General features: G+C 47.3%; 2 protein-coding genes, 1 long non-coding RNA gene and 2 other non-coding genes across 7 annotated transcripts; 3 read left to right on the top strand and 2 right to left on the bottom strand.

The window, feature by feature from the left end:
- Positions 1-54,228: 54,228 nt before the first annotated feature.
- TRNAQ-CUG (transfer RNA glutamine (anticodon CUG)) lies at positions 54,229-54,300 on the bottom strand. Its single transcript has one exon. It is a non-coding gene; the product is annotated as a tRNA-Gln (tRNA).
- Positions 54,301-54,664: 364 nt separating this feature from the next.
- On the top strand, positions 54,665-71,806 carry RAB11A (RAB11A, member RAS oncogene family). Its single transcript, XM_060005741.2, has 5 exons — positions 54,665-54,822; positions 61,160-61,355; positions 61,627-61,820; positions 62,786-62,866; positions 71,411-71,806. The coding sequence occupies exons 1-5, from the start codon at positions 54,783-54,785 to the stop codon at positions 71,548-71,550; spliced, it is 651 nt and encodes a 216-aa protein (XP_059861724.1). The 5' UTR covers positions 54,665-54,782; the 3' UTR covers positions 71,551-71,806.
- An 8,152-nt stretch (positions 71,807-79,958) lies between these two features.
- On the bottom strand, positions 79,959-315,027 carry MEGF11 (multiple EGF like domains 11). Of its 3 annotated transcripts, XM_060005740.1 has the most exons (25): positions 314,927-315,027; positions 310,138-310,239; positions 305,997-306,097; positions 261,801-261,893; positions 157,838-158,084; positions 156,481-156,601; positions 151,526-151,662; positions 146,930-147,142; positions 138,717-138,891; positions 112,989-113,109; positions 111,864-112,027; positions 110,671-110,773; positions 105,222-105,368; positions 104,711-104,845; positions 99,701-99,829; positions 98,395-98,523; positions 97,774-97,902; positions 97,097-97,225; positions 95,551-95,787; positions 93,906-94,024; positions 91,533-91,599; positions 90,801-90,902; positions 88,243-88,299; positions 80,901-81,107; positions 79,959-80,274 (listed from the first exon to the last, which is right to left on the bottom strand). In XM_060005740.1, exons 1-25 carry the CDS (start codon positions 315,022-315,024, stop codon positions 80,114-80,116), a joined length of 3,423 nt encoding a protein of 1,140 aa, XP_059861723.1. In that variant the 5' UTR covers positions 315,025-315,027; the 3' UTR covers positions 79,959-80,113. The 3 variants fall into 3 exon arrangements, with proteins under 3 accessions (XP_059861723.1, XP_059861721.1, XP_059861722.1); XM_060005738.1 differs by lacking the exon at positions 98,395-98,523 and having other exon boundaries at positions 314,927-315,024; XM_060005739.1 differs by lacking the exons at positions 90,801-90,902; positions 91,533-91,599; positions 93,906-94,024 and having other exon boundaries at positions 314,927-315,024.
- Positions 80,912-96,318, top strand: LOC132420892 (uncharacterized). The gene is made up of 3 exons (XR_009518467.2): positions 80,912-81,013; positions 95,384-95,444; positions 95,590-96,318. It is a non-coding gene; the product is annotated as an uncharacterized lncRNA (long non-coding RNA).
- Positions 124,519-124,626, top strand: LOC132421245 (U6 spliceosomal RNA). Its single transcript, XR_009518536.1, has one exon. It is a non-coding gene; the product is annotated as a U6 spliceosomal RNA (small nuclear RNA).
- Positions 315,028-439,909: the final 124,882 nt, after the last annotated feature.

Here is a 439,909-nt window from a genome sequence, read left to right as displayed (position 1 = left end):
GATATGAAATTGAAATGATAAATAAGCAACATATGGGCCACTCTGATAGACTGAAAATTCTCCTTAGGCTGCACGTGGCTCATGATAACCGTATAATATGCTGTCATGCTGTCATTAGAACTGCTGATCTGACTCTCTCAAAACGTTTTGTAAACATGGGGTATCCATTCAAAGCCAGCCTAATGAGAGTAATTCTTCCACATTTTTCTCCACTTCTAACATATAAGATCATTTTTCATGTGGAAACTTGAAGAAAGTTAAAAAAAACTTTTTTTCATTAGCTGTGGGTAAATTGCCAGGGTTCTTATAAATGTCACAAGCCAGTGGCAAACAGTTCAGTAATATGGTTTTCCTAACCACACAAAAGTATGTTCAGCCAGTTAATGGTGTCATGATCTACCTAACGGCTTTGATTGTATGACTGGGAGCACTATTTTATGATAATTAGGTGATAGCAAAGTCTCAGAAAAAGCATGATTCCAGAGCAATATAAGATGCCAGTTTCCTTTGGTCCTTTTATTTATTTATTTTCCTGTAGAAGTTTCTTGGGTTAATAACTAGTTCGAATAACTTACTTTAGTTGACCTTGGGGTTGGTTGAATTGCTCTAGGAATTAGGATTTTTATTAAGTAGTTTAACAGAAACTCATACACTATATAAGCTGTTATCAGCACACTTAAATCCCTCCTTATGTAGCACTTGAACCTGTGAGATGTTGCATGATATTGTCTTCTCTTAATCTGTTTCGTAATTAATTAGTGAAAAGTCATTGTTCACCTGTGTAACAGAACGAAAACGATGGCTTAATTTTGACCTGAAAAATGAAGAATTTCTTAGATTTGTGGCGGTGTCTACATGGCACAACAAAAAGTGGAGATTTGGTATGCACTCAGTTCCAGTTATTTTGAGAAATGGGGAAAACTAGTTGGGACAGCGTGGTATAAATTATTTAGTTTGGGTTAGACTCTTTGGGTTTGACTCCTTACATTAAAAAAAATATATATATATATCATTGGTCAAAGAATGTGGCAACATGTTCCATGTTGCTGATGATTCCTGTCAGAAAAAGAAAGCAAGGGAAGCAGCTATTATAGTCTTCAGCAAGAGTAAGCAAGCATATTTCTCTTACATGCATTACAAAGCAAATGTAGTCATTTAATTTGCACAGAAGAATAAACCATCACACACTATGATTTCCATATTGCTTCTCATGGATTGAGGGAAAATTTTATTTGTAACTTTATCTTCATTTCAAAGTCCATTGATATAAAGGAGCTGGAATTCAACTCTTTTAGAAGTTAACTATGATTCTTTAGCTAAAAGTTTCTTGGCTTGGCCTTAGATTTATGGTTCAGATTATTCTTGGGCTGCTGGCTTGGTTCAGAAAACCAAGCACCCTGTACAACTCTGAATTAGAAATCTCAAAAAAAAATTCCTACCTTCTTAATTATACTGTATTTTATAAGAAGATTACTCGTTCTAAAATTAGCCCTCTGATACTGGCAAAACAGCTGGATGCAAAGTGAAAAATTCAAGGACTCATCTTGCAGTTTCAGACATACAATTTCAACCACCAGTTTGATCTTAACTTCCATATGTTTTGCAGTTGTATAAAATACACAAAACTGTGGTACATTATATTTATTTAAGTCTGATGTGTATTGGTGTTTATTTCCTGCTATATGTTAGCAATCTAAAAATAGAAATACTGTTCACTTTTTAATAAGGTTTTGTACATAATCTTACAAGGGTTTTTGGAATGAGAACTAAACTTGCTTTTTCATGAGCAAAGTTTGCCCTTGGCCAACAGAGACTGTTAGAGACCCTGTTAAAGTTTTACTCAATCTGACAATCTTTGTCTTAAAAAAAAAAGTTTTTTAACATACAGTAAAAATAAGTTTTGGCAAATGCATAGTGTTAGAACTACCACTACAATCAAGATATGGAATGTAACCCCCCAAAATTCCCTTGTGCTACCCTGATGTGATCAGGGCCTCACCCCACCCTTAACCCTAGGCAACCACTAATCTGTTCTCTGTTCCTATAGTTTTACCTTTTCAAGAATGTCATATAAATGGAATCATATAATATGTACTCTTTTGAGTCTGACTTCTTTCGCTAAGCAAAATGCTTTTGAGATTCATCCATGTTCTTGTGTGTGTCAAGAGTTTATTCCTTTTTTATTGCTGAAGAGTGTTCCATTTTATGGAAGTACTTCAGTTTATCCATTCCCCAGTTGATGGATATCTGGACTGTTTCTAATTTTTGGTTACTACATGTGAAGCTACTGTAAACATCTGTGTTTAGGTTTTTGAATGAACATAAGCTTTAATTTCACTCTGGTAAATACCAGGGAGTGATATTGCTGCCTTTGTGGTAATTCTATATTTAGCTTTATAAAAAACTGCCAAATTGTTTTCTAGAGTGGCTGTGCCATTGTGCATTGGCCCGCAACAATGTCTGAGAATGCATGAAAGAATTCAGTTGCTCCCTGTTCTCACCAGCTCTTGGTATTATCAGATTGTTTCATTTTAATTATTCTAACAGGTGTTTGGAAGTATTTCATTAGTGTTTTAATTTATATTTCCCTAGTGACAAATGATTTTGAACAGCTTTTCATTGCTTATTTGCCATCCATGCCTCTTCTTTGGTGAAGTAAATATTTTTATTGGGCTTGTTTATTTTGTCTTATTATTGAATGTTGAGAGTTCTTTATATATTCTAGACACACGCCATTTGTCAGATATGTGATTTGCAAATATTTTCTTCCTGTATATGACTCATCTTTTCATTCTCTCAATTGTGTCTTTTCATTCTCTTAACAAAAAATTTTCATTTTGATGAAGTCCAAATGATCAATTTTTCTTCTATGGATCATGTTTTTGACATTGTATCTAATTACTCTTTGCCTAACCCAAGGTCGCAAATATTTTTTCCTATTATTTTCTTCTTAAGGTTTTATTTAGGTCTATGATCCATTTTGAGTTCATTTTTTGTATCAATCTTTATCTTTTAATTGGAGCATTTAATCCTTTTATATTTAATGTAATTACTAATATATTTGAATTTCTATCTTGTTTTGTGCTTTCCACTTGTTCTTCTGGTTCTATTTTTATTTGGTTTTTCACCTTTTTGAATTATTTTTTCTCATTTCAAATTTTCCCCCTCTGCTAGTTTGGATTTTATGTTCAGTTTGTTTTGCTTGTTTGTTTGTTTTTCATGACTAGTCAACAGGGCTATTTAAAGTGTGACCATCAGTATCAAGCTGGGGGCTTGTTAGAAATGTAAATTCTTGGGCCCACCTCAACCTGAATCAGACTTGTGTTTTAACAAGCCCTTCAGATTATTCTGATGCATGCTAAAATTTCAGGTGCACTGAAATTAAAACATACATACTTACCAAGGTTTACCCTTCTCCCAGGCAGCAAGCACTTTTACATACTTTAATTCCATATACTCCTCTCCAAGTTTTATGTTACTGTTATATTTTAAATCATTTTAACCCCAGAAAACATTATTCTTGTTCTATACAATCAAGATTTGTTTAGCCTTACCCATTTTTACCACTTTCTTTGCTGTTCATTCATTCTTATTTTTTAAACCTTTCACCTGAGATCACTTTCTCTCTTAATTAAGTACATTCTTTAGAATTTCCTTTTATGAACATCATGGAAGCAAACTCACTTAGCTTGTCTAAAAATGTCTTTTTTTTTCACCTTCTTTTTTGAAAGATATTCTTTTGGGGGGAAGATTTCTAAGTTAGCAGTTATTTTTTTCTCCTGAAGGGATTTAGAAGTCTGCTTCTAAGATGGTCTCTTTGTCTTTGGTATTCTGCTGTTTTACTATGTTGTGTTAAAGTGAAAATTATTTTTTGTTTTGTTTTTAATTCTGCTTGGAATTTAGTTGGCTTCTTAAATCTGTGTTTGGAAACAGATTGGTCCTAGAAAATTCTTAGCTATTGTCACTTCAAATATTGCCTCTTGCACCATTTTCTCTTTCCTTTCTTTCCAGAACTCCACAATTAAATGGATGTATGTCAGAATGTCTTATTTATCCTCCATATCTATTAACTACTCTCTCAAGTTTCCTTTCTTCTGTTTCTCTTTCGTGTATGCTGGACAATTTCTATCATCATAGTCATATCCTTTGGTTTATTAACTTTCTCTTCACTTGTGTCTAATTTGCTGTTAAACCTGTCCATTGTGTTATTGATTTCTGTTACTGTGTTTTTCATTTCTAGAAATTCTATTTTTGAAAAATCTACTAGGCTATATTCTATAGTTTCTTATTTTGAATTGGTGTTTTCCACTTTTTTATTTCTTCAAAAAATAAAACAGTTATTTTACCTTCTCTGTTTCATAATTTAAATATCTGAATTCTTTGTAACAGTTTTCTTTTGTTGCTCTTGGATATTGTTTCTGCTGGTCCTCACTCAATAGTAACTTAAGGGCTTCCCTGGTGGCGCAGTGGTTGAGAGTCCGCCTGCCGATGCAGGGGACACGGGTTCGTGCCCCGATCCGGGAAGATCCCATGTGCCGCAGAACGGCTAAGCCCGTGAGCCATGGCCGCTGAGCCTGCGCATCCGGAGCCTGTGCTCCTCAATGAGAGAGGCCACAACAGTGAGAGGCCCGTGTACCCAAAAAAAAAAAGAAAAAAGAAAAATAGTAACTTAAGTCTTGGGGTGCTTAGTGTTTGTTACTGTAAGCTGCTCATTTTCCTTAGAAAATCATTTGTGTATTATTGAAGTACTTTCCTCCAGAGAAGATTTGCATTTGTTTTTTTCATACACCGGGGCCTACTCAAATTATAGTGATGGGTTTTCTTGGACCTATTTTGGCTATATCACGAGGTTACAATCTTTCAGGGACAGAATTTTTTGGTCTTTGGCTTTGCTTAGCACCACAGGAATTTTCCTTGCAGTCCTCTGAGGATGACTGGGTATGTAGGTTTTTTTTTCATCCCTACCTAAAGGGTCCAAGCTTTATTGGGAGAGAGGTATCCTATAGGATTCTCCAAGGCCTAGGCTTTACCTTCTGTCCCACCCCCCACTCCACACCCCACTAAAGCCAAAGCTGAAGTACACCAGCTTGAGCAAATGCCTTTAGGGCAAAAGTGATCTCAGGACAGGATTGAGCAACTCCAGGGGCATCATTTTGGTGAACAGGATGCAAATGGTGCCTTCTGGTGTTCTACACCTGGACAGTGTTGTCCATATACCTGTCTGGTTTCCTACTTCACTTCTCTTTGAGTTTATAATTCCTAGCTTTCTAGTCCATGTTTCAGTGCTTTTAAGAGGTTTAGGGGGCTTCCTTGGTGGCGCAGTGGTTGAGAGCCTGCCTGCTGATGCAGGGGACACGGGTTCGTGCCCCGGTCTGGGAAGATCCCACATGCCGTGGAGCGGCTAGGCCCGTGAGCCATGGCCGCTGAGCCTGCGCGTCCAGAGCCTGTGCTCCGCAAGGGGAGAGGCCACAACAGTTAGAGGCCCGTGTACCGCAAAAAAAAAAAAAAAAAAAAAAAAAAAAAAGCAGGTAAAGAGGTTTAGGATTTTTTTTTTTTTTAATTCAGCTTTTTAAGTTGTTTCCAGGGAATTCACTGGTGGTCCAATGGTTAGGACTTGACTCTTTCACTGCTGGGGCCCGGGTTCAATCCCTGATCTGGGAACTAAGATCCTGCAAGCTGTGTGGCATGGCCAAAAAAAATTGTTTCCACTATGAAGGGCAGCCTGAATGTCTAGTCTGCCATATGCCTGGAAATATGACTCTCAAAACTCAACTTTATATACTCTACAATTTATAGAAATATCTGATAGCCTAGTTTGTTCAAATAATAATTACTCCTCCCCCTTTTTTTTCTGGCACCAAAGCTTTAATTAGGAACAGTTCATTGGAATTGTAAAGAATCTGTAGTCCCTGGTACTTAACTATTCCCTCATGAATATTACTAATAAATATATTGAATTTACATTGAAATACAAAAGTAGTTCCAAGGTTTAAGAGTGACCACAATTTTTTTTTTAATGTTTCTCAGAAAATAAGCACATTACACTGGAATCATGTGTGTCAGTTGCATAGAAAGTGTGGTGTCTCCATAGTTACATTAAACACAACGAGTACAAAGGGGAAATGTCTTCTGGTGTTGATAAGCTAAAAGGAAGTGAGACTTGTCCTAGATTATATGGAATGTTTTTAAGCTTTTGCTCAAGAATAGAAGGTTTCAGGTCCTCCTGTGTTACCCCTTGCTCAAACCTAAGTAAAAGTAGTTATGGAAAAAAAACACGTGTGTAGTCAATGCTAAGACTCAGTGTATTGACGTCATGTAGAAAAACGTGATGCAGAGATCCTTTTTTGTGGTTTATTTAATTCTCTCAGTTATTTATAGTATTTGCTCTGAAGCATAACTCAATAAAATTCTAGCAATTAAAGGGAAAGGAAATCTATCTTAGCCAAATATTATATTAGCCTGACTCCCCATTTGGAAAAAATTATTTTATAACATACCAAGTCAGCCTCGGAGACCACAGAGTCCATTTGTGTCTGGCTTGTAGTGGCTATTCAATAAATGTTTGTTGAATCAATTAATTAATGGACAGTATATAATGGGCAGTTGTCAAGAAAGCATGCAGTGGCTAAAATGTTGATTTGATCAACATATGGGAAGAACACTAAGAAGGAAGATTCCTGGAATTCAGTCCTCATTCTAGGGCCCCATAGTGCTATAGCCTTGGGTAATTCTGTTTCTTCATCACTTGCCATACTCTTGGGTCAAACTGCATTGCAGCTCCCTGTACATATGCTGCATGATTTCCCAGTTCAGTGTCCTTGTCCTTACAGTCATCCATCTCAAATACCTTCCTCCATCACTGCATGACTAAACCTAGCTATGCCATTCTACTTCTTACTACAAATACTCCCCTACCAAGCTTCCCTGACACCACCCCAGGTGGAAGTTACCTTTCTCTCTGATCTCACACAACATTTTTTTCTCTTTTAACTCAATGGTGTCATTTAACACTTTATAGCTTATATTGTGATCTTTTATGTAGATATCTATACTATACTGCTTCTGGTAGGCTGGAAGTTCATGAGGGTAGGGCTCATTCCTGCTATTTTTTTGTAGTCCCCCCATAAAACCTAGAAAACTACGTTGAAGTTTATATGTACTCAGTTACTGTCTGCTAAATCTGAAACTAGAGAATGATAATGCTTTTCTTGCTAATGAGGGACGTCTGTGTCAGATGATAGCTTGAGGCCATTTGTAACTTTTAGACCAATGATTGTGGAGCACTGATGGGGAATGCTGGATATGAATAAGTAAAGAAAATTGTGGGGCTTCCCTGGTGGCGCGGTGGTTGAGAGTCCACCTGCTGGTGCAGGAGACACGGGTTCGTGCCCCGGTCTGGGAAGATCCCACATGCCGCGGAGCGGCTAGGCCTGTGAGCCATGGCCGCTGAGCCTGTGCGTCCAGAGCCTGTGCTCCGCAATGGGAGAGGCCACAACAGTGAGAGGCCCGCGTACCGCAAAAAAAAAAAAAAAAGAAAATTGTGTATGTTATTTATCCATTAATGGGAGAAGAAAAGAGAATACTTGGATAGATCAGAGCCCATTTAAAAGAAGAGGGAAATTGATGATGCAAGAGTAGAAAGTGACACGAGCAGTATAGGTTATTCTAGTCTAGTCATTTTAAAAGTTCTTTTCTCAACTGAATTTTTTATACGTACACCTGTGTACAGCTGGTATATTATGTACCTAATTTTGAGAGATTCACTGAGGAACTGAGCCAGAAAGTAGATTGCATTTTTAGAATGTAGTTAACAATCTCACAGACATAATGTTGAATGAGAGAAAGCAAACACAAGAACAGTCCATACTGTATGATTCCATGAAGTTCAAATCCAGAATTTTTCAAACTTTCTGATGATAGAAGTTAAAATAGTGGTTGCCCTTGGAGGGTGGTGACTAGTAGGGGGCACAGGGGGTGTTCAGAGGTGCTGATAATTCTCTATACAGTGTATGCACATGTAAGAATGTTTTTAGTTTATATGTAAGATTTGTGCACTTTATTATATGTTAGTTATAGGTCAATTTTTTAAAAAAACAGATTGCAGTTAACAAATCTGTTTGCCCCATTAGTCACCAATGATCAGGTTAAGGATAAATCCAAGCTATGCAGTGTGTTTCCTGGAAAAATGAAGCACACTTTTAAAATTCTAGAGTTTTCTTGGCAAACCTGTGACCAGATGGTCCTCATAAATAATGCATCAAAATATGGTTAGAAATAGAAGAATTTGTGATGTGTGATAAAATGAAAGAAATCAATGATTATATGGTTTACTCATTTTGACTTTCATTGTGGTTTTTCTGGAAGAGCCAGGATCACCAATAAATTGTCACACACTAAGAATGGAATAAGTACCACACGAGGAGACTTGCTAGCTGTGAAACCTTGAGTAAGTCACAGGTTTTCTGGACATTGGATGCTTCCTCTGTTAAACGGAAAAAAATATGTTTTCTGTTCAAAGATAGGGGACAGGATCAAGTGATCTCTTAAGACTCCTTCCAGCTCTTAAAATCTTTGGCTTATGGAAGTTGGAACTATAAAGAACAACTCGGGTTAAAGCTTTCACGCTATTGGAAGTAGGATGGGAAAATAAATCACTTTAAAAATCTGTAATAATAGGTAACAAAAAATGTAAGTGGAACTGGAATCATGCCAACTAGTAAGAGATACAGGCAGAAAACATCTTTTCAGACACAGCCAGCTACCTGAAACCGTTTGCGGCTGTTCCTTGGGGATTTCCCTAGCCTTGGCAAGGGGTTTACCAAATAATGATTTTTTTATAAAGAAAGAAAGAAAAAAGATAAGGGAATATTTTTAGAGTTCAATCAAAGAAAGCATTGTATGGTAAATTTTTCCATTGTGGGTTCATATTTTCAAATAAATCCATTGCAGAAAATGGTATTTCATAAAATGTATGAGCAAAGAAAGAACCCTAGTTTACATCTGGCTTAAATAAAATCTCACAACTAGAAGGAACTGCATGGCATCATCTCTTCTTTCAATACTACTAAGTGAGCATCATGTCTATTTTTTGAAAGGGGCAGCTGAGGCCCAGTGAGGCTAAATGACTTATTTAAGGTCACACAGCTGGGAGAAGCACAGAATAGAAACAAAAAGCCAGTTCGCAGGCTTTGAGCCTATTCTATCTTCTGCTGCGCCAGGCTGCCCCCTGTGGTTCCTTTTGGATGCCTTGAGCTCCACGGAAGAGGCAGAAGGGACTTCAACTGTACTTTGTTTTAGAAGCAGTTAAGAAAGTGAGAAGCTAATGGAACTGGGAGTCAGAAGACCTGAGCCCTTCCACTTATAACTATGACCTTGGAAAATCATTTAACTTCGCTGAGCCTCAGTTTCCTCATCTGAAATAGCACCTCACACTGTCGCTGAGGCAGAAATCAATTTAAGGAACCTATGAGAATGTGAAAATACTTTATAAATTTAAAACCAAATGTGGTTATTAAAGTGGAGTAATTCTTATCTACTTGGTAAATTAAGGAATTTGTATTTCAGGGAATTCCCTGGCCATCCAGTGCGGGGTTCAATCCCTGGTCGAGGAATTAAGGTACTGCAAGCTCCATGGTGCAACCAAAAAAAAAAAAAAGGAATTAGTAATTACAAAACGAGAATACCTGATAAAAATGCTCTGAGTGAATATATGTTAACAGCAGGGCTGCTGTTAGCGCATATAAAAACCAATGATCCTGTAACAGAAATGTCCTTTGTTTACTTATCACAACAGTTTAGCATAATCACTTTTAATAGTAAGTCTCCAGGGAACCTTCCCTGATATGTGGATGCTGGCTGTAAAAACAACTTTATGTGGGGATACATGACTCTTTCCTCCTCCACACTTGGCATTATCAATCCTTTTAAATTTGTGAACCCCAAATGGTAAAAATGGTATCTTATTTTATTTGAATTTGCATTTTCCTGGTTATTAGTGAGGCTTGGCATCTTTTCATCTTCTTATTGGAAGTGTAAATCGATAAACCTGTATGGAGGGCTGCTCGATAGTACCAAGTAAAAATTTAAGGGCACATACCTTTCAAACCAGAAATTCCATTTTTCATTAGCTCCCTTAGAGAAATAGTGCGCGCATATGAACACATAGAGACACGCACAAGGTTTTTCACTACAGCATTGTCTGAAATAGCAGATAACTAAAAACAATCCAAATAGCCATCAACCAGTAGTAGTCAGATAAATTGGAATAATAAAACCGTGGGAAACTGTGTAACCAGTGTAAAAAAATGAAGTGGAGCTTCAACAGGAGACAAAAGTGAGTTGCAGAATAATGTGTACAATAAAACATCATTTACTTAGAAAATGAAAATAAAACTATATATTCTATATGCATATATATGCATGTAAATAATAAGCAAGTGTCTTGAGAGTTACGTGACAAACTGAAAACAGGTTGCCTAGGGGAAGGAGACCAAGTGTGAGCAGGTGGCCAAAGCACACTTGTATTCTTTGTATTGTTTGGAACTTTAAAACAAGAATGTATTTTTGTGTTACTTAATAATTGATAAAAAATAAAATATAGTTAAAAATGATACGGAAGAGTAAATGATAAAATTTAAAAGAGAGGGACTTCCCTGGCAGTCCAGTGGTTAAGACTCCACGTTCTCAATGCAGGGGGCACAGGTTCGATCCCTGAGTGCCATGGCCAAAAAAAGAAAAAATTAAAAGACAGAACATTATTATTTCAATATGAGGAACAACTTTCAGGTTATAGAAATTTCTTGGATTTTCCAGAGTTGCAAGATAAGAATGAGTCCAACTAAAGCTGAATTAATATGATGCCTGTCATTCAAGTGAAGAGTTAAAAATGTAGTCAAAAATCAAAATCATCTAATATATCTGGATGTTTGATATCATGTAGAAATTGATTATTTTTCTTTCACTTTTGTCCAGATATCAAGTAGTCACAGATTGAGATTCACCCTTCATGTCACTGGTTTTAATTTACTTAAACTTGCTGTGTCCCTTATCAATATTTTAAACGGAGTAGAGTACATTTCAGTGAGATCGACTCTCTTTTTCTGGCATTGACTTTTTTTCTCTGATCACAAAAGTATCATATGCTTATTGTGAAAAGGAAAAAGGAAAAATATTGGAAGTTGTGAAGAAAGAATTAAAATTCCCATTATCAAAAAGAAAATTATTAACATTGTCAGGAGTTCTGGGCAGGGAGGAGAAGAGGGGAGTAATATATTTTTTTACACATCTTCAAGTATAATTTTAAATTTTATTGTAGCAGTTAATTTATTAAAATCATATTTAAAATTTAATTTTATATTTAAAAAATAGCATTTATTGGGACTTCCCTGGTGGTCCAGTGGCTAAGACTCCGAACTCCCAATGCAGGGGGCCTGGGTTTGAACCCTGGTCAGGGAACTAGATCCTGCATGCTGTAACTAAGATCCTGCATGCTGCAACTAAGAGGCCGCATGCCGCAACTAAAAAGAGCCCTCATACAGCAACGAAGATCCCAAGTGCCACAACTAAGACCCGGTGCAGCCAAATAAATAATTAAATAATTTTTTTAAAAAAATAGCATTTATTTTTTGTATTAAAATTTATATGTTTAAAATCCCCAAAAAACAAAAACATTGTTAAGCGTTTTTCCCTTTTCATATAGGTGTTCATGGGACTGAGTTAATACTGTGCATACAGTTCTGTCCCCTTTTTTTAAATAAACATTTTATTGTAAGCATTTCTGCATATCATCACAGATTCTTCAAAAATATTTATAATGGCACCATCTATTCTGAAGTGTGGATATACTGTCATATATCTATCTATTCTCCCATTATAGGAGATTTACCTTGTTTTCAATTTTTTCACTATTTTACTTAACTATGGAAGAACATACTATCATATGATTCCTTGCTTCCATCTTTGATTACGTCCCTAGGATGTATTCTTGGAAATGGAATTATAGGTTTGTGCTGGTTATTTTCCATTCCTACTCCCACCTCTGTTCTGCCTTTCTTCATTCTGCTCTGTGTCTTTATAGATCTCATGTCCAGGATCTCTTGCCCTTTGGCTTCCTTGAGATTCATTCGGTGGGTGGCTCCAGGAGGAGGTCAAGAAGCAAGAAGAGAAGGAAGTCGAGGTTTCTCACTCCTTCCTGCTGTGAGGCAGTGGCTGCATGCCTCTTCCCACCTCCAGCCCTGCCCCTCTTTCTTTGTGGTTCCTCCTCCACCGTTCCTGTTCTTACTGAGTTCCATAAGATTATTTCCTCTCTTTGTCCCTTTATCTCTAGGGATGTTGCTCTTCTTTGGGGACCCCAACATCCCTTGTTTACTCTCTTAACGTGGTCTACCCATCTGTAAGTAGTCCTTTTAATAAAGTCTCCATTTGAACCATCCTGGATGAAATCCCTTTCCTTCTAGGATCCTGACAGACACACACTTTTAAAATATATTCTTGACTAGATATTGCCAAATTGCATTGCAGAAAGGTTATATCCATTTATACTTCCATTAGTAGCATGCGAAAGCCTGATGAGATGAGCTTTTAAAGTTGCAGGAGATTTTTCAAGGCATTCAGTCTCCTGTTTGTTATCTGGTATCTTCCTCGCTGATGTCACTCATAGGCAAAGAGTTCTGCCAAAGGCTATCTAAAGAAAGTCATGCACGACAAAGGTAAAAATATTGGGATAAGTAGTTGTGTGTCATTTACAACCCTGAAATTCACAATGCAAGGGACCCTGGATTGTATTGTGAAAATGACTCTTTTGACTGACACCTGTAAATAGGGAAGAACGCATTCTGACTGGGCACATGGATACTATGGTGTAGTTTGGGATGTTGGCTCATATGCAGATGACAACTAAACATTAGCCCAGGAAACCAGTGGGGATGCAGTGCTGCTGCCTATAGGGTCTTGTTAAAAAATTTATTTTTGTTATCTTGTTCTTGCCTGTAGGGTCTTAGTATTCACTTGGTGGAAGGATTTCTTCTGGTCTTCCTAGTCCTGGCTTTCTTAGAAGAGCAGTTTGCAGGTACATGGATTATGAGAAGAAGAAAGAGTCCACAAAGAAATCTTCTTCCCTTCTTAAACAGAGGCAACTACACTTATTGGCATTTTACACAATGGTTGCTATAAAGTAGTTGAGATTTTAGTCAAGTGGTGTTTGTTTGTTTGGCTGCACCGGCTCTTAGTTGTGGCACTTGGGATCTTTGTTGTGGCATGGGGGATCTTTACTTGCAGCACATGGGATCTAGTTCCTTGACCAGGGATTGAACCCGGGCCCGCTGTATTGGGAGCATGGAGTCTTAGCCACTGGACAACCAGGGAAGTTCCCCCAAGTGATGTTTATTTTACAGCTGACTCAAGGCACAGGTGGAAACATTGTGCTTTTCAGGACTTCTAAGAGTTTGCGTGCTGCAGCTAAGGAGCCCACCTGCCACAACTAAGGAGCTGGTGAGCTGCAACTAAGGAGCACACGTGCCGCAACTAAGGAGCACACGTGCCACAACTAAGGAGCACACCTGCCACAACCAAGACCCAGTGCAACCAAATAAATAAATAAAATGAATATTAAAAAAAAAGAAACATTGTGCTTTTCTATTTTCTTGCAAAATATTGAGACACCCAGTGGGCACAACATGAAAATGTCTTTATGGAAAATGGTGAGTTCAGTCAATACCCAGGTAAATAATATTCAATAAGTGCCTCAAAACTTAATTCTACAAAAGTATTCTTGTTTTTTTTTGGCTGCACTGAGCAACGAGTGGGATCTTAGTTTGCCAACCAGGGATCAAACCCATGCCCCCTGCAGTGGAAGCGAGGATTCTTAACCACTGGACCACTGGGGAAGTTCCTACAAAAGTATTTTTATTAGAGAACTAACCAGAGCCAGGAATCAGACAAACTATTGACTCATATTGGATAATAAAGATATATTATTACCATATATTTTATAGCACTTTAGTAGTTTGAGTCCTTTAAACATAAAGTTTCTTTCCATAACACTCAGGACAGTAGTCTCCCCCACCAGGCTCTGGGCTCCCTGAAGGTAGGGGCCACTCTGGTTTCCTCCAAGCACTAGCTCAGTGTCTAATACATAAAAATCAGATGCTCAGTAAAAGTTTGACAAACTGAACTCATCTGAACAACCACCCCAAGAGGTGGGATAGCTTCTGATTATTTTGCTAGGTGAGGAAAACAAAAGATCAGAGAGTAACGACAGTTGCCCTCCAGTTAAATAAATAGAAGAGCCATCTGTGAACCACATCCTGTACTCCTCGACTTTTGCCCATGCCCAAACTGAGCATGTGGGAAAGCCCCCTTGCTTACATAAACTCCCATTGCCCTTCCCCTCTGACTTGAGTTAGCAACATCCATCTTTATTCCATTGCTGCGGACACTTTTGGAAGGTCATAGTGTTTAAATCGGGTTTAAACAATCCATGACCCAAGTGAGGCCTCAGTGGGATACCTTCTCAGAGGATTTTCCATGTTAGATTAACTGGTATTTATGCCAAAAACTCTTATGCTGAAAACTCAGCCTCTGTGCACCAGTGGCAAGTTGAATCTTGGAGACAAAGTTTTGGGTGAAGTAGAGAAGAATAGCTTTATTCCTTTGCCAGACAAAGGGGGACACAGTGGGCTCGTGCCTCAAAAACTGTGTGTCCCAACCTGTGGGGATTTGGTGAGGAGTTTTATAGCAATGGTTCAAGGGCGGGGTTGTTAAGGATCAGAGTGTGTGCAGGGCCTGCACTCCTTTAATGTGACCTCAGTTAGTCTCCTGATGAGCTTCTCTGGTTCCTTCTCCCCCCACCCTCCCTCACCACACAGCTTGCGAGATCTCAGTTCCCCAACCAGGGATTGAACCTGGACCATGCTAGTGAAAGCTCAGAATCCTAACCACTAGACCACCAGGGAACTCCCCTTTGGTTCACTTAATCTGGCCTCAGGTGGTCTCCTGATGAGCTTCTCTGGTTCTCGAGGTTATCAAACTGTGACCTTCTCTGGAATTAAGAGTGCTCCATCAGGACTTTCCTGGTGGTCCAGTGGTTAAGACTCCATGCTTCCACTGCAGGGGGCACAGGTTCAATCCCTGGTTGGGGAACTAAGAGCCCACATGCTGTGCAGCGCAGCCAAAAAAAAATGCTTCATCAAGTAGTTAACATCTTCCATTTGTTGAGGGTTTTAGTTCTGTAGAAGAGCTCAAAGATATTGTTATGTGTATCCCTTGCGGTGGAACCAGGACCCTGCTCCAAGTCTGTACTATTGTTTCTTGACTGCTCCTCCCTTGTCTCTGCATCCCCTTTCTTCCCTGATTAGCAGCTCTTTGAATCTGCCCTTTGCAACTTAGGGAAGATCAAGGAGGCTGGAATCTATTCCCTACAAACAAGAAATGGGGGACACAGAAAGGCTTCTGTGCCCAGGAGCCCTACAGGGTCCTGCTTGGTTTCAGTATCAAATTCCTTCTTCATCTTATGGGGTTTATGCATTTCCAGCTTCGTAGATCACATGTTTAATCAATTACCTGGAGTGTAGCTAGAGTAATTTGCTTATGTTACCAAGACTTAGCCAAGGGACTTGTAAATTCTCAAGTGTCCCTGACCAGACTTTGTCTTTGGAAAGCAACTTACTGAAAATTCTGATCACATAGCATGTAAAAGGGTAAAAAGTCCTGGAAGGTTATCTGAGCCAATGTTTCTCAAACCTGGGTTCATGGACCCTTGGGAGTTCCACTGATGAGTTCTTGGAGTCTAGAAGTTATCAATGAATATTTAAAATTTTAGATATCCTTCTATCACATTCCAAAGTTAACATAAATGCCTTCCAGATCACCTGGCTAGCCACCTCATAAGTGAGCCTGGAAACAAGGATTCACTGTTCCACACAAAGTACTTATCTTGGCACCCAGTTATCAACTAAAATAATATCACGTAACTTTAAAAAAATGTAGATGTAATTCGCATACCATAAAATCCATCCTTTTAAAGTGTACAATTCAGTGGTTTTTAGTATGTTCACAAGGTTAATGAGTCACAACTATTACTACTATGTAATTTAAGAACGTTTTCATTACCCCTAAAAAAATCCCTATGCCCATTGGCAGTCATTACCTATTCCTCTTTTAGGGGAGCAGAATTTGCCACCCTGAACTATGTCTCTTTGGCATATTGATTGTTTTAAGCTGGTTCTTTTCTGGTAAACAGCAGACAGGGAAGGGCTCTGAAAACCAAGTAGGAGTTGCCTTTTCATAAGAAAAGTTTACATTTGTAAGGGAAATCTCCCCCTTCTACCTGGAAGAAGATGACCAAATCTCTATAAACATCAGTGGGAAGGCAACTTAAATCTGCATCACCATCACCTTTGTTTACTGTGCTTTTCCAGGTAACCTCCCCAAACTGACTCTCCCCACTCTAAACACCTTTTGTCTTTAGCTGACGATGGTATTTAAGGTGAGGCCATTTTGGTGAGTTACTCAATTTTCCTGGGTCTCTCCCACATATGCATGTAATTAAACTTTGATTTTCTCCTGTTAATCTGTCTCCTGTCAATTTAATTCTTAGACCAGCCAGAAGAACCTGGAAGGGTAGAGGAAAATTTCTCCGTCCCTGCTCCCTCTCCTCCCCAACCCCTGATAACCACTAATCTACTTTCTCTCTCTTTGGATTTGCCTATTCTGGACATTTTATATAAATGAAATCATACAATATGTGGCTTTTGAGTCTGGCTTCTTTCATGTAGGATGTTTCCAAGGTTCATCCATGTTGTAGCATGTATCAGCACTTTATTTCTTTTTTAACGGCTGAATATTTTCCCATCGTATCCCATTTTGTTACGGAATGCAAGGTCATGTGCCTGACACACAGTGAGGCCAAACAAACCAAAACTTCGGAGTTTAGAGCAGGGAAAGATTTATTGCAGGGCCAATCGAGAGAATGCGTGGCTTGTGCTCAAAAAAACCTGAACTCCCACATGGGCAAAATTTGAGACGAGGGCTACAGGGTGTGTGGCTTTCTTCCAGTTGATTGGTGGTGAGTTAACAGGGTGGTGTTTCAGGAATCTTGTGCTCAACCTTAAGTTACCATCCTCTGCTTGGGTTCCTGCAGAAGAACTCAAAGATTTTGTTAGGCATATTCCTTCAGAAGGAACCAGGACCTGGTCCCTGCACTATTGTTTATTGACTGCTCCTCCCCTGTTTCTGCATTCCCTCCCTTTCCTGATTAACAACTGTTTGAATCTGCCCTTTGGAACTCATGCAAGGTCTAGGAGGCTGAAAGAAGCCTATTTCCTACAAACAAAAAACAGGGGATATGGAAAGGATTTGTACATGGGATGGCCCCACAGGGTCCTGCTCGCTTTCTGTTTGTTTCCACTTTCTGGCCACTGTGAGTAATGCTGCTGCTGAAACTATGTAACTCTGATTGGGACTTGAACCCATGCGCTGGGACTCGAACCCAGCCAAAACCCAGATTGGGACTTGAACCCACAGTCTTTTAACTGAGATCACACACCTGGTCTTAGGGCTTAATGAAGCTCAGGTTCTTGATGTCTCATCGCAGAAAGAATTCAGTGAGAGCCAGTGATAAGTAAGTAGTGGATTTATTTAGAGACAACACATTCACTAGACAGAGTTTGGGCCATATCAGAAGGCCAAACAGTACCAGGGTATGAAGTTGTCAGTTTTTATAGGGGTGGGTAATTTCATAGGCTAATGAGGAGGAGGATTATTCTAAGTATTTGGGGAAAGGGGTGGAGATTTCCAGGAATAGGGCCACGGCCCACTTTTTGATCTTTGATGGTTGGCCTCAGAACTGTCATGGCACTGGTGGGTGTGTCACTTAGCTTATGCTAATGTATTACAATGAGGATGTAATGAGGCTCAAGGTCCACTGGAAGTCAAATCTTCTGCCATCTTGGATCTAGTTTGTTCTAACCAGTTTTTGTCATGCCCTGTGTCTATGTCATTCTTTTAAAGTTTGTGCCCTGCCCCCTTCCCTCCTGTTCCACTATGAGAAACTTTTAATTCTAAGTTATAAAAATTTGGGTCTGTACGTCTTCAGATATGTTCTTGGGGTCTGTGATTTCTCAAATTTGAGAAATACTGCTGCAGGGTGACTCCATTGCTTAATAAATAAAGAAATTGATCAGGTCACACAGAGTTAATGGAAACTTCTATGATTCATAGCACAAGCTTGCTGTCTTTCTTATCTATGAGAAGTGGACATCTTGATTTAGGGCCTTCCCAAGTTACCTGTTTTGTTCTTGAATGGCAAGAGCCACCACTAGCGGTATGGTTAACCCTTAACCAATAACTCTGGTGTATGTTGATCCAGCCCAGATGCTTGGCAGCTTTTGATTCTCCAAACTCTTGGCCTGAATACTGGTAATATTTCCTCAGGCTAAAAGCCAGCAAAAAGAATCACCTGGCCAAACATCCCCATTCAGCCTGCTTTTCTTCTAGTGTCCTCCCAGGGGAGCTTTTTGGACAAACAAATCTTGTTGACCCAGTTTGAAGGCCTGGAAAATTATCATGTGAGTCACTGGGACAGCAGAGCTAAGTGCCAGGCCCTTGAGAAACTTTAAGCACAGGCCTCCAGTGTCATTTGTGTCCCAGTAGGGTGGGACCTGGAATCCCAGGGAAGCCTGCCTCTTTTCACCCAGCTGCTCCTCCAGGTGGTTTCCAAGCTCCTTGGCTCTGTGTATGCTGCTGCATAGGCCTATTCCTGTTTTCCTCCACAACGGGCTTTGACTCTAGCTGTTCAGAGTGACAGCTCGGTTGCAGGAAACGAAAACAAACCCAGATACTTAGAGGAAGACATGTAGTATTGTTTGGAGCAAGGCCACAGGCTCTCTCTGGGAAGGAAGTGCTGAAGCAGCTATAAAAGTTTCAAATTAAAGACCAAGAATCCAGAGGCAGTATTTTAAAATAATAGTCACACGAGTGAGGCAGGGTCTTGCAAAAGAGTACCTCCAGATTACTTAAGGGGTGTTTTATAATGTTCTGAAGATGCTACTTCCTAAATTACACAAAGAGCTGGAGAAACATAGCCAGAAAAGCAATGAGGGTAAAACTTGTTACATTTAGATGGGTGGACAATTTATAGCTTAGATGGTATGATGTCAGAAAGTGCCAAAAGCTTTACTGGTCCTCAAATAACTCTCCCATGGGTATATAGAACTGCCGGGGAAGGGTGAGTACCAAAGTGGGGGCTTCTGAAGATCTAGTATAGCCTGAGGACCAAAGAGTAGGGGTTGATAGGAACAGGTGTGGAGAAAGGTCACTCATGGCCTTTATCTGTTTCTTTTATTTTCTTTTTTTTTTTAAAGTAACACCTTATTTCAAGACTTATTCTAGAGTCTTAATCATCAGGAGGATATAGTTTTAACACATAAGTCAATCCAGGATTGTATAATTGTATAAATTCATGTTTGGTGGGTGTTTTAAGAGAGTGACTATTAAATTCCTCCCACTATAGGAATGGCACATGAAGTCTCTCTCCTTCACGGTTTTGGAGGATCAACTTCTGTGCCTGGAAGAACTAGAAGAAGACCATTTGATTACCAAGTTTTTGGTATCTTCAGCCCCACTATTGTCTTTCCCCTCACTTCACTTCTGACTTTCTCCCTTTATCCTTTCTGCTTCTGTCTACTTCTGACAGATCTGGCAAAAATACAGAAGATTTGCAGAAACAGGCTGTTCACTTCCCACCCTGGTGCTGTCACTGCAGATTGCTTCAGAGCTGCTGTCTCCTGTGCTTGGACAAAGTGTTGGGCATCCTTCTTTGTCATCACAATCCTGGCGTCTGCCCTGTGTGCTGAGTGCCTTGCAGAGCCAGCAGGCCAGCCCCAGGTATGCCCTCTGTGTGCTTAGGCAGAAGACTGAAGGGGGCCTAGAGAGACTATTCACAATTAGACAATAAAGATAAAAGAGGGGCGGAATCAGGTAACGGTAGGCATTTCATGTGTCTAACTGTATCTTTCTGATGCATGACCGTAATGTGCTAACAGCACTGTCCATTAGAACTTTCTGTGATAATGGAAACCTTCTACATCTGTGCTGTCCAATATGGCAACGACACATGGCTATTGAGCACTTGATGTATGGCTAGTGAGGAATTGAAGTTTTTATTGAGTTTAATTTTAATTAATTTAAATAGTCATATATAACTAATGACTATTGACCTAGAGATACTGGTGTTTTAAAAGATAGCAGAGAGGGCTTCCTTGGTGGCACAGTGGTTGAGAGTCTGCCTGCCGATGCAGGGGACACGGGTTCGTGCCCCGGTCTGGGAAGATCCCATATGCTGTGCAGCGGCTGGGCCAGTGAGCCATGGCCGCTGAGCCTGTGTGTCCGGAGCCTGTGCTCCGCGACGGGAGAGGCCACAACAGTGAGAGGCCTGCGTACCGAAAAAAAAAAAAAAAAAAAAAAAGATAGCAGAGAAAAAGTAGGAGGCCAGACATTGGTGTTTGAGTCCTGGGTTCAAAACCCAGCTCTCCTATGTCATTAGCTTTGTAACCCAAGGAAAGACACTTAACCTCTCTGTACCTCTTTTATTTTTTATTTTTTTCAGTTAAGATATAGTTGATTTACAATGTTGTGTTAATTTCTGCTGTGTATATATACATCTTTTTTGTATTCTTTTCCATTATGGTTTATCACAAGATATTGAATATAGTTCCCTGTGCTATACAGTACAACCTTGTTATTTATCCTCTCTGTACCTCTTTTTACACAGCTGTAAGGTGGGGCTAATAATGTCCACTTTATGGTGTTGTGATAGGTAAGATGGATGGGGCCTTGGGTGGGAAGAAAGAGTCATTTACCAGTGTATTCAATCAACAAAACTTGCCACAAGTTATCTGGGAGAGGCAGAGGAGGCCCAGGGGACGTGTACCCTTTTCACAAACCAGGGTGTGGATTAACACCTGTGTTGCCAAATTGTTGCAGTTGCATTAAGATCTCACATTCACAGCTCCTTTTACTTTTTCAGTGTTTTCACTGGAGTCTTATACTTTTATTCTGAGTTCTGTTCCCATCACCTCTCCAGTGAGCCAATAGTGTGATATTTGTGCTGGCATTGACCTATTCACAAAAACAGGTAACAAAATTCTGTTCTCTGGAAGGCAACAACTGTAATCTCTGCCACCTGAGAATCCCATACACGGCTTCCACATGACTGAGAAGAAATGTTTTGTCCTGCTATCTCATCCTTTCTCTGGCTGAGTCTGTAAATACCTGCTACTCAGGCACTCAAGAGCAACTCCAGGTTTTAATCTAACCTTTGCACAAACATTTGCCTATATCTTCATGCCTATAATTGTTTACTTGTTTTCTTTTAATGCCTATAAATAGGAGCTCTGTCATCTAAGAAAAGATCAGGAAAAACAGAACCATAGAACTAAAACTCAGAAAACCTCTTCCCATCTTGTTGTGCACAACCACGCCCCCTGTTGACCGAGGCATGCCACTTTAAAACTACAAAAAAATTTCTCTGCAGCTTGATTGAGGGAAAATTGATATCCATAAATTGCACTATTTAAACTGCACACTTCGATGAGTTTTAACATGTGTACATGCCTGTGAAACCACCACAGTCAAGATAATGAACAGTTACATCCTAGCTTTTCCATTTTAGGGTCAAACAGGATGAGTGCTCTCAGCTCAGAACTAACTGGTAAAAGCAAGACCTTCCTCTTCAAAATAGTGGTGCTGGCCCTGAAGGGCCATCTTCATTTCACTCTCTGTTATCGTTGGAGAGGCAGCTCTCCATTTGACCTCTCTGTGGCTTTTCCTCCTTCCCCACAGTTACAACATTCCTCATGCTGTTTAAGGCCCCTTTCTCTGCTGAATCATCCACTTCTTATCAATAGGCTCCTTTTCAATCTTAAAAACAAACAAACAAAAAAATTAAACACCTCTTCCTAACTCCTCCCCATTCCTTCCTTCAGTCACTCATTGCTCTCTCTCCTGCTTTCTTGTTCGTGGCCAGACTTCCAGAAATAGTTGTCCAAATTCACTCTCTCCACTTCCTCACTCCCTCCTCTCTCTCAAAGCTACCCCTCCCCACGACCACACAGACACTGTTCTTGGCCAGGTCACTCACTAACCTCCCTGTTGCTACATCCTGTGAACCCGTCTCAGTCCTTGTCATACTCTGACACCACTGACCACTCTGTCCTTTGTTTGGTTGCTTTTAAAAAGTAACTGATGCTCCTTTTTAAAAAACAGTCAAACAATGAATAAAAGCATTAGGAGGCTCCTCCTAGGCTTGCCCTGTCTCACTGCTGTGGCCAGAGCTGCAAGAATCCCTGTTCAGCTGCTCAGTGCACAGAGTAGCCTCAGGAAGTCCCAGAAATTAGCCACTGTAGACTTCTAGCTTGGGGAAAGTCCCTTACTTGCTCTATTATAGACACCAGAGAAGCTAAGAAATGTTTATAAACAAGCACACAAACAAATAAACAAAAAGAGAAGGGAGTGCATTTAGTGACTCTTGAACTTTGGTCTTAAGAGTTGCTTTCAATACTGCCTTAGAGGTGACATGGTGGCTGGGTCTGCATGACTAGCCCCCGTTGGTCTCTCCAGGTAAGAAGCCCTCCTGTGCCTGGCTTTCCTAATAGCCACCTGTTGTTTTCCTCTTTCTAAAGCTTATCATTAGGAAAATGTTAGGAATGAAGAATATAGGCATCTGGAATCTTGTGAAGCTGATTTAGCAGCTATTAAGGCCTATAGGTTTGGAGACACATACAAAAAAATGGGGTTTTCATGACCAGTGTTTTTACCCAAGACAAAGTACAAAGCAGCAAATAAAAATCACACCCCAAATCTCACCACCCAGAGCAATAGCCATAGCAATTTTGGTGAGTATCCTTTACACATCTCTATACTGTATATACACAAAGAAGTGTATATACAGTTTCACATACATGGGATCATAATTTACATGTTATTTTGTTGTTGCTATTTTCAGTCAGAATATGCAATGGGTAGATTTCCAAATCAATAACTATAGACTAACACCGTGATTGTTAACGCTCGCCAACCATTCAGGATATTTATAAACCATGATTTACTCACCCAGTGTCCTATTGTTGGGCCGTTAGGTTGTTTGCATTTTCGGATACCATATATTACACCGTGATAATCATCTTGTGTTCAGCTTTGGGTTTTTGTTCAATTTTCTCCTCAGGCTAATTTCTAGAAGTGGACTAGTTTAATACAGTGGTGTGTACATTTTACATTTTGATACAATTAAGCTAACTTTCTACCAGAAATGTTATACCAATTTATTTTCCCACAGACACTGAATTTAAAACATCTTTGCCCCACTGTCACCAACATTGGGTTTTATCCATTTCTGGTGTTAAATGTGGCTTTTGTAGACTGATTCCGTTTGTTTGATCGATTTGAGTATTTTTCTTTTGATAAGTTAATCTCATTCACGTTTATTATTGTAATTATTTTATATAGTTTTAGTTCTGTAATCTTATTTTGTTTTCTGTTTTTATGCTTCTTTGGCATATTTTTATTTTTCTACTTTTCAGTAGATTCTCTGTTGTCTTTCTGGTAAGTTTTTTCTTTTTAATTTATTTTATTTATTTATTTATTTTTGGCTACGTTGGGTCTTCGTTGCTGCACACTGGCTTTCTCTAGTTGTGGCGAGCGGGGGTTACTCTTTGTTGCGGTGCTTGGGCTTCTCATTGCGGTGGCTTCTCTTGTTGCAGACCACCGGCTCTAGGAGTGCGGGCTTCAGTAGTTGTGGCACGTGGGCTTAGTTGCTCCGCGGCATGTGGGATCTTCCCGGACCAGGGCTCGAACCCATGTCCCCTGCACTGGCAGGCGGATTGTTAACCACTAAGCCACCAGGAAGCCCTTTCTGGTAATTTTGAGGGTAATTTTGCTTGCTTTTAATTCTGTAAATGGACGTTTGTGCCTTTCATTATATACCTAGATACACATTTCTCAAACAGTACGGTATTTACTGCTCTCTAAAAATAGCTAACATTTATTGTGTGTTTACTGTGCCCACATAACAACCCTATGAGGTAGGTGATGGTGTGTGTTCTTTCCTTCCTCCAACTTGCCTATATCTCCAGGCCTGGGTCATCTAATCTGTGGGGTTTTATACTCTTAAAATTCCCTTGGAAAGAAAAATCACACGCTGGTTGGGCCTGAGCTCAAATAGCTCTTCCTGCCCAATTGGACAGCGATGATTATTTCTGTTTAGAACCATTAAATGTCCCTCCCTCCTCCCACCCTGACAGTCGACAGTATCCCAAAAGCATTAATTTTTAACCAATCCAAGTTGTGCTGGTATAGACTGTACTTTCACGTGGGTGATCTCATTGGGTCCTCACAGCAAGCCTGTAGAAAAGCCTCTAATCTCCCACATTAGCGACAAGAAAACAGGTTTAAAGAAAGCATGTGTGATTTGTCTTTGTGATTGGTACTCTGTGGATGCACTCAGCTAATGTGCCTTGATAGCCACATTAAAAAAATAAAAGAATAAAACAATCAAAACCAAGATAATTCAGAACACCAAATTAAAATTATTTTAGGTCCTTGCCAAAGAATATAATTTTAATTGGATGCTATTTAGCTCTGATCTCTCTGTTGAAAGAAGTTATATTTGTGAAAAATTGCTTGAAGTGTGTAAAAAGTCCATCCGTCTCTCTAAATAAGCATTTTCTAAAAGGGGTTGATTGGATGTTGTGCAGGATGTTACTTAGGTGTTACACAAAAAAATGAATATGGTCAACTAATGATGGAAAACACTGAGTTACAGTTGTTCATGGAAACTGCTTGGAGAGTTGCTTTTAATAGGCTAGTGTGAACAATGAATCTACAAGATGAAGATATCATATGCAAACTGATTTGACCTCTATTAATGTCTAATAGGATACTAGTGTTCTGTGGAACACAATTTGAGAAACGCTGCTGGGTGGGCAATGGTTTCCCATCAAATCACCCACTAATTATTAATGGAAGTAAGTAAGACCAGGTCTGCTAAGCATAAAGCAATTTTTGGAGAGAAATAGAACACATTTCATTTATTTGCTTTCAGAATTAAGAACAAAGATCATAAAACTCGATTTGAGTGAGAAGATGAACCAGTATTTCTTGGATATTTGCTCTGTGTTGGCTCTTTCACATACTTTATCTCCAGTAATTCTGACAACAACTCTGGGGTAGACATCATTTCCCCACTTCACAGTTAAGGAAAATAAAGTTTAGAGGGGATAATAATTTGCTTAAGATCCACAGTCCTTGGAATTGAGGAACTAGGATTTGAATCCCTGTCTATCTGATCTGAAGCCTGTGCTCTATCCTCTATATTACTTCTCAAATTATTTTAAAATGTTCTTCCATATTGGAAAGCTAAGGGAAAGAAATAGAGGGAAAATAAGATAAGGAAAGAAAATGAGAGAAGAAAGAGACAGAAATAGAGCAAGAAAGGGAAAGGCAGACAGAAGAACCAAGAGAGAAAGCCTGGGTTGGTTTGTTTTAAGATAGCGACACGGAGCTGTACAAAGAAAGAAAGGCATAGAGATAGATATGTATTTTTTAAAAAGTCAAACACAATTCCTAGAGTTTTGCACACAGAGACAGATACACCGAAGCTGACTGATGTTTGCACAAACATATCCCTCATTTTAAAATGCAGACCTTTTTTTTAAAAAAACATCTTTATTAGAGTATAATTGCTTTACAATCGTGTGTCAATTTCTGCTTTATAACAAAGTGAATCAGTTATACATATACATATGTCCCCATATCTCTTCCCTCTTGCATCTCCCTCCCTCCCACCCTCCCTATCCCACCCCTCTAGGTGGTGACAAAGCACCGAGCTGATCTCCCTGTGCTATGCGGCTGCTTCCCACTAGCTATCTATTTTACATTTGGTAGTGTATATATGTCCACGCCACTCTCTCACTTTGTCCCAGCTTACCCTTCCCCCTCCCCTTATCCTCAAGTCCATTCTCTAGTAGGTCTGCATCTTTATTCCCGTCTTGCCCCAAGGTTCTTCTGACCATTTTCTTTCTTTTTTTTTTTTAGTTTCCATATATATGTGTTAGCATTTGTTTTTCTCCTTCTGACTTACTTCACTCTGTATGACAGACTCTAGGTCCATCCACCTCACTACAAATAACTCAGTTTCGTTCCTTTTTATGGCTGAGTAATATTCCATTGTATATATGTGCCACATCTTCTCTATCCATTCATCTGTCGCTGGACACTTAGGTTGCTTCCATGTCCTGGCTATTGTAAATAGAACTGCAATGAACAAAAAATGCAGCCCTTTGAGTTAGTAATCCCAAAGGTAAACATAACTAAAATCATCAGTTAAAATATTTTTATTTCTATGTCAAGTTGGGAAGTACAGATGTTTTTGAAATCATATCTTCATGAATTTTGGTTAGGAAAATCTTTACTGTCCTTGGAAAATAGAGAATGCCACAAGTCATAGGAGAAAATGGTCCCAGAAAATCATTCCTATCTTGAGGGCCCTTAGAATATCGCTAATAAAAACTTTCAAAACCAGATGCTATTATTAACCTTTTTAGTCAGGATATCTGGTCTGATATTTGTGCTGTGTGTTAGACGGAATTAAGATAAGAGCCAAATCTGGCATGAGAGTGGAAAGGAATTCTTCTTCCCTTTCCTAAAATGTTGGGATTGTAGCTAGATAATGTGCTTTATGCAATACCTAGCATGATGTTTAAAATTTAGGCTTTTGAAATGAGACTGTTGATTTCTTTTGTTCCTTTATAACTAAAGATCTTTGGAGATAGGGATGGAGATAGGGAATACCTAGTGGTTTGGCTAAAGACATGCTAAAAACCAATTTGGTAGGAAATAATTTTGTTAAAATGAGGAATTAATGAAAATTATATCTTCTCATTTGTTTATGTCTTTGTAACTTTTTGCACCATGGGGTGATTTTTATAACTGTGTGCATCTGTCAGAATATTTGCTTCTTTTCATTTTAATTCATTCTATGTGATCAGCTAGTTATTTTTATTTTCTTTAAGCTCTTTGCAGGTTTACCAATATGTTTACCAGTTTCTTTGCTCACAATTGCTTCTGGCACCCATTCCTTCCCTCATAGTTCAGTTTCTTTCTTCCTGAGTATATCCTTTAATAGCTTTTTCGGCAAGAGCCTATGAAAAAGTAAACTCCCAGTATTCGTATGTCTGGAAATGTCTTGAGTGAGGATATAGAAGTCTGATATTGTCCCTCAGCACTTTGGAAATGATATTCCAATATTTGGACACCTATTTTTGCTCATGAGAAGTCTGCTGTAAGTCTAATAAATAGTCATGACTTTGAAGATAAGCTTTATCGTCTCTGTGGTAGTTTTAAGATTTTTCTCTTTGACTTCGATGTTCCATAGTTTCACTGCAATGTGTCTAGGTAAGGGTGTGTTATTTTTCCTGCTTGGCTAGTGGGCTTCTTCAATTAAAAAAAAATCCTTAGGGAGACTTTCAAGATGGTGGAAGAGTAAGACGTGGTGATCTCCTTCCTCCCCACAAATACATCAGAAATACATCTACATGTGGAACAACTCCTACAGAACACCTACTGAACACTGGAAGAAGACCTCAGACTTCCCAAAAGGCAAGAAATTCCCCATGTACCTGGGTAGGGCAAAAGAAAAAAGTAAAAACAGAGACAAAAGAATAGGGACAGGACCTGCACCTCTGGGAGGGAGCTGTGAAGGAGGAAAAGTTTCCACACACTAGGAAGCCCCTTCACTGGCAGAGACAGGGGGTGGCAGAGGGGGACCTTTGGCGCTAAGGAGGAGAGCGCAGCAACAGAGGTGCAGAGGGCAAAGCGGAGAGATTCCTGCACAGAGGATTGGTGCTGACCAGCATTCACCAGCCCGAGAAGCTTGTCTGCTCACCCACCAGGGCAGGTGGGGATGGGAGCTGAGGCTCGGGCTTCGGAGATCAGATCCCAGGGAGAGGACTGGGGTTGGCTGCGTGAACACAGCCTGAAGGGGCTAGTGCACCAGAGCTACCCTGGAGGGAGTCCGGGAAAAAGCCTGGAGCTGCGGAAGAGGCAAGAGACCATTGTTTCGGGGTGCACGAGGAGAGAGGATTTAGAACACTGCGTAAACGAGCTCCAGAGACGGGAGTGAGCCGCGGCTACCAGCGCGGACACCAGACACAGGCATGAAATGCTAATGCTGCTGCTGCAGCCACCAAGAAACCTGTGTGCAAGCACAGGTCACTATCCACACCTCCCCTCCCGGGAGGCTGTGCAGCCCGCCACTGCCAGGGTCCCGTGATCCAGGGACAACTTCCCCAGGAGAACACACAGCGTGCCTCAGGCTGTTGCAACGTCATGTCAGCCTCTGCCGCCGCAGTCTCGCCCCGCACTCCGTACCCCTCCCTCTCCCTGGCCTGAGTGAGCCAGAGCCCCCTAATCAGCTGCTCCTTTAACCCCGTCCTCTCTGGGCAGTGAACAGACGCCCTCAGGCGACCTACATGCAGAGGCGGGGCCAAATCCAAAGCTGAACCCCAGGAACTGTGCGAACAAAGAAGAGAAAGGGAAGTCTCGCCCAGCAGATTAAATCTCCAGGAGCAGCAGATTAAATCTCCAAATCAACTTGATGTACGCTGCATCTGTGGAATACCTGAATAGACAACGAATCATCCCAAATTGAGGCGGTGGACTTTAGGAGTAACGGTATATATATATATTTTTTCCTTTTTCTCTTTTTGTGAGTGTGTATGTGTATGCTTCTGTGTGTGATTTTGTCTGTATAGCTTTGCTTTTACCATTTTCCCTAGGGTTCTATCTGTCCATTGTTGTTTGTTTGTTTGTTTTTTTAGTATAGTTTTTAGTGCTTGTTATCACTGGTGGATTTCTTTTTTGGTTTGGTTGCTCTCTTCTTTCTATCTTTCTTTTTTAATAACGTAAATTTAAAAAAATCAATAATTATTTTAAAAACTTTATTTTATTTTTCTTTCTTTCTTTTTCTTCTCCCTTTTCCTCTGAGCCGTGTGGCTGACAGGGTCTTGGTGCTCCGGCCGGGTGTCAGGCCTGTGCCTCTGAGGTGGGAGAGCCAAGTTCAGGACATTGGTCCACCAGAGACCTTCTGGCTACACGTAATATCAAACAGTGAAAGCTCTCGCAGAGATCTCCATCTCAACACTAAGACCCAGCTCCACTCAATGACCAGCAAGCTACAGTGCTAGACACCCTATGCCAAACAACTAGCAAGACAGGAACACAACCCCATCCATTAGCAGAGAGGCTGCCTAAAATCATAATAAGGTCACAGACACCCAAAAACACACCACCGGATGTGGTCCTGCCCACCAGAAAGACAAGATCCAGCCTCATCCACCAGAACACAGGCAAGAGTCCCCTCCACCAGGAAGCCTACACAACCCACTGAACAAACCTTAGCCACTGGGGGCAGACACCAAAAACAATGGGAGCTACGAACCTGCAGCCTGCGAAAAGGAAAGCCCAAACACAGTAAGTTAAGCAAAATGAGAAGACAGAGAAACACACAGCAGATGAAAGAGCAAGGTAAAAACCCACCGGACCAAACAAATGAAGAGGAAATAGCCTATCTGAAAAAGAATTCAGAGTAATGATAGTAAAGATGATCCAAAATCTTGGAAATAGAATGAAGAAAACACAAGAAACGTTTAACAAGGACGCAGAAGAACTAAAGAGCAAACAAACAGTGATGAACAACACAATAAATGAAATTAAAAATTCTCTAGAAGAGATCAATAGCAGAATAACTGAGGCAGAAGAACGGATAAGTGATCTGGAAGATAGAATAGTGGAAATAACTACTGCAGAGGAGAATAAAGAAAAAAGAATGAAGAGATTGAGGAAAGTCTCAGAGACCTCTGCGACAGCATTAAACGCACCAACATTCGAATTATAGGGGTCCCAGAATAAGAAGAGACAAGGAAAGGGACTGAGAAAATATTTGAAGAGATTATAGTTGAAAACTTCCCTAATATGGGAAAGGAAATAATTAATCAAGTCCAGGAAGTGCAGAGAGTCCCATACAGGATAAATCGAAGGAGAAGCATGCCAAGACACATATTAATCAAACTATCAAAAATTAAATGCAAAGAACAAATATTAAAAGCAGCAAGGGAAAAACAACAAATAACATACAAGGGGATCCCCATAAGGTTAACAGCTGATCTTTCAGCAGAAACTCTGCAAGCCAGAAGGGAGTGGCAGGACATATTTAAAGTGATGAAAGGGGAAAACCTACAACCAAGATTACTCTACCCTGCAAGGATCTCATTCAGATTCGACAGAGAAATTAAAACCTTTACAGACAAGCAAAAGCTAAGAGAATTCAGCACCACCAAACCATCTTTACAACAAATGCTAAAGGAACTTTGCTAGGCAGGAAGCACAAGAGAAGGAAAAGATGTACAATAACAAACCCAGAACAATTAAGAAAGTGGTAATAGGAACATACATATCGATAATTACTTTAAATGTAAATGGATTAAATGCTCCAACCAAAAGACATAGACTGGCTGAATGGATACAAAAACAAGACCCGTATTTATGCTGTCTACAAGAGACTCACTTCAGACCTAGGGACACACACAGACTGAAAGTGAGGGGATGGAAAAAGATATTCCATGCAAATGGAAATCAAAAGAAAGCTGGAGTAGCAATTCTTATATCAGACAAAAGAGACTTTAAAACAAAGACTATTACAAGAGACAAAGAAGGACACTACATAATGATCAAGTGATCAATCCAAGAAGAAGATATAACAATTGTTAATATTTATGCACCCAACATAGGAGCACCTCAATACATAAGGTAAATGCTAACAGCCATAAAAGGGGAAATCGACAGTAACATAATCATAGTAGGGGACTTTAACACCCCACTTTCACCAATGAACAGATCATCCAAAATGAAAATAAATAAGGAAACACAAGCTTTAAATGATACATTAAACAAGATGTACTTAATTGATATTTATAGGACATTCCATCCAAAAACAACAGAATACACTTTCTTCTCAAGTGCTCATGGAACATTCTCCAGGATAGATCATATCTTGGGTCACAAATCAAGCCTTGGTAAATTTAAGAAAATTGAATCGTATCAAGCATCTTTTCTGACCACAACACTATGAGACTAGATATCGATTACAGGAAAAAATCTGTAAAAAATACAAACACATGGAGGCTAAACAATACACTACTTAATAACCAAGAGGTCACTGAAGAAATCAAAGAGGAAATTAAAAAATACCTAGAAACAAATGACAATGAAAACACAATGACCCAATACCTATGGGATGCAGCAAAAGCAGTTCTAAGAGGGAAGTTTATAGCAATACAATCCTACCTCAAGAAACAAGAAGCATCTCAAATAAACAACCTAACCTTACACCTAAAGCAATTAGAGAAAGAAGAACAAAAGAACCCCAAAGTTAGCAGAAGGAAAGAAATCATAAAGATCAGATCAGAAATAAATGAAAAAGAAATGAAGGAAACAGTAGCAAAGATCAATAACACTAAAAGCTGGTTCTTTGAGAAGATAAACAAAATTGATAAACCATTAGCCAGACTCATCAAGAAAAAAAGGGAGAAGACCCAGATCAACAGAATTAGCAATGAAAAAGGAGAAGTAACAACTGACACTGCAGAAATACAAAAGATCATGAGAGATTACTACAAGCGACTATATGCCAATAAAATGGACAACCATGATGAAATGGACAAGTTCTTAGAAATGCACAACCTTCTGAGACTGAACCAGGAAGAAATAGAAAATATAAACAACAAATCAAAAGCACTGAAATTGAGATTGTGATTAAAAATCTTCCAACAAACAAAAGCCCAGGACCAGATGGCTTCACAGGTGAATTCTATCAAACATTTAGGGAAGAGCTAACAGCTCTCCTTCTCAAACTCTTCCAAAATATAGCAGAGGGAGGAACACTCCCAAACTCTACTAGGCCACCATCACCCTGATACCAAAACCAGAGAAAGATGTCACAACGAAAGAAAACTACAGGCCAATATCACTGATGAACATAGATGCAAAAATCCTCAACAAAATGCTAGCAAACAGAATCCAACACCACATTAAAAGGATCATACACCATGATCAAGTGGGGTTTATCCCAGGAATGTAAGCATTCTTCAATATACGCAAATCAATCAATGTGATACAACATATTAACAAATTGAAGGAGAAAAACCATATGGTCATCTCAATAGATGCAGAAAAAGCTTTTGACAAAATTCAACACCCATTTATGATAAAAACCCTGCAGAAAGTAGGCATAGAGGGAACTTACCTCAACATAATAAAGGCCATATATGACAAACCCACACCCAACCTTGTTCTCAGTGGGGAAAAAGTGAAACCATTTTCACTAAGATCAGGAAAAAGACAAGGTTGCCCACTCTCACCACTGTTATTCAACATCGTTTTGGAAGTTTTAGCCACAGCAATCAGAGAAGAAAAGGAAATAAAATGAATCCAAATCAGAAAAGAAGAAGTAAAGCTGTCACTGTTTGCAGATGACATGATACTATACATAGAGAATCCTAAAGACTCTATCAGAAAACCACTAGTGTTAATCAATGAATTTGGTAAAGTAGCAGGATACAAAATTAATGCACAGAAATCTCTTGTATTCCTATACACTAATCATGAAAAATCTGAAAGAGAAATCAAGGAAACACTCCCATTTACTATTGCAACAAAAAGAATAAAATACCTAGGAATAAACCTACCTAAGGAGACAAAAGACCTGTATGTAGAAAACTATAAGACACTGATGAAAGAAATTAGAGATGATACAAACAGATGGAGAGATATACTATGTTCTTGGATTGGAAGAATCAACATTGTGAAAATGACTGTAGTACGCAAAGCAACCTACAGGTTCAATGCAATTCCTGTCAAACTACCAATGGTATTTTTCACAGAACTAGAACAAAAAATTTCACAATTTGTATGGAAACACAAAAGATCCCAAATAACCAAACAATCTTGAGAAAGAAAAACGAAGCTGGAAGAATCAGGCTCCGTGACTTCAGACTATACTACAAAGCTACAGTAATCAAGATGGTATGGTACTGGCACAAAAACAGAAATATAGATCAATGGAACAGGATAGAAGGACCAGAGATAAACCCACGCACTATGGTCATCTTATTTTTGATAAAGGAGGCAAGAATATACAATGGAGAAAAGACAGCAGCCTGTTCAATAAGTGGTGCTGGGAAAACTGGACAGCTACATGCAAAAGAATGAAATTAGAACACTCCCTAACACCATACACAAAAATAAACTCAAAATGGATTAAAGACCTAAAGACACTATAAAACTCTTAATGGAAAATATAGGCAGAACACTCTATGACATAAATCACAGCAAGATCCTTTTTGACCCACCTGCTAGAGAAATGGAAATAAAAACAAAAATAAACAAATGGGACCTAATGAAACTTAAATCTTTTGCACAGCAAAGGAAACCATAAACAAAATGAAAAGATAACCCTCAGAATGGGAGAAAATATTTGCAAATGCAGCAGCTGACAAAGGATTAATCCCAAAATTTACAAGCAGCGCATGCAGCTCAATATCAAAAAAACAAACAACCCAATCCAAAAATGGGCAGAAGACCTAAATAGACATTTCTCCAAAGAAGATATACAGATTGCCAGCAAACACGTGAAAAAATGCTCAACATCACTAATCATTAGAGGTATGCAAATCAAAACTACAATGAGGTATCACCTCACACCTGTCAGAAAGGCCATGGTCAAAAAATCTACAAACAATAAATGCTGGAGAGGGTGTGGAGAAAAGGGAACCCTCTTGCATTATTGGTGGGAATGTAAATTGATACAGCCACTATGGAGAACAGTATGGAGGTTCCTTAAAAAACTAAAAATAGAACTCCCATATGACCCAGTAATCCCACTACTGGACATATACCCTGAGAAAACCATAATTCAAAAAGAGCCATGTACCATAATGTTCATTGCAGCTCTATGTGCAATAGCCATGACATGGAAGCAACCTAAGTGTCCACTGACAGATGAATGGATAAAGAAGATGTGGCACATATATACAATGGAATATTACTCAGCCATAAAAAGAAACGAAATTGAGTTATTTGTAGTGAGGTGAATGGACCGAGAGACTGTCATACTGAGTGTAGTAAGTCAGAAAGAGAAAAACAAATACTGTATGCTCACACGTATATATGGAATCTAAAAAAAATCGTTCTGAAGAACCTAGGGGCAGGACAGGAATAAAGACGCAGACATAGAGAATGGACTTGAGGACATGGGGAGGGAGAAGGGTAAGCTGGCATGAAGTGAGAGAGTGGCATGGACTTATATATACTACCAATTGTAAAATAAATAGCTAGTGGGAAGCAGCCGCATAGCACAGGGAGATCAGCTCGGTGCTTTGTGACCACCTAGAGGGGTGGGATAGGGAGGGTGGGAGGGAGACGCAAGAGGGAAGAGATATGGGGATATATGTATATGTATACCTGATTCACTTTGTTATAAAACAGAAACTAACACCATTGTGAAGCAATTATACTCCAATAAAGATGTTAAAAAAAAAAATCCTGAAAATGTCACCCGTATTTCTCCAAATACTATACCCCCTCCAATTTTCTTTATTTGTTACTCCGATTGAATTTATGTGAGATCTTCTCATTTTATCCTCCATGTCTCTGATTTACTTTTAAGTGTTTTAAAAAAAAATATCTCTTTGTGCTACATTTTGCATGATTTCTTTATATCTAGCTTCCAATTTATTAATTTATTTTCAGCTATGTCTAATAGTCTGTGTAATCTGTCCATTAAGTGTTTTTCACAATGATTATTTTTTTTTTCAATTTTTTTTTTTGGCCGTACCACATGACCTGCAGGTTCTTAGTTCCCCGACCAGGGATCAAACCTGCGCCCCCTGCTGTGGAAGCGCAGAGTCTTAACTGCTGGACCACCAGGGGCGTCCCAATGATTATATATTTTGTCTCTGAAATTTGTAATTGGTTCTTTTATCATATTGTTATTTTTGTATAGTGTCCTGTTTTTACATGAGGTATCTATTCCTTAAAATGTTTAAAGATGGCACAACATTGTAAATCAACTATACTTCATTAAGAAAAAATAACTTCCGTAAACAAACTTTTTTAAAGAAACATTTAAAAATCTCTTTAGATTGCTCGATTTTCTTGAGTTTGGGAGTACACTTTTTCTTGTTTGCTGTTTCTGCCTCTCCCTCTTTTAATCTTCCTCTTAGTGATTTATGTGATTTGTAATTTTTTGACTTTGAGTTTATCTGCAGCAGGGTTTCCCGTGGGGTTCTGTGTGCCATGGATTTGAAGGTGTTTCTAACAGGTCAGCTTCACAGTTTGCTGCTGCCAAGACCCTGCAGGTTTCACTAATTATAGAAGAGTTTTTATGTTGAATTTTTAGTTCAAGATTTCTGCATCAGATGCCAAATTGTGTGTGTGTGTGTGTGTGTGTGTGTGTGCGTGTGTGTATGTGTGTTGCCTGCCTAAGGGTATATGAATAAATTAGTCCTTTTTTTAGTTTAGTATTCTGTAGGCACAGAATTAGCAGAATGGAGTAAAAGGTTATAAAATCCATCTCATTTTTCTTAAAGCTATTTTCAGTTCCATATTTCAATTTTGTTTCAAGGCAGTAAAAATTGAGCTTTTACTTTCATTCGTTTATGTTGTTGTAAAGAGTAAAGTTTGTTGTTTTAAATTAAATCATAGTTCAATACTTGGGTGGTTTTTTCATGCCTTCTCTATTAGCTATTGCTGTTTTCTCCTCTGGGATGGAAGGCAGTGAGGCTTGAAGAACAGACTTCTTGTCTATAATTTACAGAATTGATTGGAATGCACCGTGAATTATCCTTGTGAAACTTTAATGATTCACTGCTAGTTGGGGAATTGGAAACTATTGATTCATGTTCTGCCCCGGGAGATGTTTCTTCTTTCTCTTAAGTGTGTATTATAGAGTTGGGTTTGGGTTTTCACTCTGCCAACAGTCAGACTGTTGCCCACTTTTAAATCTACGATGCACGCAGGTAATGTTTTGATACAGAACCACATATATTTCCACATCTTTCCCTCAAATGTTACCCAGTTAGACCAAACAGAGAAATAAGAGATTTCTCTGTTATCAGAGAATATGTTTGAGACCTGCATTGTCCAATAAGGAAATTACTAGCCATATGTAACCCCTGAACACTTGAAATGCGGTCAGTTCAAGTTGAGATGCATTGTAAGTGCAAAATACACAGTATGAGAAAGTGAAATATGTCATTAATAATTGTTATATTGATTACATGTTGAAATGACAGTATTTTGGATGAGTATTGGGTTAAATGAATTATGTCATTCATTTTACCTGTTCTTTTACTTTTTAAAATATGTGGCTGGGAATTCCCTGGTGGTCCAGTGGTTAGGACTCCACGATTCCACTGCAGGGGGGCATGGGTTCGATCCCTGGTCAGGGAACTAAGCCGCACAGTGCGGCAAAAAAAAAAAAAAAGAAGAAAAAAATTTGGTTAAGTCAAAAATTTAATTACTTAGGTGACTTAGGTGGCTAGCATTGTATTTCTATTGGACAGTGCTGCTAGCTGCTGTAGAGTCTTACAAATAGGGAAACCCATAACCCATAAATAATCTAATAAGAACTTATTTCAGTTTATTTTCACCCTGTACTTCCATTCACCTTGAAAAAAATTTTTTTTGTTTTGCAATATCATGATTTTGGGTATGAGTTAATGCTCTACTACCACAATGCAGGTTAACGTAAAGGGGGTTGCATCTCACCTGGGTGAGGTTATAAGGTCAGTATATAAGGTAAAAATTGGATATAGTCAAACTTACCCTTGAAAATCCCTTAGGAAGGCATCAAGCTGTCCCTGACACACTATCTTTTATTAAGTCCCATCTAGATAATTTTTTTGTCTAGTATGAGGGCAGATCACTGTTTTTTTTACTGAAACCAGATGAAGTAGTTGGTTTGTGTTTGGTGCCATTTATAGTGAAATATGAATCTTAAATCCACACTCACCCTCAGCATGGAGAGATGCCTGCCTAGGAGAAGTCGGAGGGAACTGGGGTCCATGTGGGAGCAGCAGGTTTACAATTCTTGCTTGCATGCGATAAATACCTGCTTTATTTCTCTCTCTCATCTCCCATCAGTCTTTCTCAGCTTCTTTCTCTTTATGTTTGCCGAGTTTTGATAGATGAATTTGCATACTTTAGTACATAAAGATCTCTCCAGTTCTAATATTCTGTGGATCTATGACTCTAAACGTTCATAGAAAGCTATGATGAGGTTGCACAACACTGTAAATATATTTAATGCCACTGAACAGTACAATTAAGATGGTAAATTTTATGTTATATGTATTTTGCAACAATCTCAAAAAAGTCATAATGAAACATTTGGTGGGGTAAAAATGTGGGACTTTTGGAGTCAGATAGAACTGGTGAATAGAAATGTCACAGGTTGGGTTCTTCAACAGCAAACTCTGAGACTGACTTTAGCATACAGGATATTTATTTTTTAAAATTCTCTTGGCATCAATACCTATGGAAGGGAGAGGAAGGAAGCAGCAGTGGGTACAGGGAAAAGCAGGGCTGTTCTGCAGGCTCTACACCAGCCTCAATCAGCCCTTTGGGGAGCTCTGGAGCAAAAATGGCCCTACAGAGTTGTCCCAGCACTAAGGTGAAATGGCCAGGCCTTTCTACCCCAACTTCAGTAAAGTGAGCTGTCCCTGGAAGGGTGTAACCATGGATGAGGTGGCTCTCTATGGCAAAGGCAATTCCTGAAAGGTGGTCTACAAACAAGGGCAACAAGTCCTTCCTTGAAGGGAGATCTGTACAATACACTCAAGATGTCACCACAGAATTATTTATTTATTTATTTTTTGCTACCCAGCATCTATTTCACCCCTTCAAAAGTGCACCCTGAATTCCTTTAGAAGAATTACTTCTTCTACAGCATGGGCTTCTTCATGGGATGGTAAATTTTATGTCCTGCCCTCCTTCTGAAGTTAAAAATCAATTGAGGTCTCTTTTCATGAACTTTGAATCTTGTACAAAATGACAGAGGATGAAAAAAAGGTTGACGTTCACACTTTCCAGACTAGAGGATGGGGTCATCCCTGTTGCCCTGGTTCCAGCCTGTCTCCTTCAGCTTCCCATTCATTCTTTCAATTCCCATTCATTCATTCAGTATCCCTCTAATTAATGCCCCCCTTTTGGGTTGAACTTAGCCAATTTCTTTTGATTGCAACCAAATAATCCCAACTGATGTGCTAGGGTTCAGATCCTGACTTCACCACATACCAGTGTTTGATCTTGAGGATGTCTCTTGAGTCTTGGTTTTCTCATCTGCAGTTTGAGTACAATAAAATCTACCCTGCAGGGTAGAGCCAGGGTAAGGGATAGTGTCTTGACTCAAAATTGTAACTAGTAGTCTAAAAGGGTTATAAAACTAATAAAGACAGTCTCAATCCCCCTCCCCCCAAGTTTACACTGTGAATTACTCTGGGTTTATAGTGAAATCCTTAAAAGTTGCTAATATTGGAAAAGATAACTAATAACTGCTTTGGGATTTAGTTGTATTAAATAAACTCTGTTTTGATGGGTATTTTTCATGTGTAGAGATACTGTAATTTGGCCCATGTTGTAGGTGATTTGTTGTGTAGATGACAACATGTGGAATTTAAATTGGGTTGTATTGTACTTTACCACAAAGAGAAGGATGGGGAAAAAATGAAAAGATTCATTAATAAAGTTCTTCAGATGCAGTAGCTTTTAGACACTGCTCGCTTGTACCTCAACTCAATCGTTACTGCCAACATCAGAATACTTAAATTTCTTTTAGTTGAATTATTTATGCCTTTGTCTTCCTTAGACTACAAGTGAAAAAAGTTGAATGAAAAATTGAATGGTTACTACTGAAATATTTACCGATGTAAGGATATGATGTCTGGGATTTGTTCAAAAAAATGTGGATGAGGGCAAATAGGTGGCGAAGTAGATGGAACAGGGTTGGCCTCAGGTTAATGTTTTGGGGGGCTTGGTTATGGTGCTTGGGTTCACTATGTTATTCTGCCTACTTTGTATATGTTTAAAATTTGCTACACTAAAAAAATTTTTAAAAATTGAATGATTACAACTATTAGTTAAAGTATGTATGCATAAAGAAAAGACTGGGAGAGAACACAAAAAAATGAAGAGTTATGTTAGCTGTTATGTTAGGGTAGTTAATTATGGGAGAATTATTTTTTAAATTTTCATTTAATATTTTTCCAATTTTATCTTTCAATAAGTAAATACCCAACGGAAAGAATAAACACACATACAAAAAACCTCTTTGAAGGTAAAAATGGTGGTGTGCTGGAAATGGCTTGTGTGAGATTGAGAAGGCTGGGACTTCCCTCACGATCCAGTGGTTAAGATTTCACCTTTCAATGCAGGCAGTGCGGATTCAATCCCTGGTCGGGGAGCTAAGATCCCACATGCCTCACAGACAAAAAGATAAAACATGAAACAGAAGCAATATTGTAACAAGTTCAATAAAGACTTTAAAAATGGTCCACATCAAAAAAAAAAAAAAAGATTGAGAGGGCTGGTTGCTAAATTTTTAAGAATTTTGCATTCTGGTTAACATCAAAACCAACCATTGAAATCAACCATGGTGGGAAATCAACCATGGTGGGAATATTTATACCTTGGAAATCAGCAAACACTAGAAATCAGTACTCCCAAGAACCAGTTGTTAAAAATTTACTAGCACACAACCAGTAAGGACTATGGTGTATACTTTCCTGCCCAGACTTATCTAAAGATCCTGAAATTAATGGGTAGGTACTTATTAATTTATTCTACACATATTTAATGAGGTCCTATTATGGGCAAAAAGCTGTGCTAGGCACTTTGGAGACTACAAATTAATCTATAATTACAATGCAATTCCAAACAGGATCACAATAGATTTTTTGGAATTTCTCAAATTGTTTCTAAAGTTCATCTGGGAAACATAATTTTGAGATAAGCTGAGACAATTTTGAAAGAAAGAAAAGAAATATAAGAAGCAGCTGGCACATGGGCAGAAAAAAAATCAATAGAACAAAATAGAAAGCCCCAAAGCACATTAGTGAACTATGGAGTTTTAGTGTGGGGATTTAAAATATAAAGATGGCATTTCAAAGCAGTGGGGAAAGATGGATTATTCAATAAATGATGTTGCGACAACTGCATATTTATATAAGGAAAAATGCTAAAAAGTAAAACTTCTATTTGGAAAAGTTTCCATTAAAAAAAAGTTAAAATACAAGTAATAAACTGGAGGAAATATATGCAGCACATTTGATTGACAAGGATTTAATATCCTTAATTCTGTAAAGAGCTTTTATGAATCATTAGGCAAACGATAAATACCCTAGTAGAAAAATGTACAAAGGATTTGAACTAGCAATTCACAATAAAGGAAATTGAAATGGCCAGTAAACATTAAAAAAATTCTTAACTTCACTTGCAAAAGAGAACTCTTAATTGCACTAAAAGTTAGATATTATTTTTATGTATTATATTAGGAAAGATGAAAATGATGGGCAATAGTCCATATGTTACAGAATATAGATAGTCAGGAACTCTCATGAAATATTAGGAATAAAAATTGGTATGAGCATTGGGAAGGCATTTCTTCTAGAAATGTATTCAAAGGAAATAAATCTGCAGAAGGATGTTCACTACATGTTTATAGTATCAAAACACTAGGAAGATCCTAAATGTTTACCAGTTGGTTAAATAAACTATGGTTCATTCACACAATGGACCTAAAAAAGAATTTAAACTAGATCTATATTTATTAATGTTGAAAGAAGTCAGCGAAAATATCGGGTTGCTTAACCGTATTATAGGATTTCACGTATATAAAAATAAAATGCACATATTTATTTGTATATTAGAGGGTCTGAAAGAATCTATACCAAACTGTTAATTCTATTTGAGGAAAAAAAGGGAGGGTATCAGTTACTGTGTTTTCACTTGCAAATAATAGAAAATATAGACACAAATACGCTTAAATAATAAATGGAATATATTGACCAAGTAACCAAAATGCTCAGAGGTGAAGTGGGCTTTGGTGAAGGGTTGATGCAGAAGTTCAACAGTGTCATTCAGCTGTCAGCTCTTCTCTGTCTTGCGCTTTGCCTTCAAAGGTAAAAGCTTCTTGAGGACATTATGCTAAGTGAAATAAGCCAGACAGAAAAGGACAAATACTGTATGATTCCACTTATAAAAGGTACCTAGAACTGTCAAACTCTTTTGAAGACAGAAAGTAGAATGGTGGTTGGCAGGGACTGGGGGGAGGAGGGGAAAGGGGAGTTGTGGTTTAATGAGTATAGTTTTTGAGTTTTTTTGCGAGATGAAAAGAGTCCTGGAGATTTGTTGCACAATAATGTGAATGTAGACTTTAAAATGGTTAATATGTTACATTTTATGTATATTTTACCACAATTTTAAAAAATTACTTAAAAAAAAATAAAAGCCTCATCGCAAGCCTGGCTCCCCCTGGTGGTGGAAGGGTTGATGGCACATTCAGGCCTGTGGCTTCTTAGTTCAGGCCCTGCCGGTGCTACCCGGTAGCTCTCTACTTTGTCAGACAGCAGCCCTGGGCTTCCCTCTGATTGGACCATGATAGTGTGGTCATGTGTCTGTTACTGAATCATGCACTATGCTAGCATCACATTCTAAGGACCTCTTTGTAAGTAATTTTGGTTGTCACAGTGATCGAGCCTTTAGAGTATGGGCCAGAGATAGATTTCTCATAATGTACAGGATAGCCCGATACATTACAGCTTGTCCCCACATCTTGCATGACTTTTAATGTCCCATTTGACATTAATGTAGATTTTAAAAACCTGTTTATAATAACCTGAACCTAGACCCTAACTCCATTCTATACATAAACATGAACTGTTTTTGCATGGTCTTAATATAAACTGAACCTCAAGATGTGAGAATTGGACTTCCCTGGTGGCACAGTGGTTGAGAATCCGCCTGCCAATGCAGGAAACACAGGTTCAAGCCCTGGTCTGGGAAGATCCCACATGCCGCGGAGCAACTAAGCCCGTGCACCACAACTACTGAGCCTGCGCTCTGCAGCCTGCCAGCCACAACTACTGAAGGCAGCGTGCCTACAGCCCGTGCTCTGCCACAAGAGAAGCCACCACAATGAGAAGTAGGCGCACCGCAACGAAAAGAGTAGACCCCGCTCGCGGCAACTGGAGAAAGCCCAGGCACAGCAAGGAAAACCCAATGCAGCCAAAAATAAATTAATTAATTTTAAAAAATGCGAGAATTATGGGTAAATTGAGAGAAAATAGTACTTTGTTTCACTTGGAACTTTACCAAGAGTTGTTCACTACTTCAGAAAATCATGTTTTCAACAACCAACACTGCTTCTGAATATTGCAATTCACACTGCATAATGCAATTCACATTGCATATTTTATCTCTGAAACCAGGATGAATCCTACAGTCAATGACATCTTAGATGAAATATGGTACTGAATATTAGTCTGCATTTGTAGCTGTTGCATTCACTTCTCACCTGGATTCTTATGACAACCTCCCAAGCTGGCCTCCCAATCTATTCGCAACAGAGTAGCCAGATTTTTCCTTTTAAAATGTGGGTCAGATCATGTCACTCCTCGCCTCAAAACCTTCTAATGTTGCACCTTTTTACTCAGAGTACAAGCCTTACAATGTCCTTTGAGGCCCTGTGAGATCTGGCTCTGTTTCCTCTCTGACCCATCTCCTAGTTCTGCTTTTTCTCATACTCCTCACTCCAGACCATCTCACTGGCCACTTACAGCCCATATACTCACCATGCAGGCTTCCGCCTTAGGTCATTTACATGGCTATTCCCTCTGCCCAGATACTTCCCCCTAGATAAGCTGCATGATTCATTCCCTTAACTCCTTCAAATTGAATGTTACCGTCTGGTGAGGCCTGCATCTGATGAGGCCTGCCTTGACCGATAGTTTAAACTGCAACTCACTACCTACTTCCTTACTGCTCTGAATGCTGTTTTTTCCTTATCCTGTTCTACTTTTTACCCCAATAATACTTATCACTTTCCGATGTAATATATAATTTACTTATGTATTCTGTTGTATTATGCTGATTATTTGTTGTCTGTATCCCATTACCCTTTTAGAATGTAAGTTCCACGAAAAGCGATTTCTATCTGTATGCCCAGTAAACTTAGGACAGTGCCTGACACATAGTACTCAAAAAACTGTTGAATGAATGGTGTTTCTGCCATTAAGTGCAAGCGTCTAACTTCATTGTCTCTTCTATTATAGTTATACCCAAGCATTTCCATATTGAAATACATATCATTTCATAGTGAGTTATTTTCCTATTTCTGCTTTATATTATAGTCATGGCATTATGTCATAATACAAGATATATCATAATATATGATCTATTGATTTTACAAGTCAGGATGGTACGGCAGTGTTATGAAGTGTTTGCTACAATATCAGAGTTTGGATGTTAGGGTTGGGAACTGCTGGTTTAGACCATTCCAGAAGCTACTCCTGGAGCTGCGGGTAGAGATAATCCCACCCAAACTGCGTGGCTGCTTCCTGGATGGGAGGGGTGGAGTGGATATTGGAGAGGCAACCGCAGTGTTGATGATCAGGAGGAAACAAATTTCATTTTCCAATTTTACTATACTCTCATATTGTTCATGTTATTTGAATATTTTACAGTGAGTATTCATTCTTTTTGTAACAGGCAAAACCAATAAGGATATTTTTACTTAAAAAACTACTGTAAAATATAGAAAAAGAGCAGAAGAATAAAAATCACCTTCTTCCCAGGGATAAACACTGCTAACTTTTTATTTTATACTCTTTTGTTTTCAGGCATGGGTGTACGTCTATAGCTTTTCTATGATGGCTCTGAATAATAGGAGTCACGTGGCTGGAGGTGTCCTTTGTCAAGATTATTCTGGCAGCCACCTGCATTTTGGATGGAGGGTAAGGCTAGGTTGTAACCTAACAATGGGATGGAGGGCTCAGACTGGGCCAGTGGCTAAGAATAGAAATGGACACACCTCCGAGATATTGAAAGGGAAACATGCTGGTGACTAGTGATTAGTGTATTTGTGAGAGCGGCAATGATTGTGTGTGTGTGTGTGCATGTGTGTGTGCGTGTGTGTGTGTGTGGCATCTGTGTATTCCAACCTTGCATTCAAGAATATTGGAGATGAGGGAGAACCTTTTGTCTGCTTTTGTGTTTTCTCTCCTGCTATTTATTTTTACAATACAATAAACTGCACGTTTAAAGTGTGAAATCTGATGAATTTTGATATATGTGTACACCTGTGAAACCATCACCACAATCAAGATGACAAACATATTCGGCATCCCCTCAAATGTCCTCTTACCTTTTAATCTCTCTCTCCCTTCTCTACTCTTTGGTTGGTTTGCAATTTATAGAATTTTATATAAATGGAATCATATATTATGTACTCTCCTTTTCTCTGGCTCCTTTCGCTCAGCACGATCATTTTGAGATTCATCCACTTTGTTGTGTGTATCAGTAGTTTGTTCCTTTTCTATTGCTGAGTAATATTCCATTATGTGGATATATCAAAATTTGCTTATCCATTCAGCTGTTGATGGAAATTTGGGCTCTTTCCAGTTTTTGCTATTACAAATAAGTCTGCTATAAACATTCACGTACAGCTTTTTATATGTGTACATGTTTTCACATCTTTTAGATAAAAACCTAGGAGTGGATTGACTAGGTCATATAGTAATTATTCCTCTGTTCTAGGGTCACCTTTATCTTCTTTTTTGCTCACCCTGACCCAATTTAGTGTTGTAGTATTTTTATTTTTAAATTACTAAAAGGTCTAGTTTTTTTTTTCCCCAAATAAATGATTGAGAAACAAAAATGAGACTCTGGTGGTCAGCTAGGTTTTTCTTTTCTTTTGAGTGAGCATAGCTCTTATTCACATGGGAGATTGCCTGGGCTTGGTGGAGTCCCACAATGCCAAAGCCAGTTCACTCTTCTGGGAGGTAGTAGTAGACACAACAAGCACAGGGTAGGAGTGTGGGGATGGAAGGGGGCTGGTAATTGGTACTCATCCAAAGAACTTACTCTGTAATGGTGGAATTTCAGAGGCCATAGGGGCTGTCATTTCTGGGCTAGGTGTAGATGAGGATGAACAAGCTAACTTTGGTCTAGAAAGCCAGCTAGCTCATAGGAATTCTGGGAGGCTGTCAGGAAAAAGGCAAACAGCCCCAGAATGACAGGAATCCTGGGAACACTGAGGAACTCATAGTAGCCCACCCCAGTCTTCCGCAACTATCTGCGCTTTTATCCTGACCTTCTGTTTCCTGTTTCTGTCCATTTTTTAAAAACTGAGATCTGGCTTCTTTTAATTTTATGTGTGTGTTAAAATATACATAACATAGAACTGACTATTTTAACAATTTAAAGTGGTTCAGTGGCATTAAATACATTCATGATGTTGTGCAACCCTCACCACTATCCATTTCCAGGACTTTTTCATCATCCCAAATGGAAACTCTGTACCTAGTAAACAATAGCTTCCTATTCCCTTTCTACTCTACTCTCTGTAAGAATTTACACATTTTAGGTATCTCATATAAGTGGAATCATACAGTATTTGTCCTTTTGTTCCTGCCTTATTTCACTTAGCGTAATGTTTTCAAGATTCATTCCTGTTGTAGCATGTATCAGAATTTCATTCCTTATTAAGGCTGAATAATATTCAATTGTTAGTATATAACACATTCTGTTTATTCATTCATCTGTGATAGAACTTGTGTTGTTTCTACCTTCCGCCTTGTGTTGTGAATAGTGCTGCTATGAAGGTTGGTGTACATTTATCTAAGTCTCTGCTTTTCTTCTTTAGAGTAGAATTGCTGTATCATATAGTAATTGTAAGTGTAACTTTTAAAAGAACCACTAAACTGTTTAACACAACTATACCATTTTACATTCTCACCAGCAATGTACAGGTTTCAAACTGCTTCACATTCTCTCCAACACTTCTTATTTTCTGTTTTGTTTTGTTTTGTTATTTTAGTAAAAGCCATCCTAATGCATGTGAAGTGGTATCTCATGTGGTTTTGATTTGCATTTCCCTAATGACTAATGATGTTCAGCATCTTCTCATGTGCTATTGGCCATTTGTAAATGTTCTTTGGAAAAATGTCTATCCAAGTCCTTTGCCCATTTTTGAATTTGGTTGTTTCTTTGTTATTGTTGAGTTGTAAGAGTTCTTTATAAATTCTGGATATTAATCATTTATCATATATGTGATTTGTAAGTATTTTCTCCATTCTGTGGATTATCTTCTCACTCTTTTTTTTATTGGAGTAATAATTTTTATTGGAGTGTAGTTGATTTACAATGTTGTGTTAGTTTCTGCTGTACAGCAAAGTGAATCAGTTGTACATATACATATATCTACTCTTTTTTAGATTCTATTCTCGTATAGGTCATGACAGAGTATTGAGTAGAGTTCCCTGTGCTATACAGTAGGTTCTTATTAGTTATCTATTATATATACAGTAGTGGGTATATGTCAATCCCAATTTCCCAATTTATACTTCCCCCCTTTCCCCCTTGGTAACCACAAGTTTGTTTTCTATCTTTTCACTCTCTTGATGTCCTTCCTTTTAATTTTTGAAAGATGACTGTGCCATGTGACTTATGATCTATGAGTACCAAACCTAAAACGCAAGAACATGTGGAGAGTAAACTGTTAAAATAAAAGTTAGATGTTATTCTGATTCAGATTTCATGATATGGAAAAAAAATCTATGATTGAGCTACATAGCATTTGTTTAGAAATAATATGCTGTTTGTAATATACATGTATTTTTGTACATTTATATATGAATATATAACTTAAATATATTTATATATAATTTTTTTTTTTTTTTTTTTTTTTGCGGTACGCGGGCCTCTCACTGTTGCGGCCTCTCCCACTGCGCAGCACAGGCTCCGGACGCGCAGGCTAAGCGGCCATGGCTCACGGGCCCAGCCGCTCCGCGGCATGTGGGATCCTCCCGGACCGGGGCACGAACCCATGTTCCGTGCATTGGCAGGCGGACTCTCAACCACTGTGCCACCAGGGAAGCCCTATAAATATTTTTTAACCATTTCTTTCTTTAAGACTAGTTGGTGCTCTAGTGACTATAATCAGATAATCAAAATTGAGAATTTCCTGATCTTGTGCACAATTTATTACCTTATAGTATACGCATAGAAAAGATAAAAAGCACAGAAGACAAATATCACCACTTCATTAGGTCTGTTTACTTCTCTCTCTCAAAAAAATTCTTTTTATTGTGAAATAAACCTAATGTCACTACAGAAAAGTGCATGAAACTGATATGTAGAGTTTAACAAATAGTTATAAAGTGAATGACACTATAAAAATCCTTTTGGGTCAAGAAATAGAAAACTGAGGTCTGTTTACTTAACAAATAAGAACCACATATGGAAGTATTTTGTGTCAGGCTGTAGGGTCCCTGGGCTCTGTTTATGGGATACTGAAGAGAGGTATGTCTCTCCTGGACATCCTTCCTGAGGTCTGGGGAATAAGTTCAACCTTTGGAAAATGAGCTAGAATGGAGAGGTGATGTTCACTGCATCCTGCCCTTATCCCATCATAGGTCTTGGCCTGGCCTCCAGATAAGCCTTACAATTAACTCATGGCTCTCAACCTTGGCACTATTGATATTCTGGCTCAGATAATTCTTTGTTGTGTGGGAGCTGTCCTGTGTATTGTAGGATGTTTCTGCCCATGAGACGCCAGTGGTGCCTCCCAGTGGTACACTAAAAAGGTCTCCAGATATTATCTAATTTCCTGGGGTCAAAACTGACCCCTGTTGAAACCCAGTGCATTAATGAACATTTGCTATGTGCCAGGCATGGTGCGAGCTATACATATATTATTTCAGTCACATTTGTCCACATTTTGTTGCTAAGGAACCAAGCTTTAGCAGGATTAGGTAAATTATTAAAAGTGATACAGCACCCCGTGAATGGCTGAGCTGGAGTTTAAACATAGACCTATCAGTCCCCACTTTGTTTTCAACAACCATTTAGAGTTGCCTCCCAGGCTGTAGAAGATGAGATATATTCCAGATCTTGCTTCTTCCACATATTCTAGGCCTAAGACATTTCTAAATCTGTATTTCCAGGCTTCTTACTGGGTACTTCCTCTTGGTTTTCCTACCAACTGTTAAAATTAGACATGCCTGAAACTAATGTCAACATTTTTGCTCTTTTTCTGTGTTTTATCCTTCCCCTTTTCTATTGATCATTCCTCCAAATAGCTATTAAACCTCAGATCTCTCTCTTTTTGTATCTTCATAGGCAGAATCTCATATTTTTGTACCTCCTGTCCAAATTCTATCTTTCATTTCTGAAAAAGGTATTTTTTTATTTTTAAAATTAATTAATTTTATTTATTTATTTTTGGTCGTGTTGAGTCTTCGTTGCTGCGCACGGGCTTTCTCTAGTTGCGGAGAGCAGGGGCTACTCTGCTGCAGTGCGTGGGCTTCTCATTGCAGTGGCTTCTCTTGTTGCGGAGCTTGGGCTCTAGGCACGCAGGCTTCAGTAGTTGTGGCACGCAGTCTCAGTAGCTGTGGCATGTGGGCTTAGTTGCTGCGCAACATGTGGGATCTTCCCAGACCAGGGCTTGAACCTGTGTGCCCTGCATTGTCAGGCAGATTCTTAACCACTGTGCCACCGGGGAAGTCCCTGAAAAAGGTATTTTTAATGATGAGTAGTGAAATCCTAATCAAAACCCCAATATGAATCTTTCTGGAACTTAAGAAGTTTACTCTGAGTTTCATCTGAAAAAGAAAGTCTCTAAAAATAGTCAAAGTTTAGAAAGAAAAAACAGTGAGAGGAAGTTGCCATATTTATTTTTGTTTATCAAATACGTATGGTTCCTTCTATGCATCAGGCACTATTCTAAGCCCTATACAAATATTTACTCGTTTAATACCACATGGAGACATCAAAATAGACTACAAAGCCATACTAAAGCAGTATGATATTGGCATAGGAATAGAAAACTTGACCAGTGGGACTGTATCGGGGTCAGGTCCTCTGGAAGCTGATACCAGATGAATTAGAGGCGTAAGAGATTCACTAGGGGAAAATACATGTGAAGGACAAAAGGGAGAAGTAGGGCCTTCAGACCACAATTTAGGTCCAATACCTATGCAAGGAGAGATGGAAGGAAGGAGGATTGGATAGGAAGAGCCTCGGACTATAATGCAATTCTGAGAAAAATCTCAGCCAGGCCAATGGAGAGCTCCAGAGAAAGATTGCTCATTAGAAGAGCCCCATTTTGGACAGAACTGGTCCAGCTGTAGGATCCCCACTGTGCTCAATTCTTGTTTGAGAAAAGTCCAGAGGGAGTGTGGCTTCAGGGTGAATGTTGTAGTGGGTCTTGGAGGTGTGGCAACTGGAGACTGTCAGCCAACTACACTTCTCACAACAGACTCTTTCTTTCTTTCTTTTTTTTTTTGTTTGGTACGCGGGCCTCTCACTGTTGTGGCCTACTCCTGTTGCAGAGCACAGGCTCCGGACGTGCAGGCTCAGTGGCCATGGCTCACGGGCCCAGCCGCTCCGCGGCATGTGGGATCTTCCCAGACCGGGGCACAAACCCGTGTCCCCTGCATCGGCAGGCAGACTCTCAACCACTGCGCCACCAGGGAAGCCCCAGACTCTTTCTTGAAGGGACATCTGAGCAGTGTTCCTCTCTGGCTGTCAGAGGTATTGTGTGAAGATTGAAGAATAGACATTTATTTGTATGAAATATATTTATAAGAAGTTAAACATTTCAAACAGTGGGGAAAAAAGATAGACTTTTAAAATAAATGATTTTGAAACAATTGGCTATCCATTTGGAAAGAATTAATTTAGATCCCTACTAGTAATTAATTTAGATCTACTAATTTAGATCCTCAATATACATAAAATTCAGATGGAGAAAAAATTTATAAATAATATTTGAAGAAAAAAATTTTTTGAAAAACCTTGCTGTTTTTCAAAGGGAGAGGAAGCCTTCCTACGTAAAGTGCAATACTCAGAAACCGTAAGAGAAATGACTGAGAGAGATTTGATTAAATAAAAATTTAAAACTTCTGTATGGGAAAAAAGCATCATTAATAAAATTAAAAATCAGGTGATAGATTTGGAGAAAGTATTTGTGCCATATATATATAACAGGCAAAGGATTAAAAGGTAGACTATATAAAGAGATCCTTCACATCAATAAGAAAAGATAAACAACCCAAAAAGAAAATGGCCAAGGATATTGACAGGCAATTCACAGAAGAAATATAAATGGCTATTAAACATAGGAGAAAATGTTTACAACTCACTGGTTATCGGAGAAGTGGAAATTATTGGGCAAACCAGATGGGCAAAAATTTAAAATATTGCTAGTATATATATATATATATATATATATATATATATATATATATATATATATATATATATATATGTTTTGGCTGTGTTGGGTCTTTGTTGCTGCGTGGGCTCTTCAGTAGTTGCAGTATGCTGGCTCAGTAGTTGTGGCTTGTGGGCTCTAGAGCGCAGGCCCAGTAGTTGCAGGGCATGGACTTAGTTGCTCTGTGGCATGTGGGATCTTCCCGTGTGCCCTGCATTGGGTATCCTAACCACTCCTCCACCAGGGAAATCCAAGATATTGCTAGTATATTTTTATACTAGTATATAAAATATTGTAGGGTAGCTGGGAAAATGAATATTTGCTTTTCTATCCTCTAAGGAGGAGGTGGGCAAGGAAGAAACAGTTTAGGAATAGGTTTTAATTTAGTGAATCCTCAGTATCTGCCATATCCATGGGTATGGGAATGGTTGTACAAACTATGGTGTATCCTTGCTAAGGAAATCTATGCACCAAATGAGTTAAATCTATATGGACTAGTGTGGAAAGATTTTTTAAGATGAGGAATTTATCACACAACCTGATTTTATATATATTAAAAGAAAATGTAGCAGTTACCTCTGGGTTTGAAGGAGGAATTGAAGTGGAGGAGGACTTTAAGGATTTAATCTACATTTCTGTATAGGTTAAGTCATTTACTTTAGGTTCCTATATTTCTTGAGAGATTAAAAAAAGATACATCAAGCAATTACTAGCCCTCTTCCCCAAAACAAGCAAGTAAAGTCCTAATTCTCTTCTATGTCCATGGAATCCATTCACCAATTTTTCCACAACAGCCTTTGATTTTTCTTTCTTCTCTATTCCTATAGCTACACTTCATTTCTATTTCTACACCAGTTTGTGTCTGGTTAACCTCAATAGCCTTCTAACTGATACTCACACCTCCAGTCTTTCTTCACCCCAGTCCTGCAGTCCACAGACAGCTTACTTTTCCTAAGACTAAGTTTACTTCAATCACCCCTCTGCCCACAAATCTTTTATGGCTCTCCCAAAGTGTTCAGAGGGATGCTAACAGGTGTTCCATGGGAAAAGAGTTCTGTGGTTTGGTGTGTCAACTTAAAGAAAAATGCACAACGTGAGAGTTGTGAGGTTAAGTTTTATTCAAGGTCTTATTGAGGACTATAGCCAGGGAGACAGACTCTCACTAGCTTTGAGAAACTGCAGTTAAGAGATAGGAGAGGGTTTCCCTGGTGGCGCAGTAGTTGAGAGTCTGCCCGCTGATGCAAGAGATATGGGTTCAGGGGTTCATGCCCTGGTCCGCGAAGATCCCACATGCCGCGGAGAGGCTGGGCCCATGAGCCATGGCCGCTGAGCCTGCGTGTCCGGAGCCTGTGCTCTGCAATGGAAGAGGTCACAACAGTGAAAGGCCCACGTACCACACAAAAAAGAGGTAGGGGAGGAGCCAGTATACATATGAATTTTTTGGCTAGGAAATACATATAGCAAAGCACAGATCTTGGCTAAGGATTACTGCTAATCACAAAGAACAGATCTCAAGTTAGTGATTTTAGTGTTTTTCTATGCATGTGAAGATGCAAGAATCTGAGGTCATTAAAATTCTTCCTGAGATAAGCATCTTAATTATCTAGGGGCTGTTTAGCCAAAGCACAGAATGCCTCATCCAGTTTTTTTCATCCTGAATTCTCCTCAGGGTGCACTGTTGCACTGTGGGTGACTGCAATGGGTTGTGACTTAACCCTTGTATAACTGGACGATGAATGATACTCTGTTCTTTTTTAGTTCACAGGTGAATCTGGGAAATGCTGTGTTCAATACAGTTAAAACTTTTTTCTTCAGAGTGGAATATTTAGACATTAAAACACCAGTGCTAGGATAACTTCAAAGGCGGGGAGACAGTGTATAGTGCTTCTCAATTTATTTGAGCATGCAATCCTTCTTTTGAGGAATTCTATTTATTGACCTTCTCAGGATACACGTTGAGAAACAATGACTTAAGGGAAAAAGTTCATAATTATTCCTCTGGCATTAATGGCCTTGCTTAACATGCTCTTATCATCTAATTTCCTCCACTTCCCAAAATGAGTTTCCTTATTTGCTTCTTCCTTCAGGAGTCAATGCTGGCTCCTCCTCTTCTGGGGAGTTCTTCCTAGTCATCTCAGTCCCTCTGAACTCTGGCATTTGTTGCCAGAACTCTCATTAGTTACTCCTTCAGAACTGTTATTGATATTCCACCTTTCTTGGGTCTACCTTGTCTACCCGCCTGAATAGTGCTGGGACTGTGTCTTATAAATACTCTGTAGTAAACATAATATTTAGCTGCTTGACTAATATTGTGCATCTCCCCCAGTGTGGATAATGACCACTCCTGCACAAGGCAGTATCTAGGCCTTAGGTAAACCTTCTGTTGGTTTATACTGTCATGGAAAGCACTGAAAATGGCACTGTATTAGTTTTCTATTGCTGCTGTAGCAAATTACCACAAACTTGGGTGACTTAAAACAACAGAAATTTATTATTTTATAGCTCTATAGGTCAGAAGTCTGACATGGGTCTCACTGGGCTAAAATCGGGGTGTCAGCAGGGCTGTGTTCTTTCTGGGAGCCTTAGGGAAGACTCCATTTCCTTGCTTTTTCCATCTTCTTCTTTTTTTTTTTTTTTTTGTGCCTTTTCCACCTTCTACAAGCCTTTGCATTCCTAGGCTTCTGGCCCCCTTTCTCCATGTTCAAAGCCACAAGGGCTGGTTGAGGCCTTCTCACACAACATCACTCTGACCTCCTCTGTCTCCCTTTAACACTTTTAAGGACACTTGAGAGGACATTAGGCCCACCTGGAAAATCCAGGATAATCATCCTATTTTAAAGTCAGTTGATTTGAACCTTAATTCCACCTGCAACCTAATTCCCCTTTGCCATGTAACCTAGCATATTCACAGTGCCCAAGGATTGGGAAGTGGACATCTTTGGGGAGCCTTACTCTGCTTACTACGGGCACTCCTGCCCAAAAGTGTAAATTGCATATAGGTGGTAGTGGGGTTTGACAATAAATGGGAAAAGCTTTTTGGCATTACAAAAACTGTCTTCAAATACAGGGAGGCCCTGCTGCATGATCTTTGGCAAATCACTTGAGTCTCCCCATCCACATCTCTGCTAAAATGGAAATTGCCATCCTTTGCTCTGCATGTTAAATGAAATAATTATGTAACCAGGTTTAGCTTAGAGGATGATAAATAGGGTTCAAGAAGTTCTTGATGAATCTTGATGAGGAGGGTGGGCGAGGTTCTCTGAATGACGTCTGGAGAAGGTTTGAGAGATTTCGGGAGAAAAGGAGTGAGAAGTGCCTGCCCTTGAATGAAGTTGGAGGTTGAAAATTCTAGCAAAAGGAATCAACCTTCATGGAAGCTTTTGAAGAGGGCCCAGGTTAAAAAAAAAAAAAGGCGAAGAGCAGAGGCTACTTAGGAGATACCTAGGTGACAGAGTACAGAATCCAAAAGGGAAAGGTATGTGGTTTTCCCGGGCAAAGATAATATTTTGTGACATTCTCTCCCTACTTAGTTCAAAGACACATATACCGTAGGTGTACAGTCACCTAGTGAATAAGTAAATGAATTATAAAAGCGTGGCCAGGATAAAAAAAACATAAAAACCCAACGGTGTAGGTTCCACCGAGATTTGAACTCGGATCGCTGGATTCAGAGTCCAGAGTGCTAACCATTACACCATGGAACCGCCACGCTCGCGATGTCGCCTTCGGTTCTCTAATTCTTAAAGAACCCTGCCCCCATCCACAAACCAACCGCCAGAGGCAGTGCCGAAGCGCTCCCCAGCGCCCCGCTTCGCGGCATGGCGGCGCGTGGAATGAGGGAGAGACCATTAAGTGCGGAGAGCAGCCGCTAGGAAGGTCAGCCGGGAGTCCAGGGCTCAGTATCCGCTCAGAGCCTTCCGAGGTGCGGGAGAGTGGGGGACGAGAATTTGAAAACGTAAGCGAAACCCGAGAGCGTCGCCCTTCTTAGGCTCAGGGGCGGGGCACCGCCTCTCCGGAAGTACTTCCCCTTAGGGGCGGGGGCCTGCCGGAAGTGGCGTAGCGGCAGGGAGGGGTTCTTTACCGGGTCCGGCCGCTGAAGCTCGGCGTTCGGTTTATCCCTGCAGCGACGCCCCCTGGTCCCACCGGTACCACTGCTGCTCCCGCCCCTTCGCTTCTCGGCCGCGCAATGGGCACCCGCGACGACGAGTACGACTACCTCTTCAAAGGTGAGGCCACGGGCTCTCGAACTCTCCGCCGAGTCCCGGTTCGGGGGCCCAGGACACTCCCGGGGGACCCGCCCGCGGGCTGCCCCTGCCCTGAGATCGGCCTTCCTCAGCCCTTCCTCTGTGTGCGGTTCGTCCTGCGGTCTCCCAGCTCAGCTCCTTTCCCTCCCGTCACAGAGGGGATCCTCACCACACAGCGGTCTCTTAGCGACCTCCCCAGAGGCCTGAGGACGCCTCAGAGACCCTACCCTGCGCCCTTCTCGCGGCCGGCTGCTGTCTCCCAAATCGCCTTCCTTCCTCCCCGGGTTCCAGGGCCCCTCCAAAGGGGCGCCCCTCCCACCGTCCATCTTTTCGGGTTGAGCGCCCCCTCCCCCTCAGTATACACCCTCCCTGAGCCCCTCTGACAGGCCCTTCCCTCCGCTCTTCACCTTTCCCTCGACGCACGCTCCCAGTACCGGTCTTTTTCTTATCCGCCGCCCTTTCCTCTCGGGAGGGCCCCTTCCCCTCCCCTCGGACAGACGCCTCTCCTAGCATTCTTCTTCCATCACCGGGGCCAGGCCCTGGTTAAAAGCCGCACGGGCCGGCGGCCCCACCCCCACCCGCCCCACAGTTCTCTCGGTCAGTAACCTTCTCGCACTGCCCCCAGCATTGGTAGCTCTTTCTCTGCCTTCCCTCCCCAGATAGTTGAAGAGCTCTCCCACGTCTCGTGTGCGACCCCGACGCTGGGGGGGGGGTAGGGCAGGAGGGATCGTCCCAGCACCCACGCGCGCACTTGTCGCAGTGACCCGGCAGACCGATGTGACTTGCCACCCAGCCTTTTTTCTTCTACCCTCCCTTCCCAGCGGCAGACAGCCTGGGATAGCTCTTGACTCTGCTCGAGAGAAGGGGTTGCGGATGGGTGGTGGCTGTTATCCTTGCCAGACCTGAAGGCCCAGTTCCTGAGCAGGAAAGGTTGTGCGCTGCACAAATACTAGATTTCTTTATCGCTGTGGACTGGTTGCTTCCTGCTGCAACACTGGGAGGATCCAACCTTTTGGTGTTTTTAGAACAGGAAGGGAAGAGTCCTAGTTGGCCGCATACCTTTTCCCAGAGGTGGAGGGGGGAGCGGCATGGGGAAGTTGCGTGCTCTTTGGTCAAATTAAGTATTTTTCATAAGGTAGGGAAACATGTAGTGCACTTGGACAAAACATATTGGAGGGTGGGGAGTGAAAAAAAATTATTGGTTAGTCCAGAAAGAATCCAAATAGTTTTTTTTTTAATCAACAAAAATAACGGATACAGTTTTCATTGAGAGAAGAGTACACTAAATGCTTTTTTTGTTGGATGAATGCGCTCTCTCTGATGGTCTTTCTCTGCTCCTGAATTAGGAGGGCATCCATCAGTAGTATGCTGAACAAAGATCTTTACCAAGGAGGAAGAAGCCATTGCTATTAAAGCTTTACAGTGGAGGGTGGAGTTTAAAAAGAATGTTAAGCTTGGTGACTGTTTCTGACTTTGCCACTGGGTGCTAAGAATGGTTGACTAAACAAGCAGGAAACATTGCTTTACCAATACTTTGCAAATCTTGGCACACTAGCAGATGATATGCCCTTATCACCACTTATTCTTCTGGGTCAGAAATTTTTATATAGGGTGAGTACCTTCAGTATCCACTCCCACTACCCTGATAGTGGAAAGGCATTTATGGAGAAGAGGGTACTTAATGCATTTTACAAATAGAAAAAAGAAACATGGATTAGTTTGCACACTCTTGACTGAAGGCATCTGAGGTCTGGTGCAGTTACTTAAGTGAGACCCTGGAGACTGGGGTTTAGTCATTAAAGAGAGATTTGTTTTTTTAAACAAGGTGCAGGTGCAGGGGCAGTGGGCAGCTAGGTACTTCTGAAGTAAGTAATTTAGGATGAGATAGACTATCAGAGTATTTCTCCTGTTTGTTTTAGAACTTGAATGTTGGTTGTAGAAGCCAGTTATTTTCTCACAAAGAATACTCAGTATCCTGGATTGGCTTAAGAAATTTTAACTTAGCCTTGGGTTTAGACCATCCTACTAACAATGATTGAGAGAGCACAGGGCTTTGGAATCACACAGGCCTGGGTTCAAATAGTGACTCAGGTTTTATATTTGCTTTGTGACCTTTGGAAAGATGACTTTTTTGAGCCTCAGTTCCCTCATCTATTAAAAAAAAACACCTCTCAGGGCTGTTGTGAGAATTAAATGAGACTGATTGTAAAATTTTAGCTTCTGTGAGGACTCAATAAATGGTAATAATGTGAAAGAAGTTACTATGGTTCTCACTGGGTTTTTTTTTAAACCTGAATCTGTAACTGTAAGAGCATTTAAGTATTAGTAAAGAAACTTAAAACTAGGACCTCCTAAAGTGTTTTATATTTCCATAGGTTATGGTTTCATGTGTTGTACATTTTGCTGTTTGATAAGGTGTTTTAAAAATTCTGCTGAGAAAGATTTCCACTTTTTTTTAAAGCTCTTACAGGATATGAGTCACTTTTTAACTTCTGTGATGATTATATAGCCAATTTCTTATTTATACAATTATAATTTAAAGTGAAGCAACAATAATTTCATTTTAAATGGTTTCATTCTTACATAGATTTATTCCCTGAGATGAGCTGCAGCTGTCCAGCTGGAAGAATGCTTACCTAGCAAACTTAAGAGTTGAGGGAATTGTAAATTAGTTTGTTAACTCTAACCAGCTGAAAATGAAGGAATATTTTGGTTGGTGTAGGGTGGAGTGGTCCAAGTGGGAATGTAATGTGGGGAGAGCAGGAGCATTATTCTAAACTATGTATTTGTTCTTGAACATTAATCTTTAGTTAAGTTCAACAGTGAGACTTTTGGTGGAGATGGGGAATTAATTTTATTTTTTAAAACTTGACTTTTTATTTTAAAAACTTTAATTCCACAAATATTTACACACAATGTGGTTAAGGCCCTTTGGGACACATAAATGAACTATGAATCAATCATAGTTCCTGTTTACAAATATTGTGGTAGACACCAATTCAGTCAGAGTCACATTTTCTGAAAATACCTGGATACATAGTCTACACCATTTTCTTTTCAGTCTCATTGAAGGTCAGTAGTAATTAACCATCAGCTGATTGCCATAGGAACTTTGCTGTCTTGCATCTTGATAGGTTTTCTTTCACAACTTTTGGTTGAGCAATTTGGGTTCTGCTGAATCTAGAAAAACTTGTCTACTTCAGCCTTATTGAATTTTAAAGACTCTTGGTGAGGTTGGACTATGAATAGTTGAAAGAGTAGAAAGATCTCCAAGTTTATTTATAAAAGCCAGTATGAAAATTGTCAGTTACTCCTTCAGGTGATAACTTTTAGGTCTGAGATACTATGGTTAATTTGTTGAATTAAATTTTAGCCCAGTACGTTAGTTTGCAAGAGAGTGTGTAAAACTAAATGTGGTTGAAGAGTTGGAAATTTCTGTTAAATAATGGTCAGTTAATATGTATATTCTGTTTTTATGGCATTTAGCAGCCTAGTATTTGATATATAATGAACCAAATTTAGCATCAGATATTAGAGATGATACATAAAATTCAGCAGATGAGGTTAACCAAGTAGTAATGAATATTATCAGGTTATTTTAGAAATGTGATACATGTTTCATATACAGATGCTGTTATTTAATTTATGCTTACACACGTATATATATGTTATGTAGATGGCTATAGTTATAAAATGTTTAAAGTGGAAGTACTTTTAACCTAAGATACTAGTTAGGAAGTATAGGAAAAACTTCAAATTCCTTTCTTGAACTATAGGATGTGATCATATAGTTTGTCTCATTAAAAAAATCAATTAGGTATTGTCATCTTAATGAGAGAAACTGTTTTGATTAGAAATTAAGTGTGAGTCCATGAACTTTTGGGTTTTTGGTTTGTTTTTTTTTTAATTATAACCAGTAAATTCTCTTCTGTTGTTTAGGTAATTTAATCCATTCTAGTTTGTTTATTTTTTAGTGAGCCTAAATATAACCTTTCTTGGTGTGGTTTCTCTTTTGGCAACTGAATAGAAGCAGCTTTCCTTAGTGTGTCATTTCTCAGCATCATCTTGGCAGCGCTATTCTTAAAAAACCAATACTTTCTGTTGTCATTTAAAATACAGTCCTTTAAGAAGTTGCTAGTCATAATTCTGTCAGCCTTTTCCATGTCTAGTTGAGATAACTATTTTATACTATATAAAGTATTCATGAATCTTGAATTATTTTCAGATAAGAGTACTAATTTTATGTTAAAATTAATTGATTATATCAAGGGGAAAACATGCCCTCACTAAATATTTTTATGATGGCGTAAAGATTTGAGGATGGGGAGATAATGAACATAATCATTAAAGTGGAGGTTGAAAGGCAAGAGACCAAAATTTGAAAGTACTAGAGTTTTTGTGGGATGGGGAAAGTGTTCTTTGAGTTATTTATTTATTTATTTTCCAAAGGCATTATCATTCTAGATGTCTTGCTCTTTGGCTTTAAACTAAATGACTGGCTTCTAAATCGATATATCTGATGTATCTGAGTGCCTATGCAGTAGAAACGTTCAGCTTTTTGGTTTTTCCCTTCTTTGCTATTCCCACTTCAAGTGAGGCTTTTATACCTCAGTGCTAGCATGGGGCCAGAAAAGATTCAAAGGAGTTTTCCTCAGCAGAACATCCAGCCTCTTATGCTAAGAGGCAGCAGTGAGTACACCCTGCTAATAGGGTGGACTTGATTACTGAAGCTGGGATTTCATTTCACATCTAGAATGGGGGACCTTGAGAACTAACAAATCAACCAACTATCCTATAAAATTGGAAGTGCATTGTTTTTGTACGTTACTTTCATGACCTTAGCATCTTCTTCCCTGGTATCCAAATTAAAGCAGTTACTGTATTATCTGTGTTTGCTGCAGTACCTCTGACACCTCTAATTGACTATATAACTAGAAATAACTATGCATTTTGCTGCATGGGGTCACTGCTGCCGGGATGATTTCTTGCTGAATGAGCTGATAGAAGAGGCCAGAAAGATATGCATTTGCTAATAATTGTACTCTCTCCAAGACTGTCCAGAGGCCAGCTTATATCCACTCTTGTGGCAAGGAAGGAATGCATAATGGACTCTGCCCTCTGACCTGAGTGCAGTGAGCTCTCACAGTTTTCACTGCCCTTGCCACTGTCTACCAGATACCAGTCTCTTTAGTAAGGCATGGTCTTATTCCTGGTGTTATTCTTGCTTGTTTGATTATCTGGTCCTGGTATCTAAGTCAATTAGCTAATAAGAACTAAGAAGCAGCATTAGTAGTCAACAGTAGGAATAAGTGTAATATTTTCTGAAATCTTGATAAAATTTTTTACCAAGGAAAAAAATGTTATCAAGCTCAGATTCTGTAAACCTGTGAACTCATTTGTTCTTTAAATTCAGATAGAAATGCTTTAAAACAAGTTGACTGCCTATTTCCCCATTGTTTTTGAAGTGTAATATCACCTTAGATGAAAAAGAATCCACTGTATTTAGCTAGTAAATAAACTGCCTCCTTTAGTAATCATAGGAAATAAATTCATCTAATCAAACCTTTTTTTTTTTTAAGTCATTAAGTCGTAAGTAAAAGTGTAGGCCCTCCTTGCTTTGACTTTGACTCAGAGTAAGTCAGAGTTATTAGTCAGCTTTCTAGGGCCCCTGGTAAACTTAGTGGGGTGTTTCTTTTTGGAGGGGTCTCTAGTCTCCTGCCAGTCTGGTAAATGGAACTATGAAAGGGCCATTGTAGTTTCTGTGATCTGGGTGGCAACGTTTATAAACATGATGCCGTCTGTGTTACATGTGTTTCATTTTGCCTAGGTATGAGTTCTGAGGTCTTCCAGGCTTTGATGAGACTAAGTAGACATACTTAGGGCACTAACATCCTTTGTTGCTTTCATGTCTAATACATTTTCATATCATAAATTGTTCATTTGGTTTAGGATTTATCTTTCAAGTTATTACCTTCTAAGGTAGTAAGGTTGGTATAGCGTTGATTGTTAAATTAATGCATTAGCCTGTCATCAGTGCCTAGTAGACCTATGATTAAAATTTGCATGTGTGAGACAGGATACTTTATCTGTGCTAAGCAGATGATGTGTGGAAGATGATGTGTGGAAGTCACTATGCAGGTAGAAACACGTTAAAAAGTATAAATTGGTTTTATCGATTGATAACATGGGCACTCAGCTTCACCCCCACCCTCATCCCTTTTTAAAAATCAGATGCCCTGTCTTTTTTTGCTTTAAAACATGATGGCATTGTGAATGTGTGTGCCTCATTCATCTGACATTAAGTTCTTTGTCTTTTTAGTTGTCCTTATCGGAGATTCTGGTGTTGGAAAGAGTAATCTCCTGTCTCGATTTACTCGAAATGAGTTTAATCTTGAAAGCAAGAGCACCATTGGAGTAGAGTTTGCAACAAGAAGCATCCAGGTTGATGGGAAAACAATAAAAGCACAGATATGGGACACGGCAGGGCAAGAGCGATACCGAGCTATAACATCAGCGTAAGTCTCATAGTTTTTTAAGTTCTGTGAAATAGGCTACCTAAGTGAATTAACTGACTTTTGGTATTGGAAAAAGGTACTGTTTTGTTTTCTTTAAAGAATTCTGGTATTAGGATTCTAAAATTTATAAGTGTGTTTAAAACTATATATATGTGTATGTGTGTGTATATATATATATATATATATATACACCATATATTTAGTCTTTTCTGGTGTTCTCTTCCATCTTGTGGTTGTTTTCTAATAGTTAAATACATGTTTCTGTTTTCAGATACTATCGTGGAGCTGTAGGTGCCTTATTGGTTTATGACATTGCTAAACATCTCACATATGAAAATGTAGAGCGATGGCTGAAAGAACTGAGAGATCATGCTGATAGTAACATTGTTATCATGCTTGTGGGCAATAAGAGTGATTTGCGCCATCTCAGGGCGGTTCCTACAGATGAAGCAAGAGCTTTTGCAGGTTAGTTGTATGAATTCTGTGATATTACAGTGATTCTGTATTTCTTGCAGTTTTGATAACCCTCCCATGAGGGTAATCGGTTACAGTAGTTTTGGAAAGGTAAACATGAATGCTTAACAAGTATTGTTGTTTTGAAAGTGTGTGATGACTGTACAACTCTTTTGCTTAACTTTGAGTTATTAAAACTGTTGTATTTTGAGTTTTTGCTGCCAAAAGTTGACTATGAATACTGTCTTCTTTTCTCTCCCTGGAACGGGTAGATGAAATCTATGTTTATTCTGTGCTTCCTACGTTTTTCCATTATGTCTGTGTTTTACTAAGGCTTGTTCTATGTGTGTCCGAAAAGTAGTGGCCCAGGGAGTGGTCAAGGACCAACAGGGGTGTAGCTGCTTAGGAGCTGTAACTTTTTTGGCTTAATAGAGGCTCTGCCTATCTACTGACTCCGTATTGGTAGGGGCAGCCTACTAGAAGGCAACATTGTACATTCTTGACAAGTGAAAATTGTGACCTTCCACTATTGATGATGCTGTGAATAAAATTTTCTATCACAGTTTTTCAGTTTTCTGGGAGAGAAGCTTTATTTCAGATAATACAGTCACTGAATTCTGAGTGAAGCACATATACCCACCCACGTTCATACCATAGCTATGTGGTTGATGGGGAGAAGCCCAGTAAGGGATGAAATTAGCTGAGTATTTGATAAGTTTACTACATTATGCCTAGTGTTGTTCATTGCTAGTGGTAGTATTTAGATGCAACGAGTATTTATTTTAATTAAGAAGTCAGTGAAAATTTCTCGCTGTCATTTTTAATCTACTAAAGTGGAAGTAACATGTGCTCTTATTCCTCAAGAAGTTGGGGAGGTCTTGGGCTTTAAAAAAGTTCTGTTACTTTCCTTTTGAAAGCTTTAATACATCCCTTGTATTAAAATTTGATAAGACTGAAGTTTTTGTGTCTCCTCACAGAAAAGAATGGTTTGTCATTCATTGAGACATCTGCTCTAGACTCTACAAATGTAGAAGCTGCTTTTCAGACAATCTTGACAGGTAAGACTTGCATTTTTAGATTATACCAGTGGGAATTTGAAGTATTAGGAAGGAAATTTAAACAAATTAATCAGGAAACTAAACTATAAAATCACACTGAGAATGACTATCATTTGAGAGCTACTATCGCAAGACCTGTTTAGAGTACAAAATTAGTTAACAACCCTTGCTTGCTGAGCTTTAATCATCCTAATTCATCTGGTTTATAGTGGGAAAAATACTTTGAAAATAATTTGTTCACTTCTGTTATTACTTTGGTCCATGAATTCCATATTTCATGGTCATAAGCACAAAGCAATGCTTAATGGTACTTTTTAGAAAATAAATATTGAAGTCCCATTTATGGAAAGATATGAATGTCTTCTTGAAATTTAGTAAAGAAAAGGCATTCTTGGTTCTGATTTGCTATAGAAGCACCCAGGGAAAAATATATTCTTAAAAACTTAAATGAGAAAACAAAAAGTAAAATTCTGCCATGATCTATTATTGGATAAGAAGCAACGTGTCACCTGTGGAGAAAATCTGCCAGTGATTACATACTGAAAAGTTTAAATAAGTAGTGGGAAAGAAACAAAATTCATGCTGTTTTGGAATGTGGATGTGTAGACCAGGTCAACCTCAGGAATAAGAGGACATTTTATTTATGTTGACTCATATTTACCCTGACTTTAATAGAATGAACAATTCATCTGAAAGTTTAATCTTAATCCTCTAATAGGCACTTCAGTGAGTTGTTTTTAAGTACTTTAAAAATGTATATTACTTTAAAAAAATTATTTATTTATTTGGCTATGCTGGGTCTTAGTTGTGGCATGAGGGATCTAGTTCCCTGACCAAGGATCGAACCCAGACCCCCTGCATTGGGAGCGTGGAGTCTTAACCACTGGACCACCAGGGAGGTCGCTGTATATTACTTTTAAGAACTCATAATTTAGAGTATAGTCTTAATATATAGTGATCTTATGTGGTCTAAAAAATATATATGGAGAAATGGTTAAGTAAATGAGCTTCCAATTATAATGTAAGAAGATTTTTATTCTTCGTATGCAGCACTTGTATTGGAGACCAACAGATTTTAGCTTTTAAATGTTATCTTACTGTAAAAATGTAGGGAATAAAACTTAGGGTTTAGGAACATGGGTTTAGAAGCCTGACTTGGTTTCTAGTCCTGGCTGCTCCACTTATTAATTAGCTCCTATAATCTTCGGCAAGTTACTTAACCTTTCTAGCCCTTAATTTCTTCGTATGTAAAGTTGAAATATGTTTTGGGAGTTCTGTTATTTTCTTTCAAGTAAGGGCTTGTATTTATAAATACCTTGTGATATGATTTGACTTGACTGTTAATGTTGTGACTTAAAGGTTTTTGTCCCTATAACCTAACTCACAGAAAAGAATTGTCTGTCATTGAGACATCTACTCTAGACTCCAAAAATGAGTACATGAGTTTGTACATGTAAAATACTTAGCTGTCCCTGGTACATTGTAAATATTTGATATCGGTAGCTAAATAGCAGTGAAGGTATGAAAAAAAACTCATTAAAAATAAACTATATTGATGATTTACATACCTGGTTTATTAGAATTCTTTTCTGTTATCAGAAAAATAGTAAATAAAGGACCGGTGCTAGAGTTGGATAAACAGTCTTTGGAACACAGTAGCTTTGTTTTAGAATCTTTGTGTCAACTTTCATTGCAGATTGTTTCAAGCAAGCAAGATCTGATTGAATATGCACTATGTCTGCAAATCCTTTTTTTCCTTTTTAAGCACTTGTGTGGTTTCTCTTGGATCAATGTGTTGAATACTCAGTTGAGACCCAGGAGCTGTAGGTTTTACTTTTTATCACTTTGCTCTCATTCCCTTGTGTATCTAAAGCCAGTGAACCTCTCTAGTCCTAAGATTCAGTGTCTTAACATGAGTGAATTAAATCATCTTCAAAGTCTGTGAGTCTCTTAAGGCCTCTGAAAAACCTCATTTGAAAAAACTTTAGTTAGTCCTTGTTGGGTTATTTTTTATGTCCTATCAAATCTCTGCTATAATTCTAGCCCATTCTGATTTCAGTTTATAGCCCGTTTATTCTCATATTGAGTGAAAATGAGGCCAAGTGTTTTCTTCCATCTGCAGTTAACTATTTTGTGTATCATTTTGTGACGTTGAACGTATGATCTGTTCAAACATGAACTAATCAATAAGCAGTGATATATACTTAAAATTGATCTGTTTTGTCCTGAATGATGAACATCTGGCTGTTTCTCTTAAAATTCACTCTTGATTAAGCTTTTGTTACTGCTTAATTAATATTGCTTGAAAGCAAACAAGGCTTGAGCTTCACTTACTACTACCACTTTTTCTCTCTCTATAGCCACTATTTCCTCAGCTTCCTGTAATGTCTCAGTGTTGATCTGTGGGATCAGAGATCACTGGATATGGCAGCAGACATCTGTGTTTTGCAAGTGTTAGGATGTTTGTTCTAAACTTTTCTATATAATAGTGGGAGTATTAATGCATAGGAGAAACAGGAAATAGAACAGTATTCTCATTAGGCTTAATTCTGCCTTACGTGTTAACAGTATTAAGGGAGCATTTATGTTGTCTTTTGATGTTGCTGGAAGAAAAAAATAGCTTTTTACTTTTTAAGATGCAAAATTATGTATTAGAAAATGTATCTCCATTGTTACTTCAAAGTTAACTGTGTTGCTTTTTTTAGAATCGACCCATGCCAATCTTGACATCCATGACTTTGACTGTAACTTCATGACATAATTTTGCTGATGGTATTTTTAGGAGGTAGTTGGTTAGTGCATGAGTGAGCCTGATACGTTGCTTGGCCTCTAAATTTCAGTGCAGCTTTGTTTTCTTTCATCCTCAAGTTCATTGAGGGATGTTATTAATCCATATTTTCCATACTGTATTATTTTTTTCTTTTAACTTTGAATTTTGACAAATTCAGACTTAACGGTTGCAATAATAGTACAGAGTATTTGCAAATACCTTTAACCCATATTCCCCAGATGTTGATATTTTACCACACTTGCTTGCTTCTTTTTCTTCCTCTCTAAATATATAAATAATACTGTTTTTTTCCTGTACCATTTGAGAGTGACAGACATGTTGCCCATTATCCCTAAGTGCTTTTCAGCGTGTATTTCCTAAAATCAAGGATATAGTCTTTTCATAGCCATAGTACATTGATCAAAATTAGAGAGTTAGGTAATAGTACCACATCAATGTTAAGCTACAGATCTTATTCAGATTTTGCCAACTGTTCCAATTATGTCCTTATTAGCAAAAGACAGTCTGTAATCAGATCATACTTGCATTCAGTTGTCATAATTCTTTTTAGTTTTCTCTAATCTGGAATAGTTCCTCATTTTGTCTTTTGTTTATTGACATTTCTTGAAGGGTATGGGTCAGTTATTTTGTAGTGTCCCTCAATTTGGGTTTGTCTTATGTTTCCTTGTGATTCAGTTCTGGTTATGTATTTTCAGCAGGAATACCACAAAAGTGTTCTCAGTGCATCATATCAGAAGGCTCATGATATTGGTTTGTCTTATTAATTACTGGTGATGTTGGTTATGATGATGTCCTCCAGGTTTCTCCATGTAATTAATAAGTCCAAGCCATCTTTGTAGTATGGAGACTAAATTCTTAATTCTATGGTTGAAAGAATTTTTTTTTGGCCGTGCTGTGTGGCTTGTGGGATATTATTTCCCCGACCAGGGATTGAACCTGTGCCCCCTGCAGTGGAAGCATGGAGTCCTAACCACTGGACCGCCAGGGAATTCCTGGTTGAAAGAATTTTAGTTCACTTAGCATATTGTCTCTAAAAAGTGAGGCTAGGGTTTTTCAGGCATTAATTTTATTGGAGTAGTGAGTGTCTTTTAATCAGACATAGTAGCTTTGATTCTTTGCATATGGCAACCTTGTGTCAGTCAAATCAGAGCATTTCTTGACCTTCAAGAAACTTACATCCTGAGCAGTTGGTTTGAAGAAGGTCTAACAAATTCTGATGTAGGCTGTAGTAGGATAACTCAGGTCTCTGCTATTTTCACAATTTTTGGAGGGACTGAGGAATTTTAGTTTTTTTTGTTCCCCAATTTAGAGCTATTGCATTTAACTTCCTTAGAATTTACTTTGAAACTTGATCCATATTTCCATTAGAGTAGAAATAGGCATATGTCTTTTATTTAACTTTACTCGGTTATATTTAAAGCTATTTTATATTAATATTTTACTTTATATTTAGATCTCATACAGGAGATCCTGATATAAGAACGATAAAGCAGAATTCCTTTTCTTTCTAACCTTACCTGTCCTTTGGACTTCTTGAAAAGGGTCTGCACAGGAATTGGTATATCACATACATTTGGTTCTAAAGGAGAACATGCCCTTGAAAGAGGAAAATATTTGCATCTGGTTTAGCAAGTTATTAGTCCTGTTCCCCTCCCCCCACTTAAATAACCTTCTCTAATCAGATACCGGCTAGAAGGTACCTGCTTTATATTTTCTTATCAAAGTTTTTTTTAAGTGACACACCCAGCCACAGAGATGTTAAATTACTTGTGTAGCTTCTTAGTGCCCATTCTAACTGAAAGAAAAAATTTCTCCTGATTTTCTGATCAGCACTTTCCTTTTTCTTTGTTGCCTTGGGTGGCATTTTTATTAGCAGACATCTTTTTGGTGACTGTAGCAATGTAGTAATAATCTACTTCTACAAAACAGTATGCAGTACTTGCAGGCAGTTTTATAACACTGCTCAAATTTCTTTCCTTGTAATGAGATCTCTTTAATTATTTACCTTTCTGTGTTCTCTGAGAACTCTGCTTTTTACTTTCTTCCAGTATTTGCTTTTTATTTAAGAACCTGCAAAATAATTTTTGTTTTGGTTCCCCTAACGTAATATTTAAAACCACTTGTAAAGAAGTTAAATTTGTAGAGGGTCACATTTAATCATTTGCACTTGAGAAAGAAGAGCCTTCCAGTTGGGGATTAGGGAGAAAACATAAAGAATAAAGAATGAATGGTATAGTTTTTCAGTAAGTTAATGATTATCTTTACTTCTTAGTCACTAGCCTGATTGAATGACTGTCTTTCTCTTTACCCTAGACACTCTGGTCCCATCCCTTTTTAAAATTTCTTTTTAAATTAATTAATTTATTCTTGGCTACGTTGGGTCTTTGTTGCTGCACGCGGGCTTTCTTAGTCTACTTTTCGTGGCGGTGCACAGGCCTCTCATTGCGGTGGCTTCCCTTGTTGTGGAGTACGGGCTCTAGGCACGCAGGCTTCAGTAGTTGAAACACGCAGGCTCAGTAGTTGTGGCTCGCGGGCTCTAGAACGCAGGCTCAGTAGTTGTGGTGCACGGGCTTAGTTGCTCCGCGGCATGGGGATCTTCCCAGACCAGGGCTCGAACCCGTGTCCCCTGCATTGGCAGGCAGATTCTTTATTTTTTTTATTTTTAATTTTTTTAAATTTTTTAATTTTTTGCGGTACGCGGGCCTCTCACTGTTGTGGCCTCTCCCGTTGCGGAGCACAGGCTCTGGACGCGCAGGCACAGTGGCCATGGCTCACAGGCCCAGCCGCTCCATGGCATGTGGAATCTTCCCGGACCGGGGCGTGAACCCGTGTCGCCTGCATCGGCAGGCGGACTCTGAAGCACTGCGCCACCAGGGAAGCCCGGCAGGCAGATTCTTAACCACTGCGCCACCAGGGGAGCCCCGGTCCCATCCCTTTTTAATGAAAAGAATCCAAATGAAGACTCCACGTCCTGCATATCCTTTTTTCTTTTTTAAACTCTAGTCTGCCTTTCTTTATTGGAATCTAATCTTTTCCCTTGGTGCTTCTTCACCTTTGAACCACTGTCACCCTTCTGAAACATAAATTTTAGCCACCTGCTTCCCCCAAAAAAGCATAAGAGAAGGCACACGAGCTGTCAGTGTTTTTGTTAGTTTACATATTCAGTTGATTACAGTTTGCTGTTATTCAACTTTAGGGAAATTAGTTTTTAACTTGGAAAAAATGTATTAATTTAGTTAGTACATTTCCTTTTCTTTAATTTTTTGTTATGGAAAATTTTCAGCATACCAAAAGTAAGATATTATCATGAGCCAATGTAGCCATCAACAACTGTCAGTTCAGAGCCAGTCTTTCCTCCACCTACTCCCTCCCCCATTATTTTGAAACAAATCCCAGATATTACATCATTTCATTTGTAAACATTTCATGATGTATATTTAAAAGGTAGGACTTAAACCCGTAACAACAAAACCATTTAAAAACTGGCAGTAATTCTTTATTGTCCTCTATTATCCAAACAATATTAAAATTTCCTGTCTCAAATTTTAACAGTTCAACCTAGAATCCAAATGATGTTCGTACATTTGAAAATATGGTTCCACTTTCTTTTTTCCCCATAACTTTATATTTTAAAAATTTCCAAATATTACAGAAGTAATACAGTGAACACCCATATATCCTTCATCTAAAATCCTCAGTTATTAACATTTTGCCACATTTGGTTTATTTCTATATGTGTAAATATACTTTTCTTCCCCTTTGCTCAATCTTTGGAAAGCAAACTGTAGGCATTATGGCACTTTACTACTAAACACTTGAGCATTTTATCTCCTCAGAAAAAGGCATTCTCCTACATAATCACAATACCGTATATCATATCCAAGAACTTTGTTTACGTAGTATTATCTAATGTGCAAGTTCATATTCAGATTTCTCCAGGTGTACTAATAATGTCTTTTATAGATTTGGGTTTTACAGTTTAAACCTAGGATCCAGTCAAGGAAAACACATTGCATTGATGGAATTGTTATATATCTGGGTACTGAATAGAATAGCCACTTGCTACGGGTTGTTATTGAGCACTTGAAATATGGCTATTGGACTGAGGAATTGGATTTTGAATTGTATTTATTTAATTTAAATAGGTGGTTAACATATATTTAATATAAATAGGTGGGCTGTAGCCCACATCTAAAGCATTTATTCTCATCTTTTAAATGTATTTCGTGGCAGTAACTTTTTTTGAAGAGTCTTGGCCAGTTGTCTTATAGAATGTCCCTCAGTCTGGATTTATCTAATTGTTTCCTCATGATAAATTCATTTTCAACATTTTTGGTAGGAATACATAGGTGTCATTCATAGGAATATATTGTACTTCATAGTCCATCATAATAGGTATATCATGTCAGTTTGTCCCATTTTTAGAGTTCCCTTATCTTTTGAGGGTTTTTTTTTTTTTTTTTGGAGGGAGCACTTTGAGAACAAAGGTAAGATACATTCTTTGTTTGTAAGGAGTTTATATAGTCAGAGGGAGCTACGTTTAGGCAGTGCACTGTAAGACCAAATACAATATATTAAATAAGGATACTTGCTGTAGAGGAATTTAATAACATTTATTCGTGTACTTAGTTATCAAACCCCTACTATATGCTGGAGATACAGCAGTGAATAAAGTAGATACAGTTTTGGTCCTTACAGTTTGTTGACTGAAAAAAATGCACAACCTAAAAATTGAGAACTATGTCTTATTTGGCGGACTTGCTGAGGACTTAAGCCCAGGAGGCAGCCTCTCAGATAGCCTCTCAGATAGTTAAGGGAGGAGCCAGGATATATAGGAGTTTCTTGAACAAAAACTAGGTAGTCTGGAACATCAAAAGATTACTGTTAATTAAAGAAAACCAGACATCTCAAGTTAATGAATTTAGGGCTTTTCTTTGTATGGGAAGCTGCAAGAGTCTGGGCTCATTGAAATGACTCCTTTGATATGCACCTTAACTATCTAGGGCCAGTATTCTACTTTTCTCCATCCTGAATTCCCTCGGGGTGCACCGTGGGAGAGGGGGGTGGGTGCAGTGGCTGATGGCTTGATGGCCCATCATCCTTTGTTTACTGATATGGCAGGCAACGTTCCTCATCCACTAGTTTGTTTAGTGGAAGAGGTAGATGCTAAACAATTAGTTTTGATAAGTGTCATAGAAAATCTTAAGTTGCTTGATTTGAATAATTATTTCATTATAGTTTAACTTTAGTTCAGGTGGCACTGATAAACATTATCTTTCCGTTCTTCTTTTCCAAGAGTCCTTTGGGATTTTGACTTGTTTATGAAGTTGTATGCTTCCCTATGTAGCCAACAGAAATACCTACTGTGTCTGATAATGCAGATTTAAATATTTTTCTGTGGTACAGTGTCAATGTATGTAGGTTTTTTTGGTAAGGGTAGAAATTTAGATCTAAGCCCGTAAACTGTGTAATCTCTTTAGACCAAGATTTATTTAACTGATTGGTAAACCTTTCCCTCTGAAATGGAAAACCTTTATTTCTCTTCTTACCCTAAGGGAAATTGTTGTGAAATAATGGGTTGACTCAAATCAGTGGCTGTTTGAAAATAAAACTTTGAGTATATGCAGTCTCTGTTCAGTTTATTTGCATTTTTTTCTCTTATAAATATAACTTCTGCCTCTGTGTATCTTTTTTATCAACGATTTATGGGTCTGTTCACACCGGGTGTTGCTGTTTCTTTTTTTTTTACTCAGAGATATACCGCATTGTTTCCCAGAAGCAAATGTCAGACAGACGTGAAAATGACATGTCTCCAAGCAACAATGTGGTTCCTATTCATGTTCCACCAACCACTGAAAACAAGCCAAAGGTGCAGTGCTGTCAGAACATATAAGGCGTTTCTCTTCTCCCCTAGAAGGCTGTGTATAGTCCAATTCCCAGGTCTGAGATTTAAATATATTTGTAATTCTTGTGGTCATTTTTGTGTTTTATTACTTCCTCATACTTATGAATTTTTCCATGTCTTAAGTTTAAGTCTTTTGATTTTAGCTTTATAAAATCACCCACTTGTCCCGAATGACTGCAGCTTTTTTTTCATGCTATGGCTTCACTAGCCTTAGTTTAATAAACTGAATGTTTGGATTCCTCAATTATTGTTTACTTTTCATCATGGAAGCTGTCACTGTAGGACATAATATAACTTGATCCCTTGAAGCTCAGATCTGTTGGTCTTGATTAAATCAAATTAAGAAGACTATAGAAATAAGCTATCATTTTGCCACAGAGCAGCTTATAATTAATACACTCTTCTCTCAGTGCAGTGTATATTTCCATAAATCTAAGAATTGCCCTATAAACATAGCAGAATTTTGAGAGCTTGAAAATTTTCCATTATTCTGGAAGTCAATTTCTAACATGCCTTAATAGGGTTATGTAGTTTAGTAAATTTTGTTTTTTAATTTTTGTAAACATCAAAATTGATTAGAGAGGGGGGCACTTTTTTCTGGATAAGAATTATCTTAATAAACACAAAAGACAGTGATGATTTCAGTAGCAGTATGGTTATGGGGCCATATGTTAAACAGTGCTGCCTGGCAGGCTGGGAACTGGAGAGACTGGTGGAATTCCATATGAGGTGCCTCTGTTACAGTAATCAGGCAGCCCAAGTCATTTAACTTCTCCAATTTCCCAGCAGTAGATTGTGTGGCATTTTATTGCTCAGGCAATAACTGGTTTAATGCTCTTAGTATCCAATGGTGAAGTGTTAATTTTGTCTTAAAACCTTCCAGTAAATGAAATGCAACCTAGTTTTATCACCATATCCACCAGCAGGCATGGAAAATTATTTTAACAATGCTGATTTTTGAGTTTTGCAGTATATTATGGAATATAGTCCAGTTAAATATCTGGTTTCAGTATGTCTAAAGAATACAGTGAGAGGTTAATTTCTGCTCAAGTGGTACCACTTAAAGGCATGTATTCTTTTAGTACGCAAGATGAAATAGTACCTTGAGTTAAATAGAATGCATTTAGGCATTGTACAAACCTGAAAGTTTTCTTCCACTACATTATTGAAATCAATGGAGCAACTCATTTCTCATTCAGAAATGTGCACACTAATATTTAGTTTTGTTTTCTTGTGGATAGTATTGAGCACTTAACTGAAGTGTTCTACAAGTTGTGTCAACTAAAGTGATACAATTCAGGATGGTGGAATATCCCCAAAATATACATGTGTGTGGGCTTGCATAGATTACTATGTTTCATAGTTAATCTTCTGTCTTTTGCGGTGCTCATGACGTGTGGGGCGCACGGAAGGCATTGCTGTGATTAGTCAATTTAGTTTTTCTCTGTAGCCGTTTTATTATTTTGGTGTATTGGTTATGAAGATACTACTATCTATTTGTAAATTGCTACTTTGTATTTTATGCATGCTTTGTAACTTGATTTTTTTTTTTTTTTTTAGTTATTGATTTGGAATATATTCACATTCTAATAAACTGTTATAGGGGGACTATTCTTTATGTTGTCAGATTATATTTTTCCTTTGAGTGCTTTGGATGTAGCCATGGAATATTTGCTTCTGATGAGTAAGAGCATAGGTCCTTGGATTACAGAGTAAACAATTGAATTGGAGGCATCATTGTGTGAATTCAGCTTTGATTTTAGACATATAGTTCAATTATGCTGTTCTTGGAAAAAGTATTGAATATTACCAAAAACATTAGGAAAGTAATCTCTGTACTTTGGTACGTAACAGTGTCACCAGACCCAAGAAGAGGCTCCATCACTATTTTACTCAAAATTGGTAGTAAATTTTTTACAAAATTATTTAAGAGAAGGAGAAACTAGGTAGTGAATTGAAAATGAATAAAGTAACTTTGAATTTATACCAGATGTAGACTTAATGTTGCCTTGGGCATGGTTGGATCTTGGGAGAATTCCAAGAAACCTTAAGTAGTAGTAGAAAATGAATCTGATTGCATTTCAACAAGTGTCTTCATTCTGAATAGTATCTCAGGAGACAGACTGTCTCAAGTAAGAAACATTAAGTTTTTAAATATTATGACAATTTAGGGCTCAAGGTAGTTTAGAAGTATTTTGCTTTTTGACCTTGCTTTTCAGTTATTTTAACTTTGAATTTTTAAAAAACCTATTGCATTGTCCTGAAAAGTCACTTAGCCATCTTGATTTTAACTTGTATGTCATTGTTCTAAAATGCTGTTTATGATTTCTCTCTAATAGTAGTTGTTACTCTGTAAGGGTAAGTTTCTTTAGCCATTGCACTGAGTATGCTAAATTGTAATTCTAAGGAGGGGTGCTAGTTGGTGTCTTCTGCCAGAGGGTTCTGCAGGAAGGTTAGACTTCTTGAGTTTGGATTGCCCATCAGAGCTAGTCATATTTATTTCATCCTTGGGGAAATAAACATCTTAATTTTTGTCGTCAGTGACTTATATTTACAAAATGCAAACCCTCTCAGTGGTTTGAGCTATTGTGATAATCTCTTCCATCTACCTTAAAAAGACAAAAAAAGCTCTACTATTTAGACAATTTTGGCCAACACCAGAAGCAGAATAACTCAAAGGCTGGGTGGATAATTAAGAACTTACTCCAACCTGTTAGGTTTCAATTTCTGGAGATTTTTTTTTTTTAAACAGAGGAGAAAAATGGAGGCTGGTTATTTGATGTCTCACAAACATCATAAGCCTGAGAAAAAAATTCAAAACAAAATATGAATTTTGCATAAGGACTGTGCATAAGGATATCTATTCCCTGTGTGAAAAAAAATGAACAAAGACAATGAAAGGACCTTCTTTCCCCACAACATTTAGTGGGTTAGCATAACAGTCAAACAAGTGCTAAAGAGCTGCTTTTTGTTCTCCTGGTTGGAGCAGTCCTGGTGCTGCATCCCTTCCTGGGATTTGACAGGTCACCTTTTTCACTCATCTATACAATACGCCGAATAAACTGGAGTTGTCATTCTAATCTCTTAAAGAAACTGTGGGAGGCTGATGGTAACAATAAAGTAATACAGAATGCTAATATCATTACAATTTATGTAAGGGAGACCATTAGGATTAGACTGAGAGATAATGGTATCTATTTTCCTAAAAGCTGAATTGGAGGATAGAGAAAGAATATTTGAAAGGAAGTTGATACTAGGCATATATTAGAAAGTATGCTAAATTCTGAGTTTAAAGATTGAAAGTGGCAGCTATAATAGAGCACTGGACTGGGTGAGAAAGACTTGGAATCTAGTCACAGGTCTTCTAGTCATTTTATCTCTGAACCTCACTTCCAGTTAATGAGGGGACTGGATTAGACCATTTCTGGGGTTTATCCCAGCCTTAATTCAGTAATTCTATGAATGAATACTTTCTTCAGGTACTAGAGCCAAATTATTATGCATTCTAACTAAAATTTAAATTTAATAGATAAGTAAAAATCATGTGTATACTTTGCAAGATGTTTTTGGTCTTATAATAACTTGATTAAAATGCTGTCTTTATTTCCATGTTAACACCATTAAATAAGATGAAAGCTTTCAGAACATTTGCAAAATGACTGTCAATTTCAACAATATGCATCAAAGTACCATATGTACTAAGGGGGGAGGAGCACTTGAGGGGCTGCTATGTCAACTGTGAGCTGAGAACTGCTGTTTTTTGGCTTTTACTGTTAAAAGAAACTTCTGCTGGCTTTTAATATATACTTTGAAATATATTCATGTTTGGGAGAGAGAACCTTTAAAAACATTTTGTGTTTAATTTTTTTTTTTAAATCTCTTAAGTTTAATCTAGTAAGGTAGATCAGTCCATGGACTGATTCCACCAATAGAACCAATGATTAAATCCAAGTGTATAGGTTTATGTGTGCACACACATGATATAAATGGCATTGTCTATTAGGATAGTAATTATTAGTAAACATTTGAGTTGAATTATTTAACGTTATTAAGCATAGAATTGATAGGTCCTGGCACAGATGTCATGTATATTGGCTGTTAACTACTATGTTATCAGTACCAGTGATGGTGAAAATTAATAGGCAACAGGATTACTTTCCTGTGGTTGAGTCAGTAGAACTTAACCTTGGCCCCAAACCACAAAATCTCAGACCCTGTTATCCGCATCCTAATGAATAAGCGTATGGCTTTTAGCACTCACTCCTAAGGCTCTGGAGGGCCATCTGCTGGGCTAGACAATGGCCTGGGAGGCAGAAACTGGAATAAGGAGGTAATCTGACAACCGGCGCTGCAGACCAGAGCTTCCTCCTTCTCTGGGTTTCTGTTGGACCACTGCTCAGAGTCTTTCTAGCTCTGCAGGTCAGGGAAGAAAATGTATAATCACTATCAGACTAATCACCAGGGTCCTCTATTTATCCCTGCCCTTCTATAATTGCTACATTGTAAGATCTACAAGGGTAGGGAAAGTGCTTTGTTCATACTTATATTCCTAATATTTATCCTTCCTGCAACCCTGTGTCAGAACAATAAGGAAGGACCATCTAAAAGAGTGAAGGGGCTAATCCTAGGGTTCATTCTAGTTTAGCTTGGGGGGCTATAGTCTGAGAATTTTACCATTTAAACATTTAAAAAATTGTTACATAAAATTATTACGTAAATAATATATAATTATTATACACAGTATAAATAATGGTATAATGAATCCCTTATGTATCCGTCATCCATCCCTTCTGAGAAAGATTTTCCATCTTCTGTTGCCACATACAGATTAATTGGGCCTCTTCTGTCTTCCCTCTGGCTGGATGAATGGCTAATGGTATCATTCTTGAATCTCCTGTATTGAGTGCACAACTTGCAGTGATTGAGTGCACAACCTGCCGCCTTTGGTTGTCATTTATGCTATTGGGTGGTATTCTGAGCCTCGTAAGTCATAATCTTAAAGCACTATTATTCTCAGTAAATACCTTTATTAGCCTTATATCCCTTGATTATGTTTTGTCTTTCACTCAGATGTCAAAGCCCTAGCCTCCTGGCCTTTAAGGATTGTCTGTTAGATCTTTTCTGAATGAGTCTTAGTCTCTAAATAGCAAAAGTTCTTGGTTAGACATTTTATTAAGTGGAAATAACTTTTGAGTATCATGTAAACCTTGTGAACTGACAAGTTGAAAGGTTTTAGTTTGACTTAAGTATGAGGATTACATACAAAACTTTGAAAGTATAAGGGAGAAATTTTAAACTTATACCACTGAATGCATTCAGTAAGCTATTTTTTAGCATTTGTATTTTATTACAAAATTAATTCTGCTGCTGCTTTACCAGTTAGGTCACAAGGATATGTTTTAAAAGGTCCTAAAACAGATGCACCCAGAGTACTGTAGTGGGTGATAACTTCTGGTGGACGGCTCTTCATTGCACTTATGCTAATGAGGTGGCCCTTACACTTGCCTTTATTCCTTTCCATAGAAGTACCTTTGTGTCTCTGGAGCTGAGCACAAGTTGTAATAGTTGTCTTTGAGTCCAGATCTTTGTGAAAGCAGAGAAATTCTCTATTTGAGTATACTGATGTGTGTGAGATATTTCGATAATTTTTGTACATGAATAAGAATGTGTTGCTCCCATTCATTACTTTAAAGGAAGAGACTCTCTTGTTATAAATTTGATAGCACCTTTTCACTTTATTTTCAAACATCTATTGGGATGATTTTCACTTTTCTTGCTGCCTAGAGTGACCACGCAAAATGTAGGTTAGTTCTACATTTAAACCTAAGGTGTAGATTATAGACACATTTTCAGTTTGCAACACAACAGTGGGCATTCTTGTTAAATTAGTTTGAGAAATTCATTTTATTTTGTACAAGGTACGATCCCTCTGCACAGTGAACAAATATATTACAAATCTGGGGTGTTTAAAAAAGTATTGCCATTTCATAGTTGCACTTATGCTATTGTACAGTAATTGTGTTTTTCTTATTCATTTGAATTGTATGCACATCACTTTGAGTAAAAACTTAATATCTGTAAAATAATTGAACAGATTTTTCCATGTTGCCAATAAAATGCACAGTGCACATGTTTAGGTTGACCATGAACCTATTTGTGACAGTGCTAGACAGAAGTTCCTAGTAGGTGCTCTGTTAGATTGGAATGTCTTTTACCAGTAACTTTTAGATAAGTGAAGGCAGCTGTTGCCACAATAGATTAATTACACCCTGTGCCTTTCCCTTCTTCACTGTATTGCCTGATTTGAGTTGTATTACATTTCTTTAAAAATCATAGAATGCTAGAGCTGAAGGGTTGTCAGAGCTCCCTTACCTTTCTCTGCTTCTACCTTTTTTTCAATACATGGGGAAAAAAGGAACCCAGAGAGGACAAGTAACACTCAAATCTCGACCCAGTGCTTTAGCAATTCCACCATGCCACCTCTTGCTGAATTTTGCCAGAAGATACTTGGCAAAAAAGAGGTGAAACGAAACTTGAGTGCTTGTTTGCAGTTTGCCAGGCAGCAGTTATTGTACATGCAGGCTAAGGGAAGAAAATAAAACCTGGGATTGAGACGAAGTTTCTCCTTGCTGATCTGACTTCACCATGCTTCTTGATCCTTACTTGAGAAAGATATTTGAGCACTTGCTGCCCTGAAATACTGAGGTAAGTCTCTTATCTCTATTTCTTCCTACATATGTATGAGAAATATTTACTTGGGTCTACAAAGTAATTTTCTAGTATTTATATTTTAATAAGGCTTTTTTTTGAAAGTAAATTTGCTATTGCTGATCACTTGCTCCCATGCATACATGCAGCATTCATGTAAGTATTATATTTTCCCCTAACGATAAAATTTGCTTAAGCCTTGAGTGAAGTGGGGGAGGGAGGATTTACTCATTTATTTATTTTCTTGCTTTTGCTGGTTATTGCCCAAACTAATGGGTTCCATGGCAGACTTCCAATGTGCATCAAGGGCTTCAGAACTCCCACATTTCCTGTAGCAGCTGTTCCAGCTTTGCAGTCATTTACAGTCACTTAGTTCCTCCTCTGTATACCTTTTTGGAAGTATTTTTTTACTGCCTGGACTGTTAATCAGAGAATGGAGTTGGTATAGGGTGGTCATTAGTTTCCCTGCTTTGCCCTTTTGGTCTTTAATTCTTGTGAGGAGGTCCTCTTTAGGGCTTGGGAGAGGCTCCTTTTTGACCCATCCGAGCCCCAGTTTACTTACATTCATTAGAGTGGAAGTATAGATACACCTGAATGCTGGGATCTGGAGCATTAGCTCATTGTAATACATTTTTGGCCATGTCAGTAGGTGGTGCTTAGAAGGTAGAAGTACTTCATATACTTATATGTTAAGTTTTTACATCATGTTATAGCAATTGATTACAGTCCATTCTTTGATCATTTCATTTAGTTCCATCAAAAAGCATAATGTACTTAAAACAACTTAAACTTCCTATATCCACTTTTGTCTAATTTCCTCTACACTTTTAGGTTCCATACTACATCAAGCTCAAGATTTATGAAGATATGCTTGACAGCATGGACTCTTCTGAGTCAAGGAATGCCAACCAAATAAATTCGGGAGGCCGAATAACCATTTTTAGGGATGTTTAATTCTTACCAGTCTATGACTGCTTGCTTAAAGGCATCATCTCAGAGTTCCATTTCACATGGAATAACTGAGGTGTTGGATGGACTCAGGAGATATGACAAGGCCAGGACTGGCTTGCAATGTTCTTGAACTTTGAATTGGCAAGATTTTGTAAAGCTGGCCTAGAAATCATTGTTTGACTGAAAGAGGCTGTTGCACTTTGGAAACTTTTTTTTCCTCCTTACTACCAGCAGGGGCAGAAGAGGGAAAGTTAATTTGTATTCATTAAAGTCTTATTTTAAAAAATTGAAGTTGTCAGCATTAGACTGTATACTAAACTCTGTAATCTTGGCAGTTATAATTTGATTGACCTGACATATATGTACAGGTACTTTAGGATTGATATTAGCATAGTTTGTGTCCATGTACTAATTATCTTAGGTAATAAAACAGATAAGTGATGGTAACAGGAACCAAAAGCACATATACATTTCAGGTGCTTTAAAGTAATCCCCTCTCCTCCCCAGTCCCCTTTACTCCTAGGAAAGTTGGTAAAACCTATTCTACATGCTTTCTAAGCATCATGTTTCAGATAATTTAATATATAAATATTAATATGTATATATTTAGCTGATGTTGATGAGTAGCTTTATCTTAAATGTTTTAAAAGATTATATAATCCGTAGCATTTGGGGTTGGGGGTGGGTGGGCGGTAGAATTTGCTTTTGAGAACGGACCTTTTGAACAGTTACCCCAGTCCCACTTGGAAGGTCTTCTTTAGTTCCAGGTGAACGTTATAACAGACACGCAGCTGGAATCAGTCTGTACCATTATTTCAAGTCAAGGGATTGTCTTCTTTCAGAGAGTCAGAGAACATTCAGCAGAGCGCACTGCAAGAGAGAGGCTTAACCCTCAAGACTGCTTGTCCTGGGACGGCCCATTGGCAGGACTCTGTCTTACTGGGAGGAGGTTATAATGACCAGGAATATGGCTGTTCCTAGGTAGGTCGTATGGATTCTGGATATAGCTGGAGTTACAACCACGGCTTTCTTGGACCACACTGACTGTGGGCTCTAAGGAATATAGTGAAAAATGAGTTCAGAGAACAGATTAGCTTTGGTTGCCTTGTTGGGGGGAAGAGAATTCTATTTAACTTGGTCGGGGGAGAAGCCAGGGGTTTATGATAAATGTATGAAGGTTAGGACTGAGGCTTGTTCAAGAGATTGAAAAGCTAAGTGAGTGTGCTATCAGAATCCCAAGCTCTGGTCAAAACAGAGGGACTTAGAGTAGGGGTCAGGGGTTGTATCAGTGAGCCCAGGGACATGGGTTAAACTGGGAAAAAGTAGAATAAGGTGATTTTGAAACTTGCAAATGTCTGTTCTGATTGTTTTCTTTTTTAAACAGGAATTTGTGTCAACAATCAGTTGAAGTGTATGTGTTTGTGTGTATTGACTCCCCACCCCCAATATATCTGCTTCACACGTAGCCTTAGTGTTTTTTAAAAGCAGAGTTGGCACAAAAATTTGATTTCTTGTATGAGAGAGGAGGGCAGTCCTGGGAAAGACAGTTCACCTTGGATTCCTTAAAAAGCAACAAAAGAAGGGTGTATTTTCAAGACGGGGACTGGAGAGGGCTGTTTTCACTTCAGATGCTGTACTAATGCCCTGATTTCACTAAGTTACTTATTTGAGACACCTACCAACTTCATATATATTTTTATTAGATGTCGACAAGGATGGCACATCTGTGTATGGAGACCCCGTGTGCACAGGCGACTTCATTTCTACATAGCTGCTTTCTGGAAGCGTGCAGGTGAGGATGGGTAGGTCCTTAATTGTGGCATAAGGGTTTTCACTGCTATTCAAGGAACAAGTGCTAGAACTGCATACGGATTCTTTCATGTAATCTGCAAGGCAAGAGAGATTTCTTAGGACAAGCAAGGACATATGACTTAATTTAAATACCAAAAGCAGAGTACAGTTTATGTGCTTTCAGGATTGAGAAGTTGTAAACACCTTTGATAATCCAAGATTCACTTACTAAATATGTTGAGGAGTGCTTTTCTAGGTAAGCAGAGTTCTAAGGAATTATGTTTTTGGAGGGATAAGAACATTTTTGCTTTAGTAGTCAGGTATAGCACCAGAAAGGGATTAATTCAAGATATTCATAATATGCTTTCACATCTGTTGTTTAATTTTTACAAAATCTTGCAAGGATAGTTGACTGTATTTTATGAGATGATGGCCCAGGGAGATGAAGTGACTTGTCTAAGGTCATATGGCTCATGAATGGCAGTGCCAGTACTTGAATCCATGCCTTGGGACTCCTTGGCCTGTGTATTTTCTGTGATATCATTTTTCTGAATTCTTTTTGATGACTAAGCTTAGGTTCAGAAGAAGTAGGTGTGTGATTTGGCACAAGTGCCAGCAATTTGGCAACCATTAGGCAGTAAACAGGTAGTATCCCTGCTCTCGAGAAGCTCGTGATCAGAGGTGGGGCAGACTGAAGTGTAATAGAGGTTTAAAAAGCACCTGGGTCTCAAGCTAGGCTTTGGAAAGTTCCTGTTTTCTAGTAAGCCTGCAGTATATCTTCTGGGGTCAGTTACTCCAGTTCTCAGGAATGCTAACTGAAATCTATTTTAGCAGTATCTTTCTCTGATACTAGGAGAACTCATGCTGCTTCTCCTGTAGTCTCTCAGGTGCATCATCCCCAAGACTTCAGGGTGTATTAGGGTACAAAAGATGCAAACTGGTTTCCAAATATGAAGCAAGGTAACTGTAGCTCACTGGAGGAAGAAGGTTCTCTTTGTGACTGGGAGTCACAGTGAAACGGGAGCCCTTCTTTCAACCTCTATGCCATTTTCCCTTTTGGGGGAAGATTACTGCCTCCTGTGGATTGTTTCAAATGAGGCAGAACTTGCCTAGAAAAAGCAGGAGACTCTCTAATTTGGCAACTCTGGCCCTCATCCTTCTGTGAGGCTCTGCCAGCCAGGGGAATCTAGAAATAAGCACTGAGTTGCAGGGGCTTCGTAGTCAAGAGTGATCTAAGAAGTCTACATTTCTATAAGTGGTAGCAGATGGTGAAATTTCTCTATTTCTCAGCTCTAAATTTCTATAAGTGCTAGCAGATGGTAAAATTCTCAGATGATCTTTCACTAGAACCACCACAATTTACATTTGGGGCTGCTATTTTTCTATGCTTTCTGCCTCCAACTTGTGAAATTAATGAAAATGTAAAAAAGTGAAAGTGGTAGTGTAATTCAAGGGGTTACTGGATGTACCTTGGTCCGGTGAGAGCAGAGCGCTCCACGTGACTGAAGTAGTTGAGATGTGTGCCACCACAGGAGTCTTTTCTCCCACAGCAGGTAACTGGTTGGGAGGGGATTTACTTTTTTGTTAGTATAGGGTTATTTATGTTTGTTTTAGCAGGTAACATTTCCTCAATCTTGTACAAAACTACATTCACCCATTAGTTCCTAAAAGTGTAGGCAGAGCAGTAATTATTATTTCCCCTCCCCCTTTATTGCTTATGAGGAAACTGAGATTTGTATAGTGACTTCCCCAGGGTTACCCTGCTCATCAGTATTAGAGCAAGCTCCAGAACCAGGCTCAGAGCACTTTGTATCACAGCTTAGCCCCCAGGCAGAGAGAGATGTGGGTCTTGGGTCCTGTCTTGGATTGTGGCCTCTCTCTACCCTAGAACCCTAGAGAGGAGGAGAAAACATTCTTGCTAGACAGCGAGCAGTCCCAGCAGAGACTAAAGGGAGGCTGGATTGGCCCAGCTACTGGTGAGGCTCTCATAGGGGAAAGGTGGCTCTGGGTGCTAGGCCATGACCTGCCCAAGTCACATGGAATTGCCTCTAGTGAATACTTTGTTTCTTAGTACAAGGGAGTGGGGTTAAGTCTAGGAACCTCAGCTGGCCCCTTGGTCCCATTTTGGGTTCTCTGAATTTACCAGCCAAGTAGTAAGGCAGTATGACTCAGCTGCTCCTGTGGAAGCTGAGGACTACTAGTACTGCTTAAAGAAGGGCTATCCCCAACACCTCTCCCCTCCTCCCCACGCAGGCACATCAGTTTTACTTTGATTGGCAGCTGACTCAGTTGCATATTTTCTAAAATTTGAGGACTAGTGTTAGCTCGCTTTATAGCACATGTAGCTGGTCTTCACTGACTCCAGTTAGATCACTGACACTTGTTACATCTGTGCAGGGGGCCAGGCAGGAAGGACTAGTATTACTACTTTAGAAATGAGGAAACTAAAGCTCATAAAGTTTGCCTAATGTTAGTAAGTAGTTAAGTTAGGACAACCCCTCCCTGCTCTGATACCCAATCAAGGTGTTTTCCCCTCATATTTTGTTACCCTGTATGCCTGTCCTATATCCTAAATGCAAACTATCTGCAACAGCTTCACCTTACCCTGAACAAGGAAAGCCTTTTATCTGTGGGGCCAAGTTCAGCTGAGAAGGGCCAAGCTCTTTTTGTGGACGTCCCATGACTGATTATTAGGGCAGTGGGAGAGGCTTGAAGCTCTAGCTCAATGCCTAACAGAGCCTCAGCCAACCAGTAGTGGCCCTCTTATTTCCACCAGAAAAGTCGGCTGCTTTCAAGTTTGGGGAAATAAATTGTTTGCTCTGTAGCAGGGGATGCATCTAAATAGATAAAAGAGAAATTGGGGTTTGTGGGAATGGGGTGAGTCTCAGGGAGAAGATGTATCATCCATAAAGGGGCCAGAGGTAAAGCCAAAGGGGATGGAGAAGAGTGTGTGTGTGCGTGTGTGTGTTTGGAGGTGGTGGTAGGAGGGTGTTGAATTATGGAATAAACTGGATTCTGTTTCTGAGGAGGGAGGGGAAGGGCAGGGCCAGCTGGAAAACTATACTTCAGGAACCTACTCTTTTCTCCAGCTGAGTCATCCACCTGCCTGCTCTGAGGGAGGGCATGGTAAGGGGAAGAATAACCAGCTGCTCTAGGACACTTCCTCATCTTTTTATAGCCCCACCTCTATACCAGTCTTTGCACTTTGGGCATGTTGCAAAGAAAGGGGAGACATCAACCAAGGCTCTCCAAGCTCTGGGGAGTCGCTCCTTTAAGGCCTGTAATTAGCATCAAGGCTGAAGGTTTAGCCCTATAATGTCCTGGCATTTGTTCTCATATAGTCCCTACCTTCCGCAAATCACATACAGCCACATAACTATCAGAGGCAGAAGGGGCCTCTGAAATGAACTAATTGAAACATCTTCATTTTATAAAGGAAGTAACAAATCGAGAGAGGGGAAATGATTTTCCAAGGCCATCTTGTGAGTAGGATTTGAACTTATCCCAGCCTTCAGGTTCACACTATCATCTACTTAAGGCCAATATTTCACTGTTGGGGAAAACCTAGGCACTGAACGTCCATCTCTTGTCTTCTCAGCCTACTACTACTATTAGAAGGCCACAATGCCTTTTCTCCCACACTGGCTGAAAAAAGTTTTCAGGATGTTGGTGGGCTCCTGACTACCTGGGAAGCCAAGGTTATTGCAAGGAGAGACTTGGAGGTTGGATTAGCAAGGAGCATACAGGTGGGAAAAGGGGCAGCAACAGTGGGATCCAGGATTTCAGGATCATTAAGGTGATGGAGAGTAGTGGGGAGGATTCTTCTATAGCACTTTGAAATGCCTGACAGATAAGTGTTGACATGAGGCAGTTTGTTGCAGAATAATTTTGCTGAGAGGGGAGCAGGGGAAGGAGAGATGGAAAGGTGTTTAGAGGTAAAATGGGGTTAGCACAGCGGTATGAGTGATCTCGCGCAACCTCCAGATGACAGTGAGTGGAGGTGTTTAGTAAGTAACAGGGGAAAGGGAGCATTGACTGGATTAGATGCTTAGAGCTGGAAAGGGCTTTAGAGATAGTGCTTGCACAACCCTGTCTTTTTTTTTTTTTATAAATTTACTTATTTATGGCTGTGTGGGGTCTTTGCTGCGCGCGGGCTTTTCTCTAGTTGTGAGTGGAGGCTACTCTTTGTTGCGGTGCGCGGGCTTCTCATTGCGATGGCTTCTCTTGTTGCGGAGCACAGGCTCTAGACCGCAGGCTCAGTAGTTGTGGCACACAGGCTTAGTTGCTCTGAGGCATGTGGGATCTTCCCAGACCAGGGATCGAACCCATGCCCCTGGCGTTGGCAGGCGGATTCTTAATTACTGCGCCACCAGGGGATCCCCAACCCTGTCCTTCTAATAGGGGAAGAAACCAAGACTCAGAAAACAACACTGTGATCTAATCAGTGCCACACAGCAAGAACCAGGACTAGAACCCAATTTTTTTTTTTTTTTTTGGCGGTACACGGGCCTCTCACTGTTGTGGCCTCTCCCGTTGCGGAGCACAGGCTCCGGACGCGCAGGCTTAGTGGCCATGGCTCACGGGCCCAGCCGCTCCGCGGCATGTGGGATCCTCCCGGACCGGGGCACGAACCCGTGTCCCCTGCATCGGCAGGCGGACTCTCAGCCACTGCGCCACCAGGGAAGCCCGTTTGTTTTTTTGTTTTTTTTTAAAATTTTTGTTTGGCTGCACCGTGCAGCTTGCAGGATCTTAGTTCTCCAACCAGGGATTGAACCCGGGCCCCAGCAGTAAAAGCACCAAGTCCTAACCACTGGACCACCAGGGAATTCCCCTTAGAACCCATATCTTTTAACTCCCAGGCCAGGGCTCTTTCCCACTGAGTTCAGAGAACACTAAGACTCTTTTGTTTTGTTTTGTTTTTTGGTTTTTTTTTGCGGTACACGGGCCTCTAACTGCCCATTGCGGAGCACAGGCTCCGGACGCGCAGGCTCAGCGGCCATGGCTCACGGGCCCAGCCCCTCCGCGGCATGTGGGATCTTCCCAGACCGGGGCACGAACCCGTGTCCCCTGTATCGGCAGGCGGACTCTCAATCACTGCGCCACCAGGGAAGCCCTAAGACTCTTTATCTTAACTCTTAGTGGTTATAATTTGGTTTGGGCCAGTAGTTTTAGGAAATAATTCCATTCCTGGTACAAACTAATTTATTATATGTTTATCTGGGGAGTTCAGCCAGTTAGTGGGGTTTATTTCCATGTCTTTGATAAGTATTTCTGTAAAGCTCTTAACTGTGATGTTCCATTTTCCTCTTGTTCTGGTGTGTTGGTCCCTAACAAACACCTGTTGGTACATTTGCCTACATAGCCATCTTTTCTCTCCAGTTTAAAGGATAATTATAGCCAGAGTGGTGAAATGAAACCTGGCTGCTAGCTTCCAAGTCTCCCCTGCACTCAGACACTCAGATATACGATCCCACAAAACAGGAATGAATGACGCCATGGCTGAGTCCTTAACTTTGTTTTACATTTATGGCTGCGAGTAACTACTCTAATCACAATGCGTAGGACAATGAAGTGCATAGGGAAGTTGTGTGCTCATTTATTGAGGTGTCTGGGCCTGTCTGAATTCATTCATGCTTGAGTCATGCATATTCTCAGAGCTGTAAAGGTCCTTAGAGATGTTTCTGTCCAGTCCCCATTCCTCCTTGAGAAAGAAACTGAGGTCCCAGGTCACAGTGATAAAAGACAGTATAGTTTTGTTTGTTTTCTATTGTTTAGCTTCATCTACTGTAATGGCGCTTCCTTTCATTTGGGTGGTTTAAGTCAAAACTAACAAAAAATTGCCAGAATGATGATCCCAAGGGCATAGTGACCTATGGGTGGTGACCTTCTGTCCTCAGATCGTTCTCTTGGGCTGTGCACATCCTAACACGTGCTGGTGGAGACTTGTCCTTCCTGCTCTGTTGTTCAGAACACAATTCTCACCACCATCCACCCCTAGCTCACCCCACTTTTTTTTTCTCACCCCACTTCTAATAACCACCCCACCAAAGGTTGAAGACGACTAGCTCTCCTTGGTTAGGAACGTGGTGTCTCAGGTGTACCTAAGGCTAAGTTTGAAAGACCAGAAGGGTAATCTGGGAAATCTGAGTCAGTCTAGACTTAGGGGTTTGTAAGTGTTAGGTGATACGCTACATAAGGATGCCCTGAGGCATTTGTCACAAAAGGTCCCACTCTAGATCTATGGCATCAGAATCTTGGGGAGTTGGGGGGTGAACATATGTATTTTTAACAAGCTTTCCAGGTGATTCTGGTACACAGCTAGGTTTAGGATATCCACTGGGATCGTTGCTGTAAGTCATATCTCTTTCAGTTTGGCTGAGACTCTTAAATAGTCCTCAGAGACAAAAGGACAACTCTACTACATTAGTATAACCCGTTACAATATGCAGAAACACTTCTGATCTGTGTTTTTTATTAGATACTCAGGATAACCTTGTTAGATCATAGGACAGGCATACTTATCCCAACCTTGCAATTTGAGAAAACTGTGCCTTACGGTGGTTGGTCATAGTTAATAAGTGACAATTTCCAAGCCACCTGTTTCACACATTTCTGTTATTTAAACCTAGGCCCTAAGCCTGGGGCAGGACCTGACCTTTCATATTTGGCTTCACCTGTATACTTCCTAGAAGGATGATCCAACTTGCAGTTCCTATGTGTTAGGGATTAGTCCTGGCTTCTCTCTTCTCTGGGGCAGAGATCTCGTGAGGGTGGAGTGCCGTACAATATTAACACTAGGTATTATTTTCATTCCTTGTGCCCCAGAAAGCCAGAAGGTGCAGGGTGGCATTCCTTACCAGCGCAATGACAGGAGGCCTCTGGGGCAGGTAGATTGACTTTATTTCAGATTTTATAATCAATTTAACTTGTACTAATTGGTTGGATAATGACGTTCTACATTTCCGAAGACATTTAGTTGGCATCTATAAAAAACCCATAAGCGTTTCCTAAGCAGGTGCAACTGAAATCAAAAGATGAAATCATTATTATTATGATTGCTCCTCCTGGGCAGAGCTACCCAGCAGCCCCAGGTCCTGTGGTCTTTAACATTTTTTGGGGGGGTGGGGGAAGAGATGCGCAGTTTGTACCTGGTAGAACTGGCCATTTCAGATCTGCACTCTTTTTCTTGCTAAGCCCTTTCTAATGGGACATCAGGATTAGATACTGTACCTTTGAAGCCTTTGTCCATAATGTATGTGTTCTGACGTCTATCCATTCCACAAGCACCTGCATAAAAACAGTAAAAGGAAAGAAAATTATAGGGGTGAATGAGGTTTACCTAGACTGCATGAGTTCTTTTGTTTGTTTGTTGTCTTTTCTACCCAGAAAATAAATAGTTCTTTAGTGCTAGAAAATTATTCTGGGTTTAATCTACTCTAAATCATCTTGACCATACAGGAATTCTTTAAAAGCTCCTAAAGCATAAATGATGAGCTACAGCACCCCCTGGCATATTTAGCACTACTGCTCTTTAACCTTCACTCTGAGGGGAATGTCTTCCAGGAGGTGATCAAAGGCAGTTCTGATGCCACCTACAGTCACTGTAGGTGAAGTTTCAGTCTCCAAAAGTATAGGATAAGGAATGAATCAGAACCAGTTCTTAGCTTGGGGGAAGGGTGTATGACATTCCCAGTCCCAGTTCTGTTGGACTTCGGAGAGGGGGTGAAGACTGTTTCTCACCTTGTAGCTCTGGTCTTCCCTCTCCCCTTCTGGATCCAAAGCTCGACTGAGGGGAGCCAGAGGGAGGTGAACAGGTAGCTGAGGTTCTTCATTGGTCATCTCTACAGGATGTATAGTCATTCCCTTACATAGTCAGCTGGCTTAGTCCCCCTCCCCCTGCCCCACTTTTTTTGGGTGGACCATTTGCACATAATTGAGAGTTGTATTTGAACAATACTACCAGTGTTTGTCAGTCCCAAGGATTTCTTTTTTCCCTTTTGGCTGTCACAGTTTATCCTAGGCTCCCACAATGCATGGTTCTGAGCCCCAGCCAGAGGCAGGAAGGACACAAAGCTTCAGCGACCAAGCTCTGGTTCTTTGCTACTGGTGATCCCAGAAAAGAAATTATGTGATACTTTAAATTTGGGACAGTGATGACTTGGGCTCACGAAGCCATTATTTTCAGCTTTTAACTGAGAATGCCATATCAGGCAAGGCATGCAGCAAGTGCTTACTAAAATACAGTTTGACTGCACTTGACTCTCCCCAGTTGTTGACACTGAAGACCAACCCATGGCTCTTTAGATACATCCCCATACCTCTTCCATATAGAGGTCCCTAGTTGAAATTGCAGGAGCCTACTCCTATCTCCCTTCCTTCCACACATTGCTCAGTGATAGAGCAGAATCAGATCCAAGTTTTTCTCAAGTTTGCTATTCTCCAGAGGGCCTGTAGGTACCTGTGCCCTTCAGAAGCATGACTGTAACAGTCTGTATCACTGGTGTCAGTTCAGCACTTTATTCTAGACCAGGGCTTCTTTTGCCCTCCCTGAGGGAGGGAGGCTAGGCTGTTAACTTTTTCCCTTTTTAGAGAACAGGAAACAGGCTCAAAGAAGGGCAGTGACTTGTCTGAGATCACACTGACAAGTGAGAAGTTGAGTTCTGCCTAGAGCTCAGATGTTCTCAAGTATTCTCTCCCATTGGCCACCAGCCTGCCTCAGTGTAAGCGAAAAAATGACAGCGTGTGGTGGCTCTGGCTACAGTGGTTGAAGGGAGAAATCTGGGCTGAGCCCAGAGGATGCTCCCAAATGGAAAGAGGTGCAGGGTGGTGGTAGTGTGTGTGTCGGGGGGTTGTATTTGGTGGGGTTATTGAATGTCCTGAGCACTGCTTAGGGGGCTCACAGCCAGGAGCACAGCCTCCTGGGTATAAGCCCAGGGTATGTGAAGCCCATGCCTACTTAACAGGTAGATGGATTTAGAACCTTTGCTCTTCTTACTGCTACTGGCCTCAGAGACCTGCAGGGGTTGGTAGAGCTGCATTTCACTTGAGCTCTAGAAACCAGCTAGAGCCTGAATTCAGGCCCAGGTTGTCCAGTGTGCCATCTAGGGCAGGACTACTTTGTAGGGAGGCCAAATTCTCTGTTTATTCATTGCACCTACTTCTGTAACTCCTACCTCACATCCTCCCATAGCAGGACTGATTTTCCAAGTCTCTTTTTTGCATCTTTCCCAAGCTACCAGGTTTGAGCCTAATAGATGAGCACAGAGGATGTTGGTTGACACATCCTGCCTCAACCTCTCTAGATCCCTACTGGACCACCCTACCCTATGATCTGGGAGAGCCAGTCTGGGGTCTCTCTCTCAGGGACATTGGGCTTTTTGGCCAGAGAACCAACTCTCCGTCATTCACATCCACGGGCCCAAAGAATCCCAAAGATGTCACCATCTCCAAGTCACTTCTCAGTGGTTTTGGGTTGTATTCTGTGGTCTGCAGGGAGTGCGGTTATGTTGTGTTCCCTTCACCTAATACTACTTGCAGTTTGTCCATATCCACTGACCATGATAGGAGGAGAAGGGGTGACTGGGGGGATCCAGACAGGCTTCCTTCTTCAGATAGGGAATCGGGCTTGTAGATTAATTATGTCGGAGGGAAGGGGCTCAGCAGGGAGAGTTCTGGGACCATGGGGGTAAGTTAAAGGATAGGAGTGGGGGTTAGGGTAGGTGCTGGGTCTGGTCTGGTATGACAACCTCAGGGGTCCAGGGGATAGAGGGTAGGGCTGGGAGTCTAACCTGGTGAGTGTAGCTCAGCGGGGCGGCTGAGGTGTCTAAGTTCAATGTAGAAGTCCTCGGGCGGGTACCTGGCCTCCAGGGCACTGATCTGGAAATGGGAGTCTAGTGAGAGGATGACAGGGAGGAGCCATTATTCCCAGGGCCCTGGTATGGCAGGGGTTGGGGGATGAGGGTCAGGGTGGGGCAGGTTGGAAGGAATTAGGGCTTCCATGTGTAGCATCCAAAGGCGCTAGAGCCAGCAGGGCCAGAGGGATTTGCTAGAGCTGAGGCCACTGGCCTTGCTACCCCTCACTCCCCACCCCTCACCCGCACCCCCATAGGAATTGGTGTCTGCCAGGGCAGTGGGGCAGAGGGAATAAGCCCTTGAAAGGGGCACCTTGGTGGGGCCTGGCTCAGGCAGGGGTCCCTTTCCCAGATGGTGAGTGCATCTTTTGCTTCCAACCTGAATCCCCACATCTGGGCCCTAGCTTTCTCCCTTGTGGTCCCTGGGTCATAGCCACTCTCTCCCTATCCCCTAACATAGGAATGAAAGGGCTCTTGGACTTCATTTGCTTATAAGAGCTGAAATAGGGGCTTGGGTTTCCTCCCCACACCCCTTCACCCTGGGGGAAACCATGCTTAAGATTTATCTACTAACTCTCCCAGGGAGCTGGGATGGGCCCCTGTCAATATGGGAGAAGGAGAAGAGGGTGGGATGTGATGGCAGGGGACCAGACTCAAACCACTACTGACCTAACACGTTCACATAGCTGTAGGGGGTCCAGCCTGCCATGTCTCTGTCAAGGGACTTGTTACTGAGCTGTTTGGAAAGTAGGAGAGCGAGTTACTATCTAGTGCCCTTGAGATGCCCCTGCCCAGCCTTTGCTTTTGCCCACCCTCGTGCACCCACCCCTGTGATGACCCTGACCCACCTAGGTGCTAGGTCGTTGAGGGAAAGGGAGAGTTAGGTGTTCTATGATAGGCCACCGTGGTGTGGCTGAGGCCAGTGGGAACAGAACATATACCCCCATCTAAGCAGTCTGGCTGAAGCTGTAAGGCTCTTGGGCCCCTGGGACACAGGGGAGCAAAGGGCAGGGCCTCTTGAGAGCCAAGAACTGGCCTGAGCCAAGCTGGCCCTGACAGGGAAAGCAGGTCAGCTGGATGGGGCTGAGCTGCAGGAGAAAGGGGTGTTGGCAGCGTCTCGGCTGCAACACGAGGCCATCTCCAGCACAGAGCCGGGTGCCGAGGCTGCCTGCAACATCACTGTCACCTCTGCCACCTGACCTGGGCTGAGTGTGAGAATCTTCCTTTCATGTGACCAAGAAAGCTTCAGGGTAGGTTGGCCTTATGGCGCAACCCTTCCTCTTCCTGCGATCTCACAGCTGCCCTTCATATGAGGCAAGGATGGTTGCTCTCATTTCACAGCTGGGGACCTGAGTCCTGCTTGTGGGCCCCGCTCATGGTCACACACACAGGCAGTGACAGAGCTGGGTCTACAACTCAGGTCTCAGCTCCCAGACCCATGTCCTTTCCATGTCATCACAGCTGCCTGCCCTTGCTAAAAATTTGCCAGGCTGAGGGGTCCCTGACCACACAGAACTACTTTGGGCCCCTGGGGTGAAATGAGCCAGAGGGTCACCAAGTGGGCTACTCTGTAGTAACTTCACCCCCTTACTGAGTGACAGAGGGTGGCTGGTGCTTCCCTGTCAGCGTGAGACCGAGAATGACATGGCCACAAGGGACTTTGTCTCTCACCCCTGGCGTCCTTTGCCTCTAACCTGCTGTAGCCTTGATAATGTGGCTCTAGTTAATCAAGGACCTCCTGCTGGGAAGCTCCTGGATTCCCTTCCCTTGGCTCCTCAGATCAGCCTAAAGCTGTGAAGCTGGGTGTGGGGCTGACGGCCACAGGCTTTGCATACAGACCTCGAGGTACCCCTGCTTGCAGCACTGCCATTCTATTGGAAAACTGAGGCTGAGAGCCCCTGAAGAGGGCCTTTGGGTGCTGGCTTGACAGGGGTGGCTCCTGGGGCTATATGGGGTCTGTGTCATTGTTGCTAGGGGGCTCAGGGTGCATTGCTACCAGGGCTGTGGCAGCAGCCATGGTCCGTGGACTGGTGGACATTTTCTGTGGGGCAGATGGGGAGAAAGGATCCCTAGAGCTCTATAAGGCACAGACCTGGAGGATGAAAACTGCTCCTGGCCATGTTCCTGGCCCAGGATGGGGTTTTGCCACCCAGCCCCCCATGGTCCTGCCATAGCGTGTGTGTGTGCACGCAGGTATGCAGCATGAGCCCGTTGACCTTGTGGTCCTTGGGGCTGTCCCTCATTTCTGAACCTCTCATCTGCCCACTATGGATCCTGGCACACCAGGGGGTGCTCACTACACGTGTGCTGAGACATCCTTGCCCAAGGGCCTGTGATTGTACGAGGACGTCTTGCCATCAGCCAGTGTTAGGCTGGGAGCTGTGAGGAAAGGCCCTGTCCAGGGTGGTACACACCTGACCTTGAAGGCCTGCAGGACTCACATTAACAGTGAGTTACAGTGGGAACACTTGGCTGTGGCTGATGTTTGGGTTCCATGTCCCTTGTGACGGTTCTGATAGCAACAAATGGTTGTGGGTGTGTACTGATAACATGTAGTATGTAAGGTGGTACCTAAGTAATAGCAGTTACTCTATAATGTGCTGGCTGCACACATGGTGCTGGTAACATACTGTAGTGATTAATTCTGTAGTGTTTTGATTATATGTGTTAACATGAGGCAAAAGTGGTTACATGGTTATGTGTGACAAGGCTACACATGATTACTTGATGATCACATGACTTGGTACCCACCGGTTACACACAGGGTGTGGGGGTGTATGTTATATCGAGTGATGCTGTGAGTTGGTTACATGTGACGTGTCCTGGTTACATGGCACTTGTTGGCTCCATATAACCTGGTGGCTTCCTCTTACGTGCTTCACAGAGTGTTTACATGGGATCACAGGGCAATGTGTATTGTATTGGCAGTTGGTTCCACACAGACCCTGGGCGGGGTGGTGGTGGTGCAGTTTCTTCCCAGGCAGAGGTGAGGGCTCAGTGCGTAGACAGCGGATGGGGGCTGGGGAGTTAGGGGCCCGGTACCTTGGTGGGGCTGTTCCTGTCCAGAGTGCTGGCCTGGTTGGTGTTAGGCCCCCCGCACGCCAGTGCGTGGTAGCTGGAATTGGAAAAGCACTGGGCATGGCTGCTACTTTGAGACAAATCTGGGAAGAGAACAAGGTGCCACATGCCATCACATCCCTGGCCCTGGCATGAGACACCCCTAAACTAATGCTTGGGCTGGGCTGCCTCGAAAGTGCTCTGCAAAGAGAGACAGTCAAGTCTCCCAGCCCCCAAGCTTCCTGGCATCTACTACTCCCCTAGAAATGTGTAGAGCCTGATTTGCCCCTTTCCTTGCGGTGGCCCTCCTTGCAGGTTGCAGGTTAGGCTTGCCAGTGTGGAGGGTGGCACCAGCGTGAGAAGCGTTAATTTGACAGTCTCAGATATCCCTGAGTCACTATTTAGGGCTATGCTGACCCTCCCCTGCCTCCCCCAGGGTCAGATCCCAGTAGTGAGGCTGTAAAGAGAACCCCACTTCTCCTGACCTTAGCCTTGCCCTCCTGCAGATTCCAGTGGAATGGCATGGGAAAACCTAGCCAACCTTGCTTACTATAGTCATAGAAGAAAATCCCCAAATCCTCCCTATGAGCTTTGGGATTTCATCAGGGGATATCTACTTTGGCTGAAACCCAGGGCAGCATGTAGGCCAGGAACTTCCTCAAGGTAGGGTCTGCACCTGGGCCGCTCCTGGCTCTCCTGCAGCGCCTAGCACGGAGCTGGGCAAATAGTAGGCAATGGAATTAGCAGGAATGACATGTCAGCAGGCCGACATGATCTTGGTTTTCTAAGTAAGTCCAAGGTCCAGGAGGCTGCAGGTCAGCCATGAGCTATGGAGCCAGCTGGAGAGAGCTGTCATCCTTGTGCATACCCTGACAGGCCTACCCTCCTGTGGCTCAGGGCTGTGGGCAATTTTAGAGCATTTTGACCTCTTCTGTTTAATGAAATATGAAGCAAAAAGCTGTTCTTATTTCTAAGGCAGCAGTCCAGACTCCCAGATAAATGCCTGCTGGAGTTGGTACCCCATTTGTGAACAGACTGGGTTCCAGCAGGCCTGATTCGAGGGACATTGCCCAGACTTTCAGACTTCCCCACGTCAGGCCCCGTCCCCTTCCACTGTATAAATAGGGCCCTCCTAACTCTGGGAACTGGGAGGGAGGGGTGCTCTGAGGCCTTCACCAAGGAAACAAAAATGGGACAGGGCTTGGACATTGGGCCCCACAGCTGGTTTCCTGAGGTGACACAGGCTGGGGAGAGGTTCCCCTGGAGCATTTAGGAAATTTACTGCTTAGTGTGGGTGCTCTTGTGACTAAAGCCCGGTGAGGAGGAGGGGAAGCTCTGGGGAAATGGAAGAAGGCTTCTAACCGTAGCTGTTCAGAGTGGGCATCCTGGAAATGACACCCCCTGGGAGCCCCATCTACCTTTCCCAAGTGAGCTCCAGCTCCTCGCCTCCATTATCTCTGCAGGGGAGCCTGAGCATCCAGCCCCAGAAGACAACTCTGCAGGCACGACCACCCACCTTCAGCGGTAAACCCCGGTGTCCCCAAGAATACTGTGTGGCTCCTCTTGGGTCCTGTGTGTGTGTATGCGGGGGCGGGGCGCGGGAGGGAGCTGCTGGGGGCATAGCCCTTACCTGAGAGGGAGTAGTCAGTGCTGGTCATCCTCATGGCAGGTGTGTAGGAGACGCGGGGAGCCAGGTCTCGGCCCTTCTCTTTCTGCCGCCGCCGGTGCCAGGCGAACAGGCCCAGCAGCACCACAATGAGGAACAACAGGAGGACGATGCCTGTGACAGCACCCACCGAGTGCCGCTCTGCACCCAGTGCTGGGCTGATCTTGGTGTAGGGATTTAGCTCCTCCATCATGAGGGCAGCTGCGGACAGAGGGAGGGGCTGAGCCTGGGGCAGGCCTGCTTGCTCTTCAGATCTCCTCAGCCTGGGGCCTAGACTCCTAAGGTTAGGAGACCCGGGTGCTGGTCTTGGCCCTATTCTTCAATCCCTTCAACCTCACGTGTCTGTCTTCAACTGTCTACAAAGGGTAGCGTCCCAGGGTCGTGACAGGGAGCAAATGTGATCATAGGTGGGAACCAAAATAATGGATGTTTACTGAGTGTTTTACTCTGTTCTGAAAATGAGTTACAGATATTAACTCATTTGATCTTCCCAGCAGCCCTATAAAAAGCTGTTTATAAGTCCTATAAGAAATAAAGACTAATTATTTCCCTTTCACAGATGAAGAAACCGAGTCACCAAAAGGTTAGGTAATATGCCCAAGATCACACAACCAGTAAGTGGTAGAGTGGGTTTCTCAGGAGTCAGGAAAAACTGGACTCAGCCCCCTCCCTGTCTACCATCTGTGTGACTCAGAATCCTCAGTTTGCTCATTTGTAACATGGGGACAGCAATCCCACTGTGAGCACTAATGAGAGACTGACAACGAAAGCTGTGAGTGCTGTACCAGTGTGCCCAGGATTGCTGCTCCTAAAACCCCTCTTGATGATATACGTGTGGGCTGTCCCTCATCCCCCGTCAGAATGCAGTGGAAATGTCTTTTGGCCCCTTTTCTGTACTGTGGACGCTTGGGTGCCCATTCTCATCCCTATCTCCTACAGCCAACAGCAAAAACCATTTATCGAGTGCTCACTTGATGTGCCAGGCACTGTGCTGAGTCCTTTACTCACATTATCTTAACTTGGTCTTCACAACAGCACTATGGGGTCTTGTCTGACTATAGACCTGGAGCCAAGGTTGGGCCCCTTTGGGCTCCTTGGCTCTCAGCAGAACCTTGTGTCTTTCCACATGTGGAGTAACAGACCCAGCAAAAGGAAATGACCGGCCCAAGGACACCTAGCAGGTAGTGGCAGATCTTCCGACTCGGTCTGCTGACCCTTCCACAGCACTGGCTTGCCGTCATCCTTGGCTCACAAAACTTGCCAAGGATGAGCAGAGGGAAGTGGTGCCTGAGAGGCCGCCTTCTCCATCTGCCTTTCCAGTGCCTGGAGCCTCCCCCTCCTCAGCCCCCCCCTCCCCATTCCACTCCCACTCTCCTCCCAATGTGAATAAAAGGAAGTCACAGAGTGTCCTTATAAAATTCAGTCAGTCCCACTGGCTACTCCCTAGAGCCTGCCCCATGGGGCCCTTTCTATGCCCCCTTCCCCGGGGACTCTGCCATCTGTGTATTACCTTGGTCACACCTGATCCCTTTGAATCCAGAGCTGCAATAGCAGGTGCCTGTGACATGGTCACAGGTGGCATTGTTCATGCACTCACACAGCTGCTGACACCCATAGCCAAAGGTTCCTGGGGCACATCCTGTGTAGCATGAAGAGAATCGGAGTCGACCGTGAGGTACGCCCACTCTCCACCCCTCCCATCCCTTATGTGGGCAGCTGTGAGGATTAGTTCTGCCTCACAGAGCGAAGCCTCTTTCTCTGTAGCTCCTGATGTGCTTTGGTTTGCTACTTGGGGCTAGACAGAACACCTATAACCCTGAGTGGGGGGACACCCACCCCTACCTCCTCCTCACCTGGTCCATATTTACACAGCATCTTCTGTGTGTCAGGGCCGGTTGCCACAGGGGCTTCAAAGATCAATCAAACAAGATCTGCCTCCCTCTACTCTCGCTAAGCTCCTCCCCCAGCAAAGGCTCTGCTCTGCCTCCACATGCCCCATCCCCACCCCCACTGAAGGAAGAAACTCTTAAGCCAACGTAGGCCCAACCTTCAGGTTTTCTGCTTGGGAGTTGCTCCAAAAGTCAAGGGAGCAGGCGGTGCAGGGCCCTGATGGGTGGACCTCAAAGGGGGAGGCTTCCCCTGCAGGAGGCTGAGGCCTGGCATTGACACCAGGGTCGGACAGCTTACTCTGCTCACAGTGTCGCCCGGTGAAGCCCGTGCGGCAGGTACACTTGCCGCTGATGTGGTCACAGCTGGCACCATTCTGACACTGGCACACATACCCGCAGTCCTTCCCATAAAACGCTGCTGGGCAGCCTGAAGAGAAACAGGGCGGGGGCAACCGCTGAGGTGCAGTTGGGACCAAACCTGCCTCCTGCCCCTTCTTTCTCTGAGCATGGGGTGAGGACTAGCGACACCCTGCACGCTCCACGCTCGGAACCCTCACGCCAAAGAGGCAGGGAGTCCTTTGGACAAGGGTACCTTGGAACCAGAGGCCAGGCTGATGTCTCTTTGCTGTGCAACCACAGGCTGCTCCTCCCCACGCTGGGCCCCCTGTCCAAGGAGGGTCTGGTCTTGGTGATTGCTGGGGTACCCGATAGCTCTGGCCTTCCAGGACTTTGGGCGCCTCAACCCCCTGAGTCCGGCCAGACTCTTTAACCCCAGGGGTGGGTGGTGGGGGTGGATAGCTCCGAGCTCTGGGGCCTGCCTACTCCCTCCCTCCACTGCATGTCCAGACGATGCCCACGGCAGCCAGCAGGCCGCAGCATGGGATTCCAAATGGCTGGGAGGCTGGGAGGCGGGGCTTACGCTGCGTGCAGAAGAGTCCGGTCCAACCAGGGGTGCAGTGGCAGGCCCCATCCTCGGCGCTACAGCTCGCCCCGTTGTGGCAGCTGCATGTGTGGAAGCAGGCGGGGCCCCAGAACCCAGGTGGGCAAGCTGGGCGTGGGTGGGATGCCGAGGGTGAGGGCCAGGCAGAGAGGGGCAGACGGAGAGGGAGGGAGAGGAAGGGGGAGTGCATGTCAGCCAGGATGCCCCCGGGTGGCATTTCCTGGCTTTCACGGGGCTTAACCACCGTTCCCAGAATTCCTCCACTCACCTCTTGACCCAGTCACCCAGAATTCCCATTAAGCCCGGATTCTCTGCCCACCCTCCCAGTTCTGAGGGCTTCTGAACCTTCCCTCTTAGGGGAATGACTGTGATTTGGAGCGTGTGGTAAACTGTAAACACTGCGGTTTACGGTGACGGTGTGAATACTGTGTGTACTAACTTCCCCAGGAGGATGGGGGGGGGTACTTTCCCAGGGTAGGGACTTATTTCTTCTCAGGGAGCTAATGAGCTCCCGGAGGATAGCAGGGGTGTCTCCTCCATCAGAATGGAAATGCCTTCAGGCCAGTTTTTTTGTTTGTTTTGGCCACTGCCTGGCATGCAGGATCCTAGTTCCCTGACCAGGGATCAAACCCTTGCCCCCTGCAGTGGAAGTGCAGCATCTTAACCACTGGACCACCAGGGAAGTCCTGGGCCAGGGCATCCTAACTGGGACCGTTCTAGGGGTACTGGCTGGGTCTCACCCATCAGCCAAGGACTCCACAGGGCAGAGGCTGAGTCTCTGCCTTTAGATTGGGGGTCCCTGTTACCTCTCTATCAGATTGGGTTCACCTTATAGGAACAGCCCCTACAATGCTCTGCCCAGGCCTATGATGCCCAGGACATCAGTCACGTGAGCCACCCAGAGGACACCCTTGTGAGGCAACTGCCCGGGCCTCCCCTCACTTCCCTACTCCCTCTTCCTCCCCATCCAAACTTAGGGGCTACTCCTTGATCAGATGCTAGGAGTATTAATACTCAGCGTTCATAGTATTAATGATACTACGAATAACGCCCATATCTTTAATACTAACAGTTAATAATGCTAGTGATCAATCCTAGTAATTCATCACGTTAGCTATAGAGACTATATGGGACTCAGGTGGACATTCCTATCTGCAGGAGATTTCAGCCCTGGGAGGTAGAAGCACCAGGGGCAGAGAGGTTCTGGGCAGGGAGTGGGTGTTTCTGGGCCTGACCATGGTCGGGGGCATTCCGGGGGCAGCATTCCCAGAGGGCAGCAGCTTACCCTGTGAGCAGTCCTTGCCAATCCATCCAGGGAAGCACTGACAGGAGCCATCGATGGGGCTGCAGGTCCCGTTGTTGGCACAGGAGCAGAGCTGGGCACAGTCCTGCCCAAAGTGCCCTCCAGCACACACTGTGGGCACAGGACAGCCTGGCACCTGTCCTCCCACTTGTACTCCTCAGACCACCACCCACAGCTACACCCCCAGAAGTTCCCAGGCCACAGCCATGGCCACCTGGGGTCACGGATCTGGGTGGGAACTGCCCACCTCAGCACCCCCATCGCCCTTCTTCATTTCCACATCAATGAGTTCCCCCTCTTGTGTCCACAGCTGCATTCTTCGGGAGCCTCTAGTAATGATTCCCTCTGACAGGAATGAACTGAGGCCCATAGGGGTAGAATCACTTGACTTAGGTCTCACAGACAGAAGTGGTGAGGCTGGGAATCCCAGCTCTGCACTCAGTCCAGTGGTCCCTGCACTGCCCCGAAGCCTTCTGCTTTCCATTACCACACTTGTGTCAGCATCACTGATCTCACAACTGCGAGGGCAGGGAATGTGTATAGCTGGAAGGAGAGGGACAAATGCAGGGTGGCAGGTCTGTCTGCAGTTAGATGGCTGGAGGACCGGCCCCGAATGTCTATCCCTGTCCCCCTGTTTCCTGTCTCTCCAAATCCAACCTGTTCCTTGAGCCCCAGTTCAGCCTTCTCCCCAGGAGAGCCCTCCTGGGTCCACAAGGTGCTCTCTTCCACTGAGCTCCCATGGTATTTCCACCTTGAGTCCTTTGTAGGATTTTGATCCCGGCCCCTCCTGGAGGAGTCATTCCTTGGTTCCTGGAGGAAGGGCTGGTTTCCTCAACAAAGCTGCAAGCTCCTTGAGGACTAGATATGAGTGTTCACCGAGCACCTCCCTCTCAATTCCCTCTCAATTCATCCTTCACCTGCTTCCTACAGCCTGAGCTCTCTAAAGCACAGCTCTCTTCATGGCACTCCTATGCCCTGCTCAAACATCCTCAGTGGCACCCTAGTGCCCCAGAATAAAACCTAGATCCTAGAGATCAGCACTTAAACATACCTCATCACCCAGACATTGGACCACACACCACTTTCCAAATAACACCCCATGCCTTTCCTCCTCTGTGCTTTCACTCCAGCTGTTCCCTCCCAGAATTTCCCTGACCCTCATGCCCAGCTGTGGAAATCCTACCCTGCCTACAAGACACATCTTAAGGACCACCTCCCCGATGATCCCTCTGTAGTAGACAGCTAGTCCTTCAATATCAATTCTCTTCTTCCTTAGAAGTAGTTTTAACGGTGTATGTCCACCTGCACAGTGAGGTATGACCACGTGACTACATTCTGACCAATGGTAAGAGGAAATGCGTGTCTTTATTTGCCCATTCATCCTTCCTGTTGAAGAATAATGTGGATTATGGATGAGAATTGTGGGTAAGATAGCTGGAGCTCAAGCAGCTACCTTTCCTCAGAGGTGGAAGCCATGTGCTGAGGATGGCAGAACAACAAGATAGAAGGAGTCTGGGTCCCTGCCATCTATGTAAGCTACCCTACCACTCCCTAGTGGCCTACTTCTGGATCTTTGCTTTTCTTTCATCTTTTTGGTTTTTTTGTAAATGTGTGAGGGACACAAAGCTTGTCATCTTCAAGTCAGTTATTTTGGGTTTTTATGTTACTTATAGCTGAACTTAATCCTAACAGATTCACCCCTCTTCTCTGTTCTGGGAGGCTATGTCCCTGTTTGAGCTTCTAGGACCCTCTATTAGTTTCTTCCCTGGTCTTCTGTTACTGTGGCTTGTGAGCCGTTTCAGGCCAGGCCTGGGTTCCACCCGTGTCTGTACACCCACAATGCCTGGAAAAACAACAGGTGCTCAAGGCACAGTGGCTGAATATGTGGAAATAAACTGCTGCCCCTTCTCCCCCGACCCCAGCCCCCAAGTTCTGCTGGGAAAGGCTGAGCTCAGAATTTTCCCCTCTGGACTGCAGGCTTTATGAGGGCAGGGAACTTGGCTCTCTTGTTCTTTGTTGTGTCTCAGTGCCCAGCACAGTGCATGGCATACAACAAACACTCAGGAACTATTCCCCAAATGGCCAAAACTGGCCCCAGGAGCAGTGACGTTCCAGTGGGTTCTGCTGGAATCAGTGACCCCTGTCCCTTCGAGCTCCTCTCAGTTTGACACGCTCCCCTCAAAGCCCAGTTCCAGCTGGCCCTACACCCTCCAAGATGGCCTCCTTGCATCCCTGTTATGGGGGAGGAAGTCCTTGAATCCCTGAGGCCCTCATTTGGCTGAGCCACACTGAGCATCAGGGGAAGGTGTTGATTCTTAAAGAAAAGCAACTTCCCCAGGCCCACATCTCTTGAAATTTGGGCTGGCACCCCTCCCTTAGGCCACACTGTCTCATATTGTCAGCCCGTCCCCAACTGGATGGTGGGCACCTGGATCTGTGGCCACTCTGTGCCTCTCCTGGACATGATTAGCAATTGAGACAAACAATACCAGGCTCTCTAGCCCAAAGCCTTGGGTTTGGGTCCTAGTTTTATTTATGTATTCAACAAACACTTCTGTGGCACTTTTATGTACCACTGTTCAGAATGCTTCACAAATATTAGTTCAATTAACCTTGTAATACTCTCATTATTACATATTTTCACTATTACTAACTCTACAGATGAGGAAACTGAGGGACTGAGGGGTTAAGTAACTTGCCCAAGGTCACACAGCCAGGAAGCTCTGCCACTCACTGGCTAAGTACCTCCGAGCAAACCACATCACTCCTCTCAGTCTCTGTTTCCTCATCTTTGAAATGGGACTGATAACCCTCACCCACTGGCCTTGGGCTATAGTTAATGGTTATGGGCACGATGGCTGATTTGGGCCCTGTGCTCTTCCCTAGCAAAAACCTTAGCTCCTTCCAGGGCGGGTCCACTGCCAGGAGGATGACATGCATCTCACCTGTTTGCAGCTCAGCCTCCAGCTTTGGCTTCCTGAAAAGCAGGTCACCCAGCATGCTCTTCCCTGCCTCTGGGAGGTACATGATGTGGGGAACCCATCCCCTAGTCCTGGCCCTCTGTGGGGAGCCGGGTGCCAGAGATGCTCCACTGACACCCATCCTAAAACCAACTCTGAGCTTCTCTAACAAGACTTCTCTAACAAGTCTTACCTTTGAAGTCTTTCTCACATATGCAAGGCTGACAAATTCACCCACAGAGCTGCTAATGTGATCAGTCTAATACATTAATTGGTTAACTTCTTAGCTGAATCAAGAGTGAGGCAAAGAGAGGGGTGGTGGAGAGAAGGGGGACTGGTGAAAAGAAAACATCTGGTTGTATTTAATCTATGTTTAATGATTCTGCATAAGCAGTGTCTGTAATTTGTAACTCGCTGGAAAGCCAGTCATTAGAAAGCGTCAGTTCAATTTTTTACAAGGTTTGAGACTTAACCAGGGCAGTTGCCATTAATAGCAAACTCTGTTAGATCTATGTGTGGAAAATACTCATTAGGCCAGCGGGCGATAAATCAGACATTGCAGGATGTGAGAGGTACTCCTCGGGCTGCTTAGGTCCTAATTTAGACCTGGCCTATCTGTATTGACAGCTGGGTCTCCGATGTTTAATAAGTAAACCTCGACACGTCAGGTTATGATTAAACTGCCCTAGGAGGACTGCAAGCAAATGAAACTGTCACGTATGTTTCCCTGGGGTCCAAACTTCTCATGACCTCAAAGCATCACGGAGTTAACTTTCCACTCATACATATTAATGGCCCACACACTTAGAAAAATAGCCGAGCTCAGTGGTCATTATTCATCAAAAGAATCCAGTCCCCTGGGAGGCAGTGAGCTCTCAAAGGAAGTATTTAAGCAGAGGCCAGATGAGACTCTCACAGATGACCTTGAAGTTGCTTTTAGCTCTAAGTTTACCTTAGACTAAGATCCTTTCGCTCCTTACAGGTTAAAGTACAAATTCTGCAACCTTGTCTTCAAAACTTTCCAGGAGTCCCCAGACTACCTTCTCAGTCCCCTTTGCCATCCACAGCCCCTGCACCCTCCTGCCATTCCCTGTGGCTGGATAGTCGCATATGCACGCCTCTGTGCTTTGCCCAGATTGGTTCCTCTACCCACAATGCCTTTCTTCCATCTCTGCCTTTTAGGCTAAGGCCCAGCTGAAGTCCTACACGGCACGGAGCCGTCCCCCAAATCCACCCTGCCTTGGCCTAACTAAGCCAGGGACAGCAGCAAGCAACGGTGTGCAACGGAGCCAGCTTCTACCTTCACACTGGCTATTAAATATTCGGGAATTTCACGACCGGTGTTAAACCGGTACCTTAGAATCAGCCATGGTGGGAATATCTACAGCATGGAAATTTGCAAATGATACAGATTAGGGCTTTCCCCGCCCCCAGAGAGCCAGTTTAGCTGCACACCAATTCAATAAGCTTTATCTCCCTTTTCAACTCCCGTTGAGTGGAAGAGTTGGCTGGAGTTGGTGCCGTGGATTCTGCAGCTGAGACAGGAAAGCGTGTGGTGAGGGATTAGTGTTGGCCTGAGTGTGAGGGGAGAAGGGCTGGGAAGTTGCCATCTCCAGCGAAGCCAGAACTGTCTCCTCTGAGCTCCCACAGTGTTCTCTGCCTTTCCCACTTGGCACTCAGCACAAGCCATTTGGGGTCACTTCATATGTGGACCTCATCTACGCTTGTTTCAATTTTTATCCGCTTAGACTGGGCTTTGGAGTCAGAATTTGTTTCTCAGCTCTGCCGCTTCTAGCTGTGAGACCATGGAGAAGTCATTTAACCTCTCTGAGCCTGTTCCTTCAACTGCATCATGGCTTTGTCTCACACCCCGTGGTGTGTCCAATTCTTATTAAGGTAGGTCTAAGCCCTGAAGAGCCAAGGAGCTGCCTCCACAGAGTATGATGAGAATCCTGAACCTTCCTTCCCTGCTACTTCCCTCCTGGGACTCCTCGTCTCGCTGGTCCACACACCTTCCCCCTGGAAACGGTACCTTGGTTGCAGAGGGTTCCGGAGAATCCGGGGAGGCACTCACAGATGCCGCTGGCGTGATGGCAGGGCCCGCTGCTGTGCACGCAGAGGGGGCACGGCTGGGCGCAGCTGTGGCCATAGAACCCAGGGGCGCAGACTGGGGGTGAAGGGGAGAGGGTGGTCAGCAGCCCAAGGGGCCCCAGCCAGCCTGGCTACTTGTCCAGTCCCACACAGCGATGAAGAGAGGCTTCTCAGAAGCATGGGGAGAGTCACGTCTGCCCCACACCTGGGAGGGCCCGTCCCTTTCTACAGAGAGGGGAGCTGTGGTCTGGTCATGTTTCTACTGGGGAGCCAGGCTAGGCCCTGAACTTGGGGACAGAAAAGTCAGGGCCAGGAGAAAGGGGATTAGAGGGAGGGACTTGATGGGGACTGACTGTGTAAGCCCAGCCTCTCTCAGGCCAGTCCTAGTTCCAGCTGGGAAGGCTGGGGAGGATGAGCTGTCCAAGGTCTGAGGGGTAGGGTCTCAGCCTTACTTCTCTGGCATAAGGGTCCTCGGAAGCCCGGGGCACACTCGCAGCTCCCATCCTCTGGGGAGCAGGAACCGCCGTTCTCGCAGCTGCAGGACACGGAGCAGTTGGGGCCCCAGCGACCGGGCGGACACGTGCTGTCACAGTGGATGCCTGTGGGCCTGTGGGCCAGAGGCAGACTCAGGTCAGTGGTAAGGGGTGAGGGTGAAAGGAAGAATGGGGGGGGGGTACTATGCAGTAAGAAGAGGTGGAGGCAAACACAGTAAATCTGGGAATATGGAGGAGAAAAACAGGTCAGGGAGGGCTTCCAGGAAGAGGCAATGCCTGAACTGAGCCCTAAAGACCAAGGAGGAATTGACCAGATAAAGGAAACCCTATGTGCAAAGAGCAGGAGGCAGGAGAGAGAATCACGCCTTGAAAGATAAAACAGCATAGTGTGGTTGAACCATAAAGTACGAGATGGGATACGGCAAGAGATGAGATTGTGGGAATCAGAAGGGATCAGATCATGAAGGGCTTCCTTTGTCTTTGACATCTTAGCTGGAATCCAAGGTTAGTGCAGCAAGTGAGTGCCATTATAGGGGCTACATGAGCTGGGAGTGAGTTACCTGCCCACCCACGTTAGCCCAGGAGCCACCGATCCTTGCTGGGCCCTAGCCAACCAGCCCCTGGGCAGTGGCTTAGAGAGTGGGTGGGGTCTTTTCAGATTCTTTTGACCACAGTCCTCAGTGCAATATGTATTTTATATCATATGTGCGCACACATGTATAATAGAAACCAACATTTTGCAAATGACATTTACTGTCACTGTGATGCAATCTGATGTTTTCTTTGCACTATGATGTATTCTATGTCCTTAAGGAAAAAAAAAGCTAGTTGTGACCCAAAAAATTGATTTAATGACCTTCAGTTTGACATACAGTGGCCTATGTGGGAAGGGATGGAATCTGTCAAAAAGAAAGAGGAGCAAGGCCTACATGGTCTTTTTTGAGCTGAGAGAAAGGAAATATGTGTTGGGGTGATTACAGCCTGAAGGCTGAGAAGAATTTTAAAAGGCCTGAGGCTGGATGCCCAGCTCTGGCGTGGGGTTTCCTCCCAGGCAGAAAGGCTTCTAGTCCGCCACGCGTAAGGTGAATGGACCATGGGGACCCAGGAGACCAATTTGGCTTTGGAAGGTGAATATCAGAGGCTCAGAGAGGAGCAGAATTAGTTTACAAAGCACGTCTGCCTTGTTATAAGGAAAGGGATCGTGAGAAAGAAAAAGAAAGAGGGAGGAAGACATTCAGGCTCAGTGAACAGAGCCGGTCCTAGCAGCAGCAGAGAGCGGTGGGACCAGTTTAGAGGCAGGCTGGCATTATACAAGCTTACCTGGGTGGGTGGGGAAAGGCGAGGGGGCAGAACAGGGGGAGAGAGTGGAGAGGGAGGGGATGCAACAGGCTTCACTCTCCTCCAGCACCTCAGTCTAGCCCATGCTCCCTCCCTGGGCCTCCCTCCCTGTGACAGCTCAATTCTGCAGCAGGGTGGAGGCTTCAGATGCCACTCTGCAGGAAATAGGCCTCTGAATGGAGGGAATGGGGTGCGGGGAGCTTCTTCCTGGGAATACAGTCTTTCCCCAGTGAGAATCTGGTGGTCACATTTCCTCCTCAGTGGAGGTCTCTCCCAGTGGAGTTTCAGGTGCACAAGAGGTGAAGCCCGGACAAGCAACACGGATGGACCGAAGGGGAGCCTGGGGCGAGGGAAACCACAAAGCTGTTTAAAACCAAAAGCCATGATCTGCCCCAAGGAATTCTCTGGCCTGTGGTTGTTGAAAACAACCTGTTCAGACTGCAGGCCGAGGGACCCTGCTGCTCTTGGGAGGCGCGCTGGACTATGGAGGAGCTCCACCGTCTGACCTCCAATCCCTCCTGTGCAGCAAGCACGCTTGGTTAGGCTGCCCAAGGCTCTTTCCCATAGTTGTAGGCTTTTCCCTAAAACTGTATGCAGATATTACTGTGATTAATAAAACACAATGCATGCAAAACACCCCTGAATTCATGGCAGCTTGTTGCTATCATGTTTTCCCCCAAATCAGTGGATGTTAAAAGTACAGCTACTCTCATGTGTGGGATCCTCCAAATGTTTTCATGTCAAAAAGGTGTCCTCGCGCTTCCCTGGTGGCGCAGTGGTTGAGAGTCCGCCTGCCGATGCACAGGACACGGGTTCGTGCCCCGGTCTGGGAAGATCCCACATGCCGAGGAGCGGCTGGGCCCGTGAGCTGCTGAGCCTGCGTGTCCCGAGCCTGTGCTCCGCAACGGGAGAGGCCACAACAGTGAGAGGCCCGCGTACCGCAAAAAAACAAAACAAAACAAAAAAGGTGTCCTCTTTTTTGGAGATTAAGAACCACAGGTGTAAGGTGATTACGCTCAGATTGCTGCAAGGGCCCACTGGGTTCTAGGATCTGCCAATTGTTCTAGTCTAGGCCTGGTTCTGTGGGTGTGGGGCTCCTGTTTGAGGCTGTTATATGTCCTAAGAGCTCCCTGGAACTTAAGACATTGGCATCTAAGTGGAGAGAAGGGTCCAGGGTTTCCCCTTGTGTGGAAAAGCCAGTTGCACCGGTGCAGTCAAAGGGCTTGACCTTGGCCTAAAGGGAGGCTCTCCAACTACAGCTTCTGAAGAGGAGTGGTATCATCAGTTAGTTGCCTTCTCTAGGCCCTGTTTTCCCTATTGTTGAATGGGGATAATAATCCCCCTTAGGGGTCCTTCCCATTCTTACCCTTAGGGAATCTCTTTGCTTTATCTTTCAGGGCCCCCTACACATCCACACTGGTGGGTAAAGCTAGGCTAAGAATCTATATATTGTGACCTCTAGTTCATGTCACAAGGCTAGCAGCAATTCAGCAACCCACATCCTTCAGGGACTGTTTTGGGTTTTGGGGTCTTCCTTCTCCAGGAAGTCTCCCTGAATGTCTGCCTAGGGATTCAAGCATCTATTTGATAGTGGCATACAACTTTGTCCCTATCATTTGAATATTTCATATATATGTGTCCTGTGAAGACAGGGACTATGGCTTCTTGACACTTCTGACTCTCTTTATCCAGGTGCTCCTAATGGGCAGGGAAATGATCTTGGTCATTCTTGCATCTCTAGTACCCAGGACAGTGTCTGGCACACAGTAGGTGCCCAGGGGCTATTGCTGTTGAATTTTGCCATTTACTGCTGGGCCTAGCACAGTGCCGGGCACATGGTAGCTGCCAAATAAAGACTCGGTGATGGCTCGAGTCAATAAATGCCAACTGAATGAATAAATGGTTCCCCTTTACAGTGCACTCCAGTGTCTCCCATCCTGTTGGCACTAATGTCCTGAGACCTTGGGCAGCTCCCTTTCCTCATCTGTAGCATAGGAGGTTGGAGCGGAACATCGTCAAGGTCTCCTTCACTTCAAGGGGAAAGGCCATACATGGTTATAGGCCAGCTTCTTTCAATTTATTTCAGTAAACACTGAGTAAGCACCTACCATGTGCAGGGCAAGGTGAATTCGATATCATGCCAGTCAAGAAGTGTGTGGCTAAGGGGGGCAAGGGGAGAAGACACGTACATGCTTAGAGCAAAGAGAAACAAGTGTTGAGCCTAGGCACAAGCAACATGCCAGGGGCTCGGTAGTCAGCAGTGGGTGGGGAGGGCTTGCCGAACAGGGGGCTGGGGCCTTTACCCTGCGCCCTCACTGTCTTTCCTTTGTTTCCTTCTGCTTGACAAATCTCAGGACATCAATTGCTCCTTTGAAACAACTTCAGGACCACGTTTGGGAAAATTAGTTTTAGAACAGCAGAGACCTTGCTGAAAGGTTGTCCATCAAAGACATAATTTTTAAGCACCAGATGTCATTGGAATCTTATCGGTTCACTCGAAATTAAGGCAATGAAAAATTAAAATGGATTTCCATTTGGCTCCAGCTAAGAGTCTAGGGTGCCAGTAACCAGTGTGGAGCCTAGCTCTGTACTAAGCGGCAGGGCAAGGGAGTCAGGTCGGAGATGCTACAGAGGAAGCAATGTCCCCAGCCCTCAGCTGCTCAGAAACTTTCTGGTTGCGGAGAACAGAGGTTGCCCAGCAGCCTGGTGTGAATTATTCATGTGAGGACCTACACTGCCAGCAATGCCTGTATTTCTTTCTCCTTGCTGTCCATCACTTTGGGAATGGCCAGTGGGTTCGTTCACGTAACATTAACACTGTATTTGTGGCTTACACTTACTGAGCACCTATTACGTGCCAGGCACTGTTAGCGCTTACAGGTATTAACTCATCTAAACTTCAAAATGATCTTGTAGTTATAAGGATTATAATTATCTGCATTTTATGGATGGAGGATTCAGGCCCTGAGAGGGTAAAGGACTTGCCCAAGGAGGTCTGGTGCCAGCTCTGTGTTCTTAACCATTTCTCAGTGTGTGGCAGGCAGTGGATACAGTGGTGAACAAGGCAGATGTGGTCCCTGCCTCCACAGAACTGATGGTCAAGGTGGGAGGCAGATAATAAACAAATCGTTACTCAAATCAGAGTTCAGTGACAATTGAAGTAAGTACAGCAAAATGCTGTGAGAATTAATTAAAGGGGCTCTTTCATAGTCTTGGCCAGGTTGGGGAGGTGGTAGTATCAGGGGGAGAGAGCCTTCCCAGAGGAAGTCATCTTTACGTCGAAATATGATGGATGAGAAGGTGTTATTAGGTGAAGAGAAGGGGAAAGAGTGATCTAGGCAGAGGGAATGCACATTTGAGGCCTGGAGTCAGGGAGGGTGGTTGGCCCAGGTGGTGGAGTGAAGTGAGTGATGGGAGGGCGCAAAAGAGAGGTGGAGGAGTTGGGCAGGGCCTTACAGGGCCATGTGGACCCCAGGTCACCGTAAGGATTTTGGATCAGTGTCTTGGGAAGCCATGGGGGCATCCTGAGCAGGGACTGATGTGAACGGATCTGGCCACCACGTGCAGAGTGGATGCAGCTGTGCAAGAGGGGAGGCCCACAGAAAAACGGGAGGCCGAGGCAGTGCCTGCTGAGAGATGGTGCTCAGTGGACGAGGGCGGTGGCAGTGGCTGGTGAGAAATGGATGGACGTGCCATCTATTTAGGAGGTGAGCTGCCAGGACACATGTAGGGGCCGGGAGTCTGAGCCTGGGCTAAGGAGAAAGTTCCCTGTCCGCCTCTCCACCATATCCCCTGCAAACACAGGTTGAGCACCCACACCTCTGTCTGCATTTTTTAAACTGGTCTGTCCCTAGCCCTTAGAACAGAGCCTGCACATACTAGGTGTTCAATTAATATTTGTTTACTCAAAGGGAATGAAATGGAGAACTGAAGCCCAGAGGATATAAAGAAAAGGTGCATATGTAGGAAGCAAGAAGAAGAAAAGGTGAAGGAACAGTCAAGAGAAGCAGGAGAATACCAAGAGCTCAGTTTCACAGGACCAGGATGGTGGCATGGCAGAGGGGGTTACCTGTCCATCCGGCCAGGCAGCAGCAGTGGCCTGTGACGGGATCGCAGCCATCGGCGTGGCTGCAGTCACAACGCTCACTGCAGTTCAGCCCGAATGTGCCATCCTGTGGAGAGAAGGGGGAGAGAGAAATGACGAGACCTAGACCCTCAGAGGTTCTCACACTTCTTTCGGATGTTGATGACAAAACTGAGCCACTGCCCAACAAGGATGAAGAGAAACTGGGGCTGGAGCGCTGTGGAGGCACTTTTTATAACCGGGGATCCAGTGAAGCTACTCCAAATAATTCTTTGGCTGCATTACGAAGAGTATGCAGTTTGGAGGGAGGGAGGTGTGGTCCTGCCCTACCTCTCAATGGTCAAGCTCAGAGAGCTGTAATGATCATTAATTAAAATTGTAAATGAAAATGCACCTTGCAGATTTTTAAACATTGATCACATGTGAGGAATGACTATGCTTTTTTCTTTGTGGGTAAGAAGGTGGCGGTCAACATTTGTTGTGTGCTCATCAGGTATCAAGAGTCTCATATAATTCATTTCTCTTAATCTTCACAACAACTCTATGAGATGGTTCCATTATATTCAAAATTTAAAGATGAGGTGAAGTAACATGCTCCAGGTAACACGGCTAGGATGAGGCAAAGGCAGGATTGGAACCCAGGACTGTAGGGCTCATTCAACAATATCCTATCGGTTTAACTTAACTTGTATCTTAGACTAAGATCCAGGGATTAAGTCTAGGTGGGTTATTACTGGATAATGCTTGGTTTAGTCCTCCCAACCTTGATCATAAAATTATAGAGTGTTGGAACCAGAAAGAAGCTTGGACATTATTATCAAGGAATGGCAACTCTGATGGATTAGTAAGAGCTGTCCTGTAGCACTGTGTCAAGAAGGATTCTGAAGCTGCATCTGGGCTCAGGTAAATGTGCCAGAGTCAATAATGTTTCCCAAGAGCACCCAGGGGAAAGTGAGGCCACATCACCATATCTGCTAAGTATCTGTCATTTTATAGATGAGAGGGCTGAGGCCAGAAGTAGGACAGAGAGGTTAGAGCTAGGGCTGAGACCTGAATCCAAGTGTCCCACCACCTGGTCCAGTGCTCTTCTCTGTGCACCTCTGTGGACAAAAAAAACTACAGCGAAAGGGCATGGGGGGCTGATGGGCCCACCCCGTCCTTCCCCGCCCCACACTCACCGGGCAGGGCAGTTCGCAGTTGTCCCCCAGCCAGCCAGGGGTGCAGAAGCAGGAACCATCGGTGGGGCTGCAGGCCGCCCCATTGGCACAGGTGCAGCTCTCGTTGCAGTTCAGGCCCCACGTCCCACTGGGACACGGCAGGGTGCAGTCGAGGCCCTGCCACCCTGAGGGGAGGGAACGAGGCTGTCACCTCTCCATCTAGGCCCAGCATGGCTTTCTGCCCACTCCCCCCAGCTCTGTACAAGGCATCACACCCAAACCACCCCTCCTCTGATTGCTAGGTTAGAACACACATTCCACATTCGGGGTCCAACTCAGAAACACAGCAAGGCTGTTGAGAGAGTGGGGGCTAGAACCTGGGTCTCCTGCCTCCCGGTTCTCACTGTTTTTGCCACAGGTGGGTGATCCCACCTGGGACAGGGAACCAGTGGAGGCGGAGAGGGCTATCTGTGCCGAGGGTATACTCAGGAAACTTATCTCAGGGCCCTGTGTTTTGGTGATAGGCTGATTTCCCATTCTGAGGCTGGTTACTGGCTTGTCTGCCCTCAGATCCATTTCTCCCCTTCCCCTGCTCTGTTCTGTATCCCAGGGGGCTGACCCCTGCAGCTGCTCCCAGATGGGCTTGCCGGTGGGAGACCTGGCCGGTGACGGGAGGGCGGGAGCAGGAGAGATGCCAGGTATCTCCTCTTCCTTCTCTGCTATGAGCAGGGCCTCTGGTGGTGGCTGTGTCTCAGTGCTCCAGCACCATCTTGCAGCCCCTCTGCCCACAACCCAGCTCCCACCAGATGGCCCTCACTCCCAGGCTCTGGGAACTCCACTTCCTCCCTTTGTCCCTTTCACCCTGGAAGTGGTAGCAACTGTGGGAGAAGCTACTACTTTCTGGGTTGCTCATGTTCCCTTGTAAGTCCTTTCAGCTCTTCTAACACTGTGGTAACAAATCCCCTTTATTACATTCCTGCTGTTGAAGTCCCTGGCATGGGTCTCCTTGGCTGGAACCTGACATATAGGCTCCCCGACCCTGCATGTGGGTGGGTGGGGCAGGAGCAGCCCAGACCCCTCAGCCGGCAGCCCACCTGGGCACTGTGCACATCTGAGGGGATGGGATTGGGAAAGAAGGCACATTACCCTCCTTGCAGGTGCAGGAGCCATCTACTGGGGAGCAGGTGCCACCGCTGTTACAGCTACAGACGGATGAGCAGTTGGGGCCGTAGGTCCCTGCTGCACAGGGAACTGCACAGACCTCCCCCTAGAAAAGGAGGAGGGGAATTTTGGGTCAGAAGTTGCCCCATGCTGGGTGGTTGTGGCAGGTAGAATAATGCCCACCCCCGCCTCCCCCCCACCATGTTCTACTCACTGGAACCTGTGAATATGTTACCTTACGTGGCAAAAGGGACTTTACAGGCGTGACTAAGGACCTTAAGACAGAGGAAGTGTCTTGGATTAGCCAGGTGGGCCCAAATCACAAGTGTCCTTATGAATAGAAAATGACCAAAAAGGTAGCCTCGAGAAGTCCTCCATCTGCCTGCACTGACTTTGAAGATGGAGGAAGGGGGCCACAAGCCAAATAATGCAGTGGCCTCTAGAAGCCAGAGGCCTCATTTTACAGCCAGCAAGAAAATGGGGACCTCAGTCCCACAACCCTAGGAACTGAATTCTGCCAACAATCCAAATGAGCAGAAAACAGATTCACCCCTAGAACCTCCAGAAAGGAACACAGCCTGCTGACACCTTGACTTTAGTCCTGTGAGACCCATACCAGACTTCTGACCCACAGAAATGTAAGACAGTACGTTTGTTTGGTTTGAAGCCACTAATGTGCTAATTTGTTACAGCAGTGATAGGAAAGCAATACAGTGATCCTCACTATTTGGGGGAGGGGTCAGGCCTCCAGCTCTAGGATGGGCAAAGCCCTCAGGAAACTTGACCCCTGAATCTGTATTAGGTCACAGCAGCATGGAATTTAACCCTCTGCCTCTCAACCAATCTTATTTGATTCTCACCAGCAACCCCTTGACGCAGATAATAATATCCTATCCCTGAACCTCAGAGAAGTTAAATGTAAATTATAATAGCTAATGCCCATTAAGTCCTTTCTCAATATCCAGCACCATGCATACATCATCTCATTTAATCCTCATAAACCTTCAGCAGACAGGAACTAATGCCTCAGCGTTATTCCCACTTAATAGATAGAACAATTGTCAGAGAAGTTATGGAATTCAGCCCAGGTCATGGAGCTAAACATGGCTGATCTCTGTTTGAACCAAGGCTGTCTGCTTAACCATTCTGTCACCAGGTGTCATAAACCAGCTTTCCTGGAAAGCATTCTCTGAGATGGAAGGAGTGCCTTCATCCATCCTGAATCGTGAATCTGGGTGACACCCTACAGGATCCACTATACCAGGCCTCCTTGGGTGGGCTCTCAGCTCCAGTAAGGAGTTCAGAGTGAGGACAAGTCACAGAGCCACCAGGAATGGGAACTTGAGAGGCCTTCAGGGGTGGGAGCATTTAATCAGAGAAAGTGGGGTAAAGGCTATCCAGGTGGGAAGAGTGTGGACAAGAGTACAGAGGAATATGAGAGTTGGGAATGTTCTAGGGGTAGCAGGAGGGGGAGTTTGTATAGGGAGGGGCAAGGGAGATATTTAAGAGGTGTTGGTAGCCTTGAATGCCAGGGAAGTAAGGTGGGGCTCTCTTCTCAGAGTACCCAGGACATGCCTTCCCCACCCAGGAACCCACGCTGGGGTTGTCTATATGGTCACTGGATGTTGAATTCCCACTGTCTCCCGCTAGGGACCATCTCCAGCCAGCTTCTCAGGTCTTGCTCTGAGGTTTACTACAGGAATGCTGATGCATGGGCCAGGATACCAGAGCTTGCCTGAGCCCCACTAGCTGTGTGACACTGGATAGATTACTGCCCCTCTCTGAGCCTCACTTCCAGCATCTGTGAAACGAAAGCCTTGAAGTAGGGGAGCCCGGGCAACTGGCCTCACCCCCATTTAGGTCACAGAGAGACCTTATTATGGCCCTTGGTGAAGAGGCTCTTCTCTAGCCCTTGCCTCCTGTCCCACCTGCACAGGCTGGGTCAGGGAGGAGGGTCTGGGAAGTGCAGAGTCCTGTAATAGAAGGTTCCATGGTTCCCACTCTTTCCCCTGCCAGTCCTTGGCAGACCCTGACCAGCTGGAATCTGTTAGCGCTCCCATTACCCAGAAAATTCTAACTTCTCCAGGACTATAAATAGCCCAAAAGAATATGTTTAAGCTCTGAGGGCCTTGGCCGGGGTGCAAATTGCGTGCTCAGTTTATGATTTTCTCTGTGTGAGTTTACTTTAAGAGGAAGGGTTTTCTCTCCTGGCATCCTCATTAGTGTCTCTAACCCCGGTCCTCCTAGGAGGCCTCAAGGGGCCTGTGAGTCCTACTGCGGGTCTGCTGGTGGGGCTCAGAGAGGACTGACCACCCTGCCCTGCTCTAGGGGGCAAGATGCAGAGCACCCGCCTCGAGATATCTGCTCTCCAGAAGGCTGCACCAGGGCCCATTTTCTCCCAGTGTAGCCTGCGCATGGATATGGACAGTCAGCTTGGCCTTACAACAGCCCTGGGAAGCCCCCAGGTGACAGGACTTTAGCTTCCCAGAGAAAGAAGTAGAGACAGAGAGGGGCAGGGACTTATCCAGGGCCCCATGGTGTATCAGTGAGGGCGAAGGAGAAAGAACCAGATCTTTCCAGAAAGGTGGCAGAGCCCAGTGGTTAGAGAATGGAGTCTAGTGCCATCCTGCTTCCACTACTTATTCACTGTATGACCTTGCACAATTTACTAAATCCCTTGGGGACTCAGTTCCTCCATCTGTAATATGGGAATAATAATGCCCCTACTTCATAGGATTGTTAAGAGGATTAAATTAGTTATAGATGAAGCAGATAGAACAGTTCCTGGCAGGTAGAAAGCACTATAAGAGCTATTATTACTACAAAGAAATAGTATCTCTTACGAAAAGAATACACAAGACCCTCAAAGGTTTCAGCAGAAGGCATCTCTGGAGGAGGGATCCATCTCTCACTTGATGAACAAAGGCCGGGCCCTGTGCAGGAGAGGAGGGCTGGCGTTCACATGGGGCACGTGACCTCACGTCCCCAGGTTCACCCTCCTGCCATCTCCTCCAGGCTGTCTCCCTGGTTCCCCTCGTCACAGCTGAACAGGCCAGACTTTTCCCATGGTTTTGGGGGATGGAAGATGACCACTCACTGAGGGGCTACCATGTGCCAAGAGCTGTGTGTTCCAAACACTTTCCATTTGTTAGCTCCTGATGGCAAAAAATCCAGATGGGGAAGCAGGCAGCTTCTACAGGATACAGTTCTGCCCTGAAGGCCTAGTACATCTCCCCCTCCTCCAGCTCGCTGTCCTGACCCGACCAGGTTCAAACCCCTCAGTAAACACAAGTACAAACAGTGAAACTTTCTGTCAAATTCCCTACCTTCTGGCCTCTGATCTGCAGGTCTGTGTGTGTCGCTGATTGGCTGTCTCTGGTGATGGACATGCACAGCAAGACAATAATCAGCCTAACTTCTCAGGTTTAGACTTACAGCTCCGCCCACCTCAAGGTGTCCCCTGGCCAAGGTCTGGCGATTCCCAGGGTGCCCGTGTGCCAAGCCCCCCATGTGGCCATTCTCTCACCCACACATCTCCCCAGTTTGGTGCACCACGAACGGGCCTTAATCACGATGGCCTGTGTAGCATCTGAGCCTACAGGGGTATTTATGTCTACACTTGCTTAGGCAGTCAGTGTACACACCTGTGAGTGTGAGTGTGTGTGTGTGTGTGTGTGTGTGTGTGTGTGTGTGTGTGTGTGTGTGTGTGTGTGTGTGTGTGTCTGGGGGCTTATCCATCTGTGTGGATTTGGGTATAAATCTGTGACTGCTTATCCATCTGTGTGGATTTGGGTATAAATCTGTGACTCCTTCCTCGTCCTCGTCCTTCCCTCCTGCTGTGTTCCCTCCCCAGACTACCTGTCCTGCCCTGGTGGGAACTGGGCGCACCAACAGCCACCACCATCCTAGCACCGTGGGGCTCTGGGTTAGCTCACATGCCTGCCTCCGCCCTGCGCTGTCAGCTGAGGGAGCCAGGGATCTGATTTTAGTCATGTCTAGATTCTCAGGGCTTAGGACCCTGCTGGTGCATAGATGGGCCCTCGATAAATGTTGTTTAATTGAAATGAGATGCTTGTGTGTACCATGCTACCATGGACAGAACCAAAAGGACTGGGCACCTTCCGTATGCTTTCTCTCTCATGCCAGGCAATTCACCAAATGTTTGCTGAGTGGGGGCCAACTCTGAGCCAGTCCTGGGAGTGGGCTCCAGGGACACACAGGAGCCTGTGACCTGCTCTCTGCTCTTGGGCAGCTCCAAGGCAGTGGCCACGCAGGGACACTCATGCTTGCATCTAGATGTGTTTATTTGTCCACTTATTTACTGTCTGTCTCCCCAAGTTAGACTAGAAACTTCATGAGAACAGGGACCTTATCTGTCTTGGTTGCCCCAGTATCCCTAGCTCAGTACCTGGCACAGAATAGAAGTATTCTATGAATACTCTTGGACAAATGAGTGAGGGGCCCTGGTGGTCCGGGGTTCTGTGGCTCCCATCACACACAGGAAGCAGAATACTGTCTGGTCTAAGGAAGAGTCCCATGCTACCACACCAACTCTGAGCCTCCCTGGGGGTTCTTGTGCAAAGGGAACGCCAGGCCAGATCCTGGTCTATGGTTCCATGCCCCATCCTGCCACCTCCTACCCAAACCCTGCCCAGCCAGGCTGAGGGTCAGAAGTACAGCTAGAAAATTACCCTGTTGGCCTCGAGTGCATCCACTCTGGAAGACAAGACCCTCCAAGCTGAATAGGATCTCAGAGATGATCAAATTCATTGCCTTCATGAGAAGGAGACTGAAAGTCAGAGTGAGCCCATGAGGCAGAACTGGGACTTATCTACCCTCTTCCCCCCAGCCCAGTGCCTGGCCCAGACCAGCCTTGAGTCCACGTCTGTTGATTTTTTCAGATTCTGGAAAAAAGGACAGGATGAGAACCCAGGGAAGCTGGGGAGTTTGTATTTGGCATCTCACATGTTTCAGATAGCCTAGCACCTCTGCTCACTCCCTCAGTTAAGGCCCTTTATTGAAGCTGTTCCCCAAGATCTCCATCCAGAATTCCTACACATCTTGCTGCTGGAAAACAGCTTTCTCTTCTGACTGATGTTCATACTAGGTAACATACAGGCCTTGGTTTCCTTATCAATTATATGTGGCTGTTGAAATCAATCAGTCTCCCCAACTTTTCACCACCAAGAGCCCTTGTTGGTATCCTCCCTCTACAAAGCTCTCTCAGTTTGAGAGACACTGCTGTCACTGTGTGCTGGTGTCTAAACAGGTGCAATTTGGCCAGTGACCACATGCCATGTGATGCAGGTGGCAGCATCCTATCCACCAACCATGACCTAGAAATTCCTATGATATCACCTATAACCAATCAGGGCTTCTGATTAGCTCATGCTAACCTGGGAGATCACATAGAGTTAATTTAATTCTAATTAACAGCAGAAGAAAAACCTTGGTGTTTTAGTGAGATTTGTCACAGGTAATGGAAGACTGCCTGTAGGCTTTGTGAAATGTTCGAAACCACTCCTGGCAACCTACTGCAGCCTCTGCACGTGTCTAGCTGGGAACCACTGGCTGGATCATGTCTAAGGACCTTTTAGCTCTCTCTGAGCATCTTCTTGCATGCAGTAGGGGTCTTAACCTGAAGGAGTGAGGAGTGGTGGGAATGCAGGGCTGGGGTGGGGAGCCCTCCTGGAATCTAAAAGTCACACCATCTGGGTGGCCACCTAGTCTGCTAATGTGTGGCCTGGGACTGGTCACATACCCATTCCTATCAGTGGGGGGACAGCTCCTTGTGCCAGAGCTGGAAAGGATGTTGGGAATCACTTGGTCCGGCTACCTTGTTTTACACGTGAGGAAACTGAGGCCAAGAGAGGGAAAGTGACTTGCCCAAGGTCACACAGCCAATGCTAGGCAGAGATGGGTTTGGAACTCGAATCTTCTGGCTCCCATTTCAGCAGAGGATGCTAAGATCCCATATGTGGTGAAACTCTGGGATAGCCTACGCTGCCCCTGCTCACTCACATCGACAGCACCCTCACCACCTAAGCACAGAGCATCCAGAGGACATGGCCCTGACCTTGAGGAAGGGCCACCGGCCAGGTCCAGACACTTTGGCCCTTTCTCAGCACCTGGCAGTTGATATCTGGGTGTTTTTATATTGCTATCTATCCCCATTACACTTGCATAGCCCGCCCCCCTCCTCCAGCCCAGGAAAGGGAGCCCTCCACTTCCCACAGGGGCAGGTCCCCGAGGTTCCAGCTTCTGCGGAGGGAAGCCTGCCAGTCCTGCTCAGTGTCTCCATTCTGTGAATAGAGGATGGATGTGAATTCCTCCTCCCATCCAAAGGCCTGCTAATTATAGATGCAGCATAGGCTGTTAACATTTTGAACTTGATTTGAAAGAGCTACTGGCAGAACCCCTGGAGCTGGTCTCACTAAAGAGATGCAAATCTCCCCTCCACCTGCCTTCTTTTTTGTTTTTTTGTTTTTTTTTTTGCGGTACGGGGGCCTCTCACTGTTGTGGCCTCTCCCGTTGCGTTGCGGAGTACAGGCTCTGGATGCGCAGGCTCAGCGGCCATGGCTCACGGGCCCAGCTGCTCCGCGGCATGTGGGATCTTCCCAGACCGGGGCACGAACCCATGTCCCCTGCATCGGCAGGCGGACTCTCAGCCACTGCGCCACCAGGGAAGCCCTCCACTTGCCTTCTTGTACAATGTGGCAACACAGGCCCAGACCCTGGTGGGTAGTGAGTTATATGTACTATTAAATTTGTTTCAAATGTTGTTTATTGAATTTTCTCCCCTGCAATATGCTGCTTTGTAGTTTGGCCCTGTTTGGGTTCCTTGTGCTGATCATCCATTTTCCTTGCAATGGGCAGGAGATTAATAAGTATTTTTTGGAGTGAAAGAGGAGGAGGATGGAAAGTGGTTGACCCTCCCTCACACAAAAGGGGTAGGCAATTGTGCAAGTTTGTCTCAGGGTCCCCTTAAATATGTTCTGTGGGTAGAAGGCAGTGTAAACGGAGTGGACTGTGTTCTTTAGATCCAGGCTGAGGTAGTAGGCAGGCTCAGCAGGCCCGTGGGAACTCAGCAGAAAGGACTCTGGGACAGACAACCAGGGAAGTCGGCCTGGCCCCCATGTCTTCTTGCTGGAGGAGTAGGGATGGCTTAGGCAAGAAAGGGCCCTGGACCTGGGGTCACAGTACATAGGTTTAAGTGAGGCAAAGGTACTGGCTCACGGTGACCTGGCTTCATTCGTTCACCCATTCAACCCACAAACGCCTGTTGAGCATCTACCATAGGCCAGGTGCCGTGACAGGCCCTGGCCTCACTAACCATCACGCTAGACTAGGAGTGACCTAAGGTCCCCTTCAGCTCCTATATTCTTTAACTTTCCCCTGCCCTTCTACTTCCAGAGCAGGTTTCCCTGTTCCCTGTTCCTTTGTGACACTTTTCACAATTGTGATGAATTAAAACAAAATCAGCTCTCATTCACTAGATTGTAAGTTCCATGAGGGTAAGGACTGGGTCTCTTTTCCTCAGCCCTACGGCCCTGGCCCTAGCATGGTGCCTCGACCACAGTCAGTGCTCAGTGCCTATGGGTCGAATTAATTCAGTCATTCAGGGAATGTTTTTGAAACACTACTATGTGTCTGATACTGTGATAGGCCAGGGGATACTCCGTGAGCGGAACAGAGCTTGTCCCTCCTCTCATGGAGTTTACCCTCCAGTGGTGGGAGCGGGGTGAGGCACAAGATGAGGCTGTGGCATGAAAGGGCTCAGGCTGGGCCTCTCCCTACTTCCAGATGCCCTGCAGTGGCCTCCCCAGTCCTCTGGTGGCTCCTCTTCCCCTCTTCTCCCGTGCTGTGCCTAGAGTTTCAGGGCCACCAACGCAAGCTGAGTTAGGTGCCCAATGGCGCTTCAATGCCAGAAGCACACATGTGGAATGTGCTTCACTGTTTACAGAGCCCCTTGTCAGGCAAGCGTCTGCTCTTTGCCAAGCAGGGAGCCAGCCCTGGGCTGCTACACTCCCCCTGCCTACCCTTCTTGGTCACCGCCACTCCCAGCTCTGAGGGCTTAGGCAGTGGGAGCCTCACTTGTGATTTCCCAGGGAGAAAGAGTGACACGTGGTCCACGAGGCAAAGAGAACAGCTTGGACTGCATGCCAGCCACAGAGGCCTCTCCAATGCAGAGCAAACCTCACTGGACCTAATTAGTGTGTCACTGATAAAGCAGCAACTGACAGTGGATGCATGTTGGGGAAGAGAAACTCTGCATAAGGCATGAGGAACAGAGGGCCAGAGAGATGAGAGGGAGAGAGGGACGGAGGCCACTTGTCACATCCATCCCCATCCCTGCTTCCCTGTGCCAAGGGGGTAATGCTCAGGGCCTGTGCGGCTGACTCATTCTGCCTGGCTCCCCTGGAGGACAGGTGGAGAAGGGCTGAGGTTAGGCCTGGAAACCCTAAGTCTGTCCAACATGAGTAGGCTGTCAGTGACCTGAGGCTGCTCTGTACAGTTGTGCAGGCTGTGCACTGCACAACTCTAGAGGTGCCACTCATATGGCAGTCACTACAGCTTGTGTATATATTACATCAGCTTTTTTGCAGATGTCAGTAGAATGTCTTGAGAAAGGGGTGTTTTTTCCTAATTTGCACAAACATGCTATATAAATTTGACTCCTCAAGAGGTCTCCCTAGAGGAGCTCAGACACCTCCTAATGGTTCCCACACAGATACCAAGACATTTCAGGAAGACCTGAGACACAGTGAATGTGGCCAAAAAAGGACATTTGGGATCAAGTTCAGGCCTTGTTCACTTAGCTGGTAAACTAAGCTGGTAAACCAAGCTGGGGTCCTCCTGGAGACTTCGATGGTCAAACCAAGTTTCTTTTCTCCTCTGTGTTGATGCCCTTGTCCCATCTGTGGCCCCTTTCTCTTCTCCAACCATTCCCTCCCCTGAGAGCCTCTCCTGAGCTCCAAGAAGGCATCACAGGCTAATAAGGGCTTATTGAACACTCTTGAGAGGTATCTGTATCTTATCAGGAGGCTCTCAAGTCTAAACTCCCTGGAAATGTTCTTGCATGCTGGGTACATGCATAGTGGGCAGTCCCTGGAGAAGGGGGAGCAGGTGTGGGCAAGACTCTGGTCCTTACTGTTGTCCACGCCCCTTCACCCCGACAGACAGGGCTGACCCTTGGCTCAGGACAGACTGACCCATCCCCAGTGCTGGAGATAGGAGGAAGGAGACTCAGATTTTTAACTGCCCCCTTGGTGCTAGCCTGTGCCAGGCACTTTTTGTTCCTTGTCTCCTTTTGTTCTTATAACAGCCCTGCAGGGAAGGAATGACTTATCTAGAGAGAGAACCATCCTGGAGAGAGGCCAAAGCGAGGCTGGAGGGGTCAACTTGCCCTGAGTCACACTGTGGGAAAGGGGCCAACTGACTCCACAGTCCACTCTTTCCTCTAGACCTGGCTGCCTTGACTGCAGACAGGGCAGCAGTGACAGGGACCCCAATGTCCTGAGCACCTAATACATACCAGGCCCTGTAGTCAGTGCTTTTCTACACATTTGATGTTAAACATATGCTGGCAGTGGAGGCGGGAATGGCTAACAGGGGCTTTTGGAGGGAACTCTTAGGGGGCATTTGTATCTTATGTTACGAGGCTCCTGAAGCCTTTAAGGCTTGAAAGAATAAAGCTAATGTGGAATAACAGGTAGTGGGAGCGAGTGTTAGACTGGGGATTGTGCCAACATCCATCAAATACTGTATATCCTCTGGAAGAGAGAAAGCTGGTTACAGTGATGGTGATGGTGCTGCTGCCGCTGCTGGTGCTAATGGTGCCTGGGGATGCTCGCAACATCGCGCACACAGGCCGGCCTCAGCTCTCAGTTAAGAGAAGGGAGCTTCCCGTGACAGCTTCACTCTCCCGCTTCTGCTCCCCCAGCACTGAGCCCTGTCAAATGCTCTGGCAGCTCCTGAGTACCTGGGAGGTGGGGATGATTCTGGCCACAGAGGATCAGGACATCTCTCGCAGGCCTTCTGGGTCCTACTCCCTTAGCAGACAGAACGAGGCTTCCCTGCAAAGCCTGGGCTGGAAGCTTCGGGACTTTCTGGGCAAACACTGACAGCATATGGCCTCAATCACTCTGCATTGGGTTTCATGATTTCCCTAGTGGTTTTAAAGAGTGCCGAAGAACAGTGGCTCTAAAGTGCTGGGAAATTCCACACGGGGAGGGTCTTCACGAGCATTTAGAGGAGTGTGAGGGTAGAACATGGAGGGGGCGGCAGCGCAAGATGAGACTGGAGCATGGGAAGGGTGCAGGTGGGCCGCCTCCCTACTTCCAGATGTTCTGCAGGCTGTTTTTGGTGAGCCTGTGTGTGTGTGTGTGCAAGGAGTGGTACCCACTCCTGATGTATGTCATGTGAGTAATACACGTGGGCCCTATGTATACCAGATGTACAAATGTTTGGCCTGCGTGGAAGAGCAGGTTAGGGATAGGATTTTGGCTTTTGCTGTCCCAGTGTCTTGGTTTGAATGGTAGCTTATAGGCCACCCCCAACCCCCGCCAGCCCACTGCCCCATGCACGGTCTATGCAGCGTATGACTTTGGTGTGAGTGTGTCAGTGGTGTGACAGCTGTGGGGTAAGCTTAGCATCTGCATGTCAGACATTGGGCTGATCCTGGTCACAGAGCCTCAAGGGGGGATTTGACCACCGTGGCTTTGCACGTGGCGTACATGGCAAGGACACGCTGGGTCCACTTTGTGGGGTTGGATATATGGGGGGTGTGTGTGTGTGTGTACTGCAGAACCCAGCTCCTCTGGGGTGGTGGCTGGGAGGTGTGGGCCCAGGGCGGTGGCCTGCAGAGCCAGAGGCTGACTATGTCGACAGTGATAATGTCCCAAGTGGGAACCAGATTGTGGGGGACAGAGGGCCCTGAAGGGGCTGATGGGGGGTGTTGACTAGAGTCCAAGCAAAATGTGGCATATTCATGACTTAGGGGACGCTTCTAAAGGACCTGGGAATTTGTTCAGTGAGATTTACTGATCATTCTCTGTGCAGGCCGGGGAGTGGACTGGGGTTAGGAGGATGGCAGGATGGGGAAAAGGGACAAATCAGAAAGACCTGCCCTCCAGCAGCTTTCTGTCTAGTAGGACAGAATCATCCACAGTGTGCCACCAGAGTGGGTGTGCAGTGTCCTGTGGATAGGTTGTGTCCCATAGGAAGAAAGCAAGTAGGCTTTATGAGGAGATGGCAACTGAGCTGATCCTGTGTGGATGCACAGGCAGAATTTGGCCAGGAGGATAGAGAGCAAGGGCATTCCAGGGAAAGGACAGACTGAACAAAGGTAAAGAGGAGACACTGTACATGGGAGGGCGGGTGTGTCTCCAGGTTAAGGCAATCCATCTGGATTTTCCAGAGCATCACGGCTGAAGGGTAGCAGTGGGACAGGAGCCTGAAGGTCAGACTGGCCCAGCCAGGAAGGCTTCAAACTTTACCCTAAAGACAAAGGCAGGTGCTTGCTTCAGGCAGCACACATACTAAAAGTGGAATGATACAGAGAGGATTAGCATAGCCCCTCTGCAAGGAGGACATGCAAATTCGTGAAGTGTTCCATATTTTTCTATATACAGAAAGCCCTAAAGATTCCACACAAAAACTACTAGAACTGATAAACGAATTTAGCAAGGTAGCAGGATACAAGTTTAACTACAGAAATTGGTTGCATTTCTTTACACTAACTATGAAATATCAGGAAGGGAATATAAACTAACAATTCCTCTTAAAATCGCATCAAAAAATAAAATACTTAGGAATAAATTTCACTAGGAGGTGAAAGACATATGCTGAGAACTACAAAACATTAATAAAGGAAACTGAAGATGATTCAAAGAAATGGAAAGATATCCCATGTTCTTGGATTGGAAGAATTAATATTGTTAAAATGGCCATACTACCCCAAGCAGTCTACAGATTTAATGCGACCCCTATCAAAATACCCATTACACTTTTTACAGAACTAGAACAAATAATTCTAAAATTTATATGGAACCATAAAAGACACAGAATTGCCAAAGCAATCTTGAGGAAAAAAACAAAGCAGGAGGCTTAACCCTCCCAGACTATAGACAATACTACAAAGTTACAGTAATCAAAACAGTGTGGTATTGGCACAAAAACAGACATATGGCTCAATGGAATAGAATACAGAGCCCAGAAATAAACCCATACACCTATGGACAATAAATCTTTGACAAAGGAGGCAAGAATATACAATGAGGACAATGGACAGCCACATGTAAATCAATGAAATTAGAACACACCCTCACACCATACATAAAAATAAACTCAAAATGGCTTAAAGACTTAAATATAAGACATCATAAAACTCCTAGAAGAGAACATAGGCAAAACACTCTCTGACATAAATTGTACAAATGTTTTCTTAGGTCAGTCTACCAAGGCAATAGAAATAAAAGCAGAAATAAACAAATGGGACCTCACTGAGCTTATAAGCTTTTGCATAGCAAAGGAAACTATAACAAAACAAAAAGACAACCTACGGACTTGGAGAAAATATTTGCAAATGATACAACTGACAGGGCTTAATTTCCAAAACATACAAACAGCTAATACAATTCAATAACAACAAAAACAACAAAAACCAACCCAATCAAAAAATGGGCAGAAGACCTAAACAGACATTTCTCCAAAGATGGCCAATAGGCACATGAAAAGATGATCATCATTGCTAATTATTACAGAAATGCAAATCAAAACTACAATGAGGTACCACCTCACACTGGTCAGAATGGCCATCATTAAAAAGTCTACAAATAGGGCTTCCCTGGTGGTGCAGTGGTTGAGAGTCTGCCTGCCAATGCAGGGGACACGGGTTTGTGCCCCAGTCCGGGAAGATCCCACATGCCACGGAGCAGCTGGGCCCGTAAGCCATGGCCACTGAGCCTGTGCTCCGCAATGGGAGAGGCCACAACAGTGAGAGGCCCGCGTAACACACACACACACAAAGTCTACAAATAATAAATGGTGGAGAGGGTGTGGAGAAAAGGGAACCCTCTTACACTGTTGGTGGGAATGTAAATTGGTGTAGCCACTATGGAAAACAATGTGGAAGTTCCTCAAAAAATTAAAGAGTTGCCATGTGACCCAGCAGTTCCACTCCTGGTCATATACCCAGACAAAACTATAATTTGAAAAGATACATGCACCCCTATGTTCATAGAAGCACTATTTACAATAGTCAAGACACGGAAACAACCTAAATGTCCATCAACAGATGAATGGATAAAGAAGATGTGGTACATATATACAATGGAATATCACTCAGCCATTAAAAAGAACGAAATAATGCCATTTGCAGCAACATCGTTGGACCTAGAGATTATCATACTAAGTGAAGTAAGTCAGAAAGAGAAAGACAAATACCATATATCACTTACAAGTGGAATCTAAAGTATGACACCAATGAACTTATCTATGACACAAACAGACTCGCAGACATAAAGAACAGACTTGTGGTTGCCAAGGGAGCGGGGAGTGGGGGAGGGATGGATTGGGAGTTTGGGATTAGCAGATGCAAACTGGTATATATAGGATGGATAAACAACAAGGTCCTACTGTAAAGCACAGGGAACTATATTCAATATTCTGCGATAAACCATAATGGAAAAGAATATGAAAAAGAATATATATATGTATAAGTGACTCATTTTGCTGTACAACAGAAATTAACACAACATTGTAAATCAACTATACTTCAATAAAATTAAAAAAAAAAGACAAAGGCAGGTCCCCGAGAGCAGGCAAGTGACTCTGTGTTTCAGCCTATTTTAGGAACCCCCTGCCCTGAAGGCAGGCACCTGGGCCACTCTTTTCTGTTTGAGATAGGTTGCAAGTCCAGACTCAGGCAAATCCAGTGGCTTATCGATTGTGGAATCATTAAAAAAAAAAAGTTATAGAATGAATGCAAAGAAAGGCCAGAAGTTGAAACCTGAGAGGCTTTTACTGCGGAACAAAAAGAAATGTAGGAGGGGGACTTCCCTAGTAGCACAGTTGTTAAGAATCCACCTGCCAGTGCAGGGGACACGGGTTCGATCCCTGGTCCAGGAAGATCTCACATGCCGCCGAGTGGCTAAGCCCGTGCGCCACAACTACAGAGCCTGCGCTCTAGAGCCCACGCACTGCAACTACTGAGCCCAGGTGCTGCAACTACTGAAGCCCACGCGCCTAGAGCCCGTGCTCCGCAACAAGAGAAGCCACTGCAATGAGAAGCCCACGCACCGCAATGAAGAGTAGCCCCCATTCGCCTCAACTAGAGAAAGCCCTCGTGCAGCAATGAAGACCCAACGCAGCCAAAAATAAGTTAAAAAAAACCACGAAAGAAATGGAGGTGGGAAAGGCTGCCTCTACTGTCCACACTGTCCATCCTTCCCATCCCCCAACTCTATAAATTACTCAAGTCTTTTAAAGCTGGTTTCCTCTGGGCCCGGAGGTGTCTCAGACAAGTTCTCATAGAATGCATCACTATACATAATACGGGCCTGGGATGTGCTCTCCATTAAAGAACTTGAGGCCTCGGGGGGCAGGTTTGAAGGCAGCTCAGTTCAGACCTCCCAGCAGGAAGGGATGAGGTGGCTGAAGGCCTGGGTCAAAGTCTGTCTGGGGTTGCAGGCCTGGGGGAAAAGAGGGGAGCAAGCCCTCAGAGGGAGATGGGGCAGGAGGGGTTTGTCCTGGCAGCATTTGCCTGGGGAGGGGCTCAGCCTCCGGTTTGAGAGAGGGGAAGGCTGAGATGCTCAGAGTTGTGTAACCTTGACATGACTGTGTCCTTGTGTGTAAAATGGCACTGGCGACATCTAACCGTGATACAGATGGGTGTCATGGTGATGACTGGGTGCTCTATCCACACCACCACCTGGGAAACTGACACTTTCCCTCAGCTCCCAGACAGATGTCTGGTTGCCCTATAGTTTGACACCACTTCCTAATTCAGTTCTCACGGTTGGAGCACCCCTTTGGCCATGCTTAAGGTTTCATTTTGGTGGGGGGCCACGAGGCTCACTCTGGGTTTGCCCACAGAAGGGGCAGGTCAGTGGGCTCTGGAACTTGACTACTGGGTTCAGGTCCTGGCTCTGACACTTGTGGGACCTTGGGCAACTTCTTCCTTTTCAGCATTATTGGGGTAGAATTCACAAACTCTGTGCAAGTTATTAACCTCTCTGTGTCTCCGTTTCCCTATCTCCAAAAACGGGGATTATAATAGTACTTTCTTCCAAGGGTAGGGGTGACGATTAAATAAATTATTACATGTAATGTTCTTAGAACGGTGTCTGGACCAGAGGAATTGCTATAAATGCTTTAGGCATTTGATTATTTCCCGCGGCCGAATTTGAGCCCAAGCCCACTGCAGATGGAAGAAAAGAAATTTAAGATTTACCCACTCTGTGCCAGTTTGGTAGTGCACCCTGTTTCATCCTTATACCATCCTAGGAGGAACTCCACGTGCGAGGTGAGCACAGTGGGGCTCAAGAGGTGATCCTGCTGGCGAGCATGTCACCCCGCTGGTGAGCGGCAGAGCTGAGATTCAAACTCAGGTTTCCTGACTCAAACCTCATGCTCTTCCCCCTCTGCCAGCAGCCTCCACTGAACCATGGGGAGTGATGGGAACCAGCATCTGCTGAACACCTACTGCATGCTGGGTCCCTAACCTGTGATGTCACCGTCTCCCCACACAGGGTGTGGAGGTCAAGTGAGGCAGCGTTCCGTCACGGCCCTGCTCAGGACTGCAGTGACTCCCTCTTGCCTGCTGAGTTCAGCACCAGTGCCCACCTGGCTGCCGGGTCCAGCCTGCTCTGCTTTCACTCTTTCCTTTGGATTCCCTACACCCCTGCTCACTGGGGCCACCTGTGCTGAGGGCTGGAGCACCTAGGCCCCGCTCCCCTGGGCCGGTCTCAGGGAGTGAACACTCCTCAGAACTTTTAGGAGAGGGGAGAACAATTACTTCGTAGTGTTTTTGGAGAGAACTTTTGAGATTGTTTTTTTTCATTTACCCCCATTGTTAGTCTTCCTATTAGCCCCACCTTAAAGTAATTTATTCATGATCTTTTTCTGCAACATTTTGCATTTTCCAGACATCTTCTGTCAGGAGTCCCTTCCCCTCCTAGGGTCCGTAATTACTCTTGCAGATGGAATTACTGGTGCTAAGGACTAAGCGGGGAGATGGCTGGGGAAGGGCCAGGCTAGGTGGGGCTTTGGGGCTTCAGGGCAGGGGTAGCAGGTGGGGAGTGGGCTCTCCCTTTGGTCCAGACCCACAGCCTTGGCGAGGGAGTTAGTCTGCGGCCTGGACCCCACTGCTCTCCCTCACGCCTCCGGGTGCACACACCTGGCACTCCTTCTAGCCTTCCCAGCAACGTGTCTCATCTCAGCTTCACCCCAGACCGAGGATACAGGGAGCAGGGTTTGTGCCCCATTTTGCGGAACATGAAGTTAGGCACAGAGAGGTGAAGGGACGTGGGTAAAGTCGAACAGTGAGTAGGTGGCTGATCCAGGGTTGGGGCCCGGGTCTGACTCCCGGCTGGCCTCTGCTCAGCACTGACTACCCCGCACGGCCGTCCTGAGGCGAGCTTGGTCTTGGAGCCATAAGCCCTGGGTTCTAGGCCCAGTTCGAGGTCCTGGTAGGTCAGGTCTTGTAACTGCTCTGAACTGCAGTTTCCTCATCTGTGAGATACAGCTAACAATACTCGCCCTGCTTTCCTCACAGGAGAGCTGTGAGGACTTAACAAGCTTAGGTGTGAGACAGCTAGCTGGGTAAACTGTAAAGTGCTGCGCCACAGTAAGGGAGGGAGACTGAGGGTCCCAGCCACCTCCCCTTGAAGACTAAGGGCGGGAAGTCACTAGGTTCCAACTGAGGAATAAGGTAGCTAGCGTTGTCCCCTCTCCTGGGAAAAGGCCTGAGAGAGTGTCAAAGCTGGCTACTTACCACAGATCCACAGCCCTCTCCTCTCCAGACAATTTTTGTTTGTGGCTCAAAGGGTAGGCTCTGGATTCAAACAGCTATAGGCTCAGCTCCTGGTGACCACGGACCAACTAGGGAAAGTTACTTCAGCTCTCTGAGCCTCAGTTTCCTCATCTGCAAAGTGGGGATCCTCACAGCCTCTACTTACAGGGTTGCTGCGAGGATTAAGTAAAAATAACGTATGAAAAACAGAGAGCCTGGCCTAGGGCCCGCCACGGTTCCTCAGTGCTCCGAACGTGGGCCACTGTCACCCTCACTCGGCCATCCACTTCCTCCAGACCTTTCAGGGAAGCTCCTCTGACTTGTGGCCCCCCCCCCACGTTGTACAGTCTGCGGGGCGGCCAGGACTGGGAGTTGAAAAGGGAAGAAACACCATCATCGCCAGAGACTTGGACAAAAGGAAAACTGGGAGTGTTTAAAGCATGGACACCTCAGACCTGCCCCAAGAGCTTCTTCTGCTGTATGGAGAGAGCTGCAGGGACCAGGCCTGAGACCCAAGCCCCGGCTCCGGACCCCAGTGATGAGGGCAGTGATAAAGACGCGAGGAGCACGGCCGGGAGAGGGTGGTGTGACAGGGGGACTGTTTATTTTTTAGAACAGACGAGTCAGCAATTTTCCCTAATAAAGCTACAAACCATGGAGTCCCAGAGCGGGAAGGCTGGACTCAGCCTTTGTGACATAAAACCAATTTTCCCTATTTTGCCCTGTGGATTAATTGCCAACATGATTTAACACTCTGGTGACACCCCTATCCCTCTCTGCCCTGGGAAAAATCAGTAGGTGTCTGCTGTGGGGACAGCGAACTCATGAGATGGAGGTGAAGGTGGAAAAAGCATCTGACTGGGAGCTATGTCACTTGCTTCACGTCCCAGTTCTGCCAATGATTTGCTGTGTGACCTAAGTCACTTTCCCTGTCTGGACCTTGGTTGCCTCCTTGCAAAATGAGAGGGTGCACCAGAGAAGCACGGAGTGTTCTTCCGAGTCTGCCACTGTAAAGGGTAATTCTCATTTTGTGCTCACACAGACCAGGAAGGGCAGGCATTATTAACCCATTTAACAGATGGGAAAGTAAGGCTCAAAGAGGCTGAGTACGTTGCCTAAGGTCACACAGCTACAGAGCGGAAGACTTGGGATTCCAATCCAGGCCTGTCTGACCCCAAAGTCCATGACCTTTACCTCCAGTAAACACAAGGAACCGTGACAATCAGTTATTGAACATTCAGTACATGCCAGGCTTTTTCCTAAGCACTGTGCGTATTTCATCTAATTCAATCCAAAGAATAACACTAGAATGTAGTGCCATTATTTCCCGTTTTATAGATGAAAAACTAAGGCTTGAGAAGCATAAGTAACTGGGCCAAGGCCATTCAGCAGAAGACGACAGACGCTGGGATTTGAGTACCGGACTATGTATGTGTGTGTATGTGTTTATATTTTTGGATCATTTCTGCTACTTTGTACTACCTGTGCTCCTCTGCTCACACGGGCATGGCAGCTAGAGAGTGAATTCCTCATCCCCAGCACAGCACCCAGGAAAATCTTTTACTATGCTAATTAGGAAGCTAGTCAACGGTGGGGTGGTTAGGGGATGAGAAGCTGGTTTTCTAGGCATGGGGCTAACAGTCTGACCTCAGTGTGATGAAGAACGAAACAATTAGAACAGGAAATGCACACACATTATATACATCACCTGGCTCTAATTTTCAGTCCACATTCTCTTCTGGCCCCGCAGCTGCCCTCTCTCCCTAGTTTCAGCTCAAGAGCCACACAAGAGGCAGACATGCGCTTTGCCCAGCTGGTGCGGGGGTGTGTGTGTGCTGGGGGAGGGTGACGTCTTCAAAGGCCATAGGAAACCTTGGAGGAAAATTCAGTCACTGCTCCACTGCTATGGATTTTTGTAACTCTCATCCCCCTCCCGCCTTCACTGGCCTGAGCAGCTGAGGTTTGCCTGTGACCTACCGACAGCAGGGAGAGAGGGGAGAAAAATGGGTACACTAGTTTGTTCATTTGGGTGATGGAGTGCCCGTTTCCCTCACCAGTATGCAAGGTTCAATAACGTCAGACAGGGCTGCAAAAAATTGCAGCATAAATAGATGAGCCCTTTAAGGTAATAGAAATTCTGTCATCCGGGGAGAAATACAGGCCCCGAATCCCACGGGAGGGGACACCAGGCCCCCCCTCCCCCGCCTCCCACACTCCCCGTCCCCCTTATAGCCGGAGCTGAAAGGGAGCATCTGTGCTGAGGAACAACCGGAGGGCCCCCTATCTCCCGGCCACACGGGCTCAATGCGTCAATGCGGGGAGGAGGTCTGGGAAATCAAGTCTTTGTAGCACCGGCAGTGACCTCACAGGCTGTTCACTCCAGGTGCCAAGGCGGCAACAATTAGTTTTAGAGCAGTGGAGGAGGCTTCATCAGGCTGGCCACGTAGGTGAGGCCTTAATTAAGGAAAGCTGGCCAGCAGAGGAATGTGGAGGGGCTGAGAAACTGGCCTTCTCCCCGCTGTGATGAGAAAGTCTGTTCTTCATTCTGTGGCTGCTCTTGGGAACCCTGGAGCCCTTGGGAACCCTGCAGCTCCCAGCCAGGAGGAAGTTTCAACTAACTCTGCTCTCTTCCCCTCGCCCCTATTTCCACCTGTACCCCCAAACAGGGGACTCAGGCCTGGACCAGTCAGCCTCTTCAGGTAGGGGACCCCTTGGGTACATGACAACAGCGACAATAGCAGTGGCAGCATCCCCAACAATAATGATAATAATAGCTAACACTTGTTGAACGATGACTAATATACCAGGCATTCTAGTTATTTTATATGTATGAATTAATTTAATCAGCCCAATAATTCACTGGACTTTATTATTATTACCCTTTCACGTATGAGACAACAGAGGCACAGGAAGGTTATATCCTGCCCGAGGTCACACAACTAACAAGAAGCAAAGCTGGTACATGAAAGCGGGGAATCTGGCTCTAGAGTCTCTGGCTAACACCACTATATAGAATTGCGTAAGGTAGAAACTCATACCATTTGCCCAAAGAACCTGGAGATGATGCTGGGGAACAGCTGCTCTAGTCCCACTGCAGCTGCCTGTTTATCTGAAATGCAGAGAAACCAGTGGGTAGATTTAAGCTCCCGCCCTGCTGGCAAGGCCCTTCGGAAATGCCATGAGTTTCCTTCCTATAAAGGTCAGTTCTGGAAACTTCTGCTAAGGGCATTCATTGCTCTTCCCAAGACTTTTATTCATTTCAAAGTGTCCTGAGCAAGATATTCACATGGTAGCCATGTGGTGGGGGAAGGCAGTAGGAGGTGCAGGGTTGGAGGGAGACAGACGCTGAGCCGTGTGCTGTGGGAACAGAGGAGATGAAAGGGTTAATTCTAAAGTGAGGAATATTCAGGGAACACTTCATGGAAGAGGCAGCCTTTGACTTTAGCCTGAAAGGCTGACAAGGATTTTCATAGACTGAGATAAAGACAGTGGGGAGGGCCATTCTAGGAAGAGGGAAAAGCTTGAGAAACAGCACAGGCAGAGGCCCAAAGCAGACGCTGTGTCTGGGGAAAAGCGGATATGTGTGGCCACAGCACAGGTTTGTGGCAGGTAGCAGGGGATAAGGTTAGGGTGGACTAACTAGTTTTAAGGGCAGGTTACAAAGGACTGGGGTTTGAGCTTTCTTTGGTGGGTAATGAGAAGCCATGGAGAGGGGTGATGGGACCCCAACTTCCAAGTGGAGGGATAGCTCCACTTAGTCCCCTCAACCACAATACCCTCCCCTCACTTCCTGAATCATCCCTCACTCGGACACTCGCAGGACTCTGCCAGCTTGAGACCCCTGTCATGTGACCCTCACTCTGCCTTCCCCTACCCCTGTTCACCCTGGTGCTCTGGCTGGGTAAGGAACCTGGGTTCTCACAGGGCAAGAGCAACCTTGCAGCAGAAGCTCGTGGGAACTGTCCAAGGTGCTGAACCGACGCCACGCCCAGTTTTAAGTACTCCCATTTTAATGACTGGCTCCCGCACCATTGTTTCTGTTGGACAGAGAATTTCATTCCCATCTTATAGATGAGAAATGGAAGCCCCAAGAGTTAGAAGAACCAGAGCTAGGAACTTGGTTTCTTGCCTTTCAGCCCAGGGCTCTTTTCTCGCACTCAGCAGCCCCAATGTAGTCCCGCATTGCATACCCGAAGAGATTCCATTGCTGCTGCCAAGCTAACATGTAAAATGCCCAGACTCTCTTCCCACTTCCATCCCTATGTTCATTTCCCCAAACACTGACAGGTACGTCCCCCCCACAGCGCCTCCTGACACTGACCACTGAGGGCGAGCCACAGGTGCTTGGGTGGATCTGCCTGGAACAGCAACTGTGCACGTTTATGGCTTTATCGCATCGGGAATCCCTGGGCATAACTCATCCTGGCACTCTCCTTGGAAGGGAGTGCTGGGCTTGAGGGAAGCAGAGTTCTCCCACACTGTCACATTTCACCTGCAATTACTGCCCTTTTACTGGGCATCTAGTGTTCCAGGTCCTGAACTTTCCATTTGAAGTTTCTCACTCTCACGGCTGTCTCCTCTTAACAGATGAGGAAATTCAGACTTAGGCAGGATAAGTGACTTTTCAGTAGGGACAGTGGGGATTGGAAGACCACGATCTGAACCCAGATTTGTGTGGTTCTATGGTGACCCATCAGTCAAAGTCTATCATCTAATAGATGAGAGCTGTGGTGGCTCCCACCACTACTGGCTTTGTGATCATGGGCAAGTCACTTATCCTGTTTGAACTTCAAGCCCCTCATTCTCAGGCCGAGGCATGTGAAAGTGCACCTCTGTAGGGCTCCTGTGAGGAACAGAGATGAAGCATGTGGCAAGGACTCAGTAAGTGTTTGCTGCTAACGTGAATATGACTATTATTGGGCACAAGCTCTTAGAAGGCTGGATGGGCATCTGATTAGCCTTTCCATACCCTCAGCAGCGTCCCCAAGTTCTTGGCAGAGAAAATATCCAGTCTCCTGGGAAGGAAGGAGAAAGAGTGTGAGGGTTAGAACACCCTGAGTGTCAGGTGGGCTTGCTTCTGCCCCATATTCTTATGGCCTCAGGGGGTGGGGACCACCTGGCTGGATCAGGCTTGCCACTGGGCTCCCAGGGGTAGTTCAGTACGCCTCATGGTTACGTTGAGGCTGAGGTCATTCTCAGTCCTCAGACCCTGAGAGACCCCATTTTCACAAATGTATCCCAACATCCTCCCTAAAGAGCCCTTGGCAGGAAGAGCTCTGATGGGAGAGGACAGCTGGGCATAGGCCTCACATCCATTACCATGTTGGCTACTCACATCCAGTAGCAGACAGGACTGATGTGACTCTCACCTTACAGATGAGGACACTGAGGCCAAGCAAGGTAAAGCGACATGTCCAAGGTTACTGAGCTGAGGCTCAAGGTCTCCAAACTCTCAGAAAAGGGTTCTTTTAATTAGTCTCAAATTAATTGCCCACCCTAAAACTCCTTCAAGGAAAAAGGCAGGTGCATAAATTCACAAACCACCTAACAAATAAAGGCAATGCTAATTATCACTGACTGCAGGACATTTGGGGGAGGGTCTCAGCCAAGTCTGCTTTCTAACGGCTCTGATCTCCCACCCTGACCAGAGCTGGCTAACTGCAGGAAGTTACATTCGTTCAGAAGCTGGCGCGAGGGCAATGGTTTGGTTTCCCCCTCGGAACCTGGTGTGTGCAGGAATGAGCCATGCTGGATGAGAGCAACTGACTATTCTGTAATCACCTCAAGCAGCCACTGCTCAACACCCGACAGCGCCCCAAAAGAAACTTTCCAGGTAAAATGAGGCTTGGCGGGAGGAGATGGACGGGAATTCACAGGGTCTCACCAGGGCCGCTTCGCTCACAATCTGTCTTATTTAGCCCTGAGCCCCAGGCAGGTGGGACTCCACTTCAAGACGATTCCTACAAGTGCCAAGTCCCCCAAAGTTCAAGAGCAGGAAGTCATTTGCATCCCAGATGGAAGGAAGAGACGCAGGGGCCTGGCCTCCAGATTCCTGGAGCCATGGCCTGGGGGCAGTGGGCCCACAGACACTAGCCTCTCTAGGACCATCCCCAACCTTCACCCACCCAGGGCCTGGATTTCCCCTTCTTTTGAGGAGCAGTGCCTGAGGCAGGCAGCTGGGGGTGAAGAAGGGGGAACAGGGAGGCCCATAGACAATGTATACAATCAGACTGTAACAACCTCAGTGATGCCCCCTTCCCCTGGCCAATACACACACACACACCCACTTGCTCCTACTTTCTCTCATTTCCTCCAGAAGGGTGTGTTTCCTGACTTGGTCCGTAGAGTCTGCATAGCAGACCATCTTAGAAATCAGTCAGTTCATCTCCCCCTGCACACTCGCCATTTACAGATGAGGGAACTAGGACCCTGAGAGCGGAAGCCACTTGCCCTAAGTCAGAACTACCCTGGTAGCCAAGCTAGGACTGGGGTCTGGATGTCCCCCGAGAAGTCCTGTGTGGTCACTTCATTTTGGCTTCAGTCACCTGATCACTTGACTAGGTGAGACTTTTAATCCCAAACAACCATTCGCTCCTACCCAAACCCCAAACCTCGGGCACTCCATTTATCTATGGGAGTTATGGACCAAGCTCACACCAATAAAGGTAAATTAGAGAGGAAATTTGCAGGAGGGACAGATCTTTTTCTCTTTTGAAGATGCCACTGGAGTCACCTTCACCCAGTTTTATCTGCATTGGGGAGGGGGAAGAAGGAGCTGAACAGAGTTTTGTTGTATAGACCAGGGGCAACCTGCCCACAAAAGACACTGTCACCAGGCAAACCTGTACTCTTACATCATGACAAGGGCTTCCTTCCAGTGGATCGCCACCTTGGCAGCACACTGGCCACAACCAGACCACACTCAGACCAAATATATCAGCATCTCCAGGAGAGGGCAGGGGCATCAGTGTTTGTAGAGCTCCCCAGGTGATTCCAATGGACAGCCCAAGTTGAGCACCATCCTCTTCCTACTCAAAGTGGGGCCACTGACCAGTAGCGCTGGCATCACCTGGGAGCTTGATTAGAAGCACAGAACCGGGACTTCCCCAGTGGTCCAGTGGGTAAGACTCCACGCTCCCAATGCAAGGGGCCCAGGTTCAATCCCTGGTCAGGGAACTAGATCCCGCGTGCATGCCGCAACTAGGAGTTCGCGTGCCACAGAGTTCGCATGCCGCAACTAAGAAGTCCGCATGCTGCAACAAAGAGCCCGTGTGCTGCAACTAAGACCCGGCACAGCCAAAATAAATAAATAAACAAATAAATAAAAAATAAATATTTGAAGGAAAAAAAAAAGAAATGCAGAACCATAGGCACCTCCTCAGATCTACCGGATCAGAACCTGCACTTTATCAAGGTCTGCTGGTGGTTTCTGAGTTCACTAAAGTCTGAGAAGCACTGAGGCAAGGTACTCCATACAGTATAGCCCATCTCTACACCTGACAGCAACCTTGCAAGGCAGGGGTTCCATTCCACAGGTGAGGAAACTGATCCTGAGAAAGGTTAACTCACTGGCCCAAGGTCACACAGTTGGTGAGTAGGACAGCCAGGATGTGACCCTGGGCTGGTTGCAAAGGCCACTCTTTGTACTACACAAACCACTTCTTACAGCACCATAAAAAATCTGGCCACGGGGGTCCCCTGAATGTTTGGGTCCTCAGACCCACTGGGCATGCCCCGCCATTGAACAGGATTCCACTTCCAATGTCAAGTTTTCCCCGGAATCAAACCTCATAAAGACCAGCATAATTCATGAGGAAATACAAATAGTAAACAAACACGCAGGGGAAAGGTTTACTCTCCCTAGTAATCAGAGAAATGCAAATTAGAGCAATACTGAGGAGCCATTTTCTACCTATATAATTAGCAAAAATTAAAAAAAGAAAAGAATGTTAGCAGAGTTGGTTTGAAATAGGTACATTCATACATGGCTGGTGGAGGCATAGCTTTATATAACCCTTGAGGAAAGTAATATGGCCACATCCGTCAGGAGCCATAAATACATTATGCCCACCGACCCTGGGAAGTCACCCTAAGGAAATAACTCAATAGGAGGGGAAATGGCGTTTGTAGGAAGATGCTCATTGCAACATTTGTCGTGAACATTGGAAACAAATCAGTATTCAGCAGTAAGGGAATGGCTGAGTCAGCAGGGGGGCCATCAGCTCCTGCAGTGTCATGCAGCCATTTAAAATGATAATTAAGAAGCCCAAGCAGCAAATATGGGAAAAAAGAAAGCAAAATACAAAACTCTGGGCTTATTACGTGCTCTGTGGTTATCATGATGGAAAAATACTGTGTGCGTAGGATATGGATGCAATATCCAAACCAGTTGTCTTCTTTGTCCAAACACCAAAGAAGACAACTGGTGTTTCAGGGTGAGGGGACAACGGAAAGACACCTTCCTTCCATTACTTTTACAGTTACAAACCCCAGTAGAATCGGCCTTTAAGAACAGCCTTGGCAGCTTTCTGGTCATGGACTCTATCTCTGAGTGGCACATGGAGACACCCTCATTCTGCATCCATGGGCACAAGGCCACACTCCCTGATTCCACCTGGAAGTGGGAGGAGCTGGCCCCTCCTTTCCTGTGTAGGGGTGGGGGTGGGCGGAGAGGCCACGGGAGTCCCCTCCCATCTTACCATGAAGCCTGGGGCACAGGTGCAGCTCCCAGTGACGCTGTGGCAGTTGGCGCCGTTCTGACAGGTGCAGGGCAGCTGGCAGCCAGCGCCATAGTAGCCAGCAGGGCAGGATTCATTGCAGTGGTGGCCAGACCACCCTGGCTGGCAGGTGCAAGCTCCAGTTACCGGGTGGCAGCTGAGCAGATGAGAGAAGGATGAGAGGATAGTCTGGTCAGGAATGCGGCCATATTCCACCCTCTGCCCACCCCACGTCTGGTCTGTCCAGGGCTGCAGGATCGAAGGGCCTCTGAAGTTAAATTTCTTTCCTTTTTTTTTTTTGGCTAGTATTTTCCCCCAGTTGTGAGTTGTTTATTTATTTATTTATAGTTGCGGCACCTGGGATCTTCTGTTATGGCACGTGGGATCTTTTGTTGTGGCGTGGCCTTCTCTCTAGTTGTGGTGCGTGGGCTCCAGAGCGTGTGGGCTCTGTAGTTGTGGCACGTGGGCTCAGCTGCCCCACAGCATGTGGGATCTTAGTTCCCCAACCAGGGATCAAGCCCCCATCCCCTGCATTGGAAGGCAGATTCTTAACAACTGGACTACCAGGGAAGTTCTGAGGTTAAATTTCTTAATGTATTATTTGTTTGCCAGACGATGCCAAGATTACATGGTCTTATTACATGTTTCTTATTAGCCCCAAGAAACTGAGGCTCAGAGTTGTTATATAATTTGTCTAAAGTTACATAGCAAGGAAGTAGCAAAATCAGGATTAGACACAGGTCTCCTGACTCCCAAACAAGTGCTCTTTATAATACAAATACACAGAGACCAAAGCAGGAGGCAGCCTCTTCCCTTATGGACTGGGAGGTCCAGCACTTCACCCACTCTGCACCCAAGGCAGATGCCCAGTGTGTGGGCAGGCACAAGAGGGCTGCAGTGAGACCCAGTTACTCTGCATATTGTAGGTACTCAATGAACATTTGTTGAGTTAAAATGGAACCTTGGGGTAGATGTGTCCTCCCCTCTATGGCAATGTCTATATTGGAGAGAATACCCTCCATCCATGCATTGCTAGGGCTCTTTAAGAGCGAGCAAGATCATCTCCATCCCCTCTCTGGCGAGCCCAGCAAAAGAACCATTTGGCTGGAGGCAGGGGCTGCCTGGCATGACCTCTAGAGAGTCAGGCAAACTCTGGCTGGCAGAGGTCTGATCCAACAGCCAATAGGCATCCATGATCTTGGGTGTGGTGACCATTTTCTTCTCAGAGCTTCTGTGGGGAGTGTCATTGACTGACGGCCCTAGCTACTGTGTCTGAAATCCATCACTACATTTTCTCAGAGGTCACACTTCCCCTGGGCTGCTCTCAGCTAGAGCACAGCAGGGATATTAAGGTCGACACATTCTTGGCAAATCTGGGACTCCTCTGATGGACAAGTTTGGCTTAAAGACTCCCCATCTCGCCAAACTTTCTTAGAACTGTGCTTCAGTCTAAAACTTTCCAATCAACCTTCCTTCCTTCTCTCTTTCCTTCACACAGGTCAGACCTGCATTGCAGTCTCATGCTCCCCTAGCCTCCTCAGCCCCTTCCCCATTTTCCCTCATAGCTGTGTCCCTAGTAAATCTCTTGCTCTCGGCATCTGCTTCTGGGAGAACTCAGACTAACACTCCAGAGAAGACGCTGGATGTCAGAGACAAGCTTCTTGGATTCCCTGTGTCATCTGCTTCCTTGCCCTGGAGTCCAACTCAAGGGATACGGTCCAATGGCGCATGCTCTGGGCTGGCAAGAGAAGCCTACGTACAAATCTTGGTTCTGCTAAGTTCCACGAGGATATGGGCTTTGTCTCCCTGGGTCATTGGTGGATCCCCAGTGCCTGGCTCATATTCACTGCCCAATTAAATATTTGGGAATGAACAGCACTTTCACTACGAGTAATTATTTTCTGTCTGTTGACTTGTTTATCACCTGTCTCCCCACCAGGTGGCAGCTCCATGGGGGAGGGCCCTTTGCCTGTCTATTTCACTTCTGTATTGTACCCCAATGGCCAGCAGGGTCCCTGGCACCATGAAGATACCAATACATATTTGCCAAATGAAGTAATGGACAAACTAATTGTGTGAAGCCCAGCCAGTTTCCGGGAGCCCTGATTTTCTCATGGAAAATGAGGGATGAACAGGAGCAGACAGTTCCTGAATAGTAAGTACAAGTAGCTAATAGTCATTTTGGAAAATGTTTAGTCTCATTAATCATCAAATCAAAACAACAACTGGATATCACTTTTTCTCTATCAAAATGGTAAAGTTTTTTTGGTTTTTTTTTTAAAGGGATAATGCTCAATGCTGGTAAAGGTTTCTGGGAAACAATGTGGGGTTATATATCAGGAGTCCTAAAAATATTCAGACCCTTTGGTCTTGTCATTCCATTTCTAAGAATCTATCCTAAGGAAATAGTCACAGTTGTAGAGAAAGATTTATGCATGGAGATGTTCCCCAAAGCATTATTTATAACAGTGGAAACATGGGGGCAATTTATTATAATCATAAATAATATGTGACCAGGCTATTAAAGCACCAGGCACTTTACACCTATATTTCTAATCTTCAAGTAAGCCTGTGAGTTAGGCATTAGAGCCTCTATTTTTCAGATGGCACTTGGAGGTTATATGACTTGCCCAAGGTCACACCACTAACTCAGTGGCAGCTGGGATTCCGACCCAGGTCTGTCTGGCCATGTTCTGGTCACTGCCTCATGCTGCCTCTGACACCAGGGTACTGGTTAAATGAATTATGATAATTCATATGAAGGCATGTTAGAGAAGTATTCAAATGTTTTCCAGTGTATTTAATGATATGACATAAGGGTAAGTGAAATAAGCAAATTGTGTATAAAGGCATGATCTAAAATATGAAAACAAAGTGAATCAGAAATGGATGAAGAATGAACAAATTACAACAAAATGGTTTTTGTACTCACCCCTGGATTGAGAAATTATGAGTGACTCTGAGTTTTTTCTTTAAATTTCTATGTATTCTCTGACTTTCTCAAACTGAGCATCTATTATATTCATAAACAGATAAAAAGTGATAAAAATTATAATATGTAAAAAAGAATGTGTGTAAAGAATGGATGTTTGAAGACTTCCTGACTTTTATGGTTCCAGATAAATTCCTCCCTGGGTCCCACACTGTAAGGGGAAATAGTGGCCTGCACGGGTGTCATGGGGCAGGGGGCCCCTACTTGGTGGCCCTGACCCTCAGCCAGATAGTTGTGGGGTGCTCCCCTCTGTCCCCAACACTCCCAGCAAAGCCCTAAGGCATGGCCTTTCTCGGTTCCAACTTTTCAGGGGTCTCCTCTGAGGTTTGGGTTTAGGGTCAGAGGGACTGGCTCGGTCACAGTCGTGGAGACTGACATGCTTGGACCCAGGAAGTAACCCGGCAGCGCTGGCGGCCGCAATCAGCTCTGTCCGGCCCCTGGGATTCTGAAAAGTCTCAGTTGTCCTTCTGCCCTTCTTTCAAGAGATTCTTTCGTTACAGGTCCTTGCTCTGGCGTGAAGACCACCCTGTGAATTGCATACTAGACGCACAGTGAGCTGGCGAACGCTGGCCTCTAAGCTCTCCTGCGTTTCTTCTTTCCGTCTTAACCGCCGGCGTTTTGGATGTTAGGGGTGTGTCTCAACGCCAATTTTACCTTTTTACTCTGAGAAACCAGAAAGCTCAAAACCAAACCTGAGATAATTTCTTCCTCTCTCCTTTCATATCCCTAAAATTCTATTTTAAAAAACAAAACACCTCTGTTTTCTTAATTCGATCACCTGTCACTTATTATAGAAACTCCAAAATCCCTTTGAAAAGAGGGTGGGGAATGATCGCTGGCTCAGCGATTAGGACTGAAAACTGCCGTCGCCGTGCTCTCGGCACCTCTGTCACAACTCCCTCTCCCTGGTGTACCCTGCTCCCTGCCCCGTTGGTGGCAGAGCCATTCCCTTGGGTCACCTGGCAGCCAAGTGACTCCTGCTTAGGCTGGTTTGGCTTTTGCTCTGCCTTTTTTTTTTCCCCCCTCACCTTTCTCCATTTCCCCCAGACATAGATTAATCACAAGTTAATAGGAGCCGAAAGCTGAACAATACAGGAACCTTTTCAGGGTGGAATTTTCTGCCAGTTTTTCCTGGCTGCTCTAAGATTGCTATCCATGCTGCATCTGGTGGCTAAGTCAAATCTTTCAAAGGTAATCCACTCTCATGGCTGCTGGAATTCGTCTATGACAATCCAATTGTGGAGGGAACATGGATGAGGTCTGACACACAGGTGTTCACTTTCTCAAGGTTATTCCTTTATGAAGGAAGGAGGCTGCTTTGTGTGTGCTACAAAGCATTTATAAAGGGAATGAAGTGTGGGGAATTTCACCAGCCACTTCTTCCTTCCCAGGGCACGTGGGTTCAACCTCTCTTTGAAGCAGCCTTTCCAGAGGGGCACAGAGCCGGGAGAGGCTGGGGCTAGCTGAGGAGGGTTTTCTATGGTTGGGGGTTGGGAAGACTTTGCTTCTCTAGGAAAGATGCTCAAGGCCTTCCTGGCAAGCTGTCTTGGAGGGGCTCTGCTGCAAGCTCTTGCCGAAGCCCGCGGGGAAATGAGGCAAGGTTTCTGGGGATCCCACACCCTCTCTCAGGGAGCTCGGTGGAAGCTTCGCTTTCAAAGATCACAAGAAAACTTTTACCCCCCACTGGGCTGACAAAAGGCGATAGACAGATTGGGAAACTAAGACAGAGGAGGAGTACACGTATCAGGACACTGACTCAGGGAGAGGTAGTTCTAAGGCCAGGACTGAGGGGTCCCAGGCCTACCCAGAACCTGCAGCTTAACCCTTGGGATTAGGAGTCCTAGAGTCATCCCTCTGCTTTTCTTGGATCCCGAGAGAAGGCTCTAGAATGGGACAAAGGCTCACAGGAAGAAAGGAGTGACCTGTGTCCACAGAGAGGAAGAGAGCTGTTCTCTGTGCCCCTGAGAACAAAGCCAAGTGCAGCATGAGAGAGGTGCAGTGAGACCACAGGCTCTCAACCTCGGGCAATTCTGCCTCCTCCCACCCCACCTAGGAAACGTTTTTGGTTGTTAGAACTTGGGGCTGGGGTATTGCTACTGGCATCTAGTGGGCAGAGGCCAGGGATACTGCTAAACATCCTGCAATGCACAGGATGGCTGTCCACAACAAAGAATTATCCAGCCTAAAATATCAACAGTGGCGAAGCTGAGAAATCCTGAGTTAGACTAAATAAAAATTCGGTGAGTGTCCGGGGCTTCAGTCACTGGGGCCGTATGCCAAGGGAAAGGGGTGAAATATATTTTAGAAATAGGGTGACATCAGCTCGGGAGCAGAGCCACCCTAGAGGAATGGGCGATTTAAGATGAATTCAGCAATTCTTTTTCCTGAAGGTCTGCTCTGTGCCAGGCTCCGTGCAAGGCTGAGGCCGCAGAGACCCACAAGCTCGGGCTGTGACACAGCTCCCTGCAAGGAGATAGTCAAGCAGACACGGGGGAACCCGGCCTGGGGGGTTGGCTGCCAGGCACTCTCGGGGTCCCCACGCTTAAGAAGCACTACTGCCTCCCAACCCCTGAAATGTGACACGTGTTAAAGACAGTAAAGCAAATAATCATCAATATTGAATGGGCTGAGATTAGCGACGGAGAAGAGGGAATCCTTCCAGATTAATAATGCATTGAGGACTCCTTCAGAGGAGGGATAAATTATGCAGGGCACGGCTGCTTGGGTATGGGGAGAAAACAATAGCTCTTTAATTTGGGGGTTGGTTGGCTCTGTGGCAGGGACTCTCCCTGCACTGGACCTCAGTGGCAGCCTAGCTTCCTGTCCCTGACACGGTCCTCCCTTGGCATCCCCGCAGGGGTAGGGGTTCCTGATGCTGCCCCTCACCCGTGGAACAGCCTGAGGCAGCTGCCCAGTCCCTCGACCAGCCATGTGGGACCCCCGTGTTTAGAGTCTTGGAGCTCTCACCCCACCCTCCAGACCCAGCCCAGAAGCCACCTCCTCCAGGAAGCCTTCCCTGACCAGTGAAGCGGTTTCCTGTGGTGCTTTCTGTACAGAGCCCTGGGTCACAGTTACTTGAGTACATGTTGGGACCCAGCAGGGCCAGCCGCATATATTTCATTGATTCTAAGATGCACTTTGCCCCACATTTTCAGATCTCTGATGGATGTGCTAGGCAGTCAATGGTATGTCCTGGCTCAGTTTTAGTAGTACATAAAATAAAGCAGTGCCTCACTACTGGTGTTGTCTTGTATTTGAAGAAATATGGTAGGAGGTCCTCAGTGTGGGTAGGTGCTCCAGACTCAAGTTCCTGAGGGCTGGACTCGTGCTGAGGGACCCTTTCTTTCTTGTGTTTGGCCCTGCAGGCTCTCAGTGTTTGTTGAATGAATGACTGAGCGAATGAATGCTTAAGTCATATATAGCCCGTTCCATTGGCTCCAAGGCCCCCTCTTAATGGTCTCCTTCCCAACCCTCTGCCCTTGCAGAGAGCACTGCCCGAGCCACTTAGCTCCAGGAACTGAGGACTGGGGACAGATTCTGTCAAAGCCACGACACTTTCTAAGAGGCCTCTGCTTACAGTGACCCGAGGACGTTGGGTGATGTGTGGAGAATCAAAAGCTGGAAATGAAGAGGGGCCGAGGCTAGGTTCTGGCTGTCCCAGAGACAAGGCTACAAAGCAGAGGTATCTCTCTCTGCCCTGCCAACAGAAGCCACCCACTGCCCAGGGCAGCTGGTCCTGCCCTGAGCTGTCCTGCAGGCCTGAGGGGAGAAGGGAGACTCCCCTCACCTTGCACCATCCTAATAAGAGGCGGCCACATAGAGAGCTGTGGAAGCATTTATCTGGGGCCTGACAGCCTCATTTGAAGCTTTAATCTGGGGCCCGACAGCCTCATTTATCACCAGAGGGCGGTGCCAGCTGGTGCAGGAAGCAGGCAGTGAGGGGAGCCGGGGGATGTGGCCCAGGGCGGCTCTGGCGTCTCCACTTCCAGGAAGCAAGGCTGGGGCCGGCTTCAGCCCAGATGTCCCCAAGCCCCACTTTTTTTTTTAACTGAGCCTTTTATATTATTTATTTTGTTTAGTAGCACATGATAGAATTATACACAGATGATCTCTTAAAAATCAAATGTGGTTATTTGTATATACATTAAGCCCTCAGCATAATTTCTGCCTCTGAAGTGCTAATACAGTATTTAAAATTATACAAACATCCAGTAAACGGCATTTTAGTTTATGACACTCTGTTAATACAATAAATATACAAAACTTCCAAACTACTAAAAACGTGCAACATTAGAGGGACAGATGGAGGGCATTTATATAGAACCATGACAGTCACCGTAATGGCAGCGCAATATCACTCGCTGACAAACTATACAGATATCCCTAGATAAATAATCCCAGTCCTAGATTAAAAACCACTGACACAGGGCTTCCCTGGTGGCGCAGTGGTTGGGAGTCCGCCTGTCGATGCAGGGGACACGGGTTCGTGCCCCGGTCCGGGAAGATCCCACATGCCGCGGAGCGGCTGGGCCCGTGAGCCATGGTCGCTGAGCCTGCAAGTCCGGAGCCTGTGCTCCGCAACGGGAGGGGCCACCACAGTGAGAGGCCCGCGTACCGCAAAAAAAAACCCAAAAAACCACTGACACAGAATGCAGGGAGAGGCCACCCCAAGCCAAGACCCTGTGGGCCTGCCCTCTGTCCCTCCTGCTCCACCATTCTAGCCACGGCCCCAGGGGACAGCCCTCTGCAGGCCCCAGGTCAGCCATACCAGTTTTTAAGGTCCCTTCTAACACTGTCCCTCTGTGGCTCAAGTCCCCTGCTTCTGCCTTGGTGGTCCTGTCTCTGGGCCCCTCGGGGCTGGTAAAGGGCTTGGTTAGATGCAGACTCTGTGGAAGCGAAAAGTTCTCCCGACCACGCCCCCAGGGCCCTGGTACCCTGAGCCTAGCCCTCCGCATTCCCACCCATCCCTGCCCTGTTTCCCTGAGGGCCACCAAGTTCCCTCGTGCTCCTGTGTGTGGGGTCTCAGGTTGGCCTACGTCTTTTCATCAGACTGGCCAGTGAAGGTGATTGCGGAGGTCCCAGCCCTTTCACTGCCTGCCTGGATGATCTGGCTGGAGGTGGGCTTTGTGCCCTGACAGCCCCCTCCCCACCAGGGCCCACCCCACCCCTGTCCCCCGCTCACCTGTCCCCAGATCGTTCATACCTGATGGTGTTGTCGGCATCACAGGGGCAGGGCAAGCTGCAGCCTGGGCCGTGCAGGCCCTCGGGGCACAGCCGCTCCTGGCAGCGTGGGCCTTTGTAGCCAGGTTCACACTTGCAGGCACCGGTGGTGGGTGAACACTGACCCCCATTGTGGCAGTCACAGCGCAGGGAGCACTGGAAGCCAAAGGTCCCGAAGGGGCATTCCTCTTGGCACCTGCGGGAGAGCAGAGGAGGGTGAGGCTATGCCCCCTCACCTGCCCTTCCAGATCCACCCAGCACGTACCGCCCCTGCCTCCAGGCCTGGGCCTGGTGTGCTGCACCTCCTCACAGTCTCCTCCCCTCTTTCCTCTCCTCCTCCAGGAAGTATTCCGTGGTTTAGTCACCCCAGTCCATTCCCTCCTCCATGCCAGTTCCCCTCAGTCCCCAGGACTGAGTTCATACTATCATATTTCATTGATTATAGGCTTTATGTGTTTTTTTTTCATTTTTTGATTGCAGTAAATAAGTATAACATAAATTTACCATTTTAATTATTTTTAAGTGTACAGTACAGTGGAATTAAGTACATTTATATTGTTGTGCACTCATCACCACCGTCCATCTCTAGAACCTTTTCATCTTCCCAAACTGAAACTTCTGTACCCAGTAAACAACAAACCTTGTTTTAAAAATATATTCTAACATCTCTGAAGCCAGTTAAGTCTTATAACTGATGGCATGTCATAGTTTAATTTTCAGTGTTTTTCATTCTTAGCAATATATAAACTAATGATGCATCTCACAATCGGTGGCATTTCAGATTTGATGAAATGGGGTAATTTTATTTCTACTCGTTGTCTCTGCTCTTCGAGTCTTTCGGATAGATGTACAGTCTCCCTGCCATATGGGAGACGATCCCCTTCCACCAGTGTCGAGTTTCCCCGTGAGTACAAGATGCATCCTCCTCCATCAGACTGGAGAATCCCCCAAGACAGGGACTATTTCCTCTTCCTTGGACGGGGGGGTTCCCTCAAGGCAGGGGCTGAGCCTCTTCCATCAGCCGGGGAGCCCCCCAAAGAAGAGGACCTGGCCCCCTTTGTGTCCTGCCTCTGCTGGGGCCTGGGAGTTGGAACTCCCAGCATAATGATCATTATTTGACTCATCAACTGACATCCATTGGTTGTGGGTCCTCTGTGGGTGGGTGTAACCTCTGCTGCTGACTGCCTAGCTTCCTGGATGTGCCCAACACCCCTCACCCCAGCCCGGGGATATTCCCCAGGGGATGTAAGTTCATCGTCACAGCAACAACTTAAGGGGTAAACCTGGGGGCATATGGGGTAAAAGAGATGGGCAACCCCTGTGTCCCAGAGACAGACGAACAGAAATGGCCTATGGACTCTGGGGTTTTGGATTAACCGCATCCCCACACTGCTTCAAAGGTGCAGAGAATGGGGAACTGACTTTACAGCTCTGACATCTGCTTCCTCGTCACAAAATGGGAGGATAATAACTAAACCTCACCAGGTGTTTGAGGATTAAATGAGGCAACGTGTATAAACCCTTAGAAAGGTGCCCCATGCACGGTAAGGGCTCAGTAAGAATTGTTAGTTCTTATTATTACTCTTGTTAATACTGTTTTCTATAGTTCTCCTAACAGATCCCTTCTGGCATGAAAATGCTCAAAGGGAAGAATTCCAAATATTAACATTGGAGTGGACTTGAGGAATTACAAGTCGTTTAATGATTATGTTTTCCCATTTTCAGGTTTTCTATATATCTTCTACAATAATCAGGGCAGAGGGGAACAATAAAAGATGTTTAAAAAAATACAGCCTTTAGCTTCCCTGGTGGCGCAGTGGTTGAGAGTCCGCCTGCCCATGCAGGGGACACGGGCTCGTGCCGCGGTCTGGGAAGATCCCACATGCCGCGGAGCGGCTGGGCCTGTGAGCCATGGACGCTGAGCCTGCGCGTCCGGAGCCTGTGCTCCGCAACGGGAGGGGCCACAGCAGTGAGAGGCCCACGTACAGCAAAAAAAATAAAAAAAAATACAGCCTTAGCATCTTTATTAACTCTTGGTGAGTCCTGAGTTGGAAGCAGTGTTTTCCACCACACCCAGATCGTCTTCCTACAAATCTTGCTGCATTTCAGTCAGTTTGAGGCCTCAGCAAGGGAAAGAACAGAAAAGAGAGGGAGGAAGAGGAAAGAGAGAAGGGGATAGAGAGAGAAGGAATGGGAGGTGGAAGACAGGAAGGAGAAGAGAGTAGGATGGAGGAGGTGAGGAGGGAAACCAAGGCGGAAGGGGAGGACACAGAGCGGTGAAGAGCTGTACGATTGCTGCCTGGATTGCCAGCCCCTGTTCTGCCTCAGAATGGATTTCCCCAGAGGTCACTCAGGTTGCCTCTCCTGGATGTCTCAGACACCAGGGGAAGAAACCCCAGCCTGGAGACACCTCCGGATTCCTCCTTTTCACTGGAACATTCCTTCTCCCTCCCATGCAGCAGGACTGGGTACAGCCCTGGACAGTGAGCTCCCTTCTCTGAAGGGCACGTCCTGCCCCATCATATTTACAAAGGGACTGACTCCTGACTCCACAGCCCCGGAAAAAGAATCTAGAAATGAAATATTGACAACCTAATCCATTTACATAATCAGCCTCTTTTTTTTTCTACCCACAAGTTAAACAACTTATTTATTTAGAGATCAAGCAACGACTGCTAATGAATTTTACACAAAGCACGCTAATGATGGGGCCTGTGGAACAGAAGGGTAATCACAGCAGGAATTAGTTTTCTACTTAAACATCCTTCCTTTGCAACATATCAATCTTACGTGTCCGATATTGCCATTAACAACCAGATACATTGCTCAATTAAATTACAAAATGAGCTGCAAAACCCTCATTACGTTTCATGTTTAATTTGCACTGGATTCTGCCTATCCGGGGAGGCCTGCATTATCACACCCACTCAACTTTAATATGCTCGCAATGATGTGGGGTGGGTTCCTGCAGCTGTCACCTACGAAATAAATGGAGGCAATTTTACAAAATATTAAACACCAGGCAGCCCGTTTAGGTGGGAAACCCAAATGCTACCGAGCCCTTCTAGGAATTCTTCATCTGTAGATGGTTCATGAAGCTTGCCTGAAGACCCCGAGGCTTTTGGGGTTTCTCTCTGCCTCAGGAGCATGGGCTGGGCCCCAACAAGAGGGACGAGGGGTATTTCTCCATTTGGTACATCTTGGCACCAATGAGGTTGGATCCGCCGGTGCTGAGTCCAGTCAGCTGGAACCCTGGGCCCGCTTGTCTCCAACAATGAATGGGCTGTATTCGCTCTCCTGTGAAAGTGGCTGGAAACAAAGGGTCCTGTTCTGGTTCTGGGGTCTTCCGGCTCCTGTCCCTGCTGGCTCATCCCAAATGTCTACTTATCCAGGGAGATGGTGAGGATGGGAAGATGGCTCAGTGCTTTAGTCCTGCCTCCCTTCTCCGCCTAGAGATGCAGTCTCCAACAGAGGTCAGAGAGGGATGGATCCCCAGATGCCACACCCCGCATTCTGTGCCAGGGATGCTCACGGAGATGAACACTGGCTCACAAAGAGATCAGATCTGGCTTAAAAGACTTCAGGCTGGGGGTATGTAAGCGCAAAGCTAAAAACGGAAAATCTCTTTTCTGGACCACTGAGGACTTGGGGCTGACTCCAGTGAGAGCTGGAGGGGTCCAATTATGTTGGTCAGAGCCAGAAGGACTCATTGGTTAATTCAGGCCTGATTCCTGCTTCCTGCTGTTACCTGGGCAGGGGAAGCAGAGTAACAAAATCCAGGGCCAGAGGTGAAGCATGGATCCCACAGAAGCAGGCAATGGTGTGACAGCCTCCTCTCTACTGCCCGTCTCTCTGCTCAAAGAGACACACGTGGTTCAGAGTGAGAGGGAGGGGACTTGCCCTGGTTCTCTGGACAAACGTCCTCCACCAGCTCTGAATCCATTCACCGTCAGACACCTTGGCTGTCGTTTCTGCTCCTTCTAGAGCGCCTGCCCTATCATCGTGGAATCTTTCTTACCATGGCAAGTGCACACGTCTGGCAGTCCCTCCGTTATGTGTTTTGTGGGTCATCCACTAAGGTTGCTGGCTGGTTTGATACCAGGACATTGGTGCCCTTGATCGGTCTGCTCTCAGGCCACAGGCCTTCAGAGGATGCAAACTGACGTCAGTATCCTTTTGGCAGAACTCACGTCAGGAATAAAAATCCACTTCTAAAAGCAATTGTGCAGAATGTGTGACCTGAGTTTGCACGCTCAGCTTCCTTGGCTTATCGGTGCCACTGCCTCTCTCCAGGAGGGCAGCAAGTAGAGAGTGGTGGTAGGTGCCCACCCGCTTCCGCAGGTGAGTCAATGCAAGCTCAGGGCTTGGGTCACTGGGCTGGGGGTGGGGGCGGGTACCCTCAGCAGGCTGAGGGCCAGGAAGGATGGGTTGGCAGAAGGACTCAGAATGCTTTCTGAGAAAGGAACAGGAAAGCTGGCAGAAGAAGGCCATGGACCGGTAAAGCTGAGCTGTTCTCTTCAAGGCTGCTGTGAAAAGGAGTATTATGTACAGCAAGGATGAGAGTTAACAGCTTCCTTACCTGTCCCCCATGTATCCGGCTGTGCAGTGGCACTGCCCAGTCACGTGGTCACACTGCCCTCCATGGTGACAAGGACAGTCCTGGCTGCAATTCTGGCCGAATGTCCCTGGTGGGCAGGGCTGGGCACACACTGCTCCCTGAAACACAGGAGGGAAGACATGCAGAAGTGGTGCTGCTGAGATGCAATCCTGAGGCCACCTTCTTCTAGAAGTAGCACAGTTGCTACAGCCCAAGGGACCACGTCATTCCCTCAGTGGCACCTTCTCCCCAATCACAGATGCATAGAAAGCGAGACACCATGGCTTCAAAGCTAGAGATGGGCAGACTGAGGCCAACTGGCTCATCTAATTATTCAGCACACACTTATTGAGTGCCTGTTGTATACCAGGTCCTGTGTTAGACACTAGGGATATGAAAATATAAGTAAGACTCAATTTCTCTCCTCCCAGTCTACTAGGGAGAGAGACAGCAAACAGGTAACTAGTGCACGGTGCTAGGTGCCCTCACATTGGTACACAATAAAGTGCTGAGGAAAAACAAAGCAGCGGTGTGATTAAACATGGTGGTCTGGAAACACACATTTATCTCTACTTCTTTCCCAAACCCAGCTAAGAGGAGAGTAAAGGGGGGAAATGTACAGACCTACAAGGAGAAAAGGAAGGGGAGAGGGGACCGTAGAGGACAAGAGGTGTCACGTGGTGGAAGATGGACCGGCAGATAGAGGAGCAGAAACTGCTGGGGTTTCTGTTTTCTCAGCAATGCCAAGTCCCTGCAGAGCACACGTTGCAAGACAAAGCTCAGAAAAGCTCAGGAATCAGAGACACCAGGGGCCTCTGAAGGCCAAGGGGCACGTGTGGGGAAACAGGGGGACGGTCTGAAAGTTTATAAAAGAGGGAATTAGACCCCAGATTTTTACTCCCATTTCAAATAGCCAAGTGACTTCCCAAGACTGACAGTTTACTTTTAGGGAGGTTGATCCATACAGGTTTCAGACACAGGGACACCAAGCACAGCTAAGGGGAGTGGGGCAACAGAAATGGGGATCTTCTGAGACCTGCCTGCTGAACAGACCCTCTGCTCTCTTCCCCTGCTCCGCTCCTACGATGCTAGTGACCCGACTCTACTCCCTCTGGCAGGGTTCTGGCGGATTCCTTTCCGGGGACACTGAGAAGAAAGGCCTATAAGTAATGATATTTGAGAGTCCCATCAGTCAACAAGCCTGGCATCTCCCCCTGTCCCCTAGGCTTCCAACCAGCTTTTCCAAGGATCATGGTAAAACATGAACAGGAAGCCAGGGATCACCAGATATTTGAAACGAGGCTCTAGCAAGTTGGGAGATGGCGGTAAAGCACATTATGTAGAAATATGGAGGGAAATGCCAGAAGAGACACCTAAAAGATCTGAAGCTGGGACCTTTCAGGAGAGGGACTCGTGGCAGGTCTGGGGGGTGCAGAGGACTGCTTTCCCCTCCCTCCAGTAGTAGCCTTGTGGTATTAGATACTGTGTATAATTTTTCAATTATACATGGGACTCTTAGATCTTTATCAGACAGAAATCTAAACTTACTCTTGTCTCCTGCTGCCCTTCCAGCCTCTCCCATACCAGAGATGGTCATTTTTCTTATGGAGATCAAGGATTCTCCCATAGTTAATTAATCAATTAGTTCAACACACAATTATGAAGCACCAGGAACTGCCAACCCGAGGAAGCTAGTTTAGGCAGGAAAATCCTGCTGACCCGGGTCATCTATCAATACCATCCAATTTACTTGTAATGAATTAAGTGGGAGGCCTTTTCGCTCAGATGTCTCCTCTACACATAGTAAGTCAGACAGTGCGGGGCTGTGGGGGGCAGGGATGGGGGACCGAGCAGCAGAGGCAGCAGCCCAGGGTGATGGGATGAGCGTGTATGTGAGGAGAGGGGCAGGGAAAGGCTGCTCAGACGAGGGCGTCCCTCTTCTTCCTGGAGGTGGTGGGGTTACCCGGGCTTGCCTTTCTCGCTGTACCCCACAAGCTCCAGGGATTCTTGAGGGAAGAGATGAGTCTTTCTGGCCACCATCTGAGCCAGTCTTCTGCGGTCCTGGACAAGGACCTTCTGACCCTGAAAAAACATTCTGAGCCATCCTGGGGGCTGTGCTTATACCTCCTACCTCTCCATCACGGAGCTGTGGGGTACCCTGTACCTACACACACACACAGACGCCCATATACACCATCCATCCTGTTAGACTGCAGACTCCCTTTCTCTTCAGAGTTTCTGAGACATGACCAGGGCCCCCTAAAGAGGCCAATAGGAAAGCTTGCTTCCTTTCAACACTTCCTGGGGAAGTCAAACATCCTTGAGACTTTTTTGGATAGGAGGGTGAGCACTTCTTTTAGCCCCTGCTCGGTATTCCCCAAATGCAGCACCCCAGGTCCCTGTAACCCTAAGCCCCTCCTCAGGCTCGAGCTCCCGGGGCCTGAAGGAAATCTGTTACCTTGGAAGGACTGCTGTCTGGTGTGGTGGGAAGAATGGTAGACTCAAAGTCAGGACTTGGGCTCAACCCCTAGTTCTACCTCCTTCCAGATGGCTGAGCAAGAACAAGTCACGTGATCGCTCTGAGCCTCGGTTTCCTCATCTAGAAAATGCGAGTGGTAACTCCCAGTCTCCCAGGTGGTTGTTAAGATTCAGTGGGATTAGAGATGTGAAGGAACCTTCATTAGTATTAGAGATGAGCAGGCCCTTCATTAATATTAGTTCAACCCAAGCAGACACCGGACGTACAGGTGGTGGGAGCCCAGTATCACCTGGGACAGAGAAGCATGGGGGAGAACCACATAATTAATTGGTTACTGCTGGTTAGAAGAACAGCTTTTTGGGGAGAGGTAGGGGGAGAGGACAGGGAGGAAAGTATCAGCTTGAGAGGGCTGTGGTCTTATGGTTTCTTTCTTGCTACTGTGAGCTGAATTGTGTCCCTCTAGATTCATATATCCTAACCCCTGGCAACTTACAATGTGGCTTGAGAGAGGCAATAGAGTTAAAATGAGGTCATTAGGGTGGGCTCTAATCCAATATGACCCATGTCCTCATTGGGAGAGGAGATTAGGACACATACAGGTACAGAGGGAAGGCCATGTGGAGATGCAGGGAGAAGACAGCCGTCTACAAGCCAGGGACTGAAGCCTTAAAAGGAACCAACCCTGCCAACACCTTGGTCTCAGACTTCTGGCCTCTAAAACTGTGAGAAAACAAGTTTCTGTTGTTTAAGCCACCCAGTCTGTGTTACTTTGTTGTGACAGCCCTAACACACCTGCCCTACGGTCACCTGAAAGCGTATCTCCAAGTGCGGTGGGATCTCAGGCTGTGTGGCATCTAGAAGGTTAGAGATGAGGTGAGGCAACAGTCCTGCTCCTCTCGGGACTGGTTAGATCAAATGGTTCTGTCAAAATCCGGAAACCAGCTGCGCTTAAAGAGGACCATGGCTAAATGGAGCATAAAAAAGGAGGGGGCCGGGCTTCCCTGGTGGCGCAGTGGTTAAGAGTCCGCCTGCCGATGCAGGGGATACGGGTTCGTGCCCCGGTCTGGGAAGATCCCACATGCCGTGGAGCGGCTGGGCCCGTGAGCCATGGCCGCTGAGCGTGCGTGTCCGGAGCCTGTGCTCCACAATGGGAGAGGCCACAACGGTGAGAGGCCTGCGTACCGCAAAAAAAAACCCACCAAAAAACGAAAAACTCTGGCAAATCTCTGCCTGCCTCAATAGACCCTGCAGCCATCCCTCCTGCTGTCCACCCCTCCACACACACACCCTGACCTTGTCGTTCACAGCCTCCTGAAAGATCCCACTCCTGCTCAGCAGCCCTGTCCTTCCTGGCTTTGCAAAGCCTCAGGCTCCAGGGGAGGCAGGCGGCTGTGTCACTGAGCTCCCCCTGAAACGGGAAAGTCAGCCTCCGTGACTCACTGCTTCTGAGGGGCTTGGGACTGTGGAGGGTGGGGACACTGACAGGGGGAGCATACTGGCTAAAAGGAGGCTGTGGCTTCTCTGTGGCATCCAGGGACATACAAAAAGCAACTGCAGAGCACTCCAGAGCTTGCAAGGCACATTGGATGTGCACTGCCTCATCTGAGCCTTCTGCCAACCACGCTGCTATGAAGGGCAGGGCTGTTTTTTTAATTTTTAATTTTTTTATTTTTTGGCCACACCGCGCGGCATGTGGGATCTTAGTTCCCTGATCAGGGATCAAAGCCGCGTCCCCTGCATTGGAAGCATGAAGTCTTAACCGTTGGACCTCCAGGGAAGTCCCAGGGCTGACGGTTTTCATGCCAGCTTTGCAGACGGGGAAGCAGCGACTAGAATAGCTGAGGGCTTTTTTCAGGGTCAACATTGGGTGTGAGGCCTGATGTGATGTGATAAATCTCATCGCCCTTTCCCACAATGGTGGTTCCCAGACAAGAGACCTGGATCAGAATCACCTGGAGCACTTGTTAAAATACAGATTCTGGGACCCACAGAATCAGAATATGTGTATGTGTGTGAGTACAGAGGTTGGAGGCTGGGAATCTGAAGTTCTATAAATGAAGGTGATTCATACCCTGCTCTCTCCCTTCCTCTGCACCACCCCAATCTTAATGCCATGCCCTTTTCACCACATTTCAGAGCCCGTGGCAGCTCAAGTGAGTCCCTATGCTGAAAGACATAATTATTCTCAATTTATGAGAATAATTCAACTCCTTTGCACATGAGGGACCACAGGCTCAGAGAGGTTAAGTAACTTGCTTCAGGTCACACAGCACTTAGATGGGAGCCCTGGGATCCAAAGCTGTGTCCATGACACAACTGGCAGTGTCTAATGCTGCCCATGACCGTAAAGAGGAGGCAGGGTATTCAGGGTGCGAGAGGAATTTAGCCCTCCGGGGTACAGGTGGGGGATGCTCAGACCTCTTACAGAGCCCCACCCAGATCCTGCAGGTCCACCTACCATCCAGCCTGGGGGGCAGGCACACTCGCCAGTGATGTGGTGGCAGGTACCCCCATTCTGGCAGGGGCAGCGCAGCTCACAGTGAGCCCCGTGGCTCCCAGGTGGGCAGAGCTCCTCGCAGCTGCGTGGGGAAGCAGAGGCGTTAGAGGCAGCTGAATGCAGATCAGGTCCCAGGGCCCTAGTGCTGCCGGTCCCAAGGCTCCCGGGCTCCCTAGGAGTGAGTGAGTTCACAGTCAGTGTGAACCATACTAGACACAAGGCCAGGAGAGGGAAAACAGGGCTCAGATACAATGAACTGGAAGGTTGTGTGCTTGGACCAGTACTTGCGGGATGACTTAAGTGCTTTTAGGGTAAAGAAGAGTGCTCTACCGGGAGGGAAAGCTGAGGAAGGCTTCCCTAAGAGGGAGACATTTCACTTGAGTCTTGGAGGTGAAGTTAATTTCACCGGGAGAAGGGGAGGAAGGGCATGTCAGGCAGAAGGAACAGGACAAGCAAAGGCCATGAGACGTAGCCATGACTCCAGTCTTCAAATTCTGCCTAAATTCAGAGAGAGGGAGAATCTGGGGCATGCCTCCACCCTCTTCCAGGCTTTCAGCTACCACAACAGACTTCTATACAGGGACTATCACTGCTGAGATGCGGGGAAAGATTTGCCTGGTGTCTTGGTCTTGGGCCTTAGCCCAATGTTTTGCCCTTGGAGCTGTGGCCAGACACTGGGGCAGGGGACACACAACATCCATCAAAGATGTATCTGCAGCCAGAGTCCTTGGGTGTCCCCTCAGGATCTAGGGCTGCTGGGGAGGCCACTGAGCCTTTGATAGGGTGGGGAGGAGAACTTCAATCTTGCCTCTGAAGGGGTCTCAGCTAAGCAGTCTTGGAGGGCTCCTGTCCATGCAGCCTCCGTCTCCAGGGAACTGGAGTGAGGGGCTGCTTGGGGTCTGAGGGGAGAAGGTAAGGGAAGAGGAACAGGGGCAGTAAACTCCCCGAATCTGTGCAAGATATCTGCCCAGGGCCCTCACCCCGCTCTACCTCAAATGGCCTAGAAGGGTCAACAACGGCATTTGGGTTATGATCAGAATTCCAAACTAAGGTCTGGGGCCTGGACCAGGGAGGGCCTCCTGGGAGGAGGTTAGCCAGCTCCTCTGGCCATGAGAGCCTCCATCAGAATGTGTCCTCCCAGCTCGCACCAGTCACCCTGGGGCTTGGACAACAGGGATCTGAGGGTGTGGGCGAGGCCCGGGCGTTCAGCCTCTGCAGGACTTGGGGTCGGAGCGCAGGAGATTTTACAGCCAGGACTATCCTGACCCTCCAAGTGTTTCCTGATCCTGCTCTCCCAGCCGCCCCGGGCTTTACTCACTAGACGCCAGTATAGCCGGGCGAGCAGAGGCACTCGCCGGTGCGGGGATCGCAGCTGGTGCCGTGGTGGCACTGGCACGGCAGCTGGCAGCCCTTGCCGTGGGTGCCAGGCGCGCAGAGCTCCTCGCAGCGCCAGCCTCGGAAGCCGGCGGCACACACGCAGGCGCCGGTGATGGGGTTGCACAGGGCTCCGTTTTGGCACTGGCACCGGTTGCTGCAATGGGGGCCCCAGTGGTCGCTGTCGCAGCCTGCAAGAGAGGAGCGGGTCAGGGCAGAGGGATCCCCGTGGACTCTGCTTGGGATGGGGGCTGGAAACAGCCTTCCCATCTCTGCATTGCTCTTCCCTGGACAGGAGGCGGCAAGGGGTTTCTGGACGGAAGCTTTGGCGCTTCATAGCTCCATCAGCTCCTTGCCAAGCCCCACTCCACCCCCAAATAATCATCCAAGCTCAGAAGCTTCTTTCCTCAATGCGTCTCCCAGTCAGGGTCATTCCATTCCAACCACGCCTCTCCAGAGCCCCCTCTCCGGTACTGAAAGTCTGGAACCACAAGTTATTTTACCTTCGCTGAAACTCTTCCTGGTTGGCTCTCTCTTCCTCTCAGCCAGGCCCCGTCTCTTCCAGGGTGCCTCCCCTCTTCTCCGTGACCCTCCTCCCCTTCTTGGTGCCTCCCCAGCCCAGCTCCCATCTCTCTCTCTTTCCCTCTCTTCCTGAAACATTAGTTCTTCTCACCTCTTGCATCTGACTCTCTGTGAACAAGTCTTCTAACGCCCTGCCCCTCCCCCGGCTCCATCTCCCTGTCACCGCCTCCACCCCCATCTCTCTTTCATCCTGCGTCTCCCTAACAGTAATGCCTACACCTCCTGGTTCCTTCATCCTCAGTTCAATTTCATTACTTTCCAAGCAGCCAACTTCAGAAGGAGCAGGAAAAAAGAAATATTTCCCTGGGAGGTGACAGACAGCCTTGAAGATCTTTATATGTAATTAAATGTTTCAAAGAGTGATATCTAAGCTAGCTCTGCAGCAATTCACACTCTGCGGCGGGGTTGGGGGGGAAAGGGGCTGAATGGCAGTCCTCAGGTAGGTCACCCAGCCTGCTGCCACTTCCTAGTCTGACCCTCACTTGATGCATACAGGACACACAACAGCAAGACATCCTTCAACTATAGCCTCATTCACTCAAATCCTGGAGTAGAGGTGCGTGTGGAGTTCAGGCAAGGACAGGCATAAATAATGTACTAGGAGATGTTCCATGGAGAAAAAGACTGCTCCCAGCTAAGGAAGCAGGCAACATTTCCTGGAAGAGAAGCCATCTGAAGTGGGCTGTAAAAGATGTCTCCCTTGTCTGACAATCAGAGTGACTAACTGTCCCAGTTTCACCATTGAAAGTCCCTCATTCTGAGAATCCCTCTGTGCTGGGCAAACTGGAATGGCTAGAGACCCTACTGCCTGAAGACAAGGAGATGATTAGTTGACCTTTGTGCTCCAGTGACTGTAGGGTTTAGCCACTCAGAGAGGAAAGGGGGCAGGTGAGTGGGATTGGGGAAGGTGTCCCTGGGGCAGGCTCAGTATGAGCAAAGAGACAGTGGTACTTGAGTGCAGGGTATGTACAAAAGCACAAGGTTCTAATGAAGCCAGTGAGTACATGGGATCGTTGGAAACTAAAAGGTTGATGGAAGAATCACTCTACCAGCCCCACCAACCCTCCTGCATATACTTCCCACTTGCTGACCAGGGTCAATTGGTCAAAGTCATGGAAACTGTCCATTACTTTTAGTAGATGGAACCACACTAGGCCTGGAATCCCAATCACCCTATATTGCTTCATCCCTTCTTCATTGTGCCCCAAATATACACACATACAAACCGAGCTGCCAAATTCTGAGCAAGACTCACCCTGCATTTTCTACCTGGTACTACAGTAAGTGAGTCAAAAACCAAGTCCAATAGCCAAAACAATTTTGAGAAAGATGAACAAAGCTGGGGGCATCACACGTTCTGATTTTAAATTATATTACATAGCTATAGTAATTCAAACAGTATGATATTGGCATAAAAACAGACACATGGATCAATGGAACAGAATACAGAGTCCAGAAAGAAACCCATACGTATACAGTCAACTAATTTATGACAAAGGAGCCAAGAACATACAATGGGGAAAGGACAGTTTCTTCAATAACTGGTGTTGGGAAAACTGGACAGCCACATGCAAAAGAATGAAACTGGACACCTATCTTACACCATATGTAAAAATCAACTCAAAATGGATTAAAGACTTGAATGTAGGACCAGAACCAAAAACCCCTAGAAGAAAACATAGGTAGTAAGCTCCCTGATATTGGTTTTGGCAATGATTTTTTGGATTTGACACTAAAAGCAAAGGCAAGTGAAGCAAAATCAACAAGTGGAACTACATGAAACTAAAAAGCTTCTGCACAGCAAAGGAAACGATCAACAAAATGAAAAGGCAACCTACCAAATGGGACAAAATATTTGCAAATCACATATCTGATAAGTGTTTAATATCCAAAATATGTAAATAACTTATACAATGAAATAGCAAACAAACAAACAAACAATCTGATTAAAAAATGGGTAGAGGATCTGAATAGATATTTTTACAAAGAAGACATACAGATGACCAACAGGTACTTGAAAAGATGCTCATAACCATCAGGGAAATGCAAATCAAAATCACACTGAGGGGACTTCCCTGGTGGTGCAGTGGTTAAGAATCTGCCTGCCAATGCAGGGGACATGGGTTTGAGCCCTGGTCCAGGAAGATCCCACATGCTGCAGAGCGACTAAGCCCGTGCGCCACAACTACTGAGCCTGCACTCTAGAGCCCTCGAGCCACAACCACTGAAGCCTGTGTGCCTCGAGCCCGTGCTCCACAACAAGAGAAGCCACTGCAATGAGAAGCCCACGCACTGCAATGAAGAGTAGCCCCCACTTGCTGCAACTAGAGAAAGCCCGTGCGCAGCAACGAAGACCCAACGCAGCCAAAATAAATAAATAAATAATTTATTTATTTTTAAAAAAAAGAATGCATAGATTAAAAAAAAAAATCCACACTGAGATATCACCTCAAACCTGATAGACTGGCTATTATCTAAAAGACAAGAAATAACAAGTGTTGACAAGGATGTGGAGAAAAAGAAACCCTTGTGCATTGTCGGTGGGAATTTAAGTTGGTGCAGCCAGTATGAAAAACAGTATGGAGGTTCCTCAAAAACTTAAAAATAGAACTACTGTAAAATCCAGCAATTCTACTCCTGGGTATTTATCTGAAAGAAATGAAAATATTAACTTGAAAAGATATCTGCACCCCCACGTCCACTGCAGCATTATTTACGCTAGCCAAAACACAGAAGCAACCTAAATGTTCATCAGTGGATGAATACACACACACATATATACACATACACACACACAATGGAATATATTTTTTTATAATTTTATTTACTTATTTATTTATCATAAGAAAAAAACAACTGTAACCACGTGTGATGTTAACTAGACTTAGGGTGGCGATCATTTCGCAATATATACAGATGTTGAATCATTATGTTGTAACCTGAAACTAATATAATGTTATATGTCAATTATATTTCAATTTAAAGAATTGAGTCCAGTTATCATTATAACCTGCACTCACACCGAAAGAGGCTCACAGGACAGAGAGTGATGGAGCACCCAGCAGTCCGGTGTCTGCCACGTCACCTTCTCTCTGCGAGATCTACTCAGTGAGTAGAAAGACAGCAGAATTACCTACTGTATCATTTCTCTATCTCTTTTTGTTGTCAAGCATATGTAGTTAAATTTGCATGAGTTTAACGTACATATGATGTGACTCCATTGTAATAATAATAATAACCACATTTCAAATGTTCACTTGTGACATTTAAGACCATGTGAATTAGGTTTTATTATCTCTCCATTTTACAGATGGGGAAATAAAGGGTCAGAGAGATTATGTGATTGCCCAAGGTTATAGTCAAGGGCAGGCCAGGTCTTCTGGTTCCAGCACTCTCCACTGGAAGTGCATGTGACACTTTCTGAATGATGATTCTGAGGAGAGAGATTTAAGAGGTGCCGTTGGGGACAAGGTGGCAGTTGCAAAGCACGAGGACCGGGACACCACAGAGACTAGCCACATCCTCCCCACTCATCACTATGAACAGCCCTGGGACCCAGAACAAGAGATTCTCCTCATGGTGCTGGCACAGACACTGCCCTCAGACCTTGGCTCTGTACTCAACTGCTGGAGTCCACAGCCAGCTTGCCCTTGCTGCATCCCAGGGCAGACAGTTATGCTTCACTTATCAGACGGGACCTCCATTCACTCTGTCACAACCAAACCCAGTAAGAAGCAAAACTATGCCTCTGATAAGGGAGCTGGATATTGTCATGAAGCCCATGCGCTAACACTTGGGTGCTTTCGTTCTTCTACTGTTCATTCAACCAAGCACCTGCGAGGGCCAGAAAGTGTCCCTCCCTCTTGGAGTGTATAGTGGGTGGGGACAGAGCAACGAGAGCAGCATTTAAGGCTGACTGCAGAAGGGCTATAATAGGGGTCATTCAGGGCATCAGAGGAAGACACAGGCAGGTCTGAACCCAGACAGGGGTGGTTAGGGAAGATGTCTTCAAAGAAAAGACCCGAAGGCGGGGTGAGGGTGGGGAATGAATCTAGGCAGAGGAAATAATGTATATAAACGTTTGGAATGGGGAAAAAGCATGAATGTGAGGGAAAATGAAAAAAAGATAGGTGTCTGGAGTGTAGACTTTAAGGGAGACCAAGGTACAAGTTGAGGTCGATTCCTGGGCTGGGTACCAGGTCCAAGGGCTTTGTAAGCCATGTTTTTTTTTTTTTTTTAATTTATTTATTTTATTATTTCTTTATTTTTGGCAGTGTTGGGTTTCCGTTTCTGCGCGCGGGCTTTCTCTAGTTGCGGCGAGCGGGGGCTACTCTTCGTTGCGATGCACAGGCTTCTCATTGCGGTGGCTTCTCTCATTGCGGAGCACGGGCTCTAGGTGCGCGGGCTTCAGTAGTTGTAGTGCATGGGCTCAGTAGTTGTGGCTTGCGGGCTCTAGAGCGCAGGCTCAGTAGTTGTGGCGCATGGGCTTAGCTGCTCCGCGGCATGTGGGATCTTCCCGGACCAGGGCTCGAACCCGTGTCCCCTGCATTGGCAGGCGGATTCTTAACCACCGTGCCACCAGTGAAGTCCCTGTGAGCCATGTTAAGGGGGGCAGACTTCGTACAAGGGCTGGGAGGCTCTGAATACGTTCTAAGTGGAGGACTGACGAGGCCAGGTGTGGCTGCTGAAAGACTGGTCTGATGAGAATAGATATGTGGGCAGGAGAGATGGAGTAGGGGTGGGGTTGGGCACCTGGCTGTTATAATGGGAAGGAGATGATGGTGGCTTTGACTAAGGTAGTAGCATTTGGGATGGAGACAAGGGGACAGATTTCAGCTGAGTTTATGAGGTTGACTCAGCAAGGACGTGGTGACTGACAGGGTGCTCGGGGAAGAAGAGAGAGGGAGGTTGGTGCCCTAGCTCTGGCTTAGGCTGCTGGGTGGATGCTGGTGCCACATACTTTACGGAAACACAAGGGGGAAGAGCAAACACTTGGGGGAAAAGGATGAGGTTAATTTTGCTCACTGTGTTTTGAGGGGGCTAAGGGACATCCAGGAAGGCATTCAAAACCCATTCACCTGCTGACTGATGCCCTCACACCTGGGCGCTTCTGCTCTTCTACTCGTCCATTTGACAGACATTTACTAAGCACCTGCTAGTGGCAGAAAGTGTCCCGCCCTCTTGGAGTGCACAGTCTAGCGGGGACGGAGCCGCGGGAGCAACATGTACAGAATGCTGTGAACGTGCCATGATAAGGCAGTTCAGGGCATTAGAGAAGCACGTGGAAATGCAATTCCATTAGGTCCGACAATCTGGGTTCTCAGACTGTAGATGGGGTGTGTGTGTGTGTGTGCGCGCGTGTGCACGCACACTGTATATGCTTGTGTTTACATCTGTGTATGTGTGTTTTATGGGGCTCCCCCCCTCCAAAAAGAGCTCTATGCACATTAGAAACTGACGGAAATAACCAGAAAACATTTTTAGACTAAAAAAGCAAAGCAACTTGGAGTCACTAACATAGGAGCAAATAATCCCTCATATCAAAACTGACAGGAAGAGGTTCCATTCAATTAGAATATTCTGATTAAGGAAGCAGGGAAGTGTGTAATCCATTCCATAGACATTCCCCCTACAGTGATTAAGTGAAAAAAAAAAGTTAGGGTTCACAGGGATAAGCTTCAGTTATCTTAGAAAATCCACTTAAAAACACCTCATTCCCTAGAAATGACAGAGAAATGAGGCAGTGAGTCAATTATCTACCCTGCTGAAGGTGAATAAAAACTATCATCATTAAAATTACAACAGGACTTTGCATTCTTTCACAGACAATCGCAAACTCTTTCCAATTTGGCCCCGGAATGTCAGCCCCTCACAGACTTTTTTTTATTTCTGTCACAGATGCTCCTTCCTAATTATATCTGGCTTTGGCTGATTTTTTCAAGTGGGCGGATCTTCTCTGGGCAGCGAGTGAGGGCTTAGGCCACCCAAAAGTCTGTGGCCTGGCTTGTTCTGGTCCTTTAATCCGCCCTTCTCAGCCTGTGCATCTCCCAGCTGACCTCTCCTTTCTGCAGGGCCCAGGCTTGGGTACTCCCTCACCCCCACAAGGGGAGTGGCTACGCCTCTCCCTTCACCCCCCACCTTCACCACAGACAAGCTTTCAAATTTGTAACTCCACTTGAAAGGGCGGTTAATACGTGCCAGGCCATGAGATAAAGGCATAAAGTAAATTTTCTCATTTAATTCTCACAGCAACCCCTTTAACACGGGTGCTATTCTTATCCCCATTTTGCAGATTAGGAAACAGAGGCCCAGGGAGGTTAACTACCTTGTCCAAGGTCACCCAGCTGGGGAGTGACTGGCTGTCTGAGGTCTAACCCCTGCTGTTCTACTGGGTGTGGCCTGCTGTTGATGGAAGAGGGGATGTGGGATGTTGGTGGCCAGCCTGGGCTTAGACGGCCACCTTGGACAATGCACAGGGAGATGTGAGAGCAGGGGCTCACTTTCCACAAAGGCCTTATCCAGGGATTGGTTCATGTGGAGGTGGTGGTCATAGGGCCCAGGTTTTTCATGACTGGCCCTACTTCCCCAAATTTTATCCTCTTCAGTTAAGATAATTTATTTCTTCTGAACTTTTCCTACCGTGATAAGACATGTGTAGCATACATTTTGCCGTTTGGATCGTTTTTAAGCGTACAATCCATTCAGTGGCATTAACTAGACTCACGGTGTTGAGCAGCTGTCACCACTATTTCCAAAACTTTTCCATCCCCCCAAACTGGAACTCTGGAACCATTAAGTAATAACTCCCCATTCCCTCTTCCATTCTGGAAACTTCTAATCTACTTCCTGTCTCTATGAATTTGCTTCGTCTAGATATTTCCCGTAAGTGGAATCATACAACATTAGTCCTCTGTGTCTGGCTTCTTTCACTTAACATAATGTTTTCAAGGTTCATCCATGATGTAGCATATATCTGTACTTCATTCCTTTTTATGACTGAATAGTGTTCTATTGTATAAGTATGCCACATTTTGTTTATCCATGCATCTCTTGAGGGACACTTAGGTTATTTCTACCGTTTGGCTATTGTGAATAATGCTGCTGTGAACATGCATGTCCAAGTATCTTTTGGAGTCCCTGAAGATCACTTATTAAAGGCACAACTTGCTATGTTTTTATGCCTTTGTTGACTTTCTCTATTAGGAACAATAACTTGGTTGACCATTGTTTTCTTGTCACCACTTCTATATAAGTAGCTTTAGGTGTCTTGTGTCCAGTCTCCTCTACTAGCCTTGGAGTCCCCATGGGTTACAGCATGGGGACCTGGGTGCGTTCTTTTTTTTTTTAATTTATTTTATTTTACCTATTTATTTTTTGGCTGCGTCGGGTCTTCATTGCTGCGCACGGGCTTTCTCTAGTTGCGGCGAGCGGGGTCTACTCTTTGTTTTGGTGCATGGGCTTCTCATTGCGGTGGCTTCTCTTGTTGCAGAGCACGGGCTCCAGGCATGCGGGCTTCAGTAGTTGCAGCACACGGGCTTCAGCAGTTGTGGCTCACGAACTCAGTAGTTGTGGTCACGGGCTTAGTTGCTCCGCGGCATGTGGGATCTTCCTGGACCAGGGATTGAACCCGTGTCCCCTGCATTGGCAGGCGGATTCTTAACCGCTGCCCCACCAGGGAAGGCCCTGGGGGTGAGTTCTTGTTTGCAGCTGTCCCTGCCTCCCACATGCATGCACAGTCTCACCCAGCGTCCAGCCCAGAGCTGGGGACAGGAAGAGCCATCAGCCATGCTGACAAGGGGGCTTGGCCAGCCCTTCTCCAGTGACCAAAGAGCCTCCTCCCGTGACCAAAGAGCCTCCTCCCATGGGGATTCACAACCTCAGACAGTGGTCCTTGGCCTAGCTGCTCATCAGCACCATCCTGGAGGTTTTAAAAACCTCTCATGCCTGGGCTTCAGCCCTGGACATTCTGATTTAATTATTCTGGAGTGGTGGAGCCCAAGGACAGGTCCTTTTAAAAAGCTCAGCAGAGCTTCCTTGGTGGCTCAGTGGTTGAGGGTCCGCCTGCCAATGCAGGGGGTGCGGGTTCGTGCCCCGGTCCGGGAAGATCCCACATGCCGCGGAGCAGCTGGGCCCCTGAGCCATGGCCGCTGAGCCTGTGCGTCCGAAGCCTGTGCTCCACAATGGGAGAGGCCACAATGGTGAGAGGCCCGCGTACCACAAAAAAACCTCAGCAGATGAGAACTACTGTCTTTCTGGTGATTTGCATTCTCACTGGTGCTCTCAGGGAGACGGGCAGGAGGATGCTGAGTCTTGGCCGGGTGGGGTGGGAGAGATGGACGATTCCTCCCATTCCAGAGATGGCAATCCTGAGACTCAGCAAGGCGGGAGACTGGCCACTGATGTGAAGGTTAAGGGGTAGAAAGGAATCTGGAATGCAATGGCCCTGAGCTGCCCCGGCCTGTACCAGAGTCTGGGCCAAGGCACCCACAGCGTCGCCTTAGCAGTGGAAAGGCTTGACACAGTCAGAGCATCTCCCAGGAATGGCCCATGCCCCCGCCCACCCTGAGAAGAAGTGGGGAGCTGCCAGGTCATGGGATTGCTCCTGAGTTTACAAAGCAGCTGGCATGGAGGTAGAGACAGAGCAGCAGCCACTGGAAACCATTTCAGCTGCTAAATAAAGTGACTTCCCAGTGAGCGAGGCCATTTGTCAACTGACTTACCCCAATAAAAGCACAGCCAGGGGCTTCCCTGGTGGCGCAGTCGTTAAGAATCCGCCTGCCAATGCAGGGGACACGGGTTCGATCCCTGGTCCGGGAGGATCCCACATGCCACGGAGCAACTAAGCCCGTGCGCCACAACTTCTGAGCCTGCGCTCGAGAGCCCGCGAGACACAACTATTGAGCCCGCGCACTTAGAAGCCACCGCAACGAGAAGCCTGCGCACCGCAACGAAGAGTAGCCCCCGCTCGCCGCAACCAGAGAAAGCCCGTGTGCAGCAACGAAGACCCAACACAGCCAAAAATAAATAAAACAAAATAAATAACTTTATTTATATAAAAAGAAGCACAGGCAAATCCTCAAAGGCCAAGCCCCTCCACTTTTTCCAGACCCAAGCTGCAATTTTGAGGGAGCATCGAAGGGTGGGTCGGAGCCAACGCTGGGCAATCTTGGGCAGCCCCCTCCTCTCTCTGGGCCTCTGTGTTTAGATGTGTAAAATGACAGATTTGGATCAGTAGTTCTTGCCTGGAGTAGGTCACCCTCCCAAACAGAGCACCTGGAAATAGGGGGACGGAGGGATTAGGTTGTCACAAATGATCAGGGACAGTCCTGCACAATGAAGAACTATGCCTTCCAAGTGCCAGTGGTGTCCGCATTAAAAAACACCAGTATGGCGTGGGGGAGGGAAGGATTGGGAGTTCAGGACTAGCAGATGCAAACTATTATATATAGACTAGACAAACACCAGGGTCTTACTGTATAGCACAGGGAACTATACTCAGTATCCTGTGATAAACCATTATGGAAAAGAAAAGAAGAAAAAGAAACACCAGTAGGTATACGCTGGGATCTCTTCCCATTCGGATATTGTGTGATTCTGTGCTCTGTTGCTCAATGTCTCCACTTGAGAAACAGGCCAGAGGAGACAGGGTGGATGGCATGCTTGCCCTTGTGTGGAAAGAAAAATTCAAGGTGGTTACCCAGGCTCTGAGCTGAGCCATGGCTCTGACCCCTAGCTCTCCACCACTTAGATTGCTGGAATTAAATATTAATAGACCAAGTGCTGTAGATTAAAACCCAAATCTCCTGTCCCTACGCCTAGCAGATGCTGACAGCACAGGATTATAATGATGTATCATTAGCTCTTAGTGATCTAGTTATCACACTTGTTACTCTGTGTTATTTAACCACACGTCTATATCTCCCTCAAGCCTCCAAGGGCAGGCAGAATTCACCATGGCTGCCTGGAACGCAGGCTGCCCCTTCACGTCCCACTGGTCCTCGAGGGTGGCAGGGGTAGAGGACTAAACACACGCATAGGCAAAACCCTAACCCTGTGAGCCTCCTATGGACGAGCTGTGTCCTCATCGGGGTTGTGTCATTTAACCCTCTTACTAAGCCTGTGCCATTTGTTCACACCTTGCCTTGTTTCAAAGAGGATTTGAGACAAACCATGTGAGGTGGATTATTATCCCATTTTTCAGCTGAGAAAACTGAGGCTCAGAGACATGAAATAAGTAAATCAGGGTTTCTCAGTCTCGGCATGATTGACATTTTGGGCCAGAACATTCTTTGTTGTGGGGGCCTCTGTGCATTGTAGGGTGTTTAGCAGCATCCCTCGCCTCTACCCACTGGATGCCAGTAGCACCCCCCGCACACAACTGTGACAACCAAAAATGTCTCCAGATATTCAGAAATGTCCTCTCAGGGGCAAAAGCACCCCGAATTGCAAAAGGCAGAGCTGAGAGTCAAAGACTGGTTTTCTTAGTCTTCGGTTTCAGAGGGCATCTTGTGTACTCCCTACATTTTCCAAGTCAGGAAACTGATCAGAGGGGCCAAGTGACTTGCCTGTGGTCACACAGCTAACACACTGGAGAGCTAGATTTGAAACGAGCTGGCCATGTCCATCTAAAGCTCTTTCCATCCCACCACACCAGCTTTTGGGGGATGAGTTACGCTCATTTATTCACTTGTCAAACAATTCTTGAGCACCCATTATGTTCTAGGGGCTGATTTGTAAAACAGACAAGCAAATGGGAAACACTGACCCACCAGAACAGGGGATGATGGAGGGGTGCTGGGAAGGCTGTTGCTGGGGCAGCTACAACTAGAAGAGCACCCACTGTCAGGCCAGGGGGCCCGGGAGCTGGTAGGGTCTTGGGGAGCGGGGCAGGGGGAATGAAGCCAGTAGGTACATTAAAATGCCCTGAGCAGAGTCAGTGGCTTCAGCTCATTACTTTCCTCGTGTCCATTGCCACAGCTCCAGGCAACCAAGTCCATTTTAACCAGACATCACGCCATCAAAATATCAGGAGGGAGTGGGGAGATTCAGTAAGTCCATTTAATCAGTGCCCTGTATCTCTCTGTGGATGGATGCATCTGGAAACCAGCACCAGACCCTTGCTTCTAGATATCGCTGAGTCTGCCTGGCATTGTACCATTAGGATTCCATTCTTCAGCGTTTCAGGAATCCCCTATTAAATTGCACACCATCCCATGTTTGTGTAGGGGTGTGTGTGTGGCGGGGGGTGAGTCACATCACGGGGCATTAATACCCCAGGTATCTGTTAATATCCAAGCGGCAATTAGCAGACCTGGGAGGCAGATTAGGAAGCGGGTGTGTGCATGTATGCTAACCTGCTTTCAGAGAGAGGAGATGGGAAGGTGTAGAAGTCAAATTTATCAACTTCACAGAGACCGTCCCAGATATACTATGCCGTGACGCTGTGTAGACAGGCGATAGGGAAGAAAACTAGGTATTAGGTACTTTGCAGTCGGTATTGTACTTGTTCCGTTTAAGCCATGGTTCCTCTGCGTAGCTATGATTATCTGCATTCTTCAGAGGAAGGAACCAAGGTCAGGTGTGGTTAGGTGACTCGTCCATCACCTCAGAGCCCGTGTGATCTCTGGCCTGTTTCTCAAATGGGGACATGTGACAACAGGGCCTTGAACCACAGAGCATCGAGTGGGAGGCACGACAGAACACTGGAGTTCATTTACGCCTATGCTGTTCTCGTACAGAGGGGATATTGAGACCAGAGGGGAAGCGGGAGGTCCAGGTCATCAGTGAGAGGCCAGGGGGTGAGACCCCGTGCCTGCAAGGTCCCTGGGCTAGGCTGAGCAGAGGCTGGGTTTCAGCTCCGCGGACTCCCTGCCCTGTCCCTCTCTTCCCTAAGCTCTGGGTGCCCCAAATGGACCCAGGGGCCAGCCTGAGCTAGTCTGTCCTCAGCTCTGCTCAAAACCTAACCCCCCTTCCCCGCCAGTACCAGAGGCTTTTAATGAGGGCCCAGCTCCTGGCGGCCCAGCACTCTCTGATCTCCCTGCATCACTGCCTTTGAAGCTTCCCAGCCCCAAAGACCACAATTTATCTCCACAATTTGCCTAGAAAGCCTCATAAATCATGTCTGCGCACAAAGGAATTACCTCTTTGGAAGAGCCTTTCAAAGGCGGCAAAGATACCACAGACCCACCAGGGGACCCGCTGCCCAGGCCTGCACCCTCCCCAGCGGGGCCCAGCTCTCACCTCCCTTCCAAAGCTCCTGAGCAAACCCCAGGCTGAGGAGGGGGAGGGGCAGTTGGGAATCAAAGGGAATTTGGTGAAACTCTTCCGTGTGGGACTGCGACCCCCAGATGTGGGCTCTGAGGGAGATGAACTTAAACAGACAGAGCAGGAAAGGACACAGGAAGGTCATGGGATCCACGCCCATGAGGCGTGAACTCATTCCACAGCCTTGTCCGCCACTTCCCATTGTCCCCCTCACTCCGACTTGCTACAAACAGTGAGGTCTAGTCTAGTGGAAGAGCCCCTCTCTGGCTCTGTCACAGGCCTTGGGCAAGGAAGGTACCACCCTTCCAGGCCTTGGCGTCTCCCATGGCAGACAGACAGGATTAACCCAGATAAGTGGGTGTAAAGCTGCGACCCACGGAGTCCTAAGGGTCCTATGCCTCAGGTGGGCGCTGGGGCCATGACAGGGGCTCTGGACACCCCATTTCCACAGCTCCAGAGTTGCTGAGTTTTCTGCTGGGTTCTCACATAGGGACAACGGGTTAAGCAGCTAAATGGGGAGGAGGGTGAAAACCCAACTTCTAAGACCCTTTCTGCCTTTCAATGTCTGTGCTTAATTCCTCTCACAGCCAGGAAGTTCTTCCATAGGTCTAGCTGAGGAATTTCTTGCTGCAATTTAAAGTAATGCCTTCTCCTTCTCCTTCAGCCCCTCACTCAGTGAGCAGCCACTTGAGGGCCAGCACTGCAATGGACGCCCATGGGGAAGCAGTCACAGTGGTGCTCCGGGTCTGTGTCCTTAAGGAGCTTTCTGTCTGTCACCGTCCCCGCAGGGAATATGCAGGAAGCAGAAAAAGAAGCAGTGAAAGTGGAGGCTGGGCAGAGGCGGGTTACCTCGTGGGCCCACAGAGAATTTTGAACGAAAACTGGACTCACTTGCTGCCCTGTTCGTGATGGACTGGGGGCCTTTCTCATCACATGGGAAGGAGGAGGAGGAAGGTGGGGTTTGTAGAGCTGCTCCAGTAGCTCACTAGGGGGTCACAGGCACAGGGGGTGGGAAAACAAGTTGAGGTCATTTGGGCCAGGGTAGCCTGGAGAGTCATGTGGAGAGTCAGCTGTGGGCCAGGGGCAGGCTGGACCTGGAACCCTCTGTCTCAGCTGCTCATCCTGGGAGGCCTGGTGGAAGGCTGTTCTCACCAGCAGACACAGTGGCTTCCCTGGTTGTCCTGCAGGGCTTACACCACGATTGTTCCAATGAAATGGATTCACATCTGAGCCATTTTTCCTTTTGGTAAAGACAGCACCTGGAGCTGACTGGTACACCTGGTAATTGGAATCAGCTTGGCTGACATTTATTGAAAACTGATTAGATGGAAGGTCTAGACTAGGTGGGGCTTAAAAAGGGTGGGAGGGCCCAGTTGGTCCTCAGGGGCCACAGAGTGACCCAGGTCAGGCACACATGCAGGATCCGTGGACCACATGAGACAGACTGGGAACGGCACTTGCTGGAGGTGAAAGGGCACTGGGAGGTTTGGGGTGCGTGTGGGGAGGGGTTAATCTGCCCAGGAGGGCCTGGAAGAGAGAGGATTTGATTTAGGATCTAGAAGGAGGGATAGGATTTCAATAGGTGGGAAAGCAAGGGGAAGACAGTCTGAGCGGAGGGCAGCAGAGGCGGGGAGGGAGAGTTCAGGTTGCAGAGCAGCCTGCAAGGAGGGGTTCACGCAGCCCCGCTGCAGAGGGCTTGGCAAAAGCAGACTCAGGAGTTCGCTTCACTGAAGGAAGGCTAGACCACTGCTTCTCAGACTATCCACGGGGAAGGACAAGTTCTGTTTGTTTTATTTTCCAATCCATCATAGACAGACACGCGGTCCTAACTGAGCCTGACTCGTAGACAGGTCACACCACGCGGCACTCTCCGTGAGCCTCTGACAGCACCCACGCTAGGCTATACCCTGCTCAGCAGAGGAGTCCACCGGCCACGAGCTTGGCTGTCACAGCAATGTCCAACTTACTGTAAGTTTCTAAACACTTATTATCCCTTTTCTTATCTCATCGCTGGCCAGTGACAACTCCTGGACTCTGGGTCCACAGACCACCCTGAATGGCACTGGGCTAGAACACAGCTCAGAGGAGGGATGAGAGCAAACCAAGACAGGTTTATAGGTGGTTTTACTGGAGATGCGGCTGGGCAAGGTTTCTGTCTTCTCTGTCTTTTGGGGGAAGTCCTGTGGACTGCTGTGCTGCTTAAGGGGCTAGGAACTTGGGAATGATGAATGTAACCAAGGATGACATTAAAAATACTCATTAACTGGTAGGGAAGGGCACCCACTGATTGGAATGGCTGTGTGGCACTGTTGGTGCCTGCTGGTAGGACAGTAGCAGCTAACACGCAGTGAGCCCTGTTATAGATGAAGCCCTGTCTGAGCTCTTTACAAGTAGTATCTCATTTAACCCTCCCAACAACCCCATAATCTCCATTTTCAGATAAGGAAAGTGAGACACAGAGAAGTAATAACCTGCTTAAGGAAAGCATCTACCCTCCATCCCCTCCTGGCCTCTGGCCCCATGTGGGGGTTATGGACACCGGACTTTCTGTGTGGCCTTAGGCAAATCACATCCCTTCTTTGGCCCTCAGTTTCCCCATCGTAAAATAAAGAGGGTAGCACTAGATAAGCCCTAAGATTCCTTCCATCTCAGACATGCTGAGATTTCTGAATTGCCTGGAGGAGCTATCAGAGACAAAGAGTCAGGGATGGGGAGAACAGCAAAGCCAAAGGAGGAAGCAAAGTATTGAATCTTGGAGCACATGTGTGTGTGCTCTGAATTTCTGCTCACAGGTGCCCACTGAATTATAGGCATAAATAGAATTTTGACAACAAAGACAACAAATGCAAGTTTGCCTCGCTTTATACAACCATTCTTCCAAGTCTTTGCACAATTAACTTGTTATTTGGAATAACTCTGCTTATCTGTACACCCTTGACCTTCCAAAGCACCTCTACGCTTACAGGTCATCAAAGCAAACGTTGGTATTCCCATTGCTCAGATGGACAGGCCGAGGGCCAGAGCAATGAAGCAGCTTGCCCAAGGCCCCTGGTCTAGTTAGGAGAGCCGAGACTCCACGTCTTCAGGCTCTGATCCCACCCACCATTCTCCATGGTACCGCTTCCCCAGTGGGGTCACTTAACACAGGGCCCACCTATCATCAGGAAGCCATGTCTCTTTGGTATTTGAGGTCTCCTGCTCAACTCTGTCTTGCTATTTGTGTCATTCGTGTCATGGTCCATTTGTCCCTGCATGGGGAGGGACTTTGAGAGCAGCTCCCAGCTGGGCCTGCCAGTCAGAGGACACTCTATCCATCACTGCTGGGTGAGGACCTCTGCTTTCCCTGGAGAGAGGAGGCCTGAGGGCGGAGTGACAAATGGCCTTCCCATCTATTGAGAGTTATTATCAAAGAACGGGGGCCAGCTGCTCCTAGGATCTGCTGAGGATGAAGTGAAGGAAAGACACCTGTGCTGTAGTGGTAGGAGGTCTGGTCAGTTGTCCATTTGTTCATTCACTCCATAAGACTTTAGTGAATGCCTACTATGTGCCAGGCCCTGGGGGCCAAGTGGGGAATAGAGCACCCAGGATACTGTCTCAGAGCTAACAGTCCAGGAGCAGAGACAGACAAGAAGCACTAAAGGCCTCTATTTTGGCCTTGGTTCAAACAGCACCTCCTCAGAGCCTTCTTGGATCAACCTTTCCAAGTTTTCTCCCCCATCCCCCCAGCTTTATTTTTCTTTCGAGAACTTATTCTATCTGATATTATGTAATCACTGTACCATATATTTACTTTCATCTTTTTGTTTATTGTCTGGGACTCCCACTAGGATGTCAGCTCCCTGAGGACCTGTTTCCTTCACTGCTGTGTCTCCAGCACCTAGACCACCATCTGGCATAGAGATGCTCAATACATACTTGCTCAACAGGTGAAAAAATTAACAGGTAAATATATAATCGTAAGTTACAACAAGGGTACGAAGGTGCAAAGAACAGCTTGATGGTAAACAAAGACAGGGGTTCAACTGAGAGGTCAAGGAAGCCCCCCTCTGAGGAGGTGACATTTATGCTAAGAGCTGAAGGATGAGAAGGAGACAGTCGTGGCGAGAGCAGGAGGTAAGAACATTCCAGGTAGAAACAAGAGCACGGGCAAATGTCCTGAGGTGGGGAAAGTTTGGCAGAGTCACGGCACTGAAGGGGGCAGCACAGCTGGGATGTTGAGAGAGAGGGAAGGGCTCTAGGTGAGGTAGACGGGCCAGTTGTGGCCATGGCAGGGAGTTGGGCTTTTCTTTTAAGAGCCATGGGAAGCTCTTGAAGGGTTCTACCATGACTCCATGAAAGAAAGAAAGCGGGACTTCCCTGTGGGCAGTACTTACAACCCTGAGCCAGGAGGGACATGGTCCCTCTCTGCAGCCCATCACCATCCTGGGTAAACCAGAACCTCCTGGTTTAGAAGGAGGTGGGGGGAGGGAGTGAGCGAGAGCTCCCTTCCTCCTGGTGCCATTGAGATGCTCCCCTCGTCACCCCAGCAGGCAGGAGATATCTGGGGAGGGCAGGGGAGGGGGCCTGAATGGGGAGGAGAATCAGTTGGGGCAGCTCCGTGCATCGGCATCCCGGTGATTCAGAAAATGTGCTGACGGTTGTACACAAGCTGAGACCTCATACATTACGTGCCCCCCTCCAGGAGAGGCAGAGGCCTTGCTAAATATAGTTCCCTTATTGTTATTTATGTCTCTGGTGCCAAGCAGTGCCTCTTGAAGCCTGTCTCACCCAACACTAAATGTGGGTGCTGCATTTGCCATCAGCCGGAGAGTTGAGAGGCCCGGTCACAGCGGTGGTGGCCGCCCGCCCTGTCCCCGACCCCGACCCCGTGCAGCTGAGAACCACGAGGAGGAGACTCAGGCTGTGGGGAAGGCCAGGGTCACTCCAGGAGCTGATTGCCCAGTCAGCTATCTGGGTGAGGAACATGACCAGCAAATGAGCAAATTGGATGGGGTTAATGACCCTTGGATTTCTGGTGACCACAGGCGTGGCCTGCAGCGGGCAGTGGCAGGCGGCTTCATTAAGCGGGATACCTACACTTTAAGCTTCTGGGATGCCCTTTGAGCCCATAGGGACCTGGGATTTTAGAGGGAATCTAATGAGCTGAACTTAGCAAAAGTGGTCTGGGTGGACTTCCCCGGTGGCGCAGTGGTTAAGAATCCACCTGCCAATGCAGGGGACATGGGTTCGAGCCCTGGTCCGGGAAGATCCCACATGCCGTGGAGCATCTAAGCCCGTGAGCCACAACTACTGAGCCCTCACGCCTAGAGCCCGTGCTCCGCAACAAGAGAAGCCACCACAATGAGAAGCCCGCTCGCCGCAACTAGAGAAAGCCCGTGTGCAGCAACGAAGACCCAATGCAGCCAAAAATTAATTAATTAATCAGGTAGAAAAAGTGGTCTGGGCCTCAGCACCCCTCATTCCGTCTTGGGGTGGGGGGCGCTCAGCCTCCTCCAGAGCACCTATCCTTGTCCTTCACGTGGCAGTCACTCCTTAAAGCCCTGCAGACCCCACGCAGGGGGGCTTCTCCATCTCCTGAAACCCTCCTATCCATTAAGGCTCAGATTAAATGCCTCTCCCTTAGGGAAGCTCCAGGAGCCTTCCCTCCCCCCACTCACTCTAAATGCATTGTGCCTACTGCTTATTTGCCTGGTTCGATGCTACTCATCAGGCACCTGAGCTTTGGAATCACACAGACCTGGGTTCAAATCCCATCTCTGCCTCTTACCATCTGTGTGACCTCCATTCTCCCTTGAGACTTAGCTTCCTCATCTCACCTATAAAATGGGTCTTAGACAATCGTGGCCAGTATATAGTGTAAAAGTGCCTTTTTAATGACTTGCAAGTAGGAGGTGCTCACTACTATTTAACAAACCCTTCCAGAAAATGTGGAGATGAATAAATGAATAAACAAAGTCATCAATCAAGGCATCATGTTCTGTGCCAGGGTAAACTCATTAGGGAGCTGAGGTATCAGCTGGATTCATAGGTCATTATCATCATCACCTGACTCGTCATCACCTCCACCTTCAGGGAGGGACTGGGTTTGGGCTTCCATGGAAGCAGACCCTGAGGTGAGTCTGTGGGGAGGGGAGGGGAAGGAAAGGGAAGGGAAGGGAGATGCGGCACAGCAGGAGCTAACCCCCCTGTACCTCTGGGAGATAACCAAGAACTCGCGAGTAGAGCTATCCCAGTGGAGGTGCAAGGGAGCTGGGGCATTTCTCCATTAACCCCTCAGTCCTGCCCCTGGTGGAGGGCGGCGGGGTGGGCATTCTCTCTGCCGCATGTCCTGCTGGCTCTGTGCATTGTGCCTGTGGCAGAGCCGCAGCCGTTTGTCACAGCGGCCTCTGGCGTGTAGCCGTGAGCGCTGAGGGTCTGGGGAAGCAAGGGCATCTGTGGAAGGCACCAAGTCCGCTTTGTTCCCTACCGTATACACAGTGCCCAGCACGCTGTCTGGTATGTGTGGGGCACCCAGTATTAATGCATGTTGATTCAATGAACAATTCATCCACAAATCTACGCAAGAAATGGTGCAGGAGCAGGGGATAAAAAGTGACATAGCTCCTGCCCTCAGTCCTCGCGACCCGGGGTGGGGATGGGGCGTGCACAGTGACGCATGAAAAGCACAAAGGAGAAGTTTCACTACAGGTCAAGGAGCTAATGCCCAGGGAGACGTGGTGGCACACTGTGAACTTGAGGTATGCAGAAGAGGCATGGCCCCCAAGGCTGGAAAGGCTTCAAGGAGGAGATGGGACTCCCTAGGCCTGAAGGAAGAGTGGACTAAGGAATACGGGAAAGCAGTAGAGAGCGGCATGAGCGAAGGCCTGGAGGCAGGAATGTCATCATGGGCCGTAGGGAGATAATCGGTAGGAGAGTCTGCTTGGAACATCTCTAGGTTCTTCAGAGTTGGGGGGTGGGGACAGAAATTCGGCCTCAGACAGCTCACAAGAGAAAGGACCTTGGGGCATGTCTAGGAAGAAACAGGATTGAAGCAGCCTCCAGGCAGTGTGTGTCCCTGACTATGTACAGAAGAGGCTCCTCCAGGACTTCTGGGAGGGCTGGAGTCCCCACACCCATCCACGTGCACCCCATAGAAGTTTCTCTACGTCAGCTTTACACAGTGCACAACCTGAACCTCTGTACCTAGCAGCCCTGCCTAGCTGGTGTAAGGGGGGAGAGAAGGATAAGAATTGCTTAGAAACTGAGGGAGAGGGGACGCTTCCCCCAGGCTGGAATGATTGCTACTCCACCCTAGCACTCCAGAGCCCAGTAGAGGATACTGTCATTACCAGGAATCAGATTCCCTGGAAGCTGGAGGACTACAAAGGTGGTCCTCATTCTGCAGCTCAACCTCCCTGGGGAGGATAGGAGACTTAGCAGCTGTTTCTCCTGATGTCCCTCCATCTCTCTACCTGTCTCCATTTCCATCTTTGCTGCCTCTCTCCCCACTCTCACCCTCCTTTCCTCTGCCCTACCCATCTTTCCCTCTCATCTCCCTCCCGCAGAGGCTGGGACCCGAAGGGGTTGGGGTGGGAGGACTAGGTGAGGCTGACTGCCCAGGATGTGCTGGGAGCTGTGTAGGAGGGCGGTCGGGAGGCCCTCTGAACTGGATGTTTGAACCACAAGGGGTCCCAGTGGGCCTCCCCAGTGTGTGTGGTTTTCTTTTCTTTTCCTTTTAAAGCATTTCACTTTGAAAGGAAGACAGGCCCAAGTGAAGGGAATGGGATACATTCAGGCACACAATCAAAATGCCTTTGAACCTGGGCTGAGAGCTCCTGTTTTGGGTCAGGGGCTGGCAGGAGGCTGGGGAACCCTTGATGTCTAATTGGCAGCTAATTGAATGCTGGGAGGGGGGAGTGGGATGGGGGCTGAAAGCAAGTTTTTCAGGACTGGGTGAGTGCCGCTCTTTTCAACTCAGTGTAAAAGCAGGTCTATTACGAGTTTTCTCACCTGCATCTAAGTGGTGGGGAGACAGGCTTCTGTTGCTTAATGAGCTCACGGGTTCAAGCTGTCTCCAGCTGGGGAGCTGGTGGAGGATTTCAAGGCAAAATTAACACTAGTTAGTTCTAGCTGGCTACCTGTCATCACTCAGGGTCGAGAGAGGGAACAATCTTATTAAAATAAGCAAACAGAAGGCAAGCACCTCAGCAGAGCTCTCTGGGTGGGTGTGGGGTCTGGTCACTCACAAAGTCCAGAAGAGCCCCAGACAAGTTTTTCCCTCAAGGTTTGATGTGGACCAAGGAGACCTTGGAAGGTGCTACTATGGGGGACCAGGTGCAGATCTGAGCTTGGGGCTGGGCGTTAAGGCACAGGCATTCAGAGCATGGCTGTGGAGGCTAACAGACCTGGGTTCAAGTTCGAATTCTGCAGGGTGACCTTGGGCAAGTTACGTGCCTCAGTTTCCCCCACCTGTAAAATGAAAATAATGATAGCACCTACCTCGTAGGGTAGTTGTAGTAATTAAATGCCATTACACAGGGCTCAGCATAGTGGCAAGCACATGATAAATGGACCATGAGTTGTAGCAGTTACGATTATGAAGTGAAGGACCAGGGTTGAGTAGACTATTTGTAGGCGTCAGAGGTGAGTCCCATAAATGATTCACAGAGAGTGAAGAGGAGGTTGTAATTACAAAGTATTAGAACAGCAGACACCCTAGCGATCAGCTAGTTCCGTTCACCCCCTTTGCAAGTGAAGACTCAGAGGCCTAGAAAGGGAAAGTGATCTGTTCAAGGCCACGTGATGAACTAGGGACAGTGCTGAGCCTTGAACAGGTCTCCAGAGGCCCAGGGCTGCTTCTACCACAGCATAAGAGCTGAACCACAGTTGCGAGCCAGAAATAGAGTGCAAAACTCTCCCCTTTGCTTGCCTTTTCCCTGCCACGTGAGAGTGGGAAATGGTGGTTTCCCTTGCCATGTTGTTCGGATGTCTCATGAAGACAAATTTTCTATCACTGGGAGTGACTGAATGGAGGGTGGGGAGGAAGAGCTGGCCTGGGATAAGCCATCAGGGCCTTACTGAGAGTTGACCAGTATCTACCAAATAACCCAACAGCACCAGGAGAAGGAGAAGCTACGGGTGGCTATAGATCATTGTGACAAGTGTCCAAACAAGTGTCCCACTTCTAGTATCTTCCCCCACCCCACATGTGCCTAACTTCTGGAGTGATCTTCCCAAATGACCAATCTGATGAGGTCACTGCCTTGCGTAGAGCCCTTCCATGGCCTTCAGTGGCTCGAGGCTCAAGTCCAGATGCCTGGGGGCCTGGCATTCAAAGCCCTCCACACTCAGGTCCACCTTCCCACTGCCCTATCCTCCCCCGCGCCCCACCCCCCACCTCGGCACCCTTCACACCCAGGTTTCCAGCAGACTCTGCCTTCATGTGCCCGGGGCTTTGCTGAAGTTGTTCCCCCTGCCCCATCACCTCGTGTCCTGCTCCACTCAATCCCATTCTCAACCCCCGTAAGGCAAGTCAATTTGATTTCCCTTATTATTTAGTCATCTTTACCATGACTTCAAATTTCTCATATGAAAAACAGGGGATTCTATGATTTTCCTGATATTTCCACATGCAACAGAGTGTGACTTGATATCTTTGAGGTGAGGTGGAGAGCTAAAAAGGTGGGCAAACAACCCAAAGATGTGTAAAAGAGATATACTAATCCATGTCTCACCCCACACCAAAGACTGGAATGAAATTAAAAAGAAGACGATGGGGGGCTTCCCTGGTGGCGCAGTGGTTGAGAATCTGCCTGCCAATGCAGGGGACATGGGTTCGAGCCCTGATCTGGGAAGATCCCACATGCCGCAGAGCAACTAGGCCCGTGAGCCACAACTACTGAGCCTGCGCGTCTGGAGCGTGTGCTCCACGAGAGAGGCCGCGATAGTGAGAGGCCCGCGCACAGTGATGAAGAGTGGCCCCCGCTTGCCGCAATTAGAGAAAGGCCTCGCACAGAAACGAAGACCCAACACAGCCAAAAATAAATAAATTAATTAAAAAAAAAAAAGAAGATGATGGCCGTGAAAAGGCTTAGGACCACCCTGAGATCTTAAGTCAAATCCTTTCTCCAGGTCTTGCTTTGCTCATCTGCTAAATGAGTGGGTTGGAAAAGAAGGTCTCCAGGAACCTTTTTGGCTCTGTCATAACTTTCTGAATTGAAGGGTCTTAACAACCATACAGATGACCCCTGGGGACAGAGAGGGAGGAGAATTTGATCAGAGAAAGGTGCTAAGGGGGCTTCAAATATTTTTTTGTAAAATTTTCTTTCTTTAAAAAGGATCTGAGGCAAATACAGTGAATCTTTATATTTTTTTCAGTAGGGGTGGTGGGTGTTTTTCATATTATTTTTTAATTTTTCTATATGTCACAAATATTTAATACTGTTTAAAGGGATTTGGTGATCCTCTTCTCAGTGTAACCATTTCACTGACTTCCTTCACTTGTAATAGGAATGTCCAAGAACAAACCGTGTATCAATGGGAAGGACTGAAAGTGTAAGATTCCTCCATTGCAGGGGGTATTCAAGCAGAGGTCAGATGGGCTCTAAGTATTATGGAAATGGTTTGTACAGAGGATGAAAGCTGGACTCTTCTGCTTCTCAGGTCTTAACAACGAGCGCCAGGGCCAAGGGCGCTGTCCTTGGTGCTGAATCCCACACCAAGGAACGTCTGAACACAGACCATGGAAAGCAGAATAATTCCTTCTATTCTTGTCACTCTAAGCTACAAATTAATGCTTCCATTTCCAGGACATTCTGGTGATCAAAACGACAGGAAGAAGCCCTTCTTAGGGGGTTTTTGGCATTTGCTTTCCTGAAATGTCTCCCCCACTCCCCGCCTTCTGCTAGTATTTGTTCTTTCCCAACCTTACGCTGAAAAGCATAGAACTGGGAACCAGGAAGTTTGGAATTGAGTTCTAGCTCAGCCACTGCCAGATTGCATGACCCACAGCAAATCCCTTCACTACAGTGAGTCTCAGATTCTTCATCTGTCAAGTGGAGATAATTGCATCAGGTGACAGAATGCTTGAAAACACGCTTGCAAAAACACTTAAGTGCAGTATAATTATTAACTGGCAGCACTATTATGGTTCCTCCTCCAGTAAGTATGAAGTGGAACTATCTCTCAGGGTGGGAAGCAAAGAAGGCAGTGAGTGTGGCAGGTGGAGGGCCAGGGGCGGTGAGTTAAGTTCAGAGAACTCTTGAGAACGTTTTGAGAAAAACTGTCCAGGTGGCTTCCGTGTGGGCAAATCAAAACCTTTTCAGATGGTGCCTGGTGACATCTGCAAGCATCACAGAACTTCAGAGTGGAGGTGGGTAGTGAAGCATCTCTAAGTGGAAAAAGTGCTGTGGTGTCATTTGGTACTCACTGAGCTGAGGGGCCGTCTCACCAGGTAAGGAAATGTGTCCTCCTGGGACATTATAAAGGGTTTGAGGGCTGAGTGTCAGGGCCCACATTCTATTCCTGGCTCTGCCACTAACCTGTTCACATAGTAGAGTACAGAACAGCTGGGCTCGAGTCCAACTTACCCATGGAATAGCTTGTGTGTGACCTTGGGAAAGTCACTTCACTTCTCCAATCCTCAGTTTTCTCTGGTGGAAAAGGGGTATACTAAAATGTATCCACCAGGATGGTTATAAGGGTAAAATGAATTCTTAGATGACGAAAGGCTTGCTAAGTTGTAGCACTGTATGAGCCTCAGTATTCATCCTTTGCAAAATGGAGGCAATAAGGATTGACCGTATAAGTGGGATAGGAATGAGAAGAATCACACACACACACACACACATACACACACACATGCACGCACGCACATCCATTTTGTTATCATCACGAGGGAGGCAGGATGGGGCAGAGGAGAGATGCTGAGCTGGAAGTCAAGAGACTGGGGTTCTAGTCTCTGCTTTACTACTATTCAACTGCAACTTGACTTCAACTTCCACAGCTCTAAAGTGAAGGATGGGACTTGGTCTCTGCCAGCTAAAATGTCCTACATACCTAAGCACTGGGTTTCTCCCTTACTGAGTTCTCTGAGCCCACAGGGCTAAAGAAATGCTGGCTAGAGCTCTCTGAGGGAGGTGAGGAGGGGCCTAGTCAAAAACTTTCATTTCCATTTCATCTCTGATGGGAAGGGCCAAGCATCAGGGTCCACAGAGTAAACAGACTTCCCTTCCCTTCTCTTCTTCACGTGTGGCTGAGCCCCAAAGCAGACATGATTTATACAGGGTGGGCCCCGGAGACTCTGGGCTGTGAATTCAAAATCTCGGTGTTCTGCTTGCTCCCTAGCGCTGGTCTGGCTCTCTTCCAGCTCCTGGCATCCTCGACAGAAAAATTAATTGCTGTTGTCATTCTGCTTTTTGTTCCTATATACCAGGAATAAGATATCTGAGTGGCATTAAATAACCTGCATATAAAAGCCCTTTCTAAAGGCTAGAGGAGTAAGCACAGAGAAGTGGGCTCCAGGGCTGGGAGAGAGCCAAGGACAGCTATCCACTGGCGGCCTGTCTAGTCTCCAAGCAAAGGGAGCCTGCGCAGGTGGACACACAATGAGAGAGGGACCTTTGTGTTTCCCTGGGAAGCAGAGGAAGTTGATCCTGCTGATCCAGGCTTGCAAGCAAACACAAGCCCTTCACTCTCCCCAGGGACTGCACCTCACCACGTTCTTTCTACTATCCTGGTTTGCATTCCTTCTCTCTGGGTTTAGTGGCTATCAGCAAGGCTAACTCGGGATCCTATTCAGTGGCTATACACCACTAACCTGCCTAGGGCTGACGGGTCCATAGTTCCATCACCGAATGAGCCAACTTTGGAAAGCCTCTTGGGTCAGCAATAAGTGAGTCACCAGGAACTTCTGCCAGCCCTGGCTACCTCCTCATGCTGATGGCAGAGTTAATCAGCATCATCATCAGCATGAGGCTTATGCAACATTTAGCCTCAAGTAATAGTCAAGGCAACACTTGGGACAATCTTAGGAAAATAAAGTGTCACACTTTATGCGCGCACGCACACACAATGCCTGCCCCACAGGGCTTACAGTCTGAGAGGGACAGTAAACTGCCTAAGATAAAAGAGTCACAGGGACTATAAACTAGGTTCCTGGACTCCCAGTCCAGTGTTCTTTCTACTACATCATCCTGCCTCTATGTAACAATACCCCATGTCCTACAACCCACGAAATAGCAAAACCTGAGTTCCTGTCCCAGCCTAGCCTGCCGGGTGAGCTGGGGGGCTGGTGAGAAGGACAGCAATGTAACCTGAAGTTCATAAGAGCTTTCCGCTCTTGCGTTCTGGGAGAAAATTCCCGGTTCTCTGGAGTCTGCTTGTGGTCTTAATTACTTGTATGTATGAGATCTTGCAGTCTGTGCCTGGGGACTCTTTGAATTGCAGATTAATATTCAACTAGCTGGAACGATCTTCAGAAGGAGGCTCGTGGTAATTAAGTTGGTTAGAGAACACTTCAAACTAACTTTTCATGGCACAGAGTACTGTAAATTACCGGGACAGGGAAGACTGGTTCCTTAACGGTGCTTTTAGGGAGTCACGGGGGACCATGAACCTCATTTGGAGAGGAGGGAGTGTCCTTGGGGGCCCCTTCCAAGGGGCTGGGGGACTGCTGATTGTGGGTATAGGAAAAAAGGGGCAGAGAAGGGAGTGTAGAAGGGTACTGGGCTGGGAGCTGTCAGGCAGATTCATATCTGTGACTCAAGACTATCTTCCCTAAGACCCAGGGACTCCGTCCTGGGGAGAGGGGTGTCAGCGTGAAAGAAAGAGGCAGAGTGTGGGCATTTCAAAAGCAGAGGTCAGGGCCACTGAGCAGAATCTAGTGAGTGAAGATGCTGGGTCATATTTGGTCTTGTAGACAAAAGGGGGAAAAAAAGGAGCCTTGAAGGACTTTGCCCAAAGTGGCAGATATTTTAGAAAATAATTTTTGGAACCAGTGCAGAACAATCTGTGTATTTTAGATTGGTGCACTCACGGCTGTGTCATTCATGACAAACCGACGTAACAGGCTAGAGTGTGAGGTTTGTCACAGTGATATGCTACTAATGTAGTACAAAGCTGGTGAATAATTTATTTTTCATACTAAATAACAGCGCGTCAAGATTGTAAGCGCCTGATAACTTCCCTCTGTGTTACTTGCGCTCCTGGATGTTTTCTTAAACAGTGGGGGTGGGGGGGAAGGGTGGGGCTCCATCACCAGGAGCCACTGAAACAGCCTATGATCCACAGGCAGCTTACCTTGGCACCAGCCCACGTGAAGAGTGTAGGCCACTGTCTTGGTGGAGTGAAGATGAGAAAACTGCTCTCGTGGACACGGTCAGATGGTTCACTCCTGAGGGTGGGGAGCCTTAGGTGTGGCAGTGGGTGCGGGGCGAAGGTAGAGGGAGGGAATTCCCCAGCTAAAGCGCTGGGGCCCTGGCAGCTCTCTCTGTGGCATCACACGGATGGGCATGTGCTTAAAGGGGCCTGGGAGGAGTGGTCACAGGTGGTGGCTGTCCCACAGCTGGTATGGAGATTCCCCAGGTGCAGCAGGACCTGCCCTGTCCGTCCCTCCAGAGACTCCAGTCTCTGCATTCAGCTCAGGACAGATGCTCCCAGGAACCGCTCTAACCAGATGTGGCCATCTTGAGATTTCAGAGGATCCCGAGGGAGCAAGGAGGAGGGAGGGGACAGAGGAGGAAGGGGACCCGGAGCGGGGAGTAGCTGGAGTCCTGACCAAGGAGCAGAAGGCCTGGCTTCCTTCCTGGATATACCATCGCCCAGCTGTGGGACTTGGAGCAGATTACATCAGACCTCAGTTTCCTTGTCTGTAAAACTGACATTTGGAAAAGAAAAAAGCAAGATGTGGGAAGCTGTGCACGGCTACCTGTTTACACAAAAACGGGGAAACCAGAGGCAGAACAGTGTCGTGCTGAAGAACTCTCAGTTTCTCACGAGCTCTACCTCCGCTGAGCCTCATGTGACCTTGGGCAAGTCCTTAACCCTGCTGAGTCTCAGTTTCCCTGTTTGTAAAATGGGGATAATGATAGTACCTGCTTCACAGGATTGTTGTGGGGATTAGACAAAACAGTGCATGTAAAGCCCGTAGTACAAGCTGTGAGGACAGAACACCCCCATGAATGTAGCTATTATTATTATTAAACAACTCAATGGCCAACAATAGGGAACTGGTAAGGTAAAGTATGGTACATCCATGGAATATTATACAGCCATCCAAATGATAATTGGGTGGCAAATGAAAGAGTGATGACGCCATGCTGTTGAGAGGAAAAAGAACATGAGATCACATACCATATGTATACATTATGATGATAAAATGATATATGCTTGTGAACGAAGAATGCGAAATTAACAAGCAGAAATAAAAGAAAGATTTTTTTTTCTCCCCAAATTCTTTTCTCCAATGTTAAAAATAAGGGTATTGAGTGAGGTGCTTCTGGGGGGCCTCCAGCTCTGGAGTTTGGAGGCCTAGGGGCTCTCTCTGCTCCCTTGTTAGCTGTGGGAACTGGAAGCTAGACTCTTACAGTCTGGGCAGGATCCGGGGGTCACATGGGATGCGGGGCCCCAAAACTAGAGCTGAGCACGCAGTGTCCTAAAGTACCTGCCCAAACAATGTCAAAGTGGCCCAACAGAGTCCTCCTTTGCTTAATTTGTGTCAATTGATTTCCTATTTTTAATTAATAATTCTAATTATGATGCAGCAAATTTACCCAACAGCCCTGACCAAATTAATCAGGGTCTATTGATGGGGCTGCAGAGTTATCCCATGGTTTCTGACATCATTGATTTCCTGCTGGGAACAAATAAGAAAACACACGTAGGGCAGATGTGCTGTCGTCTCTGTTGTGCCCTAAACTAGGCCCAGAAGCACCTGCCGCTCCCTCACCACCCCCCCCACCCCCCGCCCCTGCAGCCACAGCTGCCACAGCCACCAGGCAGCAGAGCCTCCCTTAGGAGCCCTGGGGTGGCCATCCCAGATCTTGTTAGTTTCCCTAAGGAAGCAGGGAAGGTGTCTGATAATAGGCTGCCCTGGCACAGAGGCCTCTGCAGAAAGTGTCAGCGTAGTATCTGCCAGCCAGCGGGTCAGGGCTTTGTTTAGAATCTGTTTAGAATTCTGTTGCTATATCAGTGGATGGAGATTAACTTCCATCTCACTGTCCCTTTTGTAGAAAGAAACTTGGAGATCCTCCTCTCCTGCCCTGTCATTTTCCAGACGAAGAAACTGAGGCCCATGGAGGAGCAGGGTCTTGCCCAAGATGGTCCACTGATTCACTGCACATCTGGGGCTGGAACTCAAGTCTTTTGTCTCAAGTCATGTCCATTCCCACCCACATGGAGCAGAAAGTATGCCCAGCTGAGCTGGGGGAGACTGGAAGGCAGGGACAGCTTTTGTCTCGTGTCTCTGTCCTCTACCATGGGGCCCACATCTTCAGGCAGGGAACTTTGGTACCCAGTATGGCCCTGGAGAATCAGCCCTGTCTGTTCTTGGCCTCACCCTCCCACCCTGGCTCTGTTGACTCCTGTTATCCTCCTGGGCCTCAAGAAATCAGGCCACCCATCCCTGCCCCAGGTCTCCAGACTCCTGGTCTCTGGACAGCTACTCTTGATATCAACATGGTGACTTATGTTACGTCTTTGTTATCCCGAGTCCTTGGGGATCCAGATGAGCCCCCATTTCCTAAGTGTCTTTTCTGTGCTGAGGACCTTACACACATGATCTAATTTCATCTCCACAACTCACTGAAGAACAGATGTAGGATGGAACCAACTCTCAGATCAAGTAACTTGCCACATTCCCACAGCAAATAAGGGGCAAAGAATTGTATCTGGGATTGTTTCACTCCATTATGACTCCTTTGCAGGAGGGAGAAAGGAAAGAAATCTGGGGGTGGGCATAAATAGTGGAGACTGTGTAGGATGTACATAGTCTCATCATTATGTTATGAAGGGGTCCAGAGAGGAACCCAGTCAATAAATAGAAGAGTGACACCTTGAACCCAGCAAAGATAGGAAACTATGGTGAACAAACAAGAGCAGTTCAATTTGGATATTGGATGGCTAAGGGGGAGTGAAGGGGCAAAGGTGGGGGGTCAAAGCTGGAGGAACAGGTTGGGGCCAGATCATGGAGGACTTATAAATTCCAGGAGGAGAATCTGGACTTCTTTGGGGCCAGTGAAAGTGGCTGCAGACTTTGAACAGAGGAGGGCCATGGTCAGGGTGGTGGCCCAGGGACCCTGATCTGATTAAGATGACTATGAGTAAGAAGAGACCAGATGAAGCAGAGACCATTAGAAAGTTACTGCAATGGTCCAAACACAAGCTAAGGAGACCTGGAACCAAGGCAGTGGTGGTGGTGGGGGATGAGGAAAACAGCAGCATGAAGATAAGTAGGGTTGACGGCACCTGCAACTGATTGAATGTGGGACTCCGAGACTCTGCCTTTGGGTGACTGGCATATCAGTACGATCTCATCTTAACTTGATTACATTTGTAGAGACCTTATTTCCAAATAAGGTCACATTCATTGGCTCTAGGTGGACATGGATGTTGGGAGAAACTATTCAATTCAGTACATTGGGAATAATATGTCTATCTCATAGGGTGGCTCTTTCCTAAGGCTAAATGAGATACAGTTATGTGAGAAAACTACCTGCCTTCCATTATTCTTCTTCCACACACAGAGTTAGCTCCAGAGTACCCAGCCAGGAAGTCTTAGACAGACTTTGGAAGGACAAATCCAGGAAGGAGAGAGATAGTCACCAAAAACTGTCTTTGAGATTCTCTGGGTACCTCAAGAACAAGAACTGGCATTGCCCATCACTCATCAAGTGCTCTGGGGAGCCCCCCAACTCCTCGTCATGGTGTTGTCCAATTCTGTGAGAGGCAAGTGCTTTAAAGCAGCTGAGAGTTGTGTTCTTTCATCTTCATGGACTTCCTGACAGCATCACAGCATGTGCAGCAACCTGTACATGTGCAGCCTGAACTATGAGGTGTAATAGCCCCAGCCCTCCCCTGGGAAAATAACCACAAGGAGATGCACACCTCCTGGTCACATTTCACTCCAGAGCTTCCTATTACCAGCTACAACCTAGTCAGTGAGGTACTTGTAAAGGTTTGTCAGGTCTTCAGAGAAAATCCCCCCACAGAAACCTTGATATGTAGTATTTGCCAATTTCCATGGTGTAAATACTCTTACCATGGCTGATTGCAAGCTACCGATATGAAGTAACAAAACATCGGGTTGGGAAGAGATGGGCACGATCAGCTCTCATGAGCCAGTGTGAGCCAGCTCCAGAACACCACTATGCACAATTGTCTGTGGACCAGGGAGCCAAGGGAAGGGGTCTATACACATGATATGCCCTCCCCATCAGCTGACAGCCTTCTGCATTAGTTACCTCTGCAGCAGTCATCAGCCAACTGATGTAAGTTTAGAAGTTACAAATGTCTTATTAATTGAGGAGTTTGAGCATCATTTGGGCAGCTGTGTAGCTGCAAAGGGTGCTCTGGGCTAGATCTGAATCCAGATTCTGCCACTTACCAGCTGTATGATAACCTGGGTGAGTCATATAACCTCTTGTTGAATGATTACTCATTCATTCAACAATTATTGACTCTTTACTGTTATAAGATGATGGGGAAATGAAGAGGAAAAATAAAGCACAGCCCCTGGGTCAAGAAACTCACAATCTGGTGAAGAGAGTCATAAAAATGATAGCGATTCAGGGTAGGTATCAGTGTCCTCATCTATGGGGGCAGGGCATCTACCCCAGAAAATGGAATGAGAACACACATAGAAAGCTTCCAACACAGTACCTAGAACAGAGTATGCACTCAGCAAATGTTTGTTAACTCGAGGAAAGCAAATCTGTGGCAAGAAATCATCAAAGAGGTGGCACACACCTGCCCTAATGAAGCACTGAGCTAGGAGCCCTGAGGACCACAAGGAGGGCCATTGACTACAGCCTAGGAGGATGATGGGAAGGCCACACCTTTCCCCTGGCCCTGAATCTCTGCTCATCCAGTGGTCACCTTTTTCCCCATGCTGCTGTGGGTGGTAGGTGGGGGTGGAAGTGAAGCCACTGGCAGGTTCATCAGAGCCCAACCCCCTGGGGTGGCTGGGTGGGAGATCACTGTCTTTGGAATAGGAGACAGACCCTTCAACATTTCTAGGCCTCAAATTATAGAATGAGATAGGGCAAAGACTTTCCTACTTATAGAACACTCTTTTCCTTCTATTTAACTAATTAAAAAAATCCTTTTTCTTAGCTGCAGTAATCATCAGCATATGGCCAGTCTTGTTTCAACTTATCTCCCCCCCTCCCGCCCATGTTTTTTTCTTTCAATGATCAATTAGGATCAGTTGAGTTTTTGCTGCTAACCGTCCCCCCAACCCCATCACTCAGGTTTGCAAAATAACCTTCTTGAATACTTTTCCTGCTATACTTGCATGCTGCCACCAGAGAGCAGCAGGCTGTCTCATTTACATGGTTCAAAGAATTTTAACAGGAATCAGAATCACAACCCTGAATTTTCTAACAAAAACAAAACAAGTTGTCATTCTATTCTTTAAGAAAAAAAATTCCTTTCCCTCCATCCAACTTTTTGTTCTGGAAGCAAGGAGTTAAACAAAATTTAAACACAGTGACTCCTCTTAGCAACACCCTTGACAACCTGCAACATTGAAAAATTGTCTCTGATCCAAACTGCCTTCTTTTACAAAGCTTCCAGCTACAAATCCAAGCTGACAGCCGATATCACCTTCAAAACGACAAGTTTAAATGAGTTATTGTTTGTAAAGGGCTTAAAAGAGTGTCTGGCACACAGTAAGTGCTATTTGAGGTTTTATTTATTTTCAAATTTTAAATTCTTTTTCTTTGCACAGGAGTGTAAATTCGTTTCAACACTGCAGGAGTTAGCAACGAATGAGTCTTCATTACCCTGGTTTAATTATCCGCTCCCTGTGAATGGGGAAAGGGATGCCTATGGAGACAGGAAGTTGTCCCAAAGGTGGCCTGACTGGGGCTGGGGCTGGTTTCTTTCCTCCTCCGACACTTCTGATAGGGGAGGCTCTGCAGCCCTCTCTGGTTCACTCATGATCCCCTGACTCAGGACTGAGCCAAACCTCCTAATTACAGAGATGTTGGGCAGGGTTGGGTTTTTTTTTTTTTTCTCTTTTCTGAGTTAAGCCAAGACGAGCTGTTGGAGAACCACAGCAGGTGTGAGTGAGATCAATTAAATTATCATAAGCAGCAGGGCCACGAGGAGGGGAGGACTCACAAGCCAGGCCCATTATTACCGCAAAGGAGCTGTCATCTGCCAACAGCCGCATGTCGGGCCTGGCAGAGATGTCAGATTGACGGGAGGCCTCAGTGCCACCTCATGGAATTGTTGGTGCCCACAGGTCCTCAGGATGCTGCTGCTAATGATGGCTACAGCAGTGCCTGGCATGAATTGAGCTCCTTCTCTGGACCAAGCACATTTCACACTTCAGCCCCTAAATGGGTATTACTGTGCCCATTTTCCAGAAGGGGAAACCGACACTCAGAAATGCTAGGTAACTCCCTCAAGGCCACACAGCTAGTAAAGTGAAGAAGCTGGAATAGGGCCAGGTCTGTCTAGGCACCAGGTTCCCTCTCAGATAAAGCTGGTTCTTCTTACCCTCGCCACCCTGGGGTCCTCTTGGTAGGGACAGAGTAAAGGGACAAAGTAGGTGATTAAATAGTGAATCCCACTAGGGGATTGTAAGTAAAGAAAAAAGGATGGGAGACCCTGTAAGTTAATGATCACTCAAGAAAGCAGGTTTGCTTAACCACACAACCGAGCAGTCTTGCTTAGCAACAAAACCATGCAACACAAACACGAGACACGCCTCCTCCCAAACAATAAAACAATGGTGGCATGAGACAGACATCCTGCCCAGTGAGGTGAGTCATTTAATGATTCCTAGGACATGCTCCTCTGCGCACACTAAAAACAAAAATATAAGGAAAAGGTGACATTATTCTGAATCCTGAGATGATTTACCATATTTTAGTATATGTTACCGCCTTTTTGCTCATTTCCATTGTGCCGTAACAGTCTCAGTTTGACCAAGTAGGTACAAGAAATCTCCCCTGCCTGAGGAGAAACTGATGATGGAAGCTTGACATCCACTCAGGAATGAGGAAGTACGTGGTCTTTGCCCCTCCCCACTTTTTCTTTGATTATAAAACTGTAGCCCCCTGAGTTCTGGGTGTGGCACTTCCTTGCCCGCCCACGTGCATGTCTCACAAGTATCCTATACTAATAAACTCTTTCCTTACTTGTCTCTCTTGCTGCATTCTTTCTGCGCTGAGACAGAAGAAGCTACGCTCTACTAAGTCCGGAGACGCGTTCTGTCAGTTTCACCCTGACCCTGATGGCTGGACCCATTTTTTCTCTCCTTCCCAGAGTGCCTCTCTTGTCCTCCCCCCACCCCAGGTGCTAGCTTGCCCCTCAGTGTGGGAGGATCACACCCTTCTCCTCGGTACCCACAGGCTCCACCTGCTGGAGGGGTCTGGGAGCTGACGCTCAGAGGGCATTTTTGGTGGCGTCGTTGTCCCAGGCACAGAAATGACTCTGGGCTGGATTCTCTACCCTCCAAGGCCTGCCGGTCAGGTCGGTGCAGAGAGGTGTCCCAAAGAGAGTGTTGGTCACATGTGCTCAGGGAGGTGGAGAGGGGGCAGGAAGCTGACTTGCCGGCCAGTCTACAGAGCACAAGACGGAGCCTGACTCCAGGGGTGACCGGACTTAAAGCCCAGAAGAGAGAGAGATGAGACAGACTTGAGAGGGTTTCCTGGCAGCAAAAGAGCCTGACTTTCAAATGTCCTGGGAGAGGAGCCAGGTGGGGTTGAAATAAGAAACAGTTAAGAGGGGAAGGGGAGCGGAAGGGCACCAGGTGTGCCAGGATGTGTGTGGTGTGCAGACTGGATGAGACCGGGGTAAGTAAGAGGCGACCCTTAGGAGCTGAACCCACAAACAGGGCCGACCCAGCAGGGACTTTCAGACCTGAGTAGGCCTCAGGGAGCAGGGCTGCCTACAGGATGAAGCTGGGGGGGGTCACAGGCAATGGTCAGGGATGGACAGTGAGCGAAGCCAGGCTCTGCTTACAGGAACATCTGTCTCCCTTGGGTGCTCGACAGTGTGGTCTCAGGGTTACGTGAAGGCCCCATTTCATCCCACTGACTGAGCAGGCTGTGGACATCCAGGTGGCATGCCCAGTTGGGAGGGGCCTTCCGCCTCATCCAATGGTGTCCCTGCAGGACAGGTAATAACTGTCTGGGCTCCATCCTCTTGGCTCTTACCTCTGATGCCTCGCTGTGGAATAAGAGGGTGGCTTCGGGTGGCTGAGCTGGCCCCAGAACCACCCTATGGTTTTGATGGGTGGGTACAGAGCAGTGGGGAAACCCCAGATGCCCATCCCAGGTCAGGGAGTGGAGACAGAGGACCCTGGTTCTATCTGCTGAGTCAGCCAGCAGCCTGAACATGTGTGCAACAGCGTGAGGGTGAGAGCGTGTGAGAGGGCACATAAGAGTAAGTGCTTGTGTGTGTGCGTGTGTGTCTGTGAAACTGTGGGTGTGGACATGTCAGAGTGTGAGACAGTGTGTCAAGGTGCGTGTGAGACTCCGTGTGTTTGTGGCTCTGGAACTGTTCTAAATACGAGGTGAGAGAGACAAAGAGACAGACAGCCAAGCAGATGCACCGAGTCCAAAAGATAGTGACATCGAGAGAAGCATTTGGAGGGACTTCCCTGGTGGCGCAGTGGTTAAGAATCCTCCTGCCAATGCAGGGGACACGGGTTTGAGCCCTGGTCCGGGGAGATCTCACATGCTGCGGAGCAACGAAGTCCGTGAGCCACAACCACTGAGCCTGCGCTCTAGAGCCCGCAAGCCACAACTACTGAGCCCGCGAGCCACAACTACTGAGCCTGCGAGCCACAACTACTGAAGCCCGCATGCCACAAGTACTGAAGCCCGTGTGCCTAGAGCCCATGCTCCACAACAAGAAAAGCCATTGCAATGAGAAGGCCGCGCACCGCAACGAAGAGTAGCCCCCGCTCGCCGCAACTAGAGAAAGCCTGTGCGCAGTAACGAAGACGCAACGCAGCCAAAAATTAATTAATTAATTAATTAAAAAGTATTTAAAGAAAAGAGAGAAGTATTTGGAGAGACAGAGGCTCCAGAGAGGGGCTGAGAACTCTGATAAAGAGAAATGGAAAAAAAAAAAAGAGAGAGAGAGAGAGAGAAATGGAGATCTCTGGAGGTGGAAGAAGAGAAAGATACCAGGAGAAGTGAGTTGAGGAAGAAAAGCGTTGAAAGGATAACTATTTAGCAGAGAGGACAGAGAGTCAGTGATGCCTGTGTGTCCCCCTAGATGGGGTCCCCCTAAGAAGAACTTGAGGGTCAGCCTCACAAGGAGAGCCGCTGCCATTGCCCCAGGCCTGTGGGGCTCTCTCTGGCTCCAGATGTTGGCCTTGGCCTCTCACAGTTAGCTGGGGGCAGAGCAGAGGCAGAGGGAGAGGGAGAGGGGACGCATGTGTGTTTGTGGAGGGTTTTGCGTGTGACCCAGGAGCATCCCCTGCAGGGGAGGCCCTCCCCCTCTCCCCCTTCCCCTCTCCCCCTCCCCCTCCCTCCCTCCCTCCCCACCTCCCCGCACCTTTCAGTCATCCAGGAGGCCCCTCACAGCCTCCCAGCGGGTTCCTCTCTCGCCAAGCACCAATCCTGACGTGGCATCTTATTCTGCTGACCTAAGTTTAATTTACTTGGGGAAAAAAAAACCTTCCCTGGCCCCCAAATGAAATCACTCAGGGAAAGAGGGGGTTGAAAGGAACTGGGGGGAAACAAATGTATTCAGTAAGTGTCTTTTTATTCCAATAAAACTTGATTTAATAACCACCAGGAATATTTCATTTGCAAGAGGCTGTCCACCTCCTGCAGCCTGCACTGGTCTCCAGCCAAGTTTGCCCTCCCTGCCCCTGGAGCAGCACAGGGCCGTGCTCTGGCACCCTGGACAGCTCTCAGAGTAGATGGAATGGAAGGCCCCCTCTGCCTTTCAGCCATCACCAGACCAGGTCCTCGGGATGCTGGCCTGGTATCAAGAATAGGGCAAGACCGAGAGATTAGGTTGGAGAGCTGGGTTCAAATACTCGCATTAATACTGAATCACTGGGTGACCTTGGTCAAGTTACTTCATTCTCTGAGCCTGTTTCCTCTCCCAATCTTATGACGTTTCTATGAGGATCAATAAACACATAATGGATGTGAATAAGTTTATATTCATCAGTTATTATCCTTGCTGGGGACTGAGAGCCAAGAAATGAGTTATCCAGAAACTTTTATCTTCTCAACAATTTACTCCCTTCTGGATCCATGCTTTTGAGCCATTTCCACTGCTGTCTCTCTCATCTAAATCTTTATCCATCCATCCCAAAGGAGGCCAGGACACTTCCGCTAAGTAAATCCAGGTGGGGTTGGGACGGGTGAAACTAGGAAGAGGAGAGTGGGCCTCTGTTGTTTTCACAGTACGAAGGTATCCCCTGCCCCAGGCTCAGGCCACGTGTAATGGGTGGGGCTGATTCCACCCCTGACCCCAGAAGGAGGGCACATGACCCAAGCCCGGCCAATCAGAACGCTCTATTCCCTGGTCACAGTGATTGGTTCTGGGATAGGCATGTGACCCTATCAGGCCAATGCAACTCAATCCTGGGACTTTTGCTGGAATAATTGGGTAAAAGGGTGCTTTCCCCCACTGGGGATGTTAAGGTGGGAGACTACGGACCTGGAGTTGCTGGTGTCCATCTCTGCCATTCTTTTGGGAAGAGAGCACTTGAGAATGAAGCCAACACAAAGGAAAACAGAGCCAGGGTGGAGACAGATTACGGACATCATTTGAGCCCCATGATGCAGCTGTGCCTGAAGCAACATCTACCCCTGTTCTTTCCAGTTCCAAGAGGCAATAAATCCCGTTTTCTGCCTAAGCCACCTTAGGTTGGGTTTCTGTCACTTACAATGAAAAGTATTGGTTAATACCTAGGATCTGAAGCATGTCTTTTCATTTCAGCAATTAAAGCCTTCTACCTCCCCAGGGAAATGTTTGGGGAAAGTGGGGCATCAGATTGGAAGAAATGGTGGGGCTTCAGGCTGGCTGGTCTCAGTCCCCTCACCCCTGGAGGCACCTTTAAGAATTCAGGTGCAGTCAGAGGCAGTGGTACTGGCTCCTCTGAGAAATTCCCAACATTCCTCAGGGAATTGGTATATGGTCCCTACGGGGACAACTCTTGGAGTTGCCCCACCCCTGCCTCGCCTGCCGCTCGTGTTCCTCGATGGTGTCATCAACCAGTCAATGAATCAATCAACAGCAAAAGGTGTAGTGGAAGGATGGGCTCAGGATCAGGAAGCCTTGGGTAAGTCAGATGCCTATCTGAGCCTCAGTTTCACTGTCAGGGAGATGAGGGGGTTAAGCAAAATGAACTCAAACCCAGCTCTAACATCATTTATATTTATGAGTCTTTATTATGTTTAGACTTGGGGAAATAAAAATAAAGAAAGGACTCTGTCCTTATCTGCATAATCTCTTTGAGAGTAGAAGACACACATAAAAATAAAGCAAAAAAAAAAATCAATAATGCTGTCGTCAAGGCAAATCTGAAGTAGAGGAGAGCTGGGAGGGTGGTCTGCCAGCTCCTTCGTGGCCCTGAGAATCTGTGAGCAGGAGAGAGACTCCGTCTCAAGGAGACAGAGACAGCATCCAGTGCCCCGGGCCTCAAGCCTGACGGGTCTTCTACAGGAGATTCTGGGCCTCAGAGGAGTTTCCCAGATGCCCCAGCTTCTCAGGCTGGCTTGGCAAAGTGTGGAACCAAGACCCAGGTGAGCAGGTGTGAAAACTCAGGAGGAAGAGGGGAGAAGAGAGGGAGGGAGCACAGGCACTTGTGGGGGCCCCTGTCTGCTAACTATTTCTTCCGTGTGCAAGAGTTTGCAAACTTCAAAGTAGTTTCTGGCCAGAGATAAAAATGTCGCTCCTGGGCTTCCCTGGTGGCGCAGTGGTTGAGAGTCTGCCTGCCGATGCAGGGGACACGGGTTTGTGCCCTGGTCCGGGAAGATTCCACATGCAGCGGAGCGGCTGGGCCCGTAAGCCATGGCCGCTGAGCCTGTGTGTCCGGAGCCTGTGCTCCGCAACGGGAAAGGCCACAACAGTGAGAGGCCTGCGTACGGCGGGGTGGGGGGGGATGTCGCTCCAGAGTCAAAGGGTGCCTGGAGGCTGGAGTGGGGGGAGGGGAGGCCCAGGAAAGGGCCAGCAGTGGGAGGATCTGGAGTGGGAGCTGGGGCCAGCTGGGGATGGAGGGCATGGGGCATGAAGGGGCTAGGGCTGACCAGGCGGGTGGGTGGGTCCGGAGGCTGCGTTCAAGTTTAAGATCAGAGATATAAAGACCCCTGCAAACAGAACAGAGTGCCACCCAGCCCTGGGTCACAGCTAGCTGAGCTCAGGGTTCCTTCTGGATGTGGTGGCAGGTGCCGGGACCTCAGGTCTGCTGACTATCCTATCACATGAGCCTTCTCGGACCACTAAGTAAGGTAATACAGGATGTTTACTGCAAGAGTGCCCAGTGGAGGGGCCAGCGGGGGCTGGACCCAGCCTGTACTTCACTCACCAGGTCATGTGCCCTGGCACAGGGCTAGGTCCTTCCAGAGGGAGAGGTGCCCCAGGGGTGGGCTCTGTGCCCCAGGGGTGGGCTCTGTGCTCTCTCTCAAAGTATGAGCAGACAGTCCTGAAGACAGAGAGAGGTGCTGGGGCTGAGATGACCATGACCATGACCTTGGGCAAATCTCCCTCCCTCTCTGAGGCGGGGCTAGACTGTGGTCTCTCTCCTGAGCACATACCTCTGGTCCCCTCTCCCTGTCTGTCCAGACTGAGGGACCCCATTCTCCCAGAAGCAAACTACACCTACCCTACCTCCTACCATCCCACCAATACATCCTGTCCCACATCCTGTGCCACGTAGAAAGTCACGTAAGGACAGAGAAGGGCATGTGGCCCAATTTCTGTTTGGCCTGGGGCCCGTTTTCCAGTACTGATAATTCCAAGGTGTCCTTGCTCGTGGTGGAGACAAGATTTTTTTAAAATGAAATGACAATCCAATTTGCAAGATCTCCTCTGTCCCCTTCCCCTTCCTGTTCTCTCCCAATCTCAGAGCCACTGAGGAAGCTCCTGACTCCCAAATCAGGCAGAAACCTGGGAACCAGTCTAGATACCTTCCTCTTCCCTACCCTCTGGAACTAACGGGTCACCAAATTCTGTTGATCCTACTTCCCCCAAATGTCCCCCTTTGCGCACACACTCACTTTTGTTCAGGCCCCGCCATTTCACAACTAGCTCATTGCCTCTGTCCTCATGGTGTTCCCTGGACTTGGCCTCCAGCTGACTTGGTTTACCTGTAAAGCGAGAGTCTTGGCCTGGGTGACCTCTAAGCTCCCACCTTAGTGCTGTTGGTTATGACCGATGGTCTAAGGGAGCTGCACTTTGATCATATTGTTAGGTTTCAGACCCTTTTAGAATCTGATGAAAGCTGTGACCTGTCCTTATCCAAATGCACACATACATACAGTTTTGCACATCTTTTCAAGGAGTTCACGGTCTTACTGGGATCCAGGTCCACAGACTCCAGGTTAAGAATTTCTGTTTGGGGACTTCCCTGGCGGTCTAGTGGTTAAGACTCTGCGCTCCCACTGCAGGGGGCACGGGTTTGATCCCTGGTGGGCGAACTAAGATCCCGCGTGCCGCACCAAAAAAAAAGAATTTCTGATTGAATTTCTAGGGCCCCTGGGCTCCAAGCAAAGCCCAGACGGAGATCCTATTTTTTCATCATGCTCTGGACAGACTCCAGGGGCAGCTGCTTCTTGCCCTGCGTTCCAGGTTTCAGTAAACTGCCCATTAGCTCGGGGCCTGGGGCTGGAGCCTGCCTGGAAGAAGCAGGGCTGTATCCAGGAGAGCCATTAGACGTGGCCCTGCAGGGTGACCCAGTTTGTCAGAGGCCCAGCTGGGACTGGAGAATGTAACCATGTGCCTGGGCCACATGCAGAACCAGTTAAAAGGCAGACTAATGGGTGGTCAGGTGTGAGGAAGTCGGCCAAGGCGTCAGGCTGGGGAACACAAGGCATCTGTTTGGATCTGTGAGGCACTTTATGAATCCCTCCTAGCTGGTCTTTCTGAATGGAGAAGCCTCCCAAAGACTCACAGCCCTAGTTGCAAAAAGGCTCCTCTGTCTTTGCTGGCGGCAGAGTTTGCAGAAATCCAAGTGGGGTCAGAGTGCCCGTGAGTGTGTGCAGAACAGAAACGGCAGAATCAATGGGCTGGATTACAGACCCTGCCACAGTGGGCGGATAATAGCGGCAGAGTGCCAGTTTCTCAGACCAAATGACCTGACCCTGCACTGTCAGAAAGTGCCAATCACAGGGGATTAAAACCAGCCAGGGGCACAGCCCCAGGGAGAAAGGCCTGAGGCTGGGCTAACAGCTAAGAATGGGGCTGAGGATGGTGGGGACGGTGCCCAGCCTGGAGGCCTTGGGGGAGGGGTACTGGGCTGCCCTTGGCAGACTGAGGATGGAGGAGGCAGGGGCCGGGACCAGGGCAGGAAAGGGTTGGGACAGAGCGGATGGGGATGGAGGTCACCAGCAAAAGCAAGGAGAGGGACAGCAGGGAGGAAGCGTGGGCTCGGTGTGGGGCGGGGAGGGCTAGATTATTCCTGGGGGGCTGTGAGCAGACTTGGGAACTAGACTCTGAATCTCGCTGGCCCGGCACTGTCTGCCCTTCTGGAGCGTAAGGCAAATGCTGGAAGGAATTTTAAGAGCCACCAGTCTCCAGAAGCCTCAGGCTTCCATTTAGAGTTCAGGTGCTTTGGGGAGAATTCTGAACCTGCAGTCAGCTCCTGAGGCTCCTCAGTCTTCACACACACACACACACACACACACACACAAAGGTTCTGAAGAACCTAGGGGCAGGACAGGAATAAAGTCGCAGACCTACTAGAGAATGGACTTGAGGACACGGGGAGGGGGAAGGGTAAGCTGGGAAGAAGTGAGAGAGTGGCACGGACATATATACACTATCAAACGTAAAATAGATAGCTAGTGGGAAGCAGCCGCATAGCACAGGGAGATCAGCTCAGTGCTTTGTGACCATCTAGAGGGGTGGGATAGGGAGGGTGGGAGGGAGACGCAAGAGGGAGGAGATACGGGGATACATGTATATGTATAGCTGATTCACTGTGTTATACAGCAGAAACTAACACAGCATTGTAAAGCAATTATACTCCAATAAAGATGTTAAAAAAAAAGAAGTAACTTTTCTAGAGTCACACAGCTGGTCAGAGGTGCTTCCCCAGCCCCAGCTTCCTTGTTTGTAAAACAGGTATAGCAACATCTGCCTCACATCCTGAGCCTGGCGTTTACCCCATGCTGGGCCCTGGGCTTAACGTGCGTTATACCATGGAGTCGGTCAAGAAGGCTGTGGTATCTCTCCATTTTGCAGATGTGGAAACTGTAGCTCAGAGAGGTGAAGTAACTTGCCCAAGGCCACACAGTGTGTAAGTGACCAAGCCAGGATTTGAACCCTAGTGCATCTGGCTTCAGAGCTTGTAAAAATCAAATATGAAGAGGGCTTTGTAAAATGCTTTGTGGGTGTCAGTTATCAGCACTGGGGCTGTGCCGGGGATACTTTGGGGAGAAGGAGAGGAAGAAACCGGGATCTCCATCTCTCTCAACTTAGCTAAGTGAGCCAGAGGTGAACTGGGTCTTGCTGGAGGTGGACTGGGTGCCCATCTGGGTAGAGTGGGGCTGTGGGGGGGCGTGTGTTGGTGGGGGGATGGTGGCAGTCCCCTCCCTGTAATTCAGCCCTCCACCACCCATGCTAATGACCTGCGGGGGAAATCATCTGCAAGAGGTGATTTTCTGCAGCTCCGAGATCAAAGCCTGGCCGGGAATGAGCCCCCTTACTGGATAATGAAGATGAATCCTAGCCAGGTCTGCCCAGAAAGAACGTTAACTAAATGAAGATGGTAGTTCAGTGACTGTGGAGTTTGTATCAGGGCCAAATTGAACTCACTCTTCCAGCATGTAGATGCAAAACTTGGGCTGGTGCCCACGAAAGGGGCAACACATACGCCCGCACATGTGCGCACATTCATTCCCCTGCTCCCCCTCAATCCCTGGCCACTGGCAGCCACCTCAGGGCGGGGCTGGTTCTATGCAGACTCTGGGGTAGGGGCCTCCTCCCGGCTGCTCTAGCATGGCTTATTGAAACTCACGCTGGGCCCCCCAGTCAGGTAGAGGCAGTGAGGATAGGGGAGGGGCTGGGAGGGAGAAAGCACAAGTGGGAGGGGCTTGATGCAAGGTGACCCACTAGGTCTCCTGTCTTTACCCTGAGGACAAGGGTAGCACAGTAGAGTCAGACCTGGGTTCAAGTCTAGCTCTTACAAGCTTAAGTGACCTTGAGCTAAAAACTTAAAAATCTCCAAGCCTCAATTTCTTATTCTACAAAGTGGGAATGATAATGAAACCTGCTAGCCAGATCCATGCTGGGCAGTGCTGTGTGAATCGTTAAGTGATGGACCTGCAGGTCTCCCGGAGTTTCTGCCCCCCTCCCCCCAAGATCCAGATTGGGCTCGCAGACCTAAGCTTCTGCAAACTTCTGACCCATGTTTCCAGCACCTGCTTCCCAGGCTCCCACGATCACTCTCTCCAAACCCCACAATAATGGAGAATTCCGGGCCCACCTATTCCCTGAGATGATAATTAACAAACAGCCTCCCACCCACACAGCATACAGCACTGAATACTTAGAAGGAGGAAACGGTTTGGCAGCGGGGGGAGAGCCTGACCAGAATTGGTTACAACATCCAAGACCAGTTTCCTCACCTTGGTCGCATGTTAGAATCACCTGGGGGAACTTATCAATGTCAATGCCAAGGTCCAGCCCCAGATCTTGATCCAGATCTCTAGGGCGGGGCCTGGGCAGGGGATTCTAGTGTACAGCCAAGTGTGCAGAACCTCTGTCTAGAGACAAGGCCTTCTGAATTTTAGTGGGTGTAAGAATCACCTGGGAGGTCTTGTTAAGATGCAGATTCTGATTCCAGGGATCTGGGGTGGAGCCTGAGATTCTGAATCTCTAACAAGCTCCAGTGATCCTGATGCTGAAGGTCCCGGGACTACACTTTGGGTAGCACAGCCCTCATGAAGGCACCCTGGCTTTATTGTCTCTCTTCCTTGTCAGTCCTAACAGGCTTCTGCACAACGTACGCTCTCCGTAAACACTTGTGGGATTTAATGCACCCAGAATTGAGACAGCGATGGATTTGGAACCTCATGGCCTGTGTCTGAATCCTAGTTTTACTGTTCTAGCTCTGTGGATTAGGGCAAGACACTTAGCAACTGGGCCTCAGTATGTGAATCTGTAAAACAGGTGTGCTGTTACGGCCCCAAGAGCCTTGCAAGATCAGTGGGAAGATAAAATGGCATCATGTATGTGAAATACAAGTTGATATTAATATTCTTTTTTCTTCTTTTACCTGCCACCGAAGGGCACGCGTGACACAAATCCCACCCTCAGTGACCTCTTGGTGCCTCTCATCTGGCTGATTATCTTTGGTAACCCTCACGCCCCGGAATCCTGGCAGCCCTGAAATCGAGCGTGCCCTGGACACGCTAGCCATGCAGACCCTCCGGGGTCTGCCTATGCAGCTCCAGAGCCCTGGCCAGGCCGGAACGCTACTCAGAAACAAGCATGCTTCCGGATTTAAAGACCCACAAAGACTCTGAGGTCCTGGGTTCAAATCCTAACTTTGCCCCTGCCAGTCCACATTCGGGCTCCCAGCAGCCCTCGTAAACGGTCAACCTCCAAATCACCCTCTTCTGAGGCAGCCCTGGGCTGTGGTGCCTGCGCATGAATATCTCTTCAAGCTGACCCTGCCTGTAGACAGGCAGGAAGGCAGGGCAGGTGGGACCCATGGTAAGGCAAGGCCACCTGGTACTCATTCTCCATCGCTGTGAACCATAACCATTTACTAAGGCAACGAATGTGACTCACTCTTTTCTGCTCACAGTGCTAGAGCCCCAGCTCCACCCTCTGCCCCACCCCCATCCCATCACACCTTATCTCAGTGGGCCACAGCCTCAGCAGTGCCTCAGAACCACGATTCAGACTGACCTGGCCTTGGGTGGAGGTGGCAAGAATCTACCTGTTTCTTTTTAAGTTCCCCATGGTGCTGATGCGTGGTCAGGGCTGAGAACCACTGCCCTCCATACTCTCCTCGCCCCGTGCTAATGCCCATTTGAGAGCACTGGGTTTAGAATCAGAAAGCCCAGTTTCAAGTTCTGGCTCTGCACCTTAAACTATGACCTGTTAATATGAGTCACTTAACAGAGCTGGGCCTCAGTTTCCTCATCTGCAAAATGGGGATAGGGAAGCCAATCGTCTTGGAGGAATATTCAGGGTCAAAAGAGATCAAGAGCGTGGAAACACTCTGCTAAGATGGATGCACCCCACAGATCAAGGTGCTCTGAGAACTGTGGTACCAGGGCGCCCTCCAGCATCTTCCCGGAGTCGCTGCCTCAGCACCACCCCTGGCCAAGCCAGCCAGCAACCACCCACGGTCCCTCCATGGCTTCCTGGCCTGATGGTGCAGGCTCCCCCTGGTGGCTGAGCCTCACTTTTGCAGCCGGCTCTCTCCCCAGCCTCCATCCCAGTTCCCCGCACGTACCCTGTGCTTTCCCACCTTCATGCCTTTGCTCAAGCTGTAAGGTCTCCACGGGCTGCTCTTCCACCCTTCTCAGGCTCAAAGCTCAGCCATCCCTTCCAGGGCCACCTCAAGGGCACCTTCTTCAGGAAGATGTCTCTTACTGTGCCCAGTAGCCTTTTCTTGGAACCATTTATGCCTCTATTGGACCATGAGCTCCCTGAGGACAGAGACCTTGTCTTACTTAGCATCTTGGTAGCCCCTGCAGCACTTAGCACAGACCCTGGCACACAGAAAGTATCCAATAAAAGTCTCTTGAAACACAGAAAATGCGCACCCTGGCTAGAAAGCCAATAAATGCAAATTCACGCAACACAGAGGTCCTATTTTATGCTTCCTAAATTAGCAATTTAGGAGAAAAAATGCTAACATGCACCACTGACAATGTTACGTTAAAATTGGTACACACATTACCGATAATGTTAAAAATTGGGATGATCATTTTGGAAAGCAATATGGAAATATCAAGGGCTATAAAAATGCTTATTCACTTTGACCCAGTAATCTCACTCCTAATACCATATCCAAAGGAAGTCACTCAGAAGAATAACAAGTGTTATATATGCATGAAGATACTCATTGCAACGTTATCTATAATAGTCCCAAACAGAAAACAACCTAAATGTTCAACAATAGAGGAATTAAGTAAATTATGGTATATAAACTCAACAAACTATCAGGCAGCCATTTCAAATATTTATGAAAACTGTGTAACATGGAAAAATGCTTATGATAAAATGTGAAATAAAATCTCAGGATGTAAAATTATATGCACATCATAACTACGTAATAAAAATGTAGGCGCGCTGACAAGGATCAGAAGGGACCGGCCAAAATGAAATTAAACATTGTGTTAAGGGTGGGAGGATTAGAGGTGATTTATTTTTAAACATTTCCTGTAAGATTGTTACAATGCCATTTTCACAATGCAAAAGTTAAATAGCCAAACAATAAAAGTTTGTCAAATGAATGCAAGGGGGCAGAGAGATGGGGGAGAGTGGTGCTGTTTGGGGATTTCTGGATCCAGCTTTGTCTCTGTCTGAGTATCTTGGGCCATATTTCCTGTGGTCCAAATAAACAGTGAGACTCTGGATGGAGTGAAGACTTAGAGAAGCGTGGCCATGCGAACACAGAACTACCCTGCCTTTTTGGGTGCTCCTAAATGATTTGGGATAGGTTAGATTTTTCTCAGAGTCTTACAGAAGCCCATGCTGCCCTGCAGTGTACCTATGGGGAAGGGAAGGGTTCAGGGGATGTTCAAGTTCAAGGGGTGAATGGTGCATGAGGTGTTCCTGCTTGGGCCTCTCCCATAGGAGACAGGCTGAGCCTAATAAGGAATGAGAAGCCTTTCTCTGCACACCCACCCATCTTTACGTCAAAGCTTTGAAAATTACATCCCATGTGCTTGACACAGTCCCAGTTTTCATCTGCTGTCCTGGCCTAATTATTAATAGCTCCTTTTATCTCCAAAGCGTCCCAGCTGGGACATGGTCACATTACCCAAACTGCAAAGAGCAAGAAAAAAGGAGAGGAAAAGTTGCTTCTGTGACGGATGAATGGGGCAGGGAGGGTGTCTTTCTTCTGGGGAGTTGAGACCCAGAGATGTCAGGAAATGTTTTAGGTGGTCCCGCCTCCCACCATTTCACAGCTCCCATGGGTTGCCTCTGTCCTGGGGTCCTTGTGGGGTACACCCATGCCTTCATTCTGCCCTCTCAGCATCCTCATTCTGCATCTCTCCACCAACACTGATGCCCTCCTGGGGTTTCCGGCCTCCAACGACTGTGTCTCTTTCCTCCTGAATTCTTCTAGGCTGAGCTGTCCCTTTCCCTCCTCTGGACCTCTCCCTCCTGCTAACAGAGATTTTCAGTTTTAATTAGGTATTCTTCCCTGTCTCCCCGGCCCCAGCTCATCCTCTGCTGAGCCAGTTGAATTTCTTTCTGTATTCCTGGGGACATTTTTCACACATCCTTTCTCCAACGAATGTTATCTCAGCGCTAAGTGGGATCATAATTCTGCCCAATGTCATGGGAATTCCTGGCAACCTATTGCTTCTGACAGCGACAAGGTCTTTCAGGCTCAGATACCTGAGCACACACTCACAGATTTAGGCCGGATTTTCCATGTACCCACGCCACATCTGTGATACACATGCTACATACGCATCCCATGCAAAATTGCGGGCATCCACATGACATGTCCAGCAGATGTAACTTCTCCACGTCACACATACACCGCATATATAATCCGAAAACAGCCTGGAATGCCCACCCCTTATGGACTCATACTATGCCATCAATACACATGATACACATCCCACATATATTGTATGCAAGCCTCAGACCACACAGCCATTCCACACACTACTCACACATCACACACACACGTACGCATGCATGCACATCCCACGGGAAGGCTTTGGGGCTCCTGTATTGTCAAGATCCTGCTCAGGGAAAAATGCTTCATTCCTGCCACAGAGGCTGCGTCCCCCACCAAGCTGCACAAGGACTTCAGCAAGGAGCGTTCATTACTGCTAATGAGCATCACATGCCTAATTAATTCCCAGGCTTGGTTTGAGGATCTGACCCAAGGCCTGACTTCCATTCAGGGAAAAATAAATGGAGAGTTAAGAGGGCTCATGTGCTGGGTTGGTAGGACTTACGGTCCACTTGCATTTGCCCATCCTGTCCCCAAATCCAAATCACTGGGATGATCAGCCTGATGTGAGAACAGCAGACGGCATCCAAGTGGCAGGCAGCTGGGTCTGCTTTCTGACCGCTTTTCTGCAGTATCAGGACCAAATCCTCAAAGACAGAATGTCTTACAAGCACCTTTCGATAGGTTCTGGGCTCCACCCAAGTAAAGGTCCCGTCAATTTGGGAGGAAGAAGAGCCCCTTCCTGGTACCCACTAACACCTGATTCTCCCTAGTGCTTGAGGTGTGGGACCTTCAGTGCCCAGGCTGGTGAGATATAGCATAGAATGTGCAAAGCTCTTGCCTTGCAAGGGGAGGCCTGGGTACGGGGTTAGCAAACAGGAGACCCCTCGGCAAACACTGCTTTCTGATCACTGTGATCTCCCCCACTGAGCCCAGGCTGGGGGTAGGACCCCAGCACTCCACCACCAACGGATCAGAGGTGGTGGGCAGAATGAGAAACTACGGGCTATTCCAAGAGAAGCACTGCCACGGCATCCAGGAATTTATTGAGGCGGGGGTGGGGGAGAGACCATCCCAATGCAACCACCGTAGAAAGGCCGTACGGAAGTGGGGTCGAGAAGCAGAGCTTCAGCATGAAGCCAACCTGGACTCCAATCCACATGCTGCCACCCACTAAGCATGTGACCTCGGGCAACTACTTATCTTCTCTGGACCTCAGCTTCCAAATGTGTAAAATAGGGTAAGAACAGGACATTCCTCCTGGGCTTGTTGTACAGTTTAACTGAGCCGATGTTTGCAGAGTACGTGGCAAAGTGACGCAGAGTAAGAGCTTAATAAGCAACAGTACAGAGTTGTTTTCTTAGTAGTATATTATTATTATTATTTCTACTGGGGCTACTACTGCCGCTGCTACTCTGGTCTTCCCGCTGTGGAGCGGAGTTTAAACACCTCAGCGTGGCACGGAACACCCTCTGCAAGGTGGCCTCACCCTGTGTATTCTACCTTCCCTAGCACAACTGTTTCCCTCGCAGGAACTAGACTTGTCTCCCACCTCCGGGCCTTTGCTCACAAGGTCCCCCGGCCTACAAGCCCTTCTCCCCACTTTGTCTGGCCAAGTCTTCTTCTTTCTTCAAAGCCAAAGCTCTCATCCAATTTCCACCATGAACCAACTGCTCCAACCACTCGGATCAAGGCCCCTCCATGTGAATTTCTATGGCGTTCATTATTATTTGAAACATTTTAAACGGACAAAAAGTAATGAAACAAATACCCATGTACCCACCACTTAGCTCAAAAAAGAAAAATCACAGAAACAACTGAAGTCTCCCGGTTTACTCCCTGATCGTGCTTCTCTTGCTCTTCTCAGAGGTACCCAGCATCCTGCATGTGACGTTTATTGCCGCCAAGAGCGTCTTGAGGTTTTTACCACATCTATGCCCCTAAATGGTATTAGCTGTAGTGCTGCGTGTTTTGAAGGTGGGCATATATGTAGGGAGTCTGTACCAGGCGCTCTCTGTTGCTTGGTGCTGCGTGCCCTCAGCCCACCTGCTCTCAGCACCGCTGTGGGGCTGCTCATGGCGCCCTGCCGAACTCCCACTTCAGCCCGTGGCACCTCTGCCTTAGGGCTTTCTCCTGAGTCCCAGAAGGCAGTTCAGCCTGTGCAAGCATAGCAGGAGCTAGCATCCCTGGGGCACCCACCCAGTGGGGCACAGGAGCGGGAAAACACCCCAGTTCCCTCCATCAAAGGCCACTTCCCCTGTGCATGCTCCCAGGTTCCCCAGAGGGTCTGCAGCTGCCCCCCAGCGACCTGCTCATAATCGCCCTCGACTGGCTTTCCCCTCCCCTGTCCCCTCGTCCTGTTCCTCCTGTGACAGTGCCCAAGTAACTCTGCACACGGGCTCTGCTCTCAGGAACCCAAGCTAAGGCAGTATTGCTTTTGCTCTCAAATGGCTTTGGAGAATTACCCATGTTGGGACATACAGCTCTATTTCATTCATTTTCACTGCCACACAGTATTCCATAGAATGAGCAGGTCTGACTCTATACCCCCCTCCAGCTGATGGACACTTACGTGGCCTCTGATGCTTCGCTATGACCAACTCTGCTGCAGCGAGCCTTCCCGCCCAGTTTCCTGACAGGCCTGGTGTTTTCCACCAGGCTCTCTGACCCCAAGCCCCATTCCGTCTTGCCTTGCCATTTAACTCTTTGGAGTGCACATCTCCCTACCTAAAAGTAAGCCCTAGAAGGCAGAGGAGGGAAGGGAGGGAGGGGAGGGAAATTAATTCACTCAAGGGAGAGCAGGTGGACTTCAACACCCGCCGTATCCACCTTGGTTACCACCATCTTGTCTTAAACAATCACTCATTCATTCACATAGTATTTATGTGCCAGGCACATTAAATGGGGTAACAGGCCTCCATCAGTTTCCCCCTTACCTTCCTCTCTAATTCCTCTCTACATTTCATCCTTCTCCCTTCTTCTCCCTCTTTCTCGTCTCCCCGGGGGTCCTCCCAGGCCCTGGGACTTCCTACAGAAGTATAGAGGCAAAGGTTGCCTGGGCTCCTGCCCTGGCCGGCACAAGTGGACCTGCCAGCATCTCCAGCAATAATGTGAGCTACCCTTAGAACAACATGCTGCTAATGATAGCTCATGGCCTGTTCACCTGCGTACAGAAGGCCTGCAAGCAGCAGTTCCAAGTTGTTGCTATTTGTCAAGGCCTGGGTGACACTGGGCCAGTGAGGGAGAGACAGTCCCAGCGGCGCCCAGCACTCCGATCAAAACCCACGTGCTCTGGCAAAGGCTTCCCTGACTCTCCCAGGTACCAAATCCTGTAGCGTTTAGCGTTTCTATCTCACACCGGATGAGTCAATGGCTCAGTAAGCATTTGTTGAGTCAGGGGATGAACGAACTCACCACCATGTGCCAGTTTTCACATCTGGGCTTTGCTGCTTTCTTGGTGGCTGCCTTCAGGCAGGCGATGTCACCTCTCCATGCCTCCTTTTCCTCGAGGATAAGAACAGTCCCTACCTCATAGATCGGTTGTGAAGACAAAATGAGTTCTCACTGTTCTAGGTACTGTTCTCTAGTACAGTGCCCGGCACACAGTCAGTGCTCTTTAAGGGTGAGCTATGATAGCCTGAAAATTCTCCACCCCATGATTGGCTGAGGAGGGGGCGGGGGAGGGTCTCAAACTCAGGAAAAAGTTCTTCCATCTGAACAGTGGATAAATACCCAGTTCCTTCCAGGTCTCTCCCATCATCCTGGGAGCTCTCTGAAGACAGGGCCCTAATTCCCCTATGAGACTAGATGTTCTCTAAAATGGGAAAGAAGCAAATTCACCTCCCTTATCAGATCAAAGTCCCAGGGGCAGAAACAAAGTCCTCACCAGCCTGACTGCTGCCCCCAGTGTCTGGCTCAAGGCTCCTTCCCCGGGGTCAGCTCTTCTCTGAAGGGGCAGGTGTCAGGGACCTGGACAGGAGGCGTCCTCAACCTGACATCCCTATGGCCACACCAGACCTGGAGGTTTGAGCAATTTGCAGGAAAGGTAAAAACAACTGGTTGCACCATTCAAAGATTTCTTTTTATTACCAGCTAATGGCAGCACTTACAAGAGCCGTTTTATATGTAATAAAACTCTTTTATTGTCTCAGTCTTGCCTCGGAGAGGCAGAAAAGGAGACAAGCCCAGAAACAGGGAGAGGAAAGACGGGAGTAAACACCGAGTGTAATAACGGCAACTTCCCACGAGGGGCAGGGATGATAAACCGAGGCACGCACCTGGTTTTTCTTCAAAGACAGGGTGACAGGGAGAGGTGGAATGTTTATACTCTGGTGTGGAGGAAAGAGCAGATCTCAGGGGAAAGCTGGACTCTTCTCCTGGTTTTGCTATTTGGCCATGGGTGTGTCACTTTCCTGCCCCTGAACCTCAGTTTTCTCCTCTGTAAAATGCAGAGATGTTTAAGGGCATGACCCCTAAAGACCCTTCTGTGTCTAAGGCCTTGTATATTTGTGTTGTTAAAGTTCATTTTTGACTCTTTCTTCTTCTTTCACACTAAGGACAAGAAGATTATAGTTTTGTTTGGCACTTAACCAACCCGTTTCAAGCACATCCTATAACAATGTAGGAGATGTGCCAGGAGAACACTAGTGTCTACATTATACAGATGAGAAAACTGAGGCCCAGATGATCCAGGTAACCCCTGCTTCAATTACAACTACCAGCAGCTCAAGGTCACAGCGATTGTGGAACAGATACCAGGCTGAACGCGGGCTCTGCCTCCAAGCATGTGTTCTTTCCACCACATGATGCAGTTTCCCAGAGCAGATGAGGGGGGACTGAGCCAAGTTCACTGATCCCATCACCTGGGTCTCCCTGGCACTGTGCTGCACAGCACCTGAAGCCAAAGCAGGAAGGAAAAAAAAAAAAAGAAATGGAAGGAGCAAGGAAGGCTTGGTTTAACCCTTCACCACCGGCAGGGCTTAACTGCTCACTCACGGCACATCTCCCGGTGGGCACAGGCCAGGGCAGTGGTCCTCAAAGGGTGGTCCCCGGATGGCAGCACCAACGTGGGGATCCCCCATGAGCTCGTTGGAAATACAAAATCTCGGCCTCCACCTCAGATCTATTAAATCAGAAATGAATGATAAATGGGTCCACTTCATACAAGGTAATGAAGCAGCTATCTATGTGATATTATTTTAGGAGTGCCAGGATGCATTAGGCCACTGAAAAACGTCTCCCTGGAGCAGGTGTGAGGAGAGAGGGAAGAGGGGGAGCTGTTTTCATTCCACAGTCAGGAGGCCAGCAGGAGAGATGCCCCAGGAGCAGGACCCCAGAGACCCCACGCGCCCAGAGGCGGTGGATGTGCTTTGCTGGGAGAAGGGCTTGATCGCCGAGGGGGAGGGGCGTGCACTGTTTCTTGTCTGTAGCTCCAGCCTGCAAGCCCCACCTCCTGACCCAGGAATGAGGGGAGAGGGGGCACGTGTGTTGTGGCTTTCTGATGTGCCAAGCGCTGAGCTGGATATTTCATTTTCATCATTTCAGTTTGTCCTCACGCACAAAATCCAGGTGGCCTTATCCTCATTTTACAGACTGGGAAAGGGGCCCCCACTGAGCTCGCGTAGATGGCCCAAGTGCCTAAGTGCCGGGGTTTAAATGTAAACCCAGGTCTCAATAATTTCAAAACTCTGGCTCTTGCCACTGGACCTCAGTGTCTAGGAAGCCATCACCATCCCAAAGCCTGGGACCTCCCGAGATGGCGGGGCTGAGCCGTCCAGTGGAGGCTTCTGAGCTGAGTCGGGTGGACACGAGGTGAGAGCCAGCTCTCTCCAATGTCTACCTCACGGCAATCCCTCCCACATTTCCGTTAAGGCGCTGGAGCTGCTGGTCTTTTAATGTTCACTGTGGCTTGAGGGATGAGAACGCCAAATGTGGCATCAGAGGGGCTGATAGTCCAACTGGGGAGAGAAATGTAACCCCGTTGAAACAGTTCCTAATGCCAGTTAGTAAGTGGTTAAATACCAACGTGAATGGCTTAGCAATTCAGAGAGGGGAGAGAGAGGCAAGCGTGACCTGGAGCAGTTCGGGAGGGCTTCCTGGGAGCGGCGGCAGGGTGCCGGTGGGTTTGCAACAGTCAGGTTCAATGCCGGTGGTGGCTGTAGAGAGTCTGGCACTTCAGCCAAGCTCTCCATCAGGCCTCTAAAACAATTCCAGATGTTTCACTGATGTTTCCCTGGCCTCTTTCTCATGCAATAATTATCTTTTAATAGCACACATTAATGCAAATTAGGTACATTGGGAAGTATATTTCACAGCAAATGTGCACTCAGTCCTCCAGCTAGTGCCCCATCCAAGCCCTACAACGTGAGGCAGGCACTCTCCGGTGGGGCTGTCAATGAAGGTCTAGGCTGAGGGCTAATTATGTGGGCACAGAGGGGGCAGCTCCAAACAGGGAGTCTGAAGCTGGCAGATGGAGAGGGAAGTTGAAGGCCTCCTAGAGCATCTTACTCATCTCTCTTTCGGAGCACTCATATCACTGCTATAATCACTCACCTCCATGCCTCAAACCTCTATAAGACTGAAGCTCCAGGGAACAGGAATACCACGTATGGCTGTATGAGTTGTGTACTGCTCAAGGTGCCTGGCCAAGAGGGAAATGGGCTGGAATACAGCCTGCCCTCAACTTGCCACTGGAGCTGTGTCCACTTAGAGGAAGGGCTGCCTTTTTTACAGTTTTCACAAAGGGTCCATTTAGGCTGGTGGTGTCCTTGCCTGATGCTGTGCCTGTTTGTTCCTGGCTGAATCCCTGCCCCCTGGCATAGTACTGGGCACAGAGTAGGTCCATGTTTGTTGCATCAATAAATGCATGAAAATAAGCAAGAATCCAAGATGACTGCATGGAAGAAAGAGCAACTGTGAGATGGGTGGGTTTATTCCATTTCACAAATGGAATAAAGCCAGCTTTCAGAAAATTGGGGAGGGAAGTGTGGCTTATACTTTTCTTGAGTATTTCCCTACTTCCCCAGTTCTCTTTCTCTAAGCTAAATACACCTCTGAGCAGACAACAGGGCCTGGGTAAACTGATCCACTGGGAAAGAGATAAACTGTGTCTGTTAGGACACACTGTGAGCTGGGACGGTGAACAAGCACATCTATTGAGAAGAAGACACAATCTCTCTACTCAGGCGCCCTTCAGAGCAAGATGGATAGCTCTCTAGACCTCAGTTTTCTCGTCTGTAAAGTGGGGATACTCACAATCCTGATCTCATAGGGTTTCTGTGAGAGCAAATTAAGTTATATATGAGAAAGGGTTTTGTAACTGCTGAAGTGTTACACATTGGACTAGGTGCTTCCAATATATCATTTAAAGGTTGGCCAAATCTGGCCCACCACCTGTTTTTGTCAATAAAGTTTTATTAAACCATGGTCAGGCCATTCATTTGTATGTTGTCTGTGGCTGTTTTCGCTCTACGATGCGGAGTTGAATAGTTGCGACAGAAACCTTTCCTGTGGCTTACAAAGACTAAAATATTTACTATTTGGTCCTTTACAGATAAAGTTTGCCAAGCTCTGTGTTAACTACTTTAAGCCTTCTAACTACTCTGTGAGTTAAGTACTAATATTATCACCTCCATTTTATAGACGAGAGAACAGACACAGAGCAGTTAAGTAACTTGCCCAGGGTCACACAGCAGGGAAGTGTCAGAGCTGGGATTCACACTAGGGTGGGCAGGGGACCTGAGTCCATGCTCTTAAAAACAAAATCATCCTGCCTCTCTTGCCCCTAAATCAGGGCTCAATTTACAAAGTCCTAGACCCCGGGGACAAGGAGGACTGGGGGGGCAACAGCTTAAAGCCAAATAGAAAGAGGTCCTTGCTGATGATACAAGGGAGACAATGCACAGATATCAATACCCTGGGGAGCTGGTCGGGGCTGAAATGAAGCCAGGAAAAGTTTAGATAAACTTCTGGGAAACAGACTTGTTTCCTGGGGAGCTCAGAGCCCTGGAGGAATGTACCGGCTTCCTAGGGCTGCTGGAACAAAGTACCACAAACAAGGTGGCTTAAAACAATGGAAATACATTCTGTCCCAGAGCTGGAGGCCAGCAGTCTGAACCAAGGTGTTGGCAGGGCCACGGTCCCTCTGAGACCTGTAGGGGAATCCTTCCTTGCCTTCTCCTGGCTTCTGGCAGTGGTCGGCAGCCCTTTGCGACCCTTGGCCTGCAGCTGCCACACTTCAGTCTCTGCCTTTGAGGTCCCAGGGTGCTCTCCCTGTGTGTCTCTGTCTTCACACGGCCAGCTTCTTATAAGGACACTTATAATCGTGTTGGATCAGGGGCCTGATCTACTCCAGGAGGACTTCGTCCTAATTTAATAAGTATATCTGCAATGACCCTATTTCCAAAGAAGGTCACATTCAGAGGCACTGGGGGTTGGGAATTCATCATATCTTTTTTGAGGGGATGCAATTCAGCCCATAACAAAGAATGTCTTAAAACTCTGAGGGGTGGGGCTGTCCTAACCCTTCTCTGAGTCAGGGAGCCAGCCAGAAACAGAGAGAAGGAGCAGTGGTGAGGTGAGGAACGAGGGTGAGGTGAGTTCATGGCTATTTCCATTGCACATGTCTTCTTCTAGAACTTTCCTTGTCCCTACAGATTGAGAGCTCCTTGAGGGTAAGGCTGAGTCTTACTCCCTCTGTCTCCACATAGCAGGTGTTCAGTAGTAGGTGGCAACCCAATGATCATGTCAAACGGCCCCTCAATGCCTCTGTTGAAAAAGTAGCCAGGCCACAGGGTGGACTGGCTCTGGACTCCTGTTGGGCTGAAATCAGACATAAATGAACTGGGCGTTGCCAGGCCAGCTGGGATGCCAGGGGCGTCCTGGGGTAGGAGGGCCCTGAACCAGCCCCATCTACCGTCCTAGCAGGGCTTCTGAGGGACGTCTGGGCAGAGACCACACTAATGCCGGATGACATGCAGCCCAGCAGTGCTTCGCCTGCGTGTTTGCACAGTTCATGTAATTAGGCCCATGGGATGTTGACACTAAAGGAACGATATTTGAGAAGTCCTTATCAGCCACCCCAAAAGCCCCAGATCACTGCAATGGAAAGGTTCTCACACACACACAATCTAACAAGCATTCCATCCAGAAGTGCTGGCTGCAGGCCTGACCCTGCTGAGAAACTAGATTCTTTAGGAGCTGATTTGGGGGGTAGTAACATGAACCAGGCACCTACTAATGGCCCCACAGAGGACTCAGTCACTTATTCACTCAACAAACACACCCTGAGCAGCCTCTAGTCAACAAAGCACTGGGAATTTAAGGATGAAAAAGACCCCAATACCAGTCCCAGAGGAGGAAAGGTATGCAGAAATAGGTAATCGTATGCTGAAATATTTACAGATAAACTGATATGACGCCTGGGCAAGAGGGAAAGTCTGTGGGGATGTAGATGAAACAGGAGTGGCCAGCCGGTGATACTTGTTGAAGCTGGGTGATGGTTACATAGGAGTCATTATATTATTCTTCTACTTTTGTATATATTTGAAATAGTCCATAAGTTTTGAGAAACAAAAATTAAAAAGAAAAGATGCAAGGGGCACTTGGTGCAGTTGTGGGGTGGGGTGGAGGAAAGAGTATTAAGAGCGCTCCCCAGAGGAGGCAGTCATCTGGGTGTAATCTGAGAGAGGAGGGGAACCTTCTACCCTTGGGGAGCTTAGACCAAGCAGACCGACATCTCTGTTACAGCAAGATGATGTAGAAAGAAGACGGCTTCCAGAATCATCCAGAACTCAGTTCAAATCTCACCCATAAATCTGGGAAAATAGTACCTACCGTACAGAGCAGTTGTCGGCATTGTGGAAGGTAATGGATGAGAAGGGGCCTTGCCCACTATAGGCACTGAATCAATGATCATTTTCTCCATCTCTCCACCCACTGATGCATGCATCCTTCCACCCATCATCCATCCACCCATTCAGCTATCATCCATCCAGCTATCATCCATCCATCATCCTTCCAGCCATCATCCATTCATCCACCCACCCCCATTCACCCACTCATCCATCCATCCACCCATCCAGCTATCACCCATCTATCGATACTTCCATCCATCACCCATTCATCCATCCATCATTCATCCACCCAACATCTATCCACACATCCACCCATCCATCCATCTACTCATCCAGTTATCATCTATCCATCCAGCTATCATACATTCACACATTCACACATCCATCTGTCATCTTTCCAGCCATCCTTCACCCATCCTGCTATCATCTTTCCAGCCATCATCCATCCATCCAGCTATCACCCATCCATCCAGCCAGCCAGCATCATACTGTATTCTCTCTGCGCTCCAGTCTACATCGTGAACAACTTCAAGGCAGAAAGGGATAGTGTACATATTCATAGCCCTGATGCCACACACAGGGCCTATGCCCCAGAAAGTGCTCTGTGATTCTCTTCACAAGAGTAAATGGCTTATGGAAAGTTCTCTTACACCTGCATTGTTCTTAGAAATAAACTTGGAGGACGAGGATATTGGAGGGGTGGTGTATTAACTGGGATGCCTGTGTCCACAGAATGTGGAACTGGAGTAAAGTCTTAACAGCAGTGCCCTACAGAGGAGACAGTCTGAATTATGAAGCCCAAACAGTGCAAAATGAGAAAGTGAATTCGTTAGGATAGTCTGGGTCATGCTACTAAAACAAACAACCTTCAAATCTAAGCAGATTAGGACTTCCCTGGTGGTCCGGTGGTAAAGAATCTGCCTTCCCATGCAGGGGACGTGGGTTCGATTCCTGGTCGGGGAACTAAGATCCCACATGCCGCAGGGCAACTAAGCCCGTGTGCCACAACTACTGAGCTCACACGCCTCAACTAGAGAGAGAGAAAAAAACCACATGCCACAACTAGAGAGAAGCCCATGTGCTGCAATGAAGAGCCTGCGCGCCGCAAGGAAAGATCCCATGTGCCGCAACTAAGACCCGATGCGGCCAGAAGAAAGAAAGAAAGAAAAGAAAAAAATAAAATAGGAAAAAAAACCTATGTGGATTAACACAACAAAGATTTATCTTTTGCTCATATAAAGTCTGCTGTGGGTCCAGGCAGGCTTCCAGGGCAGCTGGTCTTCAAGCAACGAGACAGCAATCCAGGAGGGTTCCAGTTCTGGGGCTCCACCCTCTCAACACAAGGCTTCCTTAGCACATAGGCCGGCCACAGAGGGGAGAACCCCACCCCAGGCCTCCTTCCTCTCCTGTCCGTGCCTGGAGTCCTGTGGCTATAGAATGCAGCAGGGCTTTTCCCGAAGGGTCCTGAACCACAGGACTCCAGGCCTGATGGGAGAGGGTGGAGGGATGGGGAGCCTCCTGCTTGTCCACTCAAGGTACTTGCCCAGGGGTCACCTTACTCATCCATGACTTGAACCTCCCTCTGCCTACACTGCCTCTGATTCAGGGTCCCTTGGATTGGCGTCTCAGCTTGACCATCTGTAGCAGAGATATTAATGCCCACCCGAGATCCACATGCTACGCCACATTGACCAGCCCCTCGTAGCCAGGAGGGGCTGTGACACTAGTCTTGGCCAGTGGGCTGTGAGGGGAGTGACATGTGTCACCTCTGACTGAAGCAGAAAAGAGTAGTGTGATTCTGGCACATACTCTGACTCCCTTGTTCTCTAACCAAAACAATGCTTCCTGGGGACACAGTGCTTTACAATTTGCAAAGCATTTTCCCCACGACAATCTCATTCGAGCCTTGCGCAACCCTGAGTAATAAGATGATCATATCCTCATTTTGCACTGGTGGCAGCCAAGGCTCAGAGAGGTCAAGTGACCTGCTCCAGGTCACACAGCAGCTGAGTGGCAGGGAGCTATCTCTCTACTTTTTTTCTTGCCTTACTTTGCTCTTTCCCTCCCCTCCAGCTTGCCTATCCCCTCACACCGCCCCCCACACCTACTCTCCCAAATAACCAAACAGCCCAGATTACCTGGAAGTTCCTTATCTAACAGAAGGAGGCCTATCCAGGCTCAGGAAGGCCCATTTCTACAAGGTGGGCATTTAGCCTGCAGTGCATGGGTCTCTCTCTGGAGAGCTCACTGGAGCAGATCCCAGAGGACAGCTCAACTCTTTGGATGGGCACGGCTAAGCAGCCTGCAGTTCATCTGCAGCCGCCATGAGCAGAGGGCCTCTGCTCCTGGCTAAGGCTTCTCGCACCACCTTTAGTTTGAGCGTTAGGGTCGTGGGGCTTCCTTGTTTGCTTTGTTCTTAAGGGATCTGTTCGTTTGTAGTGGACACCGTGCCCACTTCTAAAGAGAAAGCATCGAACAGAAATGCTAGGGGCAGCCCCTCACCCTCCCCACCAGCTCCCATCTGGTTTTGATAATGCACAGTTAGGCACTTGCTCGCCTCCATACGTTTGCCCAGGCTGTTCCCTCTACCAAAATACCTTTCCCTCACTTCTGCCTGGTCCACCTGCTCAAAGCTCACAGAGGTACCATCAGCTGGTTAACTCCATACCCCACTCCCCACCATCACTTGCTATGAAGGGGGAAAACGAGGTAGGGAGGATTTTCTTCCCCAGATGCCCTCTGCAGGTGAGGTCCTATCATCAGTGAACGCACTAAATCAATAAATGTGAATTTCATTGCAGCTCCAAGTTCATTTGACTCTCAGCTCAGCAGACTCCAAGATGCTGGGTCCAAAGACAGCCACACAGCGTGTTGTACTGACCTTGTGCCCGTCAAAGGAGAGAGCTGGGAGGCAAACACCCTACCCACAGAGGAAGAATTCAGTTAGGACCTCTCCAAATGCCTGCTGATAGAACAGGCATTTAAACAGCTGTTATGAATGGATAAACAAGGTCTTACTGTATAGCACAGGAAACCATATTCAACATCCTGTGATAAACCATAATGGAAAAGAATATGAAAAGAATGTGTATACATGTATAACTGAAGCACTTTGCTGTACAGCAGGAAGTAACACAACATTGTAAATCAACTATACTTCAATAAAATAAATTTATTATCTTAAACAGCCGTTGTGCAGTTGTTTGTAGCACAGCATAATGAAAAGAATCTTTTTTTCCTTCCACATTTGCGAGTCAGGCAAGTTATTTACCTTTTCCGAGCCTTGGTTTTCTCATCTGAAAAATGGAACTGATTGTACCCACCTCACGGGTTTTTTTTTTTTTAACATCTTTATTGGAGTATATAACTGCTTTACAATGGTGTGTTAGTTTCTGCTTTATAACAAAGTGAATCCGCTATACATATACATACATCCCCATATCTCCTCCCCCTTGTGTCTCCCTCCCACCTTCCCTATCCCACCCCTCTAGGTGGTCACAAAGCACCGATCTGATCTCCCTGTGCTATGCGGCTGCTTCCCTAGCTATCTATTTTACATTTGGTAGTGTATATAAGTCCATGCCACTCCCTCACTTCGTCCCAGCTTACCCTTCCCCCTCCCCGTGTCCTCAAGTCCATTCTCTACGTCTGCATCTTTATTCCTATCCTGCCCCTAGGTTCTTTAGAACCTTTTTTTTTTTTTTTTTAGATTCCATATATATGTGTTAGCCTACAGTATTTGTTTTTCTCTTTCTGACTTACTTCACTCTGTATGACAGACTCTAGGTCCATCCACCTCACTACAAATAACTCAATTTCGTTTCTTTTTATGGCTGAGTAATATTCCATTGTATATATGTGCCACATCTTCTTTATCCATTCATCTGTCGATGGACACTTAGGTTGCGTCCATGTCCTGGCTATTGTAAATAGAGCTGCAATGAACACTGTAGTACATGACTCTTTTTGAATTATGGCTTTCTCAGGGTATATGCCCAGTAGTGGGATTGCTGAGTTGTATGGTAGTTCTATTTTTACTTTTTTTAAGGAACCTCCATACTGTTCTCCATAGTGGCTGTATCAATTTACATTCCCACCAAAAGTGCAAGAGGGTTCCCTTTTCTCCACACCCTCTCCAGCATTTATTGTTTGTAGATTTTTTGATGATGGCCATTCTGACTGGTGTGAGGTGATACCTCATTGTAGTTGTTTTTTTTTTTTTTTGCGGTACACGGGCCTCTCACTGTTGTGGCCTCTCCCGTTGCAGAGCACAGGCTCTGGACACGCAGGCTCAGCGGCCATGGCTCACGGGCCCAGTCGCTCCGCGGCATGTGGGATCTTCCCGGACTGGGGCACGAACCCATGTCCCCTGCATCAGCAGGCGGACTCTCAACCACTGTGCCACCAGGGAAGCCCCTCATTGTAGTTTTAATTTGTATTTCTCTAATAATTAGTGATGTTGAGCATTCTTTCATGTGTTTGTTGGCAGTCTGTATATCTTCTTTGGAGAAATGTCTATTTAGGTCTTGTGCCCATGTTTGGATTGGGTTGTTTGTTTTTTTGATATTGAGCTGCATGAGCTGCTTATAAATTTTGGAGATTAATCCTTTGTCAGTTGCTTCATTTGCAAATATATTCTCCCATTCTGAGGGTTGTCTGTTCGTCTTGCTTATGGTTTCCTTTGCTGTGCAAAAGCTTTTAAGTTTCATTAGGTCCCATTTGTTTATTTTTGTTTATATTTCCATTTTACTAGGAGGTGGATCAAAAGGTTCTTGCTGTGATTTATGTCATAGAGTGTCCTGCCTATGTTTTCCTCTCAGAGTTTTATAGTGTCTGACCTTACATTTAGGCCTTTAATCCATTTGAGTTTATTTTTGTGTATGGTGTTAGGGAGTGTTCTAATTTCATTCTTTTACATGTAGCTGTCCCAGCACCACTTATGTTTTTTCTCCATTGTACATTCTTCCCTCTTCTATCAAAAATAAGGTGACCATATGTGCGTGGGTTTATCTCTGGGCTTTCTATCCTGTTCCACTGATCTATATTTCTGTTTTTGTGCCAGTATCATACTGTCTTGATTACTGTAGCTTTGTAGTATAGTCTGAAGTTCAATGGTTGGTTTTTAAGGCTCGAATTAGATCTGAGCCCACATCCAGCACCGGGGCATAATCAACACTGGCTCTCCGGTCTCTAGGATAACCTATTCATAGCCTGCTTCACTCCATAGAGAATACTATCTGGCATCTTAGAACAGACATGTTTTTTAGTTCCTTTCACATCCTCTCCATTTTGGATTCCTTTCCCCCTGCCCACAAGCTCCATCCAAACTGCCAGTGAAGCTGTTTGAAAAGGCGAGAACAAAAGGAGCTGACAGCAGGGAGGAAACCGAGCAAGACTGGGAGAGCCTGGGCAGCGCGGTTTCCACAAGATGCCAGCCAGGCTGCCCGCCCTGCAGGGCATCCTCTGGGACTCCAGGCTGAGGTGGCTCCTTAGCCTATGTGCCCTCCAGGGGGGCAGCAGTGTGGCCTGAAGTAGAAGATGCTATGCTGGGCCCAGGGAGAGGGATTAGAGCTTGAGGGGCATTAAGGAATCTCCACAGGAGTGTTTGTTTTCCCACCTGCCTATGGAGAAGCATCAGAGGAGTGGGGATCTGAGGACCCAAGGGGGAGCTTCATGGTGTTCTCTAAGCTTCCAGATCCTACACGGCATCACCAAGGGGGCACCTGGAAGGTGCCTTTCCCTGGGAGGTTCAAAGAAAAGGCAAGACAGCCATCTGAGTGGATTTTGACAAGGGAGAGATGGCTTCTCTCTGCAGCCCAGGGCTCTGCTGGGCATGGCAGCCATGTGACCAGGTCGGAGAGCAAGCTCAGCTCAGCAGATTCCAAGATTCTGGGTCCAAAGGGAGCTTAGTCTGCTTCTAAGCCTCGGTGTCCCTTCTCATCCCGTAACACCTGTATCATGGCTCACTGTGACGAGCAAAGGAGATGATGCACGGAAGACATTTGCTGCTGGGCCACTGACACCCAGTGCCTGGCCTCTGGACTGAACCTCCTGTCTGCCCTGCCACCCTGGTGGGCAGCAAACAGGGAGAGGACGGCCTGGCCATTCTAAGGTCCCAGGTGGGCAAGTGAGCCCACGGGAGGCTAACTCGCCCGAGTGATTTTGTGAGTTCTAGGTTAGCAGCTGCAGGACTAACCGACAAGATCCCAATTGCTATCACTCATGAAACGTCCCTGGTGCCTGTGCTGAACACCCTACAGGCCTTACCCTCTTTAGACCTCAAAACAACCCCGAGAGGAGGACGCTCTCATCATCCCCATTTCACAGACAGGGAAACTGAGGCACTCTGATGCGCCTCAGCCCGGCTCTCTCTCCTCTCAGAGGAGACCATAGGGGCTTTTCTTGTAACAGGAGAGAGGGCTGCAGAAGAGAGCTGAGGGCCCAAGTTGGGCATTTCTGGGGGAGTCAGTCATGGTGGCCACAGAGCACGACCCACCCTCCACGGGCCTGGGCCCCACAAAACCACAGGCATAAGCCAGAGTCACCGCTTCCTTTGGAACTGGTAAGTCTTGACTTCTAGACTGGCTGTTATATTCTAGACTGGCTGCAAACCACGCCCGGATCCATTTATTTTGAGGAAGGTGAGAATTTATTCCCCATTATCTCCCTCATCACAGAAAGGGTATTCGAGGTTCACACTCTGGGTTTTAAACTGTGTTGTTCCTGGGGCCCCTGGGCCAGGGAAAGGGTCGGGGTTGGGGGAGAGGTGACAAAGGAAAAGGGATGGTGTGTTCATAGTTCTAATTTACCAGTGGCAGTTAGCTTCCTAAAAGGGCTAACCTTTCAACCTTCTGCCTGCCTTCACTGGGGGGAACTATTGACATTTAGAATTTGCAAGCCAAGTGCCATGGCACGGGAGGCAATGTTTTTTTAATGGGGACTCAGAGACCGTGAATGTGTTCTTCCCGCCCTGTGCCATTTGCATACTTTACAGGGTGGAGGTTAAGCTGCATTTTAACAGGTTTGTTGGCTTCCTGGAAAAGTGAGTGTCCGTGACTGTGGGAATTATTATACATGTGGTTTCCAGATGCAGCTGTTTTTGCATCCTTACTCCTTCCCTCTGCTCTGGTCCATGCCAGGAAGAGTAGGTGGAAAGGATGGCACAGGTCTGGGATGGGCCAGAGGCTTCAGTCTCTCATCATCCAAGGAACTGAAAGATCAAGGTCCTTCTCCCTGACTGCCTCTGGCTAAGAACCTACCCTCTTTCCAGGCAGATCGTACTTTCCAGTGGTTACTGTGTCCATCCTCCTGCCCCTGGACAGTGATTGGCTTCCTCTAGCACAGCCAGAGGCCTCTCTGGGTCTTTAATTCATCCATCCGTCCGTCCGTCCGTCCGTCCGTCCATCCATCCACCCATGTATTCAATCAAGCAACTAACATTTACCACGGGCTTATTATGTACTGGGCACTGTTCTAGGCAATGAGGATGCAATAGAAAATAGGCAGGTTCCCTGTCCTCAGGGAGCCTACATGCTAGTGGAGAAGACAGAGGATAAACAAAATAAATAAGTGCAATACTATGTGGAATATCAATTGTGCGACGTGCTTAGCAGAACAACACAGCAGGGAAGGAGGAGAGGAGTGTTGGGGTGGGAGACTGGCATTTTTAATACGGTGGCCAGGAAAAGCCTCATCAGAGACATTTCAACAAAGACTTGAAGCGATGAGGAGTGAGCCACATAATAGGAATAGCCAGTGCAAAGGTCCTGAGGTTCCCAAGAGAGACCTGCCACGTGGAGGGGACAGCAGGGAGGTCAGGGCAGCTGATGAGCGGGCAAGGTGGGGAGAGGTAGGCAAGGACCATGCAGGTCCACAGAAGCCTCCAACAGGGCTTTGGTTCTTACTCAGTGCCATGGGGAGCCATTTATTCCAGGAGGATGGCATGAGCTGGCTAGTGCTTTAAAAGGTCCACTCTGGCAGCTGGTAGAGAGTAGATTTTAGAGGGTCAGAGAGACAGGACGGGGAGCCGTTAGGAGGCTGTGGCAGTAATCCAGGTGAGAAGTCCTTATGGCTTTTCAGAGAAAGTGAGCCCACAAACTCTCCCAAGTGATGACCATCCAGAAGTTCTCCAAAATGTGCTCAGCTGGGATTTCCAGGTCATTATGAGGCTGGAACTGCCCCCTAGGGGCTTAAAGCCTGTCTTGGGGCATGAAGACCCCTGTGTTAAGAGATAATTGGCCTGACCCACACTGGGAGCTCTCCCCAAAGGAATCACTGAGGGCCTCCCGTTCAGAGGAGCAGGGCTCAGGCATCTTTCCCTGACAGACATGAGCCCCAAAGGACAGTAACTATGGCAAACCCTACACTTCCCAGCACTTGAACACTCACCAAGTACTTTCAGCTGCATCATTTCATGTGCCTCTCATGACAACCCTGCAAATCAGGGTTCCAAATATTGTTCCATTATTATTGTTCCCACTTTGCAGATGGAGAAACTGAGGCCTCAGCTGGAGGAACAGAAAGTGAGGACCAGGAGGATAGGCTAGGAGATGAGGCTAGGGTGGGGAGGGGTCCAGACCCCTGAAAGTCCTGAGTCTTACTGCCTTCCGTCCCCTATGCCAAATGAGTCCCTTCTCCCTAAAGAGGTCGGGATGGGAAGCAAGAAAAAAGGCAGTTTTCCTTCTGCCCACAGACCCCTGGACTTTTGGGAGGCGACTCTGAGACCTGGCCCATCCTAGACCTGCCAGGTCCAAGACCCCTTTTCCCACAGAGGAACCTGGTGCAACTCCATCCGGGAGGAAAAGGTGCAGAACGATGACGAATGTTGGCTTCTCTGTAGCCAGCCCTCTCTCCAAGGCTTCTTCATGCCTGGCCCAGAAGATGAGAGTCTGGCCTGCCCTCCTCAGGGCTGCGATGGCCCAGAGCTGTTGAATGAAGGTGCTGGGGGTAGCCATTCTGCCTCTAGGGGCTGGAGCTTCTGAGGCATGGCTCTGTGGCTCTGTGGCCCTAAGCGGCTTGCGTGCCTCATGCTCTTGTGGCTGACCACTGCTTAGAACTCAGACGGAGGGAGGAAATGACAGGGACGGGATCACTGGTCATGCCGGGCACCTGTATGCTGAGTGGCTCACTGGAACCCTGGGGACAGTGAGGGTGCTGTGCAGTCGGGTGAAACTTCCTCGGAAACTTGAGCCCACATTTGCAATAGATTTATAAGAACTGTGTGGACATGTTTGCTTTCTTTTTTTAGCCCCTCATAAGTGATGCCATTATGGTGGCCATAACTCTTACTTACTCCATGAGCAGGCTGCTGGCACTGGCACAAAAATAGATTTGGAGAGTTTATCTCATACATGCATCATAAGGAAGCAACAAAGGCACCCAGGTGAGATTTATGTGGGCGGGGGAGGGGGTGGTTGAGCATCCTTCATCCCCACTTTCGCATTAATGCTGCTCCTCAAAGAGCCATTATTACCCTTCTTAATCAGAGCAAAGTAATTGTGTAAACTTCCTCCCTGCAGCAGGCTCGGTTCCCCCTTGCTCTCCAGGTGGGGCTGCACCGCCGAGGGGCTTGGGGGCACAGCGCCTGCTCAGAGAACAGCAGACTCCATGGTGGACTACAATAGTGAGATGGTGCACAGCTCAGTGGTCCTGGTTACTTGCCCCAAAGGGAAGGTATGGGGCCCAAATCGGGGTGCTCCTCAGAAGGGATGCTTGAGTGTTTGGGAAGAGGTTTGTTTTGTGCATTGAAAGAGCCCTCAAAAGTACACAGAGGACTTCCCTGGTGGCGCAGTGGTTGAGAGTCCGCCTGCCGATGCAGGGGACACGGGTTCGTGCCCGGGTCCGGGAAGATCCCACATGCCACGGAGCGGCTGGGCCCGTGAGCCATGGCCACTGAGCCTGCGCATCCGGAGCCTGGGCTCCGCAACGGGAGAGGCCACGACAGTGAGAGGCCCACGTACCGCAAAAAAAAAGAAAAAGCACACAGAGTTTCCCATCTGCAAACACACCACCCTCATTCCTGGTCTACATCCTTGGACATGGACCTGTTATTCCTACGTGAAATGCCTTTCCTCCCTCTGCCTATCTCAAGCCTCCCCATTCTTCAAAGCGCAGCTCAAATCATGCCTCTTTCTCAACATTTTCCCTGTCTGCTAGCAGAGAGGGGTAGAAGAAGCTACTCTGAGCTAGTGAGGGGCCAAGTCCTGACTTCACATGAACCAGGCCTCTCCTCAATGGGACTCAGTTACTTTATCTTTAAAATGGGCAGCTGCCGCAGAGGGCTTCTAGGACTTTTCCAGCTCTGAAGTTCACTGTCTATCCCAGGCCTCACCAGCCCACCCACCTTTGAACTGCTAAAACACTCTAGAGGGCCCTCATCTCTAGCTATATATTGGAATCTCTAGGGAGCTTTAAAAAAAAACTATCAAAGTCCAGCCCCACCTGGACCAAGTAAATCAGAATCTCTGGGGTGGGGCCTGGGCATTGGTAACTTTTAATGCCTACGTGATTCTAAGGTCCAGCAAGAGTTAGAAGAGCCCACTTGGGATCTGGATAACCCATTAGCATTCTGGATAACGAATGCTAAATAGATGGATGGATGTGTAGGTAGAAGGTAGATTAGTGGGTTGATGGGTGGACAGGTGGTGAGTGCATAGATGAATAAATGAATGGGTAGATGGGTGGGTGGGTAGATGGGTGAGTGGATGGATGGATGGATGGGTACATGAAGGGTGGATGGAGGGGTGGATGGGTAGAAAGATGGTGGGTGGATAGGTGAACTGAGTGGTGATAAATGGATACTTTCTTGCAATTGTCTGCTACCTTCATTGAGTTGACCTTGTCTTTTCATCAGGACTATGAGCTTTCTTAGGGCAAGGATTTTTCACATCCAGACAGAACAAATTCTCAAAGGAGTCCTAATATCTGTGCATGTCAAAAACACTAGACTAGGGGAAGATGGGGGTTTAAATATTGCATCCTTCATTCGTTGTGACTTTAGTCAAGTCAACCTGCCTTAGATTTCTCATGGTGTTACTAACAACAGTGACAACAATAATAATAACCCCTGACCTCCACCAAGGTCAAGTGGCTCAGATAAATTTAAAAGTGTAGTATTGACGGGAGAATGGTGTTACTGTTTTCAAGATCCCTATTATTTAGTTCCCCAACTCAGCAGTGGTATTTCTGACCTCCCTTGCATTGCTGGTACTGGCCATCCTGCCTTTGATGGTATTTTATCCTCCACCCTCAGGGTCCAGGCTCCCACTGATGGAGACGTGGGCCCAGACGTCCTGGGAGCCCTTGAAACCTAACCCTGACCCGTCTCCATTCTCCGCGGAGCAGGCCAGGACTCAGCTACCCTATCTCTGCCTCCACATAAGGCCTTCGCCTTTCCCTCACCCGTTTTCCGCTCCTGGCCAGTATCTCTGTTCCCCTCGGGTCCTTAGCTCCCAGCTCTTAGTTCCTGGCAGGCTTCCTGGCAGGGCCACCCGGCCTGGCCCGGTCACCAACACGCCTGCCTGATGGACTAATCCAGTGGCTCCTACCTGGTCCCAGCCCGCCAGACTGTGGTCCATCCTGCACTTAAGCCACCCATGGATCTCGAACGCACAAAGCTGACCAGGACCTCCCCTGGTTTCAAATTCTCTGTGGGCTCCTTCATGAGGGCCCCTCACTGCCTGATCCTAACAGGCCTCTCCAGCTCTGGCCCCTTACCTCCACCCAGCCTGTGCCCCTTCCACATGGACTTTTCAACATTTCCCAGATGTGCTGGGCCCTTCTCCAACTCCAGGGTTTTGCATGTGCTGTTCCCACTGCCTGGAATGTCCTCCCTTCCCCCACTCTAGTCTCTTCACTTGACAAACTTCAATGCCCTCTTCAAAAGTCACCCCAGGGCCCTCTGGATGAAGATGTTCTTCACTGGCCTGGGCAGAACAAGCAACCTGGGAAACGACGAGGGAGTGAACAAATGAACACACGGGCTTCAAATGTGTTCTTTTAAACACCTCAGTAGAAGGTTGCCAAATAACGTAATCAGGGCTTCCCCCTACTTTAAGCAGTTATTGAGGGGGCGTCCCTGATAGGGAACTACCTTAACAGCTTTGATGCAGGCCTCAAACTTGAGGCCTGGCCAGGTTTATGGGGGTGGTAGGGGGAAGATGGAAGAAAGGAAGGAAAAGAAAAAAGAGAAGAGGATGAGCTATAAAAGGGTAGAAGGGACTAGTCCAGAAATTGTGTGTCTATATCTTGAGATTGTAAAAGAGGCTATTCTCTAGAAGCAGGCAGTGAAAGTAGGTGATGTTGCTGGTGTAGATATAGGATCTGGATAAGTGGTGGGTATAGACAGAGAATCTGTGTAACTGGATAACTATCTCTCCCACTCAAGAAAGAGTACATTTCACCCACTCAGTCTTGACAAAACACACCTTAAATTCCAACATAAATTACCCAAGGCCCCTGGACAAGATCACGTTCAAACTGTGCTAATTTTCCTCTGATGAGTTGCAAACTCCTGATCCTTTATATTATTTCATGAAACATGGTGTATGAATAATCTGGGCCGTTGGCACTAAGGATTCAATAAAACTACTGAGATTCACAGGCCCAGAATAAACCTCCTATACAGTTCATTTTCTTTAGCTAATGCAGCTTTCAATGATGCTCACCCATTTTCAACGGTAAAAGATGTAATGTTAATCAAACACTTAATTTGCAAGTGTTTTTCTTCGTAAATGTCACGTACAAGGGGCTTTTCAGATGTGAGCCACAACATAATTGCGTGAGGGTGCCTCGTTTGTTGGCATGTATTTGTGCTGGGGCAAGTAGGGCCTCTTGGATTCCAACGCTCTGTGAATATCCTTTCTCATTTCAGAGTATGGAGCATTTGGAAAATAAACCCAGTATCATTTATAATGTTTAGTAACATTCCAGTCTCAACTCAGTTTTCACAGTAAATATCTTGCCCCAGAAGCAAGCTCTGTGATTCAAGGATCAAGTAAACGTAAGGGCCTGATTTGCTGTTCAATTGTTAGTTATTAAATCACAGTGGTGAGGGACTTCCCTGGTGGCGCAGTGGTTAAGAAACTGCCTGCCAATGCAGGGGACACAGGTTCGAGCTTTAGTCCGGGAAGATCCCACATGCCGTGGAGCAATTAAGCCCGTGCACCACAACTACTGAGCCAGAACTCTAGACCCCTCGTGCCACAACTACTGAGCCCGCGCGTCTAGAGCCTGTGCTCCGCAACAAGAGAGGCCACCGCAGTGAGAAGCCTGCACAGCACAACGAAGAGTAGCCCCCGCTCGCCGCAACTAGAGAAAGCCTGCGTGCAGCAACAAAGACCCAACACAGCCAAAAATAAATAAATAAAATAAATTAAAAAAAAAAATCACAGTGGTGAGAAGCCTTACATGGCCACGCTGCTTAGGTTTTAAGTACAGAACAGCCTTGATCGGATTCAGGGATCTCTGAGAAAGCATGTCTATTTCTTTCCTAGAGATGGTTCATGATAAAAAAAAGGAATCCCCAAATTCCAGAGGCAGAATGGACTTTCTGACCAGAAGCCTTTGTCAGATGCAAGAGTGTATGATTTCATGACACTGGGTCAGAGACTTCTGGAAAGCGTGGAAACAGATGGCTCTGAGAGGGTGATCCAGCCCCTTCCTAGTCAAAACATGGTCCCAGACCAGCTGCATTGACATCATACGTGAGTTTGTTTGAAATGCAGAATTTCAGGCCCAGATCCCCGCCCCCGCCCCCCCCACCCCCGCTTCCCAGCTACTGAATCAGAACCTGTGTTTTATCAAGATCCCCAGGTGATTCATGTGAGCAGTTCTGATCTAGTTAATGCCCACTGAACCCTCTCAATCACTGGAAATCTGACCCATTTCATTTTTTGCTATTCTGGGCCTGGGGTGAAGAAGGAACAGCTGAGGAGGGGTGAGGTGGGCGGGTGGCAAGAGGGAGCAGGACTTAACCTTCTGAGCCTCATTTTTCTCATCTGTAAAATGGGAGGTCAAAATACCTGCCCTATTCAGGGTTATTGTGAAGATTATGAACAAGATAACATAGCTCTAGCCCTGTCCCTGACACATCCTAGGTGCTCAATTCAATAGATATGAGTTCCCTGCCCATGTGAACCACACATACCCAGGTGGACAGCCAGGCAGACAAGAACCTTAGCCTGCCCCAATCTTGAGCATTAGGTCTACAGCTCCTAATTCAGGCAAAGAAGCCTCCATCTTCTGAGAAGAAAGGAAATAAAAGCTGGAGAAGTAAGCAGCACCCTTCAGGTTATGAGGCTGCAGGTACCAACGATACAGAAAGCTAAGCTCTATAAGGAGACATCACTCGCCAATAAAGGGCACGAAACTAAGAACCCATCTAGAGACTGGGGCTCCAGATCTGACCCTGCCAGGAACTTACAGTGTGACCTCGGCCTCAGTTTCCCTACTTGTGCCACGGAGAGGGTGGAATTCGTTACCACCAAAGTCCCTTCTCACCCTGTCATTCTCTGCTTCTGCTTGGAGATGCAGGGAATGGTGCTCGCCAAGCTGCATGCACTCTTCTCACTGGGAAAATTAATTCAGTCCTCAATGATGCAGTCTATAAATTACTGGCCAGTCTGTTTCAGAAATATTAAGGGAACATTTAAAAATTGCACCTTCCATTCAATGCTGCAGAGTAAAGATCTTGGGGCCTTCAGACGTTTATCTTCCTTAAAGCCCCAGCTAGAATCAATCTCCCCCAGCCTTCACTGGAGAGAACATCACTTCAAGGCGGGGACAGTGTATCAGGCTGACTCTCCCCTCCCTCTCCCCACTCCCTGCTCTTGAGAATTCGCTTTCCCGAATTCAAACTGGAGACTCTGAGTGAAGCAAAGTGTGGGTAAGGAGGAGGGCAGGGGAGGTCGGCGGTGATAGAGGCTGGGGTGGGGCACACTGTCCTGATCCGCTCTGGCAGGGTCGAGGTGCTGGCTCAAGGGCCCTGAGAACAGGCCAGGAAGTTAAGCTGTCTTCCGCAGTAATCGATTCTGACAGCATAACGAGTTAATTCGTCACTGTTTTGCAACTTACTTGAGAATTCATCAGTAAGCAGAGTCCCACAGGACAGCTTGTAATCACTTGTAAACTCACATTAGGTCTCCCGGCTAAACACTGTTGATATCAGGTGGAGCTGGGCTCCCACCAGTGACTACAAATGGGCTGCTTTCACCTTCTCTATTATGTCAAGGACATGCTCTGGCTGGAGGTGATGCACGCCGATGAAGGCCAAGTTATAGGCACCGTAATTACTGAGCGATCACGCTAATTGGAAATACCTTTATGGGAGGGATGAAAGGTGGACCGAGTCCCCCCATCCCTTAAATACACCATATTCTCTCTCCTTGGTTATTATAATTATGTTTAGGCTCATTGACGTGTCATCATGATAAATGGAATGAGCTAGGAGAAAAAGACTTGTTAGGGCCCAGCTCCTTGTGTAGAATTAATACGTCAACGAAACCCCTTTCCAGCAGAGGGTCTTCTCCATGCTTTATAACAATAGTTTATCAGAAACAGTTATTTTAATACCAGGCCATAAAGATGATATCAGGTGGCAGCTTTATTTCCCACGAGTTAAATATTAATTGCCACGCAAAAGGAATATAAAAATGACACGGGGAACAAATATTACAGCTTCCTGCAAAGTAAAAAGAATTCTTTAATATGAGCATCTCCACAATAGGGTGCACACTGAGGCTTAATTAAAATGCACCATAATTCTGTGACTTTTATTCTTGGTGGCTTCGATGAGATGGGCTCCCAGATGGAAGCCAGGCCACATCCCTGCAAGATGGACTGACAGCTCTCAATAAAGCACGGCCTCTCGGCAACATAACAGGGCAACCGCAATAAATGGCTAAAATCAGAACAGAGGCCGTGCGGAAGGTAAGTGCAAATCTACCTAAGAGCCTTAAAATGTTTTAACTACCGTTTCAATCAAGCCTGGAAGTTTGAAATGTGGCATTAAACACACTTCTTCGAGAAGCTGTTTTCTTTCCACCCCCAGAGCTAATAAATCCAAAAGGCTTACTTAGGTAAGACAAGCCAGGGGAGAGTGGAACAGGGAGATGGGGGCTGGGAGAGGTGAGATTAAGAGATGAGGGCAGAAAGATGGGGGAAGGGACTGAGGGTCAGAGGGATAGGGACAGAGAGGGGGGACAGGGATGGGACCAAAGTCGGGGAGATAGAGGACAGAGAGACACACACAGGGCAAAAGTTACTCATGAAACAGATATGGAAGGAAAGAGGAAGCACCAAAGCAGGAGGTCGGCAGAAGAGATAATACTCTTTTCCAAAACTCCTTTTCATAGCCCTCAAGGCCCCCAACCCAACCACAGTCTTTTCCCTTGCACACCCATCTCCATGCCCCGTGCACCTGATGCTCCCAAGTGTCTCCTGCTGCTGCATGGGTGTGTTTGTCCTATCCTCCAGACTCTGAGCCCCATGCCTGTGTACTTAGTGTCCCCAGTGCCTGGTGCAGTGAGTGAGCAGTGAAGACTTATGGGACTGAGTTGAACGTGGACCAAGACCTAGGAATTGTGACAAATACACAGAGACAACAGCCCAGGGGGATGGAGAGAGAGCCCCTGGGGCCAGCCCCTTTGGCAACTGGTGGCTGGCTTGCATCTGGCTTGGGCAAGCCCACCGCTGGTGCCCAGGGCCCATGGTACTGGCTATCAGTCACCCTGGGGACTGGAGGAAGCAGGGAGCCCCTGCCAAGGCCAGAGCAGCAGCAGATGGGGAGCCCAGAAAGTGGGGGGGGGGCTGGCTGCAGAGACTGGGGCCACAGGAAGGACTAAAGGATGCGACTTAGAGGAGCATCACTGAATTGCGGTACCTAAAGGCTGCCTCCCACCCTCACCCCTCAAACCTGGGGGCCTTCTTGGGGGAAGGGCCAAGGGGTTGAGCCCTGACTCTGCTGAGAGGACCAGGGAAACTGCAGCTCTACCCTGGCTGCAGAGAAGACTGAGGCCCTGGGAGGTGAAGGCAGTCATCCCAGGCCATCCCCAGGCATTCAGGCCAAGGCAGCTTTCCCACCACACTGCCCCCTTCCCCTAACACCCTCACTCCCTCCCCATCCCAGGCCTGGAAAGGCTTAACTATACATTTCAGCCTCATTCATTCCCCTATTTCCTGAGTATAGGGTACGGTTCCAGACACCGGGGATACACTGGTGAAGTCCCCTCAGTGGGCTTATAGTCTACAGGACAGACAGACAGCAACCATGTAAACTGGTCAGGGCCTGGGTGGGGAGTAGGGGGCCCAGCGCATGGGGCAGGGACGCTGGAGACTCCTTTTGGTCAGATGGTCAGGGAGGCCTCTCTGGGAAGGTGACATCTGATACATGAGGGATCAAGAGAAGCCAGCTCTGCAAAGATTGGAGGAAGCTCCTTCCAGGCAGAGAGCTCAGCAAGTGCAGAGGCCCAATGGCAGGAAAATCCCTGCCAGGTTTGTGGGACAGCGGGAGGCCAGCATGACTCATGCACAGCCCACAGGGGTAAGGGTGGGGTGGGTAGGGGGAGTGAGAGGCCGGTCATGTCAGCAAGGCCAAGAGTTTGGAGTTTTTCTAAGGACAATGGGGAGCCACTGGAGGATATTAGTTGATATTAGTTGAGCACCTGCTATGTGCCAGGCACTGCTCTAGGCACTGGGACTCATCAATGAACCAGACATACATAAATCCCTGCCCTCATGGAGCTTCCTTTCTAGGAGGAGGAGACAGAGAATGACTATAATTAATGTGTAGATTTACATATCATAGTAAAAGATGATAAGTGCTATTTGAAAAATAGATCGGGAGTGGGGGATCAGCAACAATGGCGGGCAGAAGTAGAGTTGTAATTTTACAATTACTATTACACAGATGACCTCCCTGAGAATGTGATATTTGAGAAAAGGCTTGAAAAAGGTGAGTGTGATGGGTCCTTGTTCTTGCCCTGGAAAATCCCCTCCAATCTTGAGTGTAGGCTGGACCTGCGACTTGCTTCTAACTAATAGACTATGACAAAGGTGATGGGCTGGCACTCCCGTTATGATATGTATAATGTGCTATGTTATGGTATGTAGAAGGCTCTCTTCTGCCATGTGCACTAGAAAGGCTTTTCTCCCTTGCTGGCGGAAGTCAGTTGCCATGCTGTGAGAAGGCCTATGGAGAGGGCACATGGCAAGGCATGTCCAGTACTGTCACCGTAAACATCCCTGACACAAATAGTTTCACTGCACAACTAATTGGCCATAAGGCAATTTTGCCGTAAACGATAAGGTAACTGGCTGACAGTTTGGTATGACTTAACGGCAGGTATTTTTATATCATAAAGAACCTACATACCATATTAGATCCTGAATCCTTAATGAGTGACTTTGAGAAAGGAAGTATCATCCCTTTCTCTAAGATACACCCGAATCTATAACCATGGATCTACACATTTTAAATGTATTTAAATATTTTTTGTATTTTCATTTTTCACAATAAAATCTTTAAAAAATTTAATTTTTTATGTTTCATTATGTCCTTTTAAATGTCTTTTATTCTATTTTCATTACTTTATCTTTCATGGCAAAACTGTCTTACGTCCAATTAGTTGTGTGCTGAAACTGCTTGCAGCAAAGATTCTTACAGCAAAAATATTTAGAACCAAGAGGACACATGGCAAGGAACTGTGGGCAGCCTCTAGACACTAGCAACTCCTAACTGACAGTCAGCAGGAGAATGGGCCTCAGTCTTATGGCTACAAAGAGCTGAATTCTGCAACAACTGGAGGGAGCTGGGAGGCAGATCTTCCCCAGTTGAGCCTCCGATGAAGCTGTAGCCCATTGACACCTTGGTTGTCGCCTTGTGAGACCTTGAGTAGAGGACTCATCTAAGCCACGTCCAAACTCCTGACCTACAGAAATTATGTTTATGCCAGTAAATTTGGGGTAACTTGTTACGTAGCAATAGAAAACAAAATAAGGTGAGTGTGAGCTATATGGATATCTGGGGAAGAAAAATTCCAGGCTGAAGGCACAGTGCAAAGGCCCTGAGGCAGGAGAGGAATCCCATAGAGGTCAGAATGGCAGATGTGCAAGGCAACGATTGTAGAATCGTTGAGGTTGAATGACATGACGAAGTGATACAGAGGCTTTGGTTTTTATTTTTAGTGCAATAGACATTTTTGTTAAAATAACCCCTTTGAATAATGAAAAAGTATATTTTCAGATGTGAATTTTAAAAATACAATCTATAAAAACAACTGGGAGATATATGTATTCAGAGCAATTACAGGCCCCCTGAACCATAGCTAGGGTGATAAAAAGGTGTACATTCAGTTCTCCCAAAATTTCACTTTTATTCAAATGCCAACACGTTACAGAATTTCAAACTAATGGCTTTGTACCTAGATAAATTGATACTTTTATTTGGAAACACTCCACAGCTCCATGCTTGGAGCTTTAAATATCATTTCTAAGTAGCTCCTGGAGGTTTTGAGCAGAAGAGGGACCTGGCCTGATCCATGTTTTAGAGTCCAGGCTGGCTGCTGGGTGGAGAAGAGGCTGTAGGGGAGGATGGACGGACACAGGGACCAGGTGGAGGGGGCTGCACTCGTCTCGGTGAGCCATGAGAGACCTTACCAGCGGTCGCTGGTGGACTCCTGGGTGGCCTGCAAAGGCTATGGAAATGACAAAGCCTGGTCTTTGTCCACAAGCAACAGAAGTTCCAGGCCACAGCTCTAGCCCCCAAACCAGGCTACAAGACCATGTATTGTGTAAGCACCTACTGTGTGCAAGGCCTCTGCCATGGGCCACAATTCCTCATTTTAGCTTTTTCGTTTGGGTTAGGAGGATCCCAGAATGGGCTTGGGGGAGTTGCTGAGCTTTCTTTGAGGAGCCTTTCTTGATTAACCCCCAAGCTTACAGTATTCCTCAGCCTGAAAGCTCCCCACACTTCAAAGTTCTCCATTAAATTTGCACCAGTCAGATTAAAATCCAGAGGAAAGGGATAGAGGGAGTAAAACAAGTATTTCTTAAGAACCCACTACATGCCAGACACTGTGCTGGGAGCATTTATTTCTTAAGTGAAGCATGTGATTGGTGTGACTGTCTTCATTTTTTGCTAATGGGGAAACAAGCTCAGAGAAGTCAAGTAACAGGCTCAAGGTTGCACAGAAACAACTCCACAGTTGGGATTTGAACCCAGTCCATCTGACGCCAAAGTCCATGTTCAGAACCCACCACCGTGCCAGCCACCTAGCGCTTTGATGAAATACCATTGCAAGAAAATAAAACACTGTATAAAACAACTCCAAACCCCACCAATAACCCACTTTCCCCAAGCAGCACCTAGTGTAACAGCACTCCAGGACAATGAATGAATTAGGACAATGTCTTAGGAGGATATGGGTTTGTGAAATGATATATTTATTTTAAGTGCTATTATTCCATTTTCGTTTAGGGCAAGGTCTACACTCCCCCATCAGACTGGGAGCTCTGTGAATCACAGCCTGGGGCTCCCACACCAACCTAGAAGCTTCTGGAGGGTCCATCTCTTCCTTCTAAGGGCCCGTCTGCCCCTCCCTCAAGATGCTCAAGCCCCACCTACCAGGCCCATCCACAAATCCTCATTGGCTGGGCCGCATGTCCATCACACCCCGCAGGTCTTGAAAGCACAGTCACAGCCCATAGAGGCAAGAGAAGGGAACTCTGCCATGGGTGAGGCAGGAGGGGGATGTGCTCACCATCAAAGCATGCCCCGACACGCCACCATGGCACCTAACATTTTGGGGCAGTTGTCATCTGTGATGGTAAAAACCAAACCAAACAAAACCAAAAACAAGTCGAGTTTATCTCCAAGACTGAAACAAAAAACAAAGGGAAAAACAGCAGGTGGCCTCTCTTGGGGAGACCTCCCACCCCCGACTCAACCTGGATGCCCCCTCCCTATTTCGGTTGCCCTCGACTCTCTGCACTTCTGGATCTGATGGCCTGGTACTGGGGTCTACACTGGGGTCGGGGGATTAGTTAACTCACTTCTAAGTGGTGTCCCCCCTCCACCCGCAAGGAGCCTCACACCAGCTCCCTTAAGAGACGTTGCAGGTAGGGGTAGGTGCTGAGGTGCCCCTGAAGTTTGCTTCTCAGCAAACATTGTCCTGGCAGGAGGACACTGCCAAGTGTGGCTTAATGGCCACCTGCTGTTCTTTACATTATCGATTGCAATCCCTGCTTAGAAGCTTGAAAATGAGATCTTTTTCCCTCTGTTGATTTTCCCGTCTTTTCCACTTGGCAAACACCAATATTTCCCCTGACTTTTCACTACTGAGAGTACGTGAGGAAGGCACAGTGAGGTGGGGACCCATTGGGGTTTCCCTCATCTTCTTCTAAGGAACATGGGAAACCTCCACCCAGGTGTCCTGCTGCAGAGGGGCTGGGGCCCAGGGGTCAGGAACATGCCTCGGGGCTAGGGTGACCAGTTGGCCCCTGCATCTTGCAAAGAGACACCCCAAATAGGATTTGGGGCTGGAAAAAGCCACTTTGTCTATCTCTCGTTCCAGACAGTTCTGAACAGGGATCCACAGTAAACTTGAAGGGACGGGCTCTGTGGGGTTTGACGGGGTTTGACCTCTGCCTGAGAACTTCCCAAACCCTAGGAAGAGACTGTCTAATAGAGGGAGCCTGCAAAGTGGGGTTTCTGACAGCTCAGTTACAAGGTCATGAGAGGCGTACCGAGGACACTTCCCTGAGAGCAGGGAACTCGGGTCAGGAGAACACGGCTCTTAGGGTCCCAGCACCAACACCAGAGCCTGCAGGACCATCTCCCTAGACACTGACCCTCTCTCCCCATTCCAGGCTTCCTCATCACCCATGTAGGTACTGGGATTCATCCAGGGTAATGTTTGTATAGTACTGTTGGAGGCCCAGAAGGAATCTACAGGAATTTAAAATTTTTATGTGCCTACTTCAATGATAATTAAAAAAAAACCCAAACATCAGCAAAACCTGGATTGCTGCACAAAACCCAGTGGACCACATCGTAACTGAGCACTGCGTTGCCCTCCCTGGTCTCCAGCCCTGAATCTCTTTGGGGAGGGGCCCCACTCTGCCATGCTCCTAGCCTGCTCCCCAGTGGAGATCCCCATCCCCTATGGGTCTCAGCCTGAGACCAGCCTTTTGCACCATCCTCGCACCAAACTCCAATTACAGAAACTGCTCAGATCTCTAGGCTCCCATGAGGTAAGGTCCTTCCATCTCCCTGCCAGGTTCCTGATGCGGTAGGGATGTCTACTCAGGATGCCTCCTCAAGGCATCACCCCCACTCAGTCCATCCCACCTTGAGCTGAGGCTCAGAGTCATCCCACTTCCCAGGAAAAGTCAAATCCCACTAATACAAGCCACCATGCTGCCATGGGGAGTTGAGGTCATAAGATGTCCTGTGGCCCAGTAATCAAGAGGCAGTGGAGGCCCCCAGGAAGGAGAGGTGCTATCTGCTTGCCACCCTGCAACTGACTCCAGTTCTCACCCATAGAGGAGGGTGGAGCAGTGGTACCAGCTGGAGCCAGCCTGCCTGCAACAAGCTAGGCGACCTTGGTACCAGTCTGGGCTTCAGTGTCCTCATCTGTAAAACGGGGAGAGTATTCATCCCTATCCACAACAAAATACTAGCAAACAGAATCCAACAGCACATTAAAAGGATCATACACCATGACCAAGTGGGGTTTATTCCAGGAACGCAAGGATTCTTCAATATACGCAAATCAATCAATGTGATACAACATATTAACAAATTGAAGGAGAAAAACCATATGATCATCTCAATAGATGCAGGGAAAGCTTTTGACAAAATTCAACACCCATTTATGATAAAAACCCTCCAGAAAGTAGGCATAGAGGGAACTTTCCTCAACATAATAAAGGCCATATATGACAAACCACAGCCAACATTGCTCTCAATGGTGAAAAACTGAAAGCATTTCCACTAAGATCAGGAACAAGAAAAGGATGTCCACTCTCACCACTATTATTCAACAGTTTTGGAAGTTTTAGCCACAGCAATCAGAGAAGAAAAAGAAATAAAGGAATCCAAATTGGAAAAGAAGAAGTAAAGCTGTCACTGTTTGCAGATGACATGATATTATACATAGAGAATCCTAAAGATGCCATCAGAAAACTACTAGAGCTAATCAATGAATCTGGTAAAGTTGCAGGATACAAAATTAATGCACAGAAATCTCTTGCATTCCTATACACTAATGATGAAAATCTGAAAGAGAAATTAAGGAAACACTCCCATTTACCACTGCAACAAAAAGAATAACATACCTAGGAATAAACTTACCTAAGGAGACAAAAGACCTGTATGCAGAAAACTATAAGACACTGATGAAAGAAATTAAAGATGATACAAACAGATAGAGAGAGATACCATGTTCTTAGAATGGAAGATTCAACACGGTGAAAATGACTATACTACCCAAAGCAACCTACAGATTCAATGCAATCCCTATCAAACTACCACTGGCATTTTTCACAGAACTAGAACAAAAAATTTCACAATTTGTATGGAAACACAAAAGACCCCAAATAGCCAAAGCAATCTTGAGAAAGAAAAATGGAGCTCAAGGAATCAGGCTCCCAGACTTCATATTATACTACAGAGCAACAGTAATCAAGACAGTATGGTAAGTATGGTATTGGCACAAAAACAGAAATATAGATCAATGGAACAGGATAGAAAGCCCAGAGGTAAACCCACGCACATACGGTCACCTTATTTTTCATAAAGGAGGCAAGAATATACAATGGAGAAAAGACAGCCTCTTCAATAAGTGGTGCTGGGAAAACTGGACAGCTACATGTAAAAGAATGAAATTAGATCACTCCCTAACACCATACACAAAAATAAACTCAAAATGGATTAAAGACCTAAATGTAAGGCCAGACACTATCAAATTCTTAGAGGAAAATATAGGCAGAACATTCTATGACATAAATCACAGCAAGATCCTTTTTGACCCACCTCCTAGAGAAATGGAAATAAAAACAAAAATAAACAAATGGGACCTAATGAAACTTAAAAGCTTTTGCACAGCAAAGGAAACCATAAACAAGACCAAAAGACAACCCTCAGAATGGGAGAAAATATTTGCAAATGAAGCAACTGACAAAGGATTCATCTCCAAAATCTATAAGCAGCTCATGCATCTCAATATCAAAAAAACAAACAACCCATTCCAAACATGGACAGAAGACCTACATAGACATTTCTCCAAAGAAGACATACAGACTGCCAACAAGCACATGAAAGAACGCTCAACATCACTAATCATTAGAGAAATACAAATCAAAACTACAATGAGGTATCACCTCACACCAGTCAGAATGGCCATCATCAAAAAATCTACAAACAATAAGCGCTGGAGAGGGTGTGGAGAAAAGGGAACCCTCTTGCACTTTTGGTGGGAATGTAAATTGATACAGCTACTATGGAGAACTGTATGGAGGTTCCTTAAAAAACTAAAAAAAGAACTACCATACGACTCAGCAACTCCACTACTGGGCATATACCCTGAGAAAACCATAATTCAAAAACAGTCATGTACCACAATATTCATTGCAGCTCTATGTACAATAGTCAGGACATGGAAGCAACCTAAGTGTCCATCGACAGATGAATGGATAAAGAAGATGTGGCACATAAATACAATGGAATATTACTCAGCCATAAAAAGAAACAAAATTGAGTTATTTGTAGTGAGGTGGATGGACCCAGACTCTGTCATACAGAGTGAAGTAAGTCAGAAAGAGAAAATCAAATACCGTATGCTAACACATATATATATGGAATCTAAAAAAAAAAAAAAAAAGTTCTGAAGAACCTAGGGGCAGGACAGGAATAAAGATGCAGACGTAAAGAATGGACTTGAGGACATGGGAAGGGGGAAGGGTAAGCTGGGACGAAGTGAGAGTAGCATGGACATATATACACTACCAAACGTAAGGTAGATAGCTAGTGGGAAGCAGCCGCATAGCACAGGGAGATCAGCTCGGTGCTTTGTGACCACCTAGAGGGGTGGGATAGGGAGGGTGGGAGGGAGATGCAAGAGGGAGGAGACATGGGGATATATGTATATGTAGAGCTGATTCACTTTGTTATAAAGCAGAAACTAACACACCATTGTAAAGCAATTATACTCCAATAAAGAGGTTAAAAAAAGAAAGAAAAAAATAAACAAATAACACCAGTACTCCTTCCACTTCACCCTTGTCTTCAGTGGCTCATTGGCAGGGGCCCTTTCATCAGGCTATGGTCATGGGCTCCAAACCAGAGGCCAGTGACCAGATGCTGCTGGGCTGTTCTTCAGTGCTTCTGTAAGGGGGTGCTGGTCATAAGGGGGACTGGGTAACCAGCTGTACAAAGTCCCTTGCCCTGGTGACAAGGCATGGGGCACAGCCACCTCTGTGGTCAGCCTGTGCTTATGGTGTTCCTCACCGATGAATTCACCCACCAAGCAGGGGCACTTGTGATGAGCCAGGGACTCAGCTGGCCAAGAGCCACCAGGGAGTGGCAGGTCCTTGGTTATTGGGTGCTCCAGGGTGAGACAGCCGGGACCCTGTCCTGCTTTTCATGGCCCCTTACCCTGTTTCAACATCCATTTCTGCATGTGTAAAATGGGAATGATAGTGGCACCAACTTAAAGATCACAAGTACAAGTGTCCTTCACCATCCAAGTCTAGTTGCGTTCAGAGAGAAAGTTGTCAGACTGAGTGTTTAATTCAAAACTTTATATCACTCCTTTCTGCTTCTGAATCTGCATAGGAGGGTTTGGATAGCAGGGTCCCATCCCTGCCAATGATAAGGGGTTTGCCATGAGGGTTACATAAGGAGACCAGCATTTACTGAATGCTTGGTCATGGTACGTGTAATACCTTATTTACATGTAATACCCTAGTCAACTCACACAACTCCCCCAAAGAGTCACCATTTTACAAAAGAGGAAAGCAAGGCACGGAGAGGTCATGTAACTTAGCCAAGGTCCCACAGCTGGGACAATGGAGAAGCCAGGACGTGAGCTAGTCTGCTTCCAGAACCTGTGCTCTTAGCCTCAACAGGTTAAACATTTAGCCCAGCCTTGCTGTTGCTACTATAATTATTGTTATTTTCACATTCTCCTAGGCGATGAAAAGTTTTGATGATCCTATCTTTAAGGCATTTATTACTTTGGGGCAAAAACATTGGGGCAAAAAATTCTAATGTTCTAACACAGGAATCAGCAAAGATTTTCTGTAAAGGATCAGACCATAAATATTTTTTTGCCTTGTGGGCAAGACAACCCCTGACACACTGCTTAACTCTGCTGTTGTAATGAGAAAGCAGTCACAGATACCCAGAAACAAATGGGCGTGGCTGTGTTCCAATAAAACTTTATTTACAAGAGCAGGCAATGGAACAGACTTGGCTCACGGGCTGCGGCTTCCTGTTTTAGGGAATTGTTTTAATTAGAAGAGTACCTAGACCCCTCTCTTTTCTCAAGCCCAGGGAAAGTGACACCAGTGGCGTTGGGGGGGACAATCAGGGAAAGACCAGAGTACAAGTCATTCATCTGGGCTCTGGGGCAGGGGACCACATATCAGAGGGTCAACCCCAAGGCTTCCCCCACAGGTGGGCAGGGCTTGGGAAGCCCAGCTTTGGCAAAAGAACTTGGAGACATTGGGTTTAGAAACGAGCATGGGAGCTGTGGGAACTGTGTCTGGCTTGGCTGTCCCTTCAATCAGAGCTTGCAGTGAGCAGTTGGAGAGCTGGGCTCCAGAAACTTCCAAGGCACACCTGCCCTGGATGTTACCTGCTACACTGCAACTCATCCGTGAGCAAACCTCAGCTGCCCACACCCGCCCTGGCTGGCCAGTGGGCATCTGATGTGACAACGTGGTCCACTTGGGCGGGAAAAGAACGACACGAAGTGTTAGGGGATTACCACCGAGCGAGCAAAAATGGTGTCAACGTTGTTTCAGAGGCTTATAACCTTGTCTCTAACAAGAGGGTGGCTCTGGAGGTTGGGTGTCTTTGTAGAACACCATTTATGAAGTTGCTGCAGAGCTAACTAGATCATTCTGGGCTAAGATGAACATCATCTTACACAGGCACGCTCTTTCAAATCAATCTGCCTCTCTCCCCCAGCAGCTGGGAGGCCTTGACAACTCCGCCTCTCGGTTCCCTCATCCTATAGAGTGAGAATAATTTGCAAGGCTGTCAGGAGGATTAAAGGAGACCCATGTCTGTGAGCGCCCAGCCCAGAACCCGCCACATAGTAGGAGCTTAACAATGTTCCATCCACTTCTCTGGATTTTTATGTAGTCAAGCAGCTGCAGAAACCAGGGGCTTTGGGAAGATTTTAGAAAGAAAAACATAACACTGAGAGAAAACCATGCATAAGCTTGATCCTCTCCCCTCCCCCCTCCAAGAACTAGGAAAAGACAGCTGTCACTCATTTCAGCTGTGGTATCTCTTTGGTATAAAGTAGCCATGGTGTGTCACCTTGCTTGTTCTATTCTGTGCCAAGCACTGCATGGGCATAGAGAAGGGGAGATAAAAATGCCACCCAAGGTCCACCTTATGGAATTGCCCCTCCCTCATCACGGTCCCCTCCTGCCCTGTACACAGGCATAAGGAAGCACCTACAACACTGTCACACGCTGATTCACCTGCCTGTCTACTAGACCCTATGTTCCTTAAGGACAAGGGCTGCCTCTTTCTGCCTTGTCTCCCCAGGGTTTAGCCTAGGGCCTCCGCTCTGGGAGTTCCCACTGTGAGATACAGTGCTGGCCTTTGAAGCCATCAGCCAATCAACTTCCAAACTGCATGGCAAGTCACTGTTTCTTGGTGGTCCTCTTGGACTCTGTGGCTGTGACTGATGTTGGGAGACATTTAGAGCTCAGAGCAAACGCAGAGAGGTCTGTCCTGCTAATCTTTGTTTGCTGAGCAAATGTTATCGACTCATGAAAGAGAGTTGCTCATTTCAACAGCAGACCTGCCTGTGTGGGTTATGCTCTCCCCAGAGAAGCCTCGAAGCTGCATCGGATACCTGTCATCTCCCGTGATCTGGACCATCCAGGGCTCCTGCTTCCCAGTCATGGCTGTGACCCAGAGATGGGAGACACGCAATGCAGAAATGAGGGGAAACCTCAGTGATTTCCTTTGGCGGCAGCAAGAGCAGGGGAAAAACAATCCACGCCACGCATCCTGCTGCCAATTATTTAAAGAAAGCTTGGCTCCAACTGAGTTCCTCCCTGCCGGTAATTCTTCGGCTGATGAGGCAATACGTGTCATCTGCATTCCTTACACTCCAAGAATCAACTCGGCTCATTGGGTTATTAGTAGGACACATGCGCCCACCCAGAACCAGCACCCAAGGGAATCAACGAGTGCAATCAGGGCCCAGCACCATTCGCAGAGCCTGAGTCCTGCCAGATGACTCCCTGCACCCGCTCTGGCCTCCGGGTGCCCTCCTCTGCTCATCCCAGCTGGAAGGGACCTGCGCCTTCTCTGAGCTTTCAGCCTAACGTCGTGGTCCCAAGCACCCAGCCTTGGAGTTCCTGGGCTGGTTGTACCATCACAACTACTAGACTGAAGGCACCTGTGTGGGCGGGAACTTGCAATCCATTTATAAATCCTCAACAGAGCCTGGCTTAGCAATTGTCCTCCATGCACAAAGGAAATTCTGCTCTTCTGAGTCAAAAAGAGGCCATGAGTCAAGGTTGACCCACACAAGAACCCTCCAGTCTCTGATTTTTCTTATTCAGGACTTGGCTCAAACGTCCCCTCCTCAGGGAGGCCTCCCGGCCCACCCCACCTCCCTCACTCTAACTCACTGCTGTTTTATTTTCCTCATACCAACATCTGGAATTACTGTATTTATTTCTGAGCTTGTTCACCATCTCCCTCTCTAGAAGGTAAGCTCTATGAAGGCACATACTGTCTCGTTTACCGCTGTCTCTCCAGCACCGAGAACAGGCACACAGTAGCAGGCATCCAACACAAATGTGTTATATCAGTGAACTGTACTAAGTGAGTGAGTGAGTGAGTGAGGGGTGAATGTGATCAGTGCCCGTTAAGTCCGCCCCCTGCTGGCTCTTGGGAGAATTGTTGGACGGTGTTCACCTCTGAGCTACTCCCTGGGCAGCCTTTTCAAGCCAACGCAGGGCTTAGACAACTTGTCCTTAGACCCTGGGGCAAGCTGTAGAGCCAGGGCCCGGGAAGGTCTCCCTCTTGCCCCAGCAGTAGGATTAGGACCTAATCTTCCTGACCTGCCGTCGCCCCACCAACTCCAGCTCCTCTGTCTCTCCCCTGTCCTATCAGCCCTTGGATTTAAGGTGGCGACTTTTCCAAGGGAACAGCAAAACTTTAATAAGAAATCGGCCAGGGCTGATGGATGACACAAAGTTGGCACCAGCCTCAAGGTTGGAGGGAGTTATCTTAAACTATTCAGAGTTACTAGGAGGGGAGCAAGTCTGAGGAAGATTTAGGGACTTGCCTCCTGGCAAGACATGTGGACACGTCTCCAAGCCATCAAAGACAGACACTTCCTGTGCAGTCCACCAGAGATGGATAGTGAGGCCTCTGGCGTGAGAAATTTATTGAGAGCTGGTCAAATAAATTTGAAGTCTAGGATCTCAGCAGAACTTTATCCCCCTCTTCTCTGCTAGGGCCCTCGTCGGAGGATGGGCAATGCAGTGGGCTGGGCCTGAGCAGCAGCGCCTTTCTGTAGCAGGCAAGCTGTCTCCAGTTTCCTGCAGCCTCCAGGACCCTGGCCCTCCTCAGCCCCCGTGATGAATTAGACCCACCTCTCCACTCCATGTGTCTACTTCCTGCTGGGCGCTGCCATCAGGGATGCATTTTGCCATTTGAGCTGCAGCACACCTGTTCAGAGGCCTGAGCTGCCCTGTCACCTCTTCTTTCTCATGCAGACCCACAGCTTTCTGGAACTCCAGGTTCCTTTCCTTTCCTGAATGTGTCGCCACTCAATCCCTGTCTATCCTTCAAGGTCTATCTCAGTCTTCACCTCCTCCAGGGAGACCTCCCTGATTCCCCAGGAAGACACAGGCTTTAACCTTTGGGCCCCATTTTGTGGCATGTGTGTTAACCTCGTCTTTATGGCCGAGATGGGAGGGCAGCCTATGCCCTTGCCGACCCCCACATTTTTGCTTGTAATATCCACCCCGCCTTCCTGCCTATTCCACACCTCACACCTGGCAATGTCAGACCTACAAGGAGGTGTTCCATAAACATTTAGTGAACCAAATGGAATGAAATGAGCAAGTAAGTTTAACATGAACTAACACATTTTTTTCTTCATATGAACTTGGGTGCTGGACAGGTGGAGAAGCCTTTTGTTTTGCATGTGGAATATTTCAAGCATATTTTAAAATGCAGAGAAAATTAAAACAGTATATTCATCAGCCAAATCTTAATTTCACCCATTTTGGCTGCAGATATTTTTATTTCAGAATAAAACACTACACAGCTGAGACGCCTCACGCATCACTCCCTATATCCCTTTCGCCTCCCTCCCTGGGCGTAGCCTGACTTTGGTATTTATCACGGACATGTCTGTTTTAATGCTTTTACTACATCTGAAAGTACCCATCAATATCATATTCATTATTTTGCATGTTTTAAAACTTTATATAAATTATATCATATGGTATGTATGTAGCCCTCCGCAACGTGCCTTTTTCACTCACTATTATATATTTGAGAGTCATCTGACTGGACATGTATAGCACTAGTTTGTTCCTTTTAACTGCTATGGAGATCCCATTGTCTAAATATATTAGAGTTTATTCATTTCCCTCGAGGGACCTCTAGGTTACTTGCAGTTTTTCATCATTACGAACAATGATGTACGGATGCACATGTTGGAGAGGTTCTCTGGAGTAGAGTTTTTCAAATCGTAGGTTGTAACCCAGAAGAAAGTCATGAAGTCAATACAAAGGGTCACAACTACCATTTTAACAAGTGAAATAGAAGGGATTTAAAAATATCAGTGTGTGCGTGTGTATGTGCTGGGACACAATAGGTTGTGGTGGAAAACAATGCTTGAGAAACGTGGTAGGATGGGGTGGGCTTTAGCTTTATTTAAAATTACCACATTGTTCCCTGAAATGGTACTGCCAGTTCACACAGTCACCAGCGACATAGGTGTCCACGTTTGCGTGTATCCCTACTAACACTTGGTATTATCAAAAATTGATTTTCCCCAACGTGTTGGGTGTGACAAGGCAGCATCTTTTAATTTGCATTTCCTTGATTACCAGTGAGGTGAACATCTTTTCATATATTTATTGCCCATCAAAATAGCCTTCTCCTGTGAAGTGCACGTTTATGTTATTGCCAGTGTTTGAATGGTTGTTCTTACTGATTTGTAGGATTAAAAAAAAAATTCTGGATACTAATCCTTTATGGATTACATGTACTGTGAATGTCTTCTCCCAGGCTATACCTTGCCTTTTCACTTTGTTTTGCCAGCGCTGATATCCTGATTCACAAAGAGGCAAAAGGGAACCCATATGAGAGAGGGCGACTCCAGGGCAGGGTGAAAGCTTGGGTCTTTCTGCATCTCCAGAGCCCTGAATAAAGCAGGCCCCTAATAAATGATTGATGACCGTAATATAACTGACTAGATAATTCTATCAGATTCATCTAGCACAGTGCTGGGCTTACAACAAAGGCTCTATGGAGACTTAGTGAATTGAGTCATGGTTTTGCTAATACTATAAGAAAAGTCTCACTGTCCAGGCAGAGAAATCAGAAAGAGGGCATCTTCACCGCAAAAAGAGCGTTGGCTTTATGGAAGCATTTCCCGTGGATGCCTATAAAGTATGAGATGATTTAACTCAGAATTCAATTTATGCCCAGTGTTCCAGGAAGCAAACTTGGGTCTCCATCAGGTGACCCCAAGCATCTTGACTCCTGTCACCCCTGTGAGCTCACAATGGCACAGTGATTCTTCATATTTTACAGACGGAACCATAAAAAGTAAATGTCTTACCCAGGCCAGTGAATGCAGGGGCCAGGGCAGAGCTGGATCCCACATCCCCTGACCTCCACCCGATAAAAGGTTGGGACCCAGAGCATGGGTATTTTGAAGCCAGAAGATCCTTAAACTCTCAAACGTAGGGGAATAATCTGGACCATCTTGGGAAAGAACTTATTACCTAACTCAAGCCGGTTGTAACTCCAAATATCTATCTATCTATCTATCTATCTATCTATCTATCTATCTCACTGAGATACATGAGAAGAGATGAAGGACAAAAATAATATTCAGAAGGACCTCTGAAGAGAAACAGGAATGACAGCTTGCATCACTCAAAGGTTCACTTGCCTGGGCTGGGAGCTCCTTGGGGCAGAGGCAAGGTCTTACTCATCTCCACACACCCAGGACCTAGAACTGTGTCTAGCACATGGAAGGGGCTCAAGAATTATCTGCTGAATGAATGGGTAGATGCATAGGTGGATGAATGAATAAATGGATGCATGTGTAGATGGGCAGATGGATGGAGGAATGGATGAAGGGATGAATAGATGGACAGATGGAATGATGGATAGACAGATGGACAAATTGATGCATGGTTGGAGAGAGGCATGAATAGATGGATGGAAAGATGGATACTCCTCAACTGAAAGAAGCCCTAGGGGAGAGTTCGGTCTTAATAAAACCCTTCAAGTAGGCAGCCGAACCTACAAATCCTATCTTGGTGCTAAGAGCTGTTCACAAGGAAAAACGAGTGGCATTAACTGCAAGAAACAATTGCTTCTAATTGGGCTGAATTATTCTGGCCATATAGTAGACATATTTTTATAACTTTATTAATTATTCAGTTTGAGGCCTATTACCCAGGCTGCCAGAACGGACTTTTCTTATTAGAGGGTGACAGATTCCCCAGTTCTGCCACAGCCTTTGCTGCTGCAGCACTTTTGGGAAGTTGCCGCCTGCCTTGGGGCCCCACTGAGGCCTGGAGGATGGGAGGGCAAGGCTGCCCCTGAGAAGCAGGCTGGGAGTCAGAGGTCCTGGGAGCCAGTAAGGCTGTTCTAGGTGCTTCTGCTGGACATCCCACTGGCTATCACATCTGCCTCCCCTGCTCTGGCCAGGAAGGCAGAGGGTATCAATATATCCAACCTGGCCTCTGTGGGTCAGCCCCTGCCCAGATCCATTTACCAACTCTTAGTCACGGCGTTCTCTCCCCTGCCCCGTCCCCCCATCCAATCTGCTTCCATGCAATGCCTAGATAGCCTGCTTCAGTTGCCTCAAGGCAGGGACAGGGGAAGGAGAGCATGGCCCAGCTGGCCTGGAGAGACTAGCCAGGACTGGAGGGGCAGGTCAGAGCCTCCAGCATGCCCTCTGTTCCCTTACCAGACCTGGTCACAGGTTAGTTAAGAAAGAGTTTCAAAGTTGCTCCATCACTCCACAGTGAAGACTCAGTTGATGCAAAATGAGCCTTCAGGGGCTCCCCATGGCCCATGGACTCATATCCAAGCTCATCGGGCTGCTGGGAAGGGCACCACACCACCTGGCCTGGCCTCCAGGTGCAGCCTGGCTCCCACTCTCCGCACTAGGCACCCTCTGCTTTAGCCACACGGACCTGCTCACTGTCCAGTACCCTTGCTTCTGGGGGTCTGTGCCTGGAATGCCCTCTCTTTCCATACTGGACTATTGAAACTTCAAATCTCATCCTTCTTTGAGCTCTGGTTCCACGGCCTTCTTGGCATTTTCCCCACTTTTCCAGCTAGCTGTGAGCTCTGCTTCCTCTGAAGGACCAATCCAACTCCTGGTCTCCCATTGCAATCCTTGGGGGCATGTACCTGGGCAACACGGATAGGTGAGAAGATTTGGAAGATCAAGGGACATGGCTTTGAATTCTCCCAAACATCCAACCCAGAGCCCCACTCTTCCTTGGTCCAAGTACCTCCACTAGAGCATCATCTAAAAGAACGAAAACATGACAAAATGGGAGAGCAAATCCACTGGATCCCACTCAGCACGGTGCTGAGTACCCACCAGTAACTGCGGTGTGCAGGGCCCCGGCGTCACGGTGACAAGGAAGACCTGGACCCTGCCACAGAGAGGTCTCAGGGGCTGGGGGCTGGGAGGATAGCAAACACGCAATAAACAATAAACGTCTAGGGTGGCGCAGACCACACTGGCCATACGTATGCAGTCAAGTACATATACTTCCTGTGGGAATCAGGAAGTGCTATAGCAGAGGCGGCATCTGAACTGGGCTTTGAAGGCAGAAGGGCGGTGGGTCAGTGGATAAAGGAAAGCTGAGAGAGGGGAAGGGGGAAGGGAGGTGGGGGAGATAAGGCTGAAAGCTTGTCAGGCATCAGACCCAGAGGGGCCCTGAGGCCTGGCCAAGGAGTTGGGCACTTCCTGGCAGGCAGAGGGGAGCAAGGAAGTGACATGGCCTGGGTCTGCATTTTAGCTGCCTCCCCACCTCCGAAGTGTGGGAGGGACTGGAGAGGGTAGGCAGAGAGTCCTGGAAAGAAGTGCTAACCAGAGTCGTGAGTGTGGTCTCCAGAGACTGACTGCCTGGGTTTGAATCCTGGCTCTGCCACTGACTCGCTGTGTGCCTCTGGGCCAGGTACTTAACCTCCCTGAGCCTCAGTTTCCTCATCTGAAAGATGGAAATAGTAATAATAAATAATAATGCATAGGACGGTGTGTGTAGTAAGTGCCGGATAGAAGTTAGGAGAGAATCTAAGCAGGAGCACAGCCCAGACCTCTCTCCCGTTCAGCCTCAAAAGCCATCTCCTCCACAGCTCTGAATTCCGGTAGAAATATGCCCGAGCGAAGAGAGCACACACTCAGGGGCAGCTGGGTGACCTCAGAGAATGGCTAACCCTCTCTGGACCTCGGCCTCCTCCATCACAAAACAGGGGTCATAACCCACTTCACGGGGTGGAGGATGAAATGAGGTCATCGTGTCCATCCCCAGCGTGGTGCCCGGCACACAGCAGTTCTGGGCTGACTGGGAGGAACTTGAAGTCCTTGGGGGCAGGGGTCTCAGAGAGCGGGACCTGCCATCAGCCGGCCCTCTGGCTCCAAAGAAGATGCACCCCCCTCCCTGTCAGAGTTCCAGGCCGGTCCTCCAGGCTGGTGGGCGAGGCTGGGAGCAGTCTGTGCTTCCCTTCCCCCCAGGAACTGTGTTTCCCATGGAGACCCAGCCCACATGCCCAGCCTGGAAGCGCAGGCCGTGCGTGTACGCGTGCACGTGCGTGTGTATCACGGGGAGTGTTGCACAGCGTCCTTTTCATGCCCAAGTGGGGTCCGGAGGGGCGGCAGCGCTGCCTGCCAGGACCGCACGATGGTGCCAGCTTGGCTGCTGCCCTCTGTTCTGCTTTTGTCACATTCTAGGCAGGTTCTCCCATCCTCCTCCCTCTCCCAGTCCTTGAGACTCACTGCATGTCATTTATTTATTCATTTTGTTCTCAGGGAGCCAGATGGCCAGAGCTGGGTTGGGCAGAATGTACCTCCCTCCTCCCCTGCTACGACAGCGCCCCCTGAACACGCAGCTCACACACCGACTCTAGGCTATCCAGTCTCTGGCTTTTTCAGGTACAATAAAGGCCACGTGTGCCAGGGCTTTGCCTGACCCCTGACCCTGCTCAGATGGGACTGGTCCCATTATCTCCCCTGGTCCGACAGGCAGATGGAGAAAGGGTGACATCCTGAGAGGCTGCCCTCTCTCAAGCAGTGGGAGAAGCAGTGGCCCCATGCCCCCTTCTGCCCCATGACCTGCCTCCCTTGGACTTGGGAAGGGGGCTCTCAGCAGGTCTCCCCTCCTTTCCTGGTGGGCGTCACGAGAGAACGCCCCGGTCCAAGGGTGGAAGGAAGGTGGTCTGGGGTCTCCACCGCTGCCCCCTGCCCAGCCTCATCCTCACATTGGTCCGGGCCCCCGTGAGGGCAGGGCACCCCCGGCATCTGCTCCCTCTCATTTCCCATTTCTCCTGGGAGGCACTTTTGGAAGAAACAAACTCTGGAAGGGGGGAAACAAAACTCTTCACCGGCTTCCAGAGCATAGCCAAGGCTGGGACATCTCAACAAGAGGGAGGCAGGGGGTCGGGGGAGGTGACAGTCGAGGACAGAGAGATAGAGAGGCCGGCAGATCTACCTTGTTGCTGCCCTTCCCCTGCAGCCCCCAGCCCCCAGGACACGGGATGGGGCTGGGTTTACGTCTCTTAACCCTCTTCAAGGTCTCTTTCAGCCTCTATCACAGGCTGCTCACAACTGAGTTGGCGCTCACACTTCCCACCTTCCCCCCTACCCCAGCACGGCCTGTGGAAAGAGTCTGACGGACCCAGCTCTGATGCTCACTAGCTGTGGCACCGTGGGCCATCACTTAACCTCTCTGTGCCTCAGTTTCTTCCTCTAAAATGGGTAGAACACACATTTGGTTCCTTCCTTCTTCCCATGATGGCTTTCCTGAGCCAGCCAGGTCCCCCTCCCATCAAAGCCAGAGCCTTCTCTCTACCGACACCTTCTCCTCCCTCTTATCTGTACTGGTGGCTCTGGCTCCTGTTCGAAGGTCCCCAAGGATGGGGGCCATGCCCTCCTCATTCCTAATACCCCCCTTCAGCCCTGGACCCCCAGCAGCGTGGGCCTCTGCACAGTGCTCAATAAATGCACCTTAAATGGAACTCAAGGGACAGAGAACGCAGAGCCAGTGGAACTGCTAGCCCTGGCTACTGAATACTTTTTTGTTCAAAATTAGAATTCTGGGGTGAAGAGCAGCTCCTCTTCCGCACAGACCTGGAAAAAGCATTTGCTGCCGTGTCCACAGCCCCCTCGCGTCCCCGTCACGGTGACTGTGCCCCAGCGTGCGCGCTGACACAGAGCCCCCCATCCCGCGGAGGCACACCAGATGCCGGCAGGAGGCAGCCCAGGTGGTTCTGCGAGGGCCGCGGGCTGGGCAGAGCAGCACGCGAGGAACAGCAAGTGCGATTGCTTTGTGGCGATTCATCTGAAGTTGCTTTAACCCTGACAGCCGCCTTGGCGTAGTGAGCCAACCACGAGTGAGCTGCGGCCTCCGGGTTGGCAGGATGCCCCTCTGCGCCTCCTCCCAGATGAGGCAGCCAAGGCTCCCCAGGCGTCCCCAGCTTGGGGAGGCAAGGGTGTGAGTCACTGTCCCCACCCATGGCTGTCCCGCCCCACCCCTTTTTCAGGTCCTGGAAAGAAGAGAGAATCACAGGAGGGCTGTGCGTGGGAGGGAGTGGGGTGGTGGGGAGAGCAGACTCCCTCCCCCAGAGGTCACCGTCAGGAAGGTCACGAGGGCCCTTGATTAAGTGAGATGATGCTGGATTTTAGCTTTCCGGAAACATGGCATCGTGGGATTTTAGACCTGGAATATCCATGCTGACCTTCCCATTTTAGAGATGAGAAACCTGAGGCTCAGAGAGAGGGAAGGACTTAGCTAGGGTCACCCAGGCAGAGGTGGGACCCGAAGCTGGCTTCATCCCTTCAGAGGCAGCATGGAGCTGCGGGAAGAACACAAGTGCTGGGTTCTGATCCCAGAGCTGATGCTTGTTAGCTGAGTGAATAGCAGGAGTTACTCTACTTCCCTGAGCTTCGATTTCTTCATTTGAGAAATGGAGGTAACACACGCGGCAGGCTGCTGGCAGAGTAAATGGATCATCTGTGTGAAGCATCTGTACACGGCAGGAGCAGGAATCTGTATTCACCTTCCTCCTCAGACCGTGTGGCCCCCTCTCGTTCCTCTCTGACCCTCTCTCGTAAGCTCTCCTTACTCAGGCTCGGTCTCCGTGCTCTCTTGCTGGGAAGGAGCCCCAAAGTCTTGGCAATGGCCCTTCCCAGCAGACCAGTGTGGCCAAGTCCACTGACTCCCCACCCGGCCTTGCCCATCTCCTTTTGGACCCCTTCATCTGCTCCAGGACAGAGGCAGGAGCCCTGGCCCACACCCTATACCTCTGCTTTGCCCCTACGTCCTTTGCCTCCAGACTGTCACGTCTCCATGTTTGTCGGTGAGAAGTGTGCCCAGGGATCCCTGAGAACGGGACCCTCCCCCTAATGTACTTTTAAGCCAGGCAGACGGCAGGGTCGACCCCTCTGGAAATCACTGACCTCAGTGCCCTGGCCTGACCTGGAGTCATGAGTCTGGCCTTTGAACCTGGGCAGAGGATTCAGGAGGGTCCGAATCTTTAGGTCACCTGCACCGAGGCTGTCGAATAACTTGACCCATTTGCTTTGGTGTAATGAGACCCATCTGCCTCTAAGACAACTCCAGCCTTTAACTCCCAGAGCAGCTGGCAAGAGACAAAAGGCATGGGAATCAGGACACCCAGGATGAAGTTACAGCTCTGCCACTACCTCCCTGGGTAACCTCAGGCAAGTAGTTTCCCTTCTCTAGGCCTCAGTTTGCCCATCTATAAAATGGAAGAAGTAGATCAGACAATTTCTGAGGTTCCTCCCAGCTCCTGCTTCAAGGGTTTCAAGTTAAATCATGAGCGCTCCATGACCAGAAATTAGGTCCTGGGATCCAGACTATACTTCCTAGCACTCCATTCCAGGACTATGTGGACATATGCTTTCATATATGTGAAGAGAGCCGCAGGAAAACAGGATGCCCAAGCCCCAGCAATATGGGGGTCATATGACTCCCAGCCTGGTAGGACAGCACTGAGCATTGTGGAAAGACGCAGAGACCCTGAGAGCCCCCAGGACGAGGTATTGTGGGCTGGATCAGAGCTCTTATGCCATTCCAGAGCCTAGGAGCATAGAGGTTGACTCTGGGGGTATTGCAGACAGCCCAGCGCTCTGGAAGGAAGAGTCCCCAAGAATGCGGTAGGAAAAGGGCTTGAAACGCTGATCCCTCTATAAACCGTCTTGTAAACAGTCATCAGCCCTGAGAGATCTAAATCAGGTTACGGTCTTTCTGCCTTTCCCGCTGCTTCTCAATATTCACACCTAAAATAACCTTGTCTCCAGGGATGCCTAGCAGCATAGCCCCAAAAGGTCCACCAAAGGCTCATGTGATCACATTTTTTGTTTTTTTTTAAATAAATGCCAATTCTGCACTCAATTCTATAACAAGCCTGTATTTGTTTGTTTCTATAAATTTATTTATTTTTGGCTGTGTTGGGTCTTCGTTGCGGCGTGCGGGCTTTCTCTAGTTGCGGCGAGTGGGGTCTACACTTCGTTGCGGTGTGTGGGCTTCTCATTGTGGTGGCTCTTCTTGCTGTGGAGCACAGGCTCTAGGTGCACAGGCTCCAGTAGTCGTAGCACATGGGCTCAGTAGTTGTGGCTCGCGGGTTCTAGAGTGCAGGCTCAGTAGTTGTGGCGCATGGGCTTAGTTGCTCCGCGGCATGTGGGATCTTCCCGGACCAGGGCTCGAACCCGTGTCCCCTGCATTGGCAGGCAGATTCTTAATCACTGCACCACCAGGGAAGCCCTCTGTATTTGTTTTAATCTAAGGAGCAAAGTTTAAATCACTTCTCAGGTAACTAATGTGCCATTACATGGTGCAAAATTTTAACTCTATAGCTTCAGGAATCATTAGCAAAAGTCTTTCCAACAAATGGTGCTGGGAAAACTTGATATCCACATGCAGAAAACTGAAGTTGGACTCCTACCTTATACCATATGCAAAAATTAACTCAAAATGGATCAAAAACCAATTCCATGAGCTAAAACTATAGACAAAAACATAGGGGGAAAGCTTCATGACACTGGATTTGGCAATAATTTCTTGGATATGACACCAAAGGCACAGGCAACAAAAAACAGATAAACGGGACTTCATCAAAATTTAAAAGTTTTGTGCAACAAAGGACACTTAACAGGGGCTTCCCTGGTGGCGCAGTGGTTGAGAGTCCACCTGCCGATTCAGGGGACATGGGTTCGAGCCCTGGTCTGGGAAGATCCCACATGCCGTGGAGTGACTGGACCCGTGAGCCATGGCCGCTGAGCCTGCGCATCCAGAGCCTGTGCTCCGCAACGGGAGGGGCCACAACAGTGAGAGGCCCGCGTACCGCCAAAAAAAAAAAAAAAAGGACACTTAGAGTGAAAAGGCAACCCACTGTATGGGAGAAAATGTTTTCAAATCACATATCTGATAAGGGATTAACATCCAGAAAATATAAAGAACACCTACAATTCAGCAACAGCAACAAGTCAGCCCAGTTGGAAAAAAATGGACAGATGACTCGAATGGACATTTCTCCAAAGGAGATACACAAATGGCCACTAAAGCACATGAAAGGAGACTCAACATCACTAATGATCAGGGAAACGCAAACCAAAACCACAATGAGATGCCACTTCACACCCATTAGGATGACAATTATAAAAACTAAAAATAGAAATTAACAAGCGTTGACAAGGATGAAGAGAAGTTAGAACGCTGTGCCTTGCTGATGGGAATGTAAAATGATGTGGACTCTGTGGAAAACGGTATGGTGATTCCTCAAAAAGTTAAACAGAATTACCCCATGCTCCAGAAATCCACTTCTGGATATACATGCAAAAGAAGTGAAAGTGGGAGTTTGAAGAGATATTTGTACACCCATGTTCACAGCAGCATTATTCACAGTAGTCAAGGTAGAAGCAACCCAAGTGTCCGTTGATGGGTGAATGGGTAAACAAAATATAGTATAATATGTACATAAAACAGAATATTATTCAGCTTCAGAAAGCAAGGAAGTTCTGACACATGCCACAATATGGATGAAACTTGAAGACATTATAAGTGAAATAAGCCAGTCTCAAAAGGACGGATGTTGTATGATCCCTCTTATATGTGGTACCTAGAGTAGTCAAATTTTTAGAGACAGAAACTACAATGGTGGTTGCGGGAGTGGGGAATGGGGAGTTAGCGTTTAATGGGTATAGAGTTTCGGTTGGGGAAGATGAAAAAGCACTGGACATGGATGACAATGATGGTCGCCGCACAGCAATGTGAATGTCCTTACTGCCACAGAACTCTACACTTTAAATTTTCTGTTACGTATATTTTCTCACACACACACACACACACACACCCCCCACAAATCTCTAGCAAACATATATCGTGGTTTGAAAAGGACTGACCTAGACGGTCCCTGGCTAGTTTAGGAGTATAAGCATATTTCTGAGCTGGTACATGTTTTATTTTAATCTGCAAGGATAGCTGAAAGCCAAGTCAGCCAGGGGTCTCACACATCATTCAACATAAGAACACATTTGACTGGGCAGAAGCTACTCTTGGTGGTGGCCCAACTTGGTTCCTGCTGCATTCATTACTCAGGCCTGCTCTGCAGCCCTGTCTCGTGCTGAGCATAAGGCCTGGAGGGCTGGGGTGTGGGTAGGGGGGACAGTTTCAACAAATAGTAAGAGGCTGTGGAGCGCACTTTTACTCTCCCGCACTCTGTTCGCATGGATAAAACCAGTTCAGTGGAATCTAAGAATGTGCGAGACTATGGAGAAATGGGAGGGATTCTCTGCATGTCTACCCCAGCCCTCGGGGGAGGCCTGAGACCAAAACCAAAATGCCATTCTACAGGCCAGAACCCAAACTGCAAATCACCATGGGAGGGAGGCAGAGGACCAGAGAAGCGGGACCCAAGAATACGTAATTAAATAATACAATGAAAGGCTGAAATTTCCAAGTTGATTCTTGGGTATCATTTAGAAAAGTTAACAGGGCATATTTAATTTAGGAATTGGCTCACGTCCTTCTCCTTAGAGCTGAAACCTCATAAATGAAATACACTGGACCACTGCCCAGTGTGGAAATAAAACTTATGAATAATGTTTCTATCTCAATCATTGTCAGTGCTTTACTATTCCTAATTACTTTAAAAAGCTAGATATTCAGTGTAGCAAAACTTTTTTTTCTTTTCATCTCCACTTGTGAGATTAGTGCAGTTTAATAAGAGTCACTCTGTCGTCTTTATTCCGTATAAACTGACAGTTCATCCTTTTACTCTTCATTATTATATAAGATGGAGGTTTATGACCAAGCATGCAGCCACTCCATTTCCCCATATTGGTCCATCTAATATCTTGGCATTATCCACGATAGCTGACGTGTCTACCCACCAGGCAAATCAGCATCACCTCACTTCCTTTATGGAGCAGAAAGAAATTCGTCCAGGCCTTCAAGAAATTAGGCTATGGGGTTATAAGTCTATAAAAGAATGAAAAGTTCCCCACCGCATCCTACTACTGGCTTTATCCACTTCGTGTCTATCAAAGTCATAAATCCCTTGGCAGCCACGAAGGGCAGGGCAGGGGCAGGCAGTAGGATGACGGACCTTTATAATCCTCCCCGCCACTTCCAGGAACTTATCCTAAGAAGAAACCGGGACACGTGGGCAAAGATCCATGCACGAGAAGAATCACTGCAGCATTTGTACACAGGACCACAATCCCTTTATTCACATGTCAACAAGCCCAAAATCTCTAAAGAGTCCAAAGGAATTATTTTTTAATTTTCCAAAATTCATTTAGAGGCAAAATCTTTGTGGAACTGATGTGTGGTTAAATATCTTCTATATATCACTAGATGTGATCAGTTATATGTCACTTCAGAAATATTACTGTTTCATCCCAAGGTGCTGACCAAACCCCACTGGAGGCATATGTCATATATGATATCGTCACCATATACCTTCCTGAACTCTGAAAACATCTAAAGTTTGAAACCAACAGGCCACAAGGATCTTTGATCAAGGACGGTGGGCCTAATATAGTGAAAAATCAGAAACAGCCTAAAAGTCCATCAGCAAGAGACTGGTTAAACACTTTTAGCAACCCATAGAAGGAAACGAGTGTATGACATACAGTTGAATTAAAAAAACAAGTTACAGACTAGCACATACATTTGATCTAAATAATAAAAGTTGTGTCCAGATCTAACTCTAAGAACAAACGTGCAGAGAAATAAGGAAAGGCAAGCACTCAAATGCCAGAATTGGTTATCGCTGGGTGTGTGGGTTTAACTTTTTGTCTATACTTCTGGTGCAGTTTGAACTTCCTTTTTAACATGAACAGGTACGCTTTTAGAGTCAGAAGAAAACACCAACAAGAATGATGCTTTTGACTCAACAAAAATCAAAGCTTCCCTGCAAGGATGTCACATGTCTAGACATGCAAATGACAGATCCCATTCAGAAATCTCCAGAGATACATATTGTGCTCATCAGGATACCCGTCTCCGTGGACACAGGCCCCACAGAGCACACACAGGCAGACAGGGGTCCAACGGCACAATAGCAAACAGGGTCAAATTGCTTGGAGTAAACATAATCACAATTTGTGTCCCATGGCTGATTCATCTGTCTCCATGACAATATCCCAGGGCCACATCTTTCAATCAGATCCTTCCTCCCCCTGTGAGCAACTAGGTTTTCTCATCAAAGAGCTACTTCAACCTCAGGTTGTATTAACAGAGGTTGAGCATCCAGAAGGAAGCAGAGCATAATAATTATGTGTTCAGGCTTAGGACCTAGGTTTTCATTTGATCAACAGTCCCAGTTTCATCATTTACTAGCGGTGGGCCTTTGGGAAGTTCTTTAACCCCTCTGTGCTTCAACTTTCTCATCTGTAAAATGGGGCTAATTCCCACATCATAGGGCTGTTGTGAAGAGTAAACGAGAAGATGAATAAAGTGCTAGTGCACAGGAAAATTCAATAGAGAGTATTTAGCTCTATTGTAATTTTTCCATACAAGCCTGCATCTGTGGTCAGATCTAGGAATGATCGTTTAAAAGGAACAAAGGCCATAGCCAGTGGAGAGAAACTAGATGGAGAAGGCAGTTCAGACCATGTCATGTGAGAAACAAAGGAGCTTGGAGAATAAAAATTGAGTTGGGGGGAAGTGACCATTGTCTTCTAATACCTGAAGGCCTGACCCACGGAAGGGGACTCTGGTTTCTTCTGTGCGGTCTCAATGGCTATTATCAACTGCTCTAAGATGACCTTCTTTCCACACACAGTCTGTGGCCTTGTTCACTGAGCTCCTTGGGAGAAAGTTCAGACATGGCAAGGAGGGCCATAGAGATCCATGACCCAACCCTGGCCTTAAGCTAGAGACAGATGATTTTGAGAATGAGAATCTATGAATCCCCTTCATTCAATGCTGCCATCTCTCGAAAGAGGGTTGGAACTTATCTTTTAGGACTTTCTGAGGGTTTAGTAGTACATGCCCTTGAGTAGAGGCAGAGCTGGTGATTCTTCAACCCATGAGGGTGGATTTATTGAAGAAACACTGTGGGTTGCTCGGCACCAAGTCTGATGACTGAATTGGGAGTGGAAATTGGGCAGCCCGGTTTTATACTGTAAAGTTACAAGGCTACGTGCTTGGTAAACACACTCCAGGGGCAAGATTTACTCTAAACTCTCTACTCCCATTGATCAAGGGCCGCCTCCCTTCCACTTCTTTCACTAGACCGGAAGGGAACCCTTTCAGACTCTGTCTGAAAAACCCTCCAGGCCCCCCAATCATCACAGTCTAGAAACAGTGAGCACCAAACACACTTGCACTGGTTGGTGGTTTATATGCACTCAGGACTCCTGGGACTCAGGCTGTATTTCAACCTCCAACAGACTGAGCTTGACATGATATCCTGGCAACAGCAAGCAGACCTGTCCCAGCAAGGTTCACAGAATCCAAGTTAGATAGTTCCCCATCAAAGATTCATTGTAGGCAAAGTTACACAAAACGAAACACAGACAAGGCAGGGAAAAGCTCTCAAACATCTCGGCCAGCATGTCTCCTGGAGTTCACAGAAAGACTGCTTGAACACATTCCTTTCACTCACGTGTTCCTCAGGTGTACTTTTCATTGTCTGGAGGAGTCCCTGCCCTGTTGCTCAGCGTGACTTACCTCAAAGCAGGGAAACAGGTGGAAGGAGGAGGCTACCACAGTCACTGGAGGTCCCAACACATCGGAGAGAGTCTCTGGAGCACCCCAAACAGATCCTGGTCTCCCCAAGCCAGGTAACCACCCAGGCCCAAACAAAACCATATCCAATAGCTTGCTTTGGCTGGTGTGTTCCCATGTACTGGGTAGACAAAGAGGGTCCAGTCAAGGCCTTTGGAAAAAAAGGACCATAACTAGACGTTTCCACCCCAGCAGAGACTGGAAAAGGGCAAGATCACCACACTGGGCCAATGTGGACCCACCATTCCTTCTCCATGTTGTTACGACCATTGCAGTCACTATGGGACAGGGAACAGGGAGGTGGCTCCCAAACACGGGTCAATGATGGGGGTTAGACCCCTACTGGATCAGCTCAGCTATGTTACCTACTCAAGTCACACACAAAAAGATACAATCCCAGCTCAAAGCGGGAAGAAAATTGGGCTTTAACATTAATCAAGATCCCCTTGGAAACCTAATAAGACCATGACATTAACCAACCACTGATTGCAAAATGTGCCACTGGAAAGAGGCTCATCTATGAGTTTTTAAGGGAAATGAGTCAAAGGAGAAGGATTTGCCTTCAGCTGGGCTCCTGGCAGAGAATTCCCCGAGGAGCTGCCGGTGTACCCTGCCCACTCGGCGGCCAGCCCCACAGGAGAGATGATGCCTGTGCTGCTATGAGTCACTCTGTCCGTCCCAAGAACATCTGCCTCACTCGTGCTCACCAGAGAGCCTTCCCCAGGGAATGTGAACAGTCTACCCAGAGAGATGTAAGAACACAGCGGTCAGCCTTACAAGCATCCCATTCTCCTACCTTTGGGGACACAGAGGCATCCCAGTACCCATCAGTCTCATAAATAAGTCCCCTGAGCCTCTGTGAGCACCCACTGAGCCTTTGCACCGGCAAAGCTGAAGACCAGGCCTTGACCACAGTGACCTCCTGGGTCTGTGCCCCTAGGTGGCATCTCAATTTCACTTCAAGCCTCAAAGACCTTATCCGGAGCTGTTTCATCAAAAGCCAGAGTCGTACAGATGACCCCACAATTCCCCATACACACGACATGCAATGCCCCTCCAGGCTGCCACAAACCATGACCCTCATGCCCCTAGAGCCCTCCACCCCGAGTACCATCCGGTAGGTACGCTTCCTCCCCGCTGCCCACACTCACTAGGTTGCCCAAGCCCAGGACAAAGAACTCAGCATCCACACGGCACGGCCCCTCCCCTCCCCAGCCAGAGCCATGGCCCCGCTCAACTCCCAAAGACCCTAGACTCACCGCTGGAGCAGTCGGGCCCTCCCCAGCCGGGCTCACAGTGGCAGGTGTCCGGGGAAACGCAGCGGCCGTGCACACACTCCTCTGTACACAGGGCTGCAGGGGATCAGAAGAAGGGGAAGAAGAACAGGAACAGAGAGTGAAAACCAACCATCTGGTCAAGGAGCACAATCCACTTTGTAAAGACTCCCTGGGGCCCAGGGATGCTCAGAACGCATCACTGGTTTTGGGGAAAATCAAGCTGCTCTTGACCCGAGTTAGTCATTCATTCATTCATTCATTTGCGGTACGCGGGCCTCTCACTGTTACGGCCTCTCCCGTTGCGGAGCACAGGCTCCGGACGCGCAGGCTCAGCGGCCATGGCTCACGGGCCCAGCCGCTCCGCGACATGTGGGACCTTCCTGGACTGGGGCACAAACCCGTGTCCCCTGCATCGGCAGGCGGATTCTCAACCACTGCGCCACCAGGGAAGCCCTGACCCGAGTTATTTAATTAACTCTGAAAAGGATTCAACAAGGGTGTGCTTCATCCCAGGCTTGTTTCCTAAAATGAAACCCAAGCCCGTGAAATGGCAGCCTTGGTGGCTTTTCAAGAGTACTTCCTCCAAGGTTGAACACTTGGAGACGTTCCACAAAGCCCACTCCCTACATCCTCACTCCTGCTCTCTTTCCCCATCGGCTCAGAAAATGACCCATCTTTTGGCTTCCCCAATTTCTTTCTGCAAAGGCCCCCAAATTTATCAGGTTTCCTGAGAAGAATCCATTCCTCTCACGTTTTCCCCACCTTTCTGCCCTCCTTCCCAAATGTCCCTATTTTGGGGCTCTCAAATGTCAGCAAATCTGCAAAGTACACAAATGCTGAGGAAAAAGCAACAGCTAATTATAAGAAAGTAATTAAGAGAGACAGCCACGACGACGATAATTGTAATTAGAAAGCGCCGGGCAATTTCTTATCACGCAGTCAAATGCTACAGCCTCCTGAGCTGGGAGGCAATGGCAGCAAAGTTTCCATCAACTACCCCAGTGCTGAGAAGGCTTACTGGCAGCACTTTGAGGAAGGGAGATTATTTCTCTCTCCCTTTGACATCCACATTTTCTCAAGGTCATCCATTGCTCCTGAGAGATCTGTCCCACCGTCTAATCCATCAGTGAGGGATTACAGAAACCCCCTTTGCCACCCCTGCCAATTTTGTAAGCTTGGGAGATCAGCAGCTACCATCAACCCTGTCAATTGCTCAGAAGGGATCTAGATGAAGCGCTTTTTTTCTGACAAGCAACTAGAGACCTTCTCTCTGCCTGGAACTGGCCTGCGCTGGGGGGACAGGTGGCCCCCAATGGTGAGCTTGGAGGAGCTGCCACTGACTTCCGAGCACCCACCCTGCTTCCATGTCCACTGCTTGGCCGAATGCCCAGCGAGAGGGCGCTGTCAGGGTAGACAACAGAGTTCATTTTATGGTGGGTGTGGGGACCTTTGGCCCCTCCCAAACACAGACACTGACCCTGAAGCTGCGGCCTTAGCTTTGCCTAGGGCTCCTGGAGAGGTAGGCCCCGAAGAGCCCTTTCAGACGCCCCACTGGTTAGTGGTCTGCAGACAGCCCATCCTCTGCAAGCCTGGGATGTGGTATGTCTGCGGGGAGCCCTGGCCCTTGAGTCATTCTCATTTGTACAAGTGGCTTTTGGGCAGAGTTCTGGTTTGTGCTCAAGACTTTGACAGCCCCTCGCTTGGAGCTTTGGGGAGCAGCTGGGGCCTACTAGCTAACCTACTTCTTACTGGGGAACCAGGCTGGACCCTGACCTCAGTGACCACCTCCACTTAGAGCCACAATGAGCTGCTCACCCAGTTGCTAGCAAGACGCCCTCCTGGTCATCCCTGCTGCCTGGCTTCCCCTGCTCCCATTAGACTTTCTAAACAAGCTCAAATGGGCCAATGTCCCCAGGGTACACCGGACACTAGGTACCCTTCCCCTGGCTCCCCAGCCCAGCCCTGACCTCAGCTGCTCCCCCTTCCCTTAGGCTGAGGTCCCAGTATGCTCCACAGCTGGGCCGGTCCGCCTTCCAGCAGACCCTTCCGTCAGCGTGAGCCCAGACACCTCCAGCTGCTTTCTGACTGCAGAGAGCAGCACCTTGATCCCCGGGGGTTCTGCTGGGGGCGGCAAGGGCAGGCAGTGGACTGGGAAGCTGCCGCATGTCAGGTCTGGAAGGCACCTAACAGAAAATCACGTCCAACTGCTTCATTTTATACATGGAGGAACTAAGGCCTGCGTGTTTGGGATCCTGTGAACAGCCTGTGGCCTCTGGCCAGAGAGGAGGGAGCTGCAGGAGGAAGATCCTGGAGACAGAGGCCTCTGAAGGCCGAGGGAGTTGAGAGGAGCCCAAGACACGGGGCCTTCATGCCTCGCCCTGGCTGGACGTCCTCCCCTGCCCAGAAGACTCAAATCAGAGGAGCTGTGTCAACACGTCCTCTGCAGGCGTGGGTGCCCTGCAGGCTGGGGCTGGGCAGGGGCTTGGAGAAGATCAAGGGAGAAAAGACGAAGACCACCCGGTACTCTGGTCCTCTGCCCCTAGAGACCTAACTCCTGGCCTATGTCCTGCACCCTCTCCCTACCTGCAAGGGAGGTGCATTCAGGGGCTCTGAGCAAGCTCCACCCTCCCTCTTCCCTTGGCCTCCGCCCGGTCAGCTTCCCCCAGCCACCGTCCTGCCTCAGTCTTGCTTCTAACCTCCCAGGCGCTAGAGGCACATTTAGCGAGGAGCAGCACGGCACAGCGGTTAAGAGCACAGACGGCACTCGGGGAGCCGGGGCTGGATCCAGCGATGCCACTTAGCAGCTCCAGACTTCAGGCAAGTTACCTCCCTCTCTGTGTCAGTCCCCATCTGTTCAATGGGGGATGGCGACAGGATGGGCCTCGGGCTGTGTGAGGATTCAATGAGTTGACAAAGTACTTAGAGCGGAGCCTGGGGTACAGTCAGTACTGAGTGAGTCTTGCTACTGTTATTGGTAGGGTGTCCTCAGACCCGAGGCAGGGTCCTGGCGATGCCTGAGCCTCCTTTTCCTCCACACACAGGCCGTCTCTCTCACTTCTGCCCTCCACTGAAGTCATAGACACGTGGAGAGGGTTGTAGGGACTTAGTTGGGGGGTGGTGTGCTGGAGAGCAGCCCCATCTCCACCCCTGGTGGAATGGCCAGCATGGTAGAGAAGGTGATGACCTATATTTAAACTCCCTATCTGCCATTTTCAGTTACAATTATAGGACAATAAACAAATGATTTAACCTTCTGTGCCTCCATTTCTTCACCTGTAAAGTGGGGACAATAATAGAACCTATGTCATGGGCTGCTGCAAAGACTTAATGAAGTAATACACGTTGAGTGCTTGGCCCACAGTAAGTGCTCCACAAGCAGGAGCTGCTATTATTACTTCTCCCTCTCTGTCTCTTTCTCTCGCACACACACACACACACATGCACACACGCCATGGGGTCTGGACAGATGTCTAAGGCAGCTGACAGCAGTTACCAGTTATCACCGCTTCCTGTGCGCTACCAGGTTCTGAGCACCCACTACGTGCCAGGCCTTGGGGCTTTCACACATGCTACCTCAACCCCTGTCCTAGGCCATCGCAGCATACCTTGAGGGAGTTACCTATGTCAGCACTTGTCTCTCTTTTGCGGATCTCCAGCCCCTGGGGGACAGAGTTCACTCCTATTTGGCCTTTTAAAGCCCTTATGCTGCCCGGTGTACAGTAGGTACTCAGTGTTTCTGGGTCCCGAGGAGGAGAGCACCAAAGCACGTGTGGGGAGGGCGTGGTTGCCTTTGGCTTCAGAGCTCAGTCACAGGGAAGTCGCCAAACCTCTAAACCCTGCCCCTTGGCTCAGGTTACTTCTGGGCCTGTGGGACCAGGGTGATGGGCCATCTCGAGGGACGCTGGTGGGCGTGTAGAACGAGCCCAGTCGTGGGTGTGAGGAGATCTGGCTTTGCATCTATCAGCATCCATCTCAATGATATCAAGCAACTCACTTTCCTCTCCAGGCCCTGCAACTTCACCTGGAACTCAGATGAGACCAGATGAGGCCTAAAGTCCCGCTCAGCTAAGAATCACCGGGAGCTGGCATCCGCCCACCTCTTCCAGGAAAGGCCTGGACAGCTGCCAGTGCTCTAGTCCCACTTCCTGGCCCCCAAGTCCCGTCCCCTTCCTATGGCCTGGTAAACCTCTACTCTTGACCTCACAGGGACCCCTGGTTTCTGTCCTCCATTTCTTTGGAAAAGGCACTGGGTTAAGAGCCAGGAGACCCAGTGTGAGTTCAGGCTCTGGGCTACCTGACACATGAGTCGGGGCAGGTGGCTTCCCCACTCTCTCATCTATAAAATAAGAGCATTAGAGCACATCACCCTTGAAGGTTCCTTCTACTGCTGCCACCCCCTTGACGCTCTGTCTCCACCAGGTCACAGCAGCTGGAAATGCTTCTCCTGCGCTCACCAGCCCCGGGTCACCTGGGTCAGCAAGGCCAGGCACAGCCTCTATCACCAGCTCCACCAAGAAGCTCGGAGGGCTGCAGCCACCCCAGTCTGAACATTTATGGAAGGTGAAATATTTTCCCACCAGAACCTCCCTACCCACACGAGGTTCCTCCTCACTGGCCCTGCCACTTCCCCACTTAGTATGGGTTTATCCGGTCTCCCCAGTAGACTGTGAGCTCTTTGAGGGTAAATCCAGAGTCTTAAACATCCCTGCATCTCCCCGTGAGCCATGCCTTACAGATACTCCATAGGTGGCTATTGGTGGCCGTTCTGAGTACCTGTGCTTTGCAAGGGACACTGACAAGTGGGGGGAGAAGGATCAGGATGCAGAGGGTGTGGACACATGACCTGTGAGGGTCACGTGAAGGGTGGGACTTGGTGTGGGGGGAAGGTTAGCCTGGAGAAGGAAGTATTGGGTGGGAGGCAGGTCAAAGTCAGCTGACAGGCTGAAAGGCTGCCAGAGAGAAGTGGAGCCACTCTGTCCCAGACAGAACAGGGATTCAGAAGCACACGTGACACAGGGGCAGATTTCAGCCTAACTCAAGGCAAGACTTTCTACCACTTGAACGGTTCAGCAGTTCAGGGGGCTCTTCCTATAGGTAGGGAGCGACCCACCCCTGGGAACACTCCAGCAGAGCCTAGAGGATCTACAGATGCTGGAAGGCAGGGGTCAGCAGGCAAACGACGACTCTCGGGCCAAATCTCGCTGTTGCCTATTTCTATAAATGAAGTTTTGTTGGCGCACAGCTGTGCCCACTCATTTACATACTGTCCAAGGCTGCTTTTGCACTGCAAGGGCAGAGCTGAGTCCTCACCACAGAGACTGATGGTCAGCAAAGCCTAAACTCTTTACTATCTGATTCCTTATCAGGGGAGGGGGCCCTCCTGGTCTAGAGGGTTCCTGATTTGGTGGAAAATTGGACTGTGGGACTTTTTTTTTTTTTTTGGCTGCATCAGGTCTTAGTTGCGGCACGCGGGATCTCTGCGGCAGCTTGTGCGCTCTAGAGTGCGCGGGCTTAGTTGCCCCGCGGCATGTGGGATCTTAGTTCCCCAACCAAGGATCGAACCCATGTCCCCTGCATTGGAAGGAGGATTCTTAACCACTGGACCACCAGGGAAGTCCCTGGACTGTGGGACTTTTAAGGTCCCTTCCGCCCTTCTATACTTCCATCATTCACTCACTCCCTGATATAACCAGATGGTAAAACAAAGTCCAAAATGTGCTTAGCAAACACCCAATGATGCCCGGCCTCCTTTCTCAAATGTTCCTCTGGGTCCACCTGAGGGAGCAAGAGGCTGGAAAGCATGACCTTCAGCAGCCACAAATGCCCACTTGGCCCTTTATTTCGGTCCTCTGTTTCCTCCTGAGGGGTCAAGTGAACTTAACGACCCCTTGGGTTACAATGATGGTCTTGCACGGATGGACACTAGTAGCTGTGGTGAGTGAAAGAGGCCACATATAAGTCCTTCCTCTTTGCTGGGCACTGACTATCCACTGTTCCATTGGATCCTTGAGGCAGGTTTCATTACTGCTCCATGTACAGTTGGGAACCTAAACCACAGAAAGGGCTAAGCAACCTGTACAAATTCCCCTTGCGAACAAGAGACCATGCTAGATGCACGTTACTCTGCTTTCACGATCACGCCCCACACCCCACTTCCCAGGAGCCATCAAGGACAATTCTTTCTTAATCATCCCCTCCCATGAAATTCTAATACCACAGATATGCTGCATATCTGTGTATGTATATCTGTGCTTTATACATAAACAGACTGAGAATCATTTTACCCCTTGAGAATGTATGGGCTGGAGAGTCTGCATCTGTCCCTTCAGATCACTCCCCACCCTTCTCTGTGCCCTAAGAGTGGACCTCCATGGACTGCATTAATGGGCCTCCTTGCCCTCTGGCTTCTGGATGAGTTCAGGGCACGGGAAATAGCAGGAGCTGGGAGGCTGGGCAGGAGGCAAGGCTGGGCCATGGGTTGGTGGTGGTGGTGGTCCTCTCCCCTACAGCTCACGGTCCTGGGGGGCTTCTTCCAGCTCAGGGATGAAGTGGCTCTCTGCAGCTGCTAGCCCTAAATGTTGCACCATCTCTTGCAGTTTCAATTAACCCTTCTCAAGCCTTTATAAATAATTGTTTTATTAAACCCTCCTCAGTTAACATGCCATCTGTTTCTCACCAGGACCCTAGATGACCCAGAGGTCAAGATAAGGTTTGAACCCACATCTGTGTGATGCTAAAAGGCCTGCTCTTAACCACGTGCTCCACCACCACCTGGACCACAGGTTGAGATAAGTAAGTACCAGCGCCACATCTGTCACCAACTTACCAAGTCCCCTCCCTCCCTCTGGGTCTCAGTTTGTCTGTCTGCAAAATGAAGGGGTTGAATGACGTGGTTCCAACGTTCCTTCCAGCTCTGGGAGTCTGGGGCTTGACTTTTTGGCTCACTGATTCAAGCCAAATTTGAGAAGATTCCATTCCACAAATGCCGGCACAGAGCGCGGCATGGGAACAAATGTGTTCTGAGGTACAGATGCAAGGCCAGAGCATCAGTCCTGGGCTGGAGTGGTATAAAGCAGCCCAGGACCCGGTATGGGGATCTTGGCATTGAGCCAAAGGGTCTAGGTCAGACTTGGGGTCTCCTCTGCAAACGAACTGCTGAGCCAACACTGGCCAGTCCCTGACCAAGGCATCCAGTCTGCTGTCCCTTGCTCGTGGCGAGCGCTCTGAATCAATCCTCAATCCTATCAGCATTCCACTCAAGATGAACCACAAGTCCCTGAGGTGTTCGTGGTGATATATTTTGCCTGGTGGCTTGCAAATGATCTTACTAGTTCATGGAACTATAAAAATTACTTACATGAAAAGGTCAAGATAAATAAAGACAACTTCCATGCTCCCTGGCCAGCTAGGCTGATACCCAGGTAGGACAAAAGAAGGCTTGGGAAAGGAGGTGGTAGCCTCCCAGAATTCTACAGAACATGGCTTCTGGAGCTTTCCACAAACCCCGTTTCCCCAGTGCTCCAAGGCACACTGATTAGCCCTCCATTAGCATTCTTGGCTGGAGCCTCAGATGAGGCTGTCATTTGATTCTGCTTGGAAATAAAATGACCTACATCCAAAAGGGCCCAGGTGCCAATTCCAAAGTGACACACTTAGCATGAGTGATTCTGCCACGGCCAAGATCACAGAGCATGTGGGGATGGGGGTGGGTGGGAGCACGTGTGTCTGTGTCAGGGAGTCACCAAGGGAAGTTCTAAAACCATTCATAAGATATGTGTCATTCATTCCTTTATCATTACCAGCCCTGCATCCCTTCCACGGCTGGGAAGAGACAGAACAGCCGGTGGGCACATCTAGAGTTGGCTTTTAATTGCTGTGGTCACGTCTGGCTCTGAGACATGAACTGTCAATTTTTTTTAAAAAAGAAGCATTTCACCTGCAGGGCTGATAGGATGGAAGGACATGAAGGGTCAAATGCTCTCCTGGTCTGGGGCCTGCGGGTCCCCCTTCTTCCCAATGAGGGGTCCTGGGGAGGCTCACACAGAGCTCTGGGATGGGTAACAAGGGGTTTGTCACCCTCAGCCAACCTGCCAAGCTGGCCCATAGCCACTGACCTTAATTCAGTGGTGCCCTGGCTGAGTTTTATTCTTTGGCATTCTAGCATCATCTAAAAGCCCAGGTCCCTATTCTGCCATTTATTAGCTGCGTGTCCTTGAGCCGCCTGTTCTGTCCTCAGTTTCCTCATCTATAAAATGGCTGTGGACTTAGAGCTAATTCATGCAAAATGCCTAGAACCAGACGTTAGTTATAACTGTTGCTGGTTGCTTGTTTTTGTCTTTTATGCTATTAAGATTCCTCTTCCGGTATTCACGCTGCCAACGCCAGTCCTCTCCCAGTCCTCTCCCAGTGCTCCGACTGAAGCCTGAGCCTCAAATCCCAGCCCCGCCCACTCCGGCGGGTAAGCAGACAAGCCTCTCAGGCTGGAGACCCACCAACACAAGCAGCTGGGTGGACGAAAGGCTCTTGGTGCTGCAGCCAGGAGTCAGTGCTGTGCCTCTGAGGTGGGAGAGCCAACTTCAGGACACTGATCCACAAGAGGCCTCCCAGCTGCACATAATATCAAACGGTGAAAATCTCCCAGAGACCTCCACCTCAACACCAGCACCCAGCTTCACTCAACGACCAGCAAGCTACAGTGCTGCACATCCTATGCCAAACAACTAGCAAGACAGGAACACAACCCCACCCATTAGCAGAGAGGCTGCCCCAAATCATAATAAGTCCACAGACACCCCAAAATACACCACCAGACGTGGACCTGCCCACCAGAAAGACAATATCCAGCCTCATCCACCAGAACACAGGCACTAGTCCCCTCCACCAGGAAGCCTACACAACCCACTGAACCAACCTTAGCCACTGGGGACAGACACCAAAAACAACGAGAACAATGAACCAGCAGCCTGCTAATAGAAGACCCCAAACACAGTAAGATAAGCAAACTGAGAAGACAGAAAAACACACAGCAGATGAAGGAGCAAGATAAAAACCCACCAGACCTAACAAAGGAAGAGGAAATAGGCAGTCTACCTGAAAAAGAATTCAGAATAATGATAGTAAAGATGATCCAAAATCTTGGAAATAGAATAGACAAAATGCAAGAAACATTTAACAAGGACCTAGAAGAACTAAAGATGAAACAAACAATGATGAACAACACAATAAATGAAATGAAAAATACTCTAGATGGGATCAATAGCAGAATAACTGAGGCAGAAGAACGGATAAGTGACCTGGAAGATAAAATAGTGGAAATAACTACTGCAGAGCAGAATAAAGAAAAAAGAATGAAAAGAACTGAGGACAGTCTCAGACACCTCTGGACAACATTAAACACACCAACATTCGAATTATAGGGGTTCCAGAAGAAGAAGAGAAAAAGAAAGGGACTGAGAAAATATTTGAAGAGATTATAGTTGAAAACTTCCCTAGTATGGGAAAGGAAAGAGTTAGTCAAGTCCAGGAAGCACAGAGAGTCCCATACAGGATAAATCCAAGGAGAAATACGCCAAGACACATATTAATCAAACTGTCAAAAATTAAATACAAAGAAAACATATTAAAAGCAGCAAGGGAAAAGTAACACACAAGGGAATCCCCATAAGGTTAACAGCTGATCTTTCAGCAGAAACTCTGCAAGCCAGAAGGGAAGGGCAGGACATATTTAAAGCAATGAAGGAGAAAAACCTGCAACCAAGATTACTCTACCCAGCAAGGATCTCATTCAGATTTGATGGAGAAATTAAAACCTTTACAGACAAGCAAAAGCTGAGAGAGTTCAGCACCACCAAACCAGCGCTACAACAACTGCTAAAGGAACTTCTCTAGGCAAGAAACACAAGGGAAGGAAAAGACCTACAATAACGAACCCAAAACAAGTAAGAAAATGGGAATAGGAACACACATATCGATAATTACCTTAAATGTAAATGGACTAAATGCTTCCACCAAAAGACACAGATTGGCTGAATGGATACAAAAACAAGACCCATATGTTTGCTGTCTACAAGAGACCCACTTCAGACCTAGAGACACAAACAGACTGAAAGTGAGGGGATGGAAAAAGATATTTCATGCAAATGGAAACAAAAGAAAGCTGGAGTAGCAAGTCTCATATCAGACAAAATAGACTTTAAAATAAAGACTATTAGAAGAGACAAAGAAGGACACTACATAATGATCAAGGGATCGATCCAAGAGGAAGATATAACAATTGTAAATATTTATGCACCCAGCACAGGAGCACCTCAATACATAAGGCAAACACTAACAGCCATAAAAGGGGAAATCGACAGTAACACATTCATAGTAGGGGACTTTAACACCCCATTTTCACCAATGGACAGATCATCCAAAATGAAAATGAATAAGGAAACACAAGCATTAAATGATACATTAAACAGGACGGACTTAATTGATATTTATAGGACATTCCATCCAAAAACAACAGAATACACATTTTCTCAAGGGCTCATGGAACATTCTCCAGGATAGATCATAAGTTGGGTCACAAATCAAGCCTTGGCAAATTTAAGAAAATTGAAATCATATCAAGTATCTTTTCCGACCACAATGCTATGAGACTAGATATCAATTACAGGAAAATATCTGTAAAAAATACAAACACATGGAGGCTAAACAATACAATACTTAATAAAGAAGTGATCACTGAAGAAATCAAAGAGGAAATCAAAAAATACCTAGAAACAAATGACAATGGAGACACGATGACCCAAAATCTATGGGATGCAGCAAAAGCAGTTCTAAGAGGGAAGTTTATAGCAATACAATCCTACCTTAAGAAACAGGAAATATCTCGAATAAACAACCTAACCTTGCACCTAAAGCAGTTAGAGAAAGAAGAACAAAAAAACCCCAAAGTTAGCAGAAGGAAAGAAATCATAAAAATCAGATCAGAAATAAATGAAAAAGAAATGAAGGAAACAATAGCAAAGATCAATAAAACTAAAAGCTGGTTCTTTGAGAAGATAAACAAAATTGATAAGCCATTAGCCAGACTCGTCAAGAAAAAAAGGGAGAAGACTCAAATCAATAGAATTAGAAATGAAAAAGGAGAAGTAACAACTGACACTGCAGAAATACAAATGATCATGAGAGATTGCTACAAGCAACTCTATGCCAATAAAATGGACAACCTGGAAGAAATGGACAAATTCTTAGAAAGGCACAACCTGCCGAGACTGAATCAGGAAGAAATAGAAAATATGAACAGACCAATCACAAGCACTGAACTTGAAACTGTGATTAAAAATCTTCCAACAAACAAAAGCCCAGGACCAGATGGCTTCACAGGCGAATTCTATCAAACATTTAGAGAAGAGCTAACACCTATCGTTCTCAAACTCTTCCAAAATATAGCAGAGGGAGGAACATTCCCAAACTCATTCTACGTGGCCACCATCACCCTGATACCAAAACCAGACAAGGATGTCACAAAGAAAGAAAACCACAGGCCAATATCACTGATGAGCATAGATGCAAAAATCCTCAACAAAATACTAGCAAACAGAATCCAACAGCACATTAAAAGGATCATACACAATGATCAAGTGGGGTTTATTCCACGAATGCAAGGATTTTTCAATATATGCAAATCAATCAACGTGATAAACCAAATTAACAAACTGAAGGAGAAAAACCATATGATCATCTCAATAGATGCAGAGAAAGCTTTTGACAAAATTCAACACCCATTTATGATAAAAACCCTGCAGAAAGTAGGCATAGAGGGAACTTTCCTCAACATAATAAAGGCCATATATGACAAACCCACAGCCAACATCATCCTCAATGGTGAAAAACTGAAAGCATTTCCACTAAGATCAGGAAAAAGACAAGGTTGCCCACCCTCACCACTCTTATTCAACATAGTTTTGGAAGTTTTAGCCACAGGAATAAGAGAAGAAAAGGAAATAAAAGGAATCCAAATCGGAAAAGAAGAAGTAAAGCTGTCACTGTTTGCAGTTGACGTGATACTATACATAGAGAATCCTAAAGATGCTACCAGAAAACTACTAGAGCTAATCAATTAATTTGGTAAAGTAGCAGGATACAAAATTAATGCACAGAAATCTCTTGCATTCCTATACACTAATGATGAAAAATCTGAAAGTGAAATCAAGAAAACACTCCCATTTACCACTGCAACAAAAAGAATAAAATACCTAGTAATAAACCTACCTAAGGAGACAAGAGACCTGTATGCAGAAAACTATAAGACACTGATGAAAGAAATTAAAGATGATACAAACAGATGGAGAGATATACCACGTTCTTGGATTGGAAGAATCAACATTGTGAAAATGACTCTACTACCCAAAGCAATCTACAGATTCAGTGCAATCCCTATCAAACTACCACTGGCATTTTTCACAGAACTAGAACAAAAAATTTCACAATCTGTATGGAAACACAAAAGACCCCAAATAGCCAAAGCAATCTTGAGAACGAAAAACGGAGCTGGAGGAATCAGGCTCGCTGACTTCAGGCTATACTACAAAGCTACAGTAATCAAGACAGTATGGTACTGGCACAAAAACAGAAAGATAGATCAATGGAACAGGATAGAAAGCCCAGAGGCAAACCCATGCACATATGGTCACCTTATCTTTGATAAAGGAGGCAGGAACATACAGTGGAGAAACGACAGCCTCTTCAATAAGTGGTGCGGGAAAACTGGACAGGTATATGTAAAAGTATGAGATTAGATCACTCCCTAACACCATACACAAAAATAAGCTCAAAATGGATTAAAGACCTAAATGTAAGGCCAGAATCTATCAAACTCTTAGAGGAAAATATAGGCAGGACACTCTATGACATAAATCACAGCAAGATCCTTTTTGACCCACCTGCTAGAGAAATGGAAATAAAAACAAAAATAAACAAATGGGACCTAATGAAAGTTAAAAGCTTTTGCACAGCAAAGGAAACCATAAACAAGACCAAAAGACAACCCTCAGAATGGGAGAAAATATTTGCAAATGAAGCAACTGACAAAGGATTCATCTCCAAAATTTATAAGCAGCTCATGCAGCTTAATAACAAAAAAACAAACAACCCAATCCAAAAATGGGCAGAAGACCTAAATCGACATTTCTACAAAGAAGATATACAGACTGCCAACAAGCACATGAAAGAATGCTCAACATCACTAATTATTAGAGAAATGCAAATCAAAACTACAATGAGATATCATCTCACACAAGTCAGAATGGCCATCATCAAAAAATCTAGAAACAATGAATGCTGGAGAGGGTGTGGAGAAAAGGGAACCCTCTTGCACTGTTGGTGGGAATGTAAATTGATATAGCCACTGTGGAGAACAGTATGGAGGTTCCTTAAAAAACTACAAATAGAACTACCACATGACCCAGCAATCCCACTACTGGGCACATACCCTGAGAAAACCATAATTCAAAAACAGTCATGTACCAAAATATTCATTGTAGCTCTATTTACAATAGCCAGGTGATGGAAACAACCTAAGTGTCCATCATCGGATGAATGGATAAAGAAGATGTGGCACATATATACAATGGAATATTCCTCAGCCATAAAAAGAAACGAAATTGAGCTATTTGTAATGAGGTAGATAGACCTAGAGTCTGTCATACAGAGTGAAGTCAGTCAGAAAGAGAGAGACAAATACCGTATGCTAACACATATATATGGAACTTAAGAGAAAAAAAATGTCATGAAGAAACTCGAGGTAAAACAGGCATAAAGACACAGACCTACTAGAGAATGGACTTGAGGATATGGGGAGGGGGAAGGGTAAGGTGTGACAAAGCGAGAGAGGCATGGACATATATACACTACAAAGGTAAGGTAGATAGCTAGTGGGAAGCAGCGCATAGCACAGGGAGATCAGCTCCGTGCTTTGTGACCGCCTGGAGGGGTGGGATAGGGAGGGTGGGAGGGAGGGAGACGCAAGAGGGAAGAGATATGGGAACATATGTATATGCATAACTGATTCATTTTGTTGTAAAGCAGAAACTAACACACCATTGTAAAGCAATTATACTGCAATAAAGATGTTAAAAAAAAAACAAAAACGATTCCTCTTCCCAGGACTGGCCAGGGCAGCTGAGATGCCAGCCCCCAGAGCATCCTGAGGCCCATTTATGGCTCAAAGGATGACAGCACAGCCTGACTTCGACCTAAGGCTGCTCATTCACCGAGGCAGGGAGGGGCGCGCCGTAGCACTGGGAACACTGGAGGTGCAGAGACTGAGGGCCCAGAGGGAGGAGACACAGTCCAGGTTCAGCTCATTGGTGAACTCTAATTTATCCACGGGAGCACCGTCCACACCCCGTTCCTCTTCCGTTTCTCAGAGAAGAGTATGGAACAAAAGGAGGCCCCAGGCTGCCAGGCCCTTTCTGTCAAGACTAGTGGTTGTGTTTCTGGGGGGAAATGTGAACTTGGGGATGGTACCTGCAGCCCTGCACCCCTGCACCCTCTGCTTATTCATGCAAATACCCACCCACACATATACAGTTCACCTGCTGTGTGCTGGGCTCCCTGGGCAGAGCTTATGCAAAGGAGTCCAAAATGCAGAACTGCCCAGGCCCTGCCCTTGGGACTCCCAGGCAGTGAATGCTCCTCCTGCCTGCTCTTGACCCCTTTCCCCCAAAAAGCTTCTCTGGCCCTTAGGAGCCTGGGACACACCCTCAGAGTTGTGCACAGAGGGACAAGGGTCATGCTCTGATTCCCATGGGCCAGGATTGTGAGGAGATCAGAGAATGGACTCGGGAGCCAGGCTGTCTGGATTAAGTTTTGGTCCTGCTACTTCCTAGTTGTGTGACCCCAGGCAAGTTACTTTACTTCTCTGGGCCTCAGTTTTCTCATCTTTAAAATGGGGACAATGGTCCTCTACTGTGTAAGTTGGTTGCAAAGTTAAATCATCAATACACGTCAACTGCTTAGAACAGTGCCTGTCACATGGGAACCTAGCTAGTACTTCTTTCGAGGTCATCTATTCCACTCTCCTGCCTCTGAGTAGTCACTGAACCCGAAAGCATTTATTAAGCACCTACTACATACCAGGCACTGTGCTAAGTGCTAGGAATACCATAAGCAAGTAGCTACAGTCTCTATCTTCACAAAGTGATAGTGGGAAAGGGAGACAGTATGTGAGTGAGCGAGTGGGTGAGCAAGGGCACTAAAATGTTTCTGGTGCTGAAATCACAGCCAGTTCAGGGTGGGCCTCTCTAGTTCATCCTATGTCCCAGAACTTAGCATGGCACATGGCATCCATATATGTTGAATGATTAAGTATCTGAATCTGTAAAGAATCTCTCCCCTCTCCCTTCACCCAGAGCTCTACTCATCTCTAACGTGGGCCATGCCAGTCTGGTTGGGGTTGAATATGTAGTTTAGCTGAGACCAGGGCAACGCCAAGTCCCAGATCTCCCCACAGTGGGACAATGAAATGCCCTTTAGAAAAATTCCGGTGACTCTCCAGCTTATAGTCAAGGACTGTTCCAGCAAAACTCAATAAGGATTTCAGTCGGGTTTGGGCCTCCACGTTCCAGCCTGGAGACCTGGGGGCTGCCTATCATCAGACGCCAGTATCAGATCACAGACTCCCCTGAGTTCCTATCCCGTATCTCTACCAATCACCCCAAGATATCAGCCTGCCTCAGTCTCGCCACAACATGGCTTAACTGTTCATAATTGTTTATCAATTAACATTGCCAACTTGTCAGAATGTTCCTATCGGGTTTGCGGGTAAAGCAACATGTGCAACCACTGGGCCTGATAAAAGCACCGGCATTGCAGTCAGTTCCCTTGATCAATCCTGCAGGCCCCAGAGCTGCTGTGGACACTCCTGATACCCTCGGCCTTCCTCACTCTGTCGAGGATTTTCCCGGTTGAGCTGTTCAAACTCCCAATCCTGCATTCCTGCAGGGAGCAATAGCTTTTCAACTTGTTCATGATGTTGCAACATACGGCCTGAGTCAGCAACCCCCAGCACACAACCCAAGAAAAACTTTTTCTGGATCCCACCCCACCCCCATCTGACAGATGCCAGGCTTTCTCCAGAAAGAAACATTCCGACTGATTGATTCTTTTCTTTGGGAAAATTGATCCTCACCACCTACAAGGAAAGCAAAACATGCGGCTTGTCAAGCATTTGTTTAATGCTCTGATTTAAAAACTGGTCCCCTGGTTCTGCCTTGTGACTTGCCCTCCACGAAGGAGCTGGCCACTTCTCCTGGCCACATGTGACAGAGTTCCACAGGAGGGGCGCTGGGGAGATAAGCAGATGGACATCAGAGAGGTCCCAGGCAGAGGGACATGGTTAGGCACATGGGCTTCAGGTTGGACAGACCTGGGTTCAAGTCCTGGTTCTTCCACTTAGCTAGCTGTGTGACCTTGAGACAATTACAGTGACCTCTCAACACAAAGCCTCCAGTTCTCCCACTGTAAAACTGGTCCAATAGCATCACCTAAATAAAGGGCTGTTGTGAGGGCTAAATAAAATAATGCCTGTAAGGTAGGGACCCATAAATCCCAACTCTTACTACCATGATTGGTTTTGGAGGAGGCAACCCACACATGACACTCGAACATTCGGAACTTAGGGACGTCAGCAGGCACTCGCAACCACGGCATCTCAGAGCAGAAGGGGCAGAGTAATTAGAGTCCCCACCTCCACCACCTCATCCAGTGCTTGGAGCCCCTCTCCTACATCCTGTGCCAAACCCCTACTGAGAAGCTTCTAGTAGCAGCGGGTGCAGTCGCTCTGCTCCTCACTCAATTGCATCCACATCCTCAAGTGAGAAAGGCTCTCTCCAACCTCTGGACCTTTGCACGTGCTGTCCTCCCTTCCAGAGACAATTCATTGCTGGTTAATTCATTCACCTTAAATGTTGCCAACTTCAGGAAACTGTCCCTGGGCACTTTCAGAGGGTTAGGTGCTCCCGATACGCACTTCCCTAGCATCTGCCCTTCCTCGTCAAAGTACAGGTCATATGTCACTGTTCTGCTTGTGTGACTGTCTTCAACTCTGGACTAGGAGCCTCTGAAAGGAAGATGCTATCTCTCTCCCTCTCTCTCCCCAGTCCCCTGCTGAAACCTCAGGGTCCAGCACAGTGCTGGCATGGAGCAGAAACTTACTAAACATCTGCTGAATGTATGAATGAATCAATCAATGAAGCCCCTTCCGTTTATGAACCACTCTAACTACTAGAAAGCTTTTTGCCTCACGGAGCTGAAATCTGCCTCCACGGAACTTGCCTGTGTTGGAACTGAGTCTGCCCTTCCCTGCTCCCCAGCCCACGTTTCATTCCGATTCCTCATGGTAAGACTTCAGGTAGCTTTTCTCTACTGAGACTCAAGTAGATCAGAGACAGAACGGCAGGACCCCATAGCTTCTGAGGAGGGTGTGGCTGGGACTGATCGTCCTGCGCACGGAGAAGCATCCTTCCTGCCTTCAAAGTTAGCCTTTTGTCCTGGATACTGTGGCCAGGTTGCTGCCAGCAGCCAGCGTAATGAAGCCCACACCAAGATTTATGAGCGCCGTCACTACCACACGCACCCGTGGCGAGCAACCCGTGGTCCTCCTGGTTTTAAGTCTCATTCCTACTGAGGAGCTAAATCAGGAGCTACTTAGCACCACTGGTTTAGGGCTCTAATAAAAATAATGCAAAGTGGAAGGAAAAGGCAGCTGTGAAGGTCACTGTCAGCGGCTCCTCCCTTCTAGCTCCTGCCGTCCCTGCTAGCAACTCTGCCCAGCCAGGGACCCCTAAACTCCCTTGAAGTCCACAAATGAGAGTTGGTGCTTTGATGAATTAGTCCTCATCAAATCACATTCCTCTGTAGCCTGGGCTGTATTTGTTTCTGGCCCAGTTGTGTTTAGGAATTTCCTGATTTCTCAGGAACTTAACTTCTTCTCTATGTAAAGACCCTTTAACATCCCTGGCCCGAGAATCTAGAGGCCTCTGACTCTGCTCTGTGTTTGATTTGCCACGTGGACCACTCACACCCTCCATCTGAACAATGCAGGAGGTGGGGTGGACAAGACAGACTCTCGGAGCCCTTACAGCCTGATCTTCTGTGAGCCGGCAACTGGCAGCTCGTCCCCGAAGAGAGTTTAGAGAAGTGGATTTCCAACTCCCTGATGGACCTCAACCATCCCCGGACCCAGGGTCAAGCCCAAAGTGTTTCCTTACATCTCAAATAACTCTATTTGAACATTGAATGCTTTCGTTCTTAAAGAAGAACCTTTTCATGTTAAAAACTACCATCGCTTGTCCCACAGCTTCTAAGTGGCAAAGCCAGGATTCAAGCCCAGGGCTCTGCAAGCCCCCAGGGCTGGCACTCCTCCCGACTCCCCTGTATAGCCTCTCCAGCCGACCTAAGCCTGCAGGGCGGCCGGTAAGACAGCGATGCCGGCACACGGGCTGGGTGAGCAGGGAAGGCTTCCCAAAGGAGGGGGCCCCCCAGCCGGGTGACATGAAGCACCTCACATGAGCAGACAGAGGTTCTGGAAACAGTCCTGATCAGCTCTCTCCTCTCACTCTAGTGGTTGGAGCAGGGTCACCTGCCTCTCACTGTTTCGGATATGCCATCGTCCTGGCCCTGGTGACTTGGGGTCGGGGAAGCAGGCATCCCACCCTGACCCTCCCTGCCTTGCTTTGCAGGATGGCCCTGCCCCTCACCCCCTCCTACCCACCCTGGAGCAGCCCTAAGCCACGAACAGAAACAGCTGACATGAAAATGAGCAGGGACTCTGTTCTCTCCTAAATATCTCATCCACGGGCCCATTCCTGTACCTCTGGGAAAAAGCACCACCTCAATATACTTGCACTTGAGAAAATGACAAATGCCCATGGTCCTCTGTCTACAATAGCACTGTCTACAACAACAAAAGCTTGGAATAACCTAAGGGAAAGCGTAAATCAGTCATGGTAGGGCTACACCATGGAATACTACAGCCATAAAAGGGAAGCAGAAAGCTCTTCGTGTGTACTGATAACACACACAGAGCTAGAGCTGAAGTGAAAAAAGGAAAGGCAGAGATGGGTTTAGAATATGCTACCATTGGTGTAAAAATTTTTAAGCGTAGGGAAAGAATGCATATACATATTTCCTTATATGTGCATAAACTATCTCTGGAAAGATGCACACATACTAATACTGGCTGCCCCCAGGAAGGGGGAACTAGGAGAAAGGCTTCCTATTGCATCCCCTTTTGTAACTATTAAATATTCAACCAGGTGAATGTATTATCCATGCAGAAAATAAATACCATTAAAACGTCAAACATAAGGCACACTCTCCAAAAGGCCTCTGTTAACATACAGGCGACTCCTCCGGGAGAGCAAACACATTAGTGTCAACTTTACTTGTCCTGAGTGAGGGTAACTGTCATCACAGCAGGGCCCTGAGGGAATGGGACTTGGGACTGAAAAGCTCTAAGGAAGGTTTACTCTCATCAGGGGGCTAAACCTCTGGCCACTGCCTGAAGGTCAGTTCTGCTGCTGAGTTAGGGCCTCAGGAGTCACGTCCCTGGCAATAGCCTGGTCTCTGTCACCCCTGCCTGGCCCAGCCCGGGACAACAGCAGGTAATCCAGGGGCTCTGCAGCACCTGGCAGAGGGGAGAGGCTGGCAGAGCAAGGAGGTGCTGTCCCAACTTCCCAGCAGCTGTTGGTCTCAGCACAAGGAGACCTAATAAAACATCATCTCGCAGATTCCCTGAGATGGCGTTTACTCCTGTATCACGCTGAGAGGAGTACGGATTTTTCTAAATAAGACCCTTGTTCTCCCTCGTTCCAGCTTTCATCAACCTAATCTTGTAAGATGCTTTCCTTCCTCCCTCCCCTTCTTTCTCCCATCATCCTTCCTTTTTTGTGTTTCTTCCTCCTCTCCCACACCTCTCATGGATGCCCTCATTTCCTTTCCTCCCTTTCTTTCTTCACTAATTCACATCACTTCTCTAAGCATCTCCCCAGGACCAGAAGTGACAAAGCTCCCCATTCCTTCCACTTTAGTGATGGTCTGGTCATCCAGACCCAGTCCCTCCGGCCCTTTGAGGGGGACGGGTTGGGGCAAAAGGAGGGAGGAGGAAAGGGAGGCAGAGGCTGCAGCAGGGACTGGGCTGGCTCTGTCATTTCCGGTCAGAGCCCTCACAGGGGAGACACAGGGAAGGAAGATGCTGGGACCCCCAGACTGTTCAGCATCGGCTCTTGAGAGGACATCGTATTCCAGCCGAGAGCATGCTCACACGTGAGCGTCCTCTTTGGGTCCCTGTACCCCTACCTCTCTGCACCCCACAGTGGAGCCAACTCCCTTGGAAAATGTCGGAGCATCCTTCCCCTCTTGCTGCCCATCCACCTTCCCACGTTTTCTTCAAGGTTCAGCCCATGCCTCTGTGCTTGGGGCATCCTGCCAGGAACCCCAACTGGCCGGGAGGGGGCACACTCTACTTCCTATCACAGTTCTGGTGACTCCTGGCTCCTATCTATCTCCAACTCCTTAAAAGATGGTCCAGATCTTCTTTATCTGTACACTGCTCTCCTCTCCGCAGTCCTGCCCTATTACCTAGCACAGTATTTACAATGGGAAGTAATTTGGTGGGTATTTGCAGAAAGGATGGAGGAAAAGGATGGACAGGAAGACGGAAGGAAGGAAGAAAAGGAGGGAGGGATTAAAGAAAGATAAAACATTTCTGTCTCTGAATTTTCAGAGCGTATAATGTTACTATTCATCTAGCACTTTATACCTTCTAGAGCTCATTTACGTTTGTCATTCATTTGCTTTCCCAACTCCCCAAAAAAGTAGGCAAGACAGGGCTCTTATTATGCCCACTTTATAGACAGGAACAGTGAGGCTCAAAGACATGAAGGCACTTGCCCAAGGTCACCCACGCCTCAGCTGGCCAAGAGCCCAGGTGTCCCAGCTCCATGCCCCTGGCCCTTGGTACAGCCTCCCTGGTTACCTGTAGCATTCCCTCAGCCTGCCTCCTTGAGAAGCTGGCATGACTAATGATGGCCTCGAATGTGGGGGGCTCATCTCACAGGCTGGGCTATCAGCTGCTGGAGAGCAGAGACCTGTCTGATGGTCCTTCCAGTGCACAGATACGGCCCAGAGCCCGCACTGCACAGCAGCCAGGTGGACGCTTGCTGGTGGCTGAGGGCGCCGTGCTGGGATGGGGGCTGGGAGCCTGAGCCTCATGTTGTGGGGAGTGAGCCCACAGCGCTGCTGGCTCCCCTGCACCTGAGGACCCATGCTTCCAAAACCCAGAAAACCCAAAAAGGCAGGACGCTTATTTTCCCCCTGGGGGCAGAAAAGTACAGGAAAAGTGACAAGTAATTCAGCTTTTTAAGCCCCTAATGTTGCTTCTTCCATCCCCTATCCCAGAACACCTACAGGGGACATGAACGGCAGGTACTCAACAAAACATTTTACCAAAACAACAAGAAAAAAGATCAGGCCCAGAGTGGGTTGCCATGGAGTCTGAGAAGCCCTCAGAAGGTAGCACTCAGGGCTGCGGCCCACATGCTTCCGTGGCTCCCAACACACCCACGCGCAAACACAGCCCCCAGGCCCCCGCTCCACTTCCTCCAGGCCCAGACCAAGCCTGCCCAGAAGGCAAGAACACACGACTCAGAGTCAGAGGACTGGGCTCTGTGACCTTGGGTGAATGCTTCTTCGGGTCCCAATTTTCTCATCTGGAAAACGAGGATGGCAACGATTTCTTTGTCACGAGGTACACAGAATAACAAGTGCTTTGCAGGAAATACAAAGTATGGTAGGACATCCTAGTGGTTAGACTGTGGGCCCCAGAGCTGGGGTTCCTGTGTTCAAATTCCAACTTCCCAGCTAGGCATTAGTTACTAGGGCAACTCACTTCACAGCTGGCTGCCTTGTCTCCCCGCACGCCTGTATGAAAAAGCCGCTGGCAGGTACTATAGGTAAAGGCAGCCCCTGACCTTGGCAAAAGGAGGAGAAGGGAAGGGGGTGGAAGACAAACTGAGGGTAGGTCTCGGTTACCAGAGCAACCTTACATCTACCCAGCAATTTACAGTTTGCAAAACCCTTCTTTCCAAGGATCTCCGTTGCTTTTCTGTCCCCCTCCCCGCGTGTAGTTCATAGCCAGGGTTATTTATCAGGCGTAAATAGGTGAGAACCCCAAGCAGCTCAGAGGAGGCAGGTGACCTGGCCAAGGTCACAAACAAGTTAATAGCAGAGTCACAGCCAGAACTCAATCCTGCAAAGCCTGCCTGCGCTGGGCACCTGTTCCCACAAAGGCAAGAGGTGAGACCCGTGAGAGTTCACAGGGCAGCGACTGCCACTCCCCAGTCCAGATGGCCTGGCAGTCTCAGGGCAGAGCATTCCTGTCTGCAGCAACAATGATGCCTCCACACCCCCCCGAGCTCTGCTCCAGACCCTTGCCTGCACTGGCTCTGGCCCAGTGGTGATGCCAAGGCCAGGGGTTCTGTTCCCGTGGGAGCCCCATGGGATCTGGCCCTGCCCACCTCCTCCCCAGGCCCCTGCCCTCTAGCATCTTCTAGTTTCTTAGACACATAAAGCTCAGTCCCTCCTCAGGGTCTTCACCCCTACAGTTCCCCCTGCCAGGAGCTCCCTCCCCATCCCCAGGCTTCACAATTCATCCTTCAGCTCTCAGCTTCATACCCTTTTCCCTGATTTCTCTATCCTCCCATCTGAAGAAGGTCTCCCTAATACTGGCTCCCATCACCCCATGTTCTCTTCCTTCATAGCACCCACTGAAGTTATTGTTCTCGATTTACTTGGGGGGACAGTTACTGAAAGCCTGTCTCTCATTAGGCTATTAACTTCATGGGGTAGACACCCCAGCTCTTTTGTTCACCCCTGAACATCCACCCCTGGCCCCAGCAGTGAGTACAATAAGCATTCAGTACATGCTGACTGAATAAGAAGTAAATGAATACATTGTTTAGTCATTTGAGGAGGCATGAAATAAATGTTTGTTAAACAGATGACCCTCTTTCTGAAAAGGTGCAGTAATTACTGTCATAAGGACACTACCAAAATAAATATTTTTCTTTTCCTGCCTTCCCTCATGCCTCTGTGGGACTGGATATAAATAACACCTTGCAGTTGTATATAACAGAGTAAAAATCCAATTTATGTCAGATCCCACACATTAATCTTGTGAGGTAAGTAGGCAAATGTTGCTATCCTCAGGATGGTGCCCAGGGAAGCTAAGTGATTTCCCTAACTTCACATGAGGTTAACGGAAGTACGGAGAGCAAAGTAGGGCTCTCACCTCTGCCCTGATCAAGCCAGACCTGCAGCCCTTCCTACATGCAAGAGGAGGGTGGAGAAATCTGGAAATGATGCCTTGCTGGGCAGTGAGCTCCCTGAATGGTCATGTCCATCTTATTAATTCCTGTCTCTTGAACACCTGGCTTAGAGCCTGGCACATAAGAGGTGCCTGAAAATCAATTGCTAAATCAACAAATGATATTCTGCCTAAAAAAGAAAATGGGGGGGGGCAGGGAGAGGTGAGAAGTTTCATAAACATCTAACAAGCTGTTATATGGAAGACAGAAATTTGCTCCAGGACCAAAATAAATACCCTTCTCCCACTAAGAGTAGTCCAAATCCACTTGGGCTTCCTTAAGAGAGTGAGTTCCCTGTTAACCGATGTAATCAAATTGAGCTTGAACAACCATCTCTGGCTGTGACAGCAGCAGGGGCTCCACATTACACAGCTTCCTGGGCTTCCATTTGCATATGAAGAATGTGTGAATGATGGGCCAGAGGCCCAGGCAGAGACTAGTATAAAGAGAGCAGGGTCCGTGGTCTGCAGGGTCCCACCTAACCTGAAGAGTCTGTGATTCCCTGGTCTGCGTGTAGAGAAGGATCCGTATCCACATCCTGATCACCTAATTCGAAGCCTCCAGCCCCATGGACATGAGGCCTGGGGTTCTGGACCAGAGGATCTCACAGCTCATCTCTGAGCTTCAGTTACTCCATCTCCCTTTTGGCCCTTGCTCTCCCGATATGACTGTGCTGGGGTCAGAAAACTGAACCGCCACCCCTCAGTGTGGATTCCCTGCTGTCCCCTTGGTGCGTCTTCTCCTCCCTCCATCATCTGGGAAAGTCTAGCCGCAGTGCTGGGGTGGCTACCTCTCTGAGAGCCAACTCCCAGGTGCCCCCACCTCCACCAGCACGCAGGAGCCCTTGAGTGGGGAGAACAAGGGTGCAGCTGGAAGGAGGCCCAGCTGGACCAGAGACAGAGGAGAAGAGGGAGGCAGCCATTGCGGGACCGGTGCCAGCCCCCCGCCACCTCTGAAGGTCATTTGATGCAGCTGTCACCTCTGGTCCTCCCCTCTCCGTGGGCAAAACAAGAGGAGAACTCAGAAATGGGCTCCACCAAGGAAAAGGGAAATTCATGAAGGGGAAGGAAGTAGGGGTGGCAGAGGGGGGAAGCCAAGCAGGAAGAAATTCTCACTTCCAGCCTCAGCTTTACTGATCAGAGGCCATCGTCATACCAGCACCAGCACAAAAGGCCCAATGGGCTTGTATCCACTCGCCAACTCCCAGGGCCAGGCCTTGCTGTCTCCAGGGTCAGGGAACCCAAGAAAGTACCCACTAAAGGCCGAGATCATCCCTTCTGCTGCTGGAGCTTAAGGAGCCAGGGCCCCAGCCTTCTGCAGGAGGGGATATTTTGACTTCCCCATAGTCCCCTCTTGGCAGACACTGAAATCGTCAAACCCTACAAACTGTCTATTAGCCCCACAGAGACATGGAGATATTCAGACCCAAACCCTGCCTTGTGGGCCTTCGGGGCAACTTCTGCAAGGAGGCCATGGAGGGAAGAACACAAAGACATAATGTGACACAGAGACAGCAGGTTAAACGGCAGGGCACCCAGAGCCTGTCCTGGGCTTCTGGGGAGAGCGTATTCCTTTGGCTGGGGAGACTGGAGCCTAAAGGCTGTGTCCCATCCCCACAAGCTAGGGAGTAAGTACTGTGGAGGGGACCACAGGCAATGCTCCCTCCCTGCCGGGATGCCCTGGCCATAGATTTGGGCAATTGATTAACCTAAAGCCAACCTGTTTACATGGGTTGGGATGCCTTGATTGTGGAGACTCAAATTGGGGTATCTTCCTAACATGAGGATGGGGGGAAAGGGCTGGCTTCAGATCAAGCTTTAAAGGAGAGAGGGTACCAGTATGCTCTGCCACTCGCCTATACCAACCTCTCTCCATCCTGGCGATCTTGGAGATTAACATGTTACCTCCTCAGGTAACAGAGCTACATTTTAGCAGGAATCCTCTGGAGACCAGGAAATCACCCAGAAGAATCTCTCTAACATGTAAATTCCCGGCTCATCAGCGGGAGGGGTACCGAGGCCCTGAGACATAGCAATTTGCATGATGCCTTTTCCCTAAGAAGCGCTCCCTCAGCTAATACCACGTTCGTAGATCCACCTCTGTCCAGGTCTGGCACAGTCTCTAGGAAAGAGCCCTGGCTTTGGAGTTAGACCTAAGTTTGAATTCTCTGTTCTGGTTCTTGGCTGAAGCACCTCTGGCCGGTTACGTGACCTCTCTGTGCTTCTGCTTCCACATCTGTGATCTGGAAATCACACAACCCACTGCAAAGCACTGCCAGAAGACCAGAGGATGAGCACCATCACGGCGCTGGCACGGCGCCGGCCCCGCGGGTTCCACCGCTGGGCCACATGGCTCCCCTCGCTCTGCACCCTGCTCCGGGAAATGAACCGCTTTCCCCAGGCAGCTTCCCAGATCTTAGAATCAGTCGTCTCTCGTTCTTAGCAGGCAATTAAGACCTCCACTGTCCTTCTGCCCCCCTGGATATGCAGCACTTGCAAAGGAAAAGAGCTATCATCTGGAATGAGAACACACTGTAATATATTCATCATTCCAACCAGCTGGGGAGCTGGGGGAGGGAGAGGGCCACTTTGGGGGAAGGATATGAACAGTTCCAGCCAACCAGAAGTCCCTCATCACCTTTCATTCTCCCAGAGGGAGCCTGTCCAGGTTGAGTTATCTTCTGTGGGAAGGAAAAGCAGCTCTGGCCCTTTTAACTTAACACGGATCATAGAGCAGAGAAAATATAACAGCCCCAAACCACTAAGCACTCTCCAACTAGATTTTCCTGGCCCTGCCAAAGAGGCAAGCAGCAGCCACAGTTAAAGGAATGACATATATTTTCTGGAGAAAGTGGAAGGTGCAGGCGGTAGGGATCCCAGGGGAGCTGGTGGGGCATCAGCCCACGAGACCTCAGAGGCAAGCCCTGGACAGGGCAGCCCAGCAAAGAGGCGGCCGCTGAGTCAGGGTTTCTGGGGATGATGGCCGTGTTGTGGCACAGAGCACAGGCCATTCCACCTCTCTCCAGAGCACAGGACATCCCACCTCTCTCCAGAGCACAGGACATCCCACCTCTCTCCGTCATCCGCCCCTTGACTGCTGTGTTGCCTTAACATATGCATGAAAATTGCAAGTCTCGTAATTCACCCAGATGGTGGAAGCTCCCGAATTGCTCCTTCTCAAGAGACAGCTGTTCCACCGCTGGGCCACATGGCTGCCCTCGCTCTGCACCCTGCTCTGGGAAATGAACCACTTTCCCCAGGCAGCTTCCCAGATCTTAGAATCGTCTCTCCCTCTTAGCAAGCAATTAAGACCTCCAGCTGAGGCGTCCACACTGTTGCACGCCTGGTTTGGACACATGTCAGAGCGGCGTTTTAAAGCTTCATCAAGGGAGCAGGGTGAGTCCTCACCTGACCCAGACACACCCTGGAATTCCAGGCTGGAAATGACCTTCAGAGCTCCTATTGTGTGCCTCTGATGGAGGGTCATTTCAAAAGAGATAGAGACAGACGAATCTTACGCCTTCCACCATTTGAGCTGTAAAGTTATTAGCAAAGACCTTTAACACTAGCTTGTGATTTAGGAATGCTCGAACCTCCTCAATGGAAGATTAAGAGTGTCAGTGGGCAGAGAAGCTTCCTATCACTGGCAGGCTAGGTCCGCCGGGTACCCCTCTCTGGGACACCTGCAGGCTAAACCCAGGGCCTTGATGATGCAGATGTAGACTTTCTTTTTTCATTGAAGTATAGTTGATTTACAATGCTGTGTTCATTTCTGCTGTACAGCAAAGTGAGTCAGTTATACATAAATATACATTCTTTTCCATTATGGTTTATCACAGGATATTGAATACAGTTCCCTGTGCTATACAGTAGGACCTTGTTGTTTATCCATCCTTTATATAATAGTTTGCACCTGCTAATCCCAAACTCCCAATGCATCCCTCCCCACGCCCCTCCCCCTTGGCAACCACAAGTCTGTTCTTTATGTCTGTGAGTCTGTTTCATAGATAAGTTCATTTGTGTCATATTTTGGATTCTACATATAAGTGATATCACATGGTATTTGTCTTTCTTTTTCTGACTTACTTCACTTAGTATGGTAATCTCTAGTTGCATCCATGTTGCTGCCAATGGCATTATTTCGTTCTTTTCTACGGCTGGGTAGTATTCTATTGTATCAGTATATATGTACCATGCAAATGTAGACTTTCTTTCTTCGCTCTCCAGGTGGAAATACTGTAGTCCATGCTGTGCCCTGGAGCAAGGAGAGCCATGACTGGCGCCTCGTCACTTACAAAGCTCATCTCCTGCACACTCCAGGACTCCACCCCAGTGTGACACATACCACGCGCTCAGTAATATGTATTTGCTATTCTTTCTGACAGTTTCAGACATTTTCTTTAGGAAGCCAGGGAAGGCAGCCTGTGCACCAGCCCCTTGGTCCTGCCCCTGCAAAGCTTATGAACCTCTCGCCCACATGGAACTTGTCAACATAATCCCAGGGATATGGATGTCCACCACCTTGAAACAAAGCAAACAGCACTTCCAAAGGGCTCTGACTGTTCCGTGATTCTTTGCCAATCACATTGCCTCTATTTGGTTCTTCCTCCAATTCATTTCACTAAGAACTACAAGTGCATGTTTCCATTTTCCATACTCCCTTGGCCTTAACTTTGCCCACTGACTTCAAAATGAGAAAAACCTTTGCCCCTCAGTCACCATAATTGAAGCTCCTGTTTCATAGAAGTTCAGAGCTGATAGGTCTCTGACATTACAGATGAGGGAGCGGAAGCCCAGAGGGGTGGGCGCCTCCTCCCGGTTGCACAGCAACATGACAGCCGCATGGGTGACGGACAACTCCATCTCTGAAAGCCGGGTCAGGGCTCACATCTGCCAGCACCACAGTGGCCTCAAGCCCCAAGGAGGTGGCCCCCTGCTCAAGGCAAAGCCCAACTCCTCCCAACCAGGAATCAGTGACCCACTGCTCGGAGCCAGAAGCCAGCGCTGTGGAGGACTCTCCGACAACAGTGCTTCGTGCCCCCGACCGTGGAAGCCCTCCAACCCAAACCATCCCATCAGGCACTAGTTGGCATTCGACTTTAGGGCTGAAGACCTCAGCTAGATTCAAACCCAGCAACGGGCAGAGAATGTAGCCCCAAACCTGGATCTTGCCTCTGGGGTTTCCATGCAGAGAGGCAATTAAAAAGGAGGAGGGTGTGCTCTGATTAGAAAAAGACAAAGGCAGCCACCACCACGAAGCCACAGAGTTTGCCCCAGGGCTTGGGCCTGCTCCTTGGGATCGAGGTAAGAGCCCAGAATAGGAAAGGGAAAAGCAAGGCGAGGAGGAAGAGAGAGGCAAAGGAGACCCTGCGTGGCCTCCTTCTGCAAGGCCCGGCCCTGCCAGACATGCCTCCCCAGAATCATATCGGCTGGTAGTGCTTTATGTAAATCCATTGTACAAAAACAAGATTAAAACGGACAAGCAGAACAAAGCATCAGTCTCCCTAACAAAGGCCCCTCCACTTAGTATATTAGCCGCTCTTTCCACCTGACACACTTTTAGAGGGAGATCTTCAATTACCACTCGCTGGTGGGGCAGAACAACAAAAGGTCTGTCCAGTGACTATTCTCCAAGACCACAGGCAGGCATTGAAATGGTTTTATGTAACAGAGATACTAATCTAGTCCATATAATTTGGAGAATCCTTTATGGGAGGACTGAAGGGCATTTGCGACCTTTGTTTCAAAGAGATTTTCTGCAGCTTATGCATTTCCCTTGCCAAAAGCTAAGCTGAGCTGAGCAAACAGAGTACTCTAAATCACGCTCGCTGCTGATTTACTATCAGGCCTCTGCAGTTTGGTGGACGGAACCTTGTGGATAAACAGAGGCCAAGGCCTTGGTCCCTCCACCTGGCCATACCAAAGGGATAGGGGCCACATTCAAGTTGCCCCCTGACCCCCAGCTTCCAGATTTGGGATTTCCTCTTTCCTTCTCTTCGGTCCAGCTCAGCGCAGGGTGAAGGTGGCCAGAGGGCCAGTTCTTTGCCCAGCCAGGGGTGGGACTTGGCTTTTGCCCTTGGTCCCAGGTCTGTCTCCATCCCGGGGAATGAGATCGATAGTGTCGCCTGGCTCCCCCTTCCCACTCCATCCGGAGCAAAGATGCGAGTCTGGCTCCCTAGGTGACAATTCAGCACCACTGGCTGCTTGCAGAGGAGAAGGAGAAAGCGAAGTGGGAAAGGATGACGGGCCAGGTGAGTCTCAGGAGAGCCAAGGGAGACGTGCGCACAAGCTCTCAAAACACACAGCAGGCAGATGTGCACTCGACACATGGGGTACGGGGGCCCTGCCCATGGGCAGACACACAACACACACACACAGCAAGTATATACGCTGAGAACATGCATGTGCACACATCACATAAGAGGGGAGCTCTTCACACACAGTGAAACCTAACACTCATGAACATACACGTGCACGTGTAAGAAAAGCGAGCACTTCCACAGCACTCGCCATGTGCTTGGTTTGCATAGATGCACTTATTTCATCTTCACAACAACCCCATGACGAAGGTACTCTTGCTACACCACTTTACCATGGAGTAAACAGAGGCACGGAGAAGCTAAGTAATTTGCCCACAGTCACAAAGGCGGGAGGCAGCAGTCCAGTGCCAGGGCCCGTGCTTTTGACCTTTACATTGTCAGGCCCTAGATGCCACACAGACACCCCTCTCATGGGTTGAAAGCAGTGCCCCCCCGCAACCAGATGCTTAAGCTGAGACGCCCCTTCCTCAAGGATCCAGACATATTACATCTCCAGGGTCAAATAAGACCCAGGTGCTCTGGTTCAGGGGAGAAGGGTACTGAGTATTCAAATATTGAAAAACCTCTGCTCTGGTTGGTCGGTGGTTGCCACCACTGCCCCTCTCCCAGCCCCCTCCATCTACCCATAATCCAGCACCTACAGGGTTAACCCCCAGCCCCACAGCAGGCCTCTAAGACCCTATTCCATTCTAACCCTATTGGCAGAAGTTCTATACCTGTAGTTAAATATTTTCATTCTTACCCCCAGGGACAGACAAGCTGGGGGCAGTGGAATGTGTGCCTGCAACAAGTTGACGGGACCCGACTCTCAAGCCTTCCCTGAGTGCTGGCCGATGCCTGGCCCACATGGTATGAGGCGGTGGCCAGCTTCCCCAGCCTGTCCCCACCCCACCCACTTGACGGGCAGCTGATCAGAGCCCTTCAAAGCCAAGAGTACTGAAGTGGCCATCAGGGGGCAGACGGAGGCTCTGAGTCACCATTTTCACCCTCACTGAAGCCACTCAGCTGTCCTGAATCAGAGAGCAAGCATTAGAGGAGGGCTGGGGACCACATGTCCATCGTCCACGAAACCCAGCAGTGGCCACTTTCTGAAACCTCTCTGCTACAAAGGCCAGGAGCCAGGAGGGAAGGAGGAGCTCAATAAATCAGAAGGCATTGCGGGAAAAATTTCACTGCCTTCGCATGACTGCAAGCTCAGCCCAACACAGAGGTTCTGGGACAGCAGACTCAGTCCCCACAGAGCCCCGGAACAGGCTCTCCAGACTCTTCACACACATGTGACACTAAGCTCTGGGGACCCAAGGGGATGGCGAGAGTAGGGATGAGAACCCTAACTGGGGCAGGCCACCCTTCACTCTGGGGTCTCAGGGCCCTGCCCAGAAACCACTCCTTTGGGGGTCCTTGAAGGTCCCCAGGAAAAGCCAGCCCACATGTTCTCCTTCTAATTAATAAGGCTGCAAAGGCATGTTCCCTGCTGGGCCCTGGGCTGGGCGCTTGAGATACAGAGGGGTCCTGAGCCTCCGCTCTCAACAAGCTCACCATCCAGGAAGAGAGAGGATAAAGAAGTTGACAGTTGTAAGGGCAGTTGTGGGGGAAAGGGGCTGAGATCAGGACCCGGAGGGGAGAGGACGAGGGAGGTGTCCGGTGGGGCTTCCCAGAGACCAGGCAGCTACGCGCAGAGTCTCCAAAAGCCACTAGGCAGAAACTGTGGAAACAGGACCAAGGGTTCTAGGAAGCAGGAGCGGCCTATACACGGTCCCAGAAAGTGGGTATGTGGAGAATTCAGGTGCCAGGGTGGGGTGCTGAAGATCAGCAGACCCAACGAGACCCTGGGGAAGCGAGATTCAGAATGATAAGGAGTCTGGGGTACAGCATTTAGAGAAAGCAGCAGTGGGAGGTGCGGGAGGGAAGTCTTGAATCAGATGGGAGGGGCGAGGCAGAATTGGAAGAGTTTAGAAGTACCTGATCACTCAGTATTTTCTGAGTCCCTACTATGTGCCTGGCACAATATAAGCCATTGTAGACCATACAGTGACATGTTTTTAAAAGGTTGCTCCTGGGCTTCCCTGGTGGCGCAGTGGTTGAGAGTCCGCCTGCCGATGCAGGGGACACGGGTTCGTGCCCCGGTCTGGGAAGATCCCACATGCCGCGGAGCGGCTGGACCCGTGAGCCATGGCCGCTGAACCTGCGCGTCCGGAGCCTGTGCTCCACAATGGGAGAGGCCGCAACAGTGAGAGGCGCGCGTACCACAAAAAAAAAAAAAAAAAAAAAAAAAAAGGTTGCTCCTGCCCTTAAAAGCTTACAGTTCATCTGTTTGTTCATTCATTTATCACTTACTGAACACCTACTATATGCCAGGTGCTGTACTAGGAGTAGAGCTCTCATCTAGGAGCAAATCAAAGTCCCTTGTTCCTACTGAGCATATGTTCTAGTTAGGGAGACAGAAAATAAAAAATATATATCTTATGTCTCTATGCCAGGTAGTGACAATGCTAATTAAAAAACAGAATAGGTGGAGAAAACCCTAACTCGAGAAGATACAGGGACTTCTCTCATGGTGCAGTAGTTACGAATCTGCCTGCCAATGCAGGGGACATGGGTTTGAGCCCTGGTCTGGGAAGATCCCACATGCCACGCAGCAACTAAGCCCATGTGCCACAACTACTGAGCCTGAGCCTGCATTCTAGAGCCTGCAAGCCACAACTATTGAGCCCACATGCCACAACTACTGAAGCCCATGCACCTAGAGCCCGTGCTGCACAGCAAGAGAAGCCACCACAATGAGAAGCACAGACACTGCAACGAAGAGTAGCCCCCACTCAGCACAACTAGAGAAAGCCCCTGCGCAGCAATGAAGACCCAATGCAGCCAAAAATAAATAAATAAAATATAAATAAATTTATTTAAAAAAAAAAGAAAAGGTACATGCACCCCAATCTCATAGCAGCACTATTTACAGTAGCCAAGACATGGAAGCAACCTGTATGTCCATCGACAGATGAATGGATAAAGAAGATGTGGTACATATATACAATGGAATATTACGCAGCCATAGAAAAGAATAAAATAATGCCATTTGCAGCAACATGGATGGACCTAGAGATTATCAGACTAAGTGAAGTCAAACAAATATCATATGATATTGCTTAAATGTGGAATCTGAAAAAAAATGATACAAATGAACTTATATACAAAACAGAAACAGATCCACAGACATAGGAAAGAAACACATGGTTCCCAAAGGGGAAAGGGGGAAGGAGGGATAAATTAGGAGTTTGGGATTAACAGATACACACTAATAATAAAATAGATAACCAACAAGGACCTACTGTATAGCACAGGGAACTATACTCAATATTTTGTAATAACCTATAAGGAAAAAAGATTCTGAAAAAACCAGATATATATATATGTATGTATGTATAACTGAATCATTTTGCTGTACACCTGAAACTAACACAACATTGTAAGTCAACTATATTGCAATAAAAAAAACAAAACAAAACAAGATAAAGGCAAACAAAGATGTCAGAGAGGGGATTGCTATTTTAGACAGGGTGGTCAGGAAAGACTCTGATAACGTGAGAAGATACTAAGTGAAATAGGGAGTGAGCTACATGGTGTGTGGGGGAAGAGCATATGGGCAGAGGGAACAGCAAACAGGGCTTCTTGCATGCTGAGGCGGGAACACGAGGCACAGGCAGAAAGAGCAAGGAGGCCGGCATGGGAGGGAGAGCGCAGGAGGAAAGGGGTCAGAGTTAGCTGGGGCCAGGCCACGTGGGGTTTAGAGCACAGTGAGAACATCAGAGAAGCAGCAAACTCCCAACAAGGACCAGAAGTTGGAGGTGGTATTCTGTAGACATTGAGGGAATTCAGAAGATGGGAAGTGGGAGCCTTTAAGCAGTTTCCATAGAGAAGTGGGGAGTTAGGCTGGGGACAGGTTTGCTATTTCACAGGCTTTACTCGACCCAGGACACCAGGAAGGGGACTTAAATAAATGCCCAACTGCTCTGACACTAATAAAGGCTTCCCCTCAGAGGCCGCCCAGTCCGGATAGCAGAGGTTTAGTTACAGCTGCAGCTGGTAATGAAGAAGCAGCACCTACATCTTTCCCCAGCTGTGTCAGCACAAAAATCCCTGTCCACACTTGCTGCAGGGGGCGGGGGGCACTGCTAGCAGGGAAGCTCGGGGCTAGGCCAGACCAAAGTCAAGGGGCACGGCCACGGCTCACCCACCCCTGCACATACCTCCTAACTTGTCTTTCAGCCCCTCCATGGTCCTCCACGCTACTGCCCCCAGAGCAGTGGCTTCCTGACACCACCGTGAGCATGTCACTGACTGCTTTAACCCTTCAATGACCTCATGAAATTGTCCAGTCTCCTCAGTGTGGTGCTGAGGGTCCAGTCCGGCCCAGCCCCTTCTCCCGCCACGTTTTCACCTGTGCTCCTGCTGGAAGTGTCCTGATCCTGTCTGCTCTTCCATCTTTGCTCAGCCTGTCCCCTCTGCCAGAGAATGCCCTCCCTCACAAAAATAATATGAACAGCAGCAGCTAACATGTACCGAGCTCTTATTCTGTGCTGGGCTCTGGCCTAAATGCTTTCTTTGCGGTAACTCATTTAATCCTCATGGCAGCCCAAAGAGGTAGGTACTTAACACAGCCCTAGCTTATTTTACAGATGAGAAAACCAAGGGAGAGAGAGGTGAAATAACAGTCTCAGCGTCGCACAGAAGGAGTGGGCTTCAAAACTCAGGCTCTTAACGGTTGCCCATCTCTTGTCCTCCGGCCAAGTTCCTACTCATCTCTCAGGCTCAGCTCAAAACTGACTTCCTCCGAAGAGTCTTCTTTGATCCCCCTGGCCTTGGATTCCCCAGACAGAACTGGTTGCTTCTCCCTAAGACGTCTCTCAGTATTTGCGGTACAAGTCTATTTCATTCATTCAGTCTCTCACTTGTTCAATGATCATTCAGCAATAAGTACCAGGCCCTGGGTATACCCCATGTAGAAGACAGGATTCCTCTGCTTCAGGAACTCACTTCTGAGTGGGAGAGAGGGACAGGCAGCATCACAACCAGTGGAACAGAGTGACAGAGGGGACCCAGGGGCTGTGAGCTCAGAGCACATGGAACCAACTGCCACGTGGCTCCCAAACTTCCCACACTGCCAGGTGGTGCCCTGGAGTGAAACACAAGGAATCCAAAACAGGTGCTAATAGGAGGGGTGTCCACAGAACCCACTGGGCCTTGGGGGTGCCTGGACCATGAATTTACTCATTCAACAATTATTTATTGAGGGCCTGAAAAGTACTCACAAGTGAACAAGAGCAAGTCTTTGGTCCTTCTTTCTCACTGTACGTGAATTTATTAGTCGCAGCGTTAAGTGTCAGTATTTTATATGTTTGGTCAGCGTGAATCAGCCGCTCTGGGCATCCTAAATCAGTGCCCTAAGCCCACAGACGGGCGACGAGATGGTGGTGGCTGCACCAGCTTTGGCTACTCTGCGAGGACCTGCCGGGGCAGCTAGGCAACTATTCCTTCCCCACCACCAGCCTGGACACACCCTCTGTGTCCTTGCCTGCTTATTTGAAGGGTGCTTATTATACTGTGCTGAAATCTTTTAAAAGTTAAAGATAGTATTATATATATACGTCTACTATATGTATATATACACACATACATATATATAAACCCATTTTTCCCACTAGACCACATGCTTCTTATTCGTCTCTCTATTCCCAGGATTCCGTAGTGCCTTCAAGGCACAGGTATCTAATAAATGTTGATAGATAGCTGGACAAATGGAAGGATGAATGTTGTTCTAGGTAGCAAAGCTCAGTGCCAGGAGTTGGTGACCCAAGGGAGTGGCATCAGCACTGTTTCTGGTGACGGCAGCTGGCAGGCTTCCCTAGGGAGCCTCTTAGAGGGTCAGCAGAGAATTACTTTTCCTAGCAGCTACGTGTTTCAGACAGGACCCACAGCTCTGTGTACACATGTGCACACGCATGCGCACGCACACACACACACGCAGCAATCCCTAGGACTCACTACCCTGATCCTGGCACCTATCAGACTCACCTTAGCAAAATTTCAAAATCAAACCGGTTTGCCCTCAGTTCCTTCCTCTCCCTATAAACCTCTCCACCTCCCCTCTTATTTCACCCCCCCCTTTCCTCTCCTGGCCACAGGTCTCTCCTGCCAAGAGAAAATCCACTGAAGGGGGGGAAAGTACAGGATTGCAAGTTGATCTCAATTCCTGGGCTGCACCTGTCCAGGTGGACGCATCACTTAGCCTCACCCAGCTGCAGTTTCCTCTGCTGTACAGTGTGGTAACAGTAATACTCTCTTCTCCAGCCTGTGAAGACCAAGTGATACACTGTATGGGAAATGCTGGGTAAACCACCAGAAGTTACACTATTGTTTTATTATGTTGTTGGAAGTTAGCAGTCAGTCCAAGAGAGCACTGAATTAAATGTCAGAGGGTCTGGTTATAAGTCTCCCCACTCCACCACTCGCTATACACCAGGGGCAGTTCCAGTGACAAGGTAAAAAGTGCTAATGTAGGCACCCCTGCTACAAAAATGCCTCCCAAGCAAAATTAAAATAGTTTTAAAAAGACACACCTGAACTCTAATAAGAGAAAGGTAAATCCCTAAGTGTGAGAAAAAGGTGCGGGTAGTTTATAGCAGTCGCAGAAGGTCAGGTGCTGAAGCTAAGGTAGCCCAGGGAACGTCAGCCCTGGCTAGCTGCTACCCCTAGTCTTCAGCCCAGGCTGGGAGCCTGGGGGTTAACACCCACACGGGCAGACTGGGCCTTGGGACTTGCCAGCTCCATGGAGGGGATGCCTGAAGATGCTGCCTAACCAGCCTAAGAATAAACAGGGATTCTGGATGAGGAAAAATGTCTCCCACAGGAAACAAAAAACAGGAGCGGGGAATAGGGAGTGACTGCTTAATGGATACGGGGTTTCCTTTAGGGGTGACGAAAATGTCTTAGAACTAGAAAGAGCTGGTGGTTGCACAACATTGTGAATGCACTAAATGCCGTTGAATTGAATATTTCTAAATGGTTTATATTATGTTATGTGAATTTCACATCAATTTTTTTGTAAAGGGAAAACCCCTAAGCCTTCACCGCACACATCGTGGAATCTCAAACCAACTTATCAATGCAAAAACTGGTCAAGAGCCAGTGAAAAACATCAGAGTGCTTAATAAGAAAATGCAAAACTAATGTGTGGGGCTCTTGCACAACCTGGGACATGGCGGAGGGGCAAAAAGGCTAAGAGTTCATAGCAAAAGAAAAAAGAAGAGAAAAAAAAATTACAACCTGTATGAAGAAACAATCCATGGTCAGGGAGAATCAGCTGTCTCCAAAAACAGGAGAACTGATACTCCAGAACTTGATCCAACAGAACTAATTGCTCAGGATAGAATTATCTGAAGAGACTACAAAAGGAATATGTTTAAAATAATTAAAGCAATAAAAGAAGGATTAGAATACATAATGAAAGAATAGGACACCATGGGAAAGAAACATGCAGATTTGAAAAAGAAACAAGAGAACTAGAAATGAAACATGTCATCATTGGAATTAAGACCTCAAAAGACAGGTTAATTAGCAGAGCAAAAGGATTTGAAACAAATGGATATGAGGAAAATGTCCAAGATATGGCCTGGAGAGATAAAGAGATGAAAAATTAGAGCTTAGGAGAGATAGAGGAGGCAGCAGTGAGAGAGCCCAACAGTTTGGCACTCCAATAGGAGAGAACTGGGAGAATGAAGGAAAGGAGATATTTGAAGAGATATGCCTGAGAATTTTCCAGAACTGATAAAGGAGATGAATCCTTAGCTTGAAGAAGATGTATACCTCTGGGGAGCCAACAGTATGAATAAAAATAACCCCACACCCAGACACATCCTAGGGAAACCGCAGAGCACTGCAATGACAAAGTCCAGAACACAACGGAAAAACATTCTCAAACTGCTGAAGGAGAATGACTGAAAACCTCGAATTCCATCAGCAGCTAAACCACCAACCAAGCATGAGAGCAAAATAAAGGCATCTTCAGACAAGTAAAGCATTTAAGAGTTGATCACTTCATAGACCCTTCTGGAAAGAGCCACTAAAAAAAGACCCTTCGGGCTTCCCTGGTGGCGCAGTGGTTGAGAGTCCGCCTGCCGATGCAGGGGACACGGGTTCGTGCCCCGGTCCGGGAAGATCCCACATGCCGCGGAGCTGCTGGGCCCGTGAGCCATGGCCGCTGAGCCTGCGCGTCCGGAGCCTGTGCTCCGCAACGGGAGAGGCCCGCGTACCGCAAAAAAAAAAAAGACCCTTCAAGAACAATGAAGCCAAACCAAGAAGGGAGAAGTGAGAGGCAAGAGGTGGGAGCAAAGAAACCAGTCAACGTGAGTTACATTTCCATTTAGATGACAGTCACTGTACAAAACAACTGCAACAGTAAAGCAGGGGCACCTAAATCCCAAAATGGCGTGAGGCACTTACTGGAGTTACGCACCCCTCAGGTTCCTGTGGTGCAGCCAATCTCCCAGATCTTCTGCTGTGGCTCCCTGCCCCTCAGCCACCATCACACGGACGGACAACCCAACTAGGTACCCAAGTACGCTGAGCACTCTCCCGGGCCACAGCTCGGCCCAGCAGCCACATACCTGGAGTTTCTGGCTAATCCCTCAGCTTCTGGATTTGGATGAAAACCACATGGCCCCCGGGTGGGCTCCGGCATTCCCAGCAGCCACTGAAAGGGCTAGACTACATGGTCTGGAAGTCGGGGGGGAGTTACTGCTCCACGGGGGAAGACTCTGACCAAGGGGAAATAAGAGACAGGGAGGTTGTGTAGAGAAATTCCCCCTCCTTGCTGACTACTCTGAGACGTGCTCTCTTCCTGTTACCCATCAGGAGAAGCCCTGAATACCAAGGGGATGCACCTGTGAAGAACCCGCTGGGCTCTTTGCAATTGACGGGAAGCTGAGGTCAGCACAGCAGCCATGACTTAGCATAACGAAGACCAGTGGTTTTCAAAGTGTGGGTCCCATTCCAGTAGCACCAGCATCACCTGGGAACCTGTTAGAAATTCAAATTCCCCAGCTCCACCCGAAACCTTCTGAATTTGAGACTCGGAGCCTGGGGCCCAGGAGTCTGCACGGTAACAAGTCTTCCAGGTGATTCTGAGATTAGGTTATCAGGTGTTCAATAACGTATTTGCATGAACGGTGCATTGTAATTACTGTGGCATCTATGGCACCTGTGATAAACATTAATCCCACTCACTAAATATCTCTGGCCCTCTGCCTTCAACACCCGCCAGAGCCCTCTACTCCCTGCCCAGCCAACCAGCAACACTGCTCCATCAGCCTGGGTCCTGGGGTGACACTGACAAAAAGCAGACCCCGGCTGGCCCACAATGGACAAGTAATATGAACAAGAAATAAAATCTTATTGTTTTAAGCCACTGGGATTTGGGTGTTGTTTATCACCGCAGCATAACCCAGCTCATCCAGTCTGACATGGGCCAATATTTTCAAAGAACAGAGCTTCCCGAAATGCTCACCGCCCTATGTCGCAAGAAAAGAGAAAGAAGGAAATGTGTTGTACCCACTGATCTTCAGGAAACGTTTGATGCTTGGGCAACCAAGAGCGGCCAGGACTCAGCTGTCTCTGTAGATAATGGGAGGGGACGGGCAGCTCTGGTGCAGATGGTTCTAGAAGGGCTGCCAAGGGCTCTGGGATGAGGGCGGCAGTTCTGGGTCAGAGGAAATGGTACAAAGAGGAGGAAAAATAGGCCACCCTGCATCTGTACCAAGCTTTACGCTTTCCAGGACACTCTCACTCATTGTTTCATCTTTCCTCCTTCCATGCACAGGGATGAGCCATCCTATGCCACAGTGGGTCCAGAGAGGCAAAGGGACTTGCCCAAGATTGCACAGCAAACTGGTGGCAGAGTCAACCAAGGTTTTCACTCCCAGGCAAGCGTCCTCCTAGCACCTGCCAAGAAACAGTCTCCAGGAAGGTGGTTTTGGAGGGAGGTCAATGTCCCCCTGTCCCTTCTCAGAGCACAGGTGACGCTCTTGTACAGGGTCCTGAGGACTCTGGCATCAAATGGGTTCTCACCAGGTTCTTGTGAACTTGGAGGTTTCTGGCCTCCAAGGGGTGGAGAGGGAGGAATGGAGGTTCAGGGGCTACAGGGCAGCAGCTCACGAGTGCTCCTAGCACCCTGGGCACCATCCTTCACCCTCTCACTACCATTTCTCCCTCTCACAAGTTCCCAGACCCTGGGGTCTCCCCTGTCTCGTAGAGAGACAACAAAGCTCGTGGGGGACTGGCTGGTTCCCTCTCCCTTTCCTCCCATCACAATAAGCAGGACAGAGTCCTGGTAACGGCTGACACTCACCTGTTACGGGTTGAATTGTGTCCCCCTAAAATACGTACACTGAAGTCCTAACTCCCGGCAACACAGAATGAGACCTTATTTGGAGATGGGGGTCTCACAGAGGTAACCAAGTTAAAATGGGGTCATCAGGCTGGGCCCTAATCCAATATGACTAGTGTCCTTATAAAAGGGGAAATTTAGAGACAGACATTCACAGGGAGAAAGCCATGTGAAGAAGAGAGCTATGGGGCCACAAGCCAAGGAACTACCAGAAGCTAGGAGAGGGGCTTGGAAAAGATCTTCCCTCCCATATGGTCCCTCAGAAGGAACCAACCCTGCTGACACCCTGATTGTGGACTTCTAACCTCCAGAACGGGGAGACAATAAACTCCTGCTGTTTAAGCCACCTAGGCTGTGATGCTCTGTAACTCTTTACCCTGTAACTTCCTGATCCTATTCCATGTTCCCCTTTCTTCCTAAAATCACCTCCACTGACATCCCTCTCTGCACTGCATCCCCTCAGTGTCAATCAGCACATGACTTACAGTGCCCTAGCACCGAGCTGGTACCCAGGAAGATGTAGAAATGAATTTGAAGTAGAGACAGTTGGAGGCATCAAAGAATCTAGACCGAGTGTGTGGCCCCAGATTCAAGTCCTAGCCCTGCCACTGTTGTGCTTTGGGAACCTGGGAGAAGCCCCTTCCTCACTCTGGACGTCAGTGTCTCACCTGTACTGTGATAAGGTTGAATTAAATGATCTGAGTTTCCTTCCGGCTGTGAAATTCTGCAGTTCTCGGTCAAGACAATACGTGTTTGCGATCATTTTTGTACTCTTCCCTAGAAGTTTTTTTTTTTTTTTTTTTTTTTTTTTTTTGCGGTACGCGGGCCTCTCACTGTTGTGGCCTCTCCCGTTGTGGAGCACAGGCTCCGGACGCGCAGGCTCAGCGGCCATGGCTCACGGGCCCAGCCGCTCCGTGGCATGTGGGATCTTCCCGGACCGGGGCACGAACCCGTGTCCCCTGCATCGGCAGGTGGACTCTCAACCACTGCGCCACCAGGGAAGCTCTTCCCTAGAAGTTTATTCTTGTAACCTCACCCTAGGGTCCACTTGCTTCATGAACCTCTTTCTTCACTCCCATGACCACCTAGACTCTGACTAGTCCCTACCCATTTCCCTTGATCAGGCCCCATCAGTTAACATGCTTGCAAAGCAGAATGAGAAGGCAGTTAATAAATACTGGGTTGAAACACCCTTCAAGGGCTTCCTCTTCTGTCTGTAGCGGATTTCTTAACACTCAGCAAGAGGGCGTGGCTAAAAGTCAGCCCCTCCTCTTTAGTCCTTTATACACCCTACTTTATAGAGTTGCCTGTCAAAGCACCGACAACACCCTGTTGCACGTATCTGTGAACCAGACCACCTCCTCCCACCAGGTAGCAGGCTCCCCGAGGCAGGAACCATCTCTCTTTTGCATCTACGTTCCCCAGCATTTGCATAATAGGAAGCAACAAATATAAGTGGAGTGGATAAACATGGGCATATGGCAGAAGCTCTTCACCATGGGTTGGAGGACCCTTAAGGGTTTCAAGGGATCCATGAACCCACTGAAATTGTGTGCAAAGAACTGTGTGTACGTGTAGGTTTTTCTATGTAGTGCACATTTTCCCATGGAGAGGGTCCGTGGAGCCCTGAGAAATTAAAAGAAAAGCCAAGGCTGAAAAGATGTTAAGACCCAAAGCCATGAAGCAGGGAGGTGACATTTATTAAGCCCCTACCCTGTGCTGTGCCTGGTGGTGTAGGTGTTACTATTCCTACTTTGCATGAATGGAAACTGACGTTCTGAGAGGTGACATCTTGGTTCATGAAGAGAGAAGTAGCCCGTCCAGGGTGGTTCAGAGCAGACTCTGGAGCCGCAGAGCCTAGGTTCAAATCCCAATAGTATCACTTTCTAGTTCTGTGATCTTGGTCAAGTTACTTAAGTTGCTCTGCGACTCAGTTTCCCCATCTGTAAAATGGGAGAAATGAGGGTACCTACCCCAGAGGGCTGTTGTGAGAAGTTGATGTGTTAATGTATGTAAAGTGATCAGAATGGTGCCTGGCATGGGGTGTGTACCCTGAAGGCGATGACGAGGAGGGTAAAGAGGAAGATGCTGGGACTGGCAGAGCTGAGCTGCAAACCCAGGCCTTGCCCTTCAGTGCCATTACTGCCAGCAACCAGCAGGCCACAACGCCCCATCTCGCTGCTGAAACTCTCCTGTGCCCTCCTAGGAAAAGCCTTCAGACCTGAAAGTGGCTTTTCTAGCTTGGCTCCCTGGAGGTGGACAGGTCTGTGACACCAGTTCGGCAGGCAGTCCCTGGCCGTCATAGAAGGAGTATGTGGGAGGTTATAAGTGACCTTTCCCGGCCAGCAAGACTGAGCCTGTACAATCAGGACACTCTGCTTCTGCTCTGCTCTTCATTTTCCAAGAGCTTCACCAACATCCACGAATAGAAATTAGAAAGGGGATGCGCTCATCCATTCCTGGAGCCCCACGCTGACGTCCAAAATCCCTTTGTCATTTCCCTGAGTCCATCGCTGCGCCCTGAGCTCCAAAGGGCCACTCACAACCATCCTGCTCAGGCTTTATAGATACCGTGTCCCACCCCACACCTGACTTTCACTCTGCTTCGAGCAGACAGAGCAGCAGCAGTAAAGCCTTCAATCTGATCTCACTTCTACACCTGGGCCCCCCAGTAACCCCATTCCAGGTGAAGTGTCAGCCACGGCCTTGTTCCAGCCCAGTCTTCTGCCCTGCTCCTGGGAAACAGCCTTTTGGGGTTTGCTTTGGGTGAGTATCTTTGTATCTTTCCTGTGAAACCATCACTATTGCACTTATTCTCGAGAGCACTTTTCATTTATTCCTGTAATGCAATTAGAATCGAGTTTCTTTAGCATTAGGGGAGATGTAACGTCAGTAGGGGAAAACTGTCATTTCATTCCCAACGTCGATATGCCCGCTCTGCCCAAATTCTCTCTCTGGTGCTAGCTTGCTCTACCCTCCCGAATGGCAAGGAGAATACTAAAAAGGAGATTCACTCTCCAAATCTGCCTCCACAGGAAGGGGCAGAAGCTCTGGGGCTGGATTCTCCTCTCAGTCATTAAACGGGGGCTCCTAGCTACTCTGACACTCTCCTGCAGTTGAGGGAACCCCTAATGCCCAATGGAAAGCTTCACACTGGCCCCGTCTACTGTTCAATGGTGAGTGGGAAAGAGTCCTCTAGACTCTGACAACAGGGCCCTACAATCATCCTCCCAGAGAGGTTGAGTGACTTGCCCAAAGTAACATGCCTGGGAAGATGGGGCCAGAACCCAGATCTGCAGGCTCCTGGGTGTCTCCTACTGCATGACAATGCCCTCCACCCAGAGGGCCTGTGGCTGCCAGAAACTTAGCCCTTATCTCCCTGGGGGCACTAAGGCTTCAGTTTTCTGTAGACAAACAGGGGAAGAGATGACATGAATCTTTTATGCACCCACCTTTTCTTCAGTGTCTCCCAGTCCTTTTTGGAAATCCTCTCATTTACTGGAACCAGTTCCTTGTGAGCTTACTCTTGCCATCCTCCTTCTAGGTGCTACGATCTTGCTATCCAATGATCCCACCTTCCCTGCTTCCTCTCTTCCATCCTTCCATCCATCCATCCATCCATCCATCCACCCATCTATCCATGCATCCATTTATTTATTCACCTCTTCCTTCTTGAGCACCTCAGCTCTGCGCCAGGCGCTCAGCACTTCTTCCCCATTGCTCCTCAGAGCACCCACTCCAGAAGAATCCACTTCTCTCCTGACACCATCAAAGCCTAGAACTGATGTGCTAACGTGCACCCTCTTAGGAGGTTAATCTGATAGACAAATCTGTGCTAATGCGTTTGCACCAGACCCATTATCCCCTCAGAACCGGCAGCAGGCAATGATTTCTGGAGCCCTCAGGTCAGCTGAGGCCTGCTGCCCAGGGCCTGGATAACAGGCCTACCTCCCTTTCCCTTGTTCCCCTTCCCTCCCCTCCCCACTGCAGCCCCCCCATACGTATGCAGAAGTCTCCGCTTTCGTAGTAGCCAGGACAGCACTGGGACCTCCGCCGGTACATGGTCCGGAGCCCACGCCGATACGCTGTCTTATAACTGATCCTACGGCACAGAAAAGAAAGCCACTTGAAAGTATTGAAAATCAATCACTCCTGTTAGAATGATATTCGTGTTAAACTATATCAAGGATGCCATTCAATCATTGCTTTAAAATGCATGGCGGCTTCGAATATGATGGAACACAATAAAGAAAAATCGATGGTGGGATCTGGGCCATTGCGATGCAGAATGTATCGCTGACAGGGCGGTAGCATTTGCTACACCTGCTGACTTCTCTCCAATCCCTTCAGAGCGATACTTAGAAGGGCTGCAGAAAATACTTTCTGGACAGTAACTGGGGACTTCTGAAAACCTCCAGACCCAGGGCTGCAGCAGCCCATGGGGTGACCTTGATAGGAATTGGGCCCTGAGAGTTTCTATGCCAACTGCCACCACCCCAACCATGATTGCTCATGGCCCTGTGGGGACTGGTCTACCCAGTTGGAGAACTGAAGCCAAGTCAGCAAAAGGACCCTCTGAGTCTGACTAGGTCCCAGACAGTAGATTAATCTCCCTCCCACCAAAAATAACACCCCCTGGGAAAGAGCTTCGCATGCCGTCTTGGGAAGGCTCAGAACCAGCTCTGCAGAGGAAGAAGCTAATATCCAGAGAGCAGAAGCTCTGGACGGGGAGTCAGAGACCTGGGTTCCAGTTCTTATGCTGACCTGAGTGTTGAGACGTGGTCCTGTGCCACAGAGATTTATAGGCAAAATCACTCAGTCCCTATCTGAGGCAGGTAGCATTATTACGCCCCCTTTATTTCTTTCTTAGAGTTTTTATTCTTATTTTGTTTTATGTACTCTCCCCCTTTGTTTTCTGGATGAGAAAACTGGGAAGTTAAATCACTTGTTCGAGGTCACACAGCTAATAAGTTTCAGAGGCAGAATTCAAACGCAAGTCACTCTAATTTCAAAGCCACTGGGCTTAACCTACTGCCCTGTGCCAGTTCCCAAGGGGTGGCTTTCTGGGCTAATGGGATGGCCATCATGAAGCAGTAGGACAAGGGAATGAATGGTGTGAGGACAGAGTCCTAAGGAGGGAGTCAGAATTGGGTACTGACAGGCAAAGCCCCTTCCTCACACATAAGGTCAAAATGGAGGGGATTTGAAGTGGCCATTGAAGACCAGAGACAGCAAGTAACTTCCCAAGGTCAAGGTGTAACTTGGACTCAACCCAAGTCCTCGGGCCTTGAAGCCAGAGCTCTTTCACTTCCCCACCAGCACCCCAGAGGAGCCTGCCCTGTGGACCCCTCGTTGGGGGGCAGAGCCACGAGGTCCAGTCACTGGAGATGCCTATAGCCTGCTTTCCATGGAGGGTCAGCCCAACTTGGGCAGGGAGTCCTACAGCACAGGCTGGGCCAGCCCTACCAGTGCTTACAGCCCTCGCTTTATGACAAATGACAGTGCAGGACTCCAGGGAAATCTGTGATATTTGGGAATGTCACAAACTAAGGTCATTCTACTTTGTCAAAAATCCATAAGGGAAGGTAAGTAAGCCAGCCTCTAAGTGAAGCTACTTCCCCGGTACAGGAAGGCAGCTCCCGGCAATTTCAGTTGTATAAGCCTCCGAGATAAAGAATGACTCAGGGTTGACTAAGAAGTCACTCAATCCATGCCTCCCACCAAACAAAGTCATCCCCAAGCGCTTCCAGTGGAGAAGTGGTCTCAGAATCGTTAAAGCCTCCCTAGAGAAAGATGTCCCCCACTGCTTCTACCTTCCCATCCTTGCTGGCTCCTTTCCTCTGGAAGGAGAGGGAAGGGGCCAGGGACCAGGCTGCCATCAGAAGGATGCTGCGTTCCAACAAGCCATTCCACACTGAAGGAGGCTGATGGTGCTGCTGTCAGCGTGCTCACGCTGGGTCACCAGGAAAGCTGCAGAGCCACTCAGTAAGTCAGCAAAATACTTCATGTTCCAGGAATGCAGCCTGTTTTAATAAGCAGCCACTCACTTACCCTTCCCCAGTGGTGACGGACGGCAGCGCCAGCCTCCGAGTACCCAGCAAAGCCACTCCTCAGAGCAAACTTGGCTCCGGCACAGGGCCTGACAGTCATGGAGGGAGCAGGACTTTTCTTTCTGCCTCTGCCTTTGACCAGGGCCACAGGCAGCTAACTCACTTGGTCAACTAGGGGAGGTTAAGGGGATGCAGTAATGGCTGAGTCATTCCTATCAGATCAACCCTCCTGCAAACAACTCTGCAATCTGGGTGAAATATAAAAGACAACTACCTGAAAAGCACTAGAGAGAGAACAAAGGCAGATGCTGGAGGGAAGTAGACACTTCGAAGAAGGGAATGACACCAGGAAAGGTGAGCCCAAGGGCAGGCCCCAGTCAATAATATTCCAGATGGCTAAAATTCAGATAGAGGACACACGGCCTTACTGGTCTGAAGAACCACAGGACAAGCTGAGGGTAGACCCAGCAACTAGAAAGTGACAGGAGAAACCCTAGAAAGGAGAGAGCCACAAGGAGGAAGCCCCATATTCTTTGTACAATCTCTGCCCAAACTTCTGCCCCCTGAATTACACGTGTACAGGGCAGGTTCCAAGCAGTCCAGCAAAGGCTGAAAATATGAACTTTCAGAGTTTGGAAAACTGAGTTTAACCAAGTTAATTGGCTGCTTAAACAAACAAGCGAACAACAACAACAAAAAATCTGGAGGAACACAAGAGAATTCAGTCTCTACAGTCTCTGCTGTTCATAACGCCCGGAATACAATTCAAAATTACCAGACACATTAAAGAAACTAGAAGATTGTACCTCTGTAAGAAGCAGTCAAGGAAGACCAACCCTGAGATGACCCAGATGTTGGAATTGGCAGACAAGGATTTTAAAGCAGCTATTACATCTATGCTCAGTGTTTCACAACAAGTTACTAGCAAAACCCGCAAAGAAAACCAGGACTTTGGCCTTCCAGCATAGAGCAAGTTTCCCCATCCACATTTCTGTCCACCATGATTCCTGCATAACCTCGAAGAGTGACCAGGCCCACAAAGAGGAAGCAAAAATATCTGGAAACATCACAGAGGCTCAGAAACTACGCAACGGGCCTACCAGGTAGCCTCTCTCTCACTCCCTCACTGACCCTTCATCTGCTGAATTTTCACCCCTCAAATAACAAAGCTACCTTGCCTGTATCTAATACCTCACTTTTCCCCACTTTCCCCTGCTCTTTTCACAGTATTTGCACATCCCTGACCCTGCAGGTAGGTAGGGCGAGGATCATTACACGTTTGATGAGTATACAGGGAGTCCCAAAATAGAGTGACTTGCGCAGGGTCATCCAAGAAAACATGTTTTCTCTTCCTCCCTCTCCTGTCTCTCTGGTGCCATGAGGGCATGGCATGATTTCCAGGAGGACTGCAGACAAGGAGGCAGAATTCCCACGTGCAGTCGTTCAGATGGAGTGCTTCCCATGGGCAGCCTGGCCAAGGCGCCAAGAGGTGCTGGTCTATAGCCTGCACCCTGTTCTCCAAGCCGGGTACGCTGCACGGGGCTACATGTGCTCTGACGGGGGCCCTCTGAGGTTGGATCTCCCCCAGAAGCAGACCCTGAGGCAAGGATTCAAAAGCAAGTAGCTTATCTGGGAGATGATCCTAAGAAGCACTGGGAGGGGTGTAGTAAAATGAGACAGGAAAGTAAAGGCAGCCATTTCAGGGTATACTTTTGAGCAGCTTCCCGCTGTGGGTGACTGAGGTTCCATCCCACTGGGGACCACAGATATGTGCAGAACACGCCTCAGAGCTGGGTAAGGAACTTCTTACCCTAAGGGTAAGGAAGCTGGCGTATTCTTCCACTAACTCCCCATCTGTCATTGGGTGAGGGATGCCCTCCAAGGGCAGTAATTCTCTAGCACTTCTAGCCTGCCCTGCCCATAAGCCGCTCTGACTATAAAGAAGCCCTCAGCAGAGCCTCTCCCGTGAGTACCAAGGGTGGGTACCAAGGGGATGCAGGCGGTGCACTGACTCCATCTGCTAGGGGGGCAGGAAGGTGAGCCTGAGGGCCTGCCTCTTTCCCCCCACTCACCATCTGAGAGAGGTACTCACCGATGCCTGGTACACTTGAACCAGTTGAGGATGTCTGTGCATCGCGTGTAGTAGATCTGATCAAAGGGGTGTGCGTACGATTCCTGGACGGTCACGGCATAGCTGAGAACCAGACAGGAGATGGAAGCTGTGGTCAGCCCTTGGGAGGCAGAGCTGATATTCAGGATGGGGTCTCCCTCCCCAGGGCAGCCAGGCCCCACAGCCAAGTGTCCAGGGGCTCCAACCCCACTCTCCTCCTCCTGCCCTGGGTACTCTCCGCATTCAAACCTCCCTGACTCCAGGCTAGATCCAGGGCACACCCCTTACTGTCCTGTGGCCCAGCTCGCTTTCCGAAGTTCTGGTTCATTTGTTCATTTAACAGAGAATGAATAAAGGAGGGTTTCCATTTATTCTATGTGGCTCTGGAAGGCCCAAAGCTAGTATGTTTTAAAATACTTAATGTTTGCTCAGATCGTTATGGTCTTCAGAGCACATGCATAGAAGCTGATCTTTGCAGCAACTCTATGAAATAAGTGGTCCCATTTTACAGATGAAGAAATGAAGGCTTAGAGGCAGCTTGTCCAGGCCACACAGCTGGTACCAATAACTGTTAATATTTGAACGCCCTGTGTTAAATGTTTTAAGCCCTCTTAATCCTCACACAATCTTTTTTTTTTTAATTTCTCATTATTATTTTTTGGCTGCGTTTGATCTTCATTGCTGCACGTGGGCTTTTCTCTAGTTGTGGCGAGCAGGGGCTACTCTTTGTTGCAGTGCGCAGGCTTCTCATCGTGGTGGCTTCTCTTGTTGCGGAGCACAGGCTCTAGGCAACCTGGCTTCAGTAGTTGTGGCTCGCGGGCTCAGTAGTTGTGGTTCACGGGCTCTAGAGCGCAGGCTCAGTAGTTGCGGCGGGCGGGCTTAGTTGCTCCGCGGCGTGTGGGATCTTCCTGGACCAGGGCTCGAACCCGTGTCCCCTGCATTGGCAGGTGGATTCTTAACCACTGCGCCACCAGGGAAGTCCCCTCACGCAATCTTATAAGGTAGGTGGTGGCACTGTTATCCTCATTTTACAGATGAGGGAACTGAGCATCAGAGACGTTAAGTGACTTCCCCAAGGTCACCCATTACCCTCTGCTTTATTATGTCTCTAGTATAGCTGGGGATGCAACGAGGACATGCCCCTGGACCTCCTGATTGAAGTGGTATCTTGTTACCTGCCTGTTAACTGTAAACCTGGACCAGGGGGTAGAAGCCACAGGGAAGCAGCTCCCAGCTTTATCAAAATAAGCCTTTCCACCTGCCCGTGCTGGCAGGAGAGGTATGCAAAGGCAGTCAGGCCAGGGTGTAAAGTGAGGACTCACACTTCCTATGCAGGCTGGGAGAGGACCTCTGCTGAGATTTTAGGGATTAATTTTCATGTCAGTTGGTATTATTCAGTGTTTTTCCCCAGAAGGCTCACTCACTTGGTCCAGATGGCCAGGTCCAGGCTATAAAAGCCCGTCTGCTTTGCCTGAGAAAACTGTCGGTTTACTTGCAGGAGGGCTGGGGCAGGCCAGCCCCCCGAGTGGGTCTCTATCAGGCTCTCTGCTGCCAGAAATGTCAAAGGTCTAGAATTCAGAAAGAGGAAGCCAGGAGCAGTCAGCAATGCACATGTACTCAGGGTGGTGGGAAATTCTGTTTCTCTGAAGCACGGAGGATGTGCGAAGGGTCCTTGCTGAGCCTCTACCAGCCGGCACATCAGAGATGTGCGTCAGAGGCACATGTCTATGCAGACATGGCCTGAACCCATTTCATCTCCAGGCTTGGAGAAACTGAGCTCGACACCCGCCCCTGGCGTCCCAAAGCCCCTTCCAACTCTGAAAATCTATGACCCTGGGCTCCTGCATCTCTACTGAGTCTCTCACTTAGAGGCAGGCTAAGAGTACAGGGGCTCTGGGTCAAGTTTGAACCCTGTCACTTGTTAGCAGCCTGTCCTTAGATATAATACTTAGCTGGTATAAGCTTCCATTTCCTTACCTGTAAACCTATGATAACTATTACCAGGGACTTCATGTCATTATTGCAAGGATTAGGATGGCAGTGATAGCGTCTGTCTCTCAGAGTGGTGGGAAGGTAAAGCAAGATAACACAGGTAAAATGCTCAACACAAGATAATACACATAAAATGCTTAACAGGTACACTGTCAGTGTCTAATAGATGCTGGCCATCATCATTATATGACTGGCAGTGACACACCTCCTTGCCAGGCACCGAGGGATAGTTCCTCCCTGACCATGATACGGGATGGGGAGAAAGACCACACACAGACCAGACTCCCTGCCTTTGTTAAGCACCTGGGGGAATCAGGCACCCCTTGTAGCACAGACAGGGACAGTGGGTGCTCAGAGAAAGGGCAACAGCCCAACAGAGACGGTGGGGAGGGTGTCATGGGGAACAGATCCAGCTCTGCAGGGGTGCCCTGAGCCCAGCGAGTCAGGCAACCAGAACTTGAACCAACTCCAAGTCCCCGGGTGCAGCGTGTGCCCCTGGGTTCATAGCTGGGTGGTTTAACACGCTCATTTGCCAACATGCTAACGAGGGGCCAGATTAATCTTGTAAAGCTGGGCTTTGCTAGCCAGGGGAGGTCCTTCTGCTGGGTTTTATGGTGGAGGGGCGTAATTAACGAGGAGCCATCCAGAAGCACTAATCCAGCCGGGAAATTCTCCCTAAGCGGTCTCCGGGGACCAGGGTGTGTTTCTGGAACGACACAGACTAGACTCATCTGCGTGTAGATGGCAATGGAGCTCAGCTGGAAGAGCCAAGAAGGAGGAGGCGCCTGGTGGCACAGGGCATCACACAAGACCTCCTCCCTAGGGGCAGGAGGAGCCCCAGACCTCCTCTTAGCTGCTGGAATCTCTCCTTGTCCTCCCATCAAAGCAGTAACTCCAGTTGATAGCCCGAACAGCCCGAAACGCCGGCTCAGTGCAGGTTCGGATCAGAATATTTCCACATTCCAAATGTATTCATGTCGGGCAGGTTTAGAAAATTAGTGAGTTTGGTTTAAGTTTGAACTGATCCACTGGTGCAAATGGCGCTCAGAGAAAAGGGAAGTCAGGGTGGGCCCTACCATCAGGGAAGGCTTCCTGGAGGAGAGGTTGGAGGCACTGGGAAAGGCAGAGGTGAGCAGACAGGAAGGAGGCGTTCCAGAAGCCGGGATACAGCACAGACTTCGGCACGAAGCAACGGAGTCCCAGCTGGGAAAGGTGGATGAGACGGGGATTGCTGAGACTGAAGTCTGCAAACCAAAGACTCATGTGGGAGTCACCTGCTTTCTCCCTCACCCACTGGGAAATAAAGGTTTACATTCACCAAAACTAGAAGAGGTAAGGGGCCTGGATCACCACAGAATCATGTGGAAAGCTTATGAAAACTGCATATGCCTAGGCTCTACCCCAGACCTACGGAATCAGAGTCTCTGCGGAGAGGACCCAAGAGAATCTGCTTTTCACCAGCACTTCAGGGTGCCTGATGTGCAGTAAAGTCTGTGATAACTGTTCCTGCAAAGCTGGAGTTGTCAACAAGGAAGACAATAATTGAGCTTCATGGTCCGCAAAGCCCTTTCATGAAACTGGTGCCTCGATCATCCAACAAGCCTGTGAGGCAGGGGTAACGATTCTCCCCACTTTACAGAGGCAGAGGTAGGCTCCGAGTGGTTCAGAGACATCCCCAAAGTCACAGGGCTAACAGACGGAAAACTCCAGACTGGTGTGAACCAAGGTCTCATCACTGATCTCGTGTTCTTCCCACTTCACCGAAAAGGAGCACGCTGGTGGCAACGCTGCCTTCCGCTCCAGCCTCAACTCTGTCGGGACCCCTCATGGAGCACGCGGTCACTGGAGACCACGCTGGTGTGGGCACCATCCCTCTGCCTCCCAGCCAGTCCCGCCAGGCCCTGGGTGAGGGGACTTTCCCTGCCGTGGGGCTGGGGCATTCACCCTCACAGGCATGGAGCACGGCCCTCCCCACTCACCTGCCCTCCTCCACCATCCGCTTCCCCCATCGGGCGCTCATCTTAATTTTATTTATTTGATTTATTAACATCTAAGTGACAGAGTCATCCTGGTCAGCATGGTCAATCAATTCCAGGGTATAATTTGGTTTTTCCTGATTGGGTCTCTGGTCACTGTCTTTCCGCTCACCAAAATCGATACTTTCACCTTGTGCTTCAAAGTCAGGCCATCTGCAGAGCCCCGGCCTGTTCCCCCTGGACCTAGTGCCGCAGCCAGAATGCAGCTGCCCTTCCCCTGTCAGCCCTCTCTAACCCCACCAGATCAGAAGCAGCAGGGCCCCCTCACCTACCCTGCTCGGGGCAGGCTGCCGGCTGCCCTGCACATCTGAGCTGCTGCATCATTGCCAGTCCTGGGAGACCAGGAAGGCATCGTGGCACTGGAGCACAACTCATCTGGACCCCAGTCTCTCACTGCACCCCGCCTGTCTGGGGATGGGCACTGAGCCTCTCTGGGCCTCTACTTCCTCATCTGTAAAATGGCTGTAAGTGCAAATGCAAGGAGGAATACTGTCAACTACCAGACCGCATCATTCACGTCGCCTGTCACTCAACGCCCCCACCCTGACCCCCAGAGCACTGAGTCTCAGACAGAATCTACACAGCTTTGGCCCACCTTTCAGCATCTGTGCTGTGTCCCCAGCTGGACTGCAGGCCCTTGGTGGACAGCTTCCGTACCTCCTGCCTCTGCTTTTGTCCCAACAGTGCCAAGCCCAGGGTGAGGCCCCGAGGGAGTGCCTGGCTGTCCAAGAACCGCATCTTACCTCTCCCAGTGGCTGCACACGTTGGGGTCCTCGGGGTTGAGGGAGAGGACGGTTTGCAGGAGGCAGCAGACAAGGAGCCCTGCCACCGAGAGCGCCATCCTGGGCCCTGCGCGGGAGAACAGAGGAGGCAGCGTCATTAATCAGACCGTCTTCCCAGGCATCTGTTTGGGGCCATGACTCCTCGTGTGAGGCGGCGGAAGGGGCTCGCTAAGCTGCGAAGTTTCCCATCGTCATCGTGTAACGAGCAGCTGATATTTCACACTTGCAGGCTTTGACTAACACCGTAACACTTCACCACTTCTGAGTAACCGGGCAGTGGGAAGGCTGAGTCAGGGAAACACTGAAATTTTAGGCCAGAGCTTCTGAAAGTTTTTTTGGTTCATGGACTTTGAGAATCTAATGAAAGTTACAGACCTTCTCCCCCACAAAATGCACACACGCACGATACTTGGCTGTGATTTCAGGGTGCCCTCAGGCCCCTGAGCCCATCCTTGGACCAAGAACCCCTGATCTTCTACCTTAAGGACAACACCCTCCCCCTGTCCCTTCTCCCTCACCTTTAATGTGCTTTGCCCATTCACTTCCTCTCTCTACTCCCTCCTTCAATGAAGACAGAGAAAAAAGGTGTCTGGTATGGCCCTGGGGACAGGTAAGCTGAGAAAACCCTTCTTAGCAGCTCTGGTCCAACAAGCCACCCAGAAGGCTGGTCCTTGCTTTTCTTGTTCCCAGGGGCTATCAGCCACTGACACCCAGGGTGATGCTTCTCTGCACGTCATACCAAACCGGGGGCGAAGGGCTTGGATAGCCTGGTAAGGGGCTTTGAGGAATCAGCTTGTAGAGTCTGATCCTGGCCCCTGAAGTGACAGCCCGAGTCAGGGGTTAAGTGGGCCTCCACAGCTACCAAGCCCCTTGGTCCTTGAATTGAGGATTCCCCAACCAAGGGCTCCTCATAGAGGCAGAGAACCATTAAGGTGGGAGCGGCTGAAATGACCTCCGAGACTCCGTCCTGTCCGGGACTCCGTGGTCCTACAGCCTTAGAGAACTGCCCAAGGGTTCCCACCTGGTGAGGGTGCAGGGGGCCCCAGAGCCACCCCCAGGGGCCCTGCAATTCACGTGTGCTGAAACATCAGCTACAGACTGAACAAACACTATGACTCAGAAAGATAGCACTATATTTCCCGTGTTCACAGATGCGATCGTGATTTGCTTAAAAGCTTTACTGAATTCAAAGGACCTTTTATTCTCAATCAGCCACATTAAAAAAAAGCAGCTTCTAACAACTGGGGGCAGGGATGGTATAGAAACTCTTTTGACATTGGAAAGGGGTCCCCAGGATTGAAACGGTTGAGGATTTCTAGTCCATTGACCTGGAGTTTACCGACGAGAAGCACCTTCTTGGAGACAAGGAAGCGTAACATGGATGTCGCACACGCCCCCATTTGTACTCCGAGGGAAGCTAAATGGAGCGCCTGCCTTTGTGAAAGGTTAAACTCTCCCCTCCCAGCCCCAATAATTTCCTTGTTAAACTCTTTCTCAGCAGCTCCTTCAAAGATAAACAAATTGTCACAAATTCTGTGTAACCATGGGGGTCCAAATGATGATTAATGAGGTTTTTCTGTCTGAGATCTGGAAATAATCTGGCTAAGTGGATTCTGAAAATCGGTTAAGAAAGAGAAAAGCAATTCTGGTGCTTCTGCACAATTTGCAGTCTGGGAGTTGCAAGCCACAGCCGCTCCTAACTCCCCCATACGCTCACCCCACCGGCCCCCAGGCCTCGGAGGCCCCACGAGCACCTGGACAGAGGGCGCCGCACTCACTGGACCCTACACAGCGCTAGGGCTGCCGGTCATTTCAACACATTCTCCTCAAAGAGAAGGCGAGACCTTCACCTTTGGGAGGGGCAAGAGCCTGCCCAAGACATGGCATTGAGTTTGGAGGATGGGCATCTTCTTCCAGGTGAGGGTTGGGCTGATCAGACATCAAATAAATCAAGTAACGAAATAAACGAAGGGACAGCAGCGCTGAAAGGCATAAAGTCTGAACGCAAACTGCAGAGAATGCCTCATCTTGATTCTCTCCACGGCCCTGTCTCGTTACTTTGGCCACTCCTGTAATCTCCAGCATTCTCCCGAGAGGACCCCCTGGCCACATCTTCAAACTTACGAAGCTTAGAATATCAAAGGGTGAGGCCACCTGGACTAGAGGAGACTGTGCCTCTGGCCCCTTTTAATCCTTGTGATGGAAGAGGGGTGGCAGATGGAGGTAACTAGGATCGCGGCTATAATTTGGGAGATCTGCTGAAATCTTTGTGAAAACCTTTCTCTCTGAGTCAGATCTGGACAGAACAGTTTGGCTGACTCCCACTGGGCGGTGAGATACCTGGGCACCAGGGCACAGAGAGGGTAACAGGTGTGTGGATAAGCATACAGGAGGTGGAAATGGATGCGGGAGCACAGGACACCGCCAGCCAGGTGGCATTTACACAGTCTGAGGCCTCACTCCTCCGTTACTGTGTGTGTGTCAAGGCTGCCGAGCAGGGAATGCTCCCCAGGACTCACCCCCAAGCCTCGATCAGCCCTGTCACCAGCATTCACAAAGTTCGCCATCTGAGGCCAAGTCCACCTCTGTGGTGGTGTGGTCGGGGGAGAAAGATGTCGGCCTGTGGGTGGAAGAGGTGACTCCCCTAGGACCCCCTCAGCCCTCAGAGTTTTTCTTTGAAGCGGCCAGTCTAAAAGATGCAACCTTATCGCCCATCCCTCCTCCCCAGTCAGGCTGGCCCCATCTCCTGCTCTTTCTCTCTACCAAGCCTCGCTCACACGGCTCCCCTGCCCTCAATGCCCTTCTTCCTCAACTCTGCACATCCAGACACCTGCCACGCCAGGTCCAGCTCAGGCCCCAGCCCCGCTCCCCCCGCCGCTGCAGGGCTTGGCACCTACCGCAAGCCAGCACACTACACTCATGTAGCTTCCAGCCCGGCCAGCTGGTCCAGCGCTCATCACCTCCCATCTTGCCCTGACATCCTTCCCAGCAGATTGACTTCATCTTTCCGATGTGTCCGTAAATGCTTGGAGGCTGGGGTCAAGTCCTAGTCTGTTGCCAGTCAGTTCCTTTTGGGAACTGATCTTAGAAAATGTGTTTCTACTTGTCTCCAACACTTCACTGAGGTAGAGTGAAGAGCAGCCAGAAAGGAGCCGTCCCCACCTGGGGGCAACTCATAGTCATTAACTTTAATGGGGCTTCCCGGGCTCTCTCTCTCTGAGGACAGATCCCAAAGACATATACTTCTGAGATGACTGAGGGAAAATCAATCCCGCCGCGGTGCTTATTAGGCCGACTCTATTCGGAGTAACAGAGGTTAACACAGCAGTCACCATCTGACTTGGGGCATTAATAATTAAATAGGGCTTCCCTGGTGGCGCAGTGGTTGAGAGTCCGCCTGCGGATGCAGGGGACACGGGTTCGTGCCCCGGTCCGGGAAGATCCCACATGCCGCAGAGCGGCTGCGCCCGTGAGCCATGGCCGCTGAGCCTGCGGGTCCGGAGCCTGTGCTCCGCAACGGGAGAGGCCACAACAGTGAAAGGCCTGCGTACCGAAAAAAAATAAAATAATAATAATAATGAAATAAGAAAATGCCCTGGTTTCACTTCAGAGGAAGAGAGCATGTAAGTAGATCAGCCGGTTCCCTCCCCTCTGACCCACGCTCCTTGCATAGTAAGAAGCAGAGGAAGGGAGTGACATTCCAGAGGTGGAGAAATTTCTTTCCTGACTGGAGGTATGGCTGCTTTACACCTGCTGAACTGGAGGTGAGGCTCACACCTGCCCACAGGTGTAGTCACTCCGCACACCTGGCAGGGCCTGAACTAATCAAACTCCTGGAGCGCCACCTGCCCAGCCCTGGGCTGTGCTTCCAGGACACAAAGAAAGAACACGAGTCAGCTGCAGCCCATTTGCGGAGATGAAAGCAGCAAGCGGTTACGTCCCCCTGGAAGCCCATGGAAAACTTGGTGGAGGGGTGGGACTTAAGGCGCACAGAATACGCAAAGGGAGAGGGCAAATACACGGCATTCAGGGGAAGTACTGCATAAGCAAGCGACTGGAGGCAGGAACATGCAGGTGGTGCTGGAGGGCCTAGGAGGGTGTGCCCTGCGGAGCAGAAGCGGGCAACATGGGAAACTTTGGGAGGCGTTTTCGAAAATTCTGTTCTATGAAGCGCTAGTCCCGGGAGATACTGATAAAAAATCTCCCAGACCAAGATTTCCCTGAGAGGCGACGTTCAGGAAATGCTGCACGCTACGGCCTCATCTTAAATATCCACACTGTATCTGAGCAGACCTTAGGCTCTGGGAAGACCCAGAGTAAAGAGACCTGTTTGTTTCACCCAGTCTTTCCCACAGAACTTTCTAGGGAGCTCTGTAGCAGCAGACTTCTTCAGGATACCGGTCTGGTAAACTCTGCTCCTCTCCATCAACGTCAAGTCTGGAGGAAGTCCTGGTCCTGCCAACCTGCATCCTTAGAGTTCGTATCCATTTGTTTACGCTAACACCCGAGGGCCTTCTGGGCCTGGCACCTGGTGTTAAAGGGACTCTGCCACTGGGTATTAAAGACACACTGACATCACAGCAAAGGACCCCTCCTCCTAGCCTGGGCCTTCTGTCCTGGCCTGGGTCGGCCCTGCAGGCTGAGCAGACCTTACAGATGGCAGCATCCTCTGAAGGTCCTGCCTTCTGCTGGGGGCCCCGCCAGCACCAGCACCTGTAGAGTCCAGCTTGTCTCTCTGATGGCAACACACACCTGGCCAGACACCAGCTGCTCACATGAAGCAAGATGCATAAAACTGGGGCAGAGGGCAGACAGACAAACAGATGGCCTCTGCCCCAGGATCAGTCGTGATGACCTCATGGTGCATCTGTGCAAAAATCTCCCCCATCTGCTTCGCTTCCACCACCTGCCTAGTCCTCCTGACTGTGCCAAAAATCTTGGACACTGGAGCCTGGTCCGTGTGGCTGGAACCTGCTCTCTGTCCATCCCAGTCTCCTCTAGGGAGCCCTTCCTTCTCAACAACTTTGCATTGGCAGCAGGAGTGGCCAGGCACTATTTTGTGGGTCCTGGGAGGTTTCCAGTCACAACGCTGGGGATCGATTGGTAGTGGCTGCTTGGAATGCTCTCCTGAGGGGAACATGCCATGATTGATTAGTAATGCCTCTCGTGGGCACTGGATGGGAGAGGGACACACGGGTGCCATGCACTTGTCATCCCTGTCTTACATTGCTGAACGGTTGTTTTAACTTTGGAAAGCGCTCCTCTCCTATATGAACCACCTGGATGTGGCCTCAGCTCTTCCCTCTGGGCCTTAGATCCTGCCCATCATTTTCCTTCCCTTTGTACGACACCAGCAAAACACACTTCTCGAGGGCAGGGGTTTTGGTCTATTGTGTTCATTGACATCCCCAGAACCCAGACCATTGCCTGTACAGAGAGGGGGCTCAATCCATCTCTGTCGACTCCACAAATTGTTCACTCTACAGCCAACCACCCACCCCGACCTCTCAGCCGTCCCGAACCTCAGGATCACCCACAGGATTGCCTGTGTCTGTCTTGACAGAGGCCACCAAAGACCTGTCCTGAGAGCAGGTCTTACCGTATGGGGCACTCCACCCTGCACTGACCTTGCACCGCAGAGACACCAATCTGTTGGCGATGGATACAGTGGGCACCGTGACACCCTGAGAGCGATTCAAAGACTCCTGCCTGGGCCACCCCGCCAACACCGGGGTATATCTGTTCCAGGAACCAGCACAAGGCGGGCATTGAAGCCCACTCAATAGCTCAAGCTGCAATGGGGGACTGACTGGTGTTCCGAGAGCCTCATGAAAAGGCGCATTCAGGCTCGGGAAGCAGACGAAGCAAACCCCAAACAGGCACTGATAAAGCAAACGTCTCACATTCCTCCCGGCATGCGGGTGTACAGAGAGAGATTTCTATCTTCTATTTATAGAATACACGCACACACACACACATACACACACACACACACACACACACTCCTCTGTTTTTTCCTGAATAAAACAAAAAAGCCAAGTTTGCACTCAATGGGGCAAATGCCAAGGTTATCATCCTGTCTAGTGGACCTTCCCCTTCATCTTCCCACTGTTCTCTCAGCTGGCTCCCAGTCCCCAAGCCCCTCTCTGTTTACTGGCCTTGCTGGGGGTCTGATTAGTGCCAGAGGAGAAGAGAAGCAGCGATCAGCCCATAATTAAGAGGCTTCACCCTTTGCCTTGATCAAGCCTCCTGCCCTCCAGCAATCCCACCAGGGGCCGGGCTTATGTTGAATGCTTCCTAATCTCCCTGCACCTAAAAAAAAAAAAAAAAAAAAAAAAGTTAAAAAAATAGATCCATAGCTCTCAATCTCCGAAAGAGTGATTCCCTGACCGCAGAAGCACAGCAGAAATTCCCAGCGTCAACACGGAGGCCCCGCCAGGTGCCTGCCCACTGGGATAAAACAGGGGATTGGAGTCACCTCCTGAGACATGGTAAACGTCCTCGTCCCCAGGCTCCACCAAACTGATAAATTCTGCTTTCTCCTTGGCCGGGAAAGCCTCAGGCTGCAAACCCTGAAAATGGTACCACGGAGGCCTGCAGTGCCCATGAATCAGGGTCAGAAGACCGTCCTGCCCCTGTGCCCTCAAGTCCTGCAGAGAACAAGTGGCCCTGACATTAGGCTCGGAGAGAAATCACAGCCTATCCCCAGGGCAGGGGAGCGGGGAGGGGGAGCGGACAGAGGTGTAGAAACCAACAAATTCATGAAGCACCCGCCTCCCTCCCCCATTATGTGCAACCCCTGGGCTCTGAGCCCTCAGCCCTCCCGTTCCCAGGCAGGCAGCAGCTGCGCCCCCAGCCTCCAGCCCCTCTGAAGACGAAGGGAGAAAACTTATCTGTGTTCTTAGGCCATTTCATTTCTCACAGAGCAATTATCTCCATCTTTCCATTTCTTTGCAAATCAGGGTACACTCAGCCGGCGTGGCCAAACCAGAGGCTGCCTGTGCCCTCACCAACCCAGCCCACTCCGGGCCTGCTCTGCTCCCTTCTCCCACCCTCTCCCAGGGCTGTGGGGTTCTCTGAACTATGGGAACCCCACATGCCCTGGCATTAAATCATGGCCGCATCCACAAAACCCTCATAGACAAGTCAGTCACTCAGGGCCATACAGCCCCAGCCCCATGGGGATTAGTCCCCATTCCCACTTGCTCTGCAAAAAAACATTTCTAAAACCACAAGATGCAACCACAGATGCCCAGATGGGAAAAGAGCACTGAGGGTTGGGGCCCTGTAGAGTGACCCATCACCGGGTCAAGCCTCCCCACTGCGCTGAGCTGCGAGGATGAACAGCTGGACAGCAAGCCACGTGGTTACCAGAACTGGCACCTGGACAGACCTGGGAGCATCACCTGTCAACACCTCATCCCACAGGAGGGCAAACTGCCCCCAGGTGACTTCAAGGTCACATGACACATTGGTGGCAGGGCTCATGGAAGGCAAAAGCAGAGCTGGACTGACATGGATTCAAATTCTGACTCCACCGTACTGGCTACTTAACCTGGATAAAGTCATTTACCCGCTTTGGGGCTGTTTCACAGCAATCAGGTAAGACCAACTTCACAGGGCTGTTAGGATAGCAAATGAGTCAGCAGGTAAAGTGCTTGGTCCAGAATCTAACACACAGAATGTGCTCAATAAAATATTAGTTTCCTGCTGACTCCTATTCCACCCCCGCCCCCATCTCCAAGACCCTTCCAACTCTCTAATTCTGAATTCTAGAATTTGTAAGGAGCTGGGTAAATATTGCTGGAAAAATCCTCTGCTGGAAAGTCTAGGCTTGGCTATATGTATTTGGTGACTCCAGGGTGAGTCTTAAATGTACAATTACCAAGATGGTCTCATCTTTCATCCATCTTTCCGGCAAACATTTATTGAACACTTGCCAGTCATTGGACACAAAGACAACTCAGGCAGGTCCTGCCCCAAGACCCCAAACACCTGCTGGAGGGTGTGTGGGAATGGCTGTGAGAGGGCAGTGGACCCAGGACGTGGCTTAATTCAAAGCACTGAGGCCTTTGCCCGGCAGGAAGCCTCAGGCAAATGTGATGGGATATCAGAGACCTCTGCTGGAATTGATGCATACCATCCCCACAGGTCCCCCCACATGTTGAATCCGGCCCATCTCCATACCAGTTGCCTCTGGATCCACTCTTGATCAGGGCTGCCTCCTCTGAAGGTGGGCAGCTTGTCCAGCCTCCCGGCTCTACTCTGTCAGGACTCAGAGCAGCTACACCTCCTCTCTCCCTTGGGTCTTCCCTCCTGAGTTCCAGCTCAGTTCAGGAGCAGCTCAGCTTTCCGTGGCCCCATTCTTCTCTCTGCCTGCCAAGTCATTAACTTGCTGTGTGACTTGGGACAGCTTGCTTTCCTTCTCTGAGCTTCACTCTGCTTGTTCCAGAGGCTGGGGTCAGACTGTACCATCTCCTGGACTCTTCCAGCTCTACAAATTTACCTCCAGCATGTCTCCCTTCCCTGCCCGTCCCCTCCTCACATTCTTCTCTCTCTTCACCCCCACATTGGGTTTGCCCCATCTCCCAGCAGCAAGAAGATAAAGCAGCAGAGGCAGGAGAACTGGATTCTAGGTTTGGATCGTGGAGAACTCATTTCACTGCTCTGAGCCTCCTTATCCTCTCTGACTACATGGGAAGGATGAGAGAACGACCTGTTCTTGTGAGGATGAAACTGCAGCCCAGCACTGGAAATGTAGGTGTCAGTGGCATTGTGAGGGCTGGGACCCTAAGTTCCTGCCTACCTCTCTGTCCAATCTTCAGCACCCCTTTGAAGACCGGCCTCTTGTCTCGTGCTCTAGTCCAGCCTAGGGCCCACATCAGAGCAGCCTCTGCCCCATCACACCTTGGGGACCTCTTCTCACCAGTCAGGAGCTAAACAGGACGGCGTGGTTGTCAGTCTACAGACTAGGGCAGCCTCTCCAGGTTTCCTTCTGGAACCTTCTGTATGTATCTAGGCCAGGAGAATCTGAAGCCAGACACCAACAAAGCCTGAGGGTCCTACACCTGTGCATTGGTTGTGGAAATGGGCATCGGTGTGTCCTAGAAAGCCGCTTGGCAGTATATAACAAAATGTTTTAATCTACATCTTTAACCCAGCATTCCATTTCTGCAATTTAACCTTTAAAAATTGACCAAGGTCAAGGATAGGTTCAAGAATGTTACGTCATGTCTTAATAAAGAGATACTTATTTCAGCAGCATTGAAACAACCTGAATGCCTAAATCAGTAGTGTCCTTGCTAAATAAATCCCACCATGTACACAAAACAAAATATTATGCAAACATTAAAGATACTGACGTGTGGGAAAATATGGAAGCCTATACACTGGAGCATTAATAGTGGTCATCTGTAAGGGGAAGAGAACAGAGAAACATCACAGGACTTGTGCTTTTTTGTTTGTTTGTTTGTTTGTTTTTGTTTGTTTTACGCGGGCCTCTCACTGTTGTGGCCTCTCCCGTTGCGGAGCACAGGCTCCGGACACGCAGGCTCAGCGGCCATGGCTCACGGGCCCAGCCGCTCCGTGGCATGTGGGATCTTCCCGGACCAGGGCACGAACCCGCGTCCCCTGCATCGGCAGAAGGACTCTCAACCACTGAGCCACCAGGGAAGCCCGACTTGTGCTTTTTAAGTCAAACATTTTTGTTCTTACATTAGTGTTTCTTACAATGAGCATTATCATCACCTTATCATAAAAGCAAACATATTCTAAGATAATATATGTAAAGTACTCCCACTCCTGGGCATATATACAGAAAAGATGAAAACTAATTCAAAAATATACATGCACCCCAATGTTCACTGCAGCATTATTTGCCAGAGCCAAGATATGGAAGCACCTAAATGTCCATTGACAGAGGAATGGATAAAGAAGATGTGGTTCATATATACAATGGAATATTACTCAGCCATAAAAAAGAATGAAATATTGCCATTTGCAGCAACATGGGCAGACTTCGAGATTATCATACTAAGTGAAGGAAGAAAGACAAACGTCATATGATATCACTTATACGTGGAATCTAAAAAAAATGATACAAATGAACTTACAAAACAGAAATAGACTCACAGACATAGAAAACAAATTTATGGTTACCAAAGGGGGGAGGGGATAAATTAGGAGCTTGGGATTAACAGATACACACTGCTATATATAAAACAGCTAAACAACATCTACTGTATAGCATAGGGAACCATATTCAATATCTTGTAATAACCTACAATGGAAAAGAATCTGAAAATACATATATAGAAAACTGAATCACTTTGCTGTAGGCCTGAAACTAACACATTGTAAATCAATTACACGTCAATTAAAAAAAAGAATAGAAAACAAATTTGTTTTTGAATTTTATTTATTTTTTTATACAGCAGGCTCTTATTAGTCATCCATTTTATACACATCAGTGTATACATGTCAATCCCAATCTCCCAATTCATCACACCACCACCCCCCACCACCCCGACTTTCCCCCCTTGGTGTCCATACGTTTGTTCTCTACACCTGTGTCTCAACTTCTGCCCTGCAAACTGGTTCATCTGTACCATTTTTCTAGGTTCCACATATATGCATTAATATGTGATATTTGTTTTTAATTTAAATTTTTTTTTAAAAAATAGGAAAAAAATACATTAAATAAATAAATAAAAGATGATACACGTAAGTTCACTACCATGGAAAGGACCCTGATATATCATCATGTGAAAAACACAGGTTACAAAGTAGCATGAACGTTACAATCGCATCGTACATGCAGGTGGTACGTGTACTTAGAGCAAACAAAAAAAAAGAAAGACGCCCAGAAGGATGTTAACAAAGGCGTCTGGGGGATGATAATTTAGGTGACTTAACCTTCTTCTCTATACTCTTCTGTCGACACTTTCTATGATGAGCTGGTCAGCTTTTCAATTTAATAAAACCACAATAAAGCTACCTTCATTTTGCAAAAAAAGGCAGGGCCCCTTATCAATGCCCCCATAGCATACCCTCCCCCAGGCCCAGACTCTCCCACATTGCTCCTTGGGGTGCATATTACCAAACAGCAGGGACTTACGAGCCCTGAGCCTGCTACCGCTAGGGACACAGGCCACTTTATGGAGCCTTCCAGGCAGCCCTGGAAGCCGTCAAGCCGGGGCAGGGGTGTGGGTGGGGATTGCCAGAATAACTGAATGGCCTGTGTCCATGCTGTGATTACATCCATGCTGTGATTAAAAACATTATGCCATTTCAAAGACCCCAAACGATCTGATGACACCGAAAATGGATGGATAATGTATAATTTGGTCAGCTCTATCCAGTATAATAAATGAACCAAGTATTCAGATTTTTAAAAGAAAGTTATTGCAGCCCTTTGTCCATGACACTGATGAATCCTGGCTCACAGCCTGGTCAGGTCAGCCCAGGGAGCGTCACCTCACGCCAGCACCTGCTCAGTCCCCGGCATCCCCACAGGCTCTGCTCCTCCAGGGGTAACAAGCACCTGGAACTCTGGTCTCAATTCCTGGGTCCTAACCCCAGCTCTGTCTCTTACCAGTGTGTGACCTTGGGCAGGTCACTTAACCTGTGGGAGCGCCAGCTTCCTCCTCTGTGAAGTGGGAGTAGTAAGAAAACCTGCCTCACAGGGTCCTGAGAGCCAAAAAGATGAGGATTATGAGAAGGGTCTGTAGACAGTAAAACACTGAGTAAAATGTGGGGGCTGGAGAGGGTGTGTGCAGGGAGAGAGAAGGAGTTTCTAAGGATCCTCCAATAAGGACCACCTCCTTGGGGTGGGACACGTCTGCCAGAATGCGGAGAAAGGGACTCAAGATGAATGTCAGTAAGTCCGCAATTTAGCCCAGCCCAGGCCCTGCTGACCCACCGTCTAAGCAAGAGATAATTCCAAGTCTGGAACCAGAAGCCAATTCGGCTGCGCTTCTGGCCTAGGATGTGTCTGACAACCATCTCCACAGTCAAGAGCATTCGTGAAAAATGTTTCTTCTGAACTCTGGTTTTCCGGAGGAGCAAGACCTTCCCAAAGGAAGGGGTCACCGAAAGAGCACTGCGGCAGATCAAAATCTATCCTCATCTCCCCAGGTTTCATTTGCAGAACGGCACACGACTCCCAGACTCACCGCGTTCCTGGTCTGGTTATTCACTGTTTATTTCAGTATTTTCCAGGAAATTGTTCATTAAGGATAAAAGCACCTGCTTACTGTAAAAGGGCATTACGCAAAGACTCTGGCATGGGGGACCTGGGAAGAACATTAATGAATGAAGTGAAACAGAACGAACATGCTATAAATTAAAGGTCTAAAAAGAAATGTCTGGCATTGGTGGATTACAATAGAGGGATGAAATGAAACATCATATTTTTAGACCACGGTGGTGTTTAAAAAAAAATGGGAGGGAAAAAAATTACAAAAGGTGGCAGAGGTAACGATCTATTTCTGGAGCAACTAAAGCCTGTGCTTCCATTAAGAGAATTATAGATCAATTCTGTTTTGTCTGGGGGCATATATGCGTGGTGTGTGCTAAATTAAAAAGCTTAACGTGTCAGAGCAGTGCCTTCTGAGGGTTCCAGGGAACGATGCTGACTGAGGCATTAGGCCTGAGAGAGGCATGGCAGGTGATGGAGAGGAAGTTAGGAGCATCTGAGCCGTGTCACTGAGTTAGGCTCAGCCAGGCATAGGCCATCCCGAGCACCAGTGTCCAAGAGCATATGAAGCCCAACCTCAGTTAACCGGAACTTCAATTAACTGGGGTGCCACCTAAGCCACTGGCCATGCTCACGGGTGCATTTCCACCCCAGAGACAGTGAGATTATTTTTCTCTCTCTCTCCTGAAAAGCAGTTTCCAAGGCTAGCTTCTACCCTGATGATCTATTCAGCTTTATTTCCTTTACTTCGTACCCTCTCCTGGACAAGGACAGGCCTTGAGGAATAAGGACCCTTGAAATCACGCCAGATGCAATAAATCCAAAGAGATGTGATCCCATTCACCATAATCCCCTTACCAAGGCAGGAAAGGAAACAGGCACAGTTGCAAAAAATGGTTTTGGTAGCAGGCGCTGGAACCCCAGAAAGGTCTTCTCTGCCTAACTCCCAACTCAACAGGAAACTCAGAAATGTGAACCACCCATTCCCCGAGGCAAGATGGGGGGTGGGGGGGGGGAGGTTCCCCCTCTGACGCCAGCTGCTCCAAGTTGCTTTCTGCCCTTTCCGCAGGCAGGTCGAGCGGTGATGCGCCAGCCTCCAATATGCTGCATCACCGACAGGCAGAAAACGGGAAGCTCATGCCAAGCTCTAATTCTCTGGTGTGCCCGCAAATTTCTAAACTTGCCATAACACATACAGGGACTCAGTGGGATGGGAAGAACGGGAGGCAGGTCAGAAGCTTGCAAAGCCATGGTAGACCTCTGACACACAGAGGTTTGGCTGTGCCAAGATGGGGAGCAGAAAGAAAAGGAGAGGGGCACAGGTAGGCGTTGGGTATGGGTGTGCCCAGCTGGCTGGCAAACCACAGCTGAAGTTTGAGCTCAAGTGAGCATTGCGTACTAACGCCACATTCGGTACCTAAGAGCACCTACTGAGGATGCTCTGTTAACATCCCCTGTTGGATGAGAACCTGGATGAAGACTGACTCAAATAGTGAACATTCCGTTCACTCACCAACCATGGAGCATCTTACTGAGCCCCAGAAGAAAGCAGGAAATGAATGGCTCCTGAGAGACTGCCCTTTGCAGGGCACTGAGCTGGGCACGTGGCCAATCCCCATCTTCACAGTGGCTCTAAGAAGCAGGCATTATGATCTCCATGGGCAGGTGATGAAACACAGACTCAGTTTAGAAGTGCACGAACTAGATCTGAACTAAGGACTACCTGCTTATCTATCGCTATGCTTCCAGGTCTATCTTTGCCCTTCTGACTTGGTGCATACGTGCACACATGTGTGCAAGTATGTGTGCAGATGTACTATGTGTGGCATGTGGGGGAGGGTTGGGGGGGTCATCTCTTTGGATCAGAGCTTCCTCCATGCTCACTAAGTTTGAGCAGAGGAAGAGGGGACACTGTGCTATTGTGGGAAGAGGATGGGCTTGGGCCAGCTGTGTGACCTTGGGCCAGTCTCCTGCCTCCTTGGGGCTTCACTGTCCTCTATAAGCTGAGAGGAAGCCTTTCTTAGCTGGTTCCTCATCTGAACCACAGAATCCAGAAAATGATTTCAGTGACTGTTTTGTCAGCTCTCCCGAGGATTGTTCATAACTCATACCATTCTAGATGCACAGGAGAAAAGTCAATCCATTACATACAGTGAACGGCATGGGGTGTGAGGAACCTAGCTGAGAAAGTACTAGATGGTCTTTAAGGTCCCTAGGGCTCTGACATCAGGAGATGGGTGGGGAGGCTATGTGCCTCCACTATAGGAACTGGGCACGTTGATGACCCTGAGCATAGCTGAGGCTGCAGGTGAGGATGCCAGACCCCCAGACCAGATTATCTTACTTTACAATGACCTCGGTGTGTATTTCCCTTGTGTCATCCTGTAACCTAATTACCTTCTTTAAATGTACCAATCTCACCTCCACTGTGATTTGAGGAATCCAGAGAGAAATTGGGAACAGGCCTTTAAAGGAATAAGCCCTACCTTTCACTGTCTACCCCTAGAGCTAGCTAACTGGGGGCGGAGGGGTGGGTAGCAATAACTGGCAAGAGATCTGAATGGGATCAATAATTGAGCACATGGGTCCTGTGTACCTCTCCTGCCCTCAGAGGACATGGAGTTTATTTTAGTACAGAAGGGGCCCATTCCCCAGCAAGGCAGAGCAGTGGTTTGTGTGCCAGGAATGAGCAGGGCGCCACCCTATTCTGGGCCTCACCCAGAATATATTCTAATACCTTAACAAGTGAGAGCACACCTAACCCTCAACTTTCAGCTCTGGTTGTGGAACGCTCAGATGCTGGGATGCGTGGAAGGGGCAGCGCGCTGCGGAATTCTGCAGCCAGCGCAGCCCGGCTCCCAAGAAACCTCCGGCTCAGCAGTAGCCCGTGGCAACATTTTTGCATAAAAAAAGGACATATCTAGGCAGAACAGGCGCATGCCAGACTCTGGATCACTCTACAAAGCGGAGAGGAGGATAAAATCACCCCAAGGGAGGAAGGCAGAGGAGACATTTATTTCAAATCAATTTCACCCACTGTGGAGCAATCACTAAAGTCAAATGGTAGGGCTGTTCGGCTCTCTGTGTCACAGCGGATAAAGGTGGGAAGCACAAGTGAGCAATGCGACCACCAGCCTGACGCAGTTGCTGTGGGGAGGACCTGTGAGGGGACAGGATCTGCTGACGAGGCTGCCCGTGGGCTCTGAGGAGGGCCTGAGCCAAAGCCCAACCAAAAGCCGAGAAAAACAGGCCGGGGACAGAGAAACCCAGAACCAGATCCCTCGCCCCCATGTCTACCAATAATCAGCTGTGTGACCCTGAATGAGTCACTGAACCTCTCTGGGCTGTTTCCTGATAAGGAGGAGCTAGAATCACTTCTCAGGTAGTCTTGCCTGAGTAGATGACATGGGCTTAAAGGCCTGAGTTTGAGCTTTCCAGCATCACCCACCAGCCATGGGAAGGCTTTTAATGGCTTCTCTAGGCCTCGGGTTCCCCATTTATAAAAGGATATTGACTGACAGTCCTGTAATTTTAGAGCCAGGTTTGGACTCTAGCTAAGGCCCCTTACAGCTCTAAAAAGTTCTACGGTGATTCTCTGCAGCAAGAGCTGATGACAGGGAGGAGAGGATCCTCTCCAAGGGAGGGTTCTCAGCACCCGGCACAGTGTCAGGTGTGAGTAAATGTTTGATAACTAGCCAATGATTGGATCAATGAATCAATGAACAAGTCTCTGTTTCTGCACGAGTAAACTGAGGTTGAGCGCAAAGACACTTGCCCAAGGTCACACAGCTGATAACAGATAGAGCTGATCTCAAAGCCAGGTCTTTGGACCCCAAATCCAGTGCCCCTCCCACTCCACCATCTACTGGGAAAGGGAAGGGAGGTCCTTGAGCAGAGCCTCCTTGGGGGGCAAGGCAGCCTGTGGGCGTGGGGATGGTGAGATCTCCCTAGGGCCATACTGGATTCTGTGTGCCTTGAATCTACCAGCCTCTCAGTCAACCCCAGTGTCTGCTGCCTTTCCAGCCCATTCACCAAGCCCTTGTTCCAAAGAGGGTCTTCTTCTCCTCGGGTACAGAGAGAAGGGCTGCTGGTGGCTGGCCAGGGTCTCTCCCTGCCACCTCCTTCAGCCTTTCTTACAAGTCCTTATTTTCTTCCTCCAAAGATGGGCACAAAGGAGGTAAGTAAATAGAGAGGCAGAGTTGGGTGCTGCAGGAAAGCTTCCAGAATGTAACTTTCTGCTCCCCAGAGGCCTCTGCTGGGCAGTCACAGTCTGATCCCACTCGTCTGTCTCTGCCCTGCTTTCTCGGGCCCTCAGAAGCTGTCTTCACCAGCCCTCTCTCCCAGGGACTGATGGAATAGCTTCTGCAGCGCCTCCCCAACCTTAATAATCCCTCACCTTCTCGTGGGCTTTTATCTTCCCGTAGATAAAGTACATCCTTATCTATCGTCTCATTTGATCCTAGAAGAGCCCACTGGAGATGAGAACCCTAAGGTGGGACTCAGGGGGTGAGGAGGGGCTGGAAGTTTCAGTGGCAGAGTGGGGACCAGGTAGCACAGGAACGCTTGTCCACAGGTAGCAATAAGCACCTCCCCCTTTCCTCTGGCATCTTCTCTGTCCCTGAGGAACTGCAAAGGCAGGAATCAGAGTGCCCCCATCAGAAAGCTCAGAGCAGGGCTGAGGCTGCCTGGCAAGGGACCGGGGCGGGGGGGGCGGGCGGTGAGGGGCAGAGGGAATCACTCCTTCCGGGCGGGACATCTAGCTCCCTGCTCCCAGCACACACACACACACACACACACACACACACACACACACACACACACACACACACACACACACGCACACACAGTAAACAGTGGTACGCATCCCGCCTGCACGCTAGAACCACCTAGGAACATTTTTAAATAGCCATGCTTGGGACCTCACCGTAGGCCCATTCGAACTGAATTTCTGTGGGTGGAGCTTGGGCATCTGTATTTCTTTCAAAGCACCCCAGACGATTCCAGCAAGCAGCCAAGGTCAAGAACCATCCACTAGGATTCCCTGAGGGCAGGGGCTGCGACCCTCATCCAGATGAAAGCCTAGGAGAGGGTGACCTTGTCCTTTCTCTGCCTCTTTCTCATTTCTAACCCCAGAGCACAGGTACCTAGCCTGAAGACCCCCTCCCTGTCAAGATCCTGGTTCTGCCCTGGACCCACAGGGCACCACAACCCCATCAAAATGTCTCTGGGTGGCAGAAGCAGGGGTCTGCTAAACCATTAGTGAAGATGCCTGCCACCTCCAAGAAGCCAGCCAGACCCAGGTGAAAGGGGAGGGCAGAGCTGCAATAACAGGAATGCCCATTGACCTTCCCCGTAGCACATCTGTATGACAACAGACACAGGGCAGAGGGCGTGTGGCTCCTCCACCCACCCCAGGGCTGGTACAAATGCCCTGGGCGCCAATCAACACCACCCAAACCCAACCACAGGTGGTGAATGAGCAAACTGTTACTGGCATCCCCACAGGCGGGTACCTTAGCATCCAGGGCTGATCCCAATTGTGGGGAGAGCCCTGTCGCTCTTCTCTCCACCCATCTATCTATTCCCGCACTGTTCACTGAGCATCTCCGATGTGCCAGGCACTGAGGATACAGCCCCACAGAGCTTAGCCACATGGTAGGTGCTATGGTCCCCATTGTACAGGTGAGGGGACTGAGGAGAGTGGTGGCCTGCCTGTCACTGGGCACTGGCTGAGCCAACCCAGGCCCTCCAGCGTGGTGAGCTCTGCTGTATAACCACCCACGTAACTTCTGCCCCATCCCATGGTGAAAAGCAGCGGGACCTCTCTTGCAGGGATGGGAGAGCAGAGCTCACTAAGAGGCTGGAGCGGAGCACACTCCCTGGTCCCGGAGCCCTGAGGTCCGGCATCTGTCCTGCTGGCCCTCCCATCCAGTCCCTCCTCTAATGAAAATCCAGAGAGCAGCAATGAAATTCACCTTAATAAGCACTCGTTAGAAATACGCTAATGGGGAGGAAGCCGATATCATATGCCCTGAAAGCCCAAGGGAGAAGGAGATGAAAAAAATTCAATATTGAGTTTTGTCTAATTTCAAAGCCACTTTCAAAGTGGCCATAAATCTTCTGCGTGAGGTGACATAACGAGGAGCTGCCAGCGGCTCGGGCGTTAATAATTAGCAGTTGCAGGTGCTGAACTGAATGCATTAGACTTTCTGGTCCTCACTGCGTGGAGAGAGAGGGAAGGTGCAAACTAGGTCCCATGCATGGGCTGACCCATCCTCAGAGCCTGCCCACCTGCCGGCCCTGAGAGACTGCACGATGTGCCAGAAAAGTGAGGCTCAGGAATCAGCAAGGCCCACCTTGAACCCCAGCTTAGGGGGTGTTGAATTCCGCTTGGCATGAGGACAAGCCCCGGACATGACCAAGCCTCAGCTTCAATCCATCCGTGAGACTGACAACAACACATGTGCCAGGCTGGGTCCCTGGGGGGACTGTGTGTGTGGGTGTCGTCTGGCTTACCAGTGTGGTGGTGTAGAGAACTCTCTGGACTCAGCTGGTCTGAATCAAAAACCAGTGCTGTTAATTAGTAGCTGAGTGACTTTGGACAAATGACTTAATCTCTCAGAGGCTCTGTTTCCTCATCTGCAAATGGAGATGGTAATTGCATCTACTGTGAAAATTAAATGAGGTACTAACACCAGTATCTGATACACTGTAACAACTCAACAAATATAACTGCTATGGCTATAGTAGCTACTGTTTATACTACTGTCTTCTTCAGTTCCCCAACACCTGCCTTCATTACCACTGATAAAAACCCTGGGAGTTGTCACTTATCCTTTTTTGTTTTTAATCTTCTGGGTAACTTTGGGAAACTGACTTAACCTCTCTGATTCTTAACTGTCCTACAAAGTGAGGATGATAAGTCCTGCTGTGATCTATGTGCAGGATGGTTATAAAGGTCGAAAAGATAATGCAAGTGAAAGTGCTTTGAAATGTATAATAAATGGCACAGGGGTGGGGAATTATCATCATTGACTTCCAGCAGGAAGGCTATTCTAGATGCCATGGTTGGCTTCCCTTCCCTAGGCAGCAAGGGACAGTCTCTCTCAAGACTTCAGAGGAAAAAAGTCTACATTTCTTCCAGACAACAGTGGCAGCCAATTTTAATTCCTACAGATGTCTAACTGATGTCTTTCCTACTAGCTGCTGTCTTTCTTGCTCTGCCCTTGCGAGAAAGAGAGACAAGGCAATGGTCACTGTTTGCATAGGAGTTCCTCATAGTCTAGAACAGTTTGTTTTTAATTTGCAGTAAGACGCGGACTGATACGTGGTCCTACCTGCACTGGTCTCCCGCCTCCCAAACTGGTCTCCACCTCGTCCAATAAAAGGAATCCACTGACCGTATCAATGTCAAGTTGCTATCAAGGCTCTAGTGCTTTCACTCAGTTTCTGGACTTCTCTCACTGTAGACCCAACAGCCTGTGGGCTGGCACCAGTCCCTGGAGTGCACTTTGAGTTGCTGGAAGGCAGTGGGCACAGAGGATCAAGCCAGGGTTCTCAGCTCCTGGTCCTGCAGTGTTTGTAAAGATGGGCACCTTTCTAAGGAACGTCGCAATATCCCTCTTTGCCCATGTCCTCTGCCTTTGCTTTCTCTAACTACTTCCTGTGGGTTCCCATACAGCTCCCACCTGAAAACACACTGAAAAATCCCACTCCTGAAGCCATTCTTTCTGAGGCAGGCATAACATGGACAACCCTTCCTGACCTGGGATTGGAGGGGATGGTGGCTGGGTCATAGCTGCTAGATCCCCGAATTATTCCCTGAGTCTCTTTGGTTGCCAGTGAGACCCAAAGGGGAACCCCAGACATCTCATCTGTTGCAAAGCCCCAGCCTAACTTTGCTCTCCCCAACCTCCTGCCTCCCGTGGAGGCCCAGGCCTTAACAATCTGGCTTCCACCCTGATCCCTGATCCTCAATTCTGACTCACTGCCCCTCTCCCCCTGGCACCTTACACAGTGGCCCAGCCCAGGGTTCATGCCAGCCTCCACACAGGGCCTGACACTTCACCCTTCATCCAATCATTCCCTCCACCCAGAAGCACCTAGTAAGTACAACCATTAGCCAAGGCCCTGGATAGATAACACCTCAAGTCAGATGCTAACGGGAGAGAGGACAACATGTGACCAGGAAGTTACAGTACCTGCAAAAAGACCCAGACCTCAAGGCCACTGTCAAGGGATCTGGGGAGGGGCACTGGCCAGAAGAAGGGGCGTATATGCTTGAGACCCGAAGGAAGCAGAAGAGATAGCCAGGTAGGACAGGAGTGCTCTGGGCAGAGGGAGAAAGAACAGGTGTGTCTGAGGAAGTAAAACTGTCTCATTCTGGCTGGAGCAGAGTTTGAGGCAGCGGTGATGCTTGCTGAGCTGGAGCGGGTCAGCCCCAGAATACAATGTGCCTATGAGCCAAGATAAATAGGCAGCCATTGGAAGGTTTTAAATAAGGGATCCATTTGGCCAGAGTTATATTTTCCAAAGATGCTTTTCTGATTTAAAAAAAAAAAAGGTGGAAAGAAAGTAGATGCTCATTAAAGGCAAATCATTGCTTTTAAATGATGGATTGGTGTCCACACCGTGGACTACCTGGCAGCTATCAAAAGGAATGCATGAGAGGAACCCTGGTTGAGTTGGAGGTATGGGGAAGGGAAAAGGTCAGAGGCTAGACAGTATAATCCTTTTCTAAAGCAAACAGTCTACAGACACACACACACACGCACACACACATACGTTTGTATATGGTTGAGTTACGCGATACAGAAGAATACGGAGTGGGATGTTGGCAGGGATTTCCTGAGTGGGCAGGGGTTAAGAACATGATGCAGGGGGAAAGGGAAGAGGGAGGCAAGTTAAAGAAAAAATGTTAAAGAATGAACTATCAAAACAACTATGATATGATTGCTTTTATGTGAAATTACTTATGTGGAGACCTTCAGGTCTCAGCTTATCTGCCCCTTCCTCTGGCCAGTTCCCCTTCCCAGGCTCCCTTGGCAGGGGCCCCAGAATGTAAAAAGAAAAGAGGAAAAAGAAAAATAAGCAATCTCCTACTGGCTGAGATATGGAGGAAAGGAATCAGACGGAGTGGGGCCGGGGCAGACACAATGGTAAAGGGGCTGCTATAGTGGGCCCAGGGCACAGTATCCCTCTGTGGCCAAATCTCTGGGCCACACCAGCTGACCCCATGCCCATCCTGGGGGCTGGCAGCCCATCAGTCCACTGTGCCCCCCTCCACTCCATCCCTGCCCATCCAGCAGCCTGGACAGTCCCTCCACATCTGTCCTGTTGCCGCTGTTGCTCAGGGTGGGATTGGAGAGTGGAGGGGGAGTGGGCAGGTCTCTGGTTGCCTTCCCTCCCCATGGTCTGACACCCCCTGTTAGAGCAGAGGCTGTCTGAAGCAGGAGGGCACCTCTCACATTGCTTCCCTCCCCCTGGCAGCGTGCTCAGTAACTGACAGTTGATTCCTGGACGTGGTTTCAACATTGAGGAGTGGGAGGCCGCTGGGGAAACCACCTCATGACTCAGTGAGTGCTTTAGTCTCCAGAGTGCAAGAAGGTGCCGGAAAGACCAGGGAGGAGAAGGAAAGGCAGATGCTGAGGACAGGAGGGAGTCAAGTGTCTGTGCCAACGGGAGGAGCTCTCCAGCCTCCTCCTCTCCCCTCTGCCCTTGGGTCTCACTCTCAGAGCTTTCCTGCCCGCTCACCTCCGTTTCCCAAATAACCACAACCACAGATGCAGGTACCCTGGAGCTCCACTCATGGGGAACATTGATTAGCAGCCTCAGTAAACTCTCCAGAAATGCCCCAGAGCCACTTAGGAAAAGCCCTCTGCGGCATGGCGGGTAGTAACGCCAGATGGTCTAGACAGCCTTGATTCCTGATTCTGCCTGGCTCTGTAAACTTGACAGTCACTTGACCTCTCTGATCCTTAGTTTCCCCATCTGTAAAGTGGGAACCTACTTTCAAGGGGTCTTTGTGAGAACTGAATGAGTCAGTACAACCCGGGGAGGAGTTGTTTTTTAATTATTATTGGTGGTGGTGTCCCTGGATCTTTTCAGGCTAAGTCTGTCTTCCCACCCCTATCCCCCACCCCCTCAGGCACCCTCAGGCACCTTACTGAGTTGGACAGACCACACCCCTCTGTCAGCATCCCTCAGAATGCAGCCCATGAGGGTTCAGACAAAACTTATTGAGTAGGAAGCCTATTGTCACACTTTACAAAGGCTAATTGCAGGCTTCAACAACAAGAGGGAGGGAGCTCGGCCCACTCGTAAATATAGCTGATTAAGAAACGAGCATCATTTCGTAATGATGCCACTAGTAGAAATCCACCACCTCATTGAGCAGTTTTAGAGCCAGGTGGGGAGGTTCACCCCAGACACTCCCGCTGATGCCCAAACCCCTGGGGGCTTCTCCGTGCCGACCAGGCCTCCAGGGTATCACCCAGTACTTCGATATTCAGAAGGAGCTCTGGCCTAGAGGAATGCCCATCCCTCTGCTCCCTTGAAGCAGTGCCCGCTGGAGCCCCCAAGAAGTCAATTAACAGCATCTGGCTAATTAAAGCAAGATGTTACATTTCTCTTGTTGGCTCAGTCGGAGCTGCAGCGGGAGCCTCAGAGAAGCAGCCCCGCATCCCAAGCAGCTCCCCCTTTCATGTGGCTCTGGGGAGACAAAGCTTCTCTGATGGTTTTGAAAGCTGTGGTCCCACCAGCCCCAGAGCAGGGGGCCAGGCCACCCAGGGGGAGGACAGCAGTTCAAAGCCAGCCTGGTGGGCACAGTGGGGTCCATTTGGGATCAGGAATGATTAGGACATTCCAGACCATAAGAATCAATAACATAATTAACAAATATTGTAGTATTCCTCAGCATCTTGCTACAAATTATGCTGTCTTTAATCATACAATGTTCCCTGACTGTTAATGACATGTAATGTTAATTACCAGAGAAAGAGAACTACTCAGAATGAAGACTTCCTTGGAGGATAATTAATATTCTTTGAGGAGTCGCAGAGCCTATGAGCGCGGGGGGTTTTCTCCCCCAGTTATGGTGACTTAGTAACCCGAGGAAGCCCACCCTCCTTGTCCATGGGTGGACAGACCTATCCCTTAAAAAGAGACTTACACACAGTAGGCATGCAATAAAGACTTGTTAACTGAATGAAAAAATGGATGAAGAAGTTCACCTGAGCATCTAGTAGAATCTTAGGATGTGAGGGTAAGCACACTCTGAATCATAATCTAGTCACCCTTTTTTCAAATGGGGAAGCTGAGGCTCAGAGAGAGGGAGGGACCTTCCAAAACCACACCTCTTGTCAGTGACTAAATTGGGATGAAAACTCAGCTGTCAGACCATCAGCCCCATCCTCTTTCCACCCACCAAGACCCTTAGTTTGGGTGGAAGTTAGGAAAGATTCAAGGGACAAGGAATGTCTTAGGGGTTGAGGAGGTACCTACTTGCCTTCAAGTACATTGGGAATATTGCAGGATTGCCCAGCCTCACATCTTTTTTTTTTTGGCTGCCTTGGGTCTTCATTGCTGTGTGTGGGTTTTCTCTAGTTGCGGCGGCGAGCGGGGGCTACTTTTCGCTGTGGTGTGCGGGCCTCTCATGGCAGTGGCTTCTCTTGCTGCGGAGCAAGGGCTCTAGGCGCGCGGGCTTTAGTAGTTGTGGCTCGTGAGCTCTAGAGCGCAGGCTCAGTAGTGTGGCGCATGGGCTTAATTGCTCCATGGCATGTGGGATCTTCCCGGACCAGGGCTCAAACCCGTGTCCCCTGCAGTGGCAGGTGGATTCTTAACCACTGCGCCACCAGGGAAGCCCCAGCCTCACATCTTTGACTTACTTGGAATTCCCTGAGTGGGGATGGAATGTCCCGATCAGCTGAGACACACACCCCCACCGCCCAAGACACAGGCTGCGTGCCAGGAAACGGCAGAGCCCTGATCAAAGTCCCCAGAGAAAGGTTTCCTGCCCCTCAGGCTCCTCCGAGGCCAGAAGGGAGCCAGGACCTCCCTCTCCCTCGGCACCCACAAACCATCCTGCCTTCTCCCTCACAGCCTTGGTTGAGCGCCCTGGGAGAACCAAGGTCTCATCACCCAGACTGTTATCCGTGGGAAGGTGGGGACGCAGGTAGAGAGCCCTGGACAAGGGGTCAGGACACTGGTTTCAGGTCCTGCTCTACCACCAGTTGGGCAGATCACTCCCCTCTGTGGGTCTGAGTTTCTTAATCCATCAACAGAGCTCACCACCTCAGATAATCACTTCCATCCAGGCTGATATCTCAGGATTCTGAAATGACAGGAGGAATCTCAGCTTCCTGGTCTTCTGAGGAGTCCTCAGTTTCCTCTCCTGCTCCCTCCGTATTTTCTTACTTCCTACAACAAATGCCTCTCCCAGAGAGAACGGGTCATTAGGTCCAGTGGACCCCCAGTTTCCAGCAGAGAAGAGTTCCCAGCAGCTGTGGGAGAGTCCTCCCGGCTCTAGGGAGCCCCAGTCCCATTGTCCCCATGTCCTCCCGGGGGGTGGGGGGGCAGGCAGAAGCAGAGCTCCCAGCTCCATTCAGAGCGGGCCCTGGGAGGAGGGGGGAGGGGTCAGCTGCCTCCCTGCCCCATCGCTGCCCAGATGCTCTCCACTGCCTGGCTTCTATCCCAGACTCAATCACAGGCATTGAATGGGACAGGGACCTGACGTGGGGCGGCGGGGGCAGGGTGAGGAGAGTGCAGGCAGCTGTGCCGCGTGACACCCCTCCCCCCTCCCACTGGCCTGGCCTTGGCAGCCCCTGCCTGCTTCCTGGATTTTTCCTCCAGGAGGGCCCAGCTCTGCAGCACCAATTACCCACTGCCCCCTCCAGCTCCTAGCCCAGCTTGGGCACTGTCAGGCCCCTGGGAAACACAGACCTATCACCAGGGAGGGTGAGGCAGTGACTGGCGAGCACGTTCCTGAGCCCAGGTATCCCCATTTGTTCAATAAAACCCCACTTTGGTTTCAAGTCACGCCTCTCCCTTCAATGCACCTTTAGTGCTCTCACGGGTTTAGGAAGGACTAGAAAGAGGGTCCCTATTTTTCAGAGACGAAATAAAGACACAAAAAGCGTGAGCATCTCAGTGAAGGAGCCAGGACTGGAACCCAGACTTCCTCCTTCCTCCCCGCCCTACTTCCAATGGATTCAGGTCTTTTCTTTGCTGTGTACGTCACCTCCCGGCATCACCTTCCAAGGTGGAGACAATAGAAATTATTCTGCAGCTTGGTTACCCAGAAGCCTGGGATGACCCCTGACATCGGACGCCTGAGGGGCCCTGCCTGGGATCCTCTGAGGACAGGGCAGGCCTCATCCTCCCCAAATCCGCACTCCTCAGCCCTGTGGGGGCCTGGCTGCACTTCTCTCTGGACCATTGCTTTGCTTGAAGTCTCCACGGAAGGAACCACTGATTTCTGGAAATCTCCCCTCCCTTGACAGGAGAACGCAGACCAAGGGGGTACGTCCCCATCATTAAGGCTGTCCTCGCATTGTGGGCTTGAGGATGCACGTGGCCCCTGGACAGCAGGTGGGCACAAGCCAGCCTGCCTGCCCCCATGCCAGATGGCAATGGTGACCAGACATATCCTAGGGGCCATCTAGGGGCCAGAGCCCAGGTATGAACCCTTCAGGACCAGGCTATGGCAGGGGGGATCCAGGCCTCCCAGGAAGCTGCTTCCCCCAGCTGAAGCCTCCTCCCTGCTCATAGGCACACCTTCTTCGTGCACGTACACGCCTCCCACGACTGTCCCCCGATGGAGCCCTGTCAACTTTCCTCTCCTCTTTCCCATTCCCTCCAGCATACCTTTCTGGCCCTCAGCCCCCTTTACTCCCTGCCACCTCAGTTCTCTTACAGAAAACCTCCAACACGCCAGACTATCCTTCCACACTCATTCCTTGTTGCTTCCTACCCAGGCTCTCGACTCTTTGGGGGAAAGGGCACTGGTTTACGGGGCTTCCATATCCCCCAGAGCACTGACGTCTCACTTGGAGCTGAACGGGTGATCGATGAAAGCTCTTTAGTGGATGGGCTGCTAGGAAGAGTAAGGCAGGTTTTTCTTAGCTTGATGAATTGCCCACAAAAGAAACCAGCTCCTACTCGTGGTGTGATCCAAGGAAACACTTCCTGCTCCCTTTGGCCATCGAATGAATAGGGAGGAGCCACTTCTCACCTCGCCCTTTAGGAGGCACTTGGAGCACCGAGAAGTAATGGGTCGGGGCTTTGGAATCAGGAGCCTGGGCTCAAGTTCTGATCCCAGTTTCCTGCTGCGCTCCCAGAGAAATCTGAGGCTTCTCTCCAAGCCTCAGGGACCTCTCCTCGCAGGGTGGCGGACAGTGTCACAGGAGCTCATTCATATATAGCGCCTGGCACAGGGCTTGGCCCACGAGGGTGCTCCCTAAATGCCAGCCCCCTCCTCCTCCCCCTAGCTGGCTCTGGGTTCCCACCCAGGCGCTGGTGATGGGTATCAGCAGCTCGGGGGAGCTGAGCTCCCGGAGCATGGCCCCCGCAGCTGGGCTGCCCACCAGCTCTCCAGTGGCCTGCTTCCCCTGCTCTGACACCTGGCAATGAGCAGCTTTGTGTGAGACAGGCAGCCCGGCAGCGCCAGCAGGCGTGGCTGAAGTAAATGATAGTGTAACCCTTGCTACCTGAAACAACAACATTATAACTGTCAAAGCAATTTTCCACCTCAGTAGTTTAACACCTGAACTGTTGCTGCACTCGTCTCCCCCCGACCCCACGCTCGCTCTCTCCATCTTGCTGCACTGAAGTCAGCCTCGCTAGGAGCCATCTCTTCCAGAATCGGTGGCAAAGAGTCTTTGCCCCCAAGGGCCAAGGGGCTGCAGAATTCATCAGCACACGGGGTCTTCAGAGAAGAAGGGAAAGGAAACAGGCTCAAATACCCCATCCAGCATCTGTCAACATCTGGGTTATAAATAATGCAGAGCTTTAACAGGGTTTCCACCGTTAGACCGCCTGTGACTCCCCGTCATGAAGATGCAGTTATTAATTTTTACTCACTGGGATCACATTTATTTTCCTAGAATGAGAAGCAAAGCGCTGGAGGGATGTGAGAGACAGAGGCACCTCTAAAATGCTGCCTGTCTGTTGGGGACCTACCAGAGAAAGACACACGCACTGGGGATGATAATCAAAATCTTTCACAACTGGTGAGGCAGAGAAATGGACCAACCACCCTCCCGTTGGGCGAGGATGTACCCCTTTAAGTTGATGGACCTTGGTGTGGTCTCAGTGAGGGTGGGTCCCAAGGGAGAGCCTGGGGTGGCAGATAAGTAGCCTCAGGGGACCTGCAGAAGCAGCCCAGCTATTTACCAACCAGTATGGAAGCGGTTCAATATTTTAACAACCATCTCTCTCTCTCTCTCTCTCTCTCACACACACACACACACACCCACACACACCCACACACACACACACACCCCTTCCTTCCCTGGTTACTCTAGCGGCAACTCCCTGTCTTTCCCCAGGGAACCATCAAGTTCTCTGACAGCCAACAAGATTCCCTTCAGGGAAAACCAAGGGCCAAATTAGCATCACAGTCAGGATGTTAGAGCTGGAAGGGATCATTATATGATCTTATCCAACCCTTGGGTTGGCAGGTGTGGAAACTGAGGCTTCTTAAGGTCACTCTGGGACATCAAGGGATGGCCTGTTGGGTCCCTGGCCCACTCAGGGCTCACTGTGCTGCCTCTGTCACCAGAGTCAAGCCCCAGGGGCAGAGGTCACTGCATTTGCATTTCTCAGGCGGTGCACACACAGTGATGCTCAGAGGCAGGACCATGGAGAGAAAGCCTCTTGGCTAAAGAATCTGCCCACCTCTGCCTTGGGGTGAGGGCAGGGAGGGTGGGGCAGGAAAGAGGCTGGGCAGACCCTAAGACACCAGGCTCTGTGAGCCTGGGAAACAAGCATACCTCAACTTCAGGACATGAGGCAAACAGAGGTTAAGAGGTCGGGAGTCAGATATTCACACCCTTGCTAATTTCCACCAGTCTCACAACCTTAAGCAACATGTTAGACATCTATTGGATCTGTGAGATCACTCCCCCATTTATCACTTCAGCATGGGCTTCTTTCTCAACCTAACAGACCTCTCAAATTTAACACACCCCAAACCTGATCTCCCCCTAAAACCTGCCCCTCCTATAACCTTTCCCCATTTCAGGGACTTGAGCCAACAAACTTCAGAGTCATCCTTGATGATTCTCTTCTTTCTTTCACACCCCTCATTCCCCCTCTCAGCAAGTTCTCTTGGCTCTACCTTCAACATGGAGCCCACATCTGGTTTCTTCTCCCCCCTCCACTGCTCCGCCCCTGGTCCCTGCTACATCATCTCTCACCTTTTTCCTTTTATGTAAGATGAACTTAGTGTGTCATGGAGGTTATCAACAAAACGAGGTTTGATGTGACCAAAAGGATTCACTGATTTTCCGTGTGATACAGAAAACAAGACCTACATAAACAGTAAAAATATATGTATGTATGTTAAGAAACAAAAAACAAAAACGGGTCTCCCTCTCTTAACCCTTGCCCTTGACTTGTTCTCATGCTGATTGCAGCTCTTCCAAGCAAATGGCGGGAGAAGGTAATGGTGCCCCTTGGAGGACCCATCAACGGAGCCAGGACTTGCCTTCTCCCACCTAGGACCCTGTGGAGAAGCTGCTGGGTCAGTCATCAGGGAAGGAATTTTTGATGAATCAAGGGGTCTTGATGCCTACGGCTGCATTTGGAGACGTACCTGGTTCCCTCGGCATATGTGGCCTGAACTCCCAGCGTCTCCGGGCTGGAAGGGAGCTCAGAAAACCTGAACTGACTTTCCACTCAGCATGTGGATCTTCTCACAAGCAGACCTGGGAGGCACGCTGCAGCCTCAGCTCACACACCTCCACTGCCAGGATCTCCCATGCCCAGTCGGTTCTGATTGCTCCCAGCACCCTCCACGCACTGGCTCCATGGTCCTCCGTGGAGCGTTCCTGACCAAACATCAGTCTCCCTCTCACCACACGGCCTCCGCAGAGGGTCTCAGACTGCAGAATCAGAGCCGCTGGTGGTGAGTCCCTGGCTCTACCTGCCCTCTTCAGGGAGCCTCGCCTCGCATGACCCAGGCCTTCTGCAGAGGGAGACAGAGTTGGTGGCCCAGGCTGTGCCCCATGCTCTGCCACCTCTCCCTGTGACGTGCCAGGGCAGAGCTGGGCCCGAGGGGAAGGAGAAGAGCCGCTCCCTGTGTCCAGGCTCTCGGCAGCGTCTCTGTCTAGGAGTCCTCTGGCCGCTGTGGCTGTACATCCCGGCCCCGGCCCCTTCCAATTCCTTCTGCCTCTGTTCACCCCGCTAGTGAGCAAAACAGAACACTCAAGTCTTCCCTGGTCCAAGGCCCTCACAGCAGGCCTACCAGCCCCCAGACCCGGAGCCTGAGCCCACCTCCACTGAAGTCAGGGCATCCCAGAATGGCTGGTATCCAGGCCGAGAGGACCTCACCATCACAGTCCAGTTCCCTCTGGACCCAGAGAAGAGAGCTCAGCAAGAGGAAATGGCCTGGGAGGTCACAGAGCCGGGGCCAAACTCCCCCGTAAGCCCCAGCCCCATCCCTTCCCACGAGGCCCCGGGAGCCGGCTCTGCCAGTGTGAGCTTGTGCACCTCAAGGCTCTCCCCTCCTCACACGCCAGGCTCCGGGGGAAGCCCGCACCCTGTGACTGCGGTAAAGCCACTTCACCTCCCCGAGCCTCGCTCACAGGTTTTAGAGGGGAATAAGTGGGATCAAAGACACGCTAGTGGCTGATAGCGCCTGAATCAGAACAGGCGTGGTACTGACACATCACACACAAATGAGGCATCTGTATCACACCCAGTGACACCTCTACAACCAGACACTGCCACCTTCCCCCCTCAGTCCCCCGGGCAGCCATCCCATCCACTAACCATGTGCCTGATCACAACTGCCAGAATGGTATCAATCCTTGGATGAGAAAAAAAAAAAAAAAAAAAAACAAGGACAAAAAACTCTGCTTTAATTAGAGTGGGTGAAGAAGTGTACGTGTCCTGTCCCACCAACGTCACCTCACACAGCCCGTATGTGTGTCCCGGAGGCGACATGATCCCACTAATCTGGCCACAGGAAATCAGCTCGGGCTGAAGGAGGGCCACCTACTACACACAGGGCTTTGTGTCAGGTGTTCCCTGTGGCCCCACCAGCATCACCACCCACCTCACTACCGCAGCCCTAGGGCCGGAATCTCCTGCCACCTTTGTCCCTGCACTAATGTCACTGAGAGAGGACAGTGTTGGAAGCACTTAAGCAGGACTTCCAGCCCCCCAGCACCTGTCCTGCAGACGCCTGACACAGGAAGATAAATGTATTTATAATATACAGCAAAGTGAATAACAAAGAATTTATAGAGTTGTCTCTGACAAAGCTGACAAGCCAGGGCTGGCAGCTTTAATCTGTTCCCAGCTGAGCCCAGGAAATCTACAGGAGCACAGCTCTGACCTTTCAGGCCGATTTCTAAAGGGAAGGTTAAAGTTCTGCTGCAAAGTATTTTTTTTTTTTTAATTTTAGATGAAAGAAGGGTGTGAGGTTGTATACACATGCCAACCGCCAAGGTGGTAATGGTAACACAGGAACAGGATTTTATTTTAAATTAATCCCCGGATGCCCCTGCCGCTTTTGCCCCTCTGAAATGTTTTGCTCTCTGGGTGAGACACAGCATTTCCCATTTGATGAAAAGCTTGCTTTGCGTGAACGACTTGCAAGTGGGTTGAAAATGAATGTGGCTGCAGATTCCAAAGATTCATTTTTGATAAATACAGGGCCGGAAAGAGGACTGAATATTTAAAAGGTCACTTTTAAGGCCGACATTGTTGTCACCCCCTACCCAGAAGGGCTGTTGGGAACATCCTGAGTTGGTATCACCCCAGGTGTTCCTCTTCTCATGGGCAGAGCCAACAGTCAGAAAGCTTATGAAATTCGGTTTAACTGCAGCCAACCGTTTAAAGTTCACCGTCTCCAAAGGCAGACTTCACGGAAACACAGCCCTCTCCTCCTGTCAGATGGAACCATCTGGACCTCGCCTTGCAGCAGCTTCCTCAAAGCCGGCCCACCCTGCCCTCGGGCTGAGAACAGAACTGGGTACCGGGTTCCTGCAACAGCAGCTGGCCTTGGGCACAGACGGCCGTCTGCACCCACCTCTGGATCGGGTCCCAAACCTCGCTGCACATCAGAATCACCTGGGGTGGCTCAGGAGAAAGGAGATTTTAGAAGATGCAGGTCCCTGGGCACCCCCGCCCCCGGCCCCACTGAATACAGTCTCCACAGATGGAACCCAGGAAGCTTAATTTTTGAAAGTTTCTCCCAGATCCTAATGAGCAGCCTGGGAAGCGTGGGCCTCCTCAGCCCTGAGAAGGTAAATAGTGGAAACACCCCTGCTCCTCAAACATTTCCGTCGCCTCAAACTCCCCCTTCAGAGAGGCCTGTTTCTATAGCACTTCCCACTCAAGCATGAACCTACATCTTAAAAACAGGCCAGACAACCAGCTCCAGCTTCCACTTAAAGATTTCTAAGTCCTCCACCCTGTGGCTTCTGAACTCTGCGTTTTCAGACAAGTCTAGATGGCATCTCTTTGTAAATGCCCTTAACAGATGGGAGAAATACTTCTGATATCATACACCTGATAAGGGGTTAATATTCAAAATATATATGGAACTCATACAACTCAAGAGAAAAAAAACCACCAAATAATACAATTGAAAAACAAAGGACCTGAACAGACATTTTTTCCAAAGAAAACATCCAAATGGCCAGTGGATACATAAAAGATGCTCAACGTCACTGATCATCAGGGAAATGCAAATCAAAACCACAGTGAGATATCACCTCACACCTGTTCGAATGGCTCTTATCAAAAAGACAAGAGATACCAAGTATTGGCGAGGATGTGGAGAAAAGGGAACCCTTAAGCACCAGTGGTGGGAATGTAAACCAGAGTAGCCACTATGGAAAACAGTATGGAGGTTCCTCAAAAAATTAAAAATAGAACTACCATATGGTCCAGCACTCCTCTTCTTGGTATATATCCAAAGGAGACAAAAATCACGATCCAGAAGAGATATCTGCACCCCCATGTTCATTGCAGCGTTATTTACAATAGTCAAGACAATATGGAAACAACCTAAGTGTCCGTCAACAGATGAACAGATAAAGAAAATGTGATATACATCTACATCTATATATAAAGGAGTGTTATTCAGCCATAAAAAAGAAGAAAACCTATTATTTGCAACAACATGGATAAACTTTGAGAGCATTGTGCTAAGTGAAATAAGTCAGAGAAAGACAAAGACTGTATGATCTCATTTATATGTGGAATACAAAAACGCGAAACTCATAGAAACAGAGAGTAGAATGGTGGTTGCCAAAGACAGGGGGTGTGGGAAATGGGGAGATGTAGGTCAAAAAATGCAAACTTCCAGTTATAAGTTGAATAAGTTCTGGGGATGTAATGTACAGCATGTGACTATTGTTAACAATACCATATTGTATATTTAAAAGTTGCTAAGAGAGATCTTAAAGGTTTTCAATACACGTGCAGAAAAAGGTAATTATGTGAGGTGATGCAAGTGTTAAGCTAACCTATTGCAGTAATCATTTCACAATATATACGTGTATCAAATGATCACACTGTACACCTTAAACTTCCACAATGTTACATGTCAATTAGATCTCAATAAAAGCTGGAAAAAAAATTTAAGGCCCTTACTCCTAATGGAAACATTTTAAACTGTGGCTTACACCTAAATCTGAATGAGGATGGAATTTCCCTTTGACAGTTGATCTTCTTGCTGACTTTCCATGTGCCTAAACTTAACTTGAGCAATAATGATTCTAAATCTGTCAAGTTTATGAAATGTTTCCATGGCCACTATCTCATTTGATTTCAAACAATCCTCTCGCAGTTGTTACTACCTCTACTTTCTAGATGAGAAAACTGAGGGTCAGAGAGTTTAAAAGATTTGCTCCAAGACCTTCGGCCAGCAAGTGCTACAATTGCGAATAGAACTCAGGCTGTGGGACCAGCAGCCCAGTGCTCTTTCCACAGCAAGGAATATTTCTCCCCAGATGCAGGAAACCCCCCTATAATACTCCAGCCCAGTAGCTGCAAAGTCTCTGCTTGAACATCTCCAGTGATGGGGAACCCACTATTTCCTGGGGCTGGTCCAACTCTCCCACTGTCAGGTGGGTAGAAGACTACATTGTATGAGGCAGGGAGCCCAGGAAAGCACCAGCCCTGAGGTGGCAGTGATGAGGGAAGCAATGGGCTGGTGAATTAGTGACTCACACGATGCCCAGTTGGTCTCATCTTCCATCTGATAGCTGATGCCAGTTTGTACTGGCAGATATTGTGCCCTTCTGGATATACTTTTCTTCCCATTCTCCACCCCAGAGCTGTGTCCAGGAGTCCCAGGGCCCAAGGAAGGATCAAGAACCCCAGGAATGAATGACCCATCCCCAGTCCTAAGGTTGGGGCCATTTAATTAAGATGCTTTGACTCCATTGTTTTGGAGTTTGGAGGGGAAATCCTTTCAGGTTTTTCAGCACTCTGAATTGGTCCACAACTGTGGTCACTCTAGACACATCTTCTGCACAACCCCACGACCACAGCCCCTACGGCTGGACCCTCACAGCACACGGGAGGACAGGAAGGGTAAGATTCAGGCCTGAGCACTGATACCAGACAGACGGCGATGACACTTATGCCAGACCGTGGGGACAGAGCTCAGGACACAGGTCTTGGTGCATGGTACCCTCTGGGGACCTTTTGGGGAAGTAGAATGTGAGGAGATGGGAGGAGACTGATGGGGGGAGAGCTTTGGTGGGAAGGATTATCAGGACCCCACAGCTGGGCTGGATTCCAGAGGGCCAGCAAGAGCCTAGAAGGGGCCATGACGGTCACCAGAATGGGACACAGCCTCCCTGCAGACAAGGCAAGTCAGACTAAGTGCAATTCTTCCAGATTACGAAAGGGCAGAAAACAGCATAACAGGTCTTCTGAAAGACTTTCACTATCTCTGATGATACAGTCATTCCCTCTCCCCCTTTTCTTTGCTAATGGAAGTCCAATTTGTTTATATGATAGATGGAGACCCTTTCACCTCAGGAAGAGCACCAGCCCCAAAGGATGAGTTCAGATTGGTGATCTCATCCCCCTGGGCTAGTGATCAGTGTAAGGGTGGGCACACGTCACTCTTCTGGTATAAAGTGTATACCAGAAGTCAACTAGGAAGAACTTTCTTTCCTAAATAAAAAGACATAGTCTCCTGAGGAAAAACTTTCTCTCTCTCCTCACTTCCTGCCTAGAACAGGACTGTGATACCTGAGAGCGCAGCAGCCACTTTGCAGCCCTGAGGCAACAAGCCGACACGCAAAAAATGGCAGAGTCAGAGGAGATAAAAAGCCTAGGTTCTTAATGATGCTGTGGAACCACTATGCCAGCACCAGACACTCAATTTCCAGAAATCTTGCTATGTGAGAAATAAAGACCTCTATTTGTTTAAAATACTCTAATTGGTGGGGGGTTTCCCTTCCTTCCAACAGAACTCTGTGCTAATTAATATAATATCCATGTGAGTAAGATAATTTGTTGAGTGCCTGTTACATACCAGGGGCTGTCCTGGTCCCTAAAAGCACACACACACGCACACACACATACACAAACACTCCTACACCTAGAGGCACCTATTCTAATGGGGAGGAAGAGGTGATGAAGGAAATGAATAATGTATATGTTATGTGGAGATAAGTGCAATGGCAGAAAGAAAGCAGGGAAGGGGATATAAAATGTCAGAGTTGGAAGAGAGGGTTGTAACTTGAAACAGAGTGGTCTGGAAGACCTCACTGAAAAAGTGATATTTGCGCACAGTCTTGAAGGAAGTGAGGGTCCAGTTGTGCAGGTATTAGGAGAGGAGTACTCCAGGCAGAGGCAAGAGCGGCCTGGGCATACTGATGAAAAGAGCACGGCCATCCTGAGGTCAGCTTGTGGCATCAGGTCACAAAGCTCACACACCAGCCCTGGGTTCTGCGACTCATTTCTCAGTGACGTGGACAAACACCTAGAGTACAGGCTCACAAGTTCCTTGAGTAATATGAAGTCTGACAGAATTGGATGAGGATCTCAAAAGATCTTGGCAGGCTAGAGCAATAGACTGAATGGGAGAATATGAAACAGAACAGGGATGAATGTAAGGGGCTACGCTTTTGATGCAAAATATCACTAGCACAGCCTTAGATGGGGAAAGACATGGTGGTCACGTGAAAAAAGACAGCCCAGGAGAGTTCCAGCATACCAGGAGACTCAGCATAAGGGCATGTTCCCTTGGAAAGCTGACAACACAATCTCCATCTACTTCTTAATGGACATATTTTAAGCGAACGTGCCACTCACTCTCTCTGCACGGGTCAGACCACATGCCGCTAGAGGCTGGAGCCCAAGCCAAAAAGACCCAGACAAGCTGGGATCCGCTTGGGGTGTGAGGCCAGACTGAGGAGCCCTGAGATGGCCTCTCTGAGGAAGGATCTGGGGGGCTGGAGGTGTAGACACTTGGAAGGACACATGCACATCTGGTGTCGGTTCCAGGAATACAGAAGTACCCTCACAGACCATCATATCAGCAATTACACCACCAGCAGCTCTCACGCTTTGGAAATCAACCCACAATAAGATGTATTGTACACAACCTCACGACCAGCTAGACACAAATATGTATATGCATATGTGTGTAATACTGAAACCAAACTCCACAAAGCTCTATTTACCATTACTACACAGGAGGCAATCTAATCTTTTCCATTTTCCTAGTTTTAAAATGTTAGTTGGGGTCCACTGAATTGTTTCTATGACCCTCCTCCTGGCTTGCTACCAGCAGTATGGAAAACACTGACCTACCCCATGATAAGTGCCACGATATCAACAAACAGAGAGCTGGGAGAGCAAAGACCTGGAGGAGGGGTCAGGGTTGACCACCCCGAGAAGTAAGGTTTGGACGGAGACCAGCCGAGGGGCCAGGAGATAACCAATATTTCAAAACAAATGGCTCAATCAATGGTAGTGATGGTTATATTACAATAGGAATGTACTTAATGCCACTGAACTGCACCCTTTAAAATGGTTAAGTGATCAATTTCGTGTAATGCATTCTTTACCACAACAACAACAAAAATTATTTGGACTTTAAAAAAGAGAGAGAGAATGGAAATCACTGCCTTTAAATTGTGTAGAGTTGTGCAGCTTCTAGAATACGATGCAGCCCTGTAAATGGAGGAACTACCGCCGCGTGCAACAAGGCATTATGCCAAGCGCGAGGAGCGAGACACAGAGGGCTTACGGTGTGATTGCATTTGGATGAGGTCAAGATAGGCAAAGCCAAGATACGGCACTGGGAGGGGAGACGGCATTGACCTGGAAGGGGCGTGAGGAACCTTGTGGGGTGATAAAATGCTCTATATCTTGATCTGGGTGGGAGGCACACAGGCATATCCATTTGGAAAAATTCATTGAGCTGTGCACTTAAGATGTATACACTTGGGCTTCCCTGGTGGCGCAGTGGTTGAGGGTCCGCCTGCCAATGCAGGGGATGCGGGTTCGTGCCCCAGTCCAGGAGGATCCCACGTGCTGCCGGGCGGCTGGGCCCGTGGGCCATGGCCGCTAAGCCTGCAAATCCGGGGCCTGTGCTCCGTGGCGGGAGGGGCCATAACAGTGAGAGGCCCACGTACCGCAAAAAAAAAAAAAAAGATGTATACACTTTACTGTTTATAAGTTATACCTCAATAGGAAAGGAAAGAAAGGGGAAATATTTCTTAAAAGGAAAGGGGAAAAATAAGAAACATGATCAAATCACTCCTTAGGTAGAGGTTAAGTTCAAAAGTTTTCATGTAAGGGAAACATCGTATATGGTCAAAATTACCTGTCAGCCAACATCATTCTCAATGGTGAAAAACTGAAACCATTTCTTCTAAGATCAGGAACAAGACGAGGTCGCCCACTCTCACCACTATCATTCAACATTGTTTTGGAAGTTTTAGCCACAGCAATCAGAGAAGGAAAAGAAATAAAAGGAATCCAAATCGGAAAGAAGAAGTAAAGCTGTCACTCTTTGCAGATGACATGATAATATACATAGAGAATCCTAAAGATGCTACCAGAAAACTACTAGAGCTAATCAATGAATTTGGTAAAGTTGCAGGATACAAAATTAATGCACAGAAATCTCTTGCATTCCTATACACTAATGATGAAAAATCTGAAAGTGAAATCAAGAAAACACTCCCATTTACCATTGCAACAAAAAGAATAAAATACCTAGGAATAAACCTACCTAAGGAGACAAGAGACCTGTATGCAGAAAACTATAAGACACTGATGAAAGAAATTAAAGATGATACAAACAGATGGAGAGATATACCACGTTCTTGGATTGGAAGAATCAACATTGTGAAAATGACTCTACTACCCAAAGCAATCTACAGATTCAGTGCAATCCCTATCAAACTACCAATGGCACTTTTCACAGAACTAGAACAAAAAATGTCACTATTTGTATGGAAACACAAAAGACCCCGAATAGCCAAAGCGATCTGGAGAAAGAAAAATGGAGCTGGAGGAATCAGGCTCGCTGACTTCAGACTATACTACAAAGCTACAGTAATCAAGACAGTATGGTACTGGCACAAAAACAGAAAGATAGATCAATGGAACAGGATAGAAAGCCCAGAGATAAACCCACGCACATACGGTCACCTTATTTTTGATAAAGGAGGCAAGAATATACAATGGAGAAAAGACAGCCTGTTCAATAAGTGGTGCTGGGAAAACTGGACAGCTACATGTAAAAGAATGAAATTAGAACACTCCCTAACACCATACACAAAAATAAACTCAAAATGGATTAAAGACCTAAATGTAAGGCCAGACACGATAAAACTCTTAGAGGAAAACATAGGCAAAACACTCTATAACATAAATCACAGCAAGATCCTTTTAGACCTACCTCTTAGAGAAATGGAAACCAAAAATAAACAAATGGGACCTAATGAAACTTCAAAGCTTTTGCACAGCAAAGGAAACCATAAGCAAGACGAAAAGACAACCCTCAGAACGGGAGAAAATATTTACAAATGAAGCAACTGACAAAGGATTCATCTCCAAAATTTACAAGCAGCTCATGCAGCTCAATATCAAAAAAACAAACAACCCAACCGAACAATGGACAGAAGACCTAAACAGACATTTCTCCAAAGAAGATATACAGATTGCCAACAAACACATGAAAGAATGCTCAACATCACTAATCATTAGAGAAATGCAAATGAAAACTACAATGAGGTATCACCTCATACCAGTAAGAATGGCCATCATCAAAAAATCTACAAACAATAAATGCTGGAGAGGGTGTGGAGAAGAGGGAACACTCTTGCACTGCTGGTGGGAATGTAAATTGTTACAGCCACTATGGAGAACAGTATGGAGGTTCCTTAAAAAACTAAAAATAGAGTTACCATATGACACAGCAATCCCACTACTGGGCATATACCCTGAGAAAACCATAATTCAAAAAGAGTCATGTACCACAATGTTCACTGCAGTTCTATTTACAATAGCCAGGACATGGAAGCAACCTAAGTGTCCACTGACAGATGAATGGATAAAGAAGATGTGGCACATATATACAATGGAATATTACTCAGGCATAAAAAGAAACGAAATTGAGTTATTTGTAGTAAGGTGGATGGACCTAGAGTCTGTCATACAGAATGAAGTAAGTCAGAAGGAGAAAACAAATACCGTATGCTAACACATATATATGGAATCTAAAAAAAAAAAAAAAAAATGGTTCTGAAGAACCTAGGGGCAGGACCAGAATAAAGACACAGACCTACTAGAGAATGGACTTGAGGACACGGGGATGGGGAAGGGTAAGCTGGGACAAAGTGAGAGTGTGGCATGGACATATACACACTACCAAACGTAAAATAGATAGCTAGTGGGAAGCAGCCGCAGAGCACAGGTAGATCAGCTCGGTGCTTTGTGACCACATAGAGGGGTGGGATAGGGTAGGGTGGGAGGGAGGGAGACGCAAGAGGGAGGAGATATGGGGATATATGTATATGTATAGCTGATTCACTTTATTATAAAGCAGAAGCTAACACACCATTGTAAAACAATTATACTCCAATAAAGATGTTAAAAAAAATTACCTATGCTAATCTCTTAAATCACCCATGAAGTTGTATACATATCGGTGTATACAACACTATAACATAACTCTATACACTATAATGTTTAAAAAACACTAGGTTTGACAAGGCTAGAATAAAGGGAACATGGAGGCACGGATCCATGTTTACAGTAACTGTCACACCAGTGTTGGGGAGCAGGGGAGGGAGGGAGAAATCAAGAGCACTCTGCCCACCCATCCAGGCTTGTTCCATTCTGCTTTAATATTAAGCCACTATAGGGCTTCCCTGGTGGCGCAGTGGTTGGGAGTCTGCCTGCCGATGCAGGGGACACGGGTTGTGCCCCGGTCCCGGAAGATCCCACATGCCGCGGAGCGGCTGGGCCCGTGAGCCATGGCCGCTGAGCCTGCACATCCGGAGCCCGTGCTCCGCAACGGGAGAGGCCACAACAGTGAGAGGCCCATGTACCGCAAAAAAAAAAAAAAAAAAAAAAAAAAAAAATTAAGCCACTATCACATGCTTTATTTTACAGAATTGATTTGTTTTTTGTCGGGAGAAGTAAATGAGCTGGGTTCTAGCAGAGAAGCTAAACACAGCCATTACTCTACTATTAGGTTCCTTCTGTTTGGCACCAGGAAAGAAAAATAAGATGAAAACACTAGGAAGAAGGATTCCAGCTTGAGAGAAGAAGGAACTTGTGACCTGAAGTAGAGGAGCTCTCCAAAGATGAATGGGCTGGTAGGAAGTGAGTTCCCCGTTAGCAGAGGGAATGCATAGGCTGAACCCTTGTCAGACCAGGTGACCCTGGTCATTACCGGCCCCTTCCAGCCTGCAGCTTCTGAGCTGGCCAGATCTCCTGGCTCCCTGTCCTGGGCACATTCCCTCAGCTCACAGCTGCCTTGACAGTGAGATGTGGGGCTGGCGAGAGGAACCGGCCAGGAACTCCAGGTGGCTGTCCGAATAGAGGATTGCTCTGTCGCCCCTGAGGATTTACAGTCTCCCTCCTGAGTTATGGGAAGGCGGGCGGAGTCTATAAAAAGGAGCCATCCAGGCTGTGCGGTTTGCAGGGCATCAATCCGTGACAGCCTGACCAGTGGAGCAACGTGAAGATCAGTCTGCTGGTTTCTCACCTATAAATTCTCCCTCCCTGCGCAGGAGGAGCAGAGGTGTCATATTTAAGAAGGGCTTGTGCCTCAGTTTTAATTCCAGGGATGTATGTAGGGGGTGGGGAGAGGGAGGAGGAAACAGTCCTAAATATAGCCTTGAGCTGGCTTCACCTCCTTCCGGTTCCATCCCTAAGCAAATGGTACTGGGTGAACAGATGAAAAGGATGGTACACCTGGGAGCAGGACCATTGGACTGGGGTGGGGCACCCAGTATGGCCTGAACAAGACTAAAAACACTAAAATGAAGCCATCACACCTCCTTCTACAGGCTGGGAGTGAATACCTTTCCTACGTCTTCTATCGTAGTACCAGGAAGGACTGAGGTAGGAGTATAATGGAGGGACAGTGAAGGGCCAGACTGCCCTGGATCCAGAGTTTAACTGCACCACTCTGTGGGCACCTTTCATATCATCACCAATGGAATTGTGAATGGAATGGTACAGTGCACAGCCTGGATAGCTGTACATGGCAGTCCTGTTGGACTCACATCAGAGGTCTTTCTTCTTGAGGATGGGGTAATGGAGAGAACACTATACCAAGAGTTAGGGGACCAGGGTTCAAGTTCTAGCTTCATCTGTGACTTACTGAGGGCCCTGAGCAAGTGCCTCACTTTCCTGAGCCTAATTTTCCTTACCTGTAAAATGCAGACAATAATTCCTGTCCTGCTGGATCTCTCTCACCTGGTCTGGCATGGCTCCTGTGGGTTTTGTGGAGTTCTGGACAGAGGGCAACTTCTTCTATAGATGACCCTTCCAGGGTCTATTCAGACCCCAATCCTAGTTCTTATCCAGGCTTTAAAAATTACCATCCTGGGCTTCCCTGGTGGCGCAGTGGTTGAGACCCCGCCTGCCGATGCAGGGGACATGGGTTCGTGCCCCGGTCCGGGAAGATCCCACATGCCGCGGAGCGGCTGGGCCCGTGAGCCATGGCCGCTGAGCCTGCGCGTCCAGAGCCTGTGCTCCGCAACGGGAGAGGCCACAATAGTGAGAGGCACGCGTACCGCAAAAAAAAAAAAAAATTACCATCCTGCCTTTCTAGGGCTGTACCTTCCTGGAACAGACCTACAAGAGCCGACAGGATTTATAGCCACGCATAAGGTGCTCCATAATTTCTAAACTAAAAAGCAGTACATGTGTCTGACAGCTAGAAAGAACATTTGAATTTGGAACTGTCCCAGAAACCCAGGGCCATCTGTTTGCCAATCCCAGGCAGGTGACTGCAGTTGCCAACAGCTGTGCCCACCACGGGGGGTCTGGGGCAGGAGGTGCAACAGAACCCAGGCAGGCTTTCCTGGCAGAACTCCGTCTCCAAGTGGCTGGGAAACTCCGGGAGCGCTGGTCACCCTCTCTGAGCATGTGCGGGCTCATCCTCTTAAATGAGGGCAACACCTCCGTCCTTCCCTTCACAGCACTTGAGAAATAATATTTTCCCCCAAACTCGTAATTTCTCAAGAATTTGGGCTTAGCTGTTGAGAGAAATAAACCAAAAGTGGGTGGGGTGACACAGTGGGCTGGACTTGGCGTCTGGCAGATGGAGGTTTGAATCCCATGCCCACGACCCCAAGCCCCTGTGATCTCGGGCAGACTCTATAAACTCCTGATGTGAGGTGGTGCTACCCGCTCGCAGGGTGGTGTGGAGTAGAGAGAGTAGGTCAAGTTTCTGGTACAAGATGGGTGTCCAGAGGGGGCCTGACCTTGTCCAAAAGCTTCAGATCACTTTCCTTATGAGATTAGGGACAGTGTTTACCCTCCAGGGAGGTAAAGGGAACTAATCTCCAACACCAGCACCAGAAAGAAAAAGAACATTTTTTTAAAACTCTCTCTCTGTCCTCTCCTCCCTTTCCTGTTACCTCTGTCCTCCCCCAGCTCACTCTGGTTGTCCCCTGGCCCCTCCTGACCCCTGGAAGCCCTCCCGGGGCCACCCTCTGCCCTTCTCTCACTCTCTTCTCTATTTCCTCTCCTTTTTCCTCTCACCTGTGTCCCCTGTCTCCCAGACTCAAAGCAGCTGGGGGACTTACAGGGACTTACGGGGAAAGGATCAGAAGAAAAGCTCCCATCTCCCTTCGGGGTGCTGGGTTAGGACCCCATGACGCTGAAAGAAGTATAGAGAGGGACTCAGAAGACCAAAGGAGCAGTCTCTCTCCCTCCACCCTCCACGCCCTACTAGGTCAGAGACATTGGTCCAGGCTCACCTCTGATCGGGAATGGCCACAGACTCCTACACCCCGCAGAACAGGCATGGCCAGAACCCAGGTGCCAAGGGTGGCCCTCCCTGGCAGAACAAGAGAAGGATACCACGATGTCCCTCCAGCTCTCCATGTATCCATTCCCTGAGTGATCTGGTGCAACGGCAGGCTTTAAACACCATCAGTACAGTGACAACACCCAGATTTATAACAGCAGGGCCCTCGCCTTTAGCTCCAGATCTGTATCGCCAACTGCCTACTTGACATCTTTCCCTGGATGGCAAACAGGCTTCTCAAATTCAACATGAACAAAACGGAACTTGGTCTTCCCTTGCCCTCTGCTCCCCCGCCCTAGGATTTGCCACTTTGAGCACACCACCATTCATACCGATGCTAGAGTTATATTGATTCCAATCCATCAGCAAAGCCTGTTGGCTCTGCCTCCAAAGTATATCTGCAGTCTCATGACTGCTCCCAGCCAGATCCCTGCACCAGCATCTCTCACCTACAGAAACTTTTTTTATTTTTTTTTTATTTTTTGCGGTATGCGTGCCTCTCACTGCTGTGGCCTCTCCCGTTGTGGAGCACAGGCTCCGGACGCGCAGGCTCAGCGGCCATGGCTCACGGGCCCAGCCGCTCCGCGGCATGTGGGATCTTCCCGGATCAGGGCACGAACCCATGTCCCCTGCATCGGCAGGTGGACTCCCAACCACTGCGCCACCAGGGAAGGCCTACAGAAACTTCTTAACTGGCCTCCTGCTTCCCCCATTCAGTCTATTCACTCAGCAGCCAAGGAGAGTGTTTTTTAGAATACAGATGAGATCACACTGCTCCACTGTTTAAAACGCTCCAGTGTCTTCCATTTACAACCAGAATAAAATTCAAATTCCTTCCTGGAGTAGGAGGCCCTTCATGATCTGGCCCCGGCCCATCTCTCTGGCTTCATCTCATATCACGCTCTCCTTGTTCTCCCTGCCCCAGCCTGCCCCACCTTCCATTATTTTCCCTCCAGCAAGCCAGGCTCATTCTCACCTCAGGGCCTTTGCACCGGTGGTCCTTTCTACCTGGAAATCTCTTTCCCCAGATTTCCCCATGTCTGCCTCCTTCTCATCATTCTCCTCTGAGACGCTTTCCCTGACCTTGTCCACACTCACATCAGCATCTCCAGCACCTGGCATGCCGCCTGGCGCAGAGCAATCCTGGATGAATACCTGCTGATGAATGTGTAACTGAAAGAAGCTACAGACATTTATAGCTACGAGGAGGAGGATACAGCCAGTCAAAATTGCTCCTCAGGATGTGGCTTTCCAGTTCCCTGCCATCCTATCCTCCCTCCCCTGGACACATTAACTTGGCCATGGCCCCTGTGGCTGCAGACAAGGCAGAAGTCCGAGGAGTGTCCTCTCTCTTCACATGAACACTGCCTATAGCCCAAGCCCTGCCTTTCACAGCTCTAGAGAGCAGAGCCACAGCAGAACTGGGCATCCTGACAGGGGCCAACAGCCCCAGGGTGATGGACCACTGCTCCCATAGCCGGGGGTAGAAAAGGAAACTGTCCAAGTCCAGGAATAGCTAGAATAAAGGAGGTTGTGCCCCAAGACAATCCAGAAGGGGACCCTATCCTACTGTCATGAGGCTTCAGACCCTTGGTCCACACACCCTTCCCCCTCTTCATTTTTACAGCTAAAGAACAGACTGTAGCTTGAATGGTTATTTTATTTCTCTGACCCCTGCAGCCCCTACCCAGCCATCAGGCCTGCCTGTTAGACACTCATGAACGTCTCCTCTGCAGCATTCCGCACGGCTGTGTGTGTGTGAGATTATTGATGATTGACACTGTGCCATCCGATAGAGTAGCAACTGACCACACGTGCTATGGAGCGCTTGAAATGTGACTAGTATGTACTGAGAAGTGCTATAAGTGTAAGATACCTCATTAATAATTTTTATGTTGATTACATGTTAAAAGGATAATATTTTGCATATACTAAGTTAAATAAGACATATTATGAAAATCAACATCGCTTGCTCTTTTTCCCTTTTTTAATAAGGCTACGAGAAAATTTAAAATCACATATGTGGCTGGCATTTGTGGCTGGCGTCACATATCTATTGAACTGCGCCGATCTGGTCAATGCCTGCCTCCATCGCTCTGTGCCTCTCCCGCCCACCACCTTGTAGACACATGGAGGGGCCCAGGCCTCCAGAGCCTTGCATAGGGTTTCATTCATCACAGGCACTCAAAGAAACACGTGCTGAGTGATTAAACGCCGGGCTGCCCATCTGATTTTAGGAAAGGGAAATGATGCAAATAAGCCAGCTGATCTCTCCGGCTTCAGCCCCCATCCCCTGATCACCCTCCACCCTCTGCCCAATAAAGACCCAGGCCCAGGTGTCTGGACCCTAGAAGCTTGGCCAGGAGCAGCAGAGCCAAACATACAAGGAAAGGTCCACCCTGGCACTCTGAGAGCGTGCAAAGTCTCTCTCTCCCCATCCCTGTCCCTGTCTCTCTCCCTCCTTTTCTCTCTCTCTCTCTCTCTCTGAAATATCATTTCTCATGGTTTCAAATGAAACACATTATTCCTAATTAACCTGCCGTGAACCCACAGTACTTGCTGGCTTGCCCATAATTATTCATCCATAGTAATAGCTAAAGTAAATTCTGGCAATCTCAGCGAACACTGACATCTCCTTTGGGAAAACTTTCAAAGATGCTACGTCCTTGGTTCCTTATCTAAAGCTTCCTTGCCCTGTTTTCTTTCATTTTCTTTTTTTTGTGGTTAATTCTCGAGAAGAAGGTATCCCAGACCAGAATAGCTCCATCTGACATCAGGTTATTGGACAAGACTCTGACAACGTTGTCCTGTTCCTTCCTACCCGCAGGTGCAAGAGAAGCCAGATGGGCAGCATCCGGACCATCCGGGTAAGTCACACACAGATAATTTTTGCAATTAGCCAGTCCTTCTCGAGGCTCCCTTTTCCCTGCCACCCTGGGAGCTGGGCTAAGTCCACAGAAAGCATAAATCTTGGGCACAATTTATTTTGGGTTTATTTCAGATGTAATTTACTAAGAGACCATCTGCCAAAAAAAAAAAAAAAAATCCAGAAAGAAACCTAAGTTGTCATTTTAACTTAAGTGTCACTTCTTCTGGTCATCTTTCTACCTAAAAGCCTACATTAAAGATGCAGTAATCTCTCCCCTATAAGCACAATAATAACAGCTGCATTAAAGATGCAGTGGCCCTACTTCTGTGGTGGCGCAGTGGTTAAGAATCCACCTGCCAATGCAGGGGACACGGGTTCGAGCCCTGGTCCAGGAAGATCCCACGAGCCATGGAGCAACTAAGCGCATGCGCCACAACTACTGAGCCTGTGCTCTAGAGCCCACGAGCCGCAACTACTGAAGCCCCTGTGCCACAACTACTGAAACCTGTGCACCTAGACCCCATGCTCCGCAACAAGAGAAGCCACAACAATGAGAAGCCTGCACACCACAACAAACAATAGCCCCCGCTCGCTGCAACTAGAGGAAGCCCGCATGCAGCAACCAAGACCCAACGCAGCCAAAAATTAATTAATTAATTATTTAAAAAGATGCAGTGGCCCTATAATCTCAATAATAATAACAGATGTAATAAGGCTTGTGTCAAGAACTGGGGTGGGCAATGGAGAGACAGAGGGGGCAGATGGAGCAAAAACTGAGAGAGGGAGGGCTCTGATACAATGACTCCTTCCTGATGCCCCTCAGCCTTCCGGGGATTCATCCAGAAGAGGGAAGCTCTCAGGTTCCTGGGTTCTGCAGAGAGGACCAGCTAAAAAGGCAGTGGAGGGGTGGGGGGAACGTGAGCAAGGCACTAATAACAGGCTCTATTTAGGGCCATTTCTTCTTTCCCTTAAGAGAGCAGGGTCTCTAAAAGGGAATGCCCAGACGGTAGACAATCTGAACTGAAACAACACAGTGGCTCCAGTGGTTCAGGTCCCAGACTCCTTGCCTTCTAGAAGGGTGATATTTGGGCACTCCAGGGCTTCAGCTTCCTGTCTGTAAAATGCAGATCAACCCTTTCTTCCAAAGTGAGTTGAGTTGTGAGGATAAAATGATAACTTTTTTTTTTAAGTGGCCCATAGCCTGTGAAGTGTTATACAAACCTAAGGGATTCTGATTCTTATCATCCCTTCTGGAATGAGAGGTGGTGGCCATGGAGGGTCTGAAGGCCTTTGCAGTGGACATGCTGACATGCCATCTGCTGTAAGGATGGGCTGCTCCCATCCCCACCTCCCACCGCCAAGAACGGCCCTCAGCTGACTGCAGCCACCTGTCCAGGACGTTATAAACGCCCCTTCCTGACAGCTGTCAGTCAACAACTGACTAATACAAAAGGCCCACTCTGACCAGGGGATCACTCTGAGTTCTGACTCAGGCTCCAAAACCTTCTACAGTGAGACAGGCTTTACTTGAGGCCATGTCCCTACTCAGCTCCTTCCCCTTCCCCACCCTCCCTTCATCCCTCCCACGTTTCTTTGTGAAGAACATCCCTCACCCCCACCACGTGTGCTGAATCCCTGCCTCAGGCTCTGCTTCCTGAGGAAGCCACTGAAGAAGCCTCCTTCAAAGAAAGGCCTCTGGGGCAACTGAGGCTGCTATAGGAGACACGGTGACCACAGCACTGAGGGGGGCACTGTGGCAAGGCCTGGTGGGGGGAGGACAGCCAGTGTTTCTGCCTGACCTGCTCAGCCATAGAGGAGCGCAGAAAAGTCAGGGCTGGCAGGAGGGCTGGACTCCCACCAATGTGGCAGGCAAGGCCTCACCTCTGGGACCCTGGCCCTGCTCCTGTAATGCTGCAGCTGATATAAGATGGTGAGAAAGCCCCTCACCACAAAGCCCCCCGAGATTCCAAGGACGACAACGACCGCAGCAGGTCCCTTAGCCAAAATGAGGCTTGGGTCCCTGAAGAAGGGGATGGAGGAGAGGGGCAAGATGGCGGAAGAGTAAGACGTGGAGATCACCTTCCTCCCCGCAGATACAACAGAAATACATCTACACGTGGAACAACTCCTACAGAACACCCACTGAACGCTGGCAGAAGACATCAGACCTCCCAAAAGGCAAGAAACTCCCCACGTACCTGGGTAGGGCAAAAGAAAAAAGAATAAACAGAGACAAAAGAATAGGGACAGGACCTGCACCAGTGGGAGGGACCTGTGAAGGAGGAAAGGTTTCCACACACTAGGAAACCCCTTCACAGGCGGAGACTGCGGGTGGCGGAGGGGGGAAGCTTCAGAGCCACCGGAGAGCACAGCCGCCGGGATGCGGAGGGCAAAGTGGAGGGATTCCCGCACAGAGGATCGGTGCCGACCGGCACTCACCAGCCTGAGAGGCTTGTCTGCTCACCCGCTGGGGCGGGTGGGGCTGGGAGCTGAGGCTCTGGCTTCAGTCGGATCCCAGGGAGAGGACTTGGGTTGGCGGCATGAACACAGCCTGAAACAGTTAGTGCACCACGGCTAGCCGGGAGGGAGTCCGGGAAAAAGTCTGGAGCTGCCAAAGAGGCAAGAGACTTTTTCTTCCCTCTTTGTTTCCTGGTGCGCGAGGAGAGGGGATTAAGAGTGCTGCTTAGGGCTTCCCTGGTGGCGCAGTGGTTAAGAGTCCGCCTGCCCATGCAGGGGACATGGGTTCGTGCCCCGGTCCGGGAAGATCCCACATGACGCGGAGCGGCTGGGCCCGTGAGCCATGGCCGCTGAGCCTCCGCGTCTGGAGCCTGTGCTCCGCAACGGGAGATGCCACATCAGTGAGAGGCCCGCATACCGCCAAAAAAATAAAAAGAGTGCTGCTTAAAGGAGTTCCAGAGAGGGGCGCGAGCCGTGGCTATCAGCGCGGACCCCAGAGACGGGCATGAGACTCTAAGGCTGCTGCTGCCGCCACCAAGAAGCCTGTGTGCGAGCACAGGTCACTATCCACACCCCCCTTCCGGGGAGCCTGTGCAGCCCGCCACTGCCAGGGTCCCGGGATCCAGGGACAACTTCCCCGGGAGAACGCACTGCACGCCTCAGGCTGGTGCAATGTCACGCTGGCCTCTGCCGCCGCAGGCTCACCCCGCATCGCTCACCCCCACCCCCCACCCCGGCTTGAGTGAGCCACAGACCCGGAATCAGCTGCCCCTTTAACCCCGTCCTGTCTGAGCGAAGAACAGACGCCCTCAGGAAACCTACACGCAGAGGCGGGGCCAAATCCAAAGCTGATCCCCGGGATCTGTGAGAACAAAGAAGAGAAAGGGAAATCTCTCTCAGCAGCCTCAGGAGCAGCGGATTAAATCTCCACAATCAACTTGATGTACCTGCATCTGTGGAATACCTGAATAGACAACGGATCATCCCAAATTGAGGAGGTGGACTTTGAGAGTAAGATTTATTATTTTTTTCCCCCTTTTCCTCTTTTTGTGAGTATGTATGTGTATGCTTCTGTGTGAGATTTTGTCTGTGTACCTTTGCTTTCACCATTTGTCCTAGGGTTCAATCCGTCCGTTTTTTGTTTGTTTGTTTTTTTACTTTTTAATAAAATTTTTCTCTTAATAATTATTTTTTGTTAATAACTTTATTTTATTTTACCTTACTTTATTTTATTTTCCTTTATCCTCTTTCTTTCTTTCTTTCTTTCTACATTTTCTCCTTTTTATTCTGAGCCATGTGGATGAAAAGCTCTTGGTGCTGCAGCCAGGAGTCAGTGCTGTGCCTCTGAGGTGGGAGAGCCAACTTCAGGACACTGGTCCACAAGAGACCTCCCAGCTCCATGTAATATCAAATGGCGAAAATCTCCCAGAGATCTCCACCTCAACACTAACACCCAGCTTCACTCAACGACCAGAAAGCTACAGTGCTGGACACCCTATGCCAAACAACTAGCAAGACAGGAACACAACCCCACCCATTAGCAGAGAGGCTGCCTAAAATCATAATAAGTCCACAGACACCCCCAAAACACACCACCAGACGTGGACCTGCCCACCAGAAAGACAAGATCCAGCCTCATCCACCAGAACACAGGCACTAGTCCCCTCAACCAGGAAGTCTACACAACGGGAACTACGAACCTGCAGCCTGCAAAAAGGAGACCCCAAACACAGTAAGATAAGCAAAATGAGAAGACAGAAAAACACACAGCAGATGAAGGAGCAAGATTAAAAACCCACCAGACCTAACAAAGGAAGAGGAAATAGGCAGTCTACATGAAAAAGAATTCAGAATAATGATAGTAAAGATGATCCAAAATCTTGGAAACAGAATAGACAAAATGCAAGAAACATTTAACAAGGACGTAGAAGAACTAATGATGAAACAAGCAACGATGAACAACACAATAAATGAAATTAAAGATACTCTAGATGGGATCAATAGCAGAATAACTGAGGCAGAAGAACGGATAAGTGACCTGGAAGATAAAATAGCGGAAATAACTACGGCAGAGGAGAATAAAGAAAAGAGAATGAAAAGAACTGAGGACAGTCTCAGAGACCTCTGAGACAACATTAAATGCACCAACATTCGATTTATAGGGGTTCCAGAAGAAGAAGAGAAAAAGAAAGGGACTGGGAAGATATTTGAAGAGATTATAGTTGAAAACTTCCCTAATACGGGAAAGGAAATAGTTAATCAAGTCCAGGAAGCACAGAGAGTCCCACACAGGATAAATCCAAGGAGAAACACGCCAAGACACGTATTAATCAAACTGTCAAAAATTGAATACAAAGAAAACATATTAAAAGCAGCAAGGGAAAAACAACAAATAACACACAAGGGAATCCCCATAAGGTTAAAAGCTGATCTTTCAGCAGAAACTCTGCAAGCCAGAAGGGAGTGGCAGGACATATTTAAAGTGATGAAGGAGGAAAACCTGCAGCCAAGATTACTCTACCCAGCAAGGATCTCATTCAGATTTGATGGAGAAATTAAAACCTTTACAGACAAGCAAAAGCTGAGAGAGTTCAGCACCACCAAACCAGCTTTACAACAAATGCTAAAGGAACTTCTCTAGGCAAGAAACACAAGAGAAGGAAAAGACCTACAATAACGAACCCAAAACAATTAAGAAAATGGGAATAGGAACACACATATCGATAATTACCTTAAATGTAAATACACTAAATGCTCCCACCAAAAGACACATTGGCTGAATGGATACAAAAACAAGATGCATATACATGCTGTCTACAAGAGACCCACTTCAGACCTAGAGACACATACAGACTGAAAGTGAGGGGATGGAAAAAGATATTCCATGCAAATGGAAACCAAAAGAAAGCTGGAGTAGCAATTCTCATATCAGACAAAATAGACTTTAAAATAAAGACTTTTAGAAGAGACAAAGAAGGACACTACATAATGATCAGGGGATCAATCCAAGAAGAAGATATAACAATTGTAAATATTTATGCACCCAACAGAGGAGCACATCAGTACATAGGCAAATACTAACAGCAATAAAAGGGGAAATCGACGGTAACACATTCATAGTAGGGGACTTTAACACCTCACGTTCACGAATGGACAGATCATCCAAAATGAAAATAAATAAGGAAACACAAGCTTTAAATGATACATTAAATAAGACGGACTTGATATTTATAGGACATTTCATCCAAAAACAACAGAATACACATTTTCTCAAGTGCTCATGGAACATTCTCCAGGATAGATCATATCTTGGGTCACAAATCAAGCCTTGGTAACTTAAAGAAAATTGAAATTGTATCAAGTATCTTTTCCAACCACAACGCTATGAGACTAGATATCAATTACAGGAAAAGATCTGTAAAAACTACAAACACATGGAGGCTAAACAATACAATACTTAATAACGAAGTGATCACTGAAGAAATCAAAGAGGAAATAAAAAAATACCTAGAAACAAATGACAATGGAGATATGACGACCCTAAACCTATGGGATGCAGCAAAAGCAGTTCTAAGAGGGAAGTTTATAGCAATACAATCCTACCTTAAGAAACAGGATACATCTCAAATAAACAACCTAACCTTGCACCTAAAGCAATCAGAGAAAGAAAAACAAAAAACCCCCAAAGTCAGCAGAAGGAGAGAAATCATAAAAATCAGATCAGAAATAAATGAAAAAGAAATGAAGGAAACGATAGCAAAGATCAATAAAACTAAAAGCTGGTTCTTTGAGAAGATAAACAAAATTGATAAGCCATTAGCCAGACTCATCAAGAAGAAAAGGGAGAAGACTCAAATCAATACATTTAGAAATGAAAAAGGAGAAGTAACAACTGACACTGCAGAAATACAAAAGATCATGAGAGATTGCTACAAGCAACTCTATGCCAATAAAATGGACAACCTGGAAGAAATGGACAAATTCTTAGAAAGGCACAACCTGCCGAGACTGAATCAGGAAGAAATAGAAAATATGAACAGACCAATCACAAGCACTGAACTTGAAACTGTGATTAAAAATCTTCCAACAAACAAAAGCCCAGGACCAGATGGCTTCACAGGCGAATTCTATCAAACATTTAGAGAAGAGCTAACACCTATCCTTCTCAAACTCTTCCAAAATATAGCAGAGGGAGGAACACTCCCGAATTCATTCTACGAGGCCACCATCACCTTGATACCAAAACCAGACAAGGATGTCACAAAGAAAGAAAACCACAGGCCAATATCACTGATGAACATAGATGCAAAAATCCTCAACAAAATACTAGCAAACAGAATCCAACAGCACATTAAAAGGATCATATACAATGATCAAGTGGGGTTTATTCCAGGAATGCAAGGATTTTTCAATATATGCAAATCAATCAATGTGATAAACCATATTAACAAATTGAAGGAGAAAAACCATATGGTCATCTCAATAGATGCAGAGAAAGCTTTTGACAAAATTCAACATGCATTTATGATAAAAACCCTGCAGAAAGTAGGCATAGAGGGAACTTTCCTCAACATAATAAAGGCCATATATGACAAACCCACAGCCAACATCATCCTCAATGGTGAAAAACTGAAAGCATTTCCACTAAGATCAGGAACAAGACAAGGTGGCCCACTCTCACCACTCTTATTCAACATAGTTTTGGAAGTTTTAGCCACAGCAATCAGAGAAGAAAAGGAAATAAAAGGAATCCAAATCGGAAAAGAAGAAGTAAAGCTGTCACTGTTTGCAGATGATATGATACTATACATAAAGAATCCTAAAGATGCTACCAGAAAACTACTAGAGCTAATCAATGAATTTGGTAAAGTAGCAGGATACAAAATTAATGCACAGAAATCTCTTGCATTCCTATACACTAATGATGAAAAATCTGAACGTGAAATCAAGAAAACACTCCCATTTACCATTGCAACAAAAAGAATAAAACATCTAGGAATAAACCTACCTAAGGAGACAAAAGACCTGTATGCAGAAAACTATAAGACACTGATGAAAGAAATTAAAGATGATACAAACAGATGGAGAGATGTACCATGTTCTTGGATTGGAAGAATCAACATTGTGAAAATGACTCTACTACCCAAAGCAATCTACAGATTCAATGCAATCCCTATCCAACTACCACTGGCATTTTTCACAGAACAAGCACAAAAAAATCAACAATTTGTATGGAAACACAAAAGACCCCAAATAGCCAAAGCAATCTTGAGAACGAAAAATGGAGCTGGAGGAATCAGGCTCCCTGACTTCAGACTATACTACAAAGCTACAGTAATCAAGACAGTATGGTACTGGCACAAAAAAGAAAGATAGATCAATGGAACAGGATAGAAAGCCCAGAGATAAACCCACGCACATACGGTCACCTTATCTTTGATAAAGGAGGCAGAAATGTACAGTGGAGAAAGGACAGCCTCTTCAATAAGTGGTGCTGGGAAAACTGGACAGCTACATGTAAAAGAATGAGATTAGATCACTCCCTAACACCATACACAAAAATAAGCTCAAAATGGATTAAAGACCTAAATGTAAGGCCACACACTATCAAACTCTTAGAGGAAAACATAGGCAGAACACTCTATGACATAAATCACAGCAAGATCCCTTTTGACCCACCTCCTAGAGAAATGGAAATAAAAACGAAAATAAACAAATGGGACCTAATGAAACTTAAAAGCTTTTGCACAGCAAAGGAAACCATAAACAAGACCAAAAGACAACCCTCCGAATGGGAGAAAATATTTGCAAATGAAGCAACTGACAAAGGATTCATCTCCAAAATTTACAAGCAGCTCATGCAGCTCAATAACAAAAAAACAAACAACCCAATCCAAAAATGGGCAGAAGAACTAAATAGACATTTCTCCAAAGAAGATATACAGACTGCCAACAAACACATGAAAGAATGCTCAACATCATTAATCATTAGAGAAATGCAAATCAAAACTATAATGAGATATCACCTCACACCAGTTGGAATGGCCATCATCAAAAAATCTAGAAACAATAAATGCTGGAAAGGGTGTGGAGAAAAGGGAACACTCTTGCACTGCTGGTGTGAATGTGAATTGGTTCAGCCACTATGGAGAAGAGTATGGAGGTTCCTTAAAAAACTACAAATAGAACTACCATATGACCCAGCAATCCCACTACTGGGCATATACCCTGAGAAAACCATAATTCAAAAAGAGTCATGTACCGAAACGTTCATTGCAGCTCTATTTACAATAGCCCGGAGATGGAAACAACCTAAGTGTCCATCATCAGATGAATGGATAAAGAAGATGTGGCACATATATACAATGGAATATTCCTCAGCCATAAAAAGAAACGAAATTGAGCTATTTGTAATGAGGTGGATGGACCTAGAGTCTGTCATACAGAGTGAAGTAAGTCAGAAAGAGAGAGACAAATACCATATGCTAACACATATATATGGAACTTAAGAGAAAAAAAATGTCATGAAGAACATAGGGGTAAGACAGGAATAAAGACACAGACCTACTAGAGAATGGACTTGAGGATATGGGGAGGGGGAAGGGTGAGCCGTGACAAAGTGAGAGAGAGGCACGGACATATATACACTACCAAACGTAAGGTAGATAGCTAGTGGGAAGCAGCCGCATAGCACAGGGAGATCAGCTCAGTGCTTTGTGACCGCCTGGAGGGGTGGGATAGGGAGGGTGGGAGGGAGGGAGACGCAAGAGGGAAGACATATGGGAACATATGTATATGTATAACTGATTCCCTTTGTTATAAAAACAGAAACTAACACACCATTGTAAACAAATTATACTCCAATAAAGATGTAAAAAAAAAAAAAAAAAAAAAGAAGGGGATGGAGAGGAGGGAGGGGGAGGGACAGTGCTGGGTTCTGGGTCACCCTGTCCCAGTCACTGAATTCTCTCTAGTGAGGCTCTTTTCCTAACCCAAAAAAAGACCGTGCTGAGACTTCCTCCACCAGGTTCCCCACACCCAATCTGTGAGCACCCCCACCCCAACCCGCCCTCCTCTCCGAGAGGGTCCCTATCTGTGGTATCCCTACCACTTTCTCATCCTTCCCATCCCTCCACGCCATCCATCCTCTCCCACCCTTGTCACACCCTGGTCAATAGCTCCCTTCACAAGGTCGTCATTACCCACTAATTGTCCAAAATTTCATTCCCTCATCCTTGTTGGCTAAGGATTGATTTAAGGAATGAGTTCAATATCCCTGCCGTCTCCAAGTGCTTATTAATTCCCGGCGCTTCCGGCTCCGCGCGGAGCCCGCTCACCTCGCGCTGCTTAGCCCCTCGCTGATTGGTAAAGCCCTGGCTTTTAGGCCTGCAGGATGGGAGGCCTAATGTGCGCTAATCTATCATTACTTCACAGGGCTGGCAGAGTGAAGGATGGCCCTCCGCCTCCATCCAGGACGGGTCTGCAGTGGAAGCTTGCTCAGCGGGAGGATGACTGACACCTTTATTGAGGCAGGCAGAGGAGGCACTGGCTCCAGGAGCAGAGACCCAGGGCGTCAGCAGAAATCAACAAATGCTTGCCCCTCGCCCTGCCTCCCTCCAACAGCCTCCCCTAGAGCTGGCAGGCCGCACTGTGCATTCCCTCAGGGGCTGGATGTCGCCCATTCCCTCCCCACATCCCTCTCCTGGCTACTCTGTGGTCTGGGAGGCCGACCTGCCCGGACAGCATCAATGAGCAACCTTGCCTCCCTGCCTCTGCCTCTGATAATGTTCAGCCAACAGGGAGCCCCAGCAGTAAATGGGAGGGAAGAGAATGAGGGCGGGCGTTTATCTGATTGCCCCCGTCCGCCCGCAGGGCCTCGGGCTGGCTGTGTCCTAAAGGTCCAGCTCCTGTCAGGTGATCCTCTCCCTTCCCCCGCTTTTCTCTCTCTGAACGCTCCCTTCCTTGCCCTTTCAGGTCCAGGGCTGGAAACAGCCTCCCTGTAACTCACCCCGGGGCTGCACATCCCTTGTGGGTTCCCTATACTCTGCCCCCACCTTTGCAAGCAGTGCCTTTATTCAACTCTCCTCAAATTACCCACCTTGAGGGTGCCATCTCTTTCCTGCTGGACCCCTGAGCAATATACCTCATTTTACCAGTGAGGAGACTGGGGCTCAGAGAGGACTGGGGCTTGCCGTCAGTCACACTATGCATTATGGCACGGCTGGCTGCAGAACTCACGTCTTCTGACCACATCTAGTAAGATTTGCCCACCTGCCCGGAGGGGTGGGATAGGGAGGGTGGGAGGGAGGGAGACGCAAGAGGGAAGAGATATGGGAACATACGTATATGTATAACTGATTCACTTTGTTATAAAGCAGAAACCAACACACCATTGTAAAGCAATTATATGCCAATAAAGATGTAAAAAAAAAAAAAAAAAGATTTGCCCACCTGACCACTCTATTACTTTTTGGCCCCTGCCTAACCTCAGCACACATCTTTTTACTGAGGCCACAGCAGGAGGAACATGTTCAGGGTGCCATGAGGGCTCACAGACCTGCCCCTGCCAGAGACGGTAACATCAGCTCAAGCACTCCCCTTCTCGGCACCTTCCAGATGCTGGGGCGGCCCCCTCAGGGGTGCTCTGTGGCCTGGGACACTGTTTCCTCCAGTCTTTATGTTTGCCGCCTCAGGTGACAGTGCACCTCCCATTGAAAATGCCAAACTCCTGGGAATTCCCTGATGGTCCAGTGTTTAAGTTTCTGTACTTCCACTGCAGGGAGCACGGGTTCGACCCCTGGCCCGGGAACTAAAATCCCGCAAGCCACGCGGCGTAGCCAAGAAAATAATAATAATAAAAGCCAAACTCCAGGTAACCTCTACCACAATCAAACCCCAACAGAATCGACAGATTAGGGGTGAAAATTTCCACCAAAGGCCTCTCTTTTTCCATAAGCCCTTCATTACAAAAGATGATTATTTAGTTAGTAAATTTCTATTCCAGCTTCTCTTATGGGCCAGGGACTAGGCTAGGCACTAGAGTTAGACTAGTGAGGGATGTAAACAGCCAACTGCAACTAACTAACAGTGGAATAAAATAGGGTCTACCAAGCTGAGGACCAATGCCTGACTCTCCCCTCTCCTCGGCCCACAAGGAAGGAAACAGTGGGGTCCAAAGGGACCACTCCAAGCCCTGTGAGCTGTTGAGGAAGGGTCCTGCACAGCTTCCCACCGAGACCCGCCTTCCTACCGAGACCCCTGGGAGCCCACACACTGCAGGGGAAAGACCCCCTGGCCACCTACCTGCAGAGAACACCCTTGGACGGTTTGTCACAAGTCAACAGCCCATCACAGCAGATCAAGTCAACATTCCCTTTGATTACCAGGGATCTCTCCTCCAGAACAGTCCTTAGAGGGGCTGACCACGCCCCCTCCTTCAGCCTGAGACACCTGCACTCATACGCGCACTTTCCCTGAGAAAGGATCCTCCCCCCAGGCTTCACGGCACTTGGTGATGGGTCACCTGCTCAGGGCGCTTTGGTCTATTCTTGGCACCTCATTCTATTCCACAGAGACTGGGAACCTAAGGAAACTGCCAAGTCCACATTTACCCGGCCCCAATTCAAAAGTCATCAGCAAATCCTATTTCCGCTGCCACCTTGAGGTGGAATAGGCAATCACCCAAAAAGTCTCCCCAAAAGTCAGACTGACGTCTTCCCCGGTGGCACAGTGGTTGAGAGTCCGACTGCCGATGCAGGGGACACGGGTTCGTGCCCCGGTCCGGGAAGATCCCACATGCCGCGGAGCGGCTGGGCCTGTGAGCCATGGCCGCTGAGCCTGCGCGTCCGGAGCCTGTGCTCCGCAACGGGAGAGGCCGCAACAGTGAGAGGCCCGCGTACCGCCAAAAAAAAAAAAAAAAAAAAGTCAGACTGAGGGCAAAGATTGGAAAGGGCCTGGTGGGGAGAGGACTAGGGTTGCTCTATTACAGACCTCTGGGAACAGCCCCATCCTACCCCTTCCAAGAGGGGAATGAAGCATGGACCCAGGGTTTAATCAAGAGAAAACTGGCCCTGGTGAACTGAGGCACGGTCCATGGGAAAACCCCTGGTCTGGGGACCAAGAGAGCTGGATCTTTACCCAAGCCTGCCATCGAGCCCTTCCCCATCCTGGCCTCTTTTGTAGAAGGAGGGGTTGGATCAGATGAGCCTTAGTGCTGTAAGTGATGTGACTCTGTGCAATTTTCTAGGGAGAAGGAAGAACAGTGTCCTAAACCCTGGTACTGTACTCTGGACAACCAGAATTATGTCCTTCCTGAAACCCAGCCCAGCCCCGCCCCTGGGCCTGTCTCAGCTATTGGAAGATGCTGCTCTGAGGAGCTGATCCAGCTCAGCCCAAAAGGACCCAAAGCCCCCCTGCCCTGGCAGATGCCTTCTCTTCCAGCTCCCCCTCCCTTCTGCAGGTCCTCCTCTTTCAAGTCTGAATCCTAGAAATGCACTAGTCAATCCGGTAGCCACATGTGTCTATTTAAACCAATTTGCATTAATCAAATGCAAATAAAATGTAAAACTCAGATCGTCGGTCACACTAGCCACGTGCTCACGTGCTCAATGGCCACACATGACTAGTGGCTACCATACTGGATGGTATAGATATAGAACATTTCCATCATTGCAGAAAATTCTTTTGGACAACACTGGTCTAGAAACTAACCTTTGTTTTTGCCAAGTGCTTCCTCTGGCTTCCCTAATTCCTTCCTGCTGCAGAGTCAGTCCACATTCTCCAGTCCTCTGCTCTGGGGAGGATCCTAGGTGGTTTTAGAATGGAGCTTGGCCACAAGTGACCAGGAGGTGGTGGTTCCTACCTGCCTGAGAGGTAGCCCTGGATCCTTCAGTCACCCACCGAAGCATTTGAGGAGGACATAGGCTAACAGTCATCCAGCACCTGAGAGAAGTTACTCACAGACATTAAGCTGTAAGCAATGACAGTGTTCATTAATACCCCTTACCCAGCCACCACCTCCTTCCCCATTTGATCTGTCCCTTGCTTATTCCCACAGTTCAAGGACGCTAGGTCTTGAAAGGGGGCAGAGGAGAAGGAACCAGAGAATATTTTCATGCCCCTAAGATTTGGGAGATTTCTGCTGATGTGGCTAAAGGAGCTTAGGAAAACCTCAGAGATCATTTTGGGATCCCCATCTTCCCAGAAATTATTCATATACATGGCTGGAAAAATCCTCACAAGGGGTTAAAAGCCAAGAAAATACCTTCTTTGATAGCACAGAAGCCTGGCAGGGGTGGAGGTGGGATAGGGGGACCCAGAGAGCTAAATGGGTTATCCAGAAATCACAAGAGGCTTTTAAAAGTAGAAAACTTACCATATGTCAACCTATAATGTATAGACAGTAATTAATTTCCACTGAATATTTCTGGATTTAATTTTGTGGTGACAATATCCCTTTACATCATGTATTCAGCAGTCACTCTTCTCTTTGCTTAGTATGCACAGTCGTCTTTCTCCTCCTATGTCACATATTCAATAATTCCTCTCCCTTGGTGCCAGAGGTGGTGAGATGAGGGGAATGTCACATTTTAAACCGGTAACAGCTGTGTTTTTGTTTTTTCAATTTTACCTCTCCTGATGCCTTGTAAATATTGTGAGCTCCAAAAAGCAACACAGGGTGCCGCGTTGGTCCCGATCCCCAGCTCAGCAGCCTTTTTGAGGCCTTTTCTCTGAGGACGAGATGTGCCTCGGGAACCTGGGACCAGAGAAGGTAGCACTGAGCAACTGTCCAGGCCCATCCCAGTCAGTGGAGGACACCAGGCCTCCAAATGAAAATATGCTCCTCCTACTGAGACATGTTCGGGGTGGGAGCCACCCTGGTCTATTTAGTTTACTGCGGATTCTCTGACTCTCTTTGTTCATATCCACGAGACCACGTCTCTCAACTCCCAGATGTTGCCCCTGCTTCCCCCTCAGATGTGCAGGAGTGGACAGCAGTCAGGAAAGTAAGGCCAGGACCTGGGTGAGGAAGCCAGGTATCTGGGGCATAAAAATTTAAGGAGGCCCTGTCTCTCAGGTGCCAACCCTACACTCACAGACCCTGAGAGCCAGGGCTTCCTTAAATTTTTATGTCCTAGGGGCCTTGATTGCCTCACCCAGGTCCTGGACCTTCAGGAGAACCAACCCCTTGCAGATCTGGGAGTCAGAACCAGGAGAGAGAGAGACAGGAGGTGGGGGAGAGTCAACATCAAGAAAGAACAAGTGACTCAGGAAGGGAGCTCATTAAAATGCTTCAAGGGACTCCAAACTGTGGAGTGTTTTTTTTTTTTAAAGAGGAATTTAGCAAGAAATCAATCAACACACATGCTGATAACTTATTCCATGACAAAAGAGAAACAAAAACCCCATCAATTCCTCCAGCCTTTGGATAGCCAGTGTCTACTGCCACTAATTAATTTTCTAGAACTTTCACTCTCCAGATATCTCAAAGCATGGTTAATCTGTCAGCCCTAGGAGGCACTGCCAGCATGTGCTGTAGGGGGTTGGTGGTTTGGGAACCTGTGCCACATGGGGAGGAGGGGCACAGAGGCGCCCCTAGCAAGCTCAGGCTCCCCCATTCTGCCCGGCTCTGCGACCACCTCCCCACACCTGCTCCACTAAGACAAACAGCGTGCCAGAATGCGGAACAGTGCATGCAGCCGTGCAAGCCTCCCTGCCTCGGTTTCCCCAAATGCAAAATAAGGAGATTGTATTCAAGCTGGTTTCAGAGTCCTACATTCATGTTGCCCTGCTGAGCACTAAGGCCATGTGGGTACTCGATTAATCTATTTGTTTCGGCACACTGCCCTGGTGCCCCTTGCACAGTGCCTAACGCTGTCTTACACACAAAAATGTCCAATAAACTTCTGGAGGACTGCCCTGCAGCCTCCTGAACCCCAGGCCCCAGACTGTCTGCCATCACCAAGCCAGGGAACGGCTTTCCAAGCCCTCATTGGTGGGGTCTATGACCCAGGAACCTCACTCTAGACAGTCCTTTCTTTCTGCCAATTGTACAAGCTCATTGATGTCTCTCCCGAAGGAGCAAAAAAGGACATGAGACCTGATCCTGTAAAGTTAGCTCCATGGTTGAGAACTCCAGATGAAAACCTCAGATAATCTATAGATTGCAGGCACCTTCCAAAATCTGAGCTCCGAAGAATAAGCAAGCCAGTGTCAGCTGGGAGCCGTCCCTGCCCAGACTATTCTGAGAGGATGTGGAAGAGCTAGAACATTCCCCAAGATTCCAGAGCAGATCAGCAGGTGATGAGGTGCCTGGAAGCAGCACCCTCAGTTGGGACCCGAGATTTGGCTCACCTTCCTGGGTGGACTCCTAGGGAAGGTGACCTGATGGTAGGCAGACCTTCCAGGTCCCTTCTCAGAGCACTTGAGCCCCACACACAACCCCATCTTTAAGCCCGATGCAGTGGGATGGGGATGCTTTTCTCCTTCTCGGTGATCCAGGAGCCCTCACTCACCTCACAGGCAGGAGGCCACGTTCTCATCCTCCTCCTCAACATGGCTTGTAGTTTCTTTTTTTTTTTTTTTTTTTGCGGTACGCGGGACTCTCACTGTTGTGGCCTCTCCCGTTGCGGAGCACAGGCTCCGGACGCGCAGGTTCAGCGCCCATGGCTCACGGGCCCAGCCGCTCCGCGGCATGTGGGATCCTCCCGGACCGGGACACGAACCCGTGTCCCCTGCATCGGCAGGCGGACTCTCAACCACTGCGCCACCAGGGAAGCCCCTGTAGTTTCCTTTTTTATTCATTTATTTTTGTCTGTTTCCTCAAACAGTATGTGTCTAGAATGAATACCAGGCTCTCTCTGGCAGGAAAAAAAGGAGCACGGAGGGGAAATGTGAGAGCAGTAATCCATTGTAACACTTTAGGGGAAACTGCAAGCAATTTCCATTCTATTGATCCTCCCTGAGCATCAAAGCCACACTGAGTTTATTTGGAAAATTAAATTCTGGAGTGTGTAGCATGAGGGGGCTCCAGTTAAGTTGTCTAGCTCTACGGCCACAATTTAATTACGATCTCGCTCTGACTGTCCATTTAAATACAGTAGAGGAACAGGGCATCGCGGAGGCGCCCAAGTCCCAGCCCAGTTCGGTGGTGCCTGAACGTGGCCCCAGCCAGCCCATCCACAGCTGAAGAGCCCGTGAATCTCAATTACCCTCAGCTGACCACTCCTCAGCGCCTCCAGACTACTGCTCAGTTACATTTTAACCTGGGCGATTTGGGGCCCAATATATTCATTAAAATGTAAATGTTTGCTAAAACAACCTAATTTGTGGTGTTTACTCCTTTTCCAAAGGTAAGATTTTGATCTTAACAAACATTATTATCATTAGAAACAAAGGAATGTATATTATTTAGTCACTAAGTGGATACAACATGTTAGCTATTCCTTTCTGGCAGAAGCAAGGAATCAAAGGCTAACTCCAGGCGCTCCCCTGGTGGCGCAGGGGTTAAGACTCCACCTGCCAATGCAGGGGACACAGGTTTGAGCCCTGGTCCAGAAAGATCCCACATGCCGCGGAGCAACTAAGCCCGTGTGCCACAACTACTGAGCCTGCGCTCTAGAGCCTGCAAGCCACAACTACTGAGCCCACGTGCCACAACTACTGAAGCCCGCATGCCTCAAGCCCGTGTTCGGCAACAAGAGAAGCCACCGCAATGAGAAGCCCGTGCACCGCAACGAAGAGTAGCCCCCGCTCGCCGCAACTAGAGAAAAGCCCGCGCACAGCAACGAAGACCCAACGCAGCCAAAAATAAATAAAACAAAATTTTTTTTTTTAAAGTCTAACTCCAGAGTTGTGTGCCATTCTCAGACTCTTGGAGGTTCACAGACAAGTAAAATGGCTACACAACTGCTGGCACACTCACACACACACATGCACACACACGCACACCCATGTACATTAGAGGGCCTGGTAGACATTCACCAACTCTTTGTTTAGTCACTTAAAGGACTTTGCAATCATCTTCTATTATCTTCTATCATCCCAGTTTCATGAATATCAGGGATGTGGGGTGACAATCTTAGAATAAAAAATAGTCCTTAATATTGAATAAAGTTCAGTTTCATGAAGAACTCACTGCCTTGTTCTCATTTTCCTAATCTTATCTGTGAAAACTTGGTCACAGCCCAGTACAGATCCACAGATCACCCTCGGGAACCACTAGCATAGACTGATTTTTCTTAATTTTTTATTTAGAGATAATGCTGGGGAAAAGGTGTGGTCTCTATTTGCTTCTCATCGGCCCAGGTAACTGAGAGCAGAGCTCACTTTCATAGAGGTCCAGAACCAACCTCACGACCTTTGGGTTCCTCCTGCGATGACCCATTTGCCCCAGAATGAGGCGGAGTTCCCCCAACCTTCTCCTAGAGGAATGTCTTCTTGGGCAACCAGCCAGGCCTTCTACCCTAAGCCTCACAAAACCAGCAGGGAGCCTGGCATATGGTAGAATCTTACATGACAGTCACTGAATGTCATTGAAAAGTCACTGAGTGGCCCCCTTATCCATAGAAGAACCCCACCCACAGATACTCCCAGACTCCTCTTTTGCAAGGCCACCCCTCTAAGGACACCAGCGTGTAGAATAGGGAGGGAGGCAAAGTCTTTCAGTGACCCCAGAACGAAAGGCAAATAGACTCTGCCGTTCCCCTTCCCTCCCTCCACCATGAGCTTACTCTGCAGACTGGCCAGTCCTGAGATTCCTTTGAAAGAAGTGACTTTTCCTGCCCACCGTCGGCGCCAGGGGTAAGAAGCAATGGCAGACAGAGCCATGGTGCTTGATCCACCAGGCCGACAACAGAGGGAAAATCAGCAGTATTTGACAAGCTAACCGGTTCCCCTGAGAATAGAACTGTCACTAAGCCAAGGTGGAAATCGTTACCTGATCTATAAATGATTACACAGGAGTAGGAACTGTCACTCCCTTCTGAGGAGTTTGCAGAATTGGGATTTTAAACACAGCTGCAAACTGGTGCAACACTCAGCTCCGTGGAGCAGCTGGTATATTATTCACGGGGAAAAAAAAAATCCAGAAGTTAAGGCACTTCATGAGCTCAAGGGAAAAGAGAAGGTCTTAGGGACTCTGACTATCAAAGGATTTCAGACCATCATCAGTGTCAGCCGGAAACTTAACTCAAGGGAGAACAACTAGTGAGATCTTCTGCCCGAGAGTTTGGAGGCCAGCAAATGGTTGAGGTGTTAACACTGGCAAAACACGCTACTGGAATCAGAGCTGTCGGCAAGTCGGATCATTTAGTCAAAGACGCTCCTTTTTCAAAGATGGAGACTCAGGTTCAAACTACAAAGGTGAAGCTCTTTGTGGTACAGGGGACCTGGAGATATCCTTAAGGGTCCCTTGCCCATTGCTGGCAGAATGGATGAGTAACAGGTGGTGAAAACACGCTACAGAAAATCCGGCATCAGTAAGAAACCAAATGTACCTAGAGCAATACAGTGGGTCCCAAAACGTGGTGCTGAGTGAGGAAAGCTGGGTGGAAGGAGGTTTGTAGCACAATAAAATGTATGTAAATTTAAAACACATACTAACACAGAATAACACTACATATTTTTATTTACATCTTTATTGGAGTATAATTGCTTTACAATGTTGTGCTACTTGCTACTTTATAACAAAGTGAATCAGTTATACATATACATATTTCCCATATCTCTTCCCTCTTGCATCGTGCATCTGTATTTGTCTTTCTCTTTCTGACTTATTTCACTCTGTATGACAGACTCTAGGTCCATCCACCTCATTACAAATAGATCAATTTTGTTTCTTTTTACGGCTGAGTAATATTCCATTGTATATATGTGCCACATCTTCTTTATTCATTCATCCGATGATGGACACTTAGGTTGTTTCCATCACCTGGCTATTGTAAATAGAGCTGCAATGAACATTTTGGTACATGACTCTTTTTGAATTATGGTTTTCTCAGGGTATGTGCCCAGTAGTGGGATTGCTGGGTCATATGGTAGTTCTATTTGTAGTTTTTTAAGGAACCTCCATACTCTTCTCCATAGTGGCTGAACCAATTCACATTCACACCAGCAGTGCAAGAGTGTTCCCTTTTCTCCACACCCTTTCCAGCATTTATTGTTTCTAGATTTTTTGATGATGGCCATTCCAACTGGTGTGAGGTGATATCTCATTATAGTTTTGATTTGCATTTCTCTAATGATTAATGATGTTGAGCATTCTTTCAATGCTTGTTGGCAGTCTGTATATCTTCTTTGGAGAAATGTCTATTTAGGTCTTCTGTCCATTTTTGGATTGGGTTGTTTGTTTTTTTGTTATTGAGCTGCATGAGCTGCTTGTAAATTTTGGAGATGAATCCTTTGTCAGTTGCTTCATTTGCAAATATTTTCTCCCATTCTAAGGGTTGTCTTTTGGTCTTGTTTATGGTTTCCTTTGCTGTGCAAAAGCTTTGAAGCTTCATTAGGTCCCATTTGTTTATTTTTGTTTTTATTTCCATTTCTCTAGAAGGTGGGTCAAAAGGGATCTTGCTGTGATTTATGTCATAGAGTGTTCTGCCTATGTTTTCCTCTAAGAGTTTGATAGTGTGTGGCCTTACATTTGGTCTTTAATCCATTTTGAGCTTATTTTTGTGTATGGTGTTAGGGAGTGATCTAATCTCATACTTTTACATGTACCTGTCCAGTTTTCCCAGCACCACTTATTGAAGAGGCTGTGCTTTCTCCACTGTACATTCCTGCCACCTTTATAAAAGATAAGGTGACCGTATGTGTGTGGGTTTATCTCTGGGCTTTCTATCCTGTTCCACTGATCTATCTTTCTTTTTTGTGCCAGTACCATACTGTCTTGATTACTGTAGCTTTGTAGTATAGTCTGAAGTCAGGGAGCCTGATTCCTCCAGCTCCGTTTTTCATTCTGGAGATTGCTTTGGCTATTCGGGGTCTTTTGTGTTTCCATACAAATTGTGACATTTTTTGTTCTAGTTCTGTGAAAAATGCCAGTGGTAGTTTGATAGGGATTGCATTGAATCTGTAGATTGCTTTGGGTAGTAGAGTCATATTCACAATATTGATTCTTCCAATCCAAGAACATGGTACATCTCTCCATCTATTTGTATCATCTTTAATTTCTTTCATCAGTGTCTTATAATTTTCTGCATACAGGTCTTTTGTCTCCTTAGGTAGCTTTATTCCTAGATATTTTATTCTTTTTGTTGCAATGGTAAATGGGAGTGTTTTCTTGATTTCACGTTCAGATTTTTCATCATTAGTGTACAGGAATGCAAGAGATTTCTGTGCATTAATTTTGTATCCTGCTACTTTACCAAATTCATTGATTAGCTCTAGTAGTTTTCTGGTAGCATCTTTAGGATTCTCTATGTATAGTATCATGTCAACTGCAAACAGTGACAGCTTTACTTCTCTTTTCCGATTTGGATTCCTTTTATTTCCTTTTCTTCTCTGATTGCTGTGGCTAAAACTTCCAAAACTATGTTGAATAAGAGTGGTGAGAGTGGGCAACCTTGTCTTGTTCCTGATCTTAGTGGAAATGCTTTCAGTTTTTCATCATTGAGGATGATGTTGGCTGTGGGTTTGTCATATATGGCCTTTATTATGTTGAGGAAAGTTCCCTCTATGCCTACTTTCTGCAGGGTTTTTATCATAAATGGGTGTTGAATTTTGTCAAAAGCTTTCTCTGCATCTATGGAGATGACCATATGGTTTTTCTCCTTCAATTTGTTAATGTGGTGTATCACATTGACTGATTTGCGTATATTGAAGAATCCTTGCATTCGTGGAATAAACCCCACTTGATCATGGTGTATGATCCTTTTAATGTGCTGTTGGATTCTGTTTGCTGGTATTTTGTTGAGGATTTTTGCCTCTATGTTCATCAGTGATATTGGCCTGTGGTTTTCTTTCTTTGTGACATCCTTGTCTGGTTTTGGTATCAAGGTGATGGTGGCCTCGTAGAATGAGTTTGGGAGTGTTCTTCCCTCTGCTATGTTTTGGAAGCGTTTGAGAAGGATAGGTGTTAGCTCTTCTTTAATGTTTGAAAGAATTCGCCTGTGAAGCCATCTGGTCCTGGGCTTTTGTTTGTTGGAAGATTTTTAATCACAGTTTCAAGTTCAGTGCTTGTGATTGGTCTGTTCATATTTTCTATTTCTTCCTGATTCAGTCTTAGCAGGTTCTGCATTTCTAAGAATTTGTCCATTTCTTCCAGGTTGTCCATTTTATTGGCATAGAGTTGCTTGTAGCAATCTCTCATGATCTTTTGTATTTCTGCAGTGTCAGTTGTTACTTCTCCTTTTTCATTTCTAATTCTATTGATTTGAGTCTTCTCTCTTTTTTTCTTGTGACTCTGGCTAATGGCTTATCAATTTTGTTTATCTTCTCAAAGAACCAGCTTTTAGTTTTATTGATCTTTGCTATTGTTTCCTTCATTTCTTTTTCATTTATTTCTGATCTGATTTTTATGATTTCTTTCCTTCTGCTACCTTTGTGGTTTTTTTGTTCTTCTTTCTCTCATTGCTTTAGGTGCAAGGTTAGGTTGTTTATTCGAGATGTTTCCTGTTTCTTAAGGTGGGATTGTATTGCTGTAAACTTCCCTCTTAGAACTGCTTTTGCTGCATCTCATAGGTTTTGGGTCATCGTGTTTCCATTGTCATTTGTTTCTAGGTATTTTTCGATCTCCTCTTTGATTTCTTCAGTGATCACTTCGTTATTAAGTAGTGTATTGTTTAGCCTCCATGTGTTTGTAGTTTTTACAGATCTTTTCCTGTAATTGATATCTAGTCTCATAGTGTTGTGGTCGGAAAAGATACTTGATACAATTTCAATTTTCTTTAAGTTACCAAGGCTTGATTTGTGACCCAAGATATGATCTATCCTGGAGAATATTCCATGAGCACTTGAGAAAAATGTGTATTCTCTTGTTTTTGGATGGAATGTTCTATAAATATCAATTAAGTCCATCTTGTTTAATGTATCATTTAAAGCTTGTGTTTCCTTATTTATTTTCATTTTGGATGATCTGTCCATTGGTGAAAGTGGGGTGTTAAAGTCCCCTACTATGAATGTGTTACTGTTGATTTCCCCTTTTATGGCTGTTAGTATTTGCCTTATGTATTGAGGTACTCCTATGCTGGGTGCATAAATATTTACAACTGTTATATCTTCTTCTTGGATCGATCCCTTGATCATTATGTAGTGTCCTTCTTTGTATCTTCTAATAGTCTTTAGTTTTAAGTCTATTTTGTCTGATATGAGAATTGCTACTCCAGCTTTCTTTTGAATTCCATTTGCATGGAATATCTTTTTCCATCCCCTCACTTTCAGTCTGTATGTGTCTCTAGGTCTGAAGTGGGTCTCTTGTAGACAGCATATATATGGGTCTTGTTTTTGTATCCATTCAGCCAGTCTGTGTCTTTTGGTGGGAGCATTTAATCCATTTACATTTAACGTAATTATCGATATGTATGTTCCTATTCCCACTTTCTTAATTGTTTTGGGTTTGTTATTGTAGGTCTTTTCCTTCTCTTGTGTTTCTTGCCTAGAGAAGTTCCTTTAGCATTTGTTGTAAAGCTGGTTTGGTGGTGCTGAACTCTCTCAGCTTTTGCTTGTCTGTAAAGGTTTTAATTTCTCCATCAAATCTCAATGAGATCCTTGCTGGGAAGAGTAATCTTGGTTGTAGGTTTTTCTCCTTCATCACTTTAAATATGTCCTGCCACTCCCTTCTGGCTTGCAGAGTTTCTGCTGAAAGATCAGCTTTTAACCTTATGGGGATTCCCTTGTTTGTTATTTGTTGTTTTTCCCTTGCTACTTTTAATATGTTTTCTTTGTATTCAATTTTTGACAGTTTGATTAATATGTGTCTTGGCGTGTTTCTCCTTGGATTTATCCTGTATAGGACTCTCTGTGCTTCCTGGACTTGATTAACTATTTCCTTTCCCATATTAGGGAAGTTTTCAACTATAATCTCTTCAAATATCTTCCCAGTCCCTTTCTTTTTCTCTTCTTCTTCTGGAACCCCTATAAATCGAATGTTGGTGTGTTTAATGTTGTCCCAGAGGTCTCTGAGACTGTCCTCAGTTCTTTTCATTCTCTTTTCTTTATTCTGCTCTGCATTAATTATTTCCACTACTTTATTTTCCAGGTCACTTATCCGTTCTTCTGCCTCAGTTATTCTCCTATTGATCCCTTCAGGAGTATTTTTAATTTCATTTATTGTGTTGTTCATCATTGCTTGTTTCATCTTTAGTTCTTCTAGGTCCTTGTTAAATGTTTCTTGCATTTTGTCTATTCTATTTCCAAGATTTTGGATCATCTTTACTATCATTATTCTGAATTTTTTTCATGTAGACTGCCTATTTCCTCTTCATTTGTTAGGTCTGGTGGGTTTTTATCTTGCTCCTTCATCTGCTGTGTGTTTTTCTGTCTTCTCATTTTGCTTATCTTACTGTGTTTGGGGTCTCCTTTTTGCAGGCTGCAGGTTCGTACTTCCTGTTGTTTTTGGTGTCTGTCCTCAGTGGCTAAAGTTGGTTCAGTGGGCTGTGTAGGCTTCCTGGTGCAGGGGACTAGTGCCTGTGTTCTGGTGGATGAGGCTGGATCTTGTCTTTCTGGTAGGCAGGTACACGTCTGCCTCACCCACAGCCCTGGGAGGGGGCAGCGGAGCAGTTGTCAGCCCCATTTAACAGGGAGGAAAATCACAAAAAACTGTCCAGGGTCGTGGGTCTTTATCTCAACAGACGAGAGCCCAAGCTTCTGTTCAATTCCATGTCCTCTGTCCTTTACACTGAGTCCTGCAAGCTCCCTGAGGACCCCAGCCAGCATCAAACCTAAGCCTCCGTGTATCAATGTCAATTCCATGACATTTTGATAACTGAGCTATGGTTATGTTAAGAGAATGCCCTTCCTTCGGGGAAATACACATTGAAATATTAAGGAGTAAAGCAGCAACTAACTATCAAAAGTTCAGATACACACACACACATACACACACACAGGGCGGGTTTTCTCTACCTCGGCACCACTGACATTTTGGGCTGGATGACATCTGTGCTGGGAGGGGTAAGGGGACACCTGTCCTGTGCATCCTAGGATGTATAGCACACCCCTGGCCTCTACCAATAGATGCCAATGGCGCCCAACCCCTGCCTCAAGTGTGACAACAAAATTGTCTCCAGGCATTAGCAAATGAAGGTAAAATCGCTTCCTGTTGAGAACAGCTTCGGGGGTGGGGGGACAGAGAGAGAGGGAGATGAAGAAAGCAAATGTGGTAAAATGTTAACCTTAACTTTTGTAACTTTCCTATAAGTCTGAAATAATTTCCAAGTTAAAAGTTTTTAAAAATAAAATTCTATGAGCACGTACAACTTTTAAAAAAAGAAAGGAAGAACGAAAAAGACCCTGCCAAGTTCCCAGCTCTCTAGCTCAGCCCAAAGGCCCTAAATCCCTTTGCTCCCACAGCTGCCAGCATTCACTGGGTGGTCAGAGCCCACGACACCTTCCAAACACACGTGAATCCTCATGTCCACCGAGAGGAAGGCTGAGGTACACCCACTCGACAGATGGGGAGCCCAAGGCTGGGACGGAGGTGCTGCAGAGACCGGACGCAGTGCACAGACTCCAGGCCCCTCTGCTTCCCGGCAAGCTCTGGCATGCAGCAGCCTGCTCCCGGCCTCCGCCGAGGACTCTTTAGCAGAAAACTGAAAGTTAAGCACATGTGCTTTTTTTCTTTATTCTCCTTTCCCATGAAGGGCTGCTGGGCTGGGCAGAGTTGCCTTTCAGATGTTTCCAAGTCGGCAGATTTTGCCTCCTGCCTTTGCCTTACAATCTGTGATTATTCCAAGTCAAACTGGCTAGCTGCCACTAGGAGCAAACTGGTTATCCAGGGGAAAAAATACTCCAAACTTTTAAATAAACAAACAAACGAATAAGACAAGGAAGGCAGTGGGGGTGGGGGGAGGAATGGGGAGAGAGGAAAATTAAATTGCGCGAATGCAAATTAGAATTATTTAAAAATTAAAAGTTACTTTAAATGATTTAACCTAATTACCACCCAATTCTCCCAGGGAAACAGTTGCTTGTGTTCTGTCGAGCGGGGAGAATTAAGCAGAATCCTCGGGCACTAGAGAAGGGCGGGGGGGGGGGGGGGGGGCGGACGGTGACAGAGTGCTGGGCAGTGGTACAAATGACAGTGAGCAAGGGAAGCATGTGAAACATAATTAACGCAGGTATCACATTTCATGGTTGACAAAGCACTTTCTCATTTTTCTCTAATCCTCACACCCACACAAGGGCCCAGCATTGTACACAGAGAGGCTAAGGGCGGGAGGGTTTAGGCCCATGGTCACAAAGCTAGTGAGCAGTAAACCCAAGCCTGGAGCCCTGTGCTCCCACACAAAGACCTGCTGAGGCCCTTTCCCCTCCTGGACTCACCTCCAGGAGGACATTGGGAGGGGATGCAAGAACAGGAGCCCTCTGGAGTCAGACAGACCAAAGTTTGTTTGTTTATTTAACTTTTATTTTATATTGGAGTATAGTTGATTAACAATGTTGTGTTAGTTTCAGGTGTACAGCAAAGCGATTCGGTTATACATATACATGTATCTATTCTTCTTCAATTTCTTTTCCCGTTTAGGTTATTACAGAGTATTGAGCAGAGTTCCCTGTGCTATACAGTAGGTCCTTGTTGGTTATCTATTTTAAATACAGCAGTGTGTACAGACCTGAGTTCTGACCCTCACTGTTAGGAGGTTCACTGGAGATGATGTATCTGAAGCACCTGGGGAGGGCTTCCCTGGTGGCAGCGGTGTTTAAGAATCCTCCTGCCAGTGCAGGGGACACGGGTTCCAGCCCTGGTCCAGGAAGATCCCACATGCCGTGGAGCCACTAACAAATCAACCTGCCCTGTGTGCACCACAACTACTGAGCCTGCGTTCTAGAGCCCGCGAGCCACAACTACTGAAGCCCTCACGCCTAGAGCCCGTGCTCCACAACAAGAGAAGCCACTGCAATGAGAAGCCCGCGCACTGCAACAAAGAGTAACCCCCGCTCATTGCAACTAGAGAAAGCCCTCGTGCAGCAATGAAGACCCAACGCAGCCAAAAATAAATAAATTTATTTTAAAAAATAAATAAAAAAAATAAAGCACCTGGGGACTTCCCTGGCAGTCCAGCAGTGAAGACTCCGTGCTTCCAGTGGAGGGGGTGCGGGTTCGACCTCTGGTCAGGGAACTGAGATCCCACGTGCCGTGTGGCACAGCCAAAAAAATAAAGCACCTGGCACTTAGTAGGTGCTCAGTGAATGGGACCCTTACAGCTCCAAGCAGCAACAACAGAGAAAGATAAGGGACATTAAGTCTCCACTCTACCTGTGACCTTGTTAGGCCAGTAGTTCTCAACCAGGCTGCACAATGGAATCCTCAGGAAGCTTTTAAAACTCCCCAAGTCCACGTGGGCCTTCAGAGCAATCAAATCAGAATCTTAGTATGTTTAGGGCTCTCTGGGTGATTCCAGTGTGCAGCAACAGTCAAGCACTTTTAAGCTAATCTGTTTCCATTTAGGATATACCATGAAAACACAGATTACTCTGCAGCTGGAAGGATTCAGGGTAGACACTAAGTGGAACTTTTCTAAAAGGCAGATCCAAGGGAGGATGTAGAATGTCCCTCCATGGTGATTGGTAAGAGCAGAAATGAGCCCTTTGTGATGAGGAAGGAACAGGAATAGTCTAGGGGGCTTTCCAGAGGCCCTCCCCCAACATGTACACAACCAAACCAAGCAAGACCCCCGTAGGTACAATGGGCAAAGAGTAAGGGAAGAGGGGTTGTGGGTTACCAAGAGATAGTATCCTGCAAAATGCCAGACTGTGACCAGAGATCCTTGCCCACCTGAGACTCCCAGAGGGACACTCCAGATGACTTAACAGCCCTCACCCCCACTCTGGAGCCCAGGACATTCACACCATCCCCCGGTGACTCCATTCACCCACGCTGCACGGCACACTGCGATTCACAACACACCCTATGCAGTGCTAGGCCCTGGGCGCTACCCAGAGCATCAATTTCCTTTCTATTAATCCAGGAAGTGTCTGCTTTGCATATCATTTGCATAAATTTGCTTCTTTCAATTCAAGAAAGACCCCAATTCCAAGCAGGTGAGATAAAATAAATTGGCTTATTTATTGTCCTTCCTGGTGCAATTGTATTCCAACCTCACATCACGGAGTGTTCACACTCCATGCGAACTACCGCAGCCTGGCTGGACTTCCAAGGATGGAGGAAAGATAGTTTCCTCCGCCCAAATCTGGCCAGAGGTCAGATGGAGGGCTGCCTTGGAAGGAGGGCCAGAGCAGTTTCACTGTTTTAACTATACCCCCCAAAACATAAAATCCTATTTTGCTGTTCTGTCCTGCAGCGGGGACCACAGTCCTGTCTAAGCCCAGGCTGGAGGAAGTCCTGCTCTTCAGAATGGCCATTTATTATAGACACACTGTCAAGGCCTAAGCACAAAGCATTCAGCTGACTTTTAAGGTCCCTTCTGACTCTAAGCTCCTACACTGGGGTTTCAATTGATTCTTTGCCTCACATAGTTGAGTGGAAAACTCCATTCTCTTAACAGCTGGCATCAGAATTCCTCTTAGGGAGAGAACTGTCTCCAGGGGAAGAAAAGCCTTTGATATACTGCTTGTGGGACCTGGACCCTGAGAGTGTCAGGGCACTGAAGCCAGGCAACCACAGAGGGGGTGCCACAGAGAAGGCACCATGGAGAGGATGCCATGGAGAGGGCACCATAGGAAGGACACCAAGGGAGGACTACTGTATGATTTATAAGAGAGAAAGGCAAGATGGGATGAAGCCTAGGAGTGATGAGGGTTGAGAGTCCCGAATGTCCACATGGCTTCAGACTGAGCCATCCACCCATTCAGGTGACCCATACACACTGTCAACTCCCAGACATCTTGAAGAGAGCATGGGAACGGCATTGGAGCACCTCTTTTTTTTTTTTTTTTTTTGCGGTACGTGGGCTTCTCACTGTTGTGGCCTCTCCCGTTGCGGAGCACAGGCTCCGGACGCGCAGGCTCAGCGGCCATGGCTCACGGGCCCAGGCGCTCCGCAGCACGTGGGATCTTCCCGGACCGGGGCACGAACCTGTGTCCCCTGCATCGGCAGGCAGACTCTCAACCACTGCGCCACCAGGGAAGCCCTGGAGCACCTCTTATCTAGATCACAAGGACCTGGGAGACGCCAGTTGATGCCTGGGTTACACTCTTAAGAAGATCCACTAAACAGTGGTTCAACAAATGATGAGGGCTTACTCTGGAAAAGGCATTATACTAAAGTGTTCATAACAATCCTAGGATATAGGTTTTATAATTATCCCAGTTTACAGAGGAGAAAACGGAGGTTCAGAAAGGCTACACGATTTGCCCAAGGTCACATGGCTAGAAGGTAACAGAGCTAGAATTTGCCCTCCAGCCGGTAGGACTCTTAACAACCACATCATACCAGGTAAGCCCCTCAGCTGTCCTGTAAAGCACAGAAGACCAACATTGTTTGAGACAAGGAAGCTGAGTTTCAGTGACCCTAAGTGACTCACCTAAGATCACTGGCTCGTAGGTAAAACCTTCCGATTCTTGGTGTGCGGTCCTTTTCACTCTATCAACCTGCCTCTCCAGGTATTACAGACATCAAATGAGTGTATGATTTGGTCCTCACTATTCATTTGGCAAAATGGTATTTGGAAGTGACAGGATGGAGAAAGGAAGTGGGCTTTGGTTCAGGAAGACCTGTGCTCTGACCCCTGCTCTGTCCCTCCCCAGTTGTGTATACCATAAGACGTTATTTAATCCCCTGATCCTCAGTTTCCTCACCTACCAGATGGGGGGATACTTCCTGTCCACTGACCTCAGAGGATAATGAATGTAAGAAGGATTCTGAAGCACAAAGCAGAGCCCTGAGACCACAGGAGAGAAACAAGTTAAGCTCAGAGGAAGCTTAGGGAGGAAGGGGTAAGGGAAAGGCTGTACTGTGACATCCCTCGTTCCACCAGGCTCTTAGAACCCCAGGCTCAGTGAGCAACCCCTAGCCCCCAGCCTGGGGCAGCACTGCTCCTCTTAAGAGAGCCATTTGCCATTCCTCTGAGTGACCGCGATCCTAATCTCTCTCCCCTTCGAGCAGGAAAGCACTCTGCTGCATCCCAGGGAGCTTCCACTGGTGCAGAACCCCGGGCCCCTGCCCTGTGCCCTGTGCCCTACCGCTGGAGCCCACTCACAGTCCTCAGTCTTCAAAGGGTGCTGTGAACTTGTTTGTTTTCTCCTCTGCCTCTTGATCCAAAGACGGACGCAAAGGCTAAGAAATGCTGCTTCTGAAAACAATTAAATGGCTCATAGCTTTCCTCACCTGGAGAGAAGCTGGCTTTGAAAATGAGCATTCCAGCTTTTTCACCACCACCACCCACTGGGCCCACGTCACAGAGGAGACAAGGGGCCTGCCTGCCAGAGACGCCCGTCTGATGGAGGAGACACAGCCCCTGCCACCGGGAGCTCCCTGTCTGATGCATCTCCTGCCCTAGGGGAGCGCTCTGCCAGACAGGAAGACCCAGTCTTGCCCTGAAAGAGCTACCAACCTGACAAGGGAGCCTCACTCTCCACCTCCTCTTTGGAGGGGTCCCCAATCTGAGGGAGGTTCCTAACCCTGAAGATAGTACAATCCGGGACCCTTGCCATATATCTGGCCAAACTCAATATAGAAGAAGAGTGGGTTGTTTTGTTTTAAGAAAGAAGTAGAGGGCTTCCCTGGTGGCACAGTGGTTGGGGATCCGCCTGCCGATGCAGGGGACACGGGTTCGTGCCCCGGTCCGGGAAGATCCCACATGCCGCGGAGTGGTTGGGCCTGTAAGCCGTGGCCGCTGCTGAGCCTGTGCGTCCGGAGCCTGTGCTCCACAACAGGAGAGGCCACAACAGTGAGAGGCCCGCGTACCACAAAAAAAAAAAAAAAAAGAAAGAAAGTAGAAAGAGAATGAAAGAGACAGAGCAATGAGCAAGCTCCCCACTAAATGTCACTTGGCTTTACCAGAGGCGGACGAGGCCCCGGCCTCCCTCTGTGCCATTCCTGTCCTGTTTCTCACACTGCCACAGGGACCTGTTGTCCCACCAGATGAGCCAGTTCACCAGGAAACAGGCCTTCATTTGAGTGGACAAATGTGACCGTTAATCTGAAAAAGAAAACAGTGCTGCTTTGCTAGACTGGCCTGGTCACCACACACATGTACAAACACACACACACAGAAGCACTGCTGAGAGACACCCTGGAAGTTCAAGGGATTGGGATACTTGGAGTGGCAGGTGCCACTGAATATTAGGGGCACAGAATATTAGTGCTCTCCAGTTCTCCTCAAATTTCAGGTCAACTAAGACCTCATGCTCCCATGAGGACCTCACCTGCACCTGCCACCATTTTCCTGACCTTCCCAGATCCCCTGGAGTCCCTTTTACTATTTCATATGTCCATCCCCTGCTGCTATCTGTCGTCGGGGGCATCCTCAGGCGATGGGAGCTGACTTTAGTGGAGGGTCTTGGAAGCCCATCCCTCCCCACCCCACCCAGCTAGTGAGTGACTAGGACCCCGGCCCAAAAGCCCAGCATCCTTGCTTCAAGATGGAGGCTCCGTATTGCAGTTTCCACTGCGGACCTCCCCTCGTGATCAGGCTGAACCAGACTTCACGTGAAACTTCATCGCTCACTCCCCTTCTCCTGAAAGCACGCTCAATGCATCAGCTACTCTCAGATCCCCATCTCAAGCTCTGCATCTAGGGAACCTGCCCTAAGGCGCTAAGGAGAGAAAACATGGAGACAGCAAACCCGGGTTCAAAGCCCACCTTCTTAACCTGCTAGCTATATGACAAAGGCAAGTTACCTTGCCTCTCCAAGCCTCAGTTTCCTCATCTTTACAATGAGAGTGATTATAATGAGGTACGAGAAAGTCGAATAAAATAATGTAAGGGAAAGTAGTTTGTGACCTGCTAAAAAGCCCTATTGGTAAGACTGCAATGTAAAGACCATCCGAACATTTGGAACAGTGCTGACCTGAAGGCAAGGCAGGGGGTAAAAATCCATCCACAGTACTCCCCACTCAAGGGCCTAATAATTACCCTGCAGCCAGGGAGGCTGTCCCTGGGTCAGCATCAAGGCAAGAGTGAGGACATCCCCAAACATCCCAGCCTTTCCTAGGTCATTGGAACCAAAGAATCCCCGCGTCAATGTATGTCCTGAATGCATTTCTATTTCCAGATTAGTATCATGTTAACATACTATCAGTAGGCAAAGGTAGCACCTATGCTAAATATACCATTTTAACATTTCATGAAGACGCTTAGGTACATTTAGTTATGGTAAAAACTCAGTTCTTTCACTCCAAAGCCATTGTGATTCTATACGCTGGGACCACATCCATCCCAAGCTGTTCACGGTCCCAAAATGAAGCAGATTCATTTGTGTTAATACAGCTGCCCCTATTCCACACACAGTGACGCCCTTAGCCCTTTCAAAGGTTTTCCACTTCATTCATGTATGCAACAAAAATCTGTTAAGCATCTACTATGCGCCAGGCACCGTGTTAAGCACAAGAGATACAATATTAAGCAAAGTAAGTACAGACCCTAAACTTATGGAGTCTCTAGGAGAGAGATGTTCATAGAATAATCACATCAGTATGTAAGTACTAACTCTATTTATACAGTTGACCCTTGAACAACACAGGTTTGAACTCCATGGGTCCACTTATATGTAGATTTTTCTTCACTAAATACATTCTACAGTATGACATGATCCACGGTTGGGTGAATCCATATGGAGCGTCAACCGTAAGTTATACTAAAATTTTTAACTGCGAAGAGGGCCGGCATCTCTAACCCCCAGTGTTGTCCAGGGATCAAGTGGATCAGTTTGCTAGGGCTGCTATAACGAATACCACTAATTGGGTGGCTTAAACAGAAATGCATTTCCTCAGAGTTCTGGAGGCTAGAAGTCCAAGATCAAGGTGTCGGCAGGGTTGGTTTCTTCTGAGGCCTCTCTCCTGGCTTGTAGATGGCCATCATCTTGCTGTGTCTTCATGTGGTCTTTTGTCCATCTCCTAATCTCCTTATAAGGACACCAGCCATACTGGATCAGGGCCCACCCATATGACCTCATTTTACCTTAACCACCTCTTTAAAAGCCATATCTCCGAATACAGTCACAGTTTGAAGTTCTGGGGGATTAGGACTCCAACATATGAATTTGGGGGGACACAATTCAACTCATAACAATATCCTAAGAAATGAAAGTTCAGGAACATGTAACAGTGAGAGCAGGTGACAGGGAGGTGACTTATCTGGGGGGGGGGGGGTCATTGATGGCCTCCTTGAAGAAGTGAGATCTGAGTTGTGTCTTAGCCTGGGTTCCCCCAAAGGCATAGCCTGAAACAAAGGCATGCGTGCAGGTAGTTTCTTTGGGAGGTGATCCCGGAGGGCAGGGGACAGTGACAGGAGGAGCGAAACAGGAGAGATAGCCAATACAAGGACACGTTGTTGAGTTGGCCAGTGCTACAGGCAACTGGGCTCCTTCTTTTGGGACTCCTAAAGAGCGCCTCAGAAGTGCCCACCCAGGAAATGAAATGGGTACACCTTTATCCACCACTGTTGCCTCCATCAGCCAGGGACATCCACACTGATGTCAAATCCCCTGTACTTCTACATTGGTATATGGGTTCCTTTGGGAGTCTCTCACCTCAGTGTCAGAAAAGTCCTGGGACAGGAAGTGAGAGGCACGCAGAATGGGCCAAGGTGAGACCTGTCAGATTACATCTGGGCAAAGTTGGTTAAAGTCTGTATGGAAGAGCAGGGGCTAAAGTAAGATGTGGGGATGAGAGGGTGTGAAGCGAGCCCCAAGAGGTGTCAGTACAAGCTGTGAGCCTCAGGATGAGCAGGCGTTAACCAGAGGAGCGTAGGTAGCAGCAAGAGCTTTCCAAGCAGAGGAAACAGTGTGTGCAAAGGCCCTGGGACAGGAGGGAACACTATTCAGAACACTAAAATGAGGCCAGTGTAGCTGAAGCTCAGGGGAAGAATCAGTGGTGGGAGATGAGGCTGGGAAGGCAGGCAGATACCAGACAATACAAGCCCATTTCAAGGATCTGGAACACTATCTGAAGAGGGATGGGAGCTACTGAAGGGTTTTAAGCAATGGTAAGGAGAGACTCATGACAAATTCATGTTTAAAAAGCTTACCTCCTAGAGGGGTGGGATAGGGAGGGTGGGTGGGAGGGAGACGCAAGAGGGAAGAGATATGGGAACATATGTATATGTAGAACTGATTCACTTTGTTATAAAGCAGAAACTGACACACCGTTGTAAAGCAATTATACTCCAATAAAGATGTAAAAAAAAGCCTTACCTATGGGGATTCCCTGGCAGTGGTTAGGACTCCACTCTCTCACTGCCAAGGCCCCGGGTTCAATTGCTGGTCAGGGAACTAAGATCCCACAAGCCGCGTGGCGCAGAAAGAATGGCTGTTTTGTGACTTTGCTAAAGCGTAGCACTCATCCCATCTACTTTCAACCAGGAATTAAGGGGTCTAAGACCAGAAACGACTGAACCATCACCTGGGGCAACCGTAGCTGTATCATGTTTTGCAATGGTTCCCTGGGAAGGAAATGGTACAGCAGGAGAAGGGGGATGCCTCCTGGGAAAAAGGAAGAAGACGACTAGTCAAACCTCCTAGGAAACAGGCTAAGGACACATTTTTGGCAATAAACCAGTGGTGTTTACTAACAGTAGGTCCTTAGCTACAGAATGCTTTTAGCAGATGTACCTGGCTTACTGAGTATCTAAGACTGCCTGTGATAAATAAACATGGAAATCTATGAATTTATGGAGCATGGATCCCATCTGTCACCTAAGTTATGTAACTGAGTACAAAGTGAAGATGTTTCAAAGCCAAAATAGTTGCCTTCTGTGGAAGTAATGTAGCCCTTAGAGACCTCATAAGTAAATCTGGGCAGAGCAAGTCCCAATGTGGTGAAAAAGGGCTTAATGGGGTGTTTTAATGATCCCATACCTCTCCCTGTTTCACCTGTGCCTCCTGTATTCTTGAAAATATTCATACATCTTGATACCGGGTACCACCTCTGATTCATGAGAGTCTGATTTGACGAGTCAATGCACTGTGTCTTCTCAGTAGGACAATATATGCAGTCTCATCTCCAGGTTCATTAAATGTAAATTTTCTCTGCCTTTTGGGCCATTGTCTCTCACTGAGCTGATGCTTTTAGTTCCAATTACATCTATCAAGTCCCCAAAATGCCTTTATCCTTGACTGTGTCCTAATGGGTAGCTCAGAGTCTCACATCCCATCAGCCCAGCAGGATTTCAATGTCCCCTCCATAAGAATCCCTTTTATCAGTTCCCCCTGAGCCCCTCTCCTCAACAAGTCCTCTAGATTTCAAGAACTCTTGCCCATGAACAGGTTACATTTATGAGGAAATAATTAAAATAGTTTTCCAACTTTAAATTAATCAAAGACATTCGTAACAACCAGTCCAGAGCTTCTGACCAGCGTGAAACTAGCTACCATGTGAACTTGACAGCATTTCAGATAAAAGCGGAGAAAATGGTCTCTTAACATGCACGAATGTTCAGCGCGGGGAAGGAGGGAGATTCTTTGTGAAATTTTGGAAATACTTCTTAAAGGGACCCCAGGTTGGAAACCACTGCTATGTATATAATTCTTTATTCTTTCACTTTGTTCTTCATCTGCCATTTCTCTGACCGCTCACAAAGCTCGTCGATTTTCCCTGCAGTTTATTTGCTCCCACCTGAGTACTTCACCACCCACATGATTTGAATGTCATTAGCAAGCCTCAAGCTCACCGTGAATACTGACTTTCAAATCCCATGTAAAAGTGTTCAATAACCATCTCAGGAATAACCCACTGAGTGTGACTCTGAACACCCCCAAGGGCCCTTTTCCCTCCACCTGGATGTCCTCCTTATGGCTTTGTGTTCCAGCAACCCTCTGCGTGGCCCTGGCTCAGCTTCCCGCCCCACCGTGATTGGTGTTCTCCAAAGGGGAGTGAACAGAGAGATCCGTGGTTTTCAAGGGGAAAAAATTAAATTTCCTATTTGTATTATTTTACCTAAAAGGTGAAAAATAATTTTGATTAAATACTTAGTGTGTATTGACAAGCAGTACATATGTATACTTCATTAGTAAATTTATATATGTGGGAGCGGAGCTCAAAACTTTTCTTATGAAGAACAGTGGCTAATTCAAAAACTGCAGATGCCACTGCTGGAAATATTCTCCCATCCCTTACCCTCTTTTCTATCTCTCTTCCTACCCCTAGCCCTATCGCCCAAGTATTTTTCTGGCTGCCACCTCCCTCAAATCTCTACTCTGTTGCTGTCTGCTTCCAGACTCTGGCTTGCTCTCCACCAAGTCTCCTAGACATGGTGTTTCAGAGGCCCCTGTACACTCACTGGCCATCAGCAGGGCCTGGACCCTGCTATCCCCAGGCCAGTCCTAGAAGTTCCCACAGTCGGACCCCATTCCTGGGCCCACAGCCCAGGTCAAAGCCCCAGGCTGCTACTTATGTGCGTAATTGTATAGTCAAAACATACCAATATAAAAATGTCCCTTGAAATGTTATATAATGTAGCCCAAACTAGAAACAATCTAAATACCTACCGGTAGGGTTTGAGGGGAAAAAAATTACGCTATATGTACAAGATAGTCTATTTTGTAGCCATTAAAAATTATATTCTCCAGAAATTTCTAATAACATGGAGAAATTCTCAAGCTATAAGACCAATACAAAAGCAGGACTCAAAATCTATGTAAAGTGTCATCTCTCCAAAGAAGCGTACAAATGGCCAACAGGGACCTGACAAAATATTCAACATAGCTAATCATCAGGGAAATGCCAATCAAAGCCAGAATGAGAACACCTCATTGAGGTCTAACACCTGTTAGAATGGCTATTATCAAAAAGACAAGAAATAACAAGCGTTGGAGAAGATGTGGAGAAAAGGGAACCCCGTGCACTGTTGGTGGGAAAGTATATGCTGGTACATCTATTATAGAAAACGGTATGGAGGCGCCTCAGAAAATTAAAAATAGAACTACCATGCGATCCAGCAATTCTGCTTCGAGGTATTTACCCAAAGGAAATGAAATCACTGTCTTGAAATGATACCGATACCCTCATGTTCATTGCAGATTATTCACAATAGCCAAGACATGGAAACCACCTGAGTGTCCATCAGTGAATGAGTAGATAAAGAAAATGTCGTACATATAAACAATGGAGTATTATTCAGCCATTAAAAAAGAAGGAAATCCTGCCATTTGTGACAACATGGGTGGGCCTTGGGGGCATTATGTTAAGTGAAATAAGTCAGACAAAGAAAGACAACTAATGTATGAGCTCACATATATGGAATTTAAAAAAGAAACACCACCAAACTCATAGATACAGAGAACAGACTGATGGTTGCCAGAGGTGGGGGGTGGGGGGCGGGTAGTAGGGTAGGTGAAATGGGTGAAGGTGGTCAAAGGTACAAACTTCCAGTTATTAAGTCCGGACAGCATGGTGACTATAGTCAATAACACTGAACTGTATATTTGAAAGTTGCTAAGAGAGTAGATCTTAAAAGTTCTCATCAGGGCTTCCCTGGTGGCGCAGTGGTTGAGAGCCCACCTGCCGATGCAGGGGACACGGGTTCGTGCCCCGGTCCGGGAAGATCCCACATGCCGCAGAGCAGCTAGGTCCGTGAGCCATGGCCGCTGAGCCTGCGCGTCCGGAGTCTGTGCTCCGCAACGGGAGAGGCCACAACAGTGAGAAGCCTGCTTACCACACACACACACACAAAAGTTCTCATCACAAGAAAAAAATTATAAATATGTATGGTGATAGATGTCAACTAAACCTATTTGTGGTAATCATTTCACAACATGTACATTTATCAAATCATTACGTGTATACCTAAAACTAATGTAATGTTACATGTCAATTATATCTCAATTTTAAAAACAAAACCAGATCAGAAGAGAGCCTTCAGCTAGGACATAAGAAACATGCAAACTCTGACTCACAGATTGAGTTTTCCAAGACAATCATAATCTCCATCTATATAGTCAATGGCCAAAAATAATAATAAACTTAAAATCAATCCATCATGATTTTCCAGAATGAAAATTTGCTCCTCTGATTACTGGATTTGAGTGTATAAGTTTTGTTAATACAAGTACCTGCCGGGGGTCAGGTTATAGGAGACAATATCTTACATCACTTCTTGGGGAAAAAAAGTGTAATCTGAACTATGAATATGTAAATATGCATAGGGAGAAAAGCTGGAAAGAAATAGACCAAAACATTACTACAGGCTTTCCCTTTTTTCATTCACCAATTCACCAAGTATCTGGTATTGAGCTAGGCCCTGATTTATGGGATCATGGCTGATTTGGTTTTTTGCTTTACTTGTTTCTGGACTTTTCTAGTTTTCTACAAAGAGCAAGTTTTACTTTCACACTTACAAAAATAAAACAGAACCAAAGAGTATTCTTCTTATGAAAGCTTATACTGTGAATCCGAAGACTGTTTTGAAAATCTAAATTGTACATACTGATTCCTGCTTGCTTACAGCAGTTTTTTACCACTTGTATAAATCTCTAGGGGGTAATCAGGTATCATTGCTTCTGGAGAAATGGTGGTACTTTTCCTGAGTAGTTACTCTCCCTGGGAATTCAGGGAGGTTTTTTTTTAATGTTTGCCTAAGAAAAAAAGATTTTTTTAGAGATCTTCTTATCATAATTTACCCTCCCCCACCCTCAATTCCTGAGCCCCTGAACATTAGTAACTGAGCCCAAATTAGCCTGCAAAGGGGTTGTGACACAGCAGCCAACCCCCATCTCCACTGGCATCCAGACATAAAAAGGGGTTATAACTCCAACAGGAAGGAGTGACGTTAGACATAAGTTAGAACTGTCCTTTCAACATGACAGTTGAACCAAGAAGCGGGGTGACTCCTTTCTCGAAGGGGCTCAGAGCAGGGTGGGAAAGAACAGGCCTGCTCAGAGCCTCCTTCTAGCCCTAAGATCCCAGTGTGCCTCTATGGAGTCGCGGCTGGGGTCTTGTCCCTAAGGATGACTGCCACTGAGATCCAAAGCGTCCCTCAACCTCCCCACTACCAAAGAAGTATTTACACACAAACCCAAGGCCAGCTGTCTGGGCTGCCCTGGCATCCACACCTCATTGGGAGCGGGCTGTGGTCAGCATGCCACCCGGGGTCAGAAGAATCTCTAAAGGGGCAGCACCTGATGCCCAATGGCAGGCCCGAACAGAAGCCCTCACCCCTTGGGTAATCCACGCTCGTAACTCCTGGGACCCCAGTGAAGCCCCCACTTCTCACTCACCCCACTTCAACCCCAGTTCACACATCTCCCTTCACCCCTCCTCCCCCAGGTTTTAGCCCCAGTGACACAGCCCCCCTCCCTCCATTCTTATCTTTCCCTGCTCCCCTCTCTTCTTCCAGGCCGAAAGCGGGACTGGAGAGAATGTTCCAAGGCTGAGGAGGGAGCTCCCACCCCACAGCTGCCCTCAGAATGCGGTGGAGAGGATATACCCCTTGAGGGTAGGAGACACCAGAGAGAAAAAGGGCAGGTGGAAACACACAGAGCCCAGGGCTGCTGAAGCCAAGCAGAGCCGTACAGGGGTGTTTACAGGATGATGGGGTGTTTACAGGATGAGAGGGGCTGTGAAAACAGCTGCGGCACAAGGAGTAGGGAAGGCCATACAAAAGAACTTATGTTATTCTGAAGGCAAACACTCCCTGCCCAAACCATGTTTTTCTAAATGATGCCTTTAACATCCTGGAACGTCTCCTATGGTTAAAAACCTGCATCCAGACCTTGACATTGATGCCAGGGGGGTGGAAAGTGTAATGGCAGATGGGAACCAAAGACACTGTAAGTGTCGAGACCCTCGTGTACATGCGTGCACACACACACACACACACACAAACACACATGATGGACAGCACCACACGAGTGTGCAGGCACGCACGCACACACGTCAGCCACACACTCACCACACACACATGCACGAATACACGTACACACACCCCACGCATACGCCCACACCACAGGCACACATACACGTGCCCCCAACACAGCCGTCAGCCAAGAGCGCGATCAAAGCCCACTGCCCGCTTCTTGGCAGCCTATGGGGAGCCCTGAGTTTTTACAATAAAATATTTAACGGCAATGGAGAGCAATCATGCCTGTGCCAGGAGGGCGCTGTGTTCCTCCATGCTGAGGTCGAGTCCCATTCTCCCCAGGGACGGCCCCTCAGCCAGAGTGAAAGTGGGGGGGGGGGGGCGTGCTCCCATCCCTTCAGAGGGGAGGGCACGCTGCAGCTGCCCGGCAGACAGCCCCCCAACCTCCCGAGGGCAGTCCTGGTCCCACAGCGCCCGCCTCTGGCCTCCCCACATCCCGCCCCACTTCCCTCAGTGTCTGAGCAGCAGCGCTCCTCCCCTCCCCCTCCCCATCCCCCATGGCTCACCCAATAACAGAATTCTGAGGAAGCCCTGCCCTTTCTGGAAGCTTCCCCTGGTACTCGAGGTTGGGTTTCCTTCAGGACCGACCACCCGGCAGGGCTGTGCTCTGCTCCCCTGGAGCTCTGGTCTCCAAGGGGAGGCAAGTGTCCTGTCAGCGAGGGGCAGCCTGGCCCAGCCGGTACTCAAGCAGACGTCTGCAGAGCACGTGCGGACAGTGACAGAGAAAGACGCCTCTCTCCTGCAGCCCTGCTGACCTGGTCCTCCCACCCTCAAGGGGCTGAAGGAACTGACCAGAAGCATCTGGCCAGGCAAAACAGCTGCTAGTCCCCCACTCCAGCCCACACCCTCTCATGACTGGAGAAAGCCCCACCCTCAGTTCACGCCGCAGGGAGAGGGGCTCCGGGAGCCTTAACTCCCAAACATCAGCCCCAGTTCCCACACACCTCAGCCCCGTGCCTCTCTGCCCGCCCCCAGCAACGCCAAAGCGCCTCCTGCAATCCCCAGGTGGGGCAGCAGCTGAGACCTTCGTGGAGATCAGAGCATCGATCTACTGATTCCGAGGGCCCGCCTCACGCGCGCAGGCCACTGCGCAGTATTCGTGGAGTGTGATAAATCCTCTGCAGCAAGAGGGGAAAGTCACTTTGAACTGCACCCACCACTCTGTCTGGTTTCTTGAGAGGCAGCGTGATTCAACTTTTGGAACTGGCGACGAAGGAGGAGGTGGGGCTCTGGAGGATTCCAGGCAGAGTCTGGGGTCCCAGTGCAGGAGCCAGTGCACAAGGCTAAGCTGTCCTGAATGTACTGAGAGTACATGAGGGGTGATCTCTCAGACCCCCTCCTGTGCCACAACTTACCTGCTTACAAGAAGGATATGATCCGAAGGAGAACCCTGACGCCGGTGGGAAACTGAATCAAGTAGTCCCAGCTCTGACCCCAAACACCTCCGCTCGTTCCTCCCCACTCCACCCAAATTAACCAAAATAAGACTCTTCAAAGGTTAGAAACAATCACCCAGATTAAATAGGACACAGAGAGCAAACAAGCAGTGCAGTTATGCACAATTCTTAACTGGAGCTTAATTTGGGGGGAAAAAAACTATAAGAGACATTTGGGGGACAACAGAGAAAACTTTAACATAAACTGGGTATTAGAAGATATTAGATATTATTAATTTTGTTAGCTGTGATAACATTCTTGTAATTATGTAAAAAATGTGTTTATTTTTTCGAGATGGGGCTGACTTGGTTAGAAGCAAACATCGTGATGTTGTAATTTACTTTAAAATGGTTCTACAAAAAAGATAACAGAGGAGGCAAACATACAGAAGTGTTAACAATTGTTGAATATTGGTGGTAGTATATGGATTTTTATTGTACTACTATGTCCAATTTTCTGTACCTTTGTAGATTTTCAGAATAAGTTAAAACAAAAACAAAGAAATCGAAAAACAAACGCTTTTAAAAGAAAGAAAAAAGAGTCACAAAGAACGCTCTTGGGTCTCGCGGTGCCAGTGGCAAATGCAGATGTTAGCTGCTAAGTGACTTCGAGTAGAAAGGGCACGTGAACCGAAGCTGGAGAGGCTGGGTTCGAGGTCAGCTCAGCCCCTCCTATCTCCCTACACTTATTTTCTTTGAGCTTCAGGTTTTTCTTATCTGTAAAGAAGGAATAATAAAACCATCCTCACTAAGTTGTGAGAACTCAGTCAACTTTTACATGTGGAAACACGTAACACCCCTGTGGGTCCTCAATAAACATTCATTCTTGTCCTTTCTTTGCATCTCCCCTACTTGGTGAGAGGGTTGGTCTAGTGTGAGGCAATGAGATGCAAAATTTAAGGATTTTTCTCTTCCTGGAAGATAAAGTAAATGTATTTTCCTCTATTCCTCCTGCTAAGTACAACTAAAAACCCTGGACACTATATGTAAAACAAATACAAGAAGACTGTGAAAAGTGGAAAGAAGACACCAGAACAACTAGAAACTTCAAGACCTCACATGATAGCAAGTTCCCTGGATTTTCTTTTGGCCTTATATATCCCACACTTGGAGCTAAAGATACCAGGAACCCAGAAATGCCACTGGGTGCATACACTACAAGCACTAACAAAAGCCTGCTCTCTCTAGAGAAAGGACAGGAAGAAGGCAGCCTAGCAAGACAGAAAACTTTTAAACCATACCCACTCTACTCCAGCCAAACGCCAACTGTGGTCCCACCAACAAAGGCTAAGAGGGGAGCCTAAACGTCCATCCTTGCAAGATTACAACAAGGCACACCAATGCGCCACCACGCCCGCTACCCCCACGTCCCCCCCCTCCCCCCGCCGCCCATGGGAGTGGTGTCAGAAAAGGCTAAGTAGGTAGCCAGGACTTTCATCCCTACCAGCTGGTAACAGACTGTCCCTGTAGCGTAAGTGAAGATCATGTGAGGAGCCAGAAGTCCCACTGCTGCCCAGAAGGAACAAAAACCCCACCCCCACTCTTAGGTGTCAATAGGGGCCAAGTGGGAAACCTAGATGTCTACCTCTACCTGCCTTATGAGGCAGCAACCCCTGCTTTCCCTGCCAGAGAGTTGTCAGAGAAAGCTAATTAAAACAGAGGTATAAATAAGGCCCAGAGTCTCATAACATAACATGTAAATGTCCAGGTTCAATTAAAAAAATCCCTCACCATAGCAAGAACCAGGAAGATCCCAAACAATGAAAAAGAATAATCAACAGATGCCAACTCCGAAATGACAGTGATATTAGAATTATCTGACAGAGAGTTTAAAACTACCATTATGTAAGATGCAGACCTACTGGAGAACGGACTTGAGGATATGGGGAGGGGGAAGGGTAAGCTGGGACGAAGCGAGAGAGAGGCATGGACATATATACACTACCAAACGTAAAACAGATAGCTAGTGGGAAGCAGCCGCACAGCACAGGGAGATCAGCTCGGTGCTTTGTGACCACCTAGAGGGATGGGATAGGGAGGGTGGGAGGGAGGGAAACGCAAGAGGGAGGGGAACATATGTATATGTATAACTGATTCACTTTGTTATAAAGCAGAAACAAACACACCATTGTAAAGCAATTATACTCCAATAAAGATGTTTAAAAAATAAATAAATAAAACAACCATTATGAAAAGGCTGTCTTGAGCAATTATGAACACACTTGAAGCAAATGAAAAAATAGAAAGCCTCAAAAATAGAAGATATAAAGAACCAAAGGGAAATTTCAGAATTGAAAAACATAATAAATGAAATAAATATCCCAGTGTATGGACTTAACAGTAGAATGGACAGCGCAGAGGAAAGAATCAGTAAACTGGAAGACAGAACAATAGAAATTACCCAATCTGAACAACAGATAGAAAATAGACTTAAAAAAAAAGAAAAGAACATGAACTGAAATAAATGATGTAATGTTTGTGTCATTGGAATCAAGGAAAGAGAGGAGAAAGAAGCATGTCAGTAAGTAAAGGGCAGAAAGAATATATTGATACATAATGGCTGAAAACTTCCCTAATTTAATGAAAAATATTACATTTCCAAAAAGCTCAAAAACTCCAAGTAGAATAACGTCAAAGAGATTCACACCTAGACACATCATAAACTGTTGAAAGATCAAGAGACACTCCTGTAAACAGCAAGAGAGAAGCAACTCATTATTTGGGATCCTCAATAAGAAGAAGAGCTGTTTTCTCATAAGAGACCATAGAGGGCAGAAGGCAAGTGGGATGATATATTCAGACTGCTGATAGAAAAAGACTATCAATGAAGAATTCTAGGGACTTCCCTGGTGGCACAGTGGTGGGGAGTCCGCCTGCCAATGCAGGGGACACAGGTTCGATTCCCAGTCCAGGAAGATCCCACACGCCACGGAGCAGCTAAGCCGGTACACCACAAGTACAAAGCCTGCGCTCTAGAGCCTGTGAGCCACAACTACTGAAAGTTGCAAGCCTAGAGCCTGTGCTCCGCAACAAGAGAAGCCACCGCAATGAGAAGCCCATGCACCACAACGAAGACTAGACCCCACTTGCTGCAACTAGAGAAAGCCCACATGCAGCAACCAAAAATTAATTAATTAATTTTTAAAAAGAATTCTATACCTAACAAAACTTTCCTTGAAAAATGAAGAAACTAAGACATTCTCGGATAACAATAGACAGAACTCATCATTAGCAAATCTGCCCTACAAGAAATACAAAAGGGAGGCGAGAGCACCGGAGTCACAACTAACTACTAAACAATCATCAACAGGAAGACACTGGAACTCACCAAAAAAGATACCCCACATCCAAAGACAAAGGAGAAGCCACAATGAGAGGGTAGGAGGGGCGCAATCACAGTAAAATCAAATCCCATAGCTGCTGGTGGGTGACTCACAAACTGGAGAACACTTATACTACAGAAGTCCACCCACTGGAGTGAAGGTTCTGAGCCCCACGTCAGGCTTCCCAACCTGGGGGTCTGGCAATGGGAGGAGGAATTCCTAGAGAATCGGACTTTGAAGCCTAGTGGGATTTGATTGCAGGACTTCGACAGGCCTGGGGGAAACAGACACTCTACTCCTGGAGGGCACACACAAAGGAGTGTGCACATCTGGACCCCGGGGAAGAGGCAGTGACCCCATAGGAGACTGACCCAGACCTACCTGCTAGTGTTGGAGGGTCTCCTGCTGAGGTGGGGGGTGCCTGTGGCTCACCATGAGGACAAGGACACTGGCAGCAGAAGTTCTGGGAAGTACTCCTTGGCGTGAGCCCTCCCAGAGTCCGCCATTAGCCCACCAAAGATCCGGGTAGGCTCCAGTGTTGGGTCACCTCAGGCCAAACAACCAACAGGGAGAGAACCCAGTCCCACCCATCAGCAGACAAGCAGATTAACGTTTTAGTGAGCTCTGCCCACCACAGCAACAGCCAGCCCTACCCACCACCCAGTCCCTCCCATCAGGAAACTTGCACAAGCCTCTTAGACAGCCACATCCACCAGAGGGCAGACAGCAGAAGCAAGAAGGACTACAATCCTGCAGCCTGTGGAACAAATACCACATTCACAGAAAGACAGACAAGATGAAAAGGCAGAGGGCTATGTACCAGATGAAGGAACAAGATAAAACCCAAGAAAAACAACTAAATGACGTGGAGATAGGCAACCTTCCAGAAAAAGAATTCAGAATAATTATAGTGAAGATGATCCAGGACCTCGGAAAAAGAATGGAGGCAAAGATTGAGAAGATGCAAGAAATGTTTAACAAAGACCTAGAAGAATTAAAGAACAAACAGAGATGAACAATACAATAACTGAAATGAAAACTACACTAGAAGGGACCAATAGCAGAATAATTGAGGCAGAAGAACGGATAAGTGACCTCGAAGACAGGATGGTGCAACTCACTGCTGCAGAACAGAATAAAGAAAAAAAGAATGAAAAGAAATGAAAACAGCCTAAGAGACCTCTAGGACAACATTAAATGCAACAACATTCGCATTATAGGGGTCCCAGAAGGAGAAGAGAGAGAGAAAGAACCCGAGAAAATATTTGAAGAGATTATAGTCGAAAACTTCCCTAGCATGGGAAAGGAAATAGCCACCCAAGTCCAGGAAGTGCAGAGTCCCAGGCAGGATAAACCCAAGGAGAAACATGTCAAGACACATAGTAATCAAACTGACAAAAATTAAAGACAAAGAAAAATTATTGAAAGCAACAAGGGAAAAACAACAAATAACATACAAGGGAACTCCCATAAGGTTAACAGCTGATTTCTCAGCAGAAACTCTACAAGCCAGAAGGGAGTGGCATGACATATTTAAAGTGATGAAAGGGAAGAACCTACAACCAAGATTACTCTACCTGGCAAGGATCTGATTCAGATTCGACAGAGAAATCAAAAGCTTTACAGACAAGCAAAAGCTAAGAGAATTCAGCACCACCAAACCAGCTCTACAACAAATACTAAAGGAACTTCTCTAAGTGGGAAACACAAGAGAAGAAAAAGGACCTACAAAAACAAACCCAAAACAATTAAGAAAACGGTAGTAGGAACATGCATATCGATAATTACCTCAAACATGAATGGATTAAATGCTCCAACCAAAAGACACAGGCTCGCTAAATGAATACAAAAACAAGACCCATATATATGGCGTCTACAAGAGACCCACTTCAGACCTAGGGACATATACAGACTGAAAGTGAGGGGATGGAAAAAGATATTCCATGCAAATGGAAATCAAAAGAAAGCTGGAACAGCAATACTTATATCAGATAAAATAGACTTTAAAAAAACAATGTTACAAGAGACAAGGAAGGACACTACATAATGATCAAGTGATCAATCCAAGAAGAAGATATAACAATTATAACTATATATGCGCTCAACATAGGAGCACCTCAATACATAAGGCAACTGCTAACAGCTATAAAAGAGGAAATTGGCAGTAACACAATAATAGTGGGGGACTTTAGCACCTCACTTACACCAATGGACAGATCATCCAAACAGACAAATAATAAGGAAACACAAGCTTTAAATGACACAATAAACCAGATAGATTTAATTGATATTTATAGGACATTACGTCCAAAACAGCAGATTACACTTTCTTCTCAAGTGAACAAGGAACATTCTCCAGGATAGATCACATCTTGGGTCACAAATCAAGCCTCAATCAATTTAAGAAAATTGAAATCATATCAAGCATTTTTTCTGACCACAACGCTATGAGATTAGAAATCAATTACAGGGAAAAAACGTAAAAAACACAAACATATGGAGGCAAAACAATACATTACTAAATAACCAAGAGATCACTGAAGAAATCAAAGAGGAAATCAAAAAATACCTAGAAACAAATTACAACGAAAACACAACAATCCAAAACCTACGTGATGCAGCAAAAGCAGTTCTAAGAGGGAAGTTTATAGCAATAAAAACCTACCTCAAGAAACAAGAAAAATCTCAAACAATCTACACTTACACCTAAAGGAACTAGAGAAAGAAGAACAAACAAAACCCAAAGTTAGTAGAAGGAAAGAAATCATAGAGATCAGAGTAGCAATAAATGAAATAGAAACAAAGAAAACAATAGCAAAGATCAATAAAACTAAAAGCTGGTCCTTTGAGAAGATAAACAAAATTGATAAATCTTTAGCCAGACTCATCAAGAAAAAGGAGAGGACTCAAATCAATAAAATTAGAAATGAAAAAGGAGAAGTTACAACAGACACCACAGAAATACAAAGCATCCTAAGAGACTACTACAAGGAACTTTATGCCAATAAAATGGACAACCTGGAAGAAATGGACAAATTCTTAGAAAGGTATAACCTTCCAAGACTGAAACAGGAAGAAATAGAAAATATGAACAGACCAATCACAAGTAATGAAATTGAACTGTGATTAAAAATCTTCCAACAAACAAAAGTCCAGAACCAGATGGCTTCAAAAGTGAATTCTATCAAACATTTACAGAAGAGCTAACACCCATCCTTCTCAAACTCTTCCAAAAAATTGCAAAGGAAGGAACACTCCCAAACTCATTCTACGAGGCCACCATCACCCTGACACCAAAACCAGAGAAAGATACTACAAAAAAAGAAAATTACAGACCAATATCACTGATGAATATAGATGCAAAAATCCTCAACAAAATACTAGCAAACAGAATCCAACAACACATTAAAAGGATCATATACCATGATCAAGTGGGATTTATCCCAGGGATGCAAGGATTCTACAGTACATACAAATCAATCAATGTGATACAGCATATTAACAAATTGAAGAATAAAAACCATATGACCATCTCAATAGATGCAGAAAGAGCTTTTGACAAAATTCAACACCAATTTATGATAAAAACTCTCCAGAAAGTGGGCAGAGAGGGAAGCTACCTCAACATAATAAAGGCCATATACGACAAACCCACATCAAACATCATCCTCAATGGTGAAAAACTGAAAGCATTTCCTCTAAGATCAGGAAAAAGACAAGGATGTCCTCTCTCAGCACAATTATTCAGCATAGTTTTGGAAGTCCTAGCCACGGCAGTCAGAGAGGAAAAAGAAATAAAAGGAATCCAAACTGGAAAAGAAGAAGTAAAACTGTCACTGTTTGCAGATGACATGATACTATACAAAGAGAATCCTAAAGATGCCATCAGAAAAATACTAGAGCTAATCAATGAATTTGGTAAAGTTGCGGGATACAAAATTAATGCACAGAAATCTCTTGCATTCCTATACACCAACAACGAAAAATCAGAAAGAGAAATTAAGGAAACGCTCCCATTTACCATTGCAACAAAAAGAATAAAATACATAGGAATAAACCTACCTAGGGAGACAAAAGACCTGTATGCAGAAAACTATAAAACACTGATGAAAGAAGTTAAAGAAGATACAAACAGATGGAGAGATATATGATGTTCTTGTATTAGAAGAATCAATATTGTGAAAATGACTATACTACCCAAAGAAATCTACAGATTCAATGCAATCCTTATCAAATTACCAATGGCAATTTTACGGAACTAGAACAAAAAATCTTAAAATTTGTATGGAGACACAAAAGACCCCAAATAGCCAAAGCAGTCTTGAGGGAAAAAACGGAGCTGGAGGAATCAGACTCCCTGACTTCAGACTATCCTACAAAGCTACAGTAATCAAGACAATATGGTACTGGCACAAAAACAGAAATAAAGATCAATAGAACAGGATAGAAAGCCCAGAGGTAAACCCACACACCTATGGTCAACTAATCTATGACAAAGGATGCATGGATATACAATGGAGAAAAGACAGTCTCTTCAATAAGTGGTGCCGGGAAAACCGAACAGCTACCTGTAAAAGAATGAAGTTAGAACACTCCCTAACACCATACACAAAAATAAACTCAAAATGGATTAGAGACCTAAATGTATGACTGGACACTATAAAACTCTTAGAGGAAAACATAGGAAGAACACTCTTTGACATAAATCACAGCAAGATCTTTTTTGATCCACCTCCTAGAGTAATGGAAATAAAAACAAAAATAAACAAATGGGATCTAATGAAACTTAAAAGCTTTTGCAAAGCAAAGGAAACTACAAACAAGATGAAAAGACAACCCTCAGAATGGGAGAAAATATTGGCAACAAATCAACGGACAAAGGATTAATCTCCAAAATATATAAACAGCTCATGCAGCTCAATATTAAAAAAATAAACAACCCAATCAAAAAATGGGCAGAAGACCTAAATAGACATTTCTCCAAAGAAGGCATACAGGTGGCCAAGAGGCACATGAAAAGCTGCTCAACATCACTAATTGTTAGAGAAATGCAAATCAAAACTACAATGAGGTATCACCTCACACCAGTTAGAATGGGCATTATCAGAAAATCTACAAACAACAAATGCTGGAGAGGGTGTGGAGAAAAGGGAACCCTCTTGCACTGTTGGTGGGAATGTAAATTGATACAGCCACTATGGAGAACAGTATGGAGGTTCCTTAAAAAACTAAAAATCGAATTACCATATGATCCAGCAATCCCACTACTGGGCATATACCCAGAGAAAACCATAATTCAAAAAGACACATGCACCCCAATGTTCACTGCAGCACTATCTACAATAGCCAGGTCATGGAAGCAACCTAAATGCCCGTCGACAGATGAATGGATAAAGAAGATGTGGTACATATATACAATGGAATATTATTCAGCCATAAAAAGGAATGAAATTGAGTCATTTGTTGAGACGTGGATGGATCTAGAGACTGTCATACAGAGTGAAGTAAGTCAGAAAGAGAAAAACAAATATCGTATATTAACGCATGTATGTGGAACCTAGAAAAATGGTACAGATGAACCGGTTTGCAGGGCAGAAGTTGAGACACAGATGTAGAGAACAAACGTATGGACACCAAGGGGCGAAATCGGTGGGGGGTGGGGGTTGTGGTGTGCTGAATTGGGTGATTGGGTTTGACATGTATACACTGATGTGTATAAAATGGACGACAAATAAGAACCTGCTGTATAAAAAAATAAATAAAATAAAATTCAGAAAAAAAAAGAAATACAAAAGGGAGTCTTTCAAGCTGAAATGAGAAAACAGTATAGTTACTTGAATCAACATAAAGAAATAAAGAACATCACTAAATGTAACTGCATAGGTAAGGATAAAAGACAGTTTAAAAGGGGTCAGAGGGCTTCCCTGGTGGCGCAGTGGTTGAGAGTCCGCCTGCCGATGCAGGGGACATGGGTTCATGCCCCGATCCGGGAAGATCCCACATGCTGCGGAGCGGCTAGGCCCGTGAGCCATGGCCGCTGAGCCTGCGCGTCCGGAGCCTGTGCTCCGCAACGGGAGAGGCCACAACAGTGAGAGGCCTGCATACCGCAAAAAAAAAAAAAAAAAAAAAAAAAGGGGATCAGAAAGTACACACTTCCAGTTATAAAATAAATAAGTAATGGGAATGTAATTTAAAAAATAAAATTAAAAAGACAGTTTAAATCTATTTTTGTTTGTAACTTTTTTCTCCTATATGATTTAAAAGACAACTGCATAAGCAGTAATTATAAATCCATGTTGATGAGCACACAGTGTATAAAGATGTAATTTATATGACAAATAACAGCACAAAGGAGAAGGAGGGAATGGAGGTTTATAGGAGCAAAGTTTTTGTATATTCTTTAAATAAAGTTGGTATTAAATATGTAGAGAAGAAATATTTAAGATAATTATATTATAAACTGGAAAGTTATAGGATGCAAAGGGAGATAAGGTTTCTATACTTCACTCAAACTGGTAAAATGATAAACAATGTATATATAATAAAATACTTAGAGCAACCTCTAAAAAGGCTATACAAAGATATACACACAAAAACAGTATAGATAAATCAAAATTGATTTCAAAAAAATGTTTAGGTAATCCCCATAAGGCAGGAAAAATACAACAGAGAAATGAAAAACAGAAAGAACAAACAAAAATAAAATGGTAGGCTTAAGACCTAACATATCAATAATTACGGTAAATGTAAATGGCCTAATATACCAATTAAAAGACACTGAAAAAATCAAAACAGGCGGAGGGGACTGAGATTGACAGAGTGGTTTAAAAAACAGGCTCCAACTAGAATGGCTAAAATTTAAAATAGTGACAACAGTAAGAGCTGGCAAGGATGTGGAGAATGTATCATTCATCCATTGCTGGTGGAAATACAGAAGGGTACAGCCACTCTGGAAAACAGTTCGGCAGTTTCTTCAAAAAACTAAACGTGCAACTACCATTTGACCCAGCAACTGCACTCCTAATCATCTATCCCAGAGAACTAAAGACTTATGTCCACGCACAAACCTACACAAGAATGTTCATAGCCGCTTTATTTGTAATAGCACAAAACTGGAAACAACCCAGATGTCCTTCAATGGGTGAATAACTGTGGTACATCCATACCATGGAATGCTACTCAAGAGTAAAAGGGAACAAATTATGGATAAATGCAATGACCTGGATGAATCTCCAGAGAATTATGCTAAGTGAAAAGAAAATAATCACAAAAGGTTACACCATAGGATTCCATTTGTAACATTCTTGAAGTGACAAAATTATAGAAATAGAGAACACATTAGTTGCTGCCTGGGGTTAATGAGGGGCTGAGGGTGGGAAGGAAGTGGTTGTAGCTATAAAAGAGCAACATGAGGGATCCTTGTGGCCATGGTAATGTTCTGTATCTTAACTATACGAGCCTCAGCAGTCGGGTTAAGGCCAGCCTCTGTACTGGACTCTATCAGGAGCCTGTTCCCATTGGACAATGTCTCATTCTGATGAGTTGATGCTATGATGCACTAACTGTCAAATATTTTGACCATGATGCTGGTAAGACACACTCCTGACCCACATGGTCCATGAGGGAGCCTTGTGGAAGTCGCTCCTCCCCTCCTCTGGGTATGTTCAAAATGGCAGGATACATTCTCTTCCCTACATAACTCCCCCTAGGAGAGAAGTCAGAGAAAAAACATGTTGATTCATTGCTCTAAGGACCCTGATCACTTTACAGACCCAGGGCACAGACTTAATGAAACAAAATCAGATATCCCCAGACACACATAGACTCAAAAAACCATCAGAATTCCACCCAAAAGTGTTTAACTGAGCAGAGTTTACTGAAGGGGACTATTTACAGCGGCGAGGCCAGGATAAGGGAATCCACGAGGAACGTTAGTTACAACACTCAGAGATTTGCCATGGTAGGAAGACGTTACCACCCTGATACTTCGTCACTTGGAAAGGGCAAAGTGAAGAATCAGGGCGGCAGCACTCAGAGAGCTGGCATTGGGGAGGAGGGGACCATACTTGTGGGGGACACAGCCACTGCCAGAGCCCAGCGCAGGGAGGAAGCGGGAAGAAACCCCCCAGCCTCTCTCGCCTCCCAGCCCCCTATCTTCCACAGGTGCCTGTCATTGGCCAAACCCAACCAGAAGGCAGAAAGCAAAGGGGCCCAGGCCAAAGCGAGCTACTCCGGGCATAGAGCAGGGCATGGAAGGGCAGATATGTATGTGGGGGACACGAGAGGCAATCAGAGACCCAGTGGGTCAGAGGATACCTATCACACACGGCATTTACACACCAAGTCCCAGAACCACAGGCTTGGTACACGACTGCAAGACTCCCCTGGCTCACCAGCTCACAGCTGTCTTCCGCATCCTCCTGTCCCCACCGGCACAGCCTTGGTGTGTGCAGGGGGGAAGCCAGGGTGCCCTCCCTGCCCCAGACTCCCAGGAAAGGGAGACGGTGAAGGACGGTTTCTCCTAACACGGTCAGACCGTCAGCCTGCCGAGCTCTACGGCCAGGCTGGGCTGGCCCTGCCCTCTGCCAGGAGCCCAGTAATCAAGGTAATTACTTTTCTTTCCCTCCTCTTGGCCCACTGCCCCTCAACAACACAGCACATTTCCCCCACCCCCGACTGCCAGCTCTTAGCCGGGTCTCTACCCACAAATGCAGCCTCCCCATGGCAGGGACTGTCGCCAGAGACTTGCTGGCAGATGTACTGAGGCAGCCGCCGGATCAGAGTCCCCTCTGCCAGGGACTCCCTGCCCTCAGCCCGCACGGGAAGCACCAAGGGTCGGGACTCAAGCAGAGGGCTCAGGCAGGCTACCTCAAACCACGGGATGCAGGAGGCGTCCAAAGGGAGAGAGAGCTGCAGGCTCCAGATAGCTGGAAGGATGGTGGGCTAGGCTCTATGAGTGGGGTGAGCCCCCTTCCCAGCCATGCAGATCTGCTCGGGGCTTAAGGCGGAGCTAGAGAGGGCCAAGAAGTTGTTTGGTGACATCAGGAAAAAGGGCAAGAAGGAAAAGTGGTGGGAGGCAAAGCTTATAAACCCTGCATTGGAGGAGTACTGGTGAGCTACAGCTAACTCAAACCTGAAATTAAGATTCAGAATTGCCCCCCTCAGCCTCTCCTGCTCTCTCTGACCCCTTCCTTGTGAATAAAATAAATGAAATCAGCCAACTGGCTACTTAAGATCATAGGTCATTATAGTTGAACAGGATCTGAGCTAAGAACAATCCTTCAATTTATGGATGAAGAGAATCAGAGAGGGGAAGCAAAATGTCCAAAGTCACACAGCAGGATGGTAGCAGCACCAGAGCCAGAAGTCCTCAAGTCTCCAAATACTGAGCATCTAGTATGTGTTGGGGACTCTTCGAGATGGTAGGGATATGGCAGTGAACAAAAAGGCAAAATTTCTGCCCCCGTGGGTTAACAATCTAGAGCAATGCTACCCAACAGAACTTTCTACAGCGATGGAAATGTTCCACATCTTGCTGTCCAATACGGTAGCTTTTGAGCACTTTGAAATGTAGCTAGTGTGACCAAAGAACGACATTTTTGCTTCATGTATCTTGCAGCTCCGTTGTTTGGTGCATAATATTTAGGATTGCTATGTTTTTATGCTGAACTGACCCTTTTATCATTATGTCATATCCCTCCCCATCCCTGGTAATTTTCTTTGCTCTGAAGTAGACTTTGTCTGATATATACAGCCACTCCTGCTTTCTGCTAATTAACGTTTGCATGGTATATCTTTTTTCCAGCCAAGAACTGAACTTTAAATTTTATTTATTTTTAATTAATTTTCATTTAAATAGCAACATGTAGCTAGTAGCTACAGTTTTGGACCACGCCGTTTTAGAGAACTCAGCTCAGTAAGTCATGTCTCCATTCTGCCAGTAGCTGAGCAGTCCAACACCCCCATCCAGGGAAACATTGTCAGTGATTGCCCCATGGTACTCTCAGAGGCCCCAGGGTAGTCCCCCCCACCACTGTCTAAAATGGCCCTGGACCCGCCCCTCTATCTGAGGCTCAGAAGCAGTTGGATATATCCAGGCAGCAGAGGAGACTGAGGATGAGCTGCCTATTTCTGAGAGCAAAACTTTGTCCGTGCTTCCGGCAGCTTCTCCTTCCCAGCCAGGGAGGGCTGACCTCTCCCAGCTCTGGTCCTCATACTGCAGGGAGCAAGCATTCTTGTCCTGTGTTCTGGACGGGAAGGGTGGGTCTTGGGCAGCAGCGGACAAGCCCTTGTTCTCCTGGGTTGGCCCAGGCCTGTTCAGCTGGAAACGACACAGCAGAGGGAGAAAGGGCAGGCCTCAGGGAGGGGGAAATTGGTGGCACGGCTAATTGAGATTACTTACGCGTAAAGCCGGCCAGGTAGAACCCACTGCTGCCAAGGACTCTTCAGGCAGAGTGACCTCCTCTCTCCTCCAAACTCCCACCCGCCCTCCTCCTCACTGCATTGTGTTGTGTCTGCTTACTCACCAGCTCGCCCCCCAAACCTGGCATCTCCTCAGAGGAGCTCATGGAGCTGTGGGCATCCTTCCTACATATACGGCACATGGAGAGCTGCCCCTTCCCTCCCACGTAACACTGTGCCCAAGACCCAGCTCAGAGTTGGTGCAAAACGAATATGTGCAGAAGGATGGTGGGGAGGGGAGGGGCAGAGAGAGGGAAAAAGAACAGGATTGCTACCCCGGCTCACGGGTCCTGCTTGCCAGGGCTGAAGAGCAGAGGGGAGGCAAATTCACAGGGAACCCAGGGAAAGAGTCACAACGTCTTGATCACCATTAACCTCCAGCTGGAGCTACAATACCTCCCCCACCCCTTTGCATGAAGACCAACATGCTAAACCCGAGTTCCAGTCTCAGTGCATCTGCCTATCTCTTGACACGTCCCAGGATCTTCACCTCCCCTGACCATTGCTTTGTGTCCTTGCATCGGTCACTTTCCTGAGCTTCAAGGGCAGAAAAGTGGGGAGCCCAGGGCAGGAAGGAGGGGAAAATGGAAGGGCCCAGTAGGGGCACCTGAGCCCCTGGAACCTCCACGTTGCACCAAGCACACCTGCACTTTAATTTACACATCTTATTTCATTTTCTTACCAAAGAAGCCGTCACAATAATACAGGAGCTGACTCAATTCTAGCAGAACTGCACAGATCACAGCAGAAAATGACTGATAGTCTTGATGCGGAAATTGCATTCATCATACAGGCAAATAAAGTGGGAAGACATGCACTCGGGATAAAGGTGTTGTCAGCACCGGAGTGCACAACTGACCTGGAATCCTCCCACAGATTAGACATCAGCACAGGTTCAACACAAGACGGAAATGGGGAACAGGGGGGTCTGTGGCCAGCAAAGGCCAGAGGGTTGGGGTGCGTGGGGTCCAGTCAGCCTTGGAAGGAAACGCTCTCCAGATGCACGAGGCCGCAGCCTCCACCTCCACGGAGGGAGGGAAGAAGGAAGGGAAGGCCCCTGAGAGGACCTGGGAAGAGTTCCACACTGGTAATTCATGGCAAATTACTCCTGTAATTTACTGGTCCGGCTGGAGAGATGCATCTTTGAACTCCAGCGAGACACTTTGAAAATCACTCTCCACCCTGGCTTTCCAAGCCCTGTCTGAGATGAATTAAAGGGAATTATGCACGTAAAGCCCCCAGATCAAGGGAACACCCACTCTCCTTCAACTGCCTGCAAGCTGATTAGACAGAGTTCACAGCAGAACAGGCAACCAGACTGGAAAAATAAAATAAATTTGAAATGCAGAGATTGATGGCTTCTGTCACAAAGTCTCTGCAAAACCAGTCTGTAAATTGGAATTTCCACTGATGCTAAGGCAAAGGTGGCAGATCAGTGGCAGCTGTTGGCCTGGTGGGGTCTTTGAGGAAGGACACCAGATCCCCTTTAAAATCCACACACTGAAAATCCCGACAGGGACTTCCCTGGTGGTCCAGTAGTTAAGACTCCACGTGCTCCCAATGCAGGGGGCCCAGGTTCGATCCCCGGTCAGGGAACGAGATCCCACATGCCTCAACTAAGACCCAGTGTAGCCAAATAAACAAATAAATATTTTTTTTAAAATCCCCCCAGTGTAGGGGGATTCATATTACAGGGGTGGCTTTGGTTGTAAAAGATACCCCGTCACCCCAAGAAGGAGACACTGAGGCACAGGTCAGGTCTCACTCAGGACCTTATGCCCTTCCCACAGTAACACTGTGCCCAGTGCCAGGCACCTAGCTGATCTCAAGCAACAAGATGCTGCCTGTCTTCTCAGGGCCCTGCTGAGCAAACTCACACCTACCTCAGCCCTTCTCTGGGGCAGTTCAGGTCCCAGGTAAGCCATAGAGCAGAGGCAGTGGACAGGCAAGTCCTAGAACTCAGTTATGCTCAGGCCCTGGTCCAGGCCAGAAGCAGCTGACAGTCAGGAGTGCAGAAGTCTAGGTTTTCCACCCCCAGAAACTGATGCAACTCAGGCTGGGGTAGCTAGAGAGGGGAGGCTGGAGAGGGAACGCGTTGAAGACTATGGTGGGCACCCAGATTCCCCCACCAGGACTGAGACATTCATTCCCAAGTCCCCCTCTGGAATTGCTCCCAGCCAGAGAGAGCCACCTGGCTCAAGGTCATGCCCCAAACCTGAAGGCAGCTGGCTAGCTGGCCAAAGAGAGGATGGTTATAAAGGTCTGGCCTCCTTGCCTCAAGGTGGGATGATTCTGCAGGCCATCCCTGCTGCAGGGCTGCCCCGCAGCAGGGCTGAGGGGGGGCCCAGCCACAGGGGGGCTTTGTTGTGACTGCATCACAGCCCAACGTCTCCCTCTGCCCCACTGTGCTGTCCACACTCCCCACGGGTGCTAATACTGGGGGCATGAGGGAGACAAGCCCTGATGTGGCAGGTGCCACAGAAGTTGAAGTGACGTGAGATCCCTTGTCTGATCTAGTCCCTCATGTCAGACCCAAGGGGACCCAAAGGCGGGGCAAAGAGACTTGCCTCTATCTACACAGCCAGTCCGTGGCAGAGCTGTCCCTAGAACTCAGGCCTCCTGACTCCACATTTCCCCAGGAACCCTCCAGAAAGGTAAGGCCCCAAGCATCTCTCCCTAGAAAGAGGCTCAACCCCAGAAGAGTAATTAAGAAAGGTCACTTCTCAGTCCCTACCCACTCCAGCCTTCACTCCGCCATTCTGTTGGCCCTTAAAGCCAAAACACTCTCAGCATCTCCTGGAGCCTCTCACCAGCATCCTTCTCAGAAGGAGACATTGATGCCACCATTTTATTATGAGATTTATTAGGAACCTTTTTTCAACTAAGGAAAGAGATACTTTGATCCTTCTCAGCTGGGTTATTCCAGTTGACAATCACCCGTCTATGTGTCCCCAAAATTTAAAGATGGGGAAAAAATCAGAATCACCCAGCATTTACATTGATTTGGTTAATCCCTAGAGGAAAATACAATTAAACGAAAGGAACAAAACGAAAGCTGACTGATGAGTTGCCATTTTAAGATACTCAGTTCAATTAAGCTAAAAGCCTGCTCTCAGGGTCACAACAATAGTTCCCAAACACTGCCAGCGCATCAGCTCTTCAGCAGCAGTCAAGATGCTCTCAAAGTGGAACAGGAGGGAACCCCTGGAATCTGCACCTGTACCTCATTTCCATTTAGGACCCACTTCTAAGAACCCTGCTTACAGCCTATCACACCTCCCTGCTGGACGGGGCTCTACAGGGGTCCCAGGGTCTAAGGCAGGGGTCATAGGTTCTATCGCCAAAGTGTCGAGCTGCTTGTTTTTTATTGTTTGCTTGCCTGTCTGCTTGTTTTATAAAAGGTGATTCCCGGTGGGAAGCCAGGGCCTGTTTTGCCACTAACTAGCCTCAGTTTTCTCATCTTTAAAATGGGGAAGTCCTTAGACCGTGGAAACCTAGATGTTAGTTCCCACTCTGTTGATAAATTTCAGCGTAACTTCCTCAGCAGCGAAATCATTCTAAAATGCCTGTTTATCCCACCACCTTGAAGCTTAAAAGTGCTGGGGCAGAAAAGGATAGACTTTTCAACATATGGTATCAGAACAATGTGAAATCCATGGGCAAAAAAGTGAACCTTGACCTAAACCTTATCTAGATATATCGATATAAGTATAAATAAGTCTATAGAGAGATATAAAGATACATATTTTAACACAGAAAGTGTAGACTTAAATGTAGAATGTAAAACCTTTTAGAAGAGGGCTTCCCTGGTGGTGCAGTGGTTGAGAATCTGCCTGCCGATGCAGGGGATACGGGTTTGTGCCCCGGTCCAGGAAGGTCCCACATGCCGCGGAACGGCTGGGCCCGTGAGCCATGGCCGCTGAGCCTGCGTGTCTGGAGCCTGTGCTCCTCAACGGGAGAGGCCACAACAGTGAGAGGCCCGCGTACCGCAAAAAAAAAAAAACCTTTTAGAAGAAAACATAGGAGAAAATCTCCTAGGGCAAAGAGTTCTCAGACATGACTCCAAAAGCAGGATCCATAAGAGAAAGAATCAATAAATTAGGCCTCATCAAAATTAAAACCTTTTACCCTGCAAAAGAGAGGGTTAAGAGAATGAAAAGACGTGACAGAGTGGGAGAAAAATTTGCAAATCATGAAACAAAGGATTGGTATCTAGAAAATATAAAGAACTCTCTCAACAGTCAACAATCCAAGTGGAAAATGGGTAAAATACTTGAACTTGAAATACTTCACCAAAGAAGATACACAGATGGCAAATAAGCACGTGAAAAGATGTCCAACATCACTAAAACCGCAATGAGATGTCACTCAGGATCTCACATCAGAACTGCTAAGATAAAAATTAGTGATAAAAACAAATGTTAGGGCTTCCCTGGTGGCGCAGTGGTTGGGAGTCCGCCTGCCGATGCAGGGGACGCGGGTTCCTGCCCTGGTCCGGGAGGATCCCGCGTGCCGCGGAGTGGCTGGGCCCGTGAGCCATGGCCGCTGAGCCTGCGCGTCCGGAGCCCGTGCTCCGCGACGGGAGGGGCCACAGCAGTGAGAGGCCTGCGTACCACAAAAAAAAAAAACAAAAAAAAACAAATGTTGGCAAGGATGTCGAAAAGCTGGATCACTCGTGCATTGCTGGAGGAATTTTAAACGGTGCAGACACTCTGGAAAGCAGTCTGGCAGTTTCTTAAAAAGCGAAACATGCAACAATCGCATGACCCAGCAATTGCACTCTTGGGTGCCTAACCCAGGGAAATAAAAACTTACATTCACACAAAATCCTACACGAGAAAGCTTATAGCAGTTTCATTTGTAGCAGTCAAAACCTGGAAACAACCCAGTCAATGTGTGATTGATTAAACACACTATAGCATACCCACACCACGTGTACAAGCTTGAATCGTGTCCTCCAAATTCACGTTCACCCAGAACCTCAGAATATGACCTTATTTGAAAATATGGTCTTTACAAATATAATTAGTTAAGATGAGGTCATACTGGACTAAGGGGGTCCCTAAATCCAACAACTGGTGTCCTTATGAGAAGACCATGCGATAACGGAGTAGTGTACCTACAAGCCAGGAACACCAAGGGTCGCTGACAGCCGGCAGAATCTAGGAAGAAGCAAGGAAAGATTCTTCCCTAGGGCCTTCTGAGGGGGCATGGCTCTGCTGACACCTTGATTTCAAACTTCTGGCCTCCAGAACTATGAGAAAATACATTTCTGTTGTTTTAAGCCACACTGTCTGTGGTACTTTGTTAAGGCAGCCCTAGGAAAATAACACACCACGGGATACTACTCGGCAATAAAAAGGAACAAATTGAACCACACAACAACCTGGATGAACCTCCAGAGAATTATCCAGAGTGAACAAAAGCCCATCTCAAAAGGTTACATACTGTGTGATTCCATTTATATGACATTCTCAAAATGACAAAATTAGAGTGATGGAAACGAGACCAGTGGTCACCAGGGGAGCAGGGAAGGAAGGGTAGGACTATAAAAGGGTAGCACAAGGGAGTTTTGGGGGGTGATTGAACAGTTCTGTATACTGATTGTGGTAGTGGTTTCACAACTTTATAAATATGACAAAATTCAAAGATACACACACACAGGTACAATGTGTATTCTTGTAAGAACTGCTGAAATCCAAACAAGATCTTTAGTTTAGTTACTAGAATGGTGGTAATGTCAAGTCCTGGCGTTCCGACTTATAGTGATACTATGATTATGTAAGACGTTATCACTGGGGGAAGCCAGGTGAAGAGTACCCGAGAACTATTATTTTTGCAGCGTCTACATGAGCCTAAAATTATTTCATATTAAAAAGTTTTTAAAAGCAGTCTTGGGAGGATTCAATATGTTTTACAACTGTAAAGAAAAAGATGTCGTTACTATTTCAAGTTGACTCCTAACAAGCTCTGAAGGCAGACAAACACAGGCTAGCATTTCAGCTTCACCACGTAACAAACCCTCTAGCCTTGGGCAAGTCCCTTCACTTCTCTGAGCCTCCGTTTCTTCGCCTGTAAATTCTCATACAGGAATAATGACACACAACACACGTATTACCTATGAGATGGTGGGTGTGAAAGCATCTGTACTTTCCAACCGTAAAGGAGTAACTTAGTTCCCATCTTTATCCCAACCAGTGCAACTCCGATTTGTCTTCTGGTCCTGCTGTTGTATTTGATTCCACCCTTCAAGGTCAAAGGAGCTTCTCCTGAGAACCCAGGTCCCTCTAGAATTCAGGTCTTCCAGATCTCCTCACCTGGCCAACAAAAGGGCTGGGCTACACCTAAAGCTCAGACCTCTATGGAAACAACACCCCCTCTGGGTAGCCCCGGCCAGGCTTTGCAAAGTTCCCCTGCCTTTTGGCCTTCAGAGTTACTAGGGTGCAGCTGACAACCTCCCAGCTCTGAGACCCCAATTACCATCCCTCCCTTTCTTCCCCTCCATCATGACCCTAGCTACCACTTCAAATGGTCTCGCAAAAACAAGAATTTCTCCTTTATGGTTGCAAAGTACAGTTTACAAAGTACGTTTTACACATGTGTTATGCCTCCTTAGGGCCCCAACAAGACCCTAGCTGGAAGCAAAGCAGGTGTAAGAATCCCAAATTTCCAAATGGAAAGAGGTACACATCAGGGAAGTAGGTGAGGAGTAGGAAAGAGAGAAGCGAACCAGCACAGTTAACCACCTACTGTGTGCCAGGCACTTTATTTTCTTTCATTTGATTATTATAACAAGATTATGACGTAAGTATTATTAAATCTCCATTTTGCAGATCAAACACCTCAGTTCAGAAAGGTTAAGTAACACGTCCAACAACACACAACCTGTGAGGGCCAAATGGAGATCGGACCCAAGCCTGCCTGTGTGCAAAGCAGGGATCTTTCCTTTACACCAGGCACAAAGCCCGTCATGCTCTCATCCATCCATTCATTCGTTTCATTCCTTTTTATCTAGAAGCAATTGGAAATCCTTTCTCTCTGTGGGGATTTCCTGAGTTGACCAGACCCATGAGTGCTCTGGCCGCACACATGTGAGGGTCATCAGATGTTCCTCTTCACTCTACATCCCCCAAAGGGTCAATCCACTCATACTGTGTCATGTATTTCCACCCTGGGAATTCACTGGAGCATCCTCTGTCTACCTTAGGCAATGACACCACCATCCCTTCTCAGCCTCACCCTCTAGGTCTCTCCTACAGCTCCCCCAACTCTACAGATGGCCAGAGTCTTCGCTGTGTCAAGTGTCAAGGCTGGAAGGACCCTTAGAGAGCGTTCAAGATGACACCAAGATCCACAGAGGGCAAGGCGCCTGCCTCAGTTCTACAGTGACATAGTGGCAGGACCAGGACTAGCCCCAAGGCCTCCCAGCTCGTGTCCAGCCCTCTCCACCCGGGTCCCAACACAGCATCACTCCATCACCACTGACAGATCTGCCTGCCTCCCTCCTGGCACCTCTCCTGGCTGCCTGGGTCAGGGCCTCACAGCGGTTCCAGGGCTCCCCTTTCCCTTCCACACTCCTAAACCCTGCCCGTCCTCCCAGCCCCAGCTCAATCCTGCTTCTCCCCTGAAAGCTTTCCAGATTATTCTCGCCCACAAGGGTCTCTCCTTCCATCAATCACTGCTGCTTGTACCCTCCATTCCCCTGATACCTCCAGATCTCATGATTTCACAACCATCATGAGCCTCAGTTTAACCTTCCCTCCACGGCCAGACCACCGCCCACCCCATGCCCTTGGCCTAGCTGAGTGAACCGAAAACCAAAAAAGTATGTGTGGAGGGGGGAGGAGGGGGGAGGAGGGGGGAGGGTGGGGGAGGGTGGGGGAGGGTGGATAGAACACTGAGTGTTTGTCCATCTTATCAGTCTTAGTTGTGGGAGATTTCCCTTATCTTTTCCCAAACTTACGGGATTTGCCATTTCCCCCCCAAAGTACAATCTAGAAGACCCCTCATGCCATGATAGCGTTGCTTAATAACCTACTCAGAATTAAACTTTGGGGTAAAGTTCCACTTTTGAGACTTGCTCCCCTCATGACTAATTGAGATGCCAGGATCAAACCAAGTCTTTCACCCCATTAAATAAAACCACAAAAAAAGATGCTCCTGCTCACTGCACTCTCCTAATTTCCTCAAGCCGGCCTGCAATAAGTATTCCTAATTGTGCTTGTTAAAAAGTAGATTCATGAATCTCAATTAGGCCACTTGCACTTACGCGGCAGCAGTTTTCAATACCACCCAACCTTCCTTCTTCCCGGGATGAAATTATTTTTGGTGGGTGACAGGATAATTACTAAAACATAAAATGACCCACTCAGTACCACAGCAGCAGCTTCAGCAATTCTGTTAGGAGGGCTTAAGGACAAGCAGGGTTTGGATGGCAAATTTAAAGCCATGTTAAGCTTCCGCCACTCCATACCCTCAACCACGCAGGTGCCTCTCCTGGTTGTTTCTCCCTGGATCCAAAACAACCTTCTAGATACCTGGACCCACCTGCCTCACCCTTCCCCCTGCCCTTTATTTCCCAGCTGCTTCCCACCTACACCTGTACCTCCCCCTCCCAGGGCAAGTTCTTCCACCTGAACAACCTTTCCTCATTCCCATTCTCCTCCAGGAAGCTTTCCTTCCTTGACCCAGGCTCTCGCACCTACTGCTGTTCAAGCACTCACCATATCCATCTAATTCCTCAATTCTGTGTGTGTCTCTAGTCTGGGCTGTGAGCTCCTTGAGGGCAAGGACTGAGTCACTCATCCTGACATCCCAGGATCTCACTCACTCACTCCATTCTTTCCTTCAACAAACTTGTTGGAACCCAATTTAAAAATGGGCAAAGGATCTGACATTTCTCCAAAGAAGATATACAAATGGCCAATACGCACATGAAAGATGCTCAACATCACTAATCATTAGGGAAATGCAAATCAAAGCCATAAAGAGATACCACCTCACACCCAACAAGACAGGCACTGTTCTGTTCGAAAAGAACAGAAAAGAACATGTGTTGACAAGTACATGGAGAAACCGGAACCCTGATACACTGCTGGTGGGAATGTAAAACGGTGCAGCCACTTTGGAAATCAGTCTGGCTGTTCCTAAAATGTTAAACGTAAAGTTACCATATGACCCAGCAATTCCACTCCTACATATATACCCAACAAAAATGAAAACATATCCATGCAAAAATGCATACACAGACTTCACAGGAGCATTATGCATAGTAGCCAAAAGGCAGAAACAACCCAAGTATCTATCAACCAATGGATGAATACATAAAATGCAATATATCCATATGCTGGAATATTATTCCACAATAAAAGGAATGAAATACTAGCTCATGCTATAATGAGGATGAACCTTGGAGCTGTATGCTAAGCGAAAGAAGCCAGTCACAGAAGACCACATACTGTATGACTCCATTCATATGAACTGCTCAGAACAGGCAACTCCACAGACACATAAAATAGATTAGTAGTTGCCAGGGTTGGGGGGAGGAAGAATGAGGAGTGACTACGGATGAGTATTGGGTTTGTCTGGGGGGTAACTGCAGTGATCACGACACAAACTGATTGTGGTGACGGTTGCACAAGTCTGTGAATATACTAAAAAGCATCAAATTATAATTCAATCAACGACAGGAGAGCTTGCTACTTTGAGATAGAAAATAGTGTAGCAGGTAAGAGCAGTTTCTAGAATGAGACCCCTTAGTATCAAATCCCGGCTCTGCCTGTTACCAGCTGTGTGACCTTGGACAAGTTATTGAACGTCTCTGAGTCTTGGTTTTTGTCATCTATAAAATGAGGGGATAATAACATTATCCACCTCATAAGGCTATTGAGCAGATAAAATGAGTTCATACATATAAAGTACCTGTCATAATATAAGTGCTATACAAGGATTAGCTAGAATATTTCCCAGGCTGGATGAGCGAATCTCACTACTTGGTGTAGTGATGGGCAAGTCTTACAAAATTCATATTCATCTCACCGCTAAGCACCCATTTCTCCCGGAGGTGTACAGTTCTTCCCCTAGCCCAAGAACTAGCCCCCTAGTTCTTCCCGCATGGGGAAGGGTCTTGGTCATTCAAGTGCTAAAGGATATAAGTGCGAGAAAGAACACGGCAGCGTTCTCTGGCCATCCTCGAGACGCTGAGACAAGGAGGCAGGTGTCTGGCAGGGAGAGGCCCCGGATGGCAGAGCAGCCCGCCGGAGAAGCCCGGCCCTGCCATCTGCTCTCCCGGCTGAGGCGAGTGGCCTGGCATGGATTCACACTTGGTCACAGCCCAGCACCTCTACCAAGTGCGCATTAGGGAGGAGTGCCAAGGCCCAGCCTGCAGGACCCATTTCCCATCGTGGGGGAGAGGCAGCGAGCAGCCCTGCCCCAAAGAGAGGCCTCTTCAGTATGCTTGCCCACCATCCACACTCCACGTTACTTAAGAACGGCACCAAAAGCCAGCGCTCTCCCAGGAAAGGTGATGGCTGAGGGAGCTGTGCAGTGGGCAACGTGGCATTAGGAGCCCCAGGGAGGAGGTGGGGGACCAGCGCTCAGCGGGTGATGCCACTCTGCACCCCACCAGGGTCCTCCACCAGGTTTGAGTCATTATAATAGTTCCCTAATGACTGCCCTTTGGAGGCAGGGACCCCAGGGGCTTGACTCATCCAGTCATATCTGGTTCACGCCCACTCACACCAGGCATACATCTGCAAGCACACACCCACACGTGGTCCCACACACTTACAACACCCACACTCCATAAATAGCTCACATGCATACACAGTCACAGACACACACACACACACACGCACACGCATTCACACAATACACTAACCTATATACACTCACAACACATACATTTGCAACACACATGCACATACGGTCACACACACTGAAGTACACACCGTCAGCAAACACATACAGTCAGACATACACACACCCTCATGCACACGCAAACCTGCTCATACCACACGTTCACTCCCATACACGTTCATGCTCAGTCTTCCTCAGACTCACATAAACACACGTGCATACACTTACCACTCACGCGGGCCCACAATCACACACAGGCGTTCACACACACACATCCAATGCTGTCCCACACATACACACTCACACACTTACCCAGAGGCAGCCCTTCAGCCCTCCAGGCCTCCAGGCTCTGCTGAGAGCACAGGTAGCAGGGGGCGGTTAAGTCAGAAGATTGTTTTTCCCATTTGCCGGGCTCTTTTCCTCCTTCAGAAAATTGTCACCTGGGCAAGATTCCCAGGGAGATGGCAAGAGGAGGGAAAACACACAGGTCCATAAAGACCTCTGAAAAAACCTCACTGTGGAAGAAGCGTCCACCCATCTCCAAGGATGTCCACAGCCCGAGGGGAGTAATAGTGATGCTGGTAGGATAGCTTTTCTTAGGTCCACAGAAAACATGTCGGGGTTTGCAATTTATGGAGAACGTCTTCCAACACTGTCTCCTCAATCCCTTAGTCTGCTGCTCACCCGAGAATCACCTCGAGCCTCAGTTTCCTCGTGGAGTTGCTGTGAGGCTTAAACGAGATCCTTCACAGAAATTGCTGTGCCCAGTGCCTGCCACAAAGTCTCAATAAATGACAGTATTTATTCTTGACATTATTAATATTGGCTATTAATAAAAATAAATCCTACAGCAATCCCATCAGGCATTGTTTCCCTCATTTTGTATGAGTGAAAACAAAAGCCCGGCACTTTAGATGATCTGTGCCCGAGATCACATTGGCAAAGTGGGAGAACAGGAGTCAGGCCTCCTCCTCCGGGGACTCCTTCCTCTTTCCTGTGCCCACCCCCCCGGGGGCCTGTTTCTCCCCATCTGGCCTCACATTTCGAGCTCTTCCCTGCTTCTCAACATCTCCCGGAAGAGAGGGCAGAGGGGGAGAGGGGAAGGGAGAAAGCAGAGTGTGTCTTTCCTCCCCGTTCATTCCATGGATACGGTCCAGGCTCTGCTGTCTGGGACGTGCTCTGAAACGGCTCTTAGCTTCTATTTCTTCATCCCCATTCTGCCTGAGGCCCCCAGGGAAGGGTAACCCTGGCCCAGCTAGGCAGCAGATCCCTTTATGCTTCAGATTCCCCCTCCTAAGACCCTCTGGGCTCCACCACCCAGCCTCTGGGACTGCCCCTGCTCCCCCCAAAACACCCACCAGAGTAACTGGCATGGAGGCAACCCAAGGCCAGGAGCTAGTCCAGATTCCTTTTCCTGCTCTAGCCCTACACCACCCTCTGACCTTGGACCGGTCACTTCCCCTCTCTGGGTCTCAGTCTGCCCTCTGCCCAATGAGAGGACAAGAAGCTCATCAAGCTATAACACTCTCTGAGGCTGGGAAGCTGGCAGAATCCCAAAATCCAAGGCAGGCTAGTGTGGAAGGCAATCTGGGGCGAGGGAGCTCTTTAAATCATAGCACAGCAGGAAAGCTCCTCAGAAAATGCCGCACACAGAGGGTATGCAGGTAATAGAGTCAGTAAGAGATGCTGCACTGCCCGAGGGCTTACCGGTGGGCTGTCCCCCGCCCCAGCTACGGAGCCCTCACAGACAACCAGACCTGCTCCTCTGGGCTTCCCTTTAGAGCCACTTGCGGAAACCCACGGAGCTCCAGAGAAGGGGGTGGCTGGTGGAGGGGGTGCCCACCCACTCGCCTGTGCACAAAGACACAAAGACACACACACTGGAGAGGACAAGATGGAAACCAGGCCAGGTGAGCCTGCAGGGAAGGAGCTCCTCAGACCCCAGGAATAACACCCCCCTACACCCACAGAGGGGACTGCTCCCCACGATTAGGCCACACAGACTGAACCACCTCCTGCTACAGCGAGCTGAGGGATCCAGATTTGTCAACTTAGCGTAACACTGCCTGTGCTGGATATTTTCCATGAGTTCCTGTAGATCTTCTCCGCACACGTCTCCCTCTACTTTGGGCCCCAGGAGGCTGACAGGTACGGATGGCATCAGAGGCTCCCTTGATCTCTGGGTTCCCCAATGATCCGTTGGGTTCACCCAATGGGGCAGCCAGCAGGAAACTGGAGAGGAGGAGGAGCGGGAACAGGATCACTGTGATTTGGCTGCACGCCTTCCGGAAAGCCACACTCTTGTCAGGCAGCCCTCTGTACACAGTCCCCTCTCCAAGTCCCCGTGGGCCGCGGGGGTGCTAAAGGCTCTCACGGTTACCAGCCTCAGGGTGCTGCACTGTCCTTTGCTGGTTTTCCTAAATTCCGCCCACACCTATGTAAACAGCCCCTTTATTAAGTTCTCATCGAATTACCCAGCTTGGGTGTGCTACCTGTTTCCTGCCAGGACCCCAGTACATCACTCAGGGAGATGTTCTTGGTCAAATCATGGCAAGATCGTCATGGCCAGAAATAAGCAAGTCAGGCAGAAACAGCTCTGGGGTTATCTGGTCTTGTGGCTTCACATACAACAGGAGCTCTCTGTGGTGGGGAGCTCTCTGTGGTGTGGTCCCCACCCTGAATGCCCATCAGCATCCAGACAGAAACGTCACTGAGTCCAAGACTCCCAGGGGACCACGGCGACCCAGACAGCAGGCACCCCAGCTGGACAGGAAGCCACCACTCAGCTTTCTCCACTGTTGGCCAGGCAGGAATGCGGGCCAGGAGTTGCAGATCTTCTAATTATTCAAAGGAAATTGGAAATACATATTTTTATGTGAAATCCTCTCTTGGCTCACACGGTTTAAAAGCAAAACTCGAGCCAAATGCATCTGCAGCCAACAGAGAGTTGTTTGTTCCCCCACGAGTTCCACTCTGATACTGAGATTCCATCTTCTATGTAGACGATTCAGAGCGATGATAGCTTTGGTGGTCCTGCCAAGGCTGCACACTCTGAATCTCTGAGTCTCTGCCTCAGGGAAGGAAGAGGGCCAGCAAGGGTCCTCGAGGCAGAGGGCCCTTGGCAAAGCCCAGACCGCGGCGAGAGATGGGCAGTGTCGGCAGTGAGGTCAATGGCCCCAGGTCAGGAACAGGGAGCCGGGCGAAATGGGGAACTGGATTGAGGTGATTAGAAGCGGGAGACATTGTCATTGGACAAGGAGCTAGCCTCAAGAAGGGTCTGGGTTACTTGGGGTTGGTTTGTTCATTCATCCATTTGTTTATTACCAAGTTCTGTTTTGAGGATACATCAAGTTCTATCTGAAAGTTGCAGGGGTGCATAGTCCCCATTCCGGTGGAAGGTGACAATAGCATCTTTATCTCCTGGGAGACAGGCAAATTAGCATCACTTACAAAGGCCTATAGTCCGTCCTCCTTCAGAACCATCAAATCACTGGGCGCTTAGATGACTGTGTCCCGGAAAGGACATCTTATCCCTCCAGCTGCCTCCAGGCCCAGCCAAACTCCCAAACTCGCCGGGACAGGAAAACCTCTCCAATGAGGAAAAGGCTCTAGCTAGACATCCCTTGGCCTTCTGTCCTTTCCTTCCCTGAATTGCTCCAGAATTGTCGATTCCCTCGTCTGGCACTGCCCAGGCACCACCAGGTATTGCCAGGCTGTTTTCTGGATCTTCCACCTGTCTCACCTGTCCACTAGATTGTAAGCCCCCCAGGCAGCAGGGTTGGATTTTAAGCTTTACCCCCCATCTAGGCTCACCCTAGCTTCTTACAAGTGGAGTTCCATAAATATCCACATGATTAGGCATTTTTTGGTGATATGACTGGGTAGTAATAAGAAATTACAAGCATAATAATAACGATGACAGATGCCTTATGTTTATGTAGCACTTTGAACTTTAGAAATAAGAAATAATAAACCTAATAATAGTAATGATAGATGTCTTACCTTTGTAGCACTTTGAAGATGGCAAAGCACTTTCACAGACTTAAATTTTATATCATCTTCAAAATCATCTTTATAAAAAGTTAGTGGGGGGCATAGATGAAACAAGATGGGCGAAATGCAAATTACTGCTGAAGCAGGGCGATGTGGACATGCAGATGCACTATACTGTTCTCTCTCCTTGGGGATCTATTTGAAATTTTCTACTGTAAAGAGTTTAAAAAAACAAAACACTGTACTATGTAAGTCAAGTAAGAGGCTTGATCATCACCAGTCTTATTTTATAGCTGAAGAAACTGAAGCCCAGAGAGGGGGGCTGGCTTGCCGAATCAGTCAGCTTGTGTGGACCCGCCTCTCTGAGAACAGAGAGGTGGCGTCTCCGCTCCTTGTCACATGCTCTCTTTTCTACATCACTGTTGCCCAGAGTGGGTCCCACCAACATCATTCCCTTGGAATGTTAAAAGGGTTCTACGGGGACTTCCCTGCTGGTCCAGTGGTTAAGACTCCATGCTATCAATGCAAGGGGCGCAGGTTCAATCCCTGGTCGGGGAACTAAGATCCCGCATGCCGCACGGCACAGCCAAAGAATAAATAAATAAAGGGGGTTCTACAGAAACTAAGATCCCATGGTTAAATACGTTTAACAAAGGGCCAAACAAAACAATCAAGTCCTTTTCCTGCAGGACTTGTCAGAGCCTTTACAGAGCACTCTGTAGAGCTAATGTTCCATAGAACACAGTTGGGGAACACCGAGCTACACAAGACCCGCAGGCACACAAGAGCCCTATTATGTACCCAGATGCCTGCCAGTCCCCAGAGCAGGGCTTTTCAGACATCAGAAGCCAGGCCAAGTGAAAGCCGTATGAAGAGGTACGCTACAGATGAGCCCTGCTAGGTGTGTGCAAAGTCCTGGGTGACAGAAGGTGGACAAACATAATCTGCCAGGGGAGTGGGGGACTATTATGGTGCGTGGTAAGGCCTCTAGATAATGGCTGGGTCAGAACAGGAGTTGTCAGCAATGCCAAGAAGGTACAGAGGCCCAAACTGGGCCTGGCCCTCCAGGCTCCCAAATAATGTCAGGGCCCCGCAAGGCTTCCCTTTGGAGGAGGGATGGGGGTTGTTTTTCCTGCATGGGCTGCCCCTGAGCACTCTACAGGAACAGATGCTCCAACCCTCTCCTGTGCCAGGAATTGAGCTGCTGATTCAAGCTGCCACCCCTCCCTTCCTCGCTAATCCTCCAGCCCTGGACACTTTTGTGCTCACACCAGCTTCTCTGGCAGTTTCACAGACCCTTTGGGCAGCTGTACTGATACTTAATCACTAATGAAGCAGGGTTTTTCCATCTTCCTCTCCACCCTTCTCCTCCTCAGTAGCGAGGCCTTGGGCCATGGAAGAGCAAGTACGAGTAAGTACGATCTGCTCTGTGAAAGCTGGAACGCAATTGTTTATCATCCTCAAAAAATAACAATTAATCATCATTGAGCACTTATCGTGTGCCAGGCCCCGTGCTGGGTGTTTACCGACATACAATTCCCATGATAACCCTAGGAGTAGGTTCTGTTTTACATCCCATTTTACAGCTGGGCAAACTGAGGCACACAGAGATGAGGGGATCTGGCCCACATGACCCAGATGATGAGTGATAGAGCTGAGCTTTGAATCCAGGCAGGGGGCCTCTGGAGGCCCTGCTCAGAACCACTCTGCTAAGCCGCCTCAGCTGACAGTCTCTGGTCAGGAGCCTGCAGAGCTGAACTCACCTCAGTGGCAGGTCTTAAGAGTCAAGGATGGCCCAGGGGCAGCCAGCCTGGAGGCACCAAGACCCGTAGGCTGTAGAGACCATCTCCAGCAACCCCAGCAACTTCCCAGCCCATTGGCTTATTCCTTTGCCTTTGTCCCCTTCCCCACCCCAGTCCTGGTCACCCGTGATCAGGAGCCCTTTACCTGCAGCTGGACCAGCCCTGGTCAAGGCAGATGGTGGGAGCTAGAATTAGCCGTGCGGTCAGAGACGCAGCATCTAAAGTCCCCAGGGAGCTCTGGGCAGCCTCACGCCATCTGAGCTCTGGCCTTCCCTTTGCCCCTGGCCTTTGGGCCCCTCTAAAATCCTGGGCTTTGACCTTGTCTCCGGCCTGGCACCCCAATCCCTTGGGGACCTGGATGCTAACTAATACAGCCTGCTTCACCTCATCACCCCCAAGGGAAGGGACCCTGATCCTTAGACCTCTCGCCTCTGAAATGAGCATTCAGGAGGGAGAGGAAGACCAGGGAGTTTCACTGAGGTCTGGAGTGTGTAGGGCTTATGCCCGCTATTTGCCGTACTTCCCGCCTCATTGACTGAACCCACCTGACTACGTGATGAGGTAAGAGTATCACCATTTTACAGATGAGGAAACTGAGGCTCAGAAAGGTTAACTAACTTCACCAAAGACACAGGTGAGTGGAGGAACCTCGTCCACGCTGCCATCAAGGATGCCATGGGGTTACGACCCTAATAAAGCAGCAAGAGTGTTCACAAAGGCAGGTGTGACTCTGGAGGAGATGACACCACCTTCATCTGACACAGCGCTGACACCCAAACAGGGTAATCAGGGGCCTAGACGTCACTCAACTGCTCCTATTACTAACACCTAACTTAACACATACTGCACGCCAGGCACCCTGCTATGCACTCAGCATGCAGTATCACATTTAATCCTCACAACACTGTAAAACAAGTACTATTATTATTATTAGCACTTTACTAAGGCTTAGCAAAGCTAAAACAAATTACCCAAAGTCACTGCAGTAAGTGCCTACCCAGAAGCCATGCCAACTTCCTCATTCCCAGAGTGCCTGACTTTTGTCCAGGTGCCCCCTCCTCTCCACCATGACTCAGGGAAGCATAACCCAAGTGGAACTTCATTACTCTAAGCCAATCACAGTAATGCCTTTCCTTTTGCTGGTGACTGATTTAGGAAAGAGCACTTGACCCAATTCTGGCCTGCTGGAGGGCTTCTGGGGAAAGTTTCCTCGCTTATAAAAGGAAATGCCCAACAAGAGATGGGCAACTCCTTCTTCCACTGAACATTATCGTTTATGAATGTGATGACTGGAACTACAGCAGCCATCTCACCACCATGAGGCGCCAGCACGAGGATGAGCCAACATGCTGAGGAGAGCAAAGAGGTGGAAAGGACCTGGGTTCTTGTTGTGTAAGCCCCAACGTCCTGCTTTTCTGTTACTTGCAACTTCACAGAGAGAATGTGAACTTGCATCTCTCCCCCTCTAGACTCTAGACTGAGTCCAAGCCCAGAGCCTGTATCTATATGCCCCTCTAAAGATTAGATACCAGACTGTCAAGCTACACAGATCCAGGGATGGTTCCGTCTCCTCGACTGTGGGCCTGTCAATCCTAAGTAGAAAACACAGGCCAGAGCTCAGCCTGGCCACCAAGCCCTGAAGGACAAGGATCCCAGCAGCTGCCCTCAGCAGACACTCCACAGTGGAGGGAGACCCGGGAGCCAGCCCCTGCCCCTTGGGAACCAAGTCTCGTTTCATTCTCCCTTTCCACTGCCTTCCTCTGCCATTGCCCCATAAATCTCCGGTTTATTAATTCTTTACATGAGGCAGTCGGGGTGGGATCCTGATTTACTCCCTGTTCATAAAACGCTGAGAAATTAAAGGTGGAAATTACCCAGAAAGACACAGAGCCTCCACCGGGGAGCCCCAGAGCAGTTCCTGGCCCAGAACCAGGCCCTCTCTGCCCTTCCCACCTTCAGAACTCAGGATCCGGTGATGTCATTGCCTTGTCCTCCCCCACAGACACCTCTCGGCTCCTACTCTGCACAAAGCAGGAAAGGGGGTGCCACTGTCTCCCTGAAAACCCATTTCAGAGTCTCTTGTCTTTTGAAGATTTCCTCTTCTTATTTCCTCTTCTTATATCCCTTCTGCTGAACATGATGGGGAGGGGAGATCAAGTTGGGGACCAAAAGTAGGGAGCTGATTAAAACAATTCAAATGCCCAAATATGTCACAAATCCAGAGACATGACCAGGAGGGAAAATAGAAACTTTGTATTAAATGACTTCACCGACCCAGGTGTCTCAGTGGCCAGATCATCCTCCTCATTTCTCTAACCTCTGAGGGCACCTCAAGAGCACTTCACCCCACCACTCCCCAAGACCCTCCAGGTACTCAGAACGCTGACAGTCTCTAAAATCCAGCAAAGCCTGGATCCTCCTAACAAAACCCTGCCTGGGTCTCAAAGCTGCCAAGGCTCCCACATCTCACAGCCCACCCGATAATTGGCTGCCAGACCCCACCTCTGCCCCAAAAGTCAGGGAGAGTTACAAGCAGGCATCAGGGTCTCATATCAAGGATGAGGACTATCCTAGTTCAGTATAACAACATATCTTTAGTCCACCTATGTGCCAGGGATGGCACTAGGTACTGAGTCCATTTTTGACCAGGTCCCTGCTCCTGAGGCTGTCACGGCGGTTTTGAAGTTGTAAGACTGTAATAAGCAGAGTGCCAGGGGAGCAGGAATACAGGCCACTTAGCCCAATGGAGGGAGGGGAGTTCAGGGAAGACTTCCTGGAGGAGGAGGTGTCTGGGCTGAATTTTGAAAGACGAGCAAGCAGCAGCCAGACTAAGGAAATAGGGAAAGGCATTGCAGTCAGAAAACAGCCTGAGCAAAGGCTTGGAGGTGATGTAGCACTCTGTGTTCTCAGGGAGGGGGACTGGAAGCAGGTCATCATTACCAAAGCGTAAAGCGGGGATGGGTAATGGAGAGAGGATAGAGAGAGGCAGCTGGGCCTTGACTGTTGTGCTAATGAGTTTTGACTTTATCCCAAGGGCAATGGGGAACCATTAAAAGGTTTCCGACAAGACAGGGACATGATCCGGTTTGCGAACAATTCCCTCTGCCTGCCACGGGGAGTGTGGACTGGGGGGGACAAGAAGCAAGAAGGGAGGCCACCACCAGCGAAAGATGGAGAAGGGTCAAGGCAAAGCAGAGGGCTCCTGAACGAGGAGCAGCTCTTTGTTCTGGAGGCATAAGCCACGTCTGCTATGGTCTGGACAGGACAAGGAAGAGTGACGGGGCAGCCTGGGGGCTCCGGGGGTGAACGGAGTGAGGGCCTGGGAAAGGCTGCCCTGGAGAGAAGGAAAGCAATTCGAATCCCAGTTCTTTAGCCTGTGAGGGGTCCCCTGTGAGCCTCTGCGCCCACCTGGTCCCAGTGGCTGTTTGCAGGCAGCCTCCCCATCACCCCCAAGCACCCCGGCCCCTCCTGCCTCTGCTCAGCCTCCAGCTCCCCTTCCCTCCCTAGGCTGGGGAGGAGGCTCTGCCCATTCAGCTCCATCTCCTCCCTGAGAGAGCGGAAGGGCAGAGGGGCGGAGCCAAGATGGGCAGCCCACCCCAACGCCCCTGGGAAAGACTGGACCCTTGTTCCCACCATCTCACACTCAAAATTCACCTCAGGCCCCTCCCTGTGCTAGGCATAGGCCACACCCCACCCACCACCTGGCACCTCCTTCCTTTGTGCAGTGACACCACCACCCCAGGGCCCCCAGCCGTCAGGGTCCTGCGCCTGTGTGCTGACCCCCGTTATGCCTCATCACACTGAGTACTGAGTCTGTTCATTTCCACCAGATGCGGTGCCTCAAGGACAGGAACCATGTTTCCTTCATTCCTAAGGCTGATGCCACTCAAAGCCTGGTGAAGGAGACTTCCCGGGTGGATTCTGTGACGGGAGCTTCTCACGGAGCCCAATCTGCCCAGGGAAGGTGTGTCTCCTGACAACAGGGTGTTCAACACCTGTCTCTTTCCAAAATACTCTCTCCGCCAACAAAGACCACCTTGCTGGCAAAACAATACGCTCAAAAATGATGTTCTCACCATTCACTTCCAAAAAAGGAAAACAGTAAGCATGTTTCCAGTGCCTAACACGTGCCATTATCTCTAATTCTAGAATAATCCTTCAAAGGAGCAACTGTGGCTGCCATTTTACAGGCTAAGAAACTAAGACTCAGAGAAGTTAAGCCGCTTGCCCAGGTCACACAGCTCACAGTCCAAGCCTGGACCTCCAAGCTCTCCCGTGCAGTCCACCGACCTGCAGAGAGGCCCAAGTGTGACCTTGGGTCGCATTACCTCTCTGGCCTCGGCTTCCTCATCTGGAGAGTGGGATAACAGGAGGACCTCCCTCACAGGTCAGTTCACGAGACAATCCATGAGGAAGCTGGCACATGGTACCCTCTCACACGTAGCCATCCTCCTGCTTGGCTCAATGCTGTCTGGAGGGCTAGCTTCCTACCTTCATCCGCTCTACGGCCCCTTCCTGGGGAAGGAGGGAGAGGCATATTCCTGCATGATAAGTGAACCAATAAACCAATCTTTTTGTTTGGGTGGGTATAAATTATAGCAGGAAGCTTTTTCAGTTAGTGTCCTCTGTGGCATTAGAAGTATCATTAATTATGTATTAGGTGTATTTGAAAGGAAAAGACATCAGTAGCCTATAGGATGCATTTGCCTAGTAATAGAGGATTGATTAGATGCAGTATCTATACTGAGGGCTACTGAGATTCAGGTCCCCGGCTTCACAGTGGTGGTAAATTACAGCCACAAAAATCTCTGCGATAGTAAATAACAGCGTCCCAATTGCTGAAGGAATTCCCGGTGCCTGTTGATGGGAAGTGGGCAGTCACCCAGTCACTTCCGGGGAAAGCAGGACAGGGCCCCACGACTCCGTTGCTGGGGGTCTGGTTCTCATGGTGGGCGACTCCGACCCCCAGCCCAGCTCTGAGCTGGGCCATAAACACCTGCTCAACTCAGTCTGCAGATGCTCCAGAGAAAGGCTGGAAGCTGCTTCCTAAACCTGGATTTTGCTAAAGGCTCTTTCGCGACTCCCTCTGGGAGTTAGATGCTCGAGGAAAAAGAAAGTGCATGTGTCGCTTCTCCAACTGCAAGGGTGTGTGTCCCCTTTTAATGAGGAGGGATGGAGGAGAGCTGCTTCCACTCCTGGAGAGATGAAGGCCACTGAAACCCCTGTAGTCTGGAGCCCAGGAGTGCCGCCCAGAGGTGGCAGGATCCTACCTGAGCAGCAGTGACAATAATAACAGGCAACATTAATGAGTGTTCACTGTGTGCCAGGCCAGGTCTAAGCCCACTACGTGGATTAACTCAACCCTCAAAGCAGCTCTGTGCAGCAGGTGCTGTCATAACCCCACTGTACAGGTGAGGAAACTGAGGCACAGAAAGATCTCCCCTAGTGATCAGCATTGTCCCCTCCCTGACTTCCTTTGTGCCTTAACTTAAACGTCACCTTTTTGTTTTAATTAATTAATTTATTTATTTATTATTTCTTGGCTGCATTGGGTCTTCATTGCTGCGCGTGGGCTTTGTCTAGTTGTGGCGAGCGGGGGCTACTCTTCGTTGCGGTACGCGTGCTTCTCATTGCGGTGGCTTCTCTTGTTGCAGAGCATGGGCTCTAGGGGCATGCGCTTCAGTAGTTTGTGGTACGTGGGCTCAGCAGCTGTGGCACGTGGGCTTAGTTGCTCCACCATGTGTGGGATCTTCCTGGAGCAAGGCTCGAGTCCGTGTCCCCTGTCTTGGCAGGCGGATTCTTAACCACTGCGCCACGAGGGAAGTCCCAAACGTCACCTTTATATTGAGACCTTCCCTAACCACTGTTTAAAACTGTATTCCCATCCCCACTCCATCACTCCCTTGTCACCTTCAGATATGCTCTATCATCTACTAACTTATTTTGTTCATAGGCTGGCTGCCTCCACTAGAATGTAAGTTCCACAAGGGGAGGGATTTCAATCTGTTCATCTTGTGTCATTCACTTCTGTATCCCCAGCAGCTAGAACAGGGTCCAGCACGTAGCAAGTGCTCCATCAAAGTGTGTTGAATAAGTAAAGGCTGAGTCACCTGCCCAAGGTCACCCAGCTTTTAAATGGCAGAGCTTAGGTTCAAACCCAGGCACCCTGGTTCCTGACCCAGGAAGGACCTTCTCCCACTGCTGAATGAAACTCCATGGGCAATGGTGATCTCTGAGTCTTTTCTGTTCCCCTGAACTGAGTTGGGAATACCAGGGCTTCTGATAGCAGCCCCCATCTGACTTTTTGTGGGCAAAGACAAGCAGACTTGAAAACAGACCCTCTCCAAATAACCCTGTGTCAGGGACTGAATGTTTGTGCCCCCCCCCCAAGATTCTCATGTTGCAGCCGTAACGCCAGGATGGTTGTATTTGGTGTAAGGAAGTCATTAAGGTCAAGTGAGGTCATAAGGGTGGGACCCTGATCCAATACGATTAGCATCCTTACAAGAAGAGTCACCAGAAAGCACTCTCTCTCCGTCTCTCTCTCTCTCCCCCTGCCACCCTCTGTGAGTGAGCACATACCCAGGAAAAGCCATGTGAGCACACAGGAAGAAGGCAGCTGTCTGCACGCCAGCAGGAGAGCTCTCACCAGAACCCAAACTGGCGGGAATCTTGATCCTGGACTTCCAGGCGCCAGAGCTGCGAGAATATGAATTTCTGTTGTATAAGCCACGCAGTCTGTGGTACTGTGTTATAGCAGTCTGAGCAGACTAACATACTCTGTCACTGCTGAGTGCTGAATGGGTCTCTCGCCTGCTGAAGAATGCCGATGGCTCCCCACTGCCTGCAGGGTAAGGTCCAGACTCCAGCACCTGGTCCCAACTGGGTATTAATTAATTGACTAATGGTGGCTGAATCAGACCCTACTTAGGTGCCTTCCTGGACTTGCTCTGCCGCAGCTTCCTCCTATACCATCCAGCAGTTACTTTCTCAATGGAGAGCCAGGCTGCCACCACTGCATCTCACCTAACACCACCGCTGCCTCAGTCTCCCCTAGGATGACTCTGGCACAGCCTCCCCTGCATCCAACACAGGAGCCATAGCTGCTCCAGTGCCCAGGTTCAATCCACTGGACATAAGGAGGTGCTGGTGGTTCTCACTTCCGGACTCAGCTAAGGCACCATACCACAGGGCGTGGGATTTGCCTTTCCCAGTGGCTGCCCAGAAGGGCCAGGTGATATGACCCAGAAATGCAAGGGAGTTTCCTCATGGGGAAAACTGGGACCAAGGAGAGACCAAGATGCTGGCTGATAGACTCTCTGCCTTCTTCTACCCTGGGCAAACTGTTCTGAGTCACACTGGTTCCACTCGGCCTAACCACAGACATCCCTCATGAGTCAGCAACGGACTGGCTTTCTTTCCTCACTTCCTTACAAAGCTGTGGCTGGTCGGCGTTTGCTTTTCCTCCTTGGTTGCCTCCTTCCCTTCCCTTCTCACTCTCCTTGCCCTGGGACTGTACCCCTACCCCCAGGACAGCACTAGCACTAAGTTTTGCCGCAAGCTCTGTTTTCTGGGAACCTAAAATATACTCAGTCATGGATGGCCCTTGGTGCCAGTAGGGCTTTACTCAGAGTTAAGACCAAAAGAGAAGATGAACTATTGACTTTGAGAAGGAAACAAGATACTGCTGACCCTCTGATGAGGGAAAGTGACCCAG

The sequence above is a fragment of the Delphinus delphis genome, chromosome 2 (genome assembly GCF_949987515.2).
Source record: "Delphinus delphis chromosome 2, mDelDel1.2, whole genome shotgun sequence".
Lineage (NCBI taxonomy): Eukaryota > Metazoa > Chordata > Mammalia > Artiodactyla > Delphinidae > Delphinus > Delphinus delphis.
Note: the sequence above shows the minus strand (reverse complement) of the source record. Positions and strands in the feature narration are given on the sequence as shown.

What these genes read in the sequence shown, in the direction of transcription:
- MEGF11 (XM_060005740.1), bottom strand. Translation starts at nt 315,024, where the DNA reads ATGGCGCTCTCGGTGGCAGGGCTCCTTGTCTGCTGCCTCCTGCAAACC. An exon ending in TTCAAGTGTACCAGGCATCG is followed by an intron (nt 306,098 to 310,137) that starts GTGAGTACCTCT and finishes TCTGTGCCGTAG; the next exon opens with GATCAGTTATAAGACAGCGT. An exon ending in CGGAACCCTCTGCAACCAAG is followed by an intron (nt 99,830 to 104,710) that starts GTACCGTTTCCA and finishes CTGTGCCCACAG; the next exon opens with TGTGTGCTGGAGGGCACTTT.
- RAB11A (XM_060005741.2), top strand. Translation starts at nt 54,783, where the DNA reads ATGGGCACCCGCGACGACGAGTACGACTACCTCTTCAAAG. An exon ending in TACCGAGCTATAACATCAGC is followed by an intron (nt 61,356 to 61,626) that starts GTAAGTCTCATA and finishes TTCTGTTTTCAG; the next exon opens with ATACTATCGTGGAGCTGTAG. An exon ending in TTTTCAGACAATCTTGACAG is followed by an intron (nt 62,867 to 71,410) that starts GTAAGACTTGCA and finishes TTTTTTACTCAG; the next exon opens with AGATATACCGCATTGTTTCC.